Source organism: Heterodontus francisci, chromosome 23 (assembly GCF_036365525.1).
Source record: "Heterodontus francisci isolate sHetFra1 chromosome 23, sHetFra1.hap1, whole genome shotgun sequence".
Taxonomy (NCBI): Eukaryota; Metazoa; Chordata; class Chondrichthyes; order Heterodontiformes; family Heterodontidae; genus Heterodontus; species Heterodontus francisci.
Genome location: NC_090393.1, coordinates 47,008,892 through 47,480,221, shown reverse-complemented (window position 1 = coordinate 47,480,221; position 471,330 = coordinate 47,008,892). Strand labels below are relative to the sequence as shown.

The 471,330-nt window shown below is 43.7% G+C and overlaps 1 protein-coding gene and 1 long non-coding RNA gene across 10 annotated transcripts; one reads left to right on the top strand and one right to left on the bottom strand.

Moving 5' to 3' along the window:
• Nucleotides 1-117,729: 117,729 nt before the first annotated feature.
• znrf3 (zinc and ring finger 3) lies at nucleotides 117,730-401,757 on the bottom strand. 3 transcript variants are annotated; one of them, XM_068055192.1, is made up of 9 exons: nucleotides 401,269-401,757; nucleotides 271,784-271,909; nucleotides 204,264-204,338; nucleotides 181,825-181,956; nucleotides 155,995-156,105; nucleotides 151,186-151,353; nucleotides 149,673-149,775; nucleotides 144,951-146,630; nucleotides 117,730-118,212 (listed from the first exon to the last, which is right to left on the bottom strand). In XM_068055192.1, the coding sequence occupies exons 1-9, from the start codon at nucleotides 401,461-401,463 to the stop codon at nucleotides 118,157-118,159; spliced, it is 2,646 nt and encodes an 881-aa protein (XP_067911293.1). In that variant the 5' UTR covers nucleotides 401,464-401,757; the 3' UTR covers nucleotides 117,730-118,156. The 3 variants fall into 3 exon arrangements, with proteins under 3 accessions (XP_067911293.1, XP_067911295.1, XP_067911294.1); XM_068055193.1 differs by lacking the exon at nucleotides 117,730-118,212 and adding an exon at nucleotides 118,219-118,764; XM_068055194.1 differs by lacking the exons at nucleotides 271,784-271,909; nucleotides 401,269-401,757 and adding an exon at nucleotides 224,978-225,029.
• Nucleotides 119,675-171,859, top strand: LOC137382779 (uncharacterized). Of its 7 annotated transcripts, XR_010977285.1 has the most exons (6): nucleotides 119,675-119,960; nucleotides 124,298-124,513; nucleotides 150,654-150,827; nucleotides 152,518-152,649; nucleotides 159,873-159,946; nucleotides 168,210-171,859. It is a non-coding gene; the product is annotated as an uncharacterized lncRNA (long non-coding RNA). The 7 variants fall into 7 exon arrangements; XR_010977287.1 differs by lacking the exon at nucleotides 124,298-124,513 and having other exon boundaries at nucleotides 119,675-119,948; XR_010977286.1 differs by lacking the exon at nucleotides 124,298-124,513.
• Nucleotides 401,758-471,330: the final 69,573 nt, after the last annotated feature.

The window sequence follows — 471,330 nt, the reverse complement described above, 5'->3', positions numbered from 1 at the left end:
TCCATAAGAAAGTGGAATTATATATGAAGATACTATAAGCAATAATTTGTACAGTAAATTATTCTGTTTTTCTATATGTATGGGATGTCAATATTTACAGACTTAAATTATGAAGAGTACTGTAGTTTATTAAATGTGTTTTAATAAATGTGCATGTCTTAAAATATGTTTTGTTTTATTTCCTGTACAACTCGTGGAAATAGAATTGCACATTGCCATCAAACCCATTGATTTAATCATATTGCCCTCCCATCACTTAAGTGCTGACTTCCAGAACCCTGTCATTAGCTGGTATAGCAAGTACTTAGTGTAAGGCAGACTGTTCTGTGCCAGGTCACATGCAGTTGTGTGTAACACTTCCTGCCACTGTCATGCTTTTTTCCCCTGCTGTCAGTCACACCTTTGCTGTCATACACTTGGTATCACACTTTTTCAATCACACTTTGTTGATTAGCTGAAAGTGAAACTGCAGCAGAACAAAATTAAACAGGCAATGAATGTACAAATTGACAGGGAGGAAAGTGGCTGCAAAACTGGCAAAAAGAAATGATTAAGCAATTATGAAAACAACCAATCCTGAATAACTAGAAAGGAACAACAGAAGGAACCAATTGAATCACTCAAATGCTTTTTGAGAGGGAAAAAACTTCCCTTTATCTTCACTAACTGAAATTTTTAATGTCCAAATTAGCTTCTAAATAAAACATCAAAAATTACTTATTTCATAATTATATGTTTAATGTTACCCACTGAATTGACTTTTAATAACCTTATTAAAATATGCACTTCAAGGCCCTCAGCCTGTATCAAAGGCCTTCCCTGGGCAAAGGACTGGATTTTTTTTGTCCGGGGAAGGGAGTACCCAGTCGCTTCTGAGCATGTGCAGTATGAAGAATTCCCAGCATGCATTAATTGGTTTTTCTGAACTCAAAAGAATCTTCCCTTATTCCATGAGGATTTGCAAGAATCTTAAATTAAAGAGATTAAATTCTCAAAGTTTTACTTCGGGTAAATTTCACATTTTAAATATGAGCAACTGGTCCTTTTTTTGATGTGAATTGCTGAATTTGAACTCATTGGCATTTAACCAATTGGCATTTGGACATTATCAGTGATTAACATGGTCTCCTTTAAGATTGTTGATTGAGGAGTTTTTGGTCTCAACAGAAACTGATGCCTTTACAAGTAAGTGTATGAGAGCCCATATGTAGGGAAAGGAGGCCTCTAACTTAACCTTCTCCCTCCAGTGCCACCACCCTGGGCTATCACCATCTTATTGTGAACTTGGGAAGTGGCAGAGGTGGATGGGAAGGAATGGGCTGAGCACTTGGCAAACTGTGCCAGCTTTGATTCTATGCTCAAGTCTCTGGAGTGGGATATGAACCTCTGACTCTACCATCATACTTTCCCTACCCTACCCTACCCTTGCCCCGCCCCACTGATCTCTTTAAGTGAGGGACAAATAACACTTCGAAAGATTGTGTATCACAGGATGCAAACTATAAATCAAGTTTACTAAGATTAACAGAAATAGATTGAGCTAAAGTAAAATATTGGGTTTGTCATCCATACTTCGAAACTTTTTCAAAACAGTGAGTCCCAAAAGCATAGTGATTCTTAACATTTCTATCATGCGCCCATGAGGAAAAGCTTAACATGAAACTGAACACCCTTAAGCAGAACCAGGCATGAAAGCATTACAGGTGGTGTGCTTCTCTGCCCTTTAAAATCCACATTGGTACAAAGGAAGAGCAAAATGTATCACACAATATTAAACCGTGCTCTTAATTAAAACAGGGTTCGGGTTCCAGAGCAGTCACCCAGACATCAAAGAACCCATACTCCTTCAGGACACAACCAGTGAGCTCTTGATGGCAGAACTCTAGAACTGCAAATACTGTAGACCGATATAGACAGCAGATGAATGATCAGTATTGATTATTTCTAATAGTAAACTTGGCACCTATCACTCATGAGGCAATTGCGTTGGATGCAGTGACTCCTCCACTTTTGGATTGGTGCCTGTCCATGAGCCAGAGGCATAGATTGTTCTACAGCATAGCTTAATAAACTGAGCAAAGGACCTCTCCCAGAATGCATTAGCGGGGGCCATTTTAAAATTGTTACAATACCAGTAAGTCAGAAACTCCCTTTTGAAACAAAAATAACATAGATAATCTTAATGATATTGAACAGGGCATCAATGTGTAACAAGCTAGATGTGATGTCAGAAACTGCTGAAAACAAGTCATTGACTGTAGTATCAGAGGCTTATTGACAGCCTCTTGGTGATACAGGGGTAATTCTGTAAGTCTGTGTTTGTGCCATTGAACTTCAGTAGGCCAGGAGTATGAGTCACAAGCAAGTCTATAATATTGTGAGAATGATTCTGTGATCTGTACTGCAGTTTAGTGAGGTTCCATGCCAGGAGCTAAATTATCCCTTCTGTTTCAAACAGAATTTAAAGTTTCTCTAAATCTTTCATCAATTACAAACATACCGCCTACATGCAAGGTCAATGTGTTGTAATGATTCTTTTCTTCCCTGTTTATTTTGCCAACAGTGCGGGTTTCAGTGAAGGAAAGCTCAGGATTTGGATCCTAGACTATTCTAGAGTCAATTAAAATGAGCGGAATCTCTCTAAGACACAGGTGGTTTCTTCCGATTGGCAACCTGGAGAGAAGGAGATCTGAAATGGGCAGGTCTCCATTAGGATAGGAAATTTCAAGTTCTCTTTTTTTAAAAGAGGTGATGATGAAATAGCTAGATGCCAGTTGTTATGATCTGGAATGCACTGCTTGAAAAGGGGTGGAAGTAGATTTAATAGTAACTTCCAAAAGGAAGTAGGATAAATACCTGAAGGAGAGAAGAGCGGATGAGTGGGACTAACTGGATAGCTTTATCAGAGTCTGCAAACGCACAATGGGCTGAAAGGCCTCCTGTGCTGCAGAAATCTATGATTCAATGAAAAAAAAAATTGTCAATAATTTCGATGTTGCACTGCAGACACTGTACTTCGTTACACATGTAAAGCACCTTTGACAGCATACCAGAAGGAAAGCCAATGATTTCCTACTCAGCTTTTTAGGGAGGAACCAGGTATTTGCATGCCCATGCCAAACTACATGGAAACAAATGCCCTCTAATTAACCTCAGTGCATAAGAGGAATGGGTTTCCAGTTGACTTGAAGATATATCTATTTATAGTACATCCTCAATACCACGAAGGAATAGAGTTTGGATTTAGCAGTAGAATAATACATGGTGCATGACTCACTGCAACGCTAAAGTCCTTATCAAACACCATTGCATCTGACTTGCTGTGAGAAATGTCAAAAGAAGTCAATTGGCATATTTTTAAGTCGCTATTGGAGCAGTACTTTGATCAAAAAGTACTCTATGATCTTTCTTTCTCTTTCGGCATCTAACTACTCCTTAACTTTAATGGCAAACATAATCCTTTGCCAAGTGCACTATGTGAAGGACTGATCCTGCTTGTAACTTTTTCAAAATTAATTTGGTATGATTTTGTTGGGAATGCGAGAGGGGATGGCCCTTCTTGCAGTGTATTCTGCAGCATAAGTTCATCGCAGAAGCTTTGTTCAATTTGTGACACTCTTTCTTCTGAGTTCGAGCTTCCCTCCAGGTAGATAATCCAGGCTTAAACTTAAGTTTAGTCCTGAGGTAATGTTGCATTGCTACATAAATTATGTAATAATAGGAGTAGGAGTAGACCATAAGGCCCTTTGAGCCTGCTCTACCGTTCAATACAATCATGGCTGATCTTCTACCTCAACTCTACATTCCCACACGTTGGAGGTGCTGTGCTTTAGGTGGGATGTTAAGCACTGAGTACAGATTGCTCATAAGCGAAAAGGAGAAAGAATCAGCCTGGGGCGGTCCACACACTGAGCTACAGAGGGAACTCACAACCTGAGGGCAGGCCATGGACTTGACCTCTCCACTTTAGACCAAGTAGAACACAAGAAGGGATAAGAAGTGCAAAAATAACTGGGAAAACCTTCAAAATACCTGCCTAAAAATAAACTTTTAGAAAAGATTGAAAATTATTGGCAGTTCCTCCAATGATGTCTTTGATTTCAATTTAGTATACTGTTCACAATGTGGTCTCCTCTACATTGGAGAAACCAAACGCAGACTGGGTGACCACTTTGCAGAACAGCTCCGCTCAATCCGAAAACATGACCCTGAGCTTCCAGTTGCTGGCCATTTCAACATACCCTCCTGCTCTCCTGCCCACATCTCTGTCCTGGGATTGCTGCAGTGTTCCAGTGAACATCAATGCCAGCTCGAGGAACAGCATCTCATTTACCGATTCGGCACGCAACAGCCTGCCGGACTGAACATTGTGTTCAATAATTTCAGAACATGATGGGCCCCCCCCTCTTTTTATTTTTAGTTCTTTTTTTCTTTTTTATTTGTTTATTTTATTTTATTTTGTTTCATCATTCATTTTTTGTACCATGTGCCTACCCACTGCTTTTTTCCTCATGTTTGTGCTTTGGGCCAGGGCTGTTCTATTTTTCTGTCAATTAACACCCTCTCTCCACTAACACTTTGTCTTTCACCACACCATTAACATACCGTTTGCCTTTGCTCCATGACCTTCTGGTCAGTCATTCTCTGTGACCTTGTCCTTTCAACACCTTCTCTTTGGTTAACTCTTGCCCCACCCCCACTTTATTTCCTTAAAACCTATTACATTTACAGCCTTTGCCAGTTCTGAGGAAGGGTCACTGACCTGAAATGTTAACTGTGCTTCTCTCTCCACAGATGCTGCCAGACCTGCTGAGTATTTACAGTATTTCTTGTTTTGTGTTTCAGATTTCCAGCATCTGCAGTAGTTTGCTTTTATTTTATTGATTTCTTTGGTATGTTCATTCTCCTCTATGGAATTCAGCTATGCAGTGGAGGAAGACCCTAGGTTTGATCCTCAGACTGTGCTAGGGCAACAGTAGGAGTGTGACAAATTGCTTCAGAAACTCTAGATTCAGGAGATGAAAATCAATGTTCCAATTGCTGATTGCTGTACTGTTAAGAGACTTGAGAGTTTATCATTCCCAGCTCTGGTCTCTCAAGGTGGGCTGACCTGCTCATATCTGCTGTTCAAGCTCACGCACTTGGTCACATACTGAGGCAGTCATTTCCCATGGAATCAAATAGCAGAAACAGCATGAAAGAACTCTGACTTATATCACAACTTATTGCATCCTCAGGGCATCTCAAAGGGTTTAATGAATAGTGGGTTACTTTTGAAGCAAAGTTACAGTTGTTATGCAGGCCCTATACACAGCAAACAAATGAAAGATCAGGTAATCTGCTTTTGTTGGTGAAAAATAAAACAGAAATTGTAAAGACTCAGTAAAAGCCCTTTCAGATCCAAAACATCGACATTTGTTCTCTCCATAGATGTCACACTGACCTGCTAAGTGTTTCCAGCATTTTCTGTTTTTGTCTCAGATTTCCAGCATCAACGGTATTTTGCTTTCTGTTCAGTTTTCGGTTGTGTTGGCCAGGACATTGGACGCACTCGCTCCTCTTCTCTAATATTTCACATCCACCAGAGCAGTCAGACAGGACCTCGGTTTAAAGTCTCGTCCAAAGGACGGCACTTCCCACAATGCAACATTCCCTCAGTACTGCACTGGAGTAAGGCTTGAACCTTACTGACTCAGAGGTGACAGTGCTACTAACTGAACCAAGATGAGGAAAGGTTGTGGATGGGAAAAATATGTTGAGATAAAATGGCTCCCTGGATATTCAAATCCCACAAATTTAACAAATTATACTTTGCCAGAATGTTGTGCAATCTTTTGTCTTCATGCAAAAACAATATGTTGAGAAATTCAAGATTTGATGCCAAGTCCTGCAACTTTTGACAAAAAGTCTACGCTTACATAGGAATTATGAAATGAAAACAGACTAAGGTCCATCCAATTTGCCTTCCAGCATCCTGGCAGCTTTTAACATTCACCTGGTCTTATTGTAACAGGATTTAATTTTTAAACACGCTGTGTTTTGAGCTCCCCCTTGGTGAATCCTTGTTCACCACTTTCCAATTATAAGGCAAAGAAATGAGCATAAACAGGCTTTCTTAGGTTTAAAGATGAAACGTGAAATTTATTAGAACTCAAACTTAAACTGTAATTCGGTAATGACCACCGATACACGTCACACTCCACACTACCATGTATATGCGATACGCACATGCAAATAGAGACAGAAAAGAGAAGAAAAATCAAGTAGAGAGGTTTGAGGCAATCTCTGAAGAGGGGTTTTTGTTACTGTGCGTCGAGCTCACTGTAGATCTTGCTTTTCGTTGGGGCCCAGTATTCTTCTTAAACCTTGTTCACTGTAGGAGACTTTTCTCTCTTGGGGTTCATATGGCTTCAATGGTTTCTGAAGCTGGTGAGAGAGATGAGAGCAGACAGGAGAGAGGCTTTTTCCAGTCCGGGAGCAAACAGCTTTCTGTCTTCCAAAACTCTGGCCATTTCAAATTCAAAAAATTCAGGTTGCCCAGCAGCGGGGGAGGGGAACCACATCCATTTGTGTCTTCAGCCATCTTAGTAGTCAGCCTGGAACGTGAGCCCCTCCACCCTCAACGTCTGATAATCAAAAGTCCATTGTGGATTGAATGTGTCTTTTTGTCCCTTATAAGCACTGTCTGTAAATATGCAAATGTCTTTCCAGTCAAGGGCTGGTGTTGCTTTCTTTTGGAAAAAAAGCAAGTCCTTTCTTTACTCCAGTAACAATTTTAAAATTTAATGTCCATGTGGTGAAATATGTGTCTCACTCATGCAGGCCCCCACCTGCCAAGACATACAACGATAATAGAGTTGTTGACTAATCACAGCAATCAATCTCCATCAATTAGTGTACAACAGACCCAAAAATAATATGTCTTGTCTCAAATTACTCATGGACTTTATCCCAAAATGTTATTTTCTGAAAGAAATCTATCTACTTTACATTTGAATGAATCAATGCTAACTGTTTTCACCACCTCTCGAGGCAGCTTAACCCAGAGAATGATCACTTGCTTAGTGAAATATTGGGGGGCAATTTTAACTTATCCTCCTTATTGGGGAAACTGATGGGATCGGATGGAATGCTGGTTTTACATCCTTCTGGATCTTACTTTCCATTGAAGGGAGAGTAATATCGAGTGTTGTGTAAAACTTGCTTTCCATGCAATCCTTTGGGTCTCCTGTTCAGTGAATTATATGAAAATTTCCCCAGATGCATCCACAGTCACCCCACCTCCTCTCCAAGCACAGTCTGGTTACATTGTCTTCTATGTGTTAACTTGATTTATTGGGTTGAAGTTGCACTGTGTGATATCAGTAACAAATGCATTAACATCTTGGTATGAAATTCCTCTGGCCATTACGGATTGTTAACTCACTTAAATTAGACAGGTTAACACCTTTCAGTCAAATAAAGGAATCTCACGTGAACCTATTCAAAAAAATCTACTAATCTACCACTAATATGGTACAATGTGATTCCACGGCCTGACTAGTTTTGTCTGAATGAAGCTGGGAGTGTACAACACATGGTTCGATTGTGTTTGTGAAAAAACTATTTAAATTGACCTTTCTAAAAAAAAGGCTCGAGTTATACAACAGAATGGATGAATCCCAAAGATGTAAGTGATTAGGCAATAAGCATAAAAGCCCCATTGAAAAGACAGCGTGTGGTGCCTTACAATGATGCTTTGGTTTGTACAGGATTACTTCTGTGGAATTGAGAGCAGTGCCAGTTTCTGGTAGGAATAAATAGGATCTTGCAACAACAGCCTTCCTCCACACTGAAATTTCTGGTACGGGAAAATGTTTACCGTCTCTCGTCATGCATTGCAGTTGAAAGGGGCCAACATGCAGATGAATAGAACAGGATGTAATAGTAGTTTGTATGTTTCTCTCTTGTGCACACACAATCTCTGACTTCTCTCTTCCTTCAGTCCAACTCAGTTGAGCTCCCACTTGCTAATCAATTAACACACTGCATCTGTCCAAGGGAACTAAGATTCCTCACAAATGTTCCCAAAGCTCCCTGCTCAAACTGTTTCAGATTACAGCTAAGGCTAAATAAAATTGTTAGTTCATCTTCCAGGAATTCCACCAATTTGTTTACCCCCATGTGAGAAAAACATACTCATCGAGCATACAGGAAGTGATGAGGGAGGCCCTGGCTATTTTTAGTACTCGGTCTTAAACAGATCTTCATACATCGTACTAATCAGGTTGGAGTTTCCAAATTGACCTCTGTTGACACCTCTGCACAAACTGGCTGTGTATTTTTCTACATCTGCATAATATTTGGCAATTGTTTTATGATAAAGCAGCTCCTACTAAATTGATTATGAAATTGTAGTCCGCTTCACACTATGCTCTGAGTTGACTATTTGAATAGACTGTGGATGCAGATATAAAGGACACAGGTTCAAAATGAAATAGTCTCAAGCAAGGCTATAGATGAGGAGGATTTTTTTTCGCCACAGTGTAGTGGGATGTCAAAAGCAATCCTACAGGAGATAGTTGATAGTATAGACTAGATATTCCTGTTAGTGAAATGAGAAAAACGTGTCTTTTTTATCTGTATCAGAGATTGTTATGAATTCAGCCTGGGTCTGGAGTGGCAGCCAATACATGCTTGCAAGTAGATGAAGAACAATCAATAACTGAATTTGCACATGGCTTCATGTGTCATTTGGTACCATTACAATCAGGAAGCTGACAATTTAGCCTTCCTGGAGATCAGTCTTCGAGGCTTGACCGGAGTTCAGAGATTAGTGTCTACCTCTGGTTCTGATTTCAGAGCAACTACAGGCTCATCTCAATAAAGGTCTACAATTTTCTCCAGTGACATGGGTTAGGGAGAGGGAAATGCACCAAGGCTCTCACTCCTGATTGCAATCCAGATTATGTCTGTGCACCTCTGGAGGGTGGTGATGCTCACTGCCGCTCAGTTTGGGTTCCGCCAGGCCACTCAGCTCCTGACCTCATTAACAGCCTTGGTCCAGATATGGACAAAGGAGCTGAACTCCAGAGGTGAGGTGAGGTGAGGTGAGGTGAGAGTGACTGCCCTTAACATCAAGGCAACATTTGATCAAATATGGCATCAAGGAGCCCGAGCAAAACTGGAGTCAATGGGAATCAGGGGGAAAACTTTCTGCTGGTTGGAGTCATACCTAGCACAAAGGAAGATGGCTGTGGTTGTTGGAGGTCAATCATCTCAGTCCCAGGACATTACTGCAGGAGTTCCCCAAGGTAGTGTCCTAGAACCAACCATTTTTAGCTGTTTCATTAATGATCTTCACTCAATCATAAGGTCAGAAGTGAGGATGCTCGCTGATGATTGCACAAAGTTCAGCACCATTCAAGACTCCTCAAATACTGAAGCAACCATGTTCAGATGCAGCAAGACCTGGACAACATCCAGGCTTGGGCTAAGTGGCAATTAACATTTGTGCCACACAAGTGCCAGACAATGACCAGCTCAAACAATAGTGGCACAGTGGCGCAGTGGTTAGCACCGCAGCCTCACAGCTCCAGGGACCCGGGTTCGATTCTGGGTACTGCCTGTGTGGAGTTTGCAAGTTCTCCCTGTGTCTGTGTGGGTTTTCTCCGGGTGCTCAGGTTTCCTCCTACAAGCCAAAAGACTTGCACGTTGGTAGGTAAATTGGCCATTATAAATTGTCACTAGTATAGGTAGGTGGTAGGGAAATATAGGGACAGGTGGGGATGTTTGGTAGGAATATAGGATTAGTGTAGGATTAGTATAAAAATGGGTGGTTGATGGTCGGCACAGACTCGGTGGGCCGAAGGGCCTGTTTCAGTGCTGTATATCTAATCTAATCGAAGAGAATCTAAACATCTCCCCTGGATGTTCAATGGATTACCATCACTGAATCCCCACTATCAACATCCTGGGGGTCACCATTGACCAGAAATTAACTGGACCAGCCATATAAATACCGTGGCAGTAAGAGCAGGTCAGAGGCTAGGAATTCTGCAGCGAGTAACTCACCTCCTGTCTCCCCAGTGCCTCTCCACCATCTACAAGGCACAAATCAGGAGTGTGATGGAATACTCTCCACTTGCCTGGTTGGACGCAGCTCCAACAACACTCAAGAAGCTCAACACCATCCAAGACAAAGCAGCCTGCTTGATTGGCACCCCATCCACAACCTTCAACATTCACTCCCTCCACCATCAATGCACAGTGGCAGCAGTGTGTACCATCTACAAGATGCATTGCAGAAACTCACCTAGGCTCCTTCGACAGCACCTTCCAAACCTGCAACGTTTACCACCTAGAAGGACAAGGGCAGCAGATGCATGGGAACACCACCACCTGCAAGTTAACCTCCAAGTCACACACCATCCTGACTTGGAACTATATCAGCGTTCCTTCACTTCATTGGATCAAAATCCTGGAATTCCCTTCCTAACAGCACTGTGGGTGTACCTACACCCCAAAGACTGCAGCGGTTCAAGAAGGCAGCTCACCACCACCTTCTCAAGGGCAATTAAGGATGGGCAATAAATGCCGGTTTGGCCAGCGACGCCCACATCCCTCGAGCAAATAAAAAGGATCAGGCCTGGCTAAGATGCATTACCCCACTATAACCAAATAACCTGCAAACAATCATTGTCAAAGCTCCTGTGAATAATGGGTGCTTGGGTAAATGACTGGAGGGTGGTGATGCTCAGCATAAGGAGAGGAGAATCAAAAAATCAAATCAACTGATATCACCTCAAAAGCCAAAAAGAGTCAATTCACCAAGCTTGCACTGCCAGCAGGGAGCTGCACCTGAAAGAAATTCCTGTTGCTTATAGAACACTGGTACACTAATTCCCTGGCACATGATCCCTTCGACCAAGGCTCCCCACTGCGAATGTGGGATTGATGAATCTTCCTTTAACTTTTGCACTTCAGCATTTGATTTTTGAAGAAGAGAGGCCCTCCTCCCCCACCCTTCAATGTCGTGTCTATTGGCTGGAGTGCAGCAAAAAGTCAAGTGTAGCAATAAAGGAATCTTTGTTCAATATACATGCTATTCTCAAGACACTTGAGTATGAAACAATGAGGGCTTCTGCGATAAAGGAGGAGAGTGTTGGAAAATGGCCCTTCCACTTTGGGACTGGGTTTGAATGTGGCTCAGACTGAGAAAGTACAAAGTTAAATCAGGCTGGCAAGGTTTCCCCCTTTCTGCAGTGGGACTTAAACCCACAGTCTTCTGACTCAGAGACCAGAGTGCTACCACAGCTGACACTCCTGTAGGATTTTGGCAAGTGCACAGTGAGGAGGAGGCTCTGGTCTGTGTTTAACCAGTGTGAAATATGATGACAATACTAAAGTAAGGAAAATAAAAAAAAATTTCACTTGACAACATTTACTGTAAGAATAAACATAAAACTTATTAATTATAAAAAAGAGAATCTATCACCAGCAAGTTCTAATTTTCTTTGGTAAGTCTTTTCTGATCTCTAGACATGCATTTTGCAGTCTGAATTGTATGCATAAACACCTACAGTTTTATTGCTGGAGCCTATGACACCTGAAGAAACACTACAGAAAAACGAAGGAAGTAGGTAGACCACACAGTCCATTAGATTTTTTAGATTAGATTAGATTAGAGATACAGCACTGAAACAGGCCCTTCGGCCCACCGAGTCTGTGCCGAACATCAACCACCCATTTATACTAATCCTACACTAATCCCATATTCCTACCAAACATCCCCACCTGTCCCTATATTTCCCTACCACCTACCTATACTAGTGACAATTTATAATGGCCAATTTACCTATCAACCTGCAAGTCTTTTGGCTTGTGGGAGGAAACCGGAGCACCCGGAGAAAACCCACACAGACACAGGGAGAACTTGCAAACTCAAATTCCTCATTCTAGCACTCCAACTCACCCAGTCCTTGCCTGTGTATGGGTTACTATTCCTCATCTGGGTTTCCCTGCTGAGAGCTGGTTTGGGTATAGGTGGGGAAGGAGGTGAAGCGTATTCACTGTACCTCTTTTTTTTTTCTGTACCTCTTGGAGCAGGCCCTAGACTGCTTGGCTTTTCTCCATTTCCAGTAACTACGTTACTCATTCAGATTGGCAGGTTTCCCACAGATGTTTCAGCCATGTTGGCTGTGGGGAGGGCTGCATACCACCCTGGCAGTGGAAAGTGGGGGAAAATACAGCTTCCTGGAATAAGAGATGAACTGGACTGCATACCGTTTGGAGCCCACCTTCTCTGATGAGAAGACCCAGCAAGTATCAGCTGTGACTTGTAATTTTCTGAATTGGTGATGCACTGTCACAGTGTTATGACACAACACAAAGATATTTTAATTTAAGAATAGATCAATACAAAAAAAAACCCAGTCAGGTCTTTCTATATTCATGGGAAAAGAAACATACATTTAACCACTCTTCTCTACAACAGACAGCTACACTGTGTAACACTGCAGTTAGGCCACTGTCACGATTTTCACACTGGTATGTAACCGTATTTATGGGAGTAATTTTGTGAGGTGTGGAGCATCACTAGATGATGTCATGGGTCAGAGATGGGGCTTTAAAAAGAAAAGAAAGACTTGCATTTATATAGCGCCTTTCATGACCACAGGGCATTCCCAAAGTGCTTTACAGCCAATGATGTACTTTTGAAGTGTAGTCACTGTTGTAATATGCAGCAGCCAATTTGCACACAGAAAACTCCCACAAACAGCATGTGATAATGATCAGGTAATCTGTTTTTGTTGATTGAGGGATAAATATTGGGCAGGACACAGGGGATAATTGCCCTGTCCATCTCCGAGAGCACAGATGAGGCCTTGGTTTTAGATATCTCATCCCTCAGTACTGCACTGAAGTCTCAGCCTAGATTTTTGTGCTCAAGTCTCTGGAGTGGGACTTAAACCCACAACTTACTGATTCAGGCAAGAGTACTACCAACTGAGTCACAGCTGATACTACTGTGTTGGTGCTGCAATCTGCACTCCCTTCTAGCAAGGCTTCCTGGGTGCCTTTTAGAATGTTGCAGGTGGACATTACTGGGTTTTGCTGCGATGCTTGTACCACATTGTCATCAGTAGAAACCAGAGCCCTGTACATGTGCTTGCGGACATGGCATGTCAGAGATAAATGCACTGGGGCTGTATCTCCTCCCAGTATTTGTACATCTAAATTCAAAGCTCCACTTGGTGTTGGTTCAGCTGTGGCTACACTGTGATTTCTTACATTGTTATGGAGTAAAAATCACTTTGCAGTGAGGCAAAATGTGCACTCAATCCTGCTTAAGTGTGAATGTGTCATTCTGCCTATCTTATCTCGCCATTTCACTACAAATCATTGAGGTCTTCAGGGCAATTTTAAAACAAGACTATGGAATGAATTATAGACCTTACAGCAAGGACCAAGAATTGACCTTGGTCTAAATAAATTAATAGCAATCTGCTTCGATCAAGGCATTTCGTGTGAAGAACTGTTTGATTTCTGCACTGTAAATGTTGTTGTTGTAAACAGCTGGGGTATAAATTTGTGCCTCACCTCAATTACATAATAATTGATTTGAATGAATTAAATGTGATGCATCTATCTTGCTGTACTGTACATACAAATTTTTGATAAAGATCCAAATTATTTTTTAAATTGAATTTTTGATGCCTTTCACCTGTAGCCTGAGGCAGCCAGAACATTGACTCTTTAATTGAACTGTCAACTACACTGACAGCCAGTCTGTCAAGGTTGTCGGAATATAGCTGGTATTTCCCTCCCCCAGTATAGTATTAGTCTCGGTGCTCACAGTATGTCATTTGGCAGCCCTCGCACTCTGATCTGAAGGTTTAAGCCTAGAATCTAGGCCAACCCTCCTCAGCATTACTAAGCAAGTGCAGAGCTGTCAGATGTGCTGTCCTCTAAAGGGGACAGATTAGCCAGTCAGTGGTTTCATGGCTGGTGTGGGATATTGCTAGTGCAGAATGGCTGATATATTTGTCTACCGTGGCTGCACTTCAGAAGTGACTCACTGTGCGAACTGCTTTGTAACATTTCACTGTTCAATATTTGCACAGAATTGTGAGGCTGTGAAATTCATTTCCAGGGTTAGTGGTTGTGGCAGAAACTATGGCCTCATTATTAACTCTGTCATGCAGGCCCCCACCTGCCAAGAATGAGACACATTAATTTCACCGCATGGACATTAAATTTCAAATTGTTGCTGGAAAAAAGAGAAGGAATTGCCAGGCCCCTGGCCGGAAATACAGTTTTGCATATTAGCAGACAGTGTTGGAACAAAGGAGCTATCCCCTGCTCCCATACAAACCAGTCGGTCACGTGACCACCCTGCTGGCCAACTTGGGGAGTTTTAAATTGAAGAGACAGTGTTTGAACTGACAGAAAGCAGAATGCTCTTGGATTGAAAAGACCTCTCCTGTCTGCTCCCATCTCTTTCTCATGGAACTGAAACCCACTGAAGACAAATGAACCCCAAGAGAGAAAAGTCTCCTACAGTGAACAAGTTTTAAGAAGAATTCTAGGCCCCAATGAAAAGCAAGAACTACCTACAATCAAAAACTATACAGTGAGCTCAAAGATCCGTAACAAACTCTTCAGATATTCCCTCAAACCTTTCCACTTTATTTTTCTTCTGCTCTTTTCTGTCACTATTTGCATGTGTGTAGCATGCATGCATGGGCGCATTGTGTATCCATAGGCGTTAACCGAATTAGTGTTTAAGTTTAATAAAACTTCACCTTTCTTCTTTAAACCTGAGAAAGCCTGTTTGTGCTAATTTCTTTACCTTATAATTGGAAAGCGGTGAATAAGGATTCACCAAGGGGGAGCTCAAAACATCGTGTGTTTAAAAATAAAACCTTGTTATGGTAAGACCAGGTGAAGGCTGAAAGGGAACCCTAGACCTCTTTCTCATCTGGTCGTAACAGAAATTTGGGTGCTAGCATCTGGGATTTTAGCCACAGACAAATGAGAGAAATTGGAAGTGGGAAGCCATATGGTTCCCAATCAAAAAAGAGCAAGATTAATACAGGTTTTCTTGTGGTTGTGTGTGATTGAATACTAACATGTCTGCAACTGAAGCGAGTAGTTCTCCAAGCCAGGGTGAAGTAACTTGGGATAAGTTAAAAGCACTGTCTATGGAGGAGTTGAGAAAAATGGCTGAGCAGAGTGGGATCACTGTACGTGGCAAGGCCAGGAAGTCTGAACTCCTAAGGCTAGTGGCCCAGCAATTTTTCCTTGAATCTGAAGAAGCAGAAGCAGTGGTAGAAGCAGACCCAGACAGGGTACTGTTAGCGAAGATACAATTGAAACAAAGGGAACTTGAATTAGAGGAAAGAGAAAAAGAGAGAGGCAAGAGAGGGAGAAAGAGGGAGCCTTCCAGAAGGAACGGGAAGAAAATGAAAGAAAGGAGTAAGAAAGAGTGAGGCAGGAGAGAGATAGAGAAAGAAGCTTCCAGAAGGAATACGAAAAAAGAGAGTTGAAGCAGCTTCTGTTAACTAGGGGGCAACAGACTAACCCCAGTGAAAGCATGGCCAATATGGAGGAGCAGAATTCAGGGGACAACATTACTAAAATTCGCTCAACTAATCCCAAATTTCAATAAGGAAGATGTGAAGGCATTTTTGTGTCTTTTGAGAAACTGGCAAGGCAGCTAAAATGGCCAGCTGAGACCTGGACTCCTTTACTGCAAAGCAAACTAACTGGAAAAGCCCATGAGGTTTATTCCTTGTTGCCAGATGAGAGTTCATCAAATTATGAACTGACCAAAAATGTTATCCTCGGGGTATATGAATGAGTACCCGAAGGCTATTGCCGAAGTTTAGAACACTCAAAAAGAAAGCTAATCAAACTTACCTGGAGTTTAAAATAAGTAAACAGCTGGCTTTTGACCAGTGGCTGAGGGCTCTTAAAGTACAGCTCAGCTATGAGAATCTCAGGGAAATAGTTCTGTTAGAGAAATTTAACAACTCTCTCCCACTCTCAATAAAGGCCCATGTAGAGGAGCAGCGGGCTGAGAGAGCCCGGCAAGCGGCCGTTCTGGCCAATGAGTTTGTTTTAATTTATGAGCCCATTTTCCAGGGGAGAACCTTTCCTAATCCCCCCACAAATCCGAAAAGGGTGGGAAGGTGATTTCTGACCGGGCAGTACTGGGAGAGAAAGGAAAGCAGGAGACACAGGGGGGCTCTCCTCCAGCCAAAAAGGAAGGTGATGTGAGCAAGAGTGAGAATGGAGACCTGTGTGCTTCCATTGTAATAAAGCAGGGCATTTAAAAGCTGACTGCTGGAAACTACAGGGAAAACCTGTAGGGTAAGCAGGGCACACCTACTCAGTGAAGACAAGACCCTGATGGAAACCACAGCAGAAAAAGCTGTGGCTTTAATTGCAGTAAGAGTGAGACCCAGGAAACTTACTATGGCCAGTGCAGGAAAAGCTATCAGGGTTTTGTGTTTGAAGGGAAAGTAACTCCATACCTCTCGAGTGGGGCCAGCAAGCCCATAGTGATTCTTAGGGACACAGGAGCCACTAGATCCTTTTTAGTGGGAAAAGACCTGACCTTTTCCCCAGAGAGTGCAGTGAACACCAAAATGGTGGGAAATGGTATTGGAGGGCAGTGCATGCCTGTACCTGTACACCGGGTGCAGCTGGAGTGCGACCTAGTTTCGTGACCGGTAACTGTAAGGATTGTCCCTCGTTTGCCTGTGGACGGGGTTGACCTGCTCCTAGGTAATGATCTGGCGGGGGTAAAGGTGGTAGCCCCCCCAGTAGTGAAAGAAATACCGCAAGAGGTCAGAGAGACAGGGCAGTGGCAGGAGACGGGCCCCTGAAGTTTCCCTGACTGTGTAGTGGATTAGGCCATGATCAAACCAGCTCCCCAGAGGAGACTGCATTGGCACTGCAGGCAGATGACCATGAGGTCTGCCTTTCTGAGACTTTCATTGGAAAGCTAGGAGACCCAAGGAATGAATTAAATGGATTTTCCCTAGCTGAGGCTCAGCGAGCCAACCCAGTATTGCGAGAGTTAGCAGAGACTGCCCAGTCTGAAAGTGAAGCAGAGGAAATCCCTGATTGCTACTATTTAAAGAATGAGGTACTGATGAAGAAATGGAGTTCTCCTCACAGACCTGAGAGCAAGGAGTGGACAGTAGTTCACCAGTTAGTGGTGCCACAGAGGTACCGGGGAGAAATATTAAGAAGGGCCCACGAGACTACAGTGGCTGTACATGTTGGTATACAAAAGACCAAAGCCAGCATAAGACACAGTTTGACTGGCCAAGGCTCCATGGAGATGTGGTGGAGTACTGCAAGAGTTGCCACATGTACCAGGTTGAGGGGAAACCCCAACCTACAGCGATACCTGCACCCCTAAGTCCTGTACCGGTGTTAAGGGGACCCTCCAGCAGAGGGCTTGTGAACTGTAAGGGACCCCCACCGGGAACAAAAGGGAACAGGCTGGCACATGTCTGGCAAAAGTTTAGAAAGAGAAGGGGAGGAGGTGACCAGGAGGGCAGGTTGTAGGAAGTCCGGGAGGAATCCCAGATGAAAACCCCTACTGTCCAGTCAGCCAACCCCGAAAAATGTGAAATGTTAAACCCCACATCCTCCTATGTAAATGCAGACACTAGAAGCACCCCACCAGAGTTGCTTATAGCATTTACAGGAACCTGCAGAGACAAAAAGAAACATCTAGGGGGCAAAGAAACCATGAGGGTGATGCCTCACCTAGTCAAAGTGCCACAGGAGCGTGCAGTCAAATCTGCACAAATACCTACAGGCAGGGGTGTCCCAGTGAACAAAGGGGAGATTAACAAAGAATCCTCCTGCGCAGACAGAGAAAAAGGGAACATCCCATCCCCTGAAGTCAAAAGCCTTTGCATGACTCAGCAAAGCACTGAAAGAGAGTTCAGGATAGACCCACCCACTACTACCTCTCCTGAAAAAAATGCCCTCAACGGGAACCAAGACCCTAGGCAGTCATGGCAATGGGCAAACTGAAGAAAAGCTTCCCCAAAGAACCACATGGTTACTGGGATGCCAAAAAGGGTGAAATTAAAGCAGCACTGGCACCCAGAAAAGACAATTTTAATCAGCTTTAGGATTCATGAATGAATGGAAATGAATGAGGGAAATGCATAGCTTTCTGTATCTTTTACATATATATATTTCTCTCAACCCTTGTAATGAAATGAGCCTTTTTTCAAATCGCATTTCATTCCCCTGGGTGTGGAAGTGTCATGCAGGTCCCCACCTGCCAAGAATGAGGCACATTAATTTCGCCACATGGACATTAAACTTCAAATTGTTGCTGCGAAGAAAAGAGGGCCTATTACAAGGAATAGCCAGGCCCCTAGCCGGAAAGACATTTTTGCATTCTAGCAGACAGTGTTGGAACAAAGGAACCAGTCCCTGCTCCCAATACACAGAACGGACATGGTCAGACCAGTTTAGTCACATGACTAACTGGCTGTTGCAGAGTTAAAATTGGAGAAACAGTGTCTGAAGACAGAAAGCTCCTGGCTGCTGGATTGAGAACATCTCTCTCCTGTTTGCTCTCATCTCTCTCTCACCAGCTTTGGAATCCATTGAAGACACATAAACCCCAAGACAGAAAAGTCTCCTACAGTGTACAAGGTTTAAGAAGAATACTGGGCCCCAATCAAGAATTATCTACAAGCAAGAACTACCTACAAAACGACTCTACAGTGAGTTCGAAGCACAGTAACAAGAAACTCTTCAGATATTGCCTCAAACCTCTCCACTTTATTTTTCTTCTCTTTTCTGTCCCTATCGGCATGTGTGTATCACGTATGCATGCTAGCGTGGGCAGATCATGTATCTGTAGGCATTATCAGAATTAGAATTTAAATTTAAGTTTTAATAAATTTCACTTTTCTTCTTCAAACCTATGAAAGCCTTTTTGTACTCATTTCTTTACCTTATAATTGGAAAGCAGTGAACAAGAATTCACCAAGGGGGAGCTCAAAACACTGTGTGTTTAAAAATAAAACCCTGTTATAGTAAGATCAGGTGAAGGCTGAAAGGGAACTCCTAGACTCTTTCTCACCTAGTCGTAACAGTACATAGATCATTAAAATGCCATGGACAAGTACAAATAAAAAATCAACAAGGTAAAAGGAATGCTGCCGTTACATCTACAGGGCTAGAATACAAGGGGTGGAAATTATGCTACAGCTATACCAAGCCCTGATTAGACCACACCTAGAGTACTGTGAGCAGTTCTAGGCATCACATGTTAAGAAAGCCCTGGAAGGAGTGCAGGGTAGATTTACCAAAATAATGCCTGAACTCCAACAGTTAAGCTATGAGGAGAGATTACACAAATTAGGATTGAATTCCTTGGAATATAGATGATTAAGGGGAAGTTCGATTGAAATTTTCAAGATATTAAGGGGGATGGATAGGGTAGATTGAGAGAAACTATTTCTGCTGGTTGGGGAATCTAGGACTAGGGGACGTAGTCTAAACATTAGAGCCAGAACTTCCGGCGTGAATTTAAGAAACACTTCTACACACAAAAGGTGGTAGAAGTTTGTAACTCTCTTCTGTAAATGGCACTGGATGCTGCTAGATCAATTATAAACCTTAAATCTGAGATTGATAGATATCTGTTAGTCAGAGGTATTAAGGGTTATGGGGCAAAGATGGCTATATGGTGCTAGGTTGAAGATCAGCTATGATCTCATTCAATGGCCAAACAGGCTTGAGGAGCTAAATGGCCAACTCCTGTTCCTATGATTTTGCTGCTGAGAGGCTTAGATGGACTATGCGTCCACTTAGACAGCAATATCAACATCCAGCTCCCACACTATTCTGCCACGGCAATGTACCTTAAATCCAACCTCAGAAGAGTGGTTTTGTGATTATCAATTTCCCCCAGATTCTACATTAGCTGGCATTGTGGCTTCCTTGAAAGTTAAAACTATTCTCCCAGCGTAAAGATCTTGCAAGAATGGGCTCATAGAGGGGCCTTCCATCCAATTAGTCTGAGCTGGATACAAACCATAATCACAAAGGCAAAATGGCATACTCATTCATGACACCACACATAAGGAGACATAGAAATGCTAAACAAAAAAAAGACAAAAAGTTCACTGAATTCACTTCCTACCATCCTGTTGGTTGCATGATACAACAATAATGGAGTTGTTAATAATGATTAATTGCTATGGTTAGTTTACAAAAGACCGAAGTCTGATGCAAGGAACACCCAAGTGGTGAAGAGCTTTGGGGACCATAAATCCAAAGTCACTTTTTTTCCACCCAAGCACATTGCACTTCCCACAAGTCATGTCTCAGAAAACTCATACGCCGCATTCCAAAATGTTACTTTCTGACGTAAATCTATCTAATTTGCATTTGAATGAATCAATATTAACTGCTTCCACCATCTTCCTAGGGAGCCTGTTCATAAATTGACAACTCATTCACAGGTCTTTGGTCTCTAATAATGCCTTACAATTGTCAATATTCTATTTCCTTGGGGTTATTCCCCCTCTGTTGGTACCTTTGCTGGAAATGCAGGGGGAACCCTATTTACCTGTGTAATGGGGCTCAGGTAAAATTACAGAGGAAATTCCTGCCCAATGTTGCACGAATGAGTAACTGCTGGTTTTACCAAGAAATAAATTATTGTGTTAAGTGGCAGTAGTTATTTGCTTACCATCTCTTAAGTGCTTTATCTTTTGACAGGAAACCATAAAGTTGTGTCAAATGTCCTACACTGCTGCTGGAGCAGTGTAGTGCCAAAGTGACATCACTGGTCAGTTGTATTTGATCACCTGCTCCTTAACTAAAATTCTACAGAAACACTTGTGGGGGAAAAAAACTCAGTCCAACAAATTGGAATTGTCACCTCATTTGCCACCTTATCTTACTATCGGGAATATGATGCTGTTTTTGGGAGAGTGAGAGATGGGGATAACTTTAGTTATTACACCAGTATCAGTGGAGTGGCAGACCAGAGCTTTAATGCTAGCTGCGTATCACACTCCTGGACAGCTAATGCTAGGACAGCATTGGTGGTAGTGCCCACCTTTTCCTCACATTAAGAACATTGCAAGGTAAGTTTATGAAGTCTCCAAGAGATTGAACAGACCAGTTGCATTGCACCCGACAAGGCAGCCTCCTGTAGGTGGCCTGGCAGTTCCCAGCTTCACTGTGCTTGAGAGTCAGATCAGGCCTGATTCCCAAGTTATACTTTTTACATGGTTGCATTTCAGAAGCAATATCCCATCGTTGTGAACATGTCAGGATAATTATAACTGCACCTTTTGTTTTCAGCTCTGTCTGCTTCTGAAGTTTGAAAGGAATAGCTTTAGATCACTGATGTTTGCTCTTCAAATAGGTTGGTTTTCTCAGGCATGGTCATGAACAAATTGGCTAGCGCACTAAGGATTGACCTTTTCTCCCTACCTGTAGAAGCCCCTCTTTGAGTTGCACACAGAGAAGGACTGATTCCTGCCATCTGTCGGGACCTGATACTTACACCGAGATCTTTTTTTTGCAAAAAAGGAGTCTCTTGAAGTGCCTGAGAACAAGCTCCACCCTGTCTGACTGCACGACCAGCAAACCTGCCTGCTCTTTTATCCAGCTGTAACTTGAGGATGGGGTCTGTAATCAGGAATACCTGTAATTTCAAGAACTAAGGGACCTATTGTCTCTCCCGGTATTGCACAGCTGGTACTTAAGCTCACCCAAGGGACTGTCCTTGATAAATCATTGTCTGTTCTAACGAGAACACCCCGGGAACATGGCTTTGATGCTTTCATAAACACTGCGTCTCTCCAGGTGAAGACCTGTCAAGGGATGAAATACTGGGTTTCTGGTGTCAGTGGTGTGACTACGACAACCAATGAAGTGAGAGCTCAGGGTAAACAGAGAGCTCTGAATTAACAGAAGTCGCATTGAGCTACAATGGAATTCACAGGCTTTTCGCTACGGAAGTTTTGAGAATTATGCTTGTATCAAGTGCCTCATCCAATTTTCCTTTATTGTATCGCCCGACAAAGCTGCAAACCATGCTAAATTGCTGTCAATGCACCCGTCGCATATAAATTACAATTCAGATCTCATTCCAAGTTGCATTTGACTTGCAATACAAAACAAGCAGCTTATTTGAATAATGTGTGTTAAGCATGCTGAAGATAAATAATGAAAATAAAATGTAACTTAGAGGGAAAAGATGATCAGTCAGATAAGATTGCTGTCGTTCCTAACATACTTAAGCTTTCTTTGACTCTTGTCGTTCATGCCCCACCTCGTACAGCATTCAATCGTTACATCACAAGCCTCGACAAATGTTGACATACCTCCTGATCAGCGCTTTTAAAAAAAACCTCAAGAATCTGCAACTGCTCTGCAGGAATCTTTGCCTTTAGAGACTTCAAGAGATGTGACGGTGATAACTATTGCTTCTGCATCCTAGCCAAATATACTTGACTCCAAAAAATCTGCCATAGAGGAAATAAAAACACATTTTTCCGTGACTGTGTGTGTGCACAGCACAGTTCATTCTGGCACAATGGTACAGCTCACCTAAAGTTTACAGCATGCAACAAATGACGAAAGGCAGAGGATTGGAGCAAATCTAGGCTGTCTTCTCAGTGCAGTACTGAAGGTATGCTGCACTGTCTCAGGTGCTGTGGTTTGAATGAAATGTTAAGCTGAAACCTCGACTGCCCTTTCAGGTGGGCATAAAAGACCCCCATGGCACTTTTCAAAGAAGAAAAGGAAAGTTCTTCCTTGTGTCCTAGCCAATAGTTATCCCTCAACCAAAACCTAAAAACAGGTCATTATCACCTTGTTTGTGAGTCCTTGCTGTGTGCAAAATGGCTGCCCTATTTCCTACAGTGACTATACTTCAAAAATACGTAATTAGCTGTAAAACACTTTGGAACATCCTGAGGCTGTGAAAGGCGCTAAATAGAGTCATGGAGTCACTTAAGGCACAGAAAGAGGCCATTCGGTCCATCGAGTCCATGCCAGCTCTCAAAGGAGCTATGCAATCAGTCCCACTGCCCAGTTCAATCCCAATAGCCTGCAGGTCTATTTCGCTCAGGCGGCTATCCAACTTCCTCTTGATTGAAAACTTTCAATCTGTGTCCCCTAGTTCTTGTACCATTTTTTAATGAGAACAGCTTTTCCTTGTCAAACTTAAGCCTGTCAAAATGTTGTACTCTTCTATTAAATTTCCCCTCAATCTCTTTTGTTCGAAGCAGAACAAACACAGCTTTTCCAAACTAACCTTGTAACTAAAATCCTCCATCACTAGAACCTTTCTGGTAAATCTCCTCTGCACCCTCTCACAGACCCTCACATCCTTCCTGAAGTGTGGTGACCAGAACTGGACACAATACTCCAGTTGGGACCTAACCAGAATTTTAAAAAGGTTCAGTGTAACTTCCCTGCTTTTGTACTCAGTGCCTCTATTTATGAAGCCCAAGATCCCATATGCTTTACAAATGACTCTCCCGATATGTCCTGCCACCTGCAAAGATAAATGCCCATGCATCCCCAGGTCCCTCTGTTCCTGCACACTCTTTAGAACTGTGCCATTAATTATATATTGCCTCTCCCTATTCATTCTGCCAAAATGCATCGCCTCACACTTGTCAGTATTAAATTCCATCTGCCATCTGTCTGCCCATTCTGTTAGCCTATCTATGTTCTGTTGCAGGCGGTTCATATCATCCTCACTGTTTGCCTCACCTCCAAGTTTGGTATCATCAGCAAATTTTGAGATTCTACTCTGTATTCCAAGACCCAAATCATTACTTCTAGCAAGAAAACCAGTGGTCCCAGCACTGACCTTGGGGAACACCACTGTCTGCCATCCTCCAGGCTGAAAACCAACCATGCAATTTCTCCCTTTTTTTAAAGTCTCCTCACTCTGCTAGTAACTGCCTCCCTGTGGCCTTCGTCACAAGAAGGACCAGAGCAGCAATGTCATTGGACCACCATCACCTCCATGTTGCATGCCATCTTGACATCCTTTGTAATTCCTCGATCAACATACTGGAATTCTCTACCAACACCATAAGGCCTGGGAGCACTATCACCACAGAGCTTGCAGTGGTTCATGGAGAAGGCCCACCGTCACCTTCTCAGGGCAACTAGGGATGGGCAATAAATGTGTCTTTGCCAGCATTGCCCACATTCTGACAGGAAAGTTCTTTTTAAATGGTATGTTCAAAAGCATTACCCACTTTGATTACATGCATTGACTTCATTCCAATCTATATTAGGATAATTAAAATCATTTAAATGATCATCAGTCTGAACTGACTGAGAATGTCCCTCTGTTTCTGATCGGCAATGTTTGGCAGCCTGTAATACATACTAAAGAATGGAACATTTTCCCTTCTCACTTCTTAACTCTATCCATATAGATTCTGTTTTCATACAAGCACCTAGGACATCCTAACATTCCAACACTTAAGATGGGATTGTTTACTAATACTCCACCCGCCCTCTTTTTCACTTCCTATCTCTCCTGAAAATATTATAACCACAAATATTAAGTATAGATAAGATCACTATTCACTTCATCAAAGACCAGTCCCATAAACAAGCCCTCACCCTCTACCAACCTGTGACTTTGCCTTGTCCATTTTTGGTAATGTAGTGTTTTCTATGGTCAAACATAAGCCCTTGTTGAAAGAAGAACTTGAATTTATAATATAGAATCTTTCAAAACTTTAGGGTATCCCAAAGCACTTCACAGTCAATGAATTACTTTTTTAAGTGTATTCATTGTTTAATGTAGGGAAACGTAGCAGCCAGATTGTACACATCAAGGTCCCAGAGACAACAATGAGATAAGTGACCAGAACATCTGTTTCTGTAATGTTGGTTTCTATAGTTGGCTCACCAGGTAGGACACAAACCCTCAGTGAATGCTTAGATTTTAGACAGTGGTAGAATAAACATTCCATTAAACCTTAGCTTAGGTTGTAAACCAAGGAGCAGAATTATTAAATTAGATTAACAGTGGCAATTAAATAACACAACAGATTATATTTGGTTCATAAAACATTATAGTTCTTCCTCAAATTAAGAAAACAAGCAGATCCAACTCTTCACTGAGTTGCTTAGGAATTGTTGGACATAAGAAAGTGTGCCTTAATAATATCTTTTGAGAGTTTCTTGTCTCCTGCTCCAACAGAATCTTTCTCTCAATGACCTCCGAGGAATCTGTGATCTGGAAGCACATTCCAAGCAAACTCCTGTCATCCTATGGTATTCAGGGAGCAGCAAAGGAAATCAAAAATATATCACACAAAACAAAAAAATGGTGCCCATAATACAGAGACGGAAGGGCACAGATAGGCCAGAATACTCCCGGTACTTTGTAGGAGGTGGAGAGGCCAAGAAAGTGGCAGAAAACCCCACAGGGATAGTTCCCTGACATGGTCCCACTTCCGGGAGTTTCCCAGGGGTGGGTTGCCACTGGAATCTGCAATTCACTCGACGGAGGCAGGCAGGCAATCAACGTAATTAAGATCTCAATCAAGGGTCATTTTGTGACAATGGAATTTTCCCGGCACATATGGCTGTATTGGGCCCGCTGCAACGCTTCGGAGGTGGCCTCTCCGCTAGAGGTCGGAGGTTCCATCAGAGGCTGAATGAAATGCCAGTATCAAGGAGACGCAAGGCTTAAAGATGTCCAATCGAGACCGCAGACACTCTTGTGAAGGGGCTTCTCTTCCACTCTGAGGCCCATCACAGTTCTGAACCTTGTTTTTTTTAATTGACTTCAGAGCCTTTCATGAGCACCTCCATTTGGAGGCTCCCCTACATCTCCCTCTTCTTCAGCATGCTCACCTCTCTCAGTGGGGCTGCCGGTCGGACATTCCTGCGCTTTCTTCCATTCGCTCTCCCACATCCCTGTTCCACCCACTGTTCTTAATTGGACGACGAATGAGGAGACGGCCTCCTAATTGGCCCCCTCCCAGAAGTTGTCCCTTGCTGGCGCACCACTGACCGAGCAGGGCTGGGACATGGAAAGGTTCCAACCCCTGAAAATTTTATAAGCGCAGAAGATTCTGCCCATAATGGCTGCAGCTTCAAGATCTACCCCAGAGTGACAGTAACAGTCATTTAATGTCGAGACAGTGGACAAGATTCGTATACTAATAGCGTCCTGACTTTTTCTTGTATTAATTCTTGGAACTTGGACTTCACTGGCAAGGCCTATATTTATTGCCCACTGCTGGTTGCCCATGAGGAAGTGCAGCCCGTCTTTCTGCACTACTGCTGTCTGTGTGGTGAAATTTCTGCTACAATGCTATTCAGTAGGGAGTTCCAGGATTTTGACCCAGCAATGTTGTAGGAACAGCTGATATGTGTTTAAGTCAGAATGTTGTGTCACTCACCTAACTGTTTGATAGATTGTGTGAATTTCTCTCTGCCTTTTGTGTATCTAGCAGATTGGAATTTTGCAGCAAGCAAAATTTAAGAGACAAGCCATTTCTCCTAAATAGGCCAGGTGGCTTCAAGTAATTACTTCAAACAATAAAAGATGGGATCACCCCTTGCAGCATTCCTAGCCACACAGCACACGTGGGTTCAATTTGCAGTAAATTCAGTTCAAACTGACCAGCAAAGAAAGGACCACACTCAGAAATATTTTTATAAATATTGCCTTCCTATGATACGAAATATGATGAAACCCACCATTCATACAACCATAGAATGGTTACAACACAGAAGGAGACAATTTGGCCCATCATGTCTGTGCTAGCTCTCTGCAAGAGCAACTCAGCTAGTCCCACTCCCCTGCTCTTTCCCTGTCGTTCTGTAAATATTTTCTCTTCGGGTGCTCATCCAATTCACTTTTGAAAGCCACGATTGTATCTGCCTCCACCACACTCTCAGGCTGTGCATTCCAAATTCATCACAGTAACTTCCTGAAAAAAGCAATACGGATTACTATACTATATTAAGCAAATACAGCAAGTTACATTTGTGACAAATTAGACTTTGCACTTGAAATTTAGCATTTTTTTAATCTTTGGTATTATTCAAAGTTTGCATTTATTTCGTCTCAGACAGAACTCGAAAATAAAAGGATTATTATAAATAGCAAAAATTCTGGAAGGGCGATTCCATGGTTCAAAGTGCAGAGATTCTTGGTAACTCACAAAAAAATCAGTTTAATTTTTATCATAGTTTGGCCCCTATGTTATTAAAAGTTTATACCCTTAAACTGAAGGACAGAATGACTGGGTATATTTTCAGGAAAATTGAGCATGAGAATTTAAAGGAAGATTGTCATCATTTGGATACTTTGCAGCAAGATAACATTCCTGGAAAGTCAAGGAATTTACACAAAGGGTAAAGACATGTGGAATAAATTACGGTGATGGTCATTGAAACAGACTATCTAAATGGGTTCAAGAGGCTACACTGCGAAGACTCAGGATTTCAAATCCCACAATTTTGTTCAAAACGACTTAAGATTCACTAGAGAATTGTTCCATTTTAACTTCTTGTATGGATTGCAGGCTTTTACAAGAACAAATGATGGTACTCACAGCTGCAATGATGTAGACATTTTTCTGGACAGCAAAAGGGTTGGGTGGCATGATGAGGAGGTGGAGTTGAGTTCAATCAAAAAGGGACAGGCAGAAAGCATGCTGATCATTGGACTGCACTTTAGAAACATAGAAAACATAGAAACACAGAAAAAATACAGCACAGAAGGAGGCCATTCAGCCCATCGTGTCCGCACCGGCCGAATAAGCTATCCACCCAAACTAATCCCACCTTCCAGCACCTGGTCCATAGCCCCACAGGTTACAGCACTTCAGGTGCATGTCCAGGTACCTTTTAAAAGAATTGAGGGTCTCTGCCTCCACCACCGATCCTGGCAGTGAATTCCAGACACCCACCATCCTCTGGGTGAAAAAGTTTCTCCTCATGTCCCCTCTAATCCTTCTACCAATCACCTTAAATCTGTGTCCCCTGGTAACTGACCTCCCCGCCAGGGGAAACAGGTCCTTTCTGTCTACTCTATCTAGGCCTCTCATAATTTTACACACCTCAATCAAGTCACCCCTCAGCCTTCTCAATTCCAGGGAAAACAATCCTAGCCTATCCAATCTTTCCTCATTGCAGGCAACCCTCAAGCCCTGGCAATATTCTTGTAGATCTCCTCTGCACTCTTTCCGGAGCAATTATGTCCATTCTGTAACCTGGTGACTAGAACTGTTCGCAATACTCCAGCTGCGGCTTAACCAGCACTCTATACAGCTCCAGCATCACATCCCTGCTTTTGTATTCTATACCTCGGCCAATAAAGGAAAGCAGTCCATATGCCTTCTTCAGCACTCTATCTACCTGTCCTGCCACCTTCAGGGACCAGTGCACATGCACTCCAAGGTCTCTCACTTTTTCTACCCCTCTCAATATCCTCCCGTTTATTGCATATTCCCTCAATTTATTTGCCCTCCCCAAATGCATCACCTCACACTTCTCAGGATTGAATTCCATTTGCCACTTTTCTGCCCACTCGACCAAACCATTGATATCATTCTGGAGTCCACAACTCTCCTCCTCACTATTAACTACACGGCAACTTTTGTGTCATCAGCAAATTTCAAAATCATGCCTCCCACATTTAAGTCCAAATCATTAATATATACCACAAACAGCTAGGGACCCAACACTGAGCCCTGTGGAACGCCACTGGAAACTGCTTTCCATTCGCAAAATCATCCATCAACTACTACCCTTTGTTTCCTGTCACTGAGCCAATTCTGGATCTAACCTGCCCCCTTCCCCTGTATCCCATGGGCTTTCATTTTACTGACCAGTCTGCCATGTCATGCGGGACCTTGTCAAATGCCTTACTAAAATCCGAGTAAACCACATCCACTGCACTACTCTCATCAATCCTCCTTGATACTTCCTCAAAAAACTCAATCAAGTTAGTAAGACATGACCTTCCCTTAACAATTCCATGCTGACTATCCCTGATTTATCCATGCCTTTCTAAGTGACAGTTTATCCTGTCCCTCAGAATAGATTCTAACAATTTACCCACCACCAAGGTCAGACTGACTGGCCTATAATTACCTGGTTTATCCCTCGCACCCTTTTTAAATAATAGTACAATGTCCGCAGACCTCCAATCATCTGGTACCTCATTTATATATAGTGAGGATTTGAAGATGATCCTCAGCACATCCGCTATTTCCTCCCTGGCTTCCTTTAACAGCCTGGGATGCAAAACATTCGGTCCTGGCGATTTATCCACTTTCAGGGATGTCAGACCCACAAACACTTCCTCTCTCATTATGCTTATCTTATCTAATATTTCACACTCCTCCTCTTTAACTACAATGTCTGCATCAACCCTTTCCTTTGTGACGACAGAGACAAAGAACTCATTAAGAACCCTGCCCACATCTTCTGCATCCACGCATAAGTTCCCCTGTACATTTCTGATAGGCCTTACTCTTTCCTTAATTATCCTTTTACTTTTAACGTACTGATAAAACGTCTTTGGGTTTATGACAGGAAATACCCTATGTTCTGTTGCTTATTGCTGTTACTCTCGGCAAGCAACAGCTCAAAGCAAGTAATGGTCAAAATTCTTTTCTCACTAGTAACTGCTCAGACATTTGGCAATTAGTCCTTTTCCCACGAAAATTCTAATTTTTAAATAGCTGTTTCCATCCGTCGGTATTAAAATGGACAGGGTGTCAGTCATTGGCTTTTCACTGCCAACACTCATTATGTTAGCATCCTTCCATCTACGAAAGATGATGGACATGCAGCAAACAATCCATTTAGGTCGGGTGTCTTCTCTTGGTGCACCTTTGCTGATGGCTGTGAAGGTCAATCTTTGAGAGGCAGGTTCTGCCACAAGTGCTGCAAATGAAGCTGCCAAGTGACGCTGTGAGTTGTTGTTTTCAGCGTAGGCACCTGTTGCCAAGCTGTTGTAGCCACTGTTCATCATGGTAGTGCATGCCAGTCCACAGGATGTGTCACCTATTTCCTCTTTCACCAGCTAGTGACTCTCAGCTGCGATAGTCGATGTTTAGGACCTTCATGTCACGCTTGCAAGCATCCTTGCAGCAGATTTTTGGGCACCCCACTGGTCGTCTGGCCCTGGCTACCTCACCATACAGAAGGTCCTTGGTCTTCCATCATTGACAAACTCAATCTGACCATATATTTGATTCAGTTCCCTAGGAAAAAAGGGAAAGATGGTGATAAAGAAAAAAAGGAAATGGTATATCAATCAGTTAAAAACTGTGAAACAGTAAATCCTTCTTCAATCGTCTTTCATCCTGCGGATGTGTCCAATCCACCAAAACTGTCTCTGTTTGATTAATGCCAACACACTTGGAAGCTCTGCCTTTGAGAGGACTGCCGCATCGGTGATTTTGTCCTGCCAGGATATACCGATAATGTGCCACAAACAACGAAGATGGAAATTATTGTGCTTCTTTTCCTGGTAGCTGTAAGTCACCCATCTTTCACAGCCATACAGCAAAGTGCTGAGAACACAGGCTTTATAAACAATCAGCTTGGTCCTAAGGTTCAGCTTGGTGTTATCCCATGTTTTGTAAGTCGGCCAAAGGTGGTAGCTGCTTTCCCTGAGCTCTGCATCAAGGGACAGATGGTCTGTCTGTCACCGTGGACCCAAGGTAGCAGAATTTGCTAACCACTTCCAATGGGGTGTTATTTAGTGTGATCAGGGGAAGCGGTGCAACACCTTGTCCCATGACCACAGTTTTCTTGACACTTACAGGCAAGGAGAACAAGTTACAGGCACGGGAGAGACAGTCCATGAGTTTGTATAGTTGAGTTTCCATGTGAGCAACTAGCGCAGCATCATCAGCTTAGAGGAGTTCTCTCACCAGGACGTGATGTGTTTTTGTCTTTGCTTTCAACCTTGATAGATTGTAGAGCTTGCCGTCTGACCTAGTGTGCAAGTAGACTCCTGCCATATCTGCAGGGAAGGTGAAGGTCAGGAGCATGGACAAGATACCAAACAGAGTGGGGGCTAGGACACAACACTGTTTCACTCCATTCTTCAATCTGGAACTGTCAGAAGTGTAGCCATCAAACTATACAGTGCAGTACATGTTGTCATGGAAGGAGCAGATGAGACTGAGGATTTTTAGTGGACAGCCAATTTTTCTGAAAATCTGAAACAACCCTGCTCTGCTGATGGTGTCAAATGCCTTAGTGAAATCTATCATAGTAAGGTAAAGGGGTAGACTCTGTTCCTTACACTTCTCTTCTTGCTGTCATATGGAAAAGATCATTTCCACAATAATCTGCCGGCAGTGTGCTTCCGGGTTCACTCGGTCTGCAAGAAGATGGAGTCTTTTAAGTATGACCCTCACAAAGGCTCACACTCCCCACCCAATTGAGAAAGGAGAAAATAAATAACACACCCTAGCTCCATGTTTCTCTCAGTTCAGCCTGAAAATCCCTGCCAAAGTGGGCACCATCTCCATCACTGTATAATGTTACAGACTTGTATTTAATTGCTTATGCATCTCTCTGCATGTGTCTTTTGCAATTTTTATACGAACTACTATAATATGTAAGCTCTCTCAAATTGTGTTTGTTTCCTTCCTCCTCCTTCCAAGCATCCTCTTGTGTTTTGAAGCTGTTGACATCTTGTTGGGAAATAGTTCCACAGGCACCAAACACCTGCTTATACCTTCCTCGAGTAGCCATTCTTCAGGTTGGATTTAAGACGGATGTTATCAGCAGACTATGTGCTCTTAGTGGGTATCGCAACAGGGGACAATCCTGTCCACACTCAATTCCAGCAGCAGCCATTGAATAATGATGAACAGCATGAACACTGGTAGATTCCAGACCCCCCTTTCCCCCATTCACCCAACTGAGGAGCTAGGGTGTGTTATTTATTTTCTCCTTTCTCAATGTCAGTTCTAGAAATCAAATCCAATGTGCTCAATGACTTCACCAGCAAAGCCATAGGGAATAGAAATGTTATTTTATATTTAGTTTTCACCTAAAATATGTCCAGATGGGCAAGACTAGAACTGGCCAGGCATGGAATCAAACCCAAATTCTACCATTCAGTGCCATAAAGCATTGACGCATAACCCACTAACCCATGCGGTGGTTTACTTGTATATCAGTCCAAAAATATGACTGGACAATTCCATAAATTTCGGGATAAAATATTGCTGAGCTTTTTATATAAAAAAAAATACTGGCTTTGTTTTTATTTGCTGTCTACTTTGATGCCTTATGTCGAACTCCACCCCTTGGTAGAGAGGGAAGGCTTACTCACAGGTCTGTGCCAATGGAACATTGCAGTGAGCCACCATTGGGTACCCAACATAGAACAGAATCATAGAAGATTACAGTACAGAAGGAGGCTGTTTGGTCCATTACGTCTTTGCCAGTGATTTTCTCCACCATGCATTTAAACTAATTCCTCTTTCCTGTTTGCTCTCTGTAACCATTAAAAATCCTCTTTTTTTTCAAGCAACAATCTAACTCCCTTTTAAAATAATATTTGGTTTACTCAGTTTGCTCTCTTAAGAGAAGCTTCCAGTCTTTTTGCCAAGATGAACAAAACCAGAAACTAGCCAAACATGGTATCACTAGAGCAAACCCACATTCTGCCACTGGATGGCATAGACCATAGGTACACTAACCCACAAATCCAGTTGAGTTTGATCTATTGGGACTCCCAGCCATACTGACATCTTTTGGACTTGGCTATCAGAGAAAGAAACAAATTGGCCCAAAAGTTTGATTAAGGCACAGTTAATTTCACATGGATGTCCTGGTGAAGGGTAATAAATGCAATATACCATGAAAGACAGAAAGAATAGAAGAAAAGACAGGATAAATCTGGAAATAGTGATTAGATGATACCAATTTTTAGCCTTGAAAGTGCAACACACTTTCTGTTATTGCCCACTTCCCGGCAATCCAAACCTTCCAAACTCACGACCTCTACCACCTAGAAGGACAAGAGCAGCAGATGCATGGCAACACCACCACCTGCAAGTTCCCCTCCAAGACACACCATCCTGACTTGGAACTATATCGCTGTTCCTTCACTGTCACTGGGTCAAAATTGTGGAACTCCCCTCCCAACACTGTTGGTGTACCTACACGCCAAGACTGCAGCAGTTCAAGAAGACAACTCACCACCACTTTCTCAAGGGCAATTAAGGATGGGCAATAAATGCTGGCCTAGCCAGCAATGTCCGCATCCCATGAACGAATAAGAAAAAGTCCTATAAATTGCCTAGGATGAGGGCATCATAAGTAAAATATATTTTTTATTGAGAGATACAGCACTGAAACAGGCCCTTCAAGTCTGTGCCGACCATCAACCATCCATTTATACTAATCCTACATTAATCCCATATTCCTACCACATCCCCCTACCACCTACCTATACTAGGGGCAATTTATAACAGCCAATTTACCTATCAACCTGCAAGTCTTTGGCTGTGGGAGGAAACCGGAGCGCCCGGCAAAAACCCACACGGTCACAGGGAGAATTTGCAAACTCCACACAGGCAGTACCCAGAATTGAACCCAGGTCACTGGAGCTGTGAGGCTGCGGTGCTAACCACTGCACCACTGTGCCACCCCTAAATCGCCACTATTTTCGAATTTAAGGAACCAAGTTGAAGGACTTGGAGGTTCACAATGTGGGACATCATCTAGAATGAAAAGAGTAAAAAAGGATGAGGTAAATAAGGAGGGTAGTGATTAGCTGATACTGAGCTTAGATTTTTAAAAACCTGCAGATTGCAAGGAGAAGACTAAAGGATGTAAAGATTCTCTGGTTTTGAGGTTGTGGGAAAGAATGAATTGGAGTAGGAGAGAGTATGAGGACTCTTGATAGAAAGTTGAAGGTGAACCTTGATAGAATAGGGAATAAGGGAGTAAAATTAGATGAAGATCTGAGGAACCAAGAGTTTGGGACAAAGGTGGGGGAAGTGGGAGAGTTCTAAAAATAAAAAAAGTCTGGCAACTATCTCTGGACACCAGTGAGTGTCAGGATGAAAGTCATGAAATTAAGAACCCTGATGTGTTCTGAAACAGTCTAATGAAATCTGTGGAACTTGCCTGAAGGCACAGCAATGCATTGCTCCTAGATAATAATCAAGAAAAAGTTAGTAAACAATTGAAAGCATGAGGCTTTCTCCACTGAATTCCAAACACAGTTAAGAAAATATTCCCTTTTTTTAAAACTAGTTTGGTTTTGCCAACAGCTTTAAAAAGAAATAAACAAGTACTTTTTGGCAGCCTTTAAGAAACAGCATTCCCTGAGAACAAAATCTCCATATTGGCAGTTTTATAGCATTTCAAAGCATTACCAGTGAATGTTCTGTACCTTGGGGTTTAACAGGTAGTGATTGAAGAACTTCAGTTATAAATCTTTTAACACTTTTGAACATGGATGAGCTAAAATGAGTTGAAATATGGTTGTATAATTTTAGTAGCTAATGTGTTCTAGTGAAATTTCTTTCTCTGGTATTTTGACTTAAAGAACATGCATGGAATAGCACCTTATCACATCCTCAGGATGTCTCAAAGTGCTTTACTTTTTGGATTATTTTTGAAACATTATGTGGGCAAATGCAATAAGTGACCAGCTAATCTATTTTTCTGGTGGTGTGGGTTAAGGAATGCATTTGGACCAGGACACAGGGACAAATTCTGTATTTATCTTGTCAGCTGTGGCTCAGTTGGTAGAACTCTCACCTGTAAATCATAAAGTTCTGGGTTCAAGTCCCACTCTATGGCTTGAGCACAAAAATCAAGGCTGATACTCCAGTGCAGTACTAAGGCAGTGCTGTGCAACATAGGTGCTGCCCTTCAGATGAGATGTTAAACTAAGGCCCCATCTGCCTGCTCAGGTGGATGTAAAAGATCCCATGGCATTTTTTCAAATAAGAGCAGGGAAGTTATCACTGGTGCTCTGGCCAATATTTATCCCTCAATCAACATCACAAAAAACAGATTCTCTGGTCACTTCTGTTTGTGGGAGTTTGCTGTGTGCAAATTGGCTGCTGTGTTTTCTACATTACAGCAGTGACTACACTTCAAAAATAATTAATTGGCTGCACAGTCTGGTGGTCATAAAAAGTGCTATATAAATGCAAGTCTTTCAAGTCTTTCTTTTCTTCTTCAAACAGTACCACGGAATCTTTTAGGCCAACCTGTGCAGGCAAACAGGGCCTCAGTTTAATGTCTCATCTGAATATGGCATCTGTGACAATGCAGTGCTCCCCCAGCAATAACACTCGTGTCAGCGTAGATGATACGCTCAAGGTAGGTAGTGGGTCTGGAACCTATGATCATTTGACTCAGGCAAGAGTTCTAATAACTGCACAAAGCAGATGACATTGATATTAATCAAATTAATTTAAATAGACTAATACCTTCATTAAAATAGTAAGGAGAGGAATTTCATACCAATGTGTTAACAGTTGTATTATTAATTTCCTACCATACAAACTCAATTGCAATTCGGAAGACATCAGCACTGTTTTTCTAGAAGTCGAAAAATGACGAGCCTTGCATTCTAATTTCTCTTCCCTTGGTTTTCTCTGCTGCTCTTCTGAAGGTACTGGTGTAGATTTTAACCTTTGGCATTGGCAGAGATCGATCCACAAAGTCAGTGGAAAGGAAATTTGGGCAGGGTGCATAAAAAGTGGCATATCCACTATGGCCTGTTTTCTGGCCACACCACAGGTTAAAATCTACCCCAATACTGTCCCACAGGTTCCAACCTCTACTATTTAAAGTACCCTGGCTGCTTTACTGGTGAGATTAGTTAATTCAACCTGGACCAGGAATCACATTCACAATCTGTTTTGAATTATTCTCTCTATTATATGTAAGCCACCTGAATCCTCTGTGATTCCTTTTCTGCACCAGGTAGATTGCATCACTCCCAATAACTCCTCATTCGTTTATGTTATAGCCTATTTTACTATCTCCTCTCAATTTGGTCCAGGTTTTTGAATTATGATTATGTTCTAATTTTAGAAAGAAAGCGCTTGCATTAAAAGTACTCGTCATGAGCTGAGGACATCCCCAAGTGATTAACATAGAATTACATAAAATTTACAGAAAAGAAACAGGCTATTTGGCCCAGCTGGTCTATGTTTACATTGATGCTCCTCCTACCCGACTTCAACTAACACTATCTGCATATCCTTCTGTTCTTTCCTCCCTCATGTACTTACCTAGCTTCCCCTGAAAGGCATCTATGCTAATCGCCTCATCTACTCCATGTGGTAAAAAGTTCCACATTTACAGCCAATGAAGTACCTTTGAAGTGTTGTTACTATTGTAATGGAGGAAATGGGGCAGCCAATGGCACAGTGGCGCAGTGGTTAGCACTGCAGCCTCACAGCTCCAGCGACCTGGGTTCAATTCTGGGTACTGCCTGTGTGGAGTTTGCAAGTTCTCCCTGTGGCTGCGTGGGTTTTCTCCGGGTGCTCTGGTTTCCTGCCAAAAGACTTGCAGGTTGGTAGGTAAATTGGCTATTATAAATTGCCCCTAGTATAGGTAGGTGGTAGGGAAATATAGTAACAGGATGTGGTAGGAATATAGGATTAGTATAAATGGGTGGTTGATGGTCGGCACAGACTCGGTGGGCCGAAAGGCCTGTTTCAGTGCTGTATCTCTAAACTAAACTAAACATTTTCACACAGCAAGGTCCCACAAACAACAATGTGATAATGACCACGCAAACTGTATTTAGGTTTTGGTTAGGGGATAAATATTAGCCAGGGCAGGTCTATAACAGGGGGCTGATCTGATATTGCCTGTTTCATACGACTGCCAAAATTTAAAATTGCCATGTTTTTAAATTAAGATTATGTGTTCTAATTTTAGAAAGTAAGTACTTACATTCAAAAAGAACTTTCCATATCATCAGGACATCCCAAAGCACTTCACAGCTAATAAAGTCCTTTTGAAATATAGTCAGTGTTGTAATGTAAGGAAACAAGGCCATCAATTTTACACAGCAATGTGTGAAATAAACAGGAATGAATTAAATAACCAATTAAACTGTTTAAATGAAATTGGTTGAGGGATAAATGTGGGCCGGGACAGCAGAAGAACTCCCAGCTTTTGGGTTGCAGGAAATTACTTGTCCCAATCACGACTTCACAGAAAGGTAATCTTTGGGCTATTGGCACAGTGCAAAATAATTCAGCCACAAAATCAATGGTGTACCTTCAAGTGCACAATTTAGCCCCCTTTTCTTTATTGAGAAGTTAAGGTGAAGATCAAAGCCCCGACGAAACTATTTTTTAACTTTGGAGAGGAAGATAGCTGCAAAAAATACACCAAATAAATAAACGCTCATTACCCAATCAATGAACTGAATCATTGAGCAGGAATTTCTTCTTTTGCAAAAGAGAGGGGTGTGTTGTGGGTTGCAAGTTACGCTATTCATTTTAGCATCTTCGGGGGGGGGGGGGGGGGGGGAGGTGAGTGGGAGTTGAATCATTTTATTTAACAATTCTGTTCCGTTTGAAGAGGTTTGTATGTTAGGGTTTTATTGAATTTCTCCCAAAAAATCGAGAGATCTAATTAAAGATGTATTTATGTATTCCCCCCCTCCCGTGTAGAAGAATGTCCCATAGCCCTTATCTACGGGGCAAGGAGAACATCAAGCAAGTGATGGAAATTAAGGGGGAGAGGAACCAAAACAGAATGAGGCAGTAATGAAGTGTTCAGACTGGGTGTAATGTTGGAGAATCCTGTTTGGATAAGTCTGTGAGGGATTTGGAAATGAAGACAAGGAGCACGAATACAGAAATATAAAAGCAAAATACTGCGGATGCTGGAAATCTGACATAAAAACAAGAAATGCTGGAACCACTCAGCAGGTCTGGCAGCATCTGTGGAAAGGGAAGCAGAGTTAATGTTTCGGGTCAGTGACCCTTCTTCGGAACTTCGGGTCACTGACCCGAAACATTAACTCTGCTTCCCTTTCCACAGATGCTGTCAAACCTGCTGAGTGGTTCCAGCATTTCTTGTTTTTATTATTATTATAGCACAAATACAGTGATGCTTCAGAGGATCCAGTGAATTGTGGCAAGGATGCAAATCATGGATTTATGAGACTTGGCGTTAAGAGATGTCGCAGGCTGTGGATTTCTGGATTAACGTGAGTTTGTGAAGAATGGGGGAAGGGAGGCCAGAAGGAAAACATTGGAGGAATTGATCTCCATCTGATGAAGGTATTGATTAGGGTTTTAGCAGCAGAGGGAAGAGGGGTAGAGAGCAAGTGGACATTGTTCTGGAGATGGAAAAATGTGGCCCTTAAGACGCAGCAAATGTGGAATAAACCATTCAGAGAATTTTAAACAGAAGGGATATGTGATTAAAAATGAGACAAATGCAGAACACATTTTGCAGCCGATCATGCAAAGCTATTATTGGTGAGGCTATTCCAATTGGTATTTATAAGAAGTCAAGTGTAACAATATATTTGACTGAATAATTTTGGTGCCTTAATTAGCTAACTGGATTGTGCAATGGTTGACAATGATTTATTCCCACTTGAGAACTGGTTTTGGAAATCATTGGAGAAATTGCCCCTTTTCCACGATCAATAGGCAGAATTTTCCCAGCCCTGTGGAGGCAGATTGGGAGCATGTGGGGTGGGAATGTCCTGGAAATTGGCATTAAATTGGGATCCCGACATGATCCCTGCCCTCTTCCGTCTTTCCCCGGAGCGGGATTGAAGGAGAGCGGAAAACCCCATGCGTCTGTCAGGTAAGTATTTCAGAAGTTGTTGAGTTTGTTCAGAAGCCAATTATGAGCTGTTTTAACCCTGAATCCTGGGTTTCCCAGCATAGGAACCTGTTTCCTGACCTCTCAGCAACTCGTTATGGTCACCAAGGCGAATGCACAGCGGGTAGAGATTCTTCAGTGAAAGTTAACAATCTGTGAAGGCTTTGATCAGTTACACTGAGGAGCTCCGGCCATGGCCAGGTGAAAGGCTGCTGTTCAAATCATTTCTTCTCTCAGAGAGTGTTATCACTGCTTGACAGGTGCTTCTTGAAAGGCATTGCACCTGTCTTGCACTTCCCTGCTGCCAGCCTTCACCGCAGCACAGGAGCAGCTTACGCAGCTCCATCTTCCACCTCTGATGAGGGGCAAGAGTAGATGCCCCACTATCGCCAACAGCTCCAGCAGCAGCAGAAGCAACACCAGCAGGAGCACCAGCTGCTTTCTCCTCAGCCGCATATCCCTCCATAGGCCAGCTGAGAATGACACCGAGATCCAGATGGAAGGAGGCGAGACCCCCAATACAGGGTCTACGGGCAGAGGATTAACATGTCTGAGCAGCAGTGCCTCAGAAAGCTCAGGTTCTCATGGCAGCCTCCTGGAACATGACCTCCTTCCCAGTGGAGCAGGTTGGCATGCATTGCCAATGGCTGATAAGGTGCCTGCCACTGGAGGGCCACTACCCCCAACCCTGCCCACACCCAGGTCTCTGCTTCTCACCAAGGTGTGTGCTCTCTTCTCCTGCAAGGAGAAAAAGCAGAGAGGTATGAATGGTCGTAATGACTTCTGCGGAGAGGAGGGAAGGACACCATATGTGGATGGTGATTGTGAGGCATGGACACGAGAGGGCAATAGGCTGAGTGTGAGTGTGAGTGTTGGCTGTTAGATAGGGATGTGAGGTGCCTGCAGGGAGAGGAATGAGTGGAGTTGTTGTCCTGAGAAGTGCTGTGCAGAAAAATGATCGACAAGTCAGAGTGTGGGGCTTGGCATCTGAAAGTGTTATGCCACTCACCTGTAATGCCCCCCTGAGGTCCTAGATCCTCTAGGTGCACTGTCTCCAGGTTGGAGGGAGCACACTCCTGCTGCTGACTTCCTCGGTACTTCCTTCCGAATCTGCATGTTTGGAGAGTCTGTCCTCTTCCTCCCATCCTTGGAAGAGCTCTCCTCATTGCAGCCCCTCAGATCCCACAGCAGGACCTCCAGATAAGAGTGAAAGACCCAGTGGGGGCATCTTCCCAGGTCTCCTCTATATTCCTGTGGTTGCTGCAGCCTCATAAATCCAAGTGCTGTTGAGCTTTTCTGACCCATGCCATGGTCCCTTTAGTTAGAACTGTTCTGTTGAAGAGCAACAGCTGGGGGCGCAATTCAGAGAGTCATGTTCCCAACCCAAAATGGCCCCGCCATTCCGGCAGGGAATAAGATGAGAACATAGGAACATAGGAGCAGGAGCAGGCCATTCAGCCCATCGAGCCTGCCCCGCCATTCAATCAGAACATGGCTGATCATCCACTTCAGCGCTTTTTTCCCACACTATCCTCATATCCCAAGATTCCACCCAATGTATCCGTGCCTTAATTCAGCATCCATGCACTAATTTGTTAATCCATTACATCAGACAGGAGCTTCATGAACAGCATTACCTTTAGGGCCAGTCTTCCTCTATTGGATACATAAATAAATAAATGATGGTGTTAAACACTATAAACTGATCAATGATGTAGAGAGATCTGTGATACCATTTCATCTTTATATCAGATTTCATTATCCCATTTTGGTAATGCTAAAATATTTTGTAATTACAGTTCTGCTTGCCATTTGGGAATTTTTAATTATCATAGTTGTCCTTTTTGTTTTGGTTTGTGCAGTCTGAAATTAATTTTGACTGCTGCTGAACAGTTGAGGAGGCCATTTAGCCCATTGTGCCTTCAATGCAGCTAACTCCATATTGGAGTTATCTATTCTAGTCCCAATTCCTTGCTCTTTTCTTTAATATTTTTCCCAGTGTTTGCCTAATTCCTTCTGAAATCTCGTGATTGGTTCAGCCTTTGTAGTCAGATATCCCATATTCTAAAATACCTTTGTGTGGGAAAATTAACTTTGACCATCTTTCATTATGCTTCCAGTACTGATGCTAAGTTTGTACCTTTTGATAGTGATTGTGACGCGTAGAAATAATATTTACTACTTACCTTCACAAATTCTTTAAAAGAATTTGAACACTATGGGGGTAATTTTAACCTCCCAAGAGGGTGGCGGAGGAGGTGCAGTGGCTAAAAATAAAAAACGGGAAACCTAACACTAACACACCTTCTTCTGGTTTTAACAGAGGTGAGTCGTTGGGTGGGGGAGGGTGACCAATCCGCTCTCAGGAGATGGGTCAGCTACTAAAACATTTTAAGGAGGCTGTGTACCTCCATTTTAACTCGAGTTTTATTTTTAACACATGCAGGCTGGATCCATGAGGTAAGTGTCTTTATTGCACTGCTTGTGGGCCAAGAGGAGGAGCAGTGCCTTCCCCCCACCACAAATGCTGACCAAGTTCACTTTAAATACCCCATGATGGGACCCCAGTGCATCCATGTGAAGCATCTTTAGGTATTTTTCAACATTACATGACTGATATAAATTCAAATTGTTGTTGCAAAAGTAAAATTAATAGATTTGGCCAGGAACCTGTTCCAACAGCTTGGTGCAGTAAAAGAGAAAATCCCTGCCAAGTTCATTACTTTGATTGTATTAAAGTAATGGATTTCTCTAAGTATTTATTATGTTTAGTAGTTGCTGAGCCAAACAAGTCACAGATTTTATAGTTATTTTGGGAAGTATGTCAACAGTCAATGTAAGTGTAGAGACCTCTACGTTAACTAATTTATGTGTCTCTTTCTTCCCTACCTTCTAGAAACTTCTGGTTTTTAAAACACAAGCTTAGGACCACTAAATTACTACATTGTGATGGACCTCACCTTTTGTACCCTGGTGTCCTGACATATGATCCTTGGGCCTTTGCTTACTTGTCTCAATAATCATACCAGCTTTATTAAGCGGGTAGAAACCAAAATGTTACAAAGTGCCTTTTTTATTATGATCACCAGCAGTCCAGTTGCTCATCTGTTGAGAGCTCAGCTGCCCTTCAAATGCCAGGGCTCCCTCTTGAATCCCACGTATCTCTCCCTCTCTAACCACTGTCTGGCTTTTTAATTTCATGATGAAAGATCTGGATGAAGTAAATCATCTTTTTCACTGAGCTGCAAATGACTACTGTAGCATTGTTCTTAGAGAGGCTCAGAGCCACAGAGGGTGAACTCCCAGAGAAGCACAATCCAGTCCAGTAATGACTGCTAAAGGTTATACACAAAACAAAATGCACCCCCCCCTGGTCTCTGCACAGGATCCGGATACAAGACCTCTTCAGAAAACTGTCCCCAGTGAGTTAGTGTTAGACTTGGATGGACTCTGTGAAGGGAATTAAAATGTCACCTTCTGCACTAGAATGCTCTCTTTTAGTAAAGAGATCATGGTTGCCCTATTTTGACATTCTCTGGGATGGTAGACGATTTGTTAGATCTGCACCTGGACAAGTGACACCTGAAACAAGGTGGCTGTAACAGTTTGTTGCCATGTAGCCAACTACCGAAATGGGAACGCCTTCATTCTGCAGCATTAAGAGGTCTCTCTATCATAACAAAATATAACCAAACTGCAATTCCTTGTTACAGTCATATCCTGATGCTCTTACTGTAGTTTAAACCAAGACAATATTTGTTAATGCAAGTATCTACTCTTTGCCTCTTGTGGGATAAGTGAGAAAGAAAGAAAGAACTTGCATTTGTTTAGCTCCTTTCAGGACGCCAGGGCATCCCAAAGCACTTTACAGCCGATGAAGTACTTTTTGAACCATGGTCACTGTTGTAATGTAGGAAATATGGCAAAAGTTTTCACACAGCAAGGTTCCAGAAACAACAATGAGATAATGACCAGTTAACTTGTTTTCAGTGATGTTGGTTGAGGGCTAAATGTTGGGATAAAGTAAGGTTTAACAGTTTCAACTCCGTTCTGAGTGCAGAACAGCCTACAGCACAGTCTGCCCACAATTAGACACTAGGTTGGTTGATGTGGCAAATGAAAATATCATTTGAGAGGTGTTTTTCTGAAGTAGTGACGCTGCACATTGTTGCAGGGAAGAACGTACGAATTAGGAGCAGGAGTAGTGCCTCGGCCCCTTGAGCTTGTTCCGCCATTCAACAAGATCATGGCTGATCTGATTGTAACCTCAACTCCACATGCCCGCCTACCCCCAATAAGCTTTCAGCGCCTTGCTTATCAAGAATCTATCTACCTCTGCCTTAAAAATATGAAAAGACTTTGCTTCCACCACCTTTTGAGGAAGAGAGTTCCAAAGACTCAACAATCTGAAAGAAAAAATTTCTCCTCATCTCTGTCTTAAATGGGCGACCCCTTATTTTTAAATAGTGACCCCTAGTTCTAGATTCTCCCACAAAAGGAAACATCCTTTCCACATCCACCCTGTCAAGACCCCTCAGGATCTTATACGTTTCAATCAAGTTGCCTCTTACTCCTCCTCATAAGGCAACCCGCCCATTCCAGGTATCAATCTAGTAAACCTTCTCTGAACTATTTCGAATGCATTTACATCCTTCCTTAAATAAGGAGACCAGTACTGTTCACAGTACTCCAGATGTGGTCTCACCAATGTCCTGTATAATTGAAGCATAACCGCCCTATTTTTGTATTCAATTCCCCTCGCAATAAATGATAACATTCTAATAGCTTTCCTAATTACCTGCTGTACCTGCATACTAACCTTTTGTGATTTATGCACTAGGACACCCAGATCCCTCTGCATCTCAGAGCTCTGCAATCTCTCATCATTTAGATAATAAGCTTCTTTTTTATTCTTCCTGCCAAAGTGGACAATTTCACACTCTCCCACATTATACTCCATTTGCCAGGTCTTTGCCCACTCACTTAACCTATCTATGTTCCTTTGTAGCCCCCTTATGACCTCTTCACAAGTTACTTTCCTACCTATCTTTGTGTCATCAGCAAATTTAGCAACCATACCTTCGGTCCCTTCATCCATGTCATTTATATAAATTGTAAAAGCTTGAGGCCGCAGTACTGATCCCGGTAACACACCACTCGTTACATCTTGCCAACCAGAAAATGACCCATTTATACCTACTCTCTGTTTCCTGTTAGCTAGCCAATTTTCTATCCATGCCAATATGTTACCCCCTACACAATGAGGTTTTATTTTCCACAATAACCTTTGATGTGAGACCTTATCAAATGCCTTCTGGAAATCCACCGGCTCCCCTTTATCCACAGCACATGTTACTTCTTCAAAGAACTCCAGTAAATTGGTTAAACATGATTTCCCTTTCACAAAACCATGTTGACTCTGCTTTTTCACCTTGAATTTTTCTAAGTGCTCTGCTGTAATGTCTTTAATAATAGCTTCTAACATTTTCTCCATGACAGATGACCTGTAATTTCCTGCTTTCTGTTTCCCTCCCTTTTTGAATAAAGGAGTTACATTCGCTATTTTCCAATCGAATGGAATTAGGGGCAGCACAGTGGCGCAGTGGTTAGCACCGCAGCCTCACAGCTCCAGCGACTCGGGTTCAATTCTGGGTACTGCCTGTGTGGAGTTTGCAAGTTCTCCCTGTGTCTGCATGGGTTTCCTCCGGGTGCTCCGGTTTCCTCCCACATGCCAAAGACTTGCAGGTTGATAGGTAAATTGGCCATTAGCAATTGCCCCTAGTATAGGTAGGTGGTAGGGAAATATAAGGACACGTGGAGATGTAGTAGGAATTTCAGGATTAGTATAAATGGGTGGTTGATGGTCAGCACAGACTCGGTGGGCCGAAGGGCCTGTTTCAGTGCTGTATCTCTAAACTAAACTAAAACCTTCCCTGAATCTAGGGAATTTTGGAAACTTAAAACCAACGCATCAACCATCTCACTAGCCACTTCTTTTAAGACCCTAGGATGAAGTCCATCAGGACCCGGGGACTTGTCAGCCCGCAGCTCTAACAATTTGCTCAGTACCACTTCCTGGTGATTGTAATTTTCTTGAGTTCCTCCCTCCCTTCCATTTCCTGATGTACAGCTATTTCTGGGATGTTACTTGTATCCTCTATGGTGAAGACTGATGCAAAATACCTGTTCAATTCATCTACCATCTCCTTATTTTCCATTATTAATTCCCCAGACTCACTTTCTATAGGACCAACACTCACTTTGTAAACTCTTTTCTTTTTAAAATATCTATTGAAACTCTTACTATCTGTTTTTATATTTCTAACCAGCTTTCTCTTGTACTCTAATTTTTCCCTTCCAATTAATCTTTTAGTCGTTCTTTGCTGCTTTTTATATTATGTCCAATCTTCTGACCTGCCACCCATCTTTATGTAATTATATGTTTTTTCTTTAAGTTTAATACTATCTTTAACTTATTTAGTTAACCATGAATGGTGAGTCCTCCCCTTGGAAATTTTCCTTCCCATTGGAATGTGTCTAATCTGTGTATCCTGAAATATCCCCTTAAATGTCTGCCACTGTATCTCTATTGAGCTATCCCTGAACCTACTTTGACAGTTCACTTTTGCTAACTCTGCTTTCATGCCTTCATAATTGCCCTTATTTAAGTTTAAAATACTAGTCTTAGACCTACTCTTCTCTCCCTCAAACTGAATATAAAATTCAATCATATTATGATTGCTGCTGCCTAGGGGTGCCTTAACTATGAGCTCATTATCTAGTTGCACAATACCAGGTCTAGTATAGCCTGCTTTCTGGTTGGCTACAGAACGTGCTGTTCTAAGAAACTATCCCAAATACATTCTATAAACTCTTCATCTAGGCTACCTTTGCCCATCTGATTTCTCTAGTCTATATGTAGATTAAACTCCCCCATGATTATCACCATACCTTTCTGACAAGCACCCATTATTTCTTCCTTTATACACCATCCTACTGTGTGGTTACTGTTAGGGGGCCTGTACACCACTCCCACAAGTGACTTCTTGCCTTTATCATTTCTCATCTCGACCCAAACCACTTCGATATCCTGGTTTCCTGAACTTAGGTCATCCCTCTCTATTGTGCTAACACCATCATTAATTAACAGAGCCACCCCTACACCTTCTCCTAGCTTCCTGTCCTTCATAAATGTAATTTACCCTTCAATATTCAGTTTTTAAAAAATTTGTTCGTGGGATGTAGGCGTCGCTGGCTAGGCCAGCATTTTTTGGCCATCGCTAATTGCCATTGAACTGAGTATCATGCTAGGCCATTTCAGAGGGCATTTAAGAATCAACCACATTACTGTGGGTCTGGAGTCACAAGCAGGCCAGACCAGGTAAGGACAGCAGATTTTCTTCCCTAAATGACATTAGTGAAACAGATGGGTTTTTACAACAAACAACAATGGTTTCATGGTCACCAACAGACTAGCTTTTAATTCCAGATTTATTAATTGAATTCAAATGCCACCATCTACCGTGGTAGGCCCATGTCCCCAGAGCATAAGGCTGGGGCTCTGAGCTTACTAGTCTAGTGACATTACCATTATGCCACTGCCTCCTCCTATCATGCAGTTATGTCTCTGTAATAGCTATCAGATCGTACTTATTTATTTCTATTTGCACTGTCAGTTCATCTGTTTTGTTTCAAATGCTACGTGCATTCAGATACAGAGCCTTCAGTTTTGCCCTTTTTATTATTTTTGTAACCTCTAGCCTTGAGCTGATTTACTCTTAAATTTGTACTCACTGTTCCTTCCTGTTGGTCTGTTTATCTTTTCCCATATTTGCCTTGTCTATACTGTTTGATTTACCACATCTTCCCAAATTTGATCCCTTGCCCCCACTATTTTGTTTAAAACCCTCTCTACTTCCCTAGTTATGCGGCTCATTAGAAAACTGGGCCTAGCATGGTTCAAGTGTAGGCCGTCCCAATGGTACAGCCACCAGTTTCCCCAGTACTGGTGCCAATGCCCCATGAACCGGAACTCACTTTTACCACACCAATCTTTGAGCCACACATTCATTTCTCTAATCTTATTTGCCCTACTCCAATCTGCGCGTGGCTCAGAGCCACGTGCAAATTGGAGTAGGGCAAATAAGATTAGAGAAATGAATGTGTGGCTCAAAGACTGGTGTGGTAAATCCAGAGATTATTACCTTTGAGGTTCTGGTTCTTAATTTGGTGCCTAGCTCCTCATACTGACTATGCAGAGCCTCTTTCCATGTCCTGCCTGTATCTTTGGTAACTACATTGACCATGACGACTGAATCCTCCCCCTCCCAATGTAAGTTCCTCTCCAGCCCTGAGCAGATGTCCCGAACCCTGGCACCGGGCAGGCAACACAGCCTTCTGGACTCTTGCTGTTTGCTGCAGAGAACAGTGTCAATCCCCCGAACGATACTGTTCCCCACTACCACTACTTTCCTTTTTACTCCCCCAATTTAGACAGCTTCCTGTACCATGGTGCCATGGTCAGTCTGCTCATCCACACTACAGCCCTCGTTCTTGTCCAGACAAGCTGCAAGACCCACAAACTTGTTGCTTAATTGCAAGGGCTGAGGCTCCTCCACTCCCTCCTTCTCGATCCCCTTAGCTGCCTGACTCGCAGTCACACCCTCTTGTCCCTGAATACTGACCAAAACAGACGACCCTATCTTAAGGGGTGTGACTGTCTTCTGGAACAAAGTGCCCAGGCAACTTTCCCCCTCCCTGATGCATCGCAGTGTCTGCAGCTCGGCCTCCAGCTCAACTCTGAGTGGAAGCTCCTCAAGCCACAGACACTTAATACTGACATGGTTGCCATGGATTACCATGCCATCTAGGGGCTCCCACATACTTCATCCGTGACATATCACCTGTCCTGCCATCTTTATTGTGTTAATTTAATTAAATATATTTTTTCTTAATTAATTTATAGTTCCCCTCCTTATCGTACTTCCTCACTTACCAAACTCCCTTCTTCACACTTTGTGCCCTCCAGCAGCATTCAATGTGGACAAGTGGGGGTGAAAAATGTGCAGTATTGCCTCTACTGCTCACTATACTCGCCGAACAATATTCAGTTCCATTGACTTCCTGCCCAAGTCACATTTCAACCTAGTCTGTTTTAACTTGCATCTGACATGCAGATCATCAAAGTTGGCCTTGGATGCCAAAGCTAAAAAGAAATTGGTGTGCAAAAGGGACACAAAATATATAAATCTGTGCAGGGTTTGGTCATACTGCTAAATTTGAGGGGATCCATATTTTAGCCATTTGTGTGGGACACCTGAAACAAGGGTTGGGTTCCTTTAATATGCTGATTAGGAGCCTAATCCCTGTAGAAGGACCCCCTAAGTGAAATTATGTCAGATCCTGCAACTACCAACGAAACGTAAGTTTACAACATTTCTTTAAAAATGTGCTCCCCTGACTTCACAGGCATCCCGAATGCTACCCCTTGTATCAGGCTCCATCCCCTCTTGGAACTTTTCAGCGGGCCAGTGAGGCATTTAACCTTAAAGTAAAGCCTTCCTCAGCCTGGCCCCATTTTGTTTCCTTTTTCTTTTGCTAATTTTGTTTTATTTTTTCTCTCTTATTTCTCTTTTCTTTCCTTTTACTTTGCTTCCAGACAGCAGCTGTTTATCATTCTGCCATTCACACCTCCTCTAAACACATTGGGATGGATTTTAAGACGTCCTCGACATTGTGATCTGTGGCGGGGGGACCTGAAGATGGCTCCGGATGAGTCCAGCAGGGACTGGCACAATCCTCCAGGCGGCGGCAAGGTTCTGTGGCGGCTCACCCACCGCTGGGCAATGGGATCACACTTTAAATATTCAAATCAATAAAATTAATTAATTTAAATATACTTACCCGCGATCTTCAGCATGGCAGCCGGCACTCCCGTGCCTTCAGATCCCCATTCGGGGAAATGGGGCGCCTGGTGTGGGGGTGGGGGGAGGTAAATTTATCAGTGCGGGGGTGGGGGGATGGGTCAAATAAATGCATTGGGTGTAGGGGAGGGTGGGAAGGGTTGACCATTAAACTTTGTGCAGTTTGTGGAGGGAAGGTCAGATGTGAAAGGTAAGTGTTTTGGGGGGGTTGCAAATAGTTATTGCAATTGTTACTGGGGGGATGGGAAAGGGGTAAAAGAAATGTATTCATTTAAATTTGGTGCATATTTCTTTAAATGTTTAATTCCTCCGGCAGGGCTGGCTGCCCTTTAAAAATGCCTGAGCACCACAGAATCGTTATAGTGCAGAAGGTGGCTATTCGGCCCATTGTGTCCACTCCGACTCTCTGAAAGAGCAATTCCCTCAGTTCCATTCCCCTGCCTTCTCCCCATAACCCTGCACATTTTTCCTTTTCATAGAACAGTCAAATTCCCTTTTGAATGCTTCAATTGTACCTGCCACCACCACATTCTCAGGCAGCGCATTCCAGACTGTGTGAAAAAGCTTTTCCTCATCTCAGCACAGGCAGCTGACGCCATTGCCGGCAATGGACAGCCCGCCCCCTCCACGTGATTGGAGGGAGCGGGCCGCGCCGGCTATTTAAATGAGCCGTCGTGCTTAAGATCATGGTGGCTCTTTGGCGTCCGGCTCGTGCGGGCAGACTGCCATTTTTTTGATAAAAGTAAAATACTGCGGATGCTGGAAATCTGAAACAAAAACAAGAAATGCTGGAATCACTCAGCAGATCTGGCAGCATCTGTGGAAAGAGAAGCAGAGTTAACGTTTCGGGTCAGTGACCCTTCTTCGGAACCCTTCGGGGTTCCGAAGAAGGGTCACTGACCCGAAACGTTAACTCTGCTTCTCTTTCCACAGATGCTGCCAGACCTGCTGAGTGATTCCAGCATTTCTTGTTTTTGTTGCCATTTTTTTGAGCTTGCCGCTGAGATTGACAGTGGGCTCATAAAATCCAGCCCATCGTTTCTCTTTACTCGTCCTGTTACCACTCCCTTTGGCCTTGCACCATCAATTCTTTGGTCCACCCTATCACAGACAGTCTTTTTTGTTCTTTTTTCACCCTTCACTTCCTTAAAACCTGCTACATTGCTAACTTTTCCCGGTTCTGATGAAAGGGCATCAACTTGAAACGTTAACTCTGTTTCTCTCTCCGCAGATGCTGCCAGACCTGCTGAGTATTTTTCGCATTTTCTGTTTCTATTTCTCCCTTAGTTGAGCAGTCTGTGAAGGCATGACCAGTGCCAAAATGGCCCAAAACTATTTCATTTTGAGACCAAAGAAACAAGAATAGGGCAATACATGAACAAGTAGACATGCAACTAAGCTGTTCAATGAACTTTACTGTTTTTGCAGGTTAAGTATTAAATGAGTCATACAAAGAGTTAGAGGATGATTAGCACATCTAGTGCCTACGAATTATGCTCTGTTAATGCAAAAGCATTTTTAGGCACTTGTTACTGCAATTGTAGGCATGGGGTTTGGTAACTACAATAATCTACTTGTTAGACCGGCATGGAGCTGCAGAGCAGGAAATCCCATTTCCTCTTAACCCTTGCCCTCTCTTCACCAGATGAAAGCTAATTCTAGTTTTGGTAATTGGAAACTTCTCCAAAAGTTTTAGTAAAATTTCTGGCTGGCAGGTCAGACGTCAATAAAAATACACAAGACCACGACATCGGGCTCTGTGGCTGGTGGGGGGGGGGGGTGGCGGGGAGGCCGGAATATGGTTCCAGCAGCAGCCCGCCACGGAGGCCGATGCTGGGAGGGTCTGGCCTGATCGTCCTGGCAACGGCGAGGCTCCGTGGCGGCACTGCCCCACCCCCAGCTGCTGGGCGACAGGAACAGTATTTCAATATTTAAATGAATGACATGAATAAATTTAAATAAACTTACCTGAAGTCTTCCGGGCTCACCACTATCTTCGGCATGGCGGCTGGCACTCCCGCGCCTTCGATTCCCCCATCCAGGAGAAGCTGGCGTGACACTGGTGGGGAGGGGGAAGGAGATAAGATTCTCAGTGCGGGAGTGGGGGGGACAGGGTCAAATAAACATAATGGGTGTAGGGGATGGTGGGAAGGGGTGAACTTTAAACTTTGTACAGTGTGGGGGTGGGAAGGCCAGATTTAAAATGTAAGTATTTTGAGCGGAAAGGGCAAATAGTTAATGTAATTGTTATTGGGAGGTAGGAAAGAAGCATTAGAAATTTATTAGATAAATTCTGGGAAGGTGCATCTTTAAAAATTGAAATATACCGACAGGGCAGGCTTCCCTTTAAAAATGGCACCAGCGCCTGCGCACAGGCAGCTGACACCATTGCTGGTGACAGACAGCCCGCCCCTCCACATTATTGTGGGGGGCGCGCCGCCTCAGCTATTTAAATGAGCAGCCGCGCAGGAGATCGCAGCGGCTCTTTGACATGCATTTGCAGGCTGCCATTTTCTGAGCTCGCCGCCAAGATCGGTGGCGGGCTCTTAAAATCCAGCCCACAGTGTCTTTCATAACCTTTTCAATTTATTGATTGGGTGTGCGCAAGTAATGTGAATGGACATGCCCGCAGAAGGATGGGAACTGTCCTTTGTTTGCTATTGATAGAAAAACAGTAAAAGTGCTCCCTTTGCTGCATTCTGTCATTTCATTGCAATTAATGAACAGGAGAGATCTTCCTCCCAAGAGCGTGTAGCTGCTTTGTAGCACAAGGAATATAATTGTGTTCTTTCCAGTTACCAAAGATCCAGCCTTACCTCAGTCAGAAGGTCATACGCCAGAGACCTGAGCACATAATCTAGTGTCAACTCCAGTCCAGCACTAAAGGAGTGCTCCACAGTCAAATGTGCCATCTTATGGATGAAACACTAAACCGAGGCCCCATCTGCCTTCTCAGATAGAAATAAAAGATACCACGGCACTATTTTGAAGTAAAGCAGTTCTCTCAGTATCCTGACCAATATTTATCCCTCAATCAATGTCACTAAAGCAGATTATGTGGTCATTTATTTCAGTGCAGTGTGCTGGAACTTGCTGTGTGCAAATTGGCTGCCGTGTTTTCCGCATTACATCAGTGAATATACTTCAAAAGTACTTAATTAGTTGTAAAGCACTCTGGGGCACCCTGAAGTTGTGAAAGGCACAATAATATTCATTTGCATACAATTGAGGCTACATAGCTAGTTTGAGAATGAAGAACAGTTACTTAGTTAGCTTTCTTGGTTAATTAAAATCTGACTGATTGCCTGTATAGTGTCATTTGTCTATTGCATGCAACGTCATTCTCTCCTCTGAGGTGACTGAACCTCTGCTCTGCAGCTGAAGCCTCACTGAAATGCTAAATCATTCAAAGCAAGCAGAAGCCAAACAATATGATGCACATCAACCCACGCACTCAGCCACTTTGCAGGATGACATTCACTTATTTGCATTTCAAGGCAGGTCACTCGGAGCTGTAATTAATCCATCAGAGAGAAGCAATAGCAGGTCTCAGGTGAAGGCAGAAGATTCTAGTGAACAGCAAACAAGAGATTATCTTGCTTCTAAACTAATTTATGGAAAGGTAATTGGGATATACCAGGTATTCTTGTGGTTCAGACATGGTGTTAAGGCATCTCCACAGGTTTCTGACTTTGTTGTCTTTCATGATCTAATGTTTATTCATTTTTGATATTGATTCTGCGATGCCATCGAGGGACCTGAGATATCTAAGTAGTTGTGGATTTACATACAAGATGTTGAAAGCATTCACTTTGTTCCCAAATTTGCCAATATTTGGATAAAATGGTCCCAACATTCAAGGACTGGATAATAATGCCTTTGTTAACTCTAGACTTGACTACTCCAATACACTGCTGACCGGTTTCCCACTTTCTACCCTCCGTAAACTTGAGGTAATCCAAAACTCTGCTGTACATGTCTTAGCTCACACCAAGTCCTGTTCACACATCACCCCTGTGCTCGGTGACCTACATTTGCTACCGGTAAAGCAACACCTCAATTTTAACATTTTCATCTTGTTTTCAAATCCCTCCAATGTCTTGCCCCTCTGTGTCTCTATAATCTACTCCAGCCCTGCAAATTTCTAACATATCAGTGCTCCTCCAACTCTGGCCTCTTGAGCATCCCCAATTTTAGTTGCTACACAATTGGTGGCCGTGCCGTCAGCTGTCTGGGCCTTAAGCTCTGGACCTCCCTGCCTACACCTCTTTGCCTCTCTACCTCGCTTTCCTCCTTTAAGACCTACCTCTTTGACCAAGTTTTTGGTCTTCTGACCTAATAATCTCTTTATGTGGCTTGAGGTCAAATTTTGTTTGATAACTCTCCTATGAAGTACCTTGGGATGTTTTACTATGTTAATGGTGCAATATAAATACAAGTTGTTGTTGTGTCACAGGATAAATGCTTGAAAAGCAAAATTTTTTACAGTTATGAGGAAATAGCAGGGTGAGTGGGACTAATTGGACAGCTCTTTCTAAGAGCTAGCACAGGTATAATGGACTGAACAGCCTCATTCTGTGCTGTATGATTCTATGATTCCAATAATAGAATGGCCTTTAATAATATAAATGCTTTGCATGCAGATTATCAAAAATGAGGAGAAAAGTTACCACTGAGAAGGACAAGGGCAGCAGATGCATGGAACCACCATCACCTGCAAGTTCCCCTCCAAGTCACACACCATCCTGACTTGGAACTATATCGCCGTTCCTTCACTGTCACTGGGTCAAAATCCTGGAACTCCCTTCCTAACAGCACTGTGGGTGTACCTACCCCACATGGACTGCAGCGGTTCAAGAAGGCAGCTCACCACCACCTTCTCAAGGGCAATTAGAGATGGGCAATAAATGCTGGCCTACCCAGCGAAGCCAAATCCCAGGAGCGAATAAAAAAAAGTTACATGAAGAAATTTTTTTATGATTTAATAATTTCTTCACTTCTCATCCTCTCCTTGTGCCTTGCATTTTCCATATAAGAGAGAGCAGGATGGGCAATGGCTCTCAAACATCTGACAAAAGTATTCTGTAGCTGGTCTTTCACTAATGCATATAGACAGCCTGGCCCTCCAGTTTTCCTTGCCCCCTGTGGAGAAGCTTGATAACACAGCCATCTGGAAACTCATTGCAATGAATAATAACTCAGAACAGTCCGAATGTAATATTTAAATATCTATCGCAGCCTGAACTATAGTAACTGGATTCTACAGGGTCTCTAATACTTCTGATCAATTATTTATACAGACTTGCCCTTCCAGCTGTTTATAGATTACATAATCTATAGACAACAAGGACAGAAACAGACCTTTCGACTGAACTGGTCTGTATTGGTGTTTATGCCCCACACGAGCTCCCTCCCAACCTATTTCATCGAACCTTAAGAGACTGCTCATGTCAGTGGTGCAAACATGCGACTGATAATACACTGACCTGGGTGCGTGAGGAATTTGCAGCCCAGGTCTGCATGCCATCACTCAGTGATTCATTATGAAAGTTGCATGGGGAAAAAAGCGTAATAGCTATTAATGACCAACAGTGGCCAAGCTAAGAAAGGTATGAGTATCTCCAACACAGTCAATAAAGTCACCACTTAATGTAACACTCATCCATAAAGACCAGGCGGTCAAGGTGGGTTTTCGACAGTGAAAGTCTACCCTAGCAAGAAGTTGCACCTTCAGGAGTACGGTTAAAGAACTGGGAGTGGGAGGAATAAAATACACTTTGTAAAAAAAAGTTGAGAAGACAAGGCTGCAACATTATGATCTTGCCTTTCAAGGTACTGTACATTCAGGGATTACCTCAGGGCCTAGAGTTAATGTTTAATAATCTGACCAATATGTACTGCTATTATAAACTGAACATAGTGTTGGATAAACTGGGTGTCCATCTTAACATGTATAGTTAAGTAATACATTCAACCCTGTTCAAAGTACATGTTTTATAAACAAACGCTGGGACAGCTCATGCACTTTTCTCATTGACATTTTTCAACTTGTTATTTTCTATTGAAATGGCATGCTGTGAAACATTGGAAACTAAATTTGTTGGCTTGCTAATCAAAGATTCATAATGACTTCAAATTGACTTATAGCAGGCTGTCAGGCAAGCCCCCCACCTGCCAAGAATGAGGAAAATTAATTTCGCCACATGAACATTGATTTTAAACTATTGTTGGTGAAGAAAGGACTTGTGGGAAAGGGGGGCCCGTCGCCAAACGATCTTCCCAGGGGTGGGATAGGCCAAAGACAGCCTTCCCGCCCAGAAGCCAATTGAGGCCCTTAAGTAGCCTATGAAGCAGCCTGATCCCGCGGCCGCTGGGATCTTCCAGTGGCGGGTGGGCTTCCAACATATGGGGAGGGCACCTTGCAACGAGGCATCCTCCCTGCAGGCTTGGTTGGGGACTACCTTCATGGGCAATTGGTGGCTCACGGAGGAACCCTACTGGGATCAACTTTACCCCCCCCCAGACCCCGCTCCCTGTGGACTTTACAACCACTCCCCCACCTCCCTAGCCAGGGCCTTCTGGACTGGCCCCAGCAAACCCACCTCACCTACATCTTGTCTGGGGTTCCAGAGCTGGGCCTGGGTTTGAGGCCTCTGCAGTACTGGCAGTGGCCACCACTCCTGGTGGCGCTGTCAATACTGCTGAGCTGCTGGCCCTCTGATAGGCTGGCAGCTCATGGAGGCGGGATCCCCGTCTGTAAAGGGACAGAGTTCCCGGTTTGTGAATCTTTAATTGAAAAACACCGGAGGATCGCTCAGCGCGGGGGGGGGGGGGGGGGGGCGGTGGGGGGTGATGGTGGGCCACAAAAATGCAGAGGCGGGGCTCCCCCCACCATTTTGGCCCGGTGCCAGGAGCCCGCCTCCTACACAGAATTCAGCTGAAGTGTATGAAATTTTGATAACATGGTAGATGTTACATCATATTACCTAGCCTTCACTCAGAAAAAGCCCCTTTTCACCCATAACCCATGTGCTCACTGACCTATAATGGCTTCCTGTCCACCAATGCCTTAAATTTAAAGTTCTTATCCTTTTTTTGAAATCCCTCCATTACCTCACCATTCCCTATCACTGTAACCTCCTCCATCCCAACCCTTCGACAGCCCTGCATACCTTGAACTCTAGCTTCTTGTGCATTCCCAATTTCCTTCACATTGGCAATTGCACCTTAAGTTGCCTAGGCCCTAATGTCTGGAATTCCCTCCTTAAATATCTCCACCTCTCTCTCTTCCTTTAAGATGTTCATTAAAGCCTTCCTCTTTGACTGAGCTTTTGGTCACCAGTCCTAATGGGCTGGATTTTAAGAGCCTGCCGCCAAGCTTGACAGTGAGCTCAGAAAATGGCGGCCTGCACACACAGGCTGCACGTCAAAGAGCTGCTGCGATCTTAAGTGCAGTGCCTCATTTAAATAGCCGGGGCGTCCTGCACCCACCCCCCACCCCCCCACAATGTCATGGAGGGGCGGGCTGTCCGTCCCCGGCAATGGTGTCAGCTGCCTGTGTGCAGGCACTGGTGCCATTTTTAAAGGGCAGCCAGCTCTGCCGCCCAATTAAAATTTTTAAAGACGGACCCCCAAAATTAAGTAAATACATTTCTAACACCCCTTTCCCAACCCCCCCAACAACAGTTACATTAACTATTTGCCTTTCCCCCCAAAACACTTACCTTTAACATCTGACCTTGAGCCCCCAGACTGCACAAAGTTTACACTTCAACCTTTCCCACCATCCCCTACACCCATTACCTGTATTTGACCCTGTCCACCACTGCCCCACACTCATAAACTTACCTCCTGCCCCCTCCCCACCAGTGTGGCACCTCGTTTCCCTGAATGGGCATCTGAAGGCATGGGAGTGCCAGCCGCCGCACCAAAGATCACGGCGGGCCCTCAAGATCTCAGGTAAGTATAGTTAATTTTATTAATGTTATTAATTTGAATATTTAAATTGAGGGGGGTGACCGTCTCGGAGCCTCGCCACTGCCGGGAGGATTGAGCCGGGTCCTCACAACATTGAGGTCCGTGGCGGGCCTCATCCAGAGCCATCTTCAGGCCTCTCCCCCCCCACCCCCCCGCCCCCCCCCCGCCACGGAACCCAACGCCTGGGGGAGAACAAGATCCAGCCCAATGACTACCTCTTTGGCTCGGCGTCAATGTTTATCTGACTATGTGCCTTCACTTCTTGTGAAGTGCCTTGGGACAGCTTATTATGTTAAAGACGCTACGTAATTGGAAGTTTTAATACGCTTACTGTACTTTCGAGTCTGGTATGTTAATGTTTGCTGAAAAGATCAGGCCTTAACGGCCTTTGAAAGAAAAACTTCAAATAATAATAGAAGTAAAATAAATTAATCAGTAACTATGGCTGAAAAATACCTTAGTCAAGAAGAAGTTAAACATTTTTGACATTCTACTGTTGATGATTCAGGATAAATACATGTCAAGAAAGTAACCGTAAAATAAATCAGTATTTCCCAAAATAGATGAATGGGGAAATTAAAATGTAACCAAGAAAGAAAAACCAATATTAAGACAACCAATATTACTATAACATTCCTCAGGTGCACAAGCACAGCTCGGAGCAGTGGATTTGGAATAGACACAAAGCAAGAGGGAGAAATTGAACAACAGGAGAGAGGATGAAAGAAAGGGGTCTTACGGAGACTTCTGAAGGGAAGGTGGAAGGAGACAAGGTGGAGGAGCAGGGAAGGGAGTTTGAGAAGGTATTTCCACAGTGTCTGAAGGAGAAGTCATGGATGATGGAGAAGAGGAAGTAAGGGAGCTAGAAGTAGGCTAGTGTAGGAGAAACAGAGGGTGCATTCAGGGACTTATGGCTGTAAGAGATTATTGAGGTAGTATGGGCCAAGACTACAGACATATCTAATTGAGAATAGTGATCTTTAATGTCAGTTTTCTTCATTGAAAATCAAAGTACAAGGGAAAGGTAGGCAAGTAGTCTAGGAAACAGGTTAAAGAGATATCTAAAGGTACCATAAAGGCCCAAAGGACCATGTTCTGAAAGAAAAAAACAAAACGTGACGTCACGGCAAAGCAGGTAGTTGATTGGTTGATGAGTATTTTTCTCATTTATCTTTCAAAACTTTGGTAATTTTAATAATTGTAAGATTTTATTAGCAGTAGTAGGGTTTACTAATAGTAGTAAAACTTGTTCGATTGGCTTGGAGTATTTCCTAGTTATTACTATTGGTGAGGTTATTAATACTATTGGTGACATTTTCGCATTGGTAGGGTGTATTAATAGTGGGAAAGTAGATTAGCATTGGTTAAGTTTATTATTAACAGTAGTAAGGTTATTATTACTACTGGTAACATTTATTACAATTGGTAGGGTTATTAGTATTAGTAGGAGCTGGGTTTATTAGTAGCAGGGTTTGGTTGAAGTACCAAGGTTTATTATTTAGAGGAATGGTAGGGCTGCTGCAACCTCTGAAATTCACATCCTGTGCTATGTTCGATCTCCAAGATGCTTCTTGGCTCCTGGATAACCATACATGTGGGAAGTGTCATCAGTTGCAACAGCTTGAGCTCCGGGTTTCAGAACTTGAGCAGCAGCTGGCGTCACTGCGGTGCATCCATGAGGTTGAGAGTTTCGTGGCTAGCACGTTTACAGATCTGCTCACCCCACAGCTTAAGTGTATGCAGGCAGGGAGGGACTGGGTGACCACCAGATAGTCAAGAAGAAACAGGCAGGTAGTGCAGGAGACCCCTGATTGCATCTCAGTCTCCAACCGGTATTCAGTTCTGAATACTGAGGGAAGTGATGGCTTATCTGGGGAGCGCAGCTAGAGCCAAGGCCATGGCGCCACATGTGGCTCAGCTGTATAGGCGGATACAAGGAAGACTGGAAGAGTGATAGTGATAGGAGCTTTGATAGTCAGGGGAACAGACGGGCGTTTCTGTGGCCGCAGATGTGAATCCAGGAAGGTGTGATGCCTCCCTGGTGCCAGGGTCAAGGATGTCACCGAACGGCTGCAGAGCACCCTGAAGGAGGAGGGTGAACAGCCAGCAGTCGTGGTCCACATTGGTATCAATAACATAGATAGGAAGAGGGATGTGTCCTGCAGAAAGAGTTTAGTGAACTAGGTAAGAAATCAGCAGGCAGGACCTCAAAAGTAGTAATATCTGGATTACTCCAAGTACTACATGCAAATGAGTATTGAAATAAGAGGACTGTGCAGATGAATGCGTGGCTGGAAAGATGGGGCAGGCAGGAGGGCTTTAGATTCCTGGGGCACTCGGACCAGTTCTGGAGAAGGTGGGACCTGTATGGGCTGGACGAGTTGCGCCTGAACAGAGCTGGGACAAACTTCCTTGCAGGGCGATTTGCTAGTGCTATTGGGGAGGGTTTAAACTAACGTGGCAGAGGTGTGGGAACCAGGAAATAATACAAGAGAGAAACACCAAGATATACAAGGAGTTGGAAGAGACAGATAGCACTAGAGTAGGAAATAGCAAATTATTATGTGGGGTCAGAGTGAGAGTGTTAGTACTAGAGGAGGGAGTAGTTCTGTATTAGATGGGAGTGGACTGAGAGGACTACGAGGAATGCAAAGACAGGATTACAATGCATGTATGTAAACGCACAAAGTGTGGTGAATAAGGTTGGTGAGCTACAAGTAGAAATAGCAGTCTTGGAGTATGATGTAGTGGCAATAATGGAAACCTGGCTTAAAAATGGCGAGGACCAGGTGCTTAATATACAAGGATATAAAGTGTTCAGAAAAGATAAGAGAAGGAAATAAAGGAGGTGGGGTGGCAATCCCTGATTAAGGAAGACATTGCAGTGCTGGAAAGGGAGGATGCCCTTGAAAGGGCAAGGAGAGAATCCATTTGGTTAGAGTTGAGGAGCAAAAAGGATATGGTCACACTACTAGGAGTATTCTATAGGCCTCTAAATAGTCAGATAGAGAGATAGAGGAGCAAATCTGCAGGGAAATCACAGAGGTGTGCAAGAATTATAGCGTGGTGTTATTGGGGGACTTTGATTGCTTAAATATCGATTGGGATAATTTTAGAGTAAAGGGTAACTAGGGGGAGGAATTTATAAAATGTGTCCAGGAGCACTTCCTTGATCAATATGTTGTCACCCCAACTAGAAAAGAGCATTGCTGGATCTGGTGCTGGGAAATGAGGTGGGCCAACTAGAGCAAGTGTCTGTTGAGGAGCACTTGGGTAAGAGTGATCATTGTATCATAAGGTTTTGACTAGTACTGCAGAAAAGCAATGTAGAATATCTAAATTGGAAGAGGGCTAATTTCAACGCAATGAGAAAGGATCTAGCCATGTTAGAATGGAACCAAAGACTGGCAGGAAGAGCTGTGTCGGAACAATGGGTTATCTTTAAAGAAGATGCTTCAGGTACAGGCTAGGAGCATTCCAACAAGGGTGAAAGGTAGGGGAACCAAGAACAGGGCTCCTTGGTTGATGAGGGAGATAAAGATGATGATGAAACAAAAAAAAGAGGGTGTATGATGCATGTCAGGTGGACTCATCAGGTGAGAGGGGAGGTGAAGAGGAAAATAAGACTGGCAAAGAGAGAATATGAAAACAGAATGGCAGTTAACATAAAAGGGAACGCAAAGATCTTCTACCAGCATGTAAGCGAGTAGTAAGAGGAGGAGTGGGGCCTATTAGGGACAGAGAGGGTAATATATGCTTAGAGGCGCAGGGCAAGGATAATATACTTAATGAGTACTTTGTATCAGTGTTTACTAAGGAAATGGAGGCTGAAAAAGTATCAGTAGAAGCAGAGAGAGTAGAGGCAATAGGTAGGATAAAAATTGAGAGGGGGAGGTAGTAAAAAGTTTGTCTATGCTTCGGGTAGATAAGTCACCTGGTCCAGATGGCTTGCATCCCAGGTTGCTAAAGGAAGTGGGGATGGAGATAGCGAAAGGGCTTGCCATAATCATTCAATCTTGAATTTCTCACCCACAGCTGTTACAAAAATTTCTAAATTCACTTGTAACAGCCCTTCAAAACACTCCCACAGGGGATGCTGAGACCAAGTGGGCCCACATCAGAGACGCCATCTATGAGTCAGCTTTGACCACCTACGGCAAAAGTGCGAAGAGAAATGCAGACTGGTTTCAATCTCATAATGAAGAGCTGGAACCTGTCATAGCCGCTAAGCGCATTGCACTTTTGAACTACAAGAAAGCCCCCAGCGATTTAACATCCGCAGCACTTAAAGCAGCCAGAAGTACTGCACAAAGAACAGCTAGGCGTTGCGCAAACGACTACTGGCAACACCTATGCAGTCATATTCAGCTGGCCTCAGACACCGGAAACATCAGAGGAATGTATGATGGCATGAAGAGAGCTCTTGGGCCAACTATCAAGAAGATCACCCCCCTCAAATCTAAATCGGGGGACATAATCACTGACCAACGCAAACAGATGGACCGCTGGGTTGAGCACTACCTAGAACTGTACTCCAGGGAGAATGCTGTCACTGAGACTGCCCTCAATGCAGCCCAGCCTCTACCAGTCATGGATGAGCTGGACATACAGCCAACCAAATCGGAACTCAGTGATGCCATTGATTCCCTAGCCAGCGGAAAAGCCCCTGGGAAGGACAGCATTACCCCTGAAATAATCAAGAGTGCCAAGCCTGCTATACTCTCAGCACTACATGAACTGCTATGCCTGTGCTGGGACGAGGGAGCAGTACCCCAGGACATGCGCGATGCCAACATCATCACCCTCTATAAAAACAAAGGTGACCGCGGTGACTGCAACAACTACCGTGGAATCTCCCTGCTCAGCATAGTGGGGAAAGTCTTTGCTCGAGTCGCTCTGAACAGGCTCCAGAAGCTGGCCGAGCGCGTCTACCCTGAGGCACAGTGTGGCTTTCGTGCAGAGAGATCGACTATTGACATGCTGTTCTCCCTTCGTCAGATACAGGAGAAATGCCGTGAACAACAGATGCCCCTCTACATTGCTTTCATTGATCTCACCAAAGCCTTTGACCTCGTCAGCAGACGTGGTCTCTTCAGACTACTAGAAAAGATCGGATGTCCACCAAAGCTACTAAGTATCATCACCTCATTCCATGACAATATGAAAGGCACAATTCAACATGGTGGCTCCTCATCAGAGCCCTTTCCTATCCTGAGTGGTGGGAAACAGGGCTGTGTTCTCGCTCCCACACTTTTTGGGATTTTCTTCTCCCTGCTGCTTTCACATGCGTTCAAATCCTCTGAAGAAGGAATTTTCCTCCACACAAGATCAGGGGGCAGGTTGTTCAACCTTGCCCGTCTAAGAGCGAAGTCCAAAGTACGGAAAGTCCTCATCAGAGAACTCCTCTTTGCTGACGATGCTGCTTTAACATCTCACACTGAAGAATGCCTGCAGAGTCTCATCGACAGGTTTGCGTCTGCCTGCAATGAATTTGGCCTAACCATCAGCCTCAAGAAAACGAACATCATGGGGCAGGATGTCAGAAATGCTCCATCCATCAATATTGGCGACCACGCTCTGGAAGTGGTTCAAGAGTTCACCTACCTAGGCTCAACTATCACCAGTAACCTGTCTCTAGATGCAGAAATCAACAAGCGCATGGGTAAGGCTTCCACTGCTATGTCCAGACTGGCCAAGAGAGTGTGGGAAAATGGCGCACTGACACGGAACACAAAAGTCCGAGTGTATCAGGCCTGTGTCCTCAGTACCTTGCTCTACGGCAGCGAGGCCTGGACAACGTATGCCAGCCAAGAGCGACGTCTCAATTCATTCCATCTTCGCTGCCTTCGGAGAATACTTGGCATCAGGTGGCAGGACTATATCTCCAACACAGAAGTCCTTGAAGCGGCCAACACCCCCAGCTTATACACACTACTGAGTCAGCGGCGCTTGAGATGGCTTGGCCATGTGAGCCGCATGGAAGATGGCAGGATCCCCAAAGACACATTGTACAGCGAGCTCGCCACTGGTATCAGACCCACCGGCCGTCCATGTCTCCGTTATAAAGACGTCTGCAAACGCGACATGAAATCGTGTGACATTGATCACAAGTCGTGGGAGTCAGTTGCCAGCATTCGCCAGAGCTGGCGGGCAGCCATAAAGACAGGGCTAAATTGTGGCGAGTCGAAGAGACTTAGCAGTTGGCAGGAAAAAAGACAGAGGCGCAAGGGGAGAGCCAACTGTGCAACAGCCCCAACAAACAAATTTCTCTGCAGCACCTGTGGAAGAGCCTGTCACTCCAGAATTGGCCTTTATAGCCACTCCAGGCGCTGCTTCACAAACCACTGACCACCTCCAGGCGCGTATCCATTGTCTCTTGAGATAAGGAGGCCCAAAAGAAAAAAAGAACTTTGTATCAGTGTTTACTAAGGAAATGGAGGCTGAAAAAGTATCAGTAGAAGCAGAGAGAGTAGAGGCAATAGGTAGGATAAAAATTGAGAGGGGGAGGTAGTAAAAAGTTTGTCTATGCTTCGGGTAGATAAGTCACCTGGTCCAGATGGCTTGCATCCCAGGTTGCTAAAGGAAGTGGGGATGGAGATAGCGAAAGGGCTTGCCATAATCATTCAATCTTCTCTGGATACAGGGGAGGTGTCAGAGGATTGGAGAGTGGCAAATGTGACGGAATTATTCAAGAAAGGGTGTAAGGACCGTCCTAGCAACTGTAGGCCAGTTAGTTTAACATCAGTGGTGGGTAAAGTTTTAGAAACTATAATCAGGGAAACTATCAACGGACACTTCGAGAGGTTCAGCTGAATTAAGGGTAGTCAGAATGGATTTGTAAAAGGCAGATCATGCTTGACAAATCTAATTGAATTTTTTGATGAAGTAACAGAGAAGGTTGACAAAGGGAATGCGGTGAATGTTGTTTATATGGATTTTAAGAAAGCATTTAATAAGATAGCACATAAAAAGCTTTAAGAAAATTGAAGGTCATGGAATAGGAGGGTCAGTGCCCAATTGAATAAAAAAAATTGGCTTATGGACAGAAAACAGCAAGTTGTAGTAAATGGTTGCTTTTCAGACTGGAGGATGGTAGACCGTGGTGTTCCCCAAGGGTCAGTACTGGGACCACTGCTTTTTTTGAGATATATAAATGACTTGGATCTTGGAATGCAAAGTATAATCTCAAAATTTGCTGACGACACCAAACATGGAGGTATGGCAAACAGTGAGGATGATATGAACTGCCTGCAACAAGACATAGATAAGCCAGTAGAATGGGCAGAGAGGTGGCAGATAGAATTTAATACTGACAAATGTGAGGTGATGTATTTTGGCAGAAGGAATAGGGAGAGGCAATATATACTTCTTAATGGCACAGTTCTAAAGAGTGTGCAGGAACAGAGGAACCTGGGGGTGCACGCACAGCGATCTTTGAAGATGGCAGGACATATTGAGAGAGTGGTTAGTAAAACATATGGGTTCTTGGGCTTCATAAATGGAGACATTGAGTACAAGAGCAGGGAAGTTTTGCTGAACCTTTATAAAGCTCTGGTTAGGCCCCAACTGAAGTATTACATCCAGTTCTAGTCAGCACACTTCAGGAAGAATGTGAGGGTCGTTGAGAGAATGCAGAGGAGATTTACCAGAATGGTTCCAGGGATGGAGGATTTTAGTTACAAGGTTAGGTTGGAAAAGCTGTGTTTGTTCTCCTCAGAACAAAGGAGATTGAGGGGTGATTTAATAGAAATGTACAAGATTATGACAGGCTTAGACAAGGAAAAACTGTTCCCATTAACAAATAGTACAAGGACTAGGGGACACAGATTGAAAGCTTTGGGAAAAAGATGCAGGAGGAATATGAGGAAGCAGCAGTTGGGAAAGACCCGGAACTCGCTGCCCACACGGGTGGTGGAAGCAGAGATGATCAATGACCTCAAGAGGAAGTTGGATGGTCACTTGAGAGAAATAGACTTGCAGGGCTATGGGAATGGGGCTGGGGAGTGGGACTGACTGCATAGCTCTGTGGAGAGCCAGCATGGGCTCAATGGCCTCCTTCTGTGCCAGAAATGACTCAATTTTAAAAAGCCAAAAAATCTGACACAGGGAAATACAGACTCTTTAGTATTAATAATGGGTAAAATAATGGAACATAAGAACAAGAGTAGACTATTCAGCTCTTCAAAGCTGTTACACCATTCAATTAGATCATGGTGGATCTGTATCTTAACTCCATCTACTCACTTTGGTTCCATATCCCTTACTACCCTTACCTGACAAATATTTATCAGTCTCAGTTTTGAAATTGCTAGTTGACCCAGGCCTCAACAGCTTTTTAATAAAAGCAAAATACTGCGGATGCTGGAAATCTGAAACAAAAACAAGAAATGCTGGATTCACTCAGCAGGTCTGGCAGCATCTGTGGAAAGAGAAGCAGAGTTAACGTTTCGGGTCAGTGACCCTTCTTCGGAACAACAGCTTTTTGTTGGGTGAGTGTTCCAGATTTCCATTACCTTCTGTATGAAGAGATGTTTCCTGAACTTACCCCTGAGCTGCCTATCTCGAATTTTAAGGTTCTGCCCCCTTGTTCTGGATAACCCCAACTAGCGGAAATAGTTTCAATCATCTTAAGCACCTCAATTAGATCACCTCCTGATCTTCTGTATTCAAGGGAATACAAGCCCAATCTATGCAACCTGTCCTCATAATTTACCCCTCTTGGTATCATTCTGGTGAAACTGCACTGTATCCTCTCCAAGGCAGATATCTCCTTCTTGAGGTGTGATGCCCAGAACTGAATGCAATACATTAAATGGGGCCCAATCAAAGTTTTGTGGAAGCCAGGTTGTCAGAATACCTTAGTAAGAAGCAACCAGTATGGATTTAGATAATGAAGACCACTCCTGTAGAACATCTGACTTTCTAAAGATACAATAGAGATGAAACTCACTGATGTTGTTTGTTTGAACTTTCAGAAAATGTCTACATGAATGTAGCCCCCAAAAAATACAAGATTCCAGGGCAGAGCATGAGATTCGTTCAGAAGGTGATTTAAAAAATGAGAAAACAAGAGTTCTTGTGAGAAGTGTAATATTAGAATTGGGGTCAGGGGAAGAGAAAGATGGTGATTGGAATTCCACAGGGATCAATATTTGGACCCCAGTTGATCTGGATATTGAAACTAACGGTAAGATTGTCAAATTTGCTACTAACATAAAAATAGAGAAAGTAGTAGAGACTGAAAATGCAGAAAAATATTGATGGAAGTATTTTAATTGGAAATTGAATTCCAGTTGGCAAATGAAATGTACAAACATTTAAATTTAATTATTGCACATTGATTGAAAAATTATGATACACAGTGAGCGGAATTAAATTGGTTTCCATTTTCCCTGTCTCTCAGTCTCCTGTACAGTTCTAACCTTTTTCAGGCACTTTGCCTCTTGCTCTGTGTCTTTCTGTGCAGTTCTCTAACTCACCCTCACTCTCTCACTTGATTTTGCTGTCGTCTTTACACACATTTTTCTTTCTCTCTGTCTTGTTAGTTTCTTTCTCTCTCTCTCTCTCTCTCTGTCTTAACTCTCCATACTAGGATTCTGAAGTGAAAAAGTGGGGTGTGTTTGTTGCCGCTGATCACACCTGTTCATCCCACTTCTACAGAACGTGTCCCACACGGGGTTTCTGCATTCTGAAGCTGACTTTGGAGACCATGGCACTAGGTATCAAAACACCAGAAAGAACAGCTGAAAGATACAGGGAGAAACTGCTGTGCCTGTATTTCTGGGAAGAATGCAGCCTGTTCCGCTCTCATGGGAACTTGTGTACCATCCGCCATTACAGAAGGCACATTATACATGCCAAGCTCATACAATCGCTGATGGCATTCTGACTGCTATCAGTGAAAAACAACATGCATTTGCCCTGAATATTTCCACAACACTCGGTATATCTAGTAAAAAATTATTTAACAGATTCTATAGACCTTCTTATGTTAAAGTGCAGCTGACGGTAGACATATCTGTGTCTCCTTGATTGCCTCTTCAGTATAAACAACACAACCTATCTGGAACTACCTCCATCGTGGACCTTCCTGTTCCAGCAAAATGAATAGCGGGGAGCCGGGCCCCTACAATTTACACTCTCCAGTGATCAGGTCTTCGCGTTATGTGGTGGAGCCCACAGTATTACTGAAACCAGGCTTCCAATGAGCAATGCCACAGGGAGGAGCAGCAGAAAGAAGTCGTTCACTTCTGACATTTTCAACATCAGTTGAGCAGAACATTTAATTGTTGTCCTAAATCTCTCCACCTTTCTCTCCTCCTTTAAAAGGCTCCTTAAAACCTACCTCTTTGACCCAACTTTTGGTCACCTATCCTAATATCTCCTAATGTTTGACAATGCTCCTGTGAGATGCCTTGGGATGTTTTACTATGTTAAAGACACTATGTAAATGAAAGTTTCTGTTGTTGAATTCTATGTTCTTTACAGAGGATGAATCCATTGCACATACTTTAGAGGGCCTTCAATCAAGTTATCACACTAGCATCAGTGGTGGAGAGATTCTGTACTCCTAAGAACACCCTTCAGCTTGTGTCATCCCAGAGTCTCTGGCTCACTATTCAGCCCTTCAAAGGGGGATCTGCAGAGCTTAGAAGAGCTATGTAAATAGAATATAGTTTCATATGTGATGTTATCCAAAGAGACAGTTCTTCATGTGTAAAAAAATTTGTAAAAAGAATAACTAAACATTGAACAGATTCCAGGGATAAATGTTTACTGTTCAAAGTACTTACTCCTAAGATTTACCTTTCCCTCTAACTAAGTGTTTGATCTTTTTTATTGTAAAGTTGAATCCAGCTGGCAGATTTCCCTCTTTAAATAAAATTGTACTATGTGATTTATAAATAGTTAAAGTTTTATTAATAAGAGAAGCTTCTGGTCAAAGGTCACCATTCAGAAAATATATTTAGTTATTGAATTTGTTTAAATGGTCTCTGATCTGGGGCCATAGTTAAGTGAAACTGCTTGAATCTTTGCTGTGTTATTAGAAGTTAACCTTAGCCTCCAGAAATTGGTTCATTGGAGAATTTTTTTTTCTTAACCATCTGTAGGATTTACAACAGCTGCTGGGAATTGGCTACTTGCAGATCTTACATCTGCTCACTATCCCAGATAATGAGCTGGAATGCACTTACTATAAGATTAAAATTCTTTCCAAAATTGACCAGCATTTCAAAATATGTGGCCAGGAAGAAAAAGGAAATAGCTAATGAAATGGCTTTACTATCCCACCCCCCGCCCGCCACCACCGTTTTATTGGAATCTGAAGATGTTGGTGAGCTGCCTTCTTGAACCACAGCAGGTACTCCCACAATGCTGTTAAGTAGAGAGTACCAGAATTTTGACCCAGTGGATGATGAAGGAATGACAATTATATGTCCAAGTCAAGATGATGTGTGACCTGGAGGGGAACTGGACAGTGATGATGTTGTCCTGCACCTGCTGTGCACTCTTCTAGGTGGTGGAGACTATGGGTTTGGAAGAAGCCTTAGCAAGTTGCTGCAGTGCATTTGTGGATAGCACACACTGCAGCCATGGTGTGCTGATGGTGGAGGGAACGTATACCGGCAGGGCTCACACTGACGAGCTACCTCTTTGGGTAGCAACACAAATGGAACAATATCCAAGGTTGAGTCAGGACCTTCAAGGAAAGGAAGCAAGAAAAGCAGAGGACTGAAAAAAAAAATGGAGATTAATCAGTTGCTTTTGATTCCCATCAATAACTAGCAGGGACTGTTAAATAGAGGAACCTGAGCCTATTTAATGAAATACATCATGTACTGACAGTATTAATATAACTGTTGACCATCACTTGCTAAATTGACTGTACATATATTGCAGTTGTAAAGCTTTCAGAGTGTATGTCATCAAGGACACTGAACTCACCGGTTAGTGTTTTCACATTGTAGTCGTTTTCAGCAAATATACTACCCAAATCTGAATTAGATAACCATTGTGTACTAAACAGTGTATATAATTTTAAAAACATGGATAAATACTTTGGAAAGATCTCAGTCAAAATTTCTTTCTAGATATGAAATGATGTTTTTGTCATCGGAACTCTTAGGTGAAATTCCAGCTGACCAATCAGTCCCAGCGATCCATTGGTCACAATGCAAATTTCAATCATCACTCGCAAAAGTGACCTTCTTAGTGTTTTGAAGGAGTGCTATCTACAGCAAAACACTGTACTCTTACTTGGTAGAATAAAAAAGTCAATGGCCTCAAAATTGGTTTGCACAGCCCCTGTTTTTCAGGGGATAAACAGGTACTGAAGGATCCAATATAGCATGTCGCATACTGATTATGTACAGGCAGAGAAACACATGTCTAACTGGTTTGGGTGCCCTGGAGGTATCCAATGAACATGCCAGAAACAGTCATTAGACCCATTTCCTAGGTAAATCCAGAACCTAAAGCTGTTTTTTTTAATTCATTCTGGCGAAGCCAACATTTATTGCCCTTAGCTTAGTGGCTTGCCACTCCATTTCAGGGGGCAGTTAAGAGTCAACCACATTGCTGTGGGTCTGGAGTCACAGAACGTCTAGACCAAGTAAGGGCTGGAGTCGGCAACATGTCTGTACATGGACACCAGCGTCCATGGTAAAAAAAAATTGAGGTCCATGACTGGTAATATCACGGATGAGAAATTTCACATTGGCTTCTTCTTTCCAAATAGACTGGCTTTAAAAATAATCGCAACTGATGGGTTCCTGTGGCTAGCTTATTTGCTAGCCAGCAAGCAAAATAGTATGCAATGTCAATGCGAATTACTTCTGTTGACATAATAAAGCTATCTACACCATGTCACATGGTAGTCTCTTCTTCTCTCTCTGGCCTCCTTGTCTCAAGAGACAATGGGTAAGCGCCTAGAGGTGGTCAGTGGTTTGTGGAGCAGCGCCTGGAGTGGCTATAAAGGCCAATTCTAGAGTGACAGACTCTTCCACAGGCGATGCAGATAAAATTGGTTGTCGGGGCTGTTACACAGTTGGCCCTCTCCTTGCACTTCTGTATTTTTTCCTGCCAACTGTGAAATCTCTTCGACTCACCACTCTTTAGCCCTGCCTTTACAGCTGTCCGCCAGTTCTGACAATCACTGGCAACTGACTCCCACGACTTGTGGTCAATGTCACAGGACTTCATGTTGCGTTTGCATATCTCTTTAAAGCGGAGACATGGACAGCCGGTGGGTCTGATACCAGTGACGAGCTCGCTGTACAATGCGTCCTTGGGGATCCTGCCATCTTCCATGCGGCTCACATGGCCAAGCCATCTCAAGCGCCGCAGGCTTACCATGGTGTATATGCTGGGGATGTTGGCCACCTCGAGGACTTCTGCACTGGAGATACAGTCCTTCCACCTGATGCCAAGGATTCTTCGGAGGCAGCGAAGATGGAATGAGTTGAGACGTCACTCTTGGCTGACATACGTTGTCCAGGCCTCGTTGCCGTAGAGCAAAGTACTGAAGACACAGGTTTGAAACACTCGGACTTTTGTGTTCCGTGTTAGTGCACCATTTTCCCACACCCTCTTGGCCAGTCTGGACAAAGCAGCAGACGCCTTTCCCATGCGCTTGTTGATTTCTGCATCGCGAGGCAGGTTACTGGTGATAGTTGAGCCTAGGTAGGTGAACTCTTGAACCACTTCCAGAGCGTGGTCGCCGATATTGATGGATGGGGCATTTCTGACGTCCTGTCCCATGATGTTTGTTTTCTTGGGGCTGATGGTTAGGCCACATTCGTTGCAGGCAGCCGCAATCCTGTCGATGAGTCTCTGCAAACACTCTTCTGTGTGGGATGTTAATGCAGCATCGTCAGCAAAGAGGAGTTCCCTGATGAGGACTTTCCGTACTTTGGTCTTCGCTGTAAGACGGGCAAGGTTGAACAACCTGCCATCTGATCTATTGTGGAGGAAAATTCCTTTTTCTGAAGACTTGAACCCATGTGAGAGCAGCAGTGAGAAGAAGATCCCAAACAGCGTAGGTGCGAGAACACAGCCCTGTTTCACGCCACTCAGGATAGGAAAGGGGTCTGATGAGGCACCGCTATGCTGAATTGTGCCTTTCATATTGACATGGAATGAGGTGATGATACTTAGTAGCTTTGGTGGACATCCGATCTTTGCCAGTAGTCTGAAGAGACCATGTCTGCTGATGAGGTCAAAGGCTTTGGTGAGATCTATGAAAGCAACGTAGAGGGGCATCTGTTGTTCGCCGCATTTCTCCTGCAGCTGGCGAAGAGAGAACAGCATGTCATTGGTGGATCTCTCTGCTCGAAAGCCGCACTGTGCCTCAGGGTAGACACGCCCAGCCAGCTTCTGGAATCTGTTTAAAACGACTCGAGTGAAGACTTTCCCCACTGTGCTAAGCAGGGAGATTCCACGGTAGTTTTTGCAGTCACCGCAGTCACCCTTGTTCTTATAGAGGGTGATGATATTGGCATCGCGCATGTCCTGGGGTACTGCTCCCCCAACCCAGCACAGGCAAAGCAGTTCATGGAGTGCTGAGAGTATAGCAGGTTTGGCACTTATTTCAGGGGTAATGCCGTCCTTTCCAGGGGCTTTTCCACTGGCTAGAGAATCAATGGCATCACTGACTTCCGATTTTGTTGGCTGTTCGTCCAGCTCATCCATGACTGGCAGAGGCTGGGCTGCGTTGAGGGCAGTCTCAGTGACAACATTCTCCCTGGAGTACAGTTCTAGGTAGTGCTCCACCCAGCGGTCCATTTGCTTGCGTTAGTCAGTGATTGTTTCCCCTGATTTCGGCCTGAGAGGGGCGATCTTCTTGATGGTTGGCCCAAAAGCTCTCTTAATGCCATCATACATTCCTCTGATGTTTCTGGTGTCGGAGGCCAGCTGAATACGACTGCATAGGTGTTGCCAGTAGTCATTTACACAGCAGCGCTTCTGGCTACTTTAAGTGCTACGGATGTTAATTCGCTGGGGGCTTTCTTGTAGTTCAACAGTACAGTGCGCTTAGCGGCTATGACAGGTTCCAGCTCTTCAAAGTGAGATGGTCACATGGTAAGTAGATAGACCTTGTCAAATGACATCTGTGGATTCACACTGGGTTAGGAGTGCAAATTCATCCAGTAAACCATGAAACTCAAGGAGAGGATTGGTACTGTGGTTAGAAAAATCAGCAATAGGAAGACGGACCATTTCTCACACTTGAGGTGGGGGAGGGGAAGGGGTGAACTCTGCATTTGTTGTGTAGTGGGGGGGGAAGGGGTCAACTCTGCATTGGTAGTGTAGATGGGAGGGGTGGGGGCAACTTTGCAGTTTCTTCGCAGGGCTGGCAGCCCTTTAAAAATGGGGACAGGATAGGTAGTTCACTGAAATTTGTTCCCTCAAACTTCTTGTGCCATTGTTCTTGCTGGGACTGAGCAGACAACTTGTCTCCACCTCAATGCATTGGAATGTGGAGTATAGTGATGCAAATTACAATGGCCATCTTAACTGCTAGTAGTCACCTTTTATCTGTTTCTTTATCTTTGAAGTTTAATTCAGGTTTCCAGCCAGTGGATTAAAAAAAAAATCATAATTCAGCATTGCACGCTTTTGTGACAAACTCTAGAAAACAATGCCCCTTTAAACTATATACTGATATGCTGTAGAGAAACCCAGGTTGGTGCATTAGGTTTTAATTTGCTTTTGCTGCTGGAAGGCTTTGTTTGTTTATTTTTTCTGGAAGGTATTCTGTGTAAAATAACCTCACTGGGAACTGGTTCAGTTGAAACAGTAATGTGTGAAAGGTTTTTTCTAAGCTATAAAAAGCAGAATACAACATCAGCAAGACTTTTATCATCACTGCAATTATTGGATGGCAATTTAGCCTACCTATTTAAGTTATAGGCTACATGTAGATACAATCATTTGTACTGACTGCTAAAGTGCTAAATTTTCGGTCTGCCAAAGCTTGTCAACCATAATGACAGGGGCTTAGTGCCATGAGGAAATGATCGACCGTACTAGCAGAAAATAAAACTTCAAAGGTAAGAGTTGATTAGGAAAGCAAAGAGGCCAAAAAACAGGAAGCTGTATAGCATAGAATCATACAACACAGGAGTCCATTCGGCCCATGGCATCTCTGTTGGCTCTCTCTCTCTGTAACCAAATATTCCCACTCCTATACCCCTGTAAAATTTTCCATTTGAAATATTTATTCAATTCCCTTTTGGAAGTCCTATTGAATCTTCTTCCATCATCCTTTTAGGGAGTGCATACCAGGTCACGCTCACTGTGCCAAAAAAAAATTTCCTTAACTCCTCCCCTCCACTATCCCGGGTTCTTCTACCAATTATCTTAAATCTGTGTCTTCTGGTTATCGATGCTTCTGTCAGTGGAAACAGTTTCTCCCTATCTACATTATCAAAACCCTACAAAATTTTGTATACCTCGATTAAATCTCCCCTTACCCTTTCTGCTGGAGGGAGAACAACACCAGCTTCTCTAGTCTTTAGTACTTAAATGCAAGAATTACTTGATTTTCTTTTACTCTACAAGTAGTCAGTTTAACGACTGCTTCAGTGAAACTCACGGAGAGCATAAATCACATGTTTTGGCTGTTTTTCAATCAGCTCAACCTCTAATCAACCTTTCACACATCTTGTGCTTGTTCTACACTTCTGCATGAAATTTCACTGCATTTTCGAAATGATACAAATTAATTCATCTCAACTCTAGAGTAAATTAAGCTTAGCTTGATTTGTTTTTGAAAGTCTGCTTAACTTAATAAACTATATAATTAAACTGCTCGAGTTCAAAATGAAATTTCGATTGTACGTTCACATATTAAATTATACACAGAGAAAATCACTCGACTGTGCTGCTCAAAATGTCTCTTATAGCAACATGCATTCCTACCATTCAGTGTTGTTTCCCGACACCACCTTGCCCAATTATATATCAGGCATACCGATCCCTCCCTATCTCTGTTACCTCCTCCAGCTTTACAACCCTCCGAGAACTCTGTGTTCCTCCAATTCTGGCCCACCATTGGCATCTGTGCCATCTGGGCCCTAAACTCTGGAATTCATTCCCTAAACCTGTTCACCTCTCTCCTGTTCCTTAAAATGCTCCTTAAAACCTATGGCCGGAGTTTTACACCCCGCCAGGGAGTGGGCTTGAAGGCGTAAAATGGTGTGGGAGGTGGGGGTGGTGCTATTCCCGTCGCCTTCCCACCCCTGCTGTTATTTTACCAGCCGTGGGGGAGGTGGGAAATGACCAAGTAATTGCCACTTAAGGGCTTCCTCCCACCACCACTGGTATCTTACGAGCGGCGGAAGGGCACTTCAGCACCTGAGGAAGCCGTCCAGTAATACCTGGTGGCCTCTTTGTGGGCTGGGGGTTGGGGATGCTCCACAATCGAGCACCCTGTGCCCCACAGAGGACACCCCAGCAGCATGGACCGCCCCTGCTAAAATTACCCCCCTGCCCTACAGCCCAACCCCACCCACTTCTCTGGGGCCCAGCCGATAGTCCCCAGCGAGGCCTCCCGTTGGGAATGCTGGGACTGAGGAGCTGACGGCCCTCTGATTGGCTGACAGCTCTTGGAGGCAAGACTTCCTGGAGGGAAGTTCCAATTAAGTTCCAATCCAGTTAAGGGCCTGGATCACGTAAAATTGCTGGGTGGCTTCCAGGCCCAGCGGAGGCGGGCTAGCCCCCGACTTTTTTAGCGGGTGTGTAGGGCCATCGTCTGAATGTAAAATTCCGGCCTAAGTTTTTGACCAATCTTTTGGTCACCTGACCAAGTGGACAAAACCTTGCCGCCTTAGTTTCTCACGGGCATCAGCTTAATTTCTGGATCTGTAATCCGGAAGAGGGAGTAATGTGCCTTTTGGTGCAATTGTCCGGAAAGCATTAATTAGGAAACCCACCTCCAGGGTCACTCTCCGATTAGGATGGCAAGTGGGTTGAGAAAGTGGGAGGGCGAATCAGCATGCATTATTTCAAGGGCGGCCGGCAGCCTTCACTGTGTCTGTGAGCGTGCTGCTGAGGTGAATGGCGCAAAAGAGGGCAGAATGAAATGGATGTGAGATAAGGCTGAGGGAATAGGCACCCATTTCTTCACCCTGAGCACTGTCCATGACACCAGTCTCCAGGAGCTTCTCATACAATGGCAAACTTCTGCCTGTGGATGACCTCAGGCCTGTCGTTTCCCATTTAAAGTTCAGATTGCATGTCACTTTCATGCTGTTCCGACCTCCTGCTATGCACTTGCCTTCTGTGAGTTGACGAGTTACGGCACTGGGCTGAATTTTATAGACTCCTCGCGCTGGGAACGGTGGTGAGGGGGGCATGAAGATCGCTCCGGGTGAGGCCCGCCACCAGCCCCGAAGCCATAAGCGCCCGCCCCGATCTCAACAGAGGCGAAGAGGCCTCGAGCCGGTCCCCCCGCCCCCATTCCCTGCCGCTTGGCAATGGGACCACAATTTACATATTTAAATAAATTACATTACCTGAATTAATGAAGGAACACCGCCTCCTGATTTGCCGCACCGATCTTCATCCTGGCGGCCAGCATTGCCACGCCTTCCAATCCCCTGGGGAAATGAGGCATGACACCAGTGGGGAGGAGGTAATTTTCTCAGTGTGGGAGCGGGGGAGCAGGGTCAAACTTACCTGATTGGTTGAGGGGGTGATGGGAAGGGGTAAAGGACAACGGTTATGCACTTTGGGCGGGTGGAAGGTCATATACTCAAGGTAAGTATTTCGGGGGGCGGAAGGGCAGGAATGACATAATGCTATTGAGGGGATGGGAGAGGGAATGCAAAGATTTTTTCATTCATTTTTATGCACTTTAAATTCTCTGTCTCTTTAAAAATTTCAATTGTCATTTCGCGTTCTAAGCCCTTTGAAAATGGCGCCAGCGCCTGCGCAGTGGAACTGGACGACGTTGCCGGGGACGGCTCACCCACCCCCTCCATGTCATTGGCGGGGGTGAGGGCCACCGCCCAGGCATGCTAATGAGCCGTCGCGTTTGGAATCGCAGCGGCTCTTCGACATGTGCCCCGTGTGTGCACGCCACCATTTTTTTCGCTTGCCTCCTATTTTGGCAACGGGCCTATAGAATCCAGCCCACTGTGTGGGTCCCGTGTGTCACTTGTAACAATCTATTGTCCAGGGAAAATGGCTGGCAATTAACTCATTAACAATTGGCTTCCCACTGCTGCTGGCATGTTGCCAACAAGCCACGTCTGGAAAAAGGGAGAGGAGGTGGGAACACAGCGGAGAATCGCCCACCACACTTCTCCTGATTTTCCCAGCCCCTACCCTCCCCTCCCTCCATCCCCCACCACTTCCTCCCAACCTGCTTCCACTGGCCTGGAAAAACTCCCCCCAGTGCCTCCACCTTCGACTGAGAGTTCTTTTGTGCCTGATAACACACCTGAGAAGCGTCTTGGGATGTTTTACTACATTAAAGGTGCTATATAAATGCAAGTTGTTCTTGTGTGCTAATCAGCCCTCCTCCCAGTGGTATCTGCTAGATAGGGCTTTGCTCAGTCTTGCTGCATTTTTTGATTGGCGCTCACCCTCTGGTTCCACCGTGGCTCAATCTAGATGCGATAATTGCTAACATGGAAAGACTTGTGCGTATTTGCATACAGTCATAGAATGATGCAACAGAAAAGCACGTCTGTGCTGCCTCTTTGAAAGAGTTATTCAGTTAGACTCAGTCTGTTTCCTACTTTACAACAGTGACAACACTTCAAAAGTACTTCATTGGCTGTAAAGCACTTTGGGATGTCCTGAGGTCATGAAAGTCACTATATAAATACAAGATTTTCTTTTTCTTTTCTTTCAGTGCCCTGCTCCTTCACCATAGCCCTGCAATACATAAGTCTAGGCCCTGATTGTCAGGAGTACTTCATTAGTGCAATCATTACTTGGAACTGCAAAAATGAACATGCAAAGCATCATTTCAAACAAATATTTTTAAACGCTTCATTTCTGTCTTCCCTTTCTCCTATTCTATTTTCTTCCCATTCTCTTGTTAAACTTCCCCTATTTATTCTAACCTAATCTATAGTTGTAATTATTTTATTGCTTTAAAAACAGGTGGAAGCATTCCTCCTTAATGCTGGTTCCTCCTGTTCATTTTGGAGATGGTAGCAGCAGCCAAAACCTTGGACTGTGATTGGACAATAACCAGACAAGGCCTTTTGCTCCCCAAATTAATTGCAAGTCAGCGATTGACCTGGTCAACTGAGAAACTCAATCGGGTTAATCTTTCTTTAAAAATGCTTCCAACCCAGAGGAGCTGCCACCATTCAAGTAATCTCTTAAACTCTTCCTGGAACCCTGTTGTGTCTATGCAAGTTAAATTGTTTGCAGCCCAATAAGGGTTAAAAATATTGCCAAATGTTTAAATCTCTGTTCTGCACGTGGGGTTTTGCTAATATTCATAGACTGCTCATTCTTGGCTCTCTGCTCCCTTGAGTGAACAGTTCAGTGGCATTTGTCCACTCAGCTGCTATCTTCTCTGTACTAATGTCTTTGAGTTCAATGCACTTGACATCTCATCACTGCCAATCAATATGCAAACCACATGCTTAGCTCAAATGTCCTCATTTGTGAATGCATTTTACCATCAAAAGGATTCAAATAATGTTTTAAATAGTGCAGCTGTCTCTTGTATGCGTGCAGCAATACACCTGTATGGGCCATGTGCTGGACTATCTGCTTCTTCCTGCATATTTACATATCTTTTTTCTTTGTTACAACATTAATCTTCCTTCTGCCAAATCTCTTTCAGTCATGAAGTTCAACGGCTGAGTTGGTTGGAGGGTAAGCAGCTGTCAGCTGATGCTGCAGTTGGGTAATATTTGTATATTTTTGTTAGGTATGGGTATCAAATCAAGGGAAACGGAGCCAAGACAGAGACATGAACTTGAGGTACAGGTCAGCCATGATCTGATTGAATGAAGCAAGTTTGAGGTGCTGAGTGACCTAGTCCTGTGTTCATGCTGTGCCACCCAGGATGTTCAAAAATGGCCTGATGGTGGCGCTGTGTCTGAGTTTTATTTTCTCTCACTCCACACATTGTGTGTGAAGGTGCCCAACCTCATTGCCTCCCTATTATAGTAGCAGATATGCTTTAGAGTTAAGTGGAGAGAGGGATTAAGCTCACAGAGTAACATAGGAAATAGGAGCAGGAGTAGGTCATTTGGCCCCTTGAGTCTGCTCCGCCATTCAACTCAATCATGGCTGATCTTCTAACGCAACACAATTTCTCCGCACTATCCCCATATCCCTTGATGCATTTAATATCTAGAAATCTATCGATCTCTGTCTTGAACATACTCAACGACTGAGCCTCTATAGCCCTCTGGGGTAGAGAATTCCAAAGATTTACCATCCTCTGAGTGAAGAAATATCTCCTCATCTCAGTCCTAAATGGCCTACCTCTTATTCTGAGACTGTGTCCCCATGTTCCAGATCCCCACTGCCCTCCAGTCATGGGAAACATCCTTCCTGTATCAACCTCGTCAAGCCCTGTAAGAATTTTGTATACTTCAATGAGATCACCTCTCATTCTTCTAAACTCTAGAGAATATAGATAAGGAGATTTCTTTTGGGCCTCCTTATCTCGAGAGACAATGGATACGCGCCTGGAGGTGGTCAGTGGTTTGTGAAGCAGCGCCTGGAGTGGCTATAAAGGCCAATTCTGGAGTGACAGGCTCTTCCACAGGTGCTGCAGAGAAATTTGTTTGTTGGGGCTGTTGCACAGTTGGCTCTCCCCTTGCGCCTCTGTCTTTTTTCCTGCCAAGGAGATTAAACTGTACATAATACTCCAGCTGCAGTCTCACTGAGGTTCTGTACAATTGCAGCAAAACTTCTTTACTCCTGCACTCAAATTCTCTTGCAATAAAGACCAACATAACATTTGCCTTCCTAGTTGCCTGCTGCACCTGCATGTTAGTTTTCAGTGACTTATGAACAAGGACACCCTTTGGACATCAACACTTCCCAGTCTCTCACCATTTAAGAAATACTCTGCATTTCTGTTTTTCCTACCAAAATGAATATCTTCATATTTTTCCACATTATATTCCATCTGCCATATTCTTGCCCACTTATTTAGCCTGTCTAAATCCCCTTGAAGCCTCTTTGCATCCTCCTCACGACTCACAATCCCACCTAGTTTTGTGTCATCAACAAACTTGGAAATATTACATTTGGTCCCCACATCCAAATCTTTGATATAGATTGTGAACAGCTGGGGCCCAAGCACTGATCCTTCTGGTACCCCTCTAGTCACAGCCTGCCAACCTGAGACTGACCCGTTTATTCACAGACTGAGCTCTCCTCCTGGCTCAGTGAATAGCCCACCAATATGAATAGGAAAGTCTGAGGTTCAATCCCCAGTCCATGCTGAGTTGGCTGATGTCAGCCAGTTGCAACTGCATCTAGGTTTAAGAAGTGAAAATTGGTCAGTGTTCCCCACTCCTGATTGCTATCCAGTGAGCCTGCTGGAAGTGAGTGTGTGTGGGCATGAAGTGGGCACTGCAAGATGGGTCTTGTAAACCAGTCGTGAGGTACTGAATGTCTGATTGTAAATTTTTTTTGAACCTTCAGTCCAGCTCTTTTACCTTTATCATTTGAGGACAACAATTGCATATAGCACCTTTAACTTAGGAAGATGTGTCAAGGTGCTGAGCTGCAATAGGACGGTTAAGAGATCTGATCAGAAGCATAATCAAAGAAATGGGACTGTATTAAGCTGAGCTGCAATGCACCAATTGTCAAATTGGCTTTTGAAAACTCACCATCAAGGTTCGCATAGAAATAATGATTACTTGCCCAAGACTTGTGTCAGTTTGGCTCATTGGTAGCAAAAGGTTGTAGGTTCAAGTTCTGCTCCAGGACTTGAACATAAAATCTAGAAGGACATTCCAGTGCAGTACTGAGGGAGTTCTGTCTTCTGGATGAGATGTTAAAGTGAGGCTATGTCTGTTGGACATAAAAGATCCCCTGGCATTATTTTGAAGAAGAACAAGAAGTTCTCTCAGTGTCCTGGTTAACACTCATCCTTCAGTCGATACTATCAAAACCAATTGACTGGTCACTCCTCTGATTGCTGTCTGTGGAATCTTGCTGTGCATACATCGGCTGAATAACAACAGTGACTATACTTCAGCATTAACTCACTGGCCATGGAGTGCTTTGGGATGTCCTGAGGGTATGGAAAAATGCCCTATAAGCACAAAGCCTTACTTCTTTCTGTTCCCAGCCTGGATCTAACAAATTGTGACATTGGCCACAAAGTTCTTCAGAGCCGAACCACTGACCTGATCTTGTTCCAAGTGCAAATAGGATTTCCGTCACACTTCTGGCGAAATAACGAGTGGGAACAGGAGAGGAATTTCCTGGCTGTTGATATGCAAGGGGCCACCAAACCCCAGCTGGTATATCCTTACACATCGCACCCTCCTCTCGTTGCAAGGGACTTAAAAAAATATTCACCTTTGTAAAGTTCTCTCATTGGGTCTTTTATTCAGTTTGCCTCTGGTCTAGCTGATCTCGTTTCCCTTCAGACTAAGTGCAGTCCTGGACATGAGCGTCAACCCCTCTTGGTGAACATTTCCAAAGTACAGAATGATGCAGGCAGTACAGCCTATGGGAAATGAGTTGTTTTATGAGGTGATTGTTGTCAACCGATATTTGAGGGAAAGAATCACAGTCACACCATAAACACCCTTGTTTTGAATGGTAGATTCATAATATTAATAATTCTACCACAAAGAACATCAGTTGGGGTATATGACTATTCCCCTTTGAATCTGGTAAATAAATGCAGGGACTCTCTGGCTTTTGAAGTTTGTAACTGATGAGAAGATGAATGCCCACAGACTTGTACGCTACAGCCCCTGTACAGCCACCCATCTGTGATCTATAAACAGTCTGTGTTATGGAATCAATATCACTGTGCTTACAAAGACATATTTAAAACAAAATAATTAGGTAGGATTAATTCAATCTTAGGTTACCTGGTATAAATTCCTTTCTGTTTTATGTTATCTCATTATCTCTTATTTTATGTTGTTGTCTGATCGTCACCCATTATTTTATACACACTCTATTTGACCAATTTTTCAAGTTTCAAGCTGATTTGATTAATTTGATGAGATGTGTCTCCTTGCACTGTACTGGGGAATTGAAGCTCGATGTGCTGATCTGAAGGATAGACTGCAGCTTGAGCCCTCAGTGTTCCTCCTGTCTTCTGAATTGTGATGAAGCCCAGGTTGTTGTTGCTATCGATCAGTTTTCAAAATTGTTGGCGCTCAAACAGATGAATTGAGCCTGCTACTCCCGTTCCCCTTTTTCATTCTTCAGTGGACCTTCCTCTCCTTACCCATGCCACCTTTCATCTTTCTCTTCTCCAATATCAAGCTGTCCCCTGCTCTGATCCCTACCCCAACCCAACTCCCACCCGCCAATACTTCTCGTCCTAGCATCTTTCCTGCCCCCATTGCAGGCTTGAATCTGTCATCAAGAAGCCCACTAGTTCCCTCCAGGGCTCCTTCAGCATTCTCTGCTGGCACCATCGTAGCAACCATTCTCTTTAAGAACAACCTTAATTATCTCAGCCTCCACTCTTACCAACCATCCCGCAGAAGGCACTTCTCAAAAGTTAAGTTCTCCAACTCTGCATTCACTCTAAGAGCTGGCAACTTGTTCAGAGGTCAGTGACCCTTTGTGAAAAGCTAAATCTACTGACATCTAACCTAGTTATGCAAGCAACATTTGTCCTTTGCAATTTCAGTCTGCGCACCTAGCTGCCTCTCCTCTGAATCCACTGTCCTGTTTTTGTTCAATCTTGCTCTTCATATAAACTGCTCTATCCACATCCTTGGTGACCCCTTCATCTCATTATCTCTTGTGGCCTCTCTGCGCCTGTGTTCTCAGTCTCTAACAAGACCATGACTGACAATATTTGTTTCTTATTTCCCATTGCACCCACGTCCATGTTCAACCCTCCAATCCTGTTGTTTGCACCACCTATCTATTGAAAAAATACTGTCTCCTAAGTCCTTTACAATCACCCTCACCAACTCCCCAATCCCTCACTTGTCACGACTTTGGCTTTGTCAATTTCTTTAACTAATCCCTCGTCTCTATTTTCAACATCCCAGCAAATGCCCAACCCCTGCCATTCCTAACGTGCGACCCCATCTTTGCTCCGTCATGTCTGAGGGGAACAAATGCAAATTGCCCGAGACATCCATCACCAGATCTGCTTTGAACATGTCAAGTATTACTGTGGTTTGCTCTCCTCAACCAAAACTTGGAGACCAAGAATAACCTTAGGCTTTTATTTGGAGGCAAGAATAACTCAAAATTCCTTTGTTTTTTTTTACAAACAGCCACCTCCTTAAACTCCTCTCTTTTGCCCCCTCCACCTTACCCTTGTACATTAAGTGCGAAGAGCTCGTGGATTTCTTTATCACCAAGATCAAGAAGATTTGTGCAACTCCTTCCATTGTGCCACTCTTTCTCTTGTTCCCAGGCCTCAACCCCCTTCCTGGTCTCCCACGTAGTCTTGCTCTGAACCACCCGATCTCTTTGCAGTGAGACACCTCCTGCCCCCTCAATTTCCTTCCCACTCAAATCTTAGCCACCCAACTTCCTTCCTGATTTGCATGCTAGCTGATATTATCAATGGTCTCCTCTCTCCTCAAGCACCATCCTTTTCCCCTTTTAAATCTCTTCCTCAAAGAAAACCCCTATTGACCTCTCTCTCTTCATCACCTACCACCGCATTTCCAACTTTTCTCCTCTCTCCAAGCCCCTTCAGCACATGATTGCCCATCTTTGCCATAATTCTCTTTTTAAATTCCTCCAGTCTGGCTTTTTTCCCTTTGTTTAAGCACCGAAGTAGCCCTATACAAACTCAGGAATGAGATCTTCTATGACTGTGGCATACTATCCCTTCTCATCCACTTTTTGCATTCAATAGGTTTAACCATACCATAGAGTATCTCCAACGCAGAAGTCCTTGAAGCAGCCAACATCCCCAGCATGTATGCCCTAGTGAGCCAGCGGTGCTTGAGATGGCTTGGCAATGTGAGCCGCATGGAAGATGGCAGGATCCCCAAGGACGTATGTACAGCGAGCTCGTCACTGGTATTAGATCCACCGGCCGTCCATGTCTCCGCTTTAAATTCGTTTGCAAATGCGACATGAAGTCTTGCAACATTGATCACAAGTCGTGGGAGCCAGTTGCCAGAGCTGGCGGACAGCTATAAAGGCGGGACTGAAGATAGGCGAGTCGAAGAGACTCAGCAGTTGGCAGGAAAAGAGACAGCAGTGTAAGGAAAGAGCCAACTGTGTAACAGCCCTGACAACCAACTTCACCTGCAGCGCCTCTGGAAGAGTCTGTCACTCTAGAACTGGCCTTTACAGCCGCTCCAGGCACTGCTCCACAAACCACTGGCCACCTCTAGGCGCTTACCCATTGTCTCTTGAGACAAGGAGGCCAAAAAGAAGGAAAAGGAAGGAGAGTCATAAAGTCATAATAGCACAGAAGGAGGCCATTCGGCCCCTCGAGACCATGCCGGTTCTCAATAGAGCAATCCAGTCAGTCCTATTGTCCCACTCTACCCCCATAGCCGTCCAAGTTTATTTCCTTCTAGTGCCTATCCAATTCCCTTTTAAAATCATTGATCATCTCCGCTTCCACTACCCTCGTAGGCAACGAGTTCCAGGTCATTATCACTCGCTGCGTAAAAAAGTCCTTCCTCACATTCGCCTTGCATCTCTTGCCCAAAGCCTTAAATCTGTGTCCTAGTCCTTGTACCATCAACTAATGGGAACAGATTTTCTTTGTCTATCCTGTCCAAACTTGTCATAATCTTGTACACCTCTATGAAATCTCCCCTCTACCTCATTTGCTCTAAGGAGAACAACCCCAGCTTCTCCAAACTAACCTCGTAGCTAAATTCCCTCATCCCTGGAGCCATTCTGGTAAATCTCCTCTGCATCTTCTCAAGGACCCTCACATCCTTCCTAAAGTGTGGTGACCAGAACTGTATGTAAAACTCTAGTTGTGGACTAACCAGAGCTTTATGAAGGCTCAGCATAACTTCCCCGCTTTTGTATGCAATACCTCTATTTCTGAAGCCCAAGATCCCATATGCTTTGTTAATTACTCTCTCAATATGTCCTACCACCTTCAAAGATCTAAAGCACATGAACCTGCAGGTCCCTCTGTACCTGCACACTCTTTAAAACTGTGCCATTAAGTCTATATTGCCTCTCCCTATCCCTTCTTCCAGAATGCATCTCCTTACACTTCTCTATATTAAATTTTATCTTCCACTTGTCTGCCCATTCTACTAGCCTATCTATGTCCTGTTGCAGTTGATTGATATCATCCTCACTGTTTGCCACACCTCCAAGTTTGGTATCATTGGCAAATTTTAAAAATTAACTCTATATTCCAATATCCAAGTCATTTATCTATGTATCAGAAAAGCAGTGGTTCTAGCTCTAACCCTTGGGGAACATCGCTGTCTCCCATCTTCCATTTGAAAAAACAACCATTTGCCACTGTTTTCCGTCCTTAAGCCAATTTTTTATCTCAGCTGTCATTGACTATCCTATTCCATGAGCCTCAGTTTTGTTAACCAGCCTTTTATGTGGTACTTTGTCAAATGCTTTCTTAAAATCCATATAGACGACATCCATTGCATTCCCTTCATCAACCTTCTCCGTTACTTCATCAAAAAAATCAATTAGATGAATCAAATGCAATCTGCCTTTTACAAATACATGCTGGCTCTCCTTAATTAACTCAAACCTCTCCAGGTGCCTGTTATTTTTTTTCCTGATTATTGTTTATAAAGCCTTCCTGCCTTTCTGATCCAATGCCTCTCCTCTGTCATCCAGCTACATGGGACTAGATTGATTCTTGTCTATTTGAATGTAGCCAATATATCTTCAAAGATGATTTCTCTTGCCTCCGCCACACCACAGTCCATAGAACCATAGACAAGTTACGGCACAAAAAGAGGCCATTCAGCCCGTCGAGTCTGTGCCGGCCAAAAAAACTGGCTGCCCAATCTAATCCCACCTTTCAGCACCTGGTCCGTAGCCTTGCAGGTTACAGCACTTCAGGTGTGTTGAGGGTTTCTGCCTCCACCAGTGAATTCCAGACACCTACCACCCTCTGTGTGAGTAAGTTTTTTCTCATGTCCCCTCTAATCCTTTTACCAATCACTTTAAATCTGTGCCCCCTGCTAATTTACCTCTCTGTTAGGGGAAACTTTAACTAAGCCCCTCATAATTTTGTACACCTCAATTAATTCACCCCTCAGCCTCCTCTGTTCTAAGGAAAACAACCCTAGCAGATCCAGTCTTTCCTCAAAGCTGCAACTTTCAAGCCCTGGCAACAGTCCCATTGCCACCCTCCCCACCCACCCCCCCACCCTCCCTCCCCCTCATGAATATGTTGCCCTTCAGTGAAATCATTTTCAGACAGTTTCACGTGCAAGCCACTGATGCCTAGCACCATCACTCCATCACCTGTCTCAACTTTGGGTAAGGTATTGGAGATATGTACCACAGCATTAGTCACTGCCTCCAGAAAAAGAGAGATAATCTGTGGGGGAGAAAGCATCACTAGGCAGGGTATGGCATTCACCCAACATCATCTCACTTTAACTCTTGACCAAAGTGAGGCCTTACTCACATACTCTATCACTCCTTGTCACTCCACCAATCCCTTAGCCAGCATATTATTACATTATAACCAGGAGTTTTTCAGTTCTCCTCCAATGTTTCCAGTTGGAAAATGTTATCGATGTGAAGAAAAAATTGGGAAAGAACAAATTTTGCTGCCTTATATGGATCCTTTCCTCTCCCTTTGCCTCACCATTGGTAGCAGAGTTTCCAGCCATCTCATCCCACTCTCTAAAACTCCCTCCATAACTCTCTCTGTATTCTTAAAATCCATCCCAAAGCCCATCTCTCCCACAAAGCTTTTGATCATTCCTCCTAATTTCTGCCTTCCTAGTTTGCATCTATTTGAAGGTGGATATTGGTACCACTCCTTATTATCCCACTAATATCGAACCAGCAAAGCTCACCACCTCATTTAACCACAATTAACAGACCCATAATTTTGAAATTAATGTTTAGCATTTACTAATTTACATCACCATGATCTAATTGAATGGTGGAACAGGTTTTAGGGGCTGACTGGCCTACTCCTATGTGAAGAAAAAGCATCATAGTGCAGCAAAGTGCACCCTTTTGTTGCCCCTGTTGATTTTGTTGGTCTGTCTCTTGCTAGCTGTAAATTCTAGGCCTACTCAATGTCACATTATCATCTCAACATTTATGGTGGGCACCACACAGAATTTTGCATTGCAGCCAACTAATTAAACATGAGTTTTACAGCCCAGTGCCTCAACATAATTTCATAATCTCTGTATGTAAAGCAGAGGCAAAGCAGTCAGTGGCCTTTTAACTGCCGAAGGGATGAGTTACCTTCATGTTTGCTAGGTGACTTGTCCTTGTCGGGTTAAAGGTTACCTACAATTGCGATGTGTAGTGACATCGCAGATGTAGTGAAGATTTCCTCTGGTATCTGTAGCAAACATTTTCAGCATGTCCGAGAAATAACAAACTGAGGAACACTTCGCAAAACACATTTGTGATATAGCTACGAAAGAAGATTTGTACATTGTTGTTACTTATTAGTTGTATAATGCAATACCAGTGTATACTATAGATCATATTGTATATTGTAAGTTCAGGCAGTTTTGTTCTCAAAGGTGCTGTGACATGTATCTTTTGAAGATAAACCAGTGTGAAGTTCAAATTACATTGATCTAGAATAGTATGCATGGTACAACAAGCAGTGTATCAGAAGCATGTAATCCTTTAAGCTTCTCTGTCAAGGCATTTACAATAGTGATAAACAATGCTTGTCAGTAAAACTGAAAGATAGTCAACTTCACAATTATCGCACGTTTGTTTGGTTCCAATTAAGATGTTGCTCCAAGTACTCAATGCCAAACCATGTCCCATTCTATGGAATTCCTGATTTTAACAAAACTTCTTAATTCTCTTCAATTTTCTCCTTTCTTGAACACAGGCCATTCCACCCATCAGGTCTGTACTGATGTTTTTTCTGCACACATGCCATCTAGTCTAATTCCATATTCCTGTCTATTCCCTAGACAGTTCAATAATTCTCTTATTCAAGCAAATAATTCCCTTTTAAAGGGATTATTGGACCCTGATTCAACCACGAATTGTGATGGAGAATTCCACATTCTGCCTTCCTTCTGTGAGAAGAATTTTTTTTCTTACACTCCCCTTTACTCCATGCTGGAGTACAAGGATTCACAAAGGGGGAGTTAAAAACACGGTGTGTTTAAAATTAAACCCTGTTACGGTAAGACAGGGTGAAAGCTGAGAGGGACCCTTAGACACCTTTCTCACCTGTTCGTAACACTCTATAATTCCTGGCTGGGACCAAATGATTGCCCTTACCCTCACATGCAATGGGAATTATAAGTTCAGATATCAAATGCCTGATTCTAGGTAGTTGCAGTATATGTTTACTACTAGTCAGCAATTGTTGAGATTCTGAGATGAGGGGCAAAATGGCACAGCAGGTGGATGCACTGCTTGATTCCTACTTGTGATAAGGCCCTAATCCAACACAGTAGGCAACGGGCCTTCTAGGTTTTTATTGCTTATCAGATAAAGTGCAGTCAATCCACTGCCAGAGATGACTGCATTCCTGACAGTGCCATTGCCAGTGGTATCTCCCACATGGGCAGTGGTATGGCACAGTAAATGAGGCCGGGCTGCTGCCTATGTTGCCAACTTACTGGAGGGCTGGGATGTGATGGTCTCTCTTGGTTGGTTGCTGGTGGACTCAGTGACTCAGCCTGCCACATCCTCGCTGGCCTTATGGTGAAAGATCCAGCAATAAGAAACAAAATCTTCAACTGCACGCATGCAAATTTGGACCATTAGTAATATTTCTCTGACAGTTGGAACATAAAGTGGGTGGTTTCCACAGTACCAGAGCTCTGCCAAACGACTTTATGAAGCAGATTAAAAAAAATTTTTGTTACCAATTTTCCTCTGCCACTTATTTCTCTCCTTCTTCTGAAGATATTGTTACAACCGGGTGAGGAAGGGGTCTCAGGCTCCCCTCTGGTCCCTTTCCTGGTTTGGCTGTAACAGGGTTTAACTTTTAAAAACACAGTGTTTTAACTTCACCTCAGTGACTCATTAATCACTGCTTTCTAATTGTAATTGTAAGTGAACCAATCAGACAGGCTTTTTAAAGTTTAAACAAGAAAGGTGTAAGTTTATTGACCTTATCACTGTAGCTCAGTTAAAATTACTAAAAATATGCAACGCAACCATGCTAGCATGCATACAAGATAAACACACACACAAATAGATACAGAGGAGGAGAAAGAATTAAAGGGTTTGGAGTAGTAGATGGAATTCAGTTACTGTCTTTAGTTTTGTTGTAAAGTCTTTGGTTTGAATTGTGGTCTTGTAGTTCTCGCTGCGGCCCAAAGCACACTTTCAAACTTGCTTCTCCGGTCCCAGAAGGCTGAAGAGGTCCTCTGTCTTGAGGTTTAAGCTGCTTCCTTGCGTCCCTGCGACTTTGCTTGAGAGACAAACAGAGAGAGAGAGAGGGCCTTCCTTCTCTTTGGTCTTCAAATTGCAGTGTGCCCCAAACCTTTCAGTTCCCAGTCTGGCCAGCAGGTAAGTCATGTGACCAGCTCTTTGTTTGCAACAGCATCGTCTGCAAGGATTGTTGATTTAAAAAGTTCTCCAGTCACATTCAGTTGTGTGGGGTGGGCGGGGGGATTGGAGGTTTGTCTGTTACAAAATCAGTGGCTTTCAATGTCTTTTGATCATCACTATTGACAAAACCCATCTCACTAATTGAATCAGGGAGCACGTCCATTGTCTCTCTATTCAACTGTCTCTCAGAATGCAAATATGCAGCCATGTTTTCAGCCATTCAGCTCTGTGGTCTTTTTAAACAAGTTATGTTCAATGTTCAGTAAAAGTTCAAGTAGTGTTCCATATGACAAAAGTAATATGTTTCCATTTGGCCGGTGTGGTTCGTGTCATAGTATCAGCTCCTTGCTGGTGTTTGATTCCATGGGATCTGGATGCACTTCCCAGTACTTTATCCAAGTAGCTGTTATGTGAGTGTGAGCCAGGAATGCGGTAATAATTTTCAGCTTCACTGCTTGGACGGTAAACCAACAGGCAATGTGGATTTCCTGTCGGTTATCGGGGGCAGTATATTGCACTCAAGAATAGAAAATCCCACTGAATTTCTTTAACTAACCCAGAGGCTCTGCAATGCATTGCAAAGCGATACCACCACCCCAAGCAGTGATCAGTTAGTTCAAGTTCAAACCTGGGATCTTTTTAGATTAGCTACTCACTGAATAAACTCAGCATCATTGTGGCAGCCTTGAACCAGGTTAAATATGCCCTTCGAATACTAGTGGTAATGCAACATCAGTGTTTGCAGTTCATCTGGAGCTGAGTTGCAGGCTGATGCGTTAAGTAGATTTTTGCAAAACTTTGCAAATTGAAAATCTTTATTTAGTGTTTATAGTAGTCTTGATCCAAGCAAAATGCTTCTTACCAAATTTGTATTCAAATTGAATAACATTAGGAAATCCATTGATCCTTTAAATCTGGATCTTGTAAAAAAAATACAGGACAATAACTGCAATTGACAGTTTAATGGGAACAACTTTCTACACGTAGTCTGGGATTCGCCATTCTTTAAGGTGGTACTGGGCTGACATTTGTGCTTTACTTTGTGCAAGTGGTTCTGAGATAAACAGGAAACTAGTACAGATGACCACTACTGGACAAATGGCTTTACCTTCAGTTTAGCATCATTTAAGCAGTTGTTGAGCCTCGATACTAAGATGAGGGGTAAAATGGCACAGCAGGGACTGAACTAGCAAGAGAATACAACAAATTGCAAACTATGTAATACTTTTAACGTAGAAAAATCCCTCAAGGCACTTCGCAGAAACGTAACCGGACAAAAATTGACAAAAGCAAGTACAGGAGTGTTGGGGAACTGCGCCTTGGTGTGCGTTAGGAATGGACACAGGCAGCAGAGTTTTGTAAGAGCTGAAGTTTATAGAGGGTAGAAGGTTGGAGGCTAGCCAAGAGAGCACTGGAATAGTGGCACCTGGAGGCAACAAAAAGCATGAATAAGGATCTCGACAGCAGATGGTCTCAGGCAGAGATGTAGACAGACAGCATTATGGAGGTGGAAATAGTTGGTCTTTGTGTTAAGGAGGATATGGAGGTGGAACCTCAGTTCAGGGCCAAATAGAATCCCAAGGTTGTGAACAGTTCAGTTCAGCCTGAGACTGTAGCCAAAAAGGGGATGGAATCGGGGCCCGGGGAACTAAATTTATGTGGGCTGGGGACGCATTGGGGAGGTAGGGGGGAGCAAAAGTCATGTTAAAATAGAGGAAATTGTGACTCATCCAGGACTGGATGTTGGACTTGATGGCTGACATCACAGAGGCAGTGGAGGGGTCAAGAGAGGTGCTGGGTAATGTGGCTGGTTATCATCAGCATACACGTGGAACACGATGACAAGTCATTGGATAATGTTGCTGAGGGGCAGCATGTAAATGAGGAATAGGAGGAGGGTCATAGATATATCCTTCGGCAAATTCAGCGGTGACGATGTAGGGCTGGGACGAGAAGTTATTTCTGCAGATGCCACACCTATGTCTGGATAGGTAAGACAGGAAAAGGTGAGGCCAGTCCCACCAAGCTGGGCAGTGGAGGGGAGACATTGGAGATGAATGGTCAACTGATTGCAGACAGGTTAAGAAGGACATGGAGAGATAGCTCACCAGGGTCACAGCCACAGAGATTGTCATTTTTCACTTTAATTAGGACCTTTTCAAAGTTGTGCTAAAGGTAGAAACGAGATTGAAGAGATTCAAACATGCAGATTTGGTAAGAATCTCCATTTAACATAAGCACAATAAACTCTTGAATTCAACACAGCCGTTCGTCAAGTGGTAAATGCAACTCTTATCACCCTAGGATTGTGTTCAATGCCTTAACACATTCACAGAAAGATGCTGACACCTAGTGGGTTACTGTAGGATTGTAGCTAGAGAAGTACGGTTTTCAAAAACTTACACAGACAACAGGCAAATACTGAAAGCATTTTTCTCTTTGACATCCTTTGCTCTGAGAATGAAAGTTCAAAGAAGAGATAATAGCTTGAAAAACTAAGAATAACTAGTCTGAATCGTATAGAATAAAGTGTGACCAGCAACATTTACAGCTTTCTGACTCCAGGTATCCATGGTAACATGCAATTTGATGCAGTAATAACATTTTTAAATATTACCATTTGCATGCTCATCACATTTGATTAAATTACTTGATGTAAATGTTCTGAAGTCATTGACATTCTGGTGCCATGATGTGGTCAGAATGATATTGGCTAAAATTGGGCAGCTCTTAGATAATCAAAGCTAACAGCTAGCTTGGAGGATGGAGTGGAATAGCTGGGGCTGGGCAACATAGTGAGACCTTATGTCTTTTGGATTTTGAAATTCAAATTCAGCTCGCACAGAAGGGATGAAATTCTCCTTTCTGTGTTGGCCATAAAAGCCCTAAATTAAATGAGAAGCTTTTTGCACGTCCAGTCCTTTCCTGTTCAGCTGGTATGGAACAGTCTGAAAATTCTGCTGAGTCTGCTTAATTCTGATATAGTAAAATCCAAGTAAAAAAAATGATGGAGAGTGATTTATGCCTCTACACCAAAGTCAGTGGATATTTTCAAAACAAAACAATTGGTACAAGAGAGATGGACTGTAGCTAAACTAAGTAGGGGCAGAGACTTGCATTGAGGCAGTCAGCGTGAACCATTAAACTAGATGGTGGAGTGGGGGCACTGTTGGGGGCGGTGGAGAGAGTTCAAGGAGGATATGGAACCCAGTTGAGTATGAGCATAGGGAAGTAGGTGGTCAGTATGAACACAAACACTCCAAATCATATGTGATCTTGAGATGAGGAAAAGCAGGACAATGAGAGTCATGAAATCTATATTAAGATGTATATATATCAATGGTCAAACTAGAAATAAGATGCTATATCTGGGGCCTGCTTTAACAGCGGGGATCTATGGTGCAGAAGGAAAATCAGAAACAAGGCTACCTCCAGAGGCTGTGAATAAATGTAATATTCAGAGGTACAAAGTGTTCAGAAAAATAGTGCAACCTCAATTGCCTGATACCCGGCAGGCAAAAGAATTTGTTTCAATAGGAGGTAGAAAAGAAAACAACAAACTATTCTGGTTAAACATCTCTAATGTTAAAAAAGTTGAGTTAACATTAGGAGTATGCCATAGGCCTCCAGGTCAGCACAGGAAGGAACATTGTTCACTCTCTGAAGAGGTAGGAAAGGTACATGAAAATAGGAAAGTTATTTTAATCACTGACTTAATTCAACCTTATATAACTTGGAAAAACCCAAGCGGTCTAGAGACAAAGCTACTAAATGTAATGTATTACAGCTTTGTGACCCAATACTTCAGAAAAGTCAAAAGCGGTAGAGCTCATCTTAACCCAGGGTTTTCAAATGACCCAGCCACCATATGGAAAATAAAGTCATGGTTTTGCAGACAAACATGGCAGCCAATAAGCACACAGCAAGATCCCAGTCACTTCGGAGGAAGTGACATTCCAGTGGGTTATGGGAAGCACTACAGCATATTGTACCTAGACTTTCAGAAGTATTTGTCCAAGTTCCCCATGAAAGGCTTTAGATAAGCTTAAAGCGATGGGGATTTCAAGAAAATCTTGGGTGTGTTTAAGAAGTCTGGATGATGAGTAAAGAACATCAGGTAGCTGTGAAGGAGTTACTTTGAGATGGAAGGGGATTGGTGTTGGACCACTACTGTTACAAATTGTCTTAATGATTTGGACTCAGAAACTCAATGCAAACTGCCAGATTTGCAGATGATACCAAACTAAGAGGAGCACTAGAATCCAGGCTAGCAGCTGAGAAATTACAGGATGAACTGAACAAAATATGTAACTGGGCAGAAAAATGCTGTTAAATTTTAATACAGACAAACGTAAAGTACTACAATTAGGAATGAAAAATGGACAACATAGATATTATACAAATAGTATTGAATTGGCTAAGGAGGCAGTTGAAAAAGACCTAAGAATTTAATTAGATTTGACACTGAACATGTCCAAACAATGCAGAGCAACAGTCAACAAAGCTAATAGAAGGTTGATCTGTGTAGCCAAAACAGTGAAATACAAGTCAGAGGAAATAATGATCAAACTGTACAGTGCTCTGGTCAGATCACACCTTGAGTACTGTGTCCACCTGTGGTCACTGAGACGTGAGGTGATATTCAGAAACTGGAGGTGGTGTAGAGAAGGCCCACAAGGATGCTCCAAACATAAATGCTCTTGGTTATAAGGAAAAACTGAAGCAATTTTAGCTGTTCAACCTTGAAAAGAGATGTCTGGCAGGTGATCTTGTAGAGATATATACGGTAGTTAATCATATAGAAAGGCAAAATCTAGAAAGTTACTTTCAATTAAATTGTGAGTGTAGAACAAGGGGTCACAGGTTCAAGCTAGTAAAAGGCAAATTTGGCATTGAAATCAGGAAGTTTTTTTTGTCACACATAGTGATCAATGCATGAAATGGGCTCCCAGATGGAGAAGTGAAGGTGAAAACCCTGGAATCATTTAAGAACTAATTGGATGCTACAATGGGGAGATGGATGGATGGATGAATGAACTAAATGGACTGAATTTCCTTCATCTGCAATTATCTTGCAATTCTGTGGTGCCATTAATGTTTCTGGAGTCGGCCTAATTTGAATCACAGTGGCAAACTCCCAGCATCAGAAACTGGGAGCTCTCCATTTCAGGGGTATGGGGACAAGAAACTAGAATGTGCTGTGCAGTAGAAGGATCTGAAAACATACAGAAGTTATACACATCGTCCTTCCGTCTGACAATCGTCAGGCTCTTAATGGTGACACTGACCTTCTTTGCAATCCATCATCTGCAGCATTTTTATTTTAGCAGCATCCACACTGGATTTATGAGTGGAAGTGAAGACTACCGTACCAACTGATTTAAAAATATATTGTTGAAAACCATCAGAAGGCGGAAAGATGGCTGCCATGCAGCATCTCAGATTGGGATCTCCTTTCCAAGCCATGTCATCGGGAAAAGGTAATGCAGTAAGACATGAAACAAAGAGTCTTGAATTTATATTATTAGAACATTACAGCGCAGTACAGGCCCTTCGGCCCTCGATGTTGCGCCGACCTGTGAAACCATCTGACCTACACTATTCCATTTTCATCCATATGTCTATCCAATGACCACTTAAATGCCCTTAAAGTTGGCGAGTCTACTACTGTTGCAGGCAGGGCGTTCCACGCCCCTACTACTCTCTGAGTAAAGAAACTACCTCTAACATCTGTCCTATATCTATCACCCCTCAACTTAAAGCTATGTCCCCTCGTGTTTGCCATCACCATCCGAGGAAAAAGACTCTCACTATCCACCCTATCTAACCCTTTGATTATCTTATATGTCTCTATTAAGTCACCTCTCCTCCTTCTCTCCAACGAAAACAACCTCAAGTCCCTCAGCCTTTCCTCGTAAGACCTTCCCTCCATACCAGACAACATCCTAGTAAATCTCCTCTGCACCCTTTCCAAAGCTTCCACATCCTTCCTATAATGCAGTGACCAGAACTGCACGCAATACTCCAGGTGCGGCCTCACCAGAGTTTTGTACAGCTGCAGCATATAGCGCCTTTCACAACCTCGTGATGTCCCAAAGTGCTTTACAGCCAAGTGCAGTCAATGTTGTAATGTTGAAGCTAAAAATAGAGACAGTCATGCATTTTTATGGGATGGAAGGAAGAACATACATAATCTTAGACACAAAAGAAATAATCAGTCATTTAATATTTCTCCAAGTCCAGCTCAAAAAAAGGAGAAAGTTGATGCATCAGTATCAGATTTAAAGGCCTGCAGCAATTGAAAGGGGCAATACACCAAACTTCTGGATTTAGAGCAGCTCTGAAAGGTTTCCTATCAAATGAGGCATTAGAACCACCCATGTTCAGCGATGAGGCAATCCTTCTTCATGACATTAGGCCAGGGAGGGAATCATTGCCTGAATCTTGGATTTCAACTCCCAAGGACAGCAGCACAGCAACAATGGCAGGTCATGGCCAAAGCAGTCACTGCAAACACAACAATCCCACGCAGAGCAGCTGAGTACTGTCCAAAAAATTAAATGGCCTTACCAGGTCTGGCAAGATAAGACAAGGCACCCATATCTTCCACGAATGAATGGAACAAAATGAATTTCTTACCTACAATTACTTCTCTTGCCCTGTTAAAGTTCTTGAGCCACTGAGGTATCATTGGGCCTTTTATGTGCCCAGCATTCACCCACAACTACTGTTTTGATTACATTCTTAGAAGCTTTCAGTCCATTAAAAGCCTCACCTCGTACACAAATAATTGGTTCACAAGCTCTGTCAGTACCAGATATGGGTTGACACCTGGGTTTGACTGCACTGCATGCCAAAAGAGGTTGTCCTCACTTTGCATTTTTTGAAAGAAAAAGCAAGCCTGTAAGAGAGATTGGCAGAAGGTGGTGGACTCCCAAACCTCATATCTCTTCCCTCCTACAAGGAGCAAGTATTGAAGTTCCTGAGGGAGGAGACGGGAGGGCGCGTATTTGGGCATGGAGTTAACAGATGGGAAATAGGAGGGCAAGTACCAGATGCAGGCTTGTCATGACTTCAACTATATGCATAGGTACTGAGGACAGTTTCTGATATGTCCCAGCAGCAGGTCAATTGGAGAAGTTCACTACAATAGCTTGCTGGGTGGTTGGGAGAAAGCTAAAGTGCTATTCCTAAAGCTTTATTGGAACAGTGTTGAATGCTAAAGACAAAGAGGGATGGGAAATTAAACTAATGAGCCACAAAGAGCTCAGGATCACATTTGCAGACAGAACCAAAAGCGACTTGAAGAAAACCTTTATTACTCACCGAATGGTTAGGATGTGGAATGCAGTGCCTGAGAGTGTGGTGGAAGCATTTTCAACTAAGGTTTTCAAATGGGAATCAGATGAAGATCTGAAGGGAAAAAATTTGCAGGGCTACAGGGAAAGGGCAGGAGAGTTGGACGAGCTGGGTGGCTCTTGCAGAGAGCCGGTACGGACTCAAAGGCCAAATGGCCTCCTTTTGTGCTGTAACCATTTTATGATTCTATAACCAATGTTCTTTTTATTTGTAGCAGTTGTCACGCAAATTTGCTTTGTTGAATGATAATTTCTTTAATCCACTGACTGGAGATCTGAATTTATATTTTTTGAAGAAATATTTAAAAAGAACAGTTAATAAAAAAAATGACTTTGCTGGCAGCTTAGGATGGCCACCTCATGTGCAACACTGTATCCTACATTGCAATGCTGTCAGGAAGGAGACAGAATGTCTGCTCATATCCCAGCAAGAACCAAGACCCAGGAATTTTAAGGGAACTACCTGTTCTTTTTAGAAAGAAGAGAAACACTGCTATGCTTGAATCACTGAGTGACTGTCATGTGACAAGCCCATCCCATCTGTGATTTTAAGCTTGTGTCTTTCTGCAGTAGAGAGGAGAAGCAACTAGACTCTGACACGTGCAGACTCAAGTGGGCGGGTGGGGGTGGGGTCCCTCTCTCTCTCTCTCTCTCCATTTCAGCATGCAAGTTTTGAACCCTACCTGTTGACTGACCACCTCAGCATACTCCAGCTATAATCAGAAATCCTGTTGGAGGAAATTATCCACATTGCTGTCTCCAAGAGATCCACCGAACCAGTCCACTTCAAACTAAAAGTCTCAGGACCACCGAATTCAGCCAGAAGCCAGCTGAATCACCAAACGCCATATATTGTATACCCCTTTTTTCTATGGTCTCTAACTCAACCAATCTACCTTTCCCCACTCTGTAACCTATTTGTTTGTGTGTAAACCTCTAGTGTGTGAGTGTGAATGAAAGTTGGCACGTAGTTTATTATTTTCATTAGTTCAGTTTAGGTACAATAAAGTTAATCTCTTTCTTTGTTAAATTCAAGAAAACCTGTCCAATTTGTTCTTGTTATGATCATAGCAAGTAAGTAATCAAACAGCTACTGAATTAGCCAGTACATCTACTTTAAGAAAGACTTAAACCAGTTGTGGTCAAACAAGCAGAGGGAAAAGAGGGAAGCCTTTTGACCCCTCCTCACTTGACCATAAGAGAAATTTATGGGCTCACATCTGGGATCAAACACAGAGACAAACGGGAAATTGGAAGCGGGAAACCAAATTGATCCCTAGCAATAATTTAAAAACTTCAGTATAGGTTTTCTTGTGGTTTTCTGTGCTAGAGTACTAAAATGTCCACATTTGAGGCCAGTACCTTCCTAGAACAGAGTGAAGTAACTTGGGCCAGGTGAAAAGCCCTATCTATTGAAGAGTTGAGGAATGTAGGTAGGCAGTTAGAGTGTCCAAAAGCTAGGAAGCCTGAAATCCTAAAACTTGTGGCCATCCATTTTAAAATTGACACTGAAGAACTGGAGACAGGCATAGAATCTGAAACAGACAAAGTAACATTAGCTAAAGGTACAACTAGTACAGAGGAGACTAGAATTAGAATTCCAGAAGGAGAAAGAGCAGAGAAAGTTTCAGGAAAGGGTGAAAGAAAGCTTTCCAGAGAGAGAAAGAGGAGAGGCAATTCCAGGAAATGGAAACAGAAAGGGAGGAAAGAGAAAAAGGGAGGAAAGGAAAAAATTAAAGAGCTTTCCAAAGGGAGTTAAGGCAACTCGAACTGAATCGGGAAAGACCCAATGTACCCATTGAAGGTATCACTAGTGAGGGAGTTACTCATAGCTCAGAACTGGGTGTTTAGCTTTGAAAGTTCTCCTAGTTGATACCAAAGTTCAATGAGGGGAAGTGGAAGCATTTTTCGTGACTTGAAAAGCTTGCAAAACAGCTGAAGTGGTCGGCAGAGAGCTGGACACTGTTATTTCAAAGCAAACTAACAGGAAAAGCCCACAAGGGTTATTCACTGTTGCCTGATGAGAGTTCATAAGACTATGAGATGACTAAAAATGCTATCCTGAGTGCATATAAGCTAGTTCCAGAGGCGTATCGCCAAAACTTCCGAACCCTCCAAAAGCAGCCTGAACAAACTTACTTTGAGTTTGAAAGAGTTAAGCAGTTTGCTTTTAACCAGTGGATAAGGGCACTTAAGATACAGTCCACTTATGAAAGCCTCAGAGAGGTGATCCTCCTTGAGGAGTTCAGAAACTTGCTTCCCCTTTCCATAAGAAACCACGTGGAGGAACAAAAGGTTCCAAAAGCCAGGCAGGCAGAAATCCTGGCTGAAGATTATACACTTACTCACAAGCCCTAACCCAAAGGAAACCATTCCCTAGTCACCTCCAAAAACCTGAAAAGGATAGAAGGCGGGAGAGTGATAGGAGGAGGAACAGCCATGAGAAGGAAGAGCTGGAAACACAGGGGGCCCTCCTCAGGCCAAAAAGGAAGGTGCTGAGAACAGGAGTGATGCCGAAAAGCCTGTATGTTTCCATTGTAACAAGGCAGGTCACCTTCGAACTGACTGATGGAAGTTAAGGGGAAAACCCATAGGTTTAGTCAGGGTACACCAGACCAGTGCAGGAAAAGGGGCCCTGATGGAAAGCACAGTGGACCACGCAGTGGCTTGAACTGCGGCTGTAAAACCCAGTAAACGTACCCCGAGAGTGTAGGAAAACTTAACAAAATCCCTGAGAGTTACCAGGATTTTGTGTCCAGAGGAAAAGTGACCCCATACCCCTCAAGTGATGCGAGTAAGCCCATAGTCATACTTAGGGATACAGGGGCCACCCAATCCCTTTTGATGGGAAAAGACATGACCTTTCCCCTACAGAGTGCATTGAATGCTAGAGTGATAATAAACATTAACGGAGGAAAGTATATACCCATGCCTTTATAACGGTGCACCTGGAGTGCAACCTTGTTTCAGGCCCGGTAACCATGGGGATTGTCCCTAGTTTTCCTGTGGACGGGGTTTACCTGTTCCTGGGTAATGATTTGGCAGAGACAAAGGTGGTAGCTTCCCCAGTAGTTTTAGAGAGACCGAAAGAGGTCAGGGAGACAGAGCAGTTACAGGAAAAGATCCCTGGCATTTTTCCTGACTGTGTGGTGACCCGGTCCATGGCCAAACAAGCTCCATCACAGGAGGCTGAACTGGCACTGACAACAGACAGATGACCCTACTGTCTGGTTATCTGAAACCTTCTTTGGCAGGTTAGAGAACCCAAAGGATGGATTAAACAGGTTTTCATTGGTCGGGGCTCAGCAAGCCAACCCAGGATTAAAAAAGTTAGCACGGACTGCCCAAACTGAAGCTGAAGCAGAGGGAGTTCAGAGTGCTGCTATTTAAAGTATGAGGTGCTGATGAGGAAGTGGAGACCTCTTCACAGACCTGCAGACGAAGAGTTTTTGGCTTTCTGATTTGGGCTTGGACTGTTTGAATGTTCAGTTGGTGTGTAGTCTGCTAAGACAGATGCCACCCAACTCATCCTTTTCCACCTGCTTTGGAAAATCTTCTGAGAATCCAGTGTGATAGCTGAAACCACTCATGTAGTAATTCTGCCAAAAAGTCTACAAGACTACTCCTCAATGTTTCCTGAACAGAACTGTTCCAGAAAGGTCCCAGTGACAGCCGTCTACGTGTGCCCGGACGCCGATCAACGGCCATCTGGAACATTCCATATCTTATGATATCTTCCATATCAACTTTGCTTCTAATTTCTACCCTTCTCTCACCTTTACATGGTCCATCTCCGAAACTTCCCTTCCCTTCCTTGACTTCTCTGTCTCCATCTCTGGGGATAGTCTGTCTACTAATATCCATTATAAGCTCACCAACTCCCACAGCTACCTCGACTACACTTCTTCACACCCTGCCTTCTGTACGGACTCCATTCCATTCTCCCAGTTTCTCCATCTCCGATGCATCTGCTCTGATGATGTAACTTTCCATGACAGTGCCTCTGATATGTCATCCTTTTTCCTCAACCGAGGATTCCCCCCCCCCCCAACTGTGGTTGACAGGGCCCTCAACCATGTCTGGCCCATTTCCCACATCTCTACCCTCACCCCCATCCCCTTCCTCCCAGAATCGTGACAGGGTTCCCCTTGTTCTCACTTTCCATCCCATCAGCCTTCACATCCCAAGGATCATCCTCCTCCATTTCCGCCGCCTCCAGCGTGATGCCACTATCAAACGCATCTTGCCCTCCCCTCTCCTGTCAGCATTCTGAAGGGCTCGTTCCCTCCACGATACCCTGGTCCACTCCTCCATTACCCCCACCACCTCATCCCCTTCCCACGGCACCTTCCCCTGCAATCGCAGGAGGTGTAATAACTGCCCATTTACCTCCTCTCTCCTCACTATCCAAGGCCCCAAACACGCCTTTCAGGTGAAGCAGTGATTTACTCGTACTTCTTTCAATTAGGTATACTATATTCGTTGCTCACAATGTGGTCTCCTCTACATTGGGGAGACCAAATGCAGACTGGGTGACTGCTTTGCGGAACACTCAGTCCGAAAGCATAACCCCGAGCTTCCGGTTGCTGGCCATTTCAACACTCTGCCCTGCTCACATCCTTACATCTCTGTGCTGGGATTGCTGCAGTGTTCCAGTAAACATCAACGCAAGCTCGAGGAACAGCATCTCATTTACCTGTTAGGCACGCTACAGACTGCCGGATTGAACATTGAGTTCAATAATTTCAGAGCATGACAGGCCCCCCTTTTTATTTTTAGTTATTTTTTCTTTTTTATGTGTTTATTTTATTTTAGTTTGTTTAGTTTGCTTCTACTGTGCCTACCCACTGTTTTTTTCATGTTTGTGCTTGGAGCCAGGCTGTTCAGTTTTCTCTCAATTAACATCATCTCTGCACTAACACTTTGTCTTTCAGCACCCCATTTACAGCATTTGCCTTTGCTCCATGACCTTCCGTTCAGTTATTCGCTGTGACCTTGTCCTATCAACACCTTCTCTTTTGTTATCTCTTGCCACATCCCCGGTTTACTTGCTTAAAACATTTGTAGCCTCTGCCAGTTCTGAAGAAAGGTCACTGACCTGAAATGTTAACTCTACTTCTCTCTCCACAGATGCTGCCAGACCTGCTGAGTATTTCCAGCATTTCTTGTTTTTATTTCAGATTTCCAGCATCTGCAGTATTTTGCTTTTATTTGCATTCCACATCTTATCCGTTTTCTTCAAGAATTGACAATAACTTGGCCAAAGTATTTTTTTAAAGTTGATCTCTGCAGTCAGTTTTCTCATTTTTCTTTTTTTTTTCTTTAACCGGAGTATGTGTGTGCGTGAATGTTAGGTTATTTTAGAAGGGTAGATATTTGTATTTTCATATTTCAAACAGTGTGTTAATAAGCTTTGCATCTTTACTGAACAAGTCTTGTTTTCTAATAAATCAATAATTCTGTTGTTTATTAAAGAAATCTTGTTGGTGGATTTTTGTTCTGAAACTAATATAAAGTGTATAATTGGCTGTATCGGCAACTGGGTAAAACATTTAAATATATGTTGTGACCAGTGGAATAGTGGAACTAGAGAAAGACAGTGCATTCCTCCAACATCGGTTATAAAACTGGCCACAACTCCACAAGGATGTGGTGGAGTTCTGTAAGTCTTGCCACATGAGCCAGGTTGTGGGCAAACCTCAACCTGCAGTCAAACCTACACCCCTAATTCCCATACCGGCTTTTGGAGAACCGTTCAGGAGAGTAATGGTAGATTGTGTGGGGCCCCTGCCACAAACAAAATGGGGCTACCAGCCTCTTCTCACCATTCTGGATGTGGCTACCCAATTTCCAGAGGCTATCCCTCTAAGAACTATCTCTGCCAAGCTGGCAGTTGAGGGGCTAACCCAATTCTTCACCCGGTATAGGCTGCCTGCTGAGATTCAGTTGGATCAGGGCACAAATTGTATGTCCAGTATTTTTCAAAAGGTCATGGGTAATCTGGACATAACCCAGCTAAGGTCCTCAGCCTACCACCCACAGTCACAAGAGGCTTTGGAGTGGTACCACCAGACCCTAAGAACAATGATCAGGGCGCACTGCTATGAGGACCCCCCCATGACTGAGACAAAGGGCTGGGATTTCTTCTGTTTGCTACCAGGGGCTCACTCAATGAGTCCACTGGTTTTAGTTTCTTTGAATTAGTTTACGAACACGAGGTGAGAGGTCCTCTAAAACTAATCAATGAGAGGTTTTTGGGACACAGGAACAAATCTTCCCTGTTAGACTACATCTCCATGTTCCGAGAACGGCTCACTAGAGCCTGTGCAATGGCTCAGGAACACTTAAAAACATCCCAGTCAACTATGAAAAGGCAGGCGGATAAACATGCCAAGGCCAGAACATTTCAACCCGGAGACCATATGTTAATTGCTATTACCAATACAGGGAGAGACATTGAAAGCTCAGTTCAGTGGCCCATACAGAATAATAGAGAATCAGCAAGGTGAATTATATAATTCAGGTCATTGGAAAAAGCAAAGGCTATGCCACATCAATATGTTAAAACAGTATCACAGCCGGGAAGGGGACAGACAAACACAGGTCTGTCAGGCAGTCAGGAAAGGGCCATCTTAAGCTTCCAGCAAAGTCATCCCTTTTTTTATCTGTTCTTTTTAAAAAATTCTTCAAAAAATATAAATTCAGATCTCCAGTCAGTGGATTAAAGAAAATTATCATTCAACATATCAAATTGGTGTGACATCTCCCCAGCAAATATGACAGGAATATTTCATTATGAGGTCGCGAATTAAAAAAGAACCATACACACACACTCGGCAGTCTCACTGCCATTGCCATAATCTGGTTTATTTTTTTTTCATCTGGGATTGTGCACGAGCGCAACTGGAGAACTCCAGCTGCTTTGACTGGGCTCAATCAGCTTGTGCTCCAGCATACACTGAATTTCCTCATGTATTTCGACAATACCTTCCTTTTCCAGTTTCTGTATATCAGTGAACTCAACCCTGGATTCAAAGTTGTTCATAACTTTATGAAGATCATCCGGTGCATTTTGTACATGTTTTTCCTGTGCTGCACCAGGCCAACAGCTTGCTTTGCAGAGCACTTTGCAAAGAAGTGTCACCTAGTAAAACAGTGACTTCATTTGTGCAGATTAGCTGTCCTGGAAGAATTCCAAGTGGGCCAAATGGCACCATAGCATTATAAGACGTTTGTCAGGGCAAAGGTTTGAAGCCTGCATGAAGCGCTTCATAGTCATTTTGTACTTTAACCCAGTGCTGGATTTTTTTCCTTGCAGCTTGAGACCACCTATCAATTTCATCCTGCATCTCTTCCTGTTGTTCAAACTAGTCCAGCCTGGCCCACAATTCCTCATCAGTTAGGATACTTGACTTTCAGTCACCACCACCATTAACACCCTCCAAATTTGCCTTCTTGGGATTAGGGTTTTCCTTTGGCTTATGAGTTTTTCTGTGTCTCTCTTCAGAATTTAAATCTTTAATTTCTAGGTCTTCAGTCTGAATTTCCTCCCGAACCTGGGTCAGTTTCCTGGGACCTAGGCGATAGAGATTTTATGAGAGGGGGGGTCTCTCCTACATCCACATGGTGTAGGGTTAGGGTTGTGCACTCTGGTTTGTCCCTGTAGATCCCTTTAAACGCTGTGTGCAGCCTAGTTACGTCTCCTCTCTGTTCTGCATTTAAATAGGAGAGTACTGTTGTCTAATTTCCCTAACATTTCAGTGTTAGCTAACTGGACGGTAGGGAGTTCAATTTGGGAATCCTCCAAGCATCCCTCTAACTCGTCTTTACCTTGTTCACCTTCATTGCTTTCTATTTCCCTCCTGGTGTTTGATCTCTCGCCCCGCCCCCACCTCACTTGCTTATAATCTGTGACTTTTCTAATATTTGTCAGTTCCGAACAAGGGTCACTGACCCAAAACGTTAACTCTGCTTCTCTTTCCACAGATGCTGTCAGACCTGCTGAGTGATTCCAGCATTTCTTGTTTTTGTTTCAGATTTCCAGCATCCGCAGTATTTTGCTTTTATGTAAGAGAATCACCTGTTCATTTTAGCAAGAACAGAAACACTGCTATGTTTGAATCATTGAGTGACTATCATGTGACAAGCCCCTTCCCATCTGTGGTTTTAAGATTGTATCTTTCTGCAGCAGAGAGGAGAAGCAACTAGACTCTGACACGTGCAGACTCAAGTGGGCAGGGGGGTGGGGGTGGGGTTGGGGGGGATCCCTCTCTCTCTCTCTCTCTCCATTTCAGCTTACAAGCCTGTTGACTGACCACTTTTGCTCACTACAATCAGAAACCCCATTGGAGGAAATCATCTGTATCACTGTCTCCCAAGAGACCCACCGAACCAGCCATCCAGCTCTTCAAACTAAGAGTCTCAGGACCACCGAATTCAGCCAAAAGCCAGTCAAATCAGTAAATGCCACAGACTGTATACCCCTTTTTTTATGGACTCTAACTCAACCAATCTACCTTTCCCCACTCTGTAACCTATTTGTGTGTGTAAATCTCTAGCGTATGTGTGTGTGTGTGTGATTGAAAGTTGGTGCGTAGTTTATTATTTTCATTAGTTTGGTTTAGGTACAATAAAGTTAACCTCTTTCTTTGTTAAACTCAAGAAAACCTGTCCAATTGGTTCTTGTTATGACCATAGCAAGTAAGTAATCAAACAACTACTGAATTGGCCAGTACATCCACTTTAAGAAAGAATTAAACCTGTTGTGGTCAAACAAGAAGAGGGAAAAGAGGGAACCCCTTTGACCCCTCCTCACTTGATCGTAACACAGTCAACTGCTGTTGGTGGGGAAGCCTACAGATTGACAGGTGATTGTAGTTTTCTGGCTGGAAATTGATCTTCTTTTGTTTGATTTTGACACTTTAAAGTGTGATGGATGTAGACAAGATTCAAGACAAAAAGTGAAAAGGAGATGGCAAAAACTTGACTCTACACCTGGTTGCTGTTAAAGTGAACTATTGATGCTGTTGTTGCAGGTTTTCTGAATTGAGTTAAATTTTACTTGAATGTGAAATTCCAATCGGTGCCAAGGAGATCTCGCAATTGGGCATTGGAAAATTGGGTCACAACCAAGTTCACTGGAATTCCACTCTATATTTTCCAACCTGCTGTTTTGCAGGGGGCAATGGATAGATCTTCTGTTCACTCACCCATCTTCTTATGTCATTGGAGGCCATGTCTGAGAGTGTTCTGACTACTTCTTTTATCTCCTCTGTAGGCCTCAGTTGAATTCATACCAGCTAAGAACATCATAAGAACATAAGAAATAGGAGCAGAAGTAGGCCATTCGGCCCCTCAAGCCTGCCCTGCCATTCAATGAGATGATGGTTGATCCGCCCCAGACCTCAACTCCTCTTTTATGTCAGCTCCTCATAGCCCTCAACTCCCCAATATTTCAAAAATCTATCTACCTCCTCTTTAAATACTTTCAGTGATCTAGCCTCCACAACTCTCTGGGGTAGAGAATTCCAGACATTCACAACCAGCAAAAGGGGCTCAGACCTTTATGAGGGAAAGATAATCAATCCTAGAGAAGATCAATTTGTTTCTAAAGCAGGCTGTGTGCTCCATTGGGCTGCAGAGCAGACAAGGAGGTATTTCTTCAGGGCCTCCTCTCTGTTATCAGAGCATTCCAATATTCCACCACAGTTCAGAGTGGGTTCAGCTGATATACATGCCCTGGCCACACAAATAATTCCATCCTGAGAGTTTGGGATGGGGTCTCCAGCCTAGAGCTAGGGCGGATGGGGGTTCTGTTTTCCCACACCTGCAAAGTAAAGCTCTCCCAGTAGGGAGGCACACTGGATAGTCTAAGGTGCTAGCTGGGTTAATTGACCATACATTTCACATTGTGTGGCAAACATTGTAAGCAATTGCCAAAAATTGGTAATATTAATATTCACAAAGAAAATTAAGCCTATAGTTTCAGTTACACTTCATAGGGATTTGAACTGTACCTCTGTGGAAACCAAGACTAAACATATTTCCTCTACCTTAATTGTGGACTCTCCAGAAGCTCAACTCTATAAAACTCCTGAGCTCTCTAATCTACAATCTACAGACATTTAAATCTCAGATTGGTAGTATCCAATGGCAACTTCTTGATAAATCGTATCTGAATTCCGAGTGTTTTCAAACTTGGTGATGTCCTCCCTCTAGCCTTTGGTCATTTACCTGGCTTACCCAATAATTTAAAAAAAATGATTACAAAAATACTGAAATTAATTTTTGATTCTGCCTTTACATCTGAACAGATGCTACTGCCATGACAGAGAGTTAGTGATGGCATCTGTTCAGCAAATGTGTATGCCTGTACATGCTCTCTAGCCATAACAACAATACAAAAGAGGGTAAGCAAAAACCAATACAAAGCTTTTCTATCTGATGCAGTTTTATTGATTAAACCTGAAAACTATACATTCTAAATAGTTAGCATGGGTCCAGGGGAGGGTGATTTAACTCCCCAGACAACTTTTGCTGTCTTATTCCAGAGAAATTTATTACATATCATATTGTGGAGAGAATGAGTAGGACAGGTCAATCCCAAGGCTGTTCCATATTGACTGCACCTTGGGATTTGTACAGCTTGGGGGAGAAATCTTTAAATAGATCATTAGTCTTTGTGGATTTTATTTCAGTGATTGGAATGGAAATACTGCTGAACACAGATGCAACAGCAGTTATGCAATTTTTCTTCTCCCTACACATATTGTGCACATTTATTGAAAAAAATTAAGAACTTCATCTGTTGGCTAAAGGGCTGTACTTTATTTTAAACCTCAGTATTGGTATGTCCAGATTTTCAGCAGAGATGTTCCTAAATATTTAAACTCATCATTTAAAATGCTGGCTGGCTTAGTGAAATGGCTATGTTTCTTTTAAGCATGATCAACTTCCTCTAATCCAACTTCTTGGTTGATATTCTTGGTAGTAACATCCTAATGGGGATAATTCTGCTCCCAAATAACTGCAATTAGAAATATATATTTACCGAAAAAAAATGGTGTTCCACTCAGTGAAATTGTACTGATAATATCATAATAGTCAGTCATTCAGTGTAGAAGTTGTAATGTAGTGCAGTGGTGACTTCAACTTTAAGAAACCGTACCTTTAAGAGACCAGGACATTGAAGTAACTGATGACATCATCAGACATATATAAGGAGCCATAATTTTCAGAGGCACAGTCAGCACATGGCTTGCAAAGAGCGCACACACACACACACACACACACACACACACACACACACACACACACACACACACACACACACACACACACACACCTACACCTGAGAGCATGCGTTGAATCCGAATATAAAGCCTGTGGTTGTCATTTAACGAAAAACTTAAGAACACAGCACAACACTGCAAAAATGATGTATTAGCACAGGATTTGCAGGTTATCAGTTGTGGCTATGACAGCTGTGACCAGCAGATATATGGAAACTCTTAATGGTGTTACTGCCTTTTCATCACTCCAATGTATCTATGATCCTCAGTACAGGTCATTTCCAACAACATGCCGTTCTTGTACCAACTCTACCAGGATAACCGTTGTTTTTATCCACCAGCCAATTTCTCTCTTCCTTTCATGAGGGCACTGAATTGTTGGAGTGCAGCTGCACTCCACAATAGTAGACTGCCCTCCAGTATGTCATCCCATTGGACATTCTTCACAAATGCACCTGGACAATGAATGCCAGCTGGCTTGTAAGCCAATGGTGGCAATCTCACTTCTAAGCCAGAATGCCCACTCCAGAGGCTTGAGTACATAATCTAGGCTGACAGTCCAATGCAGTACTGAGGGAGTGCTGCACTGTTTGAGGTGCCATGTTTCAGATGAACCCAGTACTTTCAACAGTAGTTAAGCTGAGGCCCCATTGATTCACTCAAGTGGAGGTGAAAATCCCATGCCACTATTCGAAGAGGAGTTGGGGAGTTCCCCCAGTGTCTTGAACAACATTTATCCCTCAGCCAACATTACTAAAACAAATTGGTTGATCATTTATCTCATTGCTGTTTGTATCAGCTGTCTTATTTTTTTTCTTTCATGCGATGTGGGCATCGCTGGCAAAGCCAGCATTTATTGTCCATTCCTAATAGCCCTTGAGAAGGTGGTGGTGAGCTGCCTTCTCAAACTGCTGCAGTCCATGTGGGGTAGGTACACCCACAGTGCTGTTAGGGACAGAGTTCCAGGATTTTGATCCAGCAACAATGAAGGAACGGCGATATAGTTCCAAGTCAGGATGGTGTGTGACTTGGAGGGGAACTTGCAGGTGTTGATGTTCTCATGCATCTGCTGTCCATGTTCTTCTAGGTGGTAGAGGTCGCGGGTTTGGAAGGTGCTGTCGAAGGAGGCGTGGTGAGTTGCTGGGGTGCATCTTGTATATGGTACACACTGCTATTACTGTGCATTGGTAGTGGAGGGAGTGAATGTTTTAGGTGGTGGATGAGGTGCCAATCAAGCAAGCTATTTTGTCCTGGATGGTGTAGAGTGTTGTTGGTGCCACGCTCGTGCAGGCAAGTGGAGAGTATTCCATCACACTCCTGCCTTGTGCTTGTAGATGGTGGTCAGGCTTTGGGGAGTTAGGAGGTGGGTTACTCGCTGCAGAATTCCTAGCCTCTGACCTACTCTTGTAGCCACAGTATTTATATGGCTACTCCAGTTCATTTTCTGGTCAATGGTAATCCCCAGGATGTTGTTAGTGGGGGATTCAGTGATGGTAATGCCATTGAATTTCAAGGGGAGATGGTTAGCTTCTCTCTTGTTGGAGATGGTCATTGCCTGGCACTTGTGTGGCACGAATGGTACTTATTAGCCCAAGCCTGAATGTAGTCCAGGTCTTGCTGCATATGGACACAGACTGCTTCAGTATCTGATAAGTCCCGAATGCTGCTGAACATTGTGCAATCATCAGTGAGAATCCCCACTTCCGAACTTATGATGGAGGGAAGGCAATCGATGAAGCAGGTGAAGGTGGTTGGGCCTCGGATACTATCCTGAGGAACTCCTGCAGTGATGTCCTGGGGCTGAGATAATTGGACTCCCAACAACCACAAGCATCTTCCTTTGTGCTAGTTTTGACTTCAACCAGTTGGGAGCTTTCCCCTTAATTCCCATTGACTTCAGTTTAGCTCATTGATGCCACACTCAGTAAAATGCTGCCTTGATAGGGCAACCACTCTCACCTTACCTTTTGAGTTCAGCTCTTTTGTCCATGTTTGAACCAAGGCTGTAGTGAGGTCCGGAGCCGAGTGGCCCTGGCGGAACCCAAACAGAGCATCACTGAGCAGGTAATCGCTGCTCAAGTGGCGCTGGATAGCACCTTCCATCACTTTGCGGATGATCAAGAATAGGCTGATGGGGCGGTAAATGGCCAGATTGGATTTGTCTTGCTTTTTGTGGAATAGACATACCTGGGCAATTTTCCACATTGTTGGGTAGATGTCAGAGTTGTAGCTGTACTGGAACAGCTTGGCTAGTGGCGCGGCTAGGTCTGTGGCACAAGACTTCAGTACTACAGCTGGGATGTTGTCAGGACCCATAGCCTTTGCAATGTCCTGTGCCTTCAGCCGTTTCTTGATATCACATTGTTTGTCTAGATTACAACAGTGATCGCACTTCAAGATTATTTTGTTAACTGTGAACCATATTAGGTCATCCTAAAGAAATAAAAACATATGTAAATGTTTGTTTGTTCTTTCTATTTGACCAAGAGGGATATTGGAGGGAAGCCCAATTCCATCATCGCCTAAATGTTCAAAAGTACACTTTCCAACAAGGATCATTGGATAGGGCTTAGGAATAAGAATCCTGTCAACTCTCATTTATTCTCAATGACAGTCACTCTTATTTGGAAAAAGTTGAACCTCGTGCGGGAAATCTTGACTGGCATCAAATTGATTTGCGATCTGTTACTGTTTTCTCAACATATCTAAATGCTTCCTCTAATGACAGTGAGGTTTTTCAATGAGGAGCCACACAGAACAAGACGGTCCTATGTTTGTTGCTGGTCTCTGCCAAGTTAGCTGGCAGATACAATACTATCTATCACAATTGGATTCAACAATGATTGGGCAGAACTCTTTTCCCTGATCATTATCCAGTGACGAATACTGGATGTGAGCATATGTGGTTGTTAGGCTCACCTGTCCTGTCACCAGTGTCAAATAGCTTGTTGACCATCACTGTCAAGGCTCACACATAAATGGGAGCCAATTGGGTGTGTTGTCACAAAGAGAGTGGCACCTGTTGAATCCGACTCCACAAAGATAGAGAAGGAAATTTGATAAAGGAAGCAAAAGCTGTTACAAAGTGATGCATTTAGAGGAAGATATATAAGTACATGAGGGAGAAAGGAGTAGCTGATAAGGTTGGATGAAGTGGGTGGGAGGAGGCTGCTGTGGAGGATAAACACTTATACGACCAGTTGGACTGAATGGTCTGTTTCTGTGCCATAATTACAGCTGAGCACAACACCAATGCATGTTTACTTACAGAAAATGTCACTGGACCTAGCTTTATTCGGAGGTTTTCATTTTAGTTGATAATCCAGCTGAAGGAGACAATAACAATTGTATTAGTGCTGCACTGAAACATCTCTTAATAAAAAGGTCTAAAACTACAATGTAAAAAGGATATAATATGCTCATTTAAATGTAAAGCATATACTTCTTAGTCAATGGGTAACTAATCTTATTATCCCAGTTAGTCAACAAGCCTAGGCCAATCTCATTTGGGTTGCCTTTACTCACTCTAGATTTCTAAAATGGTCTGGAGCCAGCAATCCTTTAATGTCTCCCAGGCAATAATCTTCACATGTGTTGTTCATCTCTAGGGCTGAGCTTTCTTTCTGGAAAAGCTAGTGGATTTTTTTTCTATTCCTTTCAACTGTTAAACCAACCCATCTCGCTGCCTGTGTAGTTAGACCAGTTTTCATGGATTCTCTCTGTGACACTCCTTGGTTTCTTCAACAGAGGGTTACTTAAGCAATGAGGGAACAAACCTATCATTTCCCTTCTCCCTGATTCAGGCTGCCCTTGCAAAGGGCGAAATATCCAACATGACTGGAATGTCATTGTTGGACTCCATTTCTGGAGTTGAAAGCACTAGTGTGGTTGCTACCAAGACGTAGCTTTTGATGATTTGCATAATATTTCAGTGTTCTCCTCTCTTCGGAAAGAACCCAGCCATGGCACAGCTTAGCGACATATTTTTGTCTCATCAGCTGTTCTGTATAACATTGCCAGCTTATCCAGGGGACTGTACATGTTGGTCTTTTTGACAAGAATGTTCATGACTATTTTGTTGAAGTGCTTTATCTCGTGATCCAAGTGATGGGATTCAAGGGGAGGGATGGAAGAGGGGAGAAGCAAAGAATGAGAGAAATAACAGCAAAAAATAGGATGAGGCTCACAAGATAATTATAACATGAGGCCTCAATGATTAAAAACACATTGCTAATGGGCTGAATGGCTGAAGTACTTCAAGAAAAGTTGTTCCAATATAATACAGACTGAAGGTAAAAAACAAAGAGCAAACTTTTATAGCACCTTTCGCACGATGTCCTAAACTGCTTCATGGTCAATGAGATACTTTTAAAGTGTATTTCGTGTTTTCGTCTAAGGAAAAGCAGTTAATTTGTACACAGTTATGATCCTACAAACAGCAATGGAAACAAGACCAGATAATCTGTTGTTTCTTGGTGCTGGTTGCGAGATGAATTTTGGCAAGGACACTGGGAGAGTTCCCCTCCTCTTCTTTGAACAGTGTCACGGCATCTTTTATGCTCACCTGGGAGGGCACTTGAGATGAAGTGAACCATGGCTAACACCTATTTAAAGAGACAGATTAAAGGAGATTTATTGTAATTCTGTAACTATACAATATGAATGCTTCCTGTGTTTGTGCTCATTGTCAAATAAATTTGCTTGCTGTTTTAGACATAAAATGAGATCTGATGTGATGTTCTATTGCTTTTGAACACAGGGTGAGATCTTGTGAAAGTGTAAAATAAATACAGTCATTGAAAGCAACTGACAGGGTTTATTGTTCATTTCCTAGCAGGTTATCTGGAAGTTTATCTAGATCTCAAGGCAAGGATGGATACTGCTAAAGGATGGAGAATTGGAGTTCACCGATAAGATTCATTTAAAGTACAAGATCTGAAATAATTTATGATTAAAAAGACTTGAAAGACCCCAAAACGTGACAAGCTCTCTCTTCGCCTTCATAACTTTACTGGAAGAGCAGCAGAAACCCAGTTTACAGCAGAGGAGGAGCAGCTCCAAGGACATTCTCCACACTCTTCTTTGATAAAACTCCTAAGCCATGGGGCATTACAGAGGGAATAGAAAGCTATGAGATCAAAGAAATCATCTGCTGTCAATTAACAAAGTGCTTTGCATGGTAAACAATTTTTAAATAAGTTCCAGCTCCAGTACAAATACTGCCAGACATCTCTCATTGAATGAAAGAGCAGACTTGCATTTATGTAGCATGTTATCACATCTCTCAGTAAGGCTCCAAAGTGGTTCACATTCAATGAATTAATTAGAAGTACAGTCACTGTTATATATACCTACACTACAGGCATTTTGAGCACAGCAATGTCCCTCAAACAAATGAGATGATTGGCTAGTTAGTCTATTAGTGACATGGGTCTACTGATTTATCTAATAGAATGCAACTTAATCCTGCTGTGAAGTTTAGGATCTGTATATAAGTAGCATTAGATGGAAACCATGGGAGCAACTTGGAAAACTGCCCTCCCATTTCTCCATTACCTATACCTTCAGCCACTTGCTTTCCGCCTGAATCTCCATGGTTTCCTCCTGAAAGTGGGAAGGGGCGTGCTTTAGAATCTGTCACTTCTGCTGCCAGCTGCTAGTTGTCTTGCTTTTTTTGAGATTGTGGGTCATCTTCTTCCTGTAAGGGTATATAGAAAGAGTGAGACATAATGGTGTCTTATTGCACTGAGCATTGCAATGGAATTGTCAAAATGAGTATGGATATTTGTAGTCATAGATATGAGCAGACACTTGCAAAGATTGTATAAACAGGCCTGTAAGACAATTGGTGGGATGGTGATGTAAGTTCGTGGGGAATTGGAAATATCATTCAGGTCACCTCAAGAGTTCATAAGGGTCCAATGGTGGAGTAGTGTGCAGTCAACACGCAAGGTGGCAGTAATATTTCAAGGTTCAAGTGCATGGGTTTGTCTTGCCCATCCTCACTGGGAAATTGTTAATGGCACTGAACTGCTGACCGAACGAATCATGGAGGTGGCAGTCGCAGTCTGTAATATTTCCCTCCATCGTGTTACTGCCACTTATCTCCAGGAATCCTTTGTATTATCCCCAGCAGAGTTCCCCTTTTCTTCCTGACTTATGGCAGGAGTGTTGCCAGCTCCCCAACAGTGAACTTGGTTGAGCAGTGTTCCAGTTATGCCTTTGAGGCCATTTCTGGAAATCTCCCAATGCTTTCATGCTCTGTTCCTTCTTGATTCCTCAGTGAACTTTTACTCACCGTGATCTGAATGCAGCTGCCAGCTGCTTCCTCCTCCGAGTGCAATCATAATCTTCCTAAACCCCTTTACAAATGACCATTGTCTCAGGAGAACCAGCAGGACTTTTTTACTACATTGCATGTTAGTATATAAATGCGAGTTGTTGCCATTGGTCAAATCATGGCTGGAATCTTGTTCTTGCGGTGGGGGGTCCCACCGACAGGCCCGAAAGCAGAGGGCAATCCTGCTTCACCGTTCTGTGGGACCTGGAGCCACATTTTATGGGGGCCTGGCAGCTAATTGGTTGCCGATGGGCCTGCCGCCCCTATTAAGGGTGGCTGCACGCTGCCAGGAGCTGCCGGCCAATTGGAGGGCCGGCTGCTCAGCAGGCTCAACAGCACCACCAGGAGCCCTGGCCATTGCTGGGACTGCACCTGGAAGAAGAGGACGCCAAGGAAGCAGGTCGCCCTCCCAACAAGGTAAGTGGGGTCTGGAGGAGCTGGGGCCAATCAGGCAAGCCCCAGGGAGGGGTGGGGCTGGTTGGTGAGGGCAGGCAGCACCGTTGCCACAGGGGCGGCCATTGCCGCTGGAGGAGCTCTCCATGGGCCACAGGGTGCCCGTATAGAAGGGCACCCCCGCCCCCCCAAGCCCACTAGGAGGCTGCCAGGGTTTACCTGGCAGTTTTCCCAGATGGCAGAGAGCCCACCCATCGCTGGTAAAATGCCAGTGGCGGCAGGAAGGGGCCCTTAATTAATTGGCCATTTAAGTGGCTCAATTGGCTTCTGGGCAGGAGGGTTATCTGCCAACGTCTTCACCGCTGGCAAGGTGACATGGCAGTGGGAAGACAGTGGGCACTCCACTCCCAAATTCCCTCACCATTTTACAGGCTCCCCCACCTCCCAGTCTGTCCCCAGAGAGCTGGTAAAATTCAGCCCCGTGAATGCGGAGGACAGAACTGCATTCCTGCTGAAATTCCACCAGCTCAACACCTTCAAGGAAAGTCTAGGCCCGTATCTCAAGTTTCTCTTCCTAACCAGTTTCTGATCCACGGCATCAATCTGGTGAATCTACGCTGTATGCTCTCAATGGCTTCAGTCTTGTTTCTATTATGGGGCTCAGAAGTCCACACAATAATGTAGTCAATGTTTAGGGGAAATTCAGATTACTGGGGAGTTCTGGCCAATATTTATTCCTCAATCAATGTCATTAAAAAAAGGATTATTTGGCCATTATCATATTGCTCTTTGTGGGACTTGTGCTCAAGTTGGCTTCTGCATTTCCTACATTACATACGTGACTATACTGCAAAAGTGCTTTTTGGCTGTACAGTACTTTGGGACATCCTGAGGTCCTAAAAGGCACTTATGTAAATGCTAATCTTCTCTACCTATTGCTTGATATTTGTGATGAGACCAATGAATCTTCTTGTTGAAAATGAAGACATCTTTTACTTTTTAGTGGTATCTATTTTGATAAATTAAAGATAAATTATTTTATCTTCTCAGGGTCCTTTCTGCTCTATCAACAGTGAAATTGGTTGAAGAGTTCACAACGCATCCTTCAACCAATTTTCTTAAACAGCAATTATGTACAGCATAGGATTGCAATTTGCATATTTAACGGGGCCTACAGCCTGAAACAGGAAACCCAGCTACCCAGCTGTCGGCTTCTGAAAATAGTAGCAGAAGATGGATCATTGTTAACTGAGTGGTAAGTCTATGTTTTGGATTCATTACCACCCTGTTAACACTGCTTTCAGCAAGTGCTGGCGGAGGCCCGTCAAAAGTTGGTTGTCTGTTCCGAGGCTAAGGATTGTTCTGAAATTTAAGAAAATAGCCACCAAAAGTAGAGAAGCAATAGGAAGAGATTACCTTCACATTTAGGAAAAGGATGTTGGTACCATTAAAAATTGCTTCCCAGGCTTGATTAGAAATAGCTAAAGTGAAGCAGACTTATAAACTAACTGGAAGGTTTAACATTTAACAAGGGAATCATGAGCGCTAGATCTAAACACATTTGGGATTGTGGAGAGGCCAGTAGGTCCAGGGTGATGCAACATTATAGACGGTTCCTCAACTCTCACCACTGGCAAATACCAGAGTACTGAGGTTCTGACATACAAGAATGATGGAAGCTTTGTATTAAAATAACCTCAGGTCGGCTCCAGAGCTCCATGTAACCATTTTTGGCAATTACAATGATTTCTTGGAAAGCTATACCATTCTTGCAGAGTTACCTGAATTAGGATCAGAATGTATTGCCAACCTGTGTGGTCTGTAAATCTTGCAATTCAGTCACCATTTCTGGAGAGCTGTCCAGGAGCGCGTTGATAGATACCAGTCACAGAATCGTCTCGAGATTGTAGTGAAATCACACAAAGGAGATGTGTTGCCCTGCCTTAGTTGCTGAATGTCTTACCAGCCCTCTATGCTGTGTTTCATTTTGTATCACCAAATATGTATATGTTCTTTCTTATCCATGTCCATTGTGCTGCTCATATACCTATGCTCACCACACTTGTATCCTGCTGGGTGGACCATGGCAATAAGCAGAGAAAGAGCGGCAACAGAAATTTGGCTTCTCTGCCTTAGGGCTGCCTGGTTCATCTTTATACACAGCAAACATAAATATTGGCCAGGACTTCGGGGAGAACTCCCCCGTTTTTCTTCGAATAGTACCAGGGGTTTTTTGACATCCACCTGAGAGGGAAGACGGGGCCTCGGTTGAACTTCTCTTCCAAAAGACGGAACCCTCAACAGTGCAGTACTGTACTGGACTGTCAGAGGTGAGTGTGCTACCACTGAGACAAGACTGATACCTTGGGAGTAAAGCCTGACTACCCGACCTGAACCCGATGAGACCCGACTATATGTGTCGGGTTCGGGTCTATAGTCCAAGTCCAGCATTCGGGCTCGGGTCAGGTCGGGCTGGACAGTGCTGATTCCGGGAAGTCACGGGATCAGGCTTACCCCATGATTCCCCACAACTCTATCTACAGGCATAGCCTGCTGCCGGAACGGATGAATGATATTCGGGTCGGGTCGGGTTGGATGCAAAACAAAATTAAAGGACTCGGGCCCGGGTTGGCTGTGGTCAGGTCGGGCCTGGATCGGGTTTTAATTTTATACCCGAGCCAGCCTTTACTTGGGAGGGAGTATTTTCTGTCTTGCTATCTGTAGCAAAATTGTAAAAGCAGTCTCTATTGACAAAAATAAAGACTTGTATTTATACATCACCTTTCATGACCTCAAGACTTCCCTTCGTACTGCATTGGAGGGTCAGTCTAGATTTTGTGCTTAAGTCTTGGAGAGGGACTTGAATTCACAATTCTCCAATTCAGAGGCAAAAGTGCTACCAACTGAGCCATGGCTGACACTTCAAATACATCAACAATTTAGCTATAACATTGCAGAGAGGAGCTCATGCCCCTTTGTGACCGTAGAACATGGAAATAACTAGTATCAAAAGAGCCAAACAATGAAGATCTAATATGAAGTCACAACAAGAAAGAATCAGGAAAGCTTTACTTGATAAAACTGTATTTTTCACAGACATCTGTACATTTTTTGTTACAAAACTGTATAGTACTAAAATTTAAAATCAGTTTTTGGTCAGAGAATATTTAATCTTTGTGTGCAATTATCATGTATTTACAAGGTCCCATGTTAGTGATTTTCCAATGATTATTTCATAATGTCATACACTCTCCACATAAGACATGGCTTAAGATAAATATATTAGTAAATAAATATTCTGAGAACATATTTCCATAAATGAAATGTGCCGCTATACATATACAGAATATACACAATTTCTAGCCTTTTAACACGTTAGAAAAAATGGTAATGACGGAGAGAACTCTTGACCATTTTAAAATTCTTTACAAGAAATTTCAGACAAATCTTTTAAGTGCTACAAATGTAAAATAGTGCCTTAAGTACCCAACAAAATTGTTACTTTGCAAGGATCGTCAGGCAGTATTATGTACATAAAACGCTACCTTGGTGCCTTGATGTACAAAAAATACACTCAATTGTTGCAGTGTCACTCTACTTGTCCCATGGCTTCCATGAGTGCCCGTTATAGCCAATCTGCTTCTCTTGATACAGCACAGTGAAGAACATTCAGTCACAACCGTATTAGGGCTGTTGCTTCCCTCCCCAACCCCTACCTCCCACTTTCCCCAGCTCCCCTCCCTTTTCCCAAATCCTTCCCCCTCCTTCTCTGTTTTCCCATATCCTCCCCCCTCTGTTTTCTATTCTTACATTTCGTATTGCTGACTTACTAAGGCAACCATGACCCTGAGCGTGCGGAAGGCTCAAAAATCCCTCGGACTACAGATCAAAGTTTATTCCTGACATTCCTTGACAACAGTAGTATCGTTGCCTTGCGATGAAGGGCAGCAGGGTTTTAAATAACAGCAGAACTTAGTCTCAAAATCACAAGACAAGAAGCACGAGCTAAGTCGTGGGAAGATGCATCAGATTTGGTGTTTTCCTCCACATTACCACTTTTGTGTCTTTTGCCAAAGCTGAAACAGTCGCACAGGGACTGAGTTTGGAGTCTTATTGATCGCTTCCCGTATCTCCGTACTTATATACACATATATATTTATTAAAAAATCAAATGTCCAGCTCGGTGGAACAGTCCTTTTCCAGAATTAGAGATGGTCTAGACCCTAGAGAAACAAAAAAAAAGCAACAGGATTACTGAGGAAGAATGCTTAAGCAACCCCCTGAACAAAATGGTAAGCTTTGAAAATTCAGACACATAAATGAATTCCTCCATTTCTAAAGTTTAAATGTCTGTTGTCAGACCCATTGTCTGTTATACGATGTAGCTTGCTAACTGAAAATATTCCACAACAGAAATGCAGCAAGGGCTAAGTGGCAAAAGACCAGTCTGTAGTTACGATACTCCATACAGTAAGCTTAGCTGATCTGTGTTTGTGTTGATCTCTGTCGGAATGATGGTGGAAATACTAAAAATGCAACTCAGCTCTCTGCGTTAGAGAGGGGAAACGTCAGCCCAAGGGCCCTCGTTCCAGCTTACTGTTCAATAGCCTTGCAGAAAAGTGCATGTGGGTGATTGTGTATCCAATTTGGCTGTGATTTCTTCCCCCTCATAGTCAAAGAACTTGCTGGCAATGACTGCATAGATTCACCGTTGAAGAGTGAAATACGAGAGGGTTATTGGCACTCGTGCTACAATATCGCAGTACAGTTGGCACCTTTGGGAAGGAGAGAATAAAATTGGAGAAATAATAAATTTCATGCAATGGTAGCAAATGATTCTATACAATAGGTTTAATGTGGATCTGCACGGTTCATGTGTTGCTTATTTAAAGCCAAATGCAGCGTATTAATGACCCGTTGCTCTTCCCTGGCTCCATTCATAAGTTAACATTTTTTTTCTTGATTTAAATAAAATAAATATATATTTAGTTTGACTAGCTCTTCTTTTCAGACTGCTCAAGGGCAGTCTTAGTTCTGTTCCCAATTACAGACTCCAATCTTCAAAAGCACAGAGTTCACTAAATACTAATGTTTCACAAATGTGCTAAGCACTGCCACGCAAAACTGAGACTATGAAACTTTACCATCCTGAAAGCACTTCTGACAAAATATTTACTGTTTACTCATAGGAGGGTGCCCCTGCTACCTGCATTTGAATGTGATCAGCAGGTCACTAAGAGCTTCTAGCCTGTTGCAACATTTCTGCTCAAGCAGATAATTTGTTTTTCAACTTAACTTTCCTGGCAGCTGCCAAAAACAATAGATAAGTAATGATAATGATGCAGCACTAAATGACGTGCGTGCTAATGTCTAAGGCCAAAGACTAAGATTCTTAAAATTACTGCAGTAATTTCAAGGGCATCACAACACACTCTTGGTTGGGTCATAATCATTGCAATGATCTTGTGCATTGCAACATCTTGCAACAAATCTCCTGATTCCTATACTTAAGAACTTGCATTTGTAAAGCACCCGTCACATCCCAAAGTGCTTCACAGTCAATGAATTACTTTTGAACTGTGTGCACTGTTGTAATGTAAGCAAACCTGGCAACTATATTGCTGACAGACAGCAATAAGTTAAATACCCGGATAATGTTTTTTTTCATGATGTTAGTTTGAGAGATAAGTGCTGTCGAGGGCACATCAGATGCACTGTGATGTGCTGTTCATATGTCACAATTTTGTATAAAAAGTCCTGGAGATGGTGAAACTAGAAGAGTGAGAGTGAGGAGCCATGGCGGGAGCAGAAGTTTAAAAAGCGCGCCAAAAGCCCAGAGTCGGAGACCGGAGACAGAGAGAGAAAGAGAGGAGCACGGCGGGAGCAGCAGGAGCGGAGCAGGGAAAAATTGAAAAGTGACATCAGAGTGACGTCACAATCAACAGTGACAGCAGCCAGGGTGAGTATACAGGTAAGCTTTTAATTTAATTTAATTTAATTTAAATCAAGCATAGCATCAAATGTTACAGGCAAGCAGGTAGGTGATTAGTTTGGGAAGAAGCTACTTGTTTGGTGAGTATCTGGTAAGTGATTAAGGTTCATTCTAATCCTAACGTTTAAAATAGTGAAGGAACTAGTGGTAAGCTTAATAAAGTATATAAAAAAAAGGAAAATAAAATAAATAATTGAATAAAATAATTAATTAGTTAATTAAAACACATTAAGGATGGCAGGACAAGTGATGTGTCACGGCTACAGCATGTGGGAGCTCCTGGATGCCAGTGTGATCCAGGGCAAACACATCTGCAGAAGTGTTTGTGACTTGAAGAGCTTCGGCTCAGAGTCATTGAACTGCAGACACTGCAACACATCAGGGAGGGGGAAAGTTACCTGGACATTTTGTACCAGGAGGCAGTCACAACCCTTAGGATACGGTCTTCTGATTTGGTCAATGGTCAGGGACAGGAGAGTGTGGCTGCAGCTGAGGCAGGTAAGGGGACCCAGGGGGCAGGAGTGCAGGAGCCTCAGCCTTTGCAATTGTCCAATGGTTTGAGATTCTTTCAGCTTGTTTGGATGAGAGTGGGGGCTGCAGGGTGGATGAGCAACCTGACCATGGCACCATGGTACAGGAAGCCATTTAAATGGAGGGAGAAAAAAGGAATGTAGTGGTAGCAGGAGACAGTAGGGGGATTGACACTGTTCTCTGCAGCAAAGAGCGAGAGTCCAGATGGTTGTTTTACCTGCCCGGTGCCAGGGTTCGGACATCTGGTCAGGGCTGGAGAGGAACTTACAGTGGGAGGGCGAGGATCCAGTCGTCGTGGTCAATGTAGGTACCAACGACACAGGCAGGACAAGGAAAGAGGTTCTGCGTAGTCAGTATGAGGAACTAGGTGCCAAATTAAGAAGCAGAAACTCAAACGTAATAATCTCTGGATTATTACCTGAGCCACGTGCAAATTGGTATAGGGCAAATAAGATTAGAGAAATCAATGCGTGGCTCAAAGACTGGTGTGGGAGAAGTGGGTTCCGGTTCATGGGGCACTGGCACCAGTACTGGGGAAAGTGGTGGCTGTACCATTGGGACAACATAACTAGGGAAGTAGAGAGGGTTTTAAACTGAATAGTGGGGGCAAGGGATCAAATTTGGGAAGATATGGTAAATCAAGGAGTAGAGACAAGGCAAGAGAGAAAGGTATTAATATGGGAAATGATAAACAGACTATGACAGGAAGGGACAGAGCATACAAATCTAAGAGTAAATCAACAGATAAGGCTAGAGATTACAAAAATAATAAAAGGACAAAACAGATGAACTGAGAGCGCAAATAGAAATAAATAAGTACAATCTGATAGCCATTACGGAGACATGGATGCAGGATGACATAGATTGGGACCTGAATATTGAAGGGTACATGGCATTTAGGAAGGACAGGAAGCTAGGAAAAGGTGGAGGGGTAGCTCTGTTACTTAATGATGGTATTAGCGCAATAGAGAGGGATGACCTAAGTTCAGGAAACCGGGATGTAGAAGCAGTTTGGGTAGAGATGAGAAATCATAAAGGCAAGAAGTCATTTGTGGGAGTGGTGTACAGGCCACCTAACATTAACCACACTGTAGGACGGGGTATAAAGGATGAAATAATGGAAGCTTGTCAGAAAGGTACAGCGATAATTACGGGGGATTTTAACCTACATATAGACTGGAAAAATCAGATGGGCAGAGGTAGCCTAGATGAGGAGTACATAGAATGTTTTTGGGATAATTTCTTGGAACAATACGTTTTGGAGCCAACCAGACAGCAGGCTATACTAGACCTGGTATTGTGCAACAAGATAGGATTAATTAATAACCTCATAGTTAAGGCAGGTAGCAGTGATCATAATAAGATTGAATTTTACATTCCGTTTGCGGGAGAGAAGAGTGGGTCCAAGACAAGTATTTTAAACTCAAATAAGGGCAATTATGAGGGCATGAAAACAGAGCTAGCTAAAATGAACCAGCAAATCAGGTTAAGGGATAGGTCAATGTGGCAGCCATTTAAGGGGATATTTCAGAATACACAGAATAGACATATTTCAACGAGAAAGAAAAATTCCAAGGGTGGACCCGCCATTCGTGGTTAACTGAAACAGTCATAGATAGTATCAAAATTGAAAAAGCCTAGGATTGCATAAAGATAGGAGGCCGGTCAGAAGATTAGACAGAATATAAAAAACAGCAAAGAATGACTAAAAGATTGATAAGGAAGGTAAAATTAGAGTACGAAAGAAAGCTACTTAGAAATATAAAGAGAGTAAGAGTTTCTATAGATATTTAAAAAAAGGAGAGTTAACAAAGTGAGCGTTGGTCCTCTAGCAAGTGAGTCTGGAGAATTAATAATGGATAATAAGGAGATGGCAGATGAATTAAACAGATATTTTGCATCAGTCATCACTATTGAGGATACAAGTAGCATCCCAGAATTAGCTGTAAGTCAGGAAATGGAAGGGAGGGAGAACAAACGAAAATTACAATCACCAGGAAAGTGGTATGGAACAAATTGTTGGAGCTGCGGGCTGACAAGTCCCTGGGTCCTGACAGATTTCATCCTCGGATGTTAAAAGAAGTGGCTAGTGGGATAGTTGATGCATTGCTTTTAATTTTCCAAAATTCCCTAGATTCAGGGAAGGTTCTGTTAGATTGGAAAATAGTGAATGTAACTCCTTTATTCAAAAAGGGAGGGATACAGAAAGCAGGAAACTACAGGCCAGTTAGCTTAACATCTGTCTTAGGGAAAATGTTAGAAGCATTATTAAAGATGTTATAGCAAGGCATTTAGAAAAATTCAAGGTAATCAGGCAGAGTCAACATGGTTTTGTGAAAAGGAAATCATGTTTAACTAACTTATTGGAGTTCTTTGAAGGAGTTACATGTGCTGTGGATAAAGGGGAACCAGTGAATGTACTGTACTTAGATTTCCAGAAGGCATTTGATAAGGTGCCATATCAAAGATTATTGCAGAAAATAAAAGCTCATGGTGTAGGGGGTAACATATTGGCATGGATAGATGATTGGCTAGCTAACAGGAAACAGAGAGTAGGCATAAATGGGTCATTTTCTGGTTGGCAAGATGTCACGAGTGGTGTGCCACAGGGATCTGTGCTGGGGCCTCAACTTTTTACAATTTATATAAATGACTTAGATGAAGGGACTGAAGGTACGGTTGCTAAATTTGCTGATGACACAAAGATAGGTAGGAAAGTAACTTGTGAAAAGGACATAAGGGGGCTACAAAGGGATATAGATAGGTTAAGTGAGTGGGCAAAGACCTGGCAAATGGAGTATAAAGTGGGAGAGTGTGAAATTGTCCACTTTGGCAGGAAGAATAAAAAAGAAGCATATTATCTAAATGGTGAGAGATTGCAGAGCTCTGAGATGCAGAGGGATCTGGGTGTCCTAGTGCATGTATCACAAGAGGTTAGTATGCAGGTACAGAATGTAATTAGGAAAGCTAATAGAATGTTATTGTTTATCGTGAGGGGAATTGAATACAAAAATAGGGAGGTTATGCTTCAGCTATACAGGGCATTGGTGAGACCACATCTGGAGTACTATGTACAGTACTGGTCTCCTTATTTAAGGAAGGATGTAAACGCATTGGAGGCAGTACAGAGAAGGTTTACTAGACTGATACCTGGAATGGGTGGACTGTCTTCCAAGGGAAGATTACACAGGCTAGGCTTGTATCTGCTGGAATTTAGAAGAGTAAGAGGTGACTTGATTGAAACATATAAGATCCTGAGGTGTCTTGACAGGGTGGATGTGGAAAGAATGTTTCCCCTTGTGGGAGAATCTAGAACTAGGGGTCACTGTTTAAAAATAAGGGGTCACCCATTTAAGACAGGGATGAGGAGAAATTATTTATCTCAGAGGGTCATGAGTCTTTGGAATTCTCTTCCTCAAAAGGTGGTGGAAGCAGAGTCTTTAAATATTTTTAAGGCAGAGGTAGGTAGATTCTTGATAAGCAAGGGGTGGAAGGTTATCGGGGTAGGTGGAAATTCGGAGTAATCAGTTCAGCCATGAACTTATTGAATGGCGGAGCAGGCTTGAAGGGCTGAGTGCCGTACTCCTGTTCCTAATTTGTATGTTTGTATGATCGAGGCAAGTTTGACTTGTTGAAGCTTGAATGGGCAAGGGTTCCTGTTATGTTTGGGCTTTTCTAACTATGCCACCACAGAAGAATCTAGTTGTAATTTATGTTGAAAATGCCATGGTAGTGTTAAATGATATTGGCCCACAAAGGCACATTCCTGACTGCAAGTTGCTTAGATGTCTTACAGCACTGCAATAGCTCAGAGAATATTGAAGGCACACATAAATTTGGAACCGTCCCTGACTCGAACTACAGTGACCTTTCTCCCCCACATACCACAATGGTTCAGTTGATAAATGCAAGGATTACTACTATGGAACTGAGACATCTATACCCGGAAGGTCTTTGATGCCGGATCTATGCTGGAACAGCTAATCTCAACCAGGACAGTGGTAAGGGTGCTATAAAGTGGGGAGGCGGGGAAGGAAATGGTTTCTGCTGTTGATCTGTACAAATATGCATGTGCATTAGTGCATGCATGTGCAGGTCCACATTTGCTGTTTAAGGTCCCACATGTGGACTGGCCACAAAGGGCAGCTGGTATCCATAGCATTGGACACAGTAACAGTCAACATATTGGAAGAAAGGGGGAACAAAATTAAAGGTAAACATGAACTGCTGGAAAGCAGCAGGGAGATGAGCGTCTGAAGGAGGAAGAAAGGGTGACGTTTCAGGTGGAACCTCTGGCCAGTTCTGCTGAAAGGGGTTTTTCCTTGCTAATTTTCTACACCAATTCCCCTCCCTTCCTCTCAACTCTCACTGTTCTTTAAAATGTGGTTCCACAAGAGTTGGTCAGCCGTTGCCTAAGCGTGATGGTGAGTGTCAGCGGTCTATTCTGTCTCAGGGATATCATAGCTGAGATTATCCTTGCCCAAGTTTGCTTCTGAAAGGGTTGGTTGGTTAGTAAACAGGAAAAGGAACCCTATCCAATTTTCTTCCCCTTGGCTTAGGGACACCAAGACCAATTTTAGTACCCTATTACTGGCCAGGCTGATAGCAGTTAACTCTATACTAGATCAGGGCTTGAATTTACTCTTTTAGTATGACGCAGCTACTCCCTGGATAAAATCACTGAGCTGTCATAAAAGATTAACACATCAGATACAACTCATATTTCTCTGTCAGTTACTGTTTGTTCTTCAGCATTGTGTTTTAAAATCTGCAGTGAAAAAGATTATTCAGCCATCAAGCCCACTCCAGCCTGGACCCATGAATGTTTATTAACCTGTTGTGGTCACTCCTTTTTAAAACATTCTTTCCTCTACCTCCCCTCAGGAAATCTAAAGCAGCACTGTTAATACCTCTCTATTTCTCAATCACCCTTTCCAGCAGATATTCAGCTTTGTAGCATTCATGGTATTTCAGTCTGTACTCACAGTCCATTCAAAGGTTTAAATTATGTGGAAGTTATAGAACGGCTCTCTTCCGTGTTGTTTCAGTCGCTGTGAGGCAACTATGGAGTGACCTCTCCATGGCGCATGCCTGGGCAAATTTATGGAGGTTGAGAGTTGCCCAGTCGTCAAAACCCCCCTCTCGGCCTTTCTGGTGGGGTCCAAAGGAGTGCAGGACACGACGTTTGGCACCAGTATGGCTGCAGGAACTGCCGGAAACATGCCAAAGGTGACACATGACCGCCTACGGGGTTCCGCTCCGGATTTTCTGTTAGGGTTTACTCCCTTAGCCTTGGTCTCTCTTGGTCTTGAATTATCTGTTCAAGAACATAGCTCCTAGCTGGAGTCTTCCTATGATTCGGAACAATTCCTATTATCTTCAGGGCATGGTACTCTAGTGACTATGGCACTAGCCTAGTGACCCAGAGGTCATGAATTCAAATCTCAACATGATAAGATGTGCAATTGATTTCAATACCACTGGTCACGTGCACCAGACCTGCACCAGATTCCACCCCCCCTCCCCCCCCCCTTTACCCCCCTTCCACCCCCCCCCCACCCCCGTCCCCTTCCCTGCTCCACCCTCTCAGCTCACCCCCTCACAACCCCGTCCCAGCCCGCCCCCCCTCGCACCATCTTCACCCCGCACCCCCTTCCCCTGCACCCACCCCCCCACCCCCTCCCTCTACCCCTCCCCCTTGCATCCCCTCCTCCCACCGGCACCATCCTACACCTGTGTAGGGGCCCCAACAACCCCACTGCCTTGTGGGCGTCTCGGGAGAGACCAAGGCTAAGGGAGTAAACCCTAACAGAAAATCCGGAGCGGAACCCCGTAGGCGGTCATGTGTCACCTTTGGCATGTTTCCGGCAGTTCCTGCAGCCATACTGGTGCCAAACGTCGTGTCCTGCACTCCTTTGGACCCCACCAGAAAGGCCGAGAGGGGGGTTTTGACGACTGGGCAACTCTCAACCTCCATAAATTTGCCCAGGCATGCGCCATGGAGAGGTCACTCCATAGTTGCCTCACAGCGACTGAAACAACACGGAAGGCAGCAGTTACGGGTTATAAGTCCAGATAAATTGGCGTAGAAACTGGGCGCCACGGGTTGCCTTTGTCGGTGGGAGAGGTCATTGCACCTCACTGGACAGCTACCGCCCGCCTCAAACCGGGCAGCCCCCGGTCAATAAGGTTCTGTCCCGCCACAGTCTGCCTGCTTCAATGGGTGCTTGGAGCTCAGGGTCATTGCCCGAAAGGTGGACTGATACACCGCACCAAACAACATGAAAAAAGGAAAGAAGGTACCAGCCCTTCGCTTTGCAAGCTGGAACGTCAGAACTATGTGTCCTGGCCTGTCGGAAGACCTTACACAAATCAACGATTCTCGGAAGACCGCCATCATTAACAACGAGCTCAGTAGACTCAATGTGGACATTGCAGCACTTCAGGAGACTCGCCTCCCCGCGAGTGGCTCTCTAGCAGAGCAAGACTACACCTTCTTCTGGCAGGGCAGGGATCCTGAAGAACCAAGACAGCATGGAGTGGGCTTCGCCATCAGAAACTCCTTGCTCAGCATGATAGAGCCTCCCTCAAATGGCTCGGAACGCATACTGTCCATCCGACTGCTCACCACCTCTGGTCCAGTACACCTACTCAGCATCTATGCTCCAACACTCTGTTCCGCACCTGAAGCTAAAGACCAGTTCTATGAACAACTCCATAACATCATTAGCAGCATCCCCAACACCGAACACCTATTACTGCTGGGGGACTTTAATGCCAGGGTTGGGGCCGACCATGACTCATGGCCCTCCTGCCTTGGGCGCTATGGCGTTGGAAGGATGAATGAGAACGGGCAGAGACTGCTTGAGTTGTGTACCTATCATAACCTCTGCATCACCAACTCGTTCTTTCACACTAAACCCTGTCACCAGGTTTCATGGAGGCACCCAAGATCACGTCGTTGGCACCAGCTAGACCTCATTGTCACAAGGCGAGCCGCCTTAAACAGTGTTCAAATCACACGCAGCTTCCACAGTGCGGACTGCGACACCGACCACTCCCTGGTGTGCAGCAAGGTTAGACTCAGACCAAAGAAGTTGCATCATTCCAAGCAGAAGGGCCACCCGCGCATCAACACGAGCAGAATTTCTCACCCACAGCTGTTACAAAAATTTCTAAATTCACTTGTAACAGCCCTTCAAAACACTCCCACAGGGGATGCTGAGACCAAGTGGGCCCACATCAGAGACGCCATCTATGAGTCAGCTTTGACCACCTACGGCAAAAGTGCGAAGAGAAATGCAGACTGGTTTCAATCTCATAATGAAGAGCTGGAACCTGTCATAGCCGCTAAGCGCATTGCACTTTTGAACTACAAGAAAGCCCCCAGCGATTTAACATCCGCAGCACTTAAAGCAGCCAGAAGTACTGCACAAAGAACAGCTAGGCGTTGCGCAAACGACTACTGGCAACACCTATGCAGTCATATTCAGCTGGCCTCAGACACCGGAAACATCAGAGGAATGTATGATGGCATGAAGAGAGCTCTTGGGCCAACCATCAAGAAGATCACCCCCCTCAAATCTAAATCGGGGGACATAATCACTGACCAACGCAAACAGATGGACCGCTGGGTTGAGCACTACCTAGAACTGTACTCCAGGGAGAATGCTGTCACTGAGACTGCCCTCAATGCAGCCCAGCCTCTACCAGTCATGGATGAGCTGGACATACAGCCAACCAAATCGGAACTCAGTGATGCCATTGATTCCCTAGCCAGCGGAAAAGCCCCTGGGAAGGACAGCATTACCCCTGAAATAATCAAGAGTGCCAAGCCTGCTATACTCTCAGCACTACATGAACTGCTATGCCTGTGCTGGGACGAGGGAGCAGTACCCCAGGACATGCGCGATGCCAACATCATCACCCTCTATAAAAACAAAGGTGACCGCGGTGACTGCAACAACTACCGTGGAATCTCCCTGCTCAGCATAGTGGGGAAAGTCTTTGCTCGAGTCGCTCTGAACAGGCTCCAGAAGCTGGCCGAGCGCGTCTACCCTGAGGCACAGTGTGGCTTTCGTGCAGAGAGATCGACTATTGACATGCTGTTCTCCCTTCGTCAGATACAGGAGAAATGCCGTGAACAACAGATGCCCCTCGACATTGCTTTCATTGATCTCACCAAAGCCTTTGACCTCGTCAGCAGACGTGGTCTCTTCAGACTACTAGAAAAGATCGGATGTCCACCAAAGCTACTAAGTATCATCACCTCATTCCATGACAATATGAAAGGCACAATTCAACATGGTGGCTCCTCATCAGAGCCCTTTCCTATCCTGAGTGGTGTGAAACAGGGCTGTGTTCTCGCACCCACACTTTTTGGGATTTTCTTCTCCCTGCTGCTTTCACATGCGTTCAAATCCTCTGAAGAAGGAATTTTCCTCCACACAAGATCAGGGGGCAGGTTGTTCAACCTTGCCCGTCTAAGAGCGAAGTCCAAAGTACGGAAAGTCCTCATCAGAGAACTCCTCTTTGCTGACGATGCTGCTTTAACATCTCACACTGAAGAATGCCTGCAGAGTCTCATCGACAGGTTTGCGTCTGCCTGCAATGAATTTGGCCTAACCATCAGCCTCAAGAAAACGAACATCATGGGGCAGGATGTCAGAAATGCTCCATCCATCAATATTGGCGACCACGCTCTGGAAGTGGTTCAAGAGTTCACCTACCTAGGCTCAACTATCACCAGTAACCTGTCTCTCGATGCAGAAATCAACAAGCGCATGGGTAAGGCTTCCACTGCTATGTTCAGACTGGCCAAGAGAGTGTGGGAAAATGGCGCACTGACACGGAACACAAAAGTCCGAGTGTATCAGGCCTGTGTCCTCAGTACCTTGCTCTACGGCAGCGAGGCCTGGACAACGTATGCCAGCCAAGAGCGACGTCTCAATTCATTCCATCTTCGCTGCCTTCGGAGAATACTTGGCATCAGGTGGCAGGACTATATCTCCAACACAGAAGTCCTTGAAGCGGCCAACATCCCCAGCTTATACACACTACTGAGTCAGCGGCGCTTGAGATGGCTTGGCCATGTGAGCCGCATGGAAGATGGCAGGATCCCCAAAGACACATTGTACAGCGAGCTCGCCACTGGTATCAGACCCACCGGCCGTCCATGTCTCCGTTATAAAGACGTCTGCAAACGCGACATGAAATCGTGTGACATTGATCACAAGTCGTGGGAGTCAGTTGCCAGCATTCGCCAGAGCTGGCGGGCAGCCATAAAGACAGGGCTAAATTGTGGCGAGTCGAAGAGACTTAGTAGTTGGCAGGAAAAAAGACAGAGGCGCAAGGGGAGAGCCAACTGTGCAACAGCCCCAACAAACAAATTTCTCTGCAGCACCTGTGGAAGAGCCTGTCACTCCAGAATTGGCCTTTATAGCCACTCCAGGCGCTGCTTCACAAACCACTGACCACCTCCAGGCGCGTATCCATTGTCTCTCGAGATAAGGAGGCCCAAAAGAAAAGAAGGTCACGTGTGGGCTGGCACCAGTACGTGACAGCTAATTGATTGTTCTAAACACCCAATCTGCCTTACAAATGACTCCAGTTCCATGCTACTTAGTGAAATCATAATAACCTCAGGGCAACTAGTACTGGGCAATAAATAAAACTGCTTTACCAGTGTTCTGCATCCCAAAACAAGTAAGGGAAAAAAATTATTAGCTTTGAACAAATGATTGATACTAACTAAACATGCACAAACACACACCACATCAAGTACATGCTGCACATTAAAACATAAAGAACATTTTTACCCTGCAGCATTGGTGCAAACCAGATGAATCTGTGCTAAAAATAAGGATCCTTATGCTTTTATTGATGTGCATACTTCATCAGTATCATTTGGTTAAAAGGCAACATCACTTAAGCTCTCAAGTTTTCAGTCTCATTTTGCCAAGCCTTAAATCTAACACTGGTTGCTGAGGAGGTTCACAGAAAGTGTACTGTAGACCTGTTTTATACCAAAAGTCCCAATGCGTCTCGACAGCTGTAAATTAGAAAGTGCAGTGCATTATGGGTTTCAAGCATGACAGTGCTAGTTATTTATGAGGACTTAAAAATAGCGTCTTAAGAGATGCTGCACATAATTCTCAGTTAATTCAACAATATTATTCCAGCTTCTGTCATTCTTTGAACTGTGTTTCATGCTGTTTGGGCCAAAGGAGATCTACGTCCCAAAGCACTTCAGAGTCAATGGACTGCTTTTAGAGTGTAGTCACTGTAATGTAGGGAAACAGCAAACTTTGCTTTTTACTAAATTTCATCACTGCACTGAGGATTGTTGATAGTCACAAAATAAGACAGATTGTTCGATAAATCAATCTTATTTTCCTCCCTCTTAAGGATATTGGCTCCAATTACCCAAATGACCATCCTAAATGTATAATAGTCTGGGTACCTGCTGGGTCTCCTCTGGATGCTGCACAAGAGGGCTGCAGGATAATTTCCTCCTTCTATGCTCTTCTACTCGTGGTCACAGGCTGAGATCTGATACTTGCTTTACTCATAATCATTGTTTGAATTGCACCCTCATAAAATGAATAGCACAAAAGCCTCTGCAGGAGCAGCAAAGAACTAGAATTGCCACTTAAATATTCAAGTAAATGTCCCTCAAATGTCTATTTTCAGAAATTATTTTCTCAAGCTGAAATCCAATCCCCGTATCATAGGGATTTGATCCGACTCACAGAGTGACATAAAGAATCTCAACTGGGTGATTAATAATACGTTTCCTCAATTCATGTGGTAGTTGGGATTTAGTGCCCACTGGCTAGGGAGGAGAAAAGTATCAGCTGCTCCTGATTGCTATCCCTGTGACTCTTGTTAGAAATGGCACACACACGGATATCGAAGGAAGACAGGATAGAGCTCTGTTGTGATCTCGTCTTCCTCCGTTCCACCCCTCCATGGCAGAACAGCCTGGCAACATTCACTGTTCCGGCTCACACATGAAGAATGTCCATTTGGGTGAGGGACTCGAGGCCTGCCAGTTCCTGTGGAACCACCACAGCAAGAAAACAGCACCTTAAGACTTAAGGGAACAGAGGAGAAATTGAGGGGGGAAATGATCCTAATTCTACAGTGTGTTTCACACTGATATCCAGACGATAAGATCTGAAAGAATCATTTTAAAATTAACCTTAAAAAAATGGCCCTGACTTTAACTCCTTTCCCCCACCAAGCCTGGTGGAAAATTGGTCCAGAGTGGGGTGGGGGGGTGGGGAGAGAAGGCAGTTAAAATGAAGGCAGCAACTTAACCCCTCTGATCGCACTGCTTTCCCACCGTGTCCTGGTGTTAATCTGAAGGCCTATCCTGCGAATGGGCCTGGACCAGTTTGCGTGGGAGCCAGAGATAATTAATGGAAATGAGGCCTAGTCGTTATGCTAGTTGTACATCCACATCCCCGGACTCACCAGGTTCGTTGCCTACTTTGGAACCAGCACGCACAGTACCTGCCCCATCCCTACCTTCTCTTTAAAACTGGGGCAAGTGAATCATGATTTCTATTGTGCCTGGTGCACTGGCCAGATCACTGCTTTGGGCACATTCAGCTTTAAGAGCCAAAAGCACTCAGAAATGTTAGATCTCAGCTTGAAGTAGACCAGGCTGATAACGATTGATGTCTGGCCTTTGGAAAAAGAATTTCCGCACCCCCTTCACAATGCTTTATCTTTTTACAGGAAAGTATCTTAGCAACACATTTTCATTTAAAAAATACTGTGTATTTGCATGGTAGGTAGGATAAGGGAGGTCAGTGATGGGGAAATGTGCATAAGGTGGTTATAGTGTGTAAGGGGCAATACAAGGCTCCTTCTAGACCATTCACCAATATATCTTCACCTCAGCTTTAGAGGGATATACATTGTTAACTTTCTATACTTTCCGTTTCTAGCACGCTCTGATGTGCCAGAGTGAGGCTGTTAAGTAATGCCAATTAATGTATAAAGCTATGGAAATTGGATTGACACCAGTTAGTTACTGTACAGAGAACTCTGATTGGCGGCCTGAGTCAGGAGACTTTCATTCTAAAACCCAGGTGCCAACAGTGAAAGGATCATCACTAGATAAACATGGACAAGAAAGTTTATTTCTGGATAATGAGCTAGAATGGGCCAAATGGAACCATTCAGGAAATAGTTGGTTGCTACCCTAGCCAGAAGTTTACTCATGTGTTTATCACTCTTTGTTTGAAGAATGACTATTTCACATCACACTTAAATTGGTCTTTCTCCAGTTTGACCTTGTGCTCACTATGGCTATAGTCACAATATCCTAACGCACCACACTAACCTTTTTCTAAATTTGTTCTTGCGATGTGGGTGACACTGGAAAGGCAGTATTTATTACCCAAACCCTCGTTGCTCTGAGACCATTAAGAGTCAACCACAGAGTGTGGGAATTGAGTGATGGGTAGACCTGACCAGGGAAAGGTAACAAGTTCAGTTCCCTGAGGACATTGGTGAACCAGGTGAGTTTTTGACAATCTAACAGCCTTACATGACCATTTTCTGGTGCTAGGCCACAAGTTACCAGATTTATTGAATTCAATTTCAAAAGTTGTGCTCATAATCTCTGGGTTCCTTGTCCCGTACAATAGCCACCAGGCTACCATACCTGTCTCCTGCCATTACATAAATACTTTCCATTCTTTGGCAATACAGAAACATACTTTAAATCATGAAGGAGATTGTCTGCAGTGCTGGGAAGTGTCAGACAATTGCACACTGCCAACTCATGGTTGTCCAAATAGACAACGTCTGCTATGGTCTTTATATTGTGATGGGATCTGATGACCAGAGTGACACCCATCCTCAGTTAACTAATCTCAATGGGACAACTGGCCTCAGTACCTCTGGGCTATAGATGGAAAAGTCAGCCGAGATCCCAGGTCCTTATTTCTGTGCTGCCTGAAGTGTATTAGGCAAGGACAGGATTGGGCTCAGCTGTGATGCTTCCTGCAGTGGAATAGCCTGCCATTACTCACAACTGAAGTACACAGGTGAAGAATGACCCTTCAGGCAAGGTGACAAAGGATAACCAGTGTCTACATTATTGCACTCAGCAAATGATCGACACTGTCAGGAGGAGAAAGATGCCAAGCAAACTAGCGAGTGTTAAAAAGGGACGTTTTATGCGAGGCTGCAACTTTCTGCAAAACGTGGAGTGATTGAAATAATACACGGATGCAGGCTTAAGTCTGATCATGTCCTTGGATGTTTGCTGTATTGTTTTGTACAGTGCTGTCAATTATACTGTCTGCATTGAATTTGTTCAACCATTTAATCACTGAGATATCACACTCGTCAACCTAGGAAAATAGCAAAGTTGACCAATTGCTTTAAAAAGCTGACACAGACCTCTCAAAGCTGCCAACTCAATACCCGCTCTGAATAGATAAAATTGAGCAATTACATGGCCTTGTTAAATTCAGCGAGAAAGGGGAAATACAAAGGTTAATGGGCATCTTTATATGTCATAATCGATAGGATCTTTAATCTAAGAGCAAAGGGACATTTCAAAAAGCCAACACTTACTCAAAGATAACCTCAACACTCACTCTCTCACATCAACACTCCCACCCCAGTTGTCAAAGGCACTGTGGCCCATTCAATTTCACCACCCTCAACCACCTTCACAGTAACACTCTCTTGTCTTCCAACCCTCGCAAACTTATCCTGGCACTGTTCTCCCTGGCCAACAACACCCACCCCCCCCCCACCCCCTCCAATTCAATCTGGCACTCTTTGCCCCGCAACCGAGTCAAGCTAGTATTCTTCTCTTCACCCGCACCCCTTGCATGCCCCCAGTTCAAACTAGAATTCTTTTTCTTCCCTCCATCTTAGTTAATAGTGGCTTCTTCACCAGCCCCATCCCCCATTTAATGCTGGTAACTCTTCCCCTTGTTTAGTAAAGTAATTCTCCTCTTTTCCCTACTCCCTCAATCAATGGCAGTGCTCTTCCCCTTCCTCCCCAACTCAGGTAATGCTGGCACTCGTCCCAACTCCAAAGCACCAGTCCCAGCTTCTATTTGATCCTATTCCCCTCTTCTCTTTTGCTTCTCATTAGCAAAACCTTTCATAATTTTAAAGACCTCTATTTGGTCACTCCTCAGCCTTCTCCTTTTATCCTTTCCTGATAGGCATGACCTCACAGTTCTGGTATCATTGCCAAATTTTTTGTACCCTTTCCAGTGCCTCTATATCCTTTTGATAATATGACAACTGGAATTGTACATAGTACTCCCAAGAGTGGTTTAACCCAGGGTTCACCACAAGTTTAGCATAACTTTGCTACTTTTCAATTCTATCCCTCTAGAAATAAACCCTGGTTTGCTCTGTTATGGCCTTATTAATCTGCATCTCCACTCTCAGTCATTTGTGTATTTGTACACCTAGTTCCTTTGCTCTTCTACCTTATTTAGATTCTTATTTTCCAAATAATATGTGACCTTTTTATCTTTCTTACCAAAATGTAATGCCTCACGTTTATCAATTTCAAAATTCATTTGCCAATTATATGCCCATTCTGCAAGTTTATTAATGCCCTCTTGTACTTTGTTGCAGTATTGACCAGTCCCCCAAATTTAGTGCTGTCCTCAAATTTAGAAATTGTGTTTTTGATTGCAACGTTTAAATTGTTGCTATAAATTATGAATAACAATGGTCCGAGCACTGATCCTTGTGGGACCCCACTTCCCATCTTCTGCAACTCTGAATAGCAACCCTTTACACCTCTTCTCTCTGCTTTCTGTCTTGCAACCAGCCAGCTATCCATTCTGCTACTTGGCCCCTGATTCAGCATGCTCTGACCTTATTCATTAGTATATTAATATATTGGGATATATTATGAAGAAACGTGAAGTTACCCACTTTTTTTAAAGAAAAATAGAAAAGATTTTTTTTTAATGGTGAGGGACTGGGAAATGTTAGTATTCAGAAAGATTTGGCTGTCCTTGTACTTAAATCACAGAAAGTTAACAAGCAATTAGGAAAGCAAATGGTATGTTGGTGTTTATCACAAAAGGATGACAGTATAACAGTAAAGAAGTCTTATTGCAACTGTATAGGCTTTGGTGGGACCACGCCTGGAGTATTGCATACAGTTTTGGTCTCCTTACCTAAGGAAGGATATACTTTTCCAGGGTGCAGTGCAATAAATGTTCGCTAGATTGATTTCTGGATTGAGGGGATTATTTTATGAGGAGCGATTGAGTAGACTAGGCCTATATTCCCTAGAGTTTAAAAGAATGAGAAGTGTAACTGAGTTAGAGGATCAGGCATGATCTTATTGAATGGTGGAGCAGGCTTGAGGGGCTGAATGGCCTACTCTGCATCTTTTTTTTAAGTTCTTATATTATGTGGCACATTATCAAAGGCCTTTTGAAAGCCTAGATATATCGTATCTACTGAATTACCTTTATCTACTCTCTCTGGAGTGGGGGGGGGGGGGGTGGTTAGCACTTCAAAGAATTCAATAAGGTTGGTCAAGCAAGACTGTCCCTTTCAAAATACTGAATATTCATTATTATATTTTTGGTTTCTAGAAATTTTGTTATTTTCTTTTTTAGTTGGAATCTCATTATCTTTCCTAATACTGATATTAGACTGAACAGTCTATAGTTTCTGAACATGTTCTAGCTCCCTTCTAAATATAGGTATAAGATTAGCTTTCTCTCAGTCCTCTAGCACTACACTTTTTTTAATGAATTATTAAACATGTGTAATAGTGACTCTGCTATCTCTTCCCTATATTCTTTTAAAATGCATGGATGCAATTCATTTGGATCAGGAGTTTTATCCTCTTTGATTTGATTGGCTTACGTAACATTAAGCCTCTATTAATTTTAAATGCAGTTATATAATTTCTAACCTCATCTTCCAATGCCATGTTCACCTGATCCATCTTCCTTGTAAATACTGAAGAAAATCAGTTATTTAACATTTCTGCCATTTCCCGATCACTGCCTGTGACTTTATTCTGTCTGTCCCTTACTGGCCCTATTCCCATCTCTGCTTTTTTAATTTATGCGCATGTAGAATATTTTGCTGTGAAGTTTTATGTTCCTTGATAATTTATTTTCATAGTTCCTCTTTGCCTTCCTATTTTTTTTGACCTCTCTTCTAATCTCTTCATATTATCACTTGTCATGCTCTCTCCTGCTGTCCATACACTTACTGCACACCCCTTTCCTTACCCTCAATTTTTCCCTCACATCTTTATTGATTAATATATTGCTTTGTTTTGTTCTTTGACTGAACATCTGTGCTGAGAAATCTACAACAGTTGGATCCCCCATTATTGATACTGGCAAGATCAGCAGTGTGCAAAGATCATTGGGTATTAGGGAATAACAATGAAAAGATGTCAGCTGTGGCTCAGTGGGAGAACTTCCTTGCTCTTGGTCTCAGAAGCAACCCTAGAAGGAAAGCAATGCCAGTGTCATTGAGACGTAACAAGTCTGCCCTTGGGATTGGATTTGAACAGTGCCATCAATCTGTAGGGACTCAGCAGTGACAAATACAAACAGGTTGCACTGCTGGAACATTGGTCAGGGCTGCATTTCTGCGTTTGGCAGCAAACAGGCTCTTAGCCTGTCTGTATGAGGTTTATGACTAGTCCGTGGCAGGGCTGTATTTCAATTTTCGCAGTGCTGACCTATGAGGGCCTTCACTGATACTTGGGACATTCGTGTTCAGGGGAGTGCAAAATTGCCAATGTAGCTTAGCACAAACTATACAGGTACCAATCTTGCATGGATACAGTTATCCACCGTTCCGAAGAAGGGTCACTGACCCGAAACGTTAACTCTGCTTCTCTTTCTACAGATGCTGCCAGACCTGCTGAGTGAATCCAGCATTTCTTGTTTTTGTTACAGTTATCCACTGATTTCCAAATCCACATCTTGGTGTAAACTGTTCAGATATGGTAGCAAGGAAACCGTTTAGTAATATGCTGAGGCTATGAGTCATTTTCCCTTGCTACTTGGGATGTGGGATTTTGGGACAAGATGCTCACCTCGGAAGAAACAAAAATAAGAGCGACACAAAACAGGGCACTAGAGTCAATGCCACTAAATAATTTGCTAAGGTTAGCATTTTCATATTAAAAGTAACTGCAGAGCTCTTAGTGTAGTGTTAGACTCTAAAGTTTTGTCAAAGACAATAACCTCAATCGATGTCTTGTTCAAGAGTCACTGTCAGGAACATCGAGACTAGTCTTTGTCTGTGTTCCCTCAAAACAGCATGACCCATTGCAGGCAGGTGGGAAAACAGTTCAAGCAGGAAAAGACAGGAGAAAAGTGATGACATGGTAGCCATTACTGAGACACGACTGCAAAGACAGTCAGGACTTCTTTCTTTCTTTCTTTTGGGCCTCCTTATCTCGAGAGACAATGGATACGCGCCTGGAGGTGGTCAGTGGTTTGTGAAGCAGCGCCTGGAGTGGCTATAAAGGCCAATTCTGGAGTGACAGGCTCTTCCACAGGTGCTGCAGAGAAATTTGTTTGTTGGGGCTGTTGCACAGTTGGCTCTCCCCTTGCGCCTCTGTCTTTTTTCCTGCCAACTACTAAGTCTCTTCGACTCGCCACAATTTAGCCCTGTCTTTATGGCTGCCCGCCAGCTCTGGCGAATGCTGGCAACTGACTCCCACGACTTGTGATCAATGTCACACGATTTCATGTCGCGTTTGCAGACGTCTTTATAACGGAGACATGGACGACTGGGAATAAATATACCAGGTTATCTGGTCCACAGAGAAGATAGAGAAAATGGTAGGACGGAGGAGTAGCCTTAGTATTAAGGATGAAACCACTTCAATGGTGAGAGGATACAATAAGAGGTAAGTAGGCAGTGGGGATTTTATGGGTAGAAACAAGAAATAGAAAACGATTTAAGATTGTGGTGGGAGTTGTGTTTAGGCCCTCTGGTAGCAGTTGTGAAGTGGTAGAATGTATAAATGCAGAGATTAGGCAAGCATTTAGCAAAGGCAGAGTGGGTTTGATGAAGGGTTTTAACTTTCATATTGATTAGGATAGCAGACTAGAACATGTCAGAAAGGTAGTGAATTTCTTGAGTGTGTTCAGGATAGTTTTCTGTAACAACATGTCCTAAAACCAACAAGGGGGCAGACCATATTAGATGGAGTAAACAGCTTAATGGTTTGTCAACTTTTATCTAATAGCGAGCATACTATGATCCAGTTAAATGTAAATTTTGAATGGGAGAATTGCAAAACTAAGATTCTAGATTTAAGGAAGGCTGACTTCCAATGGGATGAGACAGAGACTGCCCACAGTAAACTGGACAAATCTGTTAATGGGTAAAACAACAGAAGATCAGTGGGAGAAGTTCAAAAAAAAATTTAATAAGATACAGAACCAATTTATATCCCAAAGGGACAACAGCTCTACTTGCCAAAGATCAGCCACGGACAAAAGAAGAGGCAAAGGACAAAGTAAATCTAAAAGAAAAGGAATACAAAAACTGCAAAAACTAACACAGATCTTAGCAACTGGGGAAGATACAAAGAAGAACAAAAAATGACAAACAAAATACTAAGCGCTACAAAATGGGAGTATGTAAAGAAACTTGCAAAGGATAACAAAATCAACATAAACTATTTTTACAATTATATTAGGAAAACGGTGGTCAAGAGTAATGTGGGCTCCTTGACAACTGATAACAGTGATATAGTCAATTCACTCCAGGCGCTGCTTCACAAACCACTGACCACCTCCAGGCGCTTATCCAAAGTCTCTCGAGATAAGGAGGCCAAAGAAGTCAATTAAAATAAGGAAATGGTGGATGTGTTGAATAATTACTTTATGTCACTGCTTAGAGTCATAGAGCTATACAGCACAGAAACAGGCCCTTTGGCCCATCGTGTCCATGCCGGCCATCAAGCACCTATCTAGTCTAATTCCATTTTCCAGCACTCGGCCCATAGCCTTGTAAGCTATGGCATTTCAAGTGCTCATCTAAATACTTCTTAAATGTTGTGAGGGTTCCTGCCTCTACCACCCCTTCAGGCAGTGTGTTCCAAATTCCAACCACCTTCTGGGTGAAAACATTTTTCCTCAAATCCCCTCTAAAGCTCCTGCCCCTTACCTTAAATCTATGCCCCCTGGTTATTGACACCTCTGCTAAGGGAAAAAATTTCTTCCCATCAACCCTATCTTTGCCCCTCATAATTTTGTATACCTCTATCAGGTCTCCCCTCAGCCTTCTCTGCTCTAAAGAAAACAACCCTAGCCTATCCAGTCACTCTTCATAGCTGAAATGCTCCAGCCCAGGCAACATCCTGGTGAATCTCCTCTGCACCAGCTCCAGTACAATCACATCCTTCCAACTGTGTGGCGACCAGAACTGTACACAGTACTCCAGCTGTGGCCTAACTAGTGTTTTATACAGCTCCATCATGACCTCCCTGCTCTTATATTCTATGCCTTGTCCTAATTATGGCAAGTATCCCATATGCCTTCCTAACCACCTGATCTACCTGTGCTGCTGCCTTCAGTGATCTATGGACAAGTACACCAAGGTCCCTCTGACCCTCTGTACTTCCTAGGGTCCTACCATCCATTGTATATCCCCTTGCCTTGTTAGTCCTCCCAAAATGCATCACCTCACACTTCTCAGGATTAAATTCCATTTGCCACTGCTCTGCCCATCTAACCAGCCCACCTATATTGTCCTGTAATCTAAGGCTTTCCTCCTCACTATTTACGACACCACCAATTTTCGTGTCATCTGTGAACTTACTGATCATACCTCCTATATTCACATCTAAATCATTAATGTGCACTACAAACAGCAAGGGTCCCAGCACCGATCTCTGTGGTGCACCACTGGTCACAGGCTTCCAGTCGCAAAAACAACCCTCGATCATCACACTCTGCCTCCTGCCACTAAGCCAATTTTAGATCCACTTTGCCAAATTGCCCTGGATCCCATGGACTCTTACCTTCTTAACCCATCTCCCACACGGGACCTTATCAAAAGCCTTAGTGAAGTCCATGTAGACTACATCAACTGCTTTACCCTCATCTACACATCTAGTCACCTCCTCGAAAAATTCAATCAAGTTTGTTAGACATGATCTCCCCCTGACAAAGCCATGCTGACTATCCCTGATTAACCCCTGCCTCTCCAAGTGGAGATTAATCCTGTCCCTCAGAATTTTTTCCAATAGTTTCCCAACCACTGATGTTAGACTCATCAGCCTGTAATTACCTGGTTTATCCCTCCTACCCTTCTTGAATAATGGTACCACATTCACTGTCCTCCAGTCCTCTGGCACCTCTCCTGTGGCCAGGGAGGATTTGAAAATTTATGTCAGAGCCCCTGCTATCTCCTCCCTTGCCTCACTTAACAGCCTGGGATACATCTCATCTGGGCCTTCTCCATAATGAACACAGATGAAAAGTAATCATTTAAAACCTCACCTACATCCTCCAGTCCTTTATATCCCTTGACATCCAGGGTTCCCTGGACTTGTTGGTCCTACCCTTCAACTTCACAGGAACAGGTTGGCCCTGAACCCTCACTATTTCCTTTTTGAATGACTCCCACTGGTCTCATGTAGACTTTCCTACAAGTAGCTGTTTCCAGTTCACTTTGGCCAGATCCTGTTTTATCATATTGAAATCGGCCTTCCCCAATTCAGTACCTTTATTTCTGGTCCATCTTTGTCCTTTTCCATAACTACCTTAAATCGTACAGAGTTATGTTCACTATCTAACACTTGTCTGGCTTCATTCCCTAGGATTAGGTCCAGTACCACCCCTTCTCTTGTAGGACTTTCTATGTGCTGGCTCAAAAAGTTCTCCTGTATGCACTTTCAGAATTCTGACCCCTTTAAGCCTTTTGCACTAAGACTAATCCAGTTAATATTGGGGAAGCTGAAATCTCTTACTATTATTACCCTATAATTTTTACACCTCTCTGGGATTTGCCTACATATCTGTTCCTCTATCTCTCCCTGACTATTTGGAGGTCTCCCAGCCAAGTGATTGCCCCCTTTTTGTTTTTAAGTTCTGTCCATATGGCCTCATTTGAGGAACCATCTAAGATATCATCCCTCCTTACTGCAGTAATTGACTCCTTGATCAATAGTGCAATGCCACCGCCTCTTTTACATGCCCCCCCCCCCCCCCACCCCCGCGCCCTGTCACGCCTGAATACTCTATATCCTGGAATATTGAGCTGCCAGTCCTGCCCTTCCCTCAACCATGTCTCTGTGATAGCAATAATATCATATTCTCATGTGTTAATCAACACCCTCAATTCATCTGCCTTACTAGTAAGACTCCTTGCATTAAAATAGATGCAATCCAGCCTTGCATTGTTCGCTTGTGCCTTTTAACAGGTCGATATTTGCTCTGCCTTCCAGACTGACGTAATTTCTCTTCTATATTTGGCTGAGCATCACCCCCTACTGTACCTCCACTCTATATCCCATCCCCCTGCCAAATTAGTTTAGATGCCCCCCCCCCCCCACCCCACCAACAGCATGAGCAAACCTCCCAGAAAGGATATTGGCCCCGTTCGGTTCAGGTGCAACCTGTCCAACTTGTACAGGTCCCACCTTCGCCAGAAGCAGACCCAGTGATCCAGGAAACTAAAGCCCTCCCTCCTGCACCATGTCTTCAGCCACACATTCATCTGCTCTATCCTCCTATTCCTATACTCACTAGCAAGTGGCACTGGGAGTAATCCAGAAATTGCAACCTTTGAGGCCCTGCTTTTTAATCTGCTACCTAGCTCCCTAAATTCTTGTTGCAGGATCTCATCCCTCTTTCTACCTATGTTGTTGGTACCAATATGAACCACGACCTCTGACTGTTCATCCTACCCCTTCAGAACGCCCTGCAGCCACTCCATGACATCCTTGGCCAGAGCACCAGGGAGGCAACATACCATCCTGGAGTCATGTTTGCAGCCACAGAAATGCCTATTTGCACCCCTTACAATAGAATCTCCTATCACTATAGCTCTCCCACTCTTTTTCCTTCCCTCCTGTGCAGCTGAGCCACTCGTGGTGCCACAGACTTGGCTCACTGCATTCATCTGAGAAGCTATCTCCCCCAACAGTACTCAAAGTGGAATATCTGTTAGATAGGGAGATGGACCCAGCGAACTCCTGCATTACCTGCCTAGTTCTTCTACTCAGCCTTGTGGTCATCCATTCCCTTTCTGCCTGAGTAGTCTTTACCTGCAGTGTGACCACTTCCCTGTACGTGCTATCCACGATGATCTCAGCCTCGTGGATGCTCCACAGTGTCCCCAGCCGCCGGTCCAGATCCCAAACGCGGATTTCAAGTAGCTGCAGCTGGAGACACTTCCTGTACACGTGTTCGCCCTGGACTCTGGAAGTGTCCCTGGCTTCCCACATTGCACAGGAGGAGCATTCCATGCTGCCGAGCTCTCCAGCCATGGCTTACCCTTAATTTACTCAAAAAACTGAAATTATTTACACAAGGGACCTTGATTCCCTAAAAACCACTACTTACTATATAGAAGAGAATAACAAGACAAACATGCCAAGAAAACTAATATTGAATCGGGGACTGGAACACACCAAAATTAATGTAAGCAAAATAATAGTAATGAAGAAAATAATGGCACTAAAGACTGGCAAGTCTCCAGGATCAGATTGTTTCCATCCCAGGGTTTTAAAGGAAGTGAGAACATTGTAGATGCTCTAATCATAATCTTCCAAACTTCTCTTAATTTGAGAACCATTCCTTTAAATTAGAAAAATGTGTATGTCACTTTGCTTTTTTATGAAGGTGAGAGAGGGAAACCAGGGAATTATAGAACAGTTAGATGAACATCTGTTGTTGAGAAATTACTACAGTCTATCGTTGAGAATAGGGTGACTGAACACCTTGAAAATTTTCAGTTGATCAAAGACAGCCAGCATGGATTTGTATAGGGTAGCTTCTGCCTGACGTATTTTGGTTGAATTTTTTGAAGAGGTCATAAAATAGTCAACAGGAGAATGCCTAAGACTGTTATTTTTCTGGACTTCCAGAAGGCATTTGATGAGGTCCCTCATATGAGACTGTTAGCTAAAGTTAAATGTCATGAAATTGAAGGCATATTATTGACCTGAAAGAATTATCGATCTGGTGAGGAAATCGGCTGAATGACCAGACACAGATAGTAGGGATAATGGGCAGGAACTCCAATCGACAGGATGTCCCACAAGGATCAGTGTTAGGGTCTCAACTATTCACCATATTTATTAATGACTTAGATGATGGGGTAGAACGCCACATATCCAAATTTGCCGATGATACAAAGATAGGTGGCATTGTAAGCAGTGTAGACGGGAACATAAAATTACAGAGACATTGATAGGGATAGATTTAGGATGTGGGGTTTTGGGAGAAGATGCTCACCTGGGAAGAAACAAAAATAAGAATGACACAAAACAGGGCACTTGAGTCAATGCCACTAAATAATTTGCTAACTTTAGCACTTCCATATTAAAGGTAGCTGCAGAGTGAATGGGCAGAACCGTGGCAAATGGATTTCATTGTAGGCAAATGTGAGGTCATCCACTTTGGACCTAAAAAGGATAAAACACTATACTTTCTACATGGTGAAAGGCTAGAAAGAGATGAGGGGGTCCAGATACACAGACCATTAAAATGTCATGAACAAGTACCGAAAATAATGCTATCTAGAGGACTAGAAAACAGGAGTAGAAGTTATGCTTCAGCTAAACAAAGCCTTGGTTAGATCACACCTCGAATACAGTGGACAGTTTTGAGCACCATATCTTAGGCAATATATATTGGCCTTGGAGGGAGTGCAGCCTAGATTTACCAGAATGATGCCTGAACTCCAAGGGTTAAAATTACGAGGAGAGATTCCACAAACTAGGGTTGTACTTCCAGGAATTTAGAAGGTGATTTGATTGAAGTTTTCAAGATATTAAGGGGAATAGATAGGGCAGTTGGAGAGTAACTATTTCTGCTGGTTGGGAAGTCGAGGACTAAAGGGGCATAGTCTAAAAATTAGAGCCAGACCTTTCAGGAATGAAGTTAGGAAACACACAAAGGTTGATAGAAGTTTGTAACTCTTCCCCAAATAGCAATTAATGCTAGGTCAATTGTAAATTTTAAATCAGAGATTGGTAGATTTTTGTTAACCAAAGGTATGAAGGGATATGGTGCAAAGGCGGGTATATGGAGTTAGGTCACAGATCCGTGAATGACGGAACAGGCTCAAGGAGCTAAATGGTATAATCCTGTTCCTATGTGCTTGTTTTGCACTGCTGCCTGAGACATGTCCCCACGCAACCTCCGCCAATCAGCTGTACCTATGGTGCAATATCTGTGGGGATGCGTGTGAATGTAATCTTACCTGCCGAGTTACTTTTCATGGTGGACTCGTGCAACCTGGAGCAAATGTTCTGAAAGGCAACCTCTTGGTCGGGAGGGCTGTTGAAAGGTAACGGGGTGACACATTGTTCCCTCCGCTCCTCTGCCGTCTCCTCCGGCTCCGAGGATGCAGCCCCCGGCCCGCACAGCTTGGTGGCCTCGCAGTCCTCTGTCATGGCCAAGTCCCCGTCAGTGTCCTCAGGGATTATGGGAATGCGCTGGCTCAGATCGCAGCAGCCAGTGGCAGTTGGGGCCGTGTAGCAGTTGTGAAGGGCTTCATCAGCCAGGTTATACTGCACGTTTACTGCGTAGTCCTCAGCGAAACAGCTGCTGCTGTGATGCACCTGTTTCTCCTCATAAAAGCAGCAGGGCAGGCCCTCATATTTCCCTGGATCAGTCCGACACGGGGGGCCTGCATTAATACTGTACAAATTCTGTGACGCAGTCCTAGAATCAGCGCTTTTCCCACACGTGTTACAACAGGGCACATTCAACAATGAAAAGTGACTGTCTGTTCTGCTGTCATCAGCCCCTTTGCAGTCCAAGGGATGAATTTCAAAGCAACAAGCACAGGCCTGCTCAGGCGCTGCTTCTGCTGCTGCCGCTGCCTCTGGCCCATTCCAGCTGTTATTGTCCGCAGTAGAACCAGAAGAGCACTCGGGCCTACCTTCTGAGGTAGTGGCATTCGAATCACTGTACTCCAGTGAGGAATTACTGCTATAGTTCATCTCCATGCTACAGTTTGAGAGTTGGTCTCCTGGGGATGGGACCTGCAACAGCCTGCTGTCACCACTGGGAGAGGTACAGCTGTACGCTGGAAGCTCGTCCTCCTGCGGGCCCTCCATCAGCAAACCCCCACCCCGGCTCAAACCTGACTCGCCGGTTCTGCAGGGGCTGCGGCTCCGATAGATGTATGGGTCGTAGTCACTGCTCAGAGAGCTGCGGAAGGTCGAGCAGCTGCCATAGACGCCCTGGTTGCTGACCTCGGTGCAGTCCAGCATGGAGTCGCTGGACGAACAGTGGCACTGCCCAGAGCTGCTGCTGCTGTCACTGCCGGGGCAGTCAGCCAGGTAACCGCTGCACACTGACCGGTGACCTTGGTAACAGCTGAAGCTTGAGGTGCTGCCTCCATCCAGGTGGGAGGGTGGAGGAATGTGAACCACTGTGGGATACAGCATGCTCCCGCCGGACTGGAATGCACGGGAAGGTCCTTTATGATTAATAATCCCTGCCTGGGATTCTGTCTGTGGATAGCTTAGTCCTTGAATGTAATAATGTTGATACATAGTTTCATATTGAGAAAAGCAAGTGGCCCTTGAATAGTTCCGCCCACTAAATTTAGGCCTCCTGAAATTATGAGTCTGAGGGTAGGTCCGATGTTCCAAGTTACAATGATGGGCACTCAAACTGTGGACAGGCGGATAACTCCTCACATAGGCACTTGATTGTGCGGGGTACAGTCCCTGCTCACTGTGCTGGTCCACCGTGAGCACGGTAACAGGATTCCCCCGTGGGTCCATGCTCGTCCTGGTGGGATAAGTGGTCAGTTGGTTCGTTCTGTGAACCCGCCCGGGATAGTGGACAGGAAGCACCACCCGCTGTCTGCTGCGCCCTTGGCTGTCGGCCTCTACGCAGACGGGGCCATTGCTTTCTTTCTTTCGTTCTGCGGAGAGAAAGAAGTGATAAATAGTGTTTCATGAGACAGATTTTCACATAGGGTAGAACTTCTGTTATCTGTGTTCGTGTTAACATTGGCCCATTATACTGTTTTCTTTTGTTAGCTGCATTGGTCTTAATATTGCTGTTCAGTCACAGACTATGTCTCCTACATGTTGTGGTTACATTTAATAATTTTAAAATATGTTTTGGAGTACTGGTGAGGAAGAATGGGCTTTTGGGCTCTTCAGGGTTTCTGCTGGTCTTATTGGGGCTCATAACCATACAGTGACAGTCGTGTGTTTCCACAGTGATAACATGATGGTCTCCTGCACAAACATCATTCCTCTTTGTCGACATGTTGGGCATAATGGCATGGCCAATATGTGCATTATGTTGGACACCTCCCACAAAACCCGACAGTGCAATTGGTGTATGGGAAGACAGAATTCAGGCTGACACTTCAGTACAGTGCTGAGTGAGTGCTGCATTGTCGGAGCTGTTGTCTTTCGGATGAGCAGTTAAACCAAAGCCCAGTATCCTGGCCAATATTTATCCCTGAACCAACACCACTAAACAGGTACCTATCCCATTTACCTTATTGCTGCTTTGCAGGACCCTGTCGCATGCAAGTAGTCTACAGTGATTCCCTACATTACAACAGTAATGACACTCCAGCGGACAGGAAAATTGGGCAGGGTGTAAAACGGGCTGCAAATTCACTGCCGCCCAAAATGAATTTTACTTGAGTGTCTTGCATTTAGGTGTGTGCCTGTATTGCCCAATATCTAACTATATGATCGTGTAACCCAGGGGATAGTAATAGTACTCCCTTGCGATCTGAACTAGATCTCCTTGGCTTTCACAAAAATGCTTCTTCAATCTCTTCAAAAGGAAGACTGAGAAAACACTTGTGAGATGAGGCCAGAAACACATCGTTGAGCTGTTTTATTTCACAGTGCGCGAATGCATGGAGTTACAATCAGATTCACTTAGTTCAATTAGCACAACTTGTCTTCACGTAACAATAAGAAATAACAAACATGCTGTACTTCCCCACATGGGTCGGTCATCTTAATTAAATAAAACAAAGTAACTTTTAACGACTTTCCTCTATTCTCCTTCTGAACCTGACCATAGCTTGTCTGGGTAACCAGCTGTAATTTAAACCTGACTTCACAGCCCTTGTTAGACCTGACTGGCTGTCTGGAACTGCAGTCTCTTTTATTTTATATATCTCCTGTTCCTGCTTTATAATGAACAGAAACTTTCCAACACAATGAGTGTGAGATATTTAATGATTGCTGAGATCGGCTAATGAACTGGCTGTTGAGAAACATACCAGTAGCATATTAATTCCTTTTTGTCCCAATGTTTTTTTTAAAACTTACATCACTAGACTTTGCTCCCCACGGAGGGCACCCCTGAAGCCCCAACTGCCTCCACTGCACAACACTCCCGCCCCACCCCAATCAATCCCCCACTTGCCTCGATGGCGTCCAGCCGACTGTCCCCGGCGAGGCCCCAAATGCTTACTGGTCTTCCAGGGCCGTCCTTCACCTTGCTTGCGATGGCTGGGTGTAGTTCCAGCAGTGGCCACTGCTGCCCGCTGATTGGCCGGCAGCTCTATTAGGTGGGACTTCCTGCCTCAAGGAGGTGGAAGTCCCGCCCAAGACCAATTAAGGGCTGGGGAGTGAAAAATCCTTGTGTGGCTCCCCAGGCCTGGCAGAGGCTGGCTCTCCCCCGACTTTGCAGCCAGTGGGCGGAGCCTCCCACCCAATGTAAAATTACGGCCTACATTTCAAATTTGCTTTTTTTCCAAATCCTTTCAATGGAAAACTGATCAAAAACTTCCAAAATGTGGAACAAATATATGCATGGAATGAGAACTAATGAAAGGCTAGTTCATATTTATTGACAACATTTATTAATGACTAAAATTTTAGTGAGATACTTGGAAATATAGAAACAGGCTGGGTCAGCTCAGTGCAAATTTTCCTTTCGTCATTTAGACCAAATTAAATATTTTTGATACTTTTGTGTCGATTGCATTGAAGGATAAGTACCGGAGAATGGAAAGCTTTGCTCTCAGTGACAGTGAAGGGTTGGGAATAGCATACAGAGCATTTGCACTGTAAAGTCTCCCCACTAACCCCATTCTTATATGTACAAATAAATAAAAATAGACATACCAATTGTGCTGTATCATCAGTTATTAGGTTGTACTGTTAATTCATTCTCACTTTAAACTGGATTGAGTCAGTATTTGAATGAGGACTTTTAACAGGAAGAGGTATTTTCAGCCTGTCTATGGTTAACTGATAGCATTCTAACTTGCTCGTGACCTTGTTCAGTGTGTACAAAGAAGATTTTGGCAGAACTATTTCCAACACAGAGTGTTAAATATTTAGGTGCTGCTGCTCTGTTGCACTTCCACCTTAACTCCAGCTGAAGGGTCACATATTGGGTTGAGACTTGGAAATGCTGAATCCCAGCCTTCCGTTGAGAGCTTCTGACGACCTGTAAGAAGTGGAGATTTCATCTGCCCCAAAAAAGGCCATCGATGTAACCTCTAGCCTGGGAATGTCCACTATAAAACAACAACCAGACCCTTTGTAGCTGGTCTGCCTGGTCAGACCAGACGTACCAGTCTGTGAATGGGCCTCTGAGGGTCCTGGACCATGGTCTGCATTCCTAAAAGTGGGTCGTGGAAGAGTCCCCCCCAGCTGAAACTGCCACACAAAGACCCATTTTGCACTCTGCCTACGCTGGTGAGTGCACCCTTAGTGCTGCGGATGCCTGCCAGATAATTAAACTTAGGATAACACGTTCCTGACCTCAAAATGCTTGCCAGAATCGGAGCAAGAGGTTCTTAGTAGGCAGATCCTGGCACTGATGCTGGGTTGCTCCTCCCGCTAATTTTTGACCTCTCGGTTGTCTTCATTATTTTATCATAAGAAATTAAATGGCAAAAATTGAGAGACTATCATGCCCTTGTCCTGAGGGAACTGGCGATGTAATCTCCTAGGTTTGATGATGATAAACTTACCGATGATATTATGTCTGCAGTGTGGACAGGTATGATGCTGTAGGAGCCAGGGATCCACACACTTCTTGTGGAACCGGTGTGTGCACGGGATCACACGCAGCTCCTGTCAACAAGAAGGTCCTCATTTAGAAAAGAGGCTGGATGTTGTAAAACACAAAATTCAATGTGCCAAAAAGTACAGATTTAAAAGCATGTTGGACTAATAAACAAAGGTGTGAGCACTTGCCCATGTACTGACCAAACTGATGATAGAATAAGAAAGATAAATGGAAATAAAATATTAAATTGCTACTAATCACCTCTACAGGGCATTAGAAACTACTTGTGGTGAAATACTAATGCAGTAAGTTTTTGGAATTCTGTAAATCTAGAGTAAAAGGTCAACACTAAGTAATACTTATAAAAGTAAGCTGTAGGATCAAGTCCAATTTTGTTTCAAGGCAAGGAAATGGAACTGATAGGTCTGAGTGCACATTCAAGAACGGAGGAAGTGAGAATCGCATCCTGGCTGACTTCAGTCCTCCCTCCCAGGCAAAGAATAGGCAACACAGAAGATAACAAACCCTGTTCCTTCCGCCACCATCCTTATTATGAGCACTTCATGCTGAATTCAATAACTGATAAAACTCTTGTATGGCTGACTTTCCAGGTCACAGGCCATAACCCACATCCAAATGTTCTTAGCTGCACACCCACGCTTAGCATCCTAGCCCCCGTGTTTTCCTGTCCCTTTTTTTACTTTGTTTAAAAGCTGATGTTTTGACAACCTGCCAGCTGATACACCGACCGAAGGCTTCATTTTCATTTTGTAGGCATCAGTGAGTGCAATGTCTGTGAAATGGCTTTACATCAGGAGAGAAAAATGGTTGGAGGCCCTTGTCCCATACAGAACTCCTCACCCAATCCTCTTTTGATTTCTACAATTCTTTTTATTCATCTATCTTTGTCCCTCCCTACCCGTTGCTCTCTGTTCTGCTGCAGCCACATCACACGATCACTAGGAGCACAGTGAAACCCCTGGATTGATATGGCTACTCCCAGCATTGACTACAGACCCAAGACGGAACGCCTTTCTCATAGGCTACACCTACTTATGCACAAGGGTTGCAACTGAAGACAGATTGATTCTCAAATTATATTGCTTTCAAAGTCATGGTATGAAGTCCAAAAGCAACATTAACAGTAATCAATACAAAAACGTAATGCAATAGCACCATTGTTCCTTGGGACTCACACTGGTAAATTAGGTAATGGGAATAGCTCAACTGGAGCCAGATTCACATAAATACTTTATAAAGTATTTTTTTTTAAAAACCTCAGGCCCTTTTAAGATTCTGGAATTTTCCAGCGAATCAACAGAAACTGAGGAACTTTCATTGTTACAATTTGATCAAAACAATTTGCTCTTTGTAAGATCTTGATGCCAATCAAGCCAATGGTACTGAAGCAAGTATTTCACAAACTGTCTAAATCAAACAGGAACCAGCTTTAAATAAAACAAAACTTTCCCCACCTCTCCATCAACGTATCTTTCCAAGCAGATAGCACAGTCCGAGGTGGAGCTGCTACTCAGTGTATCTGAAGCACCACAGCTGCCTTCTCTAAGAACTTTGCTCTTTGATTTGAATTTTCTTGTCTCCATCTTCTCCAAGGCTTGGATTGCCATTCTATTCATTGAGCTCTGTAGTAAGATAGAAAGATTTGAATGAATTACAACAGTCAAGCATTGTTGCAGACTCTTTCTTTGTTAGAAGCTCAAAACACAGTCGAACTTGTTACTTCCCTTGATCTTCCGATGCTCCTACAACCTAGAGACCTTGAAAATCCATCCCCTAACCATTACTACTTCATCTACTCCACCTTTTCCTCCCATTCAACTGTGGTGCTGTCCTATGTTATAGGCTTTAACACTTCATCTAGGGTTGTCATTTTAAACAAAGCTACTGATCTTTGTAGACAGTAATCTGCTGTTGGGCTTCACTAACTCTTTTTAAACTATTAGTTATTTGACCACAGTGCATGTACATAACTCCCCTTTTCATGCATCAGGTATTGCATCTTCTGCCAACCGCATCCTTGCAAGGACATGGTCCCACAGGCACCAGTTACGCTCCATTCCCTTGCCCAAGTGGCCGTAATCAGGAGTGAGCATTAATTCTTTCTTTGGGCCTCCTTATCTCGAGAGACAATGGATACGCGCCTGGAGGTGGTCAGTGGTTTGTGAAGCAGCGCCTGGAGTGGCTATAAAGGCCAATTCTGGAGTGACAGGCTCTTCCACAGGTGCTGCAGAGAAATTTGTTTGTTGGGGCTGTTGCACAGTTGGCTCTCCCCTTGCGCCTCTGTCTTTTTTCCTGCATTAATAGTGAATGTTAAAGTCTATTCATCCACAGGGTAGATGACAGCTGAGTCCAGTTCTCTCACTACATTATGTCCACACGTGTACACTTCCAAAGGTGAAAGATGGATGGGGGCGGGGTCACTGAATACCAAATCAGTAGTGTGAACCCTGAACCCTACTCCCAACCCAAGGACATTCGGGGTCACTCCCCTACCTAAAGTTAGATAACTGAATATACAGTGGCAATAGAACCTCAGCCATGGCTGGTCTTAGTGGCTCAGGTACTTGCTGGATAATCCCACTGAGCCATCGGGAGAGACCTTTGATTTGATTGTCACAGTCCCTATACAGATTATACCCACTTGCAATTTAAGGCACCTCCACTATCCAAAAGCATTTTATAAAAAGGTTGCTGTTTGCCAGGTAATGGGTGTGGGCCTTTTGGATTACAAACTGTACAGAGCATCATACAAAGCCTGAACGTTGTGCATGTGCTTCAATCCTCAGAATAAAGACTTCACTTTCTGCAGCTGAATGCAGAAAATCTCGTCGAAAGGATTTGAATAGGAGAAAATCATCTTAAGAAATACACAGCACAATCAGGCAAGATATCGTTGGTCTGATACGTGTAACAGAATCGTAAGTCTGTTCTCTTTTAACAGGTTTATACCCACATACCACACAGAGGAAATCTTCCCCAGTGTTCAGTGTCCTATTAACATAATTTTGTAAGTTATTTAGATTGTGTTTTTTTTTAAAAGAGGCATAAAGTATTTTGACAGTACATTCAAAATTGTTAACTTAGAACAGCCTCAACAAGCTGCATAAAATAAGTATATAACTTGGTAATTGAATTCAACCATCGTCCTGTCAGGTAATAAACCTTTGTGGTCCTAATGCTTGATGAATGAAAGGCTATGATGAACTCTGTCATACACTTGATAACTGGGCAGGTGATTGCATAGACCTTCACCCAGAATCAACTGCAGTCAGCTCCATTTATAAAGATGCTTAGCTGCTGTATTTGAAGTGCTGTAAACAGTATATACAAAATAGTGAAGAAACTTATAATGTACCATGCAACAGTCAGTGTGAAGTTATTTGTTTACTTATGTCATGGTGATGCAACATTCCTCACAGGCCTGCTACATCACTCTCATTGGCACTGCAGGCAAATACATAGACCCCGTAAAACTAAACTTGTATCATTTAAAGCACCTTTCAATGAGGGAGGTGGGATTGTATCTAAGGTTAAGACCCAACAACTATAACTGCACGTGTTTGGTCTGATGTTTAATGATAGAATTTGACTCCGCTGTTTTAGAGTTTTAGAGTTATACAACACAGAAACAGGCCCTTCGGCCCATCGTGTCTGTGCCAGCCATCAAGCGCCTCATCTAATCCCATTCTATTCCCATTTCCCAGCACTTGGCCCGTAGCCTTGTATGCTATGGCGTTTCAAGTGCTCATCTAAATAATTCTTAAATGTTGTGAGCATTCCTGCCTCTATCACCTCTTCAGACAGTATGTTCCAGATTCCAACCATCCTCTGAGTGAAAAATGTTTTCCTCAAATCCCCTCTAAACCTCCTGCCCTCTACCTTAAATCTATGCCCCCTGGTTATTGACACCTCCGCTAAGGGAAAAAGTATCTTCCTATCTAACCTATCAATACCCCTCATAATTTTGTATACCTCAATCATGTCCCCCTTCAGACTTCTCTGCTCTAAGGAAAACAACCCTAGCCATTTCAGTCTCTCTTCATAGCTGAAATGCTCCAGCCCAGGCAACACCCTGGTGAATCTCCTCTGCACCCTCTCCAGTGCAATCACATCCTTCCTATAATGTGGCAACCAGAACTGTACACAGTACAGTTGTGCTACAGTTTTGCACATGAATATTTTAGCTATTTTAGTAACTGATTCTCAAACCAACTCATAAAATCTATTAAATAGGAATCAAAATGTAAGATAAAAGCAAAATACTGCGGATGTTGGAAATCTGAAATAAAAACAAGAAATGCTGGAACCACTCAGCAGATCTGGCAGCATCTGTGGAAACAGAAGCAGAGTTAACGTTCTGGGTCAGTGACCCTTCTTCGGAACTAGCAAATATTAGAAATGTCAAAGGTTATCAGCAAATGAGCCGGGGGTGGGGCAAGAGGTAACAAAGGAGAAGGTGTAGATTGGACAAGGCCACATAGCTGCCCAAGAGGTCATGGAGCAAAGGCAAACAATATGTTAATGGTGTGTTGAAAGACAAAGCATTAGTACAGATAGGATGTTAACGAATTTAAGATTGAGCAGCAGCAAGTACAAACATGAAAAAAACCGGAGGGTAAGCAAACGGAACAAACTACAATGAAATGAAATAAACAAAAGAAAAAAAATTGTAAAAAATGTAAAAAAGAAAAAATAACTAAAAATAAAAGTAAAATGGGGGGCTTGTCATGCTCTGAAATTATTGAACTCAATGTTCAATCCGGCAAGCTGTAGTGTGCCTAATCGGAAAATGAGATGCTGTTCCTCGAGCTTGCGTTGATGTTCAGTGGAACACTGCAGCAAGCCCAGGATAGAGATGTGAGTATGAGAGCAGGGGGTGGGGGGGTGTTGAAATGGCAAGCAACCGGAAGCTCAGGGTCCTGCTTGCGGATTGAGCGGAGGTGTGCCGCAAAGCGGTCACCCAGTCTGCGTTTGGTCTCCCCAATGTAGAGGAGACCACATTGTGAGCAGCGAATACAGTATACTACATTGAAAGAAGTACAAGTAAATCGCTACTTCACCTGAAAGGAGTGTTTGGGGCCTGGGATAGTGAGGAGAGAGGAGGTAAATGGGCAGGTATTATACCTCCTGCGATTGCAGGGGAAGGTGCCATGGGACGGGGACGAGGTGGTGGGGGTAATGGAGGAGTGGACCAGGGTGTCGCGGAGGGAACGATCCCTTCAGAATGCTGACAGGGGAAGGGAGGGGAAGATGCGCTTGGTAGTGGCATCACGCTGGAGGTGGTGGAAATGGCGGAGGATGCTCCTTTGAATATGGAGGCTGATGGGGTGGAAAGTGAGGACAAGGGAACCCTGTCACAGTTCTGGTAGGGAGGGGAAGGGGTGAGGGTAGAGGTGTGGGAAATGGGCCGGACACGGTTGAGGGCCCTGTCTACAACAGTGGGGGGGAATTCTCGGTTGAGGAAAAAGGAGGTCATATCAGAAGCACCGTCATGGAAGCTGGCATCATCAGAGCAGATGCGTGGGAGACGGAGAAACTGGGAGAATGGAATGGAATCCTTACAGGAGGTAGGGTGTGAAGAAGTGTAGTCCAGGTAGCTGTGGGAGTCAGTGGGCTTATAATGGATATTAGTAGACAACCTATCCCCAGAGATGGAGACAGAGAAGTCAAGGAAGTGTCAGAGATGGACCATGTAAAGGTGAGAGAAGGGTAGAAATTGGAAGCAATGTAAAATGTAAGAGATTGCTGGTAGTCCCAAAGCTTCAGAAAATAGAACATGGGCGTCATTTTGACCCAGGGCAATCGTGTATAATGAGTAATATTGGATCAGGCCCCCGTTACACATCTCTCCCGATTTTCAATATCACTGAAGTCAAAAGAAATAAACATCAGGAGAGATGTAGATTGGGCGGCTGATCTGATATTGTCTGTTTTATATGCCCAAAGTCGAAGGTACTCTTTCCCCATATACTCCTCCAGCTCACAATTTCCTCAATCCCTTTCACCTCCAAATATCTATCCAGTTCCATGTTGAATTTGTTGGCACTATTCAGTTTTGCTGCCTTGCTGAGTATATTTACCTTCTTTATAAAGCAGCTCATTCTAAACTGTCTGATCATTTTTGTCCTTCTAAGCTTGTGCTGATGCTCCTGGTACAAGTTGTGATTATGCATAAGATATTATTCAGGTTTGGTAGTTTCCAAAGCCGTTAGAATCTGTACTGATTCCGTCCGATTAGTGTTTTAAAAAAAACTCAGTCGTACCTGACTCCTGCGTTGTTTGAGCTTGATTTTAATGAGCAGAACCAGACAGACGAGAGACACCACCACAAAGAAAGCCAGGAAGATCCCCATATCAAAGTATTCTGTCGGCTGCTGGAAACGCGGAAAGAAAGAAATATATTAATAGCTGCTGTTAATCACATGCGTTGTTGACAGAATTATATTGTAAAAGTACACAAGCTAAAAATATTGTAATAACTGGTGACAAGAAAAAGTAGTGAACATTATTCAAAAGGCGTTTTCACTCTTGCTGCACATAATCCTTTAATGCTGTGCTAATATGCTTTGTGTGTGATATTTATAATTCCCTCTACCATCACTAGTGGCAGTCCAGTAACCATCGCTGCTTCACTTCATTGCAACACTGACAGTACAGATATTAAACTCCCCAAAGTTACACTTTGCTGAAATCTCAGGCACATCGAAACTACAGAAAAATTACTGTGCACTTAACTGCACAAAGGAAATTAAGTAGTTGGATTAAAACATACATCACCAGCCAATAGTTACATGGGTGAGGCACTGTTAAAACTACTGTGTCAGGTATCCTACAGGGCTGTCCATAAAGTACATATGCTGTTTTGAAACATTTTTCCACTAGCATAATTGGGTCTCCAAATAAGAACGTACATTTTGAATTAACGTTTGGAGGGCAATAATCAATTGTTTGGAGTTGTTCATGGCTCCTCACCCAACAAAGTAGCCTTACACTTCCTGTCCAGCCCCATGGCCCCACTTTTCATTCATCCTCACAGGTATACCCAACTCCTCTCTGACAATGCGACACTTCTTTCGCAAGTCTTCCCCTCGAAGCCTCAGCCCAAGACCAATATAATGAGCTAAGACCTGGATCCTGACCAGTATGCCTTGCAGCTACAAACAGCAGCTATGGAATATGATCCCAAAACAGCGGTAAGAATCCTGGGAATCCCTGATTTCATGCGATAAAAATGAGAATTTGACTTATTCAGTCACAATAAAAGTAGTGGCCCTGATTATAGGCAGCGAAGTTGCAAATTACCTCACACGTTCTTATCATTTCCTAGGGAGTGTCTATCCCATCACTTCTGTATTGATTTCATTCAGTTTGAATATGGATTTACTTGGATCTTGGATACAGCTACTGTCAGCTACATTCTCAATACAGAAACAGCACAAATTCCTTTTTTACATGGTACATTATTCATTGAGATCTTTAGTGAATAGCTCCCAAAACAGTCCTGAATGGATTTGTGGCAGTCATTAGCTGGACTTCACCACCTTGCAAAAAACAACGAAAATTCCAGTGCTGACTGTAATGTGAAGCTTTTTATGTTGTCTGATGCAACATAAATGAGATGCGTGGAGTTCAGGTAGTTGAAGATCTCAAACAAGTTTATTAACAGCTAACAAGTATATACAGTGCAGCGCTAACTATTTACAGGACTTGCCTCTTGGTGTTACAGTAGCAGAGGGACTCTGGCTCCGAGTCACATGACTATGTCCTGGTACTTAGCTCATTAGCATACTAAGATCTTAAAGGAACATCACTTTTAAAGGCAATCACACAACATCCCCCTTCTTTCCAAAGATAAGTCACGTTTGCTAAAAGTAAAAATACATAAAATTAGATAACATCAAAATTATTTACACATGGACAGAGATTGTGAAATTTAAAAATATACAGGCTCAAAAGTCCATATGTCGTCCTGGTGGTCTGACAACTCTTGCTCAGGGAATTTGCATCTCATCTGCTGCTGTTCTTTCTGAAGTTTCACCCTCTCTGCATTCAGTTTTTGTTGCTCTGCCTTCAGCCTGCTAACATACTCTGTTGCTTTTTTCAAGATGACTACTTTTGAGGCCTTGTCATTCTTGGAAAGTTCCAGCACCTCATCACGAAGATCCAACAAACAATGCTTCAACTCATTCCTCCTCTGCCTCCTCAGGATATTACGTGTCCTTTGCCTCTCCTCATCCTCCACGTCTGAAGGCCTGGGGCTCGAGGTCGAGGACTTGTTGGGGGATGAGTACTTGGTCCCATGGAGATACCTGTCTGTTCTGGCTCATTGTGGTGCTGGCAGTTCACTGGACAGCAGAGGTGAAGGTGCAGCATAATTAATCCATTCCTGGGTTTCCAGACTGCACCGTTTAATGCTGGCCAGAGTCTGCGAGCGGATTCCAGTCCTTGGAGATTTCCCCTTGGCAATGCTCTCGTGGATGGTTATGATGTTGAGATCCTTACATGCTGGTAGTCCTGCCGCTGCTGGTCCGCTCATTTCTACTAGGTAGAACGTTTGTGGTTTCCATGCCAACTTGCCATAGCTGCATTGCATTGTTAATGTGTCACTGCATGTGATGAGTGACCCATTGTATGAAGATAACTTGGCAGTTGCCGGTTGCATCAATGATTTCCAACGACTCTGGTACATATTCGGACTGGTATGATATTTGCACTAGCGACAGTGTCAATCTTGACCTTGAGTGTATGTTTGCCAGCTTTCTTTGGGCATTTGATATTAATAGCAGAGAAAGCTTCCAGTTGTTGGACATCATCAATGTGATGTGCCTGATTCACAATGTGGAGTCCCTGTTCGTCTTTTGTCTGAGAACTACTTCTCTCCGAGTCTTGTCTCAGGTCTGCTTTGCTGTGGACTTGTGTATTAACTTGCGTTTATTCAGGTCTCTCGCGCATACTTTGCTGCTGTTGCCCTGTTGTCTGTTCGTTTGCATCTTACCGTGACTTCTGGCTGCATCTTTGGAGCCAGAATTCCTGCATAGGTGGGCCCAGTGGCCTTTTGCACCGCATTCCTTCCACAGGGCTCGAAATGCAGGGCAATATCGCCATGAGTGGGACAGACCACACTTACTGCACAGCTTGTTTGCTCTATTTGACCTGGTTATGCTGCCGATACTGTTGGCTGCACTTAGTGCTTGTAGGTGCTGTTGTCCAGCTACCATGGCTTCATATTTCCTGCCATCTTCCAGCAGTGCATCGATGCTGTGACCTTTCTTTTTCCCCAAGAGGTCCTTCTGAAATGCTTCAATGTGTGTTGATATGATCACCAGCTCCATTATTCTGTCTGACAGCTCAGTTTCTGAGAAATCACATTTGTTGCCCTTACTATGGCATCTGCTGATGGACAGGTCTATTGTGGCTGTTGCATGTAGGACATCAATTCCAGGCAGTGAATTTGAAAATTCACTCTCAATCAGAGCTGATCTTCCAGCACTTTCCATATCTTTGCAGGATCTTTCTGGTCCTATTCAGATAATCCAGAAGTATTGATTCTGTGCAATCCCTCATTTCCAATCACTATTATCATCTTTACAGCCTGTTTTTCTGGTTCTACAATTAGAGTCATACAGCACTGAAACAGGCCCTTCGGCCCACCAAGTCTGTGCTGACTATCAACCACCCATTTATACTAAACTGTTCTTTAGACTGGCTGGTTTGATTGACAGGAGAGGCTTGTCTGTTTAGCGAGTGTCCAGCACTCTTGTCTGTCTGCTTATGCAGCTGTGCAATAGGAATTTCAAGTGCTTTTTTTTCTAGAGTTTGTTTATATAACCGTTAAATAAGCAATTCTTCATGCTTGAGCTTTTTTAAAACTCTGGTTGAGTAAATGAAAGCTCTTTACGCTGGAGTGATTTAATGGGTTTCTTTTTACAGCTCTAGCTGCGAGCTGCATGAATGGAGGATTTCCACGCTTTTCGCTGTCAGGCACCTCCTGAAATGGTGCAGAACTCGATCTGCCTGGGGGAGCCTTTGAAAACAATCGATCAGCCTGAGATAGGGATTGGGATTTCCCCATTTTTTTTTTTACAGAGCCTTTTAAAAAAAGCAACTTTGCAAGCACCTCAAAACCTTTTTTGTTCAACAGGGATTCTGACTCACCCATGATCACAATGATGATTTGCAGCCTGTCGTTCAGCGCTCTGCCTTGTACAGCTGGAGGTGAGTTTTTTTTTAGTCTTCTTTACAATGTTTGGGCCAGTGTTTCTTTTAACTTTCTCTCTTTTAGCTGTAGGTAGTTTTTAAAGCTGTTTTCCTGTGGTCTTCGATCTTAGATTCTGTCTTCTCACCACAGCTGCCACTATGTAATGTGAAGCTTTTTATGGTGTCTGATTCCACATAAAATAGGGGCGTGGAGTTCAGGTAGTTGAAGATCTCAAACAGGTTTATTAACAGCTAACAAGTATATACAATGCAGAGCTAACTATTTACAGGTCTTGCCACTTGGTATTATAGTAGCAGAGTGACTCTGGCTCTGAGTCACATGACTGTGTGCTGGAACTTAGCTCATTAGTATACTAAGATCTTAAATGAACATCACTCTTAAAGGCAATCACACAACACTGACTGCCTTTCTGGCTCAGTTAGTAAATTCATTGCCTAGCATGGAACGGAGCAAGACAGACCAGGGATGTCACATGTTTGACTGCTGGTCGGTGCTGCTAACATAGTTGGCGGCAGTACTAAGGGAAACAAAACCTGCTAAGGCTCCTGCGACCCCATGACCCTAGCTCCTGGGTGTGCAAGGATTCCAGTCATAGACAGGACCAGGCCCAGTTGTCGTGCTCCCCACCCCCCTTTTTATAGTCAGAAAGACTGGGCAAGGATCACGCCCAATGAATAGGCAACATACTGGAGGCTGACTAGTGCCTGTGGAGCCCCCACGTGAGTTTGAATGTAGGATTTTTAGCCACCATCCTCTCATGGTGCAGAATATATAAATTCTTTCAAAAGGGAATAAGATGGTTCTTGGAAAAAGAGGAGAATTAAAGGTGATGGGAAATGAGCAGGAATCTGGGATTAGACTAGATGCACACTGCACAGAGTCGATAGACCGAATGGCCTGTTTCTGGCCTGTTTCTGTGCTGTAGCATATCATGATTCTATGATAACTTTCAAGTCAGCCCATTCAGTAGACAGAAATGCAACAAAAAATCTTTTCTACAGTGGGCCACTCAATGGAACACGCATTGCATTGTAAGAATGCACTGTTGAAAGGATAAGCCAATGTAGTGGTCACAAGTGGGGACGTCAATCTCTTCAAACAAACAGTCTTGAATTATTAAAGATTATTAATAAAGTAAGTCCCATACACCTGAAGATTAAAATCAGTCATGTATTAAAGCAAGTATTGCTTTTGAATCGGGCAACCCAAATGCTCACCATTGAACTATTTAGCAAAAGCAAATACTGGAGAGACAGCTCAGTTTAGAAATACATTGGCCAGTAGGTGGAGGCCTAGCTGCACAGCAAAGCCTCAGCCAGAGTTATTTATCGTACAGAGAAGCACATTTCAAAGGCATTCTCCTGTCATGAACTCATCTTTCATGTCAGCCCCCGTGGATTTTAATTTCGCAGGAAGGTTTGGCAGGTAAAGTGTCAAATTAATTTTTCAGTTACACTTCTGTGTAGTTGATTCCTGCACGTCTGGCGAAATCGTTGAGGAGGCTTTTTTTGCCTCTCAGTAAAAGGAACAGAAATTTAGGTGAAAGACATGGGATACTTCAGTGATATCAGGGTAGCAGAGATCCACCTTTATTTTCTGGAACTCTTTGTGACTGTGCAGCGTCTTTCAGCTGGGGTGGCTAGATGATGAGCGCGACAGATTTCGCTACAATTAATGGCAATTCTTATTCATAAGGGAACATGCAAAAGTATTTTGCCTCACTTATTTTATTGACCATATCCAATTAAAGGGTGCTCCCTTCATGAATAAAAACTAAACCTTTTCTTGTTCGCAGAAAGAGACTGATCAATGGCACTGGGCCTAATTATATGTTCTGATACGTTACACATTGGATTATAAATACATTGAAAAATAATTGCCAAATATTTTTCATTTACATTTTATAAACCTTTAAGGGGAGCTGAAAAAGGGATTTGTTTTCCCCTGAATCCCAAAACTAATCCTACTAAACTCTAGGATATCAATCTAACACTAAACCTGCATTACTCAACCATAATGAGTTGAATTCCAGATACCATTCCCATGGTGGCACCAGCATGGGCCCATCAATCGAACATTTAATCATCTATGTATGTATTTATCGCGATAATCTTCAGTACCATTGTTAACTAGTTGCTTACTCAGCTCTTTATAAAGGGAGTTAATCAACACAGATGCAAACTAGCTTTGCTGGAGGTCTATTCCAAGAGATGGGGCTGGAAGGACCAAATTTCTTCCCATCTCACTAGTGGCTTGTTAATTTTGCACTGTGGTGAGGGATAGGACGGGGACAGGAAGAGCAGTCAGCGTTTGCAAAACCTTTGCTGACATTATTAGTCATGATGAAATGCATATGATAACTCCATTTGTGGGTTCAACTGTGGTAAAATGATAAGGCACTATGTGCGTTTATATTGTCAATAATGGAACAATTACTTTTGAGAAGAAATGTTACTTTGTGTTCTCATCTCCAAGGTGACCAGCACCAATTCTAGTCTCATTTCCAACTTTGATTGTCTCAGGAAAACCAAATGCAATGGTTGTGCTGGTGCAGCAGAGGTAGGAGACCTCCCAGAAAGGCAAAACAGGCACGAAAACAAAAGGGGTCCATAATGACAGCGAAATTGAAATCAACAGGAGCAAGCAGAAGAGAATGACCTATTCAGGAGGAGTTTGACCTAATCAGGAGGAGCAGTGGGTGCGTGGGGCAAGATACTTCCACACACTGTGTGAAGAACGTAGGAATGACTTAAGATTTAGCAACATGCACTCTTGAGTATTCACAGAATGGAGCCTTTTGTTATCTCTCTTGGGATGTGGGTAACACTGAAAAGGCCACATATATTGCCCATCCCTCGACGGCTTGAGAAGGTGGTGGTGAGCGTTCTCCTGGAATCATGGCAGTCCTTGTGGTGATGGCGCTCCCAAAATGGCGTTAGATTGGGAATTGACCCAGCCATGATAAAGGAATGGCAATATATGTCCAAGGCAGGATGGTGTGTGACTTAAGAGGGAAAATTCTCACAGCATTGCTGCTCTTGTTCTTCTTGATGGTAGAAGTCCCAGGGGAGGGGAGAGCTGTCCAAGTACTCTTAGAATCATAGAATCGTAGAAAGTTTAAGACACAGAAAGAGGTCACTTGGCCCATCGTGCCTGTGCCAACTGAAAAACGAGCCACCGAGTCTAATCACACCTTCCAGCATTTGGTCCGTAGCCCTGCAGGTTACGGCACTTGAGGCGCATATCCAGACGCCTTTTAAATGAGTTGGGGGTTTCTGCCTCTACTATCCTTTCAGGCAGTGAGTTCCAGACCCCCACCAGCCTCTGGGTGAAAAACTTTTTCCTCATCTCCCCTTTAATCTTTCTACCAATCACTTTGAATTTATGCCCCCTAGTCACTGACCTCTCTGCTAAGGTAAATAGGCCCTCCACATCCACTCTATCCAAGCCCCTCACAATTTTGTACATTTCAATCAAATCTCCCCTCAGCCTTCTTTGTTCCAAGGAGAACAACCCCAGCCTATCCAATCTTTCCTCATTGCTGCATTTTTCCAGTCCTGGCAACATCCTCGTAAATCTCATCTGTAGCCTCTCTAGTGCAATTACATCCATTCTGTAATGAGGTAACCAGAACTGCACATTGTATTCATGTTGTGGCCTAACCTATGGTGTATGCAGTTCCAGTATAACCTCCCTGCTCTTATATTCTATACCTCGGCTAATAAAAGAAAGGATTCCATATGCCTTCTTAACCACTTTATCGACCTGTCCTGCTACTTTCAGGGATCTGTGGACATTCACTCCAAGGTCGCTCACTTCTTCTACACCTCTCAGTATTCTCCCCTTACTCATGTATTCTTTGCCTTGTTGAATTTTTGAGTTCCTGTAGTTCATCCTTGTCATCATACATGCTGCAGCCAGTCATTTTACAGTGTTAAAGGTGATATATCAATGCAAATTGTTGTTAGGCCAGTGATGGAGGCAGTGGATATTGAGCCTGTTAAGAGGGGTATCAATCAAACAAATTACACATCCAGTATGTGTTGAGTTTCTTGAATGTTGTTGTGGCTGTAGCCATCCAACCAGTAGTACATTTTCCATCACACTCCTGAAGTAAACCTTGTAAATGTGGTGGTATATAATTCTGCTGCTACTGATGACCCACAGTGCCTCATGGATGCCCAGTTTTAAGTTGGTTAGTCTGCCCTACTTAGTAAGGTGTTAGTGTCAAACTACACAATATACTCATAGTGGAGACACAAATTTGGCTTTGAAAGGACTATCTCTACCAATGCTATTGTGGATAGATGCATTTGACAGGTAGGTCGATGAAGAGGCGATCAAGTAGATTACTTCCTTGTGTTGGTTCCCTCACCATCTGATGCAGGCCCAGCCTGGCAGTTGTGTTTTTTTAGGACTCAACCAGCTTGGTTCTTAGTGTCATTGAGTACATTCTGTGACCTCCAAGTGATCCTCGAAATGGGGAAGTACTGACTTATCATTTGGGGGTGGGGTATGGGGTGGGAGGAGGGTGTGTAAGATGGCAATTAGCAAGAAGTTATCTTGACTTCGTTTTATCTGAAGGCTCATGGGGGTTCAGAGTCAATGTGGAGGATTCCCAGAGACACACCCATCCTCTGTGCCCTCAAATCTGGTGGGTCTACCCTTCCATACCCAATTATAAAGGAATCTGGGATATTGGCTGATATTGATTCTGTGACTCAAGGTGTTGCTTGACCAGTCTGCGTGATCGCTCTGCCAGCTTGGGCAGCAGCCCGCAAATGTTGATACGGAGAAGTCAGCGGAGTTGGCTTGGCCAAGATTGCCTTAGTTTATTCCGATACTTTCCAATCAGCCAGTATGATTTTCTTATTATTATTGAACTTTGTGACAGTCATTTATAACAGGATGATCAATTCAGAGGACGTAGTGTGGGACTTGAGTTACATGTAGCAATATCAAATAATAGTGGCAAGGCTCCCTTCCCTGAAGAACATTAGCGAACCAGTTGAGTTTTTACAACTATCCAATTTTCTGATGCTATCCCACAAAATACCAGCTTTATTAAATTCAATCCAACAACTTATCATTTTATGATTGAAACTCATTGTCCCTGCATTGTTAGGTTGGTACCATAATCACTAGGCTAGCATACTGTCTTAAAACAGCCTCCTGAATGGTGTGAAAGCCATGGCCATGTAAATAAATAACCTGAAGAAATTTGGAAAGTTCACTATTTGTTCAACCTCATTGGTGACTGCCTCAGATCTGCTAGGTTAGTCCTGAAGAACAATTACAGATCACTTTTAACCGAATAAGATCAGTAGCCATCCAAAGTATGCAATATGATGCTGACACCAGTTGGTACCAACTGTGTCCCCAGATGGCACTCAAAATGGGTAATCTGTCAGAAAAGGATCATTTTGTTGGGTGTACATGTTTCCCTGTTCCTAAAACATTCTTATATTCTTAATTGTCAACACTGTTCTGGCCTTCAGTTATTTAGTTAACAATCTGCTTCCTGGAAGACTATTGACCCTCTACCTTACAATTAACTGGGTGTTCATTGGGTCTATGTTTGAAATTCTTGGCCACAGCAGCCTCTCTCGCAAAGCACGAAGCTGGTTTCTATCAGATCAGTCACCTTGCTGTTGTCTTTACAGCTGGCGCAGTAAGACCACTTCATCAGAAACACAACAAAAGCCAAAGCTGTGTGGTGTCCAAAGTGTTTGTAGATAATTTATAGATAAAAGAACCTCTGGTAATAAGATTTCCAACTAATTGCCTTTCAGCTGGCTTGCAGAGCTTTATAAATACCAGCTGTCGATTAATCTGCGCCCAAGCCTCCAAAGGAATGTTAAATATGATATTATGCATAAGAGTCTGAAGCCTAATAGATTTCCTTTGAAGTTCACTTAAACTAAATTATGGTCCCCCGGTTCAATCTCTGGTCTGTGCTAGTTGGCTGATCTCACTGTGGAGTTGCTACAGCCGAGTTCAGTACTGCTTGGCTAAGGATGCAGGGCTCTTGCTGCTGATTGTTAGCTAGTAATCATTGCTGGAGGTGGACCTGTGATGGAGTAAGGTGAGGACAGGGTCAGGCTTGGCTGTGACGATGTCCTTAGGTCACCAAAGTAGCCAGGCATGTGTACTATGCGCACATGTGCATTTTTTTCCCTCTCGGGGTGACTTACATACATGTGTTACAGCAACCAACGTATCTTTGCAAGCAATTTGGGCTGTGGGGAGGAGTGGGAGGGGGAGGCAGGGGTGGGGGCAGGTCAGGTTTAAGACATTACTATGTCCCTTATTCTTTCAGGACCAGGAGTTTTGTAGTCAGGTTATTATAGGGCTGTATTTTCAATCATGAAGTGCAGTAGGGTTTTTAGGTGTATTTCATATAAGCAAACAACAACTTTCATTTATGTACTGCCTTTGACATAGCAAAATTTCCCAGGGTACTTCACAGGAATAGCTAGAAACATTGCATAAAACAATGGATGCTTTGTGAGTTTGGAAGGGTGACAAAGTATGGAGAAACTGTACTGGTCAGTCACAGACTTTCCACTGCCCAATACATATTCCAGCAGACACAGTGTGGGCGGCACAGTGGTTAGCACTGCAGCCTCACAGCTCCAGCGACCTGGGTTCAGTTCTGGGTACTGCCTATGTGGAGTTTGCAAGTTCTCACTGTGACTGTGTGGGTTTCTACTGGAAACTTGCAGGTTGATAGGTAAATTGGCCATTGCAAATTGTCCCTAGTATAGGTAGGTGGTAGGAGAATTGAGGGAAGGTGGGGATGATGTAGGGAACATGGTATTAATGTAGGATTAGTATAAATGGGTGGTTGATGGTCAGCACAGACTCGGTGGGCCAAAGGGCCTGTTTCAGCGTTGTATCTCTCTATGACTGTAAAAGCAAAATACTACAGATGCTGGAAATCTGAAATTAAACCAGAAAATGCTGATGATACTCAACAGGTCAGGCAGCATCTGTGAAGAGAGAAACAGAGTTAACGTTTCAGGGTTGTCATGAGAATGTGCTTTATGTTGAATGATGATTTTTAATTCACTGTCTGGAAACCTGAATTGAATTTTTAAAAAACAGAGATTAAAGATGACTCGATGCTTGCAGCTAAAGATGGCTACCCCAGTTTGCATCACTGTACCTTCCACATTCCAATGGATTGAGATGGAGGCAGCGGCAGGAATTTTCTGCTACCTCAGCGGGGATGGCATAAAATTGAGCGGGAGGCTCTGGAAGGCCTTCCCGGCCTGCTCTCGCCTCCGCCCCACTTTATGTGAGCTACGGGGGGGCTGAGAAACGGGCTGCCTGCTCCAGGCCAATCAAGGTCCTTAAGTGGCCACTTAAGAGCCCTTGTCCGCCTGCACAGGTATTTTACCCATGGCAAGCTGGTGTCTAGTAGACGTGCAAGGCCGCCCAGTGATACCTGGCCACCTCTTAGCGCACCGGGGGAGGGCCCGTTTCCCCAACCACCCCCAGGCCCCAAGACGCCCCATCCCACCCCCCCAAATGATCATCTTTGCCTCGCTGGGTCGCGCCCGATTCCCACGGCGAGGCAAACCCCAACTTACCTTCAGTCCTGGTTCCATGTCCTCGGCTGGGCTGCAGTCCCAGCAGTGGCCACCACTCCCGGTGACGCTGCTGGGACTAAGAGCTGTCGGTCTGATGATTGACCAGGAGCTCAATAAGGCGGGACTTCCTCCCTCAAACAGGTGGAAGTCCTGCCTTGGAACAATTAAAGCCCAGGGACCCGTAAAATGCGGGACAGATCTCCGGGCCAGGCAGAGGTGGGTTCACCGCCGACTTTAACGTCGGTGGCCAGCTCCCGTCCGCTCGACGTAAAATCCAGCCCAGCATGTCTGCACAGATCCAACAAGGCCAATGACCTGGGGAATCTGAGTGAACTGCATACCCTGTTCCCATTTGCAAGGCATCAAGGCCGTTACCTGCAGTATTAAACTGGTAGAGACGAACCACTTAAACATAATCGCTTGAACAATGGGACCCTAGCTATGAGAAGGGGATTCCTAGACGTGGACTAATTAAGTTGCAAGATGGAATACACTAGGGTGCTGGTCATGTGACAAGCCCACCCTTCATGTGCTTAAGCTTCTGTTTTCTCTGCAGTAAAGAGACAAGCAGCTAGATGCTGAGGAATAGACCTGAGCAGGGTCCCTCCTTCCTTTCTCTCTCTCCAAATGCACCTGGTAAGTTTCAAATCTTATTTGTTGACAGTGACCACCCACGGATGCCCCTGCTGCAGACAGAGACTCCTTGAAGGAAATCAGCCCCGCACTGCTGTCTCTAGGAGAACGGCCAAATCAGCCATCCACATCTTCAAAACGGAAGCCTCAGGACCACCAAAGGAAAGTCGCAGGACTACCAAATTCAGTCTGAAGCCAGCCAAGTCACCAACCTCCACAGACTGTATAGCCCTGTTATTTCTCTGGACTCTAATTTGACCAATCTATCCTCCCCCCTCACTTTGTAACCTATTTGCATGTGTGTGTGTGTGAGAAAGTCAGAGCGTATTTTATTATTTTACTTAGATCAGTTTATGTATCATAAAGCTAACCTTTTTCTTTGTTAAACTCAAGAAAACCTGTCCAATTGATTCTTTTTACGAGCACAGTGCATAAATAGTTAAACACTCACTGAATTGGCAAGTATATCCTTTTCAAAAAAGAAGCAAATCTGTTGTGGTCGAACAGGAAAGGGAAAAAAGGGGAACCATTCGACCCCTCCTCACCTGATCGTAACAGGGTAATGACCTTTCATCAGAACTGAAAAACGTTAGAGATGTAACAGCTTTTAAGTAAGTATAGAGGCAGGGAAAGTGGGGGAGGAGAGGAAAAGAACAAAAGGGAAGGTCTGTGATAAGGTGGAAGGCAGGAGAGATTCCAGCAGCCCTGATCTAGCCAGCGATGATTCATTATACACCAAAACTTCTGCATACAAGAGAGTTTGAAGCAACAACATGCTGAAGTGTGTCTCACAGGATAATCAGTGGATGATTCTATGAAGTTTGGGAACTGACCTTATCTATGGGCTTTTCTGGACTGATCCAGAATGCTGACGTGTGGCTTGCAACAGGATGTAGGACCCTGACAGTGAGCTTTTGTGTAGTTCCAGTTATAATCTCGACAGACATTATGGCAACATGACTTTCCAGTGCTGTGTGGGAATTGGAATAGTCTACCCCTGTAGTTTGTTAACAAGCATGGCCTTAAACTGTCCTGAGTCCAGCAGAAGATGGGCTTTAGCTGCAACTGCCAATGGGCCTATAATATTTCATCACTGAATGTATGTTTTGAACACTGAGACTATTGACAGTGACAAGCAGGACTGAGCTTTCCTGAACATTCCAATTTTTCTCAGCCATCTTTGTCTTTATAAACACATCATCTCTGGAGTGGAGCGGATCAGTGACAAAGTGTTGAATGTGTAACAGAAGAAAGCAAAATATAAAGTATTCCTAAAAAGACTTTAAATTTAAGTTGATCCATTGAACCCCAAAATTAAGCTCATGTTTGTTTGTTTTTTGTACAGGACCTCCATTATGAACAATAAGCATTGGCTGGAATGGCGTCAGTGAACTGTCCTGTTAGGAACAACGCTCAAATATACAGTTTGGTTGAAATTACTGTCTTGCCGTACTGTCAGAATATTCAAACAAAGAAAAGTATAGAATAGTCATGCGGAGGCAAGTGGTTTGGGACTGATTGGGCTCTGTTCAAGGAAGAAACGGACAGCTTTCAGACCATCCTGGTGGAGGTTGGAGGTGTAGAGGGAGTGGACATCCGTGGTGAAAAGGAGATAGTTAGGGTCAGGAAACTGGAACCCATTAAAGTGGTGGAGGGCATCAGAAGAGTCGTGGATGTCAGTGGGAAGAGACAGGACAAGGGGAGAAAAAAATAGAGTTGAGATAGGAAGAAATCAGTTCGGTGGGGCTGAAACAATGGGTCTACCAGGGCAGTCCTGTCTGTAGAACTTAGGAAGGAGGTAAAAATGGGTTGTTCTGTGTTGGGGACAATGAGTTTGGAGGTCACTGTGGAAAAATGTCCAGAGGAAATGAGGTCAGTGACAGTCCTGGGAACAATGGTTTAATGGTTCATTGATGGGGTCAAGGTCCAGGGGGAGGTAGGAGAAGTGTCAGAAAGTTGACATTTGGCTTCGGTTAGGTAGAGGTCAGTACATCAGACTATTAGAACAAGTTCTGATGAAAGGTCACAGATCTGAAACGTTAACTCTGTTTCTCTCTCCACAGATGCTGCCAGACCTGCTGAGTATTTCTAGCACTTTTGGTTTTTATTTCAGATTTCCAGAATCCACAGTATTTTGCTTTTGCATCATATAGTCATGCTGTTTGATGTAATAGTGGTTTGCAATAGGCACTGATAATCATCTAGCACTTTATCATTCACATTAGTTTTTTTTTATAATGAGGGACCAATTTTATGGAGCTAACACAGAAGCTGGGATTGCTTTTATTAGAGAAGAAAAGGTTAAGGGGCAATTTAATGGAGGTGTTCAAAATTCTGAGGGATTTTTGTAGATTTTTAAAAAATTCTTTCATGGCATGTGGGCATCGCTGGCAGCGGCAGCATTTGTTGCCCATCCCTAATTGCCCTTGAACTGAGTGGCTTGCCAAGCCATTTCAGAGGGCAGTTAAGAGTCAATTAGAGGCCTGCTGCCTGATGCAAACCCGACGGGACCCGACGACGTGTCGGGTTCGGGTCAGGTCAGGCCCATCGTCAGGGTACGGCTTTTGGGCTCGGGTTGGGTCGGGCCGAGTCCAGGTTGAGTCGAGTCAGGCCGGACACACACGGTAAGTGCTCGGCTGGCAAGTATTGAAATTTTAAAAACTTACCTGAGCTGGGAGTCTGGGACGAAACTGAGTCTGCGCAGTGGACGTCACTATGACGTCATCGCGCACGCGCTGCAGCTTCTTGCAGGTTCGGTGTCAGGAAGGTAAGTAAATGGATGGTCGAGTCGGGCTCGGTTCGGGACGAGTCGAGGCGGGATCGCGCCGGGTCGGGCTCGGGCTCGCTCTGGTTCGATAGGGATCAGGTCAGGTTCTTTTTTCCCGACCAGAGCAGGCCTCTAGAGTCAATCAGATTGCTGTGGGTCTGGAGTCACATGTAGGCCAGATCAGGCAAGGATGGCAGATTTCCTTCCCTAAGGGACATTAGTGAACCAGATGGGTTTTTACGACAATCGATGATAGTTTCATGGCACCATTACTGAGACTAGCTTTCAATTCCAGACTGCTATTAATCACATTTATTAACTAATTGAATTTAAATTCCACCAGCTGCCATGGTGGGGTTTGAACCCTTTCCCTAGGGCATTAGCCTGGGTCTCCGGATTACTAATCCAGTGACATTACAATTACGCCACCATCACCAGGAGAAACTGTTTCCACTGGAAGGTGAGTTCATAACCAGTGGACATACATTGAAGGTAATTGGCTAAAGGCACAGAGGGCAGATAGGGTTTTTTTGAACTCAGCGAGTTGTTATGATCTGGAATATACTGTCTGCTAGGGTGCTGGAAGCAGATTCAGTAGTAACTTGCAAAAAGCAATTGCATATGTACTTACAGGGATTAGGGAAAGAGCAGAGAGTGGGACTAATTGAATAACTCTTTCAAAGAGCCAGCACAGGCACAGGGGGCCAAACATCCCCTTTCTGTGCTGTATGATTCTTTGATTTTGTTGTGGGATGACCTTAAGGGCGGACTACCTGAGGGACTACATCAGAGGAAGTGATGTCGAGTCACACATGACCAGTTCGTTGTGGGTGGAACCCAACATATTAAGATGTGTTCAGACATGCTCCTGCAGTCAATATATGTATATCTGTTCCAGTTCTATTATAATAAAATTCCACATTTGTTTTGAACATTACTTGTATTCTGGTGACATAGATCACACACCAAATGACAATATTACAGATTTTACTTTTACCACAGAATTTCACAAGGTATGTAAAACTGATGATCTCACAGCTAAGGAAGGTAGCTAAACCCAGATCAGAGGGCCCAGCTTTATTGTTGAGGGTTGGTTGCAGGGGGGGAAGGGGGTTGGTTAGGGGGAGGGGGTTGGTTAGGGGGAGGGGGGGGGGGGCATGTAGCAATGTGTCACGGTGTTTAAACAGTGTGAATCTAACCCCATATTTTTGGCTATAACTATTCCTGTGGTGTTGGGGTAAGGAATTGTGCTCTGTTCTGGGCAACACAGCTCAGAAAGGATCTATTGGTCTTGGAGCAGGTACAGTGCAGGTTCACCAGAATGATATCAGGGCTTACAGGGTTACATTATGAGGCAGGTTGCATAAACTCTGCTTGTATTCCATTTGAATATAGATTGAGGGATGATCTGATCGAGGTGTTTAAAATGTTAAAAGGATTTGGTAGGGTAGATACAGAGAAACTATTTCCTCTGATGGGGGAATCAAGAAAGAGGGAACATAATCCTAACATTAGTGCTAGGCCATTCAAGAGTGAAATCAGAAAACACTTTTTCACACAAAGGGTAGTGGAAATCTGGAATTCTCTCCCCCTAAAGGTTGTGGATGCTAGGATAATTGGAACTTTCAAGACTGAGATCGATAGATTTTGTTAGGTAAGGGTATCCAAGTATATGCTGGGAAAAATGGAGCTGAGGCACACATCAACCATAATCCAACTGAAAGGTGGAGCAGACTCAGGGGACTGAATAACCACCTCTTGTTCCTATGTTCCTAGATCTGCACAGGCCAGCAATGCACTACACAAATAGGCCTTGTTGTGTGTGAGTCCCTGAATGTACAGGGTTAAATGCACATAATCTATGTAACTCTTCTCCCCCACCTTCAACGCAGCTTTCATCAGTTTTATTCCTAACTTTACACTCTTATGCAGCTGCACAGTGTTTTATAAATTTGAACTGTTACCACAGGCTCCATCATTACAGAACTAGGGTATCCACAGTGCGAGCACTTTGGTTCCAGATTTAAATAAAATGTGTTATTAGATTTTGCTCCAATGGAAGTTTCATTTCCGTTCTATGAAGACTGAAATGAAAAGCTTACAATTATCCTTTCAATTTTTTATGAATATATTGCTTCATCTTCCAGTCATTTTACTTTTGATGCACATTTATAGATACAAATTCTACACAGCTATTAAATGGAGTTATTTAAAACAACATATCATAACTCTCAATATAGCTAGGCTGGGACAATCCCGATTTAACTATGAGAACTGCTCAAAGCCTGTTGTGTTACATACATTAACCCTTTTAGGTCCAATTTCAGAGGGAATGTGTTTCAATTTAAAATGAAATTTCCCTGTTGGTTGGGTTGCTAAGTTCAGGCCACAGTGTGGAGATGAGACATAAATAGCTGATAAATCCCAGGTTAGATCCTTACCCCATACTGCATTGGCTAATTTCAGCCAGGGCACTGATACAGAACCATAGAAAAGATACGGCATAGAAAGAGGCCATTCAGCCCATCGTGTCTGCGCCAGCTGAAAATCTAATCCCACCTTCCAGTACCTGGTCCGTAACCTTACAGGTCACAGCACTTCAGGTGCAGGTCCAGGTACCTTTTAAATGAATTGAGGGTTTCTGCCTCCACCACAGTTCCTGGCAGTGAATTCCAAACACCCACCACCCTCTCGGTGAAAAAGTTTTTCCTCATGTTCCCTCTAATCCTTCGACCAATCACTCTAGATCTGTGCCCCCTGGTAATTGACATCTCCACTAGGGGAAACAGGTCCTTCCTGACTACTCTATCTAGGCCCCTCATAATTTTGTACACCTCAATTAGGTCACCCCTCAGCCTCCTCTGTTCTAAGGAAAACAACCCTAACCTATCCAATCTTTCCTCATAGCTGCAACTTTCAAGCCCTGGCAACAATATTGTAAATCTCCTCTGTACTCTCTTCACAGCAATTATGTTCTTCCTGTAATGTAGCGACCATAACTGTACGCAATACTCCAGCTGTGGCCTAACCATCGTTTTATACAGTTCCAGCATTACACCCCTGCTTTTGTATTCTATACCTCGGCCTATAAAGGAAAGCATTCCATATGCCTTCTTCACCACTTTATCTACTTGTCCTGCCACCTACAGGGACCTGTGGACATGCACTCCAAGGTCTCTCACTTCCTCTACCCCTCTCAATATCCTCCCGTTTATTGTGTATTCCCTTGCTTTGTTTGAACTCTCCAAATACATCACCTCACACTTTGCCAGATTGAATTCCATTTGCCACTTTTCCACCCACTCAACTAAACCACTGATATCATTCTGGAGTCTACAGCTGTCCTCTTCACTATCAACTACATGGCCAATTTTTGTGTCATCTGTAAATTTCCCAATCATGCCTTCCACAGTTAAGTCCAAAATATTAATATATACCACAAACAGCAAGGGTACCAACACTCAGCCCTGTGGAAAGCCACTGGAAACTGCTTTCCATTCGCAAAAACATCCGTTGACCATTACTCTTTGTTTCCTGTCACTGAGCCAATTTTGGATCCAACTCGCTACATTGCCCTGTATCCCATGGGCTTTTACTTTTCTGACCAGTCTGCCATGTGGGACCTTGTCAAATGCTTTACTAAAATCCATGTAGATAACATCCACTGCACTCCCTCAATCCTCCTTGTTACTTCCTCAAAAAATTCAATTAAGTTAGTAAGACATGACCTTCCCTTAACAAACCATGCTGACTATCCCTGATTAATCTGTGCCTTTCTAAGTGACAGTTTATCCTATCTCTCAGAATTGTTTCTAATAATTTGCCCACCACCGAGGTCAGAATACTAGCTTATAATTATTTGGCCTATCCCTCGCACCCTGTTTAAACAATGGTACAACATTCGCAGACCTCCAATCCTCTGGTACCTCACCATTATCTAGTGAGGATTTAAAAATGATTCTCACAGCATCTGCTATTATTTCCTCCCTGGCTTCATTTAACAGCCTGAGATACAATCCATCCAGACCTGGTGATTTATCCGCTTTCAAGGATGACAGACCCTCCAGTTCTTCCTCTCTCATTATGCTTATCATATCTAATATTTCACACTCCTCCTCTTTAACTACAATGTCTGCATCAACCCTCTCCTTTGTGTAGACAGAGACAAAGTACTCATTGAGAACCCTGCCCACATCTTCTGCATCCACGCATAAGTTACCTTGTACATCACTGATCGGCTCTACCCTTTCCTTAGTTATCCTCTTACTCTTAATGTATTGATAAAACATCTTTAGGTTCTCCTCGATTTTACCTGCCAATATTTTTTCATTTTGTTTTCCTAATTTCCTTTTTTACTTCACCCCTGCACTTTCTATACTCCTCCAGGCTTTCTAAAGTATTAAGTTTTTTGGGACTGCCATAAGCTTTCTTTTTCTATTTTATCTTACCCTGTATGCTTCTAGATAACCAGGGGCTCTAGTTTTGGCTGTACTACCCTTTTTCTTTGTGGGGACATGTCTACACTGTGCTCGTAGAATCTTGCTTTTGAATGCCTCCCTCTGGTTTGCCATTGATTTTCCTTCAAGTAGCAGTATCCAGTCCACTTTCGCCAGATCACCTCTCAGCCTTGTAAAATTTGCCTTCCCCCAATTTATAACTTTTACTCCTGTTCTATCTTTGTCCTTTTCCATAGTAATGCTAAATCTAACTGTCTTATGGTCACTATCTCCAAAATGGTCACCCACTGCTGCTTCATCCACTTGCCCAGGTTCATTTTCAAAGATTAAATCTAGAATTTCATCCCCTCTCATTGGGCTTGTTACATGCTGGCTAAAAAAATTCTCTTGAATGCAGCTCAAGAATTTTGTGCCTTCTGTGTCCTTCACACTTTGTATTCCAGTTTATATTAGGGTAGTTGAAATCACCAACTATTATTGCTCTATTATTTTTGCACTCTTGAAATTTACCTACATATTTGTTTTTCTATCTCCCTCTCACTGTTTGGGGGTCTATAGTACACTCCTAGTGGTGTGGCTGTCCCTTTTTTATTTCTGAGCTTAATCCATATGGCCTCATTTGATGATTCATTTCGCATATTATCTCTCCTCACAGCTGTAATTGATTCTTTAACCAATAATTCTACACCCCCTCCTTTTTATCCGCCCCCCCCTCTATTCTGCCTGAAAACTCTATATCCAGGGATGTTGAGCTACCATTTTTGCCCCTCTTTAAGCCAAGTTTCCATTATAGCAATGATATCATGCTGCCATGTGTCTATCTGTGCCCTCAAGTTATCGGCTTTATTTGCTATACTCCTTGTATTTAAATAAATACAATTTAACACTGCCAAATTCCTGTTCTGTACACCCTTTAACCTTTGCTTTTTCTGTCTTTCAGAGTCATGACCCTTGTACCAGGGAGGCAACATACCATCCTGGAAGCAGGTCTGCGACCACAGAAACGCCTTTCTGTTCCCCTAACTATCGAATCCCCTACCACTATTGCTGTCTTGTCTTTTCTTCTTCCTCCCTGCACAGATGAGCCACCCATGGTGCTCTGGTCATGACTGTCTCCCATCGGTTATTCCCATAACTGAATACCGGTTAGAAAGTGGGATGCCCTCTGGTGACTCCTGCACTACCTGCCTTGTCCTTCTTGGCTGTCTGGCAGCCACTCAGTCCTTCTCCACCTGCGTTCTCTTAAGTTGCGGGGTGACCACCTCCTGAAACATGCTATCCACATATCACTCATCCTCGCGAATGCACCTCAGTGACACCAGCTGCTCCTCGAGTTCCAAGATTCGGCACTCAAGCTTTTGCATTTGGCGGCACTTTCTGCATATGTATTTGTCTAGGACATGGGTAGGGTCCTGGAGTCCCCACATGGCACAGGGTGTGCATTCGACGAGTGTGAGCAGCCCTGCCATTCCTCAAATTATTTATTTACTGCACTAAAATTGAAGTTAACTAAACACAAAGAAATGGTTATAAATAGAACAAACAAACGAGTAACCACCTACTGACTACTGGAATTTTAGCTTCTACTCAGTAGATAGACTTAAATGTTAGAGAAAAAATAAAAATCAGCAGAAAAAAGAAAAGAAAGTAAGAAAATACCCACCAGAAAATACTCACCGACTAGCTCCAGTGCCTCGCTGCTCTCTCTCCCCTTTCGCTCTGTTTATAGCTCCGAATTTTCACCCAGCCAATCACCCACCAGCTTCCCTGTGATGTCACACCTCGATTATTCTTTCCGATCGTGTGCTCTGCTGTTGGAGATGTGGAGATGTTTTCTGCTGCGGTGCCTCTCACAATGTGCTCTGCTGCTGTGTCTCTGCCAGTGGTTTCCACATTCTTTTTAAACTTCTCTCTCCCAATGTGCTCTGCTGCTGTGGCCGGTGGTTTCCACACTCTTTTTAAACTTTTCTCTCCCGATACAGGATGGTATAGTTAGTCTCATCAACACTGGGTTACGGAGGAGCATGGGAAATTAGTCTGGGTCACCGTCCAGTAACCCCAGCTGGACAATGAGATTGTGTGAACACTGGGCGAGTGCAGGAATAGGCCTGGCTGTAGGTTGAATGACCTGCCAGTACTGACAGATAAAGAATGGGCACTAGGCCAAGATACCAGCTGCAGCCCATGGAACTGTAGACCAGCACAATCTGGCACTACAGGAATGAATAAGTTGGAGGGGGGAGTAAAGACAATTATTTTTTAAAATGCTGAACCTGAGTAACTACCAGGCCTTAGATTCTGAAGTTCATGAGTCCCTTATCATTGCTGAGTGCAAATTGTTCTTGGTCAACATTATGTTGGAGTTTCATCCTAGGCCATTTCAGAGATTGACATTAGGTTAAATGCTTCCTGACATCAAGATGGATCCCCTTTAAACCAGTAAAAATCTTGAATAAATTTTGTATGTATTTCCAAATTTAATGTGTTCCCTAATGTGTTTAATGTGTTTTAGGGATTATTGTAATTGAATTTTCTGCATGAATGGATATTACAAAGTAGATTGCAAGACAAATACTCTTTTCCCTTTGCAATACTATTTGATGCAGAGTTCCAATGAAGGGTTAGGCATATTTATCGAACCATTGAAAAATGGTAGACACAGAACTGGAATATAAAGGAAGTCAAAGAAAATGAAGAGGCAGAAGTTCTAGGGGATAAAAGTATTAAGGACGAAGATCAAGAAATGTTGCAAAGCAGGTCCCAACTGATTAAAAAGGATGAACATAATGATGAGTGCAATTTACATTCTATTAATTCTCAGAACATACCTTTGACAGTCCACACCTTGCCTGGTGAAATGGTTTGGGCATGCTTACTCTTTAATTTAGGTTAGCTACAGGCTGGTGGTGGAAAGAATTAAACACAGAAGATGAAATTCAAATAGATTTAATTATGAAATGGGATCAATTTAGAAGCCAAGAGAACTGATCCTAATTTCACCTGCCGTGTGACTTGCTCCACATTCCTGGGAATTCTGTCTACTCAGGCAATTCCTATCTAACGTTTGGGAATGTTTTCTGAAACGTAATATCAGATACCTATAATGGGTGAAAATTACTGACTACATTACAATGATTTTTGATTTTTTTGTGAGTGTTCTCATTGAAGTTAAGGTTATTATTGACACACTCAGGCCAGACATTACATTCCAGTTCCGAAGAAGGGTCACTGACCCGAAACGTTAACTCTGCTTCTCTCTCCACAGATGCTGCCAGACCTGCTGAGTATTTCCAGCATTTATTGTTTTTATTTCAGACATTACATGGGTTAGATACAGGATAAAGCTTCCTTGCTCTTGCACATCAATATGTCTCAACTCCAATCTCAGGACAGCATTGTGTGACATTTTTCTTCCCACCCCAGCTACCTTCATCACTCCTTTCGTCAAGATTGCCAACTAATTTTTGAGTTGCTGGCAGCTTTCTCAGTGGATTAATGCCCATTGTTGAATTTGGGTTCAGATTATCCAAACTCTTCTTAGATGCCTTTACAGATATCAGAAAGAGAGCAACTCTGAGCTGGATTCGAAATCAGGTCGTAAAATTGAAAGAACAATGTTCTCACCCACCATACTACGCAGTCCCCTGATATACCATTTATGATGTGATGCTCACTGTTTTTTTTAGGTGATAGCCTTTCAACTCCATTCTGTTGAACTATATTACTTGCAGTTCATGAGCTACGGCCTTGTTCAAATCTTGGAAGATGACAGGAGACTGCCTTTCTTGAAATGTTCTAGGTAGTTTAGATATAGCTGTAAACTAATAAGTGATTGTCAGTGTAAATTGGATCTACCAAGTGCATTACAACAGTTGGAATTCACCATTTGAGATCACAGGAGTGTCTAGATCTGGACATCTTACCACTGCAGTTGATTAAACAATTTTAAGCCATGCAAATAAATGTACATTTTACTAAAAAAAAAAATCCTCTGCATCTATTATTTAAAGTTGTGACTAGAAAGAGTCCTGACTGCAGCCTGTAGCCACTTGGTGGTTCAATGCCACTACCCTGCAAAAATATTCTTTTGATCTTTAATTCAACTTATCAATCAAACTAGGCAATAGAGCCTGTGGCAAAACAGTACATAGAAAAGGCTAGGGCCTCAACAGCAACAGACGAAGAAATAAAACCAATCCACAAAAGGAAATATATTTTCATGCCTCCCATTTTCCATTTGAGAAAAAAGGTGAAATGATCCCTTCTGTGGAAAGAATGAAAAACATCTCCCAGATGAAAAAAGCATAAAACACAGTAATCCAAACCAAAAGGATTTTTTTTAAAGAGAAAAGAATGGAGCCAAAAGGCCAGCATTGAGAAAAGCAAGAAGGCTATAAGCTCAATTCTGACATAGCTATTGGCAAAGTTTGAATCACAAAAGGCATGAAATTAAATCTGAGTAAAAGTATTCTTACAAACGCATTGAGCTATAAATAATTCACAATAGGAACTGGCAAGATTAATGAGCTGTTATTTCTCATAAGTTGAGGGTGTTAGCTGAATATCCCTTATTCTCTTACCTCACCTATTTAATGTGCCCTGTAAGGCGCCAACATGAAGAAGGAACTTAGTTCAAAATAGAATATCCTTGATCATTTTGATCCACATTTTTGTTCTATGTTCCACACCAGCTCCCTTCCACCTCCCACACCCCCCCTCCAGGCAGTTGCGTACCTTCCTCCAGACTCTGGCTTCAAACATTTTTACCTTTCAGGACGAAACTTGAGCAAAAATTAAATGTTGATACCGAGCTATACCTTTAAAGAAGAAGTGTCCCACCATGGGACCCATTGTATAACAAAAAGGTTGAAAAGAACTCTGATGAACTTTATCATCCATGTCTCTGGATATTCCTTGAATTTCTTTTGCATATTTTCGCATCAATAGTCATTGATTCTATCATTCAAGGAACCAATTCAATATTGGAAATCTTCCTGTTACATTTCTAATATCACCAACCTATAGATCTATAATGACAACAGGAAACCTTTGTTCTAAGGAGGAGTTAAGGAACTGAATTGCTGCTGTTCCGACCAGGTAAGAAGGGGTCTAGGGGCTCACTCTCAGCCTTTGCCTGTTTTAACCGTAACAGGGTTTAATTTTCAGAACACTGTGTTTTAGCTCCCCCTCAGTGAATCCTTGTGCAATGCTTTCCAATTGTAAGGCAAAGAAATCAGACAGGTTTTCTTAGATTTAAACAAGAAAGGTGGAAGTTTATTAATCTTAAAACTCTAATTCGGGTAATGGCTACGAATAAGCGATGCGACCACACTAGCATGCATATGCGATACAGACAAGTGCAGATAGAGACAGAAAAAGTAGAAGGAATAAAGAAAGAGGAAAAGTTTGAGGCAATAGATGGATTGTAGTTACAGTCCTTTGAGTTTGATGTTGAGTCTTTGGTTGCTGGTAAGTCTTGCTGTTCATTGGGGCTCAGTGCACACTTTAACTTGTTTCAATGTAGGAGTCTTTTCTCTCTTGAGGTTTACGTGTCTTCAGTGGGTCCGGAGGCTTGTGAGAAAGTGAGAGAGAGCACCAGCCAGGAGGGAGGCTGTCTTGTTCCAGGTTCAGTTACAATCTGCACTCTCAGGTCAAAACTGTCCTGTGTCAAGTTTAACAAGCTTGGACCAGCCGGCTTAACCACTCCTGCGTTTGTGGATTTCAAAGCTCTCGAAGGGGGGTGGGGGGGTGTAGGGCTGTCTCCCACCCCGACAAGTTGGGGATCACCATTGCCCAGCCCACCTCTGTTAACTGAATCAGTGAGCAATTCTTTTCTTTCTCTAAGCACTGTGTCTTAGTAGGCAAATATTCTTCCAGCCAAGTGTCTGGTGATCTCTTGTAAAACAAGACATTTCTTCACTCCAGCAACAGTTTAAAATTAATGTTCATGACAAAATTAATATGCCTCATTCTTGGCAGGTGGGGGTCTTCATGACACTGCATACAGAAATCCAGGGTAGCACTCTGAGTAAGTGACCATCTCTAGATGTTAAACCAGCAACAAAACACCCAACAGGTTTCGTAATTATTAAGTCAGTATCACCCTAGGATGTCATCCGTACCCACCATTTTATATGTGAAGTAAATATCATTGAAATGACCGTGATGGAGCAGATTGTATATGCTCTGTGGAAATAACAGACTTGATATCCTGAATGTCTTATTTCCCTACCAACCAATGTACACATTGATTGAGACAATTAAAAAAAAGCTCAGATATATTAACGGAGCATGATTGGAGATGGCAATTACTTCCATGGGCATCATGCATCCAGAGAGCTCCTTGCTCACTTTCAAGTAAAACTGGGAGTATTGAACAGGACTTCAAATGACGGAAATTAAAGTATTTTATTTATCCTTACCCTTGGTGGTCGATGTTGGATTCGTGCTCGGGCCACTTTCTGCTTGTTAACGATGTTCATTAATCTCACTGCATCAACGCCTTTCACATAAACTACAGGCCGTTTCAGCGGGTCCTCTGAGCCTTGATTCAACTGCAAAGCAGAAGAAAGCAACATCAGTGTGGTAGACATAGAATTATATAGGATTTGCAGCAGAGAACCAGGCCATTTTGGCCCAACAGGTCTATGCCAATATTTATGAGCTTCCTTTCACTGTACTTTAATCTACCCCTATCAGCATACCCTTTCTCCCTCGTGTACTCATCTAACTTCTCTGAAATGCATCTATGTTATTTGCCTCAACTACTCCATGGGTAGCAAGTTCCGCATTCTAACCACATGCTGGTAAAGAAGTTTCTCATGAACTTCTTATTGAATTTATTGATGACTGTCTTATATTTATGTTCTCTAGTACTGGTAAGAAGAACTGTGAATTGCTGCATAACGTGGTTGGCTCTTAACTGCCCTCGGAAGTGTTCTAGCAAGTCACTCAGCATCAAACTGCTACCACATGGATTTCACTTCAAAGTGAAGGTCCACTGCCAACTTCCCAAGGAAATCAAGGATGGGCAGTAAATGCCAGCCTTCCCAGTGACGCCAACATCCCTAGAAGGAATTTTTTTAAAAAAAGGAATTTAAAAAATGAAGCGTAGGAATTGTCTTTGGACCCTGCACACTCTTGGGTCCGATTATTAGAAAAAGCATGACCTGATAGGCAGAGTTCAGTAGTTGATATTGTTACATTTGCCATTAGCCTTTTTGGGCTTCAGATTACTTCCATCCATAGATCTGCCGTGACCGGAGGTTCAAATAAATTTACTGAATCCTTAATTGGTCCTAGCATGGTGTGGCTTCTATTGTTCAGCTCTGAAGTGGGAGTGGGAGGAGGATGGAAGTGGAAAAGCTGATGGAGTTACTGTCAGTAGGGAGCAGGGAGAAACTTTGTGTGTCAAAGGTCAGAGGTACTCAAATTACTTGAGCTGACCAAACGGCTCTGCAGAGAGAAAAGACTGCTGAAGAACTTGTGTTATCAAACAGTTACAAATGTAATCCAGTGGCATAAAGATCTGGTAGGTTCTTTAGAGAATCTTAGGCTCTTAATCAGTGGAGTACAAGAGCAAAAATGCATTGTGTGTTTTTGTGAAATTCCTCTTCCTGCTATTTTGATAGAAGCATTAACTGGTTTGAAATAAATGTGTGACTGTCTTTGCTAAAATAACAGAGTAGAATTTCAAAATCATATTAATACTTGTTCATTAGTATCCCATGGAGTCATTTTGGGGCCTAGAATTTCATGGTGCATTCACACACTAAGGGCTGGATCTTGTGCTCAGCCTGACGTTGGGTTCCATGGCGGGTGGGGCTGGAGAATCGGAGTGGCAGGATTGCCGGGCCCGATTTTTCCAGGGGCAGGGAAGCTTTGTAGTGGCCCCTCCACCGCTCTGTGATGGGACCCTAGTTTAAATATTTAAAATACCCCTTGGCATAAATTTCAACGTCATCCATCCTGCGATCTTCCCATCTGTTCCTGATCTTGAGCTCGACGTGCTGCACCCACATGCCTTCACTTTCCCGTCAACTCTGCATTCTGTGTATAGATGGGGGCGGGGGAAGGGGTCAACTCTGCATTTTGTTTGCAGGGTTGGCAGTTTTTTAAAAATGGAACCAGCGCTTGCTCCCACATCAGGTGACGCCGTTCAATGCGCCGCTGATGCTGCCATATGATTGCGGGGGGCAGCCGCCGTCAGTATGTTAAGTGGCCATCTGCTGCAGAATTGCAGTCATGCGGCGCCGTGGGTCCCGTGCCGGGCGGCCGCCATTTTCTGCACCTGCTGCCGCTCCCAGCGGTGCGACAACAAAATCCTGCCCTACCTACTGTTGAGTAAGTGAAATCAGAGTGACACCACAGACAGCTCTTGGACTGAGGAGCATTATTATTTTGCAGATGTGTTCAGTTTGAAACGCCGCACATGTGTCAAGCTGTAAGGCGAGCTAATGCTGACACAAGTATCCAAAATAGTGACTGCTGACCAATGGTCTTGATTATAAGCCTATGACATGTGGCAGCAAATACTTACCCAGGCTTTGTACTTAACGTTGCCAATTCATGTTGGATATATTGCTGCAAGTTTCATCACACGACCTCCAACTACCCTGCCCCCATACTCATGCCATTGGTCAACCGACATGTCAATACATGAGGTGCACTGCCTTCCTCTACCAACTGGAAAGCAATTGGACTCTTCATTACCTGATTGAATGATTTTTGACTGGCAGTCAAACAGTCTTTTATTCCCATGCCCATTTTTATAACTATTAAACAAAAGTGGTAGAGGAAATTTTTTTTAGAACACAATTTTTTATTGCCCCTGTGATTTTTTTTTTACTCATTCATGGAATGTGGACGTCGCTGGCCAGGCCAGCATTTGGGTGTCTCCCTCTCTCTAGGCTGCTTTTAAAGGTAAAGATGTGTTACCTCTTGCCTCTGGATAGGAGATGCTTTGGTCTTTCCCCCAGGGTGATCGCACAATGGCCCAGGACATGGCTACTTCACACTTTCTTTGTTTCAGAAGAACCCATTCAATTCTGGAATATTTTAGGATAGGAGTAGGATGGGTGCAATTGACACCTCTAAGCAGAAAGCAGCATCCAAGAAGTTTGTTTCCAGCAAACCAGAAGGCACGTGCCCTGCTGTAGAATTCTACATTTACACTTTATACAGCAGTGAACTAGAAGTGATCCAATGCCTTCAACTGAACTTTTAACTAAGAGAGAAATCTACAAACACATCAGACCTGAAACCAATAAGAACTTGACTTCCAAGAGAATCAACAGGTTTGCTGTGACCGTCCCGAAACCTACCCCCCACTTATAATCGCTTACCCTTTTTTTCCTCTCTGTCTATTCGTGTGTGTGTGTGTGTGTGTGTGTGTATGAACGAATGCGTGAGTGGATGCGGTTGCAACAATTTTGGGTTAAGGTGCATTGATCAATAAATAATTGATTTTCTGTTTTAAACCTGCAAGAAAACCTGTCACTGTCTGTTTATTTGATAAATAAAACACCAAGGGGTTAAACCCTAATAACAAAACACATTTTCTGCAGTCAGGTGGGATTTGAACAGTGGCTCACCACGTGGCTGTAACACTTGTATATCTCAATTATGTGGCTTATGCTAAACAAGACATTAAGCTATTTTGATGGAAGAGCAACTTCAGGTGTTACAGCCCAAATACTTGTTGCACAGTAGAATCTCAGAGACATAGAGCAATATACACTAGTTCTCAAAGCTCCTAACACTCAGCCTAAGCCTGGATATTGTCTAGATCTTTCTGCATTTCTACACGGACTGCGTAAGTATCTGAGGAGTCACAAATGGTGCTGAACATTGTGCAATCATCAGCGAACATCCCACTTCTGACCTTATGATTGAAGGAAGGTCATTGACGAAGCAGCAGAAAATGGTTGGGCCCAGGACACTACCCTGAGGAACTCCCGCAGTGATGTCCTGGCGCTCAGATGATTGACCTCCAGCAACCACAAGAGTTATAAAAACTGACTTTGTCTTTTAAAAAATGGAACTTTCTTTTGAATAAATAAAAAACTCTTCAGTTTCTCTCCATAATCTTGCATCATTGCACTTCTTGTCCGCATGACGCAAGAAAGACAAAGCTATATTAATATTACAGGGCTGACTCTCCTCTTGTTAATACTGAATCAAAGAAGTAGTTAGTTGATACATAGTTGGTTCATGTCTCACTATAGCGCTGTATTCAGTGTATGGAGATAGTTTAATGGTGTTAGTAGCTTAAATGAACCACTTGCATTACTACCAGTGTTCCATATCAGGAGCTCCCAAAACTGCAGCTCCTTTGAAATGCACAAACTTCTATTGCTGGAGGTTAGAAGCTGAAGAACCACTTGCTATCTGTCTACTTGCAGTGTAAATATAAAAACAAAGGAATTGCTAGATCAAAAAGTACCACCATCCATCTAGTTTGCCTTTTACTGTCCTGGTGGTCGCATGGTACAACAATAATGGAGTTGTTGGTTAATTGTAGAAATCTCTATCCATTAGCTTACAACAGACTCAGATATTTTTAAAAAAGCACGTGTAGTGTCTCCCACCCACCCTCCTCCTCTAACCAAAAAAAAGGACTCTGTTGTGTTGATAAGGTAAGCTTTTTATTTAAGAAGTTCTGTCCGTTGGATTGCTAACCTAACAAGTTTTGACATTTTTTTTTTTGGTTTTTCAGTAGATTTGTTGGGAATTTAGAATAGTGGGAATGGAAGTTAAGGCAGTTGTATGTTCCTCCTGCAGAATGTGGGAGGTAAGGGTCGCCAAGAGTGTCCCTGCTGACTGCATCTGCGGGAAGTGCACCCAACTCCAGCTCCTCGAGAACCGTGTTAGGGAACTGGAGCTGGAGCTGGATGAACTTCGGATCATTCGGGAGGCGGAGGGGGTTATTGAGAGGAGTTATGGGGAGGTAGTCACACCTCAGGTAAAAGAAGTAGGTAGATGGGTTACCGTCAGGGGAAAGAGAGGGAACCAGCAGGCAGTGCAGGGATCCCCTGTGGCCGTTTCCCTCAACAACAGGTATACTGTTTTGGATACTGTTGCGGGGGACGACTTACCAGGGGTAAGCAATGGGGTACAGGTATCTGGCACAGAGTCTGTCCCTGTTGCTCAGAAGGGAAGGGGGAAGAGGAGCAGAGCATTAGTCATTGGGGACTCCATAGTTAGGGGAACAGATAGGAAGTTCTGTGGGAACGAGAGAGACTCACGGTTGGTATGTTGCCTCCCAGGTGCCAGGGTTCGTGATGTCTCGGATCGTGTTTTTGGGATCCTTAAGGGGGAGGGGGAACAGCCCCAAGTCGTGGTCCACATAGGCACCAACGACATAGGTAGGAAGAGAGATGGGGATTTAAGACAGAAATTCAGGGAGCTAGGGTGGAAGCTTAGAGCGAGAACAAACAGAGTTGTTATCTCTGGGTTGTTGCCCGTGCCACGTGATAGCGAAGCGAGGAATAGGGAGAGAGAGGAGTTGAACACGTGGCTGCAGGGATGGTGCAGGAGGGAGGGTTTTGGTTTCCTGGATAATTGGGGCTCTTTCTGGGGTAGGTGGGACCTCTACAAACAGGATGGTCTTCACCTGAACCAGAGGGGTACCAATATCCTGGGGGGGAGATTTGCTAGTGCTCTTCGGGGGGGTTTAAACTAATTCAGCAGGGGAATGGGAACCTAAAATGTAGTGCCAGTGTACAGGATGTTGAGAGTAGTGAGGTCAGGGATAAGGTTACAAGGACGCAAGAGGGCACTGGCAAGCAAGAACCTGGTTTAAAGTGTGTCTACTTCAACGCCAGGAGCATCCGGAATAAGGTGGGTGAGCTTGCAGCATGGGTTGGTACCTGGGATCTCGATGTTGTGGTCATTTCGGAGACATGGGTAGAGCAGGGGCAGGAATGGATGTTGCAGGTTCCGGGATTTAGATGTTTCAGTACGAACAGAGAAGATGGTAAAAGAGGGGGGGGTGTGGCATTGTTAATCAAGGAGAGTATTACAGCGACAGAAAGGACGTTTGAGGACTCGTCTACTGAGGTAGCATGGGCCGAGGTTAGAAACAGGAGAGGTGAGGTCACCCTGTTGGGAGTCTTTTATAGACCTCCAAATAGTTCCAGAGATGTAGAGGAAAGGATAGCGAAGATGATTCTCGACAGGGGCGAGAGTAACAGGGTAGTTGTTATGGGGGACTTTAACTTTCCAAATATCGACTGGAAATACTATAGTTCGAGTACTTTAGATGGGTCAGTTTTTGTCCAGTGTGTGCAGGAGGGTTTTCTGACACAGTATGTAGACAGGCCAACCAGGGGCGATGCCACATTGGATTTGGTACTGGGTAATGAACCCAGCCAGGTGTTAGATTTAGATGTAGGTGAGCACTTTGGTGATAGTGACCACAATTGGTTAGGTTTACCTTAGCGATGGGCAGGGACAGGTATATACCGCAGGGCAAAAATTATAGCTGGGGGAAAGGAAATTATGATGCGATTAGGCAAGATTTAGGATGCGTAGGATGGGGAAGGAAACTGCAGGGGATGGGAACAATCGAAATGTGGAGCTTATTCAAGGAGCAGCTACTGCGTGTCCTTGATAAGTATGTACCTGTGAGGCAGGGAGGAAGTTGTCGAGCGAGGGAGCCGTGGTTTACTAAAGAAGTTGGAGCGCTTGTCAAGAGGAAGAAGAAGGCTTATGTTAGGATGAGACGTGAAGGCTCAGTTAGGGCGCTTGAGAGTTACAAGCTAGCCAGGAAGGATCTAAAGGGAGAGCTAAGAAGAGCAAGGAGAGGACACGAGAAGTCATTGGCGGATAGGATCAGGGAAAACCCTAAGGCTTTCTAAAGGTATATCAGGAATAAAAGAATGACTAGAGTTAGATTAGGGCCAATCAAGGATAGTAGTGGGAAGTTGTGTGTGGAATCAGAGGAGGTAGGGGAAGTGTTAAATGAATATTTTGCGTCAGTATTTACAGTAGAGAAAGAAAATGCTGTCGAGGAGAATACTGAGATTCAGGCTACTAGGCTAGATGGGATTGAGGTTCACAAGGAGGAGGTGTTATCAATTTTGGAAAGTGTGAAAATAGATGAGTCCCCTGGGCCAGATGGGATATATCCTAGGATTCTCTGGGAAGCTAGGGAGGAGATTGCAGAGCCTTTGTCCTTGATCTTTATGTCGTCATTGTCGACAGGAATAGTGCCGGAAGACTGGAGGATAGCAAATGTTGTCCCCTTGTTCAAGAAGGGGAGTAGAGACAGCCCTGGTAATTATAGACCTGTGAGCCTTACTTCGGTTGTGGGTAAAATGTTGGAAAAGGATTTATAATCATCTTGAAAAGAATAAGTTCATTAGCGATAGTCAGCACGGTTTTGTGACGGGTAGGTCGTGCCTCACAAACCTTATTGAGTTTTTCGAGAAGGTGACCAAACAGGTGGATGAGGGTAAAGCAGTGGATGTGGTGTATATGGATTTCAGTAAGGCGTTTGATAAGGTTCCCCACGGTAGGCTATTGCAGAAAATACGGAAGTATGGGGTTGAAGGTGATTTAGAGCTTTGGATCAGAAATTGGCTAGCTGAAAGAAGACAGAGGGCGGTGGCTGATGGCAAATGTTCATCCTGGAGTTTAGTTACTAGTGGTGTACCGCAAGGATCTGTTTTGGGGCCACTGCTGTTTGTCATTTTTATAAATGACCTGGATGAGGGTGTAGAAGGGTGGGTTAGTAAATTTGTGGTTGACACTAAGGTCGGTGGAGTTGTGGATAGTGCCGAAGGATGTTGTAGGGTACAGAGGGACATAGATAGGCTGCAGAGCTGGGCTGAGAGATGGCAAATGGAGTTTAATGCGGAAAAGTGCGAGGTGATTCACTTTGGAAGGAGTAACAGGAATGCAGAGTACTGGGCTAATGGGAAGATTCTTGGTAGTGTAGATGAACAGAGAGATCTTGGTGTCCAGGTGCATAAATCCCTGAAGGTTGCTACCCAGGTTAATAGGGCTGTTAAGAAGGCATATGGTGTGTTAGCTTTTATTAGTAGGGGGATCAAGTTTCGGAGCCACGAGGTCATGCTGCAGCTGTACAAAACTCTGGTGAGACCGCACCTGGAGTATTGCGTGCAGTTTTGGTCACCGCATTATAGGAAGGATGTGGAAGCTATGGAAAGGGTGCAGAGGAGATTTACTAGGATGTTGCCTGGTATGGAGGGAAGGTCTTACGAGGAAAGGCTGAGGGACTTGAGGTTGTTTTCGTTGGAGAGAAGGAGGAGGAGAGGTGACTTAATAGAGACATATAAGATAATCAGAGGGTTAGATAGGGTGGATAGTGAGAGTCTTTTTCCTCGGATGGTGATGGCAAACACGAGGGGACATAGCTTTAAGTTGAGGGGTGATAGATATAGGACAGATGTCAGAGGTAGTTTCTTTACTCAGAGAGTAGTAGGGGCGTGGAACGTCCTGCCTGCAACAGTAGTAGACTCGCCAACTTTAAGGGCATTTAAGTGGTCATTGGATAGACATATGGATGAAAATGGAATAGTGTAGGTCAGATGGTTTCACAGGTCGCGCAACATCGAGGGCCGAAGGGCCTGTACTGCGCTGTAATGTTCTAATTCTTGTAATGTTCTAATTCTAAAAAGAACTTTAGGAAACATAGGCCCAAAGTCACCTGTTCCTCCCAAGCATGTTATACTTACCACATGCCACGTCTCAAATTTCTCATGTACTGCATCCCAAAATGTGATTTTCTAAAGGAAATCTATCTAATCTGCATTTGAGTGATCCTGGGGGTGCAATTTCCTACAGCTCCTTCCGGTGCTAAAGTGCCTCTGAGGTGGCCAAGATAGGGTCCTGAGTTGACATGCAGGTTTAGCCTGCACTGAAACACAGCTTTAGCCCTTATTTAGGGAAGACAACATCTTGATGAAGCAATTGAATCTTGCGCTAGGAATGGCTGCCCGGCGGATTGTTAAAGGGCCTCTGAAACTTGCCTGCACGCACAAATGAGGATGCACGGCATTTGGGTGGATAGCACTTGACATTACATCCTCTCCTAACAGTGACCAGCTGATTGGGGAGTAAACAAGTCATTGCTGAGTGCTACTTAAAGGAATAGAACCTTTGTAATACTCACTTATGGCTAGAGGTTTGAAGAGTAGTTTTGAAACACATCAGAGACTTTCTGGGACACTTTGTCAAGACTTCACCAATGCACTATCAACATTTCTTCTGGAAATTCTCTGAGGACTTCACCTAGAAAGAATAAGTGCTGTGCTACTCTACCTTATTTCTCACCTTGTGGGAGTCACCAGGAGGAAGGAAGTGCTTGGTCATGGGCATATTGCTAGGGGTCCTCCTTTGTCTGGATGACAAATGGGAGGAGGACATGAGGCCAGGCAAAGCAGCACCAGCTGCTGGAAGAGAGTGGGGCAGGAGAGCGAGGTGGATTCCTTCCCCCCTGTGGGTAGAGGACTTCACTTCTCCAGACCTCCGCCACCGGGACCTCCAGTGCCGCATCCAAGAATCTGTGCAGCCTCTCACCTGGTCCGAGGCATTGTGAAACCTGTCACTGTGTGTCAGCCAGCGCACTCTGCACTTGCTGCGGAAGTGGGTGCACAGAGCCCACATTTACTGCTGCACAAAAACTGCTTCTAAATTAGCACTTTAATGCGAAAGCTGCAAGTTTCTGGTTTAACACCTCCAAGCAAGTTCAAATTAGGGTAATTAGGACCAAAATATGCATTCCAAATCCAGACTTTCAAAGAGGTGTATCTTATTAGCACAGGACCCAGTTGGCGGCTGTTTTCACCCTTTCACCGGAATTACCGATGTGGACCTGCTCAAAGAGGTCACTGACCCCCATATGGGTCAACCCTTGGGACTGATGCTTCCATCTTTTGCAAGCTGCAGCTCTCATTTCCCATTGCTAGATTTGAAGAATCAGCTCAGCATTTCCACTTTTAAACATAGTTTCAATCACAATCAGCAAGGCCCAGGAAAATTACACAGGTTTACATCGAATCTGCAGCACAGAAACAGGTCAATCAGCCCAAGCTGTGCATGCCGGCAGTTATGCTCCACATGAGCCTCACCCACCCCTTTTCATCTAACCCCATCAGCAAATTCTTCTATTCATATTTCCCTTGACTGCTAATCAAGCGTTCCCTTAAATGCATACAATGAGATACTTCCCATTTTGCAATATTGCCCAAGATAAATTTCTATAAAACATGCACGAGATGAAATCGGTTGTAGGCGATAGTGAACCTGCAACCTGCCCTACACCTGATTGACATCAATGGGAAAGAAAATCAGGCAGGTTTGCTATTGTTTATACTACCACAAGAAAAGATAAGTTGCTGTCAGATAAGGATGCTTGGGGTCATTTAAACAGGGTGACACAGACAGCGAGGCTACTGCGCTCAATGCATTCAATATACAAACTCACACCTCACAGCTATATACCATAGAATGTTACAGCAGGGCACTTCGGATGACAGAAACGTCCACAAATGGTGCCTTTCTAAATCAGGTGATGAAAAGTGGGCTTGTATAATTTGTAGAGGGGACACACTCCATGTTTGATGTACCTGCCAAACCTATTGTATCGAAGCTATAGATTCCTGATGCAATATGTAAATTAAGTTGAAATGTTTTGTTCTATCATTGCACCCAATATGAATCTTAGAAAAATGATGCTAGGGACTCCTGTCCCAAAAGATTTGCCAAATGTTTTCATGATGGCACCACCCTTCAATGAGCAGGTTAATGCTTCCCGATCCTCATAAAAGATTTGTATACAGACAAGGAGAGGGTGAAGTTAATTTTCACTGCCACTGCCTGGCATAAACAGGCCCTGAAAATGGCACTGGGTCACTTGCTGTCCTGTTTGAGCTGGCGCTTCAGCCACTGCCATCTTGATAAGGAGACTTCAGATGGGCGACCAGAGTACATCCTAGTCCCACAGAAATACTCTGACCCTTTGCCACCCAATGCATGGCTCCCAGTCCCGGATCCCTCACCCTTCCCCCTCCACAGGTCCTTTGTAAATTATTTTATACAGGTTAGCACTTCTAACAGACAAATAACAGACAAAGGATTAGAATAAATACACTACATAGCATAATCTCAATACCTAAACACCTCCTCCTAGCATGCCTCTGACTCACTGTTTTAAAGAACAAATAAGTTAGCCAATTCAGAGGGACATGATTAAATCATTCCCATACAGAAACACCAAACCAGCTCCGCGAAGAAAGGCTTAATCGTTGAAATCCTGTGTAAACTGACTTAAATTCCAGTAACAGTCATTCTTTGGTGAACAGGTATATGTTAACATAGTAACAAAACCAATGAGCCTTATCTATCGTTTCCTTTTCTTAGAAACTGAAAGCATTTTTCCCATCCGTAACATCAAAGACACTGGAGTTAATGATAGTTCTTGGGCTTAGCTATAAATCTTTTATTAATTTTCAACTGCTCATTGTAATTTAGCCCTGGGTCTTTGACTAGTTCAAACTGTTCCCTTCAACATTTACCATTCCTGCCCAGACAGCAATACCAGTGTTTACCTGGAGGGGTGGAGGGCTTTTCAACTTTGAGTCTGACAAAGCAGCCAAAGAAGTGCACAGAGGAATGTGCAGACTCCATGGTTTCTTGCAGTCCTGTACATTCCTAGGTCAGAGATTGAGGGGGTCTGAGAGACAAGAGTGGTGTTTGGTCTCTTTTTTGATCTTTTGTGATTGGCGATGTGGACAGCCCTTAGCCTCTTTTCAGTGCTGCGCATTCCTATCTAATATCCTAAGAAACACAAAAGGGAAACGTTTGCAAATGTAATAGATGTTTGCTTTCTGGGGCGTTCGTTTGTGTAACAGGCCAACACCTACAGCCAAGCTGAGAACTTTCAAATACGAAGCACCTCCAACGGCTAAAACTAGGGACTGGGAAAGATCCCTGGGTTCGATCCCTGTTCTGTGCTGAGTCGCAGTTGGTCCTAGTGGCATGGGATGGAGATAGGAAAACTTGGCCAGGGATCCCCTCCCTGTTCCCCAACGCCTCTCATTGTCCAGTGAGCCCTGTTGGACAGTGCTCTACATGTGAATGCCAGGTGAGGGTAGGATCCAGTAATAATTCAAAGACTATATTTTAAGCAGCCCTCGACATCATGACTGTGGTGGGAGGGTCCTGAAGATGGCTCCGGATGAGGCCCACCATGGACCTCGACATCGGCAGGGCCCGGCCGAGCCTTGTGGCGGCCCCCCAGCCGCTGGGCAAGGGGACCACAATTTGAATATTTAAATCAATTGAAATATACTCACCCGTGAGCTTAAGGGGCACTTCTGCGCCTTCAGATCCCCGTCCAGGGAAACGAGGCGTGACACTGGTGGCCAGAGGGGAGGAGGTAAGTTTATCAGTGTCGGGGTGGAGGGGGGGGCGTCAAATAAACATCAGGTGTAGGGGATGGTGGGAACGGTTGTACTTTAAACTTTGGGGGGGGGTGGGTGAAGGTCAGATGTTAAAGGTAAGTGTTTGTGGGAGGGGGGAATAGGGCAAATAGTTAATGTAACTGTTATTGAGGGGGGGGTGGGAGAAGGGCATTGGAACTTTAGTTATGTAATTCTGGGGGATATCTGTTTAAAAACTTAAATTTCCCGGCAGGGCTGATTGCCCTTTAAAAATCTTAAGATCGTGGCGGCTTTTTAGCATTCAGCCCGCACGGGCAGGCTGCTATTTTTTTGAGCTCACTGCAGATCTGCTCATTGAATCCAGCCCTATGTGTGCAATGCATGTGTAGAGACTAACGAGAATAACAGACTGCTAATGCATGAGAACAGTTGTGTACATAGTGGGTAACTTCGGTAACTCAAGTGTAAATAATAATGCATGCAAGTTTTTTTTTGTATGAAAAGGGGGTGTTTGAGATAGAAATGCAATATTGTACTAATGTGCCTCCTGGCTTGCCTTAGTCATGTGACCTCTACCATGAGGCACGTACTGCAGGCAGCCATCACAAATTCAGTTCAAAAAAGACACAGTACAAGCAAGACTGTTGTCCTGTGAGTTTGTAACATGGAGGGTAGGACCCACTTTGGCTGCGATACCACCTCTAATGCTCAAATAGGACGCCACCAATCATTGCCTAGGGTCAGACTTGACAAAAGCCACTTCAGCAAGCTACCGAGCAAGGGATAGCACCAGGGGAACTGGAGCTCAGCATGAGTTTGTTTTAGAAGAGCAGAGACAATCAGGAGGCAAAAAGCTGAGAAGTGACTTAGAGAGATCTCCACGTAAGCATGGAGCTGGAAACATTCGTCCAGGATTGGAGAGATACCCTAAATTCTAGGGCTACTCTTCAGTCCTAAAGTTTATTATAAATAACTTGGATTAATTTATACAATTTGTTCTGCTTTTTGCTGAAGGATGCATAAAATGTAGCTACTAGATTACTCTAATTTACACCAATGGTGATGTTGGGTCAGTTCCTTCTTGAAGCAATAACAGGAAAGTGTCTGTTTCCCTCTGCACTGATGACCTGCTAAAGCAATCGTGGGAATGAGCTCCTTTTAAATGCGCGATTTGTGAAAATGCACTTTTGTTCTTGGGCACATTGAATGCAGACATGCTCCTGCTTTTACTGAGGGAAATTTCATTCCTTATTAACAGGAAAAAAAGAACATTCCCAACAAGGAATACAAAAGAAAAAAGAAAGGACTTGGATTTATGCTTTACAGCCAATGGCGCACTATCAAAGTGTAGTCACTGCTGTAACATAGGAAACGCAGCAGCCAAATCATGGACAGCAAGCTCCCACAAACAGTAATGTGATAATGACCAGATAATTTATTTTTAGATATCACTGACGAATAACTATTTGCCAGGACACTGGGCAGAACTCCTCTGCTCTTCTCTGAATAGTGCCATGGGATCTTTTACGCCCAACTGATGGGGAAGGCAGGGCCTCATTTTAAGGTCTCATCCAAGAGATGGTGCCTTCAACTATGCAGCATTCCCTCAGTACTGCACTGGAGCCTAGATTCTCTGCTCAAGTCTCTGGAATGGAGCTTGAACCAAAACATTCTGACTCAGAGGCAAGAGTGCTGTTAACTGAGCCATAGCTGACACTAACCAAAATCACTGCCAATCAGGCTTAAAGAGAAAGCTGGGCCTATGACTGGGCCTATGTACTGGCATTGAATTAGTGGATGCAATGCAATATTGCAGGGTGTGTACAGCAAGTGGTTCTTTAAAAGAGAAAATATAACCACACATATTCACTGCTCCTGACTGATGTGACTTATGAGGGAAATTATCACTCCAATCGAAAACAATTGATAATGCTGAAATTATGAATCTGGATCAATAATTCATGTTTAAAATGTCTGCCATTTGACGCCATTGACACCAGGAAGAAGTACAGATAGAGTTAAATTGTTCCCACCAGCTTCACAGTACTGTATCCCCGCTCTTCTTATCTATCTATATTTGCAGAAACCCTGAGGTGTAGCTCATGGTGAGTTAGAGAATATGTTACTTTACAGGGGTGCAAAAAACAAAGTGTGACAGGGATAGGGTTACAGGAAGTCAGCGTGAAACTTTACAGGAAAAGCATGTGATATAGATAAATAATAGATATTAACCCTGTGTGATAGTGTAAGATGGGTGATTGCGAGTTGGAAGCCCCTTTTTAATCTCTCCCGATTTGTTGAAGTCAATGGAAATAAAAATCGTTATGAGCCATTTTACACTATCAAATCTACCCCTAGGTTTTGAGTCTCGATCAAAATGCTGAACACAGGAAGCCCTCACAAATGCATTTGCAATGTCTCTATGCAAGCCGTTTGAGAAACTCATCCCTTGTAGTCATGTCTGGAAACTCATTGTTTCATAACCTAGCTGTACACAAGGTTCAAGGGAAGAAAGACCCGCATTTATACAGCATCCTTCACAACTTCAGGATGTTCCGCAGCATTTCATAGCCAATTCTGTACCATTGACGTGCAAAGGTGTCACAGTGCACTGCCACAATGCTATTACAGTAACTTGTGATGGCAGGAGGTTAGAACTATTACCGAAAGGAAACTGATTCAGAGGTGAATTCCCTAGATGGAGATGTCAACTGTTTGGGAGGCAGCTTGCTGTAAACAGTTACTGTTCTACAGATGTGATGATGAGCAGACTGCTGCTGTTGCATTAACTCAGAAAACTGCTGCTTACCCAGGATCAAGCACAGCGGTCAAATACCTTCTAAGCCACTCTAAAAGACACAGGGTGCTAAATTGGATAGTCCCCGAAAACAGGCACAAGGATCACAATGTGCAATTAACCCATACCCATTGTTTGAAATGCAGGGACCGTACTGTTTATTAGCTGCATCCAGGGGCCCAGAATCTTCTTAGCTTCTTAAAGCTAGCCTACAACTCTTAAAGGGAAGCTGCATTATAGCTGGAACAAGTGTTCAGAGTCGTGCCGGAAGTGAATCTGACCTGGGAGACATTGAGGAATGGCACAACATGGGAGAGAGCAGAGTCCAAGGCTTTCCGGCATTGCACTGGAGGTCTTGATGGAGGAGTTAGAAAGGAGAGATGTCCTGTAGCCACTGTTGTATTTTGCTGTCACGGAGGGGTTACACTCACTGTCTCAAACATTAACCCTTTCAGACCCTTATACTACAGAAGCTTGACACCATCCAGGACAAAGCAGCCCAATGGACTGGTATCCCATCCACCACGTTCAACATTCACTCCCTTCACCGCTGACAGACAGTGGCTGCAATGTGTACCATCTACAAGATGCACTGCAGCAACTCACCAAGTCTCCTTCGACAGCACTTTCCAAATCCACGGCCTCTATCACCTAGAAGGACAAGGGCAGCAGATGCATGGTAACACCACCACCTGCAAGTTCCCCTCCAAGCAACACACCAGCCTGACTTGGAACTGTATTGTCGTTCCTTCACTGTCGCTGGGTCAAAATCCTGGAAATCCCTTCCTAATAGCACTGTTGGTGTACTGACACCACAGCGGTTCAAGAAGGCAGCTCACCACCACCTTCTTAAGGGCAATTAGGGATGGGCAATAAATGCTGGCCTGGCCAGCGACGCCCATATCCCACGAACAAATATTTTAAAAAAGTACATCCATAGTGGGTGAGGAGGCCCTACAACATCACGTCAAAAGGCAGTGAAAGCAGATAACCATGGAAGTCAATAAAAGGAACCTAGTCCTGAGGTCCTGAATGTAGCGCACAAGAAATTCAATGACCGCACACAAGTGGTTAAGGTCAGTGAACGCATCTTCAAATGCCATATCCCACTTAACAGCACCACTAGCCTCACACACTGCTCAAATCACCACACCCATCCCCCCACCCCTTACTCACTGAACAACAATCTGCATCAATCAGGACTCATACCTAACATTCATATGCTTCACCTCACCTTGACACACGTAGCACTACTGCAAGCCCCGCACCCATATCACGCAGCTTGTAGACACTGCTAACTATTTAACCATGACAGCCACATTGCTCAAACAGATTGCACGACACTCATTGAGATGTTTCCCTCTCTCTTGCAGGACAAGATGGCTCACAACCAGAGGCAGCAGGAACTAACAGGAGAGGGCAGCCCTGTGCGCACGTCCCAACATGGAGGAGACGGTACTGGCCATTATTGGGACTCTCATTGGTGAGGCTGTAGCCAGCAGTGAGGCTGAAGCCATTGAAGATGTGGTTGATTCTTAACTGCCCTCTGAAATGGCCTAGCAAGCCACTTAGTTGTCAAGAACAATTAGAGATGGGCAACAAATGCTGTCCTTGCCAGCGACGCCCATATCCCACGAAAGAATAAAGCAATGATACTATCCTCGGCACCTAAACTTTCATCTCAAATCCCACTTCCCTCATCATCCCATAACTCTTTTCTGACGTACAAGCTGCAGATTATGTAACCTCTTACTTTCATCCCCTCCCCTCACCACAACCTTTCTTTGTGCCTTTCAGATACCCAAGAAGCACAATCTGGCCAGGCAGTGAAGAACCACCAAGAAGAGAGTGATGATGAAGACTCATTGTCACTTAGTTTCATACTGAAGGCGGCAGCTTGGATACTGACACAGCGTGTATCCTAAAGGATAGCAGAGAGACGGGATCTGCATGTGGTGAGACATCAGGCATGAGTGTGCTGTAACCAGGGCTGGGGGCAGGGATAGTGCAGGTGCCAGCTCACTGGAGGGGGAGGTCACACATGAGTTCTGCTGCATAGGTGAGGACTTTGATGGGTGTACACAAGGAAATGCTTGTTGGATTTGGAAGCCTGCCAGAAAGGCTGCATTCGATGTCTAGAAGCATGGAGGAGTTCAGCATCAACTTGGTACAGGGCTTTGCGCAGAGTTTGGAGTCCATCCTTTCCACTATGGTGGCCAGCTTCAGAAGCACACTTGAACCAACCATGATGCAGCATCCGATGGCAGATGTCTCAGTTTCAATTTGAGCATGAGCTGCATCCACCCAATGTCTGAGTGCTGCAGTGGAAGTTCAGACGACTGACAAGCTATCTTGGCTTGCGGCAATGGAAACTCAGACTGCTGCCATCTTAGACTCACAGAATTCCTGCAAACTGCTCTCTAATAGATCTGCTCCCTTCAAACCCCATGCAGATATGGCCTCCTGCTGAGACCCCTGCTCCCTCACCTCTTCCTTGCTCTCCCAGCGGCTTGTCCTGCTCTGCATGGCTTCTGCTCCTTCACCCAACCATTCTCAAAGCCAAGAGGAAGCCCTACTGGGCCACCCATGGCTTGGAGCAACTAGTTTGTACAGAAAAGTTGAAGTCAGCAAAAGGTCCTTTAGTGCTATGCCACTCTGTGTAGACTTTTGCAACTTGAAGCAATTATGGAAAGCACCAAACACTTGCAGAATTGTAGCAACAGCCAGAGGAAATCAACCAGCAACTAACCTGCAAGTAGTTGATGGTCCCTTTAATTAGCACTGGTGGGGTATCTTTCATGCTGTTGTTCAGTGGTGCAAAGTTGCTACTGAGCCTAGTTCCACAACCACATTGTTGCTCCATGGGAAAGGATTAAATTGCGCTAAATAACTGTTGTTTTTCTCCCGTTGCCCATGATCGTAAAACATCTCCGTATTGTATTTCTGAGATCCAGAATCAGCCTTTGTGTTGGGTTTGATATCTGCAGTACTGGCTGGAGGGTGATGGCAGCTTTCACTGCATTTTTATTGTTCGAAGGATCATCAAAGCCTCTTCATTAATCACACAGGTTAATGAACAAGTGGGGGCTGCTGAGGAGGCGGGGGGACTACTTTCAAAATCACTCCCGATTACATATTCTCAGTTGGTAGCAGTCTCACCCGAGTCTGAAGGTTGTTGGTGCAAGTCCCATTCTAGAAACTTGCGTGCAAAATCTATGCGGACACTTCAGTGAAGGAGTGTCGCGCTGTTGGAGATGCCATCTTTTGGATGAAATATTAAATTGAGGCCCTCTCGGGTGGACATAAAAGATCCCATGTTCCTTTTTTGCAAAGGAGCAGGGGGGTTCCCCCTGGTAAATGGACCAATGTTTATTCCTCAACCAAAATCACTTAAAAAAAAGAGATCATATGCTCTTTATCACGTTGCTGCTTGTGGGAGCTTCCTGTGCACTAGCTTTCTGCCACGTTTCCTACATTGCAACAGTGACTACACTTCAAAACAAAATATGTCATTGGCTGTAAATTGCTTTAGGACATCCCGAGGTTGTGGAAGGTGCTGTATGAATAAAGTCTCTCTTCCTTTTATAGAGCTAGTAAATCAAGAGTTCCAACTATCTGCAAAGTAATAATCTTCCACAAAATTGTGAAACTCCTTTATCCACCTCCCCCACAATAAACTCCAACTCTCCCTCTTTCTTGTTTTAGTTGATCTGCATACTTTCTAAAGTGAAGTGAAAAAAAAAAGCTCAGCTTCTTACAATGTATAAAAGTGTGCCTCCCACCTCAATTCTGAGTGTTTAATGATTGATTTTTCAGCACGGGTCATTCTTCAGCAATAAGATGCGTCGATTCTTACAGAATCATAGAACAGCACAGCAGAGTAGGAGGTAATTCAGCCCATCAAGTCTGTGCTGGCTCTTTCAAAGAGCAATCTCTTAACCCTATTCTGCCTGCTCTTTCCCCATATCCCATCAATTTTTTTCTCCTAGTATTTATCCAATTCCCTTTTGCAGCCTACTACTGAATTTGTTTCCACCACCCTAACAGGCACTGCATTCCAGACACTAATCACTCGCATAAAAAAAAGTTTTTCCAGAAGTTCTTTTGCCAATCACCTTAATTTTGAGACCTCTGGTTCACCACCCTTCAACCATTGGAAACAGTTTCTCTCTATTTACTCCACTAAATTTGTACCTTATAAATTAGGGTTTGCACTAGCACTGTACAGGAACGGTCTGAATTCCTGAAAGTTAAAAAGATGGTTGAGGAGGCAGAACAGGCGACAGAGGCAGGACTTTAGAAATCCATTTAAATCATAAAAAACTAAAGGCAGCAGCATCAAAGAGTGTCAGAATCAATCCATTACACATGCACTCCCACAGTGACCTAGTCCTAGGGTGGGGGCTTCTGGCTGTCAAGAGAGGAAATCATGGGGCCCACATTTCCTGCCTTTCTGCCCATTTAAATTAGTGGATGGATGAAGAATCGGACACTGCAGGCTCAGAATTGCCCAGCTACCCCTCCAGGCAAAGGCCTGGATATAGAATCGGACCTAAAATGTCACTTTCGACAGGATGTAAAACAGCTTTTATAGTGGTCTTGTTGTTAATTTGGATTCTAAAAGACTTGTCCACGAATTGGTCTCTCACATTTACCCTGCTAAATCTGTCTCCTTTATCCTGACTTAGGGACCCTGTTTTTAGTGGGTCACCAGGAATCCAAGGGCATTTAATGTTATGAAACCAAGGCAGGTAAATGGAGGTAAGATACACATTAGCCATAATCATATTGAAAGGCAGAAGAGGCTGGAGGAGTTGAATGTCCTACTCCTGTCCTTAGTTCCTATGCCTGAGTTATTGCTAATATGGGCAAACTGAGGAAAATATACCCCTAGGTGATGTACACCTGTAAGAATGCAATATGCCTTTGGATAAAGGGCCTTCAATAAAGCCCAGCACCCTTTAATAATCTGTTAATAAAGTTCTTCATTTTCAAAGGACCACGCAATTTTTATTTTATCTCAACAATAAAATTCTTTGACCAAGGGGGCAGTTGCTACGTAGCATTCTTGGTTGGGGGAAGAAGGGGGAGGCTGGTGGGGAGTGGGGTAGTCCTTTGTGGAGTTTAAAAACTGTTATGTTCATTGTAGGAGTTGGTTGATGTTAATCTATGCCTTAGTTTGTAGGGTCTCCAATGGCATAGCAAGTCAGGGGATGTGCGTTTTATAGTATTAAAAGCGTTATGAAATGAACAATGCATTCTGTTACTAACGTGCGGATGTGCTTAAATTGGCGGATCCCTTTTTAGGCCACAAAGTTCCACTGCTGAAAATAGGGACATGCTGAGGTCAGGTTTGTGGATTATAAGTTTCCAGCTTCAGGTCAGAAGAAACAGAGTTTGCAATGACTGGCTTTCTTTCCCCCATTTGTTAATACCTTTGACATCTCAAAGCACCACAGGCTCCAAATTTTTTTGTATGTATAATGTATTAAATACTTAGAAGTCCCTGTAGAACGTTTTGACTATCCACATACAACGTATTTTCTATTCAAATGCTGGCCTCTTGCATGTCTACCACTACAGCCTGTATTTTGAAGAGTAAATTTAAATATGGGCAATAAAGGAGCTAAAAATTGGCAGCAGCTACATGGCTTGACAGCATGGTGGCCTTTGAAGATGATAAATAAACAGTACGTGGAATTTTCTAAATAGGCAGCGATGTAAAAAGGTAATTCTTTATAAACTAAGACTTTTCAAAATTACCCAAAACAATTAAAGGACAAAACTCCCCTCTCAAAGACTTAAATCAGTAAAGCACTGACTGGTGAGACACTAAGGCAGAATTTTAGCCAGACCAGGGCTATTATGATTAAATTATGAGGCCAGGTTGCATAGACTTGGCTTGTATTCCCTTGAATATAAAATATTACGGGGTGATCTAGTTGAGGCATTTAAGATGATCAAAGCAGTTTATAGAATAAAAAGAAACTACTGCCTCTGGTTGGGGGAGTCTAGAACAAGTGGACATAATCTTAAAATTAGAACTAGGCCATTCAGGTGCGATGTCAGAAAGCACTTCTTCACGTAAAGGGTAATGAAAATCTGGAACCCTCTCCCCCAAAAAGCTGTTGAGGCTGGTCGGGGGGGACGGGGGGGGGTGTGAATTCACAATTTTGAAACCGGGATTGATCGACTTTTGTAAGGCAAGGCTATTAAGGGTTACAGAACCAAGGCAGGTAAATGGAGTTAAGATACAAAACAGCCATGATCTATTTGAATGCCAGAACAGACTCAAGTGCCTAAATGGCCCCCTCCTTTTCATAAGCCATGCAAATCAATAAAGTCACCAATTTGAACCTCAGCCTTTGCTGAGTTGGGTATTCTCAGCTGGGTTGGTGTTAGGGGTTGACGTATGGCGGTTTCTTTGCATAAGAGGGATGTAGTTTATTAATTTTCACCTCCTCCAAGCAAGTTTCACAATTCCACACTTAAATTCTAAGGTGACAAACAGCGAGGGGGGTAATGGGGATGGAGGAGGCAGGGACAATGGGGAGAGGGGTGGGGGACGATTGGTAGGATAAAGTCAAATGTTGTGCAAAGGGCAAAAACAGAAACTTAGAACAGAACCTCCAGAGTAAAGAGGCAGAAAGAAAAATAATTTTAAAACCACCTGTAACTCCTTTGGGTAGAGATTCCTCTGGTTGCTGTTTAGTGATGTCGTAAAGGTAAATAGTGAAAGATTGTTTTCAATGGTTGGCAATTCATTTACAAAGGAATATAAAGTCAGGATTATCACTAAGGATTTTTTTTTCCCCACAGAGGGATATTGGAACATGGAGTACTTTACCACGAGTGACTATTGAGGCAGAGACTATAACATAATTTAAAAGATAATTGGAGAAATATTTGAAAGGACAGTACATAAAGAATACAGGGCAAGGACAGGGGAATGGGATTAGAGTTTAGTTTTTTTTTTAGTTTAGTTTAGAGATACAGCACTTTAACAGGCCCTTCGGCCCACCGAGTCTGTGCCGACCATCAACCACCCATTTATACTAATCCTACACTAATCGCGTATTCCTATCACATCCCCACCTGTCCGTATATATTTCCCTACCACCTACCTATACTAGGGGCAATTTATGATGGCCAATTAACCTATCAACCTGCAAGTCTTTGGCATGTGGGAGGAAACCGGAGTACCCGGAAGAAACCCACGCAGACACAGGGAGAACTTGCAAACTCCGCACAGGCAGTACCCAGGATCGAACCCGGGTCCCTGGAGCTGTGAGGCTGCAGTGCTAACCACTGCGCCACTGTGCCGCCCAAAAGTTGATAGTTGCAGAGCTAGAAGTGGCCCAATGGGCCAAATGGACTGTTCTGTGCTGTAACTCTTATGATTCTATGAAATACATTAATCCTCTGGTATTTCTTGTAAAATCATATTGCCATTACATACTCGGGTAGATTTGACTTCAATGAGAATGAAAATGGGCGGAGATGTAAAATGGGCCACCAATTCACTGTCATCCGTTTTATATTGCACAAGGTCCATAGTGACCAAAGCTATTGGTAACATTCTCTGCTTTTCTTCTTCGCTCTAAAAGGGCCTGGCCAACTCAGTACAGGTATATACAGAGAATCTATTCCATACCTGGTCAATGGCATCTGGGTTTTCAGATACATCAAAGATGACAGCTGTAGCTCCTCTCTGGACTGCCCGCTTCGCCTGCAAAATCAAGTGCAAGATTCCTAAGTACAAAGAACATTTTAAACAAACAAAATCAGTTTAACTACAGTAAGCACACCAATAATGTTATTTTCTCCAATACAATGTATAGTAGCACAATTAGTAATATTTTTCTAGGCAAGGTAGCCAGAGCACTTTTCAGCGATACAGTATGCAGCAGATAAATTTTTAAGCTCCTTCCCTCCCCTGTTCTTCCCCCAAGTAACTTGCACTTCTATACATCTTGCTTCGGTTTGGTAGACTGCTGAGTTAAACGTGTCATCAACTGTCACCAACATGATACAAGATTAGGATTTTTAACAGTAACACATCATCTTTAAATGTTGCTCACTGGCTCCCCTGTATAACACGTCATGCATGGTGGAGAAACTAAGTGAGTGATGTGCTGGCAGGTCTCTTGAATTGTGCTTTGAAACTGGATGCCAGGAGATACACAAGAGAGGTATGGGATGGCTTTCCAATCCATCTTGTCCCTCCTCCCACTCAGGAAACACTGGTCCTGTGTGCAGTGCTTCCTCATAGAACCATGGCTACATTTCAGAATTTGCCATGGTTGGCAGGGGGCAGGACTGAATATGTGAACCTAACTCTGCCAGTCCATCGAACAAATTGGTGCCCCAATGCCATCTCTACAAGCATGTTACCCTCAATCTCTCCCCCAGTATTCTCCCTTGTGGCTGGGTTATGGTTCCAATGGCAGCTGACGTCCTTTGGTACCTTGCCATCCTCAACACGTGTGCCGTGACTAGATGTGCGGTCGGGGAAGCCCAATCATGTCTTCACCCACTGTTTACACAAATACTCATTTACCTACGTAATAACACTTCAATGTAACCCATTTCACATGAAATGTTTTGGCATTGTTCTGAGAAATGTGATAATTCCAAGTGTTTATTAATTTTCTTTTCACCAGGGGTCACTAGATAGTATTCAGGAGTGGGAGACCCTGTTTAATGCTCCTTCCCGGCACCCACCCCACCCCCTCCTCACAAACCTTCCATAAGCAATGGGATGCTGTGGCCAATTTTATTGGCTGAGATCAACCAGCTTAGCATTGGCCCAGGATTGAGTCTAGTCTGTGTCTCAATTTCACACTGTGCAATGTATTTACCAAGGGAGAATAGGGGGAGCTCAAAGATAAAAGTTTTTAATCAGTGTTGAAATACAGCCAAGGGATAAACCATCTGTTTGTGACATCTTTTACTCATCAATCACTGGAATTTGTTTTTTTTCCACTTACTCAAAAGTCTGGAAACCATTTCAGTGTGAGGTCTGCAACTCCCCTCAAAGATGGAAAGGACTGTTTCGTACTATAAAAGTTAAGACATCCTACTGTGCTGCTTATCTCAAACAGTCTTGTCATCGGACATTAAGCATTTGAAAAATCGAAAATTCTGTTTACAGTTTCTGACAACACAAGGCACCACTCAGTCTAGTCATATCAAAATAGCATCATAAAACGAATGAAGGTATTAGAGAGATTTTCTCATGGTGATCATGCAGGTAGGCCCCACTAAGTATTTGCACTTGCAACTTAAATACCACCCAGTCCTTCTAATTCAACACAGAACATTCACCATGTTATTTGGAAATGCCTGTGGAAATAAAGTGCTACCACTCCTTCCTGTTCAGATGAGATTGTCAAAAGAATGTTTTTACTGCCTCAGCCACCGCGCAATTTGTGGTAGTTCCGTGCACGCGCCTGCTCTACAGAGAGATCCTTAGTGCTTTAATACTATGAGACCCAGGAGGACGATTGGAAGAATGGATTCCACCATTACAATGAGCCGTTCCCTTCTTTCCACAGCTGAGAGCTCCATTTACTCTCATGGAATACAATTTCTGCCAGGACGACTGATGCACTGTGAAGCTGTGATGGCCCCAAGAACATAAGGAAATATAGAATAAGAGGTGATTTTCCCCATCAATTCCATTCTTTCTATAGGCCATGCAGAATCCTCTCTTATTTTGGAGTTTAACCAACTCATTGAACCTTTTGAGGAAAGATTTCACACAGTTTTTTTGCCATCAATTAAAACTCCAGAGTTCTGTATTTACCATTATATATCCTGCACTAGTTGCATCCTTGGTATGTCCCTTCCACGGTCCCAGCAGCTTAGAGGCTTTCAGATTCCACATAGCATTTGGTAAGCTCCGTCTGTACTTATCCATATAACATACACCCTTGTTACTAACCAAATGTTCATCTAAACCTTTTTTTCTAATAGGGTTTATACTGCTGATCAACTTTAGGAAGCAGATTGCAATGCCAGTTTGAGTGCAGGTTTTTATTTAGTATTTATTTATTTAGAGATACAGCACTGAAACAGGCCCTTCGGCCCACCGAGTCTGTGCCGACCATCAACCATCCATTTATACTAATCCTACACTAATCCCATATTCCTACCATATCCCCACCTGTCCCTATTTTCCCCTACCATCTACCTATACTAGGGGTAATTTATAATGGCCAATTTACCTATCAACCTGCAAGTCTTTGGTGGTGGGAGGAAACCGGAGCACCCGGCAAAAACCCACGCAGACACAGGGAGAACTTGCAAACTCCGCACAGGCAGTACCCAGAATTGAACCCGGGTCGCTGGAACTGTGAGGCTGCGGTGCTAACCACTGCGCCACTGTGCCGCAGGTTGTTTGCAGGAACTGCCTAAAGGGAAGGTAGACCATTCAGCAACAATAGGAAAGCGACAGGTCGGCTTTATCTAGTCAGCCTGTTGGCTCTGGGAAAACATGGTGTCGTTTGGCACCTGCAACAACCAAGTATATGTTCCTGTTGCTTTACTGCACTGATGTCAATGGCAGGGCTACTATTAATAAAACTTGACAAAATAAAGAGGACACCCTGAGGTTGTGAAATGCAAGTCTTTTTTTCTTTATGCAGTCTCCCAAAACTTAAAGTGTCCATATTTAAAACAGGCAATCATTTTTGTCATCCAAAAAGCAAGTACCATTATCCACTTGCATTTAAGCCAATTTCAAAGTTACCAGTGACAGCATCTTAAGTGCTCCACTTCGGGCAGCAAGAACTGCGCTCACTCACCAGGAATTTTTGATCACACAAGCTGAGTTTATCAAGAAGAACTAGAGTGCTTCAGCTTTAATCACAAACAGGACTTTCTTTTTTGGTCTTTTTCCTTGTCTATACATATTTTTTTGTTCAACCCTCCAAGAAAAGCGGCTTTCCAGTCAAAGTAGAAAGCTTTGGCAGCTGATTTTAAATGTCATTCTGGTATCCCAATTTCACATTGTTTCCACACGTCTTGTGACTGTGTGCTGTATTGGGGCTATAATGAGTGAAATACTCTAAAACGTGACAAAAATCTGAACAGAAATTGAGTCAATTTATTCTCACCAAAATAATCCCATTTAATGCAATGTTGTTTAAAACAATCGCTTGTAGCTTGCTTGTATTTATTGGTCAATGAATTTTGCATTGATAGTTTCAAGACGATTAATGAAAGCACCTTTTACTCAGTTAGAAGGACTTGCAGCTGGTAACATCTTGGTAAATTTTCTAGTTTCAGTACACAGATTAGGAGATTACTGTCAGAGTGCTGCCTTGTTATACCGGCCATTGTGCATAGCAAGCAAATCACGTTCACATTAACACACCTACTATAAACGTTGGGGACTGTATTACTGGGTTCACTGGTGCAGCAGTAACTGTTATAGGTGCAGGCCTATTCCAGACATCCATTGACTCTGGGGATAAGTATTCCTACTCGTCTCAAACCTTGTTTGACGTCTATTACTTTAGCTTGCATACATGAGGGAGAAGGGAATACAGGGAAATGGGGGCTGGGGGGCTGGTGCAGGGTGAAAGGAGCTAACTAGAGTGGGTGGAGATTCCTGCGGAGTATAAATGCTGGCATAAACAGTTGGGTCAAATGGCCTGGTGCTGAAATTCCATGTAACACTTGCATCCTTTAGTTTTGTGCTTACAGTCAAAGTTAAATAACCTGCTTTCATCAACATTGGCCACAACTTTTCAGCTTAAAATTCTGAATCATTCCTACTGAAAACCTGCTTTTGGATTGTTCTTTCTGAATCTCCACAGTGAAAGTTCCTGATCTCAGGCAGGTGGTCGCGGGCTTTGGTTAGGGTTGGGGGCTGGGGGAAGTGAAGACCAGGAAATCCCTCTGAGCAAAAATGAATAATTTACAATTGTGTTTGGAAAAAGGGCTCACCCCAAAGTGCCCGTACACCTCTCTAAGTATAGAGGTAAAAGGTACACACCTGAGACATCATACCCTGTCCTTTCTCTTTACAGATGCTGCGAACCTCTACCACTGCCTACTTTTACTTAAATTGGGGATAACAAACACACATTTATAATCTCACAACATATTGCAAACAATAGAAATCTTCCCTCTTAGAAAGTGATGAGAAAACAACTTCTCAAATGGAGTTGGGTGATGGCAGGCAGAATGGAGACATAAAGTTCTTTCCCCTCAACGTTTGTGGAGCAGCATTTTTTAAGAGCAGACATGTTGCTGAGCACTGTAACAACTGAAAAACATTGGAAACAAGGCAGGTTTCCTAGAATAAGATGGGAGTTGCCACTTTCTTTCTGAACTTCAAAGAGCTGGGTATTAAGGCTGTGTCTCTCACAGACATAGAGGAGTGAATTTATGGATGGTGTACAGCACACTGGTGCTGTTAATGGGAACACAGCTGCAATAGTGCAGCTGCTGTAAACTGTATTGATTTACTGATTGTTTATTTCATTCAAGGAGTAAACTCACCCAGTGACATAATCTCTCTAATGAAGACATGAGGCTTTAACCCTTCGACTGCACTATCCATGTTCAGCTTTGCAATATTCCCGTCACAAAAGCTCTTCTAGTCTGTTCCTGCTTCAAATTGTTTGAGGACAGTACAGTGTTTGGAGGGCTTCCTCCCAACCCGACTCTCACTAATTTCTCTCCTTAATGCGTCAACTCATGCTGAGGTGTAGGCCTCGTCCAAGTAGCCATTATTTATGTGAGACCTTTATGTGACATTTATGTGCGTTGGAGACAGGACAGAGAAGGTTTACTAGACTAATACCTGGAACGGGCAGGCTGTCTTACGAGGAAAGATTGGACAGGCTAGGTTTGTATCTGCTGGAATTTAGAGGAGTAAGAGGCGATTTGATTGAAACGTGTGAGATCGTGAGGGGTCTTGACAGGGTGGATGTGGAAAGGATGTTTCCCCTTGTGGGAGAATCTAGAACTAGGGGTCACTGTTTAAAAATAAGGGGTCGCCCATTTAAGACAGAGATGAGGAGAAATTCTTTCTCTCAGCGGGTCATGAGTCTTTGGAATTCTCTTCCTCAAAAGGCGGTGGAAGCAGAGTCTTTGAATATTTTTAAGGCAGAGGTAGATAGATTCTTGACAAGCAAGGAGGTGGAAGGTTATCGGGGGTAGATGGAAATGTGGAGTAATCAGTTCAGCCATTAGCTTATTGAATGGTGGAGCAGGCTCGAAGGGCTGAGTGGCCTACTCCTGTTCCCAATTTGTATGTTCATATGACCTAGCCACGAGTAGAGGTAAACTGAGGGCATGTCACAGCCAAGCATAATCTGCCCTTATTAGATATACAATTAGGTGCAACTTCCATGTCAGATGACTATGGTGATCAGAAGTAAGAAACCAGGCTGATTTCCCCTACTGGAATACAGATGGTGTGAATGACATCTGAAGTGCTCCTACTGCTATCCTGGCTACGATCAATTAATTCAGTATGGAGCTGAACCTGTCTTTGGTTCCTTGCCTTGATAGCGGTTGGTTTTCGTTCCACATTGGGTAGGGCATTTGCAATACAGCGATCCATGGGAGTTCACCCAGAGAAGGCTTTTGTGTGCTCCCAACAAGGAGTAACTTTGTAATACTTTCAGTTTTGATCAAAGGGTTAGAAAGATCATCACATGGCACCCATCTCTATTCCAACCTAACCAGATTTAGACTAGTTTGACCTTTAGTTGGATTGGCTTGACAGCAAAATGGAATGAGACTCGGAACGGAACTGCGAGTTCAAGTCTAAAGAGATAGAGAACACAGTAGACCTCCCTCCACCTGCTCTCCAATCTCTGACTTCAAATGGGGAAGAATGAGCTGTGCAATAGAACAGTGTTGCTTACTTCAGCAGTACAGAAGATCTTTTAATCCAGATACAAACGCCTAGCTCATATGGCTCAGATTTCAGCAGACTAATGCAGGAATGTTCCGCACAAACTGTTGATGCAGCTGGCTTTCTGGGCTTATTCCCTCAGACTCCATTCTCTATTGCAAAGCTTCAGCTCAATGAGCTTGAGCAATAAGGCTGATCTCTGGTGTTAGAGGGGGAACCATGAGAAATGATTGGATAAACTAAGCCTCTTCAGCCTTGATAAGACATGTCTTAGAGGGCACCACATACAGTCATACAAGATATTTAATGGGATAGAGAAAGTAAACCCTGATAATGGGATAAAGTAAACCCTGAACAATACTTTCAAATAGTCCAAGGTAGCTGACACATAAGGATAGTTCATGGTTGTAAGGAGCAAGCTTATGATAGATAGAATACAGGAAGTATTTCTTTACACAAGATAATGATCAACAGCTGAACTGAGTCACCAAGAATGGTGGTTGACACTTCAGACACTGGACTCAAAACTGCTGGAACTTGTAAGGAAAAGATGGTAGAGTGGGTATTCTGAAGGATGAGATCAAGCAAGCTGAAGGGCTTTCCAAAGTGATCCTGTAATGTGGAACTGTTCTGGGTCTTCTTGGTAAGATTTAAACAATGTGAAGATCCAGATGATCAAATTGTCCTGTTGTGTGGTACTACCACTGCGCTAAATGGGATAGACTCAGAACAGATCAAGCAGCTCAAAACTGGGCATCAATGAGATGCTGTGGGCCATCAGTAGCAGCAGAATTGTGTTGACAACATCCTAGCTGAAGTACTAAAGACTTGTGCTCCAGAACTAGCTGCACCCTAAGCCAAGCTGTTCCAGTACAGCTACAACACAGGTTTCTACCCAGCAATGTGGAAAATTGCCCAGGTATGTCCTGTCCTCAAAAAGCAGGAAAAGTCCAAACCAGCAAATCAGTCTACTCTTCACAATCAGCAAAGTGATGGAAGGTATCATCGAAAGTGCTATCAAGCACATTTGCTCAGCAACAACCTGCTCACTAATGCTCAGTTCGGGTTCTGCCAGGGCCACTCAGCTCCAGCCCTCATTACAGCCTTGGTTGAAACATGGACAAAAGAGCTGAATGCCAGAGGTGAGTGTGACTGCCCTTGACATCAAGGCAGAATTTGACTGAATGTGATATCCAGGAGCCCTAGCAAAACTGGAGTCAATGGGAATCGGAGGAAAACTCTCCACTGGTTGGAGTCATACCTAGAACAAGGGAAGATGGTTGTAGTTGTTGGAGGCCAATCATCTAAGCCTCAAGACATCCCTGTAAGAGTTGTTCAGGGTCGTGACTTGGCCAAACCATCTTCTTCATCATTGACCTTCCCTCCAACATATGGTCAGAAGTGGGATGTTTGCTGATGATTGTACAATGGTCAGTTCCATTTGCAACTCCTTAGATACTGAAGCAATTCGTGCCTGCATGCAGCAAGACCTGGACAACATTTAGGCTTGGGCTGATAAGTGGCAGGTAACATTTGTGCCACACAAGTGCCAGACAATGACCATCTCCAACAAAAGAGAATCCAACCATCTCCCCTTGACATTCAATGGCATTACCATCACTGAATTCGCCACCATCAACATTCTGGGGGGTCACCATACGAACGTCAGAATTAGGAGCAGTAGTAGACCACTTGGCCCCTCGAGCCTGCTCCGCCACTCAATAAGATCATGGCTGATCTGATCATAACCTAGACTCCACATTCCCACCTATTCACAGTAATATTCCTCCCCACCCCTTGCTTATCAAGAATCTATCTACCTCTGCCTTAAAAATATTTAAAGACTCTGCTTCCACCGCCTTTTGAGGAAGAGAGTTCCAAAGACTCACGACCCTCTGGAGAAAAAATTTCTCCTCATCTCTGTCCTAAATGGGCGACCCCTTATTTTTAAACAGTGACCCTTAGTTCTAGATTCTCCCACCAGGGGAAACATCCTTTCCACATCCACCCTGTCAAGACCCCTCAGGATCTTATATGTTTCAATCAAGTCACCTCTTACTCTCCTAAACTCCAACCGATACAAGTCTATCCTGTTCAACCTTTCCTTATAAGACAACCCGCCCATTCCAGGTATTAGTCTAATATACCTACTCTGAACTGCTTCTAATGCATTTCCGTCCTTCCTTAAATAAGGAGAGCAATACTGTACACAGTACTCCAGATGTGGTCTCACCAATGCCTGTATAACTGAAGCATAACCTCCCTACATTTGTATTCAATTCCCCTCACAATAAACGATAACATTGTATTAGCTTTCCTAACTACTTGCTGAACCAGCATACTAACCTTTTGTGATTCATGCACTAGGACACCCAGATCCCTCTGCATCTCAGAGCTCTGCAATCTCTCACCATTTCAATAATATACTTCTTTTTTATTCTTGCTGCCAAAATGGACAATTTCACATTTTCCCACATTATACTCCATTTGCCAGATCTTTGCCCACTCACTTAACCTATCTATATCCCTTTGCAGCCTCCTCATGTCCTCTTCACAAGTTACTTTCCTACCTATCTTTGTGTCATCAGCAAATTTAGCAACCATACCTTCGGTCCCTTCATCCAAGTCATTTATGTAAATTGTAAAAAAGTTGAGGCCCCGGCACAGATCCCTGTGGCTCACCACTTGTCAATCACATCTTGTCAACCAGAAAATCACCCAGCTATGCCTACTCTCTGTTTCCTGTTAGCTAGCCAATCTTCTATCCATGCCAATATGTTACCCCCTACACTATGAGCTTTTATTTTCCGCAATAACCTTTGATGTGGCACCTTATCAAATGCATTCTGGAAATCTAAGTACAATACATCCACCGGTTCCCCTTTATCCACAGCACATGTTATTTCTTCAAAGAACTCCAATAAATTGGTTAAACATGATTTCCCTTTCACAAAACCATGTTGACTCTACCTGATTACCTTGAATTTTTCTAAGTAACCTGCTATAACGTCTTTAATAATGACTTCTAACATTTTCCCTAAGACAGATGTTAAGCTAACCGGCCTGTAGTTTCCTGCTTTCTGAATCCCTCCCTTTTTGAATCTAATGGAACCTTCCCTGAATCTAAGGAATTTTGGAAAATTAAAACCAATGCATCAACTATCTCACCAGCAACTTCTTTTAGAACCCTAGGATGAAGTCCATTAGGACCCGGGGACTTGTCAGTCCACAGTTCCAACAATTTGCTCAGTACCACTTCCCTGGTGATTGTAATTTTCTTGAGTTCCTCCTTCCCTCCCACTTCCTAATTTACAGCTATTTCTGGGATGTTACTTGTAACCTCTATAGTGAAGACCGATGCAAAATACCTGTTCAATTCATCTGCCATCTCCTTATTTTGCCTCATTAATTCCCCAGACTCATTTTCTGTAGGACCAACACTCACTTTGCTAATTCCTTGCTTTTTAAAATATCTATAGAAACTCTTACTATCTGTTTTTATATTTCTAGCTAGCTTTCTCTCGTACTCTAATTTTTCCCTCCTTATCAATCTTTTAGTTATTCTTTGCTACTCTTTATATTCTGTCCGATCGTCTGACCTGTGACCCATCTATGCAACATTATATACTTTTTCTTTAAGTTGGCTGGACCAGCCTTCTAAATTCTGTGACTCCAAAAGCTGTTAAGAGGTTGGGAATTCTGCATCAAGTAACGCATCTCCTGACTCCCCAAAGCCTGTCCACCATCTACAAGGCACAAGTCTCACAAGTGGTAAGAGATTTCCGAGCTCTGAGATGCAGAGAGATCTGGGTGTCCTAGTGCATGAATCGTAAAAGGTTAGTATGCAGGTACAGCACGTAATTAGGAAAGCTAATAGAAAGTTATCGTTTATCACAAGGGGAATTGAATACAAACATAGGGAGGTTATGCTTTAGTTATACAGGGCATTGGTGAGACCACATCTGGAGTACTGTGTACAGTACTAGTCTCCTTATTTAAGGAAGGATGTAAATGCGTTGGAGGTAGTACAGAGAAGGTTTACTAGACTAATACCTGGAATGGGCGGGCTGTCTTACGAGGAAAGATTGGACAGGCTAGCACAGTCTCTGAATATTTTTACGGCAGAGGTAGATAGATTCTTGATCAGCAAGGGGGTGGAAGGTTATCAGGGGTAGGTGGAAATGTGGTGTAATCAGTTCAGCCATGAACTTATTGAATGACAGAGCAGACTCGAAGGGCCGAGTGGCCTACTCCTGCTCCTAATTCATATGCTTGTTTGTTCATAAATTAGAAGTGTGATGGAATACTCTCCACTTGTCTGGATGGGTGCAGCTCCAACAACATTCAAGAAGCCTGACACCATCCAAGATAAAGCAGCCTGCTTGATCGGCACCCCGTCCATCACCTTAAATATTCACACCCTCCACCACTGGCTCACAGTGGCAGCAGTGTGTACCATCTACAAGATGCATTGCAGAAACTCACCAAGGCTCCTTCAACAACACCTTACAAACCCATGACCTCTACCACCTATAAGGACAAGGGCAGCAGACGCATGGGAACACCACCACCTGCAAGTTCCCCTCCAAACTACACAGCATCCTGATATATATCACTGTTCCTCTACTGTCACTGGGTCAAAAACCTATAGCTCCCTCCTAACAGCACTGTGGGTGTACCCACATCACATGGACTGCAGCGGTTGAAGAAGATGGCTCACCACCACCTTCTCAAGGACAATTAGGGATGGGTAATAATTGCTGGTCTTGTCAACAATGCTCACATCCCAAGGACGAATATGAAAAAAAGTCTGTTTTTGACTAAATTGAGGCATAGTATAAATCTGAGATGAACAGACTAATTGGAAGAAAATCACAGGCTGGCGCACAGGAAAAATTTAGGCCAAATGTAGACTCAGTGGGGTAGATCTCCACTTGGTGTCATAGTGTAAATCAGGCAATAGTGAGTTGGCAGCCCAGTGTACATCTCTCCTGATTTTTATTCCAATTGACTTCAATGGAATTGAAATGGGGAGAGATGTAAAACTTGTTTTACACTATCACATGGATATAACACCTAACCCAATGACTCTGAAATTCCATGGGGTTTCTCCCAGTCTGCTGCTGTACCTTTGATGGGAGACTGGAAGGACCCCTGTAGTAATGGTAAAAACAGTTGTTTGCAGATTTTATGTCATTCCTTTCGAATTTCCATCGGCCTTTAACAAGAATCCCGACATAAGCCAAAGGAAAATGACGACTGCTTTTAACCGTTTCCCCAGGGATTCCGCCAGTCTCTCAGCAGGGCTATCGTGGGAGACTGATAGAAACCTGGAATTTCAGGGTTGATGTTTAGGTCCTGAAGACCAGTACAAAGCAGTAACTTGTGGTTCCTAAGCCAGGTTTATGGCTGAATAACTGTGGTTGACTTCCCAGCATATCTTGCACAGGAAGGGGGTGTGAAAGTTCACTGGACACAACATCTGTGCTCGCCAGCCTGCAATTTCCCCACCATTCACTTTAATGGACGGGAAGTCGTGGACTGACAGGCGGAGTTTCTACCTCTTGCTATTTAGATGTTTACTGGCCTTCCCAATGTGCACATTGTTCAGTAGAACGAGAGTTCAGCCTCATAATTCAGTTTGAATTGTCCTAAAATTGGCACTGTCAGTACAAGGAACACATTTACAATTTTGGTACAAAGCATTGAACACAGAACCTGAGTTGTTTACATCTTAGAAGGAGGATCATTCGGCCCATTGTGCCCGTTCTTTCCTAAAGTAATCCCACTGATCTCCCCAGAGCCCTGTATCATCTTCGGCTTCAATATTTATTCAATTTTCCTTTAAAAGATGTGATCGTTTTTACCTTAACTACTTCCCGTGGCAAAGCATTCCGTACTCAAACAACTCTGCATAAAGATATTTTTCTTAACCTCGCTCTTCACTCTTAGTGTCACTTAATTTTAAATTGATAATCGCGCAACAAGAGGAAATAGCCCTTCCCTATTCACCCTATCAAATTGCCTTTTCAGTTTTAAATGCCTCTGATTAAGCACATAAAGAACAGAAGCAGGAGCAGGCCATACAGCCCCTCGAGCCTGCTCCTCATAGTCTTTTCCGCTCCAGCAGAAATAGCCCCAGTGTCTCAAGTCTCCTCATAAATGTAGTTTCCCATCCCTGGCATCATCCTGCTGAAGGGATGGAGGAAGTCTTCCTGCAAAGAGTGGCCCTCCCAATAAAGAGCATCTTCCTGGATCACAAAGGAACATGGATAGATCCATCCCCCCACCCCGCCCCCCCCCTGGAGGCCTCTAATTGATTAGGTAGATGTGTCCTCATCACTCACCAGACTGTGAGGGAAATTGGGCAGATGTCAAAGACATCACAGACAAAGAAAATGGAAAGCGAAATCAGTACTAGATGGGACACTAGCTCACAAAAACAAAACAAGCAACACATAACCCTTTAATATGACTAGATTGAGGCATAGTATAAATCTGAGATGAGCAGATTAATTAGAAGAAAATCACAGGCTGGTGCACAGGAAAAATTTAGGCCAGGAACAAATAAAAAAAATGACACAGGGCTTGTACCAAAAGGGCACAAAGTCCCCTCTACCCATGTACATTGACAATTTTTTTTTGGGGGGGGGGGGCGGTGATGAGTAGAAACAAACTGTTGAAACTCAAGTGACCGGAATCTTGCAGAATGTTGAAATTTCAATCAATAAAGGGTTTGTTTTGTCTGGTAAGTTGGACCCTCCCATGCTGATTGTGAACTCAGTAGAACAGAAATGGTTGTCGCCATTGTGATGCTTCAAGTTTACATTCGTTTGCAGTAAAACAATATCAATAATTGTAGCATCCTTCTTCCTGAAGGTGCAATGCTGGCAAATGGAATATGAAGCTCACAGTGCAGAGTGCTTGCTGTTCAGTAGGGGGCACTCTTTTCCCTCTTATGACTTAGCAGGATGAACATCAGAGCATTAACTGAACTGAAGTAGATTTGTATTCTGCAACTCAGTACTGCTGCAGGTGTTAAAGGCCGAGACTCCCTGCAACTTCTTTACATCTGAAATCCCTTTCACATCACAGATGCCAATTCGCAGTACAATAACTACTGGAAATGGACATTGGCCCCATTTGGAGCTGGAGGTGTCTGAAGTGTGCACATCCAGCACAAACCTTTAAAAAGGCATCGATACATTTTTGCTGAAGTAAAATATTCCCACATAAAACTGGTTTGAGATCGTACCGCAGGACATCAGAATATTGCAGTGGTAATCTGCCCAAGGGCAGGTCCTCTGCTCATTTCTTCACGCCTCACGGTCCTGCGCTTTCCTCTTCAGTTGTTCCTAAGAGCCTCCCCATTTTTTAACTTCCATGAGAAATGAGCAATATGACTAGGGGAAAAAGTACAAGGTGGTTTCCTGTTGCCTTCCTCAAGTATGATTTAAAGGAGACACAAGTCCTCTTCCCGAAGGATCCTGTGCCTGTAAGCAGCTGATGTCCCTCGAAGTTTGAGCTCTTCCGCCATCACCACTGAAAATTTGCTGGTTCTGCCGTTGGCCCTGGCTCGTAACCCTGAGAATGGGACCATTACCGTGGTCTGGTGTGACTGGCAGAAGGGCAGCGACAACCACCCAGAGGTCTCAAATGACCCTGCTACCCACATCAGAAGATAACTTGCATACTATAAACAAGGTCAGACACTGCATTGCTGTAAAGACATCCACCTACCACACAATACATTTGTTGGACAAAGTAAATGCATGTCATAGTGAGATTGTCACCATCGTGACTTTCTACACAGGTAGCTGACTTAACTCAAAACAGCTAACATGCGATACCGTATAGCTGCTCAGTCTGAACCACAACTTGCATTATATGGAGCCTTTAACATAATCAAACCATCCAAGGTGCTTCACTGGAGCATTACCAGACAAAATGTGACACTGAGTCACATAGGACAGGTGACCAAAAGCTTGGTGAAAGAGGTAGGTTTTAAGAAAGTCTTAAAGGAGGAGAGAGAGGTGGAGAAGCGGAGAGGTTTAAGGAGGAAGTTCCAGAGTTTAGGGCCTAGACAGCTGAAGTGAAGGAAATTGGAATGCACAAGAGGTCAGATTTGGAGGTGTGCAGAGTTCTCGGAGGGTTGTAGGGCTGGAGGAGGTGAGAGATAAGACGGCATGCATCTGGATCTATGGTATAAGGGCACTTTTATACTGGTTTCAATTGAGCTTGAATTCCAGGAAATCAGTGTGTGAGCGCACTACCACTGTTCATGCGATCAACTCTGGCCCCCTTATGGTCATATCATACACCCAGCTTAAACAGGGTCCACCAGCCTTCACAGGACAATGCTGCCATTACCCAGTGCTTGACTCAGCTTCAGCTGGTGGCAACACCCCAAAGGAAACTCTTTGATTGATCAAAAGCTGCGGCTGAGAAGAGCTCTGATGACTTTTCTTAAACAGGAGTCTCCCTGGACACCAGCCCTGGTGAATCCAGCGAGGCTTTATTTTGATGCCACCATTGCTGGCCCCATATCAAAGCAGCTTACCACCTGTCCCTGGGCTAAAATAGTCTTGTGAACACAGGGAGAGCCATCGCGCGAATGCCAGTCCCCAGAACACAAACTAAATAAATAGCTAGTCTAACAGCAGTACAAAATTCAGCAGCATCACCACTGGGATTTGAGTGAAACATAAAGGTGCACATGTACCCTTTTCATAGTACGCCCAATTGAACGGTGAAATAACACTCTGCAGTAGCACTATAGACTTTGCTCTTTCGGACTTGGTGTCTGGAGAGCATTTTGGGTACTATAATATGAGGGTGAAGTACTGGTGGGTATTGATGGTGCCAGAGGTGGGGATGGAGCAATTTGAGATGATAAATTCAGATTGTGACAACATTAAAGTGTGATTCCTGGCTAATATTTATCCCTCAACCAACATCACTTAAAAACAGATTAAAAACCATCAGGGAGGTACATGCATTCAAATACATCCTACCATTTGAGGTTGCAAAAGAGTAGCAGAGATGTTTCGGAGGATTGCAGGGCTGGAGGTGGCTATAGAAATAGGGAAGGATGATACAAAACTTGGAAGCATTGTGAACTGTGAGGAGGATAGTGTAGAACTTCAAACGTACATAGACAGGTTGATGGAATGAGTGGACAAGTGACAGATGAAATTTGATGTACAGAAGTGTGAAGTGATTCATTTTGGTAGGAAGAACATGGAGAGACAAGATAAAATAAAGGGTACAATTTGAAAGGGGGTGCAAGTGCAGAGGGACCTGGGTATGTATGTGCAATAATCATTGAAGTTGACAGGTTGAGAGTGCAGCTAATACAGCATACTGCATCCAAGGCTTTATTAATAGGGGCATAGAGTACAAAAGAAAGGATGTTATATTAAACTGGTATAAAACACACTGGTTCAGCCTCAACTGCAGCATCATGTCTAGTCTGGCTGCTATACTTTAGGAAAGAGGTGACGGCATTAGAGAGAGTGCAGAAAAGATTCATAAGAATGGTTCCAGGGATGAGGAACTTCAGTTACATGGATAAATTGGAGAGGTTGGGACTGTTTTCCTTGGAGAGGAGAAGGTTGAGAGGAAATTCAATAGAGGTATTCAAAATCATGAGGGGTCAGGACAGAGTAGATAGGGAGAAACTGTTCCCACTGCGGAAGAATCAAGGACAAGAAGGCACAGTTTTAGGGTAACTGGCAAAAGAAGCAATGGAAACATGCGGAAAATCTTCTTCATGCAGTGAGTGGTTAGGATCTGGAATGCACTGCCTGAGAGTGTGGTGGAGGCAGATTCAGTCGAAGCATTCAAGAGGGAATTGGATTATTATCTGAAAAGGAATAATGTGCAGGGCTACAGGGAGAAGGCGGGGGAGTGGCACTAGGTAAATTGATCCTTCGGAGAGCCAGCGCAGGCAAAACAGGCCGAATGGCCTCCTTCTGTGCTGTAACATATCTGTGATTCTGTGGGTAAGGCCATGGAGAGTTTTAAAATAAGGATTCTTGAACTGGGGCCAGGGGAACCAAAAAGTATACATTTCAAATGCATTAAACACGAATCAAGTCCTAATGCTGATTATCTTCCATTCTACAAGATTTGGAATAATTTTGACCCTTTAAATGCTACTGCATGAACCAGCCTGCAGAGATACACTGACATTATCACTCAACTATATTACAAAGGCCTCATGAAAAAGTTAACAGTGTAGCCTTGTTCTGAAAGCTACTAACCAGAAGCCTAAAATGTTTTACCGACCTCCCTCTTACAGTGAGGAAGAACCCCTGGTTTTACTCCAGTGACTGGGATGGGGTGTGTGTGTCGGGGTTGCCATTTCTGGTTGAATGTATTCCCGGGGGTTTCATCACATGACCACATGCCCCACCCTATCCAGCAGCTATTTTCCCCATCTCCAATACTTTTGTAACTAATAAATGAAAATGTTCAAAGAAATTATTAAAAAAGAAACAATTATTTTGCATGTCCTTATGATTTTTCTCCTGGGTTGCTTGCAGCAGAGTTTGTTAGATTCATTTCCAATTCCTGGATATTCCAGGATAATTTTGAAGAGTTGGCAACACCATGTGTGTGTTCACATATAAAAGGCCGGCAATGACTTCTCCAGAGCTCAAGTACAAGGCCCTTGCGTTGTACTCTGCCGAGTATTTTTCTGGTTGGGTTCTTTTTCTCGACCTCCTTAAACTTTGATGATCAACTTCCTGATCAAAAAGAGAGAGGGAGGAGGTTTCATCACCCAAGCGTTTCCATCGCAGCCCAGCGAGCACAGCTAACATTTCTGCCCCTTTTGATGTCTGCAAACCTGGTTAATAATTAATGGCTTTAAGTGAAGGGCTAAAAGAATCTCCATTAGGGCTATCCCCTCTGGTGCAGGGGCTTGCCTGAAAAAAGGGGCAGGGAGGGGATGTCCGGTATGTTGGTGGTGGTGGTGGGGGGGGGGTGCTACTATTCCCTTCAGGCATATCCTGGGCCACCCAATGCTTCTGTTTTCCCATCTCTGGTTCTGAAAGAAAGAAAGCCTGAAGTCTTTAATTTTCAAGCTGTCACAGTCTGCATTACCTGCCTTTAATTACAGAACTGTTTCTTGCAGGTGCGTTAAATATGGAGGGGAAAACGTGCGCTATTAACTATTTCTGTGACTCAGTTTAAAACCTTGATTCTGGATTGAGGGGCTGGATGGAAGAGTGTAGTTTCTACGTTCCTTTATTATACCCCAGAGAATGCAATTTGACAAGTTAAAGTCTGCAGCAATTCAAATTAAGAATGTAGACTAACAACAGCAAAGTGGGTATCGGATAGAAACACATGGAAGTTGCAACATGGAAACAGGCCTAACCAGCCCATTTTGCCATTTAACTCCCACACAAGGAAACAATCCTAATTACGCAATATTTTGTCAACTCTTCTTCCTTCATCCACCTATCCAATCCGGAATGTGGAAGTGGGCTCGGAATTTCCTTGGCCATTCTGTCACTGTGCTGTTGTACGTTTGGCAGAAATCCTCTTTTACATGCTAAAAAGAGGATTTCCATCTGGTTACGGTATGGCAGTACAACAGCAGGAAGATACTCTGGGTCACAGTTTCAGCCTCAACTCTCTGTAAAAAGGATTCTCCTTTCCCCGTTCTCAATCAAATTCAGCAATTTCAAAGTCAGCTCAGACTGTATATTAGAACTGTCAATTTGCCACATCAATCTGATGGCACAGCATCATCCTAGCACAGTGCGGGAAGTATACCAACTGATTAGGATGCTTCTTATCGCCCATAATTAACTCACGCGAGACATTCCTCATCTCAGCCAAGCTATCTTGGGTGGGATCATTTTCACAGAGCTAAGATGCTCTTACGAGACAAATAAGGAACGGCGAAATCCCAGCGTGGCTTTAGTTCTTTGTCTGCAGGGCAGTCAAGTGGTCACACCATGCCCTTCCCAATCCCATACCTGTTAAAATGGCACATGATAGTATCTCAGCCTGACTACACGTCCCCTCTCTCTGGGAAACCTGTACTTTTTACTGTGTAATCTAAGCACTTTTATAATGGACAATATCCACTCCTGCAGAGCCTGGGCCTTGTGCAGTTGGCTACAAGCCAAACAGAAGACCACCAGGACAGGATAAGGCTTGTTGCCAAGACGACCTATTTCTCGTGGGTCTTTCAGGTCACCAGCCTCAGTTAGTCCCAGCAATTTTACATTTGGTGTCCAGCCCAGAGTTACTAATGGCTACATGGGTGAAATGTTACTCTTTGTATCTCCATGGCAGGTAGAATTGGAACCCTGCCACCCTCTCTGAGATGAGAGAACCTTCCTTTAACAGTGTTTGAGGAATTGGCTCTCAAAATTCCAAATCTAGAATGTTGAAGCTGCAGTGTCCTTGTGCAGCCCTCCACAATCTCCTCCCAATTCAGTAGTGACCTTCGCAGCTTCATCCTTCCTCAGAAACCATTGCTCGGTTATCTGCATCATCAGAGGCAGTCCAATCTTCATAGAAGGTTGCGGTCAACCCTGTATTTTTTTATTTTTATACATACTGTGCAAAGGTTTAAATGGTTTTGTAAGCTGCTGTTGCTACTTGCTGATACAGTAGCTGCGACTCAATCAATAGCGCTCACACCTCTGATTCAGAAGGTTGCAGGTTCAAGCCCCACTCCAGGGACTTGAACACAAAATCTAAGCTGACTCTCCAATGCAGTACTGAGGGAGTGCTGCATTGTTGGAGGTGCCATCTTTTTGTTGAGACGTTAATCTAAGGCCCTATCTGCCCTTACACGTGGACGTAAAAGATTCCATGGCACTATTTTGAAGAGGGACTGGTGAGTTCTGACCAATATTTATTGCGCAATCAATATCACTAGAACAAAATATGCGGTCATTGTCACATTGCTGTTTGTGGGACCTTACTGTGCACAATTTGGGTGCTGTGTTTCCTATGTTACAACAGTGACTGCACTTCAAAAGAATTTCAATGGCTGTGAAGTGCTTTGGAACATCCTGAAACCATGAAAGGTGCTATGTAAACTTTCTTTCGTTTAAAATGAATTGAAAAATACACAACCCTTTACCTTCTGCCCCTGGACAAAACGGTTGGCCAAACGCTTTCCTTGAAGAAAGTGTCCCTTTAAAAATTAGCAGTCATTGCAGGAGAGTACGAATTTGTGCAGTTTGAGAGCTGTGAGGAATATCCGGCATTTAAAGAGCCAGTACACAGTGGCAATACCGTACACAATATACGGTTTCTCATTTCCAATTATTCCCTTTGTTCCTTTCTCTGGTTTCAGTATTTGCACAACCTCAAAAAAGTTAAATAGGGGGCATTACATTGTAAGTAAATTACAGCTCAGGTTAGCATTTTTACAGTGCAGAATTAATTGCAACCACCTGCGGCCCACTTGCCACTCTGCTGAGTGTTACATTCACAATAATTTATTACCACTCAAAAGGAGTGGTAATAAATGGAAAAGACGGGAGATTGCTTTCGAATGCAATGGTGTTGCTTTGCGGCACTCAAACATTTACATCTGCTGATGTCATAGCTACCAGAGTGAGACGATCAGAATGTGTGTCACAGCTGCCTGGCTACAGATGGCTAATAGTGTTCTTGAAATGATTATCACTGAATTTTGCATTTTACACTGTCAATGATCCCAAATCTCGTGTTCTGTTTAAATACTGCTGCTTAAACGGGAAATCCAAATGCCTCCACGCTATTCTCCACAAATTTCTTCCCCTCCACCCCCCCCACAGTTTCCTCTTTTTACCTGCTGGTATGTTCCATGGAGGCTGGCAGTTTTCCACTACCCCACCCCAATTGGCTATTCTAAACGCACAAGCTTGGATAGTGACTGTCTATTCAGCTGTCACAGCTTATCCTGTTCTCAACTGATACTCGCATGCAAGTTGTCCCTGGCAAGGTGAGGGTTGGGGGTGTCTGATTCCCACCCCACTTCCCTAGTGCCCCACTGATATCAAGTAACTCGGCACTGACAGAATTTAACTTGAGACCTCTGGCCTGTATGAATTAGTGTGATACTGCACTTTTAACTATTAGACCAGAGAAGCAGCTACAATATTTTCTATTATCTTACTTCCCCTATGCTCATGTGCATTCGACATATCATCTATACAATGGGCTGGGAGTGTGGGCAGGAGACATGTTCTCAAGCCTATTCTAGTTTCCTGTATACCGAAACATTAGGAGGTGAAGGGCAGCAACAGAGCGAGGCTCTCCCTCTCCTCTTCCTACCCATTGAGGAAGCCTTCTCCATGGTGGCATGGTTGAGATGGGTAATTCACCACATGGTGAAGCATGGCTTTATAAATATATCCCACTGCTCTCACTGGCAGGAATTTCAAGACGACTGCACCACCATCTATGTAACTATAAAACTCTTGATGATGGAACCTTTCGGGGGGAATAAAAACTAGGCCCAAACTCACGGTTCAGATTGCGAGAGTTCCAAGCAATGCAGGATGGAAGTTTCCAGAGTTAATGAATGTTGGTTAGCTGCTATTTTCCAAGCATACGCTTTGCTAGAAATACATCGACGTGTGACTGACCACTAGATCATGTTCCTGTGATTGTTCACTGGACATTTTTCAATTAAGATTGAGAAAGAGAAATCTTTCATAACTTTGATTGATTGAGAAATGAAGGAATCACTGTTGCAAGAGAGAAGCTGCTGTGACACAGCCTGAGCTGCCTGTACAATAATGCTGGACTCAAACGCCTACATTAAAATAAACCGTGATCCATCCTGTCTCCCCAACCTCACCCCTCCCCAAATAAAAAAACTGGTTTTTTTTGGTTGTCAGGGCCTGCAAGTCAGAAATTGTTGATTACCAAGAGGGCATTTCTAGGAGAAGTGGGGCAGCAACAGTGGGGAATTAAAAAAGGTCAGAACCGCCATATGCACCTGTCTACTACTGTCTTCAGTGTGTGGTTTGCAAATCCGTTTCAAAAAGATGACAGAACTTTAAAACACTTCAACAGCATCTTTCATTGTAAAGCTTACAGAAGACCCATGTGGTTGCTTGGAGTTCCAGTGCTCCAACTGGCCTAATTTTAAGCATAAACATGTCCAGATTTCAGTTAAGCCCGAAGCTTATGCTCTATGTAGTGCTCTGTAATGCTCTTGGCTTGCAATCAGGAAATTCAAGTTGACAATGTGCCTTTAAATTATGAACTATCGCACCAAGTGTTTTAAGTCCTGCTAATGGTGAAGCCTGGGGATTTGGAGCTGCTTGTAGGCCTTTAGGGCAAATACTACGAAACATACATTTAAAGGAGCAGTATTGACCTGGTGAAGGGCTTTGTAACTGCAATTGTAAACAGCGTGTGATGGTTCAATCACATCTTATCAACAGTTAATTTTTAACTAAAAATATGAAAAACTTGATTGTAGATGAGCAAAGTGTTGATGGAGTGATCCTGTCCCATATCCCCTCCAAGTGAGCCAACATCAGCCCTTTAACATCTTCTACTCCACCACAGTGCGAACTTAGTGAATTGGCAATAAATTACTGACTTCCCCCCACACTCCCCACCACAACCACTGCTGAACCAATAGTCCTCCCATTTTTCCCCCCCTCTCCTTAAATCACTGCCTCGTGCTGCAATACAATCTAGCGCCTCACTTAAGCAATTTCTGTAGTGTGTGTGATTGGGACTGTAGACCCAAAACCAAGCCCAATCTTGTCCTGAGCCAAGAGTTCAGACCAGCAAGCAACCTGCGACAGACAGTCAGGTCTAAATGGTTTCATATTACATCACATGATTCATTTGCTCACTGACGTATTATGGGGGGAGGGGGGGGGGGGGGGAGAATCGCAATCTTGATAGCGTATTTCAATTTCATCAGTCAACGGCTAGGTTGAAATATTTGCCAACGGCCCCTGCTTTACAATTGGCTTAGAAAATAAAAGCTCACTGTTTTTGTCAGCGCACTCACCTTCAGTCAGAAGGTTGTGGGCCCAAGCCCCAACTCTTAACACTTGAGCACATAATCTAGGCCACCAGTTCAGTGCAGTGCTGAGGGAACGCTGCACTGTCAGAGGTGCAGTCCTTTGGTAAGGCTTTTAACTAAGGGCTGGATTTTCCCTGCGGGCTTCTGAACCCTGCTGCCAGGCTCAAATCAGAAGCCCGCAATGTGTGGGAAACAGTCACTTGATGTGATGTTATCCAGAGCAGCTTGCTGTCCAATTAAGGACGGTGTGTGGGTGGGTCCTTGAAGTTGGAGGGCCAATCAGAGGTCTTACAGCTTGAAAGCAGTAGCAGGCTGCAATGTGCAGTAACTGAGGGATTCAAAATGGAGGCGCACTCTCTCCAACTGTTTTAAATTTGATTTAAAAAATAGCCTTTGCAGTCGGGCCACCACTGGGGTGGGGGAGACATTCCACAGTGCAGCTTGTGGCAGGGAGGGCCTATAAGCCTGCCTGAAATGTTGCCAGCCCCCACCTCCCCCTCAGGTCTGCCAATGGGACGCCGCCTCCAGGCAGCTAATCTATTCCCCCCCCCCCCCCACCCCTCGCCTCCGGGAACCTGGAGGCTGACTAGAAATTCCAGTTGGCCTCCTTCAATTGGTCTAAACGGGCTATTAATTAGTTTAATTGGCTACCAGGTAGCTGAGCTGTCGCACCACCCCCCCCCCCACCGCCCCCCCACCCCCCCCATCCTTCCTCTGAGAAAATGGCCCAGGGAGGGGGGGGCGAGGGCAGGTTGGAACCGGGGAACTGGCACTATTTATAACACCTACCTGCCTCATTCCCAGCCCTGGCGCAGGCTCAAAATCCAGTCCTAAGACCCCACTTGCCTGCTCGGGTGGACACAGAAAAATGCCATGACAATATTTGAAGAGAAGTAGAGGGTGTGCCCAGTGTTCCAGTCAGTATTACTCCCTTGACCAACAAAGATTAATCAGCCCTTCATCTTATGATATCTTGCTGTGCCCAAAATGGCTGCCGAGCTTCCCTATATGACAGTCAACGTAACTCAACGTAATTCCTTGCATGCGATGTGCTCAAGGATGCTGCCAAGAGATGCGATAAGGTGCTATACAAATGCAAGTCTTAAATCTTAACTCATGCCAAATACAGTGTAAAGCTTGCACAGCGGCTGCAGTGGATCCAGCTGGGGTTGGATCAGTAATGGGTCAGTTTTAAATCCCTGTTTTCTAGCTGTTGAGGAGAACAGGAAAAGGAGTCTCAGACAAAACAAAATGTTGATCAATTATTGGCATTAGTTTCTGGCAGATTGACGTGAAAGTTTTATTTTGCACTGGGTACACACAGAAGGTCCAGGCATTGAAGTTTTTACAGTCAATTATCTTTAGCCCTGATCCCTAACCAAGCCTTGCCTGCCCCCTCGGCCAATCTGATTTTCAATTAGGCACACCTCACTATGCCAACCCATCCCACCAGATCCTCTCTCCCTCTCCCCCCGCCACTGCACACTCACAGCAGCATAAAATGAAGCCTAAACCAGTCACATGGCTCTAGGCTTCTATCACAGATGCCTGAGCTCATCCACATCAGGAGCAGGCTTTCAGAAACGCAAAGAGCAAGCCAGATTCTGAAGCCATCAAGCAGGGTTTATTATTGAAAGGTTCAGGCATGTATAAACAGGTCACTTGTTTTTATTTTAAATTAAAAACAAAACTGAAGGTGTGTGTTTCATTCTAGAGTAGGTAAGACTTGACAAGCCTACAATTATGTAACAATTTAACTTTTTGCCTTTGTCTGAAGTACACCTTCGCTGCTGGTTATTAAAAAATTGGTTGTTTGAAGAGCTTATTAAAAGATTGCTGTGATGATGCTGGCAGTGATGAGAGGCTGTACTAAATTCCCTTTCTATGTTCATGGGAACGGGGTGGGGGGGCAGTGGAGAAATGGTGCCAGCCATGTTGCAAGGGAACAATCCCCAATCGTACCAGTGAAATTTTGCAGCCAAGGCTTCCTGCTGGTTGAGAAAATTTATCCAGCGGGAGAAGGAAGATCCTAGCTTTGATCCGTCATCTGTCAGATTTGTTGAACCCAGCTCCTTGGCTGTAGGAGCATGCTACAATTGGCCTCAGTGCCCTAGGCTTGAGGGTTGTAGGTTAGGCTCCTGATTGCTATTCAGTGCACCTCCCAGCCCCAGGTGAATGTGTGAATGTTGGGACAGGGCAGGATCGGGCTGCAGTTGTGGTTCCCCTTCCTAACTGCCAAATATCCTGCTCTCATTCACTTCAGGAGCTTCAGATGAGAAGTGGACACTTGGATGGTATTGGTGCCTGTGAAACCTTGAAGTCAAAAGGACAAAAGGAGCATTAAAAAAAACTCGTTAAGAAAGGAGACAAGATTTCTTTTGTAAAAAGTGAGTCTGTATTTTAAATGTCCAACTCCTGAGGTATGCAATATTGTCAATTGTTCATTCTACCGCGGCTAACTAACCTTCTCATCTTAGTGTTGAGTCATGAGAGAAAACAGGAACTGAGACAGAAATATGCCATTTTCTTCCTTGTCTCCTTGTGATTCATTGCCGCAACAGGATTTTTTTTCTTGCATGTGTTGCTCTCCCCGTCTTCTCTCTCCAGCAAGGAGACAGCCCGGGACTTCAAAGTGCCGCTCCAGGAGACACTTCAGGGCACCTCCTGCCATCCCCGAGATGAAAGGGAGCCAAGAGAAACTGTTTATGCAGCAAGCTCGGGCTGGGAGCAATGCTTGCTGAAACGTGACAGGGCTGAGGAACTGGAAGGTAGAGGAGGACAGGAGAAGAGTGAACAGCCGGCAGTCTGCTCAGTGAGAAGGATCTATAAGGGTGGGTTATTTTCCCAGAAGCAAAATAAGCTGCAGTCCTTTCTCTGAGCCTACATAAGGCCACAGCTGTTGGAGGATTGGAAAGCCTTGCTGGCTTTTATTAACCTTTCAACAATTACGCCGAATTTAGTAAACAGGAAAAAAAACAAATCCTAAAGGGAGATTGTTTTTGTTGTTGTTAAAAGAAAAATGCAACGTAACATCAAAAGAAAAACTTATTAGTCGGAGTCAGGAGGGAGTACGATGCTCAGACACATTGGGCCTGCTAGTTTAAGGAAGTAAACGAAAGTGAATAGGTCCAATAGATTTGGAAGTACTAGCTAAATTCCAGCATTACTTAGTGCACTGATATTCAAATTTATTCTATATTCCTTCATACAGAGAAAATACTTTATTCACCCTTATTCTCTCCCTCCCACCCCCTCAAAAAAAGATTATTTCCAGATCTGTCAACATTGAGGGACTGTTAGAGACTGAAAAGAAACAAAGCCAGTAAGGGTCAATTTTAACCTGATTCGCCAGGTGAGAAACACACGGGATTAGCTGGAACACCAGCTTTACATCCTGTCCAATATTCGTCTGTATTTATATCAATGGTGAGCAAAATCAGCCAGGCCGTAAACCCAGTGGCACACTCAATCCCGTCAGTTTTCCAATGGACAAGACAGGTCGAAATTGACCCCCAATGACCCTCTAGCAACACTTAGAAGCCATTAAAAAGTGGGGATCGGCTGTTACTTTGAGGCACAGACAAACAATGAAGCTTGATGAGGACAGGAGATAGGGGTGTGAGTATGGATGGGGTGTGAGTATGGATGGGGTGTGAGTATGGATGGGGTGTGAGTATGGATGGGGTGTGAGTATGGATGAGTTCTGATGTTTTGATAAGTTTTCGAGTTCATGGACGCCAGCAAGGAGAGCTGAAGAGAATTTGAGTAATAATAAAAGGTATCAATAAAGGTTTTGGCAGTAGAGGGGAAGAGATAAGGCATTGAGGAGGGCAATATTTTAAAGGTAGATCACCAGTCAGAGCTTCACACCTTTGGGTTTAGCCTGAGGTGGCAACTGGACTTGCGGCTGGAGGTGCACAAGTGCTAGCAGGAGACAGAGGGGATTGAATCAATTTTGCTAACATTTAGCTGGAGGAAATTTTGGCTTAACTGGGTCTTCAATGTTGAACAAGGTTTTGGAGAAAGTTCTGGCAACACTGGAGGAGAAAAAGGAGGCAGCGAGATAGAGCCGAGTATTGTCAGCCTGCACGTGGAAACTGATCCCATGCTTCCAAATGATGCCACCCAGAAGTAGCATCTAAATGAGGAAGAGGAAGAGGCAGCGGGTGGGGTGCCTCGTGTACAGTGGAAGAAGCCTTACGGGCATGGGAGGAGAAGCCATTGGAGGGGATACAAGACATCAGTATAAAACTCAGAGACAGCAGTGCCACATATACACACTGCAGTGGAGAGATGCTCAAGGACTTTGGAGCAATAATGGTATTGAAGGTAGGAATGAACAGAAGAAATGACGGGTCTGGTAACACTCATACAGGATGGTGTTTGTGACTTTGGCCAGCCTAGTCTCAGCTCTGCAGGGGGAGTTGGTGGACTCCTAACTGGGAGGGCTGAATTTTCGAGCCCCGCCAGGTGTGGGAACGGAGGTGGATGGAGTCCGAAAATACCAGTGCCGGCCGGCCGGACAATTTCCCGATGCCATTGCCGGTTCCACCATATTAGAGGAGGCTGGTGTGGGGCTGGCAGGGCTACCTGCGCCACGTGTGGGTACCCGTTTAGGCTCATTAAGAGCCTTATTAGGTCCAATTAAAGTTTCTGCATCAGTCGGAGCCAGTTTAGTGCCTGAAGGCAGGCACCCAGTGGCAGGTCTGGTGGGCCAGTGCTCCAAGCAGGCCTAGAGGCCCACCCTGCCTGCCTGGGTGTGAGATCAACCACATGTTGCCCTGTAGAGGGGTTCTCCCCACCTCCACCCCCTCCCCTGACAGTGTAGCCTGGCTGCAAGAATCATTTCTTTTAACTAAAGTTTTAAAAATGTTGGTGAGACGGTGTCTCAATGTTGAAGTGCCCGCTCTGTTACTTACCTGCCATCACAGCCTGCTGCTCCTCTCAAGATGGAAGGCCTCTGCTTGGCCCTCCAGCATAGAGAGCCCACCTGCTGCCCTTAATTGGACTGGGAACCTGTCTCCATGCCAATTAAGGGGGCGCGTCCATGAAAATCCCAAGGAGTGACTATTTATCCCCGGGAGTAGGTTCGGGACTCGGAAACAGTCCCGAGTTCTGTTGTCCACCTCGGAGGGTCTCAAGCAGAAAATGGTGAGGTAATCACACACTCCATGAGTTTTGAAAGATATAGCAGGCTGGAGACTGGGCATAGTTGGGAGAAAACAAAAGGGTCAGGGTGGAGGATGGTGATGGCTATTTTGAAGGATTTAGGGTCCGTGCCAGTAGACAGGTACAGATTATGTAAGGATCTGTTTCATATTTTGTGTCACGTAATATTCTATGACTATGTATTGTGGATGTCTGATCTGCTAGAATTATCTTTCTGTAACTCACAACAGATTCAATGCACATCTTCCAAAAAAAACCTTATTGTGTTGCTCAGATTAATGGGTTTTTGTAGCCAGCTTGTTTTGAAGGTGAGAGGTCAGAACTAGTTAAGTAGCCACAGCACTTGTCAGATCTTAAAGACGTGTATGCTCATCTGATTTTGCTGCCTCAAAGAATTAACCAACTTGGATTGACCAACTAAGACCTGGCAACCACAGTGGTGAAGGCCAAGTGCCCAACACAAAGATAGCAGGTTCAAGTCCCAACCCTTTATCCAAGGATTTTTGAATTTCTCATCTGGGTCCCTGGCTAGACTGCCCTACAGGTGCTAAATCTGTTTGAGTTCACTGCAGCAGGGATAGGACACTATCCAAGATGGAAGATGTCTGCAGCCTGTATGTCCCTGTGCTGTTCGAGAAAGTTATCGTTCATAGAATCATAGAAGTTTGCCAGTGACAAATCGCCATCCAGCCTAATCCCACTTTCCGGCTCTAGGTCCATAGCCTTGTAGGTTTTGACACTTCAAGAGCATACCCAAGTATTTTTTAAATGTTATGAGGTTTTCAGCCTCTGCATCCTTTCAGGCAGTGAGTTGCAGTTTCCCACCACCTTGTGGGTGAAAACGTTTCCCCCCAAATCCCCTCTAAACCCACCTCATACCCCCTAAATCTATGCCCCTGGTTATGCACCCTCAACCAAGGGGAAAGGGCCTTCCTTTCTACTCTATCTAGACCCGTTCATAATTTTATACACCAATTAGGTCTCCCCTCAACCTCCTCTGTTCCAAAGAAAACAACCCAAGCCTAACCAATCTTTCTTCATAACTAAAATTCTCCAGTCCAGGCAACATCCATGTAAATCTCCTCTATACCCTCTCTAGTGCAATCAGCACTTTCCTATAGTGTGGTGACCAGAATTGCATGCAGTACTCCCAACTGTGGCCTAACTAGTGTTTTATACATTCCAGCATAACCACCCTGCTCTTATATTCTATTCTATGCCTTCTTGACCACCTTATCTACCTGTCCAGCCATCTTCAGGAATCTGTGGACATGTACTCCAACGTCCCTCTGTTCCTCTACACTTCTCAGTATCCTACCATTTATTGTGTATTCACTTGCCATGTTAGCCTTCCCCAAATGCATTACCCCTCACTTTCGTGGATTGAGCTCCATTTGCCACTGTTGCGCCCACCTGACCAGTCCATTGATATCTTCCTGCAGTTTACAGCTTTCTTTTTCAGTACCAACTACATGGGCAATTTTTGTATCATCTGCAAACTTCGTAATCATACCCCCAAATGAGGACATGAGATTTAAATAAGGAAAAAACAAAAAAGTTATTGACATTTTTTTAAAAACTAAGTACGTACAAAAAAAAACTGGAGCTTATTAACTCATTTTGCCTACGGATTGAGGCGTGGAAATTCCATGGAGTTCCTCGATCTCCTGCTCTTAATTTCAGCAGGAAACCACTGGAACCCCCAGAGAAATGGCGTAAATGAACATTTACTCCATTTTTCTGGTATTTCTGCTGACGTTATAGCGGGAGATTGGGAAAGCCCACATGGAATTTCAGGGCCGGTTTTTTATCATTTGGTTTTAAATTAGTTTCTGGGCCAGGGTACCCTTGTAAACCGACCGTTCTGTCTTCACGAACCGCAGAGTTTTAAACCATGGTGTTCTGACATCAGAGTTAAAATTTCAATCGACATTCCCATTAATTCACATATATCTCAGGTTGCTGACACTAACAGACTTTAGTGTTCTGACAGGGTTTAACCATCGGCAAGGCAACAGGAATTTTAAAAAGAAATAGCCCATTCCAAACCTCCAGGCCCGCAAAGTTCAAACAGGGCTGAGTTGCCTTGGTTTCGAGAGCAATGTTGCCAAGGCAAGGGGTCACTTACAGCCTACAGGCTGTAGTTCAGACGGCACTGTAGAATAACATGGGTAGCTCTAATTATCATTTTTTTAAAAATTGGAAACACATTGATTAAGATAATGGAACAGTTGTTCATAGAACTTGTTTCCATGTCATGTTTATTGCAGTGCTTCTGTAAGAGCTTAATGAATACCCTTCCTCAGGCTGCCAGTAAACAAGAGGTTAACTGGCGAAAAGCACTGGCAACAGCAGCTGCTCGTCCCTTCCACTCCCCAACCCTCATAATGCTCTCACAATAGCTCAAGCCCTCAGCTTGGATAGGATTGCTGCAATGCCAACTTTCTCTGAGGTTTATTGTGCAAGAAATATAAGCTCCTGAATCCACTTTTGGGCCGGTTCCACTTCCACAGATTAGCAGCAGCACAGCCTGAGCTTCCAGGTTTCCTTGGCTGGAGATCAAAGTGGTGAGCCGCAACCACCACAGAATGCAGTGGCTGAGCTCCCCTCCCCCACAGCCCGCTGCTCCTCCACCACTGCCCCCTTTTCTACAGAGCACAGCGGCAGGCTGCAGTTCGAGCTGTGCTCTTTTATCTCGTTGTGAGTCTTTCCCCTCGGATCACAACTTCTGATCAAGAGGCCGAGGAGCATAAACACACCTGCAGCACGCAGGGGAGGGGTGGGGGGTGTGGGGAGGGGAGGGGAGAGGAGAGGTGGCACCTTCTTTTCGCACCACAATAATGGGATACCTTTCAACAAAGTCACTCAGCATCGCATTGAGAAAGCTCGTATTGGTATAATTAAAGCAATTATGCCTTCAGAAATGTTTTTGTCTGCCATTATACTGTAATTTTATGTCCTTCATTGCCATCTGTTTATTAAAAAAGGTAAGTACATACTCTTTTTACCTAAACCAGCTCTTATCTGTCAGTTCAACTTAACTCAATATTGCAGCCTGGAACAAGGTATTATTTACCCACTAGGACTGTGAATCAACAATGGCTGTGGAGTCAAGTTAACCCCTGCGAACTTGCCTAGTATTCTAGTACAGTAGCAATTGGGTTAAAGGAAAAAATAGGGGAGAGAGGCGGTGTTGGTTTCTGGGGGAGCGGGGTTGAAAATTTCCAAGGCGGTACCCATGATTTTCTCCCGGCAGCTCCCCTTACAGGGGTGACGTCAGGAATTGTGGAGCTTCTGGACAAGCGCTGTTTCACAAATAATTTGTCTCCTGAAGCTTAGCTTTGAAAATAGCACAGACATCCAAAAATCTTCTACCGGCACATAAATAATAAGGGAGTACTAAGAGGCAGGGAGGGGCCTATTAGGGACAAAAAGGGTGATATATGCTCGAGGCACAGGACAAGGCTAGAATACTTAATGTGTACTTGGTATCGGTGTTTACTCAGGGAAGAGGATGCTAATAAAATATCGGTAGAAATGAAGATGGTAGAGGTAATGGATGAGGTGAAAATTGAGAAGCAGGATATACTGGAAAGGCTGGCTATGTTTAGGGTGGATAAGTTACCTGGTCCAGATGGCTTGCATCCAAGGTTGCTAAAGGAAGTGCGGGTAGAGATAATGGAAGGTCTTAACATAATATTTGACTTCCCTAGATACAGGAGAGGTGCCAGAAGATTGGTGAGTGACACCCTTATTCAAGAAAGGGTGTAAGGACAGTCCTAGCAACTAAAGGCCGGTCAGTTTAATGGCACAGTTCTAAAGGTGTGCAGGGACAGAGCGACCTTTGAAGATCTTTGAAGCAGGCAAGACATATTGGGAGAGTAGATAGCAAAGCATATGGGATCATGGGCTTCATAAATAGAAGTATTGAGTATAAAAGCAGGGAAGTTATGCTGAACCTTTACAAAGCTCTGATTAGGCCACAACTGGAGTATTGCACCCAGTTCTTGTCATAACACATTAGGAAGGATGTGAGGGGCCTTGAGAGTGCTGAATGTTAGCGGCCCCCCTGAGACGGGCTCGGAGGTGGGGGATCCCATAGAATTGTGACAGGAGGCGGGGGGCAGAGGGCCCATTGCCTCCCTATCACAACGCAATTTTGTCAGGAGCAGGATAGACTGATGATGGCCTTCCCGCCCAGCGGCCAATTAAGGCCCTTAAGAGGCCTATTGACAGTTAGTTAAGGGCGTCTTCCATCCCCGATCGCCCACTCCCCCTGACCCGTTGCTGGCAATAAGAAGAATGAGGCGACCTCCCTGTGGGTTTGGGGTGGTCCCTCCTCCGTGGGCAATCTGTGGCCCACGGAGGGCCCTCACCAGCAAACAAAACACCTCCCTGTACCATCCTCCCCCTGTATTCAATGCCTAACCTACCCACCAACCCATCGCCGGGGCCATCCAGACTGGCCCCGGTGACACTGTCTCACTTACTTCAGGCCTGGGTCCAAGGCCTCCACAACACCAGCAGTGGCCACCACTCCCGGTGGTGCTGGAGGCTGGATCCCCATCTTTAAAGTGTTGGAGATCCCAGTGCCGGGCTATTAATTGGCCCGGCACAATAGAATCACACTGGGTGGGGGGCTCCAGCTGACTGAGGTGGGAATTTCCCTGCCTTTTCAGCCTGGCGCCGGGAGCCCTGCCATGGGCACAAAATTCTGCCCAGAGTATGCAGAGGAGATTTACCAGACTGGTTCCAGGGAGATGGGATTTTAGCTACAATGTTAGGTTGGAGAAGCTGGGGTTGTTCTCCTTGGAGCAAAGGTGATTGAGGGGAGATTTAACAGAGGATTACAAGATTATGACAAGTTTTGCTGTGGTAGACAAAGAAAAGTTGTTCCCATTAGCTAATGGTACGAGGATTACAGGACACAGATTTAATGTTTTCGGCAAAAGATGCAGCGGGGATGGGAGGAAGAATATTTTTATGCAGCGAGTGGTAATGGCCTGGAACTCACTGCCTACGAAAGTGGTGGAAGCGGAGACGATGAACAATTTCAAAGGAAATTGGATGGGCACTTGAGGGAAATAAACGTGCAGGGCTACGGGGATAGAGCTGGGGAATGGGACTGATTGGATTGCTCTGCGGAGAGCCGGCATGGACTTGATGGGCCAAATGGCCTCCTTCTGTGCCATAATGAGTGTATGACTCTATTAAAACAGTAAATACATTTCAAAAAACACGTACTGAATTAGTTGTAAATGTGCTATGTAAATGCAAGTCTGTGTTCATTTAAGTCTCTTGGGGAGAGTTGTCTTTACATGAATTTAATTACACAGAATTAGTTGTTTAATTGCCTGCTGATTAAAGAAAAATAACATTGATTTAGTACAATGCCAGCACCTTTAAGAGTGATAACTGTAATAAAAACAAGAAATGCTGGAACCACTCAGCAGGTCTGGCAGCATCTGTGGAAAGAGAAGCAGAGTTAACGTTTCGGGTCAGTGACCCTTCTTCGTTTTGTCTTCAAGACGAAAGAAAGAACTTACATATATGTGGCATTTTTCATGTCCTTAAGACGTCCCAAAGTGCTTCGCAGCCAATGAAGTACTTTTGAAGTCTAGTCATTGTTGCAATGTAGAGAACCCCAGCTGCCTATTTGTGCTAGTCAATAAATTGATCCTTGAGTATGATGTTTGGCTTTGTTATTGTCTCTCGGTGCTCTGAGGGCTGCACAGTGTAAAACTAAAACCATTTTTACATTAAATGTGTCTGTAGTTAGGATCGTGGGAGACCAACATCCATAACAAGTGAGACTCCACACCGGGATCAAAATTCCCAAAAACCCACTCCTGGATCATTTTATAAATGGAAACTCTGGGCCTGATTTGACATCAATGGCCAGGATTTTTAGGTCCTGATGGAGCGAGTGCAGAGACGGGTGGACGCGAAGATTCATGCCACTGGATGGTGGGCTGGCTCCATCCCACCCCAGGGCCATTTTCCTGCAGGCAGGATCTGAGTCGACAGGGCTACCTATTCGCAAGTGGTGGGTGGCTGATTAATGATAGTTAAAGGCCAATTAAGGCCAATTGTCAGAGGCCGACTGGAATTTTCCAGTGGGTTTGCAGGCTCTCCAAGGTGTCGGAGACTAGTCCAGCTGCCTGGAGGTGGCCTCCCAGTGGTAGACCAAGGGGCCTGCACTGCAGGTGGGCTTTGAGACCCTCCCCACCTGCCTGGTCTTAGCCTGGTTTCCCCCTCCACAATTGTGGCTTGGCTACTGAAGACATTTTAAAATTTTAAAGTTTGAAAAGTTGGAGAGAGGGCGTCTCAAAATGGAGCTGCCTTCTCTCTCTCAGCTGTAGCCTGCTGTTTATTCAATGCTGGATTGACTCCTATTGGCTCTTCAGTTTAGAGAGACCACCCACAATCTTTATTGGATGGCGAGCCCACTGTCTAACCACTATTCAGCCACTTCGGGGAAAATCACTTCCAGGTGACTGTTTCTCACACATTGTGGGGTTGTGACTCCTATTTGTCCCTGTCGTTGGGGTCTGGATCCAAAGGGCAAAATCCTGCCCCAAGTGTTCCAAAGTGCACAGGCCTAATTTTCTTTTAAACTACTAACTAGGGTTACCATCTCTGGTTGGACGGTTTCCTCATCATATGACCTCCAGCCTCCAATCCAGCCAAACAGTCCTTATTCCCCATTTGCAATATTTTTATAACTAATAAACAAAAATGTTCAACAAAACAATAATAAACCACAATTTTTTAATGACTCGCATAGTTTTTCTCCTGCCTTGCTTGCAGTAATATCCAGGAGATCAATCTTTAATTCCTGGAGACTCCTGGAAGGTTGGCAACCCTATACTCAATGCATTTTCAAAAGATCGTTCAAAAGTTTAAACGGGTATTCCTGACTGCAGAAAGCTCATTAAACTCCTGTTGTTGCTGTTCTTTAAAGTATAGCGATACAAACAGAACAGAAAAAATATCCATGCAAACCTCATTGTTTGAAATATATCTAAATATGATGCAATATTGATTAACGTACAATGCTAGGGAATACAAAGATCTGGACTTTGAGTGTCCTTGGACCTCAGCTGAAGTATAATTAAACTGGCAAAAATATGAATGAGGCTGTACTGTCTCAATGTTTGACTCTGTTCTGTGGAACGTCCTGTTAAAACTTCACTAGCAGTTGTACAGGGACCAAGCCTGCCCATGCTAATAACACCAGGAGAGCACAGGATTTCTTTTGTGGATCTATGGAGTTCAAGAAGAGGGTGACAGAGACATTTCCCCCACCTCCACGGGTGTCAGCCGCAGTTCAGAGGTAACATACCTGCCTTTAAGTCAGAAGTTGTGGGTTCATAATCCCACTACAGAGACTTTGAGTGCAAAATCTAGGCTGTCACTCCAGTCCACTACTGAGCAAGTTCTACACTTCAGAGGTGCCCTGTTTTGAATGGGATGTTATACCCATGCCATGCTTCCTCTTTCAGGTGGATATAAAAGATCCTATGGCACTGTTGCGAAGAGGATCAGGGGAGTTCTCCCTGGTGTCCTGATCAATATTTAACCCATAGCCAATATCACTAAAACCAGATTATCTGTTTATTATCATAATACTATTTATGGGAGCTTGCAATGTGTAAATTAGCTGTCGCATTTCCTGCATCATGTTTCTATAATTACAACTGTGACTATACTTCAAAAATACTTCATTGGTTTTAAAGCACTTTGGGACGTCCTGGGGTCATTAAAGAAGCTATATAATTTTAAGTTCTTTCTCTCGCTTCTCCCCCAGGCCAACATTTTGAGGATTGCACTAACAACCCTGTGTCAATTGCAGTGTTGTCACTTGGTAAATTTAACATATTGTTATCAATATACTCTAAGTGTCACTTATGCCAATATAGCTGAACATTGCATGATGCTCTTTTTTTAACTCATCCCCTCCAACTGGCTTCACCAGCAATGACAGGTCTATAACCAGTCGTACCCTCACCACTGTTTTGGTGCAGTTGTTAAATCTTATGATTCTAATGTTAGAAAATCTGGGACTGATGTTCAACTGAATTGGGATCTCAATATTCATCTGAAATGGGCATGTGACCTGAATGGTTGCCCAGAGAGCAGGAGATTTCAAGATGATTGCCATCCCCTAACAAGCTCTTTTTATACTTTCCAAAGCTACAGTCTTCAGAATTAAATCTTTTATCGTTCTGAGTAGTCCACAGGAAGACATCCTGTAGACAATGCTGCTATGGTAACATCATCTTTAAGAATAGCCATACTTTATTGTACCTGTTCCCCAGCCCTCTTTTCTCTCCTCAGTTTTTTTCTGTTGTAATCTTCACATTTGAGCCTTGACTATTAAACCACAGTGGGCATCATAGCCAAGCCCAATGCTGTCTTCATCGGACATCAATCCAAGTACTTGCCAGCAGGGCTTCATGGATAGAGACTTAGAGGCATTGATTTTTCCTCAGGGAGGGATTGATGTGTGCGATGGGCCTGGGCAAAACCAGCAGGCTGAGGCCTGGAGAGATTCTGACTCCCACCTGAACTTGCCACAGGAGCTCGACCTGTATATTCACAGAGGACCCTGCCAGTTAAGGGTGGGGTGGAGCGGTGAGCGGGGAGAGGCAGGTGTCCATACCTGTCTGCAATTCAGAATTGCAATCAGTCAAATCGGGGTGGGAAAAGAGTGGATAAGTCCCTCCCTCCATTTTAAGTGCCCCTGACCTGGTTTCCACCAAGTGAGGGGAGTTAAAATCGAGTATCAGCACCCTAACTGACCCATGAATACTGTGGTCAATTATCATACTCCCTCCCATTACAGACCAGGCCTCAAAACCTTAACATTCCTGGTCCTTACAGCAAAGTTACTCACTGGAGAAAGCCTTTGAGTTATGTAGGGGTGGGAGGGTCGGTTGGGGCGGTGGTGCTGTTGCTTAAATTACAGCTTATTTTCATTGTTATGTAATGTCAATTGTGGCTCAGTTGGTAGAACTGTCACCTCTGAATCATAAGGTTTTGGATTCAAGTCCCCTCAAGACTTGAGCACAAAAATCAAGGCTGACACTCCTCTGCAGTACTGAGGGAGTGCTGCACTATCACAGGTGCTGTCTTTTGGATGAGACGTTAAACAGAGGCCCCATCTGTTTGCTCGGGTAGATGTAAAACATCCCTGGCACTATTTTGAAGAAGAGCAGGGGAGTTATCCCTGATGTCCTGGTCAATATTTGTCCCTCAAACAACACCACAAAAACAGCTGGTCATTATCATATTGCTGTTTGTGGGAGTTTGCTCTGTGCAAATTCACTGCCAAGTTTCCTTCATTCCAACAGTGACTACACATCAAAAAGCACTTCATTGACTCTAAAGCACATTATGACGTCCAGTGGTTGTGAAAGGTGCTATATAAATTCAAGTCTTTTTTTCTTTTTATTGAGGATAGTTACTCTTCAGGGGGTTAATGTCACCAGCAACAGTGTTGCAGAGAGTGAAGCCACGCATTGAGTAACATGCATCATTGCTGCAGGAGCTTGATTTGGGTACTGCACCTCATTAATGGAAAGCAATCCATATTCTGATTATTGACTCCAGTGGAATTCAGTGCAAAGATATAATGTCCCGTTGCAGAATTTGTACAGTTTAGCAAAGAAAGAACTTGCATTTATATAACGTCTTACATATCCTTAGGAGATCCCAAAGCATTATGCAAGCCAATGGAGTATATTGCACTTTTGAAGTGTGGCCACCATTGTAATGTAGGGAAACACAACTGGTAATTTAGGCACAGTCAGTTCTCACGGACAGTGGTGAGATAAATGACTAGATCATCATTTTATCAATGCTGCTTGAAGGGTAAATGTTGGCTCAGACACCAGGGGGAACTCTCCTGCTCCTCCTCAAATAGTATCATGGGATCTTTTATATTCACCTGAAAGGGAAGATGGGGCTTCGGTTAAATGTCTCATCTGAAAGACGGCATCGCTGACAGTGCAGCACTCCTTAAGCATCGGCCTAGATTTTGTGCTCAAGTATCTAGAATGAAGCTTGAGCCCACAACCTTCTGACTCAGAGGTGGGAGTGTTACCACTGAGCCCCGGCCTGACATTCAAAATGACTTCCAGGATGCCATGGGTGTAGAATAGGAAGATGGAAAAGGACTAATGGACTGCCCCAATAAAACTGGCATCCACTTTCATCTCTGGGAAAGACTGTTAATTCCATTTGACATGTATGTTAAAAAAAAATGTCTAAATGCATCTTCAGATGCAAGAGACATGCCTAACGGAGAAGACAGCATCCCTTTTGGGGTGTGCTGTTGATCATATTTAATAACCTTCAGCTCCTCTGGGCATGCCATTCTGTCCTGATCTGCCACAAGGCAGGATCTGTGCTATTTATAAACGACTTTGAATTAAGTACAGGACTCCTCAGAAAAGGTTACCTGTTGTCCCTCTTTTAAAATCTGTTAAAAAAATCTTTTAAAAAGCAGCAAAGGTAAAAAGCTTACAGAAATTTCTATTTTTCTGAGAGTCTGGCACTTTAATTAATTAAAGTGCCTGGTGGCAAATGTAGAACGTAACATTAGCTGAATTTAAAAGCGATATAAACTGGATGATAGATTTTTTTTTAAAGAAAAACTATCATCTTTGGCACTATATATTGAACAGAGTTTGCACTCTAGATCAGTGTGCAGTGAGCCCCACTGGGAAAAGCAGAGGTGTTGATGTCAGACAAGGGTAGGATAAGGCTGCACCGTGAACCCAAACCTTCTGCTCTCCCAATAACAACAACTTGCATTTATATAGCATCTATCATGTAGTAAAACGTTCCAAGGCATTTCAAAGAAGCATTAGCAGACAAAATTTGACAACGAGCCACATAAGGGGATATTAGGACAGGTAACCAAAAGCTTAGTCAAAGAGGTGTGTTTTATGGAGCATCTTTAAGGAAAAGAGGAGTGGAAACATTCAGGGAGGGAATTCCAGTTAAATAGCCCGATGAATATCACTATCAAGGCTCGTGATTGAAGAATACCACTCAGGCAAGATAGTGGAGAGCGGTTAATACATATGGAATAGTAAATCAGCAAGCCTGTGCACCATAGGAGGCAAATGGGAGACGAGACAAGGAGACCATGCTGAAATCCTTCTCCCTCTCTGCTTTGGGAAAGTTGCCTTGCAGCAGATATCTCACCTCTCACAGGGTCCAACCATTAAGAGATCAAGTTGGCTTTACACGCAAAGAGACTTTGAAGTGATAGTTTTCTTTCAGTACGCATACATCTATTTATTGGTAACTGCAGAGCTGTGCTCGTCCTGAATCAAAGAGTTGGGATCATTGAAACACACAGGCCTGCCCTGCCTGTTAAGGCTTTTGAAGAGTAGACTGCTGAATGTGATTTCCTGTACAGCATTGATCTACGTGTCTATTTCTTCATATAAAAATGCTAGGCCCAGCTCACTGCATGTGTTAATAAACAGGTGATGTTGACAATAAGAGTTTAACGACACCACCACAGACTTGCAAGAATAACATTTCCTGTGAAGTGTCTGATATGTTTCAGACAGCCAGCGAAGGGCAGAGAATAAGGAAATATGTAAAGCTTCAAATGTTTGTTCTTCAGAGGCTACCGTTCATTCCCCAAGGCTAAAACATGGCAGAAATGTGCCGACATGAACTTTTTGGCCACTCCACCCACCCTAGTCAAAGTGACCCTTGACACTGGGTCCTGGTCAGTATGTAAGCACAGAGATTAAGACCAATGTGGGGAAGGGGAGTACTGAAAACCAATTTCGCATGATTTTCTGACCATTCATTTTCATGGTGGAAAATTGTATCCACGCCCGAGTTCTCAAAATGGACTCCAGTCAGAAAAAGTTCCACGCCGGGAGCACTAATCTATAACATTCATCACTGTGTTTCTGATGGTGAAGATCTTGGTTTGCAAACTTGATTACAAACATTTTATCAGATGACCCTCCTCAGTGCTATATTGATGGGGATCATTTTATAATTATATGAAGCCAGTTGGAGCCAAGAAAACAACATCTTGCAGTATATTTACATATCATGAATTATGCTAAAACCACATGAATAGGTCAACTTTGGCCAATGCATTGCTACTTCAGTGAAGAAGGTGACATGTGGCATTAAACTGGTCCTGTTGTACTTAATACTGCAGAAGGCCAGTAAGGAGTTAAAAATTTGAGTTTTCCAGAATCTGAAATCCCTGAGTTCACAATACATTCCCCCACTTACCACAATGTTAAAAGTTCAGACTTATTCCTTATGCATGACTTAGTTCCTGAAATAAACACTTTCTTGAATAATTTACATACGAGTGGCTGAGTCCACTGTTTTATTTATGTGTAAAGCATTCCACTCGCTCTTCTGCTGCTTTCATACATGGAATAATGAAATGAGTTCTCAGATTCTGGAAAAAAAACTCCTAATCAGCCCTGAGACAACTAAATAACCACATAATTTACGCAGACTGCTAGAAAGTAGTCAGCTAGTGAGTGAGGATACTAATTACACTGCCTCACTCATTGGCAGTGCCTCAATTAGAACCTGTGCCGACACACACTGCTCTTCCTCACAGGAAATGAAACACTCTTCCTGGGAATAATGAGAGATTCCTCCCTCCACCTCCTCCTCCACCCTTTAACTGGTAGTTTTAGAAGATGATTTTCCCCATTTGAAATGACTTGGGTAATAAAAGCAATGCTTTCTACTGCATCATTCCAGGGCAGGCCCAACATCAGGCCACCCCTCCCCCCACCAAAAGATAACTAGCTTAGGAAAGAAAATAATTATTCTTTACCTTAATTTTCATCCCTTCTTTTCTTGAGATGTGGACTTACACCTGAATAAAATTCAGGGCCTCAGCAGCTGTCCAGTACCTTACCTGAGTGGCCATTATTCACGTTTGGGCCTATACAAGAATTGTCAACTCTGGTTGGACATATTCCTGGATGTGTCATCACATGACCTGCTGCCGCTAACTGCCCCACCCCCCCCCCCTCACCCCTGCCATTGATTACCCAACACGTCCATCCTTGTGGTACATCGCCTTTCCACACAATTGCAAAACAAATAATACTTTTCATATCTGACTGATTTTCTTGACTGTCAGTCTTTTTTCTTCTGACTATTAAACAAAAGTGTCCAAAGAAAATTTTAAACAGCACAATGTTTTTTTATTGCCCAATAATTTACCTCCAGGGTTGCAGCATCCGGGAGATGAGTCTTTAATTTCTGGAGACTCCAGGGCAAACCTGAAGGTTTGGCAATGTTAGCCTACACAGCAATTTATTTGACTGTTTAAGGGTATTGCTCCCAGAACTGGTCCTGTCCCCACCTGATTAAAAATACATGGGCGCTTTCTTCCCATCGGGAGATGACTGAACCAGGATCAGAAAAGGAATCCCTGACTAGTTCATCATTGTGCATTGAACGGGCAAAACCAGCAAAATGTACACTGTGCGTGAGACACTGAAAAGGAGCGGCCTATCCCAGCTAGGCTGTACATTTATTCAAATCAGAATCAACTCCAATGTGAACTGGTTCATTTTATAATCACTGGGCAACATCAAACCAAATCAGCAGCCTCACAGCTAGCCTGATTCTGCCTGCCCCCAGATATATTTTTTAATTTACGTATTTTTATACATAAATTTTTTAAAATATTTGGTTCAATTTTGCTGAGGGGAATGGTATAGGTAAGCGGCTGCCCGAATTAATCCTTAGTGTCTGTCTGGCTTCCACCAGCAACACTGGGCAAAAGAAGGTGTTGAATCCATGCTTGGAGTGCACAACGAGACACAGACTGCTGAGGAGGACCATTTCATTATTAATGGAAAAGTGAACAATTGGCTGGGATCCCAAGTGTTCTACCCAAACAACAATAACAGAATAAAAATAGAGACTTGCACTGTGAACATCAAAGGACGCACCGAGCAGAAAGCTGGCTCAGGTCCAGCTCAAAGCAACGTCCGATTAGCATGGATTTTTGGATCATTTCTACACGGTACGTAGCCTTCGCAAAGGTTAGATTTCTTTGATGGATCATGTGATAGTTTCACACATGGAACATCACAGAGGGTTACTAATGGATGTTAGTAACTGTTTAACAATTAGCCACGGAGGACCAGGCAGAGGGGCTTTAAATAATAGCCACCTCGGAACCTCACTCACATCAAGATTAGCAGGGAACTCCCACTGGCTTAATGGAAAAATGCACTGTTGGGTATGTAACGGAGCTATTCAGACCACCAGGCTGGTCCCCCAGCTGGGATCAGCCAACACAGCACTGGTCAAAAAAGCTAGCTGATCTCAGTGGGGACAGCAGTATGGTTACTGCATTTAGACTTCATACTCCCAGACAGAGAGGGGGGTAAAATAAATTATGTCTAGATTCCAACTTCTACTTGATATCCAGTGACCACTTGTTGAAATAAAAAGTGTGATGACAGGAAGGAGCTTAGCTGTGATGCTGTCTTCCCAATGTCAACCCTGATGGGTTAATTTTATCCAGGCCTCACCGCCCCCCATTCCCAGTCCAATGGGATCACCCATCCATCCCTCAATTTAGATGGGTGATCAAACTGATCCAGTCAGCTTCCCGCCAGATGGGTTAGATTCCAATGACATTGCCCCCCCCCCAGCCCCTCCCCACCCCACAAGCACCTGGGCCCATGTGAAGAACGGGCACTTAAAGAGGACTGACCGAAGGCTCCAAGCCCCCTGTGAACCCAACACTGTAACCTTACCTCATTGCTGATTCACAGAGACGACCAGCTTTTAAGGAGAGGGAAGAGACATTTGAGGGGTAGACAAAATAAACAGCAGAATCAATCTGACATAATTCATTACCAAAAATTAAATTAAAATCTAAAGCTGTAAATTCTGCATAAAAACAATAGATATTTGAGCTACATTTTCCTCTGTGCTGGGTAAGTTCGACTTAATGCTTCATTATGACAATCCTATAATCTGGAGTTTATACAGTGCTTTAATATTTAATCTCCACATAAATGGAGAGGTGGCAGAAGGACAAATTTATTTTGCATGAGAAATTTTCCTCCAGGCATTTGACATTTCTCCAGCTGACCCACAAAGACCCCTGTCTTGCAGCATATCTTTTCTTTCTCTTCTGAACTACATTAATGAGAGAAGTTAGTCATTAACAGTTCAGGAGACATCAGTCAGTTAATATAGAAGTCCTTCCTAACCACTCTAACCTCTGATGCATGCCGAGATTACAAAACCAATATCTCCTTGGAAGCTTGGAAGCTTCTGCAAGCGGAAAAGAGGGGGAGGGGCAGGTCAAAAAATCCAAACCACATTCCCGATAAGAGCAGGAGGAAGAAAGGAGCCGATTTTTTGAGTTCACTTTTGCTTGTCCAGCCCTTGAACTGCCCCAGGAAACCTCCCCTTCACAACCAGTTGTTGATACAGGATAAATGATTTTAAACCTTTCAAACACGTAGAGGCAAAGTTTTCAGATTACTCTGAGTGGGGGTGGGGGTGGGGGCGGGGGGACGGTTTGATCTGGGAAGAAGTTACTGTGTGTTCTCTAAAACACTGCTGAGCGAAATGAATCAGTCGAGGTCCTTACATAGTACAGTGCCATTCCAAAATACTGGCTTTTAAGTTTGTAACACGGGCAATTTTAACTGAACCCTCGGGTAAGAATACTTGACAGGGTTAGGTGCAATGCTGGATTTACACCCCGTCCAATTCTACTCTCCACTGAGGTCAAGGGAGAGTTCATTTGGGTGAGGTGTAAAACTGATGCACCAGCCGTTCCTGTGAACATCTGCCTAGCAGGTTTGGTGAAAATGACCACCAGCACCCCCCACTGCAGAGTGTCAGCATGATATTGATTTGCCAAGGAGGTGGGGAAGGGAGATAGCAAGGCAGTTTATTATTTAAATGAAGAGAGATTGCAGAATTCTGCAGTACAGTGGGATCTGGGTTTCCTGGTACATGATTCACAAAAAGTTAGTATGCAGTTATAGCAAGTGATTAGGAAGGCAAATGGAATGTTGGCGTTTATTGCAAGAGGAATGGAATATAAAAGTAGAGAAGTTTTGCTACAGTTGTACGGGGTGTTGTTGAGACCACATTTGGAGTACTGTGTACAGTTTTGGTCTCCTTACTTAAGAAAGGATATAATTACATTGGAAGCAGTTCAGAGAAGGTTCACTCGACTAATTCCAGGGATGAAGGGGTTAATTTATGAGGAAAGGTTCGACAGGTTGGGCCTGTATCCATTAGAGTTTAGAAGAATGACAGGTGATCTTATTGAAGCATATAAGATCCTAAGGGGACCTGACAGGGTGAATGCAAAGAGGATGTTTCCCCTTGTGGAAGAGACTAGAACTAGGGGACAGAGTTTAAAAATAAGGGGTCTCCCATTGAGGAGATGTTTTTTTCTCTCAAGACGATTGTTAGTCTGTGGAATTCTCTTTCCCAGAGAGCAGTGGAGACCGGGTCATTGAATATTTTTAAGGCTGAGTTAGATAGATTCTTGATTGACAAGGGAGTCAAAGTTTATAGCAGGTAGATAGGAAAGTAGAAGTGAGGTCACAATCAGATCAGCCAAGATCTTTTCAAATGGCGGAGCAGGCTCGAGGGGCCGAATAATCTACTCCTGCTCCTAATTATGTACATACGTACGTATAGGGAGGGGTTACCAAACTTGCTCTCACCTAACGAATGGCAGTTGGGGGGGGGGCAGGTTTAACCTAACTATCAGGATTGTGTCGGCTGCCTGTTTAAACCCTACCCGACTTCAGTGCAGAGATAAGTGGTGGGGATATGGTTGGGTAAAGGAGGCGAATGACCCAATCCCATGCCAGATTCATGCCAGCCACGAGTCATTGAAACTGCCAGCTCGATGTCTGCTGTGGCGCTTTTCCCAGCAAGATAACAAGAACAGGAATCTGGCATGATTTTTCTCTCCATAGCCACTGAGTGCCAAGGCCTTATAGCATTCGGCTGAGACCAGCTACCTGACATTGAAGCTCACTTCCACACTGCGTACAACACCAGTGTTTTTTTTATTATTCTCTCATGGGATGTGGGTGTAACTTGGCAAGGCCAGCATTTGTTGCCCATCCTTAATTGCCTTTAACAACTGAGTGGTTTGCTAGGCCATTTCAGAGGACAGTTAAGAGTCAATCACATTCCAGACCTACAACAATCACATATAGGCCAGACCAGGTAAGGATGACAGATTTCCTTCCCTAAGGGACATTAGTGAACCAGTCGGGTTTTTATGACAATCAATGATAGTTTCATGACACCATTACGGAGATTAGGGGTGGAAATTTATTCTCTCCCCCACAGCAGGGAGAGCATAAAATCAGGTGAGATATTGGCAGGACATCCTGCCTCTGCCAAAATTTAGTCTGGAGCGGAAAGGCCGGTGAATGACTTTCCCACCTGCCGCCACTTGAGGTCCTTAACTGGGCAATTAACCCCTATTAAGGACCTCTTCCTGCCGCAGTCGCAATTACTCGTGTGGCAGGCGGCCCTGTCACCTCACGGGAAACACAGTAGGAAAAACAATGCAGGCTCCTTCCCGGCACTTAGCGCCTGAACGAGGGACCCTGCATCGGGATGGGGGGGAGGCCTGCCAAGGGTCACCCCCCTGCCCCTGTTGCTGACGCCCCTGCACCCCACCTCCACCCCCCACACCCTGCCAGAACTTGCCCTTCACAGCACTGAATGTGTCGAGAGCCCTGACCCTTCCCCAGAAGGAAATTAAGAAGAGTTGGGGAGTAAATACCGCACCTTGTACAGCATGTAATCAATGTTCCTGCTAAGCTGCCCGGGTGCAGGTCATGCGGCAGCCTGGAGGCTACCATGTGGGCCTTGTTCCATGATAAATAATGCATATGCGGCCACGCAATAATATTTAAAGAGAACATTGCTCACTGTGGCCGATGATATAACATTGTTGACAGATGCCTGAAAATGAGTTGTCTATCAGACAGGGTATGGTTTATAGAAGCAGACATAGACCAGCATTACATATAGTAATGACCTTAATCGATACTGTCCTTGAAAGGACGATACAGCTGTCACATTTGCTACAAGGAACCTGATGATTCGTAGTCACATTACTCTTGTTGCAGATCGAGGCTGGAGTCAAGTTCAAGTATTAAAAATACAAACCTCCAAACACCAAAGAAACCCAGCCATTAAAAAAAAATGTTTTCGGATCCTAACTGGGAAAACCTTAAAAGTGGGGAAGAGAAACCTCGAAGAATGTGCTATGCCTATCGCTCTGAACAAGAGAGCAGTTTACCATGTAATGCAAATCCAATCCGCATATTGTCAAGAGCGCAAAGGATTCGTAAATGGCTCCTTTCTGGCATTAAAAGCTGAGTTCAGTTCCTCAAGCCACACTGTGGCAAGTGAATCACAACTCTGACACACTGAGGTTAATTAATACCCAACATTCTCCCAGCCTGGGAATGAAAATTCTATCAGGCAATATGTTTCTTCATGTTGTTACATCTGCCACACCTTTGAAAGAAATGCTTTTGAAGTCCATTATGCTGCATGTAATGAGGACTTATGAGCAACCTGCCCCTTGGGATTGCAGTTCCATCTTTTTATTCTTTCATGGGATATTTTTCTTTTGCAAGCCCTTCGTGTCCTCTGCATTCTCTCCCTCACCGAACCTCTCCAATTTTCTCCTCAGTTTCTCCTCTTGCTGGGGTAGAGTACCTCACTCAATGTGAGGCATTCTTCATGTGTGAGGCTGGATGGTGAGCTTCTGCAGACTATTTGACTGCAAGAAGCATCACAGTCATGCCCTATCCAGTTCTCATCTGGGGTCCACATGCACTTTCTAACGGGAGTTGCCAGATAACAATCGGGAGCAGGAACCTGGACTCATTTCTCATCTTCATCAACTTCTGGGAACTGAGGCTAATTACACCAACCCTACAGCCTCCCTGCTTGAAAGAACTAACTGCGATCAAACCTAACCTGTGCAGCAGAGTTTTAACAATTGCACATATCAACCAAAGCATCTAATACAGTTTTATGTTCTCCCTTTCCCTCACACGCTCTCTCCCTTCCCCCGTCCTCTATGAATTAATCTCATGGCATGGCGGTGCATGCAAGTAGTCAAAATCAACTGTAGTCTTCAGGAGACCACTGATTCCTGTCCTCTAAGCTCATTGTACCAGACCACACAGATATATTTCAAACCACATTTGAAAGTAATTCGCGATTGTAGCAATATTTTTGTATCCTACCTTCGTAAACTGACCAAACTGTAAATACCGTCTCTCATCAGTGGAGGTGCAGTGTAAGTACAGTGTGGCAAGTTTATACTGATAGTTTTCAGTATAAATGTAGACCAAAGAACTTAAAATAGGAAAGATTGACAAGAAATGGCCAATTTTAACCTAGCAGAAACCAGCTGGCTGGGCTGTTAAAATAGCTGCTGTGACTTACCGCCCCCCCGCCCACCGAGCCCACTACCTTCCCATCGGCTGCAATTTTAACCTGCTCCTTTAAGCAGTCGAGAGAGACAACTGCCGAAAGGCAGAGGGGTCCTTCGTTAACTATAAAGATCAGGCTCTGATTATATCATTGGGGCCTGTTTACAATTTTAGCCTGAGGCCTGTGCTGGGGCGCTGTTGTGGTTTCACCGTCAGGCCAAGCTGACGGCAAACAAAGTCTGAGCCAGAGAAGCCAAAAAGGTGAGTTCATATGACATTTTTACTGTTTCTTTATTAGCAAAGAGGAGCCAAATTGCTGCTCCAGGTCCCTCAAAGAAACCTTGGGCCTCCCATTCCCTTGGCTTCATTCCCCCTCCTCCTGACTACAATAACTGCCCAATTACCACCTCTGCCACCAACCGACACTTATCTGGATGCCAGAGAACCGTTCCTTCTGATCCCCGGCATCAGCCACCCAGCCACCAGCCACCCAGTATCCCACACCTGGCTAGCAACTGCTTCCCGCCTGGTCTGGGTGGGGGATTGACAGGGTTTCTGCAGATGAAGCCTGGGAGTTAAAATCAAGGAAGTCGAGTTGTTCAGATAGGAAGTGTGAGCAGACATATGGTTAGGTAGCTACGTATTTCAATTGAGAAAAAGATGGCTGTTCAAATTTATTTCAATGAATGAGTGTCAAATTCAGTCACAGTTTATCATTAGCATAGTTCAGGATCTCTGACAAACCATTATTAAAATAATGGAGAGAAATATTTTCATGAAACTTTTATGGTAACATTATTACTGGAAATTTACAGAGATTTCAGACTAGATGCAGGGCTCACTGAGGTATATTCAGCCTTCCCCTTCTCCCCTCTCCTCTCTCGCACCCCTCCTCCACCCCCTTCCATTCCAAGTGCTTTTCTATAGAGTCAGACCTCACACAGCTGGCTGAAACTCAACCTTGCACGAATATGCCATGGCCGGCAGCTGGGAAACCCCACATTTATCAAAGCCTTGCAGCTAGTGGCATCAGCGAAATCTGGAGAGTTTGCTCTCAGGCTGCAGTGGGCTGGGCGAGGCCTGCACCTGGGACCCCAGTTGCAGTAGTGCAGGTCATGTGCAATGCAAAAGCAGCCTCTCATTTTCCAGAACTCCCAGTGGACGGCCTCATAGAGTGCACGGAGGATAGCGCAGTCGAGTTTCAACTTGCCGACTGGCATAAGTCTGGCACCAGGGCCTAAAACTGGCATCGTGGATTGGCTGCCTATGATGAAAACCATTGACAGCAATGGAAATGGAAGCTGGGTGGTTTCTATGACTGCCGATCAGTTTTTACACCTGAAAGTTGACCCCAGCATCTCAGGAAACACAGGGTGGTGAGTCTGTAAGCGGCTGCACCCTGCTCCCTCTCTCTGTGGAAACCACCCCCCGCTGATCACGACTTGAGAAGAAACGAGAGGAGGTGGAGCAGAACGTTGGAGAAGGAACTGGAATCTGAACTTTGGATTAAATGGTTGGGGAGGTGAGGGTTGGTGGGAGAGGAGGGGCAGGCAGTTAAAAGAAAATCTGATTCCTGCAACACAGTCAAGCCAAGTGGCACGTTAATTATTAATAACACTTCAACTACTGGCAGGAGCTTTGAGAATGTGCAAATGGATCTGAATCAAAATATTTTAAGATGCCCAGCACAATCGGGATGTAGTCTGATTAAAAACTTGCTGTATTTCTTGCTTCTGTACTTATTGCAAGTGACCACCCATTTTCTCACTGAACCAGGTGTGTGAAACCAACTCCAGAACGGTCTCTTCACCCATTAGCTCAGGCTCACAAGTCACAGCTGGGCAGTTTGCTGCTCTGCATTACAATGGCACGCCGAACAAATTCAGGCTCCCCCTTTCCTCTCTCCAAATCCGCCCCCCCCCACAACTCCCCCTCCCCTCCAAGGAAGTCCCTTGGACAAAAAAAAGGCCAGCAACCACCAGGCCTCTGGATGAATAAGAGGGGCCTAGCACTGCAGGACATCACAGCGAGAGCCGAGAGCAGGACAAAGCTTGGGCCACAGTGAAAGCATCTTCCACGACAACTTAAGATTGATTAAACCCCCTGGTTTCCACATCAAAGCGGCACCAACTCTCTGATATCATTTACTGCTGTCCAATTCCCAGCTAGAGGCTCAGGGAATGCATCCATTCTGTTCAGACTGCTGATTCACACACAGATTTAAGTGCCTGGGGATTTTGCCCTACGTTTTGAATACTTTAAGCTTCAATCCTGCAGTGTGCCTTTTCTTTTGCAGAGCCGTGAGCTTCCCTCTCTCACTTTTGGGACAATCGAGCCGGATGAAGGAATTTCAGCACCCCCCCCCCCCCACCCCCCCCCAACAACCCCCGCCCCCACCTTTGGCAAGGGCCTGTCCTTTGTGTCAGTTCTAACTGCTCATCCTGTGTTAACAGTTGGTGATTTTCATCAAAAGGAGCTGTGTGCTCAAACCTTCCTCGCTAGAACTTTGGTGTGTTTTTCTTTTGGCCCTCTTAACATTATTGGCTCGGCAGTGGTACTATTTAGAAAAGGGTCCTGCTTTGATGCATGGGCAGCGAGGTATAATAATGCTCATTGTACTTCACTTTCAAAGCCAAATCATTCTGTGAGGGAACAGCTCACTTGGAACCACATGGCATTGAAAGCTTCCCAGTGACCATGGCAACGGGCCCAGTGGGTTCCCATCCTGTGAGCTGATCGGTTCGTGGATGTTGGCGTGCAAAGGGGAATAGCACGGGAAAGCTGGGTCTGGCAGAAAAGACGGGAGACTCCCCACCAGGAAAATCCACACAATAATTCCCAGAGGTCTGCGCACACAAGACAATAATAAAAAACCCCACTAAGCTCCATGGCCCCTTCTGCTCTGAAGCCTCTGATGGTGAGGCACAAAGTCGCCTTATTGTCCCTGATATCCCACTGTCCTGCTCAAAAGCCCATCAGATCAATAAATCCCAGGCCTGTCAGGCTGGGGTTTAAAAGGTAGTAAATGTAACAGCGCTAAATGCACTCTTTTATGGTGCAAGCTGGCCGTGGGCTTCTCACTGCTGCTCAGGCCAGAAATAACACTGGGCAACCCCGACACACGATGATACAGAAAGCCATTCAGCTTTTCCTATTCTTCCCCATCCCCATCCCCCTCACCACAATTGCTTACTGATCGAGCTCCAGTTGGACATCAGCAAGTGGCCTAACAAGGAAACTTTTGGACAGTTTTCAAGGATGGCAATGCAAAGCAATGCAAGTGGTGGGGATGACTAAATAAAATGAAGAAAATAAGGGGCTGAATTCTATCAGCCCTTTTGAGACAGGTGGGAGGCAGAAGGGGTGGTAATATGGCAGGGGGATGGCACTGGGACTGGACCCTGCCATCTTCTCAGCCCAAGGCATATTACCAGCGATGGGAATCTCAGTGGCGCAGCTGAATTGAGGCAATTAAGGGCCACCTCCCGCTCTGCTGGCATCACAAGGGGAGATGGCCAGGTAAACCCTGGTAGCCTCCCAGCAGGTTCCAGGGAGGGGGAGGATCCTCCTTAATGGCCGCTCGATGGCCCACAGAGGGGCCCCTGGCAGCAATAGCTGATCTCACAGCTAAGGCACTGCTGCTGGAATATACAGTCTCACCCATCACATCTCTGATAATACCACCTTTCAACAATTCTGAAGCCATGATTTATTAAATAATTACTTTGCATCAGTATCTACTAGAGAACCTAATTATGGTGAACATGACATTAAAGGAAGAGATCAAAAAGGATATAAAGACATTTACGATTCTTCTTCTTCTTCGGCCTCCTTGTCTCGAGAGACAATGGGTAAGCGCCTGGAGGTGGTCCGTGGTTTGTGAAGCAGCGCCTGGAGTGGCTATAAAGGCCAATTCTAGAGTGACAGACTCTTCCACAGGTGCTGCAGATAAAATTGGTTGTCGGGGCTATTACACAGTTGGCTCTCCCCTTGCGCTTCTGTCTTTTTTCCTGCCAACTTCTAGGTCTCTTCAACTCGCCACTGTGATCAATGTCACAGGACTTCATGTCGCATTTGCAGACGTCTTTAAAGCGGAGACATGGACGGCTGGTGGGTCTGATACCAGTGACGAGTTCGCTGTACAATGTGTCCTTGGGGATCCCGCCATTTCCATGCGGTTCACATGGCCAAGCCATCTCAAGCACTGCTGGCTCAGTAAGGTGTATATATGCTGGGGAATGTTGGCCGCCTCGAGGACTTCTGCGTTGGAGATACGGTCCTGCCACCTGATGCCAAGGATTCTCCGGAGACAGCGAAGATGGAATGAATTGAGACATCGCTCTTGGCATCAGGTGGCAGGACCGTATCTCCGTATATAAGATTGTAAGAGGGAGATAATTGATAAACTAATCAAACTTAGAGAGGAGAAACCCGTAGTCCAGATGGATTACAACCATACATATTAAATTATGTTACAGAAGATGTGGCAGATGTAGTATTACATATATATATAAAATAATTAGAAAAGGGAATAGTGCCAAAGGATTGGCGGGCAGCCAATGTGAATCCTATATATAAAAGGGAGATAGAACAAGCCCAGGGCTCTGTCGGCCAATTAGCTTAACATGGCCTTAAGAAAGATAATGAAATCCTTACTCAAAGATGCAATAGAAAAACATATAGACACTGAAAATATAAGAAAGAGTGGTCAGCATGGATTCTAAAAGGGAAAGTCATGCTTGACCAACCTTATTGAATTCTTTGAAGTAGCAGAAAAGTTAAACAAGCAGTAGATGTAATATACTTGAGTTTCCAAAAAACCCTTTGATAAGGTGCCACATTGTAGACTCATGAGTCAGTTCAGAACATGTAAAGTCAGGGGACAAGTAGCAGAATGGACAGCAATCTGGCTACCAAACAAGAAACAAGAGGCTAGGGGTTAAAGGTAGTTACTTGGATTGACAACTGGAAGTGGTGTTCCACAGGGATTGGTGCTGGAACAATGATGATGATGATGTCATGAAGACCCCCACCTGCCAAGAATGAGGCATATTAATTTTGTCATGTGAATATTAATTTTAAACTGTTGCTGGAGTGAAGAAATGATTTGTTTAAAGAGAGCACCAGACATTTGGCTGGAGAACATTTGCATACTAAGAGACAGTGCTTGGAGAGACAAAAGAACTGCTCACTGATTCAATTAACAGAGATTGGGCTGGGCAATGGTGATCCACATCTTGTCGGTGTAAGAGACAGCACTACACCCTGCCCCCACCCCACCCCACAGAGAGCTTTGAAATCCACAAACCGCAGGGGTGGTTGTTCCCAAATAAGGGGTTAGTCACATGACTAACCTGCTGGCCAACTTGAAGTTTTGAATTGTGCTCACAGGACAGTTTGAAAACAGACTGCAGATTGCAACTGAACCTGGAACAAGACAGCCTCTCTCCTGGCTGTCTCTCTCTCCCTTTCTCACAAACCTCAGGACCCAATGAAGTCGCTTAAACCTTAAGAGAGAGAAGACTCCGACATCGAAACAAGTTACAGCGTGCACTGGGCTCCAACGAACAGCGAGACTTACCGACAACCACAGACTCCACATTGAACTCAAAGGACTGTAAATACACCCAACTATTGCCTCAAACGTCTGCCCTTTATTCTTTCTACTTTTCTGTCTCTATCTGTGTGTGTATTTATCGCATATGCATGCTAGCGTGGTCGTGTCGCGTATTCGTAGTCGTTAACCGGATTAAAGTTTAAGGTTAATAAACTTCCACCTTTCTTGTTTAAATCTAAGAAAACCTGTCTGATTGATTTCTTTGCCTTACAATTGGAAAGCAGTGAATGAGGATTCACTGAGGGGGAGCTAAAAACACAGTGTTTTTAAAATTAAACCCTATTATGGTTAAACCAGGCAAAGGCTGAGAGGGAACTTTCTCACCTGGTCGTAACAATGATGATGATTGCAGATGATGCCCAATTGGGGGTTATAGTTAATACAGAGAAGGACACACTTTTTGGGATTTTCTTCTCCCTGCTGCTTTCACATGCGTTCAAATCCTCTGAAGAAGGAATTTTCCTCCACACAAGATCAGGGGGCAGGTTGTTCAACCTTGCCCGTCTAAGAGCGAAGTCCAAAGTACGGAAAGTCCTCATCAGAGAACTCCTCTTTGCTGACGATGCTGCTTTAACATCTCACACTGAAGAATGCCTGCAGAGTCTCATCGACAGGTTTGCGGCTGCCTGCAATGAATTTGGCCTAACCATCAGCCTCAAGAAAACGAACATCATGGGGCAGGATGTCAGAAATGCTCCATCCATCAATATTGGTGACCACGCTCTGGAAGTGGTTCAAGAGTTCACCTACCTAGGCTCAACTATCACCAGTAACCTGTCTCTAGATGCAGAAATCAACAAGCGCATGGGTAAGGCTTCCACTGCTATGTTCAGACTGGCCAAGAGAGTGTGGGAAAATGGCGCACTGACACGGAACACAAAAGTCCGAGTGTATCAGGCCTGTGTCCTCAGTACCTTGCTCTACGGCAGCGAGGCCTGGACAACGTATGCCAGCCAAGAGCGACGTCTCAATTCATTCCATCTTCGCTGCCTTCGGAGAATACTTGGCATCAGGTGGCAGGACTATATCTCCAACACAGAAGTCCTTGAAGCGGCCAACACCCCCAGCTTATACACACTACTGAGTCAGCGGCGCTTGAGATGGCTTGGCCATGTGAGCCGCATGGAAGATGGCAGGATCCCCAAAGACACATTGTACAGCGAGCTCGCCACTGGTATCAGACCCACCGGCCGTCCATGTCTCCGCTATAAAGACGTCTGCAAACGTGACATGAAATCGTGTGACATTGATCACAAGTCGTGGGAGTCAGTTGCCAGCATTCGCCAGAGCTGGCGGGCAGCCATAAAGACAGGGCTAAATTGTGGCGAGTCGAAGAGACTTAGTAGTTGGCAGGAAAAAAGACAGAGGCGCAAGGGGAGAGCCAACTGTGCAACAGCCCCAACAAACAAATTTCTCTGCAGCACCTGTGGAAGAGCCTGTCACTCCAGAATTGGCCTTTATAGCCACTCCAGGCGCTGCTTCACAAACCACTGACCACCTCCAGGCGCGTATCCATTGTCTCTCGAGATAAGGAGGCCCAAAGAAGAAAGAAAGTTAATACAGAGAAGGACTGCGACAAAATACAAGAAGGCATTAATAAACTCGCAGAATGGGCTTGTAATTGGGAAATGAACTTCAATATAGACAAGTGCAAGGTAATACATTTTTGTGAAAAGAAAAGGGGAAAAAAAAGACTTGCATTTATATAGCACCTTTCACGATGACACAATTAGATTTTTTTTTTAGATTAGAGATACAGCACTGAAACAGGCCCTTCGGCCCACCGAGTCTGTGCTGAACATCAACCACCCATTTATACTAATCCTACACTAATTCCCATATTCCTACCAATAATGGCCAATTTACCTATCAACCTGCAAGTCTTTTGGCTTGTGGGAGGAAACCGGAGCACCCGGAGAAAACCCACGCAGACACAGGGAGAACTTACAAACTCCACACAGGCAGTGTCTCAAAGTGCTTTACAGCCAATGAAGTACTTTTTGAAGTGTATTCACTTGTAATGCAGGAAACCCAGCAGCCAATTTGCACAGCAAGCTCCCACAAACAGCAATGTGATAATGACCAGATAATCTGTTTTTGTGATTTTGATTGAGGGATAAATATAGGCCAGGACATCGGGGATAACTCCCCTGCTCTATTTCGAAATAGTGCCATGGGATGTTTTACATCCACCCAAGCAAATAGATGGGACCTTGACTTAACATCTCATCGGAAAGATGGCACCTCCAACAGTGCAGCATTCCCTCAGTACTGCACTGGAGTATCAGCCTTGATTTTTGTGCTTAAGCCCTAGAGTGGGACTTGAACTTTATAATTCAGAGGCAAGAGTGCTACCAACTGAGCCACAGCAAGGAATATCAAGCCCTGTGGAAAGTAAGTGTCTAAATGGAGTAAAGTAACAGACATATCTGGAGGTACAGATACACAAATCACTAAAAGCAGTGACACAGGTTAATAAGGCCATTAAAAAAAGCAAACAAAGCATTGGGGTTCATTTCTAGAGAGTTAGAATTGAAAAGCACAGAAGTTATGTTAAACTTTTAAAGAATCACTTGGAAGCTATGAATAGTTCTAGTCTGCATATTATAAAAAGGATATGATATAGAGGCACTGGAGACGGTCCAAAAAAGATTTACTAGAATGAGACCAGAACTGAGAGGTTCAAACTGGCACGCCAGCTGGTGGCGCAAAAACGCACGCCCGCCCGCCTCTGTTCTCACCCCCATAAATGGAGCAAAATCTCAGTCCCCTGTTCCAGTACTAGAATTGCAAACCCATATTTTCATGGGCCTAAATGTTGCAGCTTCCTAGAATCTGGGCTTGTTTACATTATGAAATGCAGCTGAGGGAGACCCATGTGCTTGTCATTGGCTTCACTCCCATAGTATAAAAGCACCTATGCACTAACTGTATAGTATCAGATTACCAACCAGTACAGAGATTTCACAGTGTAATGCAGGGAAAGAAAGCAAGTGGAAATGCTTATGTTTTGCTTTTTTTTTTAAACAACCTTCTAAGTTCTCTCCAATTCTGGCTTCTTGTGCATCCCCGATTTCTTGCACCATTGGCGACTGTACCTTCTGCTGTCTGGGCCTGAAGCTCTGGAATTTCCTCCCTAAATCTCTCCACCTCTCTACCCTTCTCTCCTCCTTTAAAACACTCCTTAAAACCTATCTCTTTGACCAAGCTTTGCTCACCTGTCCTAAAAGCCCATCTGGCTTGGTGTCAAATTTTGTTCGATAACGCTCCTGTGAAGTGCCTCAAGATGTTTTACTGGGTTAAAGGTGCTGTATAAATGTAAATTGTTGTTGTATAGCCGTCAGTTGTGAAGCTATTTCCAGGGATTTGGATCTTCACTCTGAACAGTTCGTGAATCAACACGGCACTTAAGTCAACTCCCCTGGTTTCCATGTCGATTTTTAATCCAGAACAGTTACCAAGGTAGAGGTGTTCTGAGTTTAGAACCAAGAGGTTCACGGTGGACAGAGAAACCCACAGACAGCCGCGTTCTGGTGTTCCCCCGCACCCTCCCCAAGTCGTAATCTATGCTAATCTGCCTAAAAATACAAAGCTCTAGGTAGGGTTTGCCAGCCAGAGAGGTTTTGTCCACAGGGTATTACGTGATCTACCAATTAATAGTGATTGATGTGACTCTCTGATGCCTAGCCTGCTCACTGACAAACACATAAATCCACTGGAGCTTTAAATAACCATCCTTACAGCTGTCTGTGACAATATAAATTGATGTGGGAAAACCTGGGGAGACCCCCCACTGTCTACCCCACCCCACATCCTGAGACCCTCAATCTCCACGGGCTACAAATTATAGCAGCAACATCAGCCTCGACATAGAATGCTGCTGTTAACAGAAGGGTATAATCCGCTAGTTACTGGCCGCAGTTTAGTCGCATTGAAAGTAGCATTACCACCAGGAATGCAATGGCTGGGAAAATGGCCCAGTTAAAAGAATTCATCAACAACTAGAAATGCACCACAGGAATAGACTACACTGTTGAATATTGATGGATCCAACATTTCGATAGTCTATGGTTCATATAAATTCTCTATTTACAAAGCGGCACAGTGGCGCAGTGGTTAGCACCGCAGCCTCACAGCTCCAGCGACCTGGGTTCGCTTCTGGGTACTGCCTGTGCGGAGTTTGCAAGTTCTGCCTGTGACCGTTTGGGTTTCCGCCGGGTGCTCCGGTTTCCTCCCACATCCAAAGACTTGCAGGTTGATAGGTAAATTGGCCATTGTAAATTGTCCCTAGTGTAGGTAGGTGTTAGGAGAACGGTGGGGATGTGGTAGGGAATATGGGATTAATGTAGCATTAGTATAAATGGGTGGTTGTTGGTCAGCACAGACTCGGTGGGCCGAAGGGCCTGTTTCAGTGCCGTATCTCTAAATATAAAATATTGGGCCTTTCATGTAATAAAACATCCCAAGGTGTTTCACAGGAGTGTTATCAAACATAATTTGACACTACATAAGGAGATATTAGGACCGGTGACCAAAACCTTCATCAAAGAGGTGTTTTCAGAAGGGTCTTAAAAGGAGAGACAGAGAGGTTTAGACAGGGAATGCTTTAGGAAGATGCCAAGGCCATGGAGAGAGTGCTGGCTTGTTTCATTATGATGTTAGAAATGAGAGGCATTAGTTATGAGGAGAGACTTATACAAACTCGGGCTTTTTTCAGTAAAACAAAGACAAATAAGATTAGGAAGATCAGATAGAGGTGTTCAAAATTATATGGGGTTTTGATGAGGTAAATTGGGGGAAAAAACTCATTCCACTTGGTAAATCAGTAACTAGTTTAGTTTCGAGATACAGCACTGAAACAGGCCCTTCGGCCCACCGAGTCTGAGCCGACCATCAACCACCCATTTATACTAATCCTACACTAAATCCATATTCCTACCACATCCCCACCTGTCCCTATATTTCCCTACCACCTACCTATACTAGGGGCAATTGCTAATGGCCAATTTACCTATCAACCTGCAAGTCTTTGGTATGTGGGAGGAAACCAGAGCACCCGGAAGAAACCCATGCAGACACAGGAAGAACTTGCAAACTCCACACAGGCAGTACCCAGAATTGAACCCGGGTCGCTGGAGCTGTGAGGCTGCGGTGCTAACCACTGCGCCACTGTGCCGCCCCTAGATGGTGTGAATTTAAGAATAAAGGGTAAGTGTAATTATTGAATGATACACCTTCCGCCAGAGATGCCAGGGAAATGGTGAGCCCATAAAACTGGAACCATGCCCCGTCCAGGGTTAACTAACAGCATAGTGAGCAGGCCTATACAGCATAGAACAATCAATCACTGAACAATCAAACACAACAGAGAGGTTAGGAGACATTGTGCCACGCAGAGCTTTGTTAGTATATGAAATGCGCTACCAGGAACACTGACGGAAACAGAATCCATAATCCATGATTTAAAAGAGAAGTGGAAAAATATTTGAAAAGAAAAGTATAAAGAGATATGGGGAAAAGGCAGGGTAGTGGGACTAAGTTGCACTTCCAGAGAGCTGGAGTATGGTTCAAATGGGCCAAATAGCCTCCTTACTGCTTTGAAAATCTATTAAACAATAACACTATTATGATGACTGACATTGGCACAAACACCACACAATGTTGGTTTCACAATGGAAATGCATGCTCCCACCATTGTGCAAATGGAGCTTACAAGCAAACGAAGAAGTGCAAATATAAAGTCAGTTCAACGCTCCTATATCCTTGGCCCCACCTTGAACCCAGGTCCACCAATGTAGACAAGGGGCCAAGAAACTGGAGACTCGTTTGGAACAAGACACAATGGAACAAATACTAGCCCACAGTAGAGTTTATCTGCCAGTAATTGCTGCAGGGGTTTTCCACATCTTCTTGCACAACTTTGAAACGAGATCAGCGGATACCCCAAAGAAACAGATTACACAGCTATTTACACCATTTCTGAAGGTTTTCTGCTGGGGAGATGCTGCAGCTCCCATGGAAACTTTACCACTATGTGTGCAATACAGCATTATCTTCGAATGAAAAGTTGGCTCAACATAATGCTGGAAGTTGGAATCTTATACCTTCCATTTCAATTGGAGATGGTGTTAAGTCGAATTATCCAACCCTTTCACCTGCCTGACCATCCGTTGATCCCGAGGGAGTGAGGTTTGTGACATTCAGTGGAGTACATTTCTCTTAAGCACCTATACACCTAGAGTTTTGTCCGCTGTTTATAGCAACTAAACCACAGAGTTAACCACAGCTTCCTGAACCAGAATCACTGCAGTGTGCATTCGACTGTGGGAAATCTTGTCAGTATAATTTCTCCAAGTTTTTCTCTGCTACCAACAACTACCAAGTTTAATTTTTATGAAACATCTGGTCTTGTTCCAGTTGTTGCCACCCCAACAAAGCTCCTCACACAATGCCATTTGTTGACAAGAGTGGGTGCATTTCTGAAAGCCAGAGGAGCTGCTGATGAGTTTTGTAGCTGACTTTCTCACATTGCTGCCGAGAAGGGCTTATACACTTACCAACAAAGTACAATGCTAAAGGTTTCTTAAATGTCTGTTTAAGTGATTGCGTGAGGTGCAACAACCTGGGAATGTAGAACCATGAGGACATTCAGCCTCTTGGGCCTGCTCTGCCACTCCAAGATCATGGCTGATTGGTACGTCAAACCCATTTACCTGCCTCCATTCTGGATACACTTAACCACAGTAGTAATTCCTGCAAATTTCTACACGTGGTGCAGTTTGTGGCCCTCGCATTGTGATTTTGCAGAGATAGTCCTGTTAAAACACCAATTTTTTTTTTGAGGGATAACAAATTGCTTCCTCTAAATAGAATACATCATCAAAGTCAGGTTTGCATGACTCAAACCATATTGGTGTGCTTTCCGTATATATAAAACTTCCAACTGATTAAAATGATGTGCCAATATTGTCACGGTAAATGCAGAGTTAAGCAGCTGTCTTGTCATGGTTTGATGAGAACCTCATGCCCACGATATGTTTAATTTCTCAGGATAAGTACTCCCCCTGTGAGCTCTTCCCCTGTTCTGGTGATTCAGGTTAAGGATCTCGTGGCACTACTTGAAGCAAAGCAGGGAGTTCTCCTGGTACCCTGGGTAACCTTCCTCCCTCAATCGATGTCACCATCAAGACAGATGAGCCTTTTGTCTCATGTCCATCTCTGCCTACAAAACAACAGTCACTGCCCTTCCCAATGATATAATACTGTGATAAAAAAAAAGAAAGGCTTTTCTTTTTCACTACTGATATGAGAAAGTGGGAGGTAATTCTAACTTTGGATAATAATGTAAAACAATCGATTTAATTGCCCGTTAATACACCTCTGCTGATTTATTGCTCCCAATTTTCAGTTCCAAAGGAAAAATCAGGAGAGGTAACTTTTCAATGTTGCCTGTTTTACGCCATCGCTGAAAATTACCCTGGTCAGTGACTAGTGTTAACTCTGATTCTCTCTCCACAGATACTGCCTGACCAATTATTTCCAGCATTTTCTGTTTTTATTTCAGAGTCAATGACAATTGTGGCAGCTTCAGATGAAGGCCAAGAGGCCTGTGGGAACCAAAAGCAAAACCTCAGCAACTTTCCTTGCCTCTTCTACTAAATATATTTCTCCACTGCCAGCAGAGTGCCTTAGGAAATGAGACTTGATGTGTTTCTCCCTCTAGAACGTTCTGAAAGGTCAACGCAACTGAGGTTATGTTGGACACATGGGCATCATGCCAGCCCAATTCCTCAAGTAAGTGGGCAAGTTGTGGTCCAACCACTGGTAAAACATATTCAATTAAAGTTGCTAGAGATTCAGAGTTCCGCAGCCATCCATTGTATCCCAGTGTAAGACAATGTAATAATTTAAATCCCTTGAACTACACAAGAGGCAGGTGCTTGATGTGCTTGAGTATCAGTAATGAAATAAGTGTCCACTCATCGCCTCTCCATTACTGCATCCAATGACAGACAAACCACAATGCCAAATTCAGAAAAAAAAGTTTGTAATAAAAACACTGCACCCTTCTACATTATTAGTCTAACATTCTTTACATCAATCTATTCTCTGTAAGGTATCCAGACATTGTTTGCAAATGAAAACATTTTATTTTGCATTATTAGGCCACATGAATCCTTCACAGTGCATTTGGTCCCCTCCTCAAGTTTCAGAAAACACCCCCATTCTCGCTCAGCTAACATCTGCCACCAAGAATACTTTCCAAAGAGCAAATAAGACACAAGATGAATGAACGATGTCAATGCTACTCGCATGTGGTTCCAAAACAAATGACGATGCCGAGCTCCCCCGTGGGTCAGAGGGCAAACAGGCAGCTATTGTGGAATGGAAACATTAAAGTTCGTGATAGGCCCAAGTTTGATCCCGACTATGAATGGGTTAATCTCAGTTCAAGTTCTACAGCTGGCCTCAGTGCTCATCCACTAGTGAAGATAAAAAAAAAGCCCTAGTTTGTGGGATTTGGGGCATGTGCACGCTTATGTGGATATTGGGTGAGGCCAGGATTGGGCTTCAAGAATGTTCACCCAGGAAAGCTGGTACAGTTGGGGGCATGGCTCAAGGAACTGTCATTAACTACGGTGCAATTCAGCTTGACTGACTGGCAGGATAGGAACGCAGCTGGTAACTGTGGACTGTCAACACAACTATCCAAAGGCCATGCCAGGAACCACACAGACTTGTAAGTTGAATGTGGAGGCCAAAGATGGGTAAGAAGGTTTTCTGGAGGTAAACAGACACGGTTCTCCAAAGGCTGCACTGCTCAACCTCAAAATATATGGTGCTGCCACTGGTTATGAAATCTGACTTTGATGCACCAATGGTACCCCAGCCTTTGCATATTAACTCCAGGATATAGAGGTCCCCATGTCCTCAATCGTTTCCAAGATATGAGACTTAGAACTGTGGAATAGAGGGGCTATTTACAAAGATGAACGATCTGTATTTTCTTGGTCACAAGGTTCTCTCCTTGTTACATTTGCATCTTTTGGACTTCTTAAGATAGGCACACCGAGAGTTGGATACCTGGTTCAAACACATGTCCTGGCATGTGTTGTGCCAGACTACTGACAATAACTGCCCACCATCAGCAGACCACTATCACAGGCATTTCATATCATACATATAGAATAAAGCCTCTGTAGCCCAGAAATTACTTCATGTAACATTAAGAGACAAATGTTCATAATATTTCCATGTTTGTCATTTAATGCCTGTGTTAACCAGTTGATCTTTAACAGTTTAATTCCCCTGCTAAAATAGCAAAGGAACATCTTCTGAAAGTATTAAGGATTCCTCCAATGTTATCGCAGCCACTCATTTCTAGCCATAATTGAGGAGTATTTCTAGCCTATACAAACCACCATTTCCTCCATCATGTTGTCAGCCCACTTTCCAGAAATACTAACCCAAATGCTTTTACAACCCCTGGAAAATGACGAGCTCCCAGCCAATGAAATCAGAGATGGATTTATTCAGCCTAATTTACGCACGTAACGAGAAAAGATTTTTTAAAATATAATTACCATCTTTAATGGACCCAAACTAATAAGATAGACCCAAGTAGACCTTGATTTTTTTTTTTAATATATAGCTCTGTGATAAAGGAAAGCTAAACAATGATTGACAACTTGATACTGTATTGATATGAAGAGTTCTGTTTGACACTCAAGGGAACATGTTGGAGTAGACTTTACTGATAAATGATAATTATCTTTAGATTACTGTATGATGAAAGATACATTTTGAAAAGGGGATTTATGAGTCCCCCAAATTTGCCTCCATAATATGTTTCACACCAATCTTCTTGTTTGTGTTGTCCATACAAAGAAGCCAAGATTAGAACCAGATGAAGAGCTCTGACAACTTCATTTCTCTGGTCAATTAGGCCTGAAGAGATTTGTGGTTCAGCTGCTTCAGTCCGCCTGGTACTGTACGTACTCCAAATAACTTGCACATTGCTGAAGAATTCGCTTCAAAATTAACCTTGGCGGAGAAATGAAAAAGATCCTTTCTAATCTCTTCCCACTTCTACAACCTTCACTGTGGCCTGGCATTAGCTTAGCTATTTTATTCCCCACAGCCTGCCCAATCCCTCACTCCCCCCGCCCCACCATTTTCTTGTCCTGTGGACATGGATTCTCATAGCAGGAAATAGTGCTGCAGGGACCAATGGCCATCTCCTACCAAGCCGATTTGGCCATTTTCCATGTGTTGTACTAGGATACAGAGTTTTAGTGGGTTATTCAACCGTAGCAAACAATACAGCTGAGCTTGATCCTTTCCACACCCATTGTTCACACATTTTTGAAGGAGACACTGGATAGTAATCAGGAATGGAAACTTAGACTAATGTTCTTTTCCCCATTAGTCCAAGCACAGAGGTAAAATGTCGTGCTCCTAATTAACAATCAAGCTAATTCAGCTAAGACCAAGGACAGCATTTTCCCATGGGCTTCAGGACCGTGACATCGGGACCAAATGGGGGTCCCAAGCCCACACTTACCAGCAGTGAGGCCATGCCATTGTGGGAGGGGCCAAATGTTGACCAGGCCTTTCCACTGCAAGAGGGAGGGCATTAAAAAAATCATAGCCCATGTCAAACCCTAGGCCATGCGTGCACACCTTATACTATGCAGTGACATGGATAAAAGCCTGATTAGAGACAATGCACAATGCAAGGTCACCAATACAATGGGGAAGGAGATAAAATACATCATAAAGAAGGCAACCTTGTCCTGAATGAAAGCAGCTCCCAAAGCTCCCTTCCCATGGTTTAGTAGGTAAATGCACTGCATAATGTATTCCTAAGGCGTACAGACCAGGAAAGTCCGAAGTTTTATCTCTAGTCCAATGCACTACTGAGCCATGATAGACTGAGGTTTGGTCCCAGTGCTTGCCCTAAATTAACAGCTCTCAGCTGGGAGGCAGTCACACTGCTACAAATGGGCCTCAGAGTGGAGAGAAAAGGAAAGCACCAGGACTCCCACTCGTGATGGCTGTCTAAGGATGCTGACTAGAAAGTGACCCAAGCAGCTAGGTCCCAGGTTCACTCCTTTCTTGCAAAATGTCTTCTTTGATCATGTTTAAATGGAAGCCAGAAACCGGCTTGGTCCTGGTAAAATGGACACAATGGAGTCAAACCAAACATCCAACACCATCATTATTATACTTTCATCCATCAAACTCCCGCAGGCACAAAGTTCGTAACCTGTCTTTCGGATGATGTGTTAAACTGAGGCCTCGTCTGCTCTCTAAGATGGAAGTAAAAGATCTCTTGGCCACTGTTTCAAAGACCGGTGACGTTCTCCCTGATGTCCTGGCCAATATTTATCCTTCAACCCACATAATTGAAAACAGATTACCTGGTCATTATCACCTTGCCTTACACAAATTGGCTGCTTGTCTCCTACATTACAACAATGACGATAGCTCAAAAGTACTTCATTGGCTGTGAAGCCCTCTGGGATGTCCTGAGGTTGTGACAGACACTATATAAATGCAAGCTCTTTCTTTCCCTCTCCTGACAATATTTCCTCTCTCCTCCTGAAAATGTTGACACTTTGCTAAGGAATGGTTCCACAGGTGTTTGCCACCCTCCAACACCTCACGCAAGTAGCCATTATTTACATGTGGGCCTTGGCAGTAAGTGTCAGTAGACAACCTGACTACAGGTGCCATCGCAGCAGACCTCAACCCTGTGCCCTTCAGATGGCAACACAAATGCACTTCCAGGAGGGGTTGCTGGCTGCCAATTAGGAGTGAGGCATTTTCACATTATACCTGACGGTATGTTATGGGGCGTTGGGAGGAGCACACCACTCCTTATAAACACCCACATACTTGACTGACAAGACTTTGACAAGGGTTTGAGTGCACCGGGGATTTGCACAGCAGTGTGGCGCATACAACGTATGGATTTGGCTGCATCTTCGCACTTTGAAGGTAAACCCTGCAAGTATTTTGAGGGAATCTGTGTACATTTACTGCAAGGCAAAGTCCCAAACAGAAGACAGAATGGAATATTGTCTCCTTGAATTTAGTTTGTTCAAGTTCAAACAAATTGAAATGCAGGATTAAGGCTCTTTGAAGTCTGTCAGTTTACAGAGTACAGTTGAATTGGGGCTGCACTTTAATTGAATCTGAATGTTACCAAGCTCTGTCTAATAGACAATCAACATGGTTTTAATTCAGACCCGTTCTCCCCTCTACACATGATCTGCATACAAATTCCTCAAGACTGGCCCTTTAGACACTCACCATTTATTAAGGTTACAAACATGAAGATTGTATTTCTACATTGCACAAAATACCATGAAAAGACTCAATGTTTTTTGACAGCCATTTTATCCTTCTTCCAAAGTGACAAGCAATCTTTAAACATACTCAATATTCTTAAAAGAATTTCTATTCACAGAACTGCAATTCTATTGGATGAAAAATGTACAAACTTGGTGGCACACAGGTCTTCTGATAGTCTTCATAGGTTTTAACCGATAGCTCCAGGGAGCTAGAAATAATAAAGTTTGTGAAGTTAAATGTGACGACCCTGGGAAGTTGCCTGCCAAAAATGTAAGATGGCAGTGTTGTAAAGAGAGCCCCACTCTATGTGGGGCACACACACCCTCATCACCAGCCCCAGCCTACAATTTGGCCATCATACATCAGCAGACAGCTTCATCACAGTTCCGAAATCACCCAGCAGGGAGAATACGTGCGCAGGTCAAAAGAAAAACAGAAAAAGCAGAACACTGAGAAAAACTAGTGTTTTGAATTTTCCATTGTGGTGGTGTGGTGGGGGGATTAGAATACAAGAGAGAGTACAAGAAATGAAGGAAAGAGTGCAAGAGACAGAGAGAATTTTATGGATTACATAGAATATACAGCAGAGGAACACGCCATGTGGCTCAACTAGTCTGTGCTGGTGCTATGCTCCACACAAGTCTCCCTTGTTCCATCGACACAATTTTTCCCCCACAGTTTGGTATTACCTGCAAATTTTGACAGTGAGTTACTTGTTTCCAAGTCCAAATCATCAATGGAAATTATGAATAACAGTAGTCCCACCTGTGGAATAATGCTTTTAACATTCCTCCAATCTGAATAACTACTCTTTACCCCTACTCTCTGCTTTCTATTTTTTTAGTCAATTTGCTGTCCATTCAGCTACTTGTCCCCCTTCTCCGCATGCTCTAACCTTTGTCATGACTCTACCTTGTGGTGCCTTATCAAAGGCATTCCGAGTATATGACATCAACTACATTACCCACGGCTGCTCTTTCCGTTACCTCTTCAAAAAATTCTATCAGGTTAGTTCATCATGACCTAGTCTTTTGGAATCCTTGCTGCCTCATTTTTGTTATATTTTCTGTCTCTAGATGCTCTGCCATCACTTCTTTTAATATAGATTCCAGTATCTTTTCTATCACTGATGCTACAGTTCCCAGAGTCTATTCTATCTCCCTTTTTATACACAGAAACAAAATTAGCTGTCCACCAGACATTTGGCACTACCCCCTCTTACCCCCTCTTCTATGCAACTTTTAGATATATTAACTGTTGCCCCTGCTATCTCCTCCCTCATTTCCTTGAGAGTGCAAGAAAGACAAGCAGAGTACAAAAAAGAACATGAAGGGGAATGAGAAAGGAAGAGAGAAAGAAAGTGAAACTGAGACCAAACTTCATATTACATAAAATTTACAGAACAGAAACAAGCCATTTGGCCCAACTGATCTATGCTGGTGTTCATGCTCCACATGAACTACTCCTCCCACCTTACTTCATCTCATGCTATCAGCTTAACCTATTCTTTTCCCCCATGTACTTACCTAGCTTCCCCTTAAATGCATCCTGTCCTGCTTAAAGACGGTTTTCTTTTGGTATCACCTGTTCTCTTAAGGTCTCATAGCAAAGGCCCGTTATCAAAGTGGATAGTGTTTGTACAGACTGTACAGAGCTCTACATTCTGTTCTGTAGTTGGTCGTTTTCATGAAATAGGGAAGTTGGTGATTTAAGTAATGCACATGGTCCTTTCCTGACATGGAGTTCAGCTGAGAAAAGCTCAACGTTTTCAAGATGGCTGACACAACGAAATTGCTTTAAGTAGAGTAGCTATGGCGGGACCCAGCTCTCTCTTGTCATTGGTTCTCTCTCTGTCTCCCCGTTCTCTCTGTTGCATTTTCAGCGCAAATACATTGGTTCGACTAGCAGTATTTTCCTTTTGTGAATCGCAACCGCCAGGGTTTCTGTAGAGAAAGGGTCATGCAAAAAAAGTGGGATGGGAAAAAACAGAAAGACAGAACAAAACGGGAGAGAAGAACAGGGGAGAGAGCAGAAAAGTTGAATATATAGATGTCCCTGGGCCTTGCCCTGTAATCCATCCTTAGATATATTGCTTGCGACAGAAAATTATATGACCAGGTTTATCATGCATGTGTCACACCTAAAACAGTAATTCTAAAAACAGTAATTAAAAATGGGCACAAAGGACAACTTATCCATCCAACAGATAAATATTTTGAGATGCACCTCCCAGCTTCAGGTTTAAGTTTATCAACTCTGGCTGGGCATATTCCTGGAGGTTTCATCACATGACGTCCCCCCTTTAACTGCCCTGCCAGGTCAAACAGCCTTTTCTCTCCATCTCCAATATTTTTATAACTAATAAACAAAGATGTTCAAAAACTGCATTGCTTCTTTTTAACCAACAATTCCTGGAGACTCCAGGCCAATCCTGGAGGGTTGGCAACCCCAATGCAGGATGTCAGTGAAACTATAAACAACATCCAAAGTGAGTAAGCCACTGGGTTAAATTTTACGCTAAAGTGATGGCTGCTGTTAATCCATTCATGTTTAGTTTCATGACCCATGGAAAATTCAGCACAGGAAGTTTATGTAGGTTGGGCCTGCACACTCAGGCTTCACCCAGTGTTTCCTGCCTTACCTTGCCCAGCACAGTGAGACAGGGTTTGAGGTCCAGCTCTGGCTGCTCCAGCTTTACCACTCCCACCCATCCGTATTCATATAGGTCCTCCTCATCATTGTTGTTGCATAGTCCCAATGGGTGCATCTGGAAAAGTCAAAATCAACAGGAGATTAATAGCTGCAAGATTATAGAGACTTAATTTCCCTGAATAAATTTCATAACTTTATTTAAGCATTATGAACAGACTAAACAACAGTTGAGCAGCTTAACCAGATTCCACAGCATTTTGAACACATGGCTTCCAGTTCCTAGTAAGACCTGGATTCTGTACCAGTCCTATTATACATATCCTTCATTTAACACAACTAAAATCTAATTCTACAGATCAAGCACCACACCCCACCACACTAAATGTTATTTGTCTTAGTAGGTGTCACTCTCTGAACAGATCAGAGGAAACCAATAGTTATTACCCCAGTGATTTATCTGACTATCATGACTGCCACCTTGCAATACCAGTGCACTGCAGTAGGTGGTAGTGACAAAGATAGAGCCACTTTTATGGTTCATTGCAAGAATACACTTACCACTGCCCTATCCATATATCACCGTAGAGCAGTGAAATCAGAGCAGCTACTATCCAAAAGGATGACTTCACCCGTAAGGAGTGCCTCTTCAGAGGCAGAATTGAAAATCTTGTCCATCTCCTTCACGTTTCACCCACACCACCAGTTAGCCCATCCATTAACTTGCTTTCATGTCAAAAATCATGGAAGGATCTAGTTATTCATCCCCATAATGGAGAACCGCAAATGGGCAAAAAGCTTCGTAAATGGTATGCATTAGAAAGACATGGGATTGGCGGGTGGGGGACTGGGGCGGACAGAAAGAGATCAAAATCTGCAACAAATTCCTATCATAGCATCTGCTTCATAGGATGTAATCAAATAATTTCGTCAGGTGGTGTGAAATTGTAGTTTGGATCAAGTCAGAAGTAACCAAGTTCATCAGTGCAGCAGCAGAGGCTGCCCAAGGTCAAATGACAAAGGTCATTTGATGAATTGGTCAGCAGATGTCCAAGAAAATACTTCCCTATCCATCCTCCCCCCAAAAATAAATACTGATTAATAAATAACATCCCAGGTCACACTATTCCTCCCCTCCCCCTCCCTTCTCTCCCATGATCTTGCTGTAAGAAAGAACTGACTGTATATGCTGACTTCGAGCACAAACACGACAAAGTGAGACGGACAATCTGTCCAAAGATAACTGAATACCACAAACATACAACCAGCTGGCCAACTATACAATGCCCCTGAGACATTGTGAAGACATCTCACATTTTAAGATCCGATGATTGATTGTCGAAAGTAGATACAAGATAAAACAATTCTCCCCCCTCCAATCATCTCCCCTTTCCTGAAAGCACCATTTAAGGTTCAGTTCCATAATTGCCAGTCTCCAATTGACCATTCTTCATTTGCAAGCCCAGACGGTGAGTACAAGCAAACTATTTGACCATGGGTAGCATCACTTCCTGAGACCAGCCCTGTCATCACCATCTACCTTTACACAAGTGCACTTTCCAACAAGGTCACTAAGACAACAGTCAGGAGTTAGGACCCCAGTTGCTTCCCCCACCTACCCCCCCACCCCCTATAACTTCCACTGAAGCCATTGAGGCCAATTGCAATTTGAACCTGGCTGGTATGATTTGTATCCATATTACGCATATAAGCAAAGAAGTAGCGAAGGACTGCTCTCCGCATCCTACGATCGGCTTGGATAAGAAGCTCATGGGCTCTCGAACAGTAACCTTATCAATTCAAATAGCAACCTCATCAATATTAAGCAATTATAGATAAATATAGACATAAATGATGCATAATAAGCACATTCTATTCATACATACACAGAGTGACTCAATGACTTAGCCTTGACTCAATGGGTAGCACTCTCACTGCTGCGTTTGATAGTTATGGGTTCAGGCCCCACTTCAGAGCCTTGAGCACAAAGCCTAGAGGGAGTGCTGTACTGTCAGCGGTATTGGACAGTAAACCAAGGCTCCAACTGCTCTCTCAGATGCATATATAAGATCCCACAGCACTATTTAGAAGAAAGCAGCAAAGTTCTCCTTGCTGTCCTGGCTAATATTTATCCTTCAGCCAACATTACTGAAACAGATTATTATCTGGCCATTATCATATTGCTATTTGTGGGAGCTTGCAGTGGATACTGGATATCTCATTTTCTGCACTATAACAGTGACTATACTTCAAAAAGAACGTCAGTGGCTGTAAAATGCCTTGGGGTGTCCTGAGGTTGTGTCAGATGCTGAATGAATGCAAGTCTTTTTTGCACTGGTGTAGAAACTAGACATTTTTAACAATAAATACTGCAGGATAAAAAATTACATTAAAACCCAAAAGATAACCTGTAATATTAGGCTTTTACAAGATTCTTAATTCATCATCTCAATTGTTAGTACTGCTGTTGCCACCAAGGACAAAATTGCAACCTTCACTACGTCGCTAAACATGCTTTCTCCAGACTCAACACCCAAGTTCAGAAAGACAAAACTCATCACTGAGCCGCTGGCTGTTTTTTTCCACAGTGTGAGGGGTGAACATTTCACAAGCCTACCATTGCACTATTCTGAAGTCCTAGCGACAACACTGCACGTTGCCTAAATAAAACACCATATGGAAACGGGATGGAACACAATAATAAATAACGCTGCCTTTTTTTTTGGCTGCTGTAATTATGTTTATCTTTGTGGTAAACTCCATGGAATTTGTTGACAACACAGCCATGCACTACAGTACATGAAAGGACGAATGATTTTCTGATAGTTATTAAATATGGCTTATGAAGTCAGACAAAGGGGATACTGTCTATTTAACCACAGAATGTAACAATACTGCAGCCACCTCTAATAATGCTTGGCCATGGTCACAAAGCAGGGGTTTGTGTGAGCTGGTTGGATTACAGCATTGGTCAACAGCCTTACTTATTAAACCTGCCCTAATGGTCTCCCTCAAAAACGTTTCGGACAATGATTCAGTTTTGCTTTAATTGCCTTAAAGCCTAAATATTTTGAGTGGGCTGCTCCAGTGTACATTAGTTGCTGTATGTTAGGACTGCCAAATGGTTTAAAAAAACCCTGCCACTATTTTGAATAAGGGAGCTCTCCCCAGTGCCCTGGCCAATATTTTTCCCTCAATCAAAATCATTAAAACAGATTATCTGGTCATTATCACAATGCTGCTTGTGGGAGCTTGCTATGTGCAAATTGGCTGCCACATTTTCTACATTTCGACAGTGACTACACTTCAAACATACTTCATTGCATGTAACTGCTTTGAGAGGTCCTGAGGTCGTTAAAGATGCTATATAAATGCAAGTCTTTTTTTATTTAAACAAGGCATGGAACTTCCTCCTCTTCTGTAGCTCCCCCAATTACACAAATTAAGCCTGTTTTAAAAGGTCAGATTTATGGTTCCAGTATTGAAAGAAGTCTTGAACGCCATGCTCGTTGTACAAACAAGTCCTTAAAAACCACAAATTGCACAATTGCCAGCCAAATCAATTCAGGTAAAAACAGTTTAAAAATATGAATGTTTTTTCAGTTGAAAATAAATATGTACATCTGTTGAAGCCTCCACAAGTCACAGACTGAAATGCTCTGCTAGTTACTACTTGTGAGTCCCAAAGACACAAGAAACAGAAAAGCCACTTCTCAATGAAAAATCTGCCTCAAATCTGCCACGTTCTCCTTCGCAGAGGAGGAAATTTCCTCCAACTGCCAGCCTACCTGATGTCCTCTACTCCTGAGGCCGAGTGACTCATCCTGGAGTATGACTTATTTCCCTTGCCCAAGTGCTCATTCTTCAGCTATGAACAGGGAGACTATGTGATTATTTTGTCGTTACAGCTGAGCTGACATCCAAGAGGAGTGCCCAAGGACCTTGGGCCTGCTCAGGCCTCCTGGCTTGACCACAAATCGAAAATTTTAGAGAGGGAGGACTTGATGACTGTTTGAATAACATTCACTTCAAGATAAAAACCCATCACATATTCACATACTTGAGAGATATTAGTCCCGTTGCTTGTTATATTTGAGTTTTTCACTGGTCAGGGTATGACATTGTGAAGCTGCATGACCAGTGGAAATGACACAATCATCAGATGTTGGAATTCCTGCATCGTCAAGAGCCACGTTCTTCATTCAATGTTTTGAAAACCATGTGACTTGTTCAAAATGCTTCTAATAATTAAAGTAATGAGCATTAAACTGCAATAGAAACAAAGTGCCTGCATTTAACCAACATCTAAATTACTTTTGAAAGAAAATTAGATAAATAGTAGAAAAGGGAACGTTTGCAGGTGTTACGGACAGTTGGGAAGTGATGTGGGTGACTTCCACTTTTCACTTCTCAATTGACCGCAGATAGTGTTTCAAAATGTGTTTTAGTCCCTGAAGCATTTTATGGGTCAAGTAAACAGATGAACAACAGATTTCCTCGTAGATTAAAAAAGAAAGATAAATATTTATTTTTACACAAGAACTGAAAAATGTTCATGACTTCACCCACTCACGCATTCACACACACAAGAAAAGATAGAGTAGAGTGTAGCATGCAATTTTGAGTCCAATTATTGTAAAAGAGTTAGTTGTTTTAAAAAACCTTTAGAAGCTTTTCGGGGGGAAATCTTTCAGCGGTGCAGGCCTGAATGTTCTTTGTCTTGAAAAGGGTGAAGTGTCACAGGCTCCTTGTGGTTAAGCCTCAACCTGTAGCCGATGGTGGAAATCCTGGTTCACTTTTGCAGATGGGGAGTTCCAAAGTCACCTTGCAAGTTTGCTGCAGTAGTTAAAAGATATTATCAGCAGGGCTCCTGCTTAGCTGGAACTGTCTCACAGCTGTTCTGGCTGGAAAAGATCTACTCTAGCTGTTCTCCCTCTCTCTCCCCAGAGAGATACCTTTTAATGTAGAAACATCAGGTTGGAGTGTTGGTCAGGTGACTAAGGGCTCTCTCCCCGGGAAAATTCGTACAATGTTCCAGGATATGGGAATCATTGTTCAAAGATGGCATCTGAATGTGGTCCACTTTGATAAATAGGTGTTATTTCACACCTATTATTTTGGCATTGGCTTCGAAGTCAGTGAGTCTGCAAAAGTCTTTGTTAGCTCCATTCCTACAGATAGGAGTTGTTAACATGGAATGGGCAGTTTTTCCATTTCAATGTGTTTTTCCCCAAAGCTAATTCAGATGTGGATAACGGGTTTCATCTTCAGCAGACAAACATGTTTATTGACAGTACAGGAGGGGTCACCTGACTTCCAGTCCATTTTGTCTGTGGCACAAATGTGTTCATTTTTTTGTAGTTCAGTTCAACAGTTGACTTTTATTTCATACTTCCTCCAGTTCATTTCATATTTCATCACTGTTCCCTCCAGGAGTATAACAGCAAGACTATGGGGAAACAGCAGGGGTGTGGAACTAATTGGACATTTTTACAATTGGAGCAGCCACGATCATCCACATGGCCTCCTTTAGCACTGTAATCTTCTATAAATCTTTTATAACTTCAGGATGTCTAAAGCACTACATTGCATTCATTGTTTTGTAAGCAAACATGCAGTCAATTTGCACACAGCAAGGTCTCACAGACAGCAATGAGATAAATGACCGCAGATAATCTGTTTTAATAATGTTGGCAAAGGAACAAATATTGGCCAGACTACTGGGAGAACTTCCCTGATTTTCTTTGAATAGTGCCATGGGATCTTTTATGAGGGCAAATTGTACCTCGGAGTACTATCTCATCCTAAAGATGGTACCTCTGATAGTGCAAAACTTCCTGAGTACTACACTGCACTAGCCATCAACTTCTCAAGGGCAATAAGAGATGGACAACAAATGCTGGCCTTGCCAGTGACGCTCACATCCCATGAAAGAATATTCAAAAAATGAGCCACATGTGGCTAATTTGCAATCCAGATGAGACTAATTGCATTTCTAATTAGTTAATATAACAATAATAGTCATCCTTGTTGGTCATGTGATCTCAATGGTCATATTCACACAGCATATGCATGGGAACTTTAACCTTTTTGTGCATTTGATGGTAAAATGAAAAGACAAAAAAAGAATGTGTGAGTTTTTTGATCACTGTGAGTGCTTCACCTTCCTTGGTTACTGAATGGTAGTTGATGTTTTGTTCAGTAAATGTGCATATATGAAGTACATACCAATAAAAACACATTGGAGAAACAAAATGCTGTCTTTCTGTATATTTGTAGAATCCCTTCACGGAAAAGATCTGCCCCATATAAAATGGCAACAACAACTCATATTTATATAGTACCTTTAATGTAATAAAATGACCCAAAGAATTTCACAGAAGCGCTCGAAAGCAAAATGGGACACCAAGCCACCGAAGGAGTTGGTAAGGTAGATGATCAAAAGCTTGGTCAAAGAGGTAGGTTTTAAGGAGTGTCTTAAAGGAGGAAAGCGAGGTAGAGAGGCAGAGAGGTTTAAGAAGGGCATTCCAGAGCATGGGGCTTAGGCAACTGAAGGCGCAGCTACCAATGGTAGAGCATTAAAATCGAGGATGCTCAAGAGGTCAGAATTAGAGGAGAGCAGATATCTTGGAGGGTTGTGGGACTGAAGGAGGATACAGAGATAGGGAGGGATGAGGCCTTGGAGGGATTTGAAAACAAGGATGAGAATTTTAAAAGCGAGTTATTGCTTAACCGGGAGCCAATATAGGTCAGCGAGCGTAGGGATGATAGGGACTTGGTGCCAGTTGGGACACCGGCAGCAGAGGTTTGGGTGACCTCCAGTTTACAAAGGGTAAAATGTGGGCGGCTGGCCAAGAGTGCATTGGAATAGTCAAGTCTAGAGGTAACAAAGGCAAGAATGAGGGGTTCAGCAGTAGATGAGCTGAGGCAGAGGCAGAGTCGGACAATGTTACAGAGGTGGAAGTCTTAGTGATGGATGGTGTGAATATGCGATCAGAAGCTCATCTCACGGTCAAACATGACACCAAGGTTGTGAATAGTCTGGTTTCAAAATAAGACGGTTTCAAGGTAAGGAACAGTGGCATTACTTCAGTGCAGGCATTGCTAACACTGTAAGCTTTGAAAACTGTAATTTATGAAAACATGACTTTGTTCTTCGTCATTAAATCTGGAGATAGATATATCCCTCAGTTTTTGTTAAGAGGAACATTTCTCGCATAACACTCCTTAACCAGACGTGTGTAAGGATACCAGCATCCTCATTACATCAACAACATCTCTCTTCATGACTGTCAGGTTTGCTGAAAAATTCAAACTACTAAAATATATTTGAAAACGATTTGCAAAATATATAAGGGGCAACTTTACAAATTTTTCAGAAATCACAGTTTTCAAAGCTTACTAAGTTAAAACTGGGGGTGGGGAGTCTGGCTCACTGGAAGTGAATATTGGGAATTTTGATCCAGGCTTTGCACAATTTTTCATCCCATTATTTCAAGGTCCGAAAACTGTGAAGAATGCAAGTCCGAATTCCCAATATCAACTCCTGCAGATATAAACTCCACATCAGGAGTGCAAATTCGTAAAATGACCTCCATAAATGTCTTCTGGGGTGGACATTTTATTCAGCACCCAGTGTTTCAAATGCTTGGAGCATGTTGTTACTGAATAATAAAAAACGCCCTATTCAAGGGCACTGCCCCTTTAATTGGAATGAGGAGAATCTTCAGTTATCTTCGTAGAGCAAAAAGATTTCACAACTCGTGCCATGAACTGAGACCCTCTGCATGAGAACAAGGTAAGCAACCTACCCTCAATTCAGATCCTACGATAGCACGTCATTGTGATCCGGACTCAAATATTGGAAAGTAATTAGATGTTAACAGGGACCGTACATAGGTAGTTTTTTCACAAAGCACAAATTTGCACTTACGCATTAACTTCTCAGGACCTCAGGCAATCCCAAAGCACTTTAAAGGCAATGGCTTTCCTTTGAAGTGCAGTCAATTGCTCTTTGGGGAAACATGGTAGCTGATTTGTGCTTAGCAAGGTTCCACAAACAGCAAATGAATGTATGATCAGATCATTGTTTTTGGTTGTGTTGGTCGTGGGTAGAATGTTGCCCAAGAAATTGAGAGAAATCCCTGCTCTTCTTTAAATGGCGTTATGGGATCTATTATAGTTACCTGAATAGGTAAGCAAGCCTTAGTTTAATCTGTCGCCTGAAAGACGGCATCGCCAATGAAGTGTCAGCCAATGTACTCAGGTCCATAGTGGAGCTTTAATCCACATCCTTCTGTCAGAGGAGTGTGTGCTACCAACTGAGCCAAGCTGACAAGGGTTGACTATGTTGTGCTGATGCCCCAAGTGTTTCTGCAATTGCACTGGCACTTCGAATCCTTTGCAAATTATCAAGCTGCCACTTAACAAGCAATTCTTGTATGTAAAATGTTCACTTGGGTTGAACTGATGGAGTGAGGATTAGATTTCACAACCTAAACAGGATCTAACCAGATACTTCTGTGTCAATTTGCTGTACAAAGCTGCAGATGTGCTTTGAATTGTGCTTCTTGCCTCCCTTATTTCGGTTTTCTCCCTTTTGTTGGCCACCTTTCCCATTCCTTGCCCACGTTGTGAAACTAGACAACAAATGTCAACAGGCTGCTAGACCTTGGAAAGCATCTCAGCCAGGCCATCTCGCTTGATGGCTGTAAACACTCACGTCCCAGCAGGGAGTGCTATGTAGCAGTCAGAAGCAAGCACTCTGTAACTCAGCTGTAATACTCTTACCCCCACTGTGGTTGAGACCAGAGATTGAATCCAGGATCTACTTGGTCTGAATCAATCTAGGAGTCAATCTTGACTCAGTGGTAGTGCTCTCACCTTGGAATCAGAAGATGGTGGTGTCAAATCTAAGCTACAAATTTGAGCATAAAATCTAGGCTGACATTCCAGTACAGTGATGAAGGACACTGTGGAGGTGCCATCTTTTGGATAAGGTGATAAACTGAGTACCTGTCTGCCCTCTCAGGTGGCACTATTTCAAAAAGAGCAGGGAAGTTCTCCCCAGTGTCCTGGTCGATATTTATCCCTCAACTGAGATTCCTTAAAAACACATTATCTGCTCATTATTATATTGCTGCTTATGGGACCTTACTGTATGCAAATTAGCCACCATGTTTCCTACAGAATAACAGTGACTACACTTCAAAAATACTGAGACGTCTTGAGATCATGAAAAACCCTATGCAAATGCAAATATTTTCTTTCTTTCGAATGGCTCAGATTGGGCAACACCTTAATTAACTGAGCTATTAGGAAAGCTTGCTAGATCATGTATGTACAACACTAATGTTAAAAAGAACCCCCAGAGGTTTACAGCACTATCATACCTTGCAGTTAGGAGGACTCAAGGGTAGAGATGAAGCAAGCCATCTAGAAACCAAAACTGGTTGTCAGGAAACAGAAAGGCAGTTTTCCCTTCTGGAGACTGCACCTGTTCCCCATGCATGGGGCAGTTTTCACCCCATCCATGAAAATATAGCTCGTTAGCCACTGATTCAAAGTTGTTTCTCAACATGAGTGCACAGCGCTAAACCATACAATTATTTAAGCTGAGAAATTTAACCACTGTTGCCAAAGCTGAAGTTAACCCCATTTCCAGAACTGGAATTTAAAGCAACAGTGTGGCTTTCTTTACTAAGTAACCATTTAGGTGCGATACCAGAGGTTGTCTGGCATCTATAGAGCTCTACCAGGCAGCACAAGTCCTCTGCCGGTCAGCAGGAGAGGAGAGAAGGCTAGGAGAAACAATTTTCAGAAAGGGGAGTAAACATGCCTAGTAACTTGGCTTGTAAGCAAAATTTATCAGGAAAGTAAATAGAAGTCAGTGGTGACAAACATTGCAAATATGTGTTCTCAGTTTTAATGAAACCTGAGCAAACCCTTTATAGTGAAAGGTACATACTGGATCAGGTGCGGCTTCTGCTGCAGTGCCAGTTTGTCACAACAATCACCAAGTGGCATTGCTTTTTCCCCAGTGTGGCAAAGGAGTTTTCACGAAAGGCTGTGTCAAGATCCGATCCTGTTTAACTTTCCGCAAAAATGGATAGCGCACCTTTAAAAGCTGCAGTCATTCAGCTCGCCACTGGTTATTAATGGTGCTAATTATTTTATATGGAGCGAAACCACCAACTGCATTTAAAGGGACAAGGTCTTAATTAAAGACAACTGCGCGACAAATCAGAATCTGCCTCTGCCTCTCAAGTATGCTGGCACTCGGACAAAGAGTTATCCTTCCGGCTGTTCTCCTTCGCCAAGTAAGAGCTTGCCAAACTTTCCCCCACCCCCATTCCGCCACCAAGAAGATAGTGCCAACTGCTGCACTCAATCTTAGATTTTCAATGGAAGAAACAAAGCACAAAACTTCAAAGCCATTTGAACGGACTTCCAGTGAAATACCACTGTACCAACAACACAATCACAGCTATCACAAAACAGTTAAGTTGCCAATAAAAATGGCCATATCAGCAGGAAATACCACATTCAAAATATTAAAGCACAGTTTGTTTTATGGCCATATACTCAAAAGTCTATAAATCTATCTGCACGTAGTTTTACACATAGTGAAAACAGTGGCCAGAATTTTATATCAGGGCAGAGGCCCTGCCCTCCAGCTTAAAAGTTGGCGGTGGGAGCTAGCCTGCCTCTGCCAGGCTTGGGAGACATGCAGAGATTTTACGTGGCCCAGACCCTTAATTCATCTCGGGCGTGACTTCCGCCCCTCTGAGCCAAGACGCCCCACCTCCAGGAGCTGCCAGCTGATTAGGGGGATCATGGACGCCAGCACCGAAAATGGTAGGTGGGGTTTTGGGGCTCGCCGAGGACCATCAGCTGTACCCCCATGAGGGGAGGTGGGGGCCAATCAGGAGGGTTGTGGGAGGGGCACTAGCGGGGGCAACAGGAACTGCTGGGAGGGTCCTCCATGGGGCACACAGTGCCTGATCAGAAGGGCCCACCCCCCACCTCGGGCCCACAAGGAGGCTGCCTGGTATTACTGGGTGGCCTCTACAGCTGACAAAGTGCCCACCCGCACCACTGACAATTTATTTGCCACTTAAGGACTTCAATTGGCCTGGGGCGGACCATATGTCACCTCTCCCGCTGCTCGTAAAATTGCAGCGGGGGGCGGAAAGGCGACGGGAACGGCACCCACTGCCTCACCCACAATTTAATGACCCACCCCACCACCCCCCCCCCCCCACCTCCAGCCCGCTCCTGCAGGGGGCGTAAAATTCCGGCAGTATGTCTAATGTGCACAGGGAGCAAACCCCAGATATTACAGTCACAATATCCTAAAAGGCATTAGTGAACCAGCTGAGTTTTTACAACAATCCAGTAGTTTCATGATCACTATTACTGCTGCTAGCTTTTTTTAAATGCTAGATTTAATTAATGAACTGAACTAAAATTCCCAAATTGCTTTAGTGGTATTTGAACTAATTTCTCCAAATCATTAGTCCAAGCCTTTGGATTACTAGTCCAATGACATAACCACAATGCTCCCACACCCCAAAATAGCTTAAATTGTTTTTCATGAAAAGCAGTGGGCCATCTAACTGCTACTGATGCATCCTGGGCAATTGCACAGTGCACAAACTCAGTCTTTACACTCTGCCTTCGTGCAAGAAGCACAGCCGTGGGCAAGAATATCAGGGTGAATTTCACCATTCACCCATCATAGGTTCAGTGGGAGAGCCCAGAAATCCTGGAATAATGACATCAATGCCATTTACACTGTTTTTCCAGAGTTTCTGCAACTCTTCTGTCAAGTTATAGTGGATGATGCCTTCAATTGAAAATGTAAACATAAAGACATTGAAAAAGTCAATGGATAAATCTAATCATATAATTGTGCAATATATCATATTCATATATTTATTTTGCTTAATACCTTATTTTGGACATTTGAAATTTCAGTTACTGAGAAAAAGTGGCATGTGACTTTTTTTCCAAAAGGTTTTCTTATTGATTCATTTTATATTTCTATATTGGTAGCATGTTAATTAGGGTTGGTTGTTTTCACACATCATTTCTCAGTGGCAGCTTTATAGCTACTTTCTTTGGTTTTTGATTTGTAGTTTCTTGACATCTTTGGTTCTGATTTGCTGCTGTTTTACTTTAAGTCAATTAACTAAGTGCGACAGGGCAAGTGTGACAATAGGAGTTAAATGTGACAAAAAAGTTGTATGAGAAGAAAGATTTTAGTCTTCCATCTACTGCATAGGTGATATATTTTAGACATCAAACTCTAGATATCACATTTTGTTACAGATGCTAAACAAGCCAATCATTTAATGCTGCATTCTTCCTACGCATAGCCTATAATTTACAACTAAAATTGACCACAGGAGTTTTGCACTGGCCTCATGTCAGGTTAAACATAACAGTTAAATGTCACAGTCATGCCCTAAACTCTATAGACAATTGGCTGCAGCACCACAAGCTAGAGAGGTAAATAAGGACCAGAATCCATGCATCTAATTGCTATTCAGCAACCAGTCTGTGTGTGTATGCATGCAGGATTGGGGTTGGATGTGATTCACTCCTAGGTAGGACAGACTGCTGAAATTAGCTGCCAAGGCCCACAGATGAATAACAGCCACTTGGGCAAGGTACGAGAGAACCGAGTGATTACAGGTAGAACTAAGCCTTATATGAGGGTATCATTGGTATCTACAGAAGAGGAGAGAGGATCAGTAGGATGTTGCACATTTTCTTTTGCTTATAGGGAATAAATTCAAGTTCCTCACACTTGGGCATAACTCCTCCAAATCAGTTCCGCCCACAAGAAGGTTAGTAGTACTGTAGTTTCTTTATCTCCGAGGAATGTGCCACTGCCAACATCGCTGCTTTGGGAGCTGTAAAGTGCCCACTTTGTTTTTTTTCCCAGTCAGTTGCAATTGCGCCGACCACAGAGATGTACACCTGGGATACACTACTGGGATTCCCTCAAGCTCTCAAATTACCATGCAGCTAAGAACAAACTCCTTCTGGTGCAAGTACTTAACCTAGCCACAAAAATAAGGCTGGGTGTCATCATACAGCCTCATTCGTTGCAATCGTTGCGTTACTGACCAGAATTTTTCATTACCCCTGCAGGACCAGCATCCCAGTGCAGCTTATCCAACAGCTACATTCGGTTGGCTAATACAATTAAAAATTAACTGCACATCGGAACTCAATGTTCCTGTTTTTGTTTGCTTGTGCAAGAAACACAACAGAAAATCTCATGGTGTACAACACACTTGTTAAAAACATGCGGATTCCCTACTCCCCCATCCCCCACCTCCCGAATCCTAGTTTAGTTGAGGTAAAATGCTGGACAAAAGTAAGGAAACTTTGTCGTCCCATGGAACAAATCGGATTAAATGCTCAGTTATTTAAAAAGGCAGATTAATGGATAAGCAGCCCCTCTGTTCTCAATCTCCCGATCTGGTTTAAGGACACAAAAGTTACTGCATTTGAGCGGAGGTCAGAAGGTTGCCCAGCCTCATTTATCCTATTAACCCAATGACCAAACAATGCCTATAAACCAGTTTTGCTGTGCTGGCGCCAACACAACCTATACCCTTGGGGCGGAGGCTGACTCTTAAAAGGTCCCTCTGGTGACCCATAGCAGCCCTAAACCCCACCTCAGCTTTCATTGAAGGCTTGCAGCCTGGAACTAAAGGGGTCAGCTTTAACTGGACCCAAAGGGTCCTTAAAGGAAAACTGATGCAATGGTTTCTAATAGGTGCTTATCCTCCTCCTTTTGTGAAGGGGCTTCAGCATTAAAACCTCACAAAGAAATGCAGAATCCTCTCTTTAGAAACTAGCCCAGACCATTTCAGGAGTTAATCCACACGGTTTCTGAACGGAGGCTCTTTACCTCAAGGCAGAGAATTCTTTCATTAAGAGCAAGAAAAAAAATCCCAAATTAAGGGGAATTTTGCACAGACATACCATAAATAAGCAAACTGAAACACAGGCACAGTGTTATAGCAAGTGATCAGTAAGAAAAAACCAGAATCATTCAGCTCAAAATAGCTTCATAAATGCATTTAAAGCTTTATATAAATGTAATTAATTCAACGGAAGGAGAGCAAAATAACGAGCTTGGGGAAAAATATAGTCTGCTTTGGGGTGTGGAAATCCAGTCTCCAAATTACAATGTAGAGTAAAGTTTTAATTTGCTTCAAAATGGATGTTTATGCTTGTAAGATTGTCTTGCAACTTGTGGCACTAATTCACTTTAAAAAGAGCAGTACAAAAGTTTTCATTAACATTGCCACAGATCCTTTTATCAAAAAGTGTTTTACAAGCCATTTTTCCTTGTCTGTCTGTGAAGGCACAACGCAAATGACACTCGACCGCATCACTGCATCACTCGCACAATGAGTCGGAAATGGCAGGAGGCTCTTCTCCCTCCCCAAAAACCTTTGCTGAACAATTTTGGTTTGCTATAGACAAAGTGGAGTTTCCTACATTACAAGAGTAACTACACTTCAAAAATGTAATTGGTTGTAAAGCGCTTTGGGACATCTTGGGGACATGAAAGGTGCTGTATAAATACAAGTTCTTTCTATTCTTCTTTTATCCTATCTTTCCTCCCTTCTTTCTTTCACTTGTACTTCAATGGAGTTTATTGGAACCGATGAAACAGTCTGTGAGGTTTTTGCATCTCTGCAACAATGTCCCATAACTGAACTTGGACGGATGGGGAAATCACACAGCACCAGATCAGCCTTAAAGCAGACGGACTGATGGCTTGTTAACTGACTGCTTTTTATTTCCCCTGTAGTCTTCTCCTCCCTTATATCCCTGAGGTGCTGATTCACACTGGGGTATGGATCCACAGTGCCTTCCAGTACCTTGGCCAATCATCATGTTGTGATTGCATCATCATGTTGTGAGTGCAGGCTCTGAAGCCTAGATAAACCCACTGGCATCTTTTTCACACTGGTAGTAACCTATTTAACATGGGCTAACGCAGAATTAAAGTAATGTCAATTGGATAAATCCAGCATGATGGGCGCATCAAAGCTGAGCTCAATTCTGCCCTCACCTTAAGTTTAGATACATGTCTATCAAGAATTTCACTGGATATAACAGTAACTTATATTGATCTGGCACCTTTGATGGAATAAAATGCCCCAAGGCACTTCACAGGAGCATTATAAAACAATGTATGACATTGAGCCACAAAAGAAGATATTAGGTCAGATGACCAAAAGCTTGGTCAAAGAGGTAGGTTTTAAGGAGTGTCTTAAAGGAGGAAAGTGTGATGAAGAGGTGGAGAGGTGTAGGGAGGGTATTCCAGAGCTGAGGGCCAAGGCAACTGAAGGCGTAGCCACCAATGGGGGAGCAATTAAAATCAAGGATGCACAAGAGGTCAGAAGTAGAGGAGCACAGATGTCTTGGAGGGTTGTGGGGCTGGAGGAGATTACAGAGATAGGGAGGGATGAGGCCATGGAGGGATTTGAAAACAACGCTGAGAATTTTAAAATCAAGACGTTGCTTAACTGGGAGGCAGTGTAGGTGAGTGAGCACAGGGGTGATAGGGGTACGGGATTTTGTGTGAGTTAAAACATAAGCAGAAGATTTTTGAATGACCTCAAGTTTACGTAGAGTAGAATAACCACTATGAACAAGGACTCTGGCTGGTGGTTTTCTCTCTTTTTCTTTGTTGACTGTGAAATGCTTTAGGACATCCTGAGGTCATGAAAGATGCTATATAAATGCAAGTCTTTCTTTCTTTGACTTGGGCTGCTGAAGTCAATATTCATGCTCATACTGCTACCTTGTCTGAGATGAACTAACTCTGCATAGGCTGGGCATCGAATCTATGTAGGGCCTCCTAGACCTCTATGGCTCATTTCCACGATGGCTACTGGGGGACTTGGGCAGCAGATTTTTTTTATCTTGTCCCACGGAATTGAAGAGAAATGCAGTGGAAATGTGTCACATCGAGCCTTGGGCCCCATAATAGACATCTGCTGTGGACTGCAGCAGAAAGGTGTTTTTTTCATTCTTTCATGGGATGTGGGCGTCTCTGGCAAGGCCAGCAGTTGTTGCCTATCCCTAATTGCCCTTGACAACTTGCTAGGCCATTTCAGCAATTACATTGCTGTGCATCTGGAGTCACATGTAGGTCAGACCAAGTAAGGACGACAGATTTCCTTCCCTAAAGGACATTAGTGAACCAGATGGGTTTTTATGACAATCAACGATAATTTCATGGCACCATTACTGAGACTAGTTTACAACTGCAGACTATTAATTAATTGACTTTAAATGTCACTAGCTGCTGTGGTGGGATTTGAACCCACGTCCCTAGTGCATTAGCCTGGGCCTCTGGATTGCTACTATGCCACCATCTCCCCCGACGGACAAGGGACAGCTTCATTTTAAACTGAAGGGCCAAGGCCTGAATACATGCTGTGCAAGGATGATCGAAAAGATATAACATGATAACAGGCACTGTAGACTGTAAATGGAAAATACCGGTCGGAAGGGGTGTGGCTCCTCCAGCTCTAGCTCAGATACAAAGTGTGGCGACAGACTCTGTAGTGCTTGTTGTTCCTGCCTATTGTTAGCAGGGTTCCAGCTGGATGTTGTGAGGACAATGAACAGGACTGAAAAGGTTTGATACAGGGACTGTGATATTGATATCAGATCTAGTATTACACTAGACAAAGTCTGGCTCTAAGCCCTTTTCTATATCAGGAAAGAATAGCTGTTGGCCCAAAGCCACAGGGTGATTATATGACCAGTTCTACAAAAAAAATTAAAACCAGTGTCCCCTTCCCCTATATAGCAATTTATAGCTTTTTTTAAATAAAACCTTTGGATTTTATTCAAAATGGTTTTAATTCATCTCCATCTGATCTTAATTTACCGAATTTGATATCCTGTTCTCTGGATCTTTTAACATTCTCTTTGGACTTGAAAAATAAAAATAACGCTGGGTTTACTTTTTGCATCTAGGTCAGCTTGATTACTCATCTATGAAAGTAATTGTTTGAGTTGACTGAATCACTACCTGGAGTTATTAGGTTGTTGTTGCCGCCCACAGTCAGAATACATAAAGTGACATTGGATTTCAGTTGGTGACTGTGAGCTGAAATTGATATCAATCAGCACTGAATTTCTGATGCTTAAATAGATCTGAAATTGACATGTTGACCCCCTCCCTCAGTTTGGATTGCATACTCTATTCCGCACTCTGTGAAACTGCCGCGAGATGGTCTCCTGGAGGGAAGGTGGTGGGGGGGGGGGGGGACGGTGGTCATCCTTGGGGCGATAGAGCCCTCAGCAGTCCCACCGAGCTACACTAAAACTTTTGTGTTGATGCACGCCCAAATAGCCACCTTGCATGATTGCACCCACTTGAAGCTCATTCCACGTCTGGGAGCAGACACTAACGCCAAATGGATTGTAAAATTTATGTCTTTGGATTTTTGTTCAGAAGGTACACAGATGGGGCCAGAAATTCATCTTGGATGGTAGCACTAGTGCCTTTTACGTAATAAAATGTCTCAAGATGCTTCACAGGAGTGTTGGGAAGCTAAGTTTGACCCCGAGCCACATAAGGCGATATTAGGGCAGAAGGCCAAAAGCTTGGTCAAAGAGGGTGGGTTTTAAGGAGGTGGCTTAAAGAAGGAAAGAGAGGTAGAAAGGTAGAGAGGTGGAGAGGTTTAGGGAGGGAATTCCCGAGCTTAGGGCCTCAGCAGCTGGAGGCACAGCCACCAATGGCGGAGCGATTAAAATTGGGGTGCTCAAGGACCAGAATTAATTGAATGCAGATATCTGAAGATTCTTCAAGAATTGGGAAATTCTATACCTCCTGTAGTTTTTATCTGTATAATAACTGTCACTGCGCTGCACTAAGTTTGAAATTGAAAGGTTTCATTGACATGTTGACACTCTGTACAAGTTCAAGGAGTTCTCTCTCTGTTTTCTTCTTCCTTTGACAAAATACAGACTTTTAAAAGTTGAGCTTGACTCATCTCATGACTTATTCTTTCCAACTTGGTGGAATCTGGCCCTACAGGCCTTGGCGATTTAGTTACATTTCTCAATTTTAAACCAATACGCTTCACGCTGTATGCAAGACATTTTGCTCAAAGCAGCTGTAAGTGCTGATTATGCTGTAAATTTATCTGTTAGTACTCAACCACTTTCTTTTATGGAGTGGTGGATTACACGTCACCAGCTTGGAGTGGAATTACAGTCACTGTGGAAGCTTTTAATTTGTAGTTTGTCCAAATTTAGCAACTCTTATGTTATTTCCTGAAGCTCAATTAAGGTATAATTTCGACCAAATTGCACATCAAAAACACACAACCAGAGACCTTTAAGTGGCTAAAGTAAGATCATTTTACCCTTCTTTCTATGTAAGATCTTACTCCTATTTGTAAAAGACGGAAGAGCAGGATCCAGACAGAAACAGTAGGTGTGACAGACAGCTACAGTTGCAACATCATTACAGCCTTCAGGAAAATCACATTAAGTCACTGGGAGAACTGCTTCCCACTGATACATCTCGGCAACTGGCAGATAGAACGCGGAGGCCTATCTTTAATGAGGGTGTGCAAATTGTAACTGGCAAACAGTTAATAATAGGGTTACTTAAAGTGGAGTTGGTGGGGTGTGGGGTTGGGGTGCAATCACCCAATCCAGCAATATATTTCTATCTCTTTCTTTCCTTGCTTGCTTTTCCAGATCCACAGAGTTTCAAACGGCACTCACTCGCAACACCACCAGCATCCACTACTGAAACCCCCTCCCCCAGCCCAGGTAAGACATCTGAACACAATGAGTTACAATGGAAGCATGTCAAAAGTATGCCAATAAAGAGACACTGGATTGCCTCAGAGTCATCAACCAAAAACCAAACTGAAGTGCCCCTTCAGCTTCACAGGAAAAATGGTTAGCCATTAGCCTCAGGAGTTCAGACTTCCGAGCCTTGCCACGTACAGTGATTAGATTAGAGATACAGCACTGAAACAGGCCCTTCGGCCCACCGGGTCTGTGCCGAACATCAACCACCCATTTATACTAATCCTACACTAATCCCATATTCCTACCAAACATCCCCACCTGTCCCTATATTTCCCTACCACCTACCTATACTAGTGACAATTTATAATGGCCAATTTACCTATCAACCTGCAAGTCTTTTGGCTTGTGGGAGGAAACCGGAGCACCCGGAGAAAACCCACGCAGACACAGGGAGAACTTGCAAACTCCACACAGGCAGTACCCGGAATCGAACCCGGGTCCCTGGAGCTGTGAGGCTGCGGTGCTAACCACTGCGCCACTGTGCCGCCCAAATCCTACACTGCTCAACCATTTTCCTCAACTCCTCCATAGACAGTGCTTTTAACTTATCCCAAGTTACTTCATCCTGGCTTGGGGATCTACTAGCTTCAGTTGCAAACATGTTAGTATTCAAGCACACACAACCACAAGAAAACCTGTATTGAAATCTTGCTCTTTTTGATTGGGAACAATTTGGCTTCCCACTTCCAATTTCTCTCGTTTGTGGACAAAATCCAGGACGGTAGCCCCCAAATTTCAGTTATGACCAGGTGAGAAAGGGGTCTAGGGTTCCCTCTCAGCCTTCACCCGGTCTTACCATAACAGGGTTTAATTTTAAACACACCGTTTTGTTAGTTCCCCCTTAGTGAATCCTTGTTCACTAACTTCCAATTATAAGGCAAAGAAACTAGCCAAACAGGTTTTCTTAGGTTTAAAGAAAAAAGGTTGATCTTTATTAAACTTATCTAATTCGTTTTTTTTTTAAGAGATACAGCACTGAAACAGGCCCTTCGGCCCACCGAGTCTGTGCCGACCATCAACCACCCATTTATACTAATCCTACACTTATTCCATATTCCTACCACATCCCCACCTGTCCCTATATTTTCCTACCACCTACCTATACTAGGGGCAATTTATAATGGCCAATTTACCTATCAACCTGCAAGTCTTTGGCATGTGGGAGGAAACCGGAGCACCCGGAGGAAACCCACGCAGACACAGGGAGAAACTTACGCGACGCACCCACGCTAGCACGCATACGCGAAACACACATGCAGATAGACAGAGAAAAGAGCAGAAGAAATAAAGTGGAAAAGTTTGAGGCAATATCTGAAGATGGTTTTGGTTAGTTTAGTTTTTAGTTTAGTTTTAGAGATGCAGCACTGAAACAGGCCCTTCGGCCCACCGAGTCTGTGCCGACCATCAACCACCCATTTATACTAATCCTACACTAATCCCATATTCCTACCACATCCCCACCTGTCCCTATGTATTTCCCTACCACCTACCTATACTAGGGGCAATTTATAATGGCCAATTACCCTATCCACCTGCAAGTCTTTGGCAACTGTTCTCCGAGTTCACTGTGAAGTCCTTGATTGTAGGTAGGTCTTGCTTTTTGTTGGGTCCCAATATTCTTCTTAAACCTTGTTCAATGTAGGAGACTTTTCTCTCTTGAAATTCTTGTGTCCTCAGTGGATCCAGAGCCTTTGTGAGAAAGAGATGGGAGCAGACAGGAGAGGTCTTCTCACTCCAGGAGCAAACAGTCTTTCTGAGTTCAAAAACTCTGTGGCTTGTTCAAAAAACCCTGGACCAGCCAGTTAGTCATGTGACCAGCTAGTTTAACCAGTCCTGGCTTTTGTGGATTGTATAACCCTAGCAGTCTCTGGAATGCTCTTCCTTACACTTTCAAAGTCTGGTGATCAAAATCCATTGTGGGTTGAATATGTCCTTTGTCTCCATAAGCACTGTCTGTTAGTATGCAAATGTTTTTCAGCTAAGTGTCTGGTAGCCCTTGTAACAGGCCTGCTCTTCTTCCCAGCAACAGTTTAAAATCAATGTTCATATGACAAAATTAATATGCCTCATTCTTGGCAGGTTGGGGCCCGTATGACACCTCCACACCCAGTGGAATAAAATGCAATTTGAGAAAAGCGCATTTCATTAAAAAGGGTTGATAGAGAAAATATGATACAGGAAAAAGCATACATCTCTCTCTCTGTCATTCACATTCATTCAGAAATCGGAAGATCTATTATAGCCAGTCTTTTCTTGATAGCAATGTTGCCTTAAACTGCCCTTTTTTGGCATCCCAAGAAACATGTGGTTCTTTGGGGAGGTTTTTCTTCAGTTTGCCCATTTCCATGACTGCCGAGGGTGTCTTTGAGATGGTTAGGTTTAATTAGCCCTGAGTTGGAATTTATTTTCCAGGAGAGTCAGTAGCAGGCAGGTCTATCCTGAACTCTCTTTCAGTGCTTTGCTGGGTTATGCAAAGGCTTTTGACTGCAGGGGATGGGTGGTTCTCTTTTTTTCAGACTGTGGGGGAGGATTCTTTGCTCATCTTCCCTTTGTCCTCTGGGACATTCCTGCCTGCAGATATTTGTACAGACTCTACTGCACTCCCCTGTGGCACTTTGACTAGGTGAGGCATCACCTTCACAGTTTCTCTGCCCCCTAGAGGTCTTTCTTTGTCTCTGCAGCTTCCTGTAAATGCTGTTAGCAACTCTGGTGGGGTGCTTCGAGTGTCTGCATTTACATAGGAAGATGTGGGTCTAACTTTACAAATTTTCCAGGGTTGGCTGAGCGGACAGTAGGGGTTTTCAGCTGGGATTCCTCCCAGACTTCCTTTAACTTGCCCTCTTGGTCGATCCTTCCCCTTCCCTTTCTAACCTTTTGCCAGCCTAGTGCCTGCCTGTCCCCTTTTGTTCTCAGTGGGGGTCCCTTACAGGTCACAAGCTCTCTGCTGGAGGGTCCTCCGGTACAGGACCTAGGGGTGCAGGTTTCACTGTAGGTTGCGGTTTCCCCTCAGCCTGGCACATATGGCAACTCCTGCAGTACTCCACCACATCTTTGTGGAGTTTTGGCCCGTCAAACTGCTGTCTTATGCGGGCTTTGGTGTTTCGTATACTGGCATGTTCAACCACCGCAGTCTCGTGGGCCCTTCTTAATATTTCTTTCCGGTACCTCTGCAACACCACTAACTGGTGAACTACTGTCCACTCCTCACTCTCAGGTTTGTGAAGAGAACTCCATTTCCTCATCAGCACCTCATTCTTTAAACAGTAGTAATCAGGGACTCCCTCTGCTTCACTTTCAGACTGGGTAGCCTGTGCTAACTCTCGCAATACGGGATCAGCTCGCTGAGCCTCAGCTAGGGAAAATGTATTTAATTCACTCCCTGGGTCTTCTAACTTCCCAAAGAAAGCCCCAGACGGACAGACCTCATGGTCATTTTGCCTCCTCTGGGGGAGCTGGTTTGATGATGGCCTGATTCATTACACATTCAGGGGCTCTGCAGGGGACTGTCTCCTGCCACTGCCCTGTCTCTCTGACCTCCTGCAGTCTTTCTTTCACGACTGTGGGGGCTATCACATTCACCCCTGCCAGATCATTACCTACGAGCTGGTCAACCCTGTCCACAGGCAAATGAGGGACAATCCCTAGGGTCACCAGTCATGAAACTAGGTCGCACTCCAGGTGCACCTGGTGTACAGGTACAGGCATACACTGCCCTCTAATACCATTCACCACCATTTTGATGTTCACTGCACTCTCTGGGGGAAAAGGTCAGGCCTTTTGCCAGAAAAAGGATCTAGTGGCCCCTGTGTCCCTGAGAATTACTATGGGCTTGCTTGCCCCACTCGAGGGATTATGGGGTTACTTTCCCTTCAAACACAAAACCCGGATAGCCTTCAGGAATCCTATTAGCTTTTCCTGCACTTGTAGTAGTAAGCTTCCTGGGTTGCATTCTTACTACAGTTAAAGCCACAGCTTGTTCTGTTGTGCTCTCCTGCAGGATTCTTTCTTCACTAAGCGGATGCGCCCTGATTAACCCTACAGGTTTTCCCTTTAGTTTCAGGCAGTCAGCTTTTAAATGTCCTGCTTTATTACAATGGAAGCACACAGGTCTCCGGGTCTCACTCCTGCTCACAGAACCTTCCTTTTTGGCTAGAGGAAGGCCTCCTGTTTCTCCTGCTTTTCTTTCTCTCCCTGGACTGCTTGGGCTCCTATCACCTTCCCAACCTTTTTCCTTTTCTGATTTGTGGGGGTGATTAGGAAAGGTTCTCCCCTGATAAACCGACTTATAAATTAAAGCAAATTCATCAGCCAGAACGGCTGCTTGCCGGGCTCTCTGAACCCACTGCTCCTCTACATGGGTCTTTATGGAGAGTGGGAGAGAGTGTTTAAGTTCCTCTAACAGAATTACTTCTCTGAGATTCTCATAGCTGAGCTGTACTTTAAGAGCCCACAGCCACTGGTCAAAAGCCAGCTGCTTACTTCTTTCAAACTCCAGATAAGTTTAATTAGCTTGCTTCTTGAGGGTTCAAACTTTTGGCGATAGGCTTCAGGTACTAATTCATATGCCGCAAGGATAGCATTTTTTGTCAGTTCATAATTTGATGAACTCTCATCTGGCAACAGGGAATAAACCTCATGGGCTTTTCCGGTTAGCTTGCTTTATAATAAAAGAGGCCAGGTGTCAGCTGGCCATTTTAGCTGCCTTGCCAGTTTCTCAAAAGATACAAAAAACTCTTCTACATCTTCCTCATTGAATTTTGGGATTAGTTAAAACAGTTTTAACAATTCTACACCCTGCCCTGAATTACGCTCCTCCACATTGGATATGCTTTCAATGGCGATACTTTGTTGCCCCCTAGTTAACTCAAGCTGCTTCAGCTCTCTCTCTTTGCATTCTTTCTGGAAGGTTCTTTCTCTCTCTCTCCCCTCCGTCTCTTTGTCTTCACCTTCCTTCTGGATGGTTCTCTCTTTCTTTTTCCTCAAATTCAAGTTTCCTCTGTTCCAATTGTATCTTGGCTAGCAACACCCTGTCAGAGTCTATTTCTAACCCTGTTTCTGCTTCTTCAGTTTCAAGGGAAAAATGGTTGGCCATTAGCCTTAGGAGTTCAGACCTGCTAGCCTTGCCACGTACAGTGATCCCACACTGCTCAGCCATTTTCAACTCCTCCATAGACAGAGCTTTTAATTTATCCCAAGTTACTTCATCCTGGCTTGGGGAGCTACTAGCTTCAGTTGCAGACATGTTAGTATTCAATCACACACAACCACAAGAAAACCTGTATTGAAATCTTGCTCTTTTTGACTGGGAACAATTTGGCTTCCCACTTCCAATTTCTCTCATTTGTCTGTGGACAAAATCCAGGACGGTAGCCCCCAAATTTCAGCTATGACCAGGTGAGAAAGGGGTCTAGAATTCCCTCTCAGCCTTCACCTGGTCTTACCATAACAGGGTTTAATTTTAAACACACCGTTTTGTTAGTTCCCCCTTAGTGAATCCTTGTTCACTAACTTCCAATTATAAGGCAAAGAAACTAGCCAAACAGGTTTTCTTAGGTTTAAAGAAAAAAGGTTGAACTTTATTAAACTTATCCAATTCGGTTAATGCCTGCGGATACGCAACGCGCCCACGCTAGCATGCATACGCGATACACACATGCAGATAGAGACAGAAAAGAGCAGAAGAAATAAAGTGGAAAAGTTTGAGGCAATATCTGAAGATGGTTTTGGTTACTGTTCTTTGTGCTCGCTGTAAAGTCCTTGATTGTAGTTAGATCTTGCTTTTCGTTGGGGCCCAGTATTCTTCTTAAACTTGTTCGATGTAGGAGACTTTTCTCTCTTGAAGTTCATGTGTCCTCAGTGGGTCCAGAGGCTTGTGAGAAAGAGATGGGAGCAGACAGGAGAGGTCTTCTCACTCCAGGAGCAAACAGTCTTTCTGAGTTCAAAAACTCTGTAGCTTGTTCAAAAAACCCTGGACCAGCCAGTTAGTCATGTCTCCAGCTGGTTTAACCAGTCCTGGCTTTTGTGGATTGTATAACCCTAGCAGTCTCTGGAATGCTCTTCCTACACCTTCAATATCTTGTGATCAAAATCCATTATGGATTGAATGTGTCAGGGAATGATCCTTTGTCTCCACAAGCACTGTCTGTTAGTATGCAAATGTTTTTCAGCTAAGTGTCTGGTAGCCCTTATAACAGGCCTTCTCTTCTTCCCAACAATGTTTAAAATCAATGTTCATGAGGCAAAATTAATATGCCTCATTCTTGGCAGGTGGGGGCCTGTATGACAGGGTCGCTGAGTAGTGCGAGGGGGGGGGGTGGGTTGTCCAGTGGAGCAGTTGAGCTCTGTTGGGGCCCTTCGTGGGGCATGGGGTGACCAATCATGAGGGCCCACCCCCAGCAAACAGCAAGGCCAGCAGGTTTTACCTGGCGGCATTCTGGGGGCCTTTGCTGCCCAGCTAGAGGAGGCCCTCAAGCGGCAGTTAATTGGCCACTTAACGGCCTTGAATGGCCTGGGGCAAGCAAGCAGTTTCTCCCCAACGCCACCCTGCATAAAATTGCAGTGGGGACGGGAAGACATCGGGAACGGCACCCCCCTGCCTCTCACTCAATTTTACCTCCCCTACTCGCCACCAGCCAACTCCTGTGGAGGGGACCAATAAAATTCGGGCCATCGTTACCGCTATTCCACTATACATTTCAGTCCCTGAGATGCCCACTGGTCACAGAAGGCCTCAAGCGTGTGCTACTGAACTTGTCAATATATCAGCCTTGGCTCAGTTGGTGGCAAATCGCACCTGAGTCATGAGGTTGTGTGTTTCAAGTCCCACTCCAGGATATGAGCACAAAAATCCAGGACAACACTCCAGTGCAGCACTGAGAGAGTGCTGCACTGTTGGAAGTGCTGCCTCTTGGATAAGATATTAAATCGAGGCCCTTCTGCCCTCTCAGGTGGATGTAGTAAATTCCATGGCACTGTGTTGAGAGAGGCAGGGGAGTGATCCCTGGTGTCCTGGCCAGTGTTTATCCCTCAACCAATGTCACTAAAAAAAAATTACCTGGTTATCATCATTTTGCTGTCTGTGGGAGCTTTCTGTGCACAAATTAGCTACCGGGCTTCATATATATCAACAGTGACTACATTTCAAAAGTATCTAATTGGCTGTAAATCACTTCGGGACACTTTTGAATTCGTGAAAGGTGCTATATAAATGCAAGACTTTCCTTTTCAAGAAGGTGGCCCACCTTCACCTGCGCAGACCAACGAGGGGGTCAACACGAAGTATGGGTTTGCCAGTGCCATTTCATAAGGTGAACAGTGCCATAAAAGTGTAAGTGGTTGTGAAGGCCTTTCTGACACCAGCTCTGAATTTGTCTTTGAGCCTGCCTCCCCTTCTGCTGTCCAGTTTAACTCGAGGCACTGTGTCAGATTTAGATTTTCTCTGGTGTTGAGTGTATTATGTAACCCTAGAAGGCCACCTTTCGGCTGCCTTTTAAAGCTATTCACATCAGGAGCAATGGAACTGAATGGAAAGTACTTTATTTGTCACAGGACCTTTAAGGTGAATACAGAGTTGACCCCTTTCCCTCCCCTTCCTGAGGGGTCTTAACAGGGTGGATGTGGAAAGGATGTTTCCAACACCTGACATCGGGATGAGAACAAAATCCAGCCCTGAGTGTGGGAGAAGTCTTATTTTATTGTTTAAACGCTTAGTGCCATTTAATAAAAGTCAATCATAAAGGACTGCTTCCTGTCTTCTCCCAGCATTGTAGAGACACTGATATTGCTGCATGTCCCAAAAATGGATATGTCACAAGCCAATTTGAATTAAACAGAATTAAACAGCCCCAGAAAATTTAGGAGGAAGGGGAGAGACACAGAATGTGGGTCTCTTGCCAGAAAATAGCTGCACATGGTTCCACAAATTCAAGTTAGTGTCAATATCAACAGGCGATCAGACCCAGTGAGTTAAACAAAGAATCCTGCAGCAAATGCAGAGTTAATGGGTCCTCCATCCTATTGGCGACAGCTGATTATCCTTAGCATGGTTAAATGCCAATATTCCTGAATGTCAGTCACACCACAAGATGCCAATCTGCATATCGAAATCACCAACCCTTCCCCCTGCCAATGTTTGCACCAATATTCGCAAATGGGAGCCTTGCTAACTCCCATCCAGCAGTGGTTTGAAATGGAACAGTGTAAACAATACCGAATACCTCCAGAGAACAGCAGATTTTCCCAATTCAGACATTGTTATTCCTACATGATAACAGCAACTACACTTCAAAAGTACTTAATTAGCTGTAAAGCGCTTTGGGATGTCCTGTGGTTGCGAAAGGTGCTGTGTAAGTGCAAGTTCTTTCATTCTTTATCCCTAATGAAATGAAATCTGCTTCGGCTGGGCGAATCTGGGATGTAACCAGAGTCATCCCAGGTTTAGCCACTTCGGGAACCAGCATAAAGCACAGTGTTTCAGAGCAGGACAGTTGTGTCATCAGTACAGACAGCCTCACGGCGAGCCCTGGCAGTCAGATCCAAAATCAAAAAGCTGTTCAAAAGAAATGATAAAGGACGTCAGAACATAAATCACGCAAGCATGACATTTGGTTGATGGGACCCAAGGGGCCGTCTCCAGCTGGGTACTTCATGCATCATCTCGTTCAAATCTTGTCTGGGCTTAACTAAAAATAATTACCAATAATATATTTGGTACTTGCTCCAGAATCATAAAACAAGGCTCGACATATCCAAAAGCATTCAGGAGCAGCTCCTTAAATTCTTTATGAAATGTTTGGTTCCATGCAACTATGGGATGCAATGCCTAGGGGCAGTGGGGTGCAGGAATTCAGGCTGAGAATTAATCAATCTTGTGAAGTGCAGTATTGAGTGCCTCTCACTTGCTCTTTCTTTTGTTGTGTGGAATGTAACTCATTGCGCACACTCCCGGGAGATTAACCTTTTTTGGGGGTGGGGGAGGAGGGATGGAGCGATGCTTGAGGATCCTTGAGGTGAAGGATGTCCATGTTGCACTGTACAATATTTTGTCATTTTTTGCATCTGGCTTCAGATACAAGCATTCAGGTGTAGCATGGAGCAGATGCAGAGGAAAGCTTCCTCGCCCGTCAGGTTTCTAATTTGGTGCTAAAGTTGGTACAATTTTATGCTGACGTCACACTCAGAATCAAGCACATTACCTAAACTGGCATTTCACTGGTGAAGAGCTGCTGCAATGTTGGACATGCCATGTTTTGCATGCGATGTTACACTAGGTCCCCGTCTGCCTGTTCAGAATAATGTAAGAATTTGCAAGCTTAGCACAAGAACATTTCCTGGTACCTCACCCAACATGTATCCCTCAACCACCACCAAAACAGATCAACTGGTCATACATTCACTTGCTGTTTATTGAATCTTCCTAGTCGCAAGTTGTTATAAGAGTGACTATATTTCAAATGTAACATCGTTGAACGTGAAGCACTTTTGGATGTCTTCAAGGTGCAACAGATGCTACATTGATTCAAGCTCAGTCTTTAAGACTGTTACGCCAATGTATTTTGTTGAATGATAATTTTCTTTAATCCACTGGCTGGAGACCTGAATTTGTATTTTTTTTTAAAGACATTTAAAACAGGATTACTGCTGGCAGCTGAAGATGATCACCTAGTTTGCTACACTGCATCCTACATTGCAAAGGACTGTGAGGAGGGAGACAAAATGTCTGCTCAGTCCCCAGCAAGAACCAAGTCCCAGGAAGTTTAAAGGAACTACCTGTTCTTTCAGCAAGCAGAGAAATACTGCTCACTGCTATGACTGTGTGATTGTCATGTGACAAGCCCCTTCCCATCTGTGGGTTTAAGCTGGTGTTTGCTCTGCAGCAGAGGAGAAGCAACTGGACTCTGACATGACCAAACCCTAAGTGTGGGTCCCTCTCTCTCTTTCTCTCCATTCCAGCTTGTAGGCTTTCAAATCCTGCTTGTTGACTGACCACCTTTGCATACTCTGGCTACAATCAGAAACCCCACTGGAGGAAATCATCTGCACCGCTATCTCCAAGAAACTCACCGAACCAGTCATCTACCTCTTCAAACTAAAAGCCTCAAGACCACCGAGTTCAGCTAGAAAGCAGCAAAATCACCAAATGCCACAAACTGTATACCTGTTTTATGGACTCTATCTCAACCAATCTACCTTTCCCCACTCTGTAACCTATTTGTGTGTGTGTAAAGCTCCAGAGTATGTGTGTGTGCACGCATAAAAGTTGGCACATTGTTTATTATTTTCATTAGTTCGGTTTAGGTACAATAAAGTTAACCACTTTCTTTGGTAACTCAAGTAAACCTGTCCGTTTACTTTCTTGCCATGATCATAACAAGAACCAATCAAAAATCTACTGAATTTGCCAGTATAATCACTTTAAGAAAGAATTAAACCTGTTGTGGTCAAACAAGGAGAGGGAAAAGAGGGAAGCCCTTCAACCCCTCCTCACTTGAATGTAACAAAGACTCTCAATCAAGTTTCAGTTGGGTGCTACTGCTCTAACTCATTTCGTATAGGATTCTACCAGTTGATAGAAGAAACATTCTTCCCATTAGTCTGAGCTAAATTTGAACCTAGACTCCTAATGTCAAAAGGCAATGTAGTAACCAGTATGATACAATCCAGCCCTCTTAATGAGCACATTTAACAGCATATTATCCAATTTAAAATGATGATGGTCAGTAGAGATGTGCTCCAGAGCTTCATTTTCTGAATCATGTTGGAATATGTATTGCGGGCATCACAAATGACAAAAAGCACAGCAGGAATGTTGTAACAATTGAATATTTGAAATAACTTTGGCAGTTAATTATGTAACTAGGAGCCCCGATGGTTTAAATCCTTGCTATTCATGGTATTTACTCTTCATAAATGAAGTTCCTGTTTACTGTAAAAATTCTCCTGGCTGTTCCCTCTCCAAATGATTCACCTCCTGACAGCTGAAAGAACTTTGAGTGATTGGTTGACCTACAAAGCTCAAGCAGCTCCCAGGTTTGATCGCAGTCTGTGAAGTATTAACAGATCACAGCTGGGATGGCGGTAATAGCGCATCAATTGGTACCAACCACAGTTGAGTCAGGTTCAACTGTGATGCCCACACGGTAAGAAAGCTTGTAGACAGTCACTGTGAAGGTTGGTACCTAAATAATGGTCACTTGGATGGCCAAAGAACCAGAAAGGCGTCAATGCCTTCAGGAAAGGAGGAGAGAAAACTGGCAATGAAAGTAACTTAAAAAGCAGCAAGAAAAAGGCTATCTGTCGCCACAAAAAATGTTCAATGAATTTTGTTGTTGGCTTGGTGAAAAGGGCAGAAGAGAATTATTTTTAGACACAATTATATCACCCGCAAATAATGCAACAGTGCCTCCTGACAGATCATGTGCTAATTGTGCTTGCTGGTAATAGCACTCAGCTATACAGACCAGGGAGCTTCCAGGTCTCAGTTTATTCCTCTTAGTGGGGTGATGGTGGGAATGACAGTGGGTGAGGTTTAGGCTCTGTGGGAGGGAGGGTGGGTGCAAATCAGCCAAGGACCCCTTTTCCAAATCGACACTAAGAGCCCACTGCTGGAAAGTGAACACATGTTGGCATAGTAAGTAGGACTGTAGATAGAAGGCACGAAAAGTCCACTAACACTGGCCCTTGAAGATTTAGACCTTGTACTGGGCAGCAGCTGGGATTCATGAAACCAAAATTATTACGTTTCGGCACAAAAAGAAGAGAAAAATTCGGACAAGCAAGATGGAAAAGGAAGTAAACAGTCCCAAAACCTTTGCCATCAAAAATGACAGAATCCCAAACCTCTCTTTCTGCCTCCACAGTTCCTAAACACAATATCATTGTGACGGCCTCAGGTTTTCCACAAATAAAGGTCAGTGCTATTGTTTTCTGGTAAGTGACCAAGACCCCTCCCCTTCTAGGCCTCGACCACAGATTTAAGAAAGAGCAGAGTAAATATCAAAGATATGAGGTACACAACCTCAATACTTCACCTGTCGGTCATAATGACTGGCTACAAAATGATTTGAGGCCCCAATCTGTGTACACATGGCACAATCAGATTAATCGCGGGAAATTGGACAAGCCTTTGATGCCATTGTTTTATCTGCCACAGGTAAACATGTAGTGTGGTATTTAAATTATCCTGTATTCTGATCACATATTTTCACCAACTTCACAGTACAGAGAGCAGGATGGTTTGGGAGTGTGCTCCAAGGCTGTAATCACGCTCCAAAAAGGTTTCAGATAACATACAAGGCTGAGAGAGTGAACTCTTTAACACGATCCCAGCCACATAGCTTTTGTAAAAAGCATAACATTCTTTACTTCCTTGTGAGCTTCCCATTCCAATTCTATAATTCAAGACTGTATCTTTGGTTACTGCTATCATAGTGCGCAACAAATATGTTTTGCTTGTGGAATACAAGATTGCAACAAAAAACTAGGGTTATTAAGGCAACTGCTGACACAAAGTGCTATGTTAGGACATGGTGCAAAGTACTGTTTTTTAAAATCTTTATTGGTGTTTCTTGCATGCTGCTTCATGAAACTCTCATTCGTGCCTTTGTTACCTCCTCACGCTACTCCAATATTCTCCATGCTGGTCTCTCATCTTTCTCCCTCCACAAATTGCAGCTCGCTCAAAATTCTGCTCCTTGTACCTGATCCTGCATCACTTGCTCATCACCCGTTATAGTTTCCTGATCCACCAACATCTCAGATTTAAAATTTATGTCCTTGTCATTGGATCCCTCACTTCTTAAGTGATCTCCTTCAGCTTTACAACCCTAGTCCTGAACTTACCATTCCTCCCCTTGTGCATCCTCTCCCCGTCATTGGCAGCTTGGCTTTCGGTTGCCCAGGTCCCACTCCCTGGAATTCCCTCCCCAAAATCCTTTGCTTCTCCACCTTCCACCCCTCCTTTAAATCTCCACAACAAAACTTATCTCTGCCCAAGCTTTTGGGCACCCTTCGTGATCTCTCTCTTTGGTACGATGCCTGTTTTTTGACTATACCTCTCTGAAGGAGGTCAGGACATTTCTCTACACTAAAGCCCCACTGTAACCTGGTCCAAGCAATCTGATTCAAATATAATGAAGGGTCACTGACCTGAAATGTTAACTCTGCTTCTCTCTCCACAGATGCTGCCAGACCTGCTGAGTATTTCCAGCATTTCTTGTTTTTATTTCAGATTTCCAGCATCTGCAGTATTTTGCTTTTATTTATCTAATTCAAATAGGCACAGTGGCACAGTGGTTAGCACCGCAGCCTCACAGCTCCAGCGACCTGGGTTTAATTCTGGGTACTGCCTGTGCAAAGTTTGCAAGTTCTCTCTGTGACCGCGTGGGTTTTCGCCGGGTGCTCTGGTTTCCTCCCACAGCCAAAGACTTACAGGTTGATAGGTAAATTGGCCATTATAAATTGCCCCTAGTATAGGTAAGTGGTAGGGGAATTGTGGGGATGTGGTAGGAATATGGGATTAATGTAGGATTAGTATAAATGGGTGGTTGATGGTCGGCACAGACTCGGTGGGCTGAAGGGCCTGTTTCAGTGCTGTATCTCTAAACAAATAAATACTGTTGATCCACTGCTATTTGCCCAGCATGTGCCAGGTAGGTAAATTTGAGCCCAATGAATTGGTTGATTCTAGAAAATGATGGCAGTGAACACCTAAGAGGCTATGTTTGTAATCAGGAACTCAATTGAGAGTCACTAATATATTAAACCACATCTCAACACAACCCTGACCCCCTGGAACTCTAAAAATTTTGTTCCAATTGTTCATCAGCTGCCTCCTCTGTCTCTTGAAGGTACTGCTACCTTGTTGGTGTGATGCTCTTCAGTACTTAATTTAAGTGACCATTATTCTTGGATAAGCCTTGCCAGTGTGCATCATCTGGCTGTACAACTGTTGGAGACATCACTGCCACGCCTGATCCTTCCCTCATTCTATGGCCATACATGCAGGGGAGAACGGGAATTCTGGCCAATCTTCTCTTTCCGAGCCCCAGGGATGGGGGAGTGGGGGTTGTTGTATTTACCCTACTGCAGCCCTAGATAAGATCAGCTAAAACTTAGCACAGTGAGGGATTGTACCTCAGAAACTTATGATTCGTTATGAGCCAGCAACTGGCTGTATAAATTCACTGAGCCATCAAGGGAGACCTATAATAGCTATGGTTGGTAATACAATCAGATGAATACATTCTCCTCTATTTTCTAACCTGACTGGGAGGCTCACAAAACAATCTGCCAGCATGCAGCACCTATGTAGCAGATAGTGAAAGTCACACATCTGCTTCTTAGTTTAAGAGATACGTTAATAAATGGACATAAATCTGAAAATGTAGCCTGAATGTAGAAGAGATTCACTCACAGCTCAATCCAGATACACCTTGAGGCAATTGTATTACTTTAAAAAAAAATTAAGAGGGCACATCCTCTCTTTTGATAAATGCATTGTAATACCTAAAAGGCGGAATGTTGCCCCTTTAAGTAAATTAATTATGTCTGCACCTCAGGTAAGATGACTTCTCCTGTAATTTTAAAAAGAAGCCAGGTGGAGCTCAACACGTAATCTTGCAAGAATCAAGGTAATTTTTAAATATAAATTACAATACTTTTCAAGCCATTCCAAAGTCGTGAACAGACTAGTCACTCAAAGTGTTAAAACTTGCAGCAGGAACCAAGATTCATTCTGCAGAATTGGAGCGTGAAGGCTTTCATTATATCCACTGTAATGACAGGGCTTAAATGGTGGAAATAAAGGCCCATCTTTTTAAGCATTTGACAGCCATTAATGACACGGAAAGTGATGATGGAGAGCAACTTTATTTTACAAAAAAAGGAAACATTACTCATTGAGGGAAGGCAGGTCGAGTTTAGAAAAGTTATTGGTATCGTTCAGGATATAAAATCTTCTAGAATCAGCATGCATTGCACAAATCAGGTGAACGTCGGGTAAAATAACACACTGTCCTAAAATATAGTTTGGTCTTTGCAGCTATCCTCGTAACGAACCTAACTGTGCGACTGTGGTAAGGGAATTATTAGACTGTCTCTAAAAGTTAAACAAACATACGGATATTGGCGGAGCGAAAAAGACCCGACTAGTGTATCCAGCCTGTTCCACAGAACTGCAGTTCCTTGTGCATCACAACAGATATGCTCCCCACCCCACAGGAAAGCCATGCCATCGCCTGAGAGCAGCGAAGATTAAAAACCCAGGCAATTAGTGGGGAGAAATCTGGAAAATTCCTCTGTGACCCCCCCGGGTGATTGAAAACCAGTCAGGGCGACTGGTCTGGCATTGATTAATGCTATACAGTGTCAATCTTACCCAACAGATCCTACAATGGCTCAACTGTCAAAGGAAGAGCTAAGGAATAAGGTGTCAGGAAACCCATCTCAGCCCATTTGGCAGTAGCAGGTATACAATTTGCTTCTGTGTTGCTGAGTTTGAAGTAGATTGGGAGGAGGGAGGGCTTGAGATGGCCAGGAAATAAACAGCCTACTTCCATGTGCGTGTTAGGACACTGGCTAAAAAGGCACCAGGCCTTATTTGTGATATGCTGCAAGGTTCAAGAAGCCTGCTGACCACCAGTGATGCAACTCACACATGAAGAATTGGCTGATGATGCTGACAGCCATGGAATCGTACCTCAGCACAAGTTAGTGTCTTCAGCAGATCAGGTGAGAAAACAAAAAAAAAAGTTACAGAAGATTGCTCAGTGGGCAGCACTCAAGACATCCCAATTAGAAGGTTGTGATTTCAGTCCCACATCAGAGACTTGAGCACATAATCTAGGCTGACACTCCAGTGCAGGACTGAGGGAGTGCTGCAATGTCGGAGGTGCCATCTTTCGGAGGGGACATTAACTCTCTCAGGTGGATTTGAAAGATAACTATTCGAAGAAGAGCAGGAGTATTCTCCGCAGTGTCCTGGCCAATATTTATCCTTCAACCAACACCACAAAAATAGATTATCTGGTTATTATCATAGTTCTGTTTGTGGGAGCTTGCTGTGCACAAATTTCCTGCTGTGTGTCCAACATTACTGATGAAAGGTCACTGTCCTGAAACGTTAACTCTGCTTCTCTCTCCACAGATACTACCAGACCTGCTGAGTATTTCAGCATTTTTTTGGTTTTATTTCAGATTTCCAGCATATGCAGCATTTTCTTTTATCACAACAGTGACTACACTTCACAAAAGTACTTCATTGGCAGTAAAGCACTTTGGGACATCCTGAGCTTGTGAAAGATGCTATATAAATGCAAGTTCTTTCTTTTAAACCTTGTATCGGCTGGTTACATAGCCGGTTGTACTCTAAGTGACCACAGCAGGCAACGCCCCTCTAAGCCCTGTCAGTATTACCACACTGATCATCAGAGGAGATGTTTTTGCCACCCTCCAGCCTCCTCTCCTGGATCTAGAGTCCATCATGCGTTGCCTACTGAGGTCACTTAGAGTGCAACTGTTTGCTAATCGTAAATGTTAAAGTCCAGGCCAATGAGGAGCTTTTTAAAAATGTATTTTGCACCTGCAACAAAGTGTGAATTCTGAAGTGCGAGATTATATATATAAATATTTATATATCCAAATATCTATGTTTATACAATAGAGGATCATAAGAAAAGGAGTAGGCCATTCAGACCCTTGAACTGCTCTGCCATTCAATTATGGCTGATCTGTATCTTAACTCCATCTACCTGCCTTGGTTCCATAATCTTTAATACGCTTGCCTAACAAAAATCTATTAATCTCAGTCTTGATATTTTCAATTGACCTATTCTCCAGAATTTTTGGAAGGGAGAGGCTTCTGTGATCTCCCCTGAATGGCCTGGCTCTAATTTTAAGGTTACGCTCCCCCCTTGTTCAGAACTCTCCCATCAGAGGAAATAGTTTCTCTCTATCCACCCTATCAGCTCCTTTAATCAGCTTTAACATCTCAATTAGATCACCTCCGAATCACTTGTACAATATATGAAAGGGACATTCTTGTAATTTTATAAATTTGAATCATACAATTTAATAGATTGTAATTCACTCCCAGAGGCTGATCTCTTCTAGATCTGTGAGCAGACCCTGGAGGTGGCTAAAACATCTTCTCTGGTGTATAACTGTACTATGTAGTGACACTGAGTTACACAAGGTTCAGTCCCCAATCTGTGCTCAGTTAGCAGTTATAAGCTGCTGCAAATGAGCTCCACAACTGATCCTGGGGTTACCAGGTGAAAATCAGCCATCTCAACCAATTGCCACCCCATGACCAATGTTCCCTCTAAGCTGCACGACCGCAGCCTGAAAGCTCCCATGCAGGTCATGCACAAGTTCGGCCCCTTTAAGTTACTGTGCATGCATGACTGGGCAAAAAAATTTAAACAGGCCACACAATTACATCGCCTGCGCGCTCCAAAAAAAAATTAAGAGGGTGCGTTGCCTGTGGCCACTGCTAGGAAGTGCACTCATATGTGGCTATTGGATGAGGGTAGGGCTGGATTTGGCATTGATACTTTACATGATGGAATAGCCTGCTAAAACAGTCTCGAACAGAAAAGTGGTGACGAGGGCAATGTACAGAAGAGCTACCTGTAACTTAGCACTTTGCCCCTTTGAGAAGAGAACTGGGCAAAGAATTAACAGTCCCACCATGATTCCTGATTTTACCTTTTATATTCCACTGAAACAAGGGCAGGCTGAGAGGGCAGTGTCACCCTCCCCTGTCCCCAAACTTATATGAAGAGGTCTTGGATATTGAAGCCTTTTGCCCGATTGTCAAGAAAGCAGTGGATGGTGCAGGAATGAATTTTTGATTTGGAATGAATTCTACCTTTCACAAGTAGCTGTTTCAAGATGAAAGTCTGTAATGCAATCCAGACAGGAAAGAGTTATTTATAAACAGTTGCCCAGATCTCCAGCAATGTTTCTAGGTTAACATCTGGTCACAGAGTTCAGAATAACTTGTGTCGTGCCCTGAGGGGCGAGAAACACAAATAACTCCATCAGAAAACTCTTTGAAGGGCCCTTCTCTCTCTCTTTGAAGCACATTTTTCACTCTCTCTCTCCCATCTCCCTCATGGACACTTCCCTCGACTCCCCTCACTCCCCCACCTAATCCCGCTCCCCCAGCTCCCAAACACAGTTTGAATCTTGAGGTCCAGAGAGCTCCGCTACAAGGACATTTGGAAAGTTTCCAAAAGAGAAGGAATGTGGCAAAAGCCTCGGCTTCACCCGAGGAATGCGATTATCCCAGCATACAGGAATCTGTGTGCTGGAAGAGCCACTCAGAAGCCTTAGCCCTGTTGAGGCCTCCATTTCTGCATCAAGCCAATTTATACAGCAGGGTTAGCACTGTTAAGCTTAGAGAGAACTGAAGTTACAGGTAATGCACACTCTAAAATATTTACTTTCAAGTAATAATACTACACATATATTTTGCACATCAAAGGGGAGCAGTAATAGTATTTGGAACCCCCCCTCCCCAACCAGCTTAATTAACAATGGTATGAATATACATAGCTGTGGATTAGAAAAAGGTCATTTTTCTTCTTCAAAAAAAATTACATTTGATTGAAGTATGACAGACTGTTTCGAAAGCCCTGAAGATCAATGAAACATTGCCATGACTAAAGTGTAGAGAGAAGAGCTTTAGATGAACAGTCTTCTTTGGCCTCCTTATCTCAAGAGACAATGGATAAGCGCCTGGAGGTGGTCAGTGGTTTGTGAAGCAGCACCTGGAGTGGCTATAAAGGCCAATTCTAGAGTGACAGGCTGTTCCACAGGTGCTGCAGAGAAATTTGTTTGTCGGGGCTGTTAAACAGTTGGCTCTCCCCTTGCGCCTCTGTCTTTTTTCCTGCCAACTACTAAGTCTCTTCGACTCGCCACACTTTAGCCCCGTCTTTATGGCTGCCCGCCAGCTCTGGCGAACGCTGGCAATTGACTCCCACAACTTGTGATCAATGTCACAGGATTTCATGTCGCGTTTGCAGACGTCTTTAAAGCGGAGACATGGACGGCCGGTGGGTCTGATACCAGTGGCGAGCTCGCTGTACAATGTGTCTTTGGGGATCCTGCCATCTTCCATGCGGCTCACATGGCCAAGCCATCTCAAGCGCCGCTGACTCAGTAGTGTGTATAAGCTGGGGATGTTGGCCTCCTCGAGGACTTCTGTGTTGGAGATACGGTCCCGTCACCTGATGCCAAGTATTCTCCGGAGGCAGCGAAGATGGAATGAATTGAGACGTCGCTCTTGGCTATACTAGTATATTATAGTATAGTATATATATAGTATATATATATATAGTATAGTATATATATAGTATAGTATAGTATACTATACTAGTATTCCAGAGAGTAATGTGAAGGCTGATAAGTGCAGTAATTGGGCCTAACCAAACAGCACTCATTTATTCTCCAGTTCTCCTGAAGTTATCGAGTCCTTGCTGGGGTACAGTTAGGAACATTAGGAACATGAGTAGCCCAATCAGCCACTCAAGACAGTTCTGCCATTTAATTCGATTATGGCTGATGTGTACCTCAACTTCATGGCGTCAGTCACCCTCCGATACCCCGTGTCAGGCCAACTTGCTTTGTTGAATGATAATTTTCTTTAATTCACTGGCTGGAGATCTGAATTTATATTTTTTGAAGAAATTTAAGAGAAAACAGATGAAGGATGGCTTTGCTGGCAGCTTAAGCTGGCTACCTAATTTGCAACACTGTAGCCTACATTGAGGAGGGAGATGAAAAGTCTGCTCATTCCCCAGCAAGAACCAAGAGCCAGGAAGTTTAAGGGAACTGCTTGCTCTTTTTGTTTTAGCAAGAAGAAATACTGCTAACTATGTTTGAATCACTGAGTGACTGTCATATGACAAATTCCCCCCCCCCCCCCCAATCTGTGGTTTTAAGCTTGTATTTCTCTACAGCAGAGAGGAGAAGCTTCTGGACTCTGACACATGCAGACCCTCTCCATTTCAGCTTACAAGCTTTGAACTCTGTCTGTTGGTTGACCACCTTTGTATACTCCAGCTACAATCAGAAGCACCATTGGAGGAAATCATCCGCATCGCCGTTTCCAAGAGACCCACCGAGCCAGTCACCTACCTCTTCAAACTAAAAGCCTCAGGACCACCGAATTCAGCTAGAAGCCAGATGAATCGAATCACCAAACCCCTCAGACTGTATACCCCTTTTCTTGATGGACTCTAACTCAACCAATCTACCTTTCCCCACTCTGTAACCTACTTGTGTGTGTGTAAACCTCTAGTGGGTGTATGTGAGTGAAAGCTGGCACGTAGTTTATTATTTTCATTAGTTCAGTTTAGCTACAATGAAGTTAGCCTCTTTCTTTGTAAAACTCAAGAAAACCTGTCCGATTCTTGTTATGATCATAGCAAGTAAATAATCAAACACCCACTGAATTGGCCAGTATATCCAGTTTCAAAAAGAATTAAGCCAAACAAGGAGAGGGAAAAGAGGGAAGCCCTTCGACCCCTCCTCACTTGACCGTAACACCCACCAGAGGGTGAGTGTCGACAGCTTGCTTGACTCCAGGCCTAGCAGGCCCAACAGAAGTGTCTATAGTCAAAGTCCATATACGGGCACCTTCAGCAGGAATCACTGGATTACAATCCGGGTTGGGAATCCTGGCTGATTTTATCCTCCCTAATCCTACAGATATGAAGGCCAAAATAGCTCCCCAGTAGAAAAACAAAGAATGAACTTGCATTTATATAGCACCATTTACAACCTCAGGACATCCCAAAGTGCTTTACAGCCAATGAAGTATATTTGAAGTATAATTACTATTGTAATGCAGGACACACGGCAGCCAATTTACATACAGCAAGGTCCCAAAAACAACAATGTGACAATGACCCGATAGTCTGCTTTTTAGTGACGCAAGAGCAAAATATTGCAGATGCTGGAAATCTATTGGTTGGGAGGTAACTATTAGCGAGGGCACCAGGAAGGATCTCTTTCTTCAAAACAGTGCCATGGGATCTTTTGTTGCCAGCTGAGAGAGCAGGCCACCCCTGCTGAAATCAGCTAACTCAGCCAGGTTCCCAGAATCTATCTGGCTCATTGTTTAACAGCAAATCTCTCCAGCCATCTTGGGATCTTAGTCATTTGTTGTACTTTACAGAAACATCTTCCATTCAACAAATCTATGGAAAAACCTGATGAAATTTTTTTTTAATTGCATTGTCAAAACATCCATTTTACTATTTTATGAAGCCGTTATAGGTGCAAATTCTTACATCTCTGTTATGGGACCAATATAAGATTAGTTTTATGATCATAGAATCATACAGCACAGAAGGAGGCCATTCAGCCCATCGTGTCTGTGCTGGGTTAGCTGCTTAATCGGAGGCTAAAGCTCCAAGATGGAGACTCACAATCACATATATTTTTCATTTGTAGGGGGGAATTTAGGTAAGTTGCACTCTTTATTTGGTAATTGCACCCTTCCCCCCCCCCCCCACCAACCTGGTCTGATACTTACAACTGGGAGGGAAGATACAAAAGCCCATTGAGAACAGCTTTGCTGCCCTTCAGCTGAATGACTGGAATGCACAATGCCAGATGGTGCAATGGCTCGCAGCTAGCCTCGGATAATAATGTTCTAAATGTACAGATGGTAGCTAAGTGTTTAAAGGTTGGCAAGCTAGAAAATCTCAGCTGCATTGTCCTCTGCGAGAAGATTTTGAGTTTCAATGGAAGCTCAGTTCAGGAATGTGCAATGTTGTGAACTGACGCTCTGAACACCCCTGGGTCTGGCTCTGTCATTGGCAGGGGCCCAAGGGTGAGGAACAGTGAGCTGGTGCCATGAGAACATCAACTAAACATGCTTTGATTCAGCCTCCACTAGGGGGAATAAACATCAGAAATAAAGGGCAGTTACAGAGATATCCTTCGTACTTAACTGTCCTCTAACTGCAGAACTCTATAGCTTGACTATACTCACAGCATGAGAATTCAAATGTAAATTGCAGCACAACTGAACTTTGAAGATGGCAGGGCAAGTCAATATGGCTGTTAATAGAAAGTATATGGGATCCTTGGATTTACTAACAAAGGAATAGAATACAACAACAAGGAACAGTTATGCTAAACTTTTACAAATCATTGGTTCGGCCTTAGCTGGAATACTGCACCCAATTCTAGGCACCACACTTTCAGAAGGATATTAAAATCCTTGCAGAATGTGCAGTGGAGGTTTACTAGAATGGTACCATAGATAAGGAATTTTAGTTATGTGGAAAGACTTGAGAAGCTGGGATTGTTCTCCTTAGGGCAAAGAAGGTTAAGGGGAGATTTAATAGAGGCGTTCGAAATTATGACGTGTTTTAATAGGGTGGAGAGGGAGAAACCATTTCCATTGGCAGGAAAGTTGATAACCAGAGGACACAGATTTATGGTAATTGTCAAAAATCCCAGTGGGAGGGAGATGAGGAGAAATTCTTTTACACAAGTTTTTAAGGTCTGGAATGCATTGCCTGAAAGGGTGGAAGAACCAGATTCAACAGTAACTTTCAAAAGGGATTTGGACATATAGTTAAAAACAGAAAAATTTGCAGATCTATGGGGAAAGAGCAGGGGAATGGGACTTATTGGACAGCTCTTTCAGGAGCCAGAACAGGCCCAATGGGCCAAATGGCCTTCTTTTATGCTGTATGATTCTGATTCTCAGCTAATGGCTCACTAAGCAGGTCCCATGATTGGAACTAAGCTAACTGATCTCAGGGAGGTGAGGGATGATGTGAGTGCTATAACTGTCATCGCATCTCTTCAGTTCCCCCACCCCCCCCCCCAAAAGGTGTGGGGGAGGGAGGAAGGAGAAGGGGTATCAGCTAGGGTCTCTGTTCCTAATCACTATCTGGTAAACCTTGCTCGTGTGGTGTACAGATTGGGTAGGAAGGGCAGGATCGGGCTTGGCTGTGACGCCCTCATGATCAAATACTGGGTGAACACTCACTAATGAGACGGAAACAAGAATGAATTCTTAGGAGGCACTAGAAGGGTTCTCCAGCCCCTGTGGAACTGCATGCTGAAAAGGGTTTGTTGCTCAGGAAAAGATGGGGTGAGAAAAGGCCAAGGGGAAAATACAAGGGCTGAAGTTGATCTTTATCAACCGTTTTGTGCTCCTGGCAGTGAGTGGCAGTCCTGGTTTACAGTCCAATTTTCTTTTCTATTGACTTAAAAGGAAAGGAAAAATTGTGCAGAGTGTAAAGCAGACGGTCAATTCACCAGCACCAATTTCACCCTCACAAGGCTTGATACAATACGATAGAAGTAACAGGTGCCAATAAAGTTTTAAACAAACCCTCTTCTCTTCCTGGCATAAGTTGGTCTGTACAGCTACATGTAAGATGCTGGTTAGACACAACTCCTTATCTCAATTTTGTTTTCTTTACAGTTATATAGAAAAAACATACCTTGCTGCCAATCCCCCAAAATATGTACACAGGGGCTGATGCTGAATGCACCCAATTTAGATAAAGGTCCTGAGATTCCTCAGAGGTGCTACTGGTCTCTTAGCTCTGGCAGGAGACTCACTAAGATTCAGGTCCTGGCCATGGAAGGGGACCTGGCCTTGCAGTGGTAGCTGATACACTGTCTCCATGAGGACTTTGTGTGGCCCAGACTTGGCAAGACGCTTGAATCCCTAAGGAAGAGGAGCATGCCAAATTGTCGCTTACTTGTGCACCAGTCAAAAGCAGTGCCAGGGTTAGGTGGGTGGCGAAGAGGGCAACATGGGCTGGTAAGCATTCATGCCCCTGGGCGCAGGGGGGCAGGTGGATGCCTAAGATATGCCTGAAGTGGTGCTGAACTCAGCCTGCCCCATGTAAATGAGATGCCTTCCCACTGAGCCCTAATTGTAGTGGGTGGGTCAACACTTGAGGTCACCGGTGAGATTCCAACCAGTTAAATTTGAGGGTCAAAATATACTTTTTAAATGAAATGAAAGTAAATGAGTATTTTACCAAAAAATAAAGCACAGTATTTATTGTGCGATTTCCTCTGTGAATATGCAGCCCTCGTTTCTTCTAGGAATTCTCGAATACTAATGTTTGCAATTCTTGGGAAGACAAGGCAAAGGGGATTCGAAAGGTTAACCAAAAAGGGATGCGTCACAATCCAATATGAATGAAAACTCTGGCACAGAAATTCTCTCCGGGGAATTTTAAAAAGGAAACTGCACATCCCTGGCAGGCTGCAGGTTTAGTCTGGAGCAAGCCACGAGTCTAATTATTGCGCTGCTCACGTTTCAGGGATCCCAAGTTTGTTTTCTTTAGGAAACATTAACTGGCGCTGGTATCATTTCGGAAAGAAACATCCACCTGCCCCCGACATCCAGCTCTGCACTCGGGGTCAGCTCACATGTGGCATTCGTAATCTGCCTGCCAACAATCCCCTCAATAAAAACACACACACACACACACCCATTGCTGGGAAACAGTTCCTAGTTACTCACAGAACACACGGGACCTGTTAAGATTCTTTCGTCCGTCTCTCCGGGACATCTTTTAAAGTCAGATTTACCCATTATTGTTTTCGTTAACATATTAAAATAAATAGTTCCTCTTTTTAATGTATCTTTTGTTAACCTTCCATAAGCGGCCATCTTAAGGTTCCTGATCTAACCTCAGGTGTACGGCATTAAGTTCAAATTTTCATTGCCACGGTTTCCTCTTCAATCAAATGTTTTTTTAAGCTCTGCTGCAGAACGCCATTGGTGAGCTGCCTTTTTGAACTGCTGCAGTCCTTGTGGTGTAGGTATACCCACAGTTCTGTTAGAGAGGGAGTTCCAGGATTTTGACCCAGCAACGATGAAGGAACAGCGATATATTTCCAAGTCAGGATGATGTGTGACTTGGAGGGGAACTTGCAGGTGGTGGTGTTCCCATGCACCTGCTGCCCTTGTTCTTCTAGGCGAGAGAAGTCACGGGTTTGGAAGGGGCTGTCGAACAAGCCTTGGCAAGTTGCTGCAATACATCTTATAGATGCAGCCACAGTGCACTGATGGTTGAGGGAGTGACTGTTTAAGGTTGTGACTGGAATGCCAATCAAGGGGGTTGCTTTGTCCTGGATGTTGCTGCACTCATCCATGTAAGTGGGGAGTATTCCATCACAGTCCTGATTTTTGCCTTGTAGATGGTGGAAAGGCTTTGGCGAATCAGAAAATGAATCACTTGCCACAGAATATTATGATCAGCTCTTGTAGCCACATTACGCTGGTCCAGTTAAGTTTCTAGTCAATGTTGACCTCCAGGATATTGATGGCGTGGTTTTGATGATGGTAATGCCATTGAATGTCGTGGAAGATGGTTAGCTTCTGTCTTGTTGGAAATGGCCATTGCCTGGCATTTCAGTGGTGCGAATGTTACTTGCCACTTATCTGCACAATTCTGAATGTTGTTCTGGTCTTGCTGTGTATGGGCACAGAGTGTTGCATTATCTTTTTTTAAATTCATTTGTGGGATGTGGACATTGCTTTTATTGCCTATTCCTAATTGCGCTTGAGAAGGTGGTAGTGAGCCAGTTTCTTGAACCGCTGTAGTCCATATGATGTAGGTACACAGTGCTGTTAGGAAGGGCGTTCTGAAGAATTGTGAATGGAACATTGTGCAATCATCAATGAACATCCTCACCTCTGACCTTATGATGGAAGGAAGATCATAAATGAAGCAGCCCAAGATGCTTGGGGCCTAGGACACTGCCTGAGGAACTCCTGCAAGGATGTCTTGGGGATGGGATGATTAACCACCAATAACCATAACCATCCTCTTTGTGCTTGTATGACTCCAGCAGTGGAGTTTTATCCCCTGATTCCCATTGACTTCAAATTTACTAAGGCTCCTTGCTGTCACACTTGGTCAAATGCTGCCTTCATGTCAAGGGCAGTCATTCTCACCTCATCTCTGGAACTCATCTCTTTTGTCCATGCTTGGACAAAAGCCTTAATGAGGTCTGGGGCCATTGTCCTGGTGGAACCCAAACTGAGCATCAGTGAACAAGTTGTTGCTGAGTATAGCACTGTCGACAATAATCAATCAGCAAAATGATGGAAGCTGCGAGTAGACTGATGCGGCAGTAATTGGCCGGATTGTATTTGTCCTGCTTTTTGTGGACAGGACATTCCTGAGTAATTTTCCACATTGTCAAGTAGAAGCCAATGTTGTAGCTAGACTGGAACAGCTTGGCTGGGGCATGGCTAGTTCTGGGGCACAAGTATTTGCACTACAGCCGGGGTGCTGTCTGGGCCTATCACCTTTGCTGTATCTAATGTGCTCAGCTATTTTGTTGATGTCACGTGGAGTGGATCAAATTGGCTGAAGACCAGCATCTATGATGGTGAGGACTTCAGGAGGTTGAGATAAATGATCTACTCAGCATTTCTGGCTGAAATTGGTTGCGAGCACTTCAGCCTTGTCTTTTGCATTCTCATGCTGGGCTCCATCATCACTGAGGATGGGGTGCTCATAGAGTCTCCTCCACCATTTGTTGTTTAATTGTCCACCACCATTCGCGACTGGATGCGGCAGGACTGCAGAGCTTTTATCTGATCCGTTGGTTGTGGGATGACTTAGCTCTGTTTATAGCATGTTGCTTCCGCTGTCTAGCATACATGTAGTCCTGTGTTGTAGCTTCACGAGGTTAGTACCTCATTTTCAGGTGGCTTTGTTGCTGCTCCTGGCATGCTCTCTACACTTCTCATTGAACCAGCGTTGGTCCCCTGGCTTGATGGTAATGGTAGAGTGAGAGATATGCTGGGCCATAAGGTTACAGATTGTGGTTGAATACAATTCTGTTACTGCTGATGGTCCACAGCGACTCATGAATGCCGACTTTTGAGCTGCTGGATCAGTTCTGAATCTATCTGGTTGAGCAATATGGTAGTGCCACACAACATGATGGAGGATGTCTTCAGGGTAAAGATAAGACTTAGACTGCATAAGGAGGGCTGAATTTTACGGGGTCCCGAGGGATAGGATCAGAGGCGGGGGGTGGAGTGCCAATGCCTTCCAATTTAGTCCAGGGTGGGGAAGGCTGACAACGGCCTTCCCACCCAGAGGCCAATTGAGCCCCTTAAATGACCAATTAATAGCTACTTAAGGGCTTCTTCCCGCAGGCACGTGGGGAGGTTGCCAGTAACTCAAGGCGGCCTCCATGCAGGCCTGGGGACGGGGTGTGGGGGTCGGGCCTCATCCGTGGGCAATCTGTAGCCCACAGGGCCCCTGATGGCAAGGGCCGCCCCTCTCCCATCACTCACCCTCCTGCCTTCACTAACCCACCACTCCCCATTCCTCACCGGGGCCTGCCTGAGTGGCCCTAGCAAGCCCGCCACCACTTAGCTTTAGTCCAGGCTCCATGGCTGCTCCTCTTCAACTGCCTGCTGTAGTTCCAGCAGTGGTCACCCTCCTGGTGGCGCTGCTGGGACTGCTGACCCTCTGATGGGCCGGCAGCTCTTGAAGGCAGGATCCCTGTCCTTAAAGGGATAGGGACCCCGGTGCCGAGCAGTTAATTGCCCAAGTGCTGTAAGATGCAGCCGGGGGGCCCCCCAAAATGGCTGAGAAGGGGTTCCCCTCGCCTTTTCTAGCCTGGTGTCGGACCGCCGCCAGCTGCATAAAATCCAGCCCGCACTGTAGAGTGGTCACTTTTACCAACACGATAACATAAGAACGTAAGAACTAGGAGCAGGAGTAGGCAATTCAGCCCCTCAAGCCTGCTCCGCCATTCAATGCAATCATGGCTGAACATGGATAGATGCAACCAGTAGATTGGTGAGGATGATGTCAGGTTTTTCCCTCTTGTTGGTTCTCTCACCACTTTCTGGCCCAGTCTAGCAGCTGTGTCCTTTAGGTCTTGGCTACCGAGCCAGTCTTGGTGATGGTCTTTGAAGTCCCCACACAAAGAGCATTCTGTGCCCTTGCTACTCTCAGTGCTTCTTCCAAGTGCTGTTCAACACGGAGCAGTACTGACTCATTAGCTGAGAGACGGCGGTAGGCAGTAATCAGCAGGAAGTTTCCTTGCCCATGTTTGACCAGATGCCATGAGACTTCATGAGAGCTGGAGTCAATGTTGAAGAATCCCTGGGCCACTCTCTCCTGACTGTATAGCACTAGAGGATCTGACTTGCACATGGAACAAGAGCTACCCAGGGATGGTGATGCTGGGACCAGCATCACTAAAAACATACTGTCTGGTCATTGCTCTTTGTGGAAGCTTGCTATGCACAAACTGGCTACTGTGTTTTCTACATTACAACGGCGACTACACTTCAGAAGTACTTTTTTGGCTGTAAAGCACGTTGGGATGTGCTGAGGTTGTGAAAGGCACTGTATAAATGCTAGTTCTTTCTTTCTTCTTTATTCATTCATTTGCTCTGCTCTTTTTTTTATTTCGCTGCCCCAATTTTCTCCCGTCTTCTGCTGAAGATTGGATCATACCTAGGATATTAGAAAGATCTTTTCCTCAGAGCTATCTTCCACACGGCAACAGTGTCCATACTTCAAAAAGAATTCATTGCATGAGCCGTCATTTGGGACATTTCTGAGAGATCTGATCAGGTATTTGTTTTTACCTGCCAATCTCTTTTTCTGTTTGAGCTGGTGAGACAATCTTACCACCAGTCCCACAAGGTTTTGAGAACCAAAGTGTTTAATTTTATTTTACATTCTATATAAAGAGCATGATACATCTGCACTCAGAAGTGCTGTTGTCCTAAAATACAAGTTAAAAAGCTGTCACAGTGGAAAATACAGAGGAATGGAAACACACATGGAGCCAATTTATGTCATATCAGATCATATCCTTTATGTCATCCAAATGCACGTCAAAACACTCACCACCGGTGCACAGATTACATCGACTGCTGTATACCAATCAGGTGACCAATGGTGAGGCCAGATTCTGACTAATCTCGTGTTGAGAACATCACTGGGGCATTAGTGGAAACTTTGACTTTTGGGCATAAGCTCCTGGTCTTTTGGTGTGTTAGGACTTTGGTACAAGTTTTAAATGAAATCTGGCTTTAGAGTAGTTTAGTTAGCAATTCTTTTTGACTGTGAGAGGCTCCTATCCCAGCATATTTACTCTGATCACTTTAAATACCATCAAATCTCAGCTTTTGCTCAATGGCAACACTCGAGTTTGAAAGTTTCAATTTCAAGCCTCACTACAGAGCACATAATCTAGCTTGAAACTCCAGTTCTGCATTGAGGGAGTGTTGCATTGTCAGATGTCGCATTAAACCAAGACTGCATCTGTCCTCTCAGATGCACATAAAAGATTGCGTAGTACTATTAGAGGAGCAGGGGAATTCTCCTGGTGTCCTGGCCAACAGATCCTTCAACCAACACCAAAAAACCCCAGATTATCTGGTCAACAGTCTCATTGCTATTTGTGTGTTCTTGCTGCCCATAATTGGTTGGTGCATTTGCCTAAAATGACTACACTTTATAAGTCCTTTATTGGCTGCAAAGCATTTTAGAACATCATGAGAGGTGCTATATAAATGCAAGCCCTTTATGAAGTTGACTAGGAACTGTAATCGCAGGTACCCATGTGGTGCACTCCCAGTGTCGACTGTGCCATCAGGGAGACACAGGGAAGAAGGCAAAAATTGCCAGGTGGTTTAAGTCACCCCAAGTGCCACCCAGGAATAATCTAGATGATGGATTGAGGAAGAGGTTACCTTCCCGCTCACTTGGAGGAGAAAGCATGTATTACGGATGGGGTGAGATCCCATGTTGACCCACTTAGTCAATACTGAGCCACACAGACCAGGAATGCCTCACATCCAATCCTTTTTAATTCACCTTGGTTTTCTTCCCCTGCTTGAGGATGCCTGAATTATGCTGAGGGACAATCCCACCGTCATGATCTAGGATCTCTTCTATGTAACCATGCATCAACAATCAGACAAGATAGTGAGCACTGATTGGGCATTCTATCAGGTCCAACTCTGTCCTCACCTGACATCCCCATGTGCACATTTGACCCAACTCCGGAGTTTCCGGAGCCCCTTCCCAGTGCCGGCCATTCTTCTCCCTTCATGGAATATTACTGATGGTCCTGATTGCTGGCAGCTGTTGCCTATATTCCCTCCTCAATATTTAATACCAGGAAACACTTTTGCCCTGTTTATGCACATTTATATTGCATTCTAATATCATTAGGGAAATGAAGCTGATTTAGCGACTGGTTAAACAATCAGTGCACTCTGCTTGAATAGACGTCCCTCATTTGCCTGCAGAATAGTCACCACTCTTCAAAAAAAAGTGATTCATTGCATGAAGAGTTTTGTGAAGCTCCTCAATGGAGAAGCGACTATAAATGCTGGTATTATGTTTATTACATTATCATATTAACCAGCTTAGCTGTAAATTGGAACACAGTTAAAATATTCAGTTCAATCAGTTTTACAGGTCACGATTTGCCTGGGGTTTCTGTATGTATTAGGAGCTGGCTCTCCCAATGTAATGCAGAACTAGTTAAACTGATCAGGATACCTATGCGGTGTGAACACATGATTCAATTGAAAGTACCTATGATCACATTGCTCTGTCCAGTGCAGTAAATATCAGTGGCTGACAAATCTAAAGCCTTCCAGATAACAATGGCCCATTGAGTTCCACGCACACATAAATACCGAAACACCTGGTGCAGTCTATACCTTATGAATTAACTTGCTCCCTAACAAATACTGTATCTATAAGTCAGTTCCCCACTCTACTTAAAGGCACCAGCTCATGCTGGGGTGGGTTCTGCAGGCAGTGATCTCTCTCTGGTGTCTCATCCAACTCGAGATTAAATGGGAAGGACATCAAATGATAACAGGATTGGCATCAATAGTGACACCATCTGTAAGAAAAAAACCTCAAAGAATATTTTGCAACAATGAATTACTTTTGTAGTGCAGCTGTTGTTGCTGTTATGCAGGTAAACATAGCAGCCAATCAATGAACAGTGAGTTAATCTCCCATTATCAACATCCTGGGGGTCAGCATTGACCAGAAATTGAACTGCACCAGCCACATAAATGCTGTGGCTACAAGAGCAGGTCAGAGGCTGGGAATTCTGCGGTGAGTAACTTATCACCTGACTCCCCAAAGCCTGTCCAGCATCTACAAGGCACAGGTCAGGAGTGTGATGGAATACTCTGCACTTGGTTGGATGGGTGCAGCTCCAACAACACTCAAGAAGCGCAACACCATCCGGGACAAGTGCTTGATTGGCACCACATCCACCAGCTAAAACGTTCACTCCCGTCCACCGCTGATGCACAGTGGCAGCAGTGTGTACCATCTACAAGGTGCATTGCAGCAACTCACCAAGGCTCCTTTGACAGCACCTTACAAATCCATGACCTCTACCACTTAAAAGGACAAGGGCAGCAGAGGCATGGAAACACTGCCACTTGCAAGTTCCCCTCCAAGCCACACACCATCCTGACTTGGAACTATATCATCGTTCCTTCATTGTCACTGGGTCAAAATCCTGGAACTCCCTTCCTAACAGCACTGTTGGTGTACATACGCCCCAAGGACTGCAGCCATTCAAGAAGGCAGCTCACCACCACCTTCTCAAGGTCAATTAGGGATAGGCAATAAAAGCTGGCCTAGTCAGCGATGCCCACATCCGCCAAACGAATAAAAAAAATCCGTGTTTGGTGGTGTTGGTTGAGGGAGGAATGTTGGCTAAGACATTGGAAGAGCTGCCTCCGCTTCCTTGAATAGTGCTGCATGGTCTTTCACATCCAACTGAATGGACACATGGAGCCTTGGGTTAACATCTCATCTCAGAGATGGTATCCCAATGATGCAATACTGAGGGATTGCTGCATTGCAGTGTCAGCCTAAATTATGGGCTCAAGTCCCTAATGGGACTGAATCCCAAGCCCTTCTGACTTGAAGACAAGCGTGGAACCAACTGAGCCAAGCTGACTTGAGCAGTCTGCAAATTCTCCCCATCTAATCTAACACAGTAAGAATCTCGAGTTGGATGAGACACCAGAGAGAGGTCACTGCCTGTAGAACCCACCCCAGCATGAGCTGGTGTCTTTAAGTAAAGTGGGGAACTGACTTATAGATACAGTATTTGTTAGGGAGCAAGTTAATTCATAAGGTATATTATAGACTGCACCAGGTGTATTGGTATTTATGTGTTCATGGACTCAATGGGTCAATATTAGCTGGAAGGCTTTAAATTTGTAGTTAGCCACTGATATTTACTGCACTGGACAGATCAATGTAATCATAGGTACTTTCAATTGAATCATGTGTTCACACAGCATAAGTATCCTGATTAGTTTAACTCGTTCTGCGTTGCAATAGGAGAGCCAGCTCCTAATACATACAGAAACCCCAGGCAAAATTTGAACTGTAAAACCAATTGATTGAACGCTTTAACTGTGTTCCAATTTACAGCTAAGCTGGTTAATATGATAATGTTATAAACATAGTACCTGCATTTACAGTCTCTTCTCCATTGAGGAGCTTCTCAAAAGTCTTCATGCAATGAATCACATTTTTTTTTGAAGAGTGGTGACTATTCTGCAGGCAAATGAGGGACGTCTATTCAAGCAGAGCTGCACTGATCGTTTAACCAGTCGCTAAATCAGCTTCATTTCCCGAATGAGATTTGAATGCAATATAAATGTGCATAAACAGGGCAAAAGTGTTTCCTGGTATTAAACATTGACGAGGGAACATTATCAACAGCTGACAGCAATCAGAAACATCAGTAATATTCCATGAAGGGGAGAAGCCTGGCCGGCACTGGGAAGGGGCTCCGGAAACTGTCAGAAGTGCTTCAAATCGGGAAGTCATGTAGCCTTTGGCAGACTGATCAGAAAGCTCTGCGTTAGTTCGTGTCCCGTAGGAGCCACGGGACTGTGCAGCCACATAGTGGCAACAAATGCTGGCTCCTGGCAATTATCGGCACTGTGCCCAAAACCTACGATCGACATAAGCTTGTAATGACTGCAAAGTGAAACTGAAGTTGGGAGCATTGTGGGGGAAGAGGAGAAAGAGGGAAAAGAGTCAATATTAAAAAACACTATCTGACACTAAACAGTCACAGTCCCATCTGATAATCCCAGGCACAGACTTTGGAAGCAGAGATGTTCATCCTTAAATGTTTTTTTTAAACTTTAAAGTGATGGCTAGCCCTGAATTTCCTTGGGACCTCCTGCACATCATTTCTTTGCCAGAAGTATGCTTGCTCATGGGATCTCTGTCCAGTTTCTGGCAAAGTTACAGCAGCACAGCAGAAAAAAAAAGTTCGAGGAAATTCAGGTGCCAGTGTCATTGTGGTAAACCACCTTGGCAAAAGATTTTATCAAACTTTTCAATGCAACAATCTATTGTTATATGTATTGTGCCTGGCAACATCAATTGTTTTTTTATTCACCTGGTTTTCTTACCCTGCTTGAGAATGCTCGGGTTATGCTGGGTTAGATCCCACTGTCACGATCCAGGATCTCTCCTATGTAACCATCATTCAATGATCACACTAGATAGTGAGCCTTAATAGGGCATTCTGCCAGGTCCAACTCTGTCCTAACCCGATATTCACACGTGCACATTTGACCCAACTCCGGTCATTTAATAACAAGGAAAGACAACCTTAGCTGAGCTTCGCCCCACTTCCACACGGCCCAGGAATACTGAGATCAATTGTAGCATCTCTGCTGCTGCGATTAAAGGACCCAACAGAGAAACCGAACCTGAAACGGTTATGACTGAGCCATTAGAGAGTGGCCTCATTTGTATTAATTGTAGCACGTGGCTCTCTGTAGCAACGCTTGCTGACCAGGATGTTCCTGGAGCTGAACAGACCCACTCCCACCTGCAGAGTGACAATAGAAAAAAAAATTCAAAATTCACACAAAAAATTCGGAACGGAAACTTGTGTACATGTTTTTCTCCTTTCAAATTTCTTACTAAAAATATCAACATAAACCTAACCATCTCCACCCTATGGGTCCATCTGTAAAATCGGTCATCCCTACACCATATGGATTCAGAAGTGCCCAGGTTTGACCCCTGACCCGTGTCAAGTCAGCTGATCTCAGTTGGGGCAACGGTAAAAGTGTCACTGTTGGCCTGTTCCTGATCGGTATCCAGCAACCTCGCCCTTCGCAGACCCCGCCCCCGCCCATCAACTTTACTGGATAATGCACATGAGTGAACCTCCATGGTAAGGACCGGGTTTGACTTGGCCATGATGCACTCCGCAGTCAGATAGCCTGCTGACTTGTATTGCCTAAACTCACCGTGTAAATAATGGGCCAGTTAGGTACCACTTTCCCACACAAGGATCAACAGTTTCATGAGGAGGACAGAAAACTGGAGGTATAAGACAGGTAATGGTCACTTGCGACAAAGGCAAAAGTTTGGAACGACTTCAAGGTAACATCAGTGAAGATTACTGGAGGTCAAAGCATGTTGCTGACTCACACAATTACAGGTAAATGTTAGCCAACGACAAAACCAATCTACTGAGACCCCACACATAACCCAGGAAAATGTCCACTGAATGATGTCGCCTTTACATGTTTTATCCAATGTGAAGACATGACAAAGAAGTAGAGTTAGTCAAGTTAACAACCCCACTGTTGACACTGCTCAAACCACCCCCCTGGCCCATGTCCCACATCCACAGAGACCTCAGTTCAGTTCAGTCTCCAGCAGGAACCACCCCCATGCCTCAAACTGAATAAAGATCCCAGGAGGAGGAAATACGATATCCTGTGGTAAATGTGAAGCACTGAAACAGAACCTGATTAGGATTTGGATACGCACACACACAAATCTATGTGGCATCACAACAAAGACTTTTACACAGCTCTGTGTGCCATCAGTAGCTGACGACTGTACTTTGATCAACCTCCAGTGCCCTCGAACCAAACCCCTTAGTGACCAGAGAATGGAGATATCAAACACAACACAAACTCCTCCCTTTGCCCCTCTCCCAACCGGAACTGGAGACACACAGGGGCAATAAAAAGGGGAGAAAGACCTTGAATCACTCAGCATCAGTGCACCAATGTAAAGGGAGCATGAGGCAGATCAGTCCCTGTTGGTTTTGGAGTGTGGTAATCTGAGATAGCTCTTGCAAAGCAAATTCCCCACAGCTGCAATTTAAATAAATCTATTGGATTTGATTTGCTACAACAACATAAATGGAGCCCAATTGCATTGGCACAAGAAGCTTTTCAACAATCACAACTTGCATTTATAAAGCGCCTTTCACATATTAAAACGTCAAAGGCGCTTTGCAGGAGCATAAGAAAACTTTGACACCAAGCCGCACCAGGAGATATTGGGACAGGTGACTCAAAGCTTGATTAAAGAGGCAGGTTTTAAGAAGCGTTTTAAAGGGGGAGAGAGAGGTTTAGGGAGGGATACCGTAGCTTAGGGTCTAGACAATTGAAGACACGGCTACCAATGCTGGATCAATTAAAAACTAGCATGTTTCAGGTACACAGTGTTGTTCAGTCAATTAAAACAGGACAATAGCTAACATTGCTGCTGCTGATTTAATTTGGTCCACACTTCTTTCACATTAGGGGCAGATTAAATTGTTTTTAATTATGGTTACGCAATTTGGCGGGGCCCATCAGAGACTGGTCTGCAAGAAACATCTTGTACCTTATAAAGGCAGTGCAATACAGTTCAGTGAGTCAGCTAAATGCCTATTATGAAAACATCAAAGCAACTAGACACTGTCACAATAACACCCTCAGAGGGAAATGCTTGCTAAATGCTCACTTTTACATTAAAGGAGTTGTCTGAATGAGAAAATCTTCAGGAGGGATATATTCCTTCAGCAATGCACCCTGCAACCTCTCCTCTGTGCTGGGACCCAGCCTGCTCCCAGGCCTGTGAAGCAGGTTTTTGCTGCTGCTGGGCTCTGTGACCATTCTCTAGCCACTGGGGAAGGTAGTGGCTCCGGTAAAACAGGCATCATTTCAAACTTTAAAGGACGTTGTATCAACAAAGCTTTAAAGTGGATTTAGCTGCTGTACAGACTGCACCACAATATAAACAAGGCTGTTTCCACAGCAACCGGAGAGGCAGCCACGAATGAAGAACTGCTTCAGGAGGCCGCGGCCCAATACAAATGCAGTAAAAGTCTCGCATCAGCTCTTGTAAGTAATTTGATAGTTTACAGGCAGCGGGAGGACGAGGAAGGAAAATCTTGCCTTGTGTGCAGGGTTGGTACCTTGATCAATTTGGATTTTCTTTTTTTAAAAAATGCACAGTTCACTTCGAGCACCAATCCCAGCATCTCCAGACTTGGGCCATTGAGTACTATGAGTGTGGGACAGTAGAGAAGCCAGCTCTGCGTGGAGACTCGCACATCTGCCATTGTTGGTTGCCAGGAGGCGCGTGGAAAGATCAAAGCCTTCCTCTGGAGTCAGATTAGGCCTGTATTTATATGCCTATAATGCTGGCATGATATGGGTATGAGGCCCCAGGGTCCATCTGGACGAATGCTTACAGAATAAACAGGACAGAGAATGTTGGCATGGAGTGAACATATCAAGGGAGCTCTGGGACCAATCGTCAATTAGTCAGTTGGCCCATGGTGCCAGTCCGCAGGTGTCAGCAACTCCGCTATTTTAAGTTTGGCAAATCCATGAGGTAAATGGATATTAAAGCACTGGAGTCTGTAGATCACTTGTAATTTATTTTATTTTCCTCCTATATCTGCATATATATCCCATAATATTCAGACAGCATAGAAATTTGGCAGTGTCACAATGTCACCACAATCCAAGCTGGCTGTCATTTTCAAACATGGCTTTATGAGTTAACAGCAGCTGCAGAGGTTACAGCACAAGCCAGTTTTGTCCCCTGAACTGCAGCCCACTGGCCCCTATCTTATCCAGCCGTCTCTTGTTCTAAAGCAAAGCATGCCTTTGATACTTGACTGGAAGGAATCTGTAGGCGTTAAATGTTTCTTCTGTACCCACAGCAAAGAGCCCTGTGTACATGTTTAACACTCAGAGCGTGTGCCAAAGCTTAGATTATTTTGAAATGAACCACTGCAATGAGAGCAACTCCTGCCCTTTCGATTGAAGCTCCTCTGGGCCGACAGTTGCAGCACAAAAAAAAGGCCCAATTGTCCACTTTCTGTACCTCCGCCAATAATGGATTAAATTTTGAACCAGGATGAAAGCAGTTCGTTGGCGGGCGGATAAGTGTACTAAATAAAGAAGGTATAACAAAAGCAATCTTGTCGAGATGAATCACGCTAATGCAGCAATTTTTTTCTCAAAAATGAAAAATAAGTCATTCACTACCCCCATCACGCCCCCCCCCCCCCCAACCCCACAACTCCAAAGCCTTGTAAAACTAACCACATCAAACTTCATTACACCACTTCAAAAATGACCCAGAAAGAGCGTTTACTATTGCGGCCAGATGGTGAAGCAGGCATCTGATTGCCAATTTTGCCAGTCATTTGAACTTGAAAGGCGTTTTGACCATTCATTGCGAGCCAGGAATGTCTCACATGGCTATACAGGAAGCTGCTGGAGAAGAACATGGAGGACACTCGCATCCTTTTCCCCTCTAATGCCTCTTCCTGTTCCATACTTCATCCAAGTAGCCATTTTTCATGTGTGAGCCCAGACTTTGTACGCCTGAAGGCTATTTAATGAGGGGAGTGGGGCCTTTTGGTTCACATCTGAATCCATCCCAACAATCACAAGCTCACCTTGCAACAGGGTCATGAGACAGTGAGCAGCAGTACAAGCCCTAGCTGATTGCTGCAGCCCAGGTGCATCCATACTGCTCATCTCTTATTAACTAGATTTTTATCAAGTAGTATTAAAACTCAATCTGTACTGAACAAACGTGCTTTGTGATAAGGGTCAGAGAGCTTATCCTTTCATTTTGGACCTGTATAAGAAGTGCATTTTATGGTCAAGGACAGAACTGAGACAGTGTGAAAACTGCATGTTCTTGTCCTATACTCATGATCTGGACTGAATCCTCTGCTATTAAGGCACTCTATTGTAGGAGTTCTCAACTTATTTTGCTTCTGAGGCCCCGTCCCCACTCCAGTGCTACGAAACTTCCATGGAACCACTGTAAAACTAGTATTTTTTCTGAATAAAAATTAGTTAAAAAAAGACTTGCCTTTTCATGACCACCGGACACCTCAAAGCGCTTTACAGCCAATGAAGTACTTTTGAAGTGTAGTTACCGTTGTAATGTAGGGAATGTGTCAGCCAATTTATGCACAGCAAGCTCCCATAGACAGCAATGTGATAACAAACAGATCACTTTTTTGTGATTTTGATTTGAGGGATCTTGATTGGCTGGGACACAGGGGATAACACCCCAGCTCATCTTCAAAATATTGCCATGGGATCTTTAACATCCACCTCAGAAAGCAGATGGAGCCTCCGTTTAAGGTCTCATCTAAAGGACACCACCTCCGACAGTGCAGCATTCCCTCAGTGCTGGAGTATCAGCCTCGATTTTTGTGCTCAAGTCCTGGAGGGGATTTTATGTAAGCAACGGGGGTCCCGGTCACCAGCTGAAGAGCCAGCAAGGGTCTCAGGTCACCTCTTTGTGGGAAGACCCACCGCATTACGTGCCAATCAGGCACTTAAGTGGACACCAGTGGGCTTTCCCTGGGATTAAGGACCCTGGCGATATAAGTCCTGCCTGCTGAGAGCTGCCAACCAGCCAGTCTCTCATTGGCTGGCAGCTATTTAACTGAGCTGTGCCATCGCAAAGGCGGTGGTCTCTGCCAGTAATTTTTAAAAATTCGTTCGTGGGATATGGGCGTCGCTGGCAAGGCCAGCATTTGTTGCCCATCCCTAATTGCCCTTGAACAACTGAGTGGCTTGCTAGGCCATTTCAGAGGGCAGTTAAGAGTCAACCACATTGCTGTGGGTCTGGAGTCATACGTAGGCCAGACCAGGTAAAGACAGGTTTCCTTCCCTATGGGACATTAGTGAACCAGATGGGTTTTTACAACAATCGATGATAGTTTCATGGCGCCATTACTGACATTGGTTTTCAATTCCAGGTTTTAAAAAAATAACTAATTGAATTTAAATTAAACCAGCTGCCGTGATGGGATGTGAACCCCTGTCCCCAGGGTTCTAGCCTGGACCTCTGGATTACTAGTTCAGTGACATTACCACGACACCACCGCCTCCCCCTAATGCACCCACCCAAGGCCCAGGATCGTTGAGGAACCCAGGCCATAGGTGAGTCATGGGGGGGTTTGTGGGATGGGGGGGGGGGGGGGGGGTGGTCACAGGGGGAGGGTTTGCAGTGGGGTCAGCAGCAAGGGAAGGGAGGGGGGGTGGCTTTCAGCAGGCCCCCACCCCCTTCCTGATGCCGAGTTCCTTGATCAGGCATTAAGTGCTTTTGAAGGAGAGTCTTCCCCCGCCCCCCGCCCATAACAACACCCACCACCATCCCGCCTGATTAAAATCCCACTACCCCCAGAATGGGAGCTGAACCCAGAACCACAACACATAAGCAAAATACTGCGGATGTTGGAAATCTGAAACAAAATTAGAAAGTGCTGGAAATACTCAGCAGGTCAGGTAGCATCTGTGGAGAGAGAAGCAGAGTTAACGTTTCAGGTCCGTTGAACCCAGAACCTTCTGACTCAGAGGCAAGAGTGTTACTAACTGAGCCATGGTTGACACACAGTTATACAATTAAACATGTATATTTATTATTATTTTACTTAATGTGAAACTTGTTGCTGGTGCGGGGCACCAGATCAAGGCTTGAGTGAGGGGAATGGGTATCAGATGGAGGCTCGGATAAGGGATGTAGTGACATGTTGCAGCTGTGAGCCTTCTTGCACCTGCGTGAGCAGCAAACTCTATTCCCAGCTGTTGGCTGAATCAAATGGTTGTGATGCTCACGCACCGGTTTAAAAATACGGAGAGGCGTAGGTCGATTGTGCAAGGCGGCCTTCTACATATTCTCTGATATTTTTGACAGACCCCCCCCCCCCCCCCTTGAAACCTTCTTGCAGACCCCTCAGGGGCTGCGGATGCTCAGTTGAGAATCCCTGCTCTACAGGATCCTCCGTGATCACATATATAAACTAAAGCAAATCTACAGAAGTTCCTATTTGGAATTTCAAGGCAACTTGATAAAACAACTATTTACAGGATGCCTCTGGCCAACAACATTCCATCGTAATTCCCAAATGGAGGTGGAACTGAGCAGTAGTTAGGAGGCAGTATGGGGAAGATGTGGAGAAAGAGAGAGGTTTTAAGGAGCCTTTTGAAAGCGGAGACAGATGAAGCAAGCTGGAGGATGTAGAGAGAGAGGTTCAGTGTGCGGCGGTGAACTAGCTGAAGGCTCTGCCACTGATTGCAAAGAGGGTGGAGGAGAAATGCTCAGTAGACTGAAATAGGAAGACCAAAGGCTTTGAGCAGAGATGTAGAGCTGGAGGAGGCTGCAGAGAAGGGTCATAGCAAGACCATGAAAGGATTTGTAATAGAGGATGAGATTTTGATATCCATGAGCTCCGGGAACAGGAAGTCAGCGAAGGTCAGCAAGGAGAAAGCTGATAGGTGAATAAGGCTTTGTATGGGATAGGATGTGAGGAGCAGAATTCCGGATGAGCTGGATAAGGGCGGAGAACATGAAGTAACAATGAATTACCCATGCCCACCCTTGTCTCCCACTTTACAAATAAATTTAAAAGGGCACTATCTTTACAAACAGACAGCATGTTAGTATATAATCTACATGGGTACCAGGATTTCAATAAAACATCATGGTGGACTTTTAAAATTTTTAAAAAATTTTTTAAATTGTCTGCTTGAATTGTGAGAAATACTCCATCGTACAAAATTCTGAGGGACAGGATTAATCTCCACTTGGAGAGGCAGGGATTAATCAGGGATAGTCAGCATGGCTTTGTTAGGGGGAGATCGTGTCTAAAGAACCTGATTGAATTTTTCGAGGCGGTGACTAGATTTGTAGATGAGGGTAAAGCAGTTGATGTAGTCTACGTGGACTTTTGATAAGGTCCCGCATGGGAGATTGGTTAAGAAGTAAATAACCCATGGGATCCAGGGCAATTTGGCAAATTGGATCCAAAATTGGCTTAGTGGCAGGAGGCAGAGGGTGATGGTCGAGGGTTGTTTCTGCAAGTGGAAGCCTGTGACCAGTGGTGTACCGCAGGGATTGGTGCTGGAACCCTTGCTGTTTGTAGTGTACATTAATTACTTAGACGTGAATATAGGAGGTATGATCAGTAAGTTCGCAGATGACACGAAAATTGGTGGTGTCGTAAATAGGCAGGAGGAAAGCCTTAGATTACAGGACAATATAGATGGGCTGGTAAGATGGGCAGAGCAGTGGCAAATGGAATTTAATCCTGAGAAGTGTGAGGTGATGCATTTTGGGAGGACTAACAAGGCAAGGGACTAAACAACGGATGGTAGGACCCTAGGAAGTACAGAAGGTCAGAGGGATCTTTGTGTACTTGTCCATAGATCATTGAAGGCAGCAGCACAGGTAGATAAGGTGGTTAGGAAGGCATATGGGATATTTGCCTTTATTAGCCGAGGCATAGAATATAAGAGCAGGGAGGTTATGATGGAGCTGTATAAAACATAGTTAGGCCACAGCTGGAGAACTGTGTACAGTTCTGGGCACCACATTATAGGAAGGATGTGATTGCACTGGAGAGGGTGCAGAGGCAATTCACCAGGATGTTGCCTGGGCTGGAGCATTTCAGCTATGAAGAGAGACTGAAAAGGCTAGGGTTGTTTTCCTTAGAGCAGAGAAGGCTGAAGGGGGACATGATTGAAGTATACAAAATTATGAGGGGCATTGATAGATTAGATAGGAAGAAACTTTTTCCCTTAGGATGGGGTTAATAACCAGGGGGCATAGATTTAAGGTAAGGGGCAGGAGCTTTAGAGGGGATTCGAGGAAAAAAAATTTTCACCCAGAGGGTGGTTGGAATCTGGAACACACTGCCTGAAGAGGTGGTAGAGGCAGGAACCCTCACAACATTTAAGAAGTATTTAGATGAGCAGTTGAAACGCCATAGCATATAAGGCTACGGGCCAAGTGCTGGAAAATGGGATAAGAATAGGTAGGTGCTTGATGGCTGGCACAGACACGATGGGCCGAAGGGCCTGTTTCTGTGCTGTATAACTTACAACTATAGATTGTCTTCTTCTAAATTTGGGTTTCAGTTAAGTGGAATATTGTATTTTTAATGCAGTAAGAGTGGCAATAGGTCTGTTTTTGCAGGCTCGATGGGCCAAATGGCCTACTTCTGCTCCTAATTCGTATTGCTGGTGTTGGGTAACAGTGGGAGAGTTTAACTGACATCAGAGCATCACAGAAAAGTACCGCACAAGATAAGTAGATGAGGAAGGTCAGAGAAACACAGTAACCCCTTACGACATCCAATTGTCTTGTAAATAATGCCAAAGCTTTTACCTCCATTCCCTTATCTACACTTTGCATGAGGAAGAACATTGTTACATTAGTGATAAATTTGTTTTTCTCTTTTAACAGGCGCCCCTTGTCGTGCTGTCACAATGAAGCAGTTTTAGTTAATTTACCAACACTAAGACAGGTAATAAAAATATGTTGGAAAGGCAATTTAGGTGCATTCTGGAGAGAGAAGGGGTTGAAGGATATTATGGAAAGAAGGTTATGGTGGAAAGACAGTACATGAGGTATCGATGAAAAAGGGCCAGATTTGCTGTACACTTTCGCCATTTCCACTTGCTAAGAACCTTTACAGTATGTTAGCACCAACAGGTCTTGGTGCCAATATACTAAATACTATTCAGGACAAGACCGAATCCATATACTGTCGCCTCACCTGCATTCAAGACCACTCTTCATTCGCAAATAAGAGTTCACCACACAATCTATGTACAAAGACGATCCCTCCTTATATGGTGAAAACGCTGGCACAGTGCAGTAATATACTTGTCCATACCAGATACATCTGCTGCTGTCTCATGCAAATCCCTCGCATGCAGTCCAACATTCCACAGGCGGCCAGATTCTTTCCAATACCCGCTTATCCAGAAGTCGAACTGTGACAAGTATCAAACGATACATTCCTCGGGAAGCCAGCCAGTTCGATCATCAACTAAATGGTTGGATTAACGAGGGTGTCAGATTATTAGTTAATACAGGCTGTGTGTGTTTGCTCTGGGCCAATGCCTATCTGTGGGGTGTCGCGGTTGCGAGATTAATGAGGTGGGACAGTGTTCCAATGCTCTGCTTGTCCTGCAGCTCCCATATGGAGGAGTGTATTTCATTGATTCTGCAGGATATCCACACAAAGTGCAGTCTCCTAGAGTTAAAAGTCATGGACGGCTGGCTAAATGCACTTTGTGCAAGTTTTAAAATGACCGTCTGAATGTTTGTGCAGAGATTTCATCTGTCATGTTGAAACATAACAAGTGATTCACATCAAGCAGGTAAAAAAAAACACCAGGCTTGTGTGCACCTTTTTACATCACAGGCCCACCCTGGGGGCGGGGGGAGGGTGGTGGAGGAAGGAAGTGGGGAGCGAGAAATAAGACAGATCTTTCTGCCTCTTTTGCCGACCGTTACAACTTTTGAAACTGTTGTAATGTAAAAAAAATCAGCCAATTTAGAACAGCAGGCTCACACAAACAGCAACCAGAATAATCATCAGATAATCCAATCTGTGCTTGTGCACAACCACTTATTGCGATTCAGCCACAAACCCGGAAAAAAATTGGACTTGCAGTCATGGTGTGAATGGTCACTGTGATCCACTGGAATAGAACTAGTGTTCTGCCACCACATAGCATTTATTTTGGTATTACTTACTGATAATGCCCCTGAAGAGGGGAACAAACCAACACAGTAAGTGAGGGAGAGTTGGAACGCTGGAGGCAGTTTATAGTACCAAAGTGGTTCTGGCCCATGCCTCCGATAGGAGCACTGTCCCCTCAGGTAATGGTAGTGCGCTGGCAGCCTGCACCTTGTTCATGCCTGCCCTCTGCACACCAGTGAGGCTCCCACTGCCTCATATGGAGCTTAGGAGAAGGTTGAAGCCACCAAGGCATAGCAACATGCAGCACTTTAAAGCTGCACGTCGCACAAACCTGTGTGCTGCAATTTGCTTTAAATGTGCAATGCAAGCAGGACGAGTTTCCCACAGCACCAGGAGCAGCAGCTTCCGGAAGTCAAACATCTTCGTCCACTGTAAACCTGGCTCCAATTGTCTGAGGTACAGCCCTATTCATCTCTGCGCTTTTCAAGGCTTCTGCACGGATACTCAAGATACATTATATCGTCAAGGAAGTATTTACATTCATTCTAATCCTTTGATATGGTAACAAGAGAGTCCCAAGGGTACCATTCCTATTGTTTAATAAGGATGTTTGATGGCTTTAAAGCCTGAAGAGAGGAGGATTATGGGAAAGCTTCACGTCAAACAGGGCTGCCACTTTCTAAGAAGCTCAAAGGCAGTAAATTCAATGAAAACGTGTATTTTCCACACATTCCTGGAGAACCAAGCAACAATATCCATTGGAATTGGAACTTTTTAAGTTTTTTAAATGGGCACAGTCTTCCAGAAAAAGTGTTTGACAAACCTTTTTTGAAACCGAAGGTAGGGAAGGAGATGGTTAAGTGTCTGTGTTGCACTCATGCTATGTTCTGGCCTGATTTCTTCTTGTTGTCGCTGGGATATCAGCAGTGTGTAAGTGGTTGTCACATGAAATTTTTAGAAATTTCCAGATGCACTGCTCAAAACTGAGAGGAACTCAGTTTGAATTCAGATTGCACCTATCGAAGAGTTGAGCTAAATAAACAATGCAGCCACTTTTATATTGATACTCATTCAGTTAGCCTTCTAGGAGAATGACACCTGTGCCCCACCTCTTGGCATCTGCACCATTAAATCCTGCTCCTTAATTCAGCAGCAGACAGCTAAACCCAGATTTCTGTTGGTCTTTGCGTGTGTCACTGCAATAAGGAAGCTGGGTTTCAGCAATGCAAACTTTGACAATGACATGAATCACAAATGCCAAACCATCCAAAACAAAGGCAGCACCAGTACAAAACTGACTCATCATTATTAAGAAACCCATTGGTCGTCTTAAAGTTACCTCAAATTGGTTTTGTGTTACTCGATCGAGGGAGAGACGGCCAAAATGGCTGATTGCATCTGGATTGAGTAAGTCCAGGTTTTCTTCATGTAAACATGTCTTTAAATGGTGATGGGCAAACCAGATCCTGGGGATTACTACAAGATTAATCTATGTTGACCATTCAGTAAGAGAGAGTGACAGGGAACAGCCAATTTACAGTTTTTTGAATGGCCTTCCTTTCTAGACTTCACAGGATTTCAAAAGGACAAGAGGGGGGAAAACACAAAACAAAGACTAATGACCAGATTACAAGAAACAAAAGAGCATTCCTGTTGGCTGAGTCACCTCAATGGCTTCCAAATCAACTGCTATAAGATCAACCTCCCCTTTAGTCTTCTGGGCCTATTGTAAGGTACAGTTAAAGTGACCTCTGTTTGTTTAGATTGCATCCTGTGCTTAAGGATACTATTCAAGACAATAATCACCATCAGATGCATTCACATAGTACTACCAAAGGAAGATCTTGCTCTGTTTCTATTACTTTGATGGACCCTACAGCCCCCAACCCCACCCCTATGAAAACTTTCTCTTCATACATTTGCACATGGAGCATTCTCAGATTAACAGGTCTGTACCTCACAAATATTTAGCCATCAGAGCTCACAAGCATTTAATCAGTACGTATTTGGTTCCCAAACAAATAAAGGGCTCTGCAATGTGCACAGTTGGTTTAAATGCTGCCGTACGTACAGGTTGTGAGGCAGAGTGTCTCAGTTTGAAGAGATTTTAAAATTCTCATCCTTGTTTTCAAATTCCTCCACTCTCTAATTCTGGACTTCTGTGCATCCCCGATTTCAATTGCTCCACCAGTGGTGCCTGTGCCTTCAGCTGCTCAGGCTCTAAGGTCTGCAATTCCCATCCTAAATCTCTCCACCTCTCTCTCTCTATCTCTTCCTTTAAGACGCTCCTTAAAACCAAATCTCTACTTGTTCCAATATCTCCGTATGTGGCTCAATGTCAAATTTTGTGTGATAACGCTCCAGTAAAGCACCTCGGGACATTTTCCTGTGATAAAGGTGCTCTATATTGGGGCGGCACAGTGGCGCAGTGGTTAGCACCGCAGCCTCACAGCTCCAGCGACCCGGGTTCAATTCTGGGTACTGCCTGTGTGGAGTTTGCAAGTTCTCCCTGTGTCTGCGTGGGTTTCCTCCGGGTGCTCCGGTTTCCTCCCACATGCCAAAGACTTGCTGGTTGATAGGTTAATTGGCCATTATAAATTGCCCCTAGTATAGGTAGGTGGTAGGGAAATATAGGGACAGGTGGGGATGTGGTAGGAATATGGAGTTAGTGTAGGATTAGTATAAATGGGTGGTTGATGGTCGGCACAGACTCGGTGGGCCGAAGGGCCTGTTTCAGTGCTGTATCTCTAAACTAAACTAAACTAAAAGCAAGTTGTTGTTGCAGTTGCATCAGTCGAAAATGGTCAAGTTGCACATTGTGACGTGACATTTTTTGAGATCCTGAACCTGACTTCTGTACTGGGATTCTGCCAAGTTCCAAACTACCTCAGCCCAAATACCAACTAGTCAGAGCAAACAAGCCACTGTGTTGCAGCCTCATCTTCTAGCTTCTCATAACATTAACTGGCGTACACAGAATCTGAGCATTGTATGAGAAATCAAGATTTTCCCCAAAATAGGCATCATATGTACAGAAATCCGCCCAATAATCTAAGTTGATTTTTTTTTCACCTCAGAAACACACGATTCCTGTTCCAAATGTCTACAGGAGATTTACTGATAAAACAGACATCGTAATAAAGGACGATTTTGTACTCGGAAGATTAGATTGGTGCTGTGGATTATTTCTGCTGTGATTTCAGGTTGGCATGGTGAGCTATCAGCCTAAGTTATTACTCTAGTGAGCTCCCCCCAGTACCCACCCACAGCCCAATTACACAAACAGGCATTTCCTATTGGCACATCTGCCATCTGTACATCCATTAATGTTTAAAGTTTAAAGTTTCCCTACTAATTTATCCATGCATTCACAACTTAGCAAATAGGAATGGATCTCGGTAGATTTCGTTCTGCAGGAGAGAGACTAACATAAGTATTAAAATTGCCTTTTGGGGGACTGTATGATTCAGTGAGCACACTATTAAATTTCTGGGACTTGTATGCAAATCCAGCCTATTTGATTAAATTTGTAAAACCAGTCTCAAACTAATTTTTGTTAAGTACACCCCACTCCCTGCCCCCCTTAAGACAACCTGACTGAGATCAGGAACTCACTTTGTTGGCTATTGATGTAGCTAACCAGCTTCTCCCCATCAGTCCATAACGTGGGCCATTGATACACCAGTATCAATGACATACTACAGCTTCTATTGATATCAGACACAAAATGGGCATCGCAGGTAACAGTTTGAGGTAGACTCTTCGAGGAACGTTTTCTGCACATTTAGTAGAATTTTTGAACCTTTGGTGAAGCGAGCTTTACAAACCTGCCCTGGAAAAAAAGTGTGACTTAATAGTATGAAAGTGGGTCTAATTTTACCATTTAAAAGATTTGCAAGATAATTCCGAAATTAGCACTTTTTTAAAAAAAAGCAACATTACTGTGTAACCACTCAAAATAGCTGCCTCAGTTGATGAAAGTGTCCAGTCAGTTACAGCAATCTGAAATGGTGTTCTTTTTTCTGATGACATTGCCTATATTTAATCAGCGTACCATCCTGTATGTTATTAACGTTTCCGCAACTACACATAGCATAGAACCATAGAATCAGGAAGGGGGACGGTGGGAAGTAGGTGTCTCTTAGACTCCTGTTGCTGTACATTTCCCCTTAATAATCAGCAAAAACTGAATACTGCTCCACAGTTTCTGCAAACCCCACTGCATCCCCCACCACCGCCCCCCACCCCCGACCAAAGTCTTTGGTTTCTCGCTGCCAATTGAGCCTTACAAATATTACCTCAGCATGATCAAACAAGAACCGGGCTAATCTGAAGCACAGTGAGCGGAGAGGAGGAAAGCTGGGAAAGTGGAGGCTGGCAGCGGCCGACAAACAAACACTGGACCTCATCCATAATATTAAAAGAGAAGACAACAGGAGGAACAGCAAGGGGTCATCATCAAAGCTCCTCGTTACCACAGTGAGAGAACATGGGCGTTAAGCATTTGAACATCAAGCCCTGCAGCTGATAGCACACCGCCGAGGTGCTGATCGTCACAGTGGGGTCAAAGATGTGGACAAAAAGCACCAGCGAGCAGCTGGGCACTAGAGAGTGAGCTAACTGGGATTGAGGCAGAGGCCTAGTGACGGGCCTCCAACCTGGAACCCAGCCGGGTGCTGCTTTTGTTCCAGTTCACCACACAGACGAATGTCACAAAGCATGACTCATCCACGCTCAGTCAGGAGCTAGATAAAAGTGAAGAAGTTAACGCTCTCTGAGGATTTTTTACCATCACCTAACAAGGGGCTAGACATGCTACTGTACAACCAAAAGACCTGTATGTGCCTTGTGCTTCAGTGCTGATCCACCCCATGACTCTTTGTCCTTGCATTTGTTTATGGGCACTTTTTAAAAAGATAACTTTTATCATCATCTGAAGTTTCCTTTCTTCCTCGTTTCTTATTTTTAAAAAGTGAGGCAAACAAACTATTATCATTTACCAAGCTGAGAGATCCCTTTTCAAATTGGGACTTTTGGGAAGATTTTGACAATATTTATGATCCTGCAGGAATTGAGAGCCGAGCAACGTAAAATATTATTTCCAAATATTTTTGTCATCTTTCGTTCCCACAGAAAGTTATGACCTTGTGAGAGCTTTATGAAGGTTTAGTTAGTAAATACATGGCTCTTGTTTAAATGGAGTTATATAGCTCGGGAAGGTTCCAAGTTTAATCGCTGGTCCGTACTGAATCTGATCTATTTGGGGTAGAATTGGGAACACTGGAATTGGCTTCAGCGCAAGTAGGTTGTTGGGGAGGGGGGGGTGGCTTTTGCTGGTGTGGGCACAGTGATAACCCTATAAGCACTAGAACTTAGGGCGGCACAGTGGTGCAGTGGTTAGCACCGCAGCCTCACAGCTCCAGTGACCCGGGTTCAATTCTGGGTGCTGCCTGTGTGGAGTTTGCAAGTTCTCCCTGTGTCTGCGTGGGTTTCCTCCGGGTGCTCCGGTTTCCTCCCACAGCCAAAAGACTTGCAGGTTGATAGGTTAATTGGCCATTATAAATTGCCCCTAGTATAGGTAGGTGGTAGGGGAATTGAGGGACAGGTGAGGATGTGGTAGGAATATGGGATTAGTGTAGGATTAGTATAAATGGGTGGTTAATGGTCGGCACAGACTCGGTGGGCCGAAGGGCCTGTTTCAGTGCTGTATCTCTAAATCTAAATCTAAATCTAAAAAACTTCACCCTAAGCTCTGTAATTCCCTCCCTAGGCCGCTCAGCCTCTCGACCTCTCATTCCTCCTTTAAGATGCTCCTCATAACCTACCTGTTTGACCAAGCTTTTAGTCACTTGAATTCATATCTCCTTATGTGGCTTAGCGTCAAATTGTGTTTGATAACACTGTAGTGAAGCACCATGGTACATTTTACTATGTAAAAGGCACTATTTAACAACAATAACCACTTGCATTTACATCTGTCAAACACAATCCACATTTTCAAGGATAAAGCTGTATCGTTATTCTGCTGAGTGTGTTCCACAATTCATGCAAACATGGAATGAGAATTTCACGTACACTCCAGCCGACCTCCATCCCCAACACTAACCATTACTGAAATCCTAGTGGCAACACAGTAATGGTAAAGATACATTGGATAATACCCACTGGTGACAGTACCAATCTGCCTTCTAAGTCAGAGCAAGGAAAGGCTGTTAACACAACCACAGCTGCTCAAATTGGTCCACAAATACAGCCATTTAATGCACAAGGCAACTCACTATGGAAACCAACCCTTGCCAATGCTATAGTTAATCAATAAACCAATGGCTAAACTTCAGATACCAATTATTTTTTTTCCCCCAGATATATATCAGTATGACAGGTTTATTCAGCAACCTGAATATATTTAGAACAAGCTAGTATAGTACATCTCCATCTCTAGGGTCCCATTCAGCTGCCATATTCTTAAAGGACAGCAATAAAAGGATTCATATTTTATAACAAAGGGAGAAGTAAGAAGGGATATCAAAGGCCGCCAGCCCCTATTAAAACAACTATATACTTGTGAAAGCACCAAGCTGTGCTAAATCAACTGGGATACACTACAGTAAAAGTCATTACTAACACTGTGAAACATGATCGACGGCCACAGTTTAATTGTACTTTTGACTAATTTTCAGACATTGGGATTGTATTTCTTTGCAATTTCACTAGTAAGGGTTCCCTTGGGTCTCGTGAGGCAAGAGCTTTCTGTACAAATTAAAAAGGTCTTTTGACTTTTGAATTCCAGTTAGAAATGAACTGGCTTGTGCTCATTTAATCTCCTGCAAACCTCTTGGAAATGGTATTCCTGGTCAGTCTCACACTGAACTTTACAGACTAAGAGGGTGCCAGGTTTGTGTTGATTGATTGATCTCTCGATTTAGGGCAATGATAATCAGACTCTCATGGACTAAGATATCAGCCAAGGTTTCCCACACCTCACTGCCATCTCATTTTCTCCTACTTTAATTGTTTCAGCTCTTTATTGTGGGAGCAGACCTGGGATTTAGGCTTGTGGCCTCCTGTTTGATGGAAGTGCTTTAGTTCACTCTACAAAAAAACCCTTGGATTTATTATAGTGCCCTCATGATCTCAGGATGTCCCAAAGTGCTTTACAGCCAATGAAGTGCTTTTGAAGTGCAGTCACTGTTGTAATGTAGGAAGCACAACAGCCAGTTTCCACATAGCAAGGTCGCAAACAGCAATGTCATAAATAAACAGGTCATTTGTTTTAGATGTTGGCTGAGGAATAAATATTGGCCAGGAGACCAGGTGAGAACTCCCATGCTCTTATTCTAAGAATTCTGTGCGATCCTTTTATCCACTTGAGAGGACAGACTTGGCTTAATGTCTCATCTGAAACTAACAGTGTAACCCTCCCGAGCACTGAACTGGAGTGTCGACCTAGATTATGTGCTCAAATCTTTGACTCAGAGGCAAGAGTGTTATCTACTGAGCCAAGACTATACACCAAACATGCTCCTGCTCAATAGCAAGTTAAATTTATCTAGTATCTTTTAAGGTAAAAGAACATTTCAATGCGCTTCACAAATAGGCCTCAGAAATGGATGCCAAGCTAGGTAGGCAGAGTTAAGGATTGTTGACTGAAAACCTGGTCAAAAAGATGAGTTTATGAGGTTTCTAGAGAGATGGACGTGATCGCTAATGACTGTTCCTGAAAAGTATGGATGTGGTCAGAATTGCCTCACATTCTTCAAAGTTAAATGACTCTGCTGACAATCAGTTCTAGTCTCACACACATTAAGAATCATTTCCTGGGCAAGTTAGCTAACTACCCCAACGAGAAACAGAAAATGCTGCAAATGTTCAGCAGATGAGGCAGCATTGGTGGACAGAGGTATGTACGGTTAGTGCTTCAGGTGATCCCTACTTATCCCAGCAGAAGAGGAACGGAGAAATCTGGGAGGAAAATGTTCATGTTAGCTTGCATGTAGTCTACACTTGAAATTCCTACATGCAGGCACTATTAACTGTTGGATGATGTTGAGATCTAAGCTTCAAGTCTCAGATCAGGTTTATGAGGGAATTTAGTGCTGCTAGTTAATTACCAGCTGAACCAGTGAGGTGGACACAGCATGGAACTTCAGTTTCTAGAGCAAAGCCTCTGAGCTGGGAGTCACTTGCCTCTTGGAAACTTAAAAAGTCTGGGAAAAAAGAAAAGAAAGGGGCACGTGATTTGAGAAGCCACCACATCGGAGAGATTACAGACACAGGCCAAGCGCTGCAATTGACTGCTGCAAAAATCTCCGCAGCAAAGGCCTGGTCCATTAGCTGCACAGGAAAGGTCATCCAGTGGCAACACCAACTTTCCAGTTACGAGGCTTAGCTTAAAACATCAAGCAGAAATAAACAACAACCGCAAAACAAATGTTTTGTCATAGTGGATGCTCTGGCAGTGGGGTCCTGCCATTTGGCCACGGAGCATGTCATTGCACCCTCCTCCGTAGAAAACTCCTGGTTGATTGGTTTGCAAGATCGTTTGCCATGGTAACAGCATTCCATTTAAATGGTAGCCTTCTGACGCTAGGTCTAACTACAGGCCTGTACTATGTACATCAAAAGTATTGATACACATGAATGCATGTTGCTGTTTTATTATTACAATTAGTCTCTAATCTTCTCCCCGCATTTCGCTTTGAACAATGACCATCTCAGACGATATCAACCTACTCTTTTGGAAGCCCCCTCCGCACCTCTTGAGGTGTTAACTGTTGCCAGGATACAGTCCCACAGGTGCTCATCACCTTTCAGTACCTTACTCAGTAGATCATCTGTCACATGACCTTAGGCAGTGAGGGTGTCCCAGTTGGTTAATCAATTGAAGTTGATCCCAGTCCTATCCTCACCGCTGACCATACACCTGTGCATTCCAGCAAGGGTCATCAGGTAATGATCAGGGGAAAGAATTCTGACTGACTTTTTTTCCTGCTGAGGCCAATTTTAGTGCCTTTCCCCCAGTCCAGCTGATTAACCGGGGGTGGGGGGAGGAGGTAGGGTTTGGAAGGGTAGAGTAGGAAACGAGTGGGGAGGGTAGAGATAAGGAAATGAAATGCACAAAACTGTTTTATTTATCCAAAAATTTTTAAGAGGAGGAGGGTTGGGCAACTTGAATGATTTTTCAATGTTGCACATCAGATGGTTTTCAGTCACTACCACTAGATGCTATTGTTAATCCAGTATAAAGATGCTGTACACTACTGCAGTAGTAACAGGCTGGAAGGACTCTGGAGAATGCAGCCTTCACCTGTGCCACATTCCGCACAAAGGAAGTGCGCTGCTGTGGCACTGATCTCAAAGAAAGGTTTAAAAGGTTCTGTCAGTGTGTGGACGGTGTATTTGTGTGTATCGTGTGTGCGCGTGCGTGTGTGTGTCTTTGTAGTGAGGTACCCAAGAGTGATCACAAGCTAACTGAACACAACATTAAAGAATGTAGAACTCACGACATTTAATAGGATTGTCAGTAGCAATATTAGGCATTTAAGAAGCCAGGTATGTACATGAGGGTGAAAGAAATGGAAAGATATGTTGATAGGGGGAGATAAAGTAAATAGATTGGGAGGAGACTCATGTGGAGCATAAACACCAGCATAGACCAGTTGAGCTGAATGGCCTGTGTCTATGCTGCAAATTCTATGTAAGATATTATAATCTTGAATGTCTCAATGTAACCATTTTGCAAAATCCTACTATCTCTTTCAATCTACATACTGTGTATTCAATTTCTAAGTCAGTTCTTATAGCACTGGCTATTGTTAGTTGGTCCTTTATTACATGGCGAGAAGATATTTTGTGACATGATCAGTGCAGGTTCAAAAGTAAGAGAATCATCAACCCCCCCAGGAAAGATTTTGAAATGCAAAATTTTTTTTATTCTGAACTGCCTCCCTAAAAGGAACATGCAATAAAAGTGGAGTTCAGAATAGATAGAAATGATTTTAAAAAACACAGCTCAGGTCAAATCATGTCATATCATATAACTTTATCTAGCATTAATATTACAACAGGTCAACAGTATCATCCATTGATAGCTGTGCAAATGATTGCCAACTCCTCTCCACCAAAGTATTTTAAATACATTTCAGTACTTTTATCTCTCTGCTACTCTATTGTTTTAAAAGACCGTATCTCTCTTTGGGGCCTACCTAGGCTACAAATCAAACCAGACATCAAAACCCAAGGAGAAGAGCTATATCTGTAGCATTACTACCATGCTGTTTGATTTCCTTTTGTTCAAATTACTTTGATCTTTTGCAGAGAATGGGCTAGAGGTAACAATGGTGCATTGGTCAGATTGTTGATATATTGCAACTTGGTTTGCTTTGATAAATCCTCGCTATGTTTGCTAAGAGCAAGCTTCTGAATCGATCAATTGGACAAATTCAGATAGGCCTCATCTCTAGTTCCAGTTCACAAGGTGAGGAAGGCCATTCGGCCCATCTTAGTCCAGCTCCCCAGAAAGATCCTAAAGCCAGTTGTTTCTTAAATGATTTCAGGGCTTTGGCCTCCATTGCTCTTGCTGGAAGTCTATACCATAATTTAACTTAATTTAACTCATTTTTATGTTCTGATACCGGTCTCAAATTTACTTTTTACTAGCTTGGGTTTATGTCCCTTGTTCAACTCTCACTGTTTATCCTAAAGTAGTAGTCCAGATTTGCCTTCTCTATCCCCTCATCTATCTGATAAACTTCAATATGCCTCAGATAATTCAAATGCCTCATTCCAGGCCAAAAAGCCCAAGTTTTTCCATACTTTCTTCATAATTCAGACATTTGACACCAGGGATCAGCTTTGTGGCTCTTGCCTGCACTATTTCCAGCACTTAAATGTCTCCCTTGTATCTTGGTGACCAGAAAAAGATACCATAGTGCTCCAGGTGTGGTCCGATCAGAGCACTGTACAGTGTGTTCACTGTTTCCCCTGACTTGTATTCTGTTTTGGCTATGTCACTCAACATTCTATTAGTTTTGTTAACTGTTGCTGTGCATTGTTTGGATATCTTGGCTGTTGAATCCATTAAGATACTAAGGTCCTTTTCAGCTTCATCCTTAGCTTTTCAAAACCATTCATTCAATCACTTTTTTCCCATCATCTTATACTCAGTACTTCATGATTGTCTGTATTAAATTTCAACTGGCATTTTTCCACCCTCTTGCCTATTTTATCAACCTCATTCTGTAATTCCCACTACAATTCCACTGCTCCACCTAGTTTGGTATCATCTGCAAATTTGACCACTCTCCATTACTATTACTTATTAGGGTCCTTCTTGCAGAGCATTATATTTGTACCACTTGCCAATTATGATTGTGCGGTGGTAGCTATTTTGTGGGACTAACTGGATAGCTCTTTCAAAGAGCCAGCTTAGGCACGATGGGCAAAATGGCCTTCTTCTATACTGTCCGAGTATATAAAATGTTTTGGTTACTCTGTCCTCTCGTGCTCATAACACGGAATGGGCGAGGAAGAGGAACAACAAAAATAGCTGTGTATCTACAATCTATAGCGTGCACTGCAGCAATTCACCACGGTTACTTCAACAGTACCTCCCTTGCTGTGTGATCTCCACCACCAAGAATTATAGCAGCAGCAATGGCTTGGGAGCATCATACCTCCAAGTTCCCCTCCTAACATAGACACTTATCGCCAGCCTTTTATTGCAGCTGGGCCAAGATCCTGCTTCCCTACCCAACACCACTGTGGGAAAACTATCACAGGCAAGGACTGTAGAGATTCAAGGAGAAGGCTCACCACCCAAATCTCAGGGCAACTATAGATGGGCAATAAATGCAGTCATGCCCACATTCCAAGAATAATTTTCTTTCAAAAACTTCTGGTTGTATTCAGGCCACTAATACAACATGTATTAGAGCGGCACAGTGGCGCAGTGGTTAGCACTGCAGTCTCACAGCTCCAGCAACCCGGGTTAGGTTCTGGGTAACGCCTGTGCAGAGTTTGCAAGTTCTCCCTGTGACTGTGTGGGTTTCCTCTGGGTACTCCGGTTTCCTCCCACAGCCAAAGACTTGCAGGTTGATAGGTAAATTGGCCATTGTAAATTGCCCCTAGTGTAGGTAGGTGGTAGGAGAATTGAGGGAAGGTGGGGACATGGTAGGGAATATGGGATTAATGTAGGAATAGTATAAATGGGTGGTTGATGGTTAGCACAGACTCAGTGGGCTGAAGGGCCTGTTTCAGTGCTGTATGACTCTTTGTGTCTGGATGTCGATGTAACTGACAGCAATTTTAGGTTTACAAACAATATAAGTGAAGGTATTAAAAAGCTAGTCTGTCCATTTCCATATATTGATTGGTTCACTGAATAAAATCTTTATAAATTTTTTTGGTGATTTGCAAATTGACACAACTTGGAAAGTGCTAGTGGCTATTTCAGTAAGAGCCAGTCGATGAGATTTCACAATTTAAAGCCTCAAATATAGTCAGCTGATGTGTCCTCATTTGACACTCTCAGCCCTTCTATTATTGATACAGAACAGGAGGCCATTTGACTCATTATCCCAATGTCTGCCCTTTGAAAGAGCTATCTAATTAGTCCCACACCCCTGCCTCTTCCCCAATTTTCCCCCCCAAGTATTTATCCAATTCTCTTGTGAAAGTTACAGTTAAATTTTCTTCCACCATCGAGGCAGTGCATTCCAGATCATAGCAACTCACAGTGTTAAAAAAAAACTCATCTCGCCTCTGCTTCTTTTGCCAATTACTTCTCAACAGTTTCATTAAACTGCAGTCCATGCTCAACACAAGCAGTCAGGCACCCTGTAAACTGTAGAATCAGTGGTCATTTGACAAGATCACACCACAATTACACTGTGCCTCACGTTGAAACAGTGTGAAAACTATTTTGCACCAACAATAAGATGGTCAATATTACTGCAGCACAAATATGCGTAGCAGCCAACGACAGATAGGCCAGTCAGAAGCCCCCAACTCCAGCTGAAACAAATTTAAAATGATTAAAAATTTTGAAAAGGTAACTCCGAGAGGCAAAATATCTATTTTCAAAGTTGAGAGGGAGCGGAGTTTTGGTGTGTACAATCTTTTCATTCTCTAGTGGATTTGAAAAAAGAAAACTTGACTTTTCTTTTCATGTTTCAAGTCTTTTATTGCCTGTCTGTGATATTCTCAAAGGGGTGGGAGGGGAGGGGAAAACACAAAAATATCCAGGGTATCCAAGGCATTTTTCCAAGCTGATCTCCTAAGCAGATATGGCCCCTGCCTCTGTGTGACCCTGCATTCATTCCCTCGGTTTATCTCAAATCATTGCCCTCCCTCCTTTTTAAAAATGTTGTACTTCTCAAAACCGCCTTTGTTTTCTCTCCCAGACCGAGCCAAAGAAATATCTATCCCTGAAGCTCCAATCGTGCATAACCGATGGAACGGGACTGGACGGGACTTGGCTCCTTTCAGTGCCCCTGTAACTAAAGGGGGAGAGCTGGGCAGGGTAGACCAGCAGCACTCAAGAGGTGCTTTGATCTTCCAAAAAGCTGCGTGATCGTCAGCAAGTTCTCCTACCCCGATAGCATCAGTCACAAGACAACCCAGGCACGTGTACAGTGATGTGGTAATGAAGAGCAAGATTAGAGCCTGGTCTGAAGAATGTTTAGGCAGGTTGGTTTATAAAATCAGTCAGGCCGCCTCAATGTATGGGCCAGAATTAAAGCTGAACCACTGGGCAATCTGTGCTGACTGCTACACAATCATATACATCGGTGGGTGGGAGAGGGGAATGACCAGTACATAGAGTAAGAATTCAAATACCAAAGTGCAAAACATGAGACCATTTCACAACTTTAAAGAGAAGTTCCATAAATTTTAAGAGCACTGAACTTCTCAGAGTTCCCACTTTTTAAATGACCTGTTTTATTATTTCAGTTATCCTGAATTTCAATGTGTGCACACACCCAGGAAGCATTGCTATCTGAGGGGAAAATTTCCATTTTTAATGAAGAATGCATTTGGACTTTTTCTCCGTTTTTAATAGCCCGCCAGTGAATTTGCAGGAAGGGGTGACTTCAAAATGTGTGAATTCTGAGAATATCAACCAGAATACTGGGAACAACTCCATTGGATTTCATAGTATTAAAGTGACAACTGTTAACACAAAATCAATCAAATCTAATCAGCATTGTTGAGGCCATCGATATACATGTTTTCTGGGTGAATTCGTAGAATCACAAATGGCAATTCCCTAAACACAGGTTAAAACCCCAGAATTTCCCATTTAACAAAAAACAGAACTGTACTTATTGTGTACACTTTTCTGGTTTGGTTGCAATCCTGACATGGGCCTCAATTCTGGGCCAGGAACCCGGAAGTGGCCATGGCGGACATCAGTCGCCATCTTCCAATTAAGTAGCTGCCTCTGGGAAACCTGTCCAATTAATGACAGCAGGCAGACCATGGAAGCGGGACGCCCAATAGGAGGGCCACATTGATGTCCGGCTGGCAGCCTAGCCGGAAGAGGTGGGTACTTCTGAGGCAGGCAGGAGACCACAGGAAACTCAAAATGGAAGTCTCCTTTGCAGCATTGGGAAAAATTAAAAAGCACACATAGCCACAGCCATCAGGCCATCATTATAGTGAGCAAACCCTACCACAGGATGGCTTGCACCCGGAGCTGTGGCCGTCGCATTTTGCGAGTCCGTGCCAAGTTGATGGACAGGAGGTGTTGATGGGGCCGCACTCCCCCCACCCCCCCCCCACCCCCGACCTGCCACTGGGAGGCCACCTCCAGGTTCCTGCCGGGCTCTGGCCTCAGTAGGGGCCCATCCACTGTCGGGAGGATCCCGGTGGCACCAACACCTTTCCCTCTATTTGTCCATTAATGGGCCTAACTGGCTACCCACTGCTACCAGGCCTCTGCTGCATTGACCACACCTCTGGCAATTGGATGGCCGACCCATTGAGCAATTTTACAACTCTTCTCTCAGCCCCACCTCCTCACCCTCCTCCAGGGGACTGGGAAAATTCAGCCCATTGAGTCACCTAAATCAGTGGGCCTTCCCACTCGACTCAAATATCCATCTACAAATACCCATGCGAAGTGTGCACTTACTCCCACCTTTGTCACTTCAGCTCACGCTGTAGCAGTACCACTACACAATAACAGAATAAGATCACACAAGCCAATTTTCCTTGCTGGCATGCAATAGATTTATTTTGTAATAATTCCTCAAGTCATTTCCCCCAAATCTGTGATTTCCAGTATCACACTGTAGCTCAGAATTCTCTCTCCGGATAGGCATTTGAAAGGGGCAAGAAACCATTTTTCATGTGAACCTTCAAAGGAAGCAATATCATGTTGAAGCAGCCAACTGTTTGTATGCAGTTGACCTGTCCTCTAGTTTATTGGAAACTTTAACCTATTAACAATAGGGTATTGCCTCATGTAAAATAGAGAACAGAAGAATGTCATGGAAATGCATTTATCCACCACTCACCCTAGTAACGTCTAGGGGAACATTTCTACTGATTGTGGCATGGATTTTGCTCACAGTTTACAACATGACCAGGTTATGAGATATGGTATCTTTATTATATACCAAGTTTGGTATTTTTAAACAAGGTGAAAATATAGGTGTGGATGAAACGCAAAAGGCCTTCTGCTGGAATTAAAGTTACACAAACATTTGATGGCAAACAGCTGAGTCAATGTCAGGGGAGTGGGACGCATCTCCTTCCCCCAACAAGGGCACCATGGGTGACTGACAGCTCACTATTCAGCCACATCTTGTCAAGTACACGCTTGTTTCATCCACCAATGTCAACTCCATGCTTGCTTCCAAAAGGAAAGGCAAGAATAGAGCAGCATCCCTGTCCCCTTTCCTCTCTACCTCCACCAATCCTAAATTCAACCCACTGCCACTTCCTGTTCAATGCCCATTCTGTTGGAAAATGCCTTCAGATGCTTGTTACATGAAAGACACTATACCTAAACTGTTTTAAAAGGGCACTATGACCCCGTGCCCCCTTAAGGAGAGAAGCAGCCCAAAGGAGTGGCACATCATTTGATTTCAATATCATTCCAGAGGCAAGTAACATAGCAACATTTTCCAAGTTAAGAAAGAATTGCATTTCTATAGTGCCTTTCATGACCTCAGGATGTCCCAAAGCACTTTACAGCCAATGAAGTATTTGTTTGAAGTATAGTCACTTTTGTAATGCAGGAAACACACCAGCCAATTTGCACACAGCAAGTTGCCACAAACAGCAATGAAATAAATGACTAAATCACCTGTCTCAATGTTAAGCCATGTCTGACACCTTAATAAAAAGTAAAACTGTCATTGTGTCATCTATTGATACATACATAGAGCGAGGTCGGCCAACCAGTTCTCAGTGGCAGTGATGCCCCTTTAAGAACTGGCAAATGTACTATTATTAAAAAAGGCCCCTTACTGTAAGTCCAGAAGCATCTCAGCAAACCTGCTGCCAACAAATTTGCTTTGCTGGCAGTTAGACCTTTTTAAATTGCCAGGACCAATTTACCCTAAATAAATGAGGCAATAAATAAATGAAATTAAAACTGCTGCAGGAAACCATTTTAAAGAACACTGGAGACTATAAGTAGAAACTTAACCTTTTGCTTTTGCAAATACAGAAAACTTTAGAAAATGTAAAGCCATTTTTGTGGGGAATTTTTTTATTAATTATCCAGTGATTTGAATCAAGCAACATAAATCATGCGGCAAAATGACAACAGGGTGCAAAAAGATTCTTTTTTTTAAAATGGGCCCAGCCACTGGGCTTGTTCCTGTTAATGTCATCACCCTCAAGGTGGGGTGATGGGACACAACAGTGATCCCTCCGTACGTCATGTGCTACCTTGGATAGGGGAGGGAAATCAAGAGGAAGGGAACATGTGCAGAAAATGGCGAGCAGAAGCGCTGTTCCACTGCTAATCCAATATGATTTCCTGAGTAAGAGATTATTAGTAGGTTATCTTGCTAATAATGGCAATAAGGAAAGAAGGTACCAGCCCTTCGCTTTGCAAGCTGGAACGTCAGAACTATGTGTCCTGGCCTGTCGGAAGACCTTACACAAATCAACGATTCTCGGAAGACCGCCATCATTAACAACGAGCTCAGTAGACTCAATGTGGACATTGCAGCACTTCAGGAGACTCGCCTCCCCGCGAGTGGCTCTCTAGCAGAGCAAGACTACACCTTCTTCTGGCAGGGCAGGGATCCTGAAGAACCAAGACAGCATGGAGTGGGCTTCGCCATCAGAAACTCCTTGCTCAGCATGATAGAGCCTCCCTCAAATGGCTCGGAACGCATACTGTCCATCCGACTGCTCACCACCTCTGGTCCAGTACACCTACTCAGCATCTATGCTCCAACACTCTGTTCCGCACCTGAAGCTAAAGACCAGTTCTATGAACAACTCCATAACATCATTAGCAGCATCCCCAACACCGAACACCTATTCCTGCTGGGGGACTTTAATGCCAGGGTTGGGGCCGACCATGACTCATGGCCCTCCTGCCTTGGGCGCTATGGCGTTGGAAGGATGAATGAGAACGGGCAGAGACTGCTTGAGTTGTGTACCTATCATAACCTCTGCATCACCAACTCGTTCTTTCACACTAAACCCTGTCACCAGGTTTCATGGAGGCACCCAAGATCACGTCGTTGGCACCAGCTAGACCTCATTGTCACAAGGCGAGCCGCCTTAAACAGTGTTCAAATCACACGCAGCTTCCACAGTGCGGACTGCGACACCGACCACTCCCTGGTGTGCAGCAAGGTTAGACTCAGACCAAAGAAGTTGCATCATTCCAAGCAGAAGGGCCACCCGCGCATCAACACGAGCAGAATTTCTCACCCACAGCTGTTACAAAAATTTCTAAATTCACTTGTAACAGCCCTTCAAAACACTCCCACAGGGGATGCTGAGACCAAGAGGGCCCACATCAGAGATGCCATCTATGAGTCAGCTTTGACCACCTACGGCAAAAGTGCGAAGAGAAATGCAGACTGGTTTCAATCTCATAATGAAGAGCTGGAACCTGTCATAGCCGCTAAGCGCATTGCACTTTTGAACTACAAGAAAGCCCCCAGCGATTTAACATCCGCAGCACTTAAAGCAGCCAGAAGTACTGCATAAAGAACAGCTAGGCGTTGCGCAAACGACTACTGGCAACACCTATGCAGCCATATTCAGCTGGCCTCAGACACCGGAAACATCAGAGGAATGTATGATGGCATGAAGAGAGCTCTTGGGCCAACCATCAAGAAGATCACCCCCCTCAAATCTAAATCGGGGGACATAATCACTGACCAACGCAAACAGATGGACCGCTGGGTTGAGCACTACCTAGAACTGTACTCCAGGGAGAATGCTGTCACTGAGACTGCCCTCAATGCAGCCCAGCCTCTACCAGTCATGGATGAGCTGGACATACAGCCAACCAAATCGGAACTCAGTGATGCCATTGATTCCCTAGCCAGCGGAAAAGCCCCTGGGAAGGACAGCATTACCCCTGAAATAATCAAGAGTGCCAAGCCTGCTATACTCTCAGCACTACATGAACTGCTATGCCTGTGCTGGGACGAGGGAGCAGTACCCCAGGACATGCGCGATGCCAACATCATCACCCTCTATAAAAACAAAGGTGACCGCGGTGACTGCAACAACTACCGTGGAATCTCCCTGCTCAGCATAGTGGGGAAAGTCTTTGCTCGAGTCGCTCTGAACAGGCTCCAGAAGCTGGCCGAGCGCGTCTACCCTGAGGCACAGTGTGGCTTTCGTGCAGAGAGATCGACTATTGACATGCTGTTCTCCCTTCGTCAGATACAGGAGAAATGCCGTGAACAACAGATGCCCCTCTACATTGCTTTCATTGATCTCACCAAAGCCTTTGACCTCGTCAGCAGACGTGGTCTCTTCAGACTACTAGAAAAGATCGGATGTCCACCAAAGCTACTAAGTATCATCACCTCATTCCATGACAATATGAAAGGCACAATTCAACATGGTGGCTCCTCATCAGAGCCCTTTCCTATCCTGAGTGGTGTGAAACAGGGCTGTGTTCTCGCACCCACACTTTTTGGGATTTTCTTCTCCCTGCTGCTTTCACATGCGTTCAAATCCTCTGAAGAAGGAATTTTCCTCCACACAAGATCAGGGGGCAGGTTGTTCAACCTTGCCCGTCTAAGAGCGAAGTCCAAAGTACGGAAAGTCCTCATCAGAGAACTCCTCTTTGCTGACGATGCTGCTTTAACATCTCACACTGAAGAATGCCTGCAGAGTCTCATCGACAGGTTTGCGTCTGCCTGCAATGAATTTGGCCTAACCATCAGCCTCAAGAAAACGAACATCATGGGGCAGGATGTCAGAAATGCTCCATCCATCAATATTGGCGACCACGCTCTGGAAGTGGTTCAAGAGTTCACCTACCTAGGCTCAACTATCACCAGTAACCTGTCTCTAGATGCAGAAATCAACAAGCGCATGGGTAAGGCTTCCACTGCTATGTTCAGACTGGCCAAGAGAGTGTGGGAAAATGGCGCACTGACACGGAACACAAAAGTCCGAGTGTATCAGGCCTGTGTCCTCAGTACCTTGCTCTACGGCAGCGAGGCCTGGACAACGTATGCCAGCCAAGAGTGACGTCTCAATTCATTCCATCTTCGCTGCCTTCGGAGAATACTTGGCATCAGGTGGCAGGACTATATCTCCAACACAGAAGTCCTTGAAGCGGCCAACATCCCCAGCTTATACACACTACTGAGTCAGCGGCGCTTGAGATGGCTTGGCCATGTGAGCCGCATGGAAGATGGCAGGATCCCCAAAGACACATTGTACAGCGAGCTCGCCACTGGTATCAGACCCACCGGCCGTCCATGTCTCCGTTATAAAGACGTCTGCAAACGCGACATGAAATCGTGTGACATTGATCACAAGTCGTGGGAGTCAGTTGCCAGCATTCGCCAGAGCTGGCGGGCAGCCATAAAGACAGGGCTAAATTGTGGCGAGTCGAAGAGACTTAGTAGTTGGCAGGAAAAAAGACAGAGGCGCAAGGGGAGAGCCAACTGTGCAACAGCCCCAACAAACAAATTTCTCTGCAGCACCTGTGGAAGAGCCTGTCACTCCAGAATTGGCCTTTATAGCCACTCCAGGCGCTGCTTCACAAACCACTGACCACCTCCAGGCGCGTATCCATTGTCTCTCGAGATAAGGAGGCCCAAAAGTAATGGCAATAATAAGTATCAGACTTGGCTCAATGATAACATTCCTGCCTCTGAATCAGGAAAGTTGTGCGTTCAAGTCTCACTCCAGAGATTTGAGCATGAAAGCTACAACACATACTGGAGTGCTGCACTGTTGGAGATACCATCCTTCAGACGCAATGTTAATCCGAGGCCGTGTGTGCCCTCTCAGGTAGAGACGCAGTGGCAATATTTCGAGGATGGGGGAGCGGAGGAGAGTGCTCCCTGCTCAATGTTTATTCTTCAGCAAGTATCACCAAAACAGATGATCTGGTCATTATCACATTGCTGTTAGTGGGAGCTTGCAGTGTGGAAATTAGCTGCTACATCTCCCATATTACAAGAGTGAACATACTTCACAAGTATTTAATTGACTACAAAACACTTTGAGATATCCTGAGATCTTGAAATGCATGATATAAATACAAGACTTTTTTAAAAAAAGAAATCAATGGCAGTCAAAATACTGTATGAACAAACTAAAAGTTCTACCTTTTTAAAATAAAATTATTAGAACGACCTACACAGGAGAGACACCAAACACCCTCTGGATAAATTTTCCCTATCAGTCCCGAAGGGAGTTGTATGGAAAGGGCTGGAGTACATGGGGCGTGCTGCCGATTTTACAGACCAACAGGAAGTATTCAGTTACTGTTAAGAATGTGCCTGTGAGGAGTTGAGGACTGTGATATACAAAGTAGTTGATTTATGGGTCTATGTAATGCCGGTGGAGTTGCAGCATTCACTGAAATTATCCAGCTGTTCCATTCCAGCTAGATTTATTTCATTGATATGGTAGATGAAAAAAAAAAGACATGTTTGGATGTTTTAAAAAACATACATTTTTTTTTAATGATATTTCAGGAGATTGAGACATCTCCTGCATAACCACCAAGTAAATTTGCTTCATGAGGATTTGGGGAAGAGAAATATTGTATCTTGCTGGATTGTCAAGTGCTGTTAATCCGGTGATAACTACAAAGCGTGGGCTATAATGTAACTAAAAGCTTCGATTCCTCGCCACCAGTCTTTTTGCCCGTTTTCCTGAAATTCCTGATTTTAGCTCAGCTACAGTATTTAAGCAATTCATCAAGATGACCATTCCACACATGTGTTCAGAGATGAGTGTTGGAAAGCTATTTTGCCTGGGGATGCATTTCAGCCAAGCATGATCCCATTGGCACCCAAGGTTGATACTCTTGCTTTCTAGGTGGGGTCACTGGATAGCGAACAGGATCAGGAACCGGGGCTAAATTCATTTCTCCACACCTCAGTAGATCCAGCTGAGGTCAGCAGATGAATTGGGAAGGGTATTTGCCAGCTGAGGATAGCTAGATCTCGCTGGGTAACACAGGCACAGTTATTGACAGTCAAAACTTGCAGCATCCAGGGGCCATTTTGATCTTGAAGGGGGAGAATAGACAATTAAGAGGTACCAACTTGGAGCACACATCATTTGTGCACTTTGTTAACTCTAAACTTTAACTAGTAAGAAAGCAACACCTTAAGGGATATACTTTCTTACCGACTGGCCAGAGTGTACTATTTCTCATATTAATGTTGCAAACTGGCTCAATTGATAAAGGCACAGCACAATATGGGCTGGATTTTATTAGTGCTCCGCAGCAGCACACTGTGACAGCAGCAGCCTTCCAACATGGAAGGTAATGGCGCCATTTTTAAAGGACCCTTAGAAGTAATCTTAATTTTTAAAAGGTACTGTATTCACTTTTTTTTATTAACAAACAATAATGATATGCAGGCCCTTCCCCAACCCCCACAATGGTAATTTTATTACCCGAGATTACCAAAATTTTCCTTTGTCCCGACCTGAACTTTACCCCCCAACCTTCTGCCCTTCAACCCCTTCCCACCATCCCCACATCCAATCAAAAGTGTTTTCCCCGCTCCCCCACCCCTCCCATCCTGAAAATTTTATTCCTCCGCCCTCCCCACCAGGTTCTCATTTCGGAACTCTGTACGCGCGCGAGGGACGAACAGCGGCCGTAAAATCAGCACGGGACGGCTGCCACCAGCAGAATTTACATATTTAGGCTAATTTGAATATGTAGATGAAGGCCACACCGTCAAGCAGTGGGGTGGGGTGGGGGGTGGGGAGGGGGTGCACTGAAGTTCCCCCCGTTGCTGGTAATATGCGGCGGGCCCTTCTCGATGTCGGGGGTCAAGGCAGGCTGCTCCCTGCAGAATTTTACGGGGCCCCCCACCACGACCCATGGTGTCGAGGAGCTGGTAAACTTCAGCTCTATGGAACTGAGTCATCCAGACCAGGAAGGTCTCGGGTTCCATCCACTCACTGCAGATTAGTAGAAACTCTGCATAAGATGCCAGTAGGCTTGGAAAGCACAGGGAAAAGAAATACAGCCACTCATACTTGCTATCTAATGAGGTAGGTAATTGTAAGGTAGGCAGGTGGACATTGGGTCAAGATGGATTTGGGCGGTAAAATTGTTTGCTATTGTACTAGCTTTCAGATAAGTGGAAAAGCTCCACTACTGATTTAGAAATGTTCACTTTTAGCCCTTACTATCAAATCTATTCTAGCCATCCCTTTGGGAAATTTTAACTTGGAGATCAAAGGAAGGAGAGGCCAAAAGTTCAGAAGTAAACTTTGAGTAATGGGTGATTAATACCTGAAGCTTTTAAACTGTGGAGATTGAATCAGATCCTATTGGAACAACACCTCCGACAAAAGCCATCAGTATTCATACAGTATAAAGTCTTTCATGATACAATAGTGGGATGCTTGGCTTTGTGCAGGTTCTCTGATGCATGGCTACAAGGCCTAATTCATGGGGCGCTTTTCTGTGCCTATGGTATGTAGACTGTATTTTTGCTGCGTTCCTTAGATCAAATCTACACCTTTGGCGTTTAGTATACTGTTGCCATATTGCAACATGAATGCGTGTGATCTGGTAGGAGGGGAGATGGCCTCGTGTTGTGGGTTTCCACTCATGTGTGTTCAGTGTAGAAGACCTGTGAAATCTTGTGCATTCTTGTCAGGGGTCATTACACATCTTCAGAAAAGTACACGGAGTACAATAAAGGGGAGGCCATCCAACCCTGTGTGCACTTGACAGCCGAAGTAAAATATTTTCATTGAGTGTGTGCCTGTACTCTTTTCAAAGTGTGGGGGAAAAGAGACAGATTATTTTTAAGGTTGTAAAGACATCTTCCTGGTTGCCTATTGAATCCTGCATTTCCGTTGATAAGACTAGTTGAAAGACTTGCATTGACATAACGCCTTTTATGTCCCCAGGGCATCCCAAAATGTTTTACAGCTAAGGCAGTAACAAAACTTAATGGATGAAGAGACCTTCACAATCTCTGGCTATGTGGTATGACATGTCAGAAGGTTCCTCTGAGGTGGGGTCTCTGGCCAAATGTCCCTCCCACCAGTAGGACACCTGTATCTCTGCTCTATGCTGTACTGAAGAGCGCTGCTGGAGAGGAAGAGGGCAATTTTGAGTCATAATGTTATTGTCTTGTGCATGCTGTATAGTAAGGAATGGTCTCAGAGGAAAAAACAAGTAAAGCTGAGGCACTGAATTCTTACAGGCAGAAAAGGACAGACAAAAATGAGGTTGAATCACTTAGGGCTGCATTGGATCCATATCTAGCAGTAGACTCAGCAGCAGTATTAACAGTTATCTGAGAGCAGGTTGGCAGTGGGGGATGGGCGGGGGCGGGTGGGGAGGGGGGATGTCTTCAGAAGAGTGTGAGAGGTAGATATAATTACTGTGATGAGGGGGGGGCGGGGTAGCTGGGGATGCAGGGAGAGAAACACAGTCCATTACTTCATCGTTTCCTTGTCAAATGTACACTTGCTCATTCACATTCACAATTTTTGGCAGAATTTCTGTCGGATAAACTGCTGCCTTATTGCACAGTCCATTAACGCCAACTTCCTCACAGTTGAAGAAAGGTACAATTCAGTTTATTTCATTTGTGTTGTACTTGTCTTTGATCTTATGCCTGGGGTATTGCTGCCCCACACATGTAAGGTCAAAATTTGGGGACTCGTCAATTTCCATTAACCAATAGAGCTTCCACACATGATGTTGGGCATTATGAGGTTCCACAATATGTAGGAAGTGAGTTAAGTTCTGTACATATTGGAATTGAACACTTATTCCTAGAAGGCCAATTATTTTTTTTATTCTTTCACGAGATGCAGGCATTCCTGGCTAGGCCAGCATTTGTTTCCCATCCCTAATTGCCCTTGAACTGAGTGGCTTGCTAGGCCATTTTAGATGGCAGTTAAGAGTTAACCATATTTGCTGTGGAGTCACATGTAGGCCAGACCAAGTAAGGATGGCAGATTTCCTTCCCTAAAGAACCAGATAGGTTTTTACAACAATTGACAACGGTTTCATGGTCACCATTAGACTAGCTTTTGATTCCAGATTTATTAATTGAATTCAAATTTCACCATTTGCCGTGGGGCATTTGGCCCCATGTCCCCAAAGCATTAGCCTAGAAGTACTAGTCTAGTGACATTACCATTACACCACCTCCCTATATACCATTGTCAAACAGCTATCAAACAGATTTCCATTGCCAGCACTTTCTTCTTCTCTTCCCCTCCCTTTCGCAACACTATTCAGACCCATGACACAAACTCCTGTGGCATGTGGCATTATAAAGGCCATTTTGCTGATTCTTTCACATTCCTGCCTTTCCTTGCGATATGCTGCCCAACATACTTTCTTCAAAGCACACAATCTAATTGTAGCAACTCCTGCCCGCTTAAGAATGTGTAAAAATAACATAACCGAAGAGAGGTTAAAGAGATGACAAGCTAACAGTCAAACATTTATTACTCCCATCAGTTGAACTGAAAGGAAATGGTTGCTATTCAAGGATTTCTTTGGTTGTGTCAGAATGGAGTTGAAAGATAACAGCTATATGCCTACATTGGGGGAAACGCACAGGCCACAGTGGGCCCCACATTTATGGCCCTTATTACTAAAAAAAAATTAAGTACTGACTGAATTTCTTAAATGGGCCATGACACTTCATTGAACTGGAGCCGTTTAACATCCAATCCTAAAATGAAGCAGCCACGTTGGATGTCGCCAACAGGTTTGCATTGTGACAAAGTTGGTTTCTACTGATACGTCTGTGCATTAAAATAAAGATAAATTAGATGGCATCATCACCATCTATAAAGCACATTAAAATGTCTTGAGAAGTTTGACTGTGGACACCTTGCAACCCTGGCTATCACAGTCATGCTGAAGCTCTACCAATGACTCAAAGGTAAAGATAAAGCAAGACTTGCATTTATATAGCACCTTTCACAACCTCAAGACATCCCAAAGGATTTTACAGCAAATGAAGTACTCCTGTAGTCACTGTTGTAATGTATGAAAGGCTCTGCCCAATGTGATACCAAATCATACGGACACCAGAAGACCACAGGTTAATTGGCTGGTGTGTGCTGAGTTATGTTGGGGTGGTGTAACTGATCTTAGCTCAATTTGCCAAGGGGAAAAGGAGAACGTATCGCCTTATGGTTTTATGTTTTAAAGAGGTCAAGAACAGCCCACTAAATTTTTGCCCACATTATTTGGTAGCGATTACAAATGTAATTTGAACTGTATGCCTGCAAAGTATGCTTACAAACTAACATCCATGTCTTCGGGGAGCAATTCACCACATCCTATTGCCTTTCCAATACAAATCTCTGCCACATTGCAGGCAGGTCTTTGCAGCAGTTGAACTTTACCTTTTAGTATTGACCTTTACCTGACCCTTATCCACTTGCCCAGGCAGTATGGTTACATTTCAGGCCTTCGACCCCACAGTCTAATACTTTGAGAAAGATAGGGCAAAGAACATAGGGAGAAGCAACAGTTCAACAGTCATTTTAAATTAAGTCCATAATAAATGGAATTTAAAGTGTATTCCTTTAGTTCTTGACAATTGATCTTGTATCCATACAAATGATCAAGCTCAAATTGCATGTATTAGCTTTACCACCCTGCTATGTGTGGGGAACACTAGTTTGTTGTTCCTCTGGGGTCATGTAGGGGTTAATGGAGGGCTGTATTTAAAGGGACACTGTCTTCATGAAAGAGTGCTTGGCAAACACTTTGTTTTGGGGGCAGGGAGAAATGATGTGCATTATGGTTGAACCAATAATTTTTCATGACAAGATAATGCTCTGTTAAAAGAAATAAGAAAGTCACATGCACTCGAGTTGGTTGTTTGATGACCTCAGGGAAAGAGCTATTGCAACAGCAAAATTTGAAATAAAAAATGCCTGAAAAGTTGCTCCTCTCTTGCCTGTCCGTTGGGCACGTCAGCTCCTGCTCAAACGCTGATAGTTACGTTGTAAAACTCAGGAACAATGGTGCTTTTTAAAATGTGACAACAGGTGTGTGCTGTTCATCAGAGTTATATATATAGCGAAGTGTTGGAAAACAGCCTTTATCGCACTGAACTCTCCAGATGTCACCTGGGCAATTGAAATTACTTTGATCTTTTGCCTAAAATACAGTGACTCCAGAGAAGGAAGTTCGGCTGCTCTGGGGGCAGGTGGAGGAAAGCATCTTCTGCTTGGATCCACTTTTCCAGCTTCCCCATGCAACACCTGCAATCAGGATCTGCCAGAAATTCCTAACCTTGACTCTTCAATAGAACATTTTCTATGGCCTGGTGGTCATTTTGAGGTGAGCTTTCAACAAGAATGTATGTACACATAAACCTTAGTTACAAATGATCTGTACATAATTCATCAATATTTACATAAATTTGAGACATTAAGATAAGTTCTGCATTTTAACACCTAACTCCAGGTCACTCCATGCGGGCTGAAATGGAAAATGTTGTTTACTGCAACAGGCAGCTTGGGAGCTAGACTCTGTAGAATAGTACAATATTGATTAAGTATCTGGCACTGCAGGGCATTTTCAGTCATGAATGAACTCATATTTTAATTTTAGAAACTCAGGTGAACAGCCAAGGGTGACAGCAAGCTTGGGTTTTAAAAGCCTGTCAACTGTAGCAGGAAGGATAGAATGAGGGTTGTGAGGAGTCCCACAGTTCTGAGGTCCTGAGTTTGGTGGTTTTGTAATAATATAGTGAATCAGAAAAAAATATTGCAGTCCTTAACTAAAGATGTTTTAATTCCAGCTAAATTAAGGTGTTTTAAAGTAACATGGATCACTGAATTGCTTATATCGAGGGCCGAAGGGCCTGTACTGCGCTGTAATGTTCTATGTTCTATGTTCTAAAACAACAAAAGCATGTTGGGATAGCCTCTCTGTGCGGTGGCGTGATTCCAAAATGGCTGATCGAGTGATATTAGTTAAGAGAAAATGTCTATTTTCTTTTAACTGTCACTTCCAATACGATTATTTTTAAAGAAACTGTTCAAGCAGGGTCTGTAATCTTGTAATAAATGTAACATCTTTAATTCTTAGTGCTTCTCTGTTTTTAAAATAAAATGATCACTTTTGTCACCAGTAGATACTGCTAATCTGTCGTTGGAAAACATCCACAGTCCATGTTTTGTGCAGCTCCATTACACTGTGTTTAAAAAGCCTTATCCTTTGAATAGATTGAAGCCAATCAGCTGAACAATGACTTGAAATTTGGAAGTGAGCAGTGAATGGCCCTTCAAAGACCTCCTAATAAGAGAAGTTGGACTAAGACAAGTAGACAATGTAACACCTTGCACCACCCTTCATTTTTCTAACACTGGCTCTTCAGTCCCTCCCTCCCCTCCAAACATCAGCAGACATCCCTTCAGACACTCTGCCCCTGCACCACAGAACTAAAGGCCTGCTACCCGACCCGAACCTGACGGGACCCGACATGTGTCGGCTTTGGGTCGGGTCAGGTTGCTGTTCCGGGTCCGGCCTTCGGGCTCGGGTCGGACACACAAAGTAAGTATTGCATTTTGCTCTGCTGGTGTTAAAAGTAAAAAACCTACCTGAGCTGGGAGTCTGGGACGTCAAGGAGGGAAACTCTGAGTCTGCGCAGTGAGCGAGTCAGTATCTATGATGTCATCACGCTCATGCTGCAGCTTCCTGCAGATTCAGAGTCGCAAGTAAACGGGTCGGGTTGGGCGTGGGAAAAAATGGAGGGACTCGAGCAGATTCGGGCTCGGGTCTGATGTGGTTCTGTAGGGCTCGGGTTGGGTTTTTTTTCCCTGACCTGAGCAGGCCTTTACACAGAACTCCCTCTCTAAACCTCGTTTGCCTTGCCGCTCCTCAAAAATTTATTCCAGCTGTGTTTTTGGTTCTCGCCCTAATTTTTTTCCACCTCCTTATTCAGTGTCCACAGCTCATTCTAAAGTGCCTCAGGGCAATTTGTCACTTAAAAGGCACTATCTAGATGGGAGTTGACACAGATGATGGTGCAACAGCGAATAGTCGAAGCTGTTCAACAACATCTTGGATTTATATGGCGCCTTTAACGTAGGAAAACTCCCCAAGGCATGTCACAGAAGCCGAATCAGATAAAATATGAAACCATTGTCAAAGGGATACAAGGAAGACTGCCTAAAAGCTTGATCATGGGTTTTACGGAGGGTCTTAAAGGAGTAGAAGAAGGTGGAGAGGTAGAGAGGTTTCAGGACGGGAAACGGCTAAAGGCACAACCACCAATGGTGGGGAGAAAGAAGGGAAAGATGCACAAGAAGCCAGAGTTGCAGGAATGCAGAGTTTGTGGAAGAGAAGGGCTGGAAGAGATTACAGAGATAGGGACAAAATCATGCATCAATACAAAGATGAGGATGACAATTTTAATTTGGAGTTGTTGGGGGACTGAGAGCCAAAGTAAGTCAGCCAGCGGAGGGCTGATAGGTGAACAGGACTTGGTGCAGTTTCAGAATTTTGTATGTGCTGAGGTTTACGGTGATGGTGATCTCCCCAGTAAACATTGAGGCATTCTCTTCAGTGTACTTGGGCTCCGTGGGAGCAGCATGACTTCTGATCACCACTCTCCACTTTCTTTTGCTGTACCTTTGTGTAATTAGATCCTTAATGGGAGGAGGAGGGGTAGCAGGGCAAAGAGAGAGAGCGAGAAAAAGACATAGTGTGCAAATGCTGTGCCCCTGATGGTTAGTGGTGGGAGCAGAGAGAAAGAGAGATGAGGATTACAACTGAAGAAGTTGTAGAGAAGAGGTGCTTGTTTTTTCTATACTTTGGGGCTTTGCTTTCAGCCATGAACTCTTGTCTTCTGGTTGCCGTGGGTGGTATTGACTTTTTCTTCTTTATATGACTGTGTGGCAGTGGTAGGAGCTGACAGTAAAATGTCAATTAAAAAACATGCCCTTAGCATGAGCCACATCAAATGGCTTTATTCAGGTCACAGCTAAGTTGGCCTTGGCATTGCTTACTCAGTCAGGTACAGGTTACAGCGTGGTGGCAGGGGCACAACAGTCACTCACTGTCAGCAAAGAATATGTCTCGATTTACAATTTGTAAATTCTGCAACATCCCCTCCTTACATCGGCACAGGCACGAGTTCAGACGTTGTAAAGGCTCCACACCCAACTGAGCTGGAGAAGGAACACCATACCAAAGTCATCGGGAGTCTGCTAATCATTTAACAACATCTCAGATAATACAAGCTTATTTCCATAGGTGGAGAACTAGAGAGCATTGGGAATACGTAGTAACTGATCCTGCATTGAATCATAAATGAAGTAATTCAAAGTATTACAGTGGTGCTGCTTTCCTGTTGCACAATGCCTTAATGGCAGTTTCCCGTTCACCTATCACCCCTGTGCTCGCTGGCCTATATTGGCTCCTGCTCCAGCATGCCTTTATTTTAAAATTCTCATCCTTGTTTTTAAATCTCCCCATGGCCTCACACTTCCCTCTCTCGAAACTCCTCCAGCCCTACAACCCTTTGAGATGCCTCTGTATTTCCAATCCTGGCCTCTTGTACATTCCTGATTTTACATCAATCCACACTATTGGTCATCATGCCTTCAGCTGCTTCGACTCTAAGTTCGGGAATTCCCTCTCTAAACCTCTCCAACTTTCTACCTCTCTCTCCCCCTTTAAGACACTCCTTAAAATCTACCTCTTTGACCAAGCTATTGGTCACCTGTCTTAATAACCCTTTATGTGGCTCGGTGTCAAATTTTGTCTGATAATGCTCCTGAGAAGCACCTTGGGACGCCTTATTGAAAGGCGCTATATAAATGCGAGTTGTTGTTGATCACTTCAACTCAATTGCAGGGCAGGTTCCTGAGCACCAGTGGCAACACATTAAAAAAAAGCATGCATTTGTATTAGCTTCCCTGATATCAGTGGGTGGTCTGTGCAGGTCAGCTACTGGAAACTGTTTTGTGAAGCTGGCTGTGCAGACTAAATGCTCAGCCTGGCTGCAGGTCAAGAAAAATTGTGGCACATGGCATCGGGCACTGCCAGTGGCAGCCACTTATGTCTTTTGCTTTTGACTTCCCTGTGACGATACTCCACACCACCAAAGGCATGGGCACTGCATCACTGGCATATAACAATGCCAGTGAAGGTGCCTGTGGTCGAGCTGTAAAGCTGAAGAGGTGCGCTGGGAATCAACAAAAGACACATCCCTGTTGTTCTCATTATTTCTGTCCAGTGGTGGCTACAACCGATCCTCCCTCTAATTCATATGCCTCATTATAAATTAGATACCTTGAGCTATAGCTTGAGCGATACAGAATGTTTTTGAAGAGATTCAATGGGAGGTTCTATTTAACACTGTACTGTAATGGGACAATAAACACATGCACTTTAAAAATAAAGCCTGTTAGCAGACTTTCTGGCAAACAATGATCCAATTCAAATGTCGCCCCAAACACCTTCAGGTTTGGCGCTTGGATATTACAGAAGAGCGACACGCCCAGCATTACTCCTTTGTGACTGAAGTAAATCAGTAAAGTGAGATTACATTGGGGTTAGTGTACAGGAATATATATGTCCTGTCACAATGGAGAGTTCTAGCTTAGGGGGCATATTTTAAATGAAATAGCGTCTTGTGCACAGACATGATGCTGTCTCGCCATCCTCCCTGTCAGGGAAAAAGACAATAGAGCAATAACCTGTTACACCAGACAGTGCTGCCACTGAATAAGTATGCAATGTTCATGCATTAGCATTGTGGATCATTTAGAAACTGTGATTCAGTTAGTAGCACTCTCGTCTTGGAGTCCGAAGATGTTGGTCAAGCCCCACTTTTTCTAGTGCAGTACTGAGGGAGTGCTGCACTGTCAGAGGTGCCGTTTTTCAGGTGAGACATTAACCCAAGGCCCCTTACGCCCCTTCGGGTGAAGGAAAAAGATTTCATGTCACTATTGCAAACAGCAGGGGAGTTTCTCCTGGTGTCCTGGCCAATATTTATCCCTCAACTCACATCATGAAAAAGAGATTATCTGGCCACTGCTGTTTGTGGAAGCTTGCTGTGTGCAAATTGGCAGCCACCTTTCCGACAACAGTGACTACACCTCAGTAGTTAATTAGCTATAAAGTGCTTTGGGATGTCCTGAGGTTGTGAAAGGTTCTACATAAATGCAAGACTCTCTTTAATTCTAGAATTTCAGTAAGGTGCAACAGAAAAGGAAGTTAAATTTCATATTACATCTGCTTTGACTGTGCAAACTATCTAGCACTACAGTTAAGTTTCTACATGTTGTCCTTATAAACTAGGTATGGTAGCTGGTGAGAGTACCAATTTTTTTTTCACTGCTTGCTTTGGGAAAGGATATTCTGTGAGCTGATTTCCAGCTTTTAGATGCTTTAGAGAGTGGTGAGAATGTGGAACTTGCCGCGACGAGGAGTGGATAAAGCAGGCAGCACCGACTTGTAAGAGGGGAGGTTTGATCTGTACATGAGGGATACAGGAATAAATGGAATCTGGGGCATGGTGGGAAGAGCTAATTAAGAGTGGCAGAAGGTTGGAGTTGAGAAGACTAGTTGGGCCAAATGGCCTATTTCTGTACTGTAGATTCTATGCTGTGCCTCAGGAATCACTCTTTAGCGTTGCTGGGCTGGTTCCTTGCATTTACCTCACAGAAATTCCCTTAATCTCATTTTAATGGGCATACATTTTCATGACATGAAGGCCCTAAATGTCGACTATCGTACTTGGGAGCAACTAGCTGGCGAAAAAGGGAAATGGCGACACATCCTGTGGACTGGTGTGCACTACTACAATGACCAGTTGCTACAGCAGCTTGGCAACAGGCGCCAACATCAAAAATAGCAACTCACAGCGTCACTTGGCAGCTTCACGTGCAGCACTTGTGGCAGAACCTACCTCTCAAGGATTGGCCTTCACAGCCATCAGCAAAGGTGCACCAAGGGAAGACAACCCACCTAAATAGATTGTTTGCTGTGTGTCCATCATCTTTCATAGATGGAAAGATGCCAATCATCACATTTTCATGGGGTCTATAATCCTCTTGGCTTCCAGAAACTTGCTTCCTTTATATCATGGAGTGCAGATGATGGGGGGAAAGTAAGTGTCCTCCTCTGACTACACTCTTTGTAGTGTAAAAGCATCTTATTTTTGAGCTGAATCACACGAACATGAGTTACTAGTGGTTGTAGGACTGTCACTGGGGCTAGAAGCAATTTGATGTAGTGAATCATGCAGGTAACACAAGAAGTTTATTGGCACAATGTTAAATTGCTTTAAGTGAGATCACTGCTGTAGTGTATTAGTCACAAGCCACCAAAATAAAAGCCTAGTGACTACACGGTTTAGAGAGTTTTAAATTGATTTTACGTTAGTTTAGCTTGGAGTCCAAGAGAGTGGAGTCTGTGGGCCATCTCCCAGTGACGGAACTGGTTTACGATTATACCCCAAGGTAAGGGGGCTGGGTGAAGCCATAAAAACACAAGGAGGTGGCTCACAGACGTTGGTCTCTCAGAATCTGAACGTGAACAAATGCTGGTGTAAAAGCTGCTCTCTTGCAGCCCTCATGCTGCCGTTGTTAACACAGTAACCAAGTCCAAGTATAAAACTCTCTTGCTCACTGTGTGGCAGCAAACTCAATGCAAAATTTCACAACTCCAATCTAGTACGCAGAGTCAATACAAACTTGCCAAGTTCTGGATTAGAGCACAATATTGTTTTGTGGAACTGGTTTGGGAATTCCAAACTGATTTCTCGTTGGAACCTCACAGCCAAGAGATGCTGGAGGCTTTTATTCTACCATTTGGGACTGGACTTGTACTGAGTTATCAATGGGTAACTGATTGCATCCATTTCCTGTAACAGTGACTACAACGCAAAAGTACTTTATTGACTGTGAAGCACTTTGGAGTGTCCAGAACATTGTGAAAGGGGCTGTATATATATATATATATATATATATATATATATATATGTATATATATATATATATACAGCCCCTTTCACAATGTTCTGGACACTCCAAAGTGCTTCACAGTCAATAAAGTACTTTATATACATATATATATATATATATGCAATTCATTCTTTTCAAATGGATTTTATCTTTGATCTGTAAAATCCTAGTGTAAACGATGTGCTCCCAAAAAGCACCTCATAAAACCAAGCCCGTGAAATACTTGCAAAAGAATTAGATCTTTGGTTAATCACAGACTATTCCAAAAAGACAAACATCCAAAAGCATTGAAAATGACCAAGTACAGTGCGGAAAATATGGTATTATTTATGCAAACAGGTTTGGGGAATCTGCAGGGATTCAAAAATAAATTTACAGTCGTGTGCAAGACTAGTTACGTTCCACACGCCATCTGGTACTAACTGGCTGAATCCCGACTCCAGCAATTGCTGCACTGAGCAAGAACCTTTTTTTGAAGTGCTTTCAAAGAAAGTTTTTCTGCAAGGCCCTGCGCATAGCAAAATGCAAAGATTTCCAATTTGAGATCAGGGCAGCACTGGTGGAGGGTCAGTTTTCCTGCCAGCATAGATTGCAAATCAATTCTGTGTTTGACTTTAGTAAAACTTGCATGTCAAGGGGAAAGGGTGAATAGCTCTATAAAAGAAAGCTTTGGGTGGTCTTTTAATTCAACCCAGTAGCACTCTGCACACCTTAGGAAGCACTGTACCTCCTCTATACTCCCTCAGGACCACCGCACCTCCCTCTAGATCAGTGGTCCTCCAGGTGGTCCACAGGCTGGTCCAAAATGCAAGTCACTGAAGCTCATATTTGGCGAGAAAAGTTTGACGGACTTTTGGCTCCATGTACGGTCCAAGTATCCTGGACTCATCGACACAGCACTGAAGTAGCTGCTGCCTTGCCCAACAAGATACAACAGTGAGATTGGAATTTCAACACTTGTGGGGCTAAAAAGAAAAAAGAGGAACGAGCTGAACGTGGAGCCTGACATGAGAGTCAAGCTCTCCAGTGGAACCAGACATCACCTCACTGGTGCCTCATCAAAAGCAGCACCATTCTTCTCATTAATTCTGATGAGTTTTATTAGAGTGGCAAGCGAAAGTGGGTGGAGTGGGACCAGGAGGTGATCTGCAGGGTCTTTTGCCCTGCCTAAGTGAACCGCGGATGAAAAAGTTTGAGAACCACTGCTCTGGATCCCCTTGGAAGCTCTGCACCCACCTCAGAAGCATTGTACCCGCCTTCACATCCCCTCAGAAGCACTGTTCCTCTTCCACACACCCTCGGAAGAATTGTACCCCTTCTATACCTCCTCAGAAGCATTGTACGCCTTTATATTCACAGCGAAACACTGCAATCCCTCTCAAGAATACGGTACATACTTCTGTTTGGGGTGTAGAAGTGAACAATGTGAAAGTGATGATGCAAAACATCAATTCTATTTAGATAGGTTGAAATGCTTCAGTGTAAGGTCACTACAATCAATGCATTATCTCTTCTATCCAATTGGAAGCTTTCTTTTCTGTAATAAATTCCCAATTCTTGAAGATTACTTTAAACATTAATGAAGGTTCGAGTAGCACCAAGTCCATTCTGAATCGCCCTCTCTGCTCAGACTATCCCATTCCCGATTGCACACCATGAGGTTCAAAACAATATTTAACTCTGATCACAGTCGAATGCAAATCTGTGCAAACAATGAGGTCTCGCAAAGCATAAATTTTGGGCTCTATGACCAGAAGCAGATGATGTTACATCTGTGTACCTCAGGGTGGGCCACAACTAGTGATGTCCAATCTTGTTTTGTCTCAGTGCCAAGCTGACCTATCAGACCTGCAACGTCACTTAAAGCACTCTTCCTCAATGTTTGTGGAAATACAGGAAAACATGTATTTCCCAGCCCTATTCTGAAAACAAGACTGATACTCAAGTTGATTTCATTTAAAACAATTTGTTTCCAAGCATCTAGTACACAACAGTTCAAAAACAACAACTCCTCCTTGCACTTAAAGAGCGCCTTTGATGTAGAAAATCAATGCCATGCCAGAGGGAGGAGATATTATGAGGGGTGACCAAAGCTTCGGTCAAAGAAGTGGATTTTAAAGAGGGCCTGAAAGAAAGAAAGGGAGGCAGAGAGAATTTGCGAAGGAATTCTAGAGAGTGGGACCTGACAGGCTGATGGCATGGTCACCGATAGTGGAGTGATAGCAGGGAGGATTTTCAGTGCCATTCTGTAGTCAGTGCAATTCATTTAAAATAGCATCCCATAAGCACTGATTCTTTCCAAGTTTGAAAGGAGCTTAGTATTCAGAACCCCCAACAACATCCTCCCCAAGGACTTCAGCAGTAGGCAAACGGTTTGTATAAGCCATCTGAAAAGGTCAAGCGAGGTTAGGGATTGTTCAGTAAAGTTATTGTAATGTTAACTGCATGTGCTTTCTAATTGGAGAATAACAGATTACAAGGCAGTAATCTAATCGAGGGGTTCTGATGATGTCATGGATCAAGAGTAAAATATGTGAACAGACATATTTATATAAACAAATTTAATATTTGCATTTAAATTTCGAATTTGAGAATAGAGACTATTTCCTCCCAAAATCTTTCTGTGGGTCTCACACACTTTATAGGAAACATTCCCTCCCTAAATTGTCTTTAGTGTCAGAAGTGGTTAGCGGTTGTACTAACTTTCTGAAGCACCTCTCACCACACAATTACGGACTGTCCATGAAGAATGTGAAAAAACACGTGCATTTACATAACACTTTTCACATCTCCAAGCATTTCACACTCTCAATAAATTACTTCAAACTGTAGCCGCTGTTGTTTTGTAGGCACACACAACAGCCATTTTGTGGAAAACAAGATCCGCAGATATCAATGAGATTAATCTGCTCTTGGTGGTTCTGATTGAGAGGAATGTTGGCGAGACTAGAAGAACTCCCTGCTCTTTTTCAAATAGTGCCACAGGTTCCTTGTCATTCACCCGAACCGACCAAACAGATATGCCTTCAGACGTCCTACCTCTGAGAGTGCAGCATTCCCTCAGTACTGAGGCGCTTTTTAAAAAATTATTTGTTCGGGGGATGTGAGCATCGCTGGCTATGCCATCATTTATTGCCCATCCCGAATTGCCCTTGAGAAGGTGGTGTTGAGCTGCCTTCTTGAACTGCTGCAGTCCTTGGGGTGTAGGTACACCCAAAGTGCTGTTAGGAAGGGGGTTCCAGGATTTTAACCCAGTGACAGTGAAGGAACAGTGATACAGTTCCAAGTCAGGATGGTGGGGGCTTGGAGGGGAACTTGCAGGTGGTGGTGTTCCCATGTATTTGCTGCCCTTGTCCTTCTGGGTGGTAGAGGTCGCGGGTTTGGAAGGTGCTATCAAAGGAGCGTCCTTGCTGGACTAGTAGCCAATGTAAGTCAGTGAGCAAAGAGGTGATGATTGAGCAAGACTTGGTGTGAGTTAGGATACGGGCCACCCTTTTAAATGACACAGATGTGCATTGGATTGTCCTCACGAGATTCTTTTGGGCCTCCTTATCTCGAGAGACAATGGATACGCGCCTGGATGTGGTCAGTGGTTTGTGAAGCAGCGCCTGGAGTGGCTATAAAGGCCAATTCTGGAGTGACAGGCTCTTCCACAGGTGCTGCAGAGAAATTTGTTTGTCGGGGCTGTTGCACAGTTGGCTCTCCCCTTGCGCCTCTGTCTTTTTTCCTGCCAACTACTAAGTCTCTTCGACTCGCCACAATTTAGCCCTGTCTTTATGGCTGCCCGCCAGCTCTGGCGAATGCTGGCAACTGACTCCCACGACTTGTGATCAATGTCACACGATTTCATGTCGCGTTTGCAGACGTCTTTATAGCGGAGACATGGACGGCCGGTGGGTCTGATACCAGTGGCGAGCTCGCTGTACAATGTGTCTTTGGGGATCCTGCCATCTTCCATGCGGCTCACATGGCCAAGCCATCTCAAGCGCCGCTGACTCAGTAGTGTGTATAAGCTGGGGGTGTTGGCCGCTTCAAGGACTTCTGTGTTGGAGATATAGTCCTGCCACCTGATGCCAAGTATTCTCCGAAGGCAGCGAAGATGGAATGAATTGAGACGTCGCTCTTGGCTGGCATACGTTGTCCAGGCCTCGCTGCCGTAGAGCAAGGTACTGAGGATAGTGACTCAAATACACCAGACCTCCGGGTTTACTTGCACAGAGTGCAGCAGGCCTCAGTGTGGGTTTGGACCAAACTCAAGGCCATCACCTGTGCTCGTGTGTGGCAGCCGGTGACAATTTGGACAAAGTGCTCTGTATTGGGAGGCAGTGACGCTCAGCACCCCATAAAACTCAATGTAAGAGGTGGGTGAAGGGGCTTTGTAGCTACAGTGTTGGCAGTCATGGAAATGAACACAATTATACATTAATTTAAGGTGAAGAAAGACCTATGGAAATGCATTAGCTCTGTCTGTGTTATGCTACAGTCTTTGAACCAGATAGCATTTCCAGCAAATGACAAGACAGCCCTTTGTAGGGTTAAAACTAACACAGAAAAAAAAATCACTTCAGCATTTATGATTAATCACAATGATTAGTGTCATTTTAAGCACGGTTCAGCCTTTGTATACATATGCATTTTTAATAAGCCCCATCAGGCAGGAACCTATTGTAAACAAGCTTTCGAGCTTAATAGGCTATCCTGTAAAAATTGCTTTTAATAAATAAACTACTTAATGGGCTCTGAACTGACTGCATTCATCATTACTAAGGAGGTGGTGATGTATTCGTACTATGTGTGTGATAATACAGCCACATTAGTAGCTATTATATTGTGTTTGGTGCGGTTAGGGCCACCAGCTCACAGTGTCTTGGGATGCTGCACGAAGTAAACTTGTCAGATTTTTTGTTTATTAACTGGATCTTCTTGGAAACTTTACAAGTTGACTGTGAGGTTGTGCAGGGCCTATGTGTCAGAATCTGGCGATCCCACCACCTGTAATTTTATTCAAATTCATTCTTGGGATGCGAGCATTGCTGGCAAGGCTGGCATTTATTGCGCATGCCTAGTTACCTTTGAGAAGGAGAAGGTGGGTCTTCGTCGTGAACCGCTGCAGTCCGTGCTGTGAAGGTATTCCCACAGTGCTGTTAGATAGGGAGTTCCAGGATTTGGACTAAGAAACAATGAAGGAATGGTGGTGCATGTCCAAATCAGGATGGTGAGCCACTTGGAGGGGAACTTGGGAGATGGTGGTATTCCCCTGCACCTGCTGCCCTTGTCCTCTAGTTGGTGGAGGTTGCAGATTTGGGATGAAGCGGATCCAATTCTTAGTAACTTAAAGCAGTGGAGTTTAGGTGCCTTAGCAATGGACTCGAAGGGCAGGATAAGCATTCTTGGGCTGCAAAATCTTTAAGCAGTTACCTAATGAAGTCCTTCTTAATGAGAATAAGGAGAAAGCTCATCTTTCTATCTGATTAGAGGCTTGCCAAAGAAATGGCATGGTTGGAAATTGAGACATTTATAAGCTGAGCATTCCTGTAATTTGATTTGTGAGATGGAAAATGGGCAGCAATTTTGCTAAAAGAGGAATTTCACCCCTCAAAGGACACCAGTTTAGTTCATCCCAATTTCTTTTGTTATACAACTTGCGTTTGGATAGCACCTTTAATGTAGGAAAATGAGTAAATGCTCCATACAGATCTCCTGGGGTATCATTCAGTGAGTTGGAGGATATGCTGTTTTATAACAATACAGTGTAATCACTAAGTGTATTGGGCCAAATGTTACAGTAGGTATGCGTGACATTTGGAGGATGTGCATGCCATTTGCAAAACTTTGAATTCATCAGTGTTTTGACTGCTTTTTGTTTGGGTAATAAATGCACAGAGGTTTCCTTGCCAGATAGAACAATATTGAATCACACTGCAGTTATTGATCATTTCAGACTTGGAGGCCAAAAAACGAGAGGATGTTGCAAAATGTGTTCTTCTGGTACTTTCCAAAACATTATGCTTCGACAACTTTTCAAGAAGTTTTTTTTCTCTCTCTCAGGGATAGAGTTCAAACAGTGTGATCAGCTCTTCTAAATTCCATGTCAATCTGTTACCATTCCATACAGCCAGTGCTTGATCAACCCACCCAATTGTTACTTCAGGCTAATATCAGAGAGTCAGAGTCTTGGTCCATTGTTTAACCTCGAGCTCAGCTTCCTCCCCCACTTCTCATCTTAACCAAGACTGTGTTTTTTCGCCTCTGAAGCATCCATCTCTATGCCCATCTCCACCTCCCAAATCCTTTGCTGAAACCCATCCCCTTTATGACCTCAAGGCTTGATTTCACCAATGATTTTATTGCCAACCTGCTCTCCTCCAGAATCTCATCCAGAACACTTCATCCCACCTACGTGCCTGCAACAAAGCTCCAATCAATTACCAATAACCTCCCAGAGCTTCATTGGCTCCCCATACCTGATCACTTCCTCTTTCCCGATGTTCAAGAGCCTCCTGAAGATCCTGCTCTTGGTGGCGCTTCCTCCGCTCCCACCTCTCTTTATCCTTATGCCCCTTTCTGCTTGGTGTCTACTCCTAATCCACTTCACTGTGAAACACTCAGGAGATGTTTCTCCATGCGGTGTGTTGTAGAAAAGCAAGTCACTGTCATTGCTGTAAGCATTCATCACTGAAAGAAGATGATAGGTACTCCTCCAAAAATGTGGGCATTTAAGGTGTCTAGTGTTTACTGAAAGGGAACCAACAGGGGGATGGAATACATAGTGGAGGTACAGTAGGGGGTGATGCTCAGTCAAATATAGAAGAGAAACTGAGACAGTCTGGAAGGCAGAGCAAATATAGACCTGTTAAGGCACAAGGGAAAAATGCAAGGCTGGATTGCATCTATTTTAATGCAAGGAGTCTTACTAGTAAAGCTGATGAATTGAGGGCATTGATGAGCACATGGGATATGATATTAATGCTCTCACAGAGACATGGTTGACAGAGGGGTAGGACTGGCAGCTCAATATTCCAGGGTATAGAATCTTCAGGCATGACAGGGGAGGGAGTAAAGAAGGAGGTGGCATTGCACTGTTGATCAAGGAGTCAATTACTGCAGTAAGGAGGGATGATATCTTAGAAGGTTCTTCAAATGAGGCCATATGGGTAGAACTTAAAAACAAAAAGGGGGCAATCACTTGGCTGGGAGTGTACTACAGGCCTCCAAACAGTCAGGGAGAGATAGAGGAGCAGATTTGTTGGCAAATCTCAGAGAGGTGTAAAAATAATAGGGTAATAATAGTAGGGGATTTCAAGTTCCCCAATATCAACTGGGATAGTCAGTGCAAAAGGCTTAAAGGGGGCGTAATTCTTAAAATGCATATAGGAGAACTTTTTGAGCCAATACATGGAAAATCCTACAAGAGAAGGGGAGGTACTGGACCTAATCCTGGGGAATGAAGCTGGACAAGTGGTAGAAGTGTCAGTGGGGGAGCATTTCGGGGATAATGACCATAACTCTGTAAGATTTAAGGTAGTTATGGAAAAGGACAAAGATGGACCGGAAATAAATTTCAGTATGATAAAACAGGATCTGGCCAAAGTGGATTGGGAGCAGCAACTTGTAGAAAAGTCGACATCAGACCAGTGGGAATCATTCAAAGAGGAAATAGTGAGAGTTCAGAGCCAACATGTACCCGTTAAGGTGAAGGAGAGAACCAACAAGGAACCCTGGATGTCAAGGGATATAGAGGATTGGATCAGGAAAAAAAAGGAGGCTTATGGCAGATTCAGAGCGCTGAAAACAGCGGAGGCACTACGGGAATATAGAAAGTATAGGGGAGGTACTTAAAAAAGTAATTAGGAGAACGAAGAGGGGACATGAAAAAACACTGGCAGGCAAGATAAAGGAAAATCCTAAGGCGTCTTATAAGTATATTAAGGGCAAGAGGATAAGCAGGGAAAGATTAGGGCCCATTAGGGACCAAAGTAGCAATCTGTGTGTGGAGCTGGAGGACATAGATGAGGCTTTAAATGATTACTTTGCATCTGTGTTCACTATGGAGAAGGACAATGTAGATGTAGAAATCAGGGAGGGGGATTGTGATATACTTCAACATATTAGCATTGAAAGGGAGGAAGGATTAGTGGTTTCAGCAGGCTAAAAAGTGGATAAATCCCCAGGCCCAGATGAGATATATCCCAGGCTGTTATGTGAGGCAAGGGAGGAGATAGCAGGGGCTCTGACACAAATTTTCAAATCCTCTCTGACCACAGGAGAGGTACCAGAGGATTGGAGGACAGCGAATGTGGTACCATTATTCAAGAAGGGTAGCGGGGATAAACCAGGTAATTACAGGCCAGTGAGTCTAACATCAGTGGTTGGGAAACTACTGGAAAAAATTCTCAGGGACAGGATTAATCTCCGCTTGGAGAGGCAGGGATTAATCAGGGATAGTCAGCATGGCTTTGTCAGGGGGAGATCGTGTCTAACTAACTTGATTGAATTTTTTGAGGCTGTGACTCGATGTGTAGATGAGGGTAAAGCAGTTGATGTGATCTACATGAACTTCAGTAAGGCTTTTGATAAGGTCCCGCTTGGGAGATTGGTTAAGAAGGTAAGAGCCCATGGGATCCAGGGCAATTTGGCAAATTGGATCAGTGGCAGGAGGCAGAGGGTGATGGCCAATGGTTGTTTATTTTATTTAGAGATACAGCACTGAAGCAGGCCCTTCGGCCCACCCAGTCTGTTCCGACCAACAACCACCCATTTATGCTAACCCTACAGTAATCAATACAGTACAGTAATATGAAAGGCACAATTCAACATGGTGGCTCCTCATCAGAGCCCTTTCCTATCCTGAGTGGCGTGAAACAGGGCTGTGTTCTCGCACCCACTCTTTTTGGGATTTTCTCCTCCCTGCTGCTTTCACATGCGTTCAAGTCCTCTGAAGAAGGAATTTTCCTCCACACAAGATCAGGGGGCAGGTTGTTCAAACTTGCCCGTCTCAGAGCGAAGTCCAAAGTACGAAAAGTCCTCATCAGGGAACTGCTCTTTGCTGACGATGCTGCTTTAACATCTCACACTGAAGAGTGCCTGCAGAGTCTCATCGACAGGTTTGCGGCTGCCTGCAATGAATTTGGCCTAACCATCAGCCTCAAGAAAACGAACATCATGGGGCAGGACGTCAGAAATGCTCCATCCATCAATATTGGCGACCACGCTCTGGAAGTGGTTCAAGGGTTCACCTACCTAGGCTCAACTATCACCAGTAACCTGTCTCTAGATGCAGAAATCAACAAGTGCATGGGAAAGGCTTCCACTGCTATGTCCAGACTGGCCAAGAGAGTGTGGGAAAATGGCGCACTGACACGGAACACAAAAGTCCGAGTGTATCAGGCCTGTGTCCTCAGTACCTTGCTCTATGGCAGCGAGGCCTGGACAACGTATGTCAGCCAAGAGCGACGTCTCAATTCATTCCATCTTCGCTGCCTCCGGAGAATACTTGGCATCAGGTGGCAGGACCGTATCTCCAACACAGAAGTCCTCGAGGCGGCCAACATCCCCAGCTTGTACACACTACTGAGTCAGCGGCGCTTGAGATGGCTTGGCCATGTGAGCCGCATGGAAGTTGGCAGGATCCCCAAAGACACATTGTACAGCGAGCTCGCCACTGGTATCAGACCCACCGGCCGTCCATGTCCGCTTTAAAGACATCTGCAAACGCAACATGAAATCCTGTGACATTGATCACAAGTCGTGGGAGTCAGTTGCCAGCATTCGCCAGAGCTGGCGGGCAGCCATAAAGACGGGGCTAAAATGTGGCGAGTCGAAGAGACTTAGTAGTTGGCAGGAAAAAAGACGGAGGCGCAAGGGGAGAGCCAACTGTGCAACAGCCCCGACAAACAAATTTCTCTGCAGCACCTGTGGAAGAGCCTGTCACTCTAGAATTGGCCTTTATAGCCACTCCAGGTGCTGCTTCACAAACCACTGACCACCTCCAGGCGCGTATCCATTGTCTCTCGAGATAAGGAGGCCAAAGAAGAAGAAGACAGTAATCCCATATTCCCTACCACCTACCTACACTAGGTGCAATTTACAATCGCCAATTTACCTATCACCTGCAAGTCTTTGGCAGTGGGATGAAACTGGAGCACCCGGTGAAAACCCACGCGGTCAGAGGGAGAACTTGCAAACTCCGCACAGGCAGTACCCAGAATCAAACCCGGGTCCTTAGAGCTGTGAGGCTGCAGTGCTAACCACTTCGCCACTGTGCAAGTGGAAGAGACCGAAAAGGCTAGCGTTGTTTTCCTTAGAGCAGAGAAGGCTGAGGGGAGACCTGATTAAGATATACAAAATTATGTGGAGCATTGATAGATTAGATAGGAAGAAACTTTTTCCCTTAGCGGAGGGGTCAATAACCAGGGGGCACAGATTTAAGGTAAGCGGCAGGAGGTTTAGAGGGGATTTGAGGAAAACATTTTTCACCCAGAGAGGTGGTAGAGGCAGGAACCCTCACAACATTTAAGAAGTATTTAGATGAGCATTTGAAATGCCATAGCATACAAGGCTACGGGCCAAGTGCTGGAAAATGGGATTAGAATAGATAGGTGCTTGATGGCCGGCACAGACACAATGAGCCGAAGGGCCTGTTTCTGTGCTGTATAACTCTATGACTCTTTAACAAACACTTCAAAGTAACTCATTGTAACTTTGACATGTTTCAACGTGGTGCAGTGCTATCTAAATACACGGGAGCGAGCGGGCACATATACACACACATATATTTCACACATACTATATATACAAACATATATAAACACACACATACTCACTATCTCTGTAAACTCCTCCAACCTGCAACTCTCCATGATCTCTGCACTCCTCCAATTCTGTCCTCTTGTACATCTCCAATTTCTTTCACTTCACCATGATCGTCTGTGCTTTCAGCTGCCAAAGCCCTAAACTCTGCAATTCCATCTCTCAACCTTTCCACCTCTCTCTCCTTAAAACTTACTTCTTTGACCAAGCTTTTGGTCACCGACTTTAATATCTCTTTATATGACTCGATGTCAAATTTTATGAAGCATCTTGGGATATTTAACTACTTTAAAGGCATAGTATAAGTGCAATGTGTATATATAACTGCTCACACCTTCAGACCAACTGTAACTGAGACTGGTAGCAGAACTAGTTACTGCCAACTGAAGCGTCTACTCTGGTACGTTTTTAAATCTGCTTAAAATTTTTTCAGCAATATATTTTCCATTGGATTATTGATTTTAAAATATACACACACATCAAATACATTTTTGCCCTGCGGCCAAGGCATTGTACAAATAAGGATTGTCTCTGTATGATAATGTTACTGCACTTGCATCATGTACATTTTGGAACAACGATTTATCAGAGATCCATTATATTGCAGTAAATCAATATACATGCAGTATGTATCAGTTGAAAACTCATTTAATATATAGCAATACAGTTATTATATATGACACATCAGGTCCCCTCCTCAGTGAGCAAATACACCACTTGGTATATGAGCCAATAAACCAATATTCCTTCTCCTCATTGTTACACAGTGATCCCTGTTGAAAAGTGTATCTTTGCCTATGTTGTGAAGCACCTTACTTTAAAAGCATGATATGAAACCAAGTTGTTGACAGTATGTGTGGACATTGTATGAAGATTGGATTGAATTCACTCATGTTGGTCCCTTGCCTAGAATCAAACAAACTGGCTGTTACTGTCCAGGTCCACACCTGGCAAATGGTACTGGAGAGTGCCAACAGCATGGAGTTGTGCCCTGGGATCTGTCAATACCTTTAGAAGTGCAGGGGAAATGGAAAATGGAAGTGAGAAGAAACCAAAGGCACATTGACATCCAGAATGGACCAACGAACAACATATGAATGATACAGCCGTTCACTCACTCATTGGATAAATATTGTATCCAGTCAGGTCCTCCACATCTGTTTACACAATATCACACATTGCTCATCTGATTTATATTTATGTTAGCGGAACAATATATAGCAAAGGGAGCGAGAAAACCTCCACAGTGCCCTGATTTGGCATGACGAGCTTACTCATGGGATTTTCGTTGTCATGGTAGCATGGAGAGGAAGTGGAACACAACTGAAATAATCCACAAAGGACTATCAGTACATTTATAAATTAATCTTGTGATCCATGTCTGTGCATGGGATTAAAACGCCTGTAAATGTCTTACCAAATGAGTATTATGCAGTAGGTCCCAGATCAAAGCATTAAGTACAATTGTCAACAATATGCCACATGTTTCTAGGAAACTGAGCTACTAAAATAATCGCCATTCTGAACAAACTAGCAACATTGAATTGTGAGTCATCCTAAGTCATTATGGGTAGACAGTTTGAAAAGATTCACACTCCTGGGCCTTCAGCCTTTTGTCCCAATTATTTTAATTATGATCTCACTCATGTAACCAACAGAAAGATTAGATGATTAATTAGGTTCATCACACAGATGTTGCCTATTACATGCCCAGACTGTCTCCCTTTTCATTTCCTTCAAGTACATTTTTTCATTTTATTAGAAATCAATTCTTGGGCTGTCTCTGTTAAACAAACTGTAACTCCATTCATTTTCATTGTTTGGGTACTGAAGAATTTTTGTCAAGATTTCAAAAATGTCCTCAAAAACATAACAGACCTGGTCCACAGAGAGGAGTTTGTTCTTTGGTTCCAGCAATGTCATAAAGTGGAACTTGGGGAATAGATAGAAGAAACATTGTCTGATATCATGCATAAGATGTCAGCAATTAAAGAATGGACTTGTATTTTATAGCACTTTATCACACCCTCAGAATGTTTCAAAGTGTTTTACAACCCATGTAATATTTTTGAATTCAGTGACTCGTTACAGACGCAAACAAAGCAATCAATTTGCACAGCAAAGGTGTACAAAGACCTGATAAATTAATGATTACTTCATCTTTTTGTAAAATAACATTTTGGAAAACAGTACATGAATAATATGAGACATGACATGCAGTAAGTGTTTCATGCTTGGGAGAAAAAGGGGGATTTTGGACCTACGGTTCCCAAAGCTCTCCACTGCTGGGTTTTCTTCATGTCATTTCTAGATCTGTTGTAGTCTAATTGATAGAGATTAGTCAGTCAACAACTCCATCATCATTGCATCTTGTGACTACCAGGATGGTAGACGGTGAACAAGATGACCTGTGGTCTTTTTACATCTGGAAATTACTATGTTCCTATATAATCTCTTTTGAATGATGTTGAAGGGGGAGGAATGTTAGCTAGAACACCAGGAAACTTCTCTGCTCTTCTTCCAATACTGCCAATGAAATACCTCAAACAAAAGACAGCAACTCCGATGCACAGCATTCCCATGGTACTGTAGTGGAAGATCAGCCTAGATTTTGTGCTCAAATCTCTGGAGCGGGGTTCAAACCCATGACCTTCTGACTCTGAGCTGAGAGCACTACAACTGAGCCACTTAAAAAATAATAGAACTAAAAATCAGGAATCCTGGAAATACATAACAGGTCAGTCAACATCTGAAAGAGAAAGATGGCGCTCTATAAATTCAATTTGTTGTTGTTGGGTCAATATTTTGGGCATTACCTTTCCTCACACCTGAAATTTTACCTGTTCTCCTTCAGCTGCTGATCAGCGAGTGTGCTTTGCTTTCCTGTTCTATTTTTATTCAAAAATGAGAAGAATCTGATTTTTGTGTGAAAGGGTTTGATTTTTTTTTGGCATGCCAACAAATAAAAGACTTAAGAATAACGGTGCTATCGCAACAGATTTCTTTCACTTAGGTTATGGTTTCAAAATATTATGAAAAGGCTGAGCTAATTGCAGAGCATGGGGCAGGTAGTATTTTCATGGGTTGTGAAATAAAGTGAGTAACTGCCCCTTCAATGGAAAATGTAAAGTCCGGAAAAAAAAGCAACTCTCTATTAACCAAATATTTACGAACATACGAATTACAGACATATGAATTAGGAGCAGGAGTAGGCCATTCGGCCCTTCAAGTCTGCACCGCCATTCAATAAGTTCATGGCTGAACTGATTACTCCACATTTCAACCTACCCCCGATAACCTTCCACCACCACCCCCCCCCACCCCCTTGCTTATCAAGAGTCTATCTACCTTTCCCTTAAAAATATTCAAAGACTCTGCTTCCACCGCCTTTTGAGGAAGAGAATTCCAAAGACCCACGACCCTCTGAGAGAAAATATTTCTCCTCACCTTGGTCTTAAATGGGCGACCCCTTATTTTTAAACATGACCCCTAGTTCTAGATTCTCCCACAAGGGGAAACATACTTTCCACATCCACCCTGTCAAGACCCCTCAGGATCTTATATGTTTCAATCAAGTCGCCTCTTACTCTTCTAAATTCCAGTGGATACAAGCTGAGCCTGTCCAATTTTTCCTCGTAAGACAGCCTGCCCATTCCAGATATTAGTCTAGTAAACTTTCTCTGAAAAGCCTCCAACGCATTTACATCCTTCCTTAAATAAGGAGAATAGAACTGTACATAGTACTCCAGATGTGGTCTCACCAATGCCCTGGACAGCTGAAGCATAACCTCCCTACTTTTGCATTCAATTCCCCTCGCGATTAGCGATAACATTCTATTAGCTTTCCAAATTACGTGCTGTACCTGCATACTAAACTTTTGCGATTCATGCACTAGGACATCCAGATCGCTCTGCATCTCAGAGCTCTGCAATCTCTCACCATTTAGATCATATGCTTTTTTTATTCTTCCTGCCAAAGTGGACAATTTCACACTCTCCCACATTAGACTCCATTTGCCAGATATTTGTCCATTCACTTAACCTATCTCTATCGCTTTGTAGCCCCCTTATGTCCTCTTCACAAGTTACTTTCCTACCTATCTTTGTGTCATCAGCAAATTTAGCAACCATACCTTCGGTCCCTTCATCGAAGTCATTTATATTAATTGTAAAAAGTTGAGGCCCCAGCACAGATCCCTGTGGCACACCACTCGTTATGTCTTGCCAACCAGAAAATGACCCATTTATGCGACTCTCCGTTTCCTGTAAGCAAACCAATCTTCTATCCATGCCAATATGTTACCCCCTACACCAGGAGCTTTTATTTTCTGCAATAACCTTTGATGTAGTACCTTATCATTGTCTCCCTCCCTTTTTCAATGAAGGAGTTACATTCGCTATTTTCCAATCTAATGAAATCTAGGGAATTTTGGAAAATTAAAACTAACACATCAACTATCTCACTAGCCTCTTCTTTTAACACTCTACGATGAAGTCCATCAGACCCGGGGACTTGTCAGCCCGCAGCTCCAACAATTTGTTCAGTACCACTTCCCTGATAATTGTAATTTTCTTGAGTTCCTCCCTCTCTTCCATTTCCTGACTTACAACTAATACTGGGATGTTACTTGTATCCTCAATACTGAAGACCATTGTAAAATATTTGCTCCGTGACCTTTTGGTCAGCTATGTGGCCTGGTCCAATCTGCACCTTCTCCTTTGTTATCTCTTGCCCAACCCCCACCTCACTTGTTTATAATCTGTGACTTTTCTAATATTTGTCAGTTCCGAAGAAGGGTCACTGACCCGAAACGTTAACTCTGCTTCTCTTTCCACAGATGCTGCCAGACCTGCTGAGTGAATCCAGCATTTCTTGTTTTTGATTGTAAAATATTTGTTCATTTCATCTGCCATCTCCTTATTATCCATTACTATTATCCATTATTAATTCTCCAGACTCACTTTCTATAGGACCAATGCTCACTTTGTTAACTCTTTTCTTTTTTAACTATCTATAGAAACACTTACTAGCTGTCTTTATATTTCTAGCCGGCTTTCTCTCATATTCTAATTTTACCTTCCTTATCAATCTTTTAGTCATTCTTTGCTGTTTTTTTTGTATTCGGTCCAATCTTCTGACCTGCCTCCCATCTTTGTGCAATTATAGGTTTTTAAAAAAAGTTTGATACTATCTATAACTGTTTTAGTTAACCACGGATGGTGGGTCCCACCCTTGGAATTGTTCTTTCTCATTTAAATGTATCTATTCTGTGTATTCTGAAACATTCCCTTAAATGTCTGCCACTGCATCTCTATTGACCTATCCTTTAACCTGATTTGCCAGTTCACTTTAGCTAGCTCAGCCTTCATGTCCTCATAATTGCCCTTATTTAAGTTTAAAATGCTAGTCTTGGACCCACTTCTTCTCTCCCTGAAACTGAATGTAAAATTGATTCATATTATGATCACTGCTACCGAGGGATGCCTTAAATATGAGGTCATTTATTAATCCTATCTTGTTGCACAATACCAGGTCTAGTATAGCCTGCTCACAAAAACAAGAAATGCTGGATTCACTCAGCAGGTCTGGCAGCATCTGTGGAAAGAGAAGCAGAGTTAACGTTTCGGATCAGTGACCCTTCTTCGGAACTGACAAATACGTTAACTCTGCTTCTCTTTCCACAGATGCTGCCAGACCTGCTGAGTGAATCCAGCATTTCTTGTTTCCAGCATCCGCAGTATTTTGCTTTTATTCTAGTATAGCCTGCTGTCTGGCTGGCTCCAGAACGTATTGTTCCAAGAAATTATCCCACAAACATTCTATGTACTCCTCATCTAGGCTATCTCTGCCCATCTGATTTTTCCAGTCTATATGGGGGTTAAAATCCCCCATAATTAGCGCTGTACCTTTCTGACAAGCTGCCATTATTTCTTTCTTTATACCCTGTCCCACAATGTGGTTAATGTTAGGTGGCTTGCACACCACTCCCACAAGTGACTTCTTGCCTTTATGATTTCTCATCTCTACCCAAACTGCTTCTACATCCTGGTTTCCTGAACTTAGGTCATCCCTCTCTATTGCGCTAATACCATCATTAAGTAACAGAGCTACACCTCCACCTTTTCCTAGCTTCCTGTCCTTCTAAATGCCATGTACTCTTCAATATTCAGGTCCCAATCTATGTCGTCCTGCAGCAATGTCTCTGTAATGGCTATCAGATCATACTTATTTATTTCTATTTGCGCTCTCAGTTCATCTGTTTTGTTTCGAATGCCATGTGCATTCAGATACAGAGCCTTTAGTTTTGTCCTTTTATTATTTTTGTAACCTCTAGCCTTATCTGTTGATTTACTCTTAGATTTGTAAGCTCTGTCCCTTCCTGTTACAGTCTATCATTTCCCATATTAATACCTTTCTCTCTTGCCTTGTCTCTACTCCTTGATTTACCATATCTTCCCAAATTTGATCCCTTGCCCCCACTATTCAGTTTAAAACTCTCTCTACTTCGCTAGTTATGCGGCTCACTAGAACACCGGCCCCAGCACGGTTCAGGTGTAGACCGTCCCAATGGTACAGCCACCACTTTCCCCAGTACTTGTGCCAGTGCCCCACGAACCAGAACCCACTTCTCCCACACCAGTCTTTGAGCCACGCATTAATTTCTCTAATCTTATTTGCCCTATGCTGATTTGCACGTGGCTCAGGTAATAATCCAGAGATTATTCCCTTTGAGATTCTGCTTCTTAATTTGGCACCTAGTTCCTCATACTGACTATGGAGAACCTCTTTCCTTTCATACATTAACGCTTATAAATTCAAAATTAATCATGGCATCATCGTTAGGTTTACAGGCTATCTTAGATTAGTGACAGGATTACTGGAATAGCACCTCCATTATCCACACTCCAATTCCATGCTCCTGACCCTCGCCTTCCCTGCAGTTATGGAAGATGGCACACACTACAATCTATCAAGGCTGAAAGTGAGGACAAAAACACATCACGTCCTGATCAGAGAATTCCCCTACACTGATGATGGTGCGCCAGTCGCTCACACGGAAACTCAGCTACAAAGAGTCATGGACTGTCTCTCCCATGACTATAAGCATCAAGAAAACCGTGGTCATGGGAGAAGGTGTTGCATCTCCGCCCCTGATCACACTAAATAACACCCCACTGGAAGTGGTTTGCAAATTCTGCTACATTGGTTGCACGATGACAAACAATCTGTCTCTTGATGCAGAGCTCAATACACGCGTAGGGAAAGCAGCTACCACGTCTGGCTGACTCGTGAAACCCACATAGGATAACACCAGGCTGATCCTTAGGACCAAGCTGATGATTTATAAAGCCTGTGTTCTCAGCATCTTGCTGTCTGGCTGTGAAACATGGGCGACTTACAGCTACCAGGAAAAGAAGTGCAATAATTTCCATCTTCACTGTCTATGGTGCATTATGGGTATATCCTGGCAGGACAAAATCACAAATACAGCAGTTCTCTCAAAGGCAGAGTTCCCAAGTGTGTTGGCACTAATCAAACAGACGCAGCTTCGATGGATCAGAAACGTCCGCAGGATGGAAGATGGTTCCATACCCAAGGACCTTCTATATGGTGAGTTAGCTGGGGCCAGACGACCAGCCCAAAGCCCCACTTCAAGGATGCGTGCAAATGTAACACAAAGGTCCTAAATATGAACTATCGCACTTGGGAGTCACTCGCTAGTGAAAGAGGGAAATGGCGACACATCTTGTGGACTGGTGTGCACTACCACGATGACCAGTGGCTACAGCAGCTTGGCAACAGGCACCAACACCGAAAACAACAACTCACAGCATCACTTGGCAGCTTCACGTGCAGCACTTATGGCAGAACCTGTCTCTCAAGGATTGGCCTTCACAGCCATCAGCGAAGGTGCACCAAGAGAAGACACCCCACCTAAATGGATTATTTGCTGCGTGTCCATCATCTTTCATAGATGGAAGGGTGCCAACCAATTCACCACCTTTCCCATCAATCACCAGGATTTATGTGGGGAAGAGCCTTGTGAGAGACACAGCATGGTTACAGATTCCGCCAACACCAATCTCCCACTCAATTACACTAACCTCACAGCTCAACATTATTTGTACTGTACTTATTTTAATTCCCCTGCCTCAGGTATTATCTGACAATCTGTGAGGGTCGCGGAAGGGCTATGTTGAATTACGCAATTATTATTCAATAATATTTTTAAAAATGAATCTGGTCATAATGGCATTGCTGTTTGTGGGACCTTGCTGTGTACAAATTGGTTGCTGTGTTTCCTACATTACAACAGCGACTACACTTCAAAAAAGTACATAATTGTCTGTAAAGTGCTTTTTGGATGTCCTGAGATTATGAAAGGCACTGTATAAATGCAAGTCTTTCTTTCCATCTTATTAATTCAACCAGTCCAATATACTAGATTGATGGAAAGTTTAGAAAATACACAATCGAATTCTGTTTAGCACAAGATTTTGCGACATGTAAACTTTAAATTGCTGTCATTGCCCCGGCAGATAGTTAGCAAAATTGTTTTTTTAGAAAAGGTTCCGCAGACAGGTGATGTGGATTATTCCCACTGAAGCATGAAAACATGATTGCGTCACAACATAGTCAGCATCCAGTTCATCACAGCTGTCGCTTTCCTCTATTGTCTGGAAAATAGCGACTATTCATCTTTAAAGTTCAAATATAACATAAGACACAGACAATGTAGACACCTCGTGTCCGTCAAAAAAGAAATGCAGGATGGCCGAAAAATCAGTGAGTACAGTACTACATTTGATTTAAGTTATGAACTGCCCTAGTTATACATACAGATTATACACATACAGGGATGTCATTGATAGCACTATGTCCTTGTTTACACTGGATTCTGGCAGGGTCAGGCTGATCCAGAGTCCAGGCAACAACCCAAAGAGGCACTCCGTCTTTTCCAGGCTACCACTCATCAGAGCACTTCAAAGGCAGAATATATTTTTGTAAAAGCACAGCCATGGATAAAAGAATGCAAAATAAGCTGGACAGCTGTGTTTAAAGTGAGACTCCCCTCCACACACACACTTTCCTTGACCATTGTACTTGTGATATTTCAGATTGGTGAAATATATACAAGCTACACCAGTCTTCACTGAAAACACAGTCTTCACAAAGTATCCCCTGTGCTTCCTTAAACAGTAAAGGGATCAGATTAAACCAGCAGTACTCTTTATCATTGGTCTTTTGAAAGGCTTTTATTGAACGATACAAAAAAAGGTGCACTGTCCCATTTTGAAACTCCACAGTTTCACAATCCCTCGCGTTAATAAAACAAAGCTGCTGTTATTCACTTTGGATGAAATTTTATGCTGTCCCCTGCGGTGGGTTTGGAGGTGGGGAGAGCCTAAAATCGGGTGGGATAGTGGCGGGGGTGGGGGTAGGGGGTTCCTGCCACCATTCTACCTCTGCCAAAATTTAGTCCGGGGTGGGAAGGCCTGTGAACAGCCTCCTCAGCTGCCGCCAATTAAGGCCCTTAACTGGGTAATTAACCCCCAAGTAAGGGCCTCTTCCCGCCGCAGCTGCAATTACCCATGCAGTGGGTGGCCCCATTGCCACACGAGAAACGTGGCATGATAAACCGTGCAGGCTGCCTCCTGGCTCCGGGCGGAGGGTATTGGGGTAGGGCCTGAACGAGGGACCTGGCATCAGGAAGTCGGGGGGAGGGGGTGGCGCACTGAGGGCCCTTGCTGCTGATGCCCCTCCCTCCCCCTCCCCCACGACCCCTCCTGCCCTGACCTACCTCAGGCCTGGGTCCAGCGACAATCCTCAGCCTCCAGGATGGTCATCTCCAGCAGCAGCCACTGCGTCCAAGGTGACGCTGCAGCTGCTGGCCTCTGATTGGCTGGCAGCTCTCTAAAGGCGGGACCTCCGGCAATGGGGTCCTAAATCCTATGGAAGGCCCACCGCTGTCCACTTAAGTGCATGACTGGCACTAAATTCGGTGGGCCTTCCAGAAAAGAGATGACATGGGGATCTTGGCATCAGTTTCCCCCAACGTTGAGACTCCTGCCACCAGCATAAAATTCCCCCCCTTGAGTCTATTACAGTTTTAGGGCTCACCCATTGATTTTCAGCAAACGAATCATTAAGCCCCCTTCCTATTGCTCTGTTCATCTCTAACACCTGCCAGTTCTGATGAAAAGTTATCGACATGAAACGTTAACTCTCTTTCTCTCTGCACAGATGCTGCCAGACCTGCTGTGTATTTCCAGTATTTTCTGTTTCTGTTTAAAACCAATCCTTGATTCTCAAATTACACTGCAGCTGAAACCTTGACAAACCCGAAGGAGGTAACTAACTGCAGTACTTTATACTTCTATAAATTTCTAGTAGCTGAACCTGTGAGGGACATGGTAATCTCTTCTAAATAAAAATACACCTCACGAAATGTGTGGAAGGGAGGAATCTACAATCACAGGCATTTGTCATCGAAAATATTCCCATTAAAAAAAAGGAACAAGTAAATGTTCAGGCTGATAGGGCAAGTGAAAAGGTAATTTTCTGACTACATCTGAGACACAATCATCTTCCACAACACAAGGCCATACTTCGGGCATGGACTTCCAGAGCAGGCTGTTTCAGACCCTCAGCCCACCCAAATCTAATGCTCTAGATACAGCCCACCACCATCCCTCTCTCTCCGCCGCCCCCCCCCCCCCCCCGACCCTCTCCAGTTGAGGCCAGAAATCCAGTTGGTGGAGGATAGAACTAGAGCCATCTTTACACACTTTTATATTTATTTACAGAGTTACACATTACAAGCATACACTTCCTAACCCAACAACTACAGTTTCAGTCTGTGCCTATAGGGATTCAAGTGAATCACTAGTTAATGCCCACCACCTGCATACAATTAAACACAATTAATATACCATTAACACCCTCCACTATTTGTAGTGCCCTACAGTGTGTAAAATTCATTTCCCAATTCTAACACCTGCTAGACATTGACTGGGTGACGCTTCACTGAAATGTCATGAGTGTAAACCTGAGCCAGCACCAGTGGTAGGTCTCCAGTCACAGCTGCCAGGGCAGCTAACTCATCTCCCTCTGCAACTTGCATCTGTTCAATTTTTTTTTAAAGTCTGTCCAGAGGTATCTGGTGGAAAGCCCACAGCTGAGACTTTCCGTGGAGCTGCACCCTCTCCTACCTATGCTGGAAGTGCGATGGAAACCCTTTCATATGTGTGTAAGCATGGTTCCAACAAAGTTATGCTAAAGTTACAGCAGTGGAGCGGGAACAGCTCCGAGGCTGATCCTGGCCTGTGAATGCAGACATCTAGTGAGAACCAGATCAGGCTTGGCTCTCGAGCACCTCCACACTGACACTTGCCAGGGCACATGGTGCCTGTGGAGCATGAGTCGCCACCTTTGGTGGGGGGAGAAGACAATGGAGAACATAAGGAACAGGCCATTCAGCCCCTCAAGTCTGCTCCATCGTTCAGTTAGATTGTGACTGGAAGGAAAAACTTGATTAAGAAATTCCTCAGTATTAGGGAGCAGGGCAGCTCCATTCAATCTGGCAGTGTGCAGTGACAGAGTCTGGACAGAGTCCAAACAGGGAGCAACATTGCAGGAGATACAAACTTCCTTTCCTTCCCCTGCCTCGAAAAAAATATTTTAGTTCTGTAAAAGAGACAATGACTCTATAATCTTTCCCTCTCATCGGAGACTTCCTACCAAAAATGCCATTCACTTTGAAAGGAAGCTCCTGCATCCCTCAGCCCCCACTGCCAACACATCCCCAGTGAAAGGACAGGTCACTTTTGCTAACCTAAACAGAAATTGAATTCTGTTAAAACCTTTTCAACAAAAAGGAATAGCCTGCAGGATGGGATCCATCTATATTTCACTCTCCGATGTGATCACCTTACAGTCCCACCACCGTTCCCTTTTACAGGGCACGTAGCATTCCGAAACCCCGTATGCACTAAAGACTTTGTGCCAAGGTAAATCTGGTATCGTTTACTCCAGGTACCATCAAGATAAGGATCAAAGCTGCTCCATTTACACTACAAACACAGTGCAGCAGTGGGAGATAAAGTAAACTGCTGAACAGGCTGCTTGCAAGCATGGTAATCCAGAGCAACAACTTGCATTTAACTAGCACCTTTAATATTATAAGATGGCCCAAGGTGCACTATCAAACAAAATTTCACACCAAGCCACATAAGGAGATATTAGGTCAGATTGCCAACAGCTTGGTCAGAGATAGGTTTTAAAGGAGCTTCTTTGAGGAAAGAGGGGTTTAGAGAGGGAATTTCAGAGCTTAGGGCATAGGCAGCTGAACTGCATAGTGAGAGATTCTGGACACAGTAACAGATTTCAGTAATAAACAAGGCAGCAACACTGCATGAGGTATACATTTCCTTCCCTTACCCTAGAAAGACATGCATTGTGGTGCAATAGTGGTGGTTAGACTGCCCCTGCTTTCTCTTAGAAGGTGTGCCAGGACTGCGTTTATTGGCAGCTTATATGTCGCCTGTAAACCTGGTGCCATGTTTGTGGCAGGTAAAGAGAAAGTTCTTTGCCAACTTTGAGCCAGAGAACATTATTTGGCAGCGTTCCTGTGGGAAATCTGATTTCCTATAGCTGTTACTCTGGGAAGCGGTGTACCGGAGGATAATGCCAAATGCACCTGCAGCAATGGAGCATAATCCAAAGATACACTCCCTCTAGATTTCATAAACAAGACAGCATTTCACAAATGGAAGAAAAGACAGGCATGCAGCAGAGAAAAAAAAATCACTTGCTATGAACACAGGTTAGTGAATCATTCGGTGTGTGGGAATTTTTTTGTCTAACATAAAGTCATGTTCAACATCAATGTAGTCAGTGAGATCAGTTACTGGACAGGCTACAGCAAACCCACATACCTACTGTACACAAGTAAGTTTAATTGGGATCTGTGCCCAATTTTCCCACAGTGAAGTGTCGCTTTTAGCAAATACTTAAAGCTACGTTCAGTGCCTGGAACTACAGGTACTCAATCTTTTGATTTTAGTGTCAGCCATGGCTTAGTGGGTAGCAATCTTCCCTCCCAGTCTGAGAGTTGAGCTCAAGCTCCTGAAATTGACCAACTAATCTTAGCTGCCACTACAGTGTAACACTGAGGGAGTGCTGCACTGTCGGAGGTGCTGCCCTGCAGATGAGATGTTAACCCCACCGACCCGTCTGCCTGCTCAGACGTCAAAGGCGGATGGGGGAATTCTCTCCGGTGTCCTGGGCAATATTTACACCTCAACCAACATTGCCAAAAACAGAGTAACCAGTCATTTATCTCATTGCTGTTTGTGGGACCTTGCTGCATGCAAATTAGATGTTGCATTTGCCTACTGAACAACAATGACTACAGTCACTGCGATGTCCTGAGGGTGTGAAAGGCACTGTAAAAACAGAAGTGCTCTGGTCTTTTAATTCAGATTCTGGGGCCTGGCAAGTGTGAGCCAGTTTCCGGGATTTATGCAGTGAAATCAGTTTTCCAATGGTTGGCAGCAAAACCAGGTAGAACCTGATCTATCGAGGGGATCTGTGGGAGTCAGATTCAACAGCATTAGAAGAATTGGTTCACAGATGCTAAATCCCAGAATCTGAATTTGGAAGATCAATATAAAAGCAGCTTTAAAATGCCAGGGGCATCAATTCACAACTGGTTTAGGTACAAATTTGGACCCTTCAGTTAGTGAAATGCTTTAATTGTGAGCAACATCTGAACATAAATTCCCCAAGGGCGGCTGCATTAAGCAGCTTCTACTTTCTATAAATCGTATTAAAATGAGTAATTGCTGTAAAGTCTTTCTGATGTGCTCTGCACATTTCTCCAGTGACCAGCTGAGCTGTAGTGGCGAGGAAGATCCTGGATTCAGTCCCTGGGCCTTTAAGGTCTGCTGTCAGCTGCAGCAATGTTGGGGTGATGCAAACAAGACCCTAATGCTCCTGGGTCGGGTGTGGGGGTGGAAATAGAAAAACCTACTAGGTTTCATACTCCTGATGGCTGCAGGGGATGCATACATGGACTTCAGCTGCAGGTGCCATCAGGTCTGGTCATGATGCCTCTTGCAGTTGAATGGCCCCGATGCTTAGTGCCCAGGCTTATATATCAGCAAGTTACCTGATGCCAATGTATGCCTTCAAAGCTAAGCTTCAGTAATGGCCTTTGCAATCGGAGCCACCAGCCCCCTCCCACTCCCCCGACTGAGATCTGCAAACTCAGGCCAGAGCTAGGCTCAAACCTGAATCCCTCCTGTTCCATCTGCTCAATGGTTCCACACTGGACAATGGGCCAGTGGTTCTGCACTGGACAGTGGGCCAGTGGTTCTACCCTGGGCAGTGCACCAACTGGGCCTTCATGAGAACAGTAGCAATTTAAGTGAAAATTATCACATTAGGGACCTTAAACAATAGAATAGAAAAAAACAACATTTCGTCAGAAACAAACATTCTAATTTTTTTTCAAAAAAGCCCAAATTATTTAGCCAACAGTTGCAAGAATCTCCTGCACACACTCTGAAGCATGGTGCAGATTCAGTTTTGCACTTAGTTATATGGCAAACAACACCATTTTATTTTAGAGCAAATTTTCTGGTCACACCCCCACCCACCCACCCAACACCTTTCTCCCCACACCCCACCCCACCCCCTCCACCCCACTTGCCGCTCCAACAGTTTTGCCTTCTGTAGGTATAGACTCTTCATTAGGGTAGCAGTGCCAGTCACCCTGCATGACTGGCCTGGGAGTGTCAACAGGCTATTCGACCATGCTGGGCTTCACCACAGAGCCCCCCACCCCCGCCCAACCCCGTTCCAGCATGCGTCACTGGACAGTAATGTGGAGCTGATTCTTCCCCCCTCCCCACGTTGGGGTACTTAAGCTAATTATAGCACCTTTACCACATACCACCTGCCCCTTGGTTGCCAGACCTCCAGGATTGGTCTGGAGACTCCAAGAATTGAAGTTACTCTCCTGGACACCAGAGAGAAAAATACTGTGTTTTTTAAAATTTTGTTTCAACACTTTAGTTTATTGGTTATTGAGGTATGTGAAATGGGGAGAATAGGCTAATGAAATCTCCAGGAATAAATCCCACCAGAGTTGGCAACCCTATCCTCCACTCCCACCTCCCCCCCCCCCCCTCCCCAAACGCCTGCCTCCGCACCCCACCCCCCCCAACCCCCGGACTGAAGCCAGCTAACTTAGCACAGGCTGGGTCTGGGGCTTTCGGGATATTCCTCCTCTTTTTTTTTCTCATTCCAGCCATTAGAGTGAGAGGAGAAAAGCAAGGAAGCTGGCCTCCTTCAGGGGCGTGAGAAGCCACAAGTATGTTACCAGAATACTTTAATAAGAAACTGAAGATATACAACCACGGTTCAAAGGAGGGCATTCTATTCGCTCCAGCATTTTGGAAAGAAAACAAAAAGAGTGATTCGGAGGTTCCTATAAATATTTAAAAAGCGCATCAAAGGGGATCCTATTAAATTAAAATGTTGTCGCATTGGCACTGCTAGCCTCCAGCAATGCGAGCTCATACAGGCATTCCTCAGCACCATGAATCCCAGTCAAACTTAGAAATGTCAAACTGCGCCCTGCTTATTGAAAGTGTTACTTTGTTTTACAGTGGTAGCTTACTTTTACAGGAGAAAGTGAGGAGGATTATGCGGATTCAATGTCTAATTTGCGGCGACGCAATTTTAAGCTCAAGCACGTATGGGGGACACGAACCAGTCGACAGGGCAAGTGTCACGTGCGCTGCAACACAGCCAAGTCAACAACAGCTACACCGACTACTGAATAAAACCACTACCTTCAGGAAACAACATGTGAAGGAAAGGCATTGTACTGTTCCAACAAATCAGAAAGCATTCCCAGCGTATGACGAGCTGGCTGTACTTTAACATTCTTCACTCCCAAAGTAATGAATTCCCTTGGAAACTTTCATAAAGGACCCCATATAACCAACCTTAACAACCCCTTCAAGTTCAACACTGGCCATGACTTTTTTCCTTCCCCTCAATTATCAACCCTCAACATCAATTTGCATTTATATAGGGTCTTTAGAATAGTGAAAACATCCCCTGAAGGTGTGGACTTCTGCTACAGTAACGACGGCAAGGCTCTGGGATGCCACCCTAATGGCTGTTCCCGCCCGTAGAATTCCAGATAATGAAAGATTGCTCTTTGACCAAGAAGCAAAGCATCACTGCCAACGCTGATCCTGTTCTCACCTGATGTCCCCAAATGCATAATCGCCAGTAGGGTCACTGAGCAGAAATAAGATCAACTAACTCCGTGCAAACCAAGGATTGAACCAAGCAGCGTCCTGGTCTAAATGGCTCGGCACCAAACTAGCCTTTGTACTGTTTACTTTTCTCATGAAGGCTACACACAGACACACACATTATATAAATACATAATAATTTTCATTGCAGTGATGCAGCAGTAGAACAATGACAGAAACTGATGCTAAGCATACTAAGGGCATATCACAAGATCCTGTTTACCTTTAGCTCAAACACCACAATCAACTAGAATATTTTGATCCATTAGCATACCCACCCTACTCAACTTCCCTGCTGCAAATCAGTGAGGAGGGTATTTTTGAAAGAAATTTCAAGTGCTAATATATATCACATACATACCATACAAATACCTGAGAGGGAGTCTAAGGCCATAAAAATATCAATGGGGCTCTGCTAAACTTAGTAAAATAACTGAACATTTCTCTCAATGGTTATGATATCAAACTTCCAATAGCAATCCCTGATAGTTCATTCGATCCATGCACTCCTGGTATAAAATAACGGAATCATACTGGTCATGATGTCCTTAGTCTGTGTTGAGTTAGCTGATCTCTGCCAGGGCAGTGGTACAGTCACTACAGTTGTTCCAGATGCCCCAATTAAAGGTGAGGGGTTGGGGGAAGGAGGGAGGACAAGTAACCTAGGATTCAATCATTCAGTCTTCTCGGACTGTGTTGCAATGTCCCCATGTGCTCTGCGATTGGGTGAGAACAAGGGTGGCCTTGATGCTCCCCATAATAAGAATGGCTTGACAACATTCAGTACCATATTTGAAGGATGGCCACCTGAATGAGTGGAACTGCACCCGACTATGAACTGGAGTCTTCAGAAGAGTAGCGAATATACAATTGAAGAGAAAAGTAGAACCTCAGTGGAATTGCAGCCCTTAACTCACACCTAGATACCCATACTCTACACTGAAATAACCTGAGGCTATTGAATTTGAATGCAACTTGCATCATCTTTAACATAGTAAGATGTCTCAAAGCACGTCGCAGGACTGTATTCAGACAAAAAAAATTAACACCATAGATGAAGAGGAGATATGATGTCAAGTGACCAAAACCTTGGTCAAGGATGCAGGTTTTAAGAAGCATCTTAAAAGAAAGTGCGGCGGCAAGGTATAGGGAGGGAATTCCAGAGCTTTGGGCATGGACAGCTGAAGGCATGGCTGCCAATTGTGGGGCTGAAGGGGTCATAGAGTCTTAGAGTTATACAGCACAGAAACAGGCCCTTCAGCCCATCGTGTCCGTGCCGGCCATCAAGCACCTATTATAATCCCATTTTCCAAAAGAGTCGTTGTTGGAAATTACTGGGAAGTTGGGAATGCACAAGACACCAGAATTGGAAGAGCACAGAGTTCCAAGGGTTGTAGGGCTGAAGGAGGTTAGAGATAGGTTAGGTCACGTGGAGCAAGGGATGGAAATTAAAGACACTCACAGAAATAATCAAATTTGGAATAGCTAATCCTTTCTTGTGAATTGAACCTGAAACACTTGGTCGCTATCCTCAAGAAATAAAAAAAGATCACATAGAGAAAAGAAAAGCTGACAGTAGTTTACAAAGGGAAATTACATGGGGCTACAATCCACTTGTTTTTTGTATTTTTTCAAGGGATATGAGTGTTGTTGCCAAGGCCAGCATTTGTTGCCCATTTCTAACTGCCCTTGAGAAGGTGGTGGTGAGCCTCCTTCTTGAACCGCTGCAGTCTATCTGGTGTAGGTACACCCACAGTGCTGTTAGGAAGGGAGTTCCAGGATTTTGACCCAGCGACAGTGAAGTAATGGTGATATAGTTCCAAGTCAGGATGGCGTGTGGCTTGGAGGTGGTGGTCTGCTGCCATTGTCCTTTTAGGTGGTAGAGGTCATGGGTTTGGAAGATGCTGTTGAGGAGGCTTGGTGAGTTGCTGCAGTGCATCTTGTAGATGGTACACACTCCTGCCACTGTGCGTCAGTGGTGAAGGGAGTGAATATTTTAGATGGTGGATGTGGTGCCAATCAAGTGGGCTGTCTTGTCCTGGATGGTGTCAATCTTCTTGAGTGTTATTGGAGCTGCATTCATCCAGGAAAGTGGAGAATATTCCATCACACTCCTGAATTGTCCCTTGTAGATGGTGGACAGGCTTTGGGGAGACAGGAGGTGAGTTACTTGCTGCAGAATTCCCAGCCTCTGACCTGCTCTTGTAGTTACAGTATTTATGTGACTGGCTGGTCCAGTTAAGTTTCTGGACCAACAGTTTAGGCCACCTACCGAAACAGCACCTTTAATTCTGCAACATTAATGCCTGCACAGACTCTAACATTACTTTGTGGAGTAAAACTATATTCACAAAACACTCCTGAAATGGATGAGCATATTGTAATATGACACTTCATTCAGGCATTATCTTTGGACCTGTGACTGCACAGATACTTCCACTCAAAAGATAATGTTAGATAAAAAAAAGCCTTTTGAAAGGTGTGCAATGAAAAGCAAAAGCAATAGCTTCAGGCCAAAACTCCCCAAAAAATGTAATGTTGAAATGGAAAAAACACACATAGGATTTCCCATTTTCTCCCAAAGAAAGGGAGCCAAATGTTTGGATAGAAATGCAAATTATGACCCAACAAAGCCAGCTGAACGTGGAGAGATAGCCATCTAAAGAGTGCTTCAAAGAAAAATAAAAGAACAGAAGTCGAAAGGGTTTGGTCTGAGCATAAATGCAGCTATTGTTAGCTGATAACTAGAGCCCAGCCAGCTCGTGAATACTGTACTGTCGTTTACATGATCACGTTTCCCGCATGTCTACACAACAGGTTACTATGGTCGTGTCGAATCCATTGAATTTTCCCACAACATGCGATTTGCTGCACAGAGATTGAATGAACCCCCACCTCAAAAACAAAGAGTTTAATAGAAGGGGGGGATATTATAAAAGACAAAATTCAAATCCTAAACTGGGGATTTGGCGTGTAATTTAAGTGAATTATTTTTAACTTGGTTACCATCAATTTGGATGGCCATTAATACTGAAAAGTTTGCCTTTACATGAATAATCTACAAACCAGCAACAAATACACAAACTCTTCCACTCATTATAGTTAGTTGCCATTGAGCTTTTGGAAACAATCTACTTTGGAGGTGCAGCACAAGGAGATTCACACACACTGAGGCTGGTTGGCTGCAGCTGCACCCTGGCAGAAGTATGTTTCTGCTGTGCTTTTTTGCAATGTATTTATCTCTGTAAAACATAACATGAATGCTGCAGCCTCAACATTTTTGATTCTCCACTGGTACTGTATCTGGTTTAATGCAGCTACTTCCAAACGACCAGTTTGTGGCATTCCAGCAATTCTGCTCAGATGCAACTTTGTTGTGTAAGTTATGAACCATTGTGTAGACCACATTCGCTTTATAATAAAACAATTTTATATATCCCTGTTAAAAAATAACCTAATAATTTAACACTGTCATCAAAAATACACACACACACACACAAACTAGGCAATAAAGGTCATATGGAATAAACAAAACATGCCTATTAATAATTTACTGAAGTGGCCAAAAACTTAAAAACTATCCGCGCCCCACTGCAGCACAGTCATTGACGATCAGAGAGCACTATTTCTGGCGTAATGGGTTGGATAAGAAAGTTTGGAGAGAAATTGTAGCCGGGGACAATGGGGAATTCGGGATTTCCAAATTCAAACATTAAACTGCAAATACTCCACCGTGAGCAGAAGATCTAAGTGGCAGTAAATGAGTGGATTATTCAAATAGATAACATATATTAAGCTTTAGGGTACTTAGATAGCGAGCTGACCTTGAAAATTCCCCAACTCCTAAGCCCTTGTACTTGATGCAGCGCACGTTTAGCAGTTAACAATTCAACTTTTATCTCGCAGGCAAATGCTTTTGAGAAAGATGGTCCCTCTTGGCACTGCCGTTTAATCATTCCAGAGATACACATTTCCCTAATGCAAACTGTTCCGAGGGCTGAGGATTTGAACGAATGTTTTAAAAATTTATATTACAACCCGATTGTTAAGAAGCAACAAACGTTTGTATAAAAAAAAATGTTCTTGCGCATCAGCTACTGAAGCGCAGAGCGACTCTGCGGAGGCTTTTTGTGTGTGTGTGGAAATCTTCCTTTGATGTTTGAATTGGAATTACTTTGATGTTCGTCTAGACAAACCGGATTTAACTACTAGCTTTGAAGGCAAAGGCAGTTTTAACGTCGCTATGACAGTTATTAAATCGTAGCCAGAAGGGGGGAAATCTCTGAGCTCAGTCACACTTTTTTTTTAAAATAACTAAATCGCTTTAGAACATAAGGCTCCAAGTGCCATTCTCACCGAAATCTGCTTGTCGATTTCAGGTCAGTTTCACTGACTTCCCACCCACCCCACCCCCGCCTCATTTACATACGGCCCATCAGTTTACACTGAGAGGTTTAATTAACTTTAAAGGACAAAGCGATGGGAGGTGAGATTTCTATAAACCTAAATATTCGGATTCATATATGTAAAAGAATCACCAGCCGATTGTGTAACCTAGATCCCCACAACATCTGAATGTCTTAACAACCGAGAGAAAAAACATTCTCCTCACTTCGCCAGCTCTGCTTTTAACTGCTCGGCCGGCGATACACAAAAAAAATCAAACAAAAATGCAAATCAATAAAAGCAACGTTGCCAAGTTTTATGTTAATGGTTTAAAAATCAGGACATGTTTCCGCTTGATCAATATGTGAGTTTCTCTCACTCGGCAGCTGCAACAAAGCACAAATAATAGTTTTTTTTTTCATCTCGGGGAGGATTGAGTTACAAAGGACCAAACAAGAGGTACGTCTCTGCTGGCGGAGCACATTGTCATACAAACTGTGCAACAAGCTACTTTGATGATAAGAGGGTAACTCTCCCTCCCGTCTCACAACACCTAACTTTTATAATTAGATGTGTGTGTGAGACAGAGAGAAAAAAATCTCAGGCTGCACAAACACACTGGTTGCAAAGAAGCCAACTTCCTAACTGCACTCACACCCCCAGATCACTGATCTGGGAAGGAGGTGCCGTACTGTGTTCGGGATTCTATATCTACCAGTGATTTAAAACTAAACATAGATACAGATTCGAGAAGAACACGATTCACAGACAGAACTAGTTCATGCATTTGGCTTTTTGAAAAAAAAAATAAACCCAGTATAATGGTTAAGTGGCTCTGTTAGCAGTTGTCATGGTAATCTGGTGCTGAGAATTAATAAAACATGGTCACGTCCCCAATCTGTGGAAATCTCAAGCGGATCTTTTTCACCGACCCAACACGCTCATGCTAGGAATCGCTGACGTGCAATCGGGCACTCTTCACTCCAGTGGAAATGCGTTTCATTTTTTTAAATAAAAAAAACACGAAAAATAACAATTTGAAATGTCCACATGAGACTCGGGAACCTGCATTCGTGTCAAGTCACCACGCTTTCACCCTCCACGTGCATTTGCAGCCACTGCTCACCGGGAGCTCAGTTCAAGAAATTATAAGTATTAAAACACACACAATTACAAAAAATACAATCTTCGGCAGCCTCAAATTAAACATCAGTAAACTACACCGCATTGCATCTGAACTCAAAACACCTCCTGGGACAGTTTGCCCCCATTGCATTTTCAGAGAGAAATTAAAAAAAAACTTTCGAACAAACTTTGTAACTCGCTCCCATTAAAGTGTCTACAGCAGACCGGTTTAGGCAAGGCATGGACAAGGACTGTTGACAGCGGGATCAATAACTGCCAGTTCATCAGCGATAAGCGATGTACTTATGTATTTGAACCCCCGTTCACGCTACTCCACAAGCGGCCAAGATCGGAGCCATCTTGTGTAACTACTCTCAGCAAAACTTGTAAAACATTTGTTTTTTGTTTTCATGCCCAAAGCACTGCCGATCCAGCGGGAAGAAGGAAGAATCCTCTTTTTATTACCTGTACAATCTCTCCCTCGGCGCTGATGGTGGCTCCAGCCCGGGAGAAGCGTCCTTGCAAGTCGGTTGTAAAAGTTGTATATTCACCATTGGGACTCGACTCGAATAGCACCACTTCCACAAAGGCAGTCTCCTTGGCACAAACCGACCCCAAACTTGCCACCAGCACTACCAACTCAACTCCCCTCAACATCATCTTGCCGGTTGTACCAGCGCTGATCGGGACATAATTTCTGATTAATTCTGGCTTGTACGAGGCTTGTTTTCTGTCTTTTTTTGTTACAAATATATCTCCATATAGATGTAACTTTTTTGTTTAAAGAGTAGAAGCAACACAAAATAACAACGATGTCTTGGTAACCAGTGTCGTTTCCTTGCCTGGGCGATATGTCTATCTCACGATGTTAGCCTTGTCAATGACATGGCTCTTCACTCCTCTCTCGCCTGCTCTCTCTCTCTCTCTTTTCTCTCTCCTTCCAGCTCCGCAAGGCGGCACCCAGCTTTGATCCAGCACGTGATCCATGCAGGGTTATCCCCACCCACCAATCTCTCTGACCCCTTCCCTTTTTACACGGCTCAAACTCAACGACTTCGGCGATTTTTTTTTTAATTAAAGGAATGGAGTGTCCTTTCTCTGAGCCCCGGCCATTGCGAGCAGGCAGGCTTGACTGAAGTTTGCAGCTTTGCGAGGCTCAGTCCCGGCTCCCGCAGGGGAATTAGTCCCGCCGCAGACAAATGCATTTTTCGTCCGAGGATAAAAATTGCGCCGCCCTCTCGCTAAAACTTTTAAAGCTTTTATTCGTGTGTTAAATCTTTGCACACCTGGAGAATATAGCGCAACAGTTTGTGTGAAAGGTTAATGGAAGCAGAATCAATAGTAACTTTCACGAAGCGAATCGGATTTCTACCTTACAAAGGAAAACAATTGCAGGGCTCTGAGGAAAGAGTAGTGGAGTAATTTGATACCCCTTTCAGAGAGAGACACACACAGGTACGATGGGATGAGTGGCCTTTATCTGTGCTGTATAATTTTATTTTCAAAGGGCCATCTATATGCCAAATACTGGGGTCGGCTGCCTATTATATATATTAATAAAACAATACATTTGTATGGATACTTACAAAAGTTACAACTCATGGAATAAAAGAGACAGTAGAAACATGGATATGGGATTGGCTGCGTGACAGGAAACAAAGAGTAGTGGTTAATGGATGTTTTTTGGATTGGAGGAAGGTTTGTAGTGGAGTTCCCCAGGGATCAGTGTTGGGACTCTTGCTTTTCCTGATATATTATTAATGACCTAGACCTTGGTGTACAGGGCACAAATTCAAAATGTGCCGATGATACAAAACTTGGAAGCATTGTGAACTGTGAGGGGGATAGCGTAGAACTTCAAAAGGACATAGACAAGTCGGTGGAATGAAGTTGGGGTGCAACACTACAGGGGGTGCAGAAGCAGAGGCATCTGGGTGTATATATGCATAAGTCATTGAAGATGGCAGGACAGGTTAAGAGAGCAGTTAATAAAGCATTCAGTATCCTGGGCTTTATTAATGGGGGCATAGAGTACAAGAGCAAGGACATTATATTGAACTTGTATAAGACATGAGTTCAGCCTCAGCTAGAGCATTGTGCCCAATTCTGGACATCGCACTTTATGAAAGATGTGAAAGCATAGGAGGAGTGCAGAAAAGATTCACGAGAATGCTTCCAGGGATAAGAAACTTCAATTCTGAAGATAAATTGGAGAAGTTAGGACTGTTTTCCTTAGAGAAGGCTGAGAGATGATTTGATAGAGGTATTCAAAATCATGAGGGGTCTGGACAGAGTGGATAGGGAGAAACTGTTTCCATTCGTGAAAGGATTGAGAACGAGAGGGCACAGATTTAAAGTAATTGGCAAAAGAAGTTTAAGGTCTGGATGCACTGTCTGAGTGTGTGGTGGAGGCAGGTTCAATCAAGGCATTCAAAAGGGAATTAGACTGTTATCTGAAAAGAAAGAATGTGTAGGGTTACCAGAAAAAGGCAGGTGAATAGCACGAGGTGAATTGCTCATTTGGAGAGCCAGTGTAGACACGATGGGCCGAGTGGCCTCCTTCTCTGCTGTAATAATTGTGATGTAAAAACTTAATTTATAAGAGAGCATTTAACATAATAAAATGTCCCAAGGCACTTCAAAGGAATGTAGTCAAACAAAATGTGACACGGAGTCACATTAAGAAATATTAGGTCAGATGACCAAAAGCTTCGTCAAAGAGAAAGGTTTTAAGGAGGTCTTAAAGGAGAGTGAGACCGTGAGGTTTAGGGAGGGAATTCCAGAGCTTAGAACCTAGGAAGCTGAAGGCATGGCCGCCAATGGTGGAGGCCAGAATTAGAGAAGTGCAGATATCTCGGAGACTTATAGGACTGGAGGAGATTACAGAGATAGGGAGGGCGAGGTCATACAGGGATTTAAAGAAGAGGATGGGAATTTTAAAATAAGGCCATTGCTTACCCATGAGCCGATGTAGCTCAGCGAGCACAGGGTGACTGGTGAATGGGAGTTGGTGCGAGTTAAAACATGGACAGCAGAGTTTTGGATGTCCTAAAGTTTGTGTAGAGTAGAATATGGGAGGCCAGCCAGGAGTGCATTGGAATAATCAAGTCTAGAGGTACCGTAGGCCTGGATGAGGTTTTCAATGCGAATTAAATTGGAATGGAGAAGAGAGATTTACTCACATATGTAAACTTCCCAAGGGCAGGGAATCATTGACTCACTGCTCCCCCTCCCCCCACCCACTGAACCTTATAAAACTTATTTATAATATATTTAGTTCACCGCAAGTCATCTTAAAGAAAGTGAATGCACCTGGGTCTGGTCTCGCTGATAAAGTAAAGATCTGCAATCAGAGTTACATAGGATGTCCAACACAGAAACAGTCTATTTGGTCCAACTGACCCATGCTGGTGTTTATGCTCTGCACAAGTCTCCTCCCACCCATCTTCATACAGTCATAGAGTTATACAGCACAGAAACAGGCCCTTTGGCCCATCGTGTCCGTGCCGGCCATCAAGCACCTAACTGTTCCAATCCCATTTTCCAGCACTTGGTCCGTAGCCTTATATGCTATGGCATTTCAAGTGCTCATCTAAATACTTCTTAAATGTTGTGAGGGTTCCTGCCTCTACCACCTCTTCAGGCAGTGCGTTCCAGATTCCAACCACCCTCTGAGTGAAAAAAAAATCCTCAAATCCCCTCATTACACTCTGTCAACATATCCTTCTATTTCTTTCTCCCAAGTGTGCTTATCAAACACACCATGTGTTAATCGGCCGTTATACAAAATCCTAACAAAAATGCACATATGCCATTGTCTCATTGTTGGAGTTGGGAGCAGGGGAGGCTACATAAACCACTGTAAGTTAAAATGTACAAGACCAGAAAAAATAGTTTGAACAGCATAATTACAGCTATTTTCTGAAAAATAAGCATGAGGGCAAATGTATGTTTCTCAATAATAACATTCTCTTCAAGGTACTTATTAACAAATGGGTCTAATCTGTTGCCTGTACTAACCAGTTAAGTAATTGCATGGCTATTACAATGCACCTCCATTATTTTCTGTACAAATGATCGTCTATAAAATATATAAAACTTGGGAACGTTCCTTGTCCATATGTATGTGTTTTATACCCTTTCCATCATTGTGCTTAATACATAAGGACATAAATTGAATGAGAAGCAATTGGCCTGTAACCTCCTTGAACCCTCTTTGAACTTCTTTTTGAAATGAGCCAGTACAAATATTGTTTTATGGTGATATTAACACCACCTCTTGTTAACTGCTTACGGCTTTGCTGCAATACCACGTTCCACGGCCACATGCGCAAGCGGCTGAAAAGAAGTTTGTCTCTTTCTCCTGTGGACTCAGAACATTAAAGTACAGGATTGCTAAATTTGCACCATCACCACTTTACAAAAACGTACACTAAAAGCATTCTCCTGCAGTGTAACTTTTACCATTGTTGTTAAACAGTAACTGCATTCGTCCTGTAAACAGGCCAAACCCGCGGGAGTGTGGGGTTACGGAATGTGTTGTCCAGTTTTTTTTTTGATGTTTGCGTTGCTCCTTGTTTCCTCAACTCTTTATATAGGGCTTTTGCTTCCCATTCTGTGACACCAGACACAAAACGCGTTGCAATGTTACAGAGCAGAAAATAAACACGAATCTGTCACTCGTTAAAACCAAAAAAAGTTTTGCAGGATAAATAAAGTGACGGCTAAAGCTGTCATGTTAAAAGACTTTTATTCCCCCTGTTAACGTTTTCGAAGTTAGTTACAGGCGAATCCTTTCCCTCTGCTGGTTACAGAGGAAGCTGATAATTGATGCGGCGGTTCCCTTTGATCTGTCCAATGATTAAGTGAAGTTAGACCCGCTCATTTGCCACCAGCATCCTTCATTGTTCTGTTAGGCCAACCACATAAACCAGTATCTCTATCGTGCTGCGCTTTTTAAATAAAAAATGCAGGAACTAATTTATTTGTAAGCAAATTGTGCTGTATTTAAATCCAATGCGCTCTCACACTTTCCTTGCAAAGTGGTTGGCACGATGGACCGAATGGCCTCCTTGTGTGTTGTATGATTTTATGTTGAGGCTGTAGCAATCAATTGTTTTGTCCGTTTCTATCATCATCCGCAATCCCTCGTGTGCAGGATGATACTTGCTTGCCGATGGCTGGGTGGAAGTGAGATGTCAGTGTTGGCTGTGGGTTTGCAAACGGCTAATGAGGCTTATCTTACGGGCTCTCCCACAGTGAGGACTTCGGTTGTCGGCCAGTAAAGGTGGCGAATTGTTGGCTTGGGCAGCTGCTCTCTCGCTGTTCTCAATGTTGGTTGAAAGGTCTTGACACCATTTTTGATGATGGATTGCCATTTTGGCCCATTATTCCGCTATTAACATTGTATTCCAAAAGGACCTGTTAATCTGCTTCTCTGAAATAAGCAGCTACTTCCAAATATATATTCCCCACCACTGTTTAAAATGTTGTATTTTCCACTGTTGGCTTGATTTTGTGTTGTCCTGAACTGGCTGTGTTCAGAAGGTTGGGGGGTGGGGTGGAGGGGGTACGGGTGGGGAGGTTGGTGGGTGTGGCGGTGCTACAAGTGCTGCAAGGGAGGGGAATGAAAAGTAGCTGGGGCTGCCATTCCTGACCACTATCCAGTGACCCCTGCTGGAAGGATGTGTTTATGGACATTCAGAGATCACAGGATCCAGCTGTGCTGTGTTGATACTCAAATACCTGCCTTTCGAGCGAGACATGAAAACGATACCTCGCCTGCTCTCTCAGACGGATGCAAAAAATCCCAAGGCACTATTTCAAAGAAGAGCAGGAGAGTTCTCTCTGGTGTCAGTGTTCAACTAACATCACTAAAATAGATTATCTGCTTTGTTATGAAAACCTCACATGCTAAATGGAATATATTAATTTCATTGATTAGAACTTTGCCTGAGACTTTTATTGGAAATTGTTGCAAATAACTTTTTTAAAAGAACAGCTAGCAGCCAAGATGGCCACGGCAATTTGCATTTGAAAAAAACAAAGGATTAGACTGGAGACAAATATGATTGACTTGCCTAGCCAGAACAATGGGGTGCTCTCTGATTCAATTACCTGAGATAACCTTACCAATGTGGTCATAAGATCATAAGATCATAAGAACTAGGAGCAGGAGTAGGCCGTCCGGCCCCTCGAGCTTGCTCCACCATTCAATAAGATCATGGCTGATCTTTTCGTGGACTCAGATCCACTTACCCGCGCTCCCACCGTATCCCTTAATTCCTTTGTTGTTCAAAAAGATATCTACCTGAGCTTTAAAGACGTTTACTGAAGAAGCGTCAACTACTTCACTGGGCAAGGAATTCCATAGATTAACAACCCTCTGGGTAAAGAAGTTCCTTCTTAATTCAGTCCTAAATCTGCTCCCTCTAATCTTGAGGCTATGCCCTCTTGTCCTAGCTTCACCTGCCAGTGGAAACATCCTCTCTACTTGTATCTTATCTATTCCCTTACTGATTTTATATGTTTCTATAAGATCCCCCCTCATTCTTCTGAATTCCAATGAATATAATCCCAATCTACTCAGTCTCTCCTCGTAAGCCAACCCCCTCAACTCCGGAATCAACCTAGTGAACCTCCGCTGCACCCTCTCCATTGCCAGTATATCCTTTCTCAAGTAAGGAGACCAAAACTGCACACAGTACTCCAGGTGCGGCCTCACCAGTACCTTATACAGCTGCAACATAACCTCTCTGCTTTTAAACTCAATCCCTTTAGCAATGAAGGACAAAATTCCATTTGCCTTCCTAATTACTTGCTGTACCTGCAGACCAACCTTCTGCGATTCATGCACAAGGACACCCAGGTCCCTCTGCATAGCAGCATGCTGCAACCTTTTACCATTCAAGCAATAATCCTTTTTACTGTTACTCCTACCGAAATGAATGACTTCACATTTATTAACATTGTATTCCATCTGCCAGACCTTTGCCCACTCACTCAATGTATCTATGTTCCTCTGCAAAGTTTCACAGTCATCTGCACACTTTGCTCTGCCGCTCATCTTAGTGTCATCTGCAAACTTTGACACCCTACACGTGGTCCCCAACTCCAAATCATCTATATGAATCATCAAGAGCCATCGACACCCATTGACTTTGAAAGAGCCAACCCCCCCCCCCCCCCCCCCCCACCACCTAGTATGTCTGGGCAACCTGAGGGGAAAGCCTTAAATTTCAAAGATAATTCCAGAAGAACCTTAAAAACACAAAGAGGTGGTCATATCATGTGACTACTTGTGCATCTCTGGGAGTTTGTGAGTTGTGACTCAGAAAGCAGACAGTAACTGAGAGTGATCAAGGGAACAGCTCTCCCTCTCTCTCTCTCTCTCTCCAGTAAAGACACAGAGAAGCCTCGGCTGCAACGATTAAAGCCTCAAACCTACAGACCAGCACAGCCAGCAACTAGGGGACAAGGATAAAGCCCCTCTTTTGCCTTCCGGAACCTGAGAAGCAAGCCGGAACTGTGCACAGCAAGGACTTCAGGGCTACAATTTCAACCAAGAACTCTGGGACTGAGAGTCAGTATTTAAATTTCATTTATTACGGACCTCACTCCAACCTCCCAACTCTATTTTTCCCTCTGTAAGCTATTTGTGTGTGTGTGTGGCTCTTGTGTGAATGTGGGCGTCGATGCGTAGCATATTTTAGTAATTTTAATTGGTTTAGAGTGATAAGGATAATAAACTTACTTCTTTCTTGTTTAAGATCAAGAAAACCTGTTTGATTGGTTCATTTGCAATTATATTAGAGGAACAGGAGCAAGTGCTCACTGAGTGGTAAGTTCAATCACTGTGTTAAACAAGGATAAACCCTGTTGCGGTCAAACCAGAGAAGGGGCAAAGGGGAGTCTGAGACCCCTTCCTCACCTAGTCATAAGAGCTTTCTTATCTCATTGCTGTTGGAGCTTGCTGTGTGCAAATTGGCTACTACATTTCCCTACATTACAAAAGTCACTATACTTCAAAAGTACTTCATTGGCTGTGAAGCTCTTTGGGAAGTCCTGAGATCATGAAAGGTGCTATAAGTGCAAGTTCTTTCTTTCCATCTTCCTTTTATTCTTTTATACCTTGGTTGAGCTTGCACTATGAGCTATGGCTCCTCTGCCTACTCACAGCTGTGGCTCAGACAGTTGGTGCGACACCTAGTCCAAGCTTATTCTAGTAGAGCCATGGTGAGCTGGCCACTAGCAGATACCTATGAATGGCCTAGGCTCAATTCTCCTTTCTTCCCTGTGTATGCGTTTGGCCTCTCTCTGGCATCTCTCACAACATGGCACTCAGCAGCATGGGAAACAACTTGCTTGCCACCACTCCCTATTGGCACTTCCATGAGCACTAAATCTTTATTTTGCAGTTAAAACTGTAAAACAAGTTTATGAAGCAGCATCAAGAGCTACATAAAGTGTACATCTTATCTGTACAGCTCCTCCAAGAGTACTGAGATAAGGCAGACTGTTACATTGATAGATCGATACAGAGCAATGTGAAGCAATTTAATTCGGGTTTTGATTGTACAGTAACAATAACATTGATAGTTCATGTTAGATTGCATTTGCACTTAGGTCCATCAATATGCATTATGATTTGACCTTGTGTCATGTTTAGAAGGATAATAAAGATGCAAATGTTTCATTCTGTCTTGTTCTGGTATTACAATTGAACACTGAATGCCTGGACATGGAAAGGAAACCCATAAAGCTAAAGAGACAAAAGATCTACATAGCATCTTTCACATCCTCAGGACTTCTTAAAGCAGTCCATAGCAAATGATTTCCCTTTTTGAAGTGCAATCACTATGGAATCTTTCATGTCCACCTGGACAAACAGAATCTTTGTTTAATTCTTCAGCCAAAAGACAGCACCTCTGACAGTGCTGAACTTTCTCAGTATGGCACTGAAGTGCCAGCCAGAATTTATGTGCTCAAATACTGGAGAGGAGCTTGAAGTAGAAAGGAAAAACGAAAATTAGAATTTGGCTTTTGAGTTTACATTCTCTTCCTGTGTGAGGGTGGGGCCTACTTTTGTTTTCATCAGCACTGATGGGGATTAGGACACGCAGAAGAGAAAGGGCTTTCATTTATATAGGGCTTTTCACAACCTCAGGATGTCCCAAAGCACTTTGCAGCCAACAAAGTACTTTTGAAGTATTGTCATTGTTATAATGTAGGAAATCATACTCGTTCCCTCATAGCAAGTTTATCCAGTGAGCATTATCCATGCCAATCTAGAAACCTAACAAAAGCTGACCAGCAGCTTAAAAGAAAACTGATGTATTTCTCCCAAAAAACTGCCAGCTCAAGAATGGCCTGCATTTCCAATCTATGATGGGTGAGAACAAGTAGTGCCCTGTGTTTGTAACAAAAGCTATCGATATACCTCATATTAGAGAGGAAGAAAATAAACACACAAAACCACTGTAGGCAATAATCAAACTAGTTAAAGGTACAAAATTGCGGAGGCATTCCATGGACAGGGATTGATGCACCAGCAAGCCTACCTGGAAAATTTACTGCATTACAAAAGATGCACCCTGTTTAATTATAAGCACACTACAAGTCCACAATTAATAGATTTTTAATCTAAAAAAGACCAGAGCCTGGTCGGTGCTGATTTTTAATTTGTCAGCAAGTGGCCTCTGAGCCCTAATATAGTGACTGTCAGCATGACAGAGTACACAGAGTACAGACTTTAAAGATTACAGTTATGATCGGTGGTCTATGCTGAGTTAGCTGATTTCATCTCAGTTGTTGGCGAGGATGCTACAACTGACCTCAACATCTCCGGGTTAAAGAAAGGGGAAACAAATAAGCCTGGGTTCCTACTCCTGATCCCGACTCCGATCCAGTTCCTCTCTGTTGGAAGTGCACTGTTGGCTGTCCAAGAACAAGGTCAGTCACTGCGGGCAGTTTTAACATTTTGGGCGGCTGACTGGCTGCCTGCTTGTTCCGGCACTGAAGAAGTCAATTGTTTGGTTGGTTGGCATCCTTCCATCTACGAAAGATGTTCGACATGCAGCAAAGATGGGGTGTCTTCTCTTGGTGCACCTTTGTTGATGGTTGTGAAGGCCAATCCTTCAGAGGCAAGTTCTGCCAGAAGTGCAGCATGTGAAGCTGCCAATTGACGCTGTGAGTTGTTGTTTTTGGCATTGGCACCTGTTGCCGAGCTGCTGTAGCCACTGGTAGTCGTGGTAGTGCATACCAGTCCACAGGATGTGTCGCCATTTCCCTCTTTCAACAGCTAGCGACTCCCAGGTGCGACAGTTGATGTTTAGGGCCTTCATGTTTTTTTTTGGTTCATGGCATGTGGGCATCGCTGACCAGGCCAACATTTATTTCCCATCCCTAATTGCCCTTGAGAAGGTGGTGGTGAGCTGCCTTCTTGAACCGCTGCAGTCTATGTGGGGTAGGTACACTCACAGTGCTGTTAGGAAGGGAGTTCCAGGATTTTGACTCAGCAACAGTGAAGGAACGGCGATAAAGTTCCAAGTCAGGATGGCGTGTGGCTTGGAGGGGAACTTGCGGGTGGTGGTGTTCCCATGCATTTGCTGCCCTTGTCCTTCTAGGTGGTAGAGGTCATGGGTTTGGAAGGTGCTGTCTAAGGAGCCTTGGTGCGTTGCTGCAATGCAGCTTGTAGATGGTACACGCTTGCAAGCATCCTTGAAGCGGAGCTTTGGGCACTCCACTGGTCGTCTGGCCCCGGCTAAATCATCATACAGAAGGTCCTTGGGTACGCGATTGTCTTCCATGCTGCGGACATGTCCGATTCCCCGAAGCCACCTCTGTTTGATTAGTGCCAACACACTTGGGAGCTCTACCTTTCAGAGGACTGCCGCATTTGTGATTTTGTCCTGCCAGGATATACCCATAATGCGCCGTAGGCAGCATAGAAGAAAACTATTGAGCTTGAAGAAGTCAGAGCCATTTGGACACCCAAGCCTGTGAACTGTGGATGCCAAACAGCCATCCCGATGCAGCTTGTTGCATTCAGCCTGGTGCAATATAGGATGTCCCAGAGGATGCCTAGCTGGCAGCAAGGAATGTCCATGGAGGAGTCAGGGTTCACTCTGACCAGTTCAGTGCTAAAATGGCAATTGGGGTCAGATGTATGTCATAAGACACCGATTTGCATATTGAAAGGGGCTTATCACCTGAAACAGTCAGGTACTTTAGCCACTCAAGCGTTATGCCCCAATAAAAGTAGTAGTGGACAGAGAAAAGGCCTTAAGAGAGTGGTAAGTCTACCAAACCTACTTTGAGGTCATTACCCTCTGATTAACACCCATTTTGGCAAGTTAAAATCAGCCTCATTGTCTTGGCACACACATGAAGACTGGTCACTTGTGCGGAACAACAGAGCCTGCCAGTGCCTGCAAATTCGGGCCTCATCGTGAGAGGCAGCACCTTCAGCGAAAGGAAATTAGTATATAATTTTTCATTAATAAAAAAAAAAGCCTGTAAGGGCAGATTTCAGAATGAGTAGTGTCAGGGGAATCTGCTTGGTTTGCACAATCTCACTGAGCTCACAGGATCCCAGCTCACAAAAATCCAATGCCATGACTTTGAGTAGCTGGATCGCCATTGAATCATTCCTGTAGTGCTCGGGCATGTACTGAAATTATCTTCAGGCTAAAAAACAAATTCTGCCAGCTGCTCAAACACGCTGCAGACATCAGGATCTCAATTTTGGTGGTGTGATGAATATTAAAACTTCTCCTGTCTGTCATTTGATAAAGAAGGAAGAATTGAAGATATGGATTTGTATGGTTCCAATCACATTTTTGAAGGATGTCTCAAAGCATTTCAAATGTATTTATTTACTTTGAACTCCAACGATTGCTCTTGATAGAGAGAAACACAGCAGCCATTTTGTACACAGCCAGATCCCACAAACAGCAATGAGAAGAATGAGCATTAATCTGGTTTTGCTCGTGTTGGTTAAGGGAGGAGTATTGGCCACGGCACCAGATTAATACCCTGCGCCTCTTGAGATACTGCTCGGGGATCTTTGACCTTCACCAGGACAGGCAGACAGGGCCTCAGTCTAATGTTCTGTCTGAAGGATGCAAACGTGTAATTTTTTGACCGTCAAGTCAATTTTCTTGTTCATCAATGGTTAAATCTCTTATGTTTTTCTCCTTCCTAATTGGTTATTTTCTACTTTCATTATTCACTAATCACATTGCATAAAAACCTTTCTCTCCACTTTCCATTTTCTCCCTGCTCACCTTCTACCCAATTATGTTCCGGCAAAAATAATTCTCCGAGATACAACACTGTGACAGTTCCTCACCAACCCATTTAACTCTATAAAAATAAGATTTATCATAGCAAACGTGAAATAATAAATCACCCAAGACGTGCTCAATACTGTCATAGGCCCCTGTCTACATTATGTAAATTTGGGACCTCTGAAGGGGGCAGGCATCTGGGTCATCAATGGGGGTATGATTTTCCTTCTGCCATTGTCATGGCGCCAGAGCAGGTTCATGGATTCTCAGCTGCTTGTTCTTTGTACCTGACAGGGCAGTCTAACAGCACTGTGGGTGTAACTACACCAGATGTACTGCAGTGGTTCAAGAAGGCGGCTCACCATCGCCTTCTCAAAGGCAATTAGGGGCAGGCACTAAATTCTGGCCTTGCCAGTGATGCCCACATCCAATGAACAAATTAAAATAAAATTTGCTGTAGGTTGGTGGACAGTGTGGCAGGTTGAGGGGTGAGGGGTGAAGGGTGTTGGTGGAAGAGCGAGGAGCTACAGAGGCAGTGAACACCCACAGATTTCTCACCTTGTGTTTTAAATGGCCCTCGAGGGCGGAATATTGAGCAGGAGACCAGGTGAACTTTTCTATTCCTCTTCAGATAGTGCTGCTGGACCTTGAATCTCCACCAGAAGAGGCAGGTGGCATTTACCGACAAGGACAAAAATCATTTAATTTTGGAAGTCTTATAGTATTAGAGTGTTCCAGAATACTGTGTCGATGGAAACTGATGACATTAAGCTGTGTGGGGTCTCTGGAATCCTTGCACCTGCAGCTAAAACGTATTTGCAACTGGACACGAATGAGAACCAAGCACACATATGGGCTGGGTTTTGTTGTCTGGCAGCGGGGACGGAACTTGGCAGCTGTCCCCGACAGGACCCGTGCTGCCGTACCATCGCCATTACACACCAGGAAGTCACTTAACATATTGACAGCGGTCACTTGCCCCTCTTCAATCACGTGGTGGAGCGGCATTAGTCACCTGATGTAGGAGCAGGTGATGGTGCCATTTATAAAAGGCTGCCAGCTCTGCAAACAGTTCAGCATAATGCAGAGTTTAGTTATACACTAAATCATGCAGAGTTGACCCCTTCTCCAGCATGGTGGCGCCAGCTTCTCCTGGACGGGAAAGTGAAGGCACGTGAATATCTCACGACGTGCTCAAGATTGGGAACTGAAGGTAAGATCGTGGGGAATTAAATTTAAATTTATGCAGAGAGCTATTTTAAATATTTAAAGTAGGGTCCCGTCGCAGAGTGGCGGAAGTGCCACCACGGAGCCTCGCCGCCACCGTGAAGATTGGGCCCAACAATCCCGGCGTCAGGCTCCGTGGCGACCGCTGCTACTCCAATTCTCCGGACCCCCGCACCACGAAACCCGACATCGGGCTGAGAACAAAATCCAGCCCAAAGTCTCCACTTTTACTAGACTGAAAGTGTTTGTGAATGAGGAGTCTGATCATCCAGGCAATGCGATTAAGCGAAATTAGTCGCAAAACCTTTCATGTTCAGTGACGAGAGATAGGGTTAACAAAAGATTGGGGGAGAAAATACTGGGAACAGGTTCAGAACGTCAATGTAAAGAGAACACGGTGTGGTGGGAGTGCTAGAGGTCACAAAGGTCTTTCCTATGTGCTCGGAGAGACACAGCCTTGCTCGAACTCACAATTCTTTCTCTGAAATCTTCTCCCTTCCATTCACAGGATTACATAGGATATATGGCACAGAAACAGGACAGTCGAACCAACCAGTCCATGCTGATATTTATGCTGCACCTGAGCATTCTCCCATATTTCCTCATCTAAATTTATCATTGTAACCCTCTTATTCCCTTCTCCCTCATATGCTTGTTTCACTTCCCCTTAAATGCATCTATACTATTCGCTTCAACCATTCACTGTAGTATCGTGTTCCACATTCTCACCACTCTTTGGGCAAAGAAGTTTTTGCTGAATTCCCTATTGGATTTCTTGGTGACTATCTTGATGGCCTCTACTTATGCTCTTCCTCACAAGATTCATTTTCTCTGTATCCACTCTATCAAAACCTTTCATAATTTTAAATACCTCCATTAGGTCACCCCCTAGCCTTCTTTATACAAGAAAAAAGAGACCCAGCCTGTCGATCCTTTCCTGATACGTATACCCACGCATTTCTGGTAACATCTTTGTAAATCTTCTCTGCACCCTCTCCATTGCCTCCATATCCTTTTTATAATATGGCGACCAGAACTGCATACAGTACTCTAAGTGTGGGCTAACCAAGGTTTGATACAAGTTTAGCATAACTTCCCTACTTTTCAATTCTATCCCTCTAGAAATAAACCTTATTGTTTGGTTTGCTTTTTTATGGCCTTGCTAACCTATAGTGCAATTGTTTGGTGTATTTGCTCCTCTATCCCACTTAGACTCACACCTTCCACGTAATAAGTGACCTCTCTATTCTTACAACCAAAATGTACTACCTCACATTTATCTGTTTTGAACTTCATTTGCCAATTATTTGACAAGCTTATTCATGTCCTTCTGTAATTTGTTCCAGTCTTCCTCAGTATTGAATGTCCCCCCAATTTGGTATCATCCATAAATTTAGAAATTGTGTTTTTGATTCCAAAGCCCAAATCATTAATATAAATTGTGAACAGCACTGGTCCCAGCACTGATCCTTGTAGAACATCACTTCCCACCTCCTGCCACTCTGTATAACTACCCTTTACTCCCATTCTCTGTTTTCTATCTTGAAGCCAGTTAGCAACCCATTCTGCCACTTATCCAAGTTCTCTGACATTATTCTTGGTCTATTATGGGGCACCTTATCAAAGGCCTTTTGAAAATCCAGATAAATCACATCTACAGCATTACCATTGTCTACTCTTTCTGTTACCTGCTCAAAAGATTCCAATTCCCCTTTTGAAATCCATGCTAACTATTCATTATTATATTTCTCTTCTCTTCTCTCCTTTAATAGGAATTGCATTATTCCTGTTTATAGTGAGGTTGATTTCCTGGTTTGGCACTCTCAGTACTGAACAGTGATCACAGGGAACACTAGTTGGGAAATTGCAGGCCCACGGTGCCTGAAAATTCAATTTAGTGGAGGAAATGCAACAACAACAACTTGCATTTATGTCACACCTTTAACATAGTAAAATATCTCAAGGTGGTTTACAGAAGTATTATTATTAAACCATATAAGGAAGTATTAAGGCAAGTGACCAAAAGCTTGGTCAAAGAGGTAGGCTTTAATGAGCGACTTTCCTGGGGAGAGAGAGGTAAAAAGGTAGACAGGCTTAGGAAGGAATTCCAGAGATCACAGGTCAGAATTGGAAGCGTGTTTGAATCTTGAAGGGTTGTAGGGCTGGAGGAGGTTATAGAATGCAGGCCCTCAAGTTCCTGGTCAAGGCTCCTTGTGAGCCCTGCCCATTCCCAGAACTCCTGACAGTGGAATCAGCTCACCTAATTCATGCAGGAATAAAAAAAGATCTTCGTTTTGAGCTAAAGGATGCCAGAAAACAATTTTACCAGCTCCCATTAAAGCATGTTTCTTAAATGAGTCGACTGGCCTGATTTCATTTACCATTCCTAACAAACTGTTCCAGCTGATGTTCGTCCTTTGTGTAAAGAAATACCTACTGGTGTTGTTTCTAAACTTCCCCGGCAGAACATTGAATATGTAACCCTTGTCTTGCTGTCATATCAATTTCTGAAGATCATAAGTTTCAGATGAAGAAAGCTCCCTCGGATGATGAGGGCTCAACAGATGAAGAAGGCCATGTAAATAAATGTTAAATGTACTGGCTCTGCTGTGATTTGAATCCAGGATCTCCAGTTGACTGGGCAGTTGCTTTCACTAACTAAGCCAGGGTGCCATGTGGCCTCATGGTTTCAAGTTGCCCTCTGGAACTTTACGTAAATGGTAATTTCTCATGAATGGTGGCAGGCTAATCTACCATTAAGGAGCATGACAACAGAGTCTAATTCTACCATACCAGGTGTCCAAATGCATTAATTTTCTAGCAGAGATGGTGACTAAGGGCAGGAACATCAGCTAATCATTCCTTGGTCTAGGGGTTCTGATAGTAATTGTAATACCTGATCTGACTGAGATTAGGTAACCCAACATGGACTATAGATTTAAACTGAGGAGTTCATCACCTGCATGACTCAATACTACACCAGCAGTACCTTTACTCATCAAGCTGTTTAGAATGTCCAATGCAAACTGTTGTATTCATTCACTCACTATGTGGATGTTGATGTCACTAGTTTTTCTTCCTTCCTCCAGCAATTTCTCCCCTTTGCTCCTTGCTGAAAATACTGACTCCTCACTGGGATACAAACAACATCCAGTACCTTACCCAAGTGGCCATTATTCATCTGTGAGCCTAAGCAGTGAGTGTGGGTCACCTATTATGCAGCAAACAGCAACACAATGGAGTTGGTCCCCCTCCATCCCCATTCACCCTGGCTAGAATCTAGCCAATTCCTTAACTCAAGGGTGCAGAGGGCAACTATCACATCCCTGTTGCCACAAGGGACATAGAACAGAGATCAAAGCTGATCTATACAGTTCAACTACTCACTGTATAAACCACCTAAGCCACAAGGTGCATCCCTATCAGCTTTTGCTGCCTTCTATATATGGGTTTACCCTCTGAAACATTTAATAACTCCTTTCAAATTTTCATAGTTGCATTTTTGCCAAACCTTTGATGAAAATTGCACGAGTTTGCAGTTGTATTGAAACTGAATCTTAAAGGTGGAGGGAAAAAACTGACAATGGGCACTTGGCAGAGATTTCAACCTATGCAGCAGATATATTTTGCTGAGGTGGAAATAAAAACCTTTTGGTTTTACACGATGGAACTGAGTGCCCTGTTGTTATTTTATGGGCTGAAATCATGCTCTTTGATATTAAGTAACAAATGTGTTAATATGCTTGTGTAAAATTCCTTTGTGCACTATTTTAATAAAGGTGTTAACTTATTTATTTTGAATGCTAATATGTTTGTCAAAATAATGGAATCATTTTTGTGTTCATTATGAGTATTGCCCAACATAGTTTGAAACAATTAAAGAGAGTGTTACAATTAATATCTATTTAAAAATCAAATGGATAAAAATATTATAATTAACTCTAATTACCTTTTGCATTTCAAACTGTTTCTGTATCTTAATAATTTTTGTTTAAGCCTCAAGCATTGATAACTGAGGAAACTGTCTGTGCTGTGTTAATGGATCCGCAGTGGGAAGGTATCGAGAATTATTATTGAGTTGAAATCGCTGAAACACCTTGGGTTAATGTTTGTATTTGAATTTGTTCAATTTGTCAGAACAAGTAACTCAACCCAATCATTCCCCCTGTTGATGTCATTGTCGTTCATTGTTTTGATAAACTTAAAGAAAACAATGGAATTCTGACTGTTTGCAACTATCTAATATTAAAAGGACATTCAAGCTTGGTCTAAAGTATGTACAACAGTTTGATTTTCACTGCAGGAGCTACTTTACAGCAGAGCCCCACTGGCATATTACAAACATAACAACAGAAGAAAGATGATATGATTATATAGGACAAAGGATGAGTAATGCAACTGTTAGAAACCAGGAAATTAAAATCTGTTTTAGTTAGCCATCTCTCAGCTTGCCAACTGATTCTGGCTGATGGCTTAATTGGTAAGTACAATGTCTGCAGTGGTGCTGAGACCACAATGTCCCAGGTTCAACCCTCAGTCTATGCGAGCTTAACTGATCTGCTCCAATAAGCCCCTGGGCAAGGAAAGGAAACTTTAGCTTGATTTCTGATGTTGACATCCTTCCAGCATTTCCTGATAGAAAGGGCACTTCTGTAGATGTCAGGCTTGATTCTGATACCCCACACAAATTACCTATTGACACTCACTGATGAGCCTTAGACATGAGTGACCACTTTGGCCCGTGGAACCAACTTGCATGAGCAACCTTAGGAGATGGGGAGAAAATTGCCAAGGACATTTTATTTTGAAATGACATTTCTGTAAATAGAGAAAAGAGGATCAAATTCTTCCATGGCTCACCCCTTTCTATATCTGTAACCTTCTCCAGTCCTATAACCCTCGGAGAACTCTGCATTCCACTAATTCTGGCCTTTTGTGTATTTCCCCCTGTGGTCTTGACCTGTGTAGGCCCTAAGCTCTGGAATCCCCTCCCTAAACCTCTCTGATTCTCCACCCCTGTTTCCTTAAATCTGCTTCCCTGCCCTAATGCTTTCTCTTTTGGCTTTGTGTGAATTTTTTTTTGTTTGATTACAGTCCGATGAAGGACCTTGAGATTTTTTACTATGTTGAAGGTGCTATATAAATGCAAGTTCTTGTTGTAAAATGCGTGGGTTGCCATCAAGTTACAATTAAGAAATCTAGGTCAATGTCTCCAGAGCTTTCTAACTTTAATTGTCTTTACAAAGCAAAAACATTTGATCCCCACTACTGCCTTGTTGATACAATTTGGGCATCATTTATCAATCAAACAACCAACTGAAATTTAGATTACCAACAGAATAGATCATGAATGATCTAAAAGATGTTCTGATTTGATAGATGCTTAAAGTAAGTCACCTAAATTTTACAGAATAGACTACTCCCACCAGTGACTTCTTTCCTTTGCTGATTTCTATCTCCACCCAGACTAATGTTACAACTTGATTTTCTGAAGCAAGATCACTTCTTACTATTGTACTGATCTCATCCTTTATTAACAGAGCTACCCCCACGTACTTTTTCTTTCCTCCTGTCCTTCCGAAATGTCAAATATCTTTGAATATTCAGGTCCCAGCTTTAGTTACCTTGCAACCATGTCTCTATAATGGCTATTATATTATACACATTTATTTCTATTTGTGCTATTAATTCATCCATTTTGTTATAAATGCTGTGAGCATTCAGATAAAGAGCCTTTAATTCTATCTGACCATTTTTGCCTAGACTGACCTTATTTACTGGTCCACTCTTACGTTTGATGCTCTGTCCCTTCCTGTCACACACTGGTTCTCATTAGCTGTATCATCACCCTGCACTATTTCCTTATTCTTTCTCTTTAACTTTCTAAATCTCCCCTCATGTGAACCCTCCCCATCATTATTTAGTTTAAAGTCCTGTCTTACGCCCTAGTTATATGATTTGGCAGGACACTTATCACAGCGTAGTTCAGGTAAAGGCCATCCCAATGGTACAGCTGCCTCTTTCCCCAGTACTGGTGCCAGTGCCCCATGAAACCCACTTCTTCCACACTAATCTTTGATCCATGCATTCAATTGTCTAATCTTATTTACCCTATGTCAATTTACTCATGGCTCAGGTAGTAATCCAAAGATGGTTTGTGGCTCTCTTTTTTAATGCAGCCCCTAGCTGCTCAAACTCCTTCAGAAGAACCTCTTTCTTAGTCTTTCCTATGTTGTTGCTACCCATATTCCATGACAACTGGATCCTTCCTCTCCCACTTCAAGTTCCTCTCCAGCCCCAAAGAGATGTCCATAACCTTGACAGCCTTCGGGACTCGTGCTGTCAGCTGCAGAGAACCGTATCTATCCCCCTAACTGTACTGTCCCCTACTATAACTACATTGCTTTTAACTACCCCCTCTTGAATGGCCCCCTGAACCACAGTGCTGTGGCCAATTTGCTTATCCTCCCTGCAGTCCCTGCTCTCCTCCACACAAGCTGCAAGAACTTCGAACCTGTTGGACAATTGCAAGGGCTGAGGCTCCTCCAGTGCTACTTTCTGGATCCCCATACCTGCCTCTCTTGCAGTCACGCCCTCCTGTGCCCGACAACAGACCAAACCAGAAATACCTAGTCTAAGGATGTGACTGTCTCCTGGAACAAAGTGCCTCAACTGTTTACGATCTATATTAATGGCTTGGATGAAGTCACGTACTGTATTGTAGCAAAATATGCTGACGATACAAAGATAGGTAGGAAAGCAAGTTGTGAGGAGGATACAAAGAGTCTGCAAAGGGATATAGATAGGTTAAGTGAGTGGGCAAAAAATAGGCAGATGGAGTATAATGTGGTAAAATGTGAACTTGTCCACTTTGGCAGGAAGAATAGAAAAGCAGAATATTATTTAAATGGAGAGAGACACCTCTGTGTCCTTGTACATGAGTCACAAAATGTCAGTATGCAGAGTCAACAAATAATTAGGAAGGAAAATGGAGGGTTTGTCTTTATTGCAAGGGAGATGCAGTATAAAAGTAGGGAAGTCTTGCTGCAACTGTACAGGGCATTGGTAAGACTGCATTTAGAGTACTGCGTACAGTTATGGTCATCTTATTTAAGGAGGGACATACTTATATTGGAAGCAGTTCTGAGAAGGTTCATTGGGCTGATTCCTGGGATGAAGGAGTTTGTCTAATGAAGAAAGCTTGAGCAGATTGGGCCTATATTCATTGAAGTTTAGAAAATTGCGAGGTAATCTTATTGAAACATATAAGATTCTGAGGGGGCTTGACAGGGTAGATGCTGAGAGGATGCTTCCCCTTGTGGGGGAAATCTAGAACTAGGGGACACAGTTTCAAATTAAGTGGATCTCCCATTTAAAATGGAGATGAGGAGGAATTTTTTCTCTTCGAGGGTCATTAGTGTTTGGAATTCTCTTCGCCAGCGAGCAGTGGAGGTTGGGTTATTGAATATATTCGAGGCTGAGTTAGACAGATTTTTGATTGACAAGGGAGACAACAGTTATTGGGGGGCAGGCAGGAAAGTAGAGTTAAGGCTACAATCAGATCTGCCATGATCCTATTGAATGGCGGAGAGGCTCGAGGGGCCAATTGGCCTACTCCTGCTCCTATTTCTTATGTCCTTATTATGTTCTTTCAACCATCTGCGCCTTGTTCCTTTCCCTCACTACTTACAAAACCCTTTCAGAAATATTCCCTTTTCTACAATCTTTCAGCACAACACTCAAATTTCATTTTTCCCTGTGCTTCTTCCCTGATCAGCGTTCATATTCGATGAAGAGCTCCAAAATGTTCTTTCAATGTGAGGAAAGGTCTGGAAACGCAGGCGTCCATGTCCAATAATTATGTCACTCCCACCCTAAAGCCCTGCAACACTTTGGACACTCAACATCGGATTAATTGCCTCAGCAATAAATCTAAGCCATGGTTGCTGTTTCGGCTCAGATGTGAAGGAATGGCCAGTAGGATGAGGTACCAGAGGGTGACCTGCGGCCATTGGCACTCTACTCCAGTTAATTCTTTCAGAATTCACCCGGAGGGTGGTTGGAATCTGGGACACACTGCCTGAAGAGGTGGTAGAGGCAGGAACCCGCACAACATTCAAGAAGTATTTAGATGAACACTTGAAACGCCATAACATGCAAGGCTACGGGCCAAGTGCAGGGGAATGGGATTAGTTAGGACGGGTGCTTGATGGCCGGCGCAGGCGCGTTGGACGGAAGGGCCTGTTTCTGTGCTGTAAAACTCTATGACTCTATGACAAGACCACCAAAGTCCTTATTCCCACAGCTGTAGATGCGGCGTCCCACAGATTCCCTCCAGACGTCACAACAGTTGTGCGCAAATGTTCTGAAACTTTATGGAGATTTCTATTCACCCTTCACATCAACTAAGGGCAATGCATGCTTTATAAGGAGATAAAGAGTTGGGCTTCAATTGCATTCAGAAGATCATGAGATAGCTACGGATGAGCAAAGTAATTCTGTTAATCCAAGTTCATTTACCAAAAGAAAATGTTTATTTCTGCATCACAGCATTTAACTGCCTTTAAATTATTCCAGAGCTTTTAAGTCCACCTCCCTACCTGGTAGTTCATCCCATGTATTGAACCCAAGTGTTAACCATCTGTATGGTCATCTGGTTTTACTGTCATGATATAACTAGAAGTCAAACTTCACCCTTTAATTTTTTAAAGATATGGTATAGAACACTTTTTATGCTGACTGTTTTCCAGCTATTGCTATATGTGCTCAATAAAAACAGAAGAAAGCATAGAACAAGAAGAAGCTACTTGACCCATTCGTCATGCTCCTTCCAACAGCCATGTACAATTTGCATTGCTGTTGGTTCTCTGCCATTTATTTAACTTCCTAAAGAAGGGGAATAACTGGGTTAAAATCTTTCATGATCCCTGAAGATTAGCAAGGGGAGAAGGACATTAACAGAGCAATATAATTTACATTCTCATGCTTTGACCAGTTGCACTTTGAAGCCAAGGGGGTTAGTTTTGAATATGTGGAGAAAATTTGGAGAGATGCAATGTGTTGCTTATGCACTATCACCCGTCTTACATTATCTTTGACAAAATCTACCTCATTATTTCCAAGATCTCAACACGACTAGAGCACCTTTTTCTATACAGTGTTTTCTTAACAGCCTATATATTTTTTTTCGTATTTCTCAATCCTGCTTTAAACTAGATTTTCCTTTTTAAGAGTCATTTGCAAAGCGTATCCCATTGATCTAGTGATACGGGAGAGAAAAAAATTCTTCAAACACCTGGTCATGATTGAAGCTTGTTAATTTGTTTTTCATGTTCTTCAGCATTCAATGACATTATTCAAGTATTTTGGTATTATATATTTATGATATATTTTTGAGAATGGGCCCCAGTTAGACTGTCAGTAAAAGAAAATGTTCCTTTTTCTGCTTTTGTCAGACATAAAATTATGTTTTATACTGGATAACTCAATTTAGTTGAAAGTAGCTACTGTGTAAAGTTCTAATGCTGCCAGGAACTGTTCAGTGTGATTAATTGTAATAGAAACCAAATGTAACAAGCAAAACAGAGGGGTTTCTGTGATATTGAAAGAAAGGTACAAAACAAGACAATGAATACTGGATTCGACATATAAAGACAGAAAGACTTACATTTATACAGCGCCTTTAACAACCTCGGGACACCCCAAACCTCTTTATAGTCAATCAAGTACTTTTGCAGTGTAGTCACTGTTATAATATAGGAAATACACCAGCCAATTTGCACAATAAGGTCCTATAAAAGCACTATGAAAATGACCAGGTAATCTGTTTTTTAGGTTTTGCTTGAGGGTTAAATATTGGTATCATATATTTATCATATATTTTTGAGAGCTTCTTCAAAGTGGTGCCGTGGGATCTTTTACATCCACCTGAGGGGGCAGACAGGACCTTGGTTTAACATCTCATCTGAAAGACGGCACCTCTAACAATTGTTATGACCCAGGTTGGAGGAATGCATTGTCTTTTCTCGTCCTACTTCTCTGCAGGTCACAACCTATATGTAAATGTTTACCCAGTTACTGATGTGGTTAATCATATATTCTACTCTTTATCCCAGAATAAAATACACCAACTGGGTTTCTTTAATAAACAACAAAATTATCAGTTTATTACCAAACAAAACGTATCCAGTAATGAAACAAAGCATTAACACACAGATTGAAATATGAAAGTTCCTTTTTTAAATTCCCCACACGCACTCACACCACACTGGAAAAAATACAGACATTCTCTCTGCAGAGGTATGTTGCTAAAAAAAGACAAAAAATACTTTGGCCAAATACCTGCTAATTCTTGAAGAAAAAAGAGCAGATATGAAAGGAAGTCAGTTGTCCCTTTTGATCTGGCGTCCGGGTATCCGGAGATGAGTCACTGGGATCTTTTCTAAAGCAGTTCTTTTCAGGTGGCATTGAGAATTAATCTGGCAGGTTTTTCCAGCTTCTCAGGAGAGATGCATCACCAGGGATTTCAGCTCTCCCACACTGGATCTTTGCAGGGTTTTTTCAAAGAGGTAGAGAAAGAGGTGAGCTGGGTGTGTATTTTTCCTTGGCAGGCAAAACATCAACTGCCTTCAAAAGAGTTCAGACCCCAACTGAATTGCCAACAATATTCAAACCCCAAAACAGAAAGCCAACCTCCTGACCTTGACATGTGGCTTCTCTGTAAACCTCTTCCCCAGGTCACAAAGGTTTCTGTTGTTTATTGAGCTTAAATCACATGATTTCCAACATAGGTTGCTTTCAAACAACATCTTAGTGTCCTTTCAGTGAACTGTCAACAACAAAGCAGTGTACAGCATTTATGAAATCTTCAGCCTTCCAATGAATCCATCTCCGCAATTTAAATATGAGTCCTCAAAAAAAAGAGACCTAACAAGAAATATAGAAGCATCTTCATGACAGTGCAGCACTCCCTCAGTACTGGACATTAGTGTCAGCCTAGATTTTGTTGCTAAAGTCCCTGAACCCACAACCTTCTGACTCAGAGGCCAAAAGGCTACTACTGAGCCACAGATAACACCCTAGTACAAACATTAAATAATTAATACCAAACGTATCATGGTTATGTGGTTGATTTTAGTTGCCCATCCGCACAGTGACTGGATGATTTACCCGCCAATCGCCCATCTGGATCCCACTCCCTTCCATTTTAACCTACTCTTCTGAGCTGATGGCAAAGGCATCTGCAAAAGCTGACGGGATGCTTTTTAAAATTTGTAGATCAGGGTCTGATAATGTTATCGAGCTCTGACATTGATTTTAACTCTGACTTGAGTAGGGAAGTCACTGCAGATTTCAGGTCAAGTAAAGCCAAGGAGGAAAGGATTGGAAGCAGTGGAGGCTATCGAGGTAAGGTTTTTCTATTCATTTGTGGGGCTCGAAGGAATAGAAGTGTGGTCCTCCCTTGCCTGGGATTTTGCTCCTCCTCTATACAGTAAAACTCCTCAGGAGCCTGTACCCACCACTCCACGCTTACCCAAGTGCAGGCAGGTGGCCAAGGGCTGCCCGAATCTCCGCAAACTAGCAGCCACTTCCCATCCACTTCCCACCCATCCCGGCCGCGTGGTAATGAGGTCCGGTGGTTAAAATTGATGTGGCCTCATTTTGCAGCCAGTGGCTGGAATTCTAACTGAAACCAATAGTTTTCTGCTGCAAACTGGAAGTTAAAATGGCACACTCACCTCCCCCGAGCACCATGTTTCTATCATAAATTATCAGGTAAGTATGTCTAAAAAATAAGTAAATTTACTCTTGCATGAAATCTTTTGTGAGTGGTTAAACCCATGTGTTGATAAAGTTACAAGGTACAAGCCTGCTACAATTATGTCATCCGACTGCAGAATGCTCTGCATGAACTAAAAACAATGGTAATTCTGTGATGTTAAATAAAGCCCTGTAATGTAACAAGATAGATTTCACTAGAATACATAGTTCAGGACACTTGGCAATGGATTTTGTCCTGCAGAGAAAAAAATTTAATTTTTTAATTAAAAAAATAATGCACCCTTTGAAATGCTAATAAATGCGAGGATGGTTCTTTATAATGGGCTCTGAGCTCTCAATTTTAAATTAACAACAGAAAGGGCAAAGGTTATGGGGCTTGCATGCAATGTGAGTGGATTCTGAAAAGGTGGTTTCCTCCTCTGCCACACTTAGTTATAAATTATAAGAGAGCAGTTTTACTCTGATAGATTCGACTCTTCCAATGCTCTCCTGGCTGGATTCCAACTTTCCACCCTCCATTAGCTTGATTTCATCTCATACTTTACTGTCTGTATCTTAACTCGCATCAAGTCCTGTTCATCCATCACTGACCTACATTGGCTCCTTGTCTGGCAATGCCTCAACTTTAAAATTTTCACCCCTATCTTCAAATCCCTCCATGGCCTCACCCCTCCCTATCTCTTCAGCCTGCTCCAGCCCCGCAAACTCTATGATCTCTACATTCCTCCAATTCTTGCCTCTTGCACATACCTGATTTTAATTGCTCCACCATTTGCAGTCATGCATTCAGCAGCCCGGGTCCTAAAATCTAGAATCCCCAGCCCAAACCTCTCCAGCTCCCTACTCCCTACAGCTCTCTTCCTTCAAGTCTGTCCTTAAAAAACTACCTCTTTAACCAAGCTTTTGGCTGCCTGTCCTTTATGTGGCTCAGTGTTAAATTTTGTCTGATAATGCTGCTATGAATTGCCTTGAGTTGTTTTTACTGTGTTAAAGGTGCTATATAAATGGAAATTGTTGTTGATAGAATCTCCACAATGGCTCAGATTTTGCAGCGATAATGATAGCATCAGCGCTTTTCATCATTACACCGCTGAAACTGACAGCAACTTCGGGAGTGCGCACATGCACACAATGTGGAAATTCAGCCTTGGTTCAAACATGGACAAAAGAGCTGAACTCAAGAGGTGAGGTGAGAGTGACTGCCCTTGACATCAAGGCAGCATTTGACTGAGTACGGCATCAAGGAGCCCAAGCAAAACTGAGGTCAATGGGAATCAGGGGGAAAACCCTCCATTGATTAGAGTCATACCTAGCGCAAAGGAAGATGGTTGTGGTTGTTGGAGGTCAATCATCTGAGCTCCAGGCCATCACTGCAGGAGTTCCTCAGGGTAATGACCCGGGGCCAACCATCTTCAGCTGCTTCATCAATGACCTTCCTTCAATCATAAGGTCAGAAGTGGGGATGTTCGCTGATGATTGCACAATGTTCATCACCATTCGTGACTCCTCAGATACTGAAGCTGTCCGTGTAGAAATGCAGCAAGACTTGGACAATATCCAGGCTTGGGCTGATAAGTGGCAAGTAACATTTGCGCTTCTCTAACAAGAGAGAATCTAACCATCTCCCCTTGACATTCAATGGCATTACCATCGCTGAATCCCCCACTATCAACATCCTAGGGGCTACCATTGACCAGAAACTGAACTGGAGTAGCCATATAAATACCGTGGCTACAAGAGCAGGTCAGAGGCTAGGAATCCTGCGGTAAGTAACTCACCTCCTGACTCCCCAAAGCCTGTCCACCATCTACAAGGCACAAGTCAGGAGTGTGATGGAATTCTCTCCACTTGCCTGGATGGGTGCAGCTCCAACAGCACTCAAGAAGCTTGGCACCATCCAGGACAAAGTGGCCCGCTTGATTGGTACCCCATCTACACACATTCACTCCCTCCACCACCAACGCACAGTGGCAGCAGTGTGTACCATCTACAAGATGCACTGCAGCAACGCACCAAGGCTCCTTAGACAGCACCTTCCAAACCCGCGACCTCTACCAACTAGAAAGACAATGGTAGCAAATGCATGGGAACATCACCACCTGCAAGTTCTCCTCCAAGTCACACACCATCGTGACTTGGAACTATATCGCCGTTCCTTCACTGTCGCTGGGTCAAAACCCTGGAACTCCCTTCCTAACAGCACTGTGGTGTACCTACCCCACATGGACTGCAGCGATTCAAGAAGGCAGCTCACCACCACCTTCTCAAGGGCAGTTAGGGATGGGCAATAAATGCTGGCCTGGCCAGCGATGCCCACATCCCATGAATGAATAAAAAAAAATTCCTGAAGTTGCTGCAAAGGTTCTGCGTTTCTCCACAGGGAACTGTTTAACTCTCCGACATTGAAATCAATTCTGAAAATATGGCACTGGTGTGAATTTTGTCTAATTGCCCACTTCATATGAATTTTCTTTGCCAGAAAATTTTAGTGCTGATGTGATGAGCCCATTTTGCATTTACAAATGTTTAATGAGGCCTCCATTGTACTGGAAGGGGGATTTCTACTTGGAATGAGGGCAGAGTCAGTGTGGAGAGGAATAAGCAGCAGAACCATTAGGAACAAAGATCAGTATAGAGGGTGTTACGACTGAGGTGGGAGGAGTGCACTTCTCCACAAGTCACAACATATATTTAGATGTTTATTTTAGTGCTTAATTCACTGTCACTTCTCTTCCAGGAACGCCTACCTTGCTCTTCTCTCCTACAGGTTTTTCAGTTGTCTCTTTTACCTTGTTCACCTTCATTGCTTTCTATTTCTCTGTGAACCTCCATCCTATCAACACGTTCCCTTTTGTTCTCTTTTGCCCGACCCCCGCATTATTTGCTTAAAACCGATTACACTTCTAACCTTCGCCAGTTCTGATGAAAGGTCACTGACCTGAAACGTTAACTTTGCTGCTCTCTCCACAGATGCTGCCAGAGCTGCTGAGTATTTCCAACACTTTTTGTTTTTATATTATATTTAAATGTTTTTCCAGTTATCGATACAGTCACCAGGTTTCTTTAATAAATCAGTTTATTATCAAACAAGACTTAACCAGTAACGAAGCAAAGCATTAACACAGATTGAAATATGTAAGTTCTCTTTTACCTTAGCCCCTCACACACACACAAACACACCAGTTAACCGAAAAATTAGAGATTTTCTCTTTAGAGCTCTGTTACAAAAAAAGACAAAAAAGAATACTTTGGTCAAATACCTGTTACTTGTTGAAGAAAAAAGAGAAGATATGGAAAAATGTCAGTTGCCCCTTTTTTGGTTTGCCGTCCCAAATATGCGTAGACAGCTGTCGCTGGTATCTTTCCAGAACAGCTCTTTTCAGACAACGTTGAAGATCAGTTTGGCAGACTTTCCAGGAGAAATGCGGCAGCAGGGGTTTCAGGCAGGATGTTCAGGAGGAATGCAACATCAATTTCTTTATTTCTTACACTTGCTTCTCAGAGATTCTCAAAGAGATGGAAAAGCTGGCAGGCTTTTCAAAGAGATGGAAAAGACTGAGCTGGGGTTTTGTCTTTGGCAAGTTGATTTTTAAACTCCTTTCAAAACACTGTCCAAACCCCAAATGACATCCAAAGCAAAAGTACAACAATATTTCAAGAGTCAAACCTCCTGATCCCTATAAATCTCGAACTGTCACTTCTCTGTAAACATCTCCCCCAAGTCAAAAGGCCCCTGCTGGGTATTTATGTGAAGACAGGTGACTTCCAGTAAGGGTTGTTACAAATCAAATCCAGTGAAAACTAATTCATGGAATCCTTTTCAGTTTTCCCAAATAAAACAATGTCCATAATTCTAAAATACATGAGTCCTAAAAAAAAACCTAACAAAAAATATAGAATCACCATCATAACAAGGGTAGGTATTGAGGTAAGGATCTAAGATAAGGAACTATAATATTAAACAGGGTCTTAAATCTTAAATTTGCTTTCAAAGTCTTAACTTCTATTTCTCATATATTTAGTTAGTAATCCAATAGATAGCGGCATGGCAGGGCACGTCAGTCTCGTTCAATGCACTTCCTGCTCCATGTGGGAACTCCAGGTCAATTCTTATGTCCTGGACAATCACGTGTGTAGGAACTGTTGTCAGCTGGAGCTCAAGGAACTCCAAGTTTCAGAGCTTCAGCAGCAGCTGGGGTCATTATGGTGCATCCGTGAGGCCAACAGCTACATGAATAGCATGTTTCTGGATGTACAGACAAAGATGGTGCGGGTGACTGCCAGACAGTCAAACAGGACCAGGCTGCTCGTGCAGGAGTCCCCTGAGTGCATCTTATTTTCCAACTGGTATTCAGTTCTGAATACTGGTGAGGGTGATGGTTTCTCTGGGGAATATAGCCAGAGCCAAGTCTATGGCACCACGTATGGCTCAGGTCAGGAAGGTAGGAGGAAGATTGGGAAAGCAATAATGATAAGGGATTCTATCGTTAGGGGAGCAGACAGGTGTTCCTGTGGCCGCAGAAATGATTTCAGAATGGTATGTTGCTACCCTTGTGTCAGGGTCAAGGATGTCACTAAGTGGCTGCAGAGCACTCTGAGGGGGGAGGGTGAGCAGCCAGCAGGCATAGTCCATATTGATACCACTGACAGAGGTAAAAATTGGAAAAAATTCTGAGGGACAGGATTAATCTCCACTTGGAGAGTCAGGGATTAATCAGGGATAGTCAGCATGGCTTTGTCAGGGGGAGATCGTGTCTAACTAACTTGATTGAATTTTTTGAGGTGGTGACTAGATGTGTAGATGAGGGTGAATCAGTTGATGTAGTCTACATGGACTTCAGTAATGCTTTTGATAAGGTCTCACACGGGAAATTGGTTAAGAATGTAAAAGCCCATGGGATCCAGGGCAATTTGGCAAATTGGATCCAAAATTGGCTGAGTGGCAGGAGACACAGGGTAATGGCCAAGGGTTGCTTTTGTGAGTGGAAGCCTGTGACCAGTGGTGTACCGCAGGGATCGGTACTGGGACCCTTGCTGTTTGTAGTGTACATTAATGATTTAGACGTGAATACAGGAGGTATGATAAGTAAGTTTGCAGGTTACATGAAAATTGGTGGTGTCATAGATAGTGAGAAGGAAAACCTTAGATTACAGGACGATATAGATGGGTTGGTAAGAGGGGCAGAGCAGTGTCAACTGGAATTTAATCCTGAGAAGTATGAGCTGATGCATTTTGGGAGGACTAACAAGGCAATGGATGGTAGGACCCCAGGAAGTACAGAAGGTCAGAGGGATCTTGGTATACTTGTCCATAGATCACTAAAGACACCAGCACAGGTAGATAAGGTGGTTCGGAAGGCATATGGGATACTTGCCTTTATCAGCCGAGGCATAGAATATAAGAGCAGGGAGGTTATGATGGAGCTGTATAAAACGCTAGTTAGGCCACAGCTGGAGTACTGTGTACCGATCTGGTCACCACACTATAGGAAGGATGTGATTGCACTGGAGAGGGTGCAGAGGAGATTCACCAGGATGTTGCCTGGGCTGGAGCATTTCAGATATGAAGAGAGACTGAAAAAGATAGGGTTGTATTCCTTAGAGCAGAGAAGGCTCGGGGTGGGGGGGGGGGGGGGGGGGTGGGGGGGGCGGCATGATTGAGGTATACAAAATTATGAGGGGCATTGATGGGTTAGATAGGAAGAAACTTTTGCCCTTAGTGGAGGGGTCAATAACCAGGGGGCATAGATTTAAGGTAAGGGGCAGGAGGTTTAGAGGGGATTTGAGGAAAAATGTTTTCACCCAGAGGGTGGTTGGAATCTGGACACACTGCCTGAAGGGCAGCATAGTTGGGCAGTGTTTAGCGGCGCAGTGGTTAGCACCGCAGCCTCACAGCTCCAGCAACCCGGGTTCAATTCTGGGTACTGCCTGTGCGGAGTTTGCAAGTTCTCCCTGTGACTGTGTGGGTTTTTGCCGGGTGCCCCGGTTTCCTGCCAAAGACTTGCAGGTTGTTAGGTAAATTGACCATTATAAATTGCCCCTAGTATAGGTAGGGGAATTGTGGGGATGTGGTAGGAATATGGGATTAATGTAGGATTAGTATAAATGGGTGGTTGATGGTTGGCACAGACTCGGTGGGCCGACAGGCCTGTTTCAGTGCTGCATCTCAAGATAAAAAGAGGTGGTAGAGGCGGGAACTCTCGCAACATTTAAGAAGTATTTAGATGATCACTTGAAGTGCCCTAGCATACAAGGCTAAGAGCCAAGTGCTGGAAAATGGGATTAGAATAGTTAGGTACTTGATGGCCGGCACGAACACGATGGGCTGAAGAGTCTGTTTCTGTGCTGTATAATTCTTCTTTGGCCTCCTTGTCTCGGGAGACAATGGGTAAGCGCCTGGAGGTGGTCAGTGGTTTGTGAAGCAGTGCCTGGAGTGGCTATAAAGGCCAATTCCAGAGTGACAGACTCTTCCACAGGTGCTGCAGAAAAAATTGGTTGTCGGAGCTGTTACACAGTTGGCTCTCCCCTTGTGCTTCTGTCTTTTCTCCTGCCAACTGCTAAGTCTCTTCGACTCGCCACGCTTTAGCCCCGCCCTTATGGCTGCCCGCCAGCTCTGGCGATCGCTGGCAACTGGCTCCCACGACTTGTGATCAATGTCACAGGACTTCATGTCGCATTTGCAGACGTCTTTAAAGCGGAGACATGGATGGCCGGTAAGTCTGATACCAGTGGCGAGCTCGCTGTTCAATGTGTCCTTGGGACACATGGGAAATGTATAACTCTATGACTCTAAAAAGAGGGATGAGGCCTCTTCAAGGAGATTTTAGGGAACTAGGAAAGAGTCTAGCAAGCAGGACTTCAAAGGTAGTAATCTCCGTATTACTCCATATGCTAAACGTTACTAAGTATAGAAATATGAGGATAGAGCATATCATTGTGTGGCTGGAGAGATGGTGCAGGAGGGAGGGTTTTAGATTCCTGTCACATTGGGACCCGTTCTGGGGGAGGTGGGACCTATACACGCCGGACAGTTTGCACCTGTACCGAGCCAGGACCAATGGCCTTGTGGGGTGGTTTGCTACCTAGGGGACTCCTAGGATGCACTCAGGGGATTCCTGCACTAGCAGTCTGGTCCTGTTTGGCGGTCACCCGCTCTCTCTTTGCCTGTTGGGGAGGATATAAACTAACTTGGCAGGGGATGGGAACTGGGATTATTTGTTTATTATCATTGGAAAGGATGAACAAGGTGCACAAGAGATTGGGACATGCGGATAACACTGGAATAAAAAACAGTAAGATATTAGGTGGCGTTACACTAAGAGGTAAAGCAATAAGGTCTAAATTAGGTTTACAGTGCATGTACGTGAACGTACGGAGCATGGTAAATAAGGTTTGTAAGCTGGAGGCACAAATGGAGTATATGATGTTGTGGCGATAACAGAGACCTGGCTCAAAAAAGGACAGGTCAGGGTAGTAAATATTCCTGGTATTCAGGAAAGATAAGGAAGCAAAGGAGGAGGGGTAGCTGTAATGATTTAGAAGAATATTACAATGCTGAAGTAAGAGGATGTCCTAGAGTGGTCAAGGACAGAATCTATCTGGTTAGAGTTAAGAAACAATTACACTGCTGGGTGTATTCTACAGGCCACCAATTAGTGGGAAAATATAGAGGAGCAATTTTGCTGGGAAATTACAGAGAGGTGCAAAAACTATAGTGTAGTGATAAAGGGGGACTTCAATTATCTTAGTATAGATTGGGATAGTAATAGTGTGAAGGGCAAAGAGGGGTAAGAGTTTCTGAAGTGTGTTCAGGAAAATTTTCTTGATCAGTATGTTTCCAGCCTTATGAAAAAGGAAGTATTGCTGGATCTGTTTCTGGGGAATGAGGTGAGTCAATTGGATCATGCATCAGTCAGGGAACTTTTAGGGAACTGATCACACTGTCATAAGGTTTAGGTTGCTATGGAAAAATTACTTTAGAGATTGGAGGAGAGCTAATTTCAATGGGGTGTGAACAAATCTGGCCTAGGTAAATTGGAATCAAAGATTGGCATGTAAAACTGTAATGGAACAATGGATTGCCTTCAAAGAGATGGTTCGGGTATGGTCGAGGTACATTCCCATGAAGGGGAAAAGTAGCGCAAGCAAAGCCACGAGAGAGATAGAGAGTAAGATGCAGCAGAAAAAGAGTGTGTCTCACAGATGTCAGATTAAAAACCAGGCTGAATATAGAAAGTACAGAGGGGAAGTGAAGAAAGAAATGAGAAGCAAAGACAGAGTATGAGAAGAGACTGGCAGCTAACATAAAGAGGAATCCAAAAATCTTCGATAGGCATATAAATAGTAAAAGGGTGCTAAAAGGAGGAGTGGGGCTATTTAGTGATCAGAAAAGGGATTTATGCATGGAGGCAGAGGGCATGGCTTTGGACGTCAGTTGGGGTTTGGACAGTCTTTTGAAAGGAGTTTAAAAATCAACTTGCCAAAGACAAAACCCCAGCTCAGTCTTTTCCATCTCTTTGAGAATCTCTGAGAAGCAAGTGTAAGAAATAAAGAAATTGAAGTTGCATTCCTCCTGAACATCCTGCCTGAAACCCCTGTTGCCGCATTTCTCCTGGAAAGTCTGCCAAACTGATCTTCAACGTTGCCTGAAAAGAACTGTTCTAGAAAGATCCCAGTGACAGCCATCTACGCCTATTTGGGACGCCAAACCAAAAAAGGGCCAACTGACATCTTTCCATATCTTCTCTTTTTTCTTCAAGAAGTAACAATTACTTGGCCAAAGTATTCTTTTTTGTCTTTTTTTGTAACAGAGCTCTAAAGAGAAAATCTCTAATTTTTCGGTTAACTGGTGTGTTTGTGTGTGTGTGTTTGTGTGTGTGTGAGCGGCTAAGGTAAAAGAGAACTTACATATTTCAATCTGAGTTAATGCTTTTATTTATTTTATTTATTTAGAGATACAGCACTGAAACAGGCCCTTCGGCCCACCAAGTCTGTGCCGACCAACAACGACCCATTTATACTAATCCTACATTAATCCCATATTCTCTACCACATCCCCACCATTCTCCTACCACCTACCTACACTAGGGGCAATTTACAATGGCCAATTTACCTATCAACCTGCAAGTCTTTGGAGGTGGGAGGAAACCGGAGCACCCAGCAAAAACCCACGCAGACACAGGGAGAACTTACAAACTCCGCACGGGCAGTACCCAGAACTGAACCTGGGTTGCTGAAGCTGTGAGGCTGCGGTGCTAACCACTTTGCTTTGTTAAATGAATACTTTGCATACTTTTACCAAGGAAGAAGATGCTGCCCAAGTAATAGTGAAAGAGGAGTAGTTGAGACACAGGATGGGCTAAAAATTGATCAAAAGAAGGTATTAGAAAGGCTGGCTTTACTTAAAAGTTAAAAAGTCACCAGGACCTGAGGGGATGCATCCTAAGATGCTGAAGGAAGTAAGGGAGAAAATTGTGGAGGCACTGGCCATAACTTTCCAATTCTCCTTAGATAAGGAAGTGATGCCAGAGAAATGGCGAATTGTAAATTTTTACACCCTTGTTCAAAAATGCGTGTAGAGATAAACACAGCAACTACAGGCCAATCAGTTTAACCTCAGTGGTGGGAAAGTTTCTAGAAATGATAATCCAGGATAAAATTCATAATCAATTTGGACGAGTGCGGATTAATTGGGGAAAGCTAGCATAATTTTTTAGCGACAAATCGCATTTAATTAACTTGCTTGAGTTATTTTGATGATGTAACCAGATGGTCGATGAGGGTATATGGACTTCCAAAAGGCATTTGATAAAGTACCACATATAATAGACTTGCCAGCAAACTTGAAGCCCACAGAATAAAAGGGAAAGTGGCAGCATGGATATGAAGTAGGCCGAGTGACAGGAAACAGATTTTTTTTTATTATTCATTCATGGGATGTGGGCTTTGCTGGCTAGGCCAGCATTATTAGTGGTGAACAGTTGTTTTCCAGACTGGAGGCAGGTAGAGTGGAGTGCCCCAGGGGTCGGTACTCAGAGTATTGTTTTCCTTGATCTGTATTATTGACCTAGACATGAGTGTGCAGGTCACAATTTCAAAATTTGTAGATGATACAAAACTTGGAAGTATTGTGAACTGTGAGGAGAATAGTAATGGACTTCAAGAGGAAAAGACAAGTTGGTGGAATGGGTGGACACGTGACAGATGAAACTTAATACATTGACGTGCAAAGTGATACATTTTGGTAGGAAGACCAAGGTGAGGCAATAAAAAATAAAGGATACAATTCTAAACGGGGTGCAGGATCAGAGAAACCTGGGGGAATTTTGCACAAATCATTGAAGGTGGCAGGGTGTTTTGAGAAAGTGGCTAAAAAGGCTTACGGGATCCTCGGCTTTATAATTCGAGGAATATAGTACAAAAGCAAGGAAATCATGATGAACCTTTATAAAACAGTGTTTCGGCTTCAACTGGCGCATAGTGTCCAATTCCGGACACCACACTTTAGGAAGGATTTGAAGGCTTTTGAGAGGATACAGAAAAGATTTACGAGATTGGTTCCAGGATGAGGTGTTCAGTTATGAGGATAGATTAGAGAAGCTGGGTCTTGTCTCCTTAGAGAGAATGTTGAGAGGAGATTTGATGAAGGTGTTCAAAATCATGAGGGGGCTAGTTAGAAGAGATAGAGAGAAACTGCTCCCGTTGGTGGAGGAGTCAAGAACCAGAGAACACTGATATAAGGTGAATGGCAAAAGAACAACAGCGACACGAGGAAAATCTTTTTTATGCAGTCTGTGGTTAGGATCTGGAATGCACTGCCTCAGAGTGTGGTGGAGGCAGATTCAATCATGGCTTTCAAAATGAAAATAGTTAAGTACCTGAAGAGTAAACAAATTGCAGGGCTATGTGGAAAGGGCAGGGGAGTTGGACTAACTGAATTGCTCTTGCAGAGAGCTGGTATGGATGCGATGGGACGAATGGCCTCCTTCTGTGCTGTAACCATTCTATGATTCTATGAATAACACTTTCAAAATGGCTGTAAGAGACATGTATGAGATTATTCAATTCTGCTCACTTATGGAATGTTTTAAAATGCTTTATTCACGCTTATATGGGTTTTAAAAATCCTGTTGACGTGCACATGACTTTATAATAATAACTTTTGTGATGACTTTTACAATTTTTTAGTAGATGCTGCAACAGCTTAACAAGGAAGCCTGTGAGGGAGAAACATGCTGTTTCTGATAGATTCTGTGGTTGTGGTTTCTCTTCGTTGCCCCAAAAGATATTTGCATTGGGGGAAGAAACAGACACCTACAGGCTTAGCTGTGGTGATAAAGGTGTGATCAGAGAGGTTTTGATGCAGCTTTTAAAGGAGTTTCTCCAGCCCTACAATCCTCTGCGATCTCTATGCTCCTTTAATTCTGGCCTCTTACGCATCCCTGACATTCAAAGCTCCATCACTGACATATGTGCCTTCAGCTTCAAGGCCCTAAGCTCTGGAACTTCCTCCCTACTTCTCTCCATCTCGCTACTCCACTCTCGATCTTTATAACACTCTTTAAAACCTATCACTTTGACCAAGTTTTTGGTCACCTTTCCTAATATCTACTTATATTCCTCTATAAAATATTGTTTGATAGCGCAACTGTTAAGTGCCTCTTTTCACTATACTAGTGACTACCACCATACTACCAGTGGTGGAGCTCAGGATGGGGGTGAAGGGGGTGGTGGTGGAGGGGGATCCATATTAGGCCACAGTTTGGAAAAGCAGAAGATGGGAGCTGGGATCTGGGGCTGGCAGTATTTGCGGAAGTAGAGAGGGGTCAGGCTATGATGAGGATTTTGACGTTAGTATGTTAGTGGAGTGGAGGTCAGTAAGCCTCCTTAGATAGAACCAGAACAGAGACCCTACCTCTGCAAACCTCCACTGTGTTTGCCTCTTGTCTTAAGATTGGAAATGGAGGACAATGCAAACTTCAAAATAAAGCTTTTTCATTCTGTTTATTATTTTTATTTGAATCTCACCATCATTGCAAAGCCTGTTTATCTATTGCAATAATTCCAAATTACTAATATTATGAATGACTATGATTCCTCAATATGAGTATTAATATGAAAGCAAATCAATCTCTGTTCTATGATGGGGTACACATTTCCATGTGTAGTGATTTTTCCTCCCAGAGAATAGAAGAGGGCAAGTTTGATAGGAGACTCATGGTTGTCCACCAAAATTACCAATAATTCGAAAATCCTCTGTCAAATCACTACGTAACCTCTGCTGTTCTAACGAAAAGAGTCCCAATTTTTCAAGAATTTCCTCTTAGTGGCAGGATGAATCTGAGCTTCATCCTTTCAATTGCCTCAACATCTTTCCTTCTGCAGAGAACCAAAACTGTATACACTACTTCAAACTCTGATCTTACAATGCTTTTATATAGATTCACCATTGCATCTTGACTTCTGTATTCTATATCAATTGCTATAATGCCTTGTACAGACCCTACCAAAACAATGGAACTGAATATCAAATAGGGCATCTGACAGGCAGCCCATGCGGTACCGCTTGTTTTGTGAGAGGAATTTCTTCCCTTTTTGTGGATATGTGGAACAGTGTATTTACTTGCACAGACAATGTTAATGGGAATGGTGCCATCAATTGAACGGGTGAGATGATTTTCTGTGTAAATGTGTGAATGCTCACATCACTGTGCTCTTGTGCTTCTGTGGATGTTTATCTATGCATACTGTGCTCACCAGGGATGTACTGGGCTGTGAAGCACCACTAATTCTGGGGAAGAAGAAGGCCCTCTCCCTTAAGTAGCAATTCACCAGCATCAATCCCAGGAGCTTCCCAAGATGTGTGTTCCACTGACGCTTGTGCTGCGTTTTTTTTTGGTGCAGATCTGTGACCAACGTGACAGCTAAGCAGCAAATTCTGCACACTGTCCAACTCAGACTGCAGGAGGTTACATCTTTATAAGGTGCATTATCTGCTGGAGCATGGAATGATCCACCTATATGAATTCTTACAATCCTCCCTGTAATGAGTTAATGTTGGTCCTCATACCTTCCTGTATGACTCCTAAAGGCTTCATTTTAAGCAGTTTTTTGAAATATGAACATACCAACAGTGACAGATAGGAAATGACCCACTGCTCCATCCAACCTGTCCTTCACAAATGCATTTCCTTATGTATCACACTACATAAGACACACAAACACCTGGAAGAGGTGAAAAATCAGATCAAACCCATGCTTATTCAAGAAAAAGTCTGGAAAATCCTGCTCCGACTTCTTTAGGTGATCAAAAACAGCTCCAGGGGAACAAACTTACTTATTGAAGCTGTAGCAACATTTAGCCACAATCTTTTCCATCTTAACATTAAAGTTAAAGAGATGAAAGGCTATTGACAGTGAGCAATTTCACATGGAAGAATGTTAGTGATAATAAATCCAAAAAATACTATGAGGAAGCCTCCACAAACAGCAACAACTTGCATTTGTATAGCACTTTAATGTCATAAAATATGCTAAGGCGGCATACAGGAGTGTTATCAGACAAAAATTGACCAAACACTTGGTCAATGAGTTAGGTTTTAAGGAGAAATTTAAATGAGAGAGGTCGAGAAGCGAAGAGGTTTAGGGATGGAATTCCAGAGCTTAGGGCCTAGATGGCTGAAGGAAGTAACAGAGGATATATCACACTGTGTTTATGTTGTTAAGTGTTTGTCTAGATATGCTCACATACTTCAGATATTGCACTGAGACTCTTCCTACTGTCTTTCTGTGCTATGACTCTGAGCATGCTTTATGCAGCCGACGAGTACTGAGCTGCATGAAAATGTTCTTAGTGAGGCTTTTTTAACTGTGATACTCTCTTAAGTCAATCCTTGTCTTGCCATTTTGCAGGTTGAATAAAAGTCTTCTTCCTGATTCATTGCAGAAGACACTCAGGCTGGAATTTAACATTGGGCGGGAAGCCCCGCCCATTAGCTGAAAAGTCAGGGGCGAGCCCCATTCGCCAGGCCTGGGGAGCCAAGCCGCAATTTTTCACTCTCCAGGCCCTTAATTGGCCTTGAGCGGGACTTCCACCTCCTGGAGGCAGGAGATCCAGCCGAATGGAGCTGCTGACCAATCAGTGGGCCAGCAGCTCTTAGTCCCTGTAGCGCCACCGGGAGCGGTGGCCACTGCTGGGTCTACACCTAGCTTGAACAGGAAGGGGAAGGATGGCCTCGGAACTCAGGTAAGTTTTTGAGGCCTCGCTGGGGACAAACGGCCGGGCTCCGGCGAGGCAAGGGGGATCATTGGTGGGGGAGTGTTGTGCGTTGGGGGCGGTTGCGGCTTTGGGGGCAGCCCTCCGTGGGGCACAGGGAGCCCGATCAGGTGGGCCCCCCCAGCCCGCAAGAAGGCGGCCAGGTTTTACCAGGTGGGGTTCTTGAGGCCTTTGCTGTCCAACCACTGTGTGTAAAATACCAGCACTGGCTGGAGAAGGCCCTTAAGTGGCAGTTAATTGGCCACTTAAAGGGCTTTGATTGGCCTGGGGCAGACAGGCCATTTCTCGCTGCTGCCACCCTGCGTAAAATTGCAGTGGGGGTGGGAAGGCGTCGGGAACGGCACGCCCCCCCCCCCCTCCACCTCCCACTCAATTTTACGGCCCACCCACTGCCACCAGCTCGCTCTTTGTGGGGGGGAGGGGGGGGGTGGCGGAGCCGTAAAATTTGGCCTCAGGCAACTTCTGGAAGCCTAAAGAGCTACCTACTCTGCTTATGAGACAAAGATGTTTAACAGGAGATCTGTCAAAGATATTTGAAATTATGAGCAGTTTTGATAAGGTCAGTTGGGGAAAAGCATTTTCACCGGCTGCTGACTTGGTAACTGGATGGCACAAATTTAAGATCATCATCAAAAGAATGAAGGGAGAGGTTGGGAATTTTTGTTTTACACAGTGGAAGCAGAATTCATAATAGAGAAGTGCGGAAGTATTTGAAAAGGAAAATTTAAAAGACTATGGGGAAGGGGCCTAAGAATGAGATTGAGTGGCTTGCTCTTTCAGGGAGCTGGCAGAGACATGACAGGCTGAATAGCTTCCTCCTGTGCTGAAAGATTCTATGAATGTTAACACTTCACCCTATTGGTTATCAATCTATTGACAAATGGTGAGCGATCAGCTAAATCATGCGCATCCCTTTTTAATTTCTTGGTGACTATCTTATATTGATCGCCTCTTGTTTTGTTCTTCCCCACAAATGGAAACATTCTCTCTGTGTCTACTCTATCAAAATTGTAAAGATCTCTAATCTGTCACTTTCAAGAGAAAAGAGAACCAGCCTATTCATCCTTTCCTGATAGGTACAACCTCACTGTTCTGGTATCTTAGTTGTAAATCCTTTTTGCACCTTCTCCAGTCTCTTTATATCCATTTTTTAATATAGTGACCAGAATTGTACACAGCACTCCAAGTGTAGTCTAACCAAGGATCAATATAAGCATAACTTCTCTACTTTTCAATTCTATCCCTCTAGAAATAAATTCTCGTGCTTGGTTTGCTTTTTGATTACCTTATTAACGTGCATTTATGTTTTTAGTACAAAAATGAAATACTGCAGATCCTGGAAATCTGAAACAAAAACAGGAAGTTCTGGAAATACTCAGCAGGTCAGGCAGCATCGGCGGAGAGAGAAACAGAGTTAATGTTTCAGGTCTGTGACCTTTCATGATGAAAGGTTTTGACGAAAGCTTTCTTTGCGCATGTCATACGTACATTTTGCTGGCTTGAAAGTGGGCAGAGATCTGAAATGTAACGTACATTGCACAACTATTTGTAGTCATATTCTTATGATCCTGTTGAGACATGTCTGCTGAGATATAATTGTTGTCTAAACATCGGAACGTCCCCTTACTGAGCACTGATACCTTTGTTGAAGAGAGTTGGGACATTTTCAAAGAAGACTGTAAGGCAGTCATTGGAGCTAACTTCATATACTCTTTTTAAACAATGGCACTCACCTAGATACAGAGTTTGAAAGTAAAACATTCATTCTTGAAAAGGAACAGAAATATCCTGCGGGGAAACTCTCAGAGCATATGGAAATCAACTCTGCTTTAGACTGTGCTTAGGTGGAGGCCAACTTTAGTATGGAAAACAAATACGTGATGAACACAGGGACAAACAACTCTATCCCTTAGCATATACCACGAGGAAACAGTAACAGGTTTGCATAAGCTCAGCAACTACAATTCTGAAAAGGTAATTCTTGCTGGGCTATAAAGTATTGGCGTCGATTTTACGAGGCCAAATGAGCTGGTTACCTGAACATTTCAGGGCGAAGAGGACAGAACCATTTTGAAGACCCGGCCTCAGTAAAAATGGAAGTGGTAAGCTCTGGGTGTCAAAACAGCATTCTGATGCCGCTCAGCGGATTCAGGCCAGCCTAACATTGGGCAGCTGGAGGATGCAAGATAAGTCGGGGGGTGGGGTAGGATGTGCAGTGCAGGATTGTCACCTTTGAGGCTGCGGAGGGATCCTGGACTGGCAGTGGCTTAGATTATCTCTGGGACATGTAAGAGCACTGCTTCTCCCACAATAAAAATTTATAACACCTTTCCAGGGCCTCTTCAGCACTGTCGGCTGTGAAACTGGTGGGAGAGTGCACGATGCAGGATATGACCAGCTCTAGCCTAATATTTCAATTGGGGTCCTGTATATGCTATAGGACCACGATTTGCATAATAAAAGGGACCTACTACCTGAACAGGCAGGCCCCTCAGAATCCCGGTTGTCAGCCCATCTCAAAGTGGCAGTAGGCCAATGGCCTATGTTAATGGGGCGGACCCTATTTTGAGGCCATTTTCACCCCTTTAACACCAATTTGGTTGGAGACGGTGGTGTAGTGGTAATGTCACTGAACTAGTAAAGCAGTGGCCCAGGCAAATGCCCTGGGGACAGGGGTTCAAATCCCACCATGGGAGCTGGTTGAATATAAATTGAATTAATTAATAGAAATCTGGAACTGAAAGTTAGTCTCAGTAATGATCAAGAACCAACCATCAATTGTTTTAAAAACCCATCTGGTTCACTAACATCCTTTAGGGAAGGAAATCTGCTGTCCTTACCTGGTCTGGCCTACATGTGACTCCAGACCCACAACAACTCTTAACTGCCCTCTGAAATGGCCGAGCAAGCCACTCAGTTGTCAAGGATAATTTGGGTTGGGCAACAAATGCTGGCCTTGTCAGTGATGCCCACATTCCATGACAGAATAAAAATAATAAAAATTCGCCCTAAGAAGTAAGCAGTAGATCAGCTTTTACGAAAAGCTGGCTGTGCAAAGCTTAGTCCCCTGCTCCCCCTGCACTCAATGTTTGAAGGATTATTTTTAATATGGATGCATGATTTACCAAACATAGGAAGGTAGTAGTATAGGGACATGGATGCTGAAATATTTCTTTAGACAGAGCTGCCAAATGGGAACATGTATAAAAACAGAAAATCTAGAAGATTACCTCATAAAGTACTACAGATAAACACTGACTACCTTGCCGTGCCTTTAGTATATTTGTACAATCTCATTTATATTGCTGTAGCTGGTAGTTAAAGTGGGCCAGAACATTCTGGAAGGGCAGTGTTCTTTGATCCAGTTCTGGAAAGCAACTTCCATTGCTATTTTATCCCTTTTTACTTTGGGCGTTGGGAGCAGAAAGACAAGGAGCCAATTCTCCAGGGGGCCTTTTCACGCATCCAGTTTTGTAGTCATACAACACACTTTCCTGAATGCTGGGCTGTACACTTTGGAGGTCAGCTGCCATGGAGATACCCAAGCATCTGTGAGAGAAAACAAATTAATTTGTTAAGCCTTTTTCCAAGTAACAGCTCACCTGCAACACCGGGAAATAAATTAATAAGTTTTGAGGTAATCAGTTGATTTATATTTTTAAATTCCCCTATGATGTCATTCAGCCCTCTACTCACCATTGCAAGATTTAAAAAAAGACATTGAAATACTTTTTACATTTTTATACTGAAAGGAACATACAAACATATGAATTAGGAGCAGCAGTAGGCCACTCGGCCCCTCGAGTCTGCTCCGCTATTCAACAAGATCATGGCTGAACTGATTGTAACCTTAATTCTACATTTCCGCCTACCCTGATAATCTTTCACGCCCTTGCTTATCAAGAATATATCTATCTCTGCCTTAAAAATATTCAAAGACTCTGCTTTCACTGCCTTTTGAGATAAAGAGTTCCAAAGACTCAAGACCGTCTGAGAGAAAACAGTTCTCCTCATCTCTGTCTTAAATGGGTGACCCCTTACTTTTAAACAGTGATCCCTAGTTCTAGATTCTCCCATAAGAGGAAACACCCTTTCCACATCCCCCCGGTCAAGACCCCTCAGGATCTTATATGTTTTTAAGGAGTCAGGTGGTAGGAGGGGCCTGGGTCTTCAAGAAGGACCCTCACAATAAAGAGCAGAGTGGCAGTGTAAGAAACCCAGGTCAAAGGTTAGGAAACCATTTTCCCCTGAACCATATAAAGATGAAATTATTTTACTTAGCTACAGCATTAGAAAAGGTTCCTCCTCCCACCCACTGTGCCGGATAGCATTTCTCAGCAATGATCTAGAAATGTTGACCAACGTCTTGGCCATGAGAATAGAGAATCTTTTTTATGTCAGTTCACCTGGATCAAACTGGATTGATCAAAGGATATCACTCAATGGAAAACATTAGCAAGCTTTTAGATGTGGCCCACTGTTTGAAAGAGCAAACAGAATGCTCTGGTGCTCACTGCAAAGCCATAAAGGGCTTCAACTGGGCCCACTGCCAGTTTGTCTTGGCACTGGTACAGAAGCTAAAAATTAGGAAAGCATTTATAAAATCGATAGTCACCTCTTGCTCACTACTCAAAACAGTCAATCACGCGAATGATCTTGACTCCTGAACGTTCAAATTACAACGTGATACAATTCAGAATTGATTCCTCTGCTCTCTGCTTCAGTGACTATAACTTATTCAGTAACCATTACATTGCCAACAACTTGGGAAGCCAGCAATGGCTAGAAGCACATCAACACAAACCAATGATCTCACTCCCTAACCAGCTAAGTAATATATATATAAATATTCACTTGTGTTACTACTGCATGGATTGCCAGTTACTATTTGGTACTGCTTCCTATAGAAGAGAACACAAGAGGGGTGGCACAGTGGCGCAGTGGTTAGCACCGCAGCCTCACAGCTCCAGGGACCTGGGTTCAATTCTGGGTACTGCCTGTGTGGAGTTTGTAAGTTCTCCCTGTGACAGCGTGGGTTTTCGCCGGGTGCTCCGGTTTCCTCCCACCGCCAAAAGCTTGCAGGTGATAGGTAAATTGGCCATTGTAAATTGCCCCGAGTGTAGGTAGTTGGTAGGGAATATGGGATTACTGTAGGGTTAGTATAAATGGGTGGTTCTTGGTCAGCACAGACTCGGTGGGCCGAAGGGCCTGTTTCAGTGCTGCATCTCTTAATAAATAAATAAGAACACAAGAAATAGGAGCAGAGGTAGACCATATGACTCATCGAGCCTGCTCCCTCATTCAATATGATCATGGCTGATCTTGGGCTTCAATTCCACTTTCCTGCCTGCTCCCTATATCCCTCGATTCCCTGCGAGAACAAAAATCTATCTATCCCAGCCTTAAACGTATTCAATGATGGAGGATTCACAACCCTCTGAGTGCAGTAATTTCTCATCTTAGTCCTGAATGATTGACTCCTTATCCTGAGACTGTGTCCCCGTGTTCTAGAATCCCTGACCAATGGAGACAATCTTTCAGCTTCTACCCTATAAAGCCCTTTCAGAATCTTGTATGTTGCAATTAAATCGCCTCTCATTCTTCTAAACTCTGGGAGGACAGAGAAAGATTTCATCTGCTGTTGGAATCATGTTCTACCCTCTACTGGCTCCATCAATGTCTTAGTTTATCCAACAAATAGCTCAGCATAAATACCAAGAAAGTCCTAGATTCACTCCTGGTTCATATTGAGTTAGTTATCTCAGTCAAGACTTAGTAGGTCATTACAATTTGTCTCAATGTCTCTGTCTTAGGGAGAAGGAATAAAATCAACCAGGACTCCAACTCCTAATCACTATTCACTGATCCTTGCTGGATGTGAGTGTGTGTTGGCCAAGAGAAGAGCTAAGAACATACAAAATAAGAGCAGGAATCGGCCATTTGTCCCTTCAAGCCTGCTCTGTCATTCAATATGATCATGGTTGATCTTCTACCTCAATTCCATCTTCCCGGACTATCCCCAGATCTCTTAATTCCATTAGTACCCAAGAATCTCTTGATCTCTGTCTTGAATATACTTAACTCTTGAGCATCCAGACCTCTCTGGGGTACAGAATTCCAAGGCTTCATAACCATTTGAGTGAAGAAGTTTGTCCTCATCTCAATCCTAAATGACTGACCATTTATTCTGAGACTGTAACCCCTAGTTCTAGATTCACCAGCGAGGGGAAATATCCACCCAGCACCTACCATGTCAAGCCCCTTCAGAATTTTTTATGTTTCAATCAGATCACCTCTCATTCTTCTAAATTTTAGTGAATGTAGACCTAGTCCACTCAATCCCTCCTTCTAAGACAACCCTCTCATCTCAGTAATCAGTCGACTGAATTTTCATTGCATTCCCTCTAAGGCAAGCATATCCTTCCTTAGATAAAGTTTGGCTGTGATGACTCTATGGTTGGATGGTTCTCTGACAGTCAATGAATAAGGCCACTTGGATGAGATATCAGAAGGGGACTGGTGTATTTGGAGCCATATCCCAATACTGAGTCAATGCTTTGGTTGAGGAGGGAAACTGAAACAATTGGTAAGAAAAAAATACTTTTATTCCTGAGGGATTATATTGCAGGAACCACTTTCTATTTGCTAAGACATTCAGAATTGACATGTAGCGCTAATCATCTCTGCCCATTGCTTGAACTGACATCAAAAATCTACTTAAAATGAGTGCATTCCCATGACTTTGTTATTTGTTATAACCTCTCTGATGGAAACCACACCTGCCAAAAGGAAACATATTAATTTTGTCATATGGAACACTATTTGAATATTTACTGGACATTGAACATAACTTCTTGAAAAAGACCACAGAGCAGTGGCTGAAAACATTTGCATTCTGATAGACAGTTGCCTAGAGAGACAATGGCAGTGTTCCCTGATTCAATTAGCCAGATGGGTTTTTTCAATAATGGTGATCAAAAGACATTGAGAGTCATTGTCTGTGTAAGAGCCAGCACTCCACCCCCTCCACTGAGTGTGTCTTGTAAGTTTTGAAGAATCAACAATCCTCGCAGGCGATGCTGTTTGAAACAAAGAGCTAGTCACATAACTAATCTGCTGGCCAACCTGGGAATGATTGAATTGTGCATCACAGAAATGTTTTGAGACAGACAGCAATTTTGAAGACCAAAGAGAAGCAAGGTCTCTTTCTCTATGTGTCTATCCCTCATAAAAATTTCCAGGGACCCACGGAATACCTTCAGCCTCAAGACAGAAGACCCCTGCAGCCTTCTAGTGCCAGCAAAATAAGCTTGCAAGTGGACACTGGGCCTCAACGAGAACTGCAAGACTTAACTTCAATCAAAATCTTCACAGCAAAACTAAAAAACAGTAACTGAATTCCGTCTACCACATCAAACCTTTCCCCTTTAATTCTTTCTCCTCCTCTGTATCTATCTGTGTGTGTGTTTATCTTGTATGCACGCTAGCGTGGTTGTGTATTTTTAGTAGTTTTAACTGAGGTAGAGTGTTAAGGTTAATAAACTTACACCTTTCATGTTTAAACCTGAGAAAACCTGTCTGATTGATTCCTTTACAATTATAATTAGAGAGCAGTGAGCAAGGACTCACTGAGGTGAAGCTATAAACACTGTGTTTTAAAAGTTAAGCCCTGTTACCGCCAAACCAGGAAAAGGGCGAGAGGGGAGCCTGAGACCCCTTCCTCACCCGGTCGTAACACCCCTCTATTCAAGAAGGGGAGGAGGCAGAAAACAGGTAACTATAGGCCAGTTAGCTTGACGTCTGTCGTGGAGAAGGTGTTAGAATTGATCATTAAGGAGGCTTAGCTGGGCACTGAGAAAAATTCAAGGTAATCGGGAATAGTCAGCATGGCTTTGTGAAAGGGAGATCATGTTTAACCAATTTATTGGAGTCCTTTGAAGGAGTAATATGTGCCGTGGATAAAGGGGAGCCCGTTCACATATTGTACTTGGACTTACATAAGGCATTTGACAAGATGCCATGTAAAAGGTTATTGCGCAAAGTAGGAGCTCATGGTGTAGGTTAATGGCAGTCCTTTTCTGATCGGCAGGATGTGATGACTGGAGTCTCGCAGGGGTTTGTGCTGGGGCCTCAACATTTTACAATTTATATCAATGATATAGATGAGGGGAGCGATGGCATAGTAGCTTAATTTGCAGATGACACAAAGATAGGTAGGAATGTATGTTGTGAAGAGGACATAAGGAGCTTGCAGATTGATATAGATAGGTTGAGTTACTGGGCAAAAATCTGGCACATGGAATATAATGTGGGAAAATGTGAAGTTGTTCACTTTGGCAAGAAGAATAAAAAAAAGAGTATTACTTAAATGGAGAATGACTGCAGAACCCCAAGGTGCAAAGGAATCTGGGTGTTCTAGTACATGAAACACAAAAAGTTAGTATGTAGGTACAGCAAGTAATAACAAAGGCTAATAGAATGCTATCCCTTATTACGAGAGGAATTGAAAATAAAAGTAAGGATGTTATGCTTCAGTTTTACAGGGCATTGGTGAGATCACATCTCGAATACTGTATGCAGTTTTGGTCTCCTTATTGAAGGAAGGATGTAAATGTGTTGGAGGTGGTTCAGAGGAGGTTTACTAGATTGATACCTGGAATGAGTGGGTTGTCTTATGAGGAAAGCTTGGACAGACTGGGCTTGTTTTCACTGGAGTTTAGAAGAGTGAGGGGAGACTTGATGGAAGTATATAAGATCCTGAACGGTCTTGAAAAGGTGGAAGTGGAAAGGATGTTTCCTCTTGTGGGTGAGTCCAGAACTAGGGGGGGTCTGTTTTAAAATTAGGGGTCGCCCTTTTAGGACAGAGGTGAGGAGAAAGTTTTTCTCTCTAACTTTAGAACTCTCTGCCTCAGAAGGTGGTAGAGTCAGAATCATTGAATAATTTTAAGGCAGGGGTAGATAGATTCTTGTTAGGCAAGGGAATCAAAGGTTATCGGGAGTAGATGGGAGTGTGGAATTCGAAACACAAACAGAGCAACCATGCTCTTATTGAATGGCGGAGCAGGCTAGAGGGACCGAATGGCCTACTTCTGCTCCTAATTCATATGTTTCTATGTTTGTTACTTATTAATCTACAGGTTGGTGAAGTTTCAAAACAAAACCTCTTTCATTATCCACCAATTCTGTCCATTCAGTTACAAAACTGGGATTTTACTGGCAGCAACAAAGACCAAAAGTCGGGATGTAAAGTGGATGGCGTGGCCGTGAGGGTGGCGGGGGGTTTGGGGGGTTGCGGAAGAGAGAGCAATATGCTTCGTGCCATTCAATTAACAACCAGCAGGTGTGGGAGATGGCCAGTTAGGAGGTGTGGGTGTGGGTGCGGTGGGGGGGGCGGAGTAGTGCCAGGTAAGGCAAGACTGGAACCATCTTTAAAAGGCAGCTAGTAGTAGTTTTAAAGGCAGCAGCCCCAGAGGAAACTGATAGGGAGCCCTGGAAACTGGAGTAATCAGGAAATGGCAGGAAGCAGGTTCTCTGATACCCCCCTGGAGTTGCTCCTCCAGGCAGCACCTACTTGGAGTGAAGGCCTTTTTCCTTGGGACAGAAGGAGGAGGCTGGCTTGCCAGATGAGAAGGGCATGGATGGAGATTGCAAAGGAGATGAGCAGCCTTGGGTCGCAGTGTAGAAGGATGATCAGTGAGATGCATTCTGGCAAGGTGAGTGTAGCGCATATGGTGCAGCTTCAAAGGTGACTACAGATGAGTATGAATTTGGAGAAAGGGGTGCTCACCCTGTCAGTGGGAATGCTCAGGCAGAAGCCTTGGTTGCCACATGCACGGGAGCCTTTCTGTGGAGGATGCTGGTCAGACAGAGTTGACCCCTGCACTGCCAGTATTGAATGGCCACATCCCTGTGGCACCATGATGGACAGTTAGGCTGCCACCAACATCGACATGGTGTGTGTCTATGATGGGCGAGTAACAATGTCAATTTATATGCTTGCAGCACAAGAGAGCTCACAAAGCACGCAAAAGAGCAAGAACTGGCAGCGCCATCCCATATATGGCAAACCCCATGCCAATGGAGGAAGTGGTATTGGTGCTGGGAGGCATGGAGTCAGCTCAGTCTATCGCTGATGGTGAGTTGGATGTGGAGTCCCCAGAGAGTGAGTGGCCTAATGGATGGGCAGAACAGACCCTCTGGCGAGCAAAAAAGCATTGTGCTCATCTATCCACCACTGGTCCCTTGAGCTCCAGATGATGAGTAGTCAGAAGGATGTGTTGGAAAGTGCAATCCCTTTCATCACTACTCTCTCTCACCAGTCTTGTACATGAACAGGCAGCTGCAGAGGCTGAGGGACAGCTTTCTACTTTTCACCTCCGAGGAGGAGGAGGAGACCTCAGATGATGCAGCATCACATCATTGCCCTGCACTGTCCATCAGTGGATACTCTCATGTCTGTGGATAGTCGCACACAATTTGCAAAGGGATCACAATCTGCTGAGCACAGCACAGATGGCCAAAAGCAGCTGACAGTTAAGGCCACTGACACTCAGAAGACTTTGGGAGGGTGTGGTGATACTTCATGTATGAATAATGGAGGAGTCCATCCAGACCATGAGTACAGCCATGTCTGTGGCATGTGCGGGCATGGCATACTTCAGTGAGAGAGTGGAGACTCTCATGGACGGCCACATCCAGCAAACCATCTAGTGGACCGGGGATGCATGAGGACCTGCATGCCATCACCTCCTCCATGAGCTCTGTGCAGCAATGGCAGAGGGTGAGGAGTACAAGATGCCTGGAGTCATCGCCAGGTGCTCAAACTCCTCAGGTGAGCAGGGAGGGATGTGTGCCCTGAAAGGACAGAGAAGCGGCTGCCTGAAGCACCTGGGGGTTCCTCTCATGGGTCTCCTGGTATGGATGGCAGACGGGTCCACATCCCCTCTGATGGTGACACCAACATCTCAGGAAGCTGCAATGACAGAGGCGGATTCTGCACCTCAGGCAACCAGAGGACGATTGCCACGGCCATCAAAAGCCACAGAGCAGAAAGGTCTCTACCTCAGCTGACAGCACATGGGGAGGACCATGATGGAGCATCTACGAGCACGGGAGAAAGTCCACCCAGCTGCACTTGGGTTTCACAGGGTTATTTTATGTAGTTCAATGACACCTGGCCATTTATTTGTCTTTAATGAAATCTGATATGCTGCACCACAAAAAGAATCCTTTACTCATTTATCCACTACTGGGCTATTTACAGTTTGATGGCTTTTGCAAAGGGTGTGATGGGAAGGGCCAAACTGCATGAAGTCAATGCATTTTCCATGCAGTGGCTGATATGCTGATGGGTCCAGTATGGGAAATCAAGGAAAGGCCGACACAGCTGTAGAAGGTAGAAGATTTATTTGTTTGCATGAGTGTGTTAAGAAGGCTCATGAGGAGCGTGTCTGTATTAGTTAGTCGCGAGCATCCCTTGCACGTATCTCATTGTGTCTTGCCTGCAATCCCTGGGATCTTCATCATAGTATGCCTGGTCAGCAGCCCTCTCCAACCACTCATCCTCGAAGGAGGTATTGTTCTCCAGAATGTCCTCATTGTTCAAAGCCTCTCCTCTCTGTTCCGCCAGCTTGTGCAGAGCACAGCACACCATCATGATGCACAAGACCCTTGCCGGTGAATATTGAAGGGCTCCATCAGATCTATCAAGGCATCTGAACTGCATCTTCAGAAACCTTATGGCCTGCTCGAGGGTGGCTCGAGTTGTCCCATGATAGCTGTTGTATCTCTCCTTTGCATCTGTGCTGGGATTCTGCACAAACATAAGGAGCCATGTCTTCAGTGGATAGCCTTTGTCACCCAGTATCCATCCTTGAAGGCACGCGGGGAGCCTAAAAAGCTCGGCACCAGGGACTGCCTTAGTATGAAGGCATTGTGACAGCTTCTCAGAAACCTTGCACAGACCTGAAGGATCCATTTGCAATGGTCACAGACCAATTGTACATTGAGCGAGTGGAAGCCCTTCCTGTTGATGAAGACTGTTGCCTGGTCTGTGGGAGCCTTGATAGCCACCTTGCACCTGGGGGAATCCAGCGATGGCCCAGAACCCACTCAGCCTGACTGTCTGGAACGGTGCGAAAACACATATATTGACTGGCCCGATTGTAGATAGCACTGGTGACCATTTTGATGCAGTGTTGAATCGCAGACTGGGAGATCCCACACATATCTCCAGAAGATCCCTGGAATGATGCTGAGGTATAGAAGTTCAGCACCATGGTGACCTTCACTGCCACAGGCTTTGGATGGGCACCACTTCCCATAGGGCTCAGCTCGTCCTCCATCATGGCACACAGCTCTGTGTCGACCTCCCTGGAGAGGCGCAGTGTTCGGTGACACTGCTGCTCTGACATTTGCAGGAAGCAGAGCCTCTGATGGTAAAGTCTCTCTGGTGAGTAGCATTGTTTGTGTACAAGAGGCTGGTGTGTGCCATTTGTGCCCTCCTTGTCCATGCCCTCTTCTCGCCTTGTGATCTTGGGGCTCTTCTGGGTGCCTCGCTCCTGGTGGCTGTAGCTCTATCCCTTGCTAATAATCCTCCTCATAGGAGGTCTCAAAGCCTGAGTGAATGAGCCTCATTGCAAATTGTTACTCTCCTCAAAGCCTCCCACCCCTAACTCTGTACACACACAAGTGGCAAATTAGAGAGGACACTTAATCAGAATCTCCTCCAGTGTGCTTGCCAGATTTGGCAAGCCTCCAGATTGCTACTGTTGCTGTTTACTCTGTCACCCACCCTACCAAGTCAGGCTACCTCTCGCAATAGCTGTCAACTGCAGCTTTCGCCTCCTTATAACTGGCGAGGCTCTGAAGGTCCGATGTTCTTGTGCGCCCCTTGCAAAATTGTAAACAGCTGGTAAAATCACCATGAATTAAGCCTGGTAAACAGGCAGTTACCTTCCAGCTGCCTTCAAGTGCAGCCTCCACTCGCCAGCTCAGCCGCGTCTGGGAATATCCTCTCGTGGAGAAACATGTTGGGATTCCCTCCTGACGCTATCCACTGCCATTTTGCCACCCCTCCCACCTCCCAGCCCGTCTCCATTGAGTCCTTACCTTTTGCTTCAGATGCTGACTGTATCTAACACCATAAAGGAGCTATTGATTTTATGCAGAGTGACACACTGATCTCATACAGTCAAGTCTGTACTTGCTTTGATGTGGTCAAACTCCCAAGGCTGCAAAGTCTCGTAAAGTAAAACTTGCAAACTGCTATTTAACCATCTCCTGTTGACATGAATTTTGAGTCAAACTACTGTTAGCCTGATACAACATTTACATTACCTTCTAAAAATCAGTTGTGATTTGCAATTCTTGGGCAATAGACTTCACCAATTATCAAAGGAAGTCACTGTTGGTCAGCTGAACTTGCTCTCAACCTGCAGGGAAAAATAGATTTACAGTGAAATGGCAGAAACACAACAGAATGCCAGGTCTACAGGGTTCATGAACAAATCCCAGTAGTGTGCTGGTGAGAAGCTAAGGAGAACTGGACCACATCTGTATAAACTCTGGGCTTGATCAAACTCAACAATTATCGGCCCCTGGAATTAAGTGCGTTGGGTATTCACCTTCAATTAGTAAGTACAGACACCAGTGATAAATGCAGACCCACCCTGCATATGCTGGCCTACTATCTAGTCTCTTAGGTTTGTTCATATATTCCATGGACTAACCAGGCATTTTGTTTTGAGTAATAGGTTGAGACTAGGTGGTCTATCTGGCAACCTTCCTCTCTCAACCCTCGTGGAAACCAAATAAACTTGTAAGTTTCTTTTCCTACTCTAGACACCATGGTTAAGAGGCCACTGCTGTCAGGAATCTGCTCTTTGGTATCTACAACTTCAATGGTTTCGGATTAGCTGTTTGCATAACTCCATTGATTGATAATTTTCTCCCCAACATTAGCATTATATACCAATTGTAACACTCTAGCTTCTGGATCAGAAGGTTGTGGGATCAAGTCCCACTCTAGAGACTTGTGCACATAATACTAGGCTGACACTTCAGTGTAGTGCTGCAGGAATACAGCACTGTCAGATGTGCTGTCATTCAGATGAGACAGTAAACTAAGGCCCAATCTGCTTCCCAGATGGATGTAAAAGATCCCATGCTGGGATCAAAGCTGAGCAAAGGAGTTCTCATGGTATGCTGGACAATATTTATCCCTCAACCAGCATCGCAAAAAAAAGATTATCTGGTCTTTATTATATTGCAGTTTGTGGGACCTTGCTGTGAGCAAATTGGCTGCTGCATTTCCTATAATACAACTGTGACTACACTTCAAAAAAGTACTTACTGGCTGCAATGTACTTTGGGATTTCTTGAGGTAATGAAAGACACTATATAAATGCAAGTCTTTTTTAAAATTATGACATGAACAGCTGCTCTTCTGATTTTCATAATCAGTCAATTGATTTTGTTATTGTCTGTTCTCCCCTAATAATTCCTGACACTGCCTGCCCATTGTCACTCTTCCATTCAGGGCTTCTGATACATGATCCCACCTACTTCAATTCTGGCATTCCATGTATGCTTTTCTCAGATGAGGCACCTCTTAATCTTTTGACGATATCAATTTTCAGCCATTCATATTCTGTCCTGCTTTTATATTTCTATGTTATTTTTAAAAACAAAATTCATTCACAGGATGTGCGTGTCGCTGGCAAGAACAGCATTTAGTGGCCATCCCCAATTGGCTTTGAGAAGGTGATGGTAAGTCGCTTTCTTGACAACTGAGTGGATTGTTAGACCATTTCAGAGGGCAGTTAAGGGTCAACCACATTGCTATGGATTTGGAGTCTCATAAAAGGGCAGCGTAAGGACGGCAGATTTCCTTCCCTATAGGACATTAATGAACCAGATGGGTTTTTATGACAGTAGTTTTGTGGTCACCTTTATTGATACTAGCTTTTTAGTCTAGATTTATTTAATTAATTAAATTCAAATTCTCTGATTGTCATGGTGGGATCTGTACATATGTCTCTAGATCATTAGTTCAGGTCTTTGGACTACTAATCCAGTAACATAACCACGATGCTACCGTATTCCCTAAAATGGCTAATCTTATTATGGGTGGCTATTAAACCTCCTGGGGTTGATTTTAATTTTTGGCTGGTGTAAAATTTGCAATTTTGGATAGGCTGCCTGTTATACACCTCTCCCAAATTGCCACTTCCTACATTAAAAGAGTGACTACACCTCAAAAAATACTTAATTGGCTGTAAAATGCTTTGGGATGTCTTTGAGGTCATGAAAGGTGCTATATAAATGCGAGTCTCCCTTTCTTTTTTACACTACAGCCAAAAGTTAAACTTATCTCTCAATTTTACCCACCACTTTAAATTCAGCATAGCGGTGCCTCATCAGACCCCTTTCCTATCCTGAGTGGCGTGAAACAGGGCTGTGTTCTCGCACCTACACAGTTTGGGATCTTCTTCTCCCTGCTGCTGTCACATGCGTTCAAGTCTTCAGAAGAAGGAATTTTCCTCCACACCAGATCAGGTGGCAGGTTGTTCAACCTTGCCCGTCTAAGAGCGAAGACCAAAGTACGGAAAGTCCTCATCAGGGAACTCCTCTTTGCTGACGATGCTGCATTAACATCTCACACGGAAGAGTGTCTGCAGAGACTCATCGACAGGATTGCGGCTGCCTACAACAAATTTGGCCTAACCATCAGCCTCAAGAAAATGAACATCATGGGACAGGATGTCAGAAATGCTCCATCCATCAATATTGGTGACCACACTCTGGAAGTGGTTCAAGAGTTCACCTACCTAGGCTCAACTATCACCAATAACCTGTCTCTCGATGCAAAAATCAACAAGCGCATGGGAAAGCCTTCCACTGCTATGTCCAGACTGGCCAAGAGAGTGTGGGAAAATGGCGCTTTGACACGGAACACAAAAGTCCGAGTATATCAAGTCTGTGTCCTCAGTACCTTGCTCTACGGCAGCGAGGCTTGGACAACGTATGTCAGCCAAGAGCGACATCTCAATTCATTCCATCTTCGCTGCCTCCGGAGAATCCTTGGCATCAGGTGGCAGGACCATATCTCCAACACAGAAATCCTCGAGGTGGCCAACATCCCCAGCATATACACCCTACTGAGCCAGCGGCGCTTGAGATGGCTTGGCCATGTGAGCCGCATGGAAGATGGCAGGATCCCCAAGAATACATTGTACAGCGAGCGCGTCACTGGTATCAGACCCACTGGCCATCCATGTCTCCGCTTTATAGACGTCTGCAAATGCGACATGAAGTCCTGTGATATTGATCACAAGTCGTGGGAGTCAGTTGCCAGTGATTGCCAGAGCTGGCGGGCAGCCTTAAAGGCGGGGCTAAAGTGTGGCGGGTCGAAGAGACTTAGCAGTTGGCAGGAAAAAAGACAGAAGCGCAAGGGGAGAGCCAACTGTGTAACAGCCCCGACAACCAATTTTTTCTGCAGCGCCTGTGGAAGAGTCTGTCACTCTAGAATTGGCCTTTATAGCCACTCCAGGCACTGCTTCACAAACCATTGACCACCTCTAGGCACTTACCCATTGTCTCTCGAGACAAGGGGGCCAAAGAAGAAGAAGATCTAATATAACCATAACCCCAATGTAATAATATATTAGTGTATTTTTTAACCATCTTAATTAATTCCTCAGCTTAACATGTGTAATTCAAAATAAAAAAAATCTTTGCACAAAATCTCTTGCTTACAACAGTTTTAAGAATGAAAATAGACAACTGAAGCTCAATCCGTTAGGTAGAAATGATTAGCAGACTCCCTCCCATTGAGAAAACGGGCCTGGCATATGAATGGTTAGCATTGCATTCAGTCAAAGTCCAGCCAGCCAAGAGGTCATGAGAGAGAACTGCACAAGGTCTAATTAATGAATAAGTTTCAAAGACTTCCTTCAGGTAAGACACTGCCAAGAAGATAAATCCTGTCACTTTATTAATATATTACCCAATCTCTCTGGCTGCAACTCTAATCTCTTGACTCTCTTAATCAGCAATCAACACTTTCTATAAAAAAACATCAAAGGCCTCAGGTTCAGTTGCTTGTGCTAATACGATAAACTTCAGTGCATTTGCAAGGGCTCTTTATAATGTTCTTGTAGAGTTTGCCAAACTTTTTGTGTGCCTGCTTACAGACTAAAATTACTGCTAGTGTGATTTATATAGTACCGAGCGAGCAGTCTGAATGTGAAAAATAACAATGTGGCTCCGTGATTAAATGAAAAAAGGAGAGAAAGGTTCTCACGGAGGGTTTAACATAAAGCCATTTCCCAACTTTGTGTAACAGAGAAAAAAAGTGAGTAAAGAGATCCGGCATGTGATAGAAACTTTTGAAGTGGTGCAGGTGTGTAAACACAACAAGTAATTGTAAGCTTTGGTTATAAAGAGGAATTCCTGAGATATTTGTGCTTCACATTAAAATGCCATAAACAGCACCTTGAGAACAAAAATTATAAAGATTGTGCACACCTACCACAGCTTTGCCTGGGTTGGAATTCAAAACCAGCAAGAATAAATGTCATTTTCAACAACAAAACCATTTAACAAAATAATAACTGGCACAGAAAAAAATCAGTCCCATGTGGTTTCTTTTAAAATTCCATCGAAATTGAGGAGTATCATTTGTTTTAGTGGTCTTGTGCTTTGACTTAAAATGAATGCTTGGATTAATAAGGATCAAATGCAGTGACACCACAACCCATTGTGGGGTGAACCTCCAAAAATCTCTTGGGACATTCCTCTGTCTGCCATTTTAGCAGAGCTACTAACCTATTGTAAGGAGAGTGCTAACCTCAGAAGATATTTTGTTGCTGAGGAAGGTGGAAGTAAAATCATTTTGTGGGCCATGTAAAATGTCACTAACGTTACATGACAGGCTGCTGTACTTCTGCACCCTTTTGGAAGTCCAGAAGTGCTAATTCACAATAAACATGCATTAATGACCTCAGAAGCCCTTCAACTACTTTAAACTAACTTGAACTTCATGAAGCGAGCAAGAGATGAAAATGTCTCTGAAGTCAGTCTTTTTGTGTGAATCAGAAACAGCAGCATGAACAGTATTCAGCAGCATATGTGCTTTCAATGGCCAATTTGCTAACTGACTGGAGCCATAAGGGCACCATAGACATGGGGAATGCCTTGTCTAAAAAATCAGCTGTAGGACAGGTGCTCACAGGATCACAAGACATTATTAAGCACAGACCACAGTAAAGAATTTGGCATTTGTCGCACTGAAACCCATTTGCCGCAACTCCTGGGCAGTCAATAATGCAAGCAAGCCAATATTGAATTACCAACAAATAGGAGCAGTACAAATACTGGACCTTGCACTCAGCTATTAACCCCTATCCCCCGGCCCCAGAATACCCCATAAAAAGACCAATTCCTTTCCTTCCCAACTGAGGTAATGTTTTGAAATGTTTTGTCAGACATCCGCACAGGATTCCTCAACTATATAATCATAATTGAGTAAATTTGCAGTCAGCAACATTTTGAAACATGCAATTTTCAATTTCATGGCATTTTACAACTTGAAGTCAATGTTAAGGAATATTGAGTGCGACATATAATGGAGGTGGATCCTATTGTGCATTCCTCTTTAGAGAGCATGAAGTCCCAGAATCTTTAATGCTGTCAATGGCTTTTGAAGTTAGAGTGCCATATTGTGCACAATTTACAGCTGACTTGACAAATGAGTTGTCGAGGGTTAACTAACCTGTACTGAATTTTAATTAAATTCCTTCAAGATAGATCCCTGTATTGGAGTAACATTGTTGATAGCCTTACATTCACAAGGAAGGGTAGGATATGGGTAAGAAAAGGATCTGACAAACTTATTTTGGTGAATGGCTGATTCATATTGGTGGATGAACCATTCAAAGTGTTAAATTATGATTCAACTGGTCAGATTTTCATAATTTCTTCCATGTGTAAAAGAGGTAGCATTGATAACACTGCACCTTTGAGAGCTAAATACAAGATATGCTGTGCTTTTGCACCACAGTTGCAAATACAGCCAATGTACTGGTTTTAAATTGTAGTCACTGTTGTAATGTATTCATGCATGGGATTACTAGCATGGACATGATGGCCCAAATGGCCTCCTTCTGTGTTGTAACTTTTCCATGGTTCTATTTGAGTGTAATTGGCATGGCCAGCATTTATTGCACATCCCTAATTGCCCTAGACAAGGGCAATTGCCCATTGCAAAAGCTGTCACCAAAGTGGTGGTTAGCAAAGCATATGGGATCTTGGGCTTCATAAGTAGAGACATTGAGTACAAATGCAGGAAAGTTATGCTGAACCTTTATAAAGCTCTGGTTAGGCCCCAACTAGAGTATTGTACCCTGTTCTGGCCACCGCACATTAGGAAGGATATGAAGGCCCTTGAAAGGGAGCAGAGAAGATTTACCAGAATGGTTCCAGGGATGGGGGATATTAGTTACAAGATTAAGTTAGAAAAGTTAGGATTGTTCTCCCTGGAGATTGAGAGAAGTTTTGATCGAGGTGTACAAGATTATGATAGGCTTAGATAAGTTAGACAAGGAAAATCTGTTCCCATTAACTAATGGCACATGGACTAGGGGACACAGATTGAAGGTTTTGGGCAAGAGTTGCAGGGAGAATGTGAGGAAGCACATTTTTACACAACGGGTGGTAATGACCTGGAACTCGTTGCCCATTAGAGTGGTAGAAGTGGAAATAATCAGTAATGTCAAAAGGAAAGTGGATGGGCTCTTGAAGGAAATAAACTCTCAGGGTTGTGAGGATGGAGCGGGGCAGTGGGACTGACTGGATTGCTCCGTGGAGAGCCAGCATGTACGCGATGGGCCGAATGGCCTCCTTCTGTGCCGTAAATGACTCAATGACTCTGATACACACTTGTTGCATATGTAGAGCCTATGTGCCAAGAACATTCTAAAGAATGTGAAGCTGATTATGATTCAGATCAAAGCGACTCTTAGCATTAGATTTCTACTTGGCTGAAAAACAGCAGCTTTGCATCACACTGGCATAAAGAAATAACTGGCCATTTTCATTGGTGAAGAGAAACCCAGCCTAATTTAGTAATTTAATAGGACCTATTGTGTTTAGGGAAGCCACGAGTATGGATGTGAAGAGATTAAAAGAATAAGAAGTACAGGCTTGTGAAAAGGCCACCCATTTCATCCATCATTTATTTGTTGTTTTCTTTCTGCGTAACTTACTCCCCATCACTCCTGAAGACGCTGACTCATTCTGGAGTACAGTTCCATGAGCATTAATAGCCTGACATTACCTCATCACTGCTTAATCTCCAAACTAAAATACTAGCTTGGCCCCAGCTGGAGTATTGTATCCAATTCTGGAAACCACACTTTAGGAGGGACATGAAGGCTTTGGAGAGGGTACAGAAGAGTTTTATTAAAATAGTTCCAGGGATGAGGGATAACAGTTACATAGATAGATTGGAGATGCTGGTGTTAAGATCGAGTAAATAAAGCAAACTGTTTCCAATGGCTGAAGGGTTGGTAACCAAATGGCACAGATTTAAGGTAATTGGCAAAATAGCCAGGGATGACATGAAAAAAAATCGCTTTCACACAACAGCTGGTTAGGATTTGGAATGCACTGCCTGATAGAGTGGTGGAGACAGATTCAATAGTAGCTTTCAAAAGGGAGTTGGAGAAAAAAATTGCAAGGAAATGGGGAAAGAGCAGACAAGTGATATTAACTGGACTACTCTTCCAAGGAGCTAGCACAGTCTTGATGGGCCAAATGGCCTCCTTCTGTGCTGTATTGTTCTGTGGGCTGAATCTTCCAGACGCTGAAAACTTTTGGCCGTTGGGACCATTTCTAGGTCCCGACCCTATATATGGTAGTAGTAGGACTTCAGCCGCAATCTCACAGGAGCCGCCCAATTAAGAACCCGCCTCCGGGATCAGCATCCAATTACGGATGGCAGGAGGGCAGGAGGGCCAATCAGCACCTGCGATGTGAGGATGGCCAGGAGCCTTAACTGTGGTAGCAGTGAGAGCACTGCTGAAGAGTCTGGGACAGAAGAGGGAACGATGCGATGAAAAGAACAAAAGAAGATGAGGCTGATGGCAACAGAAGGCTTCTCTTTAACCCAAGCACTCTCTGTGACAGTAGTCCCCATGAGAGACTGCTGCAATGGCAGGCCTGTGCCCATGGATGATCTCCGTCTTGCCATTTTCATCATGTAAAGGTCAGATTGGCTGTAACTGTCAAACTGCTCAGACTTCCCGCTGCGCGCTTGCCTTCTGTGAGCTGCCGAGCTATGCACGCTGCAGGGGTCCCATTTGCCTCTGGAAAAATTTGAACGTCTGGTGAAAATGCCTGATAATAGCCTCATTAGTGACCTCAATTGCCTTTTATCCACTACCGCGGGGGTCCCCAACATTGCACTCAGCCCACACTTGGGAAAAGCAACCAAAGGGGGAGCATGTTGCCAAACTGACCTGATGCATTTTTCAGATTTTCCCAGCGTCCCCACCTTCAAACCTGCCTCCGAGGGGTCAGGAAAATATTCGCCATGATTCTATTTGAATGTAAAGGGTATCATATTGAATCCAATCCTGTAGTCAACTGATTTTACATTTACTTCACAGCACTGGTAACTAGATAATAATTAGAAGTGGGAATGTTAGCTGACTTTTATCCCCTATCACCAGCCTAAATGATTTGAGGCCAATTTAAGCATCCTTATCACCACGACAGCTAGAGTTGGCTAACACAGCACAGACCAACGGTTCAGCCTTGCACCTTCCTGATCTATGGAGCTCAGTGTCAGACCAGGTGATACTGCTTTCCTTTCTGGGCCAGAAACCTCTTCAGCTGTTTTTTAAGCAATTCTACTGGCTCAGCCATTGTGGGAAAAGGCTTATCTTCTTAATTTTCAAGTCTTTCCACCTCTTTCCTTTCGATACAATGAAAGGCAATGTCTCCTTCACTATTTAAAAAACTGGAACATCTCTCCCTTTAGTGGCCTGTTATTAAAGGAAAAAATAACCCTAAGGAAATATTTGGGTCTGAGAATGTGTCATGATGAGGACAGATAAAGGACTAAGTATCCAACCAAATGGCTAAAATGTTGTATTTATTATTGGCCAGCTTCACACTATTGTATGCTGTTGTGCCAGCCGTGGCTCAGTGGTATCACTCTTACCTCTACATCAGAAGGTCATGGGTTCAAGTCTGACTTCAAAGTCTGAGCATGTAATCCACGCCTGACACTTCAGTGCAGTGCTAGGCATCGTGTGTCCCAACCAGCAGTCCTTAAAGCCTTTTCACCATCTACAAGGCACAGGTCAAGAGTGTGATGGAATACTTTCCACTTGCCTGGATGGGTGCAGCTCCAACAACACCCAAGAGGTTCAACACCATCCAGGACAAGGCAGCCCGCTTGAGTGGTACCCCATCCAACACCTTAAACATTCACTTCCTCCACCATTGGCGTAGTGGCTGCAGTGTGCACCCTCTTCAAGATGCATTGCTTTAACTCATAAAGTCTCCTTGACAGCACCTTCCAAATCTGCAACTTCTGCCACCTAGAAGAACAAGAGCAGTAGGTGCACCACCACCTGCAAGTTCTCCTCCAAGCCACACACCATCCTGACTTGGATCTATATCACCATTCCTTCAACGTTGCTGGGTCAAAATCCTCGAACTCCCTTGCTAACGGCACTGTGGCTGTACCAATATCACATGGACTGCAGCAGTTCAAGAAGGTGGCTCACCACCACCTTCTCAAGGGCAATCAGGGATGGGCAATAAATGCTGGCCTTGCCAGCAATGTCTATATCCCTGAATCAATAAAGAAAAAGTGTGCCAATGCCAGCAGCTATTGATGAGTCAGGACACTGGTCTTCCAATTTTTCTGCCACTTGGTACCTCTTCATAATGGCATGGGTCAGATTCTGTGGGGAGTCACTGCTAGGAACATAGGAACAGGATTAGGCCATTCAGCCCCTCAAGCCTTTCTGCCATTCATGAAATCATGGTTGCTCTGTATCTTACCTCCATGTACCCGCCTTGATTCTGTAACCCTAATACCCTTAGTGCCACTGTATGATGTAATATAAGGACATCAAAGGGTTAATCTTGAGAGAATGTAAAGATTACTGCCCACCAAGATGAGGAAAGCGATCATGTGGGGGAGACTTGAGAACAGTTACAGCGTGGCATTTGAAGGAGACACACAGGCTAGTGTGGAGTGTATATAGTTTCTATATAATAAAGATTAATGTTAGAATGCTACTGTCTAAGAGTCTCTCTGGCTAGACTGTATATGGTGGCAGCATAAAGAACCAACTATATAACATGGCGAGCAGTGCTGGGATCGAAGTCCTATACCAGAACGGAAAATTTGAAGCAACTATCAACCTTCAGCCAGAAGAGAAGAAACTTTAAAACAAGTAGCTGAAGTGAAGAAATCAAACTATATACCTTAGAAGGCGGAGAAAATCTCTATAGAGCAGAAGCGTGGCTGAAAAGCAAGTGATCGGGTGAGTCACTGTGCCGATGATTGAGAAATCTCAGTAAAAAAACGCATTTAAAGAGCTTATAAAATTAATTTTCTTAAAGGTTCCAAGTGAGTGAGAGAAAGAAAAAAGGGAAAAACCCAAACCCTCCCTTGGGCTGAACATAAGGGCGGAGAGCAGGAAAACACTAAAAAGCATGTGAACTGAAGAAAAAATTCTGACAGTGAAGAGAAAAGAAGCGTGGGAAACCGCCGAACAGAGCAGAGTCACAAGCTAAAAAAAGTAATTAAAGCAGTCAAGCTTGAAGAAAGAACATAAACTCTAGCTCTCAAAAAGCAACTGGAACTGTCTATCAAACAGCTCTGTAAATTCCAATAGGCAGCTGTGTAAACATATAAGTGAACTGCTTGAGCAAAGGGAAAACCCCTGGTGAATCTAAAAATAAAACTCTCAAGCACCTGCTACACACCATCAAAGCAACCTAGCCCGAAGAGAAAGAGTTTCTTAAAAGGGAACACTCTAAAAAGACTATAAAAAGAAGGATAAAAATTTGGGAGTGCCAGAGAGTTTCAAAAGTCATGAGGGATTCAATCAGACTCAAAAGAGGGAACAATGGAGGAAAAGGTTCCTCAGATATAGAATTGCCTCAAAATTGGACAGTGGGTGTGAAACAGAGCAAGTGAATACATTATTGTATTTAATTGGTGCTGTAGCTGATGATATAATAGCAAGATGAAAAACTGATGAAAAATCAGTCTCATTTGACGATGTTTTAAAAGCTTCTGATTCCTACTTCAATTGACGCAGCAATAACAGACCAATCCTGTGAGGTGAGGAAAAACCTTGGTACAGGAAACCTCCTGAAATAGTTCAGTTTCTTCACCAGAGGGCTGAACAAGAGGCACCTGGAAAACAGGTACACTGGAGGTGGGGGTGGGGGGCGGGGGGAGAGCAAAAGATGCCTTTAAACCCTGCTAGCGCTGTGGTGCAAAATTTTCTCACAGGTGTAAATAATGTCCTACCAGTACAGCAAAATGCTTTTATTGCAGAAAAATAGGGCATTTCAGTAAGATGTGCCAAAATAAAATCTCGACTACCTCAACCTCTAAAGGAAAAGTAGTTAAGAATAGAGAGGTAAATGAAATTAAGCAACCTCCTGCAGCAGACCAATCGAAATATTTTCTGGGAGAGATCAATGATCCGAAACAAGCATTTTGGTCAGCAGATGTATATGTCAATGGACATATCACTAATTTCAAACTTGACACAGGAGCAAGTGTGACGGTCCTGTCCAATCCACACACATTCTGCAACCCACAACAACTCAGTTACATGGGCCAGGAGGTGTTGTACTTTAAGTAAAGGGGAATTTCCAAGCAACGCTTCAATGTAAGGGAAAGCAGAGATTAGGAACACTGTGGGCTGAATTTTACTCCACCCCAGCGGGTTGGATGGTAATGTGGGGGCGGATGGGGGTGGCGTAAAATTGAGCGGGAAGCTCCTGGAGGCCTTCCCGCTCCAGTCCTGCCTCTGGCCAACTTTACAGCAGTCGCAGTAAAAGACGACTCAGATGATGGACCACAAATTCAAAAAGCGCCGAATGCTACAAACCTCAACGAAGGCCGTCCAAGACACAAGGGATCAGAGAAAGACGACCAATTTTCCACATCTGACGACAACAAGATCAGGAAGAGTTGTGAAGCTTCCTGATAGGTTGAATCTATGAAGGCAGAAACTTGCGGGGAGATGGGGCACCATGTAAAAAAAGAGAATGTATGTAAATATATATTGGGATAAAGACTTGGGGAGGGAGAAATGCAGTATAAGGGTATCAAAGGGTTAATCTTGAGAGAATGTCAAGATTACCACCCACCAGGATGAGGTAAGAGATCATGTTGGGTAGGCTCGAAAACAGTTACAGCGTGGCTTCTGAAGGAGACACATAGGCTAGTGTGGAGTGTATATAGTTACTGTGCAATAAAGATTAATGTTTAAGCACTACAGTTTAACAATCTCTCCATAGAGTTTTAGACTCTATACAGTGGCAGCATAAAGAACCAAATATCTAACACATGGCATAGCACAATTGGCATCAGTAAGATTAATTTCTTTTTACAAGCTTTTGCTCTATCCTTCTTGCTCAAAATTTTAGTTGCCTATCTTAAGAACACTATTTTAAAATTAAACTCTTCAGGAAAATTGTTTTGCCTCCGTGGTCGAATAGCTATTTCTAGGTCTTAGCCAAACCAAATAACTGAACATCCTTGGGTTGTGATCTTGGTAGTTGTCTTCAGGCACTGATGGTGCCAGGGTTTGCAGGGTCAGAGGGAGAGTGCCTCATTAGCATGGAACAATAGGTGCAAATAACCACGGAAACTCTATCTTTGTTATGCCCTTGGGTATAGGAGCAAAGTTGTCCATCAATCCCCTTGGTTCCATAAGCAAGGGAGTAGGGGGTGATCTGCTTCTTGACAAAAATCTTTGCACTTTTAGAGGACCAAGGAAGGGCCAAGGAGGGCCTAGCTTGGACCCCACTGGTGCAGCCTATGCACATACTTGTGGAGCTTGGTACACCTCCACCCACTGGACATACCTACTGAGACTCAGGAGCTAGAACTCCTGGCACAACAAGTCCCCACCCCTGGGTTTGGCCTGGCTGTCATTTGTGTTATGAGGGGCAGACAGAAGGCAGTTACAAAATCCCTGGAAATGGAGATATGGTGCAAAAAAGGGGCTAGTTATACAGCAGGGCAGCAGGTTGAAGATCTACCCCCATGTCTCCATTTCCCAAGGGGTCTGCCGGTCTCCTGCTGGAGTTACAGAGGGAGCGCAACAGACTCCTTAAGGAATTTTGGACCTCAGTTCCTTAGTTGGCAAGCTGTTACATGCACAGTTTGTATAACTTTCTAATAATCATCAGTGGAAGTGCAGTTGGCACAGAAAGTATTCTTGTGTGCCCTTCATGTCATTTAGAAGATATAATATTCATAAGATGTATAAGTGGGCCATTTTAACAATGCAAATTCATTTACATGAATAAATACGGCACAGGGATGCACAGATGGTCAATGAAAACAAACATTACAATGAACGTGCAATGTTCTCTTTAAAATCTTTGCCAGCTAAGTCTTTATTTCAAGAATTAAAAGAGAAAAATTATTTACAAACAGTCCCAAAAGTCTTTGTTGGTATTAACCTTAAACTCTAATTCGGTTAATGAGTACGATTACATGACATGACCACACTAGCATGCATATGTGATAAACACACACGCAGATAGAGACAGAAAAGTAGAAAGAATAAAGGGGAAAAGTTTGAGGTAATAGCTGGGATTTATTTACGGTCCTTTGAGTTCAATGTAGAGTCTTTGATTGCCGGTAAGTCTTGACGTGTCATTGGGGCCCAGTGCATGCTTTCAAACTTGTTCGATGTAGGAGTCTTTTCTCTCTTGAGGTTTAAGTGACTTCAGTGGATCCGGAGATTTGTGACAGAGACACCGGGCTAGCCAGGAGAGAGGCTCTCTTCTTCCAAGTTCAGTTGTAATCTGACCCAAACTGTGCTGTGAGCAGCTCAAACAAAACCTGGGTCAGCAGGTTAGTCACATGACTAGCTGTTTTAACAAACTCCTGCGTTTGTGGATTCTCCATCTTAGCAGACACCCTGCAATGCTGGCTTTCTTACACATTCAGGGTTGAATTTAATTTGGCACTGCACTCCGGGAAGGCACGGCGCCCAATTAAAATTCAGCTGAATGCGTGTGCCGCGCTGAGTTTAAAGGGCGCTCCGCGGCGGCGCCCTTTAAACTCAGCACGGCGCCCACATTCGGCGGCTGCCGAGGAGCCCCCATGGTATTACGCGTGGGGCTCATTTAAATAGTGGGGGCAGAGCTGCCGCACCCGATGACATAGAGGGGCGGCCACTGCGTCCCCGGCAATGGCGTCCGCGCCACCGCGCAGACGCCAGCACCATTTTTAAAGGGTTGTAAGCCCTTTGGAGAAATTAAAATTTTTAAAGGTAAATTATGAAGATTAATTGCATAAAAATTACAGACATAATGGAGGCCCTTTCCCATTCCCCCCCACCCCCCCAATGTTTTTTTAAGGGACATCAGCACAAAATGAAATCTTATTACCAACCCGCACTTTCCCCCCCAACCTCTTTACATTTGCCGTTCAATCCCTTCCCACCATACCCACATTAAATTAAAATTGATTTCCCCACTCCTCCACCCTTCCCATCCTGCAAATTTTATTACTTCCCATCCCCACCAGGTTCTCGCCCGGAACTCCATACGGCATTTCGAAGGCGCGCGGAGCATGAACGGCAGCCGTAATATCAGAGTGGGACGGCCACCGCCTGCAGGTAAGTTTATTTAAATATTTTAAGTGTTAATTTGCATATTTAGATGAAGGGCCTGCCACCATGCGGCTGGAGGAACGCACTGAGGTCCCGCCAACGCTGGTAATATGCGGCAGGGCCTTCTTGACGTTGCGGGTCGAGGCGGGCCTCTCCCTGCAGCATTTTACCGGCCCCCATGCCGCACCTCGCGGCGTTGAGGGGCTGGTAAATTTCAGCGCTCAATGTTTGGTGATCGAAATCCATTTGGGTTAATTAAATCAGGGAGCCATTCTATTGTCTCCAGGCACGGAAGAGCATGGCTACCCGACCCGAACCCGACAGGACCTGACGACATGTGTCAGGTTTGGGTAGGATCGGGTCACTTTTCTGGGTCCGACATTCGGGCTCAGGTCAGGTCGGGCCGGGTTGGACACAGTAACAGCCAGGACGTCAAGGCAGGAAACATTCCGCACTAATCCGCAGTGAGCAATTCCATCTAAGGTAGAGCACAACCTCTCTAATATAATGAACTTCATTCCGATGGTCAGGTTGGGTCGGGTCGGTAGCAGGAAAAAATGGATGTGGTTCTGTTGGGCTCGGGTCAGGTTTTATTTGCAGACCCAAGCAGGCCTTTAAGGCACGGTCTCTTAGTACGCAAATGTTTTCCAGCCACTGCTGATCTCTTTAAACAAGTCATTTCTTCATTCCAGCAACAGTTTAAAATTAATGTTCATGTGATGAAATTAATATGCCTCATTCTTGGCAGGTGGGGTCTTCATGACAGTCTAAATAAAGCCTATGATTCATTCGTCCTTCAGCACAGCCCTGTGCTAGCAACGTATCATTAATACAGTATCCTAACTGTTAATAAGCCTGGTATTACAATCCAAGGAACTTGCAGCTGCCAAATCGCTTCACAGCCAATGAAGTATTTTTCAAAACACAGTGACCATTGTAATGTAGGGAAATCCAGTGATAAAATGTAAACATCCAGTATCTACACTGTAAATTATAATTGCAAAATTATATTGCCCAACTCTTTACAGTTATTTCACTAAATGATGTGTGTAAACGTTTGAATCTTATGCATCCCTTCTTCTTGCCTTATGAGGCGTACAGTAGGAAAGTTCAACCAAACTATACCCATTGGACTCATTGACTCCATTTACCCAGATTGGCTTTGCCTTGTGCTAAGCCCATTTTTTCCCATAGTATATTTTACTGGGAGTGATCAAAATCACATCTTCCTAGCCAGCTGATAATGTTTATAGTACTCCAGGTTAACAAGGAATTTATTACAGTTTGTACCCAGTGATAAGGTTGACAATCAGTTCATTTGTAACTGTCCAATTTACAGTGATAATGTTGTTTTACTCAGTTAGCTATTAACAATGTGGCATATCTATCTAGCAGTTACCATGAAGTTTAGTTTCTGATTTTCTGTTTCCAAGATGTGCTCACTGTGCAACAATTCCACTGTTTCCCTTCAAAGGAAAAACAATCCTAAAAGTATTTGAACTAAAATATTTAGGATTAAATACCTCAAGCAATAACTATTTTGTAGCATATTTTCTTGCCATAATTGATTTGAAATGAGTGGACCCCAGATTCTGTCTGTTTGATTCTAGTAGAGCCTTGTTTCTGGCTGGCAGGATAGTAGGGTAAAATAGACATTTCATTGCCTCCAGCAGTGTCATGAATGATTATAGGGAGTCCTAAACTAACCTCTGTTAATATTCTCTTCCACCTATTGACAAGACCAACCATGCTCGGTCCCATCCTGAAGGCTCAGGTGTAATAAGCCACTTTGCATTTGCTGATCAGACAAGGTTAAGACTTGAAGCTGGATCTCTTCAATGGCCCAATGAACCTCCGAACCCTGCGACAGCTCAGTTTAATGAAGAGATTTGTTTCTGTATATTAGTTGTGATCAGTGCTTGTATCTCTTCCTTCCTTTATTCAATTCTTTCCTGAAGACTGTTGCATGCCATAATGCAATGTGCATTATCTGTGCAATATAAATGTCAGCTCCCAGGAAGTTATACTAGAGTCAGCTGTGGCTCAGTTGGTAGCACTCTTGCCTCTGAATTAGAAGACTGTTGGTTGAAGTCCCAACTCAGGACTTGACCATAGAAATCTAGGCTGACACTTCAGTGCAGTACTGAGGGACTGCTGCACTGTCAGAGGTGCTGCCTTTCAGATAAGGCAGTACACTGAGGCCCTGTCAGATGGATGTAAAAGATCCCATGGCACTATTTCAAAGAAGAGCACTGGTATCCTAGCCAAAATTTATCCCTCAATCACCATCACTAAAACAGATCACCTGGTCATTATCACATTGCTGTTGTGGGAACTTGCTGTGCACAAACTAGTTGCTGCATTTCCTACATTTACAGCTGTGACTACACTTCATAAGTATTTCATTGGCTGTAAAGCACTTCAGGGTGTCCTGAGGTTGTGAAAGTCGCTAAATAAATGCAAATCTTTCTTCCTTTACTAGTCAAAAAATTCAACAGAGATAAAAAGCAACGTGTCATCAAACAGAAAATGCTGGAAATACTCAACAGGTTTGGCAGCATCTGTGGAGAAAGAAACTGAGTTAACATTTCACTTTGATCACATCAGATTAGTTACAGAGCATATTTTTCCCTATTACTAATAAACTGTAAGAACATTATTTTATAAAATTTGGAAAGATATATGCAAATATTGATCTGGATCTAGAAAAAAGTTATACATTGTGAAATAGGGATTTATCTAGGTTAAACTTTATTAAATCATTCTTTTACTGATGGAGCATTTGTGTCAAACAGAATATTACTCTTATATCTGCGTAACGCAAACTAGCACTTGAATGGTTTTGTAGTCTTAGCAACATTAAATTTGTCAGATGTGATGCCAACACCCTTTCATTTTGGGCACTCTGGCTTCCCATTAAAGAAAGAAATTACATAAATGTGTCAAAATTTAAAAACAAAAATTGCTTAAGTACCAATAACTTGTCTGGATATGTGTTGTTTTCCTGTGAGTAGCACACACATCACAGGCATCAAGAACAACCCTTATTATAATC

Excerpts from the sequence above, each read along its gene's own strand:
- znrf3 (XM_068055192.1), bottom strand. The coding sequence starts at position 401,463 with ATGATGTTGAGGGGAGTTGAGTTGGTAGTGCTGGTGGCAAGTTTGGGG. Across the intron at positions 156,106-181,824 it reads TCCAACATCGACCACCAAGG|CAGCCGACAGAATACTTTGA; the intron begins GTAAGGATAAAT and ends CCGCGTTTCCAG. Across the intron at positions 149,776-151,185 it reads AAAGATACGTTGATGGAGAG|GAGCTGCGTGTGATCCCGTG; the intron begins GTGGGGAAAGTT and ends TCTTGTTGACAG.